Raw genomic sequence first — 517,956 nt, 5'->3', positions numbered from 1 at the left:
CTTTCAGAACATAACAAAACACTTAGAAGCCATTCAAACGTTAATAAATCTGAGAGGAAAACATTTATAAATCTGACCGCATAAAATACTAAACAAAAGCTTAGGACACAAATGACAAACTGGAGAAAATATTTGCAACATATATATAGATGAAAGTCTCTCATTCATCAATAAACAAACAAACAAACAAAAAATAGAAAATAGGCAGTTCACAGAAGAAGAAATAAAAATGAGGAATACATAAAATGCTCAATTTTAAATAAAAAATGATGGTATACTGTACTACTTTTCACCTAGCAGATAAGCAAAGATTTAAAATTTGATAATACCTTGTGTTGGGGTGTGTGGGGAAGCAGTCAGTCTCATTGCTATCAATTGTTCCTATCAATTGTTTAATTGATAGGAAACAAAATTAATGTGTATGTCTTGGAAAGAAATTTGAAAATATCTATCAATATTTTAAATGCACATACCTTTGGATTATCAGTTTAACTCCTAGGACATAATCAAATAGATGTGAAAATACATGAGTCCATGATATTCCTTGCAGCATGGTTTGTAATGGTGAAACATTAAACACAATCTGAATGTTATCAATGGGGCATTGATTAAATAAGTTATACATGTGGTAGTTGCCCCCCCCCAAATGTCTACATCCTAATCTGCGAAACCTGAAAATATATTTCTTTATATAGCAAAAGGGATTTTCAGGTGTGATTAAATTTAAAATCTTGAAATGGGAATACTGTCCTGGATTATCCAAGTGGGCCTAATGTAATCACAAGGGTCCTTATAAGAGGGAAGCAGGAGATCAGAGAGGAGGAGATGTGATGATGAAAGCAGAGATAGAGATTGGAGTGATGTGGGGAGCCAAGGAATGAGGGCATCCTCTAGAAGCTAGAACAGGCAATAAATGAATTCTTCCCTAGAGCCTTCAGAAGGAACACGGCCCTGCCTACCGATTTTAGACTTCTGACCTCCAGAACATTTGTGTTGTTTTAAGCCGCAAAATTTGTTTTAAACCACTCTGCAGCTATTTTTAAAAATGAGTTAGAATTTGTGTAGATATAGAAAGACAATCCAGTATTTAAATTTATGTCCTGAAGGAACTGACAACATAACTGAGGAGACAAAATATGCACTTGGTGAAGGACAGAATGTAATTCCTGCCAAGGAAGTAATATGGACATCGGACAGTGAGGGTGATCTCAGGAATCTCATTACTGGCCTCTTGACCATCTATGAAGATAATCTGAGGACATTAATCTTTGCAAATTGGCCTATCATCTGCCAACAGCAATAATAATAATAATAATATCAATTTAGCATTTATAGTTTAATAGCTGCCATTCCTTTAACAATAACCATGGGCCAAGATCTTCACCTATTTTATTTCATTTATCCTTGGACCACCCCGGAAGAGAGGTTTATTCTCAGTTTGTAGATGAGGAAATTGAGGCTCAGCAAATACAAATGATCAAATTGTGTCTATCTGATTCCTGAATCTGTACTTTTAACTGTTATTTTATGTTGTACTCTCCTGCTTTGGTCTTAGAAACAACCCTGAGGAGGACAGGTTCTGCTGGTGCTATCCTATGACTTGCATAATTTAGCCCTACCTCCCTCTCTGACTTCATCTCTTATCACTCTCCCCTTCTTCATTCTGTCCCAGTCACATTTCCTGACGCTTCTCAAACACTCCAAACTTGTTCCAGCTTAACAGTCTTCTCATTTGCTCTACTCTCTGTCTGGAATGTCCCCAGATATTTGCATGGCTTCCTCACTCACTTCATTCAGGTCTCTGCACAAGTGTCACCTCCTCAGAGAGACCTTCTCTGACTGCCCTATGTATATGTAAAACACACTCCACACACCTCCACTGCTGCCTCTATCCTATCCCCTTAGTGTTTAATTCTTCTTCATTGTACTTATCACCCCTGACTTTATGTACTTGTATTTGATTATTGTCTGCCTCCCCCACTAGAAAGTCACCTTGTTCACCACTGTATCCTCTATGCCTAGCACATAGCCTAGGGTGCTCAAGAACTGTTTACTGAAATAATTTTAAGACTCTGTAACCCCTAGGCATCTTTTTCTTGCATGTTTCACTCCATGCTATATCAAAGATATTAAAGTGCACCTACGTCCCACACTAACTTTATATAGAAAAAATAGTAGCTAACATTTATTGAGCATTTATTCCATGTGAGAACACATCTAAATGCTTTACAGATGTTGGGCTGCCTTGGTTAGAGTGCAGCCTTGTAACACCAAAGTCACAGGTTCGAATCCCCACACTGGCCAGCTGCCAAAAAAAATTAATAATAATAGTAATTCTCACAACCCCACAATGTAAACATTATTATTCACCTTTACAAATGAGTAAACCAAGGCCAAAGTTACTAAACTTGTCCACAGTAAAGTAGCTAATAAGAGGCAGTTGGCAAACTCCAACACTGGCTCTAGAACTTTTTTTTTCTCCGTTCTATTTATTTTTTTAATTTTTAAATTTATTATTAGCATATTCATCCTTACAAATCGTGATATTTCTTTATGCCCCTTGCCTGACCTATCACTTTCCAAACCCCTTCCCTCCTGCTTCCCTGTCTCTAGCATCCTTAGGTTTGTTCTCTCCTTCTGAAAGTTCAACGTATCATTGTAGTCTTTTCATTCTTTCTTTCCTTCATTCCTTCCTTCTTCCTTTCTTCCCTCCCTCACTTCTTTCCTTCCTTCCTAGCAGCCAGTTATGAGTGAGAACATGTGGTATTTCTGTTTCTTTGTCTGGCTTTTTTCACTTAACATAATTTTCTCCAGATTCATCCATGTTGCTACAAATGTCAGAATTTCATTCTTTTTTATGCTGAGTAGTATTCCATTGTGTATATATACCACATTTTCTTTATCCAGTTGTCTGTCGATGGACACTTAGGTTAGTTTCATATTTTGGCTATTGTAAATAGTGCTGCAATAAACATGGGAGTGCAGGTATCTCTTCAACATAATGACTTCCATTCCTTTGGATATATACCCAGTAGTGGGATTGCTGGATCATATGGTAGCTCTATCTGTAGTTGTTTGTCTAGAACTCTTAATACCACAGAAATGAGTTGAGGGGGACTGGTTGACATAACATTATGTTTTGTAATAATTTTATTGAATAGTCATTAATTTCAAAGTTTTTTTTAATTGTTTGGATGGTTGGTTGGTTCTTACCATATTTTGAAAACTTTTTTTCCTAGGTCGCAAACATTTTCATGGGCCTTTGAAAACACTACACACCCTAAGGACAGATGTGCTGATGGTACATACTGAGGAAAGCAGGCCTGGTTCTGTTCAGGATGAGATTTTAGGGTCAGAACAATTTGAACTCAGATCCCGTACGACTTTGGGCAGGCTACCAAATCAGCCTGTATCTCAGTTTCCTTATCTGTAAAATGGAAAAAAAAATCACGTACCTCATTGTAATAGCCATATTTTCTAGTTGCTGTATTTGATGCTTTGACATCTTTGGGCGTTGTTCACTGTGGAAGGACTGAGAGGTAGCCAATTCCTAGAGGTAATAAAGGACTTGATGGCAAGCATGCCTTTCATATACAAACCGCCAATCAGAGCTCATCCTCCCAATCATCTCTTTTATCAGGCTTTTGCAGGGCTCTTATACTCTAGGCCACTAATCCTCTGCCCTAGTCAATTTAGGGCCAGGTACCAGCCAACTAGGGGCAGCTCTTACTATGACCCAGAGCCTGCTGAAATTATTCAAAGTAGCCAATCCTAAGCCTGCTTACCCTGGCTTGACCATTCCTTCCCATGGAAGCCACAAAAAGCCTTTTGTCCACATTGCACTCTCTCTGCCTCCTGATCAACCCTGGTGCTTCCCTGTGTGGCGCCCGATGGCATAGCACACTCCCTCCTCTTGGGAATTGTAAATAATGAACTGTCTTTTCAATGGCAGTCATTTCCTGATCTGTTGGCCTCACCATACCTGGTAATAATAAAACCTATATTTAAAAATACTCATGGATTTACTATGAGAATTAAATGAAATGATTTATGTAAAGCGCTACCGGCTGATCCACCTACAAATAATTTGACATTGTTGTCATTATCTCAATCACAGTAATTATTTAGTGTGCCTATAAGGATTGATTAAACATTTGGGCATGTTCCAGTTGGGTATAATGGGCATTCCAGACAGTGGGAACCCCGTGAGCAAAAGCATAGAAGTGGAATAGCACTAGGCATATTTGCAATACAGTGACTAATTTACTTTGATTATAGTGCATATAGTCTGTGAAGAGGAAGTATATGGAAGAATTGCTTGGTACCAGGTTTTGGAAGGCAAAGAGTAGCAACCTGAGGAGCCATGAAGCAGCAATGTATAGACCATTTTTTATTCATCTGTGATTTCTCAGGACCTAAATAAAACAAACAAAAAAAAAACCCCAAGATTTTGAAGGCTTTGCCTCTGTCTAGAATACTCTTTTTTAAAAGATAGACTTTTTTTTTTTTTTTTTTTTGGCGGCTGGCTGGTATGAAGTTAGACTTTATTTTCAAAGTCTTACATTGAAGCTTTAGTTTTAGATTTACAGAAAAATTTACAAGAGTCCATAGATTACTCACATTTCTTTAGTTTTTACTTAACATCTTTTCTGATTCAGGATTCTTTCCAGGATACCCATTACTTCTACTTTTCAAGCCTCCTTAAGCTCCTCTTGGCTGGGATAGTTTCTCAGACTTTCCTTGTTTTTGATGACTGATATGGACTGTGTCCCCCAAGTTTTATATATTAGTAGCTTGATCCCCCTCTGTGACTGTTAAGAGGGTGGGAAATCCTATTACGGTGAATGAAAGGTGGGGCCTCAAAGAGGTGATTAGATTCTGAAGACCATGCCTAGTGGTTTGATTAAAAATGGTGGTCACGCACATGGTTCAGAGGACTTTACAAAGGAGAGTGCACCAAGAGCTCTGTCTGCTCCACCACTTTCTGTTTTGTGAGACCCCTGGGTCACTGCTGCCTCCACCAAGGCCTTCACCGAATGTGTTCCCTGGACTTTGGACTTCCTAGCCTCCAAAACTAAAAGCAATAAATTTTGCTCTTACCCAGTTCCAGGTATTTTGTTATAAGCAACAGAAATGGGACTAATACAATGACCTGGCTAGTTTTGAGGCATACTGGTCAAGTCTTTTACAGGATGCACCTCTATTGGTATTTTTCTAATGTTTTTTTCATGAGAAGATAGGGGTTATGGGTTGTGGAGAGGAAAACTACAGGTGTAAAGTACCATGTTTCATAACATCACATCAAGGGTACATAGTCTCAACATGATTTTTTACTTTTTACTGTTCATATTGACCTTACTCACCTAGCCAAGGTAGTGTTTGTCGGGGTTTTTTTTTTTTTTTTTTTTTTTGAACTATAAAGTTATTTTTTCCCCCTTTCCATACAGTGCTCTTAGGAAGGAATTCACTATTCTGTGTGATTGTGTGTATATCCACAGTTAAGAACTAGGGATTTGTGCTCCCCTTCCTTGAGATTAGAATCTCTACATATATTATCTGGAATTCTTCTGTAGAGGACATTTGTCTCTTGTCCCCCACTTACTTATTTATTCAATCATTTATTTTTATCAGGGTTATTCTGTTTACACCGGGTTATACCATATATTGGGTTATAATACAATATTATTTTATTGCCCAACTTGTTCCAGCTTTGGCCATGAAGAGCTCTTTCAGTTGGCTCCTATGTCCTTTTGATACACCCCCATCAACGTAGGCATTGTTTGTTGGTTTTGTTGTTGTTGTTGTTTCAGCACTTCCTCACTTTCTGACACTACAACATTCTCCGGGCTCATTTCGTATATTTCCTGCCCAGCCCTGGAATCAGCCATTTCTTCATGGAACCCAATTTGCAGTTATTGGAGAATGGTACCATAAATCAAGATCTGGGTGCTGGGTGTGCTCATTGCTACTGGGGCATCATTGCTTTAGGTCCTCTCGGCTGACAGCAATGAAATATATGTGTGTATGCTAACCTGAGTATATACACATATCTATAAACATTTTTCTATGCAACTGTATCTTTTTTTCTTTTTTAAAAAAAAAAGATGACCAGTAAGGGGATGATGACTTGGTGTTGTCAGCACCACGCTCTCCCAAGTGAGCTAACTGGCTGTTCCTGTATAGGGATCCGAACCCGCGGCCTTGGTGTTATCACATCACACTCTCCCAAGTGAGCCACGGGCCGGCCCTGCAACTGTATCTTTTTACAAATAAACATGAGTTCATACTGATGTCTCTGACTTTAATCCATTGCCACATGGATCATTCTAGCCTCCTCCCCTTGCTTATCTTTAAATTCTTAGTCTGAAAGTGAGCAACCTGGCTCCCACCATCCTCCATCCATTTACTTAATTGTTCAATTCCAGTTCACACATATAAGAATAAGAATTGTTAACCTATAACCCAGGGAAATAACTTTATCAAATAGAGTACAGTGCTTATGTGACGTTCTCTTTGCCTTTAGTCTTACAGACTCCACTCATTCAAAAAGTAACTTAGGTCAGCATCTTTTTCTCCTACTCCCTTCGCTTAGGTTGTTTTATACATTTGTAATACAATTAAATTCTCTCATTACAGTCAACATTCCTTCCTGGGACCTACAACCTCCTAAATGATTACAGTTAAAAAAAATTGCATACATTAAGGTTCACTCTATGTGCTGTAAAGTTCTATGAGATTTGACAAATGTATAATGTCACATATGCACCATTACAATATCATACAGAATAGTTTCACCATCCGAAAAATTCCCTGTGCTTCACTTATGTATCCTCCCACCCCAGTGATCAGCAACCACTGATCATTTTACTGTCTTTACGGTTTTACCTTTTCCAGGGTGTCATTTAATTGGAATCATGATGCAGCCTTTACAGACTGGCTTCTTTTACTTAGAAATATGCATTTAAAGTTCCTCCATGTCTTTTCATGGCTTAATAGCTTATTTCTTTTTCTCGCTGAATAATATTCAATTGTATGGATGTCCCACATGTTATTTATCCATTCACCTATTTAAGAACATCTTGGTTGCTCCCAGTTGTTAATGATTATAAATAAAGCTGCTACAAATATTTGGGTGCAGGTTTTTGTGTGGATTTAAGTTTTCAAATTAGTTGGGTAATGAGTGAATACCCTTTTAAGCTCTTCAAATGGGTGAATCACATTCATCAGGTCTCGGAGGAAACATCATTTCTCCAGAGAGGCCTTTTCTAATCACCCTATCTAAAGTGGTCTTTCCTCATTCAATATCGCATCATCTTTGTTTCATTTCTTTTTTAAATAACAGCTTTATTGAGATATAATTCACATACCACACAATCATCCATTTAAAGTGTCTCTGATTTTTAGTATATTCACAGATATGGGCAACCATCACTACACTTAGAGCATTTTCATTACCTCAGAAAGAAATCCTGTACATCTTAACTATCAACTCCATATCCCCCATCTTTGCCCTGCCCTAAGCAACCACTAACCTACTTTCTGTTTTATTCCTTTTTATGGCTGATTCATATTCCATTGCATGAATATATACCACAATATGTTTATCTATTCATCAGTTGATGTACATTTGGATTGTTTCTACTCTTTGGCTATTATTAATAATGCTGCTATGAACATTCATGTGTAAGTTTTTGCATGGACATATGTTTTCATTTCTCTTGGATATATACCTAGGAGTGGAATTGTTGGGTCATATGGTAACACTATGTTTAATCATTTGAGGACTGGTTTTCATAGTGGCTGCACCTTTTACATTCCCACCAGCATGTATGAGGGTTACAATTTCTCCACATCCTTGACGGATACTTCTGATATTTGACATTTTTACTTTTTTTTTTTTTTTTTGCTGGCTGTTACAAGGATTGAACCCCAGACCTTGGTGTTATCAGCACCATGTAACTTTCATTCTTGCCCTCTTAGTGGGTGTAAAGTGATATCTCATTTTTCTGGCTTTTTCATGTGCTTATTTGCCATTTGTATATCTTTCTTGGAGAAGTGTCTATGCATATTCTTTGCCCATTTTAAAATTAGATCGTCTTTTTATTACCATTGTATTTATATTCTAGATACAAGACTTTTATGAGATATAGGATTTGCAAATATTTTCTCCCATTCTGTGGATTGTCTTCTCACTTTCTTGATAGTGTCCTTTGAAGCACAAATTTTAATGTTGATGAAATACAATTGATATGTTTTTTATTTTGTTACTTGTATTTTTCTGTCATATCTAAGACTCCTTTACCAAATCTGAGTTCATGAAGATTTACTTCTCTTTTCTTCCAAGAGTTTTATAGTTTTAGCTTTTGCGTTTAAGTCTTTCATCCATTTTGAGTTAATTTTTGTATGTGGTGTTAGCTCGGGGTCCAACTTCATTCTTCTGTATGTAGATATTTGGTTGTCTCCACAACAGTTGTAGAAAAGTCTATTTTCCCATTAAATGATTCTGGTGTCCCTGTCAAAAATCAGTTGACAATAGATGTATGGGCTGCAAAACTTGTCTCCCACTGTGACAGTGTTAAGAGGGTGGGAAATTCTATTATGATAATTGAAAGGTGGGGCCTTGAAGAGGTGATTAGATCCTGAGGACTATTCCTAGTGAATAGATTAAAAATGGTGGTCATAGGTGTGGTTCTGAGGGTTTAAAAGGAGAGTGCATGAGGAGCTATTGCTCTCTTTGCTCCACCACTTTCTGTCATGTGAAACCCCTGGGTCACTGTTGCCACCACCAAGGCCTCCACCAGCTGTGTTCCCTGGACTTCGGACTTCCCAGCCTCTGAAATGGTACGCAATAAATTTCGTTTTCTTTATAAATTACCCAGTTCCAGATATTTTGTTATAAGCGACAAAAACAGACTAATACAGATGTATTTCTGGACTCTCAATTCTATTTCATTATCTATGTCTATCCTTATGCCAGTACCACACACTCTTGATTACCAATGTTTTGTAGTAAGTTTTGAAATAAGGAAGTGAGCCTTGCTATTTTGTGTTTATTTTTGAAGATTATTTTGGCTATTCTGGGCCCTGAAATTCAGAATTTTACGATCAGCTTATCAATTTTTACAAGGAAGCCAGGTGGGATTCTGATGGGATTCAGGTGGGATTCTTGCATTGAATCTGTAGATAAGGGCCGAGCCCGTGGCGCACTTGGTAGAGTGCGGCGCTGGGAGCACTGCAACGCTCCCGCCGCGGGTTCGGATCCTATATAGGACTGGCTGGTGCACTCACTGGCTGAGTGCCGGTCACGAAAAAGGACAAAAAAAAAAAAAAAAAAAAAAGAATCTGTAGATAAATTTGGGGGAAATTGACACCTTAACAATACTGTCTTCTGATTCATGAATGTGGCTGTTTTACATTTATTTAGACCTTCTTTAATTTATAACAGCAATATTTTATAGTTTTCAGAGTATTGTCTTAGTCTGTGCTGCTAGAGTAAAACCACCACAGACTGGGTAATTTATCAAGAACAGATATTATGGCTGGCTGATTAGCTCAGTTGGTTAGAGCAGGATGTTATAACACAATGAGTTCAGATCACTGTACCAGCCAGCTGCCAAAAACAACAACAACAACAAAAAACACACAACTAACAGAAATGTATTATTTTTTGTGGCTGGCTAGAATGAGGGTCTGAGAACCCTTGATCTTGGTGTTATCAGCATCAGGCTCTACCAACTAAGCTAACCAGCCAGCCCAAATTTCTTTCTTTTTTTTTTTTGCACCTGGCTGGTGTGAGGATCTAATATTTCTTACAGTGCAGAGGACAGAAAGTCCAAGGTCAAGGTGCTGGCATTGGTGTCTGGTAGGGGCCTTCTTGCTGTGTCCTCCCATGGTGGAAGGCAGAAGGGCAAGAGAGCCTAGCTAGTTCCCTCTAGCCCTTTTTATAAGGTTGCTAATCCCATTCATGAGGTTTCTGCCCTCATGACTTAAACCACCTCCTAAAGACCCCATCTCTTAATACTATCACATTGGTGATTAGATTTCAAGACATGAATTTTGGAGGACATCCAGACCATAGTAATAAGTTTTGAACTTTTGTTAAATTTATTCCTGAGTATTTTCTTTTTGGTGCTATTGTGATAGCTATGGTGCTAGTATGAATGGAATTGTTTTCTTTTTTTTTTTTTTTTTTTTTTGTCGTTTTTTTGTGACCGGCACTCAGCCAGTGAGTGCACCGGTCAGTCCTATATAGGATCCGAACCCGCGGCGGGAGTGTCGCCGCGCTGCCAGCGCAGCACTCTACCAAGTGCAGCACTCTACCAAGTGCGCCACGGGCTCGGCCCTGGAATTGTTTTCTTAATTTTAGATTGTTAATGCTAGTGTATAGAAATACAATTTACTTTTTATATTGATCTTGTACCTTTAATCTTGTTAAACTCTTTTATTAGCTCTAATAGATTTTATTATGGATTCCATAGGATTTTCTACATACAAGCATATTAGTTTGCTAGGGTTGCCATAACAAAATACCACAGACTGAGTGGCTTAAACAAATATTTACTGTCTCACAGTTTTAGAGGCTAGAAGTACAAATAAGGTGTCAGCAGTTGGTTCTTTCTGAGGGCTGTGGGAGGAGGATAGGTTGAAGGCCTTTCTCCTTGGCTTGTAGAAAGCCATCTTCTTCCTATGCCCCTTAACATTATCTTCCCTATATGTGTATTCTTACGTCCAAATTCCCTTTTTATAAGGACACCAATCATACTGGATTAAGGCCCACCCTAATGACCTCACCTTACTTACCTCCAAAAAGAACCTATTTCTAAATTAGGTCATATTCTGAAGTACTGGGGGTTAGGACTCTGACATCGACATTTTGGGGGGGACACAATGCAAACCATAACAAGAAGATCATGTCATCTGTAAATAGAGATGGTTCTCCTTCTTCCTTTCCAGTCTGGATTCCTTTTATTTCTTCTTGCCTAATTATCCTGGTTGGACCTCCAGTATAACTTTTTTTTTTGTTGTTGTTGTTTTGTTTTGTTAGCTGGCCAGAACAGGGATTGAACCCTGGACCTTGGTGTTACCAGCACCTTGCTCTAGCCAACTGAGCTAATCAGCCAGCCGTCTACAGTAAAATGTTGAATACAAATGGAGATTCTTATCTTGGAGGTATCACCATGTTTTTTGGTTTTGGTAGAGCACTTGGTACTACCTTAAATGATCTTGCTTGCTTACTTGTTTATTGCTTATTTTTGAAAGAATGAATAAATGACTTCCTGCAACCACTACCCTACTTCAGACTATTTTCTTTTCCTTTTTTTTGGCGGCTGGCAAGTATAGGGATTGAACCTTAGACCCCGGTGCTTTCAGCATCATGCTCTAACCATCTGAACTAATTGGCCAACCCTCCGGACTATTTTCTTCTCACCAGGGTTACTACCACATTCTCTACAAACGGCTTCTCTCTAAGCTCCTGCCAATACACTGTTCACACTGCAGCCAAACTGTGCTCTAAAACTCATACCTAATTCAACTCCACACTTATTAACTCTGTGGCGTTGGGTAACAACACAGTTAATAAAGTCTCTTAAGCCTCTTTTATCTCATCTATATTAACAGGTTGATAATAATGGCACCTACATCACAGGCTTGTTGAGACGAGTCATGTAAAACGCACCACAATGCTTGGCTCATGGTAAGAGCTCCAGGGATGTCTATTATTTCCTGCTTTAAAAAGTAACACAAAACTTACATTACTAGCTGTTACTATATACCACTCTGCTCTAACTGCAGTCAGATGAAGTTAGATGAAGTTTACGTGCCTTGCCCAAAGTCATGCAGCTCGGCAATAGTACTGGTGGAATATGAACCCCAGCACTGGACCCTCAACCACCTCTTACTTGCATTATTCTCTAATTGCTCCTCTGTGGCTTCCCAGAAATATCAGCATGAAATCCAAATCCTCAGCATGCTTCTAGGGATCTCCAGAACTCGCCCTTGCTAGCCATCCTAGGATTCTCTCCTGCCAATAGCACCTTCACTATGAGTTCCCGTTCTACCACTACTAGTTTTTCTCAAGTTCCCAGTCTCAAAGACGTGCGCTTCTTGCTTCCTTGGTGAGATAACCTCTCCTTCACCTTGCTTGGTCCCAGCGACCCTTCAGGAAACCTTTGACATCCCAGGGCCGTGTTAGGATTCCTCCTCTGAGGTCCCGCAGCACCTCGCATTTCTCCCATCGCCACGCAGACCACACTGCGTTGTTTACTCGTCTGTCACTACTCTGAGTTAAAATACTGCGACCGTAACTTCGACTTACCACGTGGTAGGGACATAACCAACATTTACTGCAGAAAAGGATTCATCCGGGCAATTGAAAGAAATTAAAAATTGGCGCGCTCTCTGCTATCCCGTATTTGTAATCTGCCCTAAATCACACTAGTAGTCTTTACAGGTTTTTTTGTTTTTCAATTCGCCAGCGTCTAGCCGTACCAAGGTCGCTGACTTTTCCACAAAGGAAAGCCAGAACGAGCAGCAAGTACAACCTGCCAGAGCGGCGACCTTTTAAAACGACAAAATGGCGACCGCCTCTCAGCGGCCCCGAATCTCCACCCACTCAGGGCGGAGGTCTGCGTCATGTGACCCTCCCCGCCCAAGCCCCGCCTCCCGTCGCAGTGCCTGACGGGAGGCGGAGAAGCGAACGAGGGCGTCGGCCATTTTGTGTCGGTTTCCTGTGGGACGCGGTTGTAGCCGTTGGGTGGGGAAAGTGAGGTGTTTTTCGCCTTGTTTTTCCTGCTTTTTTTCTCCCTTTTTCTTCGTCGGCAGAGTGAAGTTATGGGTCGCAAGAAGAAGAAGCAGCTGAAGCCGTGGTGCTGATATCCTTATTTGTTGGCTTGAAGTCGAGGGCGAGCTGGGGTGCCGGTTAATGGGGCCTGGGCCTGGGAGCCCTGGATTTGGCCTATGGCGGGGAGCGTCTGGGGTCTAGGCCTCGGGGTGGGTGCCTTGGTGGCTGGGATCGGACTTGAGAAGGCTCCTCGGAAGACGGGGTCCGTAGGGCGAGAGGCTCTGGCGATTGTGGGTCGTGAGACTCCGTGACTCAGGAGGTTCTTGTTTGGTGCGACTGGGAGGCGGCCTGGACACCTCCACCAAGGACAGTGTTCCCTAAGGACTATTCAGCCACATTCCGTTGTTTTGGTGACGATTCAACAAAGGGGCTTTCTTCGAGTATAATAAGCTGATTGACTCTATGGAGGATTGGGAAAGAGCTTCTGGAGTCTGTAACCCACTTTTTCCATTTTTTGTAGAATCGATAATTAAGTAAAGACTCAAGTTAGTCAACCCTGGTTTGGAACCCCCCCTTTTTTGTGGGGGTGGGGGAGAACTAGCTTCCGTGTCTCACTCAGGCGCCTTAATCTTCAGGAAGCGTTCTGTTACAGGGTGGGGTTTCTTGTATCTATTTCCCAACTTTATAAGACCAAAAAAGGCCCATCTTATTAGAAAACTCTTAATGAATTGCGGCATCTTTTTAGTACTTTTTCCGGTATTCGTAAAGAGATATATTCGTAGATATAACGTAAAGTTAAAGTAGATTTTATTTACTGTATTTCATCTAGAAACGGTTTGTTAGAGAGCTGCATTTATTTATAATAGCTAAAAAATAAAAAAAAATAGGTTGAAAGCGGTTACGAATTTTGTAATGAGCTTTTAGGAAAATCTGAATAGTGAGGTAAGAATTTCCAGTTTCGTTGATGTAATTCCTGTGAGTTTAGACACATTCCTTTGCAACAAATTCATACGGAATTGGAAACAACTTTATGAATTGTTCCTTCGCAGTTGTGCCGTTATTATTCACTGTGAAGTGAGTCTTAGATTCTAAATATTGATATATTCCTAATGTTTCGAATATTTTTATTTTTTATATATCGAATGAGTTAATTCTGTCTTGAAATTGTCTTGACTTAAACTTACGGATTTCTTAACATTCGAACTCCTTCCTGTCCCACTCATCTTACTATAGATTGTTTTATTATAGGCAGTGTTATTATTCTGCAGTTTTTGCACCTTAACAATATTGATCAAGTATTGTAATAGAGATTTTGATGATGAAAAGATCCTCATACAGCACCAAAAAGCAAAGCATTTTAAATGCCACATATGTCATAAGAAATTGTATACAGGACCTGGTTTAGCTATTCATTGCATGCAGGTAAGGATTTGTATTATGTATTTAATTTTTGACTCCTTGTAACTTGGAAACAACATGAGAGAATAATCTTGAATTTCTCTTTGACAACTGTGATTTTTTTGTTTACTGCAGATAAGAAATAACCACATCTGTTCTAGAGCCATCCAGAAGCTAAACAAGTTGAGCTTTTGTGTTTAAAGAGAGTTTATATTTGTATTTATCTTTAAATTATTGAAAATATCTTTCATTCCAGGATAGTTTGGTGACAGTTAGGTTGAAATCACACAATATCTCCTGAGTACTTGTAAGAGTTAACAAAGATCAGTGATTTAAATTTTGTGGGCAGTTTGGCCATAAGAATACATAATTAGCTGCCCTTACTCACTGCTGTTGAAGGATTTATTTGTTATAATCTGTACCTTGAGGCTGAGCTTATTTTGACAATTTTTTCCATGGACCTCTTTTGGAATGGCAGCATTGTCTTTAAAGTTTCTAGGTTTCTTGAGTCCTTTCACTACTAGGTAATGAGAGCTTTGTAGTTTATATTCTTAAAATCTAATAAGTATGTTTCATTCAACATTATTTCTTCTACCTTTGTCAGTCCTAGATCTGCCTGAATTTTTGCCAAATTAGACCTTAGAGATGAACAAATCCTTATTCACTGGAAATTACTTTTGTGGGAAGCAGGGAGACATTGTTACTCTAAGTTTAAAAATAAATTTGAATAGATCCGTTTCACTCCAGTTACTTTACTATAGCAACTTAATATCCATTTAAAAATATTTGCGAACCTACCACATGCTAGACCCACAAGTGTTCACTGTGGCATCCACTAGTTATATGTGGCTATTTAAAATTATTAAATAATCCCCTTACCGGTCAAAAAAATTATTAAATAATTTTAATTTTAAAGATTATTTTAAATAATTAAGTAAGACAATTATTTAAATAATTAAAAATTATATAAAAGTTTAAATATCCAGTTCTTCAGTTGCGTTGTAACCACATTTCCATTGTTCAGTAGCCACGCGTGACTAATGGATGACTATTGTATTGGATAATGCATATATAGATAGAACGTTTCCATTCATCACAGAAAGTTTCTATTGAACAGCACTGTCCTAGACACTGTTTTAGGGTACTATATAGCAATGAATAAAAAAGTGTCTGCCATTGTGGAGTTTAAATTTATGTTGTGGAGGAAAAATCAGTTGTAAGTATTTGTTATCTTAATGGTGATAAATGATAGAGAAAATGAAAACTAGGTAGGGGGCATAGGGATGGCCACAAGATAGTTAGGAAAGGTCTGAATGAGAAGCTGGCATCTGAGCAGAGATCTGAAAGGAAGTGAGGAAGAGTTTCCAGGGAACAGCAAACGAAAGGTTCTTACATCAGGAAGATTCTCCTATGTGAAGGAAAGGGAAAGGACAGCACTGTGCTCCTCTATGTAGGAGGGCTTGTGGGCTATCGTAGGCCATTTTCTTTAATTTTGAGTGAAATGAGGAGTTTGAATAGCAATATAACATGCTTTCAGAACACTTTTTTTAAAGATCATTTTAGCTGCAGGGTTGAAGTAGACTGCAGAGCATTGTGAGACCGGTTAGAAGACTTGGAGTATTCCAGGCAAGAAGTGATGGTGACAGAGACTAGAATTAGCTGATAGATTAGATGTGGGGTATGAGAAAAAGTGAGGAATTGAGGAAGATATCAAGGTGTTTGGTCTGAGCAGTGTGAAAAATGAGTTACCATATATTTAGATGTGGAAAGCTGCAGGAAGAATAGGCTTAGGAATGAGGCCAACAAGGTAGTTTTCTGTTAATTTTGAGAAGGTGTATTGAATATCCAGATGGAGATGTTACCTAAGCAGTTTGATGTACAGTACAAGTCTGGAGTTTGAGAAGTTGGAGCTGGAGATAGAAATTTGGGAGTATAAGGATGACTAGTTTAAACTCTGATACTAGATGTCCTTTCCTAGGTATAGTGTGGATAAAAATGAGGTGCTAAGTCTCTCTGCCCTGGATCACTCTCAACATTTAGAGGTCAAAAGATCTTTTAATCTTTTAGAACCATCCAAGGAGGTTAGGAGTATAAAAACCTAGAGAGTAGTGCTCTGGAAGCCAGTGAAATGTTTCACGAAGTTAACTGAGTAAAATGCTGGTGGTTGGTTAAGCAAGAAGAGGACTGGATTGGATTAATCGAAGTGGTGGTGGTCATTAGTCATCTGACGAGTGATTTCCAAAAGTGATGGAGGGTGAAAGCTTGATTAGAATGCTTGGAAGAGAAAATGAGAGAGGAAGTGGAGGCACTCTTTTTTAAGAGTTGTACTTTAGAGAAGAGCAGAAAAATGGAGTAGTTGCTGGAAGGAGATCAGTTGATAAACAGTAACATGTTCAATCGACTAAATGTTTTTATTTTCACAGCAACCTGTGATACAGGCGTGGCAGTTAAATCATACCAGTTTTATAGATGATAAACCCTAGGACGTTAGTAAGTTAGATGATTTGCTTTCCAGCATGCCGTCATTAATGCTCCTATTTTTTCAACCAAGATCATACTACTGTTGCTTGGCAGTGTTCTAAGAAACCTAATTCTGGGAGGATTTTAAGCAAATCATGTTGTTTTTCTCTTCTTCCCAACACCTTTAAATTAATTAATTATTTTTTGTGGGGGTGGATGGCCAATACAGGGATGGAACCCCAGACGTTGGTGTTATCACCATCACACTCTATAGCCAACTGAGCTAAGTGGACAGCCCCTGTAATTACTCTTTTAAAGACTCTTATCTATCTAATGGAAGTTTTTTTGTGTGTCGGGGGGTGGGTTTAGGTGCATAAAGAGACAATAGATGCTGTACCAAATGCAATACCTGGGAGAACGGACATAGAGTTGGAAATATATGGTATGGAAGGTATTCCAGAAAAAGACATGGATGAAAGACGACGACTTCTTGAACAGAAAACACAAGGTAAATATTAAGATGTATTTTTTTTGTAATACATCTTCATTTTAGAGAGCGTATTACTATTTTCAAGTATAAATTTAATGGTAGGTGATAGATTTATTCAGAATTTTGAGTTCTGTTTTTCTTTTTTATGTCTGTGAAGTTAAATACTTGATTTGTGTATATGCCGTTCCATTTGGATCATTCCAACATTTTATTATTACATATTTTTATTTATAATCAAATTCCAATTGGAATTAGCAAGTGTTGAGGCTTTGAAAACGAAGGCTTGTTTTGAATTATGTAACCACTAACAGTAGATTTCGTTTTTTAGTGCTGCTGTTTGGCTTGGAATTTGAAGCCATGTATTATCCAGATGGTAGAAGCTGTTAATAATCACCTGTGAAACTTTCTGTTTTGAAAAACTTTTCAGAGAGGTCAGACCTCTGTCATAGTTTACCTTTTGGTGTGCCATAGAAAACTTTAAAAAATAAAACTGACTTAGGATAACCATTTTTATCTTTCATATGACAGGGAAAGGATGTTAACCTTGCCTAATATAGAATGAAAATACATTTGAAGAGTAGAGAATGGTATTGAATTTTTTTGGAAGAAAAATCACGAACTCATTGCACTGAAAAAAAATTTTTTTGTTTATATTTCTCTACCATTCACTGAATTTTTTTTTTTTAATGTTCAGTGTCCTAAACTTACTTAGTTTTTCTTTTTGACTCTATGGAAAAGATTAATTAACATTTTTTTTAGCAGAGAGTCAAAAAAAGAAGCAACAAGATGATTCTGATGAATATGATGATGATGACTCTGCAGCCTCAACTTCATTTCAGCCACAGCCTGTTCAACCTCAGCAAGGTTATATCCCCCCAATGGCGCAGCCAGGACTGCCACCGGTTCCAGGAGCACCAGGAATGCCTCCAGGTAGCACATAAGGTTTCTTAAAATTCAGTGTTCTTAGGATATTATTTGTATGGTATGAAAGTATTACTTTCTTCCTCCTCTTTACTATTAACTTGTGATTTTTTTCATTGAAATTCTTGTTTGTAGGCATACCTCCATTAATGCCAGGTGTTCCTCCTCTAATGCCAGGAATGCCACCAGTTATGCCAGGCATGCCACCTGGGTAAGGAATCTTTTAATTGCCTTATGGGCTTGTGCCTAGTAATGATCTTTTTTCAGCTTGGGTGTTATATGAATTAAATGTTACTTTGCATTTTTTGCTTCTAGAAGGTGTGGGCTCTATATATCTTAAACTTGTCTAATACAGGGGTTGCCCAATAAATTTAAGGAATATAAATTTGCCTCTGAAGAGAATAGATAGTTGGGTTTTAGGATGTATGTAGGCAGCCATCTGCTTGAATTGCATTTGCTGTGATGAAAGTAATTGGTTATAGATTTGAGTTTCTGAGATTCAGAACTATCCGTGACACTTTGTAGTTGTGACAAGAAGGAAACTCTGTAAGTGATTTATTTGTCAAAGCGTCAAAAATTAAAATGAGTATGAGGTACTCATGCCCATCATTTTTACTTAAATATTGTTGGATGTGAGGTATACAATACACTTTCCCACTGTATTTTGAAAATCACAGTTAGATTTTGATTTTGTCATACATTTTCACAGATTGCATCATCAGAGAAAATACACCCAGTCATTTTGCGGTGAAAACATGTAAGCATCTCATTCATAATGTAATTCAGGAGGTATAATCATGTCATTTTTTTGTGTGTGTTTAATGGTATCTATTCAGTTGACTTCAGAAATTTTCTAACCTTCCTCACCAAAACTTCTAAAATGTGCAAGCTTGACACAAGTCTCTTAAAGGAGGGAAATAAAACATCTGTGAGGAAATAGTAATAAACCCTTATATAAATAAAGCATTTTTAATGTGCAGCTATTTCCCCCAAGCTACTAAAAGTAATGGGACATGGTAATAAGGGTTAGAATTTAAGAAAGGATAGTTTTTGCCAAATTATGTGCTTTATTATTATAGAACGTAATTGAATTTTCTTCTAATAAAATCAATATGTAGAAGTTAATCTTCTCATAAAAGTCCTAAATTAAGAATTGACAAACTTGTAATTTCTTAAGTGAATTGGACACTGATATTTGAAGGTGAGCTCTTTCAGGGGAAGGAAAATAAATATGGGTTATGTTTTTAAGTCATGGTTTAGTGTTAGGTAGCTATTATAAATATGAATTAGGCAATTTGAGTTTACTTTTGACTATCTTTAATTTTGGTAGTAGTTTTTCCTCACCCTTCCAAAACAAAATCTTTCTCCACAGTATACATTCAGTATTTTCCCTTTAAAAAATCTGACAACTCCAAAATAGAGATTTTTTCTTTTTTATTTATGTCTGTGTGTATATTTTCCAAGTGAACAAAAGCAGATTTTGCTTCCTAGTTACACATTTTATATGAGGCCTCTTGTACATATTAAGGAGAGCATATTTGTTCTCAATGACTTTACATGTTTTGTCACTTGTATTCCCCCCTTTTAATAGTAAACCGAGGAGTTTGCTGGGTTTTAGAGGTTTTGATAGGATTATTATTGTGTTGTGTGCTCTTTCAGCTTGATTGTTTTCAAGATTATAGAGGTCAAATTCAAGTCTTTTATCTAGTGTTTCAGGCTTTAGCCAAAATATTTTTTAGTGGTTTTTACTGTTAATTAACATCAGTTGTTTCTTGAAATTTGCTCTCTAATAGAATGATGCCAATGGGTGGAATGATGCCACCTGGACCAGGAATACCACCTCTGATGCCTGGTATGCCACCAGGTATGACATGTTAGATAATATCCTTTTTAATATGACCGGCAAGCTTTATTTCTGTGTTTCTGAGCAATAGATTTGTGGACATTGGTGCAACATAATTTTATAATTTCCATAGGCGAGTTCCTTCTAAAATTAATGTGAGAAGTGTATGATGGACCCCCCCTTTTTTTTCTTTTTGAGGTTTGAAATAGATAGTAAAAATAATAGGCTTCAAAGTAGCCAAAAATGAGTCAGAGAGCCTATCTGCTGAAACTCTTATACTTAAGAGAGGCCGTATTCATTAGGAATGTTTTAGCAAGTAATAGATATATCCAACAAACTGTTTAAAAAAATCAAGGTAAGCATATATCTCACTCAGTGAAAAGAAAAGCAGTAGATTCAGTGGTTCGGTGATATTAAGAACCCATGCTTTTATAAAATTTCCTCTTTGCTAACCTATCTTTTCTCCCTCAGAAATGTTCTGAGTGGTTCTAAGATGGGGCAGATAAGGGATGTCAATAGCAATGGACTTTCCTTTTCCTTTTATTAGGAAGCAAAATAACTTTCCCAGAAGCTCTTTAGGCATTCACATGTCTTTGGCCAGAAGTAGGTATAATGGATTCCCTAGCTGCAAGGGAACCTGGGAAATGAAGTACTGTGTATTGACTCTAGAGCTTGTAAAGCAGAGGCACAGTGTGGAGAAAGAGATTTGGTTAGCCAAATAAGTGTGTCACATGAGACTCTCAGTTGGTTGCCTTGCTTTTTGTGCTAGCATGTTTGCAATTCATATCATATTCGGAAGTGCTAAAATGATAGTTGATATGAAAAGACACAGGGAAAATAAAGCAGTAGAAAATCTGAAAAGCACTGTAGTGTCAGTGCAGCCATTTATAGGAAACAGCTCCACATATGATCTGAGATATATTTAAGCATTCAGTGGAATACAGAATAATAATTGGTGTTCGTTTGGTAATGTGAAATCAGTAAAAGTTTTAAGTTACTTTGAGGAAGTTTAAAGAATGCACTAGTGATGCATTTTGGGAAAATGTATTTATTTATTTATTGGCAGCTGGCCCATACAGGGATATGAACCCTTGACCTTGGTGTTATAATGCCACTCTCTAACCAACTGAGCTAACTAGCCCGCCCTAGGAAAATTTAGAGTGTTTGAAGGAATAACTTTGGAAAAATTTTTATGGGTTGTGACATTGTGTGTCATCAAAGTTCAGGGAACATTTAAACATCTGTCTGGTAGATGATTAAAATAATTTTCTTAATATGTTTCAAAAAGTTTGTTAGATAATATCAGTAAGCTTAATTGCTGTTTTGCTGATGTGCAGGGTCTAGTGCAAAGGAAGGGAAAAGTGTGAGGCAAGATTGTTGCAAGGAGCAAATGCCTAAGTTCCTTGGATTTCTTTGAGTTGTTCAGCAATCAGTTAATAGTTAGTAACTTTGTAGTACATAAGCATTTTTTTCCAAACTAAGTGTTTCAACAATTGAGTCCTCTCCAACGGTTCTTCTCTATAGGTATGCCCCCTCCTGTTCCACGTCCTGGAATTCCTCCAATGACTCAAGCACAGGCTGTTTCAGCTCCAGGTATTCTTAATAGGCCACCTGCACCAACAGCAGCAGTACCTGCTCCACAGCCTCCAGTTACTAAGCCTCTTTTCCCCAGTGCTGGACAGGTAAGGTGAAATTCCTAAAAAGGATTACACTTATTTATATTAAAGGTAAAGTGCAGTTGTTTACAGAAATCTTTGAAATTGTCATAGGTCAATTTTTTGTTTATAATATTTTTGATATTGTTTATTAAATATACTAAAAAGTAGCGTATCCTTTTCCATGTTTACATACATTGATTTCCTCTACTTATAAAAAGTTGAGTGGAGCCAGATAGTATGTTATTTTTTCATATCTGTGGACTCTTTATTCTTAGCTTTAGTTAGAAATGAAAGTTCAATTTTGGGGGACTTAAATCATGGTAATGTTTAGAGGTCCTCCTTTACTTATTAAACTATGAATGGAATGAGACCAAAGCCAAAGATTAAAGTCCTTAAGATCTTAGCAAATCATTTGTTGGGCTCATTCTCTATATTAGAACAGTGATAAACTACAATGCTGCACTCGGTGGAAGGGCGTCAATTAGTGGCTTTTGACCTAGTCAGTCATACTGTATTTCCTATTGGTCTTGTCTTTTCCAAAACTTATTCCAAAACATAAGTGAAAGATATTTCTGTTACATATGCTATGCAAATAACAGTTGAAGCCTTTGCTTTTTTCAGCTTCATTCAGAATTAAGCAGATGTATTTAATTTATTCAGAATTAAGACTAGGATGTATTTTCATTCTTTTATTTTTTTATTTTAGGTTATCCCTTAGTTGATTTCTTTTTTCAGTTTTTTAAAAAAATGTTTGTGGGTATGGAATTCAGAGCATTCAGTGTCTTAAGGACATTAACATGCTTTTTCAGTGGGTGGGGGTTTTGTTTAATGAGAGATGTTAAACTTGTGGCAAAAATCTTTTTGTGTAGGTTCATTGATATACAGAATTGGATTGGAGTGTCAATATTAATGCATCCTTAATTCTCAGTTTAAGGTATCATTCTTGAAATATCACAATGCAAAACACATTAGTTTTAGGAAAGAAACTATAGTTAACTAGGTTTATTGGTGTAGAATTAAAAACATTTTTTTTGAGGCTTGTACTTTCACTTTGTTGATTGTAAATGCATTAACTGCCTTCCTCTTTAAATAAATGACATCTGATTGCATTAAATTTTGCGTTTACAAAAATGCAATCTATACTAAAAAGTCTACCACGTGGCTTATTTTTCACCCATTTGTTTGGAGACTTTTCATTGTTTCCTTTCTTTTATGCTACAGATGGGGACACCTGTAACAAGCTCAAGTACAGCTTCATCCAATTCAGAAAGTCTGTCTGCATCTTCTAAAGCTCTGTTTCCTAGCACAGCACAAGTACGCAGGAAGTTGCAGTTTAAAATTGTTAAAATGGCTTTATAACTTAACCCTTTGGACCCTCCTTAAAAACTAAATCTTCCCCAAAATATATTATGTTTAATTTTTTTAAATTAAAATTAATGGTATCTAAATCAAATGGCATTTGAAAATTTGAATTCAAACTAACAAAAAAAAAAAGCACCCTAAACTCCTATGGTTCTAAAGGGTTAAAAGCATGTAAGCAGTAAATGCATTATAGTGGCCAATGGTTAGCCTGATGCATGATTAAGCTATTTTGATTTATGCTGTTTAATGCATCACATTTAATGTAAAGAAATTTAGTACTCTGCATTTGGTTCTAAAGTTGGCCTAGTTTACATGTTTTAGATGTTTAGTATTATGAAGAGTAACACTTTGTTACTGGTAACTTTTTACTTAGAAGATCCTGCTAAAATTAACCCTTTTGTCCATGGTAATCATCCAGCCATTGCTAATTCAGAGGGGATTGTGTTACTGTGTAAAGAATACTTCTAAAGTACATATCTTTAATGTGTCATCATTGATACTAATTGTTCATCCTATACTTAGTAACTGGAGTTTATTCAAACTCTCACGTTCTGTAGTTTCTAACTTTTTTTTCTGGGCTGCTTGATAAATTAAACGACTAATTTAGAACAATAAAAATAGAGAATACATGCTGTTCTGTTATGTGATACTATATTTCACCAATCTGAAATAAATGCAAAGCATTGTAAATTAAATTTTTGGTGAGGAGGTAGAAATCTGGGAAGTTACATATACAGTCTTACTTACCTTGTTTCTACTGCTGTGTTTTGGATGTAACTTTAGCTTAGCCTCTTCTGATATTCTTACAGATTTTCTTGAATTTTGTGGAGTGTTTATCATATATTACTTTCTTTTAATTCCACTTAAAGTTTGGTTCTTTATTTAATGTTGGTGTCTTGTTTTTAAGTTAAATTGCTCATAAATGTACTCAATTTTGGGTTTTGAAGTTTAGTTGATGAAGGAATGTGTTTTACAGGCTCAGGCAGCTGTCCAAGGACCTGTTGGTACAGATTTCAAGCCCTTAAATAGCACCCCTGCAACAACTACAGAACCCCCAAAGCCTACATTCCCTGCTTATACACAGTCTACAGCTTCAACCACTAGTACAACAAATAGTACTGCAGCTAAACCAGCGGCTTCAATAACAAGTAAGCCCGCTACACTTACAACAACCAGTGCAACCAGTAAGTTGATCCATCCAGATGAGGATATATCACTGGTAAGTTGTTTTCAGTTTTTTGCTAGAAGCATTTGATTGAAAACCGTTGTAGCAACTTGTCCATTTGAATTCAGATTATCTGTGATCTGATTTAATGCTTATGAAGAGGTTTTTACCATTCTGATTTTTAAGAAACCCAGCATACAGTAAACAATGAGTGGATGTTGCATGTTTTGATCTTAGATGCTTTCCCTCCCCTCTTTTCAGACTATTTCTAAAAAAAAGACAGTAAGTTGGGTTCTTACTCTATTAAAAATCATTTCAGTTAGACAGATTTGTATATATTAAATGAAGAAATAGTTAAAGTGTGAGGTAGAATCTGCAGGTCACTTGAAGCCCATAGAAAGGAATTTATTTAGGTATAAAGTAAATATTTAGGATTTTGATAATAGTACGTCTTCACTGGACAGTTTCTTGCTGAAGCAATTTATAATTCTTGGAAAGCTGTTAGCCATGCTTCAAGTATGAAAATAGGTGAAGTTTTTTAAGGCATGGAGATTTTAAGTAGTTGGACCAGTATGTGGGGCAAAAAGTAATTAGTTGGGGAGTGTAAGGGTAAATGTTTTAAAAATAATTAACTCTATAAATAAGATTTTAGGTGCTTGTTTCTGTGCCTGATGAACCTCTTTGCATACAGGTATTTAACATTGTGCTTATTTTTATTCACAGGAAGAGAGAAGGGCACAGTTACCTAAATATCAACGTAATCTTCCTCGACCAGGACAGGCGCCTATTGGTAATCCACCGGTTGGACCAATTGGAGGTATGATGCCACCACAGCCAGGCATCCCGCAGCAACAAGGAATGAGACCCCCAATGCCACCTCATGGTATTTCTCTTCTTACGTTTGTTGTATTTAGTGGATTTTCTGAGTGTATACACACAAAATGTTAAATTTATTTGCAAAGTACATTACATTTAAAAATAGAATGCATAGACCAACTCAATCTATTTTTTGTGTTTTAAATGTGTTTTTTAGGTCAGTATGGTGGTCATCATCAAGGCATGCCAGGTTACCTTCCTGGTGCTATGCCACCATATGGGCAGGGACCGCCAATGGTGCCCCCTTACCAAGGTGGGCCTCCTCGACCTCCGATGGGAATGAGACCTCCTGTAATGTCGCAAGGTGGCCGTTACTGATCTTACTTCATCCAGTCTAATAGGTTTGGAGATTAAACCTTTTCTCAACTTGTGCTGTTTATATAGCCAAGCTTCCGTCAATAAGGCTTCATTGTGACTTTAACAAACATTATCTTCCCACATACCAGGAACTATTGGACATTTATTTTACATGGGAAAAATTATTTGGATTAATAAAGCAGGAACTTTTCCTGAAGTTGCAATTTATACTGTATGGCTTCTTTTTCATGTTTCATCTAGGTTTTTAGAAGTGAAGTATAGTAAATTTGGTTCGTTAAATTGTGAAGGCGCTGGAATTACATGAACATACCACCTTAATAAAGGCAAGTCCTGCAAGCTTACATTGCTATTTGTAAAGTTATGCCTTCACAGCATTTCAGATGCTGTTGGACTTTATGTCCCCAACCTAGCTTGGTGAGGGCTGTAACTGTTTCCAATTACCTGTACATTGGAAGTCTGAATGTGTAACACTATTTAATGTATTTAGAGTCCTCATGTTGCAGGGTTTAAAAATCTGACCCACCAAGGTCATGTGAATTTTCTGTACTGTTAAACTTCATTGTAATAAAATGAGAGAAAAATTTATGCCTTTTTATTCATAATCCAGCTGTGGACCACTGCCTGAAAGGTTTGTACCAGACGCATGCCACGGTAGATGTCCACATAATAAAATTCAGTTATCAATGCAGTTTTGATATATCACTGGTTTCTGTCTTTAAGTTGTAGGTTGTTCCTTAGCTGCATGTTTAAAACTGAACGATATATATAGAATTGTATGTTAATGCTTCAGTTAACAGAAAAACTTAGATACATATGAGTCATTACATAATGGGTATGAAATCTTTATGTCATATTTCCAACCTGTTTGGTTTTAGTACATGTCAAATGACGAAGATACTTAAAATGTAAACGTTAATTCTTTTTCCTTCCTGCTGAGATTTTAGAGTCTAGTGCCAGACCCATTTATTTCCTTCTTATTATTTTTGAGACTTCAGTACTGCATGGACCTCAGAAACTTTTTAGGTGCAAACTTCTAGAAGCTTAGGTGCATGCAGTAGTAGCTTCTTCTGTTAATAGATTGGTATATATTACTCTAAGTGAAATGCTGAGAATCTAAATGTGCCTCTATTAGAATGGTCAACAGATGAAATGGCAATTTTTAATTTTATTATGTTCCTGGAAGTTTACATTATTCATTTGATTACATGGGTACCTTCTGTTATTAAGCTTAGATGGCCTTACTGTTAAATGTTTCATCCTTGGAAATTTTAAATGTTGTGTTTTTATAGAGAACTTTTTTGTAGAGATGACTGCTATTATTTATTATTTTGTGTTGCAAGTCTCTTATAATAATAGCTCTTGTTGACCTTTTTTGGCATCCGTTTTTCTGATCTTTTCTTTTGCAGGGTAGTTTTATGATTAAGTATCAAATGACTATACAAAGTAATTATTAAATATAATGAACTTGAGTTTTTTCTCAATATAAAATTAGAAAATGGTAACTTTTCTTTATAACTTTTATGTGAAGGCATAGATAAAAGACATGACATCTGAAGTTGTAAGGAAAAAAACTTAACTCTGTAGGAAAATATATTGCAAAATGTTTTAACCATCACAAAAGAGTCTGTACTTATGTGACAGGTAAAAGTCATTTATTTAGAGAAAACATTGCAAGTATTCTAAATCTGAATGCTGTTTTAAAGCTGATATTCTGCTCCAGTGATTTTATAGCTTCTGTGCTGTGGTACCATTGAGGTGCAGAAATTCCATAGTTTGAAAAGAAAACATCCATATGTGTCACCAAGAATGTATTTCTTTCTTCTGCCCAGCAGCCAAGTTCCACACCCTTTCCCCCACTGAACATCTGACTACAAATCATTTTGGAATTAGCATATGCTTCTTAGGTTAGGCAGCAAATTTACCATACTGCCAAAGAAAAATCTATGTTGAAAATCTTTTAAAATGACATGATTAAATTTAGAATGATTAAAGAGGAGGTGCTCTCCCAAACCAAATGTGTCTGAAGAATTTCATGTACAGGTTTATCAGCAAACTGCAAAGCGTTAGTAGACCTGTTTCAAAAACTATGCAAAACTTTATTTGCATTTTATGCAAGGAAAAACAGTGTAGCAAGGTTTCATTTTCTCTGAGGTCTGGAGGGAGAAAATATAACTTAAAAGTAAGTCGTAGAATTCCACTTAAAAATTAATTGAAAGTGGTGTGTTTTGGCACTTAAAACAAACTTAAGCACATGAGTTCCTATGTTTTGTAGCTATATGACTCATAAATGATGCCCATTCAGTATTTTTGCATGCATCCAAGCGTAATTAAGCTTCTAGAAAATACCTTTTACCTAACTGCTTCTGGGGTCCATAGTGTGGTTGAATCATGAGTGGAACAAATTACATTGAAATAATTAACTCTTTCTTTGACTTATGCTTCCTTAAGTAATAGATGAAGTTGAATCAAAGTGAACTTCAATTACCGTCACTGAAGACAATTTTTGGGACTTGATATATTCAGGCAGGCATTGTAATTGCCATAATTAAGGAAGCTGTAAGATTAATAGGACTGGCAGCTTTGGCTCTACCTTATATCCACTCTTCTTATATCACTCATTTTAGAAAAACAAAACAAACATTTTGTCTGGCACTAGTTTCTATTATATAAGTTTTACTTCTGTGTGACACTATCAAGGCCAGCAGGTTAGGATCAACATTTGAGTGGCTGCTGGAATTATCAATTTGAATACTTGGTATTTTAGTAATCTCTCATACATTTGCCATCAGGTATGGGGAAAATACTCTTAGTGCCCTCCTATTCCATGGATCAAGTTACATATTGAACTTAAACTCAGCTTAACTGTAAACCTAGTTATTTTGGGTTGGGAAGGATCCCCAACAGAATGGAATTGTAGAAGACAATAGTTTTTTTAAAAAAAAGCTGCTCTTTTTCATTTGCTTGCTTGATCATGGGGATTTTTTTTTTTTTTTAAGATTTTAATGCATGTCTTTTAAATTAATTGGGTAATGTTTTTCTAAAATTAAAATTTTCTTCTTCCTATAGCCCTGCCATAGGACAGGCTGAGGCTGAGTCTCAGTGTTGCCCTGTTCAGTCTGAGGCAAGTGGGATTTATTTTATTCCTTACAGGGGCTTTCACAGCTTTATGGCTGTTGGATATTTATGTCCCCAAACTTGCAGCAAGTTTGGTGAAGGCCCCTAAATTTAATTAAACTTAGGATTTTTATACTCTTTTGGCAGAGAAGGCTCTATATTAATATTCACGTTTGACTGTGGTGTTAATAAACAAAAAGTACTTGATATGCAATTTTAAATGTAGTTTACTTTGTGTAACAATATTTAACAGCCTCAGTAAAGCTTGTATTACTATATTGAACTTTAGTAAATTGACAAAATTTGATGTTCTTGATTTGGAGGCATGAAATGTTTCATTTAAATTTTCCACCTTCACTTCTAGGAAAATCTTTCTGGTTATTTTCTCCTCAAACTATTAAATTTAACCTCAAGGATAAGTTTAATCATTGGAAATGCCACTGGATTCCGAAATCTGCTTCTTAATCCCGTACTTAAACATTGAATGTTAAGGTTGAAAGATGATCTGAAAATGCTTGTGATTTTTTAATGTTTTCAAGCCTCACCACATTAGAGCAAATGTTAATGTAGAGCCCTGTGAAGAGTGGGAAGGTGGTATGTCTGTGTGTGCTTGTGTGCTGTGGGTATAGACTACACATTTGATAAAAGGATAATAAAAGAGTTCTGGTGTTACAGACCTGTCAGCATGGATAGATTACTAATTTTCAGGTAGCCAAACTGAAATTGGGTCATATGGTAAAGTTATTAGTATGTTAAACTGTGGTTTTAGAATGATTATTTTGAGGTTCATTTTCAGCCTTACTGAACAGTGTTTTATGCAGTGTACACACGAAGATTATCCACATTTGTTTCCATCTAAAACTTATTTGATGAGAAAAGTTGTATGTATGTGTGTTTGTTGTAGGGAGTAAAGAGGGAATTGGAAGACAGGCCAAAACATAAACATGGGTTACTTTGTTCCTTCTTGTATTTGAGTCACCATTCTATCCAGATAACACTTTCCTTTGAACATTAACAATTAACATACAGTATATCATTTAACAAACCTGGGATGGTTTTTATGTGGTTTTTATTCTTGGAAGCATAAAGAAAAAAATATGCATTAAATGAATTCCAAATTTTAACTTGTTTAATTAGAACATATGCTTTTTACTATAACTGAATTATAGAAAATGATTTTAATATTTTAAAAAAGAATTTTGTTGTTTTCATGACAAAATATTTATTCCATTGGAGTATTTTATAACCTACTCAGCAGTTGCACATTTTATGACTCCCTAACTGGAGATCTGTTTTCTGTTGCACCCACCATCCCCCAGTATACTGAAATCTCTTGAAGCTGCTTGTACTAATTCTAATGGTGATAATTGAAATAAATATAATTGAAATAGGCTCTTATCTGCTCAAGTACTGGGGGGTGGGAGGAGTTTACTAATAGTGGCATAATTTGTTGAAGGTGACATAGATATCTAACTTTAGATGTAGTTCCTTGATGTCTTTGTAGTTCTGTGACTCAGACAAATACATTTTGAGAATTATGTAATTTTAATATGTCTGTAAATCTACTGGCAAAACTTGGTAAATGAAAGAAAATATTGAAGTCACTTTTTTACTGAGATAAAATTTTCGTTTGAGTAAGCCGATGAAAGTAGATGTATATAATACTTGTATTGGTTAGGGGATAAAGAAATTCTAAACATGTACCCTAATATTTTGTATAAATCAAGTATGTCTTTTTTTATTTTTTAAAAGGTGATACCTACCCGATATTGAATAAGCTTTGTACATTATTCCATAAAGAGGAAGATTATTGACTACAGGGCAAATTTTTAAAAGTGAACATTCCCCCAATTCCATTTCTGCTAGCTCCTTTTTAAAAAAAAACAAAACCCTTATTATTTTTATATTTTAAAAATAAAAGATGACTGGTAAGGGGATTTTAACCCTTGGCTTGGTGTTGTCAGCACCACGCTCAACCAGTGAGCTAACTGGCCATCCCTATATAGGATCCAAACCTGTGGCCTTGGTGTTCTCAGCACCACACTCTCCTGAGTGAGCCATGGGCTGGCCCTAAAACCCTTTATTAATCAGTATTCTCTTTCTGTCATCTGAATCAATTAAGTAATAACCATTTGTTTTTATGGGAAAGAAATCATGATGACGTCTGTGTGATATTTCTTGGCAAAATAAGCACCTTAATGATGTATATAGTGTTGTGCACATAGTGGATATTCATAATTTTGTAATTAATGCTGAAATTTTCAAAGCTATTTTTAAATATCTTATGCTCTTAGGCATCCATTCTATGGATCTAATTCAAACTAATGCATAGGAAATGGGGAAAGCAGGACTTCAGTTTGAGCTCCCTAATAACTTGAAACATGAGTGTACTTTAAAAAGTGGAAAAATAGAATTAAAAGATAATGGGAATCTTTCCATGAACTTTTTGATGTACCCTCATATATCCAACTTTTCCAAGTGTTTAAGCCCTAAAAACGTTCTTTTTTAATGTTCTTACTTGGTGATTAATTTTTAAAGAAGCAGTTAATAAACATTTCTTCAGTAAGACTTAGAAGAGAATTGCTTAATAAGCAGTTTTTTCCTGCTCTGGGCCCTATACAGTTTTGCATAATATTTTGGTCTTAAAAGGAGGAGCTTTTCATTTTCTTCCCAACTCTGGCGGGGAAAAGAAACTAAATTAGTTTGAAAATTTTGAACTATCTTTCTTTAAATCTGTTCAATTAGTTTCATGTATTCTCAGGGGAAAATATCTATATTTTAGTAAGTAGAATGTAGAAGTCATATTAAGGCAGAAATTGGCAGTCCGAAGGAGGTTCTTCCCTGAAGTTAATTTGAACTCTTTCTATTTGAAGCAAATCAAACCCTGTTGTAAATCAAGACTGGCTAATTATATAGAAACTTTCATGGTTAGGTCCTTTAGGAAGCATATAATCAGTTATGAGAGTATGTATATATGTTTTAACTTCGATCAAATTAACTACAGAGGAGGTACATGTGAGTAAACTGTCTTAATGATGGACTACTTGGACCTATCCATTAATTCTAAATACTGTAATGATGTGTAAGGTTGTGAAATGGTACATTCACATTTCAAGCCCTCTCATGTTGTTACAGTGTGTGGGGCTTTATTTTTTCTTTTTTTTGGGAATACATTATTATGGTTAAAGAATCTGTATGCCTTTATCTTTGGTTAAATTTGAGGACTGGCAGTGAAATTTATTGATGCCCAGCTTGGATAAAAGTGAAGAATGGTGTTTTCCCAGTTTACTATATATAAACCAATAATAACTATTTGGGAGCGAAACTATCGTATGTGTAGTTAGACTTAAGAACCTCGAATGTAATGAAAAGTAACAGCATTCCTGGTTGTGTTTTCCATTTGTTATCAAGGTTTCACCATATCATTTATTTTAATGTAGCTTATTAGCATTTTATCTATAAATAGTTAGCAAGCAGTCAATCAGATTAAAGTAAACAGCATTTGCAGCATCATTTCACTGTCTCTACTAATAAACAAGGCTGCATAACCACCCAAGTGGACCAAGAAAGAGTTCTTAAGTTCCTGTGTTTTCAGTGGAAAAATATGGCATTTAGTTATTGAGCAAAGCCCTCTTTTTACCTATTAGATTAGCTTGTTAATTTACTTCAAAGAGATGCAATAGAATCGGCTTTTCAGTTCATGTTTTTAAAATTTAGAATCTCTAATAGAAAATGACATCAAGTTTGTGAAAATTGAATTAAAAGCTTTTAAAAATTGCTAGCCTCTATGAGGGTGTGTCTACACATTAATTGAAATATAGGGATTATTACATATTTTAGATATATGCCCACCTGTTTCTTAGAGTTATCAAAATTTCTATCCCAATTTACGTAGTAGAATACAGAGTTTATCAACATTGAGCATGTCCAAGAGATATTCAGTGTTATTAGCTCATTCTCATAAGGTCACTCTAAATTTAATAGCCAAAGTAACATAACTTTTGTAAAACTTAGGGAAAAATTTTAAATGTATAGATATCAGGCTCTGAGGAAATTTAATGCACATTGACTTTTTAAGCTATGGGTTGAACTCCTCAGTTTAATACAATTTGTGTTTTTGTTAACTAGCAGCAGAATTTCAGCATTTGCTACTTACTGGTAGAGAAGAAAAATCCCACAGCCCTGCCAGTACAGGTTAGTTTAATCTGTAAGTACCTGATGTTCCTATTTTTTTCAAACATATCCATATAACCCACACAAGGAAGAAAGCTGTGCAGTTACTTAAATGTGAGTATAAAACTAATAGATCTATTGGACAGTTTCAGACACTCAGTACTTGGGCCAAAGTAGCTCTAGGTTTGCTAATCTCGGTTGTAATAAAGGTGTAATACTGCTCCTTTATTACGTGGTGTGGTTGAACCTAAATAGAGGTACTGTTCTTAAAAGGGAAAGACAGTGAAAGTTTCAAGTGGCTATGCCCTTGTTGATATATAATATGGAGTTCAGGGCTTTGGGTCCAGGGTCTTTTACCTATGCCACTCCATGGTGGTTCTCATGTTCACCTTTTAACTTTTTACAGTATGAATCAACCTAAGAAACAAGGCAAGTTTCCTTACTCTCTAGCAGTGATAAATGATGTATAATCTCAAGCTAGAAAACGTTTTATACTGTTTTTTGGTTCTTAAATGTTCTTAGTAACACTTGTAAATAATTACTTGGTTTTTGTTCCTCATTTTTGTAAACTATAACCTATTCTGTTGGTGCACCACTGTGTATTCATTTTATTTTGAAATAAGAATAATAAACCTTACTTTTAAATATTCAAGTGAGAACTGACTACCCATCAAAAATCTGGCCAGATTCTTCACGTAATCTTTCTGAGGGGCAGTGGGGATGTAAGTAAGGGGTTGTAAAAGATGTGTTAATATTTTTATTATTTTTCATTGTACTAGAGTTTATTGTTGCTTGAACCATCCTTGAGAGATTTCTTTTAATCTTTAAATATTGTGCTTTTATGAGGGAGGAATAAAGTGTACAACTTAATTTCTGCGACCCTGAACCATTTTTCCAATCTGTAGCATTGATATTAGGATGTATCAGTTTTCACCTTAAGTGTAATGATGTCTATTTTGAGACAATTTAGCTGTAAAACTAGCTCATCTTGTATTCTTGTTAAACGGGATGATAATTAGCCATCGTGAAAAGAGATCGTCTTACCTTTATTTTACCTGGAAGTTGTATATTCCATTAAATTAAAAAAAAATCTAGATTTATCAAATGGTAACAGAATATGTTTTATAAGATATCCACTTGTTTTTTTAATATAAAATTGCCCATGGGCTTAAGTTTCATTGCCTTTCACAGTTAAATCTGTATAAGAAATGATGTAGATACAGTGGAAATGGTTTTCCTTAAAACCATCTCTTTAAAGCTGCCATTCTGGTGAGTACTATTTTATACTTTTATATATCACAATTTTACTTTTTAAAATGAACTGAAAAGGGACACTTTGATCAAAGACGGGAGCAATCTGAATTTCTACATCTCTTTGGATATTACTTGAATCAGGAATATTAAGATGATGGTGATGATTTTACTACCTGACATTTCCCTCTAGTCTTGGTTCACTTTTTTCTGACTTTCACTGAACACACTATAAATACAAAATTTTTTAGCACCTAAATTATTACTGTTTGTGTGTGTGAGATGGAATAACTGTTTTTCCTCAAAACTATCTAGTGTTTAAGAAAGTTTTTTAAGCTTAAGGTTTCTTTTTAGTTAACAGCCAAAAGATTTGTCACAATGCTTTTGGTTTCCTACGTTTTGCATATGTGCAAAATTAAAATACCAGAACTTCTTTCTGTTGTTGAAACTGTTGTTGCAGTGATTCATGAGCAATTATGCTGAGGTTAGAGTGAAAGGAGGGTTAACTGAAATTGGTCATGCAAACCTTGCCTACAGGGTTCTCTTTGGGGCTTGAAATTTTCAAGTGTATTATTTCTTAACCCTGCATGAAAAACTTGGGTTAGAAATACTGATTTCTGGGACCATGTATACCAGTGAAAATTAGCCTCTGAGTATATTTCTATACTTTATGCCGAGTTTAATGCTTAGCCTCAGTGTGACACATGGATTTTTTTTCCCTCTAGTTTTTAGCCACATCTTAGATAATGTCAGTATATGCTACGGGTTTTTTCACATTGTATTTCCTGCTGTGATCTTTGTGAACCAATAAATGAAGTCAACTCTGATGCTTTTTTCAATGAGCAATGGTAGTTTTTTGAATATTGATACCTGAGTATGTGATATGGTAATGTATTCTAGATAAGCACTAAACAAAGTGTGGACCCTCAATTTGTGTCTTTAAGATTTAAAGTGAAGTAAATTTCTAAGGAACTGTGTCCTTTCCTAGCAGGAATAAGCAGACAGTGAAAATTTGGTAAGTATGTAACTTTAAATGCATGTAATAATGATGAGAGTAACTAGCCAAATTTTCGTAGTTTAAGATATTTAGAAGTGAACAAGAATTCTTGAATCTCTACTGTGACTTAATGTGTGTCTAGCATTTTTGCAAATTTATTTGCACAATGATTAAATTGAAATGTACATTATTCCTTTTTTTAAAAAAAATTTATATGGTGCCTTTAGTACTAATTTTATATTTCAAGCCTTTTTCAGGGTAGAAATAAGTGGCTGTTAAAGAAAATATCTTCAAGAAGAATTATTAAATGTCCCTTTCTAAAAACCAGTGATGACTTTCACTTCACTTAAGTCTTCTGTTTTTCAGCTCCAGTTAAAACTGACAATAGGCAGCTTGATCAAAAATGGAAAAAATCTTTCGGCTCTTTCTGGAATATTGTAGGAAGCAGTGCATAATAGTAAAATGGTATTTGATTTGCGTGGCAGTAGTGTTTTTTAAATTGAGGGAGAAAAGGTAATGAAATTTGGAGTCTCCTTTCTCCCTGGGATGTTTTATTAATAGTAAAAGTACAATAAAGGAAGTTTAAAGTAAAAATAGTTTAATTACTATAGCAGGAAAGATGATTTATTTCAAGAAATAGGTCCAACTCCAGTAGTTAATACTTGGATTTTGTGGGGAGGTTATTTTAAAATAAAAGTTTTTTACATGAGTAATATCAGTACATCTAGTCATTTTGATGTCACCTGGTTAAAAAACTTGAAACTTGTGCAAAAGAAAACTGAAATGGAGAGCCACATTTATAATGGATACGTATGTTAATTTTTGCCTACTGGTAGGGTTTGGGGAGAAATGTTCTTTTGTATGTAGCTATATAATAATTAGGCTAGACCACATAAAGGCCATTGAAGATTTCTTCTTTTCAAGGTGGTCTCAGGATGTTACTAGGCTTTTAGTAAGCCAAAACTACCATCAGAAAAATGGTGCTTTATTTTCATATCTGAAGTGATTTTTAGTTTGTTTTATTCTAAAAGCTGAAAGATATTTGCTTCTGCGTTATTAAAAGCCAACCTGTTTTTGTTAGGGGGAGATGGTTGACTATCTCCTTCATTCATTAACAAACCTTTGAGTACCTGTTACAAAGATGAATAAAATCTTTTCATTTATTTTTTATTATACTTGTCTGAGCCCATTTTATTAATTTGTGTCCAGAACAGTTTATATTAAGAATGAGTTATGATGATATAAATCAGTTGTCTTCAGTTTTGGGTGTGCCCTGGAAACTATAAAGTGAAATTATTTTAATTAAATACAGAAGGTTAATAGGGAGAAAGTATTTAAGGGATAAAAGCACACTTGAACAGCATGGGTATGGGGTATGTGATACAGTGTTGTTTTGTTTAGTAAATACATATGAATGCCTGCTATGTGCTTGGATACTATCTTTTGTATTACAGACAGTAGACAGGACATGCATCTGAAAAAGGACCTTGGAACCAAGGATTTAAGAAGGCAGCCTTTGCAAAAGTCTTATTGGGTAACAGTATTTCAGGCAGAAGGAATAGTAGGTGCAGAAAGCATAGCATCTTCAAGGAACAAAAAAATGAGGTCTGATTGGTGGGTGGGAGGGGGTGTGTGTATGTGATCTGAGTGGGGATTGGAGATACAGGTAGGCCAAATTACACATAGGACCATGGTTTGAATTTTTATTTATTTTTTTGGTGATTGGCTGGTTCAGGGATCCAGACTTATGACATTTGTGTTACAAGGCTGTATTCTAGCCAGCTAAGCTAACTGGCCAGCCCTTAATTTTTTATTCTAATGGGAGTCTTTGACCAACTTGGAGATGGTGAGTAATGTATGGTTCATGATTGAAAATTTATTCTAAATTGGTTGGTAGAGGGGTGGCGGGCAGAGGACAGGGTGGGGTGAGATGGGTTGGTGGGTGTTATAGGGACCAATTAGAAGGCAAGAAGAACCTGGTTCAAGACAAGTTGACAATAACTGGTGTGATGAATTACAGTGACTGGGTGATCATTGGAGAAATTAGATGATGCCAACCCTCTTTAATGTGAGAAGCATAGAAAGAGGCAAAGAAGAAAAGTTTGGAAAGATGTCTTTTTACACAAGGTTTAGTCCACACCTGATCTGTAAGACTTCATTTAGGAAATGTTTAGTGACAATATAGTAAGACATTGAGAGGCAAAAAAAAAAAAAAGTCTTTCTCCTTAGAGTCTAAGAAGGATAAATATATCAATACTAACAAAAAAGAGTGGAAATGCCCCCAAAGGAAGTCATTGTATTGGGAGAAAAGTGGCATTTGGGGTATTTTGGTGGGGTTTTTTTGGCGGCTGGACCTTTGACCTTGGTGTAATCAGTACTGTGCTCTCCCAAGTAAGTTAACTGGCAAGCCCTGAAGTATTTCTTGAAGAATTGTTAGGATTTGTACAAATTGGGGAAAGGGTTAGGAGAATGTAAAACCCAAAACTATGGGGAATGTGAAGGAAGTTGTAAAGAATTGGATAAAGTCATTTGAGGCTAAAGTGTAAAGTTCCTTGAATGCTACATTAAAGATACATAGTTCCTCTGAGAATAAAAAACATTGACTGGAGCTGTGGTTCTGGACTCAGTCTCTTCAGAAGCACCCAATGTGTATATCACCAGAGGCTGCTGCCACTGTTACCACTGTTGTCCTGATGATGTGGAGTAATGATTCAGGAATCATAAAAGGGCCTGACTGCTATTGACTTGGTCAAGTAAAAAGCCTTCTGTATCTCAGATCTTTATTTTCCTTGGTCACTTTTCAAAATGTAAGTGCCTCAGTTTCTGCCATTTCCCCCAAATATAGGGCATCGCTTCCCTCCCTCAAAAACCTTTGTGTTGTGCCCCACATACCTCCTATTTTATAGTGACCGACCGAACTCCCCCTTCTCTGAATTCTTCATGTCGCCCTCTTGAAACCTGATTCTCCACAGTTGTCTGAAGTGAGTGTGATATTCATTCTTTTAGATTATTTGTACCTGTAGTTTGAGAAGTAGGATTAGTGAGCTCATTACTGAAGACAAATCAGGCCATTACTTTTTCTGCTCCATTTGGCTTTGTGATGTCTTTCACTCCTCTTCACTGCTTTAATCTGATTATTTGAAGTTCCCCTTCATTGAAGTATTTGGTACATCACATATGTAATAGGTGCTCAAATTTTTTGGGAGAATGATTCATATTCTTTGAAGAAGATTGGGTATAGTGCTGTGCTACTGAAGACAGTCATACAATCTTGCATGTTGTTGTCTCTACCAATGTATAATTATACACTGTAGGTGTATAAAATATAACCATGTACAATGTAGAACCATACATTTAAACCTTTGCTGGATGCTGTGAAACAATGTGCAAGGATATAGTCACCTTTCTCACTAGTTCATTCCACTGGCTGTTACACATCTTTGCTCTTGTGGTCCATGTCCTCTTCCATCATCACCCCCTGCCACCACACAAACGCACGCATGCACGCGCCTAGGCCCTAGACTTGTGGAAACCCTATCTACAATCCATAATTGTGCCATTTTATTGCATTATATTACATTCTTTATGGAATTACATCATTTCCTGCATTAGTGGCCTCTTGATTGTTCCCTTTCGTGTTTCTTCGGCTTCTTATCCCATTTCTCATTCTTTTGATGATTCCTTTTTCCTTGGCATAAGATTTGAATGATTGTAAGTGGCATAAGAGGTAGGAGTCAAGAATGACATACAGGTTTTACATCTCAAAACTTCACTACTTCACGGGTTTGGATCCCCATACCAGCCAGCTACTAAAAAAAACCCACTTGGTTCAAAAGACCATAATCTGACTCCTGCTTATCATTCCAGGTTCATTTCTTGCCATTTGCCCTTGGTACTCAGTTTAAGCTTTCAGTTCTTTTTTCCTGAACACCCTATCTCCTCCCACTTCCTCACATCTGCCAAATTTTAGTTGAGAGAATTTCCTCTTACAGATCCCTCAGCCTTCATGATGACCTTCATCTATGCTGTTTTTTGTTTGTTTGGTTTTGGATTTTTTTGGCAGCTGGCTGATATGGGGATCCGAACCTTGACCTTGGTGTTACAGCACCACGCTCTAACCAAATGACTTAACTGGCCAGCCCAATATGTATTTTCACTGCAGTAGGTATTTAACTATCATTGTTGTCTGTACTGGACTGCAGCTTCCTTGAAGGCAGGACTGTGTCTTGTTAATTGTATTCCTGAAATCTAGCATGCTGCATGGCATGAGTCACTTAATAATTGCTGAATTCACCTAAATTGCCAGTAATGGGTTAATTGTTTAATTTAAACAGACTAAGTTCAGAGAGACATTTGCCTTTATTTGAACATTGTGCAGTTTAAATCTCAGTCATGCTGTTCTTTTGAGCAGGGTTTTTAGAACAGATACTTGATGACTGAGTAAAGAACAACCCTTTCCAATAGCAAAGGTCTCTTGGGAAGAGTGGTCCTGAAAAAGCAATGTAATTTGTGTTTGTTCAGGAAGATTAGAAGGATTTTTGAAAAGTAACTTTTTTTATGGGCTATCTGCCAGAATAAAAAGCTCTTTTTTCCTATATAGTGGAAGATTTGCTCTAGTTTGGAATGGAGATATCCTAGACTAAGGATTGCAAACTAAAATGCCAACAAGAACCAGACAAGTGATAGAAATGAGTGCAACAAGCCAATTGGGGAGTAGTGTACTTATGACCCTTATAATCCAAGCTCATGCCACATGCAGTGATTGGTCAGCGTTGCCAGATTGCATTTTTCTAGAGAAAGAGAAATCTTTCGAATTTGACAAAAAGGTAGTTCCGTTTTAAAAAATCAAAACTGAACACTATGGGCTAATCACACCTGCAGGCCAGTTCTACACGTGGATTACCAGTGTGAAATTTCTTGGATGAAAGCTGATGTTTGTGGGAATTTATCTCAATAGGAAGAAAACCAGGTAGTTCCAGAAAGGAAGGTTTGGTAATGGTGAAGGGGCAGATGATGTGTCTGCATGGTGGAATATGATGTTGGGAAACAAGCCTCTGAGTAGACTGGTGTAGTTCAGCTAATCTGTTTGCCAATCCTGGATACTTTTAGATATCGCCATATTCATAACTGAGAATTATGTTCCACGCCTCCTCAAATGAGGGTTAACTATAAAACCATATTAACCTCCTGGTTTGGCAGTTAAGAAAACTGAGATTAGCCTCCAGTAGTAACATTAAGTCGGGAAGAAGTTGTTTTCCAGAATATGTCAAGTTTTTAATTGAATATAACCCAATGTAAAAATGGGCAGTTATCAACTGAGTCAACTCAATTCACAAAAGAGAAGACTACAATGGCCAAAAAAGTGAAAAGATGACTCAACTTCACTAGTCAGGAAAATACAAGTTAAAACAATGGAATACTATTTTAAAAGCATATCTAGGGCTGACTGGTTAGCTCAGTTGGTTAGTGTGTGGTGTTATTAATACTAAGGTCAAGGGTTCAGATCCCTGTACTGGCCAGCTGCCAAAAGAAGCCTGTTTGGCAAAAATTAAAGTCTGATAATAAAAAAGTGTTGGCAAAGATGTGGAATAACTGTACCACCAATTGAAATATGCTTCTTAAAGTTTATATGGTCTGGCTGTTGTAACAAAGATGTAACTGTAATATGGTTTAATAAAGTGTGAGGTTACTTTTCTCTTACTTTGTACCAGTCCAAGGATAGGCAGCATAGGGCTGCTACAGTGTTTGGGACACAGGTTTCTTTTAATTTGTTGATGCATCAACTTTAATAGGCATCTTTGTTCTCATGATAACAACCACCGTCAGCAGCCAGCAAGAAGGGGAGGGTCCATTCTTCTTTTTAAGGGTATGACCTAGAGGTGGCCCAGTTACCTCTACTCATAAACCACTGGCCAAAACTTATGCACATGGCCACAAATAGTTGCAAAACATGATGGGAAATGTTACTGTTTATTCCAGTTGGCTATATGCCCATCTATAATTTGGGGGATCTACTATTAAAGGAAAAAGGGGAGAATTAATATTTTGGAACTCTTAGCAGACATTACCATAGAGAGTAAAGTAGCTCAACTGCTTTGGAGAGCAATTTGGCAAAATTTAGTTAAGCTGAAGATGTAGTTATTCCTAGACCCACCAATTCCACTTCTAGGAATATGTCTTACAGAAACGAGATATAAGCATAAGGAAATATACAGAAATCCTTATTGTGATGTTATTTGTAACTGAAAAATTAGAAACAAGTTAAATGTTAATCTGTAGAGGAATGGTTAATTTAAATATGTATAAATGCAGAAAAATGCAGCAGTTAAGATGAACTAGCGAGTTATATGTATCAACATGCATAAATATTAAATAATGTGATAAAAGCAAGTTGCATAAAGGTATGTACAATATAGCATTTCAGTAATGTCGGAAAACATGCAACAATAGTATTTAGGCATACATAAGTAACAAAAGTATGAAGATTTGCATGGGAATGATAAATACTTAATTTAGGGTAGAAGTTACCTCATGAAGGGAAGGAGGGTATATGAAGTGCTTCAATTGTATCTGTCATGCTTTAGTTCTTAAAGATCTGTAGCAAATATGGCAAAATGCTAAAGCTAGGTGGTAGGTATGTGAAATGCTATGTATATTTTAAATATTTTATAATTGAGAAAATAGGGGACTGGCCAGTTAACTCAGTTGGTTAGAGCATGGTGCTGATAACACCAAGGTGTGATCTATGTACTGGCCAGTCCCCTTGTCCCCTGTACTCCCCCAAATAGTACATGTTCTCGTGGAGCGCACACACCAGTGGGGGGAACAGACAACTGCACAGTTTTAGCAATGTAAAGTGTGCTGTAACAGATGTGCAAAGGGCTATAAAAGTAAAAATGGGGCACTTCTCTGCCTGGTAGTGATAGGGTTGAAGAGAAAAGACTATATAGAAATAATACCTTATTTTTTGAGGATGAGTTGGAGTTTGTTGGGCAGACAGTGGATGGAATGGGAGAAAGGTAACTGCAGAAAGACCAGCATGCTGTAAAGGCCAATGTTTGTGTTGGAAACATTTATCCTCCGTGTCCAAATGAAAGAAGCAAATTGATCTAAGCAATTTGGTCATACATGACCCCAGGAAGTCCCAGCTCTTTGTCCTTTAGGTATTCCAACCGTCATCTCAGCATGAAAAGTGAACTCAAAAGAAATACAAAGTTGGGTAAAGGGAGGAATTTGTAAAGGGCAATGAAAAACAACTACATTGTTTAAAAAAAAAAAAGTTTCCAGAGGAGGCAGGACTCCCTTCTATAGCAAGCATTGGACCAACAGAAACCAAGATTCCTTGTTAGATACGGGATCCTTTGGGGATTTAGCATGAAGTATAGGCCTCACTGGCTTTTTATCCAGCCTTTTGCAAGGGTGGGGAGTGTCTAAAATAAGTGTAGCAGATCCAGTAACTAGGGATATCAGATTGACTTGTGAATGCTGATTCTAGTTATGTATTTCCTGGTTAGATCACCAGTAGACCACCTTGGGACTGTGCATTCTTGATGGCATCTTGGTTATAGCTTAACCTTAATAAAACATTATACCACATTGTATATGCTGAAGTGTTTTAAAGTAAACCACAGACACTTTTTTTGACCTCATCTAGGCATCCTTAATTTTTTAAAATGAGTATAAAGTACAAAACTACCAATTACCAGATATTCTCAGGTATATTTTAATACTATAAAGGTTTCCTTGAGGATTTAATTCCCATAAAGGTAGTAAATGGATAAAGACTATTGGTATTTGTCTCCTTGTTCTTGTATCCTCTAGTTTTCTCATAATCATTTAAAAAAATTTTGCCTGTGTTTTTTCTTGAAAGAGTTCTTTCTCATGAAGAGACATAAGACAGTTTTCCCGTGGGGTTGATGCTCAGAGTTGCTTGGCAATTTTTTCTTAGTACAATTGTTAAGTGAATTGGCACTATGCAGGTAATGAAGCTGTGCTTTGACATTTAAGATATTTTTGAAATTTAATTGTTTATTTTCAATGTATTATTTCCAGAAGCACTTCACAGTTTGAAAATGAAACATTGTGCATTTAGGGCTTTAGCATGTAATACGCCTTATCAAATTGGTGATATAGAAAGATACTTCTCAGGTAATACTGTGTATCATTTTATTCATATAAATTTTATCAAACTAATTATGCTTTTGGATAAAAGTTAGTGCAAATACTAGACCAGTATGTTGGCAACTGCCTTCAAGCTTTCTTGTATTACTGAAAATTTTTAAGAGAAAAAAGATGAAATTTAGGGACATAGAGTTTAGATATTCTTTCAAAAATATTTATGAGCCCCTTTGCACACTTAACTAAATTTGAGGTGTTTTGTTCTCACCTAAAGAAATTTAGTAAAAGTGGGCTGGAAGTAGTTAAAAGGGACAAAAGCAACAGGATAGGACAAATTAGAACCTGTAACCCCAAAGCAGCAAATGCTTATTAGTTCTTTGTAATATGACTTCTTAGACTATTGTTTCTTTAACAGTATAACTATCCTCTTTTGATTTGTGAACATAAACAAATCTTCCTCACTTTTTGATCTTATTTACTTGAAAATCACTTTAGTTCTTTTTGGAAGTGAAGGAGATGGGGTTCCTATGGTGGTAAGACATTTTTCTTTTTCTTCTTTCTTTTTTTTTTTTTTTTGTGACCAGTGAGGGGATCGTAACCCTTGGCTATTGAAGACCAGCTATGCTAGATATGGAGAATATAGTTGTGGGTAAAATATGGTTAGCTTTAAGTCAGAGGCCTAATGTAATTTTGTAAAGTTTTAATATTTATTTATTTATTTATTTTTGTAGCTGGCTGGTACGGGGATCCAAACCCTTGGGTGTTATCAACACCATGCTCTAAGCAACTGAGCTAACTGGCCAGCCCTTAAAAGTTTTTATTTTTAGAACTAATATGTTATTTAAAAAAGCATTCACTTCCAAAACAGAAGTCCTAAAGGTGTAGTATTAATATGGAATGATAGAAATGATTAACTCCAAAATGAGGCCCAATTTTTTAAATTTAGCTTTCCTTTTTTTAATTTTATTTTTAAAAATTAAAAAAAATTTTGTTTTTTAAATATGGAATGCTTCATGAATTTGTCATCCTTGTGCAGGGGCCATGCTAATCTTGTCTGTATCGTTCCAATTTTTAGTATATGTGCTGCCGAAGTGAATACTAACTTTCCTTTTGTTAAACATAATATTTGATACAAAAGAACATATGAAGTATGTTTATTATACTTTTGTTTTTGTGTTAGGGTTTTATTATGTACATCTATGTCTAAAAACATGTATTCTGCTAGTTTCTAAGCTTTATAAAGTTGAAATCATGCTAAATCATACTACATTTATCCATGTTGTTTTGTGTAACTGCAGTGCATTCATTTCCATTGTTGTGTAGTATTTCATAGTCTGATGTACTAGAATGTATCCCTTCTCCTTTTAATGGACATTTGGGTTTCCAGTCTTTTGCTTTTACAAATAGTGCTGTTATGTACATCATAGCATATGTCTCTGATGCATATGCGAAAGGATTTCTCTAGGAGTGGAATTGCTGGGTAATAGGATATGCAAATAATAAACTTTATAAGACAATGTCAAAGGGATATTTTCCAAAGTAGTTGAATCGGTTTACTTCCCACCAGTGATGTGTAAGAATTCCCGTTGATCCATATTTTTTCCAACATTTAGGGTTCTCACATTTTTACATTTTTTGCCAAGTGATAGCCAATTATGGTCTCATGTTTCACTTATTCAACCAATTTATTCTCTCTGCTTTTCTTTCTTTCTTTTCTTAAATGAAAATAGTTTTATTGTTTTGTTGTTGTTGTTCTGATTACAGAATTAACACATACTTATTCATTTTCCAACCAATATTATAGGCCATGGTGTGTTTCAAAGAGACATAGTTGTGAAGCAAAATAGACAAAGCTTTCTTCTCATGGAGCTTTCATTCTAGAGTGGGAGGTTAACAGTAAATAAAGATTATAATAAAGTTATAATAAAAATTATTAATAATAATTATTAAGATTATTAATGAAAATAAAAGAAATAAACAAGATAATTTTAAATTTCAAATACTGATAAGATGCCACAAAGACAGTAAAACGGTAAAATAATAGTGGTTGGTGGAGGTGGGACTGGTCTAGGTTGGTTGATCAAGGAAGGTCTTTTTGAAGAAGTGAATTATATGTGATCTGTATCTAAGTAATGAGAAGGAGCCAGCCATGCCAAGAAGGAAGAAATATGGGGAGGGTGTTTCAGGCAGTAGAAGCAGCAAATCCAAAGGCCATGAGTTGGGGAACAAACTCCGGGGCAGATTAAAGAAGAGGGAAGCAGAACTCACTATTGATCCAACCATCCAGTGATAACCATGTTAACATTTTGATGCACATTTTTCTAGACACTTCTCTGCATATCTTTGATATATCTTCCCATCTTCTGGTACGTTAAATGGTAGAAAGTCTTTTTGTTTTATTGGTGGTTACTTTTAAGTAATACTATTAAATATAGATATTACATGAATATATATGAAATTGTTTCACCCTGTTAAATATGAGGAAATTATTATGATTATATTTCTTTCCATTCTCTTACCTAAATTGTCAGGTTTTCTGTTTTTGTTTTTAAGTTTTAGTTAATTAAAGATTATTATTGTCTGTACCGGCCAGCCACAAAAAAATTTAAAAAATAAAAAAGATTATAGTGACTTTATTCATGAATTGTGGTATATTTAGATTCTGTTTTGTAGCCACAATTATTATACTTATTTAGCCTTAAAAGTTTAAATATTGACTGTTAGTCTTTTCACATCACAAATTCCAAATCAAAAGTTTTTTCTTTTTTCATTAGTTGGCTGGAAGGTATCTTTAGGTACTTTTTTTTTTATTGTGGTAAAATACACATAACATATAATTAACCATCCTAAGAATTTTTAATTGTACAGTTCAGTGATATTAAATACATTCATAATGTTGTGAAACCATCACCACCACCATTTGCTTAACTTTTCATCTGGTTAAATTGGAACTCTATACCCACTGAACGATAACTCCCCATTTCCCCCCCTCTCCCTACCCTTAGAAATCACCATTCTACTTCCTGTCTCTCTGATTTCTTCAGGTACATTTTAAAGCAGGTGTATATAGCTGAAGTATTGAATCATTTCATGTTTGAGAATGTTTCTTCTGTTGCCTTTGAAAATGATCAACAATTAGGCTGGATAAAGAATTCTCATCAATATTCTGTAGGTTTTGTACCTACTGGAATGTACTGTTCTACTGTTGCTGAGAAGGAGACCAAAGCTAGCTTTTTTTTTTTTTTTCTTTATAGATAAACTGACTTTTGTCTATTTTTCTATGACTTTTTTAATGTAGAAAAGACTTCTGTATTTAATGGGCTGAATGTGTAATGAACATTACCAATGAACTAAACGTCTGAAATTTGATTCAATGAAACAAACAGAAATTAATCATTTGTTAATGGTTATTATCCACTAGATACATCTGAGGTTTTAGGATATCAGGCTTGTAGACATCTCAGTAGAAACTGTCAGCACAGAACATAAATCTGACACAGGTATAATCAAAAGTTTTTAAACTATCTCATCAAACTTTCTGTAGTGACATCAACTTCATGGAACATTTTGTTTTAGCAACAAACAGTGATACATGTGGATGTAAGCATGTCATTTTAAACATGATGCACTAAATAGTGCAGATTGAGGTAAAGCCTTTCTGTAGAAAGGGAATTTAGTTGACATTCTTTCAAACATAGTGTAGAAAGAGATCAAAATAGTTTTATTATAAGAAACAGTATTTAACACATCTCGAAAATAAAAATACTTTAAAAATTAGCTTTGATGAGGTTAAATTTACTTCTATAGCATCTTCACAGTGAAATATAAATTTATCTTATCTTTTATGCATTTTTCCAGCATAACCCCCGCTTTTACCCCATCCCAATTTATTGTTAATAAAGTAGTGCAAAACATTGTAACAGTCTCAATTGAGATTCTCAATCTCAACCTCAATTTCATCCCTATCAAGTCAGGGATGTAAGACGTTCCATCAACCACATCATTTTTTTCTCCAGAGGTATCCTCCCTTGATATACCAAGGAGTTAGGTACAAAAACTGCCGTAAGAGTCTTGGGAATGCAATTTTTAAGTATAGATTCTATGGTAAGTAGAGAAACATTTTAAAAGGCACCCCTCCATAAGCAGTTTATTTTACAAAATCTGCAATCATGTTATCAGTGATTATATTTTTGTAAATTAATGTAATGAAACACTGGCATGTCATTTAGCACACTTCATTCTCCTCTACATTAAGATTTATGCTAATAAAAATCACAGTATGTATTAAAGCATTTCAGTAACCTAATAAGGAAATAGATCATTTTTATTTTTTCTGTGAGAATACTTTTTAATATTTTTAGATGCACAAAGGTATAATCTGACACCAAAAATAATATAGATTTAGTTTGCTAGTATTTTTGACAACTGAACTGGGTTGCTAATTTGCTAACTTGGTATAAATTAAAGTAGTGATATGTGTAAAAATTCAGATAGGCAATCATTTTTAAACCTGGCATTGTGTAGTCCTGTAGAGATTTTAAGGTTTTAGATGGAAGACAGAAGATTTGAAAGTTTTCCTTACAGGATTTCAGAGTGTTGAAGATTCTCTTGAGGGGGTGTATGTACCTTCACTTATTAGCTTAAAATCAGCTAGTCATACCTAAGTAGTTTCTACAGGAGTTAATGTCAGGATCTAAAGTCAGAGTCTATATTAAATTGAAATGCAGCCATTCCCTTATTCAGCCATTCCCTTATTCAGGCTTTGGGACCCTCCCCCACTCCCTACCCCGAGATGTATAAAACATAGAAAATTGTAATGGATTACTTTTCAGACAAAAAATAGTCACATTAGAAAAAAACCTTTAAAATCAAATTGACATTTACAATTTGTGTAGATTTAAATTCAGAGCACAGTTGATCATTTAATATTCTGGTTCTTCCACTTGTAGAAGTGTGTGTCTTTTAATGTTAGCATTCCTACATTTGTTTTTCAGTGTGTTATTATCCACAGCTTACAAGGCTTTCACACAGTAGTAGCTGAACCTTTATCAAGTTGAGTCTGTACAATAGAAGTATATTTTCAAAGACATGCCTTTGTACAATATTTACAAATTCAATCATGGTAAGAAAGGCAAGATAAATGAAATACGTTCTGATTTTATTTATAAGTCCTTTTTCCCCCACTGTCCTTGTCATTTTTGTCATCTTCCTCATCCTCTAGCATATCCTCCACTACTGTATCATGTTCTCTGTTATCTTTTCTTGATATTATCAAGAAGCAGTTCTATGTCGATAGTAACAGTAAAACCAGTGATATATAGAGCTCAAAGTTCTGCATGACAAAAGAGAAAGAGCACAAAAGCAGTGAGACTCCTTGGGGGTGAATCCAAATCAAGCAACTATTAATGTACTATGCAGCATTTATGAGCACCACGACACGTTTCATTCTAATGAAATTTCTTAGTAGCAGCTGTTTAGGGAATCTGTTTTCCTCTTCAATCTACTTTTGTTCTCTGGGTATTAATGTTCGTAAGCTGGTTTTACAGCATTAAAAATCACATCTATTTCAACATAGATGACTCCCTTTGTTGGCCCTGTCAGCTGTTTGTTTTCAAAATGTAGGCTTTCTGTTCACCGTTTTGAATCTTCAGGAAAAGTCGTCTGACACAACAGTCGTCTGTCTCGCGGTCTCCACTGAATACCTATATGATTTTTTTAAAAATACTTGAAGTTCACTACCTTAACCAGGAACTATTTTTTTTGTTCTTTTTTCCCCCTCCTGCTCCCCTAGCCAGGAACTATTTTGATGTTTGTTGATGTTTGTGTTTTGTTTTTTTCTTGGAATTAAATGAACCTGTGACCTGGTTGAAAACAGACACACGCAAAAGGAAGGTAGAACTGTAAGAGTCCAACCTGGGGTACTTTTTAGCTGGATTGAGGAGGCAGGTCTTGGTCCTAAGGCTCAAGAGGGAAGATGGTAAATCTGCAATAAGTAGGGTGTAGTGGCTTCCTGGAGGTCAATGTTGAGAAATATTTTTAGGCCAATTAGGCTTAATGGGAAAGAGCACTGTGATTGATTAGCAATGTCTGCCTTAGGTAAGGGAGAGTAAATTATCTCATATGCCAGGTGACTGACATCCCTGCTATCCCTAAGAGCTATTTAGATTGCCTCATGAGAAGATTAGGGGCAGGAACAGAAACCAGTAAGGATTCTTTCAATCCAGTGGTGCCAGCCAAAGGCTGTAGAAAGAAGCTCCAGGACTGCTAAGACTACAGGCTCCAGAGAGCTGGTGCTGCTCTCACTGTTATTGATTCAGAAGATAATCCCCTGTGGCCTGCAGCCTAATGTTGAAACTTCTCTTTAGCCTATTATGGTTTTGATGCTCTCTGATATATCCTATAAAGCAGTTACCCCAAACTAATTGGTATTCCTTGTACATTTTCATAATCTTTTTTTGGCATGTACCTACACTGCCATACTATGTGGAATGCACTTAAAGAATCAATGTCAAAGATGAAAGAAACCTTAGATATCCTGTCAGTGGTTCCCAATCCTGAGTATGCACCAGAATCACTTGGAAAGCTTGTGATCATTTATAAGAGTAAAAAAAAATACAGATTTTCAGGTCTCATCCCTGGAATTTTTACTTCAAGAGGTCTGAGGAATAGTTTGAGCATGTGTATATTTTATTTTTCAATTTTTATTTCTATGTATCATTCTTTAGTCTTTGCTCATATGTATATTTGTAATATATTTTTCTACGTGTGTATGTGTGTATAATTTTGGCAGCTGGCTGGTACGGGGATCCAAACCCTTGACCTTAGTGTTATAACATCACGGTCTAACCAACTGAGCTAACCAGACAGGCCATATTTTTCTATATTGCTATATTCTCCACAATTACTGTCAGAAAAGCTGCATAATAATTTGAGTTGTTCACCCATTTCTTGATTATTGATCACTTAAGTTTTCCCCTAGATTTTACTCTGATAAATGATTATGCTCTGAATGTCTTCTGGTGTAGCATCTGTATTTTTAAGAATGGATCAAACTGGATATTTTACAGAAGAATGAACTAAAGCCTGTAGAGGTAAGTGGCTTGCTTGTTGTCACACAGTTTAAGGAATAGAGGAGTAAAGCTTAAACCTGGTCTTCCACCTGTTAATGGAATGTGCCTTCCACCACCCATACTACTTACACCCTGTCCTTCATTTCCTTTCTCTGTATAACCAGATCCTACTCATCCTACAAAAATTTGTATAGATGTCACTTGCTTCACAAAGCCATTCCTCACTCACCGCTTAGAAGAAATTTGTCTTCTTGAATGTATTTATTTATTTTTTGCAATTGGCCGGTACAGGGGTTGAACCCTGGACCTTGGTGTTTATCAGCACCATGCCATAACCATCTGAGTAACTGGCCAGCCTCGATATCCTTAATTATCTACAGTTCTTTTTTCCTTTTTCACTTTTTACCTTAAATGATACACTTTTATGTCTTACCTCCCTTGCTAGAGGCAATGTGCACAGTGGTTAGGATTTTGGGTCCTGGAACAGTTTGGAGTTCTAATTTCAGCATCACATCCTAGCTGTGTGAACTTGGGCAAGTAACTGAACCTCAGCCTGAGTTTTCTCATCTTTAAAATGGGATTAAGTGGGACACTAACTGTAAAACACCTAGCACAGTATCTGGCACACAGCATGTAATTACTTTTAATTATTTTTGTTGATACTGTTGTTTCCATTAATTATTCATGGCAACCTCCTTAAGACCCAGATCTAGTGCTTGATACAGTGTTTGGGTTCATATGAGTAGTATGGAATGAATAAATATTTGGTGAATGAACAATAAAATCACAATATTTCAGGTATGTAAACTTCCCATATACCTAAAATAATAGTTGCTTTATAACAGGCCCTGAGAAAATGTTTAATATGACACTGCTGAAATCCTTCCAGGCAATATTTCAAACTCACCTTGCTGGCAGCCATCCTAACTAGCTAATATTTTGTCTATACTGCTTAACCACTCAAACCCCACCATCTTGGGATTATTTATGTCCTAATTGGGCATTTTTGGTCCAGACACGACCTTTGTGAGGTCAACCCATGAAAGAAAATTTTATTTTTTGGAGTTGGGAAGAAACATTTACTGAGTAAATTTTACATGAATTTCTTTTTTGTAATCTAGTGAGCAATCTTCATTTTAACTTGACCAAGAAATTTGGATCTCAAGTAGATTTCTGCTGTTTTTTGAAAAGGTTAATAGTTTGTACCATAAATCTAGAGTACATTGTTTATAAGTTTTAATATTTAAAGGAAATTGACAAGTGAAAGAAAAAAATGGTGAAATTGTCTTTAATAACACCTTAAGTTTATATTCATATTCCTTTATGTAGGCAAATTGATTTTCTATCGAGGAGTCAGGAAGGTTTCTGTAGTTTGCCATTTGTGAATTAATGTTAACTCCTAATAATAAAAAGTAGAACTAGAGCATATCACTGAAATACCTAAAGTTTAATTCTATGGATCTTCATCCATGTTGGTGATAGGATCTACTGCTCTGAATATATGGACTGACTTGTATAGCTTCTGTCTATCTACAAAGCTGGGAACACTTAGTCTTAATCACAGACTCATCTAAACTTCAGGCTTTGGACTTATTCCCTGCACTCAGCTGTTGAACCCATTCTGACTTTACTGTAGTTTTAGTATGTGAGCCCATGGCTTATTTCTACCTTGTCTGTCATACTCCAGTTTTCAGACCCGACCCTCTTTCTTGGCCTGCCTGTTATTAAGTTCATTGGAGACTGCTTTGCTCTTACCAGTGTTGTCTATGAGCTCCCCAGCCCAGATGATGCTTCACCATCTCCTGCCAGAACTCTTTTATAATGATTCCTATGAACTGCTAACTTGACTTGGTTTCCATGTATGACAAAGGACAGGCAGACCAGAGAGACATAGATTGAAGCCAACTAAAGTTAATATTTGTGCACCCCCGCACAGGACTGCCTCCACTGCACAACTGCAGGAGAACAACAGCTGCCATTTCATCTGTGGTGAGACCCTTCTACCAAGTGTGGAATCACTGATCTTTTCTCACAGGCTCAGTAGATGTGACCGAATGTTTCTTTTCACTTCTTCCCTTCTGGTTCTAGTGAATTCATGGACAATTTTAGGGTAATGGCAAGCAAATGATTGAAATGATGTGAAACCTTTTCCAGGTTCCTCTATCAGAATTTGGCTCTCTCTTCTTTGCTTCCATAACTCCATTATTTATTTGCCTCAGCTGTATTAAATATATAGTGAAGAGAGTATATGTTTAAAAAAATGAAAGCTTCATTTTTTTCTTATTACAAAATACATTCACATTTTTAAAAAATGTAGACATAGTGAATGAGTTCTGATTGAGATATTAAAGTGAGTTCTTGCTTCAGCACAATTCCTCTGCCTCAAACACCTCGCAATAACATATAAAATGTTTAAAGAGAAAAAAATGGAAATATGTATGTATTTTTGGTGGCTATCCAGTACAGGAATTTGAACCTGTTACCTTGGTGTTACCAGCAATGTGCTCTCCCAAGTGAGCTAACTGGCCAGCCAGGAATAATTAATGTGACTAAATATGGAAGAGAAAGCCCTAGTGGGGAGTGGGGCTCACCATAGAACTCAAGCTTTGGGTCTAGAATCATTGGTGGCTAGGACTATGACCTCTGTGGGTGAAACAGACCTCATAAGAGCTTCATGACAGAGGCAGACTGGAGCTGGAATATTGCTCAACGTCAGGGACTGGATGAGTTTTAGCTTGTGAAAGCAGGTTGATAAAAATGTTGACACTCTGCCTGGGACTATTGCTTTGTAAGAAACTGGGCCTAGTGAGGGTGAGTGACAAGAACATGGCCTTTTAACCAAAAGCAACCAAGTAGTCTGTTGGCTCAGTGACTAAATCTGAGATGTTAGGCTATAAGAACAGTAGGCTTAAAACACTATTTAAGACCTAGTTCTTGATTGGAGGCTCTGGAGGAACAGTTGGAAGCAACTGCAAACCTTCCCAATAGAGTGGGGTAAGAGAAAGGATAAATTTAAAAAGCAGGCAGACAAAATCTTAACCTTTCATTCAAAGATACTGAGAAATTTAATGCTGTGAAAGAGAATGGCAGACAATACTTGAGAAGATAATCACTGAAAATTTTCTAGAATTCAAAAAGAATGCATGAGCTTTCAGATTAGGTGTGCACCTTGAGGATCAGGTAGGATAAAAGATAAATCTGTCACCAGACACATCATTATGAAACTGTGGAACATCTAGATAAAGATAACAAAAGACTATCTACAAAGGACCACTAATTACACTGCCAGCAGACTTCTCATAGCAAAAATAGAGGCCAGAAAACAAGAATGTAATGTCTCCCAAATGCTGAGGAAAAATATGTCAACCTAGAACTTTAGATGCAGCTAAAAAAACATTCAAGAGTAAATTCTAATTATAAACATTTTTAGACAGGAAAGAGTTTAATACAGACCCTTACTAAAAATTATTAAAGGGTACACCTCTGCAAGAAGAAATGTGAATCCAGAGGGAAGGTGTGGGAGTCAAGAAGCAAAGGTAGTTTCTGTAATGGGAGGCATGGTGACTAAAAAAAAAGTAATCTGGACATAGAAATTGATTTAATGTGTCAATAATTTTTTTTTTTTTTTTTTTTTTTTTGGCAGCTGGCTGGTAAGGAGATCTGAAGCTTTGTTCCATGCTCTGCCAAGGGAGCTAACCGGCCTTCCCAATAAAGTTAAATTAATTATTAACTAAAATTTTTGTGTGATAAAGGGCTGAAATAAACATTTAGACCAGCAGTTCTCAAATGTGTTGGTCTTAAGATCCTTTTACATTCTTAAAAATTATTGAGGCTCCAGGGCTGGCTAGTTATCTCACTTGGGAGAGAGGTGCTGATAGCTAACATCAGGGGTTTGGATCCCCGTATGGACTGCCACCAAAAAAAATAAATAAATAAAAATTATTGAGTCTCCAAAGCTCCAAGAGCTTTTGTTTATGTAGGTTATATCAATATTTACCATATTTCAAATTAAAACTAACATTTAAAAATATTCTGTTTACATATAACCCAAGTTAACACAAATAACATTTTTACGAAAAATAACTTTTCTAAGACAAAAATTTGAGTGGCATTATTTGTACATTTTTGCAAATCTCTTTAATGTCTGGCTTAATAGAAGTCAGCTAGATTCTCATACATGCTTCTGTATTCAGTCTATTGCAGTATGTTTTCTGGGTTAAAGTACATGAAGAAAATCCAGCCTCACTCAGATTAGTAGTTGGAAAAGGGAGTATTTTAATAGCCTTTTTTCTTGTAAGCTTAAATTTTTTGTTACAACAAATACTGAGTTGTTCTCTCTCTTTTTTTAAAAAAGATGGGCCGGTAAGGGGATCTTAACCCTTGACTTGGTGTTGTCAGCACCAGGCTCTCCCAAGTGAGCTAACCGGCTCTCCCTATATAGGGATCTCAACCCTTGGCTTTGGTGGTATCAGCACCACACTCTCCCAAGTGAGCCACGGGCCAGCCCCTGAGTTGTTTTCTGAAGTGACAGGCTCACTTTATTTTTGAGAATGTCTGTCACCTACCAACATCTGTAGACCCATGGTTTGTCTGTGAGTTGTTCTTTCATATAAAAATGGTGTTCCATGAAAAAAAGTGGCTAGTTTAGCTCAGCTCAAAAAAATCACACGAGTGCTTTTACATGAAACTGTCATCATATTTCTTTGTGCAGTGGAAGTGCTTTATGCACATTTCCCACTCTGAATTTTAAAAAGATACATATTTATGGGTCAAGATTTAATAAAATTAACCATTTTTACTGCCTCATAGAGGGCATTTTTAAGTGAAACTGGCTTTTTTTTTTTTTCTTTAAGTGCATGACAATGAAGAATACAATGACTACTAGGACAGTTTGGTATCATTGCCTTGATTCTTACTATAGGCACCAGCTGTTTTTACCCATCATGTTTTTTGTACCATCAAGTGCAGATGTCGATAGAATGAAATAAAATAGTATTATTATTAAAATATCTTTAACCTTTTAGACTCTTGAAAAGGTCTTGGGGAACACACACTGAGAACTGCTGCTCTGAATAGTAATAACAAGAGCAATGACCTGTTCAATAGTGTGCTAAGAACCTCTTCACATTCAGGAGGAAGACAGACATAGCTGCAGAATATTTAGAATAAACATAAAGTTAGGGCCGGCCTGTGGCTCACTTGGGAGAGCGTGCTGCTGACAACACCAAGTCAAGCGTTAAGATCCCCTTACAGGTCATCTTTTATAAACAAAACAAAACAAAACAAACCCATTAAGTTTGTCCCTTTAAGATCAAAAGTAACTACTGAAAAAAACAAAACAAAAAACCCAGACACATCTATAGTTTTCAAATAAGCAGAGCTTTAAAAAGGGAATATACAAATCTATCAGTTCAACAGAAGGAAGGAAATGAGAATCAAAGATAAAGGGATAAAAGAGATATACAGAAAACACTGTATAATATGGGAAATAAATCCAACTGTCAGTAGTCACAAAAAATGTGAACTGATTTGATTCTTTTTAAAAAAGATTAGTTGTCATATTGTTTTTTAAGGGCCGCCATGCGGTGCTGATAACACCAAGGCCCCGGGTTCGGATCCCATATATGGATGGCCGGTTCGCTCACTGGCTGAGCGTGGTGCTCACAACACCAAGCCAAGGGTTAAGATCCCCTTACCGGTCATCTTTAAAAAAAATTCATGTATATGCTGCTTAAAAGACACAACTAAAACCTAATTTTTTATCAGCACCACGCTCTCCCGAGTAAGGCAAAGGCCGTCCCATAAAACCTATTTTTTTTTAAGTTGAAAATAAAGGAGAAAACAGTTAAGGCAAGTACTAACTAAAAACTTGTGCAGCAATATTATTGTTAGAAAAAATAACATTTAAAGCAAAAGTAATTGGGATAAGGAGGGACATTACTTAGTGGTAAAAGAAATGATCTGCTAAAAAGATATAATAATGAAAAACTTGTATGCATTTTCCAACATATTCACTGACAGGATTGCAAAGGGAAAGTAACAGATTCCCTGGTCATGGTGGAAAATTTTGATGCTCCTCTATCAGAAATTGGCATAGCCGACTGAAAAATCAACTTACAAAAATCAAAAGCATGTTTATACACAATAGTACTTTTTTTTTTTTTTTGTGGCTGGCTGGTATAGGGATTGAACCCTGGACCTTGGTATTATCAGCACCATGCTGTAATCAACTGAGGTCACAATAGTACATTTAATGGAAAAATTATTTTTTCTTTTTAAAAAAATTATGATTTTTTTACATCCTAAGATGTTGTTGCGGAGCAGTTGGGGTGGAAGGGGAGATGGGGAGGGGGATAGGGTGAGAGGACGAGGAAAAGGGAGGGGGTGTGGTCAAAGCCCATGGCATCCCTCTCATTCTTGCAGAGGATCCCAGGGGGCTTCCAGCGGCAGCTTGGTCATGGCTGGGCTGAATGCAGACATCAGGGGGATGTGGCTGAGGCCCTCCACACCCCACCACGGAAAAAATTCTTTATAATAGCAGCCAGCTCATTCCATGACACTTGCTGCAAGGTTACAACCTTAATATAAGAATGGACAATGGAAGTTCAAGAAAGGAAATTAGAAATCAATCTCATGAGTATTAAAAAAATTCTAACAAATTTGGCAGTGTACTACAATACACAATGGATGAAGCTTTATTCAGGGAACGCAAGAATTTAAAAATTCTGTAAAACACACACAATGAATGAGGAAGATTTATTCTGAGAATGGAAGAATTTAAAACTTTAAAACAAGCCTGGCTGGTTAGCTCAGTTGGTTAGAGCTCAACCTTACACCAGTGTCATGGGTTTGGATCCCTGTACTTTCCAGCCACCAAACAAACAAACAAACAACCCCCCCCCCAAAAAAAAAAAACCAATAAAACTTTTAAAACGCATTCTAATATTTATCACTTCTTTACTCAGAATTCTCCAATGGCAAAATTTAAAGTTCTGCTCCAACGGCCTTTTGCACCTGTGGTTTCTTCAGCCTAGCATGGACTTTCTTAGGTCTTTACTTACATGTCACCTCAGTGAAATTTCATTTTCTAGCCAGCACTCCCTATCCCCTGCTTAGCTTTGTTTTTCTCCAGAGTTCTTATCATGATCTTTTATTGTTTATTGTCTGTCTCCCCAACTGGAATTTAAGCTTCGTGAGGGTAGGATTTTTTTTGTCTGTCTGTTCCCTGCTGTTTTCCGAGTCCAGAACAGTGCCCAGCACATTGCAGGCACTCAATAAGTATTTATTGAAAAAATGAATGATTCAATTTATTGAAAAAATGAATGATTCAACATCAGGAAATCTATCCACAGATTAAAAGAGAAAAATTAAATGAAAATCATACATACAGAAGAAGAATTTGATAAAGTTAATCATTCATGGTAAGAACTCTTAGAAAGCAATGAGTAGAAGGGAACTTCTTGCTAACAGTCAAAAACCTAGGCTGGTTGGTTAGAGCGTGGTGGTGTAACACCAAGGTCAAGAGTTTGGATCCCTGTACTGGCCAGCTTCCAAAATCCAACCAACCAACCAACCTAGAGTTAACTGCACACTTGATGGTGAAACTTGAGGAGCACTTCCATTAAAGTCAGAGCCAAGGCAAGAAGGTCCCTGCTATAACCTATTCAGTGTGCTAGGACAAGAAAAAGTACTAAGGGATATAAAAATAGGGATGTAAAAACATTTGCAGAGGAGTCCTACATTGAATATTCAAATTATTAAAACTATTAGAAAGTTCAGCAAGGAGTCTATTATCTAAAGATCAGCATTCTTACAACTAATGATTGGTATATGTAATAGGAAAGTGATTCAATTTATAATAGCAACCTAAAAGTAAGCTACTAAGAAATTAATAGAAGAAACGATAGTCCTTTGATAGAGAAAATTACAAAATATTATTGGGACAAAAAACCTGATTAAATGGAGATCTATTCATAGATGGCAAGAAGTAATATCAGAAAAATGTCAATTCTCTCCAAATTAATCTATAAATTAAATGATATGCCTAGTGATTTTTTCTAGAACTCGAAAAGCTCAATCTATAATTCATAAGAAAAGGCGTAAAATAGAATAATGTGGGGGACTTACCCTCATAACTTTTATGGCTAATGATAAAGCTGCTCTTGAGTCTAGTATAGTGCCAGACACAGTGCTCAGTGAATGTTTACTAGGTAGATTGATGGGTGGATGAATGGACTAATACTTGGGGAATACATGAAGTGCAGTTTAGGCCTGGGTCCTACCTGATCTTATATTACTTCAGGCTCAGGATTGACTGTGGAATTAAACCTAAACCTGGGACTAAACTTCAAGGCTAAACCTGAAGATGAGGGTGACTCAGAACTGCAAGGACCAGGGAAGGTGGGCTCTGACAAAGGGCAGCACAGAGAGCTAACTAATTTGTTTCATTTGTCTACAGATAACTTTAATACCCTTAAGCCAATTTTATCTTGTACAGCTTGAGTTTGTATTTGCTTAAAGTTTAGCCTGTTAGTCCAGTTGGTTAGAGCATGGTTTTGTAATACCAAGATCAGGGATTTGGATCCCTGTACTGCCCAGCTGCAAATTAAAAAAAAAAAAAAATGTAGCAAGCATTTAACAGGAATTAACTCTGTATTAAGTGTGGCATTTGTTTGGTTAAAGAGCAGGAAAGCTTTTTATTCGATGGGAAAGAAGTCCATGATTTTTCTTGGGCTATCTATCATGCAGTTATTTTGCTTTAATTATTTTGACTTCGTGATTGAAATAGTATTCTAAATTGGGAACTATTATTGTTTAGGAAAGTGGTTGTTTAGAAATGCCAGGTGAAGGATATACATTATCAGAGTCAGATCTGGCCATGTGTATTATGAGCATTAATGATACTATGATTTACAGATGCCAGTAATGTGCCTTATGGAAGTGTCAGCCAATAGTGAGGTGCTGTTCTCTGGTAGCATTCTGGTAATAACCTACTTTATGGCACTTTATAGTTTGCAGAGTACTTTGTATACCTTATTTCATTTGCACCTTAAAGGTATGTAAAGGAGGTTTATTTCAATTCAGTGATCATTTATAGAGCAGGTTTTATTTGCTAGATCTTGGGAAACCAAAGATAAGACAAAGATCTTGACCTCACATAACACAGATAACATTGGGATATACAACCAGGAGTGTAAGTATGAAAACAATGATTAAGGAGAAGACATAGATGATTGGAATGTGGTGATGATAGGTAGTGCTGGCATTCATAGTAGGTCTTTTTTATATTTTTGGTTTTAAGGATGAATTGTGTTTTACACCATTTTTAAATTATATTTCACAATTTACATACCTGATGTGATGTACTTTTGAAAATTATTTTCCACAGCTATAATTTCTTTCCTCTGAAAAATCTGCATGATATGTTAGAACATTCGGCCTAAGCCACCCTCCTTGATATTTTGCTTGTGGAAGGAGTGATTATGTGCATAATTTGGCCCTTTGTATCCAAAATACAATTTTGTTTATTAGAACTATTTTACATAATTAATGTTTTATAGGTTTTGCTGTTATTTTTAGATCTGAAAAAGATGAAGAGAAGTAAAACGTGACAAGTGTAAAGGGAGGTACTGCTTGAAATACGTGAAACAAATCAAGCCTCAACAAAAATGAAAGCCCTTGAGATGAAGAACAGAAAATCTGAGATTATTATCATTATTAGCTCCACAGGGGTGTTGAAGTAATCAGGGTATGAATGACAGAATTAAGTGGAAATGTATTTTTTAAATTTGAGAAACAGAGAAACCATTGCTTTAGGACATGTTTCTTGTATACTCAGATGAATTTGCTTTTTGTCAATTAAGCATCAGTGATGAATAAATAGTTCTTTTTTTAAAATTAGTTACACTGAGACAATTTTGTATATCAAAGAAAAGTATCCAAATTTACTGCAGATTCTTTTGTGGGTTGTGTGGAATTCCTTATTTCATGTGACTGTTATCCTGTAAATATTATAACAAATTGTAAGCGGTTGGTGTTCTTTTAGAATGGGATATTTTTATTCTGATAATTGATTCTAACAGAGACCTTTAATAATGTACTAATGGAATAATTTTAAACAGCATTACTTTTTAACCAGGGAAATTAAGCCTCCAGGGTGATCCTGAGTCTCTGCTATCTCCTTACCAAGGATGAATCAAGATCTTCCACTAAAAAAAAAAAAGATTTTCCACTACAACTGGCCTTTGGATGACAGATTTGCTCCGTAACAATACCTGGAAGGAAGCATGTGTTAAAATGGCCTAGTAATTTTTACTGGTTGTTTTTGTGAAATTCAGATGCTGATTTCATTATTGACTAACAAAATTCCGCATGACCTCACATTGGTTCCATAATTTGACCTTCTTTTTTGTACAGGGTTCGGGGATGAAAGTGGCATTCTGTGGTTAAAAGAACAAGTTTTGTCCTCACAGTGATTTGTGTTCAAATCTTAGTTCTGTTTCTGACCTTTCTGAATCTCAATTTCTTCATTTGTAAAAAGGAACTAATATTACTTTATAGGGCCTTGTGAAAATTAAGTAAAGCTTTGACGTGGTACCTAGTGTATAGTAAATATAATTATTCTATTATCAGTAATACAAACACCTACCACATTATTTAGCACATTTCATTTGTGCCTCAGAGGTCTGTAAACACAATGAAGATGAGTTCCCTTGTAGTATTAATTTCCCCTTGTTTTTTAAAAAAATTTTCCATTGCTAATACAGGAAAATTTCACTAAATACATGTTATTGTGTGATAACATTTGGTCACCAAAGGAAATGTAAACATTATTGCATTGTTATTTAACTTCGTTAGATTTCTTTATTCAGTTGATATTGTATTAAAGTTAAATAAATGCATCCTTGTTTCTATTTCTTTCAGTTTTTAGACTAAAAATTGTTATTGAGGAGGAACAGAGTCTAGGCCATATTTAAAAGGGTTGTGAAAGAAATCTTATAAAATTTAAACTAAGATTAGGCAATATTAGATATATACAAATTAATCAGAATGCATAGGATCAGTAGAATACAGCGCTGTTGAAAAGCTTTATGCCTCAGAGCTAATTGGCTGTTTTTAAACAAGGATAACCCTAGGCATCCTAAAAAAAGGCACATTTGGTTTGGTGTAGGGGCCAGGGAGCACTTGCAGATGGAATAGAAGAATACTGAAGATGAACAGAGTTCTGAAGCACTGAGGAATTTTCAGGAGTATAAGAATATGAGGGATAGTTCCCGTGAATCTGCATGTGGAATTTATTTGATGGCTATATTTTAGGACCTGTTAACATTTTATTCATACTAAAGGCCTCTTACAGTTGACATTTCCCCAAAAGTCTTCCCCAGTTTTTATACTAGCTAATAAAGAACCCTTTTCTCTTTATACTAGTCAAAAGGAACTGTGGGGGCCGGCCCGTGGCTCACTCGGTAGAGTGCGGTGTTGATAACACCAAGGCCCCGGGTTCGGATCCCATATACGGATGGCCGGTTCGCTCACTGGCTGAGCGTGGTGCTGACAACACCAAGTCAAGGGTTAAAATCCCCTTACCGGTCATCTTTTTAAAAAAAAAAAAAAAAAAAAAAAACTGTGGGTTTGGGCAACATTTTATATACTTCTTTTATTAAAAGTTATAGTTGTGTTGTACTGTTACATGAATGTGTTTGTCTCATAAATCATGGTGTAGTAGGAAGAACGTCATTTCTTAGATTGGAAATACCTGGATTTGAGTACTAATAGCTCTGATCTTTTCTAACAATGTGTCTTCTCGTCATATAATATCTATTTACATAGGGTTGTTGGGAGGATTAAATGAAGAAATATATGTAAAGTACCTTTTATTATCTGCTGATCTGCAGGTCACAACTTAATGGTATAGAATTTTTGTTCTGCACTCTGTGATAAGAATTCTAAGGAGGTGGATTGGAAAGGAAATTTACAGATACCAGATGGAATCCAAAACCCAGATATATAAGGAGTCATATGCAGTATCTGTGTCTTTTAATCTGATTGATTAAACTGATGAAGAGAAAATGGGATATTAGGAAAAGCTGTCATTAGTCACTCAGATTATAACATTTATGATATATGCATTATCTAAGAGAAATGCTACTACTGTTTGCACCAGAAACAGTTTCTACTAGGAAAATTCATTCTGACAATACAAAATTCTTGTTCAAAATTTGGGCAGATGTCTGTATTATTGAATTAGCCAAGTGAGAAGAGAGAAATTCTAAAAATGTAGCTTATCATTTACCTGACTTGATGCAGACTGTTTTTTGTCCAGTAACCATGCAGCTCTATAAAGATTTTGTACATAATATGTAAGAATCATCTATGTAAGGTGAAGCATGAACTAATGTAAAGTGAACCTGGGGTAGAAGTCAGAAGAATTGGAAGCAAGTCCTGATATTATCTAAGAAGAGGCCTCTGTTATATAGGTCTTGTTACTATAGCAAAGACAATGGTAAAACATAAACTGACCAGAATTGTATACAACAAAAACTTGCAACTCTGTGTGTATTAGTGTGGGGGAAATATGAGATATTAAAGGCAAAACTGACTGAAGCAGTAACCTCTAATCTATGAAAATACCAAATTCCTATAATTTCTAAAAATAAATATAGGTTTGGGAGCCCCTCCAGCCCTCGAAACCCTGACCAGACTTCACAGATCTAATTGTATGCTGGTAGTTCTGTGATGATATGTCTTGAAGAAATGTTCATTAGGTTGTGAGAAGCAAAAGCAGGAAAGAGGTCCCTGGAATTTACTAGCTTGTACCAAACCATCAGATAAAGAAATGTAAATTATTTGGTTGAGAAAATTCTTCAAAAAGAGACAGTGTTCTTGAGATGAATCCAGGTAGTAAAAAGGTCAGGAAAAATTGTCTCTGAAAAAAAATAAAAAAGAATCAAGGAGAAGTGGTGACTTCCAGAGAAGATGAAGCTACCAAATGCCTGTGTAGGGAGATGGCTGCCAAAAATACAGGCATTGAAGGGCATCATCTGAGTGAGTTTTGTTTGTTGGTGTTGAGTAATTACTTTGTCCTCAGGTAGGTTAAATTTATATCCTCTCACTCTCTTGATCTTTGTATATTTTCTGGTGCTTTACCCTGACTCCACTGATTCCTTATTGCAGATTCTTGGTCAGTTCCTTAGATTCTATAAGCTAGCCTCAGTTTCCTCATCTGTAAAACACAGATCTATACCTGCTATTAAAGGTTGTTTTATGGATCAAGTGAAGTAAGATATATGAAAGTTTCACTGTCAGTTATTTGATAAGCTCCCCTATGTGCTAAATAGCCCCTAAAATTGAAAGGCAGAGCATAATCTCACTTCAGTTCTAGCCTCTAGCTGTAAGAACATTAGCACTTATAGTTCTGTTCTTATTTGTGATCCTTATTTTTAATAATTTGAATTCTACCCAGTGCCTCCAAATGGAACAAATTGTGGACATCAAAAAGCCCTTTAAAAATGTCTGTGTTGTTAATAATGCTCCAGTTTTTGTATGGAATGAATGAGTTTCCCACCAAGCCTCACCCAGTATAGAGTATAATTTCAGAGGCTCAAAGAAAAGCCTGAACACTCATCACAAATAGGCAGATGGGTAAGCAACCAGTTTTTTTAAACAGTTTTATTGAGATGTAATTCACATACCATATAATCTACTCATTTAAAATATACAAGTCAATTTTTTTTGTATATTCACAGAGTTGTACAACTATTACTGCAATCAATTTTAAGACATTTTCATCATCCCAAAAAGAAACCAGGTACCTATTTGCAGTCATTCTCCATTTCCCTTAACTCACCCCCCCAGGCAACAACTAATCTACTTTCTGTCTTTGTAGATTTGCCTACTCTGAACATTTCATATAATTTGAATCATACAATATATGGCCTTTAGTAACTGGCTGCTTTTATTTAGCATGTTTTCAAGGTTCATCCATCTTGTAGTGTATATCAGTACTTCATTCCTTTTTATTGCTGAATGATACTGCATTGTATGGCCATACCACATCGTATTAGTCTGTTTTTGTTGCTTACAACAAAATACAGGAAACTGGGTAATTTATAAGAAAATGAAACTTATTGCTTACAGTCTCTGAGGTCAGGAAGTCCAAAGTCCAGGGAACACATCTGGTGAGGGTCTTGATGGTGGCAACAGTGAGTCAGGGTATCACATTGTGAAAACGGCAGAGCAGAGAGCAAGAGAGAGAGACTAACCTCATTCACTCTCCTTTTAAAGCCCTCTAAACCACGCCCCAGACCACCATTTTTAATCCATTCACTATGGCATAGTCCTACAATCTAATCACCTCTTCAAGGCCCCACCTTTCTATTACCATAATAGGATTTCCCACTCTCTCAACAATCACAGTGGGGACCAAGTTTCTAATACATAAAACTTGGGGGACAAATTCAAGTTTTAATGAGTTTTGCGGGGACACAATTCAATCCACTACACACATTTTGTTATCCATTCATTGGTTGTCATTTGGAGTAGTTCCTTACAAACTCTGTGTTTTGCTTTTGATCTTCATAGAGAAGGGACTTTGAGAAGAGTGACTTGACTGCACATATAACTTAACTTTGAAAGTCCTGATATGGGTGTTTCCTGTTTTCATGATTTAATCCATATCATTACCTAAATCAAAATATGAAGAATCAAACCACTCCTATTTGAAGATAGCAATACTCCTCAACTCTTCTAGTATATTCATTGATACTATCGAACTATTTGCTGGTCCTGGTGACTCCCAATTTCTAATTTTCGAACTTTTTCTTAAAATTATAACAAAAATACAGGTACATTATTGATATAGGGAAATACAGATAGGCAAAATGAAAAATTACCTATAATCCCAATACTCAAAGACGATTAACTTTAAGAATGAATTTATGTGTAAAAATGATACATATTATAAGTTCAGAAAATGCAGAAAAGTATTAAATCACTCTGAATCTTACTACCCAGAAATAACTTTTAATATTAAGTTAAAAGTATTCCAGACATCTCTCCCTCTATATATACGCATAGAAGACAGATGGATAGATGGATGGATAACAAATAGAAAAGGAAAATGTATAAATGAGTTTATATCATACATGATGATTTTTAACAAAAATAATATTTTACTTATGGTGAACTGAGCACAGCCTGCAGTTTCCCTCCTTTCTTCCAAACTCTAGAAAGGATAGGGAAACAATGTTTAATATATTTATAGATGTATTTGAAAACAAGATGAATTCTCAGAGATTGTGTGAAATTCCTGACTAAAATCAGATGGGATTGAATCAAAGAGGGTGGTAGCAGGCCAGTGTGCATGCAGGAATCCAATATATGGTACTATAAGAAGTGGGAGCTGCATTCTTAGATTGTACGTGGTGGAAGCTGGAAGCAGGAGCTGGGGTAGTACAGTGGTAGCATCCAGGGTTGCATCCATGCCTAGTCTCCCTGTGCTCCACCCCAGCCTCCCTTCTGTCAGTCATGCAACTGCAACCACTGTTTCCGGAGGAGCAGTGTTTCAGATAGGGCGGTGTCTCAAGTGGCTGGCAATACCAGGGAGACATGAGGGGCACTTAAGCCTGGAAAACTAGCTGCGGAGGCATCTTCTCTATCTGTCTTCCAACCTCATTGAAAACCACATGGAGCATAAGCTCCAGCAATCAAATCTGCGCCTCCCTCAACTACATTCTTAACTCCAAGGTCAGCTACCCAAGTCAGGAAAGTTCTAATCTAACAGGAATCTCAGTGGAAAAAATGGACGTATGGTAAAGAATCTTCAGATACTTGAATAGTTCCCTGAAACAGGAGGAGGAGGAAACTTTACGTGAAGAATCATAGCTAATAGAATTGGAACAAACTGCAGCTGATTTCTCCATCAGCCAGGAAGGACGTTGGTGCTGAGGGACAGTAACTATGATGGCTTCTGGTGCTTTGACGAAACCTCAGAAGTGTGGTCTTCTGGCTAAGCGTCTGCCATTTCATACTGTTGGAGCATTCACTGTATCCCTGGGAGTTGCAACTCTCTCTGTTTCCTGTGGCTGAACCAAGAAAGAGGGCTATGCAGATTTCTACAGAGATTATGATTCCATGAAAGATTCTGAGGAAATGAAGAAGGCTGGTATCTTTCAGAGTGCAAAGTGATTTTCTAATGCGAAGAATTCCTTTGGATTGAGTTTCATAGAAGTTTGCCACTCACCTGTGTTCCTGAACTATTAAACATGAATATGTGGGCTTAGAAATAGTTTCTGTTGATAAATAAACAATTAACAAATACTACATAAAAAAAAATTGGAATGAACCTTTAGAATAAACATTAATATTGTCAAGGAGATGCACAGCTATTGCATCTATGAACCAAGCAGGCATTATAAAAAGGAACCAAATTAGAGACCTTGACAATGAAAAACAATTTTTGAAATAAAGCAATAGATGGGTTGAATGACAAAGTAGATATTCTGAATAGTGAATTAGTAAGCTGGAAGATTGGACAGAGAATTCCTCCTAGAAAAGAGTAAGAAAAGAAAATAGATGGGAGTATGAAAGAAAATTTAGAAGACTTGGAGGGTGGATCCAGAAGTGCTAGGATCAATCTAATAGGAGTGCCAGGAGAAACAGGAGAAAATGGAGGGGAGATACGGCAAATGATCTTTATTACTTCTGCAACTGCCATTCTCTAACCCCTCTTCCTTGCTGGCCAGCCTGTCTTCCACTATAGAGGCTGAAAATGTCCACATATTGCTTTTCCAGCTACCCTTCCCACTGGGACATGGATGTATGACCCAGTCCTGACCAATCGGACCTGACAGGAATTCTAGAAAACATCAATGAAAGGTATTTTTCCACGATACCAAGAGATACACAAGGAAAGACTGCTTTCCTATTTGGATGGACTATCCAGAGCTGCAGTGGCCTTCTTGCAACCAGAGGGGGACAAAAGCAATGCTGAGAATGGCAGATACTGATCCCTTATATGTTTTAGACATTGCAAATACCTTCTTCTATTCTGTTACCTATTAACTTTGTTTATGTGGTATCTTTTGTGGGTAGAAATAATTTTGATATAGTCAAATTCTTATTTGTTTCCTGTATGGTTTGTGCTTTTGAAGTGTTGTTTTAAGTTCTTACCTGTCTCCAGATCATAAAGTTTATCCTACATTTTGTTCAGTTAACTTCATAGTTTTTCTTTCACACTTAGTTCCTTAATTTTTCTGGAGTTCACCCTTATAGATAATGTTAGGTAGTAATCCAGTTTTACTTTCCTTCATATAGTGAACCAGTTTTTCCAACTTCACCTAATAAACGATCTCTTCTTTCCCCATTGATTTGTGATGTCTCCTTTGTTTTATATCAAGTACCCATATATAAATGTGTCCTTTTCAGAGTTTTCTACTTTGTTCCATTAAATGATGCCTTATTATAATGGCCTTGCAATATGTCTTAATATTTGGCAGAGCAAGCCTCCCTTTCCCGAAACATTTACTTTTCCTTTTTAAGGTTATCTAAGCCATTTGTGGACCTTTCTCCTTCATGTAAATTTTAGAATAAATTCTTAAGCTTATTTATTTATTTATTTTTTTTGTCGTTTTTTCGTGACCGGCACTCAGCCAGTGAGTGCACCGGTCATTCCTATATAGGATCTGAACCCGCGGCGGGAGCATCGCCGCGCTCCCAGCGCAGCACTCTACCGAGTGCGCCACGGGCTCGGCCCAATTCTTAAGCTTATTTGAGAAAAAAAGCAGATTACTAAGAAAAGAATAAGGATCAGATTGGCAGCTGACATTTCATCAACATCAGCCACAAGAATCTAGCATGTGGAAAAAACAGAGCTTCATGGTATGTTCTTTTTTTCAGAAAACTCCGTGAGGTACCTTTAACTCAAGCCTGATAGCAGCAGCTGCAGGAAGACAAGAAAATTGAACTTTCTCTGCCCAAAAGTTTTACAAAGTATCTACATTTTGGAGGGAAAATAAAAGGAAATGCATAAATAAAATAATTGAGACCATTTATAATTTAAGTGAACAATAACAGGCGTATGTTATGAACTAATGTTTCTTAAAATTGATATGTTTTGGTTTAATGTGGCTATTTAAAATGTTTTTTATGAACTTTGGAGTTAACCCAAGCTTTGGGGTCAAGGGATTTTATTTGCATGTTAAAAAAGATTTGATATAAAGCAAGTTTATATCTCAAGGAAACATTATCTCTGCCAGGAAGCACAGTAGGGAGAATGATAACTTATGGTAGAAAACAAAGCATGTCGGGCCGAGCCCGTGGTGCACTTGGTAGAGTGCTGCGCTGGGAGCACAGCAACGCTCCCGGCCGCGGGTTCGGATCCCATATAGGAATGGCCAGTGCGCTCACTGGCTGAGTGCTGGTCATGAAAAAGACAAAAAAAAAAAAACAAAAAAAAAACAAAGCATGTCAAATTTAACTTGAAACTTTTTACTCTGCTTGGTTAAGGCTCTTAGCTCTCTGGATTGTAAGTATTTTGTATCTTTGCATTTCTTATTAGGATGGAGAATAGCAAGTTCTGATGGATCCTCTATATAAACAATATTTTTAGGTCAGCAAGAATTCATCCTTTATTTTTATCTATTTATTTATTTGGCGGCTGGCCTGTACAGGGATCAAACCCTGGACCTCGGTGTTGTCAGCACCATGCTTAAACCTTACTAAGCTAACCATCCACCTCTGCTTCCTTTAATAAGATACACACACACACACACATTTATGTCATTTTTCTGTTTTTTTTTCCTTTTTGTGTGTGTGGCTAGCTGGTACTGAGATCCAAACCCTTGACCTTGGTGTTATAACGCCACACTCTAACCAACTGAGCTAACCAGCAAGGTCCTACATTTCTCTTTTTAAATACAGAATTACACTTTCCAATTTCACAAGCTATCTTCAAAGTGCTGAAAGGACAAAAATGTTGCAACAAAGAATTCTATTCCAGCCAAATCACCACTCAAATTTGGGGACAAAGTATAAATAATCAGGTGCACAAGAAGCTTAGAAAATTTGCTATCCATAGATTCACTGTGAAATAACAGCTTTTAGTTATTTTAGTTAGAATTTCTGGGGAACTCGAGCCCAGGTCCAATTTTATCCAGAAGTGAAACATCCGCCTCACCCTATCTCACCCTAGGACTGCTCCGATTGGTGTGCGTACAAAGGATGCACCTATTGGATATGTGATTTGTGAGTTGATTTCTTTGTTAGAAGATGTGCTGTGCAATATGAAAAATGAAGGTAGGAGGAAATAATGAGGTACAAGAAAAAATAGTGTGCACATAAATTTTGTCTAAATATTAAGCGCACTAAAAAAATTTAAAGACGTTATGAACTAAAATTCCAGTTACATCAGCATGGTAGTATGTTATATTGGGACAGGGCAGCACTTAGCAAAAGGAAGTAAAGGCATGCTAATGATCCTAGGATCCTGCCTTGTTCAAGGGAAAGATATAGATATTGATTAACTCTAGATGTTAGTAGAAAAAAGTTTATGTGTGTAACAATTTAAAGGTAACATTAGAAGGCTATAAGTTGAGTAGGAAAAAAATTGAGTAAAGAAACTTGATTAATCCAGTGGAAGGCAAGAAAGTGGCAATGGGGAGATGAAAAGGAGAAAGTACATCAAACAAAAACCCTAAACAAAATGGTCAAAATAAATAAAAATATTTTATAAGTTACCATTAAAAGGTTAAGTACACTAACTCAAAACAGGCTCAGCTTGGATTAAAATTGCACATATATACCAAATCCAGCTATATGATGTTTATGAGACACATGTAAAACAACATAGAAAACCTAAATATTAAGATAGAAAAAGGGCCGGCTTGTGGCTCACTCAGGAGAGTGTGGTGCTGATAACACCAAGGCCACAGGTGCGGATCCCTATATAGGGATGGCCAGTTAGCTCACTTGGGACAAGAGTGTGGTGCTGACAACACCAAGTCAAGGGTTAAGATCCCCTTACTGGTCATCTTAAAAAAAAAAAAAAAAAGACATAGAAAAAGATATACCAGGCAAAAAGTAACCAAAAAACATCTGTAGTAGCAATATAATACCAGACAAAATAGGATATGAAGAAGAAAAGTTTTTTATCACTTTTGGTGGCTGGCTGAAGGACAGGGATCCAAACCCTTGATCTTGGTGTTATTGGCACTATGCTCTAAAGACCAGCCCATAAAGAGAAACATTTCATTTTGATAAAAGGATGAATCTACCTAAGAAATTTATCAATCCTATAAACAGGAAAATTAAGGAACATAAAAAACCAAGATACTGTTTGACTTAGATTGCCAAAAATGTCAAGTACTGGCAAGGATATGGAGAAAATGGCATGCTTTCACATCACTTGAGGGATAGGGTATGTTTATCAGTCATTTGGAAGAGCAATTTGGCAGTGTCTAATAAAATTGAAAAGACTTTATAATCCAACGATTATACTTCTGGTTATACTGAGAAACTTTCACAAAGGTACAAATATGTTCATGGTATTGTTTGTAGGAGCAAAAAGCAAATCGAAGAGTTACAATCTAAGTGTTGGTTAATAGTGGAATGGATGAATAAATGTGGAATAATCACACAGTGGAATATGATAGTTAATAGGAATGAACTAGCACTATATGCAGCTCATTCGATAATGTAGAATAAAAGCAAGATGCAGAAACAGTATATTTGGTATGATACCATTATATAAATAAGAAATGATTATTCACACAAAGCAATACTATATATCAGTTACTGATACATCCCCATCTATCTATATCTATATAAATACTTAAAACCTGAAAGGAGTAGCTTTTGTTCTGCATAGAAGAGATGGCACTGGGAGTGGTGATTTAAAGGGGACCTTAGCTTTCTTTGTAATATTTTGTTTTATAATTATTAATTCCAAGCGGTAGAAATGTGTTCGTTCTATAATTCCTACTACTTTTCTCCACTTAATTTTTTCTCAGAAATTAACAACAAAAAAAAAATTAAAGTAAAATTGAAGAAATGGTTGAACTTCCATAAATATTTCTTCATTGAAAAGCTATTATTTCCCAGACTCTCTCTTCAAAGTTGAGAAAAGGGATATGAAAAACATTAAGTAACTGGAATATTACATATTTTAGCTACATGTTTTATTTTTGGACACTTTTTCTTAACATTTTACTATGGAAAGATGAAGTTAACACTAACAAACTTCCCATCTTCTGTCCTCATTCCATTGTTTATGGTAGTTATATTATTTGTTGAGGTTTATATCATTTACATTATGTCCTGTTTACTCTCAGTTCTATATTTAGATGGAGTCATTGCTCACCACCAGCAGTACTTTCCAATTATTGACTTCTTTATTTTGACCTATCACTAAATTATATTTCATCAAGTTTTCTTTATTTTTTTTTCCTAAGGAAGCTCTTTGCCCTATTTTCCTCTTTTTTTTTTTTTTTTTTTTCTTCATAGTTCAGACTATCTGTTAGGTTCTTTACTTCAGGGACATTAGTTATCTTTATAGTAGATGCCATTGTTCTTCATATTTTCTTTTTTGTTTTTTTCTTTTGGCAGCTGGCCAGTACAGGGATCAAACCCTGGACCTTGGTGTTATCAGCACCGTAAACTGAGCTAACCGGCCAGTCCTTGTTCTTCATATCTGCTCTCTTTTTTTCTAATTCTTTTATTGTCTCTTTTCTCTGCTTTTATCATGTTTATTTTTAACTTTTCCTTATGATTTGTTCATGTGGTTTTTTAAGATGTCTTCTTTATTTATTAGTTTTCTAATGATACTGTCTTGATCCTCAGTTTGTTTCCTTATCTCTGCAATCTCCCTCTTCATCTCAAGTTGTCTTTGAGCCTTTGTGGGGGAAAAAGAAAGAATTCACTCTTACTAGATTGTTGTACAATACAAAACACTTGCACAGATTTCCTTCCATTTCTTGAGTTATGCTTTCTTCCAGGATGGCGTTGGATATTTCAGGTTTGAAAATTTCTTTATTTTTCCCTCATGCTTTTCTGGTACTTTAGTTGAACATCAAATTCTAAGCTGAAAACAATATTTAAATTTTTTTGATATTTATTTTTAATTTCAACAACCATACTTTTTATTTCCAAAAACTCTTTCTTGTTCTTTGGTTGCTCTTTTTCCATGGTACACTATTTCTGTTAAATTGATGTAATATCTCCTCAAAAACTTTTTGAGGCTACTATTTGGAATTTTAAAATAGTCTTTTTCCATTCTCCGAATTATCTGATTTCTCCAAGGTAAGATTTTGTTCATTTACCTCTGGTCTTCTCTGTTGTGCTGCGCAATTTCTTCAAGTGTCTGAGATTTCTTGGCTGTCTGCTCATATTTAAGACTATAGGCATGTAGCATGGAGTACCTATATGGTCTTGTAGGTAATCTGTTTCTCCAGTAAGCTCACTCCTGAGTGGGTAAGCTGGCCCAGGTTTCTTTCTACAGGGGTCAGGTTTCTTTCTACATGTCAACTGGTAGGCTTAGGATGCACAGACTGGGAGGTTGAGGTCTTCTGAAATTTTGAAACGAGAGGTTGTTGCTCTTGGTGCCAACACTCACACGAGAAGTCCTCGCTCTCTTCAGGCAGATCACTCAGTTTGTAATTCTTTTTAACCTTTGTTTATCTGATATGCAAAAAATCAGATGTTTTTATTAAGAAAGAAAATAAATGGACTAAGCATTTTTTGAGAAACTAAAAAATGAACAGAACCAAAGAAAAGTAAAGGAAAAAGAATAAAGATCAAAGCAGAAATTAATTAATAAAACCTAGAAAACAACCAAATTAATGAATATATCAAAGAACTAGTTTTAATAAAGAACATTGTAATAGACAAGTCTCTATTAAGATTAATTAAATACAAAGAAGCTGCAAATACATTGCATTGGGAATGAGAAAAAATGAATGAGATCAGATTTTTTTTTTTTTTTTTTTTTAAAGATGACCGGTAAGGGGATCTTAACCCTTGGCTTGGTGTTGTCAGCACCACGATCAACCAGTGAGCAAACCGGCCATCCGTATATGGGATCCGAACCCGGGGCCTTGGTGTTATCAGCACCACACTCTCCCGAGTGAGCCACGGGCCGGCCCTGAGATCAGATTTTGTGATGACTAAAAAACTTAAAGAGAATCTTATGCTAATAATTCTGAAAATCATAATGAAATAGATATTTTAGAAAGGTATATATTACCAAAATTTACTCAACAAGTAGGAAAAGTGATAAAAGTAGGTAGGAAAGTGAAAAATTGTCCAAAAACTACCTCTGTGCTAGGTCTACACAGTTTTATGAGCAAGCTCTGATACTTTACTTCCTATGTGAATATTACCATGCCTCTAGCAAAGCATCCTTAACATTTACTTCCTTCCATTCAGTACCCTGGTAAATTAGATAAGAAAACTCAGATGTTGTTGACCTGGATGAGCCATCAACTCACTCAACAGATGCTAATAGGTGCAAAGCCTTGCCCTAAGAGCTGATATGACAAAGATGAACAACATCCTCTCTAGCTCTGATTTGATTCACATCCTATAAATATTAAGATCTCTTCCCTGTATCATTTCATTCATCTGATGGCAGCAAGATTCTCTTCTATTATCACTACATCCCTGCTGGTGAGAAACAGCCCCATTTACCTCTCATGGTGCATATGATCTCTGATTATATTAAATACTTGGAGATAGAGGATTTCGATAGGGTTAATAGGAGGAACAATTTAGTACTAGGAATGTTGTGGTGGGGTGGATATTTTAAAGCTGTGTTCTCCCAAGTTTTTAAAGTTGTGCACCTCATCAATAGCACGCGTGGGGGTGTACATCCCCTAGTATAGGTATGTCTGTTTATTCATAAATAATATTTATGTTTAAGTTATATTTAATTTAATATTAAATAATTAATTAAATTAATTATACATTGTATTCTGTATTAAATTAATTCTTTATTAATTATAAAACATGAATTAAACATTTTAATGTTAAAGATTATAATATTAAAAATAATTTTCATGAACCTATATGTATATATTATAAAATAAAAAAAAAAATTATTTTTTTCTTTATTAACAGTATAATTAATAGGTGATGTAAATTCTCATTTCAAGTAGCTTCCTTTTAAATTTTCTTTTCCTAGGGCTGGCCCGTGGCTCACTCGGGAGAGTGTGGTACTGATAACACCAAGGCCATGGGTTCGGATCCTACATAGGGATAAATTTTGTTTTCTTTAGCTGATTTTTTGTCAGATCTTAAAAAGATCACTATGGTTACTCATATTGTGGCTGGTAAAGAGCTTGTACTAGAAGCTGAAGGGCCTGCTATGCTGTTTTTTCTCTTGGTTTTCTTATATTCATGTTATTTTCAGTTCTTTTATGCCTGCTGTGTATCTTGTGGAGAGCAGTTTATTTAAATTGAACTAGGTCTTCACAAACTACAACACATCACAAAATGCTAAGTGAATAAACATTGTGAAGGCACCACTACCAGTCCCTCTGTGTTGTGGACTCCTGCTCATCCCAAATCTGAGCAAGGGAGGGCCAGTGTTAATCCATATGTTAGATAGTAGTAAAGTTTAGTACCTTATTTTTTTTTAAGTTAAAAGAGGTTCTAATTTTTCCCAGCAAGGTGCCACAGTGTTAGAGAACCAATGTATATCAGTATTGCTGATTAGGTAACAGGTAAAGCCTCCTGTTATAAAACATATAGATGTGGTAGGTAACATATAACGAATGCTATTTTCAAAGGATAGCTGAGCACAATAGAATAGCTGTGAGCTTCCAGTGGCTTCCCATCTCATTTGGAATAAAATTTAAAAACCTTGCCATGGCTACAGTCCTTTCAAGATTTGGTCCACTGTAAACCCTCTAATCTTATCTTCCACGATTCTCCCTCTTATCCAATAAACTCCAGCCACGCTGCCCTCTTTGCTGGTCTTCATACACATGAAGCACTTTCCGGTCTTATGAACTTTTCTCTGACTTTTCCTGTGTCTAGAATGCTTATTTCCCAGTTTTCCACATAACTTGCTCCCTCTCTTCGTTCGGGTCTCTGCTTAAATATCACTTTCTCAAAGAGTCTTGCTCTGACCACTCTATCTAATATAACACCTCGTCACTCTTTTTTGTGTTGCCTTGTTTTATCTTTCTTTATAGCACTTATCTACTTGACATTGTTATATATTTACTTAATTGTCTTTCTAATTGATTAGGACATAGGGGCCAAGGACTTTGCTTTGTATCTGTATTCCCTGTCCCTAGATTAGTGCCTGGAAAATACATAGTAGGAGCTCAATAGATGTTTGATAAATGAATGAATATTAAAAATGAGAGAAATATTTAGGAGCCATAGTAAAGAAAAAAACAAAAAGAAGTGTAAGACCAGACTAGAAAGCATGAATGTATATTTCAGTTGGAGGAGGGGGTGGAATTTATCCTCTGATAATCTTGTGGCTTGGATTTTAAGCCACACAAAGGGAAAAAGACAAAGGCTTTAGAGTGGCCAACATGGAAACTGGAACTGATACACCTACATACAGCCAGGATGCTCAAAGGGTTGTGCCTTCAGCAAAAAGGGATAACCAGGAAACAAACAAACAAACAAACAAACAAACAAAAAGCTGTCCCTTAACACATGCAGCCAACAAGGAAACTTATTTGTTTTAGCCAGGGAACTGGGTAGAAAAATAAATAAAAATAACAATCTCCTCTGATAAACTGTAACCATGTGCATTCCTCATTTGGGGTTCAATTCACATTATCTCTGTAGTGTAGGAATTCCCCAAAGTCTGTAAACTAACACAAATTATAGTCATGGACCAGAGATATTGAAATGGATTCCAGAAGCAACTTCAATCCATGTTTCCAAGGAATAACAAAAGTACAACCTTGTTGAAGATGAGCTCATAGTCTAAAATTACAAACACATGAGAAAACAGCATTCCAGAAGGGAAAGTCAGGAGACAAACAAACTGCAGAATTAGATTCCCAAGAACATCAAATAATAATCAGATATGAATATAGACTTTGTTTTAAAGGATTAAAAACAGAAGAATCCAAAGCATAAGAAAAGGATATAATACTTTGAAAAAGATCAGCTTTGGAAAAAGACCAAATAAATCTCATAGAAATGGGAAAATATATTTTAATTTAATTTAATTTAATTTAATTTTTTAAAAGATGACCGGTAAGGGGATCTTAACCCTTGACTTGGTGTTGTGAGCACCACGCTCAGCCAGTGAGCGAACCGGCCATCCATATATGGGATCCGAACCCGGGGCCTTGGTGTTCTCAGCACCACACTCTCCCGAGTGAGCCACGGGCCGGCCCTTTTAATTTTATTAAATTAAAGCTTAGTGGGGCCGAGCCCGTGGCGCACTTGGTAGAGTGCTGCGCTGGGAGTGCGGCGACGCTCCCGCCGCGGGTTCGGATCCTATATAGGACTGACCCGTGCACTCACTGGCTGAGTGCCGGTCACGAAATAAACGACAAAAAAAAAAAAAAGCTTAGTGGATGGAAAATAGCAGTCAAAGCAGCTGAGGATATATTCCAGTAAACTAACAAATAAACTTAAGAAAATTCCCCAGAATGTAGCATAGAGAGATGAGATGGAAAGAGATATGGAAAAGCAGATAGTCTTACGTAAGGCTGTCCAATAAAAATATAATGTGAAATACATATGTGATTTAAAAATTCATAGTATCGACGAAAAAAAAAAAAAGGAAAAGGGAGAAAGTAAAAAAGAAGCACATGAAATTAATCCAAAATATAATTTCAACATATAATCAGTATGAAAATCATGAATGAGATATTTTACCTTCTTTTTTTTAATACTGTCTTGGAAATCCAGTGTGTATTTTGCACATACACAGCACACAATTCAGTTTGGCTAGCCACATTTCAAGAGCTCAATAGCCCTGTGTGGCTTATGACTACTGTATTGGATGATGCAGATCTAATGTACATCTAAATGGATTTCCAGAAGAAAAGGGAGCTAGAGGAGACAATATTTGGAGAGATAATGGCTGAGAATTTTCCAGGATTAACGTAAGGCACAAATCCTCAGATTCAGGAAGTGTAGTGAGTTGTGATCATAATGTAAATGTTTTGTAGTGAAGCTGAAGAAAGCCTAGGACAGAAAACATTAAAATTAAGTGGGAAGAAAAGACATTACCTGCAAAGGAACTTTAATTAAACTGAAAGCAGTCATCTTTAATATATTTAAAATGCTGAGTGAAAAGTGTCTGTGCAAGAATTTTATACCCACTTGAACTGTCAATAAAGAATGATAGTAAAATAAAGACATTTTCAGTCAAAGAGAATTTATCACAGACTTTCACTAAAGGAGAATCATAATACAACTCAAGCACAATAAGGTGTCTAGTGGTCTAGGAAGAGGTGGCAGTGTGTGAAGGAAGGTTTTCCAAAGAAAGATGAAAAGATAATAATGACATATTTTCTTTGCTTTTTAGGGTTTTTTTCCCTTTCTAGAGCTCCAATGGCAGCGAATGTGCAGAATTGAGGAGTCAGAACTAGCTTAGAACTGCTAACCTTAGCTTCCTGTCATAGGGTTGGAGGGAGAAAAGAAGAATATATACTCTTATATTAATAGGATAGACATTATACTATTCCCCTATTTCCTCAACTTTGGGATATAAAATGTTTAAAAAGCTCAGTGTACGATTAAGAGTTATATAAAAGAAAGAAATAATTTTGGATTAGAGGGTAGCAAGGCAGAGATTAGGGATGTGTAGCATTTTTGGGGTTAGTGTGGGGACAGAAAGAAGCATGACAGGGAGGGAAGGGAGTATGAGGGTGAGGGAGTCTGAGATGAGAAAAAGAACTGACAATTGATAGCCACTCTATTATTTTGAAAATCACCAATTAAAGATTTGTTTATTGCTCCAATTGGGCTCTCTGAGGAAGGGGAGTAGTGGGTGCTAATCAGCTAATTTTATCATCAACTTAATTATAATTTTAATAACTAACATTTATCGAGTACTTATGTGTCAGTCATACTGCAGAAGTGTTATAGTGTCTTTTAAAATTTAAACTTCAACAGTTCTGTGAAGTAGTTTTTTTATTATGGTATAACATAAAACGTGTCATTTTAACTATTTTTAAGTGTGCAGTTCTGTGGTGCTAAGTACATCCTTCACATCGTTGTGCAACTATCAAGTGAAGTAGCTTTTAAAAATAATTTTACTGGGGCCGGCCCGTGGCTCACTCGGGAGAGTGCGGTGCTAATAACACCAAGGCCCCGGGTTCGGATCCCATATACGGATGGCCGGTTCGCTCACTGGGTGAGCGTGGTGCTGACCACACCAAGTCAAGGGTTAAGATCCCCTTACCGGTCATCTTTTGAAAAAATAAAAATAAAAATAAAAATAAAAAAATAATAATTTTACTGATGGTCAAACTTAGTCTTGAGAGTTTAATTTGATGATCAATCTTTGTCCCAGAGAATTTAAGTAATTTGATTATTAGTTAGTAGTAGAGTGAAGATTGAGCTCCATGTTTGACTTCAAATTCCATCTTTTTCTACACCATGTAGTCATTGCTGGAAGTAACTTGAAGGATCCTTAAAGTAATCTTTAAGGATTGCAAATCTAGGGCAGAAACCTGAAGGACTTGCTGGTCTTCTATTTATTTTGGAATAAAAAGAAAGATAATAGAAGGTAGGTGGTTGGCTACATAGTGATATTGAGACCAGGATTTGGTTTTCTGGACTAATCATTTGCTTGTCTTACATATTCCTGATTTTTGCCATGTCCACATACCATATGTATTATTTAAATTGACCTACTTTGTTTTTTAATGTTATTTTATATCATTATCTTCAATGGAAAGCTGGTAGTATTATCGGCCATAACTCAAATGTAACTATCAAAATAAATACAAGGAAACCTAAACTCCATCTAGATACCGTTGCTTCTTCACACTTTGTTAAAAAAAAGATAGGAAAATATTAGAGAGCCATTAAAGATACAATTACACCATGCTGAACCTTTCTTCTTGACATAATAAGAAGGGTTAGAAGATATTTGGAAAGGGAAGATGTCACAATATTCCAAGAATGGGGACTGTGGGATGGGTGGGCCTCATGGGAGTGGAACTGGATAGTAGAAAGTTATTAGGAACTGAGGTAGCCTTCTCTGGAGGTGTTCAGATACCTTTCCATGATATTCCTGCTTCTTTCCTCTTGTCTACTGAGTTTTCTCTCTACCAGTTTGGCCCCAATTGGTTCCAAGTGACAGATTTTGATTTCAGTTCCTTTGGCTAACTGGCTCAGTCTCTCAATCCCTCAGTTGGATTGACCCAGTAATCTTTCCAAGGCAGGCCCTATAAAACCTAGGTCACTAGCTAATCTGTGATAGCCCCCCATCCTTTCCCCAATCCAATCAGCAATGGCTAAGGTGAACAAAGTTACATAGTTTAGAACATGGACATTTAGGGCAGCAGAAGTTTGTGACAAGACAGATATTAGCACTCATCATCCACAACGACTTATTGCTTGTCATTGACAAGTAAGTATTGTAAGAGTAGGGACTATAACTATAAACAAGATTGACAAGGTCCCTGCAACCTTTCAGAGGGAGATGAGCTTTAAACAAGTAAAATAATAAAATTACAGACTGTGTTAAGTGCTAGGAAGGAAATAAACAGTGATGTGGTGGTTACTGGATAGAAGATGTAAAAGATTACTTATAATGGATGGCACAGAAGGCCTTTTTTTGTGGAAATGGACTTTGAGCTGAAATCTGAGGGGAGAATATAAAGGCTTTGAGGTGGGAAAGAACTTAGTATGTTTGAGCCAGCTGAGCAGAGTGAATTAGGTGCAAAATGATGAGAGTTGAAGTTGGAGAAGTAGGCAGGGGCCAGATTGTGCAACACTTTGTGGACCACAGAGAGGGGGATGCTAACCAGATTCTCACAGGGCCTAGAACATTAGACACATGAAGAAAAAGTATGGAGAATCTCAAAGTGGGGATGGTGGATTAGCTCAGTTGGTTAGAGCACAGTGTCATAACAAGGTCAAGGGTTTGGATCCCTGTATCAGCCAGCTGCCAAAAAAAAAAAAAAAAAAGAATCTCAAAGTGGAGAAGAATGGCAAGACAAATTCAAGAGGGTGAGTGGGAGCTTTTGGTGACATTGAGAATGTCACATTTCTGAGAATGACTTACATTTCTAGTATTAAGTTTAGGAACATTGGTTATCTTTTTTTTCTTTTTTTTTTAAAAGATGACCGGTCAGGGGATCTTAACCCTTGACTTGGTGGTGTCAGCACCACGCTCAGCCAGTGAGCAAACCGGCCATCCCTGTATGGGATCCGAACCCGCAGCCTTGGTGTTATCAGCACCACACTCTCCCGAGTGAGCCACGGGCCAGCTCCCGGAACATTGGTTATCTATCAATGCACTCAATGACAGGTGACTACTAAGCAGTAGTTTGTGATCCCTGTGATATAGGTTACTTTTCAGTACTATGTAGTGAAGATGCTATAGAGAAAGAAAATAACATTCATTCAACTGTGTCCCCAGTTATCTTGTCTCATATCCTTACAACAAGCTTGTGAGCTAGGTTTTATTATTCCTGTTTTCCAGATGAGAAAACCAAAGATCAGAGAAATTAAACACATTGAAGTCAATCAATTAATAAGTGGCTGACCTAGAATTTGGAAGCCAATGTATGACTCCAAAGCCTATGGTCCTTTCATTGCATTTTCTGCTCGATGATTGTATTAGTAGTAGAGGATGGGGGGCTATCACAGATTAGCTAGTGACCTAGGTTTTATAGAGCCTGCCTTGGAAAGATTAGCTGGGTCAATCCAATTGAGGGATTGAGAGACTGAGCCAGTTAGCCAAAGGAACTGAAATCAAAATCTGTCACTTGGAACAGATTGTATTAGTCTGTTTTTGTTTCTTATAACGAAGTACATGAAACTGGGTGATTTATAAGAAAATGAAATTTATTGTTTACCGTTTCTGAGGCTAGGAAGTCCAAAGTCCATCTGGTGGTGGTGACAGTGACCCAGGGGTCTCATGTTGTAAGATGGTGTAAGCAGAGAGAGCAAGAGAGAGAGAGAAAGACAGACTTTCCTCTTCTTTTAAAGCCCTCAGAACCATGCCCTTGACCACCATTTTTAATCCATTCACTACTGCGTGGTCCTACAATCCAATCACCTCTTTAAGGTTCCACCTTTCAATTACCATAATAGGATTTCCCACCCTCTTAACAGTCACAGCAGGGGATAAGTTTCTAATACATAAAACTTGGGGGACACAATTCAAGCTTCAGGGAGTTTTGGGGGGACATAATTCAATCCACCACAATTACGCAATTTGAAAGATTAAGAAAAAGGTACAGCGTACATTTAGAGATCATTCTCTCGGACTTGATGTAAAGAAAGGGGATGGTCAAGGATGACTAGTACAATAAACCAGTACTATATGCCTCTTGCTGCTCCTAGGAGATCCCTGTGTAGCTCCAAACAGTAGGGGCAGTAGGAGCTCATATATATAGTATCATTATTCATTCATGATCTTAAAAAATGTTAGAGAAGATAGTGTGGAAGTAGTAACCCTGAGGAACTTTTTCAGGAGAAAAACAAGTAGGTAATAATTAGTTGTGGTGGCAATGGTTGGAGAAAATAGAACTCTGCTGGTTAATTTTATATGTTAACGTGCCTGGGCTGAGGGATGCCCATACGGAGAGTAGAACATTATTTCTGGTTGTGTCTATGAGGGTGTCTCCAGAAGAGATTAGCATTTGAAATGATAGACTGAGTAAAGAAGATCACCCTCACCAATGTGGGTGGACATCATCCATTCCATTGAGGGCCTGAATGAAACAAAAAGTTAGAGGAGGGGCAAATTCTCTCTGTACTTGAGTTGAGATATCCATCTTCTCCTGTCCTTGGGCATTGGTGCTCCTGGTTCTTGGACTTGTGGATTCAGACTGGGATTTACACCATTGCCCCTCTGTTCCAATTCTTGGGCCTTCAGGCTTGGACTGAATTACACCACTGGCTTTCCTGGTTCTCTAGCTTGCAGATGGCAGATCCATGTGACTTCTTGGCCTCTATAAGCATGTGAGTCAATTCCTGTAATAAATCTCCTTCTCCCCCCCCCGCCATATATTCGATTGGTTCTGTTTCTCTGGAGAACCCTGACTAATACAGTTACCTAGGAAACTGAGGAGATTATGCTACTGTAATAGATGTTGCTATGGTTTGAATGTTTGTGCACCCTCCCGCAATTTCATATGTTGAAAACCTAATCAATGTGATGGTATTAGGAGGTGGGGCCTCTGGGAGGTGATTTAGTCATGGGGGCAGAGACCTCCTGAATGGGATTAGTGCCCCTATAAAAAAGGCCCAGAGAGCTGTCTTCCTCCTTCCACCATGTGAGGAGACAGCAAGAAAGTGCCATCTATGAATCAGGAAACAAGCCCTCACCAGATACCAACTCTGCCAGCACCATGATCTTGGACTTATCAGTCTCCAGAACTGTGAGAAATAAATTTCTGTTGTCTATAAGCCACCCAGTCTATGGTAGTTTGTTATAGCAGCCTGAATGGACTGAGAGTTATATTGAAGGGTTTGATGGGGGTACAAACTACATCCATGCCCTGTTGTATCTCCCTTCCCTTTTCCTGGATGACACCTTGGGCAAACCTAAATCTCTTTTACATCATTTGTAATGATTAAAAATCCAGTCTAGCCTAAATCAAAACTTCAATTTCATATCTTATTTAAAGCTTTTCTCCTCCAATTCTCAGGCAGTTGGAAATTTGTGTTTGGTCTGCAGTTTTATTCTTTTTGTGCTCCTCCCCTCTCGCTCTCTGTTTCTGGGTCGCCTCCAGGTTAGAGGAGTTTTGGAGAGGGCAGAGAAGTAGGAGAGATTATAAAAAAAGAGGTGAGCGTCTCTTACATGATGATAACACCAGAGGCAGAGACCCAGGTGCTTGTTCTTTCTCCTTTGGAGCATTTACAGGTCTTTGGAGGTGCTGCCTATGGACCTTAGGATCCCCCTTTAGTGACTGCATCCTGAAGCCCACACTTCCAGCCTCTTATTGCTGGGTCTCCTCACCTGGCAGGTGGCCCTGTTGAGTAGTTCCCTCAAGAAGGTCCAGTATAATCTACCTTTTCAGCATCCACTTGGCCTATAAGAATCTTGCCATGCCAAACGCAAGTAGTGGCTTTGCTACTTGCATTGCTGCCTTTTCTCCTTGTCCTATCATAGAGTGTGCCAGCCAGCTTCCCTAATTCAGATTTCTGCAGGCCAGAAGTGGGCAACTTCCTTTATGAATGTGCATGAAGGCCCCAGACTCCTGGAGAGACATGTCTAGTGCACCTCAAAACTCTCACCATGGTGGTTGCACAGGGATGGGCTTTCTACTGTCAGCAAGACTCACCAGCTTGGTCGAAAGATCTGGCAGACACTCCTCATCTTTTGTAGTACCCCCTCTTTGTAGTGAGTTGAGCACTCTCTTCTCTCCTATAATGTCTTTTGAATTTTTACATCTTCCTGATTGAGGCCGGAGTTATGTAGATGGAAGTTACAGGACTGGCCTGGTCACTTTTTAGCAAGTTTTTTGGGGAGGTAACTGGTAGCTCTTCTTTAGAAGGTGGAGATACTTATGGCCTGTTGTTCTCAGCTCTGAATTTTTATAGTCATTAACTGTTTTAGTCCATTTTGTGTTGCTGTAACGGAAATACCTGAGACTGCGTAATTTATAAGGAAAAGAAGTTTATTTGGGTTACGATTCTGGGACAGCTGCATCTGGCATGGGCCTAAGACTGCTTCTACTCATGGCGGAAAGTGGCAGGCAGCTGGTGGGTACCAGCAGATCACATGGCGAGAGGAAGCAAGAGAGAGAGAGAGAGAAGGTGCCAGGGTCTTTTAAACAACAAGCTCTCATGGGAAATGATAGAGCGAGAACTCACTCATTTATCCCCCCTCCTCCAGGGAGAGCATTAATCCATTCATGAGGGATCCGCCCCCATGACTCAATCAGTTTCCAATACTGCCACATTGGGGATCAAAATTCCACATGAGTTTCGGAGGGGACAACACATCCAAACTGCATCATTGACATTATAGTACAATTTCATTGCACACCAGATTGAGAAAGGAGGAATGCCTTTTTTGAGCAAAGAAAGTTTCAGTTTTTCACTGAGATACATGGAATCTCAGAGTTAGGAGAAATTTAGAAGCCTTTTATTTAATCCAACTCTCTATCAAAGTTATGAATCCTGTTTACAACTTTATGTTTTCATTTGAACACACCTAGGAATTAGATATGCGATCCCTGTCAGATCTCAGCTCTGCCAATGACTGAGCTTCATCAACTCACTTAAATCCCCTCAGTTTTTTCATCTATTAAAGAGGAGTAATAATACCTTCTTCACAGAACACAGTTGGGAGGATAAAAGGAAATATATAAATTGCCTAATCCAGTCACAGAGGAGTGAAATGTTGATTCCCTTTATAGGTCTTTTTATAGGACAGCATATTTCATTTTTGGATTGTCGTCACCCAGAGAGAGGTCTTCCTTATGTAGAACCGCCTCCATACAGTTTTAGCACCTTCTTTAACTCTCAGTGGTCACACAGAATATCTTTTTTCCTTCTACTTTACATCCTCACAGATATCTGTGGTTTTAGTTGAAGGGAGTGGAGATATGGGGATGAAAAAAATCCAGTTTTTCTTTTATTTGAGCTGGGGAGCTGGGGTGAGACTTCTGTGTGACTCCCAAGAGCTATGTATTGAGTGAATGGGGCAAAGATGATATTTCATTTTATAACGTCAGCGGTGTCCCAAGATTGAATGGGCTGCTTGGGAAAGACAGTTGTCTCTGACACTGATGGGTTTAATTACAGTCTGGCTAGCATTCTGTAGCATTCAAGCCTGGAAAGTATGTGTGTGTCGCACAAGTGTTAAGACACTTGAGCGCATTTGAATGGTGCTATTCTACGCCTCATAGCGAGCGCTTTATAAGGTCGCTTATTACCCTGAATGAATGGCTAAATGTGGAAGCTACAAAGACAGCCAAATAGCTTTCATACCTAGCCAGGTACTCAAACACTCCTCTTAAGGGTGAGCGAGAGGAGTCCGAATTAAGAGGCCACTTTCGGGATGGGTTGGGACTAGCCTTGGGCTCCAGTACTTGGGCACCGTCTCTTTTGCTAGCGGCCGGCCGCTAGGCGGAGCTGGGGAGCTTGCAGCCCACCTGCGAGGCGACCCTGCTCTCACCCTCAGCGGGCACCCCTCGCCCGGCGGAGAGACTACAACTCCCGGAGTGCTCTGGGAGTGTGGGTGGGGGGGCTGAGAGAGAGGAGGGATGCGAGGGCGGGCCTTCCGGGTGTGTGTTTCCGGCGTCGGCGGCCGCGGCCGGGGACGGTGTGAGAGCGGTAAGATGGCGGCAGCGGCGGTGGTGGAGTTCCAGAGAGCCCAGTCTCTACTCAGCACCGACCGGGAGGCCTCCATCGACATCCTCCACTCTATCGGTAAAGGTCGCCGCGCCGTCTCCTCGGCCCCGGTGGCCCAGCTCTGCCTTTGTTAGTCGGCGACAGCGGAGAGGGGCCAGGCTAGCCGGCTCTGGTGCTGCTGACTCACTGTGTGTGAGAGGGGGGCCGGGCCGGGGGCACAGGCCGCTTGGAGCTCCCCGGAGCCCCTTGGGTCCCACTCCGATGGGAAGCCCCGAGGCAACCCCCGCGTCCGTTCGCCGGCTGCTGACTCACGGTGGGCTCAACGTGGGTTGGGACAGTGGGCCGAGTCGGGCCCCCTATCCCTCCCCAGCCTGGTCTCCCGCTCTGGCACGGGACCGGGAGCAGTGCCGGCTGGCGGGCCTCTTGCGGATTGGTCTGGAGTCTCGAGTCCAAAGGCCCTGGTGAAACCCGCTCGGGACAGGCATTTCCCGCCGTTGTTATCAGCACAGCCTGCCCGGGGTGGGAGCGCTCGCGCTCGCGCTCCCTGGTTGTCTTGGAGTTTCCTTCTACGGGACGCTGGAAGCTGCTACTTCTCTCCCGCCCCGTACCGGAAGGCTCCACGAAAGGAGGGCCTCTTTCTGAATTTGGGAAATTGAGGGTGACACACACCTCAAGTTGGCGTTTGGTTTGAGGAGATGGCCGACACGTTCCTCTGCCCTGTGTAGAGTGTAAGAGCGAGGTGTTGGGGTGGGACTGCCTGGCTAGAAGAGGTGACTAATCGTCCCAGTCTCCCCTATAGAGGTTGGAAGTGAGTTCAGGGAGTGAGTTGTCAGCCGCGGAGTTCAGGGAACTGTTGGAACCGGCCAGCTGCACAGTGCCGGAGACAATTCAAGAATATTTCCTTAACACTGTAGTATGATTGTCTCAAACTTGCACACAATAGGAAAACTGAAATGGGAGCCCCCGCCAGTTGCTTCCGACTGCTTTCTACTGGGATTCAGATGTGAACAAAAATAAAAAATACATTGATGATGACAGAGAAGGCTTTTAATGTTCAATCATAAAGGGTTCCGTTAGGGCGTGGGCTAGATCTTTACTGCACATGTAATAATGTGATCTTTTTAATGTTGCTTGAGAAGATTTGAATAGAATCAACAAGTAGTATGAGAATGCATGCGTTTGTGGGACTTGCAGGATATTGGCATTTATGTTGACTTTGTCGAATTTTGGTACCCCAGACCTGCATGGAGAAAGGACAATGACAAGATCTTGATGCCTTTATTTTTGGGGGTACTAGGGAAGTAGAGGAGGTGGGGGTCAGGATGCGTCTTTGAATGGATGATAGTGGTAAGGGGTGTTTCATTTTGAATTTCCGATCTTAAATCAATTACGATTGCAGAACCAGAGTTATCTCAGTCACTGTTACATATGTATTTTTATTCTGTGAGTACACACTAACATTTAGAACTAATGTGAGAAGCATGAATTTTAATTTTTTTGTGCCTCGTGCCTAATATTTTGTCTTTCATAAAGTAGAAATTATGGTAACCATTACGATTAGATCATTTCTTGGTTGCCGCTGTACTAGGAGAGAGTTTCCTGAAAGCTTCGCTGTTAGAGCAAGCTTGAGTCATGATGGTTGACAGCCTTACTTTTTCCGGACTCCATCATAGAGTATCAAAGTCTTGGTTTTTGTCAAGTCATGATGCTTTGTTAAGAGAAGTGATAACTAGTGATGATTACTAAAATTATCACCACGAACTTGGAGAGACTATTGGATGTTTGAGTGTTAGAATAGTTATTAGTATTTGGAAGTGGGACAGGGAGCACAAAGTTGTTTTAACAGGACATGAATTCATTATAAAGCAGCAGTCTCTCCAAAGTGTAACTTTGTTCAGGATCATGCTGGAACTTTGATAGGGTTGTTTATCCTGAATGGCTTTATAGAACTGCTTATCCCTAACACACCCATTAGCTGAGGCTTTACCTAAAGTTTATTGAAAGGTTTTTGACTTCATAGTTATCAGTAGCTTGGTCACTTGATATTAATTTGTGGCAGGTAAATATATAGGTATGTTTAAATATCTTCACATAACATAGTAACTAGCATGAGGCTTTGTTTTAATTTTGCTTTAACCAAATGACCACAACAGAACTCTCAGTGTGTGTGGGTAAGGGAAATTCTAATGGATGGAATGAAAAGGCACATTTAAAATCAGAGAGCAATCTATTTTTTATGGCTTGCGTGGGGCATGTCCTACATATACATGATCATTTTATTTTTTTCTTGTTTAGAGGTGTTCATGTGTGTGTGTGTTTAAAGCTCTCTAGAATTTGGTTTTTGGTAAATATGAGTTTGTATTGGGTCTTATGAGGGTGAAATTTCTTTCAGTCTTCATTTTTTTTGTGAGAATCTTAAGAGAGTTTGTGTTTTTCTCTCCCAGTGAAGCGTGACATTCAGGAAAACGATGAGGAGGCAGTGCAGGTCAAAGAGCAGAGCATCCTGGAACTGGGGTCTCTCCTGGCGAAGACTGGACAAGCTGCTGGTAAGTGCTACAAACGGGTTGTACCTGAAATGCTTTTACCTAAAATGCTGGGTGAAGTCACTGTTTTCTGTTGGAGTGAAGGAACGTGGTATTGAATCCATACATTCATTTAGTTGGTAGTATAATTCAGTTTTCTTTTTTTTTCTTTTCTTTTTTTTTCTTCCTATGTTATTTCCACAATGCTGTCTTCAACAGTTTATTTTCTTAGCAACTAGTTGAGCTTCAGTTTTTTTAACAGGATGTTAAGTGGCCTTTAAATTCAGTTCTTTCTTGGTAGAGATTTGTCCTGCAGGTGAGGGAAAATCCTATTTTGTTGGGATATAGTGATCTGTGATTTGTTTCTGGGTTTTGAATTCCCACTGGATTCCCTTACATAGGGACAGCATTAGTCTTCAGTGATTTTACTGAGCCGCTCTCCATATATTGCATATATGTAGATAATAACTTTAGGCCCCTGATTTGAAAATGATTAGGGATTTTACCTCCAAGTGGCTTACTGTCCTTCTTTTCTGATACAGAATGAATAAGACATTACATGGAGCCTTCTCAGTTGTATCTAGGACTTTGTACATATCGTTGTTCAAACATTCTAGTTGTGATTGAACTGTTGACTTGGTAGACTGGAGATGATATTCTGATGATGGTTGTGTCCTTGGAATGAGGAGAGAGTCCTGTTGACCAGGAGGGCCTTTGACCAGTAAAGCGGTAATAGTATTTAGAGAGAAATCTGCTTGAAGTTAAAATAGGTGATTTTTGTCAACTTTAATGTGAATTTAGAGTTTATTTGATTAGAGTGGATTAAGCGCTGGTGAGTCACCTCATGAATTTCCCCCAAATTATGTTGTTACCAAAGAAAATAATGGTGATAAGTTGGCAAAACTTTTTGAACATGAGAACTAAGATCTTTTCCAATTAAGGGTAACCAATTTATTAATTATTAGGCTCAATCATTAGAAAGCTGAGTAAAGGTGAATGAAATTATGAGGATGTGTTACATGGGTCTTGTATATTATTTAAAATATTGTTTTAAATAGCTCTAATAAGAAGAACAGTACTTAACGAGTTTTGGGTGCTAACTATGAACAACATAGTTATTCTTTTAAGCACACAGATGGTTTAGCTTATCCAGTCCTCTAAATGACTTGGAGTAGGTACTCTTATCTATTTTACATATGAGAAAACTGAGCACAGAAAAAATATAAATGACTTACTGAAGTTCACTCAGGTAGTAACTGGTAGACCTAGGATTTGAACCCATGTAATCCCACTTCAGAGCTCATAGCCTCATGGCGTAATGGTGATTGCTTTTCTATAGTTTCTACTTATGGATTGTCAGTGGTGGGTAGTGGAATTTTCATCTTAGGCTGACTTCTCTCCTGTTTAACACATGTATGGATTCCTTTTGCCTGTCAGTTAATTCGAGCTTGGGGGTTCCAAAACAGTATGACAATTAGTCCTTGCAAAATACAATTAAGAAGATAATTTTTCTGAAAGAATTATAAAGCCAGGTAAAGTGATTTAAGATTTTTCTGATGTTGAAATATTCAAGTCTCTGCTTTCCTTTAGTGGCATGGATAATTAAAAGCAGTGTGTGGTATGTAATTAGAGCTTCAGTAATTTTTGTCCAAAAATGACTGTTTTGCTTGAAATTCTTATTTCGTGCTTATTCTCTCCTTATTCCTTTTCCTCCTCACCTTATGACAGGAAGTTTAGAAGTGTACTGCTAAACTTATTGGAATTTAATAGGTGAATTATAGGGACTTTCAAAAACTTTCCTATGTTGCTTATTATTTTCTAAGAAAGTTTGATGACAATAGGTATACAGAATAAAAAACTAAAGGAAGTCTTGGGCCTATGTTCATTTACCTGTCTTTGCTGTTAATAATTGATAGATTTGTATTGTTTTTTTCCTTTGATTTTGAGCTCCCTGAGAATGGAAAATATGTCTGTTCCATTAATCTCTAATTTTGTTTTATTATGCACTTAATATGTGCCTAGTACTGTGCTAAGTACTCCACTCAAAAAATTTAAGGTAAGGGTTCCTGACCAACAGGTCACTTGGGAATTAGTGAATAAGACGATGTCTCATGTTTAATAGTGATTGTAAGTAGTGATGAGCATCATTAGATATGATGCCTAGGCTTAGTTTCTGCAGATTTCATAGCCTGAGACTTAAAAGGAATCTGTTGAGTTCTGTGAGCTTGTAACAAGGAAATTCTGATCATATAATTGCAGATAATCCCTGTAAGAATAGGAGAAAGAAGTCAGTATGATTTTATGGAAATTTAAAAAAATTAACTTAGTTTGTATGAAAATGGAAAGAAACAGGACATATAACCAAGTATGAATATAAAATGGTAGTAGACTAAAACGGAAAATGAACTGAATCTCTTGAAAAATGGCAACTAAGAGATCACTTGTTTCTCTGTTGGGGTAAAAAGAATAACACTCAGTGTTTAGAGAAAATATTATGCTAGCACGTGCTAGAGAGAAAGGCAGACTGCTTAGCTCATGTTTCGCTTCTGCCTTTTCTGGGAAGGAAAATGGTTTTCAAACTGAAAAAGATAGTAACATCAGAAAGAAAGAATTAAAGGCAAGGTAGGTGAGAGAAGAGAGAGCAGATAGTCTCTTTTAAGTTCAAGTCTCTAGGCTCTGACAATTTCTGACTTTTAGTATTAAAAAAATAATCCTAGCAGATATAATTATACAGCCACTTATTATTCTGAGAAAAATTATGGAGGATGGAGAGGTAGTTGGAAACTGAGGACATGCAAACGTTATTCCATCTTTCAAAAAAGTAATGAATAGATCTAGTCACTACAAATGGTAACAGCAGTGAAGTTCTGGGGCAGACTATTTGATAAGGAGATATTAATCACCTAAAACAGTGGGTTTATTGGTTTATTATGAACAGATTATTACAAACTCACCTTAGTTCTTTTTGGTTAGCCTTATCAGACCAGTAGATTTGCAGGGGGCTGCCTGCCACCTGTTTTAGTATATAAAGTTTTATTGGAACATGGACATGCACATTCATTTCCATATCATCTATGACTGCTTTTGCACTACAATGCTTGAGTTGAGTACCTGCCACTGAGACCATATAACCTGCAAAGCCAAAGATATTTACTCTCTGGCCCTTCACAGAAAAAGTTTGCAAATCCTGGAGTAGAGTAGAGGGATGATATAGACTACATATCTGAGATAAGCAGGGTGTTTGAACATTTGCCATAATATTAATATGACAGGTACTTGTTATGGATTTACAATGGGCTGAGTAACTGTATCTAAAACGTGTTAATAAAGGTTTCATTTGTCAACCTGGAGGAAGTCTTTAGCATGTCATAGGGCACTTCTGTGTTTTTCTGGTCTGCATCTGGCATCATAGTTAAAGTCATTTCAGAAGGCATGCTCATTTTTGTAGATGACTGAGTACAATAGAGGACAGAATTAAGATTCACAGTTATTGCCAAAGCCAGGAAGATTAAATTTAGTTGTGGTGAGGATAAAGTGGTATACTTTAAGTATTTATCAAAACAGAGGAAGGTGAGGAATTACCTGTCTCGACAGTAGTATGTGCAGAAAAGACCTCGATGGACTCACCCTCCAGAACAAACTAGAATGCTATTGGAAAAAGTGAAATATGCTGTTTTATATTACGTGTGGTGGCCAGATCAAGAGAATTTAAGCCTTCTGCTTTACTGACAGATGCTACCTGGAGCATTGTTTTCAGTTCTGGGTATCACAGCATAAAGTAGTACTTTCACAAACTAGAATTTGTTCAGAGGAGAGCAAGTAAGGAGATAAATAGTCTAGAAACAACGACATTGAAGGAACGGTTGAAATAGCTGAAGGTGTTTAGCTTGGGGAAGGGGAAAGTTAGACATAAATGATAGTTATCTTTAAATATTTGAAGCCATTTGGAAGGAGGTATAGATTTGTGTTTTAAAAAAGAACAATTTGGTTTGACCAGGATTGGAATAGGCTGCTTTCTGAACACTTCTGTCACTAGAAATCAATCAGAATTGTTCAGGCATAGTAGGAAATGCTGTGGGAGAAGGGACATTGCACTAAACTGCTTTAAAAAAGCTATGATTATGTAATATAATTGAAATAAATGCAAAAGGAATTTGAGGGGAAGAAATCATTGTAGACTGGAGTTATCATGGAAAACTCAAAAGGACTGGACCTAAAAGGTTATCTAAGATTTACATAGGTAGAGAGGATAGGAAGATATTTCAGATGGGATTGTGGCATGAGTGCGGCTTGAAAGCAGGAGTGAATAGCCTGTGTGGAGTCGATGGGGTGGCAGAATGGGAAAAAGTCTTAGACGTTGGGAATCGAAGGTCAGTACTGGAGAGTGAAAGGAAAGATAAATTTTTCCGCTCTGTATAAAGTTCTTTTAGTACCTGACACAGTCCCATGTATCCTCTGATTATTCAGGCAGAGGAGAATTTCAGGACCCTGAATTAGCATCCTCAGGAGGGTGAGGTTTGCTTGCCCTGAATTGGAGTTCTCAGGAGAGTGAGTCTACAATTGGAGAATATTAAAGAGGTAGTGGCACTAAAGTAATTTTAACCTACATCCCCACAATACTTCATTAGTTGTTTAGTTGAAACATTCTCTAATTTTTAGCAAATGACAAGCACATCTCTAGTTTGTTGTTCCTAAAGACACTTTCTTAGAATTTCTGTACTTCCCTCTATGGCAGACACCTTTTTTTGGTCATAGTTTAAGACAGGTTTTGCAGATTAATGAGGAATTTTAAAAGGATATACTAGAACTTCAAGGGCAAAACACCCTGACTTCTCTGTGAAAAGTTTATTCACAAAGGTGCCAGGGAAGTAGTTATTGCTTAAAGGCTAAACTGGAAAGTACTGTGGAAAGGGAGGGAAAAAGGAACCTAGAATAGAAAACCTCTGTCTGTTTAACACAAACTGCTAAGGCAGACTTGGAAGTTTATGATCATGTTACTCCTATAACCTGATTATATTTGTTGGTTGTGAGGAAGTGATTTTTGTCTAAGGTGGGCAGGGGCACAGCATATTTCATGTTCTAGAAAACTACTTTTTGAGAGTGTGGATACTTTGCTGTTTATTCTTTCATTAAGATGGAATGAGGCAGAGATATGAGCTTATCCTGGGCCTTCATAGTAGTCCAGTGGCTGAATGGAGAATGGAATACAAATTTGTTGTATGATGTTAACTTACTTTTGCTACTCTGTTACCTGCTGGGAATGCTTTAAATTCATAGTAAGTTTCATTTAGTCTGAATCCAGTGATGTAGGTAGATTTTTATGATTTGGGGTTGGTTTTTTAAAATGGGTATTTTGTCCCTAATATTGATGTTTACTTTTCCTTTCTGAATTGCCTTTCACACAGAGCTTGGAGGACTTCTGAAGTATGTACGACCCTTCTTAAATTCCATCAGCAAGGCTAAAGCAGCTCGTCTAGTCCGATCTCTTCTTGATCTGTTTCTTGATATGGAAGCAGCTACAGGGCAGGAGGTAAGCTATATAAATGACAGAAAGTAGATAATATGGAAAAAAAGTCTGTTTAAGTGAAAGAAAAGCCTGCCTACACAGTGGTACTAATGTGGAAGGGACAGCTGGGAGGACAACTCAGGACTTATCATGTCAGTTTCTCTTTGTTACAGGGCATTTGATACTTTGGGTCTGTTCCATGCTTTGCTTTGTAAATGGAGATTGTCAGTGGTCCCTGGAATCCTCATTACATCAGGGTCACAAACTGATTCTTGTCTTTGAGGTATTGTATTGCCACACCTTTGTAATGTTTTCTGTGTCTGTGGTACCATTCATCTTGTGTCACAAAGCTCCTTGTGAGCACTAATTAAGTCTTGTGGCATACCTTCTTGGCATGTTTTGTACTGCCTTTATTGAGGGGTGAGCATCCATCTGTTTGTGTTTCATGTGTATGGAAGTGACTCTGGTGTTCCTGTACATGTCCTCTACCAGTTCAGACTAGACCCTGAGCTGTATTGAAGAGTGCCTCTCTGGAATCGCTGAACCTTTTCCAAGGTTTTCAAAGATAGCTGTATTTTCTGCAATTCAGGAGGGGAGACATATCAAAATTAAAAATAGTTCTGTAAAAAGTGGCAGATTCAAGCAGGATATATTATAGTTGCTTGAATCTGTTTGTAGGAAGAATATAGTTATTGTCTTTCCTATAGATATATTGATCAGTACTTACTGAGTGCCAGCTATGTGTTAGGCACTATTGTAGGTACTGGGGATATAGTTGTAAAAACACACATTCACTGCTGTCATGAAGATTATATTTTAATGGGGAAGGGAGGCAATAAATACATGTAGAAAATATCAGATAGTATAAGGGCAGAGGTTTGAATTGCTAGTTGGTTGTATATATAATTGTTTGCTGTAGCCTGCATGGGTGTACAGGTAAAAGGTATGAATGAAAGGCCACAGTAGCACTTAGGATACATGGATCCCATGTTGGAAACATGTTTTTGTAAAACTTGGTTTCTTGCCTTAATGTTTCTTTGAAGCCTAGTTAGTTTAAACACTTTAAACTAACTTTATTTTTAGAAAATTCATTTGCAGACTATTCTTAAATTAAAATTTGTTTCTGGCAGAATTGTGTTTCATGTTAGTAGGTCAACACAGTAGATGGCTGCCTTTTGAACCAGAGTATCAGAATTATTTTTATAAATAAATTAAAAGGAAAAGTGGTATTTATTAGGGGTATTAGTTTTATGTAACCCTTACTTTTTTTTTTTAAATGCGCTTTGCTCTTATGAAGTGGTGCCATCTTTTGTTTGAAATATAGTACCTTAGAATAGGCTGACCAATAAATTTTAGTTTGAAACTGACCAATAAATGTTACTTGGAACTTTTTAAGCAGAAAAAATAATTATTCAGGCTGCTCCTTTGCACCCTGAAGTCTCAGAATTTGTCCCTTCCCATAACATAGAGCTGACTCAGTGTGTAGAACTGCATTTGTTTAATGATCAGTTCTATTCCTTTGTGGAAATCTATTCAAATCATAATTTAGTTCTCTCTTATATTTGGCCAGTGGGATTTACTGGCCTTTGTCATGTGGCTCTGTGTCTGGTTAGGCCCTCCCTAACTGTGTTTGTACATTGCTGTTGTTTATTGCACATTACATCTGTCAAACAGAGACCTTTCTTCCTTTTCCTAGGGTGAAGGGAAATACTTTTAGGTGCTGTGTCATTTTATCATCAGTGTCATTTTAGTGTTAGGTAAAGGCTGTTTTTTAAATGGTTTGCAGTTTAGCTTTTATCAAGAGCCAGAGTCTCATTTCACTAAGCAGGACTTCTTTTAACAATTTTTGTGTATTATATGTTATTTGCTTTTTTTGGAACAAATTATGAACCATCTAGATTGTCTCACCTGTACCTCCTACACAATGTGGCCAACCTCAACGTCCAGCCATTTAAAAAATTCTGTCAGTTCAACTTTCTATAATGTCTGCTCCACTTTTGTATTTGTTCTCACTTTACAACTGCCATCTAGTTTGCTTCTTAATTGTTTTTTCAACCATTGCGAAAGCCTCATTCCACCTTGTATACTACCCTATCTTAACAATTAATGCTCTGATCATTTTATTTCTCTCCCTGATCTCCCCCAGCTTGGACCTTCAGTGGTTTTCCATTGCCTGCAGAATTAGGTATTTCAGTTTTTCTGTAGTTCAACATAACTGCAGTCTGATCTGGTGCTCTACTAAACATACCCAATGTGTCAGTCATGTTGAATGCCTGACTGCTGATCAAGCCCTGTATGTTCTTCATGCTGTGCTTCTCCCTTCCACATTCTCACCTCAAGTTCCTTGTCCTCTGAATCTTTCTTTTTAATGTGATCTTAACTCTTTCAGTGACTCACATTCTATTTTGTGCATGTTATATTTCTGATTATTCTGCCTTGTATAACAATTACTTGTACATTTGCCTTATCTTCTTTACTGTTATATACAGTTGACGCTTGAATAATGCAGGGGTAGGGGTTTGACCCCTGCACAGTCAAAAATCCGCATATCTATCTTTTGACTCCTCTACAACTTAACTATTAGTAGCATACTATTGACCGGAAGCCTTACTGACAACGTAAACAGTTGATTAACACATTTTGTATATGTATTATATACTGTATTCTTACAATAAAGTAAGCTAGAGAGAAGAAAACATTATTAAGAAAATCATAAGGAAGAGAAAGTACTCTACTGTATTTGTTGATACTGTAAGTTTATATCATGTTTACAAGAACAATCGTCTAATATTTATTGAAAAAAATCCACATATAAGTGTACCCATGAAGTTCAAACCCATGTTCAAAGGTCAACTGTAATCTCATTCAGGTGAAGCATTCTATACGTGGCAGCACCACAGGGCCTTCCTCATTTCCAAAGTTCAAATTCCTTAACCGTGGCTACCTCTGACCACATCTACTATACTAGTATCTCTTTTATTTTCTTTACACCTGTAATACTGGCTTTGCCATTTAAACTGTTCTGGCCTTGGGGCATTTATATACATCTGGATTGCTCTCAGCCTGTTCTTAACATGGATTTTTCTCTTTATATTATTTCAAGTCTTTCCTCATGTCTTACTTCCTCAGAGACCTTCCTTGATCATTCTATCTAAAATACCCTATCTCTGCTTACTTTTCTTCATATTTATTTTACTTATTTAACATCTGTTTCCTCTTTAGACTATAAGTTCCATGACGATAGCTACTTTGTCCTATCATTGCTGTATCTCTGGCACGTAGAGTAGTTTGGCTCAAAGGAGCTACATAACTAATATTTACTGAAGGAATGTATGGACTATGCCTTCCCCATGGTAGATGCTCAGAGAATATTTTGTTCGATTAAGATCTAAGTTTATTGAATTGAGTTGTAAGCATGGATTGTTGTTACTATATTTGTCTAGGTGATTCACGGTCTCTGACATGGGGAAATTGGATGTAGTCTTCATTCTTGGTTCTTTTAAAATTCTTTGATTGGGTGATGGGAAAGAATAGAGCAGGAAGTTATAGGAGGATCACTATCATAGTGTTAAGGCCTGAGGCAAAATAGGAAGTTTCAGAACATTGTTAAGAGAGTTAGAGTTCTGTGTTAAGGAGTTTAGTACCAAGAGTATGAGGGAGGGGATTTTTCCTTGCCTGTTTCTGTCTGGGGACTAACCATAAGTCAGATATATCTACAGAATAATCTTCAGCTTGCTGTATTCCCAAAGTTGATACGATTCAGATTAAGATTTTGTCACTTACAGTGCTAAGGTTTGGAGCCTAGAAAGTGAGGACATATGTGGGGGTAGTGGAAGGAGGGGGAGTGAGGAAGGGAGGTAGGCACGGGGAGGGGACTTGGAAAATAAGGTAAAGAGGAGAAAAAGAAGGCCAAACAGTGAACGGAACTTCCAGAATTAACCTTACCTTCCAGGGATCTCTAAGGACTTGCCTCTGGAAAGCCATTTTTTGGTGTAGTCTGCTCAGCTGAAGCACATTTTAAGAAACCTTACATCAGAAATCATGTTATCTAAATAGTTTCAATGGAAAAAAGGGGTTTGTAATAGAGAATTTCAGATTTGAAATAATAGTTATTTTTTGCTCCACAGGAATTTAAAGGTTTTTAAAAATTTTTTAATTTAAAAAATTTTTATAGGGCCGGCCCGTGGCTCACTCGGTAGAGTGCGGTGCTGATAACACCAAGGCCACGGGTTCGGATCCTATATAGGGATGGCTGGTTTGCTCACTGGCTGAGCGTGGTGCTGACAACACCAAGCCAAGGGTTGAGATTCCCTTACCGGTCATCTTTTAAAAAAAAAAATTTTATGGTAAAGTGTATTGATTTAAAACTTAAATATCTAATTTTGACCACATCAAGCTTTTGTACTCAAGTAAGGGGCTTCCTCCAGAAGCATGGGCTGCTTGTATATTCCAGTCCCCTTTCCTATCAGTCATTGTTAACATTAACAAAGCACAAAGCCTCTCAAGCAAAATAGCTATGTAGCAAGGGCAGTGGCCTTTTAAAATTTTCCTCGGAACTAAATTGTTGTTTCCACAAATTACAAACTTAGATAACGCAGATCATGTACTCTATAATTGATAACAGTTATCCAGTTCATGTTGCAAAAAATTCTTGCTCTAGGAGAAATGTCTGTATTGACCTTAACTCATGGCTGGGTTGAGGTAAAAAGAGCACTGGAGGTAGGGACAAATTGTGATCCCAGCAGCTGATATGTGACATTAGGTGAGTCACTTAATATCTGGATTATCCGGGAAATGTGGGCAGGTAAGATGATGGAGTAGAATTTAGTATTTCTTAATTAGGGATGTACTGTAGAGTGGGCAAGCTCCATTCCACATTACTGAAGCAGGAGCCCAGGCATTCCTTTTTGTTGTTGTTGTAAGCTTTTTATTGAAATGTAACTTACACACAAACCCAAGTCCCAGACGTTCATTTTTGTGTTGTTTGAAAAATTTCCCTAGATAAAACTATGACGGGCATTTCTTAGTCCCCCAAACCATGAAAGACTAACGACTCTTGTATTTTCTTTACTAAAAATATTCACAATATTTTCTATTCCATTCATATCAGAGATCTTACTTTGATTTTAGCTTTTCAGGACCTAATTAAAAACTCTGAAATTGTGATTGTCTTGTTTTTATTTTAGATTTTGGTTCTGTCTTATTTTTGTAGAATTTTTATGTTTGTCAAGTTTAGAGTTAGAGATTAGGTGGCCACCAGGGGGCTCTAATGAGGAACTGTAAATATTTTGTTGAATTTCTTAGTGGTGAATCCTCCAAATAATGTCATCCATCAATTTATTTACTGAACTTGAACTTAGGATCTTAAGGCAGAAGATCTTGCCAGTTTGGATTATGTCCCTTTAGTTTTCCCTCCTTACCCTCCTTACTGAATCTCTTAAGAGAATTTTGTATTTATATAAAAACCTGTTGTATTAGCAGTTCTCTGGGAAGCTCAGTTTCTCATTTCACTTTCTTATCTTATGCACTGATTAGTAACCTTAATACAAAACTTGCAGTAACATAAGTGATATAATATCTGTAGTATTTAATATGTACTCTGTCAAAGCTAATATGTCAAGTACACCTGATGGCATTCTAGACTACCTAGCATAGAACACTGCTTTAAATCCTTACATCACTGCTTGGGTGGCAGATAGAACTGGGGGTTCAGAGTGCCTTTTTTTTTTAATAACAAATTTTATTTTATTTATTTTTGACAGCTGGCAAGTACAAATTTTTTTGGTGGGGTGGCTGGCCAGTATGGAGATCCAAACCCATGAGCTTGGTGTTACAAGGCTGCACTCTAATCAACTGAGCTAACCAGCCAGCCCCAGCCAGCCCCAGAGTATCTTTAAATAAAGCTTAAAAGCCCTTTTATCTTTTTTTGTTTGTTTTTGTTTTGACTGGTAAGGGGATGCAACCCTCGGCACGGTGCAGTCCAGCATCACACTCAGCCAGTGAGCACACCGGCCATCCCTATATAGGATCTGAACCCGCGGCCTTGGCACTCCCAGCGCCGCACTCTCCCGAGTGAGCCACAGGGCCGGCCCTTAAAAACCCTTTTAAATATTAGGCTAATTCTAATTTCTTTTTACTCCCTTTAGTACAAACTAAGTTTACTGTATATGTTTGCTGTAAGAGTGACAATGAATTGGTTAGTTGTACTGCTTAGAATCTGAAAGGAAAAGAACCAGCTGGACCTTTCAAGTCTTACAAGCAACTGTTGAGAACAAGGCATTTGTGCTTAGGCTGAGAATTTCTCCCCTTTATTACCAGAGTGTTCACAACACATTACCATTACTTTTTCCAGCTATTGAGGGGGAAATTTATGTCTTAAAATTTCCTAAGCCATTGTAAAATTCCACATTCACAGGGCTGTGTATGTCATTGGGAGTTCTGGGTCTCTCCTGGGAAGGTAGAAGAGGGGTCTTGAAGGTGATGCTCTTTTCCAAAAGAACACAGTCTAAACACAAAGATATTTATGTGTAAAAAGCCAAGTTGGTTCTCCATTGCAATGTAACCATTACACACTGAAATACTGTGAATGAGACACTAAATAGAGTAACATGGGTAATATGTAAGGAGGGAAATAAAGTTGTTCTCCAAAGCATGGTTTGTGGGAAGAATGTGAGGACATAATGTTGCGTGTACTGTCTATCCCTATTGCAGGTTGAGCTGTGTTTAGAGTGCATCGAATGGGCAAAATCAGAGAAAAGAACTTTCTTACGCCAAGCTTTGGAGGTATGTACCTACACTAGCACTGATTTCTGGTCTCTAGGCATTAGATAGACTGTGAATGTAAATAATCCTGATCAAAGTATTTTCAGCATCTTTGTAATAATCCAGGCACCCAAAGATTATTGATAGTAGTCCTACTTACAGGAATTGTCCTGGTTGAAGTTAACAGTGCCATGACTGTCAGTCTTTGATTTCTTTCTGTGGCTTTTTTTTTCTCCCTTCCTTCAATCAATGCCTTTTCTCTTTCCTAGGCAAGACTGGTGTCTTTGTACTTTGATACCAAGAGGTACCAGGAAGCATTGCATTTGGGTAAGTAGCTGGTAGAAATTAATACAACATGTTCACTAACTAAATGAATGCATTCTAAACCTGGCTACTCATATTAATTATCAATTAATAATTTATATTCTAAAAAAATTTATATTCTACTTACTTCTAAGAAGGATTTAAAGTGGCTTACATTTATTGAATCTGTCCTGGAAAAATACCGTTTGGAAGTTCTGAGAAATGAACTAGGGGCAGGCACATGGCTCACTTGGGACAGTGTGGTGCTGATAACACCAGGGCCACAGGTTCGGATCCCTATAAAGGGATGGCTGCTTAGCTCACTTGGGAGAGTGTGGTGCTGACAACACCAAGTCAAGGGTTAAGATCCCCTTACCGGTCATCTTTAAAAAAAAAAAGAAATGAACTAAAGTTAATCTGTCAAATTTAGATAAATAAATGGGTCAGTTTTTAAGTTAAATCGAATTTAGAGCAGTAAAATCCATTCTATTGTAATAACAAATTTTTGTGTAGTGTGTATCTACATTTTGCATATAATACCCTGTTAAATTTCATATTTAGTTCCTTAAATTGCAAGTGTTTTATTGGCTATCACATTTACTACACAGATACTCCATGACTTACAATGGGGTTATGTCTGATAAACCCATCATTTAAGTTGAAAATAATTGTAAATCGAAAATGCATTTGATACATGTGATCTACCGAATGTCATAGCTTAACCTAGCCTACCTTAAATGTGCTCAGAATATTTACATCAGCCTACAGTAGGGGAAAATCATCCAACAGAAAGCCTATTTTATCATACAGTGTTGAGTATCTCCTATAATTTATTGACTACTGAAAGTGAAAAACAGAATGGTTATATAGGTACTCAAAGTACAGTTTCTACTGAATGTGTATTGCTTTCCCACCATCATAAAGTGGAAACATTGTAAATTGTAAAGCATCATAAGTCAGGGACTTTCTGTATCTGCTTATAATTATACTTAAAATATATTTTAAAAATCAAGAAATTAATTGGGTGCAAATATATTTGGAAGTCAGAGAGGGCCAACTGAAAACTTTTCCCTATGTGGCCTTTATATACCCTGAAATCTTCCCCAGCTGCTGCTTTTTATTAATGGGTAGCTCTAAGCTGTTTTCCCCAGAGAGAAGAGCATGGCTTTTATGATCTATCAGGTTGAAAAAAATTGCCAATATTCAATTTTTATAGTGCAAAATGGCAATTTTATATAGTTCAAACAAATAGCATTAAAAAGAAAACAGCTTTAATGAGATATTGTTCACATACCATAAAATTCACCCTTTTAAAGTGGTTTTTAGTATATTCATTAAATTGTGCAACCATTGTCACTACCTAATTTCAGAATGTTTTCATTACCCCAGAAAGAAACTCCCTACGGTAACTTTTCACTCATTCCCCAGTCCCCCACCCCTACCCTATCTCCAGCCCTAGGCAACCAGTAATCTACTTTGTGTTTCTGTAGATTTGCCTATTCTGGACATTGCATATAATGGAAACATATAATATGTGGACTTTTGTGACTGGCTTCTTTCACTTATTAGCATGTTTTCAAAGTTTATCCGTGTTGTAGCATGTATCATTACTTCATTCCTTTTTATTGCTGAGTAAGAGTCCATTGTATGGATATGTTATATTTTATTTATCCATTCATCGGTTGATGGACATTTGGATTGTTTCCACTTTTTGGCTATTATGAATATTGCTGTGAACAGGTTTCATGTGAACATGTTTTTCTTTTGGGTATATACCTAGAAGTGGAATTGCTGGGTCATATGGTAACTGTTTAGCTTTTTGAGAAACTGCCAAGCTGTTTTCCAGAGTGGCTGCACCATTACCTTCTCACTAGCAGCATTATGAGGGTTCCAGGTTATCCACATTCTCACCAGTGTTGTCTTTTGTTTTAACCATCCTAGTGTGTATGAAATAGTAACTCATTATGGTTTTGATTTGCATTTCTCTAATGATGTTGAGCATCTTTTCATGTACTTATTGGTCATTTGTATGTCCTTGAAGAAATGACTCTTCAAATCCTTTGCATATTTTTTAGGTGGGTTATTAGTATTTTATTTTTTATTCTGGATACAAATCCCTTACCAAATATATGATTTGCAAATATTTTTTCCTGTTCTGTAAGTTGTTTTTTTCACTTTCTTAATGGTGTCCTTTGAAGTATATTTTAATTTTGATGAAATCCTATTTTTTCTTTTGTTGCTTATGATTTTTGTGTTATACTAAGAAATCATTGCCTAATCCAAGGTCACAAAGATTTACTCCTATGTTTTCTTCTGGAAATTTTGTAGGTTTAGCTCTTACATTTAGGTCTTTGATCCGTTTTGAGTTAATTTTTGTATGTGGCATAAGTCTGTTTGGATTTGATATTCTCATCTGAGATGGGGGGAAGGTGTGTTTGGAGAACATTGACATACTCAGAACTCTTTATTTTTCCCACCAACCCAGTGTTTATCGTATAGTCTTGTAATCGCTGGACAGGAAGAGAGTGAGATCAAGGGCCTGTCTGAATTGTATAACTAGTTTTAGCCTTTTATGGGTAGACATTCCCACTGTATTTAAATCTTAGGCATAAGCTTATAGGACTCTTGTCTCTGATGTCCTTAGGAAGAGGAAAGTTTCAAAGACATGTGTTTCTCTTTTAGAAGATAGTACATTAATGGACAGTTTAATTCTTGCATGGGGTCTGCAGGTAACCTTTTTTTGAGTTCAGGCAAGTTTCTTTATCCTGAGTGTTATGAGGGTAGAAGAGTAGATGTTACAGTACTAAGGTTATGGCTAACAAAGGGGTATATATCTTTTCTTTCTCCAGGTTCTCAGCTGCTACGGGAGTTGAAAAAGATGGATGACAAAGCCCTGTTGGTGGAAGTACAGCTTTTAGAAAGCAAAACATACCATGCCCTGAGCAACCTGCCGAAAGCCCGAGCTGCCTTAACCTCTGCTCGAACCACAGCAAATGCCATCTATTGTCCCCCTAAATTGCAGGCCACCTTGGACATGCAGTCAGGTAACACTTGTAGCTACTCCTGAAATGTGTTTTTTTTAGAGCTCATCTTATCTTACAGGTGTAAGAAATGGAAGTTGAGGTTGGAGAATAAAATTGGCTGGTTTGGCTCAAGCTTCCCCAAAGAAACCGAATAGAAGGCTGCCTTTCTAACCAGCTGACCCCTCCTATTAACTGCCTAAAATATATTAAGAATATGCTTATCAGTGCTTGACCAGGCAGCCTGACTGTTAGAGCCAAACACTTGAGAAGTCTCAGGCTTAAAAGACTCCCTTAACTTTCCTGTTAGTCACTTACTCAGAATGGTAGCATTTTTCTTTAAGACTGGCCTAACTCAAGTCTGTTAGCTTTTGGAGATCTTTGTAAAGCTTTTGGACTTTTCCAAAGGGCCTCAGATCAGGGCTGAGGAAAGATACCTCAATTTTAGCTGAATCCAGTGTGTAGCTTTCTGATAGAGTGTGAATATTGGGGCTAGGAGGCCATGGATTGGCAGGTGGAATACTTTTTCTTGTACTCTGCAGCGTTTTTACTGGAGCCATCATTATTGAAGGAGCACTGTAATTGGAGGCGGTAGACTAGTTTAAGTGCTGGTATTACCTCTCTCCTCTGTTAAAGATAATGTCTCCTTTACTTGCCTCTCAGGGGTATTGTGATCTAGGATCAGGCTTTCCTAGGTTGACATTTTGATCTGCCAGTTCCTAGGTGTGTGACTTTGGGCAAGTTACTTAATGTATCTTTAGCTTTATCGTTAGCTCATCTGTAACATGGTGACGTTAATTGTACTTCATAGGATTATGGTGAGGATTAAGTGAGATGGTAAATATTAAGCTCTTGTCACAATACCCAGCTTTAACCAAATATTGGCACTTTCCTTAAACCACTACTTTATTAAATCTGTTTCCTTCTTTCATGGTCAAGAGATGAACTTGTATCCTATTTTTCAAAGGAAATAGAGGCCATTCTTATGTGAGTTCTCTTTATTTCTCTTTCTTCCACAAAATTTGTATCACTGTCCATTTTTGCCCTTTAGGAACGACCTTTCTGCCTCTCTTTTTGTTCCATTCTTCACTCAGATCTTCTCAGTCTTTGAACTGCCCCAGCTGAAAAACCATAGCCCTTTCTCCTTTTAAAATTGCTGTCTTTCCCTTTCTGTCAAGATTCTTGAAAAGGGTGAAAGAGTATCCTTACTTTGGTGTCTCCGTTGACTCTTTGAAAGAATAAGTCAATAACTTGCTTATAATCTCTGATTTCTGGGGGAATTCAACCCTATTGAACACCGCAGGCTTCCTTGACATCATACTCTTCTTGGTTCTCCTTCCTTGACTAATTAGTCGCGGCCACATTTTGTTGTTTCCGTTTCCTCTGACTGCCCCCTATGTGGGTGTTCCTCCGTGCTGCTTTTTTAGTTCTTTTCCCTTCCTGTTCTCCTTGTTTTCTATCTAATCCCACACTCTTCCTGTTGCTTTAGCTGCCACATAACACTAATGGTCTCCTCATCTAGATCTCCAGTAGCTTCCCTCTTTCCTAAATTCTAGATCTAGATTTCCAGCTGTTTAGTGAATGTGCATACCTAAATATCCCGTAGGTATCTCAATCTCAGCGTATCAAAAACCAAATTTATTACCCAGCTGTTTCTTTCTGCATTTCCCGTCTTAGTTAGCAATATCATTATTGACTTAATTGCTCAAGCTATTGTCTTTAAAGTAGTTTTGACTCTTTCCTCTTTCTCACCCATCATATCCAGTTACCAGATCATGTTGAATCCTGCCTCTAAATCTGCCCTTTCTTTTCCAACTCTATAAGCCACCGCTCTAATTAAGGCCCAGACCACTGGAGTAGTCTTTCACTGATCTGACTGTCCCTAGTCACTTTCTCCAATCCATACTCCTTATTGGCCCCAATGTCATTTTTCTGTAACACAAATCTGATCATATAACTCCTTGCTTAAAATTCTCCAATGGTTTTCCATTATTCCCAGTCTAAATTTTACTTTAATATGGCATTCAAAAGGAAGGTATCCTCTCCTTTCATACTCATCTCTGGTTTTCAGACCTAGTCACCAAATGACTTCATATCCTCTGGGTACTCCATGCTGTTTCCAGCTTCCGTGCCTTTGTATATTTTGTCTTCTCTGCTTGGAACTCCCCTTTTACTTTGTCCCCATGGCAAACTTCTACACATTCTTCTAGATCCATCTCAGGTGTCCCCTCTGTAATCCTTTTTCGTTTTTGGACTTCCCTACCAAAGGCATATTCTTTTGTACATTTTATGGTATTAATCTCCTTGTTTCTGTTTCAGTAACCATCTTTTAGCCAGACTGTGAGCTCCATGAGGGCCCTATTCATGTTTATTTCCTCTTTAGTAGCTGCATCAGTTTTTCACACATGGTAGGCTATTAATATTTTGTGTTGAATTAGTGACAGTCTAGTTTTTTGTTTAACAGTAAACCTTACATGCCAACCATGATATTCATAGTGCTCATGTGGACCCTTTTTACTAATGTGTTTGGGAAAGTAGTATACCAATTCTTGGGCCTTATTTTACTTTTTTTTTTTTTTTTCTTTAAACCAGACTTATTTTGGATTTGGGCTATTCTCTCCTATTTCTGTATTGGGAGGTATGAGAAAATGGGGATATGACTCATTTATTTTAGCAGCATTAATAGTTTGTTGAGTTCTTAAGAGGGCTCTTCTTGGCTGCAGAGAAGGGCAGATTTTTCTCCAGGCCTCTATAGTTAAGAACAGTGGTAGAAAAAGGATCTGATTCCTCCATCTTCAAAGTGGGAGGCTTTTTGGGTAGTGTAAAAGACTGGAGGATGTCACATATCACTCAATAAATGATTAAGTCAGAAGTTCCCAGCTGGTGTGCCATGCACCACAGGTATGCTACAAGTGGGTTAAAGGTGTGCTAAAACATTGATCCTTTGGGACCACGTGTAAGCTGCTTCATCCTTTTACTCTAGTGTGCTAAATACTTTTTAATGCGTAACTTGATATTAAAAAGCACTGTGGTAAACAAATGGATGGGGCCGAGGTCTGTAATTTCATATTTTGGTCTTCATAAGAGTTAGAGCGAATATACAGAAGTGCAGAATCTTAGGGCTTAGATGCCTCCCAAGCTATAAAGAACTAATTTTTATGTTATTCCAAGTGATAGCATAGGTTTGGAAGTAATAGCAGGTTCAGTCAATGCTAGGCTCATTGGGAACAATCCAGCTTCTAAACAGTAGAAGATTGGTTAGGTAAACTATGGTAAATAAACCTAAAGAAATACTACCTAGCTACATACAATTAAGTTCATGGATGTGGCATTATGTGAAATCTATGCACTGATTGCATCTAGGCAAAAGCGTGTCTATAAATGACAAATATTCGAAATGAAATTATAAGAGGTTGGAATTTTTTCCCCCATGAAAACTGCTTAAGTATAAACATGTCAAGCTTAGAAAAAGTTTTTATTTTATCATAATTGATTATACATATTTTTGGGATTCAACGTTGACATATGTTGATCGAATCAATATTACTAGCATATATATTGTTACAAATTGTACTTATTCTTTATGCTCCTTGTCCAGTCTCTCCCCATGCTCTTCTCCCCGCCCCCCCGCCCCCAATTATCCTAGATTTCTTCTCTCCTTCTGAAAGAGTAATGGTTACTCTGTTGATTTGTTGCCTAGATAATCTGTCCAATGCTGAGAGGTGTGTTCAGGTCTCCCAATATTATCGTGGAGCAAATGCTTCTTCTGTCACTCTAGAACGGGCTTTGTGGAGAGAGACATCCTCTTCTTTTCTTTGGTCTCTGCTGGTCACTCCTTGTGTCGATGCACTCCAGTGGCTGGTGGACCATCTGCATGGTGGTTGTGGCATCTAGCCGCTTTTGCGGCAGCCGTGGTTATTGTGGTGGCTGTGGTGGGCCACCCACATGGAGGTGATGTTTTTGGCATGCTCGTTGGTGCTGGCAGTGTGCCTGGTGGGGTGGGAGTGGTCTGGTTCCTGGATCCATGCCTCAGGACCCCGAGCAGGCCCCGAGGCGCTGGTGGTATGCCTGGGCCAGAACTAATTTTTTGTCCTTTGCTTACTTCTGAAATGGGGGAACTTCCTTGTGGGTATCAGTACTTGAGCTGTGTGGTTTAGCTAAATTGCTGCTTTGCTGCTGATTCCATAGGGAAGGCTTTTTGTGGAGCTCAGGTTTTAATGGTTGACTTTATAGGTACTTCTGGCTCTCCAGAGACCCAGTGCACCTGGGTTGTATAGAAACTCTGATCTGGGCCTGAGTCTTTTCATCAAACTGCATCCCCTGCAATTCTGTATTCCTGATTAGTCTCCTCTGAGTGGTCCTACGCTGATTGGGAGGCAGATCAGCTGTCCTTGCTGTGCCCCATTGTTCCCCTGGTGGGCCTGTCTCTCCCACTGCTTGTGCTGCAAACACTTCCCATGGGATGGGCTGTGCGCCGGTCCCTTGTAATGACTCACCGGTCTCTGAGTGGCTCCTTTTTTTCAGTTGTTGTGGCTCCTTGCTCCTATGTGGGTCCATTGGAACCTTATTAGTGGTCTTGCTGGCCTGGGGGCCACCAAGTCCTTCTTCTCTGCTGCTGCCTCCAAGCAACTTCATCTGAAGGGCACAGGTGTGGCTTTTGCCAGTTCTTGGTCCGTGCGCTGAGCAGCTCCAAGTCTTAAAGCGGCTGTGGCACGAAACGGTTGGGGTGGTTTTTTCTTTTTCTCATCATGGCTTCTCCTGCCTTCATGAACTCTGTAGGTCTCTCCTCCTCTTCCCCTGAGCTCTAGTGGCCCCAGCTTGGCTGTTGTTACTTTTTTAGAGTTGTAAACTGGTTGATTTGTGGGAGAAAGTGACGCTGGGGACTGTCTATTCCGCCATCTTGACCGGAAGCCCCCAGTAGTTGATATTATTAAAACAGGTCATTCAGGCAGTCTAGGGATGTGCGGGTAGACTCCCTAACCTGTGAAGGTGATATCATGGAGGGTAAACATGGCCTTTTCCAGTGGCTCCAACAGATAGCAGGAGTAGAATAGTGGTGAGAAGCATGGGAGAAAGATGGTACACTATGTGGTTTTTAGAATTCCCTTTGAGTTGGCTGTAACTCCTTTGGGAATTTATATTGGCAATATGACAACACGACATTGAGCTTGGAGGCCAAAGACGTGGGTTCTAATTTCAGATCTCAATAGCTGACTGTGACTTTGGGCAGGTCCTTCATCCTTTTCTGACCTCATCAATAAGTTTATGTGTTGGGTAGATTTCTAAGGCCCTTCCCAGCTCTGATCTTTAATGGTTTTTATTTTATATGGTTCTTACTGCTTTCTTTTTATGACTCAGGTATTATTCACGCAGCAGAGGAGAAGGACTGGAAAACTGCGTATTCATACTTCTATGAGGCATTTGAGGGTTATGACTCCATTGATAGCCCCAAGGCCATCACATCTCTGAAGTACATGTTGCTGTGCAAAATCATGCTCAACACGTAGGTGTACATTAACTCTGGAATGTAAGAATTCAAGTCTTTCAGCTAAGTCTGTCTGCCATGGCAGAGATGTCTTGGGTAGCAGTAGCTGCAGCTTCTTGGGCTGGTTGAGGTAGCGTGGGAGGATCAAAGGTATTCAGAGCACTGTGGCTTGGTAGTCTTTCAGAATCAGGGGGACAGATTTTAGAAATCTGCTGCTCAGCCCCTCGTGGAGAACTTGAATCCTTCAGATACTCTCTCATCATAGGTGCTGAGCATAGGTCAGAGGATCAGGAAATAACTTATACAGACTGGCACTAGCCAACTGGGTGACCTAGAATGGGGGAGGGAAGGGTTAAGGAAAGGTTTGAAAAAGTGGATAACAAAAAGTATGACAGATCTTCATATAAAGAAGTCTACAAAATTATCCAAATTCTTTTGGGAATAAATGAAATACTGACTGGGACTCTTGAATCTTGGATTACACAGGGGTTGTGTTTCAGTAAGACCAATTATAATGGGATTTGACTTATACTTATCATCCTGTCTATTGGGTCTATTGCTTTTGGTAGGTTCAGTTTGGCTTTCTTTTTAACGTTGGAATTTTTCTACTCTTTAGTGCTGAGCGTTGGCCCAGAGTGGAGAAAACCTAGTTCTCCAACTTGAGGGGCACATGGGTTTAGGGGTTGGGGCTCATTATCTCTGTGGGCAGTCTTCACGGTGGAATTCTGGTAAAACCAGATTCACTTAAACCTGTGCTTAGAAGCATAACATCCTGGAGCAGTTGACGAACTATGTTTTTTTCTAGCCCAGAAGATGTCCAGGCTTTGGTGAGCGGAAAGCTTGCACTTCGATATGCAGGGAGGCAGGTAAGGAATACGTCGACTGTAGTTCTGCTCACTTTGAGACCAGCATGTTGTAAGAGGCACAAAGTTCAGTGAAACAAGTGCTTTTCAGGTCTCCAACTCTTTTCCTTCTCCCCCACTGCTTCCTTCCCTTAATCCCATTCAGTGTGTTTCCTCTACTGTTGAATTCCTGGCCTAGAAAGTCACTATTTGGTGCTCTTAGGGACATCAGATAGTCTGAGAGACTTACAGAACTGAACTGTAGCACTTGTGGTGAGTTAGGCTGCATTTAGCTTTGACCAGAAGATTTATCTACCATGAGCCTGACTTACAAATTTAACAAGTGCAGAACGTGAAATCTTGGATTCTTCGAGTCAGGATCTGGTGTATAAGTGCTTTAGGGAGGTGAAATTGCGTGATGCAGAAACTAGGTTTTGAGACTTGCCCAAGTGCTTCTCAGATCAGTACCTTTCCATTCATATCTTGAATTTTGAGTATGGTATACAAAGAGGCCCTTTTTGTGGTAACTTAATGCCTGAGTAGGTATGAGGGTGACTTCTGAGAGCAAACAGTTGTGATCTGTGTAAAGATGATGTCTCAGATGTCTGGATCATTCCTTCTCGGTACTTTGCTTGATTATCACTAGTAAAGTAAAAGTAATCTGTCTGGATTTCAAATACAGTTGTCTCTAAACCATAGACAGATGCGCTATCTCACTATATCTCTGGAAGAATGGCCACAACAGGTGATTTCTTCCTTCTCTCTAAGTGGCCCTAATTGGCTTTTCATCAGCAAAAGTTTTAGCTCAGCTCCTAGTTTTGCCCTGTAGAATACTGGTTATTACTGTAGTGAAAGCTGTACTACTTTCATTAGAACTAGAGTTTAGGAGATAGGCTCAGAGAGGTCAGGTGTCCAGGACAAGGTCGGGTAGAATAAATGGTGGAGCCAGACATTGAACTTGGCTCTAAGTTCCAGGCTTTTCTCATTATGACATCTGTTTTGTCTATAGGACAAATGCTGAAGGCAAACTACATTCATGATTAGCTTTGTACCATTTAGTCTGTTGTATAAGACACATCATCCTTCTTTAAGTTTGTAGGCCGATACAAGAGGAGCTCCTTCCTTTGTACCTTGATGACACCTTTCAAGCAGGAGTCAGGCTGATGAGTGAAGGATCAGTGCTGCAGACTTATTGCTGAGTGGAGACTTGATAGCTTGGGCAGTTTGTAACCATGTTAGAAGTTGCCTTCAACCATTGATTGTACCTTTATCACTCTGTGGGATTTTAACATTCCATGTAATCTGTAGAATTTTGATGCCTCAACCCTAATGAAAGTAGACCTTGTTCAATGCCTTGCACCAAACCTAGCAGGATGAATCTTGATACAGCGCAGGTATAATCAGGTCTAAGGAAAGAGTTTGGGTGGGTATGGAGAGATAAGAAGTCTTAGAGGAAAGGGAAAGAAATCACAGTTCTCTTGTCATTTTACCAATTAGCTTGTCATCTTTAGAGAATGCTATATTAGGATTTTTTTGGAAAACCTTCTGTTTTCTAGTATTTTTAAGTTACTTCAGATTTCAGAGGGAAACTGGTTGGCCTACATTGGTATACTTCTAGCTTTTCCTCTCAGGCCTCTGAAGAAGAAAGATGGTGGGGCGGGTTCTTCCCTGTAGCAGAAGTCATGTGGACAGAGAAAACTGCTAATGAGACTTTTTGGGTCGATGTGAGTGTGCAGAATAGATCACTTTCATGATTTGTCTCTTTATTCTCAGACAGAAGCATTAAAATGCGTGGCTCAGGCTAGCAAGAACAGATCACTGGCAGATTTTGAAAAGGTGAGCATGGTATTGGGTTGGTAGGGAATGGGTAGAGGAGAGGGACATTTAAGTACTTAAAAAAAAAAAAAAAAAACTTTAAAAAATAATTATAGTTTTACAAGGAGTTGTAAAGATAGTTCCGTGATCCCACGTACACGTTAGCCAGTACAGTATCAAAACCAGGAAATAGTTAAGCACTTTTGTGCAATGCAACTTGTTGAATTGATGGTATAAATTATATATATTATTTATATAGGAGGATACCTTAAAAAGTTTGTGGAAAAACAGAATTAGAAGATAATATAAATCTTTTTGTGAACTTTTTGAAGTACCCTCATACAATATCTTTGAGTTTCAAAAACTTCTTTCTGTCTTCCTTTTTTCATTTTGACTTTCCACGACTGTCCTATATTATCTCCATTTTATGGTTGAGGGAACAGGGATTCAGGAGGATGGCCAAAGTCACACAGCTAAGTGTCAGGGTTTGACTCCAAGCCTAGTGCTTGTTCTACACAGCACAATATTCCTTCAGCTCCAGAAATGCCAGGTCTGCTTCTCTGGACAAAAGAGAAGGCTTGATGTGATATTTGGACTGAAAGAAAGTTCTCCAGGATGATGTTCTGGCTTCTTTGACTCCTATGCCTTTTGCTCATGGTTTGGGAAGTTTCAAAAAAGGAGAAAAACTTGTCTAAGCCTTAGGGTAAGACTTGTATATTCTTTTCTGAACTTCCCTCTTCTTAGTCTGGATATAATAATCAACTTAATAAAAGCAAAACCTAGATCCAGAAAGAAAAACTTAGTGTGGATGGAGACTTGACTGTGTGGCTTTGTTCTCAAGACTCATCATCTTTCTGGAGGGTTGTTATCAATTCCTGTTGTTCCTCACTTGGCATGATTTACATGCTTCCTTTAATATGTCATGGCACAACTGACATGAGGCTAGGATATTGAGACCATTACTAAAGATAAATAAATCACATAAATGAGTAAACAGTCTAGATCATTTTATTGCAGTGTTTGGGATGTTTGATGGAATACTTCGATTCTGCGTGGTTCCTTGGAAAAAGGGTTCTGTGATCAGATATTCGAAACAAAATTAGAAAGGTATTTTTAATTACAGAGCCATACTATACTGATATTCTTCTTAAAACTCCCAACAGCTAGTTGTGGAATTCAGTATTTCCCATTAATTAAACTCAGTATTCTCCCCACCCGTCCCCGTGAAGACCCTGTTTGGTGGAACACATGCTGGGAAATGCTTGTGTAGGTAATTTGGCTCGCAAGCTGAGTTGCTTTTGGGTCTTATGTGTTTTGAGCTGTTGATGTGAGGCTTTTGGACAGAAAGATGGTGCCTACTGTGGCTTCACCATACAGTTCTTGATGTTCTTTTTCTTCTGTTATCTGTCATGGGTTTTATTTTATCTCCCCAAATCTTCTAGAATTTCATTCAACCATGAAGTTATAAGGGCCAGCAGACTACTTAGGAACCTAGGAGTAGCATGACTTCGAAGTGCTTCTCTGTGCCAATCTCTGTGACTGGATCTTTTGGCAGGCCCTGACAGATTACCGGGCAGAGCTCCGGGATGACCCAATCATCAGCACACACTTGGCCAAGTTGTACGACAACTTACTGGAACAGAATCTGATCCGAGTCATTGAGCCTTTTTCCCGAGTACAGGTAAGAACCTTCCTGGGGACTCTAGCTGTTTCTGACTAGGCATCCTTATTATATTTCCTCCCTTCCCACTCCTGTCCAAAATAGGAACTTGCTTCCAAGGGTGTGCCTGGTGGGCAAGAGGCTATCAGGAGCTTGGGCTTCTCTTGATAGGGAACAAGAGTTGCGGAGAGAAGGATGCTGTGGGGTAGAGGCTTGTGAGATTGCACCCTGCTTGTGTCCTAAGTGCAGGCTCCCCCTTGCTTTTGTAGTCACTATGTATGTGGTAAATGTTTTCCATATTGGGTGTTTTGGAGAGGAGTGTGCTTATTGTGTGTGTAGTGATGAAGGGCAGACAGATGGACAGAGTACAAGAGACTTAAGCATGGCCAAGGAGAATCTTGCCCTATAGAGATGTTCAGCAGGATTTCAAGAGATATAGCAACCCCCCACCCCCCACCTTCACCATCCCCCTTTCTCATATTGGAGGCAAAATTAAAACTTCAGTGTTGATGTCTCTCTGCCTTTCCTTTTAGATTGAACACATATCTAGTCTCATCAAACTCTCCAAGGTAAGGAGTCCTGAGGCAGTCGTGGGGGTAGGGATGGGAGAAAAGGTGGTGCAGAGGGGCTGGCATTTATTTGCACCTAGTGGACCTTATTAGAAAGCTTCCAGACTTCTCAGTGGAGAATGGGGAACATGGGCTCAGAGCTAGAGATGCATTGTTGCTGTTTTGTTTTTAATTCGTTTGTCCTAAGACCCTTTCTATAAAGCTTTCATGGCAGGGTGATCTCTGACTAGTGGATACTGGTCCCTTTAATCATGTGCTTTGATTTTAGGCTGATGTGGAAAGAAAATTATCACAGATGATTCTTGACAAGAAATTTCATGGTGAGTGACAGTCACACAGGCAAGGGGGCTGGTGGTGGAGACAAGATGGTTGAAGAGGTTTATCTTTAAAGAAGATGTTCTATTTCTTTCTCCTGATGGTTCCCTGGAATCCTTGCCCCTCTTCCCCATATGAGTGTTTAATAAACTTGCAAATGGAACAGGGAAACCAGTTCTATTTCTCTTCTTTTCTGGAGAAAGTGAGGCAGCTAGGGAGCGGGCTGCTTCACAAATGCTTTTGTGTCTAATCTCTTTTTTTCACCTGGGTTGCCCTTGTGTTTCCTGCAGGGATTTTGGACCAGGGGGAGGGTGTCCTGATTATTTTTGATGAACCCCCAGTAGATAAAACTTATGAAGCTGCTCTGGAAACAATTCAGAACATGAGTAAAGTAGTGGATTCTCTGTACAACAAAGCCAAGAAACTGACATAGGTGAGTGCTGGCCCCCGGACCCAGGGCCAGGCAGTGCTGACTTTTGCCTGTCGAGACTGAAAGCTCCTCCTGGTGTCCTCACGGCTTCCTGATTGACACTGCTCTGTCTTCTCTTGCAGAGTTGGATCTGTAGCGGTCCTTTGGAGAGTGTGTGTGGCGGGAGAGTGAAACCTTGGGGGAAAATGCTAGGAGATTCTTTTTTCTTTTTGTTCTACTTTTCGCTCGGAAAGTTTTTAAATCCTCATTTGGTGCATCTGTATTCCAGCCGATAGGTGTGCCAGTTTTCATGTAATCTTTACTGGCCCAACTTGGGAGTGGGGAAATTGCTTAAAAAAAAGAAAAAGGAAAAAAAAAGATTATTCTAAATAAAAGGAAAAAGGCTTACACTACCTAAAGCTGTGCTCTCTGCCTCCTGGGAGAGGGCCGCAAAGCCAGGCACCCCGCCAGCCACTGGGGGTCCTAATCTACCTGCTGGGTGTCACCTCTCCTCTTCAGAATTGGGTGTTTGCTGACCATCAAAAGCAATGACTTTTTATTCTGTTTGTACTGAACCAAAACAAACAACTGTGTGTAGACTGCTGTTTTCTTTTTTATTTGAAATGAGGCATTTTGGTGTTCTTTCCCTTGCCATATGGCCTGTCCACCCTTCCCTCCTCCCAACATTGGCTCCAGCAAACTAGCCGAAGGTCCCGCCGCCGCCACCACAGCAGCAGAAGCAGCAGCAGCAGCAGCAGCACCTGCAGCACCTGCACGGCTCCACTCTGATGTGTGAACGAATGGGGACAAAGCCAGGAGCTAGTGTCCACCACGGCCACACGGGGAGCAGTGTGGGCCCTTAGCCCCCAGGGGGCCTGCTGTGCATGTGGCTTTTTTTTAACACAGTAAACTAGATTAGACGTCAGTGTTTTAATTGCTCCTCTCCTTTCCTCTCTCCTCCTCTCCCCGCCTCTCCCTTCTCACCTCCCCCCCCATACTCTCTTCTTCCCCTCTTTCCCTTCTGTCAACCAGGAGACCATCACGTCTCCCTTCCTCCTCCCTCCAGAGGAGTTGGGCTTTCTGAAATCCATCAGCTTCTCTCCCTCTCCCACTTCTCTCCTGCTGTCAGATGGATTTATTCCTTTTCTAAACAGTGAACATTGGAAATGAGACTGTGGGTTTTTTTTTTTTTTTTTTAAATTTTCCTTTTTGAGTTTTTGAGCAACCTCATGTCCCCTTCCAAGGGAGCTTCCTTATTTACCTCTTAGAACTTGGATGGATGGGAGGTAGAGCACTGTATTTCAGCATGCTTTGTTTTCTGGTGCGATTACAATAGCAAGGCTTTAATGCCATTTGGGCAGGTAAGCTTCTGCACCTTTGTTGTACTTAACTATGTTTTCTTCTCTCATCTCCTCTTTGTCTTTTCTCTTTTTCCTCTCCCCCTTTTCCTGCCTCCTTCCTGCTGGCCTTCTTTTCTCTTTCTTTACCTTTCTCAGATTATCCTTCCAGGTTTTCGTAATAAATTTATATTTTGTAAAAGGATTTTGTTGTACAAGGTTTTGCATCTTCACTGAATCTGACTGGCTTTTATTTTCTTCTCCAAAATCAGGTTTTTGTTCTTAACATCTTCTCTCCCCATCATGTCCAGTCACTGTTTTGGTTTTGGCACCATCAATATCAAATGTACAAACGGTTCTTGCTAACCAACACCAGGTATATCTGATGTTCAGATGAGTTCCAATAAAAATAATTTTTTTTTCAAAAGGTGTCCTTTCTTGAGTGCTGGAGGGCTTCTGAGCAAGTCCAAACAGCTCTGTTTAGCCCAACAATAAGCCTGTTCCTTTAGACTGGTCAAAGGTGTATTACCTCATTTGCTTAATGGGAGTCCTGACCCAAATTTGGGGTGCAAATTTGGAGGACCTTGGGCAAGAAAGTTGGTCTGTGAGTTCTGAAATTGGAAGTGGAGTTCAGGTATATGTTTTCCCAAGGCAACTTAGTCCAGTGAGGACATGCAGGTCTAGGCCAAGATCCTCTGAGCCTGTTTACTCCGTGAGGATGATCCCTCCTCGGTAGGTGATTGTGATGTGAGGGTCCTGTGAAGTAATGGGAGAGCAAGTGCCTGGGGACTCCTGACATTCAGTTGCAGTTTGGTTTTCTTCTGGAATTTTCAAAAGCAGTGATTTTCATACTACTATCAGATCCCAGGAATGGTTTTTCAAAGGGGTTCTGGGGCCAGTGGGGGCCCACCAGCTCTTCAGTCTGGGCAGTTCAGCTGTTCTCAGTTTTAATATTGTTTCTCTGTACTTTAAGGAGTTTTTCTTCTATAAAGGACCTTTAAAAAATATTCCAGAGATCTAGTACTAGAGCAGAGGGGAGGAGTTTCCCAAACCTAGGGCAGTTTTGCTCAGTTCCCTTTGTAGTTTTAGTCTGATGACTTCCTCTAGACCTGCGCTATCCAATATGGAGCCACTAGCCATGTGCAGCTGGCGAGTGCCCTTGCAACGTGGCTACAGCAAACTGATGAGCTACGAGTGTAAACACATACCACACCTCAAAGGCTTAGTATGAAAAAAGGAACGTAAAATAGCTTCATAACTTTTATATATGTGAAATATTTGGGATATGTTGGTTTAAATAAAATTTTATTAAAATCACCTGTTTCTTTTTAATGTTTTAATGTTGCTACTAGGAAATATTAAATTACCTATGTGGCTTGTATTTGTGGCTCCCACTGTACTTGGACAGCGCTGCTCTAGACCTCCAGAACCAGCTGTGCCACTGCTTCCACTCCCAGGCCTCACATAAGCTGAGACTAGGTAGAGCAGAGAGGGTCAGCTGGCCCATGGGCGGGCCCAGGCTCTCACCAAGGATCCCTTTTGGGCACCAGCCTTCATGGTGCCAAGACTTTCTTGTGTGTTAATGAGACACTGCTGGTGTTGGGAGCAGAGGCCCAGGCAGCTGGCTCTGGTTGCTGTGCTGTGTGCTAGAATTATGTAATATGTGCTGCCCAGAAAGGCCACTAGATGCTGCTCTGTGATCCCTGAAAGAACAAAGCAGACTTCCTCAGCAGCCAGGATTCAGCTGGCTCTATTTGGAACCCTTTATGGAAGCTGTAGCTGGCTGCAGCCTTTGGCCTCCCATCCTCAGGATGGTATGGGAAGTGGGGCATGCAGAGGAGCAGACTCCACTGATGCTTGGACATTCTAGCCAGCCCAGGACGGCAGCCAACAAACAGGCTGGCTCTTCAGACAGAGATAGGCTGTGGGATTAGTAGAATGATTGATGGATGTGAGATTTGGAGATCTTTCCTGCAGTTCTCTGATCAAGGTGACTGGGAAGAAAAGAGCTCTGCCTTCTGGGTCCTTGATTCTGCCAGAATTATTGCCCTGTCTTCCTTGCTTCCCAGTTGGAGCAGTGATGGGAGTTGGTGGTTGGGTGGTGGTGGTGGGTTGAGTGAGCAAAGGAGCTGGGTGGTGGCTTGAAACAGGCATGACAGGCTTGGCCTGGATGGGTATGGGTTCCTGACAACCCCTTCTCTCAGTCACAGCAGCAAGTGGGCTGGTGCATCCCACTCATGCTCAGTTGCAAACATTACTGCCTTTGACTAGCGTGGGGTAGTTCTGCGGAGAACTTTTTAAGGTGCTAGGGAACGGCTGGCTGGACAAAGACGAGGGCGCTGGAGCATGGTAGGCTAGGAAAGTGCAAACGTGTGCTGCTTTGGTTTGGGAAGCAGGATGGGGTGAGGTGGAGCTTGGTACTGCCCACCATGAATTGTAATAGCTAGAATTGAAATTCAGAATTACAGGTAACAGAGTAAACCCAGGTTTTTCTGAGGGGTGGGTTACAGGCTTAGAAATCTGGGCATATTTTGGGAAATAGAGAGCATTTCACCTGAACACTAGCATTTGAAGGGGGCTTGAGACATAGAAAAGGCAATGTGGACATGGAACAGAATCGGGAGCTGGGCCTCCACTAGGTGCTGGAGGAAAAGAGGCTGGGGTTCAGCTTTGTCTCAGGAAGAGAGACATTGGGCCAGGCAGTCTGAAGGACCCAGAGGTTACTTCTTTGAGCTTCTTACTGTGAGGGGAAGGAGGGTTGAGGACACTTCCGGTTGAAGAGCAGGTAGGGTTGTAAAATGAGGAACATTCACAAGGAGGGAGGGGACACATTGACCTAAGAGCCTGCCTTCCTCTTCTAAGTTACCGTAACAGTTGCTGTGAATGCTCTGAAGGGCTGGAAGAAGTAGCCTTCTGGGTGCAGAACAATGCATTTTCCACTCTGTGGTCACCAAGGTCCGTCCCTAAAGCTCTGAATTACCACTATTGACAGAAGTCTCTGGGTGGTACATAAACAAATTCTAGCACTTTCTGACTTGATAGCAGCACTCTTCTGCGTGATACCAGGTTCCTTTTCGGTACCCCCAGGGGAGTTGGCAGAACTGGCACAAGTTGACAGGCTAGTATGCTGGAGCGGTAAGGGAATTGGGGATTATCCTCATCAGCAGTGCTAGTTTCCTCCTTTCTAGGTTCAGAGATGATAATCTGGATTAAGAAATGGTTTGTCTCCTGTTTTCCCAGGTTTTTGGTCAGACTTGAATCAATCCCCAGAACCAAACTAAAATAAAAGAATAAACAAGTGGCCTTTACGAAGAATCTGGATTCATGTCTGAGAGGAACAACTCTTATTCAGAACCAGAATGTACTCAATTTTACTGGCATCGAATTTTCAAATTATATATATTTAGAATGAAAAACATTTGAATCAGAGGGTCAGAGGCTGGTTGGAGGAGCAGTTGCTTCGGTTAGAACACAACTGATAAGAGGGTGAGTGGAAACTTCAAGGTCGTATTTGTGACGGGCCTCAGGAGTGACCCGTGTCCGGGGCATCTGCGAGCCAGGAGCCCCAGGGTGCTGTCCCAGGTGTGGTGTGGAGAAGCCAGTAGCTGTGCAGTGGCCCAGAACTGCCACGCTCTCTGGCCAGGATTTCTGAGACGTACCCGGGCCGCGGACATGTACCAAGACTGAGGGAACGTTGGCCCCAGAGGGGAAGGCTCTAAAGCAGGGGGCTGTTCACTCGGGATGCGCGTAGCACTCTGGTGGCCTCAGGAAAGGGCTTTATTCCCCGAGCTCCTTGTCTGCTTTCCCCGGGGTCGAGGGTGTTCAATAGAAGGTGGAGGGTTCTTCATGCGGCCCAGGCGGCAGCCTCAGCCCAGGCGGCCCGCGCGTTACCAGGGCGGGGACGCGGCCGGCAGCTGCGGGCGCCGCGGCGGGAACAAAGGCAGCACGTGTCTGGGCGGGGTCGGCCTCGGCCCCGCCCCGCGGCGCGCCCCATCTTCCCCTCCCCACCCCAGCCGAACTCGGCTGCGCGGGCTCCCGGGAAGCTCACGCGGCCGGGCTGCTGCTGGGCGGCGGCGAGGAGCGCGCGGCGGGCGGCACCCAGGGGCGGGGCGGGGCTGGCGCGGCTGTACCCGCCGCCGCCGCCGCCGCCCGTGTGCGGCTCCTGGATGGAGCGCGGCGAGTAGGGACGTCTCCCGCTCGCCGCCTCGTCCACCCGCACTGTGCGCCGCTCGGGCCAAGGCTCCCCCTCCAGAGCTGCGCGCGCGCCCGAGAGGGAGGCCGCTGAGGTGCGCGCTTGGGGCGGGAGCGCGAGCGCGAGCGCGAGCGCGGCGGCGGAGGCGAGGGCGGCCGAGCGGGGGGCGGGGCCGCGGCGCCTGCAGAACCTTGGACAGAAGCTCCGGAGCCGCCGCCGCCGCCGCCGCCGAGCGCGAGCCCCGCCGAGCGCAGGGACCGCGGCGGCCCGGCCGCGGCGCGCATTGCGGAGGACGCGGAGCGCAGGAGCCGCCGCCTGCCGGGTAAGCCGGCGCTGGGCGGCCGTTCGCCGCTCCGGGGAGCCGGGGCTGGGGTCGGGAAGACGCGCGGGGTCGAGGCGGGAGTCCCCGGCCGCCTCCGCCGGCGCCTGGGCCCCTCCCGGCTGCGCCTCCGGACCGCAACGGCGGCGGCGCGCGGGGGTGCTGCAGTGGAGGCGGCGAGGCTGCGGCGCGGGGGCGCGGGCGGAGGGGCGCGGCGCGGAGCCCCGCCTGGTGCTGAGAACCATCTTGTTTTCCACGCAGATCCGGAGGGGCAGCACGCGCCCCGAGCGCCCCCGCCTCTCCCCCGGGGCCCCGCAGGCTCGTGAGCCGCCTTTTCCCTCCGGCCGGCAGGCTGGGCGCGCAGGGGCGCGGGCCCCCGCCCGGCGCGCAGCGGCACCATGGGCACGGTGCTGTCCCTGTCCCCCAGCTACCGGAAGGCCACGCTGTTTGAGGATGGCGCGGCCACGGTGGGCCACTACACGGCCGTGCAGAACAGCAAGAACGCCAAGGACAAGAACCTGAAGCGGCACTCCATCATCTCCGTGCTGCCTTGGAAGAGGATCGTGGCCGTGTCGGCCAAGAAGAAGAACTCCAAGAAGGTGCAGCCCAACAGCAGCTACCAGAACAACATCACGCACCTCAACAATGAGAACCTGAAGAAGTCGCTGTCGTGCGCCAACCTGTCCACGTTCGCCCAGCCCCCACCGGCCCAGCCGCCCGCACCCCCGGCCAGCCAGCTCTCGGGCTCCCAGGCCGGCGTCTCCTCCTCCGTCAAGAAGGCCCCGCACCCTGCCATCACCTCCGCAGGGACGCCCAAACGGGTCATCGTCCAGGCATCCACCAGCGAGCTGCTGCGCTGCCTGGGCGAGTTTCTCTGCCGCCGGTGCTACCGCCTGAAGCACCTGTCCCCCACGGACCCCGTGCTGTGGCTGCGCAGCGTGGACCGCTCGCTGCTTCTGCAGGGCTGGCAGGACCAGGGCTTCATCACGCCAGCCAACGTGGTCTTCCTCTACATGCTCTGCAGGGATGTTATCTCCTCCGAGGTGGGCTCAGACCACGAGCTCCAGGCGGTCCTCCTGACCTGCCTGTACCTCTCCTATTCCTACATGGGCAACGAGATCTCCTATCCACTCAAGCCCTTCCTGGTGGAGAGCTGCAAGGAGGCCTTTTGGGACCGTTGCCTCTCTGTCATCAACCTCATGAGCTCCAAGATGCTGCAGATCAATGCCGACCCACACTACTTCACCCAGGTGTTCTCTGACCTGAAGAACGAGAGTGGCCAGGAGGACAAGAAGCGGCTCCTCTTAGGGCTCGACCGGTGAGCCCCGAAGCCCGTGGCATGGTTCAAGGATTCAATTCATTTTTAAAAATTTAATATGAAACAAATCAGAGTTTTGTGTACAGTATGTGTCTAGCAAAGCCACCAAGGGCCTCTCCCTTCCCGTGTTCCCTCCTTGGGTTTTTTTCCAGCCCTGCCAATAACTCTGGGCACTTTTGAACTCCCGAACCTGTGCAAAACCCAGAAGATGTGTTCAGAGCCACCCAGGCCACTCTCTTACTTTGGGGGACTCAAGAACTGACCTTCCTCTGCCACCCATGCCCTTGCTGGATCCAGGGTGGGCAAGGCTGCCTGCTGCTTCCTGGATGGCAGCTGGAGAATGGCCTCTGGTTGGTGGGCCCAGGAGGGAACCGGGGTTTCTGGTTAGAAGTCCTTTCCTGGCTCCTGTTTCGGGTCATTCATTCTCCCAGAGGCTCCTAGAGCTGACCGCCCTGTCTGAGCCACGAGTGGAGTTGTGAGGCAAGGTCCCTGCTGCCCAGGGACATCTTCGGTGGAGGCAAGGCACAGCCTGTCTTGAGGAAAGATTGTGCCCAGTCATTTGACCATGCACGGCCCTGGTTTGCTTTTCTCTTTTTTTAGGGAGAAAGGCTTTCCTTTAGTGGAGAAATGGAACTTGTCCCCCTAACCCTTTGTCTGCTGCTCCCCGCAGTGTTGGTAGTGTTGGCTCATGGGCTGGCTTGACTCATTATGTTCTCTCATTTTGGGTCCCAGCTAAAGGTGGGGTGAAGCTGGGGACAGTTCCTTTCCTGGGTGAATTTTTCATTTGAATAATGCAGCTCCATCACCCTGTGGCAAATGCTAGGACAGCCACAGGTGCCCATTAGGAATAGCCTGCCCTCTGGGCAGGTAGGGGATGCCATGCTTGAGACTGAGCTGGTGCCCACCTGAGGGCTAGGGCCTCTTGCTGGTGCACATGACATTTGTCCTGCAGAGCTGGGGGCAAGATGATGTCAGGGATTGGGGTGATGTGGTAATGGCCTATCCTCACCCCCACCCCTGTTAATTTAAAGCTGTTTTCAAGTAGTTCAGTTTCTTCTGGAGAGGAAACCTTGTCCTGCAAGGCCCAGTGAGACAGCTGCATCTTGGAGACAATTACAAGATGGGGAGTGTGACTCCTGATTGCTTTGGAAGCCTGCTGATTCTACGACCGATCTTTTGCAGCTGCTGGTTTTGGTTTCCCCCCTTACCCTAGTGGCTGTAAAAACACATGACGTGTACTTTACCATTTTTTTTCCTAATTCTCCCAGATTAGTGGCTTGGGACTTGGGAGAGGACCAAGAGAAGGGAGTGAGTCTTCCTCCATGGCCACCACTCCAACTTTGGGGAACAAAGACCAACATGAAGACACTGCAGAGGATTCTCTCCTCCAGTCCCAGTCCCTCAGGGAGTGCTGGCATGGTGGGGCTGGTCTGGGGGAGGCAGGGTCATTTCACATAGGATTAGATTCTAGGTGGCTGCCGATTTCAGCACAAGCACTACTGAAATTCACGTAAAAAGAGAAAGCTGTGAAATTGAGGTCCGCACTTAAGAGGTCTGGAGCAGAACCTGGTGACCTGCGGCGTTCCCAGAGAAGGGGAAGGGGGACTTCCCCGGGCCCGAGAGCATCTGCTCGGCTGTGCCGCCATGCTTGCGCTGAGCCATTCCTGGGACTGTCAGATAGTCGATGCAGAGCTGGAAGGAACCTGTGGCTGGGGCACAGACTTGACCGCAGTGTCTCTTCTCTGCTGGAGTTTCCACACAGCCTGTCTTCGGATCCTGCTGCCACGTGCGACCTGAGGTGGGAGGCCCCTGGTGACACGGAGGAGGGAAGATCGGATGCCAAGTCTCAGGAGGAGGGCACATATTCGAAGTCACACACTCAGCTGGCTGAACCTGGCCTGGAATTGTGCAGTTAAGTTGCACCTGGGGATTCCAGTTTTGTGTGTTTCTTTCTCTTTCTCCATATTTATTTTTTTAGTTTTTGGAGGAGGTGCACATTTCAGGAGTGATTGGGAACTAAGGAGACAATCCTCTAGTTCCATCAATGTGAAGCCTGCTGTGTTCTCCTGTCTACTTGCACTGGTCATCAGTATTGTGTAAAGGAACAACTGATATACTTGAGTGTGCAAGCAACGAACTCATTTGACATGCTGCTATGAAGACTACTTTTAGAACAATTTAAAAAAAAAAACTAACCTACAAAAAAACCCCCTTTATTCTTTAATTGTTGCTTTTACAGTGATATTGTGCATGCAAACCAGGAGCATTTTGTGTCTTACGAAAAATAATCTTAGAACAGATGGCTGTGAAAATTACACCCATGCACAGAACAAGCCACAGGAATAATAATAGTTCAGGATTTGGTTTTTCTCTTTTTCTCATAAACCTGAAGGGTTGATATATTCTTTCCATGCAGTTATTAGAACTTAGTTTTGTTCCAACAGTTGTTAAACTTGCAATGAAAAGAAAATGTGCCATTTTTTTTCACTCGGAATTATTCATAGCTGTATATTTGAAACTGCTAATTACACATGTGTGATGTATGTTGGTTTTTTAGTGCAATTTCTTCTGTAGCTATTCTTTGACCAAACTGTGGGTACTGTTAATATTAATTTATATTTGTCTCATTTTGTATGTATGTGTAGTGTGTTTGTGAGTATGTGTGGTTTATAATCTGACAAAGTCATGAAGCTCAGTTTGGCTGTAATTTAATTCCCCTTCCCTTATTTTTATTTATTTTTGTACTGTGCTGATTCAATAAAATGCACTGACCATCCGTTACATAGACCTCTTTTTGTGGGCCCGTCATTTGAGAGCAAGCTGGGGGGCCTCTTTAATGCATGATTCATGCACTTGGAACATAACTGGATTTGTGTTATGGGGGAGGGGAAGAGTTCAGGGAAAGGGTCTTAACACACTAAGGTGATTAAAAAAGCAGCACAGGTTAAGTCAGCTTTGGTTTAGCAGCTGGGGTGGGGCGCCCCTGGTGGAGCTGGATGACTGGAACCTCCAGCCAAGGAGGGTCAGGCTCAAGCGTGGCCTGGCTAAGACTGGCTGAGTGGGCCCTCCTGGCGCACCGGGCCTTAGACCCCATATGTTCACGCTTGGCTCCATGGTTGCTGCTCCCATGTGTCCCCAGGCCTGGTTCTACTCAGCACTCACTGCCCAGAGGCCTCCAGGCCAGCAAGGGTGGACTGCTGCTTATGGGGGCCAACCCACCAGTGTAGCTTCATGCTCAAGAGAGGAATTCAGCCCTGGGGCTCCCAGAGAAGTGGGACCCCAACCTGTAATCGTGGCAAGGGTGGGGTCCTCCTACCGGCTGTATCGCCGGTGGTCTCTGCCCAGTCCTGACCACCAGCCCCAGCCTCAGTGGGAGGGTGGTGGGGACTCGGCCTTCCCAGTCCCTGCACACCTGTGGTCTGGAGCTGCCCCTGGGCACCAGGGAAGACTTTCCTGTGCTCAAGTTGTAGCTTGGGAGCTATTGGCCTTGTCATCAGGGCCACTCACTTTTCTCAAGGAGGCTCCCTTGGTCTGAGTCACAGAAGCCGCTGCTGTTCTTTCCTGTTAATGACTGGTGACTGGTAAGCACCTGCAGCAGCAGGGCTCTCTGGTGCTGGGGGGCCCTTCGCCACCCAGGGTCTCACCTTCTTTGCCTGCAGCACCCTCCCCCGCCCCAGCTGCTCCCTGCCCTCATTCCCCAGCCCCCCCACTTCCCCAGCCCCCCACCTTAGGGAGAGGCTGACTGGCCCCCTTTCATTCAGGCTGCCTGCCCTGTCTCCAAGTTGCTGCTGCAGGAATCTGAGCCTTTCCTTCTTACATACACGCTTTTTATCACAATAAACATGTTCCCTGACCCCAGTGCTGTGAGCGCTGGACTCTAGAGCACAGGAAGGGCAGGGTGTGGATCTAGTCCACTGCCTTCTCCCTCCCCTCGTCACTCTTCTTCCCCAAAGCTTCCTTCTCGCCCACCATTTAATATTTTTGTTCAAAAGTCTCAGGCAAATTATCCTCCATTTTACATTATTTGTGCTCAGTTCTCCCTTCCTCCTCTGGGACAACAATTGACTTTATATAAGCTAAAATTTCACAATTATAGTTTTCAACGACAGATAAGCAGAACACCTTTAAAAATAAGATTTAATGCTTTATTGCTCTTGATAATAAATCAATATGCTTTAGAAATAAAGTTAATTTAATGGAAAATAGGAATATATGCACCAACCCATAAAATTGCATTTAATTAAATCAAGAGAAACATTTCATTGCATACAATCACTGTGTCCGCTTCCTTTCCCCTCAGCACCCTGGACGCATTACTACGATCACACCCTAAACTCCTGATCCTTCTTCAGTCCACGCTCACTGACTTCTTTTAGTACATCAGAAAAAAGTGCTTGTTGACAGCCGGCAGTCCTGGCGCTGGGGCTGAGGGGCCGAGGCAACACTGAAAGGCGGAAAGAAGGGATCCAGACCCCAACTCTCCTCTCCAGCTCCTGACGGGCAACTCATTTGGCATGATCTGTGTCTAGTGTAAAGCAACAGGTCCGGGGAAGTGGGAAGGAGTGAAGTTCCAGTTAGATGGTTCAACTACTGTCTACTGGTAATTGGCAAAACTATGAGCGTTGCTAAACTGGGCTGGTGGTGCCTCTGCACCGAGCAGGCAGCTGACCAGGCTTCGAGAATGAGAAAGGGTTCCCAAGGACAGGATGCCAACAGGATTCTTTGTTGCAAATTTGCACACAGTGCAAATGTTTGAAGCCCTGGGAAGCAGGGATGGGGGTGGCCATGAGACCAGGCTGCTGGGACCACCCTGGGGTCAGCCAGGTGACTGCATCAGGCCCTGGGTGAGGCACAGGAGGCTGCACACAGGCACTTGGTGGGTTCTGCTGGGTCAGGGTGGCAGGGTGGGAGCACTGGGGGAGGGGCAGCGTCTGTGGCAGAAAGTGAAGAAAACTTCAGTATGCCCCTCTTTGACACCCCTGCCAGCTCCTCCTGAGGTGTGGGCTCCTCCCTGCCCCTTATACCACAGGGTGTTTGTTTTGAGTTGCCCCTTCTTTTAGGCTCCCCACCGGGAGGCCTGGCTGCCACAGGTCACAGCATCCTCTGCAGCAGCTGAGGCGGGGGGAGGAGAGTGGTGTCAGGAAGGCTCTGAATTGCGCTTGCTTTCAGCTGGGCAGAGATTGGCAAGACGGCAGTGCCCTCCTGGGATGAGGTCCACTGGCCGGCACTGGGAGGATCTGTGTGGGGAATGGGGGTGGGTATCCTGGCCTGGCCCGCAGTGCCAGGACCCCACGCTCGGCTTTCTGTTGCTCTGCTTCCCATCATTCCTGGGTGCTTGGTTGCCGCCCTAGTCCTCCCCATGGGTGGTAAACACAGGGAGAGGTGTTAGAGAAGGAAAGCTGCCAACCCCCTGGGTGCCCCGTCCCCGGGTAGCTCCATTTTCTTATTAGGGTTCCTAACACAAGTGTGGTGGCAGCTCTCTGATTAGCAACCTGCAAACTGTGAGTGTCAGCTGACGACAGACACAGGCCGAGGGGCATCACACTGTTCTTTCCGGAGGGGTGGTCAGAGGCCCAGGTGGGAGCCCTGGTCAAGGGGTGGGGGTGGGGGAGTGTCCCCGGGGCTGGCTTGGACTGGCTCAGGGAAGGACGGACGGTAGGAGCTTGGCTCTGCAGGTGAACCTGCTCACCTGGTGGCTTTGAGTGGCCGCTGGGGGTGGGCTGGGAGTGTGCCGAGAAGCTCTGAGCCATCTTGAAGGCTTCCATCACCTTGGGGGAAGAGGGTGGGGCTACATCCCCAGTTAATGGCTACCGCACCTCCCCAAGTCCCCTGGGGGAGCACGTCTTTGGCTGGGAGACTGCGTCCTGGGCTCCCCCCAGCCCACCACTTACAGGGGTCAGCAGCTGGTCACTGGCTTAAGGCGCGTTGACACCTTCGCCCACTAAAGGCACCGTCCAGCCGCCTGGAGGCAAGGTGCAGTCTGGATGTCAGCCCAGGGGTCTGGGGCAGGGCGCCAAAGTCTTTGGTTTATTGAGTGGGGACAGTGGGAAGTCGGGACAGAGGAAGATGGAGACCAAAGGCAGAAGGCAGGAAGCAAGCCGCACGGGGACCGGCACCCGAGCTGAGCGAGGCGACAGCCCGGCCCGGCGGCGCTGCGCTCAGTTCCCCGGCACGCTGAGGATGAAGCCCGAGCGGTTCTTGGTGAAGTCGGGCTCCGGCTGGTTGAGCCGCGTCTCCACGGACACGGTGCACTTCTTCCCGTGCAGGCTGCACTGTACCGGGTTGGTGACGTTCACTTGAAGGTGGCGCTTCTCACTGGAAGAACCAAAAAGACAAACCAGACAGGTGGTTAGAGGCAGATTGAGAAAGGGTGACTCTCCGGCGACGCCCGGGTCCCCATTTGCCAGGCTCCCGTGGGCTGGCGGTTCCGGGTCCCACCTGCTTCCTTCACGGGGGCCCAGAGGAGGGGCCAGAGCTGAGCTTCAGCCTCAACCAAATCTCCGGCAAAGCAGAAGGGACCTCGCCAGAGAGCCAGAGGAGGGGACGTGGTGGACCTACACGGCGCCAGGCCTCTGGCTGTGGCCGAGGACCCTGGCGTCCCAGGGACAGGGTTCTGGGTCGTGACCACTTGTCGGTTATCTTTGATCGCGACGGGGAGACCCGTGAGGCGCTCCGTGCAGGGACACACGGGGACTTCGCCACCCCCCCATAGGGAAATACCTGCAGGGACCCACCCGCTCGGCCGCAGCCCGGCTGCTGGCGCTGCCCTCGGCCAGGCTCCTGCGGGACTGCGGCTCGGCTGAAAGCTGAGAAACCTGCGACACGGCCGGGGCCGCTCCCACGCCTGCGCCCCGGCGCCCCCTCCGTCACTCGGCCGGGGCAGGCCGGGCCCCCGGGAGACGCACCGCGCAGGTGCTGAGGCTGCTGGCAGGGCGCCCGCAGGTGCGCGGGCCGCGACACCGGCGCTTCCCTGGGGCACAGCCGGGCGGGCACGCTCTCGGGGGCGCCGGGGGCACGTCCCGCAGCAGGCCCTGAGTCTGGGAAGCAACCCGAGGTTGCGTCACAGCTGTCTCCTACCTGCTTTCTCATCACCCGTGTCCTAGCGGCAGGCAATGCACACAGGGAGAGACCCGTGGTCGCCACCCGCGGGCATTAAGTATCTAATACTTAATGTCTTGTCAGCTGCAGCTAAAACCTTGGCTTCCACAGTTATTTTTAACCAGACTTGGACATAAAAATAGCAGAGCCCATCGGAGGCAGTGACTCGGGCCTGTCATTCCTGCGGGAGCCAGGGCTGCTCTGCAGGGCGGACGCGCGGCCCCTGTGGTCCTCATGCTGGCCCAGAGCGGGCACAGCCCCAGCGCCGTGGACCTGCCTGGGCTGGACACAGCCCCGGGTCAGGCCGGTTCCCGAGCTTGGGCGGCCTCCGCGCCTCCCGGAGCGGCTTGTGGACCCTGCGCAGTGCTGGAGTCCGGCTTTGCCTTCCCCTCCATGGTTCTGCCTGCCCTGCCGTGGCATTGTACAATGGCACCTCAGGAAGACACTGACAGGCCTTCACCTTGGAAGTGGGCCCCTTGGGGTTGCAGGATAAAAGCAGAGGCAGAGAACCTTTGCTCTGGATCACTTCTCCCCATCATTGGCCGGGCTGAAGCTTCTCTCCCACCCGTTTCTGTCCCACAGTCAGCCAGGGGGAGGTTAAAGTGAAGTGATGGGGGGAGGGGTGGCGTGGTGGGGCAGGGACGGTCCCCCTTCCTCAGGGAGCCTCCAGCAGAAGGAAGAGCAGAACCATGCTCTGGAAGGTCCGAGCAGATCAAGCACCAGTAATGCAGCCGGCCCCTCCCCTAGCACAGCCCCCACCCTGCTGAAATGAAGGGTCTCCTTTGAGTGGAGAGAAAGGAGCTGGGTGCTGGATTCTCCTGCACCGCGATGCAGACGCGCTCTGGGCCCCACCTCTCCTGTCCCACCTCTCCTGTGCAGTCCTGGCTGCTCAGTGCCCTCCCTGGTGGTGGGGACTGTCCTAGGACAGTGGTTGGTTGTCCTCTCCTTCCCATGGGCAATGCTGGCTCGCTGGCATGCCGGAGCACCGTTAACCCCGTGAGTCCAGCCCATGGGCTTGTTGGGGTGAGTGTTCCCAGCAACCCTTCTCTCCTGGAGGAGGAGCTCCAGCTGGGCCGGAGTCAGGGAGCATCGCCAGCCTGCAGACAGGCACTGAGGGCCTGCCCGCGTCCCCTCCCTCGGCCACATCTCCCAGCCTACTCCTGTCCTGGACCACGGACACTGGTCTGTGAGAAGCACCTCATTCCCACATCCCCACAACATCCCTGACTGAAGGAGAACCCATTAGAGACAGTCAGGAAAGAAAAGGTGGTGCTTAGTGGGGTTACTCACACTTGCCCCCAAGATTTCTGCAGGGTGTTGTTTTTTTTTTTTTTTAAGAGATGGCTGGGAAGGGGATCTTAACCCTTGACTTGGTGTTGTCAGCACCACGCTCACCCAGTGAGCAAACCGGCCATCCCTATATAGGGATCCGAACCCGTGGCCTTGGAGTTGTCAGCACCACACTCTCCCGAGTGAGCCACGGGCCGGCCCCCTGCATGGCATTTTCTAAGCCCACTTGAGATCTTTCCTTTGAGGTCTCAGTACAAGAGCAGGGACCTTAGGGCTAGAGGGTCTGGATTCTTGTCCTGGCTCTGCCAGCTTACTGGCTTCATAACCATGTCCAAGTCACTCAGACTTCTGAGTCTGTCTTTTGCAACTGTCAAATGTGCATCACAAATATATTCTTTTCCTACTTTATGGGCGAAGGCAAACAGAACAAATAATTTCATCCATCCATCAATCCGGCCAGCTGCCTGCCAGCACTTAGCAAGGACTTGCTCATGTCGGCACTGTGCTAGGCACTGGAGATACAGGAAAGGAGTTTGTAGCCAGAGATAGGGGTCTTCTGTTGGGCCCGGACAAGCTGCCTGCCCTCATGGGATTTACAGGCTGAGGAGTGATGCACACGGGCACTTTGAAAGATGTGAGGCTCTGTATGTGTGAAGCACACACTATTATTGCTTCACAGAGGGATTTTCACTCGTTGCTCAGTTAAGTGCTAAGAACCTCCAGAAGAGATGGTTCGGGAGAGCTATCATTACTGAGTTCACGTTCCTCACTCATTTTACCACACGGATGTACCCTTCCTGGATATCTTACATCCTGGGAGATGGTCCTAACCCTTATGTTAAACTACTACAACTTTAATGGAGCATTCACATCCCATGTGCTGGTCTTTACTTTTAGGATGCAAGTTCCTGGAGGGAAGAGAGGGTCTTCTGGGGCTTGCACCTGGTGCCCTGCATACAGGGGTACTCCCCAGGTGCTGATGGGCAACACCAGTCAGGCCTGGTTCTGGGCTTGCCAGGTCAGCTGATGTTGCAGGCCTCAGGGCACCTGCTCTGCAAAACTGCTCTCTCCCAGAAACATGACTTCGTCTATCACTTCATCAACTTCAAATACTCACAGTCTCATAAATGAGAAAGGCAGTGGGCACGACGGGTCAAGATCCCTCTTGAGACTGAACATGCCCTGTCCATGAAGTTCATTCCAAAGAGAAAGTGGCCAATTTAGCATGTAAAATGGGAGGGTCCCAGCAGGGAGGTTTGCTCCTTAGCAAAGAAATATTCTGTATCGTCACCTTGAGAGACAGTATATTCCTGGGTTCCTGCTTTTTCCTTGGCACAGCCCTGAGCGGCCCTGGCCTGGTTCCCAGCATGTCTGCACGGGGCTGCTGTGGGGTTTGGGCAGAAGAGGAGGTTGCATAGCTACATGCGTTGAGTTTATAACAGAACAAGGACGGCAGGAAGAAGAATCAGCCTTCTGTTCTGAAGAGCTCGGCTAAGCAACACCCAGCTGGTGCCATCTACATACCACCACGGACAGAAAACAAAGTAAGAAAAAGTGGATTGAGTTTGGCAGTTCCTCAATAAGTTAAACATAGAATTACCATATGGCCCAGCAATTCCACTCTTGGATATATACCCCAAAGAACTGAAAACAGGTGTTCAAACAAAAACTTGCACATGAATGTTCCTAGCATCATTATTTACAAAAGGTAGAAACAACCCAAATGTCCATCAGTGGATGAGTGGATAAACAAAATGTGGTACATCCATTCAATGGAATATTATCATTTAATGGAATATTATTCAGCAATAAAAAGGAATAAAGCATTGACGCGCATGCTACAACATGGTGAACCCCGAAAACATGATGCTGTCTGAACAAAGCCAGGCATAAAAGGCCACATAGTATATAATTCCATTTATATGAAAAATCCAGAATAGGCAATCCTATAAAGACAGAAAATAGACTAGCTATTGCCAAGGGCTATAGGGAGTGTGGGTGTGGAGGCACTAGTGATGAAAATAATCTGGAACTAGGCAGAAGTGATGGTTGCACAATACCATGAATGTACTAAATGTGACTAATGGGGCATTTTATATTATGTGAATTTTACTACAGTAGTTTTTTCTTTTAAAGTAGATTGATCTAAAGGAAAAATTAGAACTTGCCCTCAAACCATGTTTTCTCTCCCCATTTCAAGTTCAACCAAAATGATTTTAAGACCAGCCAGAGATTTCTTGCGCCTATCTTAGAGACGAAGCCTCAGATGAAGTAGATATTCTGGGGGGTTCAGTGACTTATCTCTTCCTTGAACTGCATCACCCTTTGGAGATCTTTATGGAGCCATAGTGCTTTCCTTGTTCTTTAAGAAAACAGTATTTGTAGATGGAGGCCGGGTATCTCCCTCTGATGGTGCGCCAACCCTGGTGACAGCTGCTGATGGAGGCTGGCTGCATGGGTGGAGGGCGAGGGCTTTCTCCTCCTGTCTTCTATTACAGGATTTAATGGCTCAGCAAACTATGGAATTCGGGGACTTTCATCTTGTTTCATCTGTTCCAAGCCATCATTGCATGCAAATGGCCTTTATCAAATTACTTTCCTTCATTTTTCATTTAGACTCCTGTCCTCTGGTCATTAGAGAAATCCATGGGTAAATGCAAGCCTGGATCAACGTGATGAACAAACATGTTCCTTGCACTGGCCGTGCACTTATAGGCCCAGCACAAAGAAGGATAACCCACGTTTGCCCAGCAGGCTGAATCAGCCTGAAAAGGTCCCCTTCTGCCCAGGCCCCTGGTCAGCTGGGCAGTCAGGCAGCCCTGGCCCAGTGGGGAGCAGGCCCGCTCTGTGCTGGCTTGCCCGACGTAAACCAGGCGATGGCATCCCCTGCAGGAGTGGGGGTGGGCCTGGCTGTAACCAATGCACTGTAAGAGGAAGTGCAATGGAAGCGGGTACAGTGCTGCAGAGGGAAAGGACTCTTTGGGGCGCGGCAAGGAGTGCCTGAGAGTCTCATGAGGCTAAGCAATGTTCTATTGCGTTTGATCACAAGATGTGGCGGGAGGAACCCTGTCGTGCACCGACCACAGACAGGCAGTAAATAGATGCTTTTCAAAGTGATGATGAGTATTAAGTGCTTCATGATAAACCCTAGAGTCACAAAGACAGGCAGCGCTCCCTCTGGATGTGGCCAGGACGTAAATGCATGCTCTCTGGCTCACACCGAGGACAGTGGCTCTGGAGCTCATGTCTGCAGCTGTTTATGTGCATTTCACCGTTTCACTTCCTGTGAGAACCACGTCCCTGTGCTGGGGTCAAACCACAGAGAGCATCTCTTTCAAAATCCTGCTTTAGGAAATGCTACTTCTGTTTTTGTCAGGGTCGCATGGACACTTTGCCACAGTCACTTCCGAAGTGAGACCGAGAGCTCAGTGCCCCGGCAAGCCCGGGACTGGTGGCCTTGCGCTTCCTGGTCTGCTGAGTCATTTCTGGGTCTGTGGCTGGTGAGGGATGAGGCACAGCCATTTTCACTTAGAAAATAAAACTCCTTTTCTCTTGCTGTGAAACAGCTGGGTCGCATCGTGGTGCTATCGGCAGCCAGCAGGCCCCGAGACCTCACCCAAACCTAGTGTCTGCCCCCACCAGGGCGGTGGACCCATCTGGCGCCCAGGCCTGGGTGGGATCCATGCTTCCCCTCCTGTGTCCCCACGCTCCTCCCGCCTCTCCTGCCTTCCCCGTGGCTCTCTCTGAGCCTCTCACAGCACTAACACCACCTGTTTGTCCCCTCCCTGCCTCCACCTGGCAGCTACTCACCGAGCACCCACAGCGGGCTAGGTGCAGTCTAGGGAAGGAGAATGCTAAAGGAGCCGGTGACAGTGCCGAGCTCCAGGCACGCCCCTCCTCCATGGGAGGTGGCAAATGTTAACACCCTGCCATAAACACAGGACGCACAGAGGAGAGCGACCTGGACTTGAGTGGCTGGGTGGGCTGTCCAGAGGAGGTGACACTCAGATTGACACCTCAAAAATACATAGGACTCCTGCGGGAGCTTTTTGGCTTTGTTTTCTCACTCCTTTATCTTCAGCCCACAGTGGCGTCATCCATGCCTGTGGTTTCAATGACAATGAACTAATCAGTGTCCCCTACCCTAGCAGAAGGTCCAAGCACATATTTCTGGCCACCTCCTAGACCAATCCCCTGAGTTCTCCACAGACAGCCAGGTCTTCACATGTCTAACGATGAGCTCATCCTCTTGGCCCCTTCCCCCAAACTGCTTCCCTCCTCTTGTCAAGCCTGTCACAGAGCGAGGCCTCACCATCCACCCGGTCACAGAGGCCAGAAAGCTGGGAGTCAGCCCAGTCAGCTCGGCTCCCCGCTGTCTCTCCATTGCCCACACCGAGTTCTGCGGGTTGCAGTTTCTCAGTCTCTCTCCCCTGCCACAGCCACAGCCCAGAACCCTGTCCCTTTCCCCTGGTCACTGCTGTGGCCCTAACTGGTTTCTCTGCCTTCAGTCTGCCCACGCCCTGCTTCCAGCACATCCCCTGCACTGTCATCACAGAGATCTTTTCAAGGCACAGAAAGCATAATGTACCCATGCCAGAGGAAACTGCAGCCTCGAACCACTGCCCAGCCTCCTTACCCGTGGGCTGTGAGTACTGAACGGGGCTGCACAGTGTGAGAGAAAAAAAGAAAAAGTAAAAGTAAAATAAAATAAGGGCACAAAAAGATCCTGCTGCTCCTCTGCTAACATGTCTTCAGTTATTCCCAGAGCTTTGGAGGACCACCCGCCTGCCCGCCCACCCCCAGCGCCCACCCCAGGCTGAGCTGGGCATTCATCCGTGGCCCTCTGTTCTCCAGCAGCACCAAGCGTGGACTCTGCTGTGCTGCTTCCAGCAGCAGGGATGGGGCTGGCAAGTCTGACTCTTGCAAGCATCTTGAGGTGCTGAGTACAATTCCACAGAAAGGATATTTAAAATCAAAGTGTAGGCTAAATAAAAGAAAAGGTAACCTCCAGGTGGCAGGAGGAAGGAGGCTTGTGAAGTCAGTGTGGGAGGAAGGTCAGGCTGGTGTCCAGCCCAGGAACTGCTGGCCTGAGCAGGAGTCACGCCCGGGCCACATGCAGGAAAACGAGGACTGAGGTGCTGCCGATGGCTGGGCCCTCATGGGCTGCCCCATCTGTGAAAAGGACACCAGAAGAAGTCTGCCTTCCAGCCTGGCAAAGTGGCAAGCAGCCACTGGGTGGGAAAACAAAAACAATTTTTTAGTAAAAAGCAGAAACCCCAAGCTTTTCTCTCTCTTGAGCTTTTGAAAAGCACATCTACCACAGATCACCAAAGGCAAAGAGAAAACCTTAAGGACACCCCGAGAGAGAAAAGACACACTACTTGCAAAGGAACAGTCGGCCTTCTTATCAGGTGTGAGGAGATAGTGGAAATACAGGCTCTTCCAGCGGTTGAAAGAAAACAACCATCAACACAGACTTTCATACCCAACCTATCATCCAAGAGCAGGGCAAGACAAAGACTTTCTCAGATGACAAGGGCTCTGAGAGCTGGCCAGTCTCAGCTGTCATGTGAAGAATGACTTCAGGGCATGTCATCAGGAAAGATACTGGATCTCGGAGGGTAGAGCAGAGCATGAGATGCAACAGGGAGCACAGGTACAGGTGAGCATGGAGGAAAATCTAAGTCAGCACTCACTGTAAAAACAACGGCTGTAAAATGACTAACTCAGGGGGTTTAAAACAATGCTGAATTAAAATCCTGGATAACAACATGAGAGATGGGGTGGTGGACCCAGCAACGCATTCGGAGGTCTTTGTCTCGTTTGGGAGGGAGGGATGGAGACTGATGACGTTCAGGCTTCCTCCAGACAAGCACAGATGTGAAAAACATTCATGGAAAATGAGAACGGTAGACTGTAGTGTACAGCTCCCAAAGAAGTCGAAGGAAGGGTGAAAAGGAAACCTGAGCCATCTAATGGAAGGCAGGAAAGGCGAAAAGAAAGAAGCAAAGAAGAAACATGGGAACGAGAAAGCACAAATTAATAGAGAATAAGTATGTTTAAGTATATAAATGAGCACAATGAACCTATACGTGTAAACTCTGCTTAAAAGGGATTTCTCAGATTTGATTTAAAAATGCAGCTGTATGCTACTTATAAGACATGCATCTTGGGCCGAGCCTGTGGCGCACTTGGGAGAGTGCGGCGCTGGGAGCGCGGCGACGCTCCCGCCGCGGGTTCGGATCCTATATGGGAATGGCCAGTGCACTCACTGGCTGAGTGCTGGTCACGAAAAAGACAAAAAAAAAAAAAAAAAAAAAAGACACGCATCTAAATCATAATGACACAGAAAAGTTAAAAAAAAAAAGGGATGAAATAAGATATATGGGTCAAATATTAATTAAAAGAAAAGTGGCAAAAAGCATGGTTGGGGAAAAAGCTCATTAGACAATTGTTTTCTTTATCAAGGAGTAGTAGTTCACCAGGAAGGTACATATATACATGTACACACACACACACACACACACAAATTTACAAAGATAGAACAAGTCCACAGTAATAGTAAAAGATCTTACTACATCTTTCTCAAAATGTACATATCAGCAGACAATAATATTAAAAGAACACAGACCTGAACAACCCAATTAATAGAAATGTGTACATGATTAAATGTGTGAGTATTCATCACACTCAACAATTAGAGAATACACATTCTTTTAAAATACACATAGAACAGGTACTAGACCACAGACCATAAAAAAAAAAGCTCCATTCGATGCTAAGAATTGCTAATTATAGAAACCATCTTCTCTGTGTATAGTGCAGTAAGAATAGAAATCAAATAAAAGGAGAATAAAATAATAATATAACCGTGGTGCTATGGACTGAGTTGTGTCCCCCCAAATTCAAGTGGTGAAGCCCTAACCCCTAACATGACTGTATTTGGAGACAGGGTCTTTTCAGAAGTAATTAAGATTAAATGAAGTCATAAAAGGGGGGCACTGATCTGATTAGAGAGACACCAGAGCACGCCCTCTCTCTCCCCTGACATGAGGACACACCAAGAAGGCTGCCATCTGCCACCCAAGAAGAGAGCCCTCACTGGAACTCAACCATGCTGGACTTTGACCTGGGACTTCCAGTCTCCAGAACTGTGAAAATAAATTCCTGTTGTGTAAGCCACCCACTCTATGGTATTTTGTTATGGCAGTCCGAATGGACTAAGACAAATAGCAAAAAAGTATACAGTATTTCCTAAGTGCTTTACAAATGTCAATTCATAATATCCTCATTACACATGAGGCAAGTTCCATTTTCAGAAGAGGAAAAGAGGTGCAAAGAGGCTAAGGACCTGCCCAAAGTCGCACAGGAGAGCCAGGATTTGAACCCACGCAATCCGGGCCAGAGTCTAAGTCTTGACCTCTGTGCATCCTACCACTGAAACAGACTCTCGTCGTGACCTGTGCTCCCCGTTTACTATGTGTGTCTGAGCACGGTGGTGAGCTGAGCATTTTTCATGCCCCATCAAGAGTTCCTCATGCTGTGTCTGACACAAAAAAGGAGTTCCATAAATGTCTATAGAAAGAATGAAAAAATTTAAGTGACATGATTAAGAAAGCCGCTGGGGCTAGCTTCAGCACGGGACACTAACCAGAAGACATGAGGCCACCATCAAGCATCTTCAAAGCAGGGCTGTTAGGAGGTGAGGCAGAGCCATCAGTAAGCCAGACGGACTGCATGTGTCCTCCGGGTACCTTGCTCTGTGCAGGGGACTCTTTATATGTAGGGTGTGATTAAAACATAGTAAGAGATGCTAGAGACACTCACTATGCAACAGATGCCTTCTGGGAACTGAAGAATCCTTTTGGAAAGTGAATCATCACCTTGTCTGTAAACCCAAACCTCCTTGTATTCGGTGCTTCCCCCCAGTTGCTAACAAAGTTCTCAGGGAAGTCAGAACATTTAGTAGGATGGAAAACATTTGGACTGGTGGAAGCATATATGCAAGGTTAGAGAAGTTCTAGGAATCAAATCAATGAGCATGTTGTCATTGCTGTGTCCTGAGGTTTAATGGAGATGAGCAGACACTGTTTTCATGTGGATTTCTCAGTAATAGCCTAAGTAATGCAGGCAGATATTGCCAGTGATCACTTAGCTGTTTGTTGTCAGGCTGGTGCACCTTAGCAGCGTGCCTCGTGCCGTTGTAAAGGGGTCTTCAATTGGCGGGAGGGGGCTGAAAATCACTGTCATCTATTTGTTAAGAACGTACCACATACTAGGTACTGTATTAAACATACTACATGCATCATCTCATTTAATCCTTACCAAAGCTGTCATCGGGAGGCACTGCCATTATGCTCACTTGATAGATGAGGAAGCAGGAGCTTAGAAAGATCAATCGACTTCTCACAGCTGGAAAGTGGAGAGGTCAGGACCTGGCCCAGGGCACCTGTCTCCTGAGCGGCATTTTAACTTCCATTCCATGCGGTCCCCACACTGAAATGCCTCTCTAGCTCTAATGTGCAGTATAGCTGCTGCAACATGCAATTGCTTAATACCAGGTGATTAATGAGTGTGAAGAAGAAGCACCTGGAATCTGCTGTAACGATGCTCAGGTGTGGACATTCTGGCCCCTGACCATGACCCCCACTTTCACCACACACATATTTCTCTTCCTGGGCATTGCTCCTTTTGCTCCTGGGCCTTTGTCTGGACGTTTCCAGTCATGAAGGATTCCATGATGTCAAAGGAAGGGGAGTTCCCCTGGTGCTTGGAGAATTTGCATTTTTGACCATTCCCCAGTGCACATCTTTGTCTTCACTTTCCAGCTGGAGTCCCCAAGGTGGACTGCTGCTGCTGCTGCTCCCTGGAGACTCCTGGATTGAGTTTTTGTCAGCCCAAAGGTTCCAATTCTTTGTGTCTTGGCAGCACACTGCATCCCCTCCCCGCCACCCTGCATGGTGGACCAGGGCAGAGCCTCGCGTGCTGGATGTGGCCAGCTGAGCTTGCCCTGAGAGGCCTGGTGACTGCCACGTGGCTGTCTGATTTGTCTCCCCGCCACCAACATCAGAGACGGAGGTGGTGAGAATGCTTCATTTTGCTTTAGATATTTGGAATCTGGACTCTTTAAAGGCTGCATTCTTCTGTCCCTCCCAAAATGTCCAAATTAATGCTTTACGCCAGGGATAATGAAACCTTTCAAAACCAAACTAAAAGGACAAAACTATACCCACAGCTCCCTCAAATATGAAGAAAGAATAAACAAACAAAAAACCCAGAAGCATCAAAACACCACCAAACCGAACAAAAACCCTATAACAAAACAAGCGAGAAGCAGCTGTGGGCAGAGCTGCACCATGTGCTGGGGCCTGGGACTGCCCCGGCGGCCCCCTCACCTCTCCCAAGAGGCCAGTGGGCTCTGGAGCCTCCCAGCCACTGACATCTAGCGGAAACCTCTCCTGCCCTCCCCTTTCCATTCATACCCCTTCCTTCCTCTTCCTCTCTCTCTTTCCCTTTCTCATCTCTTGATGCACTTTGTGCTAATGTCTTCAGGGCTTTATTTTACATCTCTCTGAGAGATTTCTTCCTTTGCTGTGTTGAGCTTTTTATTTTTATTTTTTGACATCTTTGCTGTTTCCTGCTTACATTTCTATTTTTCCTCTTGACTCTGCTGTTAACAGCACCTCCAAAGTTAGCACCATCTGTGAACATCGATGTTTATTTTCTATTCACATCATTAATGAAGGTGCTAAATAAGACTGGATCAAACATGAACCAGCACCCACACCTTCCTTTGAACAGCTGATTTTTAGTTGTCTGTCAGGTACACCACTATGTATTTGCTTATCAGCTCACCATCATCAGGAAGCATTTAAGTTTATATTTGTGTGTGGCCGGGGGTCACTGGACAGAGGAGCTAACAGGATTCCTGCCATCTGAGAATCGAACTTTTAAAGCAGTTAACACTTGCACACAAACACACTGGGGATATATATATTAAAAAAAAGAGTCATCAAAAGAATGCATATATAATAAGATGAATTATTTCCATTGGATTTTTTGGTGATAGGATGGCATTTTTGAATAGGCTGGAGAAGTAAAAGAAGTTTGCCATGAGCTCAGGAATTCCTAGGCATTGTCTTGAAACATGTTGTACATGAAACATCTATGTCTTAGGCTCCGGGATGCAAGATTAGTAATAAAATAGCCTCCGTTCTCAAGAAGCTCACAGTCTGGAAGGGAGGCAGACATGCCAACAAATAGCTACTATATAAGGTGCAATGTAGTCAGAGCCACCGAAAGTCTAAAGAGCAGGCTAAGGAAGTGCAGGGTGGAAAGAAGCGCCCAGGCCTTTTGGGCTATGTTGCAGACACACAGACACAACGTCCTAATAAACTAGGCTCTCAGCACCCAAGTCCTGAACATGCCCTGACTGTTCTCCATCTCACCAGTCCCCGCAGACATGGACAGAGGCAGAGCCACGGGACAGGGTGCTGAGCAGGGTGAGCTCGGCGTGCCGGCGTCTCTCCTTCCTTTGAAAACGTCCCTCAAGCTCTAATTGTCCTTCCTCCTTGAAGCCTACCCTGGCCCCCACAGCCTGCAGGCATCTCTAAGGCATCTCTGTAGGATGAGAAGGCAATGAACGGCCCTTTGGAGGATGAGGAGGACTTGGCCAATGAGTCCAAGATGAGTGGGGACAGCATGTCAGGTACCTTGACGTTTGACTGAAAGGTGAAATTGAGGGAACGTGCAAGGAATGGCAAGTGTGGGGCTGGACTTCAAGATTCAAGAGTGTTTGGGAGAGTGTGGTGGGAGATGAGACCAGCCAGGTAGGGTGGAGTAGATGACAGGCAAGGCATTTAGGCTTAATTTTGTTGGCAATGGGGAAACCTTAAGGATTCTTGAGGAGAGAAGATAGACAGCCCTGGATTCCCTTCAGTGCACTTACCACTTTCTGAAACTGATGTGTTTGATTCCTGGTTGTTTTACTGTCTGTCTTCCTATGTCTTCCACCCTTCCCCAAAGATAAGCTCCATGGGAGGGGGACCTTTTCTGTATCCCCAGTGCCTAAAAGCATCCCGGCCATATAGGAAGCACTTAATAAAAGAGCCAGTAGATGAAATTGACAGAGAAGAATCAGGGGATGTGGAAGATAGACTGAGGGGCATTTTGAGACAAGAAGACCAGATGGATAACTATAAGTCAAGGAAGAAAGGGCTGTGGTTGTTAAGAGGGCAAAGACAGGTCAAGTTGAGAGAATCTTGGAGTGAGAACTTGGTGACCAACTAAATGCAGGTGACACAAGTCTATCATGTCCTATGTTTGAGCTTGGGTGGTGAAGAAGGGAGAGAGAGAAAGAATGAGTTTGGTTTGGGATAGTGTTGAGTTTGACTTCCTCTGGAAAATGGTACAAAGGGTTTTGCTATATATCATGCAGACCCAGGAGTACACACAATTCATTGCTCTCTTTCCCTTAGAGGAACGTATGTGATCCAGTGAGGTATATCACGTATCACGATAGCTTATCACATATCAAAATTGTTTCATAAAACCTATTTTGTAAGCAAATTCTATTATAAAAGCAGTATTTACAATACTGTCGTGGTGCTGTGCTATATTAAGCAATGGCAAATTAAAAGCCTGGAATTTGAAAATTTAGTGTTCACACGTAAGTACAGCAGTCTGCTTCAGCAACCTGACTGCCGTTCTCACCAATCCTAAACTTCTAAAGATTTCTAACTTTTTATTCAATGTTATTCTTTTGTTTTTCATACATTTCCCACTATTCTTTCCAGCCATCTTTATCTGAAAATGTCCACACTTTAAAAACACTATTCCTGGGAATGCAGTTATGAAGAAAAACAAAGTTAGGTCTGACCTTTGCTTTGCAAATAGAAGGTCACATTCTCTAAAGCTGTGGTGATCTATAAGAATTTAGAAACTGGTCAATGTCCAATGACAATCAGCAAATTATAATTTGTTGAATGGTTAGTTCTAGTCACCATTTCAGGGCTGTTAGCACATCAAACTTGCCGAGCCTGGAAGAAGAGATTTCTCTCAGATACTAACCAGTCTTTTGGAACTTTAGTTATAACACATCCGGGAGTCAGATATTCCAGCTGGCATCAGTAGCAGGGAAGAGATGGGGACAGGGGACTTCCAGGTTCCGGGTATTTCTAGGAATGTTGCTTAATCAAAAGAGGACACAACAGGGGCGTAGTGGGAAGAACATGAGGTTTGGATGAATCAGCTGGTCTAGGATTCACATCCAGCTGCATGCCTCCAGGCAATCAATCAATCCTTTTAGACTCAGTTTCCTTAAGTGGGATAATTAACTGTGATAATACTCTTTCTTTCAGAGGGTTTTGGTGAGAGTTAAAGGAGAAAATATATGCACAGTGGCTAGTATAAGTGCCTGGCACTGAATGAGTGCATAATTAGGTTTGTTAATGGAGTAAAGTGCTTTGATGAAAGAGGTTCTTAGGTCTAGAATGTTGGTTAAACAAATGATACCAGGGCTGAAAGGTCTCTTGCTCTCTCATCTCTAGGCCTCTTCCCCTGGCTGCATACAACATATATGTAGTTGTTTGTTAGCCCCCTAACAAACAACTATGCCTCCTTCTAGGGCTGTATGGGTGAAAAGGCTTGTTGATTCCAGAAGGTCCTTCTAACTTGTTCTTGGATATTATTAAATGCCATTTGTGCTGACAAAGGATGATGCTTTCTTATACCCTTTCCACCTTCCTGTTACTAAACCTTGCTGCCCATCCTGGCAACTGCGACCCATGTGAAGAGTGTCTGATTAGGGAGCAAGTCACTGGGGATTTTTGTTCTGAGGGGAATTCAAAGAGGCTAAGACAGAAGCAACTGTCTCATAAACCAATCCCAGAACACTGAGATGAAATGAAACTAACTGCACACTTTCCACCACCTGTTTGAGGACAGAAGGATTTGCACTCGGTTTTGTTAGCTAAAAAATGTACCCTTGACTCACTGTGGTACAGGAGCCTCTACCACATGAATGCCTCTGATGGAAAATCTACTCCCTGCCCTGATACACACTTTCATGCTGGTAATGACAGAGGCAGAGCAGGCCTTTCTATCGATGTGTTATGCACACTTCCTAGCAGCTCTGCTTTTTCTATTCTCCATTTGCTATTTTAAGCGAGTACATAATGCATCAATTTTCAGACTGTTACTCAATGCCACTGCTACAGAACTGAGAGCTCAGTAATCTTGTCAGGCAGAGCAGAACAATATTCCAACAGATGAAACACTCCATGCAGCCTTATTTCCCTTTTCCTGGGATGGGGCATCTATTTCTGGCCCTCTAATGAGAGATGAACCAGTAGTCCAGTCTTTCTTGCTCAGGAACCCACATCACAGAAACCACTGTCCCTGCTGCTGCTGGTAGACACATCAAAGGCCCCGTGGGATCTCAAGTCCATTTGACCGCTTTCTTATTTTTTATTTTAAGTTCCCAGAAATGGGTTGTTTAATCTGGGCTGGAGCTGGTTGGCTGGCAACGAGTGTGGGTTCTCTCAGGCCACGTTGGTGCTTTTCCTGCCTGCCATGAAGGTCCCCATTTTCTCCATAGTCACTAACTTGATTTAAGAGCACAAGAGCAGCCTTCATTTCCCTGTCCCCAGTCTCCTAGGAGATTTAAATGTGAAGTGTCCTCATGTGGCTTCTTGCCAAATTTGGCTTGACCTTGCACGCAGACACACTTCTAGTACAAGGCCAATTGCATCCGATACCTTGGGGGGCAGTTTGGGCAGATTTCCCTGCTGTGTGTGTTTTCAGCTTTAGTGGCTTCTAATATAGGCCTTATTTACTGCCTGCAGGGTTACCTGAGAAAGGCAGAACCACCTGCTGCTACACTCACTTCACCCATTGGCTTGTAAATGGGTTAGTCACATTTTCCAAAGATCTACTCTGAGCTACTTCCACCAAACCCTCCTGTTCCTGCTCATTTTATCTTATATCAATTAAAAATTGCACAAATTAGCTTGAGTGGGCGCATACGTGATTCTACTGGAAAGTGAATAATTCAGTAAAGACTCTACATCATTGCTTTCTGTCTAAAGAACTAATTCATAGCATCAAATGATTCAGGCATCCTGATGGGGACTTTGAATTACTGGCCAAAGTTCATTAGCATGAAAACAATCAAACCAAATATACCCTTCCTCTGGGGCTGGAAGTCAGACACCCTAAGTAATATTTAGGTCACTGCTGCCCGGGCAAGTCTGAAAAATGGTTTGTTCCCTGATTAGACAGTTACATATTTGTTTTAAATGACTGTCATAAGATGGGACCCAGAGGCTTTTTTAAGGCAGAGAGAGGTTCTACGAGCAGTACTGAAACACCCTTACGTGGGCTGAAGCAAATAACCTCTTGTCCAGTTTAAAGGGCATTAGCATCAGCTTTAGAGCTGAAATAGAATCTCTGGGTTTGGTCAGTGTAAGTGTCCCCACTTCCTCTTCTGTTTCTGGGAGCCCAAGAGCAATGATTCTTGACCTTGACTGCACATTACAATTGCCTGAGAAGTTTATGAAAAACAGCGGCCCTAAGAGCAGTCAGATCCCACCCCCAGAGGCTGGTTTAATTGTTCTGCATGTAGGTGGTATTAAGATCACCACCTTTCCTGGGAATGGCCGGAAGAAGAGCTGGCCCTGCTTTGCCCAGATAAATGCTCCAATTAGCTGCCGGGAACTGGCTTAGCAAATGACAGGATTCCCCTTATATACAATTTAATTGACTGACCCAACTTTTTACTGTGACAAATTTCAAACATACACTAGAGAGAATAGTTGCAAGAATAACTTGGAACAACTTCACTGAGGTGATTTTAAAGGAGGGGTTGAGCCGTGGAGATGGGCGCCCTCCTGCCAGGCTTGCTCACTCTTCGGACAGCACCCCGGCCCCTCACTTGCCATCACCCTCTTCCTCGTCCACTTTTCTAGTCAAGCATTTACTAACTCTAGACTGTGTGCCAGCCCTTGCGGATACAGGGTGTATAAGACAGTCCTGCTCTTGCCCTTACAGAGCTTACAGTCTGGGGTGGGAGACGCACATAAACATGAATCACACACTTACCACTGTTTATCCATAATTCTGAAAAGGGCTCAGAAGGTAAAAATACAGAATGCAATGGAGTCACATGATGGGGGACCTAACCTAGTCTTATCTGTCCTTGGGAATCTGGGAACACTTCCTTGAGAAAGCAATATTTTAAAGATTTTATTTAAAAATGAACAAATGTGCATGGTAGAATATTCACAGGTACCAGGGTATCCATGGGAAAAGTACGTTTTCCTTCCACCCCTCTCAGTCCTGCTCCCCCCTAAGCAACCACAGTCCCACTTCCTGTGTAGCAGTCCAGAGATTGCTCTGTGTGAATACACACAAATGTATACAGAATTATCTTTGGGGAGTGACTTTAAAGCTAAAACCCCAGCCTTTAACCAGCTTAATGGCAAACCTTTTATCCCTGAGGTAGGAATGATAGCAAAGGTACCAAAATATGTCACAGAAGCAAGAAGACCTTGGGGAACCACTGATTTGTGACCATGACAGAGGCAGTCCAAGGTTCTGGCTGTTAGTCAGTGTTTCATCGTTTAAATACTACGTGTGACCTTCAGAACATGGAAGAGGTCATTCCAAACTATATTGTTAAACCAAATGCCTAATTGTGTTGGCTATAGTCATTGTCTAGAAAAGATTTTTTTTTTTAGACCCTGGTGTGTCCTTTTCTATGCACATTCGAATAGAGTTCCTTTTTGCATTTTTTTTTTCTTTTTAAAGAAGAGGGTATCAACTAGAATATGAGCTGATCTGACACTTGACGCCAATATCATTGGAGCTGCTAGGTTGCTCCAGGACAAAGAGGGATAACACAAGTATCATGGGTTGGGGTCATCATTGTGGCCAAATCCCCCAGCACCCTTCACCACCAGGTGACTGTGAATGTCATGGGCAGCACATTTTGTTTACACAGCAACCCCCCTCCGTCCCAAAGTCGAATTCAAATCCCAGAAGCCCTGGAAATTCTGATCTGGGGGTAGCAATCCCATCTAGACAAGAACTCGGGGAGTGACGAGTTCTCCAAGGCCGGGATGCAGGAAGTGACCTCCGTCTGCCTCAGGAACAGGCCGAGCCAACCAGGGCTGGGAGGGACGGCGGCCCAAGCCCCCAGCTCTGCGGGAGTGGAAGCCACCTGCCCATAAGCATCGCCTCTCTGCTCCTCCTCACCGCCTCCCATGCTCATGCTCATTCTCACCACGGGACACGAGGATCCCTTAAGGGAAGACAGAGGGGGAAGGTCGCAGGGACGAATCTCTCCGGACCCTTAAGCAGCGGGCTGGTGGTGACTCTGCTGCACTGGGCGCTGCGGGGACGCGCGGACGTGCAGGTGCGGGAAGACAAGCGCCTGTCGGGCGCTCCAACCCTTAATCCTCTTTTAGAACGACTGGTTTCAAGGGAGGCATTAAGGTCTCCAAGAATAACAAATGGGCCCTGGCTTGTCACGTGGGCCGGGAGGTGGGGGCGCGGTGGGACGACGGCGCGCTGGCCCTCGGTGCCGGGCACCTGTCGCCGAGCAGAGCCTGGGACTGGCGGCTGCTCGAGGGACGCGGGAGCCACCAAGGAGACGGAGGCGGGAGAGGACGGGAGCGAGGGGGGCACGGGGGAGGGGGCGGGGACCCAGCGAGACAAAGGGAATCTGCGCCCTCCAGGGTGGGCTGCGCGGGGGCGGCGCCCGGCGGAGGCGGCTGCGAGGAGCTCGGCGCTCGCGGTCGCCATGGCAACGCGGGCATTAGCGATTCCATCTGACATTAAAGTGCCGCCGCCGCCGCCTGCCCGGAGCGGGGGTGCCGCGCCGGTGGGCGGGAGATGGGCGCTCAAACGCCCGCGCCCACCGACGCGCCGGCTCGTTTCAGACCGTCGTCTTATGCATCATTTATAGGCCCCCTCCCAATCCGCCCTCCCTCCTTCCGGCGGTTTTTGTCTGTCTTTCTAGAGAAGGTGATGATTTGGGGCTTAGATCATCTGCCGGCATATTGATGAGCTCGCTGCGTTGCTGAAAGGGAATGGGGATATGGATTTGGGTCAGCTAAGGGTGTATGATCGGTTTAAGACAAAAACACTAAGAATTGGAAGATGTGGGCAAACAGCAGGCTGATTTTTTTTTTTAAAACCATGTATACATCTTAGCCAGAAATAGTCAAAAGGAAAGGGAAGAGAAAGGGCTATTGGGGCAAACATGTGAAATGGGATTATTGGAAACCCTAAAGACCCGAGGCCCACAGGAACCATCCTGCAGCAGGTTCCTTCACTGACAATTTTCCTGCTCAGATTCCTGCTCCAGAAAAAGAAAACCAATCTGTGCACCGTTTTTTTTTTTTTTTTTTTTTTTGTACTCAATGCCCCACCCCATGGTATTAATCTCTCAAACTGCATTTCAGCGTGAACAGGGAAAGGCCCATGAAAGTGTCCTCTGTCAGGGTGGAAACTGGTCTTAAAAATCTCTGAGCCTGCTTAGCCTGTGCCGGGACTTGCCACACACCAAATGCTGGTAATGGGCCCTGCCTCTGTGCACACACGAAGTCCACAGAGAGGACTTAGCAAGGTCAGCCTCCCAAATGCAATAGGGACTGAGCCCAGAAACATCCTGTTAGCACGAATGCCTTGCTATGAAGTCAAACAAACGGCCAAGGGGTGTGGTTGGGAATTTTTGAAAACTCAGCAAATAGCAAAATGTGGGCAGGAACATGTGCCTTTCATCCAGCAGGCAATGTCTCCCCGTTATGACACATTTCTCCTGGGTCTGGAGCCTCATGCTGGGTAAGATGATAGCCAGGCATGCTGATGAGTAACAGGCTGGAAGGGCTGGCAGGGCGCTGGCTCCCGGCTGCCCTGCCCTCAGCTGCTGTGGCATTCCCAGGAATAAGAGTGCATGGGGTCTGACTGGAGTGCCATCTCCTAACCACTAGAATGGGTTCTATCTGCCTAGACAGATGCTGTGTCCATTCTCAGAGTCCCAGGTGCTCCTTGATTATCTTGGAAGCCACCCAGGGTAGGGAAGCATTCTTCTCAACCAGGCCTTGCCACTGCACTGACAGAAAAACTATAATAAAAATAAGGAATGTGAGCTGTAATTTTTCCTGCATTCTACAATTCAAACCATAGCATATTCAAAGATGACTGGCAAAGTTCACCTTCCTTGAGGGTGGCATAGGAAATGGCAGGGGGTGGAAAATGAATAGGGAATGTAGGGACCGAGCTGCTGGGAACACGGGGCAGGGAATTAGGACCCTTTGTTCAGCAAAGCCCCAGGCAAGTGAACACACTATCTTTCAATGGGCTTACCTCAAACACCAACTTGGAAGCTCAGAATTCTAGAACTGGGCCTTGAGAAATGATCTGACCTTGAGTTCGGCTTTAAGCAGGGACACATCTAAAACATTCTGGCCAGAAGGCTGTCTATTTATTTCCTAAAGACCCTTCACTTAGGGACAGATGGCCTGGCCTCCCTCGGCTGCCTACTCCAGTATTCCTGCGTTGTTCTTACAGGGGAGAAGTTCTTCATAAACCATGACAACCAACCTACTCCTTAGAAACACACCTAAAATAGGAATGAGAAAGCACAAGCAGTGCGTATTACTTCTGTAGTCTAAAACGAGAGTTACGATGGTGAGCAGTAAGGCAGTCTTCCTGCAGAGGCGGTCTGTATGTGATAAAGGCCCATACATTCATTCCCACACGATCGTGAACAAACTGAAAAGAACTCTGAGGATGTTAAAGAGAAAATTTTGATCCCTCATGTAAATTGCACCTGGGTTTGGGAACAAGAGCTTAAAGGAAGATTTAAATACAAGTATTTGTGAAATTAATGGCCAATAATTTAGTATATGTGCTGCCGAAGCGAGCACAAATGGCCAATAATTTAAAATGATTTGGGGAAGCATTAATTTGCTGAGATACGGGTCCATAGAAGACCAAGAACTAGCCAACCTGGATTAAATAAGTCTCAGTTTCTCTGAAATATTCCAAATATTCATGTCTAATAAAATGTATATATCCTCTAGGAGCAAATGATTTTATGTTCTGTGGTGAAAGAAAAAAAAACAACTAAGATTGATAAAGGTATCCAATTCTCTTCCTGGGATATTGCCCCATTTACCATCCTACTCCTGTCTCACCACGAAAGGCCTGAGACTATCTCCTAATGATAAGTGGAAAAAACCCAGCTCAGAGTTAGAAAGCCTTTTGCCAAAAATAGGTCCCCCACTGGTGGTCAGAATGAAAGAATTTTGTCCCAAACTGCCCTAATTTCTTGAAGGCCTTCTTACGTTTCAGATGTTGACCTAAAGTGAGTTGAAGCATTACGGTGCCTAAGCGGTGGGACGCGGGCAGGGAGATGTGATGCATGATGGGGGTGTGATCAGAGGAGGTTGGGAGGACCTGGTACCAAGGGACAGGGATACGAGGACCCCAATGACAGGGAAAACAAGGACAAACCAGAGCAGGGCTGGACAGTCCACAAAGCCAAGATTGATTTCTGTTGCCCTTTTGAGGAGGGCCAGCTTGGCCCTTGTGTTCCACTGAGGAGAGTCACACGCTTGACAGTCTCCTCACCATCTTAGTGTCCCCCAGGCCTCTTGGACAGCAGTGCAACTGTCACTCCATTGCCCGTGCCTGCCTCCACGTGTAAGAAAAGAAGATGAGGAAGGGCCCAGAGCTTGCTAGAGGCCAGGAAAAGAAGGAAGAGAAAAGAGATGGGAAGGCAGGTGGGGAGAGGGAAGTACGCATTTATACACGAGTGGGCCTTGTATAACCCAACAACTCCATTTCACAGATACGGAGCTAGTCCCAAAGAGGTTACGAGTTGTCTGAGCTCACCTAGGTAGGCCGTGGCGGAAGTGAAACTCTCAACTAAAACTTCAGATTTCCGACTGTGTTCACTCATCTGGTTTATGAGAGGAAAGGTCGGAAAAGCAAAATATCACCAATAACGAAAGAGCATAATGTAAATGAGAAACAGAAAAACTCTCCATGGAAAACGAAGGAGACAATACAAATGAGTCCTCGCAGCAACATGATTCCTGAGGCAGTCGAGCATCAGGGCTGCCAGCGCTGGGGTGAGACTGGCTGGGGAGAAGCCCGGCTCCCCCACAAGCACTGAGCCCCAGGGCACATTCTTAACCTCTCCAAGCCTTAGCTTCCTCCACCGTGAAATGGTGATAACAGAAGCATCACCCTCATTCACATTCTGTGACAATCAAACAAGAATCCACGGCAAAGAGCTCCCTCCACATGGTGCTGGGAGCAGAGGAAAGTAAGCACGTGCTGTTACTGTCATGATTACCACACAGCTCCTGCAATTAGGGGCAAAACAGTTTTTCTTACAAGAAAAGTACAGTAAAAATTTGTTGGTGCTTTTCTATGCATGAGAAAGCATATCTATTTTCTCTGGGGCTAAATGAATAAATACACCTTTTTGAATTTCCCACAATAAAAAAAGCATCCTTTTGCTTTTGTTTGGTGGAGCATGCTTCCTTCTGACATCTACTCACTTTTTCCTCTATTGGTGAGAAAGTCCCAGTCTCAGTTTCATAACTAAAAAAAGAATTGCTTCTTAGCACAGTGTCACAACGTCTCTACAGGCAAAAGGGCTCAGGAGTAGGGTAGAAACAATGGAGTTACCGATCACTAAATCTCATTACTTTGGTTTTCCTTAGAAAGTCAACTGGACTTGGATTATAGCCAATATTAGGAATTCTTAGTCTGAAAGAATTTAGGGGCCAACATGCTTTTTTCACCATCTGTAAAATGGGCCCATGAAGTTCAGTCAGTTAACAGAGTGGGGAACTGCAGGCTCCTGGTATTCTTTCTTTGGCTTTCAGGTGACATTCCTTCAAACACTGATCCAACAGCCCCAAGACAAACCTCCAGCTCTCCCTCTTCCCCACATGGATTCCTGTGGCTATCTCATTGAGAGACCTGATCCTGAAGAGTTTTACATTCTTAGTTATTATTAGCTCCACTTACTGTTCAAATGAGGTAGCCACATGGCATGCAGCTGTGGAAAGCAGCTGCTGTGCTTTGAATTCTAGTCAGCATTACTTGACATTTCTTGGTCAGGTGATTTCTAAAATTCCTTATATTTCTTCAGGTGATCTCAAGAACATTTTTCTCTGGGGTATGGGGTCTGAGGTGTGACATTAGAGCTGTGCATCTGATAGCCTGCTCTAGGATAGGGGCAAATCCAGAACCCCACTATAAAAGGAAATTTATTTCAACTTTCAGGATCCAAATTTCTCTGCCCCAGAAATATCAGGTCTGGGCAGAGACAATGCAGTGGACACTGGTCCTGACAGCTTCCTTAAGATCCTCCCCACCAATTTTCTAATTTCAGTCCAAGGAGGCCGCTGTCTTCCTGGAGTCTTAGATGCTGTGGAAGAAAGCAGACAGGATGAGACCACCTGCTGGAGTGTACCTTCAGTGACAACATCTAGAAGGGACAAGAGGCTGGATTACTCAGCCCAGGGAGACACTGGATCAGGCCACACGCTTCCTCCTGCTCGCTCAACTATCTGCCCTCCCCCCCCACCCGCCCTCCTCTCTAGGTTATTCAGCTATGGGTCTCTTAGGTTACCTGCAGGACCCCCACACACCCGTCTGCTGCAGCACCTTCACTTTGGGCATTTGCGTGTGCTGCTGCCTTCCTGGAGGACTCTTGGTTTCTTTTCCAGACCAACTCCTATTCGTTTCTCAATGTTGGCATCACTTTTGGGAGGCTTTCTTGATCCTCCTATGTCCCCTATCACTGTACTTGACACATTGGATTGTAATCACCTGTTTGTTCATCTGGTTTCCCCACCACGTAGGCCTGGATCATGTTCACTGTTGTATCCCCACTTCTGGCCCAGCACACAGTAGGTGCTCAGTAAATATTTGTTCAATAATGTTCCAGACTCACCAAGAACCTCCTCCCTTTTTTTCTCCTATATATTTTTTAGACTGTATCAATATCCAACTCTTAGTTCTTCAAATCACCTCTATTTTAATTTGTAACCATATCTATTCAAATCAAGGCCTTTGTCAGTTTTGGGTTTGAAAAAAAACTTCAGTTGTGCATATATGTATGAAAATATGGCACTACAGACTCCTAGATACTGTCTGTGTCTAAGATAAATAAATACGTAAATAAAAAGTGAAAATCTTATGTGGGCAATTGAAAAGAGCTAGAGACTATTCATCCGGCTCCTTGTCATGCCCCTTCATGAAGCCTCCTTTTTTGCAGGCTGGTCAGTTTGGACCCCTATTTTCAAAGCACAGTTATTCCCGTCAAGGAGGTAGTACAGGTTTCAACCAAGAAAAATCCCCCACTGACTGTTTGGAACTGGTTTTCATTTCAAGAGAATTTTCTTACAGTAGAGAGGAAGTTTACAGTTACCAGCGATCTCTACAACTGTCCCTTCTCCCCACCCCCAACCCTCTGCCCTAAGCACATAGGAACCAAGGCCAAGAGCTGCAGTTATGGGCATCACATACACTGCTGGATTCTCCACCATGCCTTTTCAGAGGACCACAGTGGGTGTCCTTCCCTGGCCTCCACCGAGTGGCATTTTAGGCAGTAGTACACACACGGTGTGTGGGATGACAGCACGGGCCCCTTGTAACTGCGACACAGCATGTGGCCCAGGGTTCAGCTTTCTGCTTTGAAAATAGCCATATGAACAAGGTCTCCATCCAAATGGGGGGCTTCAGAAGAACCCTGATGGCATCTGAAGCTGTGCTTGGTGCTGCCAAACCCACCCTGGGTGCTGGTGAGATGACTGGCTGACAGTGGCTCGCCGCAGTACGGAAGGGTCCATGTGGCTGTCGGGAGTGTCTACAAGGAGCCAAACGGTCATTGAGTGCTAGTGTGTCACAATGCTGCCAGACACTTGGACTATAAGTCAAGGATCTGCTTTCTGTCCTCACTAACTTTAAGTTTTAGAGATGTCCTGACAGAAAGGCAGAGGCAAGACATTTTCTGCACTAGTCAAAGCTTCACAAAAGTGAAATCACTTGCTTCTTATGATAACACAATTGGCCCATTTGGGGCCTACACTTAAGGCCTGCCCCCTCCTGCCCCACTGGGCCAGTGGTTTTGGGAAAGAAGGTAGCTGGCCCTTAAGTAGAACTCGGGTGTGTGTGTGTGACTCATGGGGTTAGCATGGGAAGCTGAATAATGGCCTCCCAAAATATGCCCACATCCTAATTCCTGGAACCTGAGCATAATACTGGCTAAAAAGGACCATAGATGTGATTATGAAAGGTTCTTGAGATGAGAAGATTATCCAGTGGATCTTAAATGCAATCAGAAGTGCCCTTATAATAGAGAGGCTGAGGTAGATTTGACACAGACAGAAGAGGAGGCAATGCAACCACAGAGGCAGAGAATGGAGTGAGACATCCACAAGCCAAGGAATGCCAGCAGGTGCCCGACGCTGGAGATGCTGAGGAGCGGACCCCTGGAGATTGAGTTTGGCCCAGTGACACCAAGTTTGGATTGCTGGTCTTCACAACTGTGAGAAAACACATTTCTGTGGTTTTAAGCCACCAAATTTGTGGTCATATTTTATAGCAGTCACAGGAAACTGACACAGGGAGGTAGATGGTGCCTTCTGATGAGACTTCTGATTTAGTTCCAACAGGTGTTACATGGTGGGACTACTAAGTGAGAAGAACTAGCATTTCGATCATTATGTGTGTGTATCAACATTCTGAACACACGTGTGTGCGCGCACAGATACACACACTCATCCCTCCCTGGACTGGAACCTGCGTCTGTTCTTACATAGCTTTGCAGGGCTGGGTCGTCTCAGAGTAATTCCTGGTACCCCCGCGCCAGGAGCTGTGAATCAAGAAAAAGAACCACGAGACGGGCTACTCCCACTCAGTCAGGGAGGGTCACAGAAGGCACCAGAGAACACACTGGAGACAAGAGCAGGAAGCAGAGGCAGGAGAGGGTCACAGAACCTGTCAGCCTTTTTGTCCATCTGTAAAATAGGCTTAATAAAATAACAAATGGCTCAGAGAATGAAATGAGATGATGCTCGTGAAAGCCCTTATAAAACTATAATGATTGCACCTCAACATGGTATAGTGAACAGCATAAGGAAATATAAAAAAATGACACTGATGAGGGGTAGAAAAACTACAGACCAAGTGTTAGTCTAATTCTAAGAACATTATAATTTAATTGTGACTCATCAGGACACTTTGGGACAAGAGTGAAAGATATCACTTGAGAGAAAAGAACATCTTGATACTGAGTGTAGTCACATCAGTTTCAGTATGCTCCCTTCTTTTAGTTCCCCTCCTCCGCTCCCCTTGGAGAACGGATCCTCCCCCATGGCGCTGCCCATCACAGGACCACTCTCCCTAGCCTCAAGGGTGGGCATGTGCTCTGGGCCTCTTTGCCTCGGCTTGGGTGGAGGGCATGTGATCTAAACTGGGCCAATCCCAGACTTTCCTTGGGATTCATGTATTCTGAAGCAGGAAAGATTTTCCTTTCCTTTGGGTTGCTAAGCTGGTGAAATGCAAGTCTGGAGCTGCCTGTGCTAAGATTTCCCCTGTGAAGAGAAGCCCATAGCAGGACAAAATAAGGCTGACATACAGAGATTGGGGGGAGTGGGGAAAGAGAGCTGTGTGGGGGGGAAGAACAAGGTTCTTGGCAGTGATCAGGTCCTTGGTTCTAGTGCTTTAAGTCCCTAGAGTCCTACAACTCTGTGAGTTCCTTCCGGGACATTCAACTTTGGGTTTAAACTGGTCACTTCGTGTGAAAGAGTTCTGATCTATATAGTGAGCTTACTCTGCAACACCAAATAAAACTTCAGGGAGGGCAAATAAGAATGTTGTTGGAAAAAGATTCTATAAAGGTCATTGCTTTTCCTGAAAAAAACAAAAACAAACAAACAAAAAAACCAACCAGCATCAGCTTTGCATTTAGAGACATTAATCCCCAATTTTCTAAACCTGGCTCAAGGCATTAACAACCTTCTGTGTGAATCCACCAGAAATGGCCACGTGCATGCATAGTGATGAATACTGGAGAAACATTCAATGAAGGTTTGGCTAGATTATTCTAACACCTGACGAGCATGATCAGCATGGGGAAGTACCTTCAAATATTCACAGACAATAATGTTGAAATGTGGAGAAAGTGATTGGGATGACATTTAAGCTTCTAGAGTATTAAGCATCAGTTATAATGTTTAACACTGTTTACTGAACAGGAAAAATTCGTGTCTCAACACTAGTATCAGGAATCAGAAACTGTCACTCACTCTTCACGGCTACAGCATCATCTGGCTGCATTACTAAGTAGCCAATTCATTGTGAAGCAGCATCTAATCTGTTGTGCAACGGGACAAGAACATTCCCAAAATCCTGCACTGGGCCCTCCCTGGCTCCAACGTGACTACTGAGAATTCCACTGACAACTTCCAGTTAAAGCGGTGAGAAGGTACTTCCCCGAGAAAAATATCAGATCAAGGAAGGATAGAAGTGTCCCTTCTGTGCATGGTTTTCTGATCTCCATCCTTCTTGTATCTTTGAACCAGGTCCGAGCTGCTTTCTTTTGAATCTCTATACGAGTTTGTATCTGCTACTCAGCGGGCTTACTCAATGACACCAAATCAGAAATTAAGAGACTGTTTGTAGCAGATTAAACAGTGTACTGCCAGCGTCTTATGATGACCCATAGCCTTAAAAGAGGTGCTTATACTGGAGTATTTGGATTAATGTAAGAAGCACAAATGGGGAAACACTAAAAGTAGAAAAGAGCCAGTATTAGGTAGACAGTCTCACTAAAAATCCTATGTAGGTCTTAAGCGTGCACAGAGACAGATGTATCCATTTTGCCACAGCAGAGCTGAGGCCCTTCATTCCCATTATTAGGTGTAAAAACTCCCACTGTTAGGCTTTATCTACTCTAAGGTTATTTTATTTGGTGGTTACAAAATAAATGAGAGCAATGCTCTTTATGGAGCCAGACTTCATCATTTCACCTTGTTTTCCTAATTGCTGAATTTTGTCAACAGTCGGTTTTCTGCCTTCATTCTTGTTCCTTGACCTCCTGACGCACTCCACACAGTGGCTTTAGAACACAGCACATTCCACTCTTCCTGCTTTTTAACCATTCTCTCTGTCTCCTCTTCTTCCTTCTTCCTCCACTCGCACGGCTTCTGGTAATTCTATATGCTGATGACTCCCACGTCTTTACCTCTAGTCCATTTAAACTCCAATCCTCATATTCAGCTGCCTCCTGGACATCTCCATTTGGATGGGAGGCAGCTGGGTTTACTGTCCATCCATTCACCCCACGGCTCAGGCCAGGAGCTTGCGGACCCTTCTTGATGCCACCGCTCCTTCTTATTCCATGGCATCCATCAGGTCCTGAAGATTTTACCTCCTGACACTGTTCCAAACCAGCCTCTCTCCTTTCCTCCCTGCTGCCACTGCAATGCAGACTTTCATCAGATCTCACCCCAATCATTTCAGCAGCTTCCTCTCTGGTCTCCCTGCCTGCCATCCCCTCTTGAAGCTGTGGCCAGAATGATCTTACCAAAATACACATCTCGAAGTCACAGTCTGATCTCTTGCTTGAAATGCTCCTTTAGCTCCTCACTGCCCAGGTTCCCCGCTCCCTCCCCAGCTCCCAGCCCATCCCCCTACTCTTTCACTGGATAGCACACACTTTCTTTTTGCCCCTTCCCTACTCGAAGTTTACCCTAATAATCTGAAATGCAACAAATATTTATTATAAGGATGCTCATTCACAGCATAAATTACAATTAAAAAATTGAAAACTATCAAAATGCCCAATAAACACAATTTGTAATGGGAAATTACTCATAGTATATTAAATGAGGAAATCAAATTATGAAACTTGCTTTCCATCACAGCTTCAGATACTAAAATAGAAACACAGTCATTTCTGCACAGCAAAATTATAGGTGATTTTAATTTTTTTCTTTATACTTTTCTATATTTTTTCAAAATTTCCCCATGAACATGCAATAATTACTTTTATAATTAGGAAAAAAATATATTTTAAAAGAAGGACATCCCTGAGCAAGGTGATAAGAGGGCAGATGTAGACAAACAATGAAGATTCTCTTTCTCAGAGAGGAATGCTTTGCATGGAAAGTTTAAATCCTCCATGGTATGATATCTACAGGTTTTTCAGTGAGTCCTACAATAATCTCTTGCAAAGGGTGAAGCACAAAAACAGCTGAAGAGAGTGGGGGAAGTTTCTGCCGATGCTCCCCTGACAAATGCTTGGGCTAATATTAACTCTGCATTTTTGGGACATGTGTTTCCAATACTGAATAAATCCCTCCCCCTGTATTTCCTCCTTACCCCCTGTTGATATGGGCTCATGCTTTGGTACTGTTGAACCAGTGAGGGGGGTGCGGGGGGCACAAGAAAAAATGGAATCGAGTGAGGAAAATATGGTTAAATCTCAAAACCCCCCAGCTGCTGGGCTTCAGTCAGCAGAAAACAACAGGTGCCGCCTTAGTCAATCTGTGCACCCAACTACGATTAGAGAATGAAAAGTTAACACACAAACGTTTTGTTCTTCAGAAAAATGAAAATCATTCAGCTAAGTCCATACAGCTGTACCCCGTGGCCATCTGTGACACGTTAGTCTCTGCAGAGTTACACAAGACACTTAGTGTGGACCTGAGAATATCACATATAAGGGGAGTTTCCCATCAAATCAAGTATGTGTGCTATTTCCATTAGAGGTTCTTTCTAGTCTTAACTGAATTTGGAGTTTAATCCATAAGCAATTAGAAGCGAATGGTGTACTTTGGGAAAATGAGACCAAACGTTTAGCTTTTGCAAAAATGTCATTTTAAAGCATAAAATTTAAAATACAGCATCTTTTGTTCTCAAGTATAACCATGGATTAAATTTGCATGTTATGACCTAGCACACAGCACTTGTTGTAAAGCCTACCAAGTAAAGAATTTAAAAACATACTTTTGGGAAAAAGATTTCAATCTCTTTGAAGAGAGAAACAATATATCACACGTACATAATATTTATATAAAACCTAATAACATTTAAATGATATCTTAGAGGATCTCAGAGTGTTTTCCCTGCAGAAATAAGGCTGCAGTAACTTGCGGGAGAAGGACACATTTCTTTTTGATGCTTAACTCTACTCCTGCGGAGCGTGTCTGCACTCAAAGCCAGGAGAGGCAGAGCACAGTCGGGGGTTGGGGGCAGGGAAGCAGACAGAGAAGAGTTATGGGTCTCCCAGGTCACGGACTCTAATTCTGTTATTTCCTGGGTCTAGAAAAAAGAAAACCAACACAATATCACAAGTCATAACTTGATGAGGGAAAATAAAGAAGTCCTATTCCGTCGGGTCATTTTAAACTCTGAACTGACTTTTATTATCACAGCTGATTAAAGCGAATGGGATCTTATTGGTTTAGATACTAAAACGGATCCTAAATATGGCCGTTTGGGTTACGCGAGTGATGAGCCTCATGAGCTGGCTTAATTTTCCAGATTTTCAAATGGATAATTCTTAAGGCAATGCCAATTGATTAGTTTCTTAGAATTCCATTTGAGCTGGGAAAAAATGATCGTATGAATAAGAAAATATTATTATGCAGTTTCTATTTCATTTTTAAGTTTGAATTACTTCTTGGAATCTGATCTGGGTCATAATCTGTAGAATTTTCCATTTGACACCCTTAATCATGGGCAACATTCCAACAATTATTACTGACTCCTTTTAAGCTTTCTTACCCAGGATTTCATTTTGGTGGTTTGAAAAAAAAAGTCCCATGAATTGCATTCTTTCACAGTTAGAAATACAAGCGTTCACACTTCTTGTCAGCAGGAAGCGGAGGTTAGGAAGAATTCTATTTCTGGAGTTTGAAAGGCCACCTTTGACCTAGAAATGTGTGGTTGGATGAAAGATGTTTCTCTGTTCTGTCTTACTTGATTTGCCTAAGAAATGGAGAAATGTATAAGAATGCAACTTCAGCAGACTTGTTTCTTCCTAGGGCTCTAACATGACCCATATTAACCACATCTTAAGAATTTTAGATTTCAGGCATTTATTTTGGTCTCGTGTGACCCATGTCACAGTCATTTTAGTTTAGATTATTCAAAACCTTCCAAATTGAAATCCTGATAGTCTTCCAAGATATGAGGGTCAGGATTTATTCTACTAGGTGAGGAGTTGGCAAACTAAGGCCTATGGGCCAAATCTGGTTTCTTGCCTATTTTTGTAAGTAAAGTTTTATCGAAATACAACTATTTCCATTTGTTTACATATTGTCTAAGGCTGCTTTTGTGCCATGATGGAAGAGCTGAGTACTTGTGACAGAGACCATGTGGTCTGCAAAATCTAAAATATTTACTATTTGGCTCTTACAGAAAAAGTTTATCAACCCAGGTCTAGAATTAAAGAGAGAGTATGTAGAAATAGTGATGTTAAAGAGCAGGAGCTATACGTGCTGGTATCATAAATGTTTAGTTTTTAGGGTCTAATTGCTTTTTATAACTAGCCTGAGATTTATCAACAACAAATAACATATTAAGATTCCAATTATAAGATGAACAGTTTTGAACTGAGGTTGGTTATTAGGTAGCGCAGGGGTCCATAGAGAAAGAAACACATCCAGAATAATAAAATGTAATCCTAATATCCTATGTGGCTCTGAATCACAGTCATATATATGCTACTTATTGGCTTTTGGGTTTAGAATCAATCATCAAAGTATGAAACCATGTAAATATTTATATTAACAATGTAAAAGTAAAGCTATAGGTGTCAACAGTTCAGAGAGAAGAGGAGCAGAAAGGGGAAAAGCAGGCAACTTCTATCTTCATTTGACACAGTCGTGAGTCAAGAGACAGTGTCTGCAGTTGACAGAGTGTTGAAAAGAGATTCTCGTGTATTTCTGTATTTCACTGATTCCACGTTATTTCAACCTCTAATATCTTTGAACTGGGATGTTCCTTACTCTTGATGACCCTCAAAGGTATATCAGCAGAGTTGTTTTTCCTTAGTGAAATATAAAATAAGGGTGCAACTTATAACAGATGGCATCTTAGGTTTGATGATACAGTATTTTGAGTTGCAAAAGTTATCAACAGTAAACTAAAGATAATGCTAACAAAAATTGGGAGGGAGTAGCCAATAAGCCACTGTTTTCTTTTTTTATATTCAAAGGTCAGTGTGATTAAAAAGAAAAATAGCAGCATAAACATATTGTTTATCTTTTCATTTGAAACCCATCCACTATTTTTTTTTCAAACCATGATGTATTAGTTTCCTGTGGCTGCTGTAACAAATTACCACAAACTTCGTGGCTTAAAACAACAGGAAATTATTTTATCACAGTTCTGGAGGCCAGAAGTCCGAAATCAAGGTGTCAGCAGGGTCACACTCCCTTCAGAGCCTCTAGGGTTCTGTGTCTCCCCCAGATCCTGGTGGCTGCCAGCATTCCTTGACTTGTGGCCTACTCAAATTTGTGTCCATCTTCCCATCACCATCTTCTCTGTGTGGGTCAAATCTCCCTGTTTTTCTCTATAAGGACACTTATAAAGTGGCACTTAGGGCCCACCTGAATAATCTAGTATAATCTCCTTATTTCAAGATTCTTAACTTTATTATATTTGCAAAGACCCTCTTTCCAAATAAGGTAACATTCACAGGTTCTGGAGATTAGGATGTGGTTGTATCTTTGGGAATCTTTATCATCCTACCACACACATACATGCATGAGTTTAATTTTTTTTAAAAATAGAAATCTTAGGTCATTTTACAACTTGAAGTCCTTCAGTAACTTCCAGGATCAAGTTCAAATGATACATTGGTTAAAAATATGGTCTCTAAACCAAAAGTACAAGCAACAAAAGAAAAAATACATAAATTGGATTTCATCAAAATTAAAAACTTTTGCATTTCAAAGGATACCATCAAGAAAGTGAAAAGACAACCCACGGGGGAAAATATTTGCAAATCCTATATCTGATAAGAAACTTCTATCTAGAATATATAAAGAACACTCAGAACTCAATAATAAAAAGACAAATAGCCCAATTAAAAATGGGCATGGGATCTAAATAGATATTTTTTAAAGGAAGGCATATGAATGGCCAATAAGCACATGAAAGGATGCTCCACATCGTTAGTCATCAGGGAAATGTAAATCAAAACCACAATAAGATACCACTTCATACCAGCTAGGATGACTATAGTAAAAAAGACAGACAGTAACAAGTGTTGGCAAGAAATGGAGAAATTAGAACCCTCATACATTGCTGGTGGAAATATAAAGGTGTACCTGCTTTGGGAAATAGTCTGGCAGTTCCTCAAAAAGTTAAAGATACAGTTACCATATAATCCAATAATTTAACCCCTAGGTATATTCTTAAGAAAAATGAAAACACGTCCATACAAAAACTTATACATGAATGTTCATAAAAACATTATTTATGATAGCCAAAATGTGAAAACAACCCAAATGTTCATCATTGACAAACAGATAAATAAAATGTGATATATTCATACAATGGAATATTATGTGCAAATAAAAAGGAATGAAGTCCTGATACTTGCGACAACATGTATGAACATTGAAAACATTATACTAAGTTAAAGAAGCTAGTCACAAAGGACCATATATTATATGATCTCATTTATATGAAATGTCCAAAGTAGGCAAATCTATAGGGACAGAAAGTAGATTAGTAGTTACCTGGTGGTATAGGGGTTAGAGGAAATGGGGGTGACTGCTGAAGGGTTTCCATTTGGGGTCATGAAATCAATTCTAAGTTGGTTATGTCACACAACTCTGAATATACTTAATACTCACATATACTTTAAATGGATGGATTGTATAGTATGTGAATTACATCTCAATAAAGCTGCTCTTTAGACAGATAGCTAGATTAGACAGATAGAAAGTATTTAGAACCAGAGAGTCTTTGATCCAGTCAAAGAGAATGCGCAGATGGATAAAAGAGAAAACGCATGTAAAGCCTTTGCACTGAATATGTGCATGCTGTTATTATTTATCCAGCATTTGAAATTTTGCAGAACTTGGTCCTTGCCTACATCTGGTCCCTTTCCATCACTTTAACTCTCCTCCAGGGTGGTCTCCACATCCCCTCCCACCCTCATAGGCAGGTACTCAACTCTCAGTGTCCTCTGAAACACTGCTTTTACTGGCATACTCTCTCTTCCTCCCCCGCCTTCCTCTGGCTAATTCCAGTTTTCTTCTCCTTGTTTCCTCAGCTTCCTCTGGAGGCTCTGTCCTTCCCTTCCTGCAGGGTCAGCTGTTCCTCTTAGGAGCCTCGTGGCTCCCAGCAAACACACTTAGTAGGGTCCTACTTCTCAATGGCATTTGTCTGCCTGCCCCATGTCTTACTCATCTTTTGGGCTCAGTGCCTGGCAGAGGGAAAAGGAGGAAGAAATGGAAGTGCTAAACGGCCACCCGGACTAAGGGGAATCATTGCAGCACCAGCAGCAGCAAAATGTCTTTCAGGAACAGGAGAGAAAACATTTGTCTGCCACTTTCCGGACTCCAGAACTCCTGTGTTCTCTGGGGCCGGGAAGCGCGTGTGCAGACCTGCCCCTCTGCCTGCTTCCCATGGAGTGACAGGGAGGTGAGGCATACCGCCTCTCTTGTGACACCAGTCAAGGCCTACTTCTGCTGTGGTCCAGTCACTTTATTATCACTTTATTGATCCACATGTCCAGACATGTGTAGTTAATGGGAAGGGACATTTAAAGAGCAGAAACAGCGGGATGTTTGCACTTTGCATCATTTGGAAAATGCATTTGCAAACCCTATAGGAGGTAATATTCAAAAAAAGCCAACAATTTGGGAACAGGAAGAAATGACTGTTTTCTAAATATTTCCCATATCATAAGCACAATCCAGTGATAAGTCCAGTGAGGGCTGTGTGCTACAGCCCTCTAACCCTTAGATGTCATGAGTTCCCTAACCCCAGAAGTATCCAAGCAAGGGTGGCACCACCTGGGGACTGCAGGACGCTGGATTCCATGATCTTTAGTGCTACTCCAATCCAGGATTCCATGATTATAAATTATTTATTTGATTATCTGGTGAGAGCTATTTACAACATGAAGGCTGCCACATTGTACAACTCCAGGGGCCCCTTCCTGTCATAGTTTGAAAAGCTCCATGGAGTGTGTAGAGCGCAGACTGTGTAGCCATAAGAATTGGTCTGCTAAATCTTGATTAGATAATCCCATGCATATTGAAGCAATAAGGCTTGCTTATTTTGATATGACCCTGGCTTTTTTTGCTTGTTTGTGTTTTTGGCGGCTGGCTGGTACGGAAATCTGAACCCATGACCTTGGTGTTATAAGGCTGTGCTCTAACCAACTGAGCTTACCTGCCAGCTTTTTTTAAAAAAAGCAATACTGTCAAAATTGTACACACAACTTAATGAATGGCGATATATTTTAAAGGAATATCCAAACATAAGGAGGATTGATTTGGTAAAAGTTTTTGTTATTGGCCACATCTTAGGACAGTGCTCTTAGAAAATACTAGCAACCTTCTCTTGTCCCCAGTGTATTTGACTGGTTGGGGTTAGAAAAACAAGGATAGGCTGATAACTCTCAGGCATCCAGGAAAATATGCCAGATGTCATTTCTGAAAGTCAGTACCTTTGCATGTAGACAAATGAGACTCAACTCCTTTTCCTTTTGTCATATCAGCCAGGCAATTGCTTTTCCTTACCTTTATTAAAACAGAAAAAGACCAACACTGGTACACATGTATGTACACATACATATACCCTCAACCCACACCCTTTACCTTATCTGCTATTCTAAACATAAAAAAGAATATATAAGGCTAAAGTAGTGAAATTCCCCACCTTATTAGTTGATCTGGTAAAATATTTGATAGAAGATAAAATGAGTATGTTTAGTTCTCGGTGATTTTTCTTTCTCTAAGTTTTCTCTGTTCCTTGCAGCTGAGCACAGACTTGGCCCACCTGCCTTCCAGTACTGACACATAGTTACTGCTTAGAGTCGGGGAAGGAGGGGAGGAGGAGTCTTCCTGCCTTCCAAGGCCCCATCAAGTATTACCTCCTTTCTGGCTTCTTCCCCCTGAGTGCCCACAGCCCTGAGTCTGCACCTTTCTTTAGACAGAGTGGGAGAGAGCATGGGCTGAGGAGCCAGAGTAATCCTGACTCTGCCTTTCACTAGCTGTGGCCACCTCCAGCCAGTGATGTAGCCTCTCCAGGGCTCAGTTTCCTCATCTGGAAAATGGGAGCAATACCCCATCTCATGGGGTTATTCAAGGTTAAATGAGAAAATGCACGGAAGGCACGTTGGCTCAGTGGCAGCACCCAGGAAGTCAATAAACAGCAGCATATTCTTTTCCTCTTTCAGGTTTCCTTCTGAATTTATTCTGTTCCTATTACTAGACTGTAAACACTTTGAGGGATCAAACATTTTTTGAATTAATGGGGAAGGAAATGTGAGAAGAATGGAATACCATCCCACTTCCTACTTACAAGGTGCTCCTGGAGAATCATGACCACTCTCTTACTTCTGCCCCTGTCTGGTCCCTAGTTAATCAATCAGACTATGGCTACATTATTCTATCAGCCAAATGGCAAATTTTCATTAGTAAAGATAGTAAGGCACGAAAGGTTAATTATGATACATTCTTATTATGATACATGACTTCTCAGCTTACATTTTATATGAAATTAACCATTCACATGAATGACAGCCCCGATTTCTGAAGGTATCCAGATGATTTTATTTTTCGGTCCCATATAAATGTCTCTCTGTACTATATTGAAAAATAGAAGTAAGGTGCCATGCCTTTTCCCTTTCCTTCTGTTTGAACACTGTTAGAATTCAAATGTCTGTTTCTCTTTGCTAGGCCTTTTCCTAAAGGACTTGGGATACTTGGGGGTTTGCATGTGAAGCCCTGGGATAGGTTCTTGTGATCACTAATTTCACTAGGTTTGAAAAGGGCAAGCTTATAATGGAGACTCGTGATTCTTTCACACTCCCAGAGTAACAGCCACTGAGGCCTTCCCAGACCATGTGCCTGCAGATTCAAAGCTGGAATCCCTTCCCTTGATATACCCGCCTTGGAGCACCCAGGCTGCCTGTGCAGCAGTTCCGAGCAGTTATCCATTCTGTTGCTGCACCCAGTAGAAACAGGCCCCCCTCTATGGATTTAGCCACTTTGAGGGCTGAACAGTAGCTCATCCACTCTCTGCTTTTCCTTTGGAATTCAGTAATGAACTCATTAAATCACCAACTTGTTGTGACAGGAAGTCATTCAGATGCTGATGCTATTGCCATGGAAACCATCCCTCTGCTCGGAGCTCTGTCTGTCTGCCGAGGAGCACTCCAGCTCCATAATTACTGTCACCCCCAAATAACACAGAGCCATCACGGCTGTGAGCAAGTCCAAAAGCAGGGGCATACAGAGAGTCTACTTTGCTTTCCGATGACGAATCCTTGTTGGTTTTAGTATTTTTAGCACACATTTCTGTTCTGTACCAGTTGTCTTTTTAATTCCTACATGCTGGCTTCTTTCCAGCACCTTTCCTAGGGAAGCAGACAGAGGATTTTTGGGGGGACAGCTGCCAGAGATACTGGTTTAAAAAGAACCTCCTGTTTCCCTAAATCTTTGTGCTTCCAAATATGGAAAAATGAGTTCTCCAGCCTTTTAGAAGAGAACTCAAGAGAGGAATCCCAAATTCCATTGGTTCATAGCCTGTAAAACCTAAAGGTAGTATGGATAATCAGGAATGCCCAAATGCAAGTTCAGGGATGCAATTCAGAGAACAAAGTGATGTTTGCTCTGCTTTGCTTGGGTTATCTAGGCTATCGCTGAGCTCCATTCCTGAAGGCTGCCTAGACACAAAAAAAGAACTGTGTTACTCAAAGCAGCAATCAGGTCTTTTTTGTATATATTACAGCACATGGTATATTGTGAATCTTTAAACACAATCATCATTTACTGAGCACCTGACAGATACTGTACCAGGAAGTTTTCATTATTTTCTATGATTTAAATTAATCTGCATGAAAACCCCATGAGGCAGGTATTTTCATCTCAATTTTACAGCTAAGGAATGCGAAGCTCAAAGTGATTAGGCAAATTAAATAAATGGCATGATTTTCCATACTGTATAATTGTTAACATATCATACCTCCTGTGTCCATAGACATAAAGGTGACTTCTGCTGCCTTAGAGTCCTAGAAGCTCAGATTGGGAAAGGTTTTTCATGATTATTTTGCCCAACTAACTAACCAACACCTTGTACAGCATCCCAAGTGACGGCCTGGTCTCAGCTTGAGTATCTCCAGTGATAGACAATTCACTGAGAAGAGCAGCTTGTATTTGGACAGCTCAGTCTGCAAGTACCTTGGTTTGTTCCTAACATGAATAAAGAGTGTTGCTATGGTTTGGATGTGGTCTGTGTCTGCTGAAACTCATGTTGAAATTTAGTCACCAATGTAATGGTATCGAGTGGTGGTAGGACCTTAAGGAAGTGTTTGGGTCATGAGGCTTCACCCTCATGAATGGATTAATGCAGTTCTCGGGGTACTGGGTTAGCTACCAGGAGAGTGGGCTGTTACAAAATGAGCTTGCCTCTCATGTTCTGTCTTTTTTGCCTGCACCGGTTCCCTTTCTGTTTCTCCATCTTGTTTTGACGCAGCACGAAGACCTAACCAGAAGCTGACAATCTTGAACTTCCCACATGAGCAAAATAAACCTCTTTTCTTTATAAATTATCCAGTCTCAGTTATTCTGTTATAGCAATGCAAAATAGACTAAGTAAGACGAGCACTCATCCTAGGAGCTGCTACAGGGACCTAAATCCCTTCTTTCTGGGCTTATCCAATGAAGAGATTTGGCTCTGGACAAAAGTCTGTCCTCTAGAATATCTAGGTATGGAAGGGGGAGGAGGGGAGGGAGAAAGGGGCCTAACTAGAAGGGGTTAGAGCTAGGTTAGGATCTGTTTGAGTTCCTCAAGAGGATCTCAGCAGATCCCTGACTCTATGATCATTTGTCCGTGAGGAAAGGATACCTGTTCCCAAGTGCCAGTGGGCAGCTGCTTTTTTGGATGAGACTCCAATGAGGGGATGTCTATTTTTTTATTCAGTATCACTTTTTATTATACACACATATACTATATATATTTCCGTAAGAGGCACATATATATTCCACAAAATCCATACCTTTTGTTACAAATATAAACATTAAAATTTCAAGATGGGAAGTGATCAGTGAGCAATGGTTCCTGGGCCACCTTCTGAAAATGTTGGCACGGTCATCTTTTTTTGCAAGGTCATAGGAAGGGCATAGCACTGACTTTCAAATTTATGAAGCTCTATTTTTGGGGGTGTTAATGCCATTTTTTCTGTTTATGGGAATTATAATTTTAAAAACACTTAACGATAGCTAACATTTGGAGCAGCTTTACCATGAATTAGATGCTGGGCTAAGAGATTTATTCTAGTAAATGTTCATTTGCCTCTGCCTTAGACTATGAACTCTTCGGTGGCAAGGTCTGTGACATATGCAGATGTCAGTGACCTGTGCGACTTTCAGCAAGTCTCTTCAATCCAAGAGCCTCATTTTCCTTATCTGTCAGATGAAGGATGCATTAATTGCATAATCTACCATCATCTACCTTACAAGAGTATTGTGAATAAGGAGTAAAATGCAAAGTGCTGAAGTCCTTTGAAAAGCATAAAGTTCTATGGAAATGTTCCATGATAGTGAATACTTAATATAATTAATAATATGTTACATCAAATCTCTTTTACAATGAATATTATCATGACAACAAAATGATTTTCAAGCTTTAGGCAATGATTTATTTTAATCAAAATCCCATATAAAAATTTTCAACACTACAGAGCTGTTATTTATTTATTTATTTTTTTGGTGTCCACTGTCTCAAGATCTAAGCTGTTGCAAAGATTAAAGCAAAATTTTCCACAGTTAATCACAGAGGATTAGTAAGGCCTCTATAATACTGGATCGTTAACCACGGGCAAACCACAAACCCAGAGTCCAATGTCTTTATTCTTTGCAGATTTGTTTTCTAGGTAATTAAAAGGTACTTGTGAATACACTCTGCCTACTTCTAAAAAGCATTAGGGGATAGGCTATAACAAAAGGAATAGAAATAATAAAAGTGAAGTAACTTAAAAAATAATCTTTTCATCCAATTCACAGGCATTTCTTCTTAATATTATCTGTGAAACAGAATTAACCTAGAGTTATACACGAGATCTGCTAAAGTTCCTGACACTGAAAATATTTTATTCACTATAACTAAACGTGGAGCTCCAGTATCTGGTAGTAAATGACTTCTGTGGTGGGGAGTCTGTGGAAAGGCCTCGAACTATAGGACTTAGAATGAATATGATATAAGTAAGAAGTGGATTAAATCAATATGCTGCACATGCTGAGATCACATATTTTTGTTTCTGTTTGGATGTAACAGCCAGTCTCATGCTGGATGTGTTAGGAAAACCACACAAAAGGGAAATGAGTCACTTAGAAAAGACCAGAAAGGTTTAGGCTGACTGGCTAGATAGAGAGTCCACCATGGCTTTTTCTGCCCCTGTTTCATTCATATATCCAGAAAGCACCACCTTGTCTGAGTCACAGAAGAGAAATGTTTTTGGCAAATACACATTGAACACATCCGGCTTTACTCTTGCTCTTTCTCCATGTCCCTTACACACGCACACACAGGCATCCAGGAGGCTTTGGAATGCGTGTGGTTTTTTCTTCAGCAGTCTTACCTCCATAATTACGTTTGACCTAGACTAACATTAAAATATTTTGCTCTTCTTGAGAAAGCACCAATCATCATGAGGTTCCACTTTCCCTTGGATGATAGCCCATTATCCCCTCTCTCTCCTATATTTTCCACTAGAATGAAAGCTCCATGTCACAGATACTTTGTCTGTCTTGCTCATTCCCTGGCACACTGTTGCTACTCAATAAATATTTCTTGAGTAAAATGAATAAACAAATATTTTCAATCTCTCCTCCACTGGCTATCTGCTTTTTGCATAGCCTATAAGCATGTTCAAGTCTTCCTCATTTAATAAAAGACCAAAGAGCCAGCCTGTCCTTCCCTACTCCACCCAACTGCCACTAAATACCCTCAAATTGAAATAAATTATTCATAGCTACAAGGCAGTAGAGAAGGCACTCTTTCATCATACCTTACAGTCAAGCTTCTTAAAAGAGCAGTTTATATACACTGCCTTTACTTCTGCCCTGCTTATTCTTTTACCATTGCCATCCATCCATCCATCCATCCATCCATCCATCCATCCATCCATCTGCTCCTTGCCTCCCTCTCATCCATCTGTTCATCTGTTCACCTACCCTTTTCCTCCTTCCTTTCCTTCTATGCATTCATCTGTTCTTCCACCCTCTTCCTTCTTCCCTCCTCCCTTTGCTTCTGTAAATGTGCATACCAATGCTAGGTACCATGCTGGGCACTAGGGAGAGGGTGTTGAAGAAGATGCAGTCTCTGTGGTGCAAGTGCTCTTGATCTGGTGGAAGATACGCATGACCAAACTGAAGCTTCTTAAGCTGGGGCACAAGCCCCCGAGGACAGCCAGCAGTGTGCGCTAGTAAGTGAAGCCGGGAACAAAGATGGAGAACCTTGCTGGAGAATCAGCTCTGCCTTCCGTAACTGGAAAAATTTAACCCTCAATTAAATTAAAGCCAACATTTAGAATAGTAGAATGGAACACAGCATTAATTGCTTAAAAAAAACCCACAGGACTTTAAAAGAAGCATGTCAGAGGGTATTTTGGGATACGACCCCAGGGAATGTTGAGTTAACTCTTCTCTGTTGCTGGGGGAACTTAGAAGAGGCTGAAAAGCAATGATAAGTAGAAAACTACCAAACAAGGTGACCATTAGCCTAGTGCTGCAGGAGCTCTGAGAATAGATGGTACAATTTTGTGGATCGATGAACAGGATTGCCTTTACAGAGGAGGTGACACTTGAGGTAGCTCCTGAAGATGGGTGGCTCACCAGGTAGAGGGGGGACACTCGCTGTGGGGGAGGAAGCTGCATGTGCAACTGTAAGGGGTTGTGAGTGACCTGATATGTGGGAAGAATAGGGAGGAGTCTAGCAGTAGCTGAAAAAGGAGGCAGGTTTTGACTGCACAGTGAAGGGCCCAGGTATCATGCTAAAAAGTTCCAATGCTGAAGACCACTGTCTCCTGGAAACACCTTTTCTCCTGGCACCACTGTCATTCTGGTTCTCCTACTTAGTTTCTTTTGCTTATTTCTCTTTAACACCCCTCCCCCCACCCTCTGAATTTCAGTGTCCCCAGAGCTCCTTCTTGGCCATGGTTTTCTTCTTATTCTCCACACGTGGTTTGTTTCATTCACTCTCACAACTTCGACTTCCTTTAAGAAGCTGGCTCTCAAATCTATGCTCCCCAGTGCAGGCCTTTGGGTTCCAGACTTCCTCTTCTCACTGTTTAGATATCTCACCTTGAACTGACCTATCTCCTTTCAAAATGAGTAAGTCCCGAGCTGCCTATATCATCTTACAGTTCTTCCTGTCCTTTCCAGGGCTCTGCCTCCCCCAGTTGTTATAGTCCAGATTAATGGAACCATGATCAACCCACTCACCCAAATAAAAACCTGACAGTCACCAGTTTTTCTGCTCATCACCTACAGCCAATCAGTTGCTGACCCTGCCAGGACCCCTCCTAAACCTTTGTTAAATACACTCCTTCTTTTAAATTTCCACCAAGATTTTCCACTGAAGCAGGAGTTCCCACCCCTGCCCCTGCCCGTGGTTGAGAATCATTGCACGTAAGGTGAGGGATTACTGACTGGCATATACTGTACAATGGAACTGGGTGGGGACAGAGGGGGCATGAAATCACCGGCATGAGCAGATCCCTCCTGGCCAACTGCAATACCTAGTTATCCCGTCTCCTGATACCAGCTCCTTCCCTTCTAAAACCTCCCCTACAATTCAGCAGTTGTCTTTTTAATACAGAAGTCTGATTAAAGATGATAAATTATTGAAATGTACAACACAAAAACTATTGAAATTTACAAAACCAAAGTATTGAAGAGTGAGAAGGAAATATAAGTGAATATTTACCTGATCTTGGATGGGCAAGACCTTTTTAAGCATTCATACAAAGGCTGAAGGAAAAGACAGATTTGACCATGTAAAAATGCAAAACTTCTGTAGACAAAAATAATGCAATTTAAAAAGATAGACTGTGAAAATATATGTAACATAAATGAGGGTTAAGGGCCATAATATATAAAGAGCTCTTAAGAATTAGTAACCAAATGATGAACACACCAAAAGAAAAAAATAAGAAAAGGATATGAATAATCATAAAACACAAATGACAAGGAGACCCATGGAAGAAAATGTGCAATTTCATTTAAGAAATGTAGACTAAAATAATGTATGTACAAAGTTTTTTCTCTGTCAAACTGGCAAATTAAATCTAGTGCTGAGCGAATGATTTGGTACGGTGAAGCATACTCATACTTAGCTGGTGGGAGCATAAGATGGTACAAGCTTTTATGGAGCTAATCTAGAAATATCTGTCAAAAGCCTTGAAAAATATACACCCTTTGACCCCAGAATTCCATTTCTAGGAATTCCTATGAAAACAATGATGGCTATAAATAAATATATCCCTCTAAGGAGAATTGTCACAGCATTGTTTACAATGCTGAAAACTGGAAACATTCTGGATGCTCAACAATCGGGTTGCTTAAATAAACATGTTAATTTTTAGCATGAAATATCACACAGGTCTTAAAAATTGTGTTGGAAAAGAATAGCTAGTGACAAAGGAAGACATTTTCAGAATGATTATATTGTTAAGTGGAATAGCAATTACAAAATAGAATGTATTGAAAAATCTGACTTTTGGAAAACTACACATTTGCAAAGAAGATATAAAAATATTAATAATGGTTTGAATGTGTGCTCACAGATTTTTTCTTCAACATACTTATGTACATTTTCCAAAATGTCCACAAATAGAGCTACTTTTGCTTCCAGAAAAAATATTTTTAACTGGAACCACAAAATTCCCCTCTGTTTTGGCTGCCTGTTGTCTACTGGATAAAACCCAGATCTCTTTGCCTGATACACTAGGCCTGTCACAATCTGGCTCCTCCTCAGCTTTCCAGCTCGCTCTTCCTGCTCTTCCCAACTACAATCCCATATTCATGGCCTACTGAGTTGCATGTGCGTCCACTAACAGGCTGTGTTGTTCCAGACCTTTGCCGGCAATAGCCACACCCCTCCCTCCTCCACACTCACAGGCACGGCTAATTCCTCATTCACCTAAATGGTCTGTCTCTCCAGCTCCAGGTCTTCTTCCAGTTCTTCCAGCGCACCAAGTTCTTTCCTGCCTCGGGGCCTTTGCACTAACCATTCTTTCTGCCTGGATTCGTTTTCACATGACTGGTTCCTTTTCATTTCCCAAGCTTTAGTTTAAATGTCACCTCTTCATTTAGCCTTCTCGGGCCACTTTATCAAAAGAGGTTACCTCCTTCTAATTTTCTGTCTCAGAACCCTGTTTATTCCTCCTTAGCACTTATTACAATGTAGAATTATTTTTCTTCATCTGTTTACTTGGTGTTTGTGTGTTTGCCCAACTGGAATGTAAAGTGGATGAGAAGAGGGGCTGTGATCTGTCTAACCCAGGGCCTCACACATGGTAGGTGCACATGGACTGGACAAACAGTTGAAAGACCAACTGTTCTGGAAAGCCTTCTCTCTGTGTCTCCATGGGACTTTGAGCACTCATCTCTACCAACCTTTCTCTGCTTATACGGTGTTTTTCTAACTCTAATGCAGTTGTCTCTTTACAGCTGCCATGGACTGTAGGTGCTCTGAGATGGAGACTGGGTCCAGTGGTCAAGGCCTGGCACACTGTAGGTCCTCAACAAGTGGGTGCTCTGAATGAACAGAGGAGGGGGGCTCCTGTGGGGCTCCAAGTGGGCGGAGCAAACCATTCCGGGATTGAGCAGTTGCTACAAGTCGCACAGATGATGAAACACCGCAGGTCAACTTCAGCTCATAGAAGTCCATTGTAAATGGTGCAGGCAAGGGGTTTGTGGCGACAAAGAGTCTTAACTGCATTTTAAGAAGAATTTTAGCAACTAGTGAGTGAGCAACTAATTCTTGAATTCCAAATAAAAAAACAGACAACAGACCATTTAACATTAAGACCAAGGAATCAAAAGAAGGGAAAATAGAAATCTTACAGTGTTTTGGATCTGTCAGAAGGAGAATTGTGCTGAATTCCTTAATCTATGGAATTTATGGGCTCCTTGGAACCTGTGACATGATGATGTTTGTTTCTTTTACAACGTGGGTACTCCTAGGGCCTCAAATAGTTACAGAAAGATAATGCAGAGAAATCATCCCAATTAAGGCAGCTCAAACTATGATGAAGGTAGAGAAAGGTTAGCAACTTGGGGGACAAAATGTCAAATCTGAGGTTTCGTCCAGCAGTTACTATTCAGTGAATAACGTGAATCTTTCACTCAGTGGCCTTGGCTTATCATTGGTAACTGTGGCCAAACTGGGAGGGTCCTGAGATTCTCTGTTGGTCTAGGTCAGGGATTGGCAAACTTTTCCTGTAAGGGTCCAGACTGTGACTATTTCAGCTTTGTGGGCCATACTGTCTGTGTTGTTAACTGCGTAACTTAGCTACTGCAGTGTGGATGTAAACGAACGGGCATGGCTGTGTTCCCATAAAATTTTACTTATGGACACTGGATTTGACTTTTATATAATTTTCAGGTGTCACCAAATATTATTCTTCTTTTGACCCCCCCCCCCCCAAACATTTAAAAATGTAAAACCACCTTGGTGGTGAGCAAGATCTGGCCAAAGTCTGCCAACCTCTGGTCTAGGTGAAGACAGTTTATTAGCATAGGCAGCTGTGGGACAATAAAAAAGAAATACTCGGAGAGGCGAGGCCCTCCCTGATCCCAAGAGCAAGTACCAACACTTGAGTGCCCAGGCCCAGTAGAAAAAATCTATTTTTGAGCACGTCCAGGCTAGAGAATAATGATGGGCACTAGGCAGCTAACAACCTAAGCCAAGGGAGAAAGAGTTCACTCTCGGAAGTGGAGCGTGTTCTTCAGAGGTTGATTAAATGTGTTCTCCTTCACACTTTATGGAAGCACATCATATTCGCGCTTCTTCACTGCAGGATCAACAGAAAATAAGAAATGCGCTGCTATCATCACAGGCTCACACCTGTGGTTTGAAAACAGCAGACAAACTGCACTCCATTCAAGGGCTCATTGTCAAATAACACAACCACTGACAATAAGAAAGCCCAGAAATGTCCTGTCTTCTCACGAGAAAAAGGCTTCCTCCACAATTCTTGCTGGTTTTGCCACAGAATGAATTCTCAAGGAGATGAGAGGAAATAGAGGTCATTTCCACGGTTCATCTCTTCTGCTCCTCTCATTTTTTATTTTAAAATGTGCTTCCATTCTAAATATTTCACTCCATCTGCTTTGACTAATACCTGCACCTTACATCTGACAGGCAGTCCAGTCCAGGGTCCAAGACACCGGGGGTAGAGATGCTAGAGCCAGACAGCCTGGCTTCTTGTCCATTACGAATTAGCTGTCATTTTGAGCAAGTTACATAATTTCTTTGTGCCTCAGTTTCTTCAGCTATAAAATGGAGATAATAGGATCCACCTTCTAGAGTTGTGAGGTTTATATGAGTTAACATACGTACAGCGCTTTGAGTAGGGCTTAGTGTGGACTAAACTAGATAAGTGTTAACTATTTTATTATTATCTGCATGTATCTACCAAGTACCTCAGAATGTGTGCCTGTGTGTACACAAGCATGCACACGCACACAATTTTAACATGATCCTCAGGCTGGCCCAATTTAAAGATGAACACACTGAGGTTTAATGGCTAAAGGCCATTCAGCTATGAATCTTCTTTTTATTATTAATTAAGTTGTCTTTCAAAGGCTTCCAGATTACTGAATGGTATCTTGAATTTCCTGCCCTTTGCTTGTTGGGGCAAGTTCCTTAAGAAAAAGGTTATGAAAAAAAAAAAAGTGAAAGAAAATCACCTCTTTGTAAGCCATATACAACAGGGATCTCAATTGTTTGTCTGAATTTGTTTATTTTTCACATATGCTTTATTACCTTTACTTTTAATCACATTTCATTATTTCCACCCCTAACACTTTTTACTATGTTTTACTTTCTATTTTTGCTCACATCATTTATCACCAATTTCTTGAAATTTAAATAAATTATATCCATTCCCAACCACAGAGCTTCAAATGAAATATTTCCTGACTCTTGAGCATCATTCTTTATCAATGCTATGCTGTTGTAATGAAGTATCAGGGTAGTTATGCTGTAGTAACCCTCATTCAACCGCAAAAAAGTGTTGGTGACAAACTGAATATGCCTGCTGTTAAAATATAAAGCTGTTTTGGGAAATAACCTAGTCCCTTCTTTTTGCGTAAATATGGAAATTGAGTTATATGGCTATGGCACGCCATCGAAGGAACAGTTGCTAGAGTTTATCAGTTCTACTGAGACAAAGCCGAATGAGAAAGTAGTATTCCATGGAAGTTGCTGCAAGAAAGAAATGTATGGAGATGTCTGAATTAAAAAAAAAAAAATAATATCTGAGACAATTAAAATGAATGATCCATGATACAAAACTTTCATATCTAATGTTAAAAATTGACTCTCAAGATTAGCCTGTGAATTTTTCAGAGAAAGCTATGTTTTTGATGCTGTTTATAAGTAAACTTACATTCATAACTTCTGTCACTCAGTCCCATTATAATTTCTGCACTTTTCTTTTTTTTCCAAATTTTTTCTTTTTTTCTAATTCTAAAATTCATATATGTTCATTGCAGAAAGTTTGGAAAGTGGAGAAAAGTATAAAGAAACCAAATGTCACTCCTAATACTATCTCAGCATCTAGAGAAAACTATTGTTAATATTTTGACACGTTAACATAGGAATACCAATATTTTACATATCCTTCTAGAAATTAACTTTTGTTTTTTTTTTTGTCCTTTTTTGTGACCACGCTCAGCCAGTGAGCAAACCGGCCATCCCTCCTATATAGGATCTGAACCCGTGGTGGGAGCGCTGCTGCGCTCCCAGCGCCGCACTCTCCCGAGTGAGCCACGGGGTCGGCCCTAGAAATTAACTTTTGCCATAAAGAATTAACATGATTTTTTCTTTCCGTTTTCCCTTGGTTACCAAGCAATACTACATACTCATTGAAGTAAAGCCAGAAAACATAGGAAAGTTCAAAGTAGTAAAAACCAAAGCACTCAGCATAAAACATTTTGGCATATTTTCTTCTAGTCTTTCTTTTAATGAACATTTTCTTTTCAAAATTGTGATTACAAGTTGGATATAATATTTTATACTTTAAAAAACTTATTATATCATAAGCACTTTCCTTTGGCATCTAAAAGTTGGTGAAAAGTTTTAATGGCTGCAAAAAATTCCATCATATGACTATACCAGTATTAATTTAGATATTCCTTTAATGCTCAGATTGTTTCCAGTTTTTCACTATTTATAAATAACTTCTACATGCATCTTTACAGAAGAGTTTTTGCCCACACACATTTGCTGATTACTTTCTTAGGACATGCTTCTTGAAAGGAGATGTTAGAAGAAAGGATACAGGCATTAAAAATTAGTAATGTTTATTTTTTCCTCTGACTCTAGATGTACGACTAATCCTTGAAATAATTATGATAAACATTTTAAAATATTTCCTTTCTGTCTTTTTAAGGAAAAGCTTTTCCTTAAAAAGGAAACACTTTTGATTTATACTTTCAAATGGTTTTCTAGATTTGTGTCAATTACCTCTCAGCAGCAATATATCAACATAGAATCCTACTGCATTCTCACAAATGTAGACTATTATCATTAAAATAAACTAAGCTGACTTGAAGGAAAAATGGTATCATTGTATCATTGTTTTGTTAAGACACCTTTGATTATTAATGAACGTTTTTCCCCTCAAATGTTTACTAACCATTTGTATATCTTATTTTTTTTTTTGGTGAATTGTCCATTTTCTTTGCCGTATTAATAATAGGTATTTCTAAATACATAAATAACAAACTAGCAGAGAATGAGGTTGATCTAAGCTCACATGTATGTGTTTCAGCACGTGCGTCTGAATACCCATGGGGACCATTGCAAACTGAGTCGTGGGCAATATTCTGAAGGTCTGCTTCATGCAGGAGCTAAAAGGCTGGGCAGTTCTTCCTCTTTCCTTGCTCTATCTCTTCACTGCACACGTGACATTCAATCACCCTTCAAACTGCTATGTATTGGTTTAAGAGGAGCTACTAAATAATTCATGTATTTGGTTTTTTAAACCCTTTTTTGATTAAGTATGATGCTTATTTGGGTTTACCATGATTCTTGCTAGGCTAAAGGCTACATGGGAATATAAAGCAGCAAGAGATAGTGACATGCATCAACAATTGACTAAAATCTGCTTTGCTCTACTTTATCCGTAAGGATCTGGAAGCCAGTTTGCTGCCTCCAATCTGCCCATTGATGATTAGACGATAATTTGTAGAAGTTCTTCCCACGTTTCGATGCTGGCTTCCAAAGGCCCACGTGGAGTTCCTGCTGCTGTAGGTGCTGGAGCTCCCATGCGCAGGCCAGGCTATGAAAGGAGTGGATCCTCACACCTCCTCGCTTCTTTCCCTTCATGAGTTGGTCCAAATGGGCTGAGAAGGGGGCTGTCAACTAGCAGGCAGATTTTTCTTACCCTCCCTCTGCAGTTTCTAATTACTCACAAAAATCTGGATGTGAAGCTGACATCAGCTTCCTTCACAGCATCACCTAGGAAAATCTCTGTCAGCACGTGGCCCCTTTCCTTTCCAAGCCAACACCCTATATTTAGCAAATTATTGTTAAGTGGCTCTCCAGTTAGTGTTGTCATGTCATGTGCAGACAAGGGTGAATTCCACATCCTCCCCTCCCTCTGACCAGAGCCTGCCGACCTACCTGCTCTCTTTCCTCCCTCCTTTGATATTTATTTAGTGCTTCCTGTGCCAGGTGCTATGACTCAAATACCTACATGCCACGTTCCCTGTTCTCAGTGAGCTTGTAGTTCCTTAATGGGGGAGACAGATTAAGTATACAGACAACTATAAAATAAGAGGGAAAGTTACAGCAACCACAAGAGATAACAAAGAAAGAGCCATAGGGGCCCTTCTATGTAGCTCCACTTTCAACTCTCACTCTGAGGAGTCATCTGAGATTCAAAGCCAGGTGCCGTGTACAGGGGAGAGTATAGGAATGAATCCCAGCCAGGCCTGTCTGCATTTTGTTGTCACCATGACAAAGGGCAATCTGTCATCATTCTAGAAACAACCCCCCCACCATCTTACAATTATACAAAATAGTCCATCACCCTTGATGACAACTCTTCCTGTTTCATAATGAATACAACCAGAAATAGTATTCTGTAGAAAATACTCTCACGTGGTAAACCCGTTCCCTAAAGAGGATTCCTCCTGGAAGCAACAGGAGCATCCTGGCACATCCACTTTTATGATGTAGCTCCCACCTCAGTTGCTCTAAAACCTCACCCTGTGGATCCTGGAGACCTGACCACGAGCGAGGAGCAGCTCAGACTCTGTAATCTATTCAACCTCAGCTCTCGGTCATCTGCTTTGCTACCTCTGCTCCCAAGAGTGGCCACTCCTCATCTGGCCAGTGACGGTGTGTCTGTGTGGAAACCTACCTATTCAGGACTGAACTGAGGGCTAAATCGTGGCCATCAAGTACTGACTTTGTTACCAGTAGCATCTTAACAGGGAGCCCAGAATTGAAGTTTCATTCCATGCACCTGTTTCAGATTGTGTTTCTGATCAAGATCGAATACATCCAGTGATAAGAAATCCATCTACAGCTTCCTAAATAAATATTCGTTCAGCGCTGGCCAGTTAGCTCAGCTGGTTAGAGTGTGGTTTGATCTCTGTCACTGGCCAGAAACTCAAAAAAAAAAAAAAAAAAAAATTCATTCAACACATAGTTACTGAGCACCTACACTGGTAGACAGACACAGTCCTTCCCTCATAACCTCCTGCAACTGATAGATGTTAAATAAAAAAGTCACACCAAAATCAATTACAACTATGGGTTGTTATGAAGAAAAATACCAGGATGCTATTAGATGACGTTTACGTGAGGACTTAGACTTGTTGGAGAAGGGCTCAGAGAAAAGTGTCTTTGGGGGAGGAGCACTTAATGTGAGTCTGAAAGATGTGTGGGCGTCAGGGGAAGAGGCTGCAAAGAGTGAGCCAGCTCTGAGGTGGGTAGCGAGGGGCACTGCTCTCTGAGGAAGTAAAGGGAAGCCAGAGAGTGCTGCAGGCGAAAGAGGGAGAATGCAGAGCGGGGAGGCAGGGCCACATGCTGCAGGAACGATTTCAGACCTCACCTTAAGAAGCCGCTGAGTAGGGATGTGAATTCCAACTAAGCCCATCCACAGTTGGGACATACTTTGTATCCCACTTAATTGGAACCAAAATGGGATAAATGAATAGTGGTAACATGGCAATAGTTATGGCTGTTGCCTTAATCATAGGGAGCATTTCTAATAAAGTAATTAGTTACCTATTTGGAGCCTCAAATATAAACTTCCAAAAAGTGCTTTAAAAAGCAACTTTTAAAAGCTTCACTCTGGGTTTTTTACCTTTGAAACTTCTTTTAACCAAATCAGGTAGGCACCACACCAGGCCTCTAATACACATTGGTCTGATCTTTCCAACAATCCAGACAAGGAATGTCAGGCTCAACCTCTGAGGAAGGGTGTGACAGAGCTGGATTGAGGGCAGGACTGATTCCAAAGCCTGTGTTCTCCAGTGCGCTTGGCCATGGGCTGCAGGGAAGGCGAACGAGCGGATGATGTGGTTGATGGCCTTTGGGGATGTAACCAGGTAGGGCTACTGAGGAACAGTAGCTTCTGGTTGAGGGTAAGGGAATACTGCAAGAGGGCAACAAATGGGGGGTGATGGTGCCAGAAGTCAATAGATTGAGAAGAAAACGAAGAGCTGGATTAGGGTGTTTGTCTAAGCATCTTGAGGACAGGAACCCTGTTTATCTTTTTCACGGCTATACCCCTAGGACAGAGAATACTGCTCAGCAATAAGAGGTTCTCAGAAAATATATGCTGAGGGCCGAGCCCGTGGCGCACTAGGGAGAGTGCAGCGCTGGGAGCGCGGTGACGCTCCTGCCGCGGGTTCGGATCCTATATAGGACTGGCCGGTGCACTCACTGGCTGAGTGCCGGTCACGAAAAAGGCAAAAAAAAAAAAAAAAAAAAAAAAGAAAATATATGCTGAATGAATGAATACATGTATTGGAACAGAACCCGTTCTGTAATAGTCATGATGACAACAGTAATGAAGTTAGCCATCATCAGCTGAGTGCCTACTATGTGCCATACCTGTGCTAGGTGCAGACATTGTTATCCTCACTTTACTGAAAAGGAAATAAAGTACACAATGGCTAAGTAAGTCATCCAAGTCTCTTGGCCAGCAAGCAGCAGGGACTGATTTAAACACAGGCCAGTCTCACTACAAAGCCGGTGCTCTCTCTGCCATGCCATGCTGCTTTTCAGGCATGAACATGTTAGTGACTCAGGCTCCAACCTTGCCCACTGTGGGGTCTTGTTCTGTCATCATTCTTAGTCATCAAGGCCAAAGCAGCCCCATAAGAAGGAGGCATAAGTGCACCAAAGTGGGTGATCACAGAAGGACACCTACAAGGTGTATTTATTAACTGAAAGTGCCTTGTGTAATTGAGGCTGTGGCTGGTTAGCACAGTGGCGCTAATGAGGTCACTGTTACAGGCTCAGTCTCTATGTCCAATTAACTCAGCTCCATGCCTTAGAGACTACACCCCAATCCAAGTCATCCGTCTCAGAGACGCATTCACTAGTTTCAGAAAAGCCAGCTGAGAAGTGTGGGTGGCTTGGTAAAACCTGTTTGCAAGACTAGAAGAACAATTCAAATGGTGTGTCACAATAATGTTTGGTAGCAGCTTCCTACAAAAGGATCATGCAACCTTCTAACCCAAACCTGGGTGATCAGAGCTCCTCTGCACTATTAAAACCTTTTCCACAAAGTCTTGAGATTCCCTGCCCTCCCTGCCAAGTATTTCTCAGAATCCTCTTTATATCTCTGTGATATTGTAAAAAAAGAAAAAGAAAAAGTAGGTTGGTTGGTAGATAGGTAGCTAGTATTACTGCTGGAAACTTAAAAGACTAAGATACATTCAGAACATCTTGATGCAACTCGACGCAGTTCAAAAAATTATAATTGGAAACAGAGACATTCTTATAACCAATGTTTAGGCAAGTTTATATTAAAAATATGGTTAGTTTTCAAGGAAAGCAATGTTTAATTCTTTCTCTGTAAAGAGATTCTGCAAACTGTCTTCGTTCGTCTGCAAACTGTCTTCCTCATGGTTGCTGGAGTTATCTTTCCAGAACACAAATCTCATTAGCTCACTTGCTTTACATAACCTACCAACCCACTTTGCATAGGTGTACAGGTCAGGTAACCATGGGACTTATCATCTGTCTGGGATACCCATGAGAGTTATATGAGGCACTTCTATCAATGATTACACTGGGACAACAGGCATAAACCAGGAGTCCCTGGAAAACAAGTGTCTGCGGTCACCCTACATAGAAGGTGCTTGACAATCGGAACTGGACCCCCATGTTCTGACCTTCCCCATCCAGAGCAGCCTCTGAGAGGGACCTGCCCTTCCTGCACTCTCCTGTTCCGTCCCTCCCCTCCGGCATCTCTGCTGGGCAAGCTTGTACTCACACCTCCAGCCCAGCTCGAAGAGCAGCTGTGCTGACTCTCCCAGGCCTAGCAGCAGGTCTGGCCTCTGTTCCCATGTACCTTTAACACAGTCTTTACTGGACCACCATCATTTGCCTTTATGTATACTGCCCTCTCTACTGTCGGCCCCTCCAGGTTGGGGGATATGTGTTCCCCTTGTGGCCACCCCTCATGTGTAAAAGAGTGTTTTGTACATCCCAAGTGCTCAGCACATGTTAGTTGATAATGAATACATAAATTACATAACTAGATAATCTGGTACCTTCTAAAGAAATACATCAAGCTCTGTGCTGTAAATAAATGTTTATGACTAAAATGTTTTATTCCAGAGCTGCTGACTGTCCTGGTATCATGGAAACTTCTGCTGATTTCCACATAAGTATATGGAAAATGAAATAAAATATGTGCAATCTCTTTTCTCTGGGGTGAAGACAGTTACAGGCATATTTCACCTCCAGTGTTCGTTGCAGGTAGTATTGCTCTAGGCCAAAACGCTGAAGCAGTGACTAATCGTGGAAGTTCTGAGTGGCATGGGCCCAAGGGGGCACAGACCTCCTGGACTTTAACTCGCACAAGTGCTTTCAGAGCTGCATGACTGATTCTGTATTAGTACCTGCTTCAGAGAAGACACTGAAATTCTTGTGTGGCTCTTCCCTATCTAACCTGTTCCTTTCAGTGGGGAACTCCCAGGGGAAGTGAAAGGAAGTGCCCCAGACTGAGACCAGGGAAGGTCACCTGCCGCAGGACGAGCAATGCAGATGATGCCTGGTAATGTGAGCTGTCTCACAAGGGTGTTCCCTCTTGCAAAGCATTAATCTTGGAGGGATGAGCAATGATCGATAAACTCTCATACCTAGCTAAATCTGAATTTCCAGTTACTTTATAGGAGGAGGAAGTAAATGCAACTCAGTAGTCATCCTATTGTGAGAGCTTTTCAATGGTTGTTGATCTCTAGCATGTATAATTTGAATATATGAAAGAGCCAGAAAATTAGATCCGGGAATGAAGGAGAGATAAAAGGCCAGAGGATGAGTACATGGAGGTATCATAGGGTGAGTCACTAGGTGGGGACGGCTGTTTCCCACAGCCCCTGACAACTAGATGAAACCATAGCATAGGGGATTTTGGTTAGAAACAGGACCAAATTTCCTGAGCAGGATGATTAACATCATTAGATAAATCACCAAGGAAACCATGGAATATGTTCCTCTGGCAGCCTTTAAAAACAGCAGTAATTAAGCAATCAGGGATGAGTTCTGTTTAAACCTGACTGTGGCCTTGAATTGGCTGGAATCCTTAAGTTCCTCCCAGCCCCATAGTCTCACAGTGCCTCACCCTCACCAGCTGCCAGTGAAAATGAGCAGAACCCAGAACCAGGGGCCCTCGAGGACTTATCTGATCTGCTCCTCTGTTGACGATGTAAGACTTCTATTTTTAGGTATCATGAAGGATGAAAAGCAGTAATATTTGGAGTCTTCCATCATTTCATCAGTCTCTGACAGACAAAAACTTGTCCTTATATTTAAGCAAACTTCCTTGGTTGTATGTGTGTGTGTGTGTGTGTGTGTGAGAGAGAGAGAGAGAGAGAGAGAGAGAGAGAGAGAGCGAGAGAGAGACAGACTCTCATCTTAAAGCCCTCAGAACCACGTCCCTCACCAACATTTTTAATCCTTTCACTACTACACAGTCCTACAATCCAATCACCTCTTCAAGGCTCCACCTTTCAATCACCATAACAGGCTTTTCCACCCTCCTAACAGTCACAGTGGGGGTTAAGTTTCTAATATATAAAACTTGGGGGACACAATTCAAGGTTCAGTGACTTCTGGGAGGACATAATTCAATCCACTACAGATGGGAAGCTAGATAGTTTCCTCCTATCAATCCTCAAGTACGGTTCTGCAAGGTTATCACAAACCTTTTAAGGCTCTTCTGTCAGTTTCCACACCTTTAAAGCTACATTCAATGCTACTATTAAATTCAAGAAAATCTAAGAGACTGGGAGGAATCTCATTTGACATGATTACTCTGCACGGATGGATTCTACAGTGCCAAGTTGTGGGGTCTGAGGTATTAAGCTAAATATTGGGGAGTTAGTGAAAGAACGTGGATGGATTTTTAACACAGCATTCCTGTTTCTAACACACACATCCTAAAAGTGTCTATTAATGCTATAGTCTGCCACGAATCTAAGCCACATGGGGAACAGGTGGTCAGGGAAAGAAATGACAGGTCACTTCTAACCTGAGGCTGCGGACAGTGCTGGCTCCGCTAAGGAAGGGGGTGGGAGGAGTTTGGGCAAAAGGGAAGCGAAGTCACAGCAATGAACTGCGAACAACAAGGCTTCAAGCTGGAGCGAAAAGTGAATGAAAACACAAAGGAGGGAATTCCTCCTGACCAAAAGAATGCAGAGCAGCCCTTGGAAGAGACCTTACAGGGTCTTTGTACCTGGAGCAGGTGCATCAGTGAGACGTGTGAAGGGGCAGCCAGGAGGAAAGGGGGCGAGGGAGAGTGGGCTGTGGGAGCGGGCGGTGGGCAAAGGAAACCCTGCAGTGGGTAAGTGGGCAGTAAGCTGGCCACAAACTTCCAGTTAAAACAGACACCTGCAGCCTTCCTGAAGGCCCTGCCTCAACTGAACTGTGCAAGCTTCTGCTCCCGTTGCTGTCACTGTGCTGCTCGTCTGGACTGTGTCCTGTATCAGGCCTTTCCTCCTTTCTGGGAACTCTCCATTCCATGAGGTCTACCAAATGGCTTAGAAAAACTGCAAATTCTGGTAGAGGGTAGGATGGTAACCCTTGTTCTCTAGATGCTAGTAGAGGATGAGGAATGGAGTTTAAATTGGAAATATCGAAACTTCTACAAGTCAGGAAAGGAACTAACCTTTTTCTTGACATTTGGTAGCATACCCATCACCACCTCTAGCATATTTTAAAATGGAAATTTCTTGGTATTATTTTGAAGAAATAAGACTTTCAAACCCTCTTCTCCCCATTCAATTAATTTAGGAAATCATAAAGCAGTTCCATTCCACATCAAGAAAATCTGATTTGGGGGAGGCAATTAAAACATTATCCTTTTACTCTTTAGCAAGTAACCCACGCAGAGGACTGAAAAAAATGAAAGGCAGCAGTCCCTTGATCTGCAAGTGACTTCTTTCCTGCTCGTTTTAAATTTCTTCTATTTTTAGTCCTTTTCATGGTTAACTCCCATTACTAAATAATACGCTTATACTGTTCTTTCTTAATTTATCAATTTTTTATTTTATACACTGGCTTCTTTTTATGACATTTAGATTTATATCACTAATAACCTCCTCTCTCCTCTTTATCCATAACTTAATCAATATAGTTACATCACTTTTGATTACCTTGATTACATTAAATAATACACGTGTCCTTTATTTTTATTCCATCAACAGGAAACTGTACAGTATGTCTCCATTCCCCATTTTTTAAGGTGAGGATGCCAGCACCTCTTCCTTCTTTCCAGCATTTCTTCCCCACAACTCCTACCTCCTGTCATCTGTACTTTCACACCACCGAGGTCGAGACTACTTCTGAAACATCTCCAACACTGAACTCTTGATTTTACCTCAAAAAAGTGCTCCTTTCCCAAGTATCCACTCTCGGTCAATGCTACCATGTCTATCCATGTGCTCCAGCCAGAAACTAACCCTCTCTTACCCTTTCAACCCACATAAGTCCACATCTCTACCTCCAAAGTATATTCTCACCATCTCTTTCCAGAACCAGCCACGCTTTTTTTCTGCTATACTCCATCCTCCACATAATGGCCAGAGTTATTTTTTTGAAATACAAATCAGATCGCATCACTCCCCTTGCTAAAAAATGATCTCTCATTGCAACCTCCTTACCATTGCCCACAAGGCCTTACGTTATCTGGCCTGGGAGGCCTCTAACTTCCATTCTCCTACACCCTCCTTTTACTCACTCTGCTCCAGCTAGACTGGTCCTTATCTTTTCACTGTCACAAGTTAATTCCTTTTTAGAACCTTTGCTCTTCTGCCTGCTAGCACCCCAGTTCCTTTCCTTCTGCTAGTCATTCGAATGATAACTGAAGGGTCACTCTGAGAGGTCTGCCATGTCAGCAAAAGTAGCCTCCTCTCTGTAGCCATGCTCTATCATGCTATCCTGTTTTAATTTTTTCATAGCACTTTGGACATGATCTTACTTATTTGCATGTGTTTACTGTTCACTTCCCTTTCTAGAATGTGAGCTCTGTTTTGTTCAATGCCTGTATCCCCACCCCCTGGAATAGTGCCTGGCACACAAAAACCATTGAAAAAGTATTGACTATTAGCAACTCAGTGCTCTGTAACCGTAATTAAGGCTTCTATGCTTTGGCTAAGATTAATTCTAAAAGTTGGAGATCAAACAGTGTTTTATTACAGCAACCGAGTAATTATTTTTCACTAATTAGTAATGTCCCAAAATATGTTCTCTCTTGAATGTTTTCTTTTCCTTTTCCTTTTTTTTTTTGTGCAATTTACAATATCTTTTTCTCTTCCATGGTCTAGCTTTTTAAGGGCTGAATAAAATCCCTTGAGTCTCCACTTTTCACAAGTAGCATTTCCTGCGGCCCTCTTCTTGCTCTCATCTGGACTGATTGCTCTATAAGTCTACACCACAGCTGCCACTCTTGACTTTCTCTCCTGATTTGGATCTATTACCTCTTGGCTCTCATGTCTTCCTCTTTCTTGTTTATTACCTTAGTTTGCTGGAATATATAGGCAGGAAACTTCCTAAGAAAGGGTATGTGAAAAGTCTCTGCTTGTTTGACCATGTTTTTTCCCTTGTTCATTTATTTACTTATTTTTAAACTTCACACTTGATTGATACTTTGGCTGGGTATAGAATTGCAGGTATAAAGCTGGCTGGTTGGCTCAGTTGGTTAGAGTGCAGCTTTATGACACCAAGTTCATGAGTTCAGATCCCCATACCAGCCAGCTGCCAAAGAAAAAAAAAAAGTAAATAGAATTGTAGTTTGATACTACTTTTTCTCTTTTTAATCGTCTTTTAGCATCCAGTATAAATGAAGAGAACTCACATATACACACACTTGGGAACACAACTGTGTCAGTAGCGGCAAAGACTACTCCAATTGATGCATACAAGATGAAATTTTGTAAAGCTAGCTAAGTTAACCGAATTAGTTTGAATTATTGTATGCTGAGTACAGAAATTCAATTTTATTTCTTTCAAATATAGACAGTGTCTCCACAAATTCTTCTCCTGATCAGGCTAAATATATTCCTGCAAGTCTTCTTTTCCTAATAGTTTTCTTAGTAAACCTCTTACAGTACCCCTTAGGTCTCCTCCATGGCTTTCATAACAATGGTAAATGCATTTGTTATCTATCTGTAAACTCACTGTGGTAAGGAGCAGTGTCTTGCTCATTGCTGTATCTCTGGCGTCTAGCTTATCTAGAGACGGCTCAGCACTTTTGAGTGTGGGCTCACTGTAGAGTGGAGGAAGAGAGAGTAAAGGCACATGAAGGTGAGATATAGTGGAGCCCTCTGAAAGTCAGGAAGCATATCCCCAACTAGCTGCTTAGGCTCCTTGTCCAAAAATAAAGACAGAGGCTTTTGGAGATCATGAGCTATGGAGTCAGAAAACTTGGGTTTGAATCTGACTCTGCTCTGCCACTTACTAGTTGTGTGCCCTTGGGTAAATCATTTCTATGAACACGTTTCTTCACCTGTAAAATGGGGATAAGAATGTCTACCTTGCAATAGAGTGACTTTGAAGATTAAAGCAGGTAATTTATGTAAAGCTATTCATATAATAGTGGGCTCTTATAAAAAGTAGTTACTACTATTATTATTAATAAATAAGATGTTGATGCATAAAAATCAAACTTAAAGTACTAGTTCTGATGAAAAAATCCAGAACATATGTATGTTTTCACTAATACTAAGCATGATAAAAACAGTTGACAGTAACATTCAAATAACTGGCAAGTATCTAAATCTGAGGCTCCTTTCTGGTCCTGGCCAAATGTCCTCATGCTTCCTGTAGTTCCAGTCCCAGCACCTTTTGTTGACCTTGTCTATACAGCTCAATCCATTAAAAAATCATTAGGCAGGAGCCTCAAGCTACAAAATTTTGCTTTCTATTTCTTTTGTATCTTTTTACTTCTTGAGGAAAAATTTGAATGTGTAAAATAGAAATTAATGAGGTTTCATTATAAGTTCATTACATTTTTAATAAATTTTGGTGGTTAAACAAAATATCGATTAAACATGCAGTGTGATTATGTACACCAAGGAAAGAGACTTTTTTGGGTGACTTACAGATATTATTATCATTTTAGCACTATCAGATGCATAATCGCTTCTCTATCTGCTCATGGGCTCCCTTTTCCATCTTATGCCATGAATCCCATGACCTTCACCCATCATTCCTCGGGTATACTTCTCCCAACATTGCATTCCCTCCATTATCTTTTAAGGATTTCTGTTTCATTTCTTTGGAGTTTGCCTAGACCTTGCACTCCAAAGAAATGACTGTTAGATTGAGGAGTCAGGAATAAATTCATCATATAGACTCCAGGATTCCCAGGATGATTCTCTGCTCTACTATCAATCTGCAGTGTTTAGCACACCAAAAGCAATGGAAAAGAAAATAGGACTTTATAAAAGGTAGGTTCCTATGATGCTTATCATCAGGGAACTCTCTTTTTGTTCTGGTTTGCAGCCAATCAATGCCCTCATTTGAGACAGGACAGCAGCAGCAAAGGTGCAGACACAGGCATACAGGAACCTCAAAGCCATGGAAAGCCTTACATTTGATTCCTGTTTACCCACTAAAGGGAGTCCACTGATAGAATCTGAGAACAAAATTGCAATAAATTTAGCTCATTGTCAGGTGGATCAGGGGTGAGTCAGGGAGAAGGATGAGGAAGCACATCAAAATATCTGTTTTCCCAAAGAACACTGCAGAACTGGCAAGCTTGCTGCTCTGCCCTATTTGCTATTTAGGTTCTAAGCACTGTGACTGGTGGCAAGTTTTTAGACCATAAAGTTATATATTTAAGGAACCCGGGTCCCCTGACCTTCTTATTCCTCTATCTGGGGTAGAAGCAATAAAGGACAGCACATTTAGGAACCTGCATTGGAGCCACCTGCCAAGGCCTTCTGAGGACAATTGTGCCTTTGTAACTCCAGTCTCTTATGAAAGGAAGGTGAAAAAGTTTTATAAACAGTACCATACTCTAAAGAAAATTCTGCAATACATGTCACATACTGTTGAGGGTATCAGAACCACCTACACTGGACTAATCAATGTGATAGTAGTCCACGTGCCTAACAAAGGTGCTTGTGTGGTAATATTCATATCTTCTTAGTCTAATATCAGCTTTGATTTACTACTGCCCCTATTTTAAAAAGATAAGTGATTTAGGACAGAGATACTATAGAATATCTGACAATTAATCAAAGTTTGTCAGGTGCTCAGATGTTTATTTTTATACCTTTCTTTTTGCTGAGGCTATACTTTCAGGCTGGAGTTCTGCTCTTCTGGACAGATGGTTATCATATAACTAACAACACTGCTGAATTTATTTACCAAGGACTCATATTATAGTCACCAGATAATGAATATGATTTAGCTTCCACTAGTGACAGTCGGAAATAGAGCCCAAATAAGAATCCAACAGATGGAACTTTCAAGATTCAGAAACAGGTTTCAAAGAGTCCCTAGAGGTAGCTATGAGAATATGTGGGTCTATAAAACATAAGAGACAGCTGACAGAAATTTTATGTAAGAAGGTAGCCGAATATGGCTTTGAAACCTCATATACATAAAACAAATTATTTGGTGAAAATATTTCCCTTTGTTAGTGGTCCTAAGTTCTTTTTTCCAACCCACATGAGAAGTCCACTAACTGCCATCAAATCACAGATGGTCACATAGGCAGTGAGCCTCAATGGGGATGTGCTATCAGAATCCCTCTGTGTATAAGGTTTGAAAACTGCCCTGTCTTCTCAGGATCACCCAGCACTACCCATTTACAGGATTACTGCTTTCACCTAATAGTAGAATAATAACTTCAGAACCTTGCTCAGCTGGGAATCAGCATTAGCTGGCCAAGTTTAGAACACACCTACAACTGGATTTTCAGGTTCTCACCTACAGAACAGACAGGTTCTTGGAACTGGCTTTCTTGAATTTGTACAATATGAAAAATTAAACTCCTGAGTTTGAAGCCACAGAATTTAGAATAGAAAGAGATTAATAATTTAAAGATCAAATATACTTCCATTCAATCTTTTAATTTTTGTGGGCAATTTGGCTTTCATCCCCAACACTTTACTCGATGGCCACTAAATCAAATGGACTTTTCTAGGTCTTGATATCCTTTTAAGCCAAGGCATTTGGCAACACTGTCCCCCTCTTCCTTCCCAGAGAAAACTTCCCCTAAGACCCCTCCTGCCTTTCTGACCTTCCATGCATTCAACACAGGATTGCCTGGGGTGCCATCCTGGTCCCTCTTCTCACTCTGAATGTCTTCTTGGCTGACTTCCTCCTGCTGCGACATAAATCCAAGCTCACTTACATCACCTTCAAGTTCCTTGACAGGCCCCACCCACATACCTTTCTAGAATTTCTTGCCACTCTCCTCCACGAAACCTCTCATCTTGCCACACTGGACTTCTGAGTGTTCTCAGAACAGTGCCAATGTAGTTTTGAATATTTCCTTTATGTCTCTGTTCATGCTCTATTCTTCTACTCAACATGCACTGCCCTATCTCACCTGGACATCCCTCCCTATCCACCAGGTGCCAGTCAATTTTACTAACAGCTTTATTGAGGCATCACTAACATAAAATAAACTCCACATATTTAAAGTATACAATATGACAGGTTTTGAGATGCGTATATACCCGTGAAACCATCACGGCACTCAAAATATCCATCATTCCAAAAGTTTCCTTGTGCCCCTCTGTAATCCCTACTTCCTGCCCCTCCCTACCCACTCTCCATCCATAGGCAAGCACTGATCTGCTTCCTGTTTGTACAGATTAGTTTGTATTTTCTAGAGTTTAATGTAAATGGAATTATACAATGCATACACTTTTCAAGTTGGCTTCTTTCATCAAGCAAAATTATTTTGAAATTTATCCATGTTGTAGTGTGTATCAACAGTTCATTCGTTCTTTTTATTACTGAGTCCACTGTACGGATATACCAGAGTTTGCTTATCCATTCACCTGTTAGTGACATTTGGATTATTCCCTGTTTTTTGCTGTTACAAGTAAATTTGATATGAACATTTGTGCATAAGTTTTTAGATGGAAATAAGTTTTTACTTGTGCACATGCTTTCATTTCCTTTAGATAAATACTTAGTAGTGGCCCAGCTGAGATATATTCGTAGGTCTATGTTTAACTGTAAAAACAACACAAAACTGCAAAACTGCTTCCCAGCATGATAATATAAAATGACAATACAAATGACCAGTTAATACAATTACCCAAAATGGACAATATACACTTATCCAAAAACTATCAGATAGTGCTAAATCCTATCTTAAGGGGAAAGCATTCAGTTCACCATTATATATGATGTTTGCTTTAGGTTTTTCATAGATGACCTTCATTGGCTTCAGTAAGTCTACTTCTACGAGTATTCTTAGTCTGCTGAGAGTCTTTATCAGAAAAGGATGCTAGATTTTATCAAATGTTTTTTCTGCATCTATTGAGAAGATCTTTGTTTTTAGTTTACGTGGTGAATTACATATGTTGATTTTTGAATGTTAAACCAACTTTGAAAACCTGGGATAAATCCCACTTGGTCATAATGTATTATCTTTTTTATATATTGTTAGATCTGATTACTCCTTCAATAAACTGCTGGATTGAACATATTAAATTTTGCTTAGAATTCTACATCTATATTCCTGTTGGATATTGGTCTGTAGTTTTCTTGTAATATCTTTGTCTGGTTTAGTATCAGGGTAAGGCTGGCCTCAGAATGAGTTGGAAAGTATCACCTCCTTTTCAATTTTTGGGGAGAGTTTGTGTACTACTGGTGTTCTGTTTCTTCCTTAAATGTAGAGCAGAATTTCCTAGTGAAGCCAGGGACTTGTAATTTTCTTTGTGGGAAGGTTTTAACTATTAATTCAATTTCTTTACTAGACATAGAGCTATTCAGGTTATTTATTTATTCTTGTGTGAGTTTTGGTAGTTTGTGTCTTTTAAGGAATTTATTATCCATTTCATCTAAGCTGTCAAATTTATTGGTATAAAACTGTCTATAATATTCCTTTGTTAACCCTTTTACTATCTATAGAATCTGTATTGATGTCACACCTCTCCTCCTAATATCGGGAATTTGTGTCTTTTTTTCCTTAACCGTCTGACTAGATGTGCATCATTTTATTTTTGTCTCATTGGTATTTGCTATTATTTATCTGATTTCCATTTCATTGATTTCTGCTCTGACTTTACTGTTTCCTTCATTCTGCTTTCTTCAGTTTAATTTGCTCTTATTTTTCTAGTTTCTTTACGTGGAAGCTGAGGTCATTGATTTGAGACCCTCTTCTTTACTAATCTAGGATTTAGTGCTATGTATTTCCACCTAAGTATTATGTTATTAGCATTATGCAAATATTGATATGTTTTCTTCTTCATGCAGTTCAAAATACTAACTTCTCTCTTAAATTCTTCTTTGATGCATGGGTTACTTTGAAGTGTGTTATTTTGTTCCCAGTTATTTAGGGATTTTTTGTTATTGATTTCTAATTTTATCTCATTATAGCAGAGATCTTGAATCTCTTTATATTTCTTGTGACTCTCAAATGGTCCAGAATATGACCTACCTTGGCAAATATGCACTGGAAAAGAATGTTTATTATGATGTTGTTAGATAGAATGTTTTATAAATGTTAATTAGTTCAATTCAATTCATTGTATTGTTCAGGTCTTCTGTATTGCCAACAGATATTCTGTTGACTTGTTCTATGAATTATTGAGATAGGAGTATTGAAATTTCCAACTATAATTGTGGATTTGTCCATTTGTCCTTGTGGTTCTATCAGTTTTTGCTTTATATATTTTGAAATTCTCATATTAGGGACATAAATATTCAGATTTGTTATGTTCTCTTCATAAATTGACTCACATTATTTTTATTCTTTTAAATGATTATCTTTTTAAAAGATCTAAATAACAAAGAAAAAAATCTTGTAAATTTACCCATGCAGCTATTATTTCTAGTGCCCTATATTCATCTTTGGAGATCTATATTTCCACGTGGTATGTTTTTATTCTGCCTGAAAGACTTTAACATTTCTTAGACTGTGAGCCTTCTGGGAATGAATTGTTTCAGCTTTTGTGTATCTGACAAGTCTTTAATTCACCTTCATTTTTGAAAGTTATTTTTGATTGGTATGGAATTGTAGGTTGACAGTTTTTTTCTTCAGTACTGAAAAGTTGCTACTCCACTGCTTTCCTGCTGGCATTGTTTCTGATGAGAAATCTGCTGTCATCTTTGTCTTTATTTCTCTGAATATGTGTCTTTTTCCTCTGGCTACACTGAAGGTTTTTTCCTTTTATCAATGGTTTGGAGCCATTTGATTGTGATATGCTTCAGTGTACTTTTCATGATTTTTTTTTTTTTTTTTGGCCTGGGGTTCATTGAACTTATTGGATCCATAGGTTTATAGAATTTTTGTTAAATTTGGAACACTTTCAGGCATTATTTCTTTAAATGTGTTCTTCTGTCTCCCCCACTCCTTTGGGAGCTTCATTTACATGTATATTAGGCCACTTAAAGTTGTCCCACAGTTCACTGATGATCTGTTCATTAAAAAAAAAAATTTTTTTCTCTCTGTGCTTCATTTTGGATAACGTCTATTGTTATGTCTTCAAGTGCACTAATATTTACTTATGCAATATCTAATTGCTGTTAAGCCCATCTCCTCACTGTATCTTCTTGTCAGACATTGTGGTTTTCACTTCTGCAAGTTTGATTTGGGTCTTTTTTGATATCTTCCACATCATTAATTTTTTGTTAAAACACAGTTATAACAACTGTTTTAATGTCCTTGGCTTTTTCTAACATCTGTGGCAGTTCTGGATTGGTTTTGATTGTTCTGTCTTCTCACAATGGATTGTATTTTCCTGCTTCTCTGCTGGCCTGCTAATTTTTGGTTGGATGCCAGACATTGTGAATTTTATCTACTTGGGTGCTGAGTAATTTTGTATTCCTATAAAAATTTTTGAGCTTTTTTCGGGGTTGTAGTTAAGTTACTTGGAAATAATTTGATACCTTTGGGTCTTGCTTTTAACACTTGTTATGGGAGATCAGAGCAGTGTTCAGCCTAGAGCCAATTAATTATTCCCCACTCACTGAAGCAAGACCCTCTCTGTAATATACTCCATGTCCCACGAATTATGAAGTTTTCCAGTCTAGCTGCTGGGAACAGGCACTATTTCCCACTCTCTTTGAGTGCTAGGAACTGTTACCTCTAATCTTTTTGGGCTGCTCTTCCCTTGTTCTCAGGTAATTTTCTTACACACGTGCTGATTGGCATTCAGCTGAATACTCAAGAGGGACCCTTAAAAACCCCCAGAGTTCTCTGTCTATATACCTCTCTCCCCTCTGTTACTGTCCTGCAAACTCTAGCCACTCTGGTCTCTCCAGCTTACCAGGCTCCACCATGGCTCCCCCTCCATGTGCCATGGCCTGGGTACTCTCTCAGGGCAGTGAGCTGGGGCCCTTCAAGGTTACCCTCATTTGCTTGTTGTCTCTCAGGGATCACTGTCCTTCATTGCTGAATATCCAGTGTCTTGAAAACTGTTGTTTCATATATTTTGACTGTTTTTTGGTTGTATTGAGGGGAAGGTAAGTCTGAATTTCACCCTTTTACTCCACCTTGGCTAGAAGTGGGAGTCTCCCACTTTCTAAACTTAGAGATTTCCTTTAAAGCCCAGCACAAGTACTAGTTCTCTTTGATGAGGTTTTCCCAGAACATTTTCCCCATTTCTCACTCCTGTCCAGATATGTACTAGGACCTCTGTGCTTTAAGACACTTTATATGTCTACAAACTTATTAAACTTATTATGAGTTATATGTTTGTTTCCCTTGATAGACCACAACTGATGGCAGAAGGCTGGTCTTGGTATCCTTATGCCTAAAACAATTTCTGAAATGTGATTGAGCCTCAAGAAATACATGTATTTTTCTTGTTTCTATAGTGCTGGCTAACCAACACTGACTTTTATGTTACTTTTTACCATCTTAACCATTTTCAAGTGTACATTTCAGTGTATTAAGTATATCCACACTGCTGCGAAACAGATTTCCAGAACTTTTTCATCTTGCAAGTAGAAATATATATATATTTTTTAAATGAATGGACAAATTTTGCGCAGCCTTTTAATTTTATAGGTAAACCATAGAACAAAAAACCCTCATTTCCTCAAAGGCTTATAGCTAGCTGGTGGTATAGTAAAGACCATGAGCCGCTGTGCCTGTTTCCTGTCAAACAGTCAACTCTACTAGGTCTGTTAATTCAACGCACATGCTGACCAGAAAAGGCCAAGAATTGCCACGCGTCGAAGCAGCCTCAGATGTGGACAGCCACTAGTTCTGAATGGCATGATTTAGCTAGGCTGGGCCTTGGTTTTTTCATTTGTCTTGGCGAGCAAGCAATTTATATCCTTCAACAAATTGTTCTCTGATTCTTTTTTTCTGACAGGGAGTTCTCTGACATCTGGTACTATGAGGCTGCTTTTCTTTTCCATTTTACACCTAAATTTCTCCTTATACCTTCAGTCAGATTCTTTTTATTTCTGTGATATCCGAGGCCTGGTATTTTTCTCTCTAAGATATAACTCTTTGCTTCATTTAGTAACGATTCTGTCTTACCAAGGATGGATGATGCATGGATCAGGCTGATTTTTTTCCACTATAAACATTTTATGTAAATTTACTAGTTGCTTTGTTTCTGGAAGAACAGATAGTCTAAAATAATCTCATAACTTTAAAATAATTTTTCTGGTTATAAAATTAACACATGACAATTACAGAAAATTTGATGTTCAATCATTTTTAAGACAAGTTAAAAAGAACAAAAGTAAGAAATACTAAATGTAAAAACCATTTTTTTTTTTTTTGCCATAAATATCCTGTTGGTTATTTATTTTGGTTTCAAATATTGAAGAAAAGGAGGCTTGGAACAATTCTTTACTTGTCAAAGAGAGCTAAAAGAAGTAATTGCTGTTGCCTTTTTAAGAAAGGCCAGAGGATGGTCTTTGGATTCAACAAAACCAACCTTTCCCCATTACACAGAGAAGGCTGGAGTCTGCAGACATTCTGGCCAGGAACGTATGCCACGTAGGAACAACAGAGCAAACCACAAGAATCTGTCTTCTGAGCCGTTGCCAATGTTATTAGTTCTAGAAAATACTATGCCACTCACCCTCTGAAAATTCAGAGGAGAAAAATCAATCTGAAGGAATGATTTGTGACTCTCTTCTCTAGTGGCAGCATCCACTGCTGCATGAAACTAAATCATAGATACGAGAGTCCTGGGGACAGAACTGGCCCCAAAGGCTTTTCTGCTGTACATGTGTGCCAATGACATTTTGAACCCAAAGGCAGAGCTTTACATTTTCTTCACTGGGCGGCTGTTTCTCATTACTCTAGCCTGTCAAGATATTTTGAATCCTAATTCTGTCATCTAACATATAAGCTATCCTTTCTGGGTTGGTGTCATTTGCAAACTTGGTAAGTATGTCTTTACCCAAGTCATTGTTTAAAGGAAATCATGTTGTTTTACCCAATTTCTTCTCACTGAACTTATGCTGATTTTTGTTGCTTTTTTCCCTAAAGTACTTATAAATTACAACAATTTATTTTAGAATTTTTTTGAAAATCTGTGAGGTTCAACAGTAATTGTAATTTTTGGATCCTTGTTAGCATTTGCAAAGCTAGGAAAACCTTTACTGTCTTCGGTGTTTTGGCCCTTTTCCCTTCTCTATGACTGCCCAAAGATTTCTGAGAATAGATGGGTCACAGCAAGTTTTCCAGTGTCTCAGAATGTGAGTCATCCGGCCTGGAGATTTGAACTAATCAAGCATCCAGTTGTCCTCTTTTTCCTACTTGGGCTTTACATTCTCTCTTAATGCTTGTTTTTAGTTTCAAAAACTTATTTCTTGATTGGTAACATGAAAATACCTTCTATCAACATGACACCATTTTCCCTGAACAGTGATGTCTGTCCCATTCATGCTCAACAAGGAGTGTTCCTCTCTGTTTTCTTACTATTTTTCCCAAGACTCATTAGGTTAGGAATCTCTTGGATGCAAGTGACAGAAACCCAATTCATACTAGCTTAAGCAAAAAGGGAAACTTGTTATGAACTACAACAATTCATTGATAAAAAGTAACTTACCAAATGATGAATTCACCAAAGATTCAATCTGCTGAATGACCATTTTGCCAGATTTATCAAATTTGCATACTTAACAAAGCTGTTTTTGTTTACCCAATTTTTGTTGAATGGATTAGCAGGGCCTGTGAGGCCCCTGAACACTTGGGGTTCTTGGGCCCTCAGACCCTTCAGCCTATTGTTTCTTGGTCCCCTAGACTTTCCCTTTCTCTGCTCCTCAGCCTCCCTTCTCTGTGGGATTGGCAGCTGGAATGCACTGGGCACAGACTCTCCTCTCTTCCCTATCTCCTTCTCTATTCCAGCTACTTCCAGCTGCAGCAGCAGGGCCAGAAACAAACAAATTGTTCCTTAAGCTGTTGTTATGAGAATGAAATAAAAATTGATCATTTACAACTTTGTAGAAATCCCCAAAAGCTATCAGTTGCATCTCACTTAACTGAATTATGGTGAACTATAGTCAAAAGAAACACATTTCTTGGTAAATATGGTAAATTAGATGAATTGGCATATGGAAGAATCCTAAATATCAAATGGAGAACAACTGATAAGAGGATTTCAAAATTTAGTATAAACTAAAATCCCCATAGGAAATGCTAAAATCTGTGGATTTTTATAATTGCTTTATATCTTAAGACCTAGTTTGGAAAGAGTATAGTGCCAGTTGCCAGGAAAAATGTGGATCTGTATGATCTGAAATATAGGTCACTGGTTTCAGACAATCAAACCCTAACATCTAGCACTGCTATTTGGGAACAGTTACATGGACTTTTGAGGACAATGCTTGCACAAAGCCATCTAATGGAAGGACGTCCTTCCCTGACCATTCTAAATAAACTCCAAACATACCTGCAAATCTAAGTGTAATACATTTTTTGTGCTATAATCATAAAAAGACTAAACCAACTCAATAGTCTTACTTTTCTTCAACTTGAACATGTCTTAAAATGCTGTTAAGAGGAACATATTCAAGAAGGAAATTCTTTGAAACCAGTTTGTGATAACTTTGCAAATTTTTGTAATCTCAGTGCACTGGCATTAGGCAAATTGAGTTTTGGTGAACTATCATTTTAAAAAACTGTGGCCAAAAAACGCATAGCATTTAAAATTCACTGTCCCAACAGTTTCCAAGTGTACAGTACAATATTGTCAGCCATATGCACAGTGGTGAATTGTTTTTTGACAAATTGGCCTGCTTCAGATCATACAAGACTTACAGTCAAATGAGGGCATTCACTGTGAAGACACAATGTGCGGGCCTCACAGGTCAGCAGACCTGGGGCCTGGATGCAGTTAGGTCCTGCTTAACCTCGAGTCCCTGCTTCTCCCTGTGGGTATGCTATGCTGTATGCTGTTCTCTCTAACTGACACCAGCTTCTCTACCTTTGAAAACACATTTGCTACAGCTCCCAAGTGATTCCCTTTCAGACACTGGAGAGGCAATGACCTCTAAGTCTTCTCTGGCCCAACGCCCCTACAATCTTGAGGATGGGAAAAGTGGTCCAGCTTGGGTCAGGTGCCATCCCTGCATCACTCAGCTCTTGCCAGGGAGTAGGGCTAAGGACATGGCCCTGGTGGAACCATGCATATCATATGTGTGAGGGGGAGAGGAAGGTCCTAGGAGAAGGGCCTGCTGGACAGATTAAACAACAAATGCCCTCCACCCATGTCATCCTTCTCCCAATTTAGAATTTCCATTATTTATGCTAACCCTTGGGAATCCTCTCTCCCTAAAAATGGCTGTAGAATGGCATGAAGCTTAACTCTTGTTTCCTTGTTGTTCCTGAAGGCAAAAATCAAGGTCTTCTCATTTGAGGGATTTTTATTGCTAATTACTATAGGGGTAGCCAAAATAACAAACAGTAGGGAAGCTACAAAGGCTAAAAAATTTTGTTATAGTTTGTACCCCTATGAGGATTTTTGATTTTTGATGTTATTACTGAGGGCTGCACCTGCCTTTATAACCTGAATCTTGCCAGCTTTTTCTCCTATCAAGTCAGTCTTTTTGGCACATGGGGGCTACAGACATATATATCAACTAGTGTTCCTTAAGTTCCCACTTCCCTTAAGTGGGCAATTATTTTGCATTCTTCAGCACATTCAGGCTAGATGACACCTGTGTCATTAGGCTTTGTCTAGTTGGGCAGTTTTATATTTTTATACTTATTTTTTCTTCCCATTATTATATGATAAAGTTCAAATTCATTGGCATGGGGTTTTATAAGCTCCTACCAATTCTTCCAGTCCCATTTCTTGCTACAGTCCCTTTGGTCCCCTGCAATCACCCAGTTCTCCAAGAGTACCAGGATACTTCTCTTCACCAAACTTTTGCATATTCTGCTTTCTTTTCCGTGGAAAATCTTGCTCCATTCCCCACCTTATAAACTCTAGCCAGACTTGAAGACCCAGCTCGATGATCCCCTACTCTACCAGGGCCTTCCTGACTCCCCTAGGTGAAGGCAGCTGGCTCATTCCCTACGCTTCCACGGCCCTCTGTCCATGGCCCTATCACAGCACATACCGGGCAGTATAGTGTGCACGCCATCTTTCCCATGGGATTAAGAACTGTTTGAAGGAAAAGGACCAAATGGTCCATATCTGCATCTGTCCTACCACCCCTCACCTGACCTGTAGTGGGTGCTCAGTGAATGCATGCTGAATGAGGGAATGAAAATAGAATAGTGTTTTTTGCAGATAAAAACACATGGCTAAGTATATTATGCATATGTAAAATCCTGATTCCAATATAGCTGATAAGACCTGAAATAAACACATTAAGAAAGCTTTTAAAAATCCCCTTAAGTTAAAGAGTTATATTTGACGTTCGATTTGGAAAAATATTCCAACAGATAGCATAAACCAGGGTATTGTTCACTAGTTATCTGGTGAATTCACGAATACCTCACAGGAAGATCTCTATTTTAACATGTAAAGTTTAGTGCTATGGCCTTTCAAAAAGAAACAAGATTACTCTAAATGTATAATATTTACGAATGGAGATGCTGAAAGGATGATCAGTTTTCCAGTATTTTTGAATTTACTCTTTCAACATGAAAGGCAATGATAGACACGTTCATAAAGCAAATAAGTATCTTTGATCTGCATAAAACTCCCCCGAAAATCTCCCATCATAAAAGCAAGGACAGCTGAGAATGATGGTGTGCCCCTGCATGTCCTCTAAGGGAGCTCTGTCCAGGGGCAGCTGCTTCTCAGTGCAGCCGGGCACAGCACGGAGGGAGCGATTGCTCACAGTGTACAACAGCTGTTACACCTGAGCGCTGTTTGATTTTGTTCCGGCTTAGTCACACTAAAAACCTTTTAGCATTTCTCTCTGTACATGTTTGCGTACAGCAGATGGGTCTGAGTATATATACAAAGGTTAAGTTCATTATGTGGAAGCCTGCTATTTGCAGGTGGGGTTTCCTATCTGGAAATGGGCAGGTGGGTCCTCACGGCAAACTTCTCACAGTAATTAAAAACCATTGCTCAGAATGACAGGTGGCTCTTTCTGGGACAGCAGATGTGGTAAACAGAATCTGGGTCCTATATGATTTCTCTGCCACCTCTCGTCCCGTTTCTGATCTCCATTCTTCCTTCACCGCTTTCTCTGAATCCCAGCTTTCTCTCCACCCCCACCTCCCTTCTCTGGGGCAGTAGGGAATGTTTACTTTGCACTTTACTTGGTAATCATTTTAAAAACACAAATGTTTAGTAGTTTCATTCTTGAAAAAACTTACTTTTATCACAATGGCTTCAGCAAATTGGCCATATTAAAACATGACGTGCTCATTCTCACCATTTTCAACGTTAGTTCATGAAGCCAGTGGCTCTTGAACTTTAGTGTTTGTAGCGATCACTTGGATAGCTTATTAAGGGTGTAGATTCCTGGAGATCAGGATTGAGAAGGCTTGGGATGGGCCAGGGGGCTTGCCTTTTGAACAAGTGCCCTTCGTGATTCCAGTGCAGATGTAGCCCACACTTGCAGGAGCCCTGATAGAGACAGACTGCCAGTGTTTTTTCATAGCTGAATTCTATTTTGCTGTATGGAAATACCATAATATAGTTAACCATTTTTGACAGACTTTACATGGTTTCTATGTTTCCACAATTAAAAACAATGCTGTACAGCATTTGTTTTCCCTGCTCAGCATCACCTGTGTTTCTTTTGGGAAATGCTGGCCTTAGACATTTCACCCCTAAACACACCCACCTGGCTTTGCCTCATACTCTTCCAAAATATGCTCTTCCCTTGGTTTTATTGGAGACTTCCAGATGGCTAAAGTGACCACCATCAGAGTGGGTGTCTTACTCATACAGTGACATTCTCACCAGTCTGGCCACAGTTATTGGGTTAGTGGGAACACTCTGCTGGGATTGTTGGACAATAGCCCAGGAAACATGGCCCTTAATTCCTCATTGGTGGCAGAGCTGCAAAACGAGATCCTGGGAGTTATTTGGAGACATCTCTAGTTGCACAGAAGAAACCATCGTGGAAGACTAAAGCTGGCGAGCAGAGAGGCAAGGATGACAGAGTGTGTTGACAGCATTTGACTCCTTGGTCATAGATGCTTCTCTTCCAAAGAACCCCAGGAGCCTACTTTCTGGGGTGTTTGTCTGTTAAACACAAATGATAACTTAGCTGGGCACGTAATTCCTGAGCCCAAACCTTTTCCCTTCAAAAGGTTAAAGATGTTTCTCCCCTGGATTCTGGCATCTATGGCTGCAGAACAGAAGACTGGGGAGATTCTAAGTTTTGTTCCTTTGTAAGGGCATCACTCCCCACTGCCAAGATCTTTAGATCTTCAGACAAGGTGCTTTAAGTACTGGAAGATTTTCTGCTGCTATGTTTTAAATTACCACATTTTATTGAATATGAGATGCCTTCTCTGTGAGATGTACTCTTATTTTATGTATTGCTAAGAAAGACAAAATGTTGCCCATTATAACTGTAAGAATCCATCAATTATAAGTCACACCCCAATTTTAGAGATGTTAAAATTTCAAAAAAACGTACTTCTTAGAGTCCATGAAATACAGCATCACTTCTCACTTTGCATCTTTTTCAAGTACATCTATTATTTGAATGTAAACTTTCTGTTCTCTGCCCTCTGTATCTGTCAACTTCTTTGTCACTGTCCTGTTCTTCTGCATGCTGAGAGACCTTCTCAAACTTTTCTTTTGCATCGATTCTATTTTCTGCAATATCAACTGTGCCATTTTCAGATTTTAATGTTAATTTAAATTCTTTGATATCTTTGCTCACTTCATTGAAATAATTAAACACTTTTATTTCTTTCTCAGTCAGCACCCTCTCATCTCAGTCCGTCATGTCATCTTGGGCCTGTCTGTTTATGTAGAATCTATGTTTTCTTGAATTCTATCCAGAGTATAAACAGATAGTTTCTATAATATGAATTTTCTGTTATAGTCCTTTTTAGAAATAGGCCTTTCTTTTTAATTCTGACACTCTACATCTTTCTTACTGTTAATATCATCTTTCATAGACCTCATAACTGAGGAGACATCCACTCAGTCCTGGTGTTCTCACATAAAACAGGCATATGAATCCTACTAGGTTCCTTCTTACAATGCACTTGTTTGTAGTTAGAATCTATTTCTTAGCTTTTAAGCTGGAGAGCTGGCTCTCTAGCTGTGGCTTCAAAGTCTTTTACTTATTATGAAACTGCTGATCCGAGCAGGAATCCCTACATCCTGCTTCCTCGTCAGCTCACTGACAAGGAGAGTCTGAAATATTTCTAGCTCTTTAGTTGCTGAAAGTAAATGCAAGGCTGCAATTCCCAGTGTATGGTGTACCCATGGTTCTTCCAGCCCTTGGCCCTTTCCATTGCCGATTTAATATCTTGAAGTACCTAATTACTTCTGCTCCTACATGCATTACATTGATTAGAGCTATAATCCTGGGATCAGTACAAGAAAAGGGGTATTCATAAAAGGATTCTTTTCTTTCATACAGGAGGAGGACTGGACTGGCTGGTTAGCTCACTTGGGAGAATGTGGTGCTGGTAACAACAAGGTCAGGGTTTGGACTCCCTGCCAGCCAGCCATAGGAAGAAAAAATAAAAAATAAAAGGATGCCTGAGTTACCATCTTCTGGTGGGCAAGGTGCACGTATCAGTGAGAAAGGGCTATAAGTATCCTACTGCCAATGGGTCCTATCAATCAGAAATTGTCTATTTATCAAATGGTACTCCCAGTGATTTACAGAGAAACTTCTGTGTCCCAGGCATTGCTTCGAACACAAGGGATACTGCTGTGAACTATAGAAATATGCTTATGTGGAGCTTATATTCTAGTTGGAATGTATACCACAAACAGGTAAAGAGATGGAATGTCAGATGGAGACGAGAGCGTGGGGAAAATCGAGCAGGGTGGGGGACAGGGGGTGCTGCAGCGGGATGAACTGCCACTCTCTAGAAGATAGTCAGGGAAGGCCTTCCCAGGGGACACATGAGCAGAGGTGGAGGATGCCCCTCTCAGTGGGTCCCTGGTTGAGTAATATTTCTAGTTTCAGTACTGTGGAAAGTTGGCATTTCTTCCTGTGTTCTCCTGTATGTCTCCATCAGGAGGTAGAGAAGGGTGAACTGTGACCACTCAGTTTTCTGTCACCATAAATCAGATGTCTTCCATAATTACAATTTTAAATAGCCCAAATACTCCATTGGGATGGACCAAAACTTAATCAAGTGATCCTCTACAGCTGTCAATCTACATTATTTTCAACTCTCTTTATTTTACTTACATATTTTTAGTTGGATTACCTACTAAAACCACTCCCTGTGATGAGGGGCCAGGCGTTCAAGGGAAGCAGTCTAGGAACACAGATTGAGGGCCACGAAGACGTGCACTCAGGGTGAGGCAGAACAGCAGCGAGAGACTCGGTGGCAACAGCCGCCTGCTGGACAGGGAGTGCCCTGAGTACTTCGAGAGGTGGCTTCGCTCCTCTGCTTCCACCACCTCTGGTCAGGAGGCCTCATCTCCCCTGGCCCTGGGCCTGGACTCCCCCCGGAGCAACAGCCACGTGCAGCCGCCAGCCACGGCCTGCTTATTGGTACGAGTCTACCCACGGTTTTCTGCACAAGTTAGAAAGAATATAAGCAAACCATACTGGAGAAGCAGGTTGAATGTTCAGTTAAACTCAGTAACAGTGCTCCTTCAATTAAGCACATATTAAAGATACTGCTTATGAAAAACAAGAAGCAGATGGCTTGACCTCTGGTTTTTATCCATAGAAACAGAACAGGAAAAATAAGAAATTTCAATGCTCAAGACTGGGGTGGTACTGAAGTTTCCAGCATCCAGACAGACAAATGCCTGGATGGCTGCTTCGTGCAGGTGGGTCCTTCAATAGCTTAATATTGCAGAATTTCTGGTGACTTCATAGTAGGGCAGCCAAGGTGAGACCATCTGTTCACTAGTAAGCAGAAGAGCTCACTATCAACAGGTAGTCACTGCTGAGAATGAAATACAAACCAAGAGTCCAGTCAGCCATCCTTAAAACCTCTGTAAAGCAAAGTGGTCTGGCAAACCTCTGGCACCACAGCCACAGAAAAGAAACTTCCCCGTAGATTAATGGGACGTATATGAGACTATATAGAACAATAATATTCCAAGAGGTTTAATTTGGGATGATTTTAAGATATTGAAATGCCATGAGATAGATCACTCATTTAGAAAGCTCTTTTGTCCTTCTGCACTTTTCTAAATGGGAATAGAAAATAATAATGAATTCAAAGTAATCTATAACATGCTTAAAAACTAGCTGCCATTTATTTTATTATTATTAAAATGAAAAAAATTTAGATCAGTAACACATATATTTGTTGCAAAAGGTTTACAGTGAAAAATAAATTAATCTCCCTCCTACATTTTTCTCACAGTAGTGATGTGTCCCAGTCCCCTACCCAGAGAAGAACATTGTTACCCATTTCCTGCATATCTTTCCAGATATAGTGTATAATATACATAATCATATATGTATGTACATACTTATCTATATATTTATAACTGTATCTATATATTGTTAAGTAGGGGAAAAGGGCTTGGTACAGAATGGTGTGTGCAGCATATCACCGCTTCTGTAAAAAAGTTGTAAGGACAACGTATATATATGTCTATCTCTCTATATACATAGTTATATATCTGTCTTTAATACAAATATCTATAGATAAAGATATCTCTCCTATCTGTATCTATCTATATCCATAGACATTGGTATTATAGATATAGATCTATGTAGGGATATAGACATATATATATCTGCTTAAAAGTTTTTTTACCCAAGTAGTGGTATGCTACACATACCATTCTGTACCTTGCCTTTTTTCCCTACTTAACAATATATTTTGGAAATGGTTTCAGATCAATATTGATAGAATTCTCTTGTTTGTATATTGGCTGCATTTTGTTGTTGTTTTGGCAGCTGGCCAGTATGGGGATCTGAACTCTTGACCTTGGTGTTATCAGCACCATGCTCTACCAACTGAGCTAACAGGCCAGCCCGAAGTCATATTAAAGGCTCTGAGAAGCACTGCAGTAAAGAAACCTGTTTAACTTATTAGCATATCCTAAATGTATTTGATTTTGGTCCCCCCTTCCCCCACTGGTGGAATTTCTCATCTGTGGAATATAGCCTGGACTCTCTGGTATGGCTGTATCAGGGGTTTCTGGATGGCGTCTGACTGGTCTGTGCTTGAGCCATACTGGTTGTTAAATATTCTTAATGTCATCCTTTGGAATATCTTTATTAAAGACTGTCTTCAAATGTTTTAGGAAATGTAAACTGTGTGGGTGAGTACTTGGGGAGGCAGAAATAATGGGTCCAGGTTGAGTAAAAACTGTAGGAAGTGAGAGAGGCTAACTTAGACGGATTGAGTTTTAGGATCTGTACGGAAGGAAATGCCAGGAAAGGTCTGGCTTTAGCTCATGAGAAAAGATGGTGAGGAGGAGAAATTTATTCAACAGAGTGAAAAGTAATAAGCTTTGTCTTTTTTGTTTTTGTTTTTTAATCATGAAATATTTCAAACTGTATTTTTCATGCAGAAGTTTGATTTGGGTCTCTTTTACATTTTCCATGTCTCTTGTTAACTTATAAATATCTGAAATTTAGTTGTAAAAACTTTTAATGTGTGTGCCTGCTGATTCTAACTTCTTTGTCAGTTCGGGGTTGGTTTCAATCGGATGGTTTTTCTCCTTCATAATGGGTTGTATTTTCCTGTCTACTTGCATGCCTGGTAATCTTTGGTTGGATATCAGACATTGTGAATTTTACCTTGTTGGGTGTGGATATTTTTGTATTCCTATAAATATTTATGAGCTTTGCTCTAGGGCATAGTTAAATTACTTGGAAGCAGTTTTATCCTTCTGGGCCTTGCTTTTAAGATTTATTAGGCAGGACTAGAACAGCATTATTCTAGGGCTAATTATTCCCCCCTACTGAGGCAAAACCCTTCTGAGTACTCTACCCGAATGCCCCATAAATTATGACTTTCTACAGTCTGCCTTGTTGGAATAGGAACTGTTCCTGGCTCTGTGTGAGTGCTGGGCACTGTTTGCTCTGGTCCTCTCGTTTGGCTCTTTCCCCAGCCTTAGGTGGTTTTCTCTTCCTCCTGTACTGAGCAGTACTCTGCTGAATATTTGAGGGTGTCCCACACAGAACTCTGGAGTTCTCTCTCTCTGTCTCTCTCCTCTCTGGTACCTTGTCCTGCAAACTTCAGCTGCCTTGTCCCCCTGGCCTCTCTCCTCAGTCTCCTCAGGGGAGACTGTGCTCCATCTGGGTGTCCCCTGTCTTCATCAGGACTCGGCAGCTCCCTCAGGGAAATCGTAGGTCTCACCTTGTTTGTTTTTTGCCTCTCAGGGATGACTATCCTTAGTTGCCTGATGCTCAGGGTCTTCGTAATGGTTGTTTCACTTGTTTTGACTATTTGTTGTTTTAGGCAGGAGGGTAGGACTGTCCCTGGCACTCCATCTTGGGTCTATACTTTCTATTTATTTATTTTTAATGTAAAGTTTACTACTATATATATATATTTTTTATTTGCCTTTGTTTTCTTTGCTCCTTATTTTCAGACTGGCTTATGCAGAGTTGTCTTGCTTGTTTCCTTTCTGGCTTATTATTTGCTTTGTGGGGAGCATCTTATTTGCTGAAGTAGAGCCCCTGAAGAGATGAGGTTATAAGCTAGGGTTGTCCTGTAGTTTCAATTCGGATTGTGGCCTCACATCATCCTCTCTCCAAACTGCCATATCCTCTGCCTGAGGTCACTTCTTCCCTCAGCTTGAATATATCCTTCCTTTCCACTGGGGTCAGCGAGAAGAAATTTCCTTAGGCCACAGGCACTCTGGGTGGTAGCCCTGTAACTATTCTGTTCAAATGACTTTGGTAGGCAGCTGCAAATTAGCTACTGCTTGTTCCTATTTCTGTATTCATTCATTTTGTTTGTATGTTTATTTATTAGCAGTGAGTATTACATTTTATCAAACAGTAATTTGTCTTCTGTTAGGAAGACAATATTCTTTTCTCCTTTAATCTGGTGAATAGGTTAATAGACATTTCTAATGGATCAGCATTCTTGTATTCTTAGGGTACAGCCTCATTGCTTATGACATATTATTCTTTTAAAACACTCTTGGATCCAATTTGTGGGTATTTTATTTAGGATTTAAAAAAATTTCTGCACTAAAGTGGAATTGGACTACAATTTTCTTTTCTTGTGCTATTATTATTTGTTTTGGGTATAATGCTGTACTAGCCTAATAAAATGAGATACTTTTTTTTCCCAAATTTTTATGTTCTCCATTTTTCTCTGAAACTTGACTGGCATTTTGATCATGGACTTTAAGTTCTAATCCTTTCTCCTTATAATTTTTTTTTTTTTTGAGACAATGACTCCTGTTCAAACCTGTTTATGGTATGCTTTATAATTTCCTCCTAACTTCTGACTAGAGAACTTCTCAGAATGTACTTTAGGGAAGTTATCTGGAAGATAAAGAATTGGTGTGGAGTTAAATTCCTCTCACCTTTGGATTTCCATAAATAACCCGGGGACAAATAAGATTATGTACCACATCATTATTCTTATAAAATACAATGTGAATGTAAAAGTCACACCAATGGTATGCTACTTGACAATAAAGAAAAATAGCTAGAAAAAAATGAAATTAACCTCTTCCTAAGAAGCCAATAGTAAGTTGATGACTGTAACTAAGTCAAAATTTCAAGTCTGAATTTTCTAGGGGCAGGGAGGAGAGATTGTACCTCTCATTTCTAAGATAGGAACATTAAGAATAAACTAAGAAAAAATTTAGCACCCTGACAGCCTTCTTCTTACATTTACACATTTTAAAGAAATTAAAAATCCTTACATATATTCAAGACAGGAGATATGTGCCTAGAAACTTATCTCAGAATGCACATGCTGGGAAAAGAAAGGAATAGATGGTTTCTAGAACCAGATTCACATTCTTTTGACCCTTGTGGAGGCATTTAACAGGGGTTGGAATTTACTAAACAAAAACCCAGATTGAGACAAAATACTTAAATTTCCCAGGCCAAAATTATTGTATTCATTAGTACACACATCCAAAGTAAAGGAAAACTAAGATTTCGTTAATTGTCCACATTTGCTATAAGTAAATATTAGAAGGAAAATAAGCCTGTGTATGTGAGTACTAGAAACTTATTACAGAGACACCTTCTGTATGTCTTTCCCTTCCATTCTAAATTCTTTAGTAGGGTTGGCCGTTAGCTCAGTTGGTTAGAGTATGGTGCTACAACACCAAGGTCCAGAGTTCGAATCCCCGTACTGACCAGCCACCAAAACAGAAACAAAACTCTACAGTATTTTTCTTAGCTTTATAATTATGTGGCAGACGGGAGGTAATTTTTCAAAGACTGCATGTTTACTATTATTTATTAACTAAGGTAATTCCTTAGGTCCTAATTTTTTTCCACCAGATGACCACTAAGCATTATTTTACCTATAGTATTTATAAGTATTTAATTATATAAAATATTTAAAGATCCATTTTGATCTAGAATACAAGGTCTAATAACATAAAATAAATGGTCTGTGCACCCATCTCTAAAATTAGGTTCTATACACTCAGCAAAAATGAACACAGTAGAATTAGACACGTGGACATCTGCTGCTAAACACATCTTTGTTTACAGAAAGCAAAACCATGTCTAAACCTAAAAAAAAAAAAAACTAATAAGGAGTACTCGATTACTTCTGGGAACTTAGGAGATGTACTTTAGAAAGAAAAAGGAACTGGACACATGTATCATTTTTCTGTCACTGATTTTGATGAGTGGTCTTCTCCCAGCACGGGTTGGGCAGGTGAAGGAGGCAAAGACAGTACGACACAATGAGAATGTGAGACCTTGGAGAGACATGCCCACCCCAAATATATCACAACCTTTTTTGGCAGCTGGCTGGAACTGGGCTCTGAATCCTTAATCTTGGTATTATAATGCCATGACCTTTTGTTGGAAGAAAAGCCCTACTATCTCCGAAAAAACTCCAGTAAATACAGACAAAACCACTCACTTGCTTAAAATTATCCATTCACTAGTCCTCATCACCCTCAGGATCTGTTCTCTGTTTATATTTCTTTTGTTTTTTTTGGGTAGCTTGCCAGTGGAAGGATCCAAACCCTTGACCTTGGTAATGTCAGCACCATGTTCTACTAACTAAATGGCCAGACTTCTCTGTTCATATTTCTTATGTCATTGTTCAGTACATGTACATACCTCAGCTATCATCTAGGCTTACTATGAAGTTCTCAGAATATGACCTATGCCATCATAACTCCATGTTTTTACAGTGGTTATTTCCTTTTTTAGGAATTCCTTTAGTCTTTATGGACTTATATGGTGTACTAAATCTGCCTTCTAATTTGTTTATAGTCATAGTAGACACAATAATTGGTTATATTTGGGGTAAATGAGAAGCTGTAACAATATGTATGTAAAGTAATTTTTCTGTCTTTTGGATTTAACTACATTTGGATTGGCAGTAGAGAAATCACCATCAGGGAAATCTCTCAGTGTTGATTCAGCTGGAGGCTGGAAAACTAGAGGATCGTTCTTAATCTTGAAACCGGGTGCTTAATCTTAATCTTAAGCCTGGATGCAAATTTTGCCTTCTGTGAAACAGATGATTTAAGTTGTCTTTATGGAGGAAAATAACTCAATACATTAAATGGTACAAAACAAGTTCAGTGATAATTACGATTAAACATTTCATATATTTAAAACTTTTCTTAGTTATAAAAATCAAATTTTACCTCTTGAAATGATTCGCCAGGACTCCAACAAGTTCTCCAATTCGACTCTCATGGGTTGGCTGTTTGCTGAAGAGGCAGACAATGAGGTCTTTGTTGTCTTTTGTGTGGAACACCACAAGTTGGTCCTTTCCATTGGAGACACTCAGACCAGTCAACTGCAAAGAGACAATGTGTGGAAAACTACTGGGATGGTTCTCAAATGAATAAATTTAAAAATATACTTTGTAACGGTTTTGCTCAGTAACACGGATGACTTTAATCTTTATCAAGTTTCATGGAACAAGTAGATGGAAGGAAATAATAAAGAGCAGAAATGAATGACATTGGAAACAGAAAAGCAATAGAGAAAACAATGAAACAAACACATGGTTCTTTCAAATGATGAATAAAATTGATGAACCTCCAGCCCAAAAGAGAAAAAGGAGAGAAGACCTTATTACCAGTACCCCAAATAGAAGAGGGGCTATCACTACAGACCACACAGACACTAAAAGGATGATAAGGGAATATTTTGAACAACTCTGAGTACAACAACTTATTCAACAACTTAGATGAAACCAAATAATTCCTTGAAAGCCATAAACTACCAAACTCACCCAATAAGAAATAGATAGCCTAAATAGTTCTGTATTTGTTGAAGAAATTAAATTTGTAGCTTGAAACCTTTTGAAAAAGAAAGCTCCAGGCCCAGATGATTTCACTAGTAAATTCTACCAAATTTCTAAAGAACAAATAATGGCAATTCTGCATATTTCTTCTAGAACATAGAAGAGAACTTCCTCATTCTTTTTATGAGGCCAGCATTATTCCGAAAGAAAAATAAACACAGAGAGTACAAGAAAACTACAAAGTAATATCCTTCATCAACATGGATGCAAAAATGGCCAACATAAATGCTAGCAAATCAAATCCAACAATATATAAAAACAATGATACACCATGACCAAGTGGCATTTATGTAAGAAATGCAAGGCTACTTCAGTATTCAAAAATCAATCAATGTAATGACAGGATAAAGTGACCTAATAAAGAAGAAAATCCACTTGATTGTATCAATTGATGTAGAAAAAGCACACGACAAAATTCAACATCTGTTCATGTTGATAAAAAAGGTAAAAACTTCTCAGCAAACCAGGATTAGAAGAGAACTTAACCCGATAAATGACATCTACAAAAACACCACTGCTGACATCATACTGACTGTGGAGAAAGACTGAATGTTCTCCCCTAAGACCGGGAACAATGCAAGTGTTTCCACTGTAACTGCTGCTATGCGACATCGTACTGGCATACAATGTCATAACCAGTGCAGAAAGGCAGGTTAAAGAAATTAAAAGGCATAAAGATTGAAAAGGAAGAAACAAATGCCTCTATTTTCAGATTACATGAAAGACACAGGAAAAATCCCAGGGAATCTACAAAACAGCTCCCTGAACTAATAAGTAGGTTTAGTAAGGTCACAGGATACAAGGCCAACATACAAAAATATTTCTATATACTAGTAACGAACAACTAGAAACAGAAATTAAAAATAAAACCATCCACAACTCCAAAACCAAAAATACTTAGATATAAATCTAACAAAATGTGTGTATGACCTTACATGATAAAAACTAAAAAATGCTGAAGAAGTCAACTTAAAATGCTGATAAAAGTAATAAAAGAAGACCTAAGTAAATGGAAAGAAATGATGTGTTCATGGATTAGAAAACTCAATATTGTTTAGATGCCAGTTTCCCCAAATTGATCTACAGATTTAATGCAATTCCAACTCAAATTCCAGCAAGATTTTTCATAGATATCAGCAAGCTGATTCTAAAATGTGTATGATAAGGCAAAGGAGCTAGAATAGCCACAACAAGTTAGAAAATGAAGAACAAAGTTGGAGGACTCACAGTTGCTGATTTTAATACTTACTATAAAGCTACAGCAACCAAAGAAATACAAACAGATCAGAAATAGACCCACGTGAGTATGGCCAATGGACTGTTCGAAAAGGTGCAAAGGCAATTTCATGGAGAAAGGATAATTTGGATATCTGGATAACTTCAAACATGTGGACATTCACACACCAACAGGAATAAATGTCTTCCTAAACCTCACACCTTATAAAAAATTAATTCAAAATGGAATATAGATCTAAATGTAAAACTATAAAACTTATAGAAGAAAACATGAGAAAAATCTTTGTGCTATTGGTTTAGGCAAAGATTTCTTAGAAATGACACCAAAAGCACAATCCATAAAATAAAAAAATTGACACACTGGACTTAATCAAATTAAAAAATTTTGCTCTAAGAAAGACATGGGTGAGAGAATGAAAACACTAGCCACAGACGGGGAGGCAGTATTTGCAAAGATATATCTGAGAAAAGACTTGTATCCAAAATATATAAAGAACTCTTAAAACTTAATAAGAAAGTAAACTACTCAATGAAAAAATGGGCAAAATATTTACTATCACTTCAGCAAAGAAGGCACGTAAGTGGCAAACAATCACAAGAGGACGCTCAACATCACCGGCCATTAGGGAGACAGACGCAAATGAAAACCGCGAGATGCCACCAGAAACCTCTCAGAATGGGTGAAATAAGACACACAAAACAAGAACAAAGTGACAATACCAAATGCTGGGGAGAACAGAACGACTGGAGCTCACATACATTGCTGGTGGGACTGTAAACGGTACGGCCGCTGTTCAGTCTGGTGGTTAACTCGAAAAGTTAAACCAAGAATTAACCATATGAGCCAGCAATCTCACTCCTAGGCTTTTATCCTAGAGAAATAAAAGCTTATGTCTACTTAGAAACTTACACATGAATGTTGATAGCAGCTCTATCAATAACTGTCAAAGGCTGGAAACAACCTGAGTATCCATCAACAGGAGAATGGCTAAACATCTGTGACACATCTGCACAGTGGAATGCTATTCAGCAATAAAAAGGAATGAAGGAACGGTACAGATTATCAATATGCAAAAACACGGATTAATCTCACAGGAATTATGTTGAGTGAAAGGTTACATACTGTATGATTTCATTTATATGATATTCTCTAGAAGACAAAATTGTAAGGATGGACAACAGATCAGTAGTTGTCAGGATGTGGGGTTGGGGGAAGTCTGATGCAAGGGAGTTTTTTGGGGTGATGGAAGTACTTTGTATCCTGATTGTGGTGGTGGTTACACAAATCTATATGTGTTGACTCAGAGACCTCCAAAAGTCAACACTACCCACAAAAGTCAACTTTATTTATTACATACAAAATTTAAAAATACAGTCCCTTTGTTGTTTTGGTCTCTAGATATTTTACTTTGGTCACTAACGCAGAAGCCAGAGTGATTTCTCATTCTGTGGTTTGTTCTTCTATTGCAGCAAATACCAAAGTGCCACCTCCTGGCTGCCACAGGTGCTGTCAGTTAGGTGGTACTCAGCATGAACAAGGTAGCCATTGGGGCAATGCATAGTGCCAGCAGCTGGGGGTGGGGATGCAGAAGACATCCCTGCGTTTGGGTGATTCATAATCCACTTGGATCAGTGGAAGAGGGTACTAGCAGATAACTGCCATGTAATTCCATGTCCACATTTTACAGATAAGGAAACTGAGGCTCAAGGAGGTTAGCTGATGTGCAGAGCTGGGAACTGGAACTCTGGCCTGTGGACTGATTCAGACCCATGTGCTTTCTATCACACCAGGCTTTTTCAAATATCAGGTATAAATGAACATAAGTTGCATAAATAAGTACCCCTATGAATAAGATTTCATAGGAGGTGAGTTCTTAGGTTGATTTTAAAGAATGCCAGGGTCAGTGCTTAATGGAGAGAAGGGAAAATTTTCAAGGAATTGGAAATCAGTGGCCAACCTATATAGATCATGGGCTTTCTGAGGCCAGTGGTAAGGGAATACAGCAACGTCTCTGCCACTTAGACATATTGCATCCAGATGATTTTTATTTGATTAAATTAAAAATATCATTCTCATTTAAAAAAACATTTTATGTCTCTAATGCTTCACTCTCATTTGATTATTTTACATGTGAAATTCAAAATTGAATTTATGTAGCACTTCACTGGAGAGCTTGATTAAAGCCTAATAAAATGAGAAGTGTAACAGTAGAAACTCTGCCAGCATATCCCAGGAGCATTAGCTGCAGGGGTTCAGGGAAAAGGGACAGATTCAGCAACGAATGCTGAAACCATGGGGACAGAGAATCCCTTCCTAGATGCTGTCTGGTCCACAGGAAAGAAGCCTGTGACTCTCGTCTCGGCCACCATCCCATCTCAGGGTGTAGGCATTTCTTCCTCCCTTTTCCTGCTCCTACCTGCCTGGGTAGCTTTATCTGCCATGGGTAGAAACTTTTCATGTCTACGCTCAGGCCAAGAGGTGTGTCAGAGTCCCTTCAAAAAAGAGAGAAAACAGCACTTAATGTGCTCTGATACACAAATAATGAAAGAATAACTTCCTGTTGTCACCAAGGCAGGACAGCCAGCACCAGAATATCTCCTTTTGTTTTGGGAGACAGGATGATACGTGGGGAGAAGCAGTGGACTAAGGGGTGACCTGGGTGTTAATTTCAACTCATCCATGTGATCCTGAGTGAGACATTTAATTTCTTCGGGCATCAGTCTCCTTTTCTGTAAAATAGGGGTAACTTGTGGTGCCTTGTCTACCTCACAAGGTTGTGGTAAGGATCAAACAGTAGCAACAAAAAGATAATTAGGTAAAAATCCCTCTGTTTTCAAGGGTTTTACATTTGAATCTAAGCGAAGGTATGACAGTAAAACTCTGTGACTGAATATATGATTTAAAAACGTTACCGTACCATGCAAATGGAAGGGACTATGTGGAAATAGCTCAGCTAGGGAAGGGGTCCCTGCCTCAGGTATCGCTGGGCAGCCATAACAGACAAACACGTTTCTCTGAACTAAAGAGAAGCTCCTTATGAACCCTCCCCACCCAGTTACCTCGTCGTCATTTCCATAATCTATGCAATTGCACGCTATGATAAATCTAAACCTTCTCTTTCTTTTGCCTCGAAGATTTGAACAGGGCAAACAGAGCCTCTGATCATAACCCATCATCTCAACTGTCCCAGCCTCTCCATAGGAAGAAGGACCAAACAGTGAACCCTACCAGGCAGCAGTTCCGAAGGAGGCGGCCAGCCCGGCCAGCCCGAGCCATGTCCTCCTCTGCAGCAGAGTAAACGCAAGAGAGCAGAGCGCACCAGACGAGAACGTCTCTAATTTGTATTCTTATTTTTGAAATAAGTGCAAACTAGACCAATATTAGAAAAAGAAATAATTCTGAAAAATAGACATGATAAATTAAATACACAATGGAGGCAGTAACAGAATGGATATTGCAGAAAATCAAAAAATAATAGAAGAAAATTTCTCAATTTCAGAAAGATTTGAGTCTTTAGATACAAAGGAGTGACGGTACCAGCCAAACTTAACAATGAATCACATAGATATGTAGCCCAGAGAAAGTTTCATATTTCTAGAATAAAGGGAAAAAAAATCTTCAGGAACCTAGGCACAAAAAAATAAGTTATCTACACAGGTAAATAAAATTCAGGTTTACTTCATTTTCTTAAAAAAAGTTGTTTCTTCTCTCTGAAAATGTATGAAAGATGGGGAAAAAGGATAGGAAGGAAACTCATTTTAACTTTGCCATCATTCAAATCATGAGATAAGTAAATCCATTTTATTCTTGGTATTGACTAAGAAAGGTCAGTTTAAATATTTAACAGTAACCATTATTAAAATAGGAAAGGATGTATAACTTTCTAACCATTAGTAAAAAAGAGAATAAGTAAAACTTGGCCAATGTAGCAACTAGAAAAAAGAAGGAAATAGCATAAGAGCATGAAATTGAAAGCATTTAAATAATATGATGAAATTTAAGAAAAAATACTGTCAGTTTATGTGAGAAATGTGAATGGAATACTACAGCTCCTTCACTGGATGATGAAGGCTCACAGATTAGGTAAACTCTGTCTGTAAAAAAATGTATCTAGGGCCGAGCCCGTGGCGCACTCGGTAGAGTGCTGCGCTGGGAGCGCGGTGGCGCTCCCGCCGCGGGTTCGGATCCTATATAGGAATGACCAGTGCACTCACTGGCTGAGTGCCGGTCATGAAAAAATGACAAAAAAAAAAAAAAAAAAGTATCTAAAACAAAAAACTATGGAAAGATAAAAAGTAACAGGATAGACAAAGATATACCAGAAAGAAAGTAGGAATGGGAATAATAATGACAGGCAAAGCAAAATCCAAGGCTAAAAACACAAAACTTTGTTTTATATTGACAAAGAATATAAATAACATGGTACTAAAACATATAAAGCAAAAACTGTTATGATATGAGAAGAAAGGGACTGAATCATGATTTTAGTCGGTGAACCACTCTGTTGGTTCAAGCAGACAAAATGAGGCTAGAGAGAGGCTGAAAAATCAACAGATGTATGGAGTTACATGGAATTTTAACACATTTATTACGGTCTCTGAAACATTTACACACACTTATTAGGTATCAGCCACTAAAGAGCACTCCTCTCACAATTACAAAAAGTAGGAAATGCATTAGCCACATTCTATGACCATAGTGCAGAGTAAAGCTAGAAAATTATAACAAAAGGTTAACAACAATGAAACAATCTTATAGAGAATTAAATTAACAAAAACACCTCTTTAAGCAACTCCTGGATTAAAGGAATTACAGTTGCAATATTAGATAATGAAGAAGTTAGTGAGAAAGAGAACTTTACACATCAAAATTCATGAGATGCAGCCAAAGCTAAATTTGGAAGGAAATGTGTTGTCTTAAATACTTTTATTATTAAATAAGAAAGGGAAGTAAATTAAAGAATCAACTTAGAAAGCCAGAAAAGAACAAAAGAAATCTGAGCCAAAAAAAAAAAAAAAAAAAAAAAAAATTAGTTAAGATAAAAGCAGTTTATAAATGAGAAAAACAACAAAAATGATAAATTAAAAAGCTGGTTCTTTTGGGAAAAAAACAAAAACAAAAATCAAACCCTTCAGAGTCTAATCAAGGTAAAAAACAAGGCAAAAACACAAATATCTAATATTAGGAATGAGAAAGTGTTTTAAGAAAAGGTATGTTGACTTTAGAAATTATAAGAACATTTGAAATTTCATATTAATGAATTAAAAAGTTTGAAATGCATGATTTTAGAGGAAAATAAAAATTACTAAAATTGACTTAAAGAAAGATAAAATAATCAGAATTGATTCATAGCTAGGGAAGATTTTTTTTTCACTGTCAGAAAAACACTCCTAATTTTTATTGGGCATAACAAGCAAACTTTCAAGGCCCAGGTAATTCTCATCCTACTTAAAATGCTCTACAACACAAAAAGAGAAAGAAACTATCCTGATACTCATTTTATTTATTCCTAGGAGCAAAACTTGTTGAATCTGTCTCTCTCTGTTTCTGTCTCTGTCTCTCTCACACACACACACAAACACAAAACCAGAGGTCAGACTAACTTACACGTACAGATGCAAAAATCCAAATTAATTAACAAACTGAATTCAGCAAGGCAACACACCATGACCAAGAGAGCATATTCCACAAGTGTAAGGACGGTTGCCTAGTAAAAAATGCATCAGTATGACTCAGTTTATTAATAGGTCACATTTGCGTGTTATCTGTGTGCTTGTCCCCTAGAATTATCTCCTTGTGGTCAGGCTCAATGGCTTTCACTTTTTCAAAGCAAGTGTGAAGTTTTGCCTTTGTATCAACTTTCATTTTACAATACCCCATAGTATAAAAGACAATACTTCTCTCCATAGTAAGCTGGTAAACACTCAAATGTATTTATTATTATTTCATCAGTACAATATCAGCTTTAATTCTTTTCTAACCAACCAGCAATCTTTGGTAGCAGAGTGTTGTGGATAAAGAGAGAACAGACTTCCTCCCCTGTATAAAAGTATTACAGGACTAAAAACAAGTACGATGGCTGATCATAGAGACTTTTGCCTGGATCTTTTAATACAATTTTTAAATGACAGACACTAGGTATATTAACAGATATCAATCATCTAGCTCTTATTTTTAGCAGATAAAAAAACAAATGAACTGGAAATTAAAACATATAACCCTGACTCCCACCAAAATACTGTATAAAACTTGAGTTTTAAAAATTGATGCATAACTTACATAGAATAGAATTCACATAATTTAAGTATACAGGTGAGGTATAATTATTAACAATAAAATTCATAGATTTTTTTTTAAGTGTATAGGTGGATAATTTTTACCACCCAAACCAAGATATAGAACATTTTCATCATACCAGAGTTCTCTCTGGTTGTTCTTTTTAAGTCTTATTTTATACCTACAAGTTAAATTGGCATTAAAAACTCTTGAGAGCTGGAAAGATTAATACTTAGACCTAGAAATCCAGGAGTCTACTGTAGTGAGCACAAACTCATGAAATAATGCATTTTCTCCCCAGCCTTTTTGTTTACATGGGTTGTGCCACTTAGGACTATGAGAATTTTAAGAAGAAAATCATTAATCTTTGAAGGTGACATAACAGCCAAATAATGATGATCTTAAGGTGACTATTTAAATTCTTATAATAGCATACAGGTTTACTTGAAATTGCTTGAAATAGGTGGTATGGAATTTAAACTACAGTCATGTGTTGCAAAAGAATGTATTGGTCAATGACAGACCACATACAATGGTGGTCTCATAAGATTATGATGGACCTGAAAAATGTCTATGGCCTAATGACATCGTAGCTGTCCTTACACTGTAGCACAAGGCATCACTCATGTGTTTGTGGTGATGCTGATGTAAACAACCCACTGTGCTGCCAGCTGTATAAAAGTATAGGACTCACGATTATGTACAGTACATATTACTTGATAATGATAATAAACCACTGTTACTGGCTTGTGTATTTACTACACTATTCTTTTTATTGCGATTTTACAGTATACTCCTACTTATAAAAAAAAAAGTTAAGTGTAAAACAATCTCAGGCAGGTCCTTCAGGAGGTATTTCAGAAGAAGACACTGTTATTATAGGAGACGATGGCTCCATGCATGTTACTGCCCCTAAAGACTTCCCAGTGGGACAAGATACAGAGGTGGAAGACAGTGACACTGATGATCCTGACCCTGTGTAGGCCTAGGATGTGTGTGTGTGCTTATATCTTAGTTAACAAAAAAGATTAAAAAGTAAAAAAAAAAAAAAAAAAAAAAAAAAAAAATTAAAATAGAAAAAAGCAGGACAGAAAGAAAATATTTTTTGTACAGTTGTACAATGTGTTTGTGTTTTAAGCTAAGTGTTACTACAAAAGAGTCAAAAATTTTTAAAATTAAAATTTTAAAAAGTAAAAATGTTACAGTAAGTTAAAGTTAATGTAGGAAGAAAAGATAAGGAAGGGAGAAAAAAAATTTTTTTATATGAATCTAGTGCAGCCTCCGTGTACAGTGTTATAAAGTGTACAGCAGTGCACAGTGACGTCCTTGGCCTTCATGTTCACTCACTGCTCACTCACTGACTCACCCAGAGCAACTTCCAGTCCTGCAAGCTCCATTCATGGTAAGTGCCTTGCATAGGTGCACCATTTTTTTAATCTTTCACACCGTATTTTCACTGTACCTTTTCTACGTTTAGATACACAAATACCTACCATTGTGTTACCAACTGCCTCCAGTATTCGACACACTGACATGCTGTACAGGTCTGTAGCCTGGAAGCAACAGGCTATACCATGTAGCCTAGGTGTGCAGTAGGCTACACCATGCAGGTTTGTGCAAGTGAACTCCACGATGTTCAGATGACGAGGAAATCGTCTAACTATGCCTTTCTTAGGAGGCATCCCTGTCGTTAAGTGACACATGACTACACTTTGACTGCCTACATAGTCTTCTTATAGTAAGATTCCCTGTGATAGAATTTAACTTCATTTTATTTCTCTTAATGGACAGTTACTCCTTGGTTTCTAGTTTCCAGTTCTCAACAATTTGAATAAATTTATGTTGAGGCCATAAACTCATTGTTAGATCACAGTCAGTCTCACTCTGTAGGACAAGAACCGACACTGACTATTTGTTCATATTTGCAAAACTGCTTCTTTAGCTATACCACCACAAAAGTCAGGGGAGGACCAGTGTCCACTGTCACTACCTGCCATCTTGCTTGTTGTCTTTTTTGCTTCATATTCATCTTTATTTCCTTGTAGGCATCTTTATGTCTCTGCCTTTGCATGCCATGTGCACGCTTTGTCAGTGAAAACTGTGGGGCCTGAAGATACTAGCTGTAAAATCCAGAATCCCAAAAATTAGTTTCAAGAAGCTGCAGATTTCTGGAGAATATGTGAATCCAGGAAAAGGCTCTGACATTTTATGACATAAGACTCTAATAAAGTCATAGGTCATGAGCTCTTGTTACTTTAAAAAGAGTGAATCTTTTAAAATGAGGATCAACTCCTTTAAAACCCTTGAGGACCAACTGGGGAGGAGAATCTATGCCTTTTTCATAGTGCTTCACGTCTTGTTTTTACCCTGAGGTGTCTTTGCTCCAAACTTACCCCTAATACCCAGCTACGCAGTAGTCTTCTTGAGTGGGAGGATCTCTGCTCTGCTTTGTTATTATTCTCTACATACACCTCTAAGGGACTTCATTAACTTGGGTTTTTTCCTTCTGACCAAAGATAGTCCTGACACACAAGGAACTTTCATGAAATTGTAGTGGTCACTTAATTTCTTTAGGTATCTTCCTGTATTTTGATATATACACTTGGCTTTTTGGGTTTACTATTCTCTAGTTTGGTTCTTTGGTTTGACTGCAGAATTGCAGTATTTATGCTCTTTTGATCTCAATTAACAAATTGATTTGGCTGCTCCTTGGTGGAGAACATTCTGTTCATTGTTTTCCATTCAGAAACTAGAAAGACAGTTGCTCTGGCTCCTTGCAGGTCACCTGGTGACTTTATTTCTCACTTTGTTTCTTGGTTCTCTGTTCATCTTTCCCTCCTAATATCCCTTCTTCTTTCCCTTCCCCTCCCCTTTCCCACCACTCCTAGTTCCCTCTTTACTCCTTGCCTCAAGTATATAAACCAGAAAGCTCAACTGTGCAGGTTCATCACAGAAATAATGCATGGTTTGGCATAACTAAGAGTTTATCCCTTTACAAACAACCATCACTTGAAGGCAACAATGTATCTGTGCCCTGAGCCACCGTGTCAGCAGGCTGACTGTCCTGAGGTGGCCATGCTGTGAGGAGGCCAAGCCTCTCAGGTCATGTGTAGATGCTCAGATCTGCAGTCCTGGTTCGTGCCCCGCCAGCCCTGGTGCCAGACAAGTGAGGGTTTCCAAGCCTCAGCTGTCAAGTAACTCATAGCCTCTGAGTCTTCCCAACTGAGGCCCTAGACATTGTGGAGCACAGGCAAATTGGCCCCACCATTCCCTTTCCAAGTTCTTGACCCACAGAATCCATGAGCATAATAAAATGATTGTTGTTTTACTCTACTAAGTCTGGGTGGTTTGTTACATGGCAATAGTAACTGGAACAAAAATTTGAAATGAGGAGTGGGGTACCATTGTAACACAATCCCAAACGCCTGGCATGGGCTTTGGAAAGTGGGTGGAAGTCGGAAGGGCCTTGAGAAGCCTGTTGGTGGAATCACGGCAGAGTTTAAGGCGGTGGTCAGAGAGGGCCTGAAGAAAAGCAGGAAAATACTATTTCAAGCTAGAGGAAAGAGGACCCTTGTTATGAAGCGGCAGAAAATTAACACTGCTGCCTATGGGAAAGTAGAGAACAGAACATGTACCTAACAAATGTGATGATCTAGATAAGGAGATTTCTTTTCTTTTTCTTTTTTTTTAAAAGATGACTGGTAAGGGGATCTTAACCCTTGGCTTGGTGTTGTCAGCACCACGCTCAGCCAGTGAGCGAACCGGCCATCCCTATATAGGGATCTGAAACCGTGGCCTTGATGTTACCAGCGCTGCACTCCCCGAGTGAGCCACGTGCCGGCTCTTAGATAAGGAGATTTCTAGACAGAATACTGAAGGTGTCATGTGACTTCTTGCTATCTATGAAAAAACGTGAGAGAGAGATGATCTTAAAGAACTGTTCAGCTTTCATGCAAAATTTAGAGGAAGTATAAAGAAGCCTGCAATTGGTGGTAGGCTTGAAAATAAAACTGTTTCTTATTCCCAGCTTCTCCAGATGGCAAATGATTCTTAAATTAAGAAATGGTTTCAGGGCAATGGATCAAATGCAGAGTGGGATTGAAAGATCCTTTGTTAAAACATCAGAAAAGTCTAAGGCATTGCTTCATAGAATCTTCCAGACAGACTAAAGGCTCCCTAAAGATCTTGAGGGCATGCCTTACAAGTTCTCTCCATTAAACAATCATGCTCCTAAGAGTCTTAAGGGCTTTGTCCTACAGTCGCTCACAAGGAGCCCAATGTATGGGAGAGCTTATTTTAAAGAGATTTGTGGGTGTGGTTTTTGTCTAATGGAGCAGGTTATAAAATGATGTACAGTGTATCCACTAGTATTTCACAGGACTGGATTTTAGACTGGATGGAAACGGACAGAGACATTACAAAACGCAAAGAGAGAAAAATTAATGAAGAATAAAACAAAACAAACACACAAAGAACAATAAAAATTAATGAAGATTGAAAAAAAAACAAACCCCCAAATACAAAAAGGCTTCTGGACCTCCAACGTTTTGTGGGCAGGAAGCAGGCTAAGAAGGCTACTTAGATGCAAACACAGATGGCCAGTGACTGTCATCTGTCTCCCATCCCCTCCTTTTTGAACAGGAGTGTCTATTATGGGTATCCTTCTCTGTTTCACCACTGTATGTTGTGTATGTGGGGCAGATAACTTGTCCTTTTAGTGTACAGGTCTTTAGGTTGAAGAACTCTTCTTCAGGAACTGCGTCTGGACTGAATTACATGATGAGATTCTGGCCCTCGACCTTGAACCTAATACCACAAGAGGATGAAACTTTTAGGGCATCTTCGGAGGAGATGAGTGCATTTTAAATGTAGAGTAATGTAAATAATTTTTAACCAGAGCGTAGACTGTGGAGTGTTTAAAACATGTTCACAAATTCTTTGACACTTCTCTCATTGAGAGATGGGGGTCTCTGTCCCCTCCCCTTCCTGGGCTAACCATATTACTTGCTTTTAATCAAAAAAAAAAAATGCAGCAGAAGCAAGGCTGTGTGACTTCCAAGGCTAGTTCATACAAGGAGATGTAGCTTCTGCCTTGTTCAGTGAGGCATGCATGCTTTGAGCTCTAAGCCACCTCATAACAAGTCCAACCACCCTGTGGCCACCATGCTGTGAGGAAGCTAAACATCTCTGAAAGGCCATGAGGCGCTCCAGTCAGCAGTCCCAGCCTGCAAGTCCCCCCTGCCCAGGTGGCAGTCATTAGAGTGAACGAGCCTTCAAGAACGAGCCTTCAAATGATTCCAGTCCCCAGCCCTGAGTCAACCCCCACCTCCAAATCTTCCCAGCTGAGGCCTCGGATACTGTAGAGCAGACACAAGCCATCTACTTTTCCCTCTCAGAATTTCTGACCTCAGGCCCCATGACCATAATAAAATGGTCATGGTTGAAAGTACGGGGTAGTTTGTTGTGCAGCAACAGTGACCAGAACACAGAGAAATCTTGATTTTGTAAATGCATTGTGGAAAGAATGCATATTTTGGGATAAGTAAGAGTTAATTCCTTTACGAAAAAATACCGCTTTCAGTAAATTTGTTTTTATTTTAATATGTTGGATGAACATTTAAAAAAATACTATATTTAAGAAATATATTTCAGCTTCACTAACCAGAATCAAATTATTCTTTTACTTTCTTAGGGATTCAGAGTTATTATGGTGAACATTAATTAGTAAGCATGCTTTAAAAGAGATGCCCCTTCAGGGCTACTGAAGTCCACATGACCGCAGCCCTGGACCACATGTTCCAAAAATCATACCAGAATGGGTGAACCACGGCATTTTGATGATGAAATAAAATCTTTTACATAAAATATGGGCCTTGAGCAGTAACAAAAAATTATCTCCAAACCAGTATAATCAGCTTTATACACAAGAAATTCTTGTATAAGTCTAGTACTATTGATCAGTATTATTCAGGTCAATAAAAATAATCATCAACTGATTAAGGGGTGAAGTTTACATCACTAATTGACAAGGGCTTTCAACCCTAGGTTTTAACAGCTTGGTGAAATTCACTTAGTAAAACTCTTCAATAAGTTCCCCATACCAATCCATCTCACTGCACTGAATAAAGAACATCTCCGTATTCAACTTCGGTTTGTTCCAAATATTCCACATCCTGACAGGGAACAAGGGCACCATCGAGAAGAAAATTTACAACCTAGATAATGTTCTCATCGCAAATGAATTTTGTACTTTACACAATTAAATACAAATCCCTCTAGAGAGTGCACAGGAAGCTGGGCCTGCCACGGCCTCCTCTATTAATTTAAATGCTTGAATCATTTTTTCCCTTTTGTTGCAAGTACCTCATTTGTAGCAAGAAAATCGGCTTTTTCACATTTAGACTAAACTTGTCAAATTCCTTCCTAGAAAGGTGGTTAGAACTTACTAGTTCATGGGTATCAGCCAAATGGGTAATTGTTTTCTTTTTGCTGAAAATCTCAGAGAGGCCTATTGGAGGTGTCTCTCCTAGAATATCTGACAGTTTAAATTCCTGGGTTTGTCTTACAACTTGAAATGCAGTAGTTTCATGAAAAATTGAATTTTAATCCCGAAAAGACTGCTCTGAGGAAATAGCTCAAGAAATCACTCAAGTTTTTAATACCAACCCATCTAGTGGAATTGAACTAAATCTCCTGAGTCTTCCTGTACTTTGTGTTTTCATATATTGCAGCCATACAATATGCCTGCCTGTTAAGAGACTGACTCCTGTTTAATTACTGCTTCAGATTTATTGTTGTGAGCTTGGGAACCAGAAAATCAAATTCATCACAAGGGTACATGAAGCAAGACAAATGGCCCAAGAGGGTGCTCCTTTAGGAACAGCATGCAAAGTTTAGTGCATAAACTCTACCACATCTATTTTGACTATTCAGAAGGCATAAAAATCCTCCCACTTATATTCTGATTATGGTTTATTGGGGCCAACCGCTCTCAACCATGGCTGCATATTAAAATCATGCGGATACTCTGATTTATTTAGTCTGGGATTGGGCTGGGCATCAATAGTCTGTAAAAGCTCCCCAAGTGATTCTAATTGCACATAACCATTGCTTTGTGTAAAACTATTAAATAATTGGGTCCTAGATAGTCAAATTATTATTTCACAAAGCTAATTGTTTTGCTAATTGAATCAAGTTTTATATTATCTATTTTAAATTTATTTTTTTCTCTCTTAAAATACCAACTTAATTAAGTTGCTTTCATTACTGGTCTTTTAATTGGATTCTTTTTTTTTTTTTTACCTTACAAATTAGTGACTTTCTCAATGCAAAAAGCTTATTCACTCATCATTTTAGGTTTGTTCTTTATATTTGTCAACAAATAGAATCCATGCACACTAGCACTTCTCTACTTTAGGTATGGTGAGTGATTTTTTATTGTACCCTGGTCATTTTGGGTATTGCATTATGAGACTCTAGATCTTATTTAACTCTTCTATTTTAGCAGGCCTCCACGAAAAATGAGCCAGTACGGGAAGGCAGCACCAAAGCTTTACTGCTGGATGGGGGTGGAAATCCAAGGCCCCCCAACTTGGCCTCTCCTTACACCACCTTTGTGGGGAGTAGGAAAGGCACCTTGAAGCCTCTGGGAAGTGCCTGAAACCTAGACGACTCACTCAGCCTCCACTGATGCATGGAATAGGAAGAGGCACCTCATTACCCCTGGGTGGGGATGGAAGTTCAGTCTCCCCACAGGGCACCACCCAGCAGGGAAGGGTTGGGAGAAGGGAACCTCTTTACTGCGAAGGGTAGAGGTCTAGGCTTTTCTCTTGGCCTTTGCAGATGGGAGTTGGGATGCCTGCATTTTTTTTTTTTTTTTAACGCCTGGTGCTTTTCTGGAAAAAGGTGTTTACTGTCAAAAAGGTTTCTGTTTTGCTAGGCTACTCCTTTCCCCATCTTTTGCTAAGAGAGAGAAAGTTTTTCTTCTTGTGCTCATTGGTATTTCTGGGCTGGGGGCTTCTCCGGCACCCAGTCCAGGCTATAGAGGAGGCAAAAAGAAAACCCAGGAAACACACTGCCATGGTGCTTCTCCCATCCTGAGGTCTCAGCTGGTTCACCTTCTTCTCTCTGATTTCTAGAATCTTATCTTTTGTTTGTTTTATAATACAATATCCAGGGATTTTAGCTGTATTTAGTGTGATGGAGAGCGAGAAATGCATCTATTCCATTTTGTTCAGAAATGGAGGTGCCAAGTCTCTATTCTAGACAGTGCATGCAAACAATTGAGAAAATGTAGTGTTCTCCTGGGGAGTTTCTCATGCAGTTGGGCAGCCAGGAGGCAGCATGTTGGGGGTGGGAACTGCGAGCCTTGTTTGGGGAGAAGAGACGGCAAATTTCCCCCTTTGCAGTTCTGATCATTCTCAAGTGTGAACGTCAGGCTTAGACATTTCCCTGCAGCTCCAGATGGGTATTTTTGCCTGTTTTGGGAAAGCACAAACAGGGTGCCCTGGAGGGCCCATGGGGACATGTTTGAACTGAACAAAATGAAACTCACCACCTTATTCGAACCCCGCTTCCTTCTCAGGGCCCTCTTTCAAATAAGTGCCACCAGTCATGACACCTCCCAAGCCCAAAAGAGGAGTCCTCAATTTCTGTAACTCAACTGTTCCCAACTGGGAGGCAGCACACAACAGTGAAAGAGCATAGAATAGGTTCTGGAACCAGACCGCCTGGGCTCAGTTCTTAGCACTGCCTCTTACTAACTTTGTGTCCTTAGGTAAGCCAAGAGACAAAAAATATTCAAAAAAAGTTAACTTTAATTAAGAATAACTCAGAAACCTCTTACATCTTGTCTCTTCTCTCCATTTCTTATGCCATGTCCCTTGAGATTGTTTCAAGAGTCCCTGAAATGGTATTTATTTTACCAGCCTCTTCTCATTTCAGTACTTTTCTAAGAAACAAACCTCATCATGCCACTTAAAATGTGTTGCTCTGCACTGTCAAAAGCAGTGGGTCACACACCCCTTCAAGAATCTGAAAAAGGTTACAAGTGCCCTGTGTATGAATGCACAAATGTCTGCATATACTTATGAGCCCCAAAACCCTTCCCTGTCCTGAAAAGCCATTGCCGCCCTCTTCTGTGCCCTCTCACGGCACTTCATGCTTATCTTTGTCTCAGCATTTAATAAGTTGCACTGTGATGACTTCTGTATATATTTGCCTCACTCACTAAACAATAAGCAGAGGCTGTGTCTTTCTCATTTTTATTTCCCTGGGACCTGGTAGGTAGTAGATGACCAAAATGTACTGCATGTGCGGGAGACAATGAGAGTGAAAGGTATAGAAGAGTTCAAAGCGTTCTCTGCACAGGAAGCTCTGATGGTTTCCATGTGTTCCTCATTATCAAAGCCAAACCCTTCATCATGGTCTTAAAAACCCTATTCTTACTGGTTCTCTTACAGGCAATTCCCCCTCTCTCTCCTTACTCCCCATGGACGCTCTTATTCACTCTCATGGTTTTAGCTACCACACAGTAATGGTTTCCAAATCTGTGTCTACTACAAATTGAACATCTGCAACCTCCCCAAATTCATATGTTGAAACCCTAGTCCACAGTGTGATGGTATTTGGAGATGGGCCTTTGGCAGGTAATTAGGTCCTGAGGGTGGAGAACGCACACTGGGATTAGTGCTCTCATAAGGAGAGCTTTCTCTCTCCCTGCCTGTGAGGATACAGTGAGAAGGCAGCCATCTGTGAACCAGGAAGAGGGCCCTCACCAGAACGCAGCAATGCTGGCATCCTGATCTGGGATTTCAAGGCCTGCAGAACTGTGGGGAATAAATTCCTACTGTTTGAGTTGCTCAATCTGTGGAATGTTGTAGCAGCCCCAACTAAGAGAGTTTCCGTCCTAGATTGTTCTCCAGTCAGATGTGTACTGGGCCTCTCCATTTTATGTTCCTCAGACACCTCAAATGAAACCCACGTAGACCTTATTTCCACACTTTCCTGCCACCTCCTTGCTTGTTTTCCTACATTTCCCATCTTGGTGAATAACCAGCAACACCATCTACACAGCTGTTCAAGAGAGAAACCTGTTCATTTCTCTGTCTCAAGAGAGAGACTCTGTTCATCTCGACCCCTCCAACTCATCCATCAACATCCATTTATTGAGCACCTACAGTATGGCAGGCAGAGTTCTGGGAACAAGAGAGTCCACGACCCTTCTCTCATGGAATCTATGTTCTAATGTGGGGGCTGGGGGAGCTAGACTGTAAATAACTCTATAATGTGACAGGTGGTGATAAGGTCTATGACGAAGAATGAAAAGGTACAAAGGCCGAGAGAGGGATAGGATGGAGTGGAGGTTATCATTCTACACTGCCCCTTTGAGCTGATATTTGAACAGAGACTGAATGAAGTGAGGAAGCTATTTGGTTATGGGGGAGAACAGTCGGGCAGAATGAGAAGCAGGAGCAAAGAATAAACAGTGAGGGCTCTGAAGGCTGACTTCATCTTTCTCTGATTTCTACAGGCATGGGATCGCCAGTTTGCAAGGGGTTTAAGAGCGACTTATAATTATTGAGCATTTCACTGTGTGACAAGAACCATGCTAAAGCCATTACATGTGTGTTATGTCAAGCTTATATGCATGCTCCTCATCTCAGGCTTCAGTATTCCACTGAGGCACACACATTCAACAACCATCCAGGTGCTGCCACATAACCGAACGCCTGTGCTGCCAGAACTCTCGGGCCCGATTTCTCATCTGTCCTTTACCATTTATAGTGGAATGATCTTTAAACGCAATGTAAGATATTTTTACAACCCAACAAGCTTTGTTAAAAGCTATTAGGGCCGACCCTGTGGCGCACTCGGGAGAGTGTGGCGCTGGGAGTGCAGAGGCGCTCCTGCCGCGGGTTCGGATCCTATATAGAGATGGCCGGTGCGCTCACTGGCTGAGCGCGGTGCGGGCGACACCACACCAAGGGTTGCGATCCCCTTACCAGTCACAAAAAAAAAAAAAAAAAAAAAAAAAAAAAGCTATTAGATGGCATGGCCAGGGCATGGAGGAGCAGGGAGTAAGGGCAGAGTCTGAGGCAAATGACTGTTCCCTCCTCGGAAGCCAAAGAAGTAATTTGTGAAGTCAGGAGAGAGAATCCTGAATTTGTTCTCTACACTTGCCCCTGCTACACAAACCCCGACCTTGGCACACTGTAAAGATGCTTCTATTTAGATATAATTCCAATAAAATAAAATCCTTTTAATGTCTGTTATATTAGAAAACCAGATTCTCCTGGTTTTAGTGTAGTGGAACTTCATTATAACAATTCTGTGTAAAGAAAGTTTGTTCTGGATCTCAGCCAATAACAAAAATACAAACTATTTGTTAAATGCCTGTGAGTCCAGGACCAGTGTAGGCTGCCTCCCAGTGACGTGGGAAGGGTCACATGAGACAGTATATGCAGATGTCCATTATAAGGGATGAAAATCACAGCACAGAAGGGGATATTTTTAGCTTATACTACCCTTGTTTAAGGAAAATCTCTCTTCAAAGGTGCTGGTTTTTTAACCTCAAGGTAAATGAAGTGAAAGGTTTCTTTTCCTTTTTTTTTTTTTTTTTTTTTTGTGACCGGTAAGGGGATCGCAACCCTTGGCTTGGTGTCGTCTGCACCGCGCTCAGCCAGTGAGCGCACCGGCCATCCCTATATAGGATCCGAACCCGCGGCGGGAGTGCCGCTGCGCTCCCAGCCCTGCACCCTCCTGAGTGCTGCGCCACGGGGTCGGCCCTCTTTTTCTTTTACTATTTTTGTATCCTTAATGGACCATACCTTGGGAGCCCTTGATATCAGAACAGGGCCAATAGACAAGCTCTGGTTTGCTTACTTAGTTTCCAGAGAGCCTACACGTCACCTATCCTCAAAAGGTTAAGATTAAATATTTAAAAAAGCAATTATTTATGTAAGGAAGACATAAATAAGAGAAATGGGTGAGAGAAAGATGGAGAGCAATGTAGGCAACTAAGCCAGAGGATGCCTAATTTCATGGCTAACGTGGACTTTGAGGTCAGAAAAACCTGTACTGAAACCCTGTGCTATTGACCAACTTCTCTGAGAACTGTTTTTTTCATTTATAAAATAATACTTTCTGCACAGGATTCTTATAATGATCGAGTTACAGTATAACTAAAACACCTAATAAATGCCTAGCATTAGGCACGCAATAAATAAATGTTGTGTTATTTCTTTCCTCTTAAACGATGTGAGTTATTTGTGTTATTCACCATGAAGGGAGACAGCAGGTGACTGCTGGGACTGAGCACCAGGTGAAACACACAAAGGTGTGAAGCCCAGCTCCATTCCCTGTGAGCTCTGCGACCCTGCGCGCCAGCTTTCTCCTGAGAGCAAGGCATCACAGTGCTGTGCACCTGCAAGGCTGCCACGGTGAGCATACCAGGCACTGTGCTGGATGGACTGGTGTGCTTCCCTGCCCCTCCCAGCATTCATGGTCCACCAGGCCTTGTGGGCAGAGATCACGTGACACACCCTTGCACTGCCAGTGCCTGCCAAATGCACGGCACATAGTAGGTGCTCAAAAATGTTTACAGCATAAAAGAGAGCTGTAAGACTGTTGTATAAAAGAAAGCCTATTACTGCCTCAGCTTAGGTGACGTCTATTTCTGCAAATGTAGAGATCTCTTTTTATATACGTATCTCTGTCTAGAGCTTTGTTTTAAAAGGATCTCGCTTCTAGCAATCTGACTTCTGGATAAATAAAGTGGTGTTATACTGATTTTCTTATAGTTTTATACTTTAGTTCTTAAAGGCTTTGTGTTTCTTTAATGAGATAGCTCTTGAAAGGAGCCATAAATTGGCCCTCGTGATTGTTGCTTTCAGACACTGCTTTGATACATCTTTTACATTTTAAATTGAATTTCCAGGTATAGTACTGATGAAAATGGACTCTGTGCCTGAAAGCACCAGCTTTTGATATTATAAATTGGTTTGCTTAGTACTGTTCAGCATAAGCAGTGGTCTCTAAGCAGTACAACAAAAGCCATTAACTTTTGAACACATGTCAGGAAAACAATCAATAAGGGAGCTCTGAAATTCTGACTTCTCTTTTATTAATAAAAAAAATAAACTTTTTTTGATGTCACATTTCTTAGAAGTAGTTTAAAACCATGTGGCTCATTCAAATTCAATAGTAAATCACTGGGAGCTAAAAAAAAATTATAATGAGAGTAGAAAGATTGTTTCATTTCTAAAGCAATGAGAGTAAGAAAATTAAACTGAACCCTTAACATCTGTGTCTTTCTAAATTTCTCTTTAATATAGACATCACCTTTTTTCTAGGAATAGACATTTCCAAGTATCTAATTTTGCTAAGTAACTCTGTTACAACAGGCAGAAATATAAACATTTGCACAAGATGTTCAAAATAATACAGCTCCTAAGAACTGGTGAGAATTATTAAGGAAGGTAAATTTATTACCTAAATAAATAAATAAACATGAGTGGCACTCAGGGTCTGACATTAAGGGATTATATACTTTCCATTAAAGACCACTAACAAATAGTTTAAAGGCTAGGGGAGGGTTGAGAGAGGGGAGAAGGCTAGTGCACACCAGCACAGGCGGTGCCAGACGTCAGCTGACTGCCTCCATTGAGGTTGCCATGGAAACGCCTTCCCTTGGGACACTGCCATGAGGGTGGGGCGCTTTAGAAATGGTGATGGGGGCAGAGCCTGCGGGCGGATGGATTTCAGCAGGGTTCACCTCTGTACACATTACAAGGACAATCCATCTTCCAAATGAAATGGTATCTTTCTAGCGAGTCACCACGTCAAATAGAGTAATAAAGCACGAAGCCTGGCATAATTACAATCCATTTACCTCTACCAAACAGTCACATCAGTTTAGATAATTGTCTCTTCTCTCCCCTGCTTGCTTCGTATTCTCACAGAACTAAAGGAGGTATTTGTGTAATTAATTGGCTACTTCCTTAGCCATCAAGCCCACACTGATAAAAAGGGACTATATCAAAACGACATTAATGGGCAGATTCAAACACTCTTCAAACAACCCATTGGGCAAAACTAACACAACTCACCAACAAAAGGGTAAGAAGAATTCCAGCTGAGATCAGGTGAAATGTTTTAGTTTATGTGGTCTCACTTGAAACCAGTGAACAGATTTTATATTTACGCAAATTAAACTCAATCTTGGCAATCTGCTCTGTGGGTGCTGGTTTGGGCAAACGAATGTCCACATGAACTTGGATGGCAGAAGTGCTTTTATTCAAGCAACATGTCTCAGCCACCGGCAGCAATGCTTTCCACCGATTTATATGATCTCTAAGAAGAGTCTCAGAGTCAAAGAGGTTGTGATCAAAGTTTTAGACACCACATTACTAATTATGAAGGTTACATCTTGCCTTTGTTCTGAATATCAAGCTCCAGCACCCATAAGTCTCCCAGCTTTACAAAACATTCAGATTCTAACCCCAATGCCCCCTGTAAAGATGTAAACCTTTCTTGACAATTATATTGGAACTAATTCTTTAATTTGATATTACAATTTACAAATATAGTGTACAGTGTGACTCAAAGGGGATGATACTAATATGACAATAACACACATTCCTGATGGCTGAAATTCTAACCTAAGGATGTGGTATTTGTACATAGAAGGTCACTTTGTAGCTACCAAAGGGGTCACCTGTAACTTGGACATTTCATTCTCAGATTGCTGTTTACAATGATTGGATCATGCTATTTATGAGAACAGTGTCTACTGGAAATATTCTCAAAAATCCTGTCATGTTTTCCAATATTTATCTTTCCTGTGTGAGCAACTGGAACCATCATTAAATGATAAATTGATTGAATAATTCTTGCTAATGCAAATGGGAAAAAAGGTGCCAAACTTATTTTTTAATTATATTTGCCTAGGCTTACATAAAGATTAGTCTTTATCTACTGAACACAAACCAAGTGATGACAGCGAGTGGGGAGATGGTTCATGTAGTTAAAGATAAGACCCCAGTGTGTACAGAATTATATATTTTAGGGTAATAGAAAAATACATGATACAACTACACATCTATCAGAATAGCTCAAAAAAAATAAATAAAATAAACCCTGACAATTATCAAATTCTGGTGAAGATATGAAGCAACAGGAATTCTCACTCATTGCTGGTGGGAATGCAGAATGATACAGCTACTTTGGAAGACGATTAGCAGTTCTGTTTATTTATTATAATTATTTTGGCAGCTGGCCAGTAAGGGAATTGAATCCTTGACCTTGGTGTTATCAGAACCACACTCTAACCAAATGAGCTAACTGGGAAGCCTGACAGTTGGCAGTTCTTACAAAGCTAAACCTCACCTTATCACATGATCTAACAATTGCACTCCTATGTTTACTCAATTGATTTGAAAACTTGTATGCATACAAAAAACTTACATGCAACTGTTTATAGTAGCTTTATTCATAATTGCCCCAAACTGGAAGTAACCAAGGTGCTCTCAATAGGTGAATGGACAAAGAAACTGTGGCACCTCCCTACAATGGAATATTATTCATCGATAAAAAGAAATGAGCTATCAAGCTATGGAAAGACGGGGAGAAATCTTATATGCATATTGCTAAGTGAAAGAAGCCAATCTGAAAAGGCTACATACTATATGATTCCAATTCTATGACATTCTAGAAAAGGCTCAACTATAGAGACAGTAAAATGACCAGTGGTTTCCATGAGTTTTGGGGAAGGAGGGGACAGAATGAATAGGTTATCCACTGGGGATTTTTAGAACAGTAAACCTATTCTGTAATGGTGGATATATGACACTATATATTTGTCAAAACCCATAGAACTTTACAGCATAAAGAGTGAACCTTAATGTTGGCAACTTAAAAAAAAATTGAGGAGGTTGGGGGATTCTGGGAACAGATGTAGAATGTGAGAAGAGAATCTAACCATATTAAAAGGTATAAAACACCCTCACTGAAGGGGGTTGGAGGCAAAGGTGCTGACCTAAGTAACTTTGGAAATGTGTAAGATTACAGGTGAAGGGAAGCACGCAAAAGCACTGCACTCTGGTCAACAAGGCTGTCTCACAGGGGTGCAGGCTAACAATTCCAACACTGCTATACATGTGTATTGGAAAAGAGCAATTAGGTAAATGGACGGTGGGTGGCGGGAGCCAGGTTTCTCACTTTTGGACTAAGAATATAAGGATAAGCAAGGGGAGGAGGCTAGAATGATCCACGTGGCAATGGATTAGAGTTGGAGACATCAGTATGAACTCATATTTAGCTTAATATAAAGATGGTCACATGGAAGAATATTTATAAATCTGTGTATATACACAGATTTGTATATACACATATACAACTGTGTTGTGCCAGCTGAGATGACCTAAAAGAAATGAAACCCCAGTAGCAACAAGGGCACCTAGTGCTCAGACCTTGGTTTCTAATACAAGAAATTCTTCAATAAAAGGAACCAGGGCTTCCTGAAGAAATGATTCTAGGACTGGGGGAAGAAATACACAAGATGAGCTTGGGGCATTTGTAGCGCCAGGAAGTCAGACAGTACTCAACAAACAAACAAACAAACAAAAACACAACCCCATATTGATGGGATATGCCAAAAGAGCACAGAAGCCAACTGAAAGAAATCCCAATGTCCTGAACTGGGAAAATTTGAACAACAAACTAAATAAGGTAGTATTAGATTATAACTCAAAGTATAAAATAAATATCTATGAGTCCATGCAGATATAAAGATATGATTGAATAAATTAATAAATGGAGAAGAGAAAAATCTTCCATATAGAATTCCTAATAATTTATGTAGATACTCTGCTCTCAAGAAGGTGGAGCATAAATCCTACTTCTTAAGTGTGGGCTGCACACAGTGACTTCTTTCAAGGGAGTATAGTAAGGAAAGGGGGGAAAAGAGTAACTATAGTGGAGAAACTTGACAAACACTATCTCAGCCAGGTAATCAAGGTCAGCATCACCAGTCATAAATCATGTTACTAGTATATATCCTTCATATAATGTGATGAAAACATCACTTTATCTCCATGGTCGTCCTCCCACTAACTCATAGCCTCAGTCTTATCACAGAAAAACGTCAGAGAAATTCTAATAGTGGGATGTCTTACAAAATACCTGACTTGTACTCCTTAAAACTATCAAGGTCATCAAAAGCAAGGAAAGTCTGAGAAACTGCCACAGTCAAGGAGCCTAAGGAGATGTGACAACTAAATGTAATGTGGCATCCGAGGTGGGACATGACAGGAAAATGACATTAGATGAAAACTAAAGAAATCTGAATCAATGATGGACTTTGGTTAATAATAATGTATCAATATTGGTTCACTAATTGTAACAAGTATACCACACTGATATAAGATCCTAATAACAGAGGAAATTGGGTGGCGGAGGGCATATGGGAACTCTTTGTACTATCTTCTCAATTTTTCTGCAAATCTAAAATTGCTCTGAAAAATACAGTCTATTAACAAAAATATATGAAAAGTTCTCTTAAACCAATTGTTGACCATCTAACAGGGGTAAGTTCCTGTGCTGGGAGTCCCTTACCTGTTGAGGCAGAGTCTCAAGACACCCTGAGAGGAAACACGAGTGAGTCTGGGGTGGTGGTCAGCAGAGGCTTCAGCAGTTGGCAGCTGAAGGTGCAGGGAAAAGGCTCTAAAAAATGAGGTGAGCTTGGCAGTGGGGCTCCGGCCCCGACTACCGACATCCATGGCAGGGAGATCTCAGGAAGGGAAGGGTTGGAGGATGGTAGTTCCTCCTCTCTATGGGTTCTCTGTGAGTTGAAACTGTTTTGATAAATATGACAGGGACAAGGATATTTTTATAAAGCAACATAATACTTATTACACATTAATAAAAATAATATACATTGATATTAAAGACAGAATACACAAGAGATGAAAACTAAGAAAAAGGAAACTTCAGACTTAGTGAAGGAAGTTAAATAAATGTCATATGACAGAATATTCCACTCCCAGATATCCACCCAAGAGGAATGAAAACACATGCCCACATAAAAACTTGTATGTGAATGTACATAGCAGCAAATGTCCACCAATTGGCGAATGGAGACACGGAATATGGTATACCCACGTGTTGGGAAAATAGAACAATTTAACCAGGCCCTTTGCCCCAGCCCTGGTTAGGGGTGCTGCAGCATTCTTTGTAAGCAAGTTGTGTGTGAGTGGAGTTAGTGCGCATGTGCGGCGCTGCGGTTTGGCTGCCCACTGCCCCAGGCGTCCGCTGCTCCTCGCAGCCATGCTCTCAAACCTATGGCTCCGAGGGCCTGTTTGCCGGTTACCTAGCTCATAGACCTGTGTGTGTGTGTGGGGGGGTCTGGTGACCCAGCCTGGCGTGTGAGGTCTGGGGACCCAGCCTGATGTGTGAGGGGTCTGGGGACCCAGTCTGGACAATGGGCTTGAGGGATCTGGGAGCTCCAGACCCAGCCCTAGCTCAGCAATTGGCCCAGTCAGCAGGATTCCAACATTAGCCATAGCTTTACACCATGCAATGGAATATTACTCAGTGATAAAATGAGCAAACTACTGATATATAGAACAACATGGATGAACCTCAAAATCATTATGCTGAGTGAAGGAAGCCAGACACAAAACAATACCTATCGTATGATTCCATTTATGTAAAATTTCTAGGAAAGGTAAAAGTACAGAGATGGAAAAAAAAAATCAGTGGTTGCATAGGCCTGAAGATGGGAATGGGGGAATTACTACAAATGGGCATGAGAGAACTTTCTAGTGATGATAATGTCCTAAAACTGAATTGTGATGATTGCCCAAGTGCATAAATTTACTAAAAATAACTATACCTTATAGTGGGTGAATTTTATGCTATGTACGATGTAAATGTATTGGTCTGCTAGGGCCACCATAACAAAATACCACAGGCTGGGTGCTTAAATAACAGAAATGTGTTTTCTCCCAGTTCTGCAGGCTGGCAGTCTGAGATCAAGGTGCTGGCAGGGTTGTTTCTGGCAAGGGCCATCTTGTCCCTGTGTCTTCACGTCATCCTGACTGTATGTGTGTCTGTGTTCTAATCTCTTCTTATAAGGACACCAGTTATTTTGGATTAGGGGTCACCCTCACAGCCTCATTTTAATTTAATTACCCCTTTAAAGGCCCTATCTCCAAATACATTCACATTTGGAGGTACTGGGGGTTAGGACTTCAACATATAAATTTTGGGGAAACACAATTCAGCCCTTAACAGTAAATTATACCTCAATAAAGCTGTTTAAAAAGTCAGTATCATGGGAAAAAAAAGGGAAAGGGTGTATGTGTGTAGAGGTACAGTTCTGGACTAAAAGAGACCAAAGAGCTGTAACTACCAGATGCTACATGACAGAAAAATTCCACTCCTAGATATTTAAATGTGAACCTAGATAGGATTCTGTTTTTGTAAAAAATAGGTTTAAAAGGAAGTTTGTAAACAATCGGGGAAATTGGACTATGTACTGGATATTAGATGACATTATATAACTATTAATTTTCTTAGTTATGAAAATGGTATTGTGGTTCTGAAGAGAATGTCTATATTCTTAGGAGATATATACACGAGTATTTTAGGGGTGAAGTGTCATGAGAGAGAGAGATAAAACTAATGTGGCAAAAAATAAACACTTATTGAATCTAGATGGGGGGGGCACGTGGGTGTTCCTTGTACTATTCTTTCAACTTCCCTGTAAGTTTGAAAGACTTCATAATAAAAAGTCAGAGGGATAGAATTAGCAGTGAACTCTGAGTGAAGAGAAAGCTTTCAAGTTAGGAAAGAACCCATATCAAAGTTTCCTTTATTCCTTCTCTTCCTGGCTAATTGAAGTAGAAAATATACTCTTCAAAAGCTTGCGCCCAGTTATAGCTCTTTATAAGTATGTGAGAAATGGTTAGTGTCTATCTCTGCTACATAAAGTCTAGAATAAAACATAACGGATTAAAATATTTTTAAGTTTAGCATGGAGGAGGCCAAGGGTCTGGTTATAGTTCATTTAGAATAACAAATGACAAGACCTCTTTTAATAAGAGTAGCAAACTGGTGGCATGGGGCTGAATATGGCCTATAGACATGTTTTGTTTGGCTTGCATGGCACTTTAAAGTTAGTTTATGACATTTAACAATCAGGAGATTTTATATAAAATCGAGACTTCTGATTTTTCTAGGCAAATCACAGTTTTGGCATTGTGAACTCAGGCATGGTCATAACCGTCTGGAGTGGAATGGTGGCTGGGAGTGTCAAGTCGGGAGGTGAAATTGAAGGGAGAGGATCTGAGCATTTATTGTAATTTTCAGGTTCATGAAATCTTTGTCCAACAGTGATTAAAACAGTAATTGGTACAAGGGAAACCAATAGGCCAATAGAACAGAGGAGATAAACAGGAACCAATAGAACAGAGGAGATAAACCGGAACCAATAGAACAGAGGAGATAGGAGATAAACCGGAACCAATAGAACAGAGGAGATAAACTGGAACAAGACACGGACACTTGATTTATGAGAAATGAGGCACTGAAGAGTAATGGGGAAAAGATGGTCTCCCCCCAACCCCCTGCCCATAGAATACACGTACACATACATGCACACACACACACACACACACACACACACACCATAACACACCTTCTACGTGGTAATTAAAAAATACACTACAAGACAACTCACAGCTTAAAGAGGAACTCCCCACGGAAATAAAAAAAAATTAGAATTGAACAACGAGAATAGTATAACATGCGAAGTTCAGCTCAAGCTATTCTTAAATAGAAATTTACTGTCTTCAAAGCATTTTTAAAAGCTAAAAGTAAAAACTAAAAGGAGTTAAGCTCTCAACTAAAAAAAGCAAGAAAAGAACTACCTAAAGATGGAAAATAAAAAATAAGAGTAGGTGAATGAAAAGATAACAAAATCAATACTGATCTTGGGAGAAATGAGAACACGCACGTATTGTCAGTATGAGGGACACAGAAGGGTGCAGAGCTACAGGTGCAATGAAGAGCTCTTGGCTCTAGCCCCCTGCAGGCCGCTGCTGGCCAGCAGATGCCTTCCCCACAGTCTGCAGCCACCTGCTGTGGTCAGTGGCTGCCTTGCCCTGTGAGGGCAGCCGCGGGCTGCTTCCTGCAGCAGAGGATGGGGGTGCGGTTTTCTTCAGATGAGGTGGGACGTGCACATTACTGTGGCAGGTCTCACATACTGACGATACTGTACTGTTGCCTTTACGTGCTCTAATGCCCAAATCTCCCCAGGCTTGGAGTGGTCATTTACCACATCAGCTTCACTTTCCCTTCCACTTACATCCCTCCTCTGTCCCCCTTCACTGACAGCCTGCATTCTTATTCTTCTTCTCCTCTCCTCCCCTTTTTATTGAGGTATGACCTGCATACGCCAGAGTGCACAAATCTCAGGCAAACAGCTTGATGAATGCTTACATACGTGTACACATGCATAGCCACCACCAGATCAAGCTACTGAGCACTGCCAGCCCTGCTCATGTCCCTGTGTTTTTGCTGTTCCTACTGCCCAAAATACTAAATAAACATATGGTTCATTTCCTAACTCCTTCGAATCTTTGCTTAAATGTCAACTTCTCAGTGAAGCCTGATCGCCCTATTTAGAACAATAACACACCTCACACACTCTCTCTCCTTTCCTGATTTTACTGTTTCCCTTATCGCCTTCTATGGATTATACAGTGTGTAATGTATACACACACATATACATGTATGTACGTATACAGAAGTACATACATATATTTGCTTTCTCCCATTGGAAGGTGAATTCCATGAGGGCAGAGATTTTGACTGTTTTCACACTTCTGTGTCCCTAATACCTGTGTGGCTAGCACATAATAAACACTCAGCACAGTAATTATGTGAATTGAATGGTTTAGTTATCGAGGGTGTGACCAGACAATCTGGTGTTTAGCTGCCTAAAATCCCAAGTGAAGGTGATTCCTGGACTGCCGTTCTAACTCAGGTGTAATTTAAAATCCCCCAGCCCCCATCTACTTGAGGTCCCTTAAGTCTCTGTGCATTACAACTCAAGATCTAGCAGAAAGAAACAAGCACTAGGGTACTGCAAGAAACAACTCTCTGAGCGGGTGTGCAAGAGGAAGACCTCTTCACCAGCATGGAAAGCCAGCAGCCCCTGGTCTGCAGGGATGAAGCAGTTACTTAACCGATCACTGGTGACCCAGGGGGGACAGCTGATGTGCCCATTAAAATTGAGCAGTTGGGCACTTAGTTGCTGCTGATTTATAGAAGTTCGGTGAGTTAGGAGACATAAGGATAGTGGAATTGGTTGGGTATTTTTTTACGGTGCATTTGAAAAGCCACAAATATTGACTTCATATTGCCTGGCTGGAAGCAGTTAAGGAAACAGAGGGAACACTTTCTGGGGAAAGCACTCAAGAAGAGTAGGTTCAGACAATGATTTAGACACATTGCCAAATTGCAACATCAACTGAAGTCACATCCACGCTGGGGGTTCCTGAGCATGATTTTAGGTCATCTTTGACAAAGACTAAGATACTGGCAAGCGGAATGGGGGTAGATGGGAATAGTCCAAGGACCTAAGGATGCTTGATAAACCTGCCTATTTGAAGCACTTTTCTCCCATTGCTCCTTTCCAAGGAGAAAACCTAATGACTCACCCTAATATTCAGCATGACCTGTGACCAAGGTCCAAATGTGGCTTGGCCTTAACTATAATCAGAAACAGTAGTGGGAAGAGATCAGTTATGCCCAAAATGATTTTCAGAAATTATCTAAGTCATCCCAGGGAAAAGTCAGGAAGGACTACACATAGATTTGCAAGTGTTTGAAAAGGAACAAAAGTACTGATGAGGATCATGCAGAATTGGTTGCTATGGTGAGGCCTCATCTGAGACACTGTGTTCAATATATTACTGCAGGATGAAACTCTTATGGTTTGTTGGGTTGGCTGATTTAGACCTAAGCCAGCAGCTGACCCATGCTGTTTGGCAAGAAAGACGTGATTGTCAGTAAGAAGACAATAGGAAGCAGAGATTGAAAATGGCATCAAACTTAAGACTATCCAACACTCATGTTGCCGAGGGGGCTGCACGATAGACAACATGGTCTGTCAGAGCTGCCTTAAAACCTCAATGGTCGTGCTTCTTGGGATTCTCTGTGATTCCTTTCCATTACTACCATGTGTGTCCTTATTAAAAACAAAGCAAAACAAAACAAAACAAAACGATCTGGTCCCGGGAGCCAGAAAAGCCTAATTAAAACAGGAAAAGAGCCTATACAGAAGAGAAATGAAAAGCAGAGAACAAGAGGACAGTTGATTCTGAAACATGGTGTTCCCACAGTTCTTTTCCTTCCTAGAATAATTCATAACCTTATGAAACTAAAGGGAAATTAGAGCTCATTTTGCACATTAGAAGAGAGATGAGAAAATGGAGGACCACAAGGAGATTTGCTTTTTACTCCATTTCCTCCAGTGACTCTCTGTTCCCCACCATTTAACTGTGGATATTCTTGAATAATCTACCCCCTTTTTCCTTCTAGACCTATAATTCCAGCCTCCAATTGTACATGGATACACTCTTAAATTTTAATCGTAAGTGCTGAATTCTTTCCCACTCTACAGTATTAGACTTCCAGTTATCTACGGGATGTATACTTACAAGTTTTGCTAATACCTGAAGCTCAACATGGGTAAAGGTGAAGTCACTTTCCCTCATCTCCTAACTTTCCTATCATTATTAGCATCACCATTTATTAAAAAGGTTCTTTGTCTTAAATTGTTTTTAATTTCAAAATATTTCAATCATACAGAAAAGTATAAAGAACAATATAACAAATACTCATGTCCCTATCATTGAGATTTAATATTCTGCCATATTTGCTTTGCCTCCTAGGAGGTAGCCACTCTTATGAAGTTAGTTCCTTCCAGAAGCAGACCTTGAGACAAAGGCTGATGAGTATGCACAGTTGACTTGGGAGGTGCGGGGACCCCCGCGAGGGAGTGGGGAAGTGGTTCAGGGAAGGGAAGGCAGCCAGCACAGTGGGCAACAGCAGCTTACTCCTGCAGGGAGGCTCTAGGAAATGGTGCGAAACAGCCTTCAGAATTATCTTGGCCAATGAGTGATGAAGCTGGAGTATTTATACCCCCACAACCATTACTCGTTGAGTGGCTGGGCACTTCTAGCCTTGTGTGCATGAGGGCAATGTAGGACTGGCAGCCCGAGGGCAGCCTTTTGACAAAGATGTTGGTGGCTGGACATTAGGCTGATGTGCCCCCAAATGGTACTGGAATATAAGGGGATACAGGCGAAGCACTGTGAGCATCCCACTGACATTGTTTTACATTTACTACCATAGCTAAACATGGTTAATTTTAATGATATTATATAACGTTCTTTAAAAAATTAACAATGACGATGATGATGATGATGAAGGGAAAGACTGACCATAAATATGAGGGTACTTCAAAAAGTTCATGGAAAGATTGCTATTATCTTTTCTATTTTTCCACAAACTTTTTTGAAGTATCCTCGTATAAGCCAGTCCACATGAAAAAGGAGGGTAGATTGGGAAAATAACTTCAGTTCAAAGAGTTGTGTAACTATCTATTGAATTTAGATCACGTGCCTGATGGATCTCCCCTTCATAGAAAATAAGAAAATGAAATATGACGCATACCACAATTTATTTTTGTTTGGTTCCACACTTCATTAGGCTTTGGCAAAACATAATTTTCTCCCCCATCTTCCTTCATCTCCTACTGTAAGAGTGCAGGGTTATTAGGCTTAAACTGTGATTGATATATAAGATTACAAGTCTTTGCTAAGAAGACTATATATAATCAAAAATGTCTTAGAATATCATTTTCTTCTTAGCTGCAATCCATTAGCCTTTCTATTGAAAGGGAAAAAGATGTGTGTGGGTGGAGAGGGGTGTGTATGTAGTGGAAACAAATCTCAACCCCATAATCAGGGCATTCTAAGTCGTTCTGCAAAGCCAGGAATAGTTTGCCTTCTTTTTACCTTACAACCAAAAAGACCCCTGATTTAACAAAATAAAACTACAAAACAATGTTTCCTACTCCCTTCTGCAGAGACCAAAAGGATTGAAATAATCTCTAAATAATATTCCTCATAGATACGAGTATTGGACAAATGCAGACTTCCTTCTTTAAGAACTAGCAGCTAGAGAAAAATTACCTGGCACAGAAAAATATTCAGTAGTACAGTAGGATCCTTTTGAAGAATCAGAATAGTATAGTCACTTGAAAAGCATGCCCCTTTACTAAGGAAAAATTTTCTAAAAATCTCATATTGAGATTCAAGGAGATATCTACCAAATTTCATATTTCAAATAAAAATGATTACAGAATTTGATAACCCTATGGATACAGTGAACAACAAGTGAATTTAGATCAGAGGTCACACAACCAGCAATGAAATGTGTATAAACTATGTTGGTGAAAAGAACTTCTGGAAGCAGCCTACATTTTACATTTAAAAGAGCAGTAATGTTTTCATAGAATAATCCCTTACTGTTTTTCTACCTGATTCCATTTCCATATAAAAACAAATCTTATGAAAATAAATAAGAAAATGCATTACATGCCAGCACATTTAAGCAGTGAGTAAAATTAGGAATAGAGAAAGATTACATCGAATCCATAGTTCTCATACTTTTTTTAAAAAAAAGCCTTCAATCTAGTTGAAGTTTTGTATCTTCTTTGTACGTTTTTATAAAACACAGGATTGGCATAAACTTTCAGGAATTCGTGGGCTCCCTAAAGCCCCAACAATTCTAGAGGTCAATCAATCCATTAGTGGTCCATGAGCCCCAGGTTAAAAATCTCATATTCAGAGAGAGGCACAGAGCACTTACATTGTACAGAGGGATAGTCTTCATCACCTTGTACTGTTTAGTGGGGTCCATTTTATACAAGTGACGATCAGTGACAAAAATTGCTCGGTCTTCCACCTTACTAAATCGATTCACCTATAAGAAAACAAACCATTAAACCATAGTATCTTATCAAGAATGAAATCAAGTTATCTGTCTGGAAAATATCTCGGGGCAGAGGTGGCTGACTGTGGAGACAAATTCTTCAGCAGATGTGTGCCACGTATGGCCGCTCTACTCGATGCAATAGAGATCCAAAAGGAGTAGCAATTTCCAGATCTGTGGAATTTGGCAACTGAAATTTCACAATTTTACAATTTAACAGGGAAAACAGGAAAAACACAGAAGAAATAGAGGACTAAAAACATGTAACTGAGACACCATTGAGAAAGTGAAAAGACGAACCCACAGAATGTGAGAAAATGTTTGCAAATCATATATCTGATAAGGGATTTGTATCTAGAATATACAAAGAATCAATTCTACTCAATAACTAAAAGACAAATATAATTATATAAAGGAATTACACAAAGGGGTAACATGAAGCCCTTGGCTATAATAATAAGCTGAGATTAGGATCAGAGGTGAGACAGATAAACTAATAAGTGAAAATAATTTCATATAATGACATAAAGAAAATAAAACTAGATAATGAGATTAGGAGAAAGCATACATGTGTGTTTGTCTCTGTAGAGTGCTACTTTCTTAGATAGGAGGTCAGAGTGCCCACATTTGCAGGTATATCTTTTCTTAAGAGACAGAATCAACCACAGGACATTTTATAAATAGGTAGTTAGCTACCTGTTAATTAGGATATTTCAATCTTAGGCTTGCATAATATTTTACTCAAGATACCTAGTACTGAAATTTTTTGAACACTGCAATGCCATGTATCTCAGTGACTAGAAAGAAAAAGAAAGCAAACAAAACAAAACAAAAAACCTCCCCCAAGTAGAACAAAAGGTATAGTTGGGATTTACAAGTATATATCCCCCACCCTCTTCCCAAATTCTTTTTTCCAAGATGCAAAGAAGTCAGAGAGTAATTTGCAAACACTGTTGACTTCAGCAGGATGTTCAGCTAACTAGGTTAGGATAGGCAGGATAAGATACAGCAGGATATATTGCTATAAGTAGAATACAGCAAACTAAAATACAAATTTTAGTTTGAATTTTATTCAATATTTTCCCTTTTGCCTTATAGTTTTAGAAATCAGTCAATTCTTTAAACATCTCCTTTATAACCAAAGTATATTTTTCAGTCCTCAACTTGACAAAAAATGGTGTCTATATTTACTCTTCACAGAGCAACAGTTTTTGCCATAACAGAGGATTGGCACTTATCAGAAGACTTGAAACAAGGTGAGTGTGGAGCTTCCATATCAGCATTTTCCTAAGTTCTTCTGCACAACACTAACTAGCCTTATGTGAGGCTTTGTGAAAGAATGGGCTCCAAGGTCAAGTTGGTTTGAGAAACACTGCAAACTTCAGCTTTCACTAGGCTATTCATATACATAAATATGAAGGTACTTCAAAAAGTTCATGGAAAGATTCGTATTATCTTTTAATTCTATTTTCCAGGACTTTTTGAAGTACCCTCACATATTAAAGGCTCTGAGAATTCTGCACTTAAAGAGCATGTTTAACACAGCATTTCCAAAATACAATTATTTACACAGACCTTTTTAAAAAAACACCTATTAATATTCAATAGAACACTGGTTTTATAAAACCCATGATGGAGAACACTAATCATCATTTGTATCAATCTTAGAATATGTAGAATAGAGAATATCTAAACTAGAATCTAAATAATAAGTAAAAGTCATGCTCCTTATCTTTTCTAGGCTCATACTGAGAAATACGAGTGTGGTACCAAAAAAAAAAAAAAAAAAAAAAGATTAAAAAATCTTGTATAATTTCACAAGGTCACTCCAGAGTCAAAACAAGAAGGCCATGTGTTCTTTTTATGATACGTCCATGAGTTAATCTAAAAAACAACAAACAAAAACCTCAAAGCAGCAATTGTATTGAAGCTCTATTTAGAAATATTACATTCTTTTATATGCAAATAATGTAATTTCAACAGAGGACACATCACAAATCTTTACCTTCTGTTTCAGCAACTCAAATCATCCTTAAAACATGAATTGAGTAGAAGCGACATCAGGTAACAAAGCAAAAATCTTAAGCTGCATAACTTAGCTACCTAAAAATGGCAAAGGAAAAATTCTACACATATACGTAAATCCCAGATTTAATATAATTACAGCATAGGAATGCTATTTTTCTTCCACTTAAATACATAAAGTAATAGAAAGACTGGATTATAGACTCGGTATTAGATAAGATTTCATCCTGTTTCTTCTATTACCCAAAGCTAAAATCCTCAAACAAAGAAAAAAATCCCTACCATCTTGCTTTTCCCTAAACACTTCAAGTGTATAGGTACTTCAAGTTTATAGATATGGTCACTGCAGGGGGCCAGAGATAAAGTTTCCCTAGAGAGTTAGACCAGGAGAAAACACACTATGGTTAAGAGTAGCTATTTGCTACTCTCACCTTAAAGGACATTTTATAACTCTGGTTAATGGAAAGTGGCTGTTTCAAAAAGAATCAAAGCATAAAGAAGAGGGCTTTACTGAAATTGTATCAAGTTTACCTTGGTGTATACTTGGGATTGAAAGGTTTCTAAAGAAGCATTATTTAAGTTACAGTGTGAACAGAAAGTATTTTGCACTGCACGTAGAAATACAGGAGCATGAATAAGAATTTTACTCTCTTTGATCAATTGTTCTGATTACTAATTTGACTTCTCAGATATCTTGGTGCTAGAAAAAAGGTATATTTGATAATGGATATAAAGACTCACTGAAATGGTTCATTCCTTTGTTATATTCACAAGCTGGCACTATGGCTAACACTTTTTTGTGGGTGTGTGTGAATCTGGTTAGTAAAAGTCTTTTCTTGATTGTCAGATCAACTCTAGATGTACTTATAGAACTTCCAGATCTCAGAGTTCAGAATTAGACTCTGGAGTGTGGAAACCACCCCAAGATACTGCTAGTTATTTTTCCTTAAGGGCATTGACATTTGTTTCATTCTAAATTTAAAACCGGCTGTTTTCCATTTTGTTAAAAAGCCTGTATCACATTGAATTGAATTTTTCTTCCTTATAATGTTCAAACACTGATTATGATATAATAAGAAATATGCATTGGGTCTTCTTCCCTGGTTCCTGAAACAAAGCTCCCAAAACACTTGTAATTTTATGAGTGATAGAGGTGATAGGATTATTTTCTGTTATAATATTTAATCTTAGTCTCAGTTTTTGACATGAAATCTTCTAAGACCCTTGAAATCTCTGGAGCGGTTAAGTGTCTTTTGTCTGCTAATGAGATGACTGGTGACTGGAGGCTTCTGGATAGTTCTGGGATGGGAGCTAGTTACCAGAAAGACCAAGGCATGATTAGAGGGTTGGAAATTTCAGCACTACCCTCCAACCTCTGGGGAGGGAAGAGGGGCTGGAGATTAAGTAATTGCCAAAAGCCAATGATTTAATCGATCATGCCTATGTAATGAAACCTCTATAAACCCTAAACTATGGGGTTTGGAGAGCTTCCGGGTTGGTGAAGGCACCCGCATGTTAAGAGGCCACAATCTTTGCCTTTTAATTGTGGTGTTTAGACCACTGATATTTAACGTGATTATCAATATGGTTAAATATAAATCTATCATTTTTCAATGTGTCTTCTATTAGTCCCATTTGTTCTCTGTTCCCTTTTCCACATTCTCTGCCTTCTTTTGCCCTGAGATTTTTTTTCATGATTCTTTTTATTTTATTTCCTTTTTTGACTCATTTTAAAACTCTTTGTTTTACTATTTTAGTAGTTCTTCTAGGGTTTTTAACACATCACAGTCTACTGATTTACACCACTTCACACATCATATAAAAACCTTACAATAGTATATTCTTATTTCTCTCCCCACATTTGTGCTATTGTTGTCATGCATTCTACTTTTACATATGTTATAAACCCTATACTACATGTTATTACTGTTTTTATTTAAATAGTCAATTATCTTCTATTTTTATTTTTAAAATTCTGGTAAAATATACATAATAAAATGTACCATTTTAACCATTTTTAAGTGTAAAGTTCAATATTTCAGTGGCATGAAATATACTCACATTGTTGTGCAACTGTCACCCCTATCCATCCCCAGAACTTTTTGTCATCTCAGACTAAAACTCTGTACCTGTTAAACAATACCTTACCACTCCACCTTTCCCCAGTCCCTGGAAACCACTGTTCTACTGTCTCTATAATTTTTACCATTCCAGGTACCTCATATAAGTGGAATCGTACAATATTGCTCCTTTCATGTTTGGCTTATTTCATCTAAAATAATATCATCAAAGTTCATCCATGTTGTAGCATGGGTTTCATTACTTTTTATGGTGTTTTATTCCTTTTTGGCTCTCTATCCATTGTACGGCGATACCGCATTTTCTATACGTATTCATCCGTCAATGGGCATTTGAGTTGTTTCCACTTTTAGGCTATTGTGAATGCTGCTGCTATGGAATGTTGGTATACAGTCAATTATCTTTTAAAGAGATTTAAATAATAACAAAAAATACGTTTTTACCTATGTAGCAACCACTTCCTTTGCTCTTTATTCTTTTGTGTATGTTCCACCTTTTCATGTGGTATCGTTCTCCTCCTACCTGAACAACTTCTTTCAGCATTTCCTATAGTGCACATCTTCACGTATGTCTGAAAAAGTCTATTTCATTTTGGATTTTGAAAGATACATTTTGGTGAGTATCGAGTTCTTGGTTGACAGTTCATTTTTCAGTACTTTAAAGACTGCTTCACTGTCTTCTCACTTGCACTGCTTCTGAGACCGGATTCACCCTATTTTTGTTCCAAACTGACGAATCTGATCACAATGTGCCTTGGTATAGTTCACTTCATGTTTCTTATGCTTGGGGTTTGTGGAGCTTTTGGGATCTGTGCTTTTGTAGTTTTCATCAAATTTGGGGAAATGTTAGCTATTGTTTTTTCAAATCTTTTTTTATTTCTCCCCTTCCCTCAGAGATTCCAACTGCTACAGCCCACATGATGTTTTCTGACAACTTCCTGATCCTTTGTTGTGTTTTGAGTCTTTTATTTTCTCTCTGTTTAATTCTGGATAGTTTTATTGCTATATCTTCAAATTCACTAATCTTTCTTTTGCAAAGTCTACTCTGCTGTTAATCCTATTGAATGTATTTTCCCTCTCAGCCATTGTATTTTTCCTCTCTGTAAGTTCAATGCAGGTCATTTAAAAATTGTCTGTGTGTTTATTTAACATGTTCAGTCCTTCCCCTGGCTTTTTGAAGGTATGGGATATAATTAGAATAACTGTTTTAATGACCTTGTCTGTTAATTCTATAATCTGTGTCACTTTGGAGTCAATGTGAATGATCGATTTTTCTTCTCATTATGGGGTTGTAGTCTCCTGTTATTTTGTATGCCTAGTAATTTTTGATTGGATGACATGCATTCTAAATTTTACCTTCTGGGTGCTGGATATTTTCATATTCTTGTAAACATTTTTGAGCTTTGTTCTGGGATGCTGTTAGGTTACTTGGAAAATTTGATTCTCGCCAGTGTGCTTTTAAGATTTGTTGATAGGATTAGAGCAGTGTTTAGTCAAGGGCTAATTATTCTCCCCTACTAAGGCAAGACTGTTGTCAGTACTCTACCAAATGCCCCATGAATCATGAGGCTTTCCAGTCTGGCTGGTGGGAACAGGCACTATTTGCAACCCTGTGTGAATACTGGGCATTGTTACCTCTACTCCTTTTGGGTAGTTCTTTCCCCAGCCTTTAGTAGTCTCCTCATATGCATGTGCTGATCAGTACTCATCTGAATAGTCAAAGTAGAGCCTCTAGAGAGATCTCTGGAATTTTCTCTATGCAGCTCTCTCTTCTCTGGTACTCTGCTCGGCAAACTCTAGCTGCATTGGTCTCTCCCGGCTCTCAGCTCTGTCTTTTCAATTAGGGAGTCTACTGGGCTCTGACTTGGCTCCCCACTGCTCAGGCCATGGACAGGAAAGTCTCTCAAGGCAGTAAACTGGCTAATTATAGGACTCACCTCTTTTTTTCTAGTATTTCAAGGATTACTGTCTTTCCTTGCTTGATGTCCACTGTCTTGAAAACCACTGTTTCATGTGCGAGGGTACTTAAAAGAGTTCATGAAAAGATTAGTATTATCTTTTAATTCTATTTTCCTATAAACTTTTTGAAGTACCCTTATATTTTGTTCTTTTCTCCCCACATATATTCTTTTCCCATTCATTTTAATAGTTACATTGTATTCTATTATGTACCTACACAATTTATTAATCCTACGATCCATTGATGCATATTTACATTTTTTCCAGTTTTTTGGCTGTTACAATGTACAAATCTGTATACATATTTATCTTTGGATATCTATGCAAATATATTTGTGGGGTAAATCCTGAGTCGTGGAATTCCTAGATTAAGTAGAATAGGCATTTAATATTTTGATAGATACTGCCAAATTGTCCACTCTAAAGGACTGTATTTTATACTCCTACCAATAGTGTTCCCCTAAATCCCTGCAAACAGTGGTTATTATCAATACTTTAAAATTTGCCAAATTTATTGCTGAAAAATCATATTTCATTATTTTGGTGTAAATAATACTGTAATTATATATATTTTTTAAAGATCTGAAATGAAGCATCTGTAAAATCACCTAAACTTGGACCTTTGTTATGAGGTAATTCTTTGATAATTTTCTTAATTCCTCCTTTGGATACTGTCATATTGATGTCAATCTCTTCTTTTTTCTTTTTATTGGTGGTTCGTTGGTATAGGGATCTGAACCCTTGAACTCGGCATTATAACACCGTGCTCTAACCAACTGAGCTAATTGGCCAGCCCCAATATCTCTTCTTGGGTCAACCTAGGCTATATTTTTCTTAAATTCACCATGTCATTAACATAACAAAATTTATTTGGCTAATTTTACAAGATGCCTTTTTATAATTATTTCAATTTCTTCTCTTTATATTCTTATAAACAAGTGTTTTAAGGTTTTTAAAAAATCCAGCTACGTCCCTTGCCTTCTACTTCCCAACTCCACACTTGTTTGCCCAACTGTGATCATCTCCAGGTAAATAACAGTCCACATATCCTCATCAGATGGGCAAATACCTTTATGGCATGTAACTTTTCCCCCCATCTTCCACATCTCAATGTATCCTACTCCTCTTTTCCAAACTACATTCTTCCTCCTCCGAACCCTGTTCTCTTTTTAAAAATAGTAATAATATATGTATAAAAAGTACTAAATGACCATTTAATACAAAGCAGATCTGTAGGTGCTATGAAAGATACATATGTAGCAAAATATAAATTCCTGACCTCAAGGACGTCCCTCCACCCTGTTTTAAAAAGAAATGGATATCAAAAATATTGACTTCCCTTAGGAAATCTGTATAGCCTAACTTGAACACTGTGGCAGCTCAGCCACTCCAGTGATGCCTTGGCATAGACAGGTGTGGCTCACTGATGATGTGGCTGTTAGCTGCCTGCTGCTGTTTTATTGCAGGCATACTCAGGTTTCACCTGAATCAGTCTTTTCTTTCCAAGATGGTCTGTTTCAAGTTTGCCTTACCTTACGGACGTGACAGGAAAAGAGGATATTCATGTATTTGTCCTTCCGTTTCAGTTCATTAGCAACAGGGACAAAAGTGCCTGAGGTCTGAGGTGTATCTGGCTTCTGAAAGGAAAAGGAAACAAGATAAAATGAGTACACTTAGTGTTTTAGATGAAAAGGTGATCTTTTAGTATATTGCTTTACCACTATATTTACACATTTCACACATGCGCTTTTTATCTCCTCACCCAGATGGTAAGCCACTTATAACATCAAAGGTCCTATACAATTTTTAAACTAGGGAATGGGAGAAAGGATGAAATGTAGTTTAGGGAGTAATTCATATAAAGGTGGTAATTAAAAATAGTTGATGAATTACGTAAAGGAAAGTTTAAGTGGTGAAGGGCCTGGATATAGAGTGTACCTAATACATACTGATACAACATAGAGAACCCTTTTTAAAGTGGGGAAACATTAAATATTGCACATTTAGAAGCACAAAATGTCTTAATTTCGCATCTCTCACAGAGGTGATTTAGTTACTCAAGGTGTTTTATTCTTTCTGCAAATTCCTGGAGAAAAATTCTTCTCTTTCTTTGTAAAGGGAATAGGAGTAGGTTCCACTTTGTTCTCTTGGACTCACCGAAGCAAGATAGTTGCCCTCCCACGCCCTCTGGAGCCCAAGGTCAGCTCTGTGGCCTTTCAGCATTTCCATGGCTGCGACTTTTGCCCTAACCTGGGGCAGGTCTGAAGCAGGTATGCTTTTGATGAGCTGGGATGCTCTCCATCTACAAGTAAGTAAACAAAATGTATTAGGTATTAGGAATACAATCCCATTCATTCTCAAAAGTGGAATGAAGTCAAAGTACTTGCATGCTACACTAAAAAAGAGTAAAATGCCTCCAAAATATAGACAGAAGTTGTTAATATACACACAGTTTTATGTGGAACAGGTATTTTACACAACTTGCTTTATTTGTGTGTTTTGAAAGAAACTAGAACTTAGTAATACACAGACTCATAATATTTAAATTTAGGGTAAAGAAAATTCGGATTCATCACTCACTCATTCAACTAATGTTTTCTAGGCACCTACTAAACTCTAGGCGCTGTTCTAGGCAGTGGAGGCACAGCCATGAGCAAAATAGACAAAGTCCTTTCTGCTAGGTGCTTGTGTTGTAGAGAAGTGACAGACAATAAATGCACACGAGTAGATATACAGTATGTGTGACGGGGACACGTGCTATGAGGAAAACAAGACAAGGCAAGGAGGACAGGGAGAGCAGCAGAGGGAAGGACAGGGCGCAGGCGGTATTTACGTAGGGTGGTCTGGAGGCACTGCTGATAAGGACAGATGAACAGAGACTTACAGGAAGGGAGGGGTCAGTCACATGGAGACTTGAGCAAGAGGCTGAGGGAGGAGGACCCAGCAAGTGCAAAGGCACTAGGATGTGAGGAGCAGCAGGCAGTCCTGTGAAGCTGGAGCAGCATGAGGAGCAGGGAGAGTAACTGGAGGCGAGGTCAGAGGGAGGGCCAGGGCCAGGATTTACAGAGCCATGGAGGCCATTACCAGGACTCTGGCCTTTACTCTGAATGACATGAGAAGCCATTGGCAGGTTCTAAACAAAGAAGAACTGTGACCCGATTCACACTTTAAAAGGATCACTGTAACTGCTGCAGGCTGGGAACAGGACGACCTGTCAGGAGGCTGTTTCTGTAACGCACGTGCTAGAGGACGGCGGCTTGTATCTGGAGGTGGCAGTGGAGGCCGGGAAGGGTGGTGCTGGGCTTGTTCTGAAGAAAGAGCAGTAGGACTTGCTGAAGGATTAGATGTAGGGCCAGAGAGGATTTAAGGATGACTCCAAGGTTTTTTGGCCTAAGCAACTGAAAGCGTAAACCAAAAATAACCTATTCCTGACTGAGAAAACAGGTACAAGGTCTTTTATGCTTTCAGCAGCATCCCAGCCCTACATGATACTTATGTCCTCTTTTCTGCCACGGGAGCTTGAAGAAGGGAGGCTGGAAATCTGAGGACTTCCTTTTAATTAAATGAATAATAAAGGCCAGTGGTTCTCAAAGTATGTTTCCATGAAATACTAGAATGAGATTCAACTAAAATTGAAAAGTGGTAATCTTTTCTCAAGTTACGTACATAAAAGGTTAGAGAGAATTTTTCCATCTCAGAGTTTCCTGAGAGGTACCTTTGTTTTGAGATGGTGACTGGAGGCTAAATGTTTGTTTTTCTCTCTCTCAAATTCTCACTGAAATAATTGAATGAGTATGAAAATAAGAAAAAACCATAACACTACCAGCAAGTGAAAATGATGTCAATAAACTGGAAGGAAGGTGTGAAGACTTTCTGGAAGATACGAAGTGGATGGGATCGGGCTGATGTAGAAGTGGAGGGAGAGGAACCCGTAGGCATAGATGGGTTTTTTGACAAAGCCCAGAAGATCCTTAAGCCTGGAGCAGTAGGGGCTGGTAGCAAGGGCAGGAGGTGAAGGATTTCAAGGTGCGAGTTGTGCCAGTTCCCTGCACATGGAACGGCTGGCCATGGTGAGGGAGGACATCTGCCATGGCAGATAGGGTCAGAGACGCTAGGCTGCCAAAGCAACAACCATGAAATAAAAGTGAAATCCTTTCCTCTACTTTCTATGGCCAACACACATTCCAATGAGACAGACTGTCCTAAGATCATCCCAGAAGAGGCTGGAAGAGGGACAGGTTTGGAACAGCTGGTGGTCAAAGTCAAAGACACTGGTGATGGGAGGGCCTTACAACACTAAATGCCTTGCTAAGCACCTGCCCAAATTAGCCCATGAGCTCCAAACTTCACTACTGGTGGGGAGAGGACTCTGCTCTGCTGGTCTGTGTCCAGTCTATGTGGCTGTAGCTCTGCACTGCCCACCGTGGCCCAGGACAAAGTCCACACCTGCCTACTCCAGAGGCCCACAGCACAGAGGCACACTGGGGGATCCGGGACCGACCCGCACACCCTGGAGAGAGGCACACAGACTTCTCATCCTGACCAAGCAAAACACCATTTATAAATACGTGTAGCCAACAACAGCTGCAGCCATAAACATCACCAACTTCAGTGACATGAAAAGGGGATGAAGGTGGGCATGAAGAGAGGCACAATTAAAAAGAATTATTGTGAGGAACGGGAATGATCTTAACCATGATTAGACGCACATTGAGATTTTTAGAAAAACAAAACCCCACAATCACAGTGGGATCCTTTAACACAATTTTCTCAGTAATCCACAGATCAAAAAATTACCGATTAGTGACTAGATCAGAAATCGGTAAACTGTAGCCTGCACCAAATCCAGTCCATGGCCTGTTTTTGTACCGCCCATGAGCTAAGAAAAGTTTTTACATTTTTACCTGTTTAACAAGACCAAAACGAAACAAGGAAGAGTATGGGACAGAGGCTACATGTAGCCCACAAAGCCTAAAATGTTTACTATCTGACCCTTTCAGAAAAAGTCTGCCGACCCCTGGACTAGATTAATACAACTGGCAAGATTCATTCAGTGTGTTTGCGTATGTGTGTACAGACAACAAGCAGCAGACATGCTCTTTTCAAATGCCATTGACTATCAGCCCTGGGAGGGCTGGGGCTGTCCTTCACATGTTTCTTGTGTGTCACCGTATCCTTGGAACCTAGGTCAGTGCCTGCAACACAGCAGGCATTCAGTAAATATTTGCTGTATGAGTAAGTTAAATTTTATACAAATTAATCAAATCTAGGCCACAAAGAAGACTTCAGAATTTAAAAAGAAAACCATACAGCCCATAGAGTAATCTGATCAAAATCAATAATAATCTTCTGAGGTCACTAAAAATATTATGAAGACTCTATTGTCATGGATAGACTTGTTCTCAAGTAAAGGCATATAACCATACATATAATCCTCTTTGTGTAATCAAGAGAGAAAAAAAACCTGAATGGTATGTGACTACCTACACGTACACGGAGTGTGAGCGAACATGTCTATGATGCTGACCATGTGCCAGGCACCATCTGTCAGCACCACACTCAGCCAGTGAGCGAACCGGCCATCCGTATATGGGATCTGAACCCGGGGCCTTGGTGTTATCAGCACCGCACTCTACCGAGTGAGCCATGGGCCGGCCCTGCCAGGCACCATCTGAACGCTTTACACATACTTACTCATAATCCTTTCAGCAACCCTATCAAGAAAGTATTGTTATTGTGGTTCTTTTATACAGAAGGAAACTGAGACACCGAGAGGTTAACTAATTCGCCCGAAGTTACCTAGCTAGTCAGTAGCAGAGCTGGAATATGAACCCAGGCTCCAGGGTCTGAGTTCCTAACTACCACATGATGGTGCTAAAATATAAAATAAAAATATCTATTTTTTGACATGATGCTGTCTTTTACAGTGTGTGCATGTATTTATCAATGCACAGACAAAGGCTTAGAAGGATACAGTCATGAAAAGGACGGGGACATGTTCTGAGAAATGGGGATATGTTCTGAGAAATGCGTTGTTAGGTGATTTCATTGTGCAAGCATCATAGAGTGTACTTACACCAACCTAGATAGTATAGCCATTATAATCTGATGGGACCATCATCGTATATGCGGTCTGTTGTTGACTGAAATGTTATTATGTGGCACATGACTGCAATTGTTAACGAGTGGCTATCTCAGGGGAAAAAATAAAATGGGAATGACAAGGGGAAGTATGGAGGATTTCAACTTAAGTATCTAATATATTTCACTAAAAAAGAGCATGTATTCATGTATACTTAATTGCTTTTTAAATTATGTCAGAAATGCAGATTACAGATGATACCATTAATGAAAACAAACATCTCTGTGTTTAAAAAAAAGCCCACCAAAGTAGAAAACTAGCATTTACAGTATTATATCTGAGAATTGAGGGCTGAGGTAGGCCATAGATTGGATGCCCTCACCCTCTCATCTCACTGAAGCTTAATTTCCACTGTCACTGTTGAGGGTGGGAAATCCTATTATGGTAATTGAAAGGTGAGGCCTTGAAGAGGTGATTGGATTGTAGGACCCTGCAGTAGTGAATGGATTAATAGTGGTGGTCAGTGGCGTGGTTCTGAGGGCTTTAAAAAGAGAGTGAATGAGGAGGATTCTCTCTCTGCTCTCTCTGCTTCCACCATCTTGCAATGTGAGACCCCTCGGTCACTGTTGCCACCACCAAATGGACTTTGGACTTCCCAGCCTCAGAAACTGTAAGCAATAAATTTTGTTTTTCTTTATAAATCACCCAGTTCCAGGTATTTTGTTACAAGCAACAGAAATAGACTAATACAAGATACTTTTGCTTTCAATAACTCTGTATTGTTTGATTTTTTTATGAGCAATTATTTATTTCTTTAAAAAGTTAATGAGATACATATTAAAGAGGTTTTCTTCCCTGAATTTTCTATCTTTTGATACCTTCCACCAATTATAAAGAGGAAAATCTAAAGATAAAATCTGATTTAGCACAGAATTATACATTAGTTCTTTTACATTTAGTATATCGATTCAGTGTTCTTTATGAAGTACAATGATACTAAATGACTACATCTGAGAACTAGTACCTTAGTTTATGTGACTAGATGGCTGTATCTAAGGCAGAGCTAAATATATCTGGTGCACACTAGCAATAAATAAGCTCAAAAAATGAGGAGAAATGACTTATGAATAACTACACACTCAGATTCAGGGCAGGTTATAAAAAACTGAAAATCAGTTGGAAAGGTACCAAATTTTACATGGGTGTTTATTTATTTAAGAACTAGCTTGCTCTAAAACAGTTATTTTCCCCCCTTGCCTACACTTTAAAATCACATGGGAAAGTTTAAAAAAGACCTCTGCCTGCCCCTCACCCCACAGCTCCATTAAGCAGGACTCTCTGGAGGTGGGGCCTGGGCATCAGTGTATTTCATCAACTCCTCATGATTTTATGGTGCAGCAAGACCAAGAACAGCTGCTCTGAAAGGACTGATGGACTTTCTAGTTTGAGTTATGCGTGGAGTTTTAATTTTTTACTAATAAAAGAAAGTAGGGACAGTGTGCTAGTGGCTTATCTTAAATATAGCTTGGATCCAAGGGTTGTGGCATACTTCTGTCAACAGCTATAGGAAAAATAAATGGGCACTTCCATTGTTTTGAGAGGTAAGCAAATGCCCTTTGAAAGAGAAATCTACAAAACTGAAGACATAAGGTAAAAAGTAAATGTTATAATTGCAAATGCTGAGCCAATATCGTGGTCTCAGATTCGTGACTTTATATATTAAGTGTCCTCCCATCAAGGGACGCAGCGCATACCAATTTCTTACCTATTAAAAATAGCCTGTAGGTTTTCCTCGAAACGGCGAAGAACTTTAGGAGGGGCTGGCCACTTCACGTGCTTCCCGTAGTCTCTCATGGTCTTGACGCCGTGGAAGCGTCTGGCCACCTCATGGATGTATGATTTCACTTTGTAGCGCCGGTAGTACTTGATTATCGTCAGAGCTGCCTTGGTCCTCTTGTACCGCATACGGGCCAGGGTGCCCCGCCACACCTTCACAATAGATAAGGGAACAGGAAAAACACTGCTGGCTGGCTGGACGAGTAGGAGATGACTCTGACATTACAGAAGCTCCTCTACTTACAAACTCAAGAGGGGACTTGCTTGTGTGTACAAAAACAGCCAGAGCCATAGCATGCCAATTCTACCTGCCATCAACAGATGGCGCTAGGAGCCATGTCGGTCATTCTGTTTCAGCTGTGTGGCTGTTCATTATTCTACATGGAAGTATGTGCAGAGTTTGAAGCAGAGTCCTGTTTTAACTTTACTGTCATGAAAAGAAGAAAGCCAAAATGCAAATATCTTTGGATAAATATTTTAGCAATGCCGAAGGGACGCAAGATGCATCAGAACGACATGCCAGAGGCATCTACAGTCTCTGGTAAATCCTAGCTTTACGCAGATTATACACACTGACCACTTAAGTAATGGTAATGTCACTTTACCACCTGTGCACCCCCTCTCCCCAGGCACTATGTAAACTCCGAAGAATTCAAATGTATATCATATGAATCTTCGTTAGATGTTTTTCAGTGTTCAGAAATCAATCTTCATCCAAGCCCGGTGAAATCAGAAATACTTCTCCCACCCCCCTACCCGCCCCAGGATCCTTTGTCTAGGATCCTTTGTCTAGGATATTTCTCAACCTCTCAAGCAAAGACAAATTTGATATAATCAATTCATTACTGGCTCTTCCCCTCTGGTAGTATATCCTCTCTACTACCAAATTTACTTTCTTACAATATTTCCAGTATATAACCCTCCTTCTTTTCCTTTCTGCTACCAGAGTCTTCAAGACTCCACACTACTGTGATTGCTTTCTTCAATAAACTTCTGTACACACCCACATCATGCTCCGATATTTAATATTTATTGCTGCTACTTAAATAACTGTTCCAATTCTTAGATCATATTATTTCCCTCCCTAGTCCTTGGCTTTTCAGAACCAAAATTTTCAACCTCTAGTTCAAAGCCCACAGTATGGGTTCTCCAGACTCCCTCAGGTTTCTTTTATTTCTTCTTAAATCCCCATCTGTGCCCACGAATTTCTCAGAAAAATTTGCGCAATGCCTCTTTTATTCAGTCATTTTAGGTTTGTCTTTGTGCAGCTGGCTCCTAAACTTGCACCATGTGCTTCCACTGTTCTGCCTTTTCAGCTTCAGCTGAATGCTAAAGATAGCACTGTTTGCATATTACACGTGAGGAGGTCATCAGGGGATTGCAATGGGTCAAGAAAAACATAATATATAGGGAAACATGACATACAAGCAACTTGCAATGGGAAAATAGAGTTCACAGATAAACAGAACATATAAAGACGAGGCAATGAAAACAAACTCGTTTTCTCATGCTGCATCAGGACGCTAGCCTCTTTAGTGAAATGGCTCTCTTCTTGCTTGCAGCTGAATCCACTGAACAGATGGCTTTGTTATGCCTCCACCCAAGTGCTAAAATAAAGGTCCCCTCTTTAGTATCTTGTAAAACCAAAAGAATACAATTACAGGGTGGAAGTATGTGACTCAGTTTCTTAGACACAACACGTTTTTAAACTTTCACATTGTTTGCTGCCTTTTTTTTTTTTTTTTTTGAGGAAGGAATTTAAGACTCCCTGGAGCTGTATTTATACAGAAAATCAATCTTTAATTTTCAAGAAGAGTTTTATAGAGCTTTTTATTAAAATATTTTTGGTTACATTCTTTAGTAATTTGAAAAAATAATCTTATAAGTGCTTTTGAAGGGGTAGTTTTTCTGACAACCTTTAAAATTTCATCTGTGTTGGTTAAGTTTTGCATAGTCGAAAAAAATCAAGTAGTACAAAAATGCTTATAATAAAAGACAGTAGTAGCCCCTCACATCACCCACGTAAACCCACCTCCCTACCGCACAGGCTCATTCCACATCAACTATTCTAGCTGTTTCTTCTGGTATTTACTGTCATATTTATAAATACTACATATGTACTATTATTTCTTGGTTGGTCCTTTTATAGACACTATCCAAATTACAAAATTTGGAGATTTAGCTCTCTATCATTCTTACTTTTCCTTCTATCACCCCAATAATAGTTAAATCAAAAGTTTTAAGTTGATAGTATTTACATTATTAACTATACTATCTTTAACTACATTATAAATTGAAAAAATAATTTACCTAATATATGTGTATGTGTTATACTACATTATATTATATATCACATATAAATTTGGATCATCACTGTGCTAAGGAGTATGACTATTCTTCCTTTATTATGTAAATTTATTTTCACCCATAGTTAATAACTGTCTTGTTTTTAAAATTTGTTTTATTTTCAATATACATACTAATTTTTGCTGAATGTTCTCACAGACCCATCAAATAATCAGCAATAATTTTTCCAGTTGTCAAGCACATTAACTGAATCTTTTTCTTTGATATTCCCTGTATCCTCATGCTCTTTTGGCCCCACTGCACATTTCCTATCCTGGGACGTTTTCAACTAATCTTCCATGTTGGGTCCCTGAATTTATTTATTTACTTTTGGTGTTTGGCTTCCCCTGGCTCCATACCTCAGGACCCTGATGGGGCCCTGTGGCAGTGGTGGCAGCTTGCCTAGTTGTGACTGGGTTCGGCTTCCCCTGGCTCCAGGCCTCCTTCTAAGATATTGTTGCAGAGTAGCTGGGGGAGAAGGAGAAGGGAAGGGGAAAGGGAACTAGGATAGGAAGAGGGGGATGGAGAGGAAACATGATGGAGGCCTGTGGTCCCCCTCATTTTGGCAGGGTAGACCAAGGGTCTTCCAGTGGCAGCTGGGTCATCGCTGGGCTGGCTGCACATATCAGAGGGGTGTGGTGGCTGAAGCCCTCAGCGCCCGACACTGGCTCAGGAGCCTGGGGAACTTCCTGTGGCAGCTCAGTGGTCACTGCAGGGCTGGCTATGGATGTTGGGGGAGGGTGTGGCTGAGGCCCTTGGCCCCCCACCATCTGGGGCACTTCCTGTGGTGGTTCGGAGGTCATCGCTGGCCCCCACTGCTCCGGCTTAACTGAATCTTTTTCTTTGATACTCCCTGTATCCTCCTGTTCTTTTGGCTCACTGCACGGTTCCTATCCTGGAACTTTTAAAGCTATCTTCCATGTTGGATCCCTGATCCCTGAATTTATATGTTTTCCTTGTTTTTTTTCCCTCCAGTAGTTCCCCTCAAAAGGTGCACGGCCATCTTCTGTTTTCTTTAATTTCCTTGAGAGTACAAAGCAGTTGCCTAAAATGTTATCTGTTTCTTGGGGTATAAGAGCACAGTAGTCAATATCAGCCTCTGGACACAGATTGCCTGTGTTCAAATCCTACTCCACTCTTAAGAGCTGGGTAAAACTTAGGGAAACTTCTTAATTCCCCTGTGCCATGGTTTTCTTATCTGTAAAATGGGATAATAATGGTGCTTACCTTGTAGTGTTATTGTGAGGATTAAAGGAGTTAATACACACAAAACAGTTAAAATAGTGCCTGGCAGGTAGGTGGTGCTTAATAAGCGTAGGTTGTTATGACTGTTTGAAAATCTATTCTTCATTTGTCTTTAGAAGGCAATGCTACCTTCTTTTTTGTATGAGCAGATTTTTGGTTTCCATCACAGGTGACCTGAAAACTCTTTAATGACTGTGAGCCATTCTTTTTCAGCCTGCCCTTTCCCGGTGCTTGATGCGGTATTATTTTATTCTTCCACCTATAATATAGACTGGATGTCCATGGCTTATAAGTCTTACTGCGTCTTTCAGCTGCCCAGGAGCAGTAGAGAGTGAGTTGAGGCTTTATGTAGCTGCCACTGAGGTCTTGTTTTAATACTAATAAAATCAATGCATCAAAGCTTGCTTCACTGAGATTGGGGTGTATTGTGGCTTTTGGTTTGATGTGGGCCCCAAATACTATTTTTCCATGTCAGTTGTAGTTTCTCTTGGTTCAGCTGTAATAATTATTGCTAGCAGATGCTTTCCCTGTTCCTTGCCCGCTACTAATGTATTAGAGACAGAGAAGATGGTAAACTTTCTGACTCTTCTTGCCTTGGGAAAGAAGTCTTCCTGATGGAAGAAAAGCTCCCCAATGGAAGTGTGGGGTATTCTAGGTAAGCCTTCCCTCTGGTATGCCTTTATACTTAATGCCAACACCTTCAAAAGCACACAGACTTTTCAGAATTCCCTCCTTGTACATCACATTCCATCTTCTCTTTGAAGAATATATTGATTTTTTAGCACTTCCTTTCAATTTGGTCCAATTTCTTTTTCTGGATGCCACTTCTCAAAGTTTGTGGTATGAAGTTGGAATCTTTTCTTGGTCTCAGGGTTGATGGCATGTTCTTTGTTATTTTTACATTTGATATTTGTTAATCTCACACAATTTGGGGGGAAAGATTTTGTGAGCCTGCAGTTATATCACCAACTTTATCAGAAGTCCCTTAGGCTTTATTTATTTAACTTCAGAGAAAAAGTAGCATTACAAAACTACACAGGAAAATGATTCTACGGAAAAAATGATTCATGTATTTTTCTTTATATTTTAAGCTTATTTGGTTTAAATAGATATGTTCCCATAACAGTCTGTGAGTCTCTTTGGAGTGTTGTTGTTGGTTTTCCCACCAAGGGTCTATGATTGGAATTAAGGTATAAGACAGATTTTTCCATTTTCCCTCTTTGGTTAAAGCAGCTTAAATTGATAGGTTTTTCAAGAGCCATACAAAGCTTACTTCTGTGGAGGACTATGCCTGATGATGGAGGTTCAGAAAGCAGAAACTTAAAGTTACATTCCATAAACAAATGCCTTGCATATGCCCTGAGACATTCATCAAACAACAAGGGAGCCTAAAAGGGCCCTCTTTAAATTATCACCACTAAAAGTGGAACCAGGCAGATGCTGTGTGTTTAGGATGTGCTGCAAGAGAAGCAGAACAGGAGGTGAAGGGCACGCTTGGGGATCTGCAAGGGGAAGTCGAGCAGAGGACATACGGCTGAGCACAGACTGATGGAGGGGGCAGACTGCAGCCTGACAGAGGACGAGCAACCGTTCCTTACAGAAAAGAGGACAGAGGCAAGCCACGCGGCCAGCTCACAGGGAGCAACCGAGGCGGAAACAGAGAATGCTGCAGCAACACAGCACATATCCTTGCTGCTGAGGTGCCAGTTCTCAACACAGCATCCAGAGCGATCCTTTTCAGACCAAAGTCAGATCATGTCACTTCTCTGCTCAAAACTCTGCAGTGGCTCCTCAGTTCCGTCAGAGTGGAAGCCAGAATCCTTCCAGTGGCCTCTGCAGCCTCACGTGGTCTGGTACTGTTCCTTCCCCAATTTCATCCCCCACTGTTATCTGCCTTGCTCACTCCAGCCACACTGGCCTCCCTGCTGTACCCTGCACAGGCCAGGCAGCCTCTTGTCTCGGCGCCTCTGGACTAGCTGTTCCCTCTGCCTAGAATGATCTTCTCCCAGATACCACAAGGCTGATTTCCTCACCCTCTTTGCATCCTTGCTCAGTTGTCACCTTCTCAATGAGACCAGCCCTGACTATCCTAATTAAAAGTTCGACTTGTCTGCGCCCTCCCCTCCTGGTACTCTTGATTCTCCTTACCACTCAGTTTTTCCTCTTTCCCTCAGCACTTAACACCTTCCAACTCAGCTTGTAATTTACATGTTATGGTATTGTTTATACTCCCCCCGCCCCCACTGGAATTTAAGGTATACCAGCCCAGAGATCTTCATTTCTTTTGCTCACTGATGTATCTCCACTACCTAGAACAATGCCAAGGACATAGTAGCCACTCAATAATATCTGTTGAATGAATGAATGTTTTCACCTTCATCTTCCAAGCCTAATAACGAACCTTCCATTTTCAGCTGCCACTTCCATCTTCAACAGCCCATCCTTATACTTGGAGTATTTCTTTTAAAGCATGTTGCAACATCTCATCCTTCCCCCCTGAGAATACAATTCATGGTTCTATCTTTTACACTGCTCCTTGTATTGCCCCTGGTACCTGTAAGTCCCCTTTTCTCCTGTCTTGGTCTCATGCCAGAGGCCTTCCTCAAATGTCTGGGGTTCCTTGGCTGTCCATTCATACTGATGAGTGAAAAGCCACTTGGAAGCTCTGTATATGCGCTTTATGGAAGGTGGACTTTACTATGGGGTGGTTAGGTGGGGACCAGCCATCTGTTGGGGACCCCAGAATGTCAGTATCTTAAAATGTTTCTCTTTGCTGCCAGAATTCTCAGAGTGAAGGGGAATGGGAGTTTGGTAGGGGGTGAGGCGGGGAACATCTCACTCTTCAGTATCTACACTTTCACTTAGTATCCTTGGTTTCAATATGGTGCCTGACCCCTCCCCTCCGCTGAGCCTGGTGTCCCCAAGCCGGGAGCTTCTCTTCTTTAATTTCTTCAGACAGCAAACTTCTGGCCTTCTATCAGAGTGCGACTGAGGTATTCACCAAGCTTTGTGATGTCTGGGAGCAGATCTAGGGGTCTATTCCTCTTTAGACAGATTTTTAACCAACCTCCTCCTTCAGCTCTACCCATCACCCCTAATAAAGAGGCACCTGGTCCTTTCCATTCCTGAATCTTTCTCCAGCCCTGTCGTTGGATGAACTGGCTTATTTGTCTTGTTCTCTGCAGGCACTTAGACTTCAGATGCTTTTTCCATCTGCTTGGGGGAGTAACCACTCATTGACTTACTTTCAAAGTTACATTGATGCCTTTTGTCTGCTGTTGTTTCCACTGTGGTTCTATTTGTCCTTGTGAGTTTATACAATTTTATTTCTTTACTTCTCTTGTAGGGGTGTTAAGAGTAAACATAAGCACGATTGTCATGTTTAGCCAGATGTTTTATAATGCCATCTTAATTCTACCATTTTTATTCTCTCTGGCACACACTTTCTCAGTGGTCAGGCATTTCAAAGCAACATCTGGCAGTTATTAAAGTACAAGATACACTTTGCAAAAGATGTAGGATTCTCAGTTACACTCCATTAAGAAGTAGGTCAATTACATATCCTCGGTTCAGTTTTGAAATCAAACACAGGTCAGCTTTCCATTTTTCCCTAGTTCCCAATGTTTTGTGTGTTTTAAAAATTCTAGTCATTAAAGGATTTGGGCTCTTTCTGCCTTGCTGTCAATACAAATCACTACTTCACAGATCTCCAGTGCTCTGAATTTTCTCTCGGTTTCCACAACCAGAATCCTTCAAAATTTCAGCTTCCCAGCTTCCCAGGCCCTCCATGCCTAGGGACAGTTTTTAGAAGCATGTTTCCTCCATGTCTACCCTTAAGTTTCAGAATTCTGACAGTTTGTGGTTAAGGGGTTGTTTAGAGAAGAGTTTATTTAGGTATCAGATTGAACTCTGAGCAAATTGTAAAATACACAAAATTTATCTTTGGTATCCACACACCCCATCAAATTTAGAATATAACAGTTGCATCGAATTTGAGTTCATGATTGATTAATGAAGGCTTGGCCCCTTCTAAGAGTTATTTTAAAGGAAGACTCAGAGACAGAAAGATCTTCCTGAGTTACTTCTCTTCCACTAAAATATCTCTATGAGGGACAAAATGGATTAAGACCTGATGTGCTGTTTTAAAAATGCTGGTGCCCCATGCTTTTACCAGAATAGTAGGTTAATATGTATCGAGAAGAAAATAAGATCCAGTGGATATAATTTATAAATTCTCAATACAATTCCTGACACATAATTCCTTAGTTTTACAGGTAAATTAGTAATGTTTTGAAATGACCTAGGGGAAATCTAAAAAGCAATGAAATAACCAAATTTTCAGTCTGTAAATTATGTAAAACGAGTAAAACACAAAGACAAAGACACACACAAAAAGCATATGTGAGTCTAATCATTACAAGATGTCCTGATGAACTTAACTATTAGGGATGGGGTTGGTGCAGTGTGCTTGGTGGAATATAATTCAGACACAACCACCCCTGAGATGTCTTACCTTGGAATGGGAGACTAACTTGTTGAGTTAGTTGACTCATGAACCTTTATTTAGGACACATACATTTTATTTATGGCCTTATCCAGATCCATCAAACTAGCAATTCTTTAGTACATACAATTGTTACCTATAAATGATTTCTTCACTTTAATGATTAGCTGATCTGACTTTGTAACTGTAACTTCAAGAAGCAATTGAACCTTTTGGTCAATTATTATCAGAAGAACAGCTTAACATTAACTCTGTTAAAACCGGAATTGCAATTAATTATTTTGCAGACAAATGAAGATAAAATTAGTCCTTAGTTAATAGGCCAAGTAATTCTGATGGACCTTTCAGGGCTCAATCTTGTTCCAAAGTAAAACTCTGGAGCTATACTGAAGTGACTGCTTTCTTTTGTTTGGTATTATTTTGTTAAAAGAGGAAGTAAAAATTGATAATTCAACCTTGAAATCTCTCAGGTCAGGCTATCTCTAAACAGCTTTTTAACAGGTTTTGGTCAAGTGTTTGAGCAGATCCAGTGAAGTGCCTGGTGATGTTTCAGCTTTGTCAGAAGAACTCTACAGTGTTCTCCACCCCCACACTGATCTCTGCCTAATAGGTGGCTTACCACCTGGTAAGAAACACAGATTTTTACCTTGTGTTAACAAATTTCTTTATTCCTAGCATTTAAAACATACAGAACTCCTTAAAAAATAATACAGGACATCTTTGCTTCAGATGCTTGCAAATGATCTCAGTTTTGACTGGTTCCCCAGATCATTCATGAACTCATATAATGATTGATATTTGAAAGGACCAGCCAAAGGTGTACCCTAACATTCATTTCTATAGAGTTCCAAAAGTGAATTCTGGAACTTAAGGTCTTTGAAATGCTCTCTGAGGAAAGGGTTGCATTTTCAATAAAGCTGCATACTGTGATTCCTTTTTGAAGATTCATGATGCATATGGGCATATTAAAAGCTCTGAAAATTTCTATGTAAATAAGCCTGCTTTAACTTTGGTTTAAAAAACTTTCAAAACATAGTTGACTACAGACTTCTTTGTATGCAGACTACTCATTTTGAAGGGGATCAGGGTGTGTCACCCCCAAAATATGTCACTTTGGCATAATGATTATTTTGAGCTGAAGGCAATTGAGAAACAGTAGATGCAGGAAGAGCTCTCTGTCCTTGTATCTGCCTAGAAGCAGGTCATAAATTTCTCATGAGAAAGGGACCCTCCTTGTATCAGGAAGAAGGCAACACTCTTATCACCAGAGACGAGAAGCTGGGATGGAGATGAGTCTGCATAAACAGACCTTACTAAAATAACCTTTATCTTCCATTAGTTCTATCCATATGGTTTCTAGTCACTTTCCCACAACTAACTGGCCCTAGAATCTCAAACCTCCTTCCCCTGGTCTAGTCACACCTCCACATTTTATTGCCCTTTGTTAAAATGGTATATAAGATCCTGAGTCTAACCACTTCTTTAGGCTTTTCACTGCTTTTCTGTGAAAGTCCTGTGCATGTAAAAATATTAATATCAATAAAAATTGTATGCCTTTTTATCTGTTAATCTGTCTTTTGCCAGTTAAATTTGGAGGCCCTGCTGCTGAACCTAAGAGGACAGTGGAAAAGTTTTTTCCTCATCTACAATTTCCAAAGAACCAGGTTCTATCCTTTTGGGAAACACGGAATTAAAATAAAATAGGAGAATTACTCAAATAATGAAACACAGAGTAATTATACCAGAAAACTGAGCCTATGGAGAAAACTATTATAATTGTGTACACAACTTACTCTAAACTAATTAAAAATCAAAGCAGAAGGAAAAATAGGAAGATTTGCACAACTTTTCTCTAGCTAATAAAAAGCTCATGAAAGTGTGTGAGGAAAGACACACTTTATTGAACTGAGTAAACTCTTAGAAAAGAGTATTATATCATTGTTAATTTCCTGATTTTGGTAACTACTATGAGTATGAAAGAGAGTGTCTTTGTTTTTAGGAAATACACAATAAAGTATTTAGAAGTAAAGGGGCATTATATCGGCAAATTATTCTCAAATGGTTCAAATCCCAATTATATACATATACACACAAATATATCTGTATACAGATATGCCTCTCTATGTATATACATATACAGATACACTGAGAGAGAGAGAGAGACAGATAAAGAGAGAGAGAGAGAGCCAAAGAACGAGTATGATAAAGCAAATATAGCAAAATTTTAACATTTGGGCCATCTGGGTGAAGGGTATGCACATGGGAATTCTTTATACTATTCTTGTAACTTTTCTGTAAATTTATAATCATTCCAAAATAAAACTTAAAGAGTATCTTTAACAGATGAAGAGCAATCACAGAATATATTTTTAGCAATTTTACATAAGTGAGAGTGATCACGATAGTTCAAAAAAAAAAAAAAAAAACTGAAATACTGTTCCAAGGACTTTATTATACTTGTGCTTTCTGAATATCGGTGGATGTATATAATAAGGTGAAAATGATGGTAATTTTATGAGTATATAAATTGGCCTATGCCAATTAAAAAAATTGGAGACAAGTGGATAAAGGATGCTAAGTTAATTCATATGTTTACCTACTCTGGACTTATTTATAAAGACAGTGCCATGCCAGGCCATACTGTAGCCTGAGGCAAAAGGAAAAAAGTCAATAATATAGATCCTGTCTTTATTCAAAAATTTGCCCTTTTGTTCATAGATTTTTTGACATTGATTTTGATTTTTTAAAATATTGCATAAAAATATTATCTCGATTACATTTTTGGCACCTCTTTAAATTTTATATCTGAGTGGAATGACTTACTCGCCTGACCCTAGTCCTAGCCCTGCATAAAGAAGCAAAAATTACAGAACAAACCTCCTGTAGCATCTGGCAGACTGGGGTAAGGGAAAGGAGGGAGTACCAGCCATGTGCTGGGCTCTGTACTAGGCTTTTACACACGTTATCTCATTTAATTCTCCCAATATTCCAGAGAGGCAGATATTTTGACCATTTTACACAGGAGGAAGCTGAGTTTCAACGAGAGTGATGTACTCGGGATCATACAGTTAGTGATAAAACTGTATCTCAGCTCAGTCTGGCTCTGAGAATTCATCATGTTATCTCCTGAAGGTATCACACTCAAAGCAGCCTAGTGGTATATAAAGCAGTAATGCTTATTATTCAATTTTGTCTCTGAGAGTCTTGGACTTGATACAATAATTAACAGGAAGCTTAGTTTCAAACATAATCAAACCTACTACACATTCTTTATATAAAGGTAGACAATTTCCAATTATAAAATTTTGAATTGAGTATGATCTCTTTCTAAAGGCATTAGCATAATTTCAGTTGTTTGATCATAAACAGTAATAGGTTTATAGTATTCTGATAGGGGCTGGCCGGTTAGCTCAGTTGGTCAGAAGATGGTGTTGATAACATGAAGGTCAAGGGTTTGGATCCCTGAACTGTCCAGCTGCCAAACAAAACAAAACAAAAAAACATAACAAAAAGAAACCTCCAGCTTGTAGTATTCTGATAATAACAGGGGACAGAACATGGATGAGCTTGGAGAAAATCATGTTAAGTGAAATAAGCCTGGCACAGAGGGAAAAATACCACATGTCCTCACTCATAAGTGGGAGCTGAGAAAGAAGGAAGGAAGGAAAGAAAGACTACAGTGGTGTGCTGAACTTGCAGAGGGAGAGAAAAGACCTAGTGTTGCCTGGGTGGGGGGGGGGTGAGGGAAGAGGGGGAAGGAGAGGGGTATTGGGGAGAGGCTGTGGGGGGAACACAGGGAATAGTTACAATTTAAGGTGGTGGGCATGCTGATAGCATTGATTTGCTCACCACATCTTGGGCACAGGTGCTGATAGCTCTTACCCCACGAATATGTATAATCAATAAAAAAAAAAAAAGGCACAGAGACATGGCTATTGAGATTAAGTGAGTTTTGTACAGTGCAGCCATTGCACTTACCAAAAGGTGGAGCATGGCTTGTTGCCAAACTATACATTGCAAAAATTTTAGCTTAATGCATAGTTACAAAGAAAAAAACTTCTTTATTGGTTAAAGTTTTCTTCATTAATTTCTGGTTGACCATTGTGAGGAATTACATAAACAGGCTACAGAAAATCATATTTTTAATAAGAGAATGAAATGACAGTTTAGGGAGACAGTTCTGATGGAAGAAAACATATGATTTAAAATTTTGGCAATACAATAAAATCAGAATTGATGATAGCTGAGCTCAGTCTACTTCATACTCACAAAAAAAGGATAACTAAAAAAAAAAAATTAACGATGAACAAGGCATTGGAAAATAATCTGTAATACTTAAACATGGATAATTATTTCAATCTTTTGCATAGAGGCCCAATGACACCTAAATGCTTATCAATGATAATTCTTAATTGTTTTTTGGGCAACTGGGTTTCCACCCAAGTACAGTTATGTTTGTTTTAATGTATTCGTTTGAAAATAGTTTTGTATCTTTACAAAATATTGGTGTTTGGATTATTTTCCTTTTCAATTTTTCTTAATGTGTAATATATTACTGAAATGATTAGGGACATACCCAGAATTCATTGTTCATTTACAAGCATTTGCCAAATGTCTACTGTATGTGTAGATTGTGCAGGGAATGCAAAGCAAAACAGGAGACACCTATTATATCCTAGGAAAAACCAAGTATGCCTATGAGATAACTGGGAAACAACTATGACTAATCCCTTGAAAAGTAAGAGGTGATCAAACACTGCAGCAAACCTTCGTGTACTGAAGCTTGAATTCCTCAGCCCCAGTTAGGCTGTTTGAAGGCAGTCCAGCACTGCTCAGGTGGACAGCTCCTTGACTGGTACCATGTTGGGTAGAGCAGAAAGAGCCCTACTCCAGAGGGAGAGGCTAGCGTCTCCCACAGACTACTGGGGAATTGGGCAGTCAAACTCTGTAGGCTTCCAATTCTTCACCTGTAAACTGAGGATGTTACACTCGATGATTTATAAGAGCATGTACCAGCATTCTATCGTAACAGCTACTGATAATGAGTAAAAATTTAAAGATGTTATTTCAAAGATTTTTTTGATTCAAGGTGCACATGGAACTGACAATCACTATCTTTGATTTTCACCTGATGACTGTTACTGCCACTAAGGGAAGGGAGGGAAAACATCATTTCACTATTGTGTGCCATGCCTCGTGTTGGATGCTTGAAATGCATTAACAACAGGTATTTTAAAAGCACTTATTCTTGACATATATTTGTACTGTGCTGTTAAATGATTCTCTTACTAGTGACTCACCATAAAAAAGCAGGAAATACATTTGACATAAGTTTCTCTAAGTCATACATTAATATATATTGATTGGCAAATATTTGGTTTTGGGAAACAATAATTTTTCAGCCCTGTGAATTCTGCTTCTACAGAGAAATACAATTCATGTTCTCAGCTCTTGCTAATAGCCTGGCTCTGGCTGTAGGCAATGGAAGATTGTGCCAGCAAGTTTTTCTTTAGATCCAGTGTTTCTCAATGTAGCCCTGCATCCCATCATACCATCAGTGTTCACTATGACAGTGATGCTGGGTGAAGATGCTTCCTGGAAGGGGATTTCAGAATCTTGGGGGAAGGGAATAATTTGGAAAAGGTCTCTTGTTTATTTAGAATAAACATAAAATATGCTTCCTCGTTTCATTTCTTAGATCGTAATTGATGTAGCAGGAATGACAGGATAAGAAAATGTACACTTTTAAGAAAATGCACACTTATTAAGAATGGATACTTTTTTGACAATGCATGTTTACACAGTACAAGTTGGACATAACACAATTAAATAACTATAAAGACCATTACTGGTCATAACTCAATTGCAAAAAAAAAAAAAAAAAAAAGACGTTCAGGGAACACCACTGTGTTGTTTGGGTGCATGATTTATCATAATAGTAGGTGTTAGAAATGGTCAGAGTAATAAGTAGCTCATGCTAGAATAATGTTATGGTGATAAGGAAAGAATTGTTACTATTCTAGAGAAAAATCTAGATAAAGTGAAATGCTGACTATGCTCAGTGATGTTGAGGTTTTATATGTGCACACAGTTTTAACTATCATTATTACTGAAAATTCTACCAGAAACATAACCTTGTACCTGAAAATTTGAAATATCCTATTACCTCATCTATTTCTTCCCAAAGAAATGTTGGAAATTGAGATTTATTAATTACACCAATCAAGTCAGAACATATTTTAAATGAATGTCAATGGTAATATGATTAATTTTTCAAACAACTTCTATTATTGTTGAATCTATTGTTTTAAAAATAAATTTATATTTTATCAGTTATTTGTAATTCTTTTTGTAAACTACATATCTTTTACCCATTTCCTTTGAGGTAAAATTTTTTTATTGATTTTTATGAGCTCTTTACAAATTAAGGGAATCATCCTTTTTTCATTGGTGTTTTAAATATTTTTTCCAGTATGTCAATCATCTTTTGATACTGTTTATGACATACTACCATACAGAGGTGTTTTTTAAAAAAAATTTATGCAGCCAAATATATTCATTTTTATTTTAGGCTTACATATATCTTTTATATAAAGCTGAGGTTACATAATAATCATAAAATGCTTTGCAATGCTATTTATTTGATATGTCAGAAATTTTGAATGGCCTCATAGAATTCAGTCAGATGCCTGTATGATTCAGTTAACCAATCCCTTATTGTGAGATATTTCTAGAGTTTTCTACCTTTTTTGCAATTAATAAATAACATTTTATTAGCAACATTGTACACAAATTCATGTACACAAATGACTTATGGTAAAGTTCTAGAAACAGAATTACTACTGTGACCCATCTGTATTTTCAACTGCCACATATTAAAGTACCCATTTCCAAAATCCACCATGTAAACAATCAGTCAGATTTAACTACATTGGTAGGATAATTAATATATTGTTGCTATGATTAAACTGCTTTTTTTCTTTTTTTTTTTTTTTTCCGTGACGGGCACTCAGCCAGTGAGTGCACCGGTCATTCCTATATAGGATCTGAACCCGCGGCGGGAGCGTTGCTGCGCCACGAGCTCGGCCCCTAAACTGCTTTGATTATTAGTATTATCCAATTTTTAAAAATTCACTAGTTATTTGAATTTTTTTTTTTGTGGCTGTCTCTTCATTCCTTTTTTGTCCAGCACGTGTTCACAGTTTTACATAATGATCTGTAAGGGGTTTTTCTGTATATGAAATAGCTAACCTTTTATTACATTTACATAGATTACTTAGTATTTTGCATTTTACCACCTCCTGGCCATGGTTGTTGGTTTAGGCCAATAAAACATGAGAAGAGTTTTTCTAGGTGTTTCTGAGAAAAAAATTTCTCATTTTTCTGAGAGAATGTCCAAGGGCTTCTAGAAGTGACTCTCTTCAGCATGGAGGAAACATGTGGCTGCTGAAATAGTTAGCAGCCATCTTACAACCACAAAGGTGAGCCAGATTTAAATGAAGACTGAATACAGAAGCTGAATAGAGGCTTTTTGTATGAAATAAATCCCTGTTACTCTCTGTACCAGTCTGAATTGCACTTTCTGTTTTTGCGCCTGAACACACTGTGTTATGAGGGTGTTTTTTTGAGAAACAGAAGTTTTAAATGTTTATGTAGGACTGTCTACCACTCTCTGGCTTTATGAATTCTTCTTTTGCTGCTGCTGTACTTACGAAGGACTTCCCTACTTTAAAATCAAATATATGCTCTCATCAAATGAATTTGTTTTTGTTAAAATGTAAGCTCTCTGGGGTTGGGATGGGGAAATTCAATCACGACTAGTAGTCTTTATTCTACAATACCTCCATGAATGGCAGCAGATTATGGCTATACCAGTAGATTATCTATAAAAATGTGTGAAATGCACACTAAAGCTCTGGATTCTTTGAAATGAATAATCAGCTACTGTCAATAAATGTGGTAGGAGAAATGGTCTATGTGAGTGGACTGAACCTAAGTCAGCTTCTACCTGGTCAGGAATTAAGAAAGGTTAATATTTGAAATCTGCATTAAAATATCTCTTTTGAAATAGAGATGTAAAAAAATCACTGAAAAGTAGTCAGGGAATATAGATATAGATAAACACACACATAGATAAAATTACTTGATTATAAAAGGCATAAGCTATAATGAAAAGGGTATATCCTGTAGTTTTTTTTTTTTCAAAGATGACTGGTAAGGGGATCTCAACCCTTGACTTGGTGTTGTCAGCACCACGCTCTCCCAAGTGAGCTGACTGGCCATCCCTACATGGGGATCCGAACCTACGGCCTTGGTGTTATCAGCACCACACTTTCCCAAGTGAGCCACGGGCCAGCCCTTATAGCCTATAGTTTTTAATATATCAGTTATAATAAAACAGTAGCTTCATGCAAAGTCAGAAATGCATATCTTGAATTCAGAAAACAAATCAGACTGCCTTTCAAATGAACACCAGCATTAGACTGCCAAAGCAGTTATTTCTGTATGTGAACCGTACAGAAATGGAAATATTTTAGGTTTGTCAAAACCTACCCTTCTTTTGGTCTTTTTCATTCGTGTCAACTGGCTTGTGATCAATATTTCATGGAACTCTTCTATAGCTGCCCTCCAGGTGCCACTGCAGAAAACCAAACCTAAACTCTAGCTGAAACCTTACAAAGACATAAACCCTACTGTACTGAACCTTAAATAAATGTATGTGCAATAGGATCAGAAAGTGATAAAAGCACAGATACCATGGTGATACTGCTTAAAAGATCTTCCAAATATTCAGGCTCTCTCTTGTTCCAGCTTCTTTGCTAATATATTTCCCTGGCTTGAATCCTCTCTCCTTGAACTCCTAGGGTCCAATCCTTCACATCGTTAGGTCTCAGCTTAATAGCACCTCTTCAGAGAGGTCTTCCCTGACCACCCTATCTAAAACACATTTCCCTGCTCTCTGAGTGATTGCCCTACTCAGCCTTTCCTTTCCTTCATGACTGTTACACAATTTATAATTACTTGTTCACTTACGTTTTGTTTTACTCTTTGACTAGAATGCACACTCCATGAGGACAAGGACTATTTCTATTTTAGTTATCACTGTTATTTCCCAAAAGTGCTTAGCAATAAACACATTTGTTGAATGAATAACTATTGGCTTGAATAAACTAAATGTCTTTATAACAGGTTTAAAAGAAGACTTGCTGATTTGTAAATAGGCCCTATGGAGTGGAGGGTTTTACGTCCAAGAAGGGCTCAGTAACTTTAGAATATAAAAGCTCACTTTAAATAGACAACTCAACCTGTGACAGAACTGTGAGGATGAGCCAAGCAAAGTATGAAATGTTCAAGAAAAAAAAACAAACAAACATGGCAGCTGTCATGCCATTCTAAAGTCTTATTAGAATTTCAAAATCAATGTTGATGATTGATGGTTCTAGAGCAGTCTACCATGAATAAACATCAACTGGAAAAAATCTTGCCAATTTGCCAGTGAGCAAGCTGATGCATGAAAAAGGCTGGTTTTCAGTAAATATTCCTGAAAAAATAATCCTTAAAAGAATTTCACTAAAAATGTAAAATCTTCATCTTAAGTTGGTTCTATTTTAGTATAAAAATGTGGATATTCTAAATTAAGTTCCTGCTTCCTGTTCATTCCAGTTACAGGATTTTTCATGAAAAATTCCTCTGTGTTTTTCTTTTCTTGACAAATGTTAACACCTCAGTGTCACTGCACTTTATCATGTGACCAAAGAAAATGTGCACATCCTCATTCTCTCCATTCAAATCAGCAAGACGCAGAAAGAGCCCATAAGCTCTACTGTCTATTATTCCTTTTTTCCCTGGGCCTATAGAATAATATAATTACTCTATCATTGGAATAAGAGGAAAGAAAAAATAAAAACTAGATTGAGAAATTCTATCAAACTCAAATTTACAAATATTGTACACTGGTTCTCAAATTAACAAAAATCAAATTCCAAGTAACGTATAAGGAATCAACTTTTTGGTTAGATTACTTAGACGAACGAGCTATTTGAGCTCACAGGCCAAAGACGACATGAGAAGATACTGTAATTAACATAGATTTGACTTTAACACAGCAGTTAATGGGTAATCTCCAGGTCATTTCTCGAGAGGCTATCCAACAGAAATTTTGTTCTTCCAAAGGGGCAGAAAACACCTGCTGCTTTTTCATACCTACCTCTGTGGAACCAATGAATCACTACATTATGGCAATAGGAGCTAGGTAGCCCAAAGGAGTCTCAGATATAGGTCTATCCTCTAAATAAAAAAATAATGGAACAGGTTTTCCAGGATCATCACAGACAGGAATGTTCTTATTTGGCCAGACTAAGGCCACAATAGACATAGCTCCTTAACTTAACCATCAAGGAAGAACTATAGAAAACTGTCCTATTACTAAATAATTTTGCTTTTAATCCTGGATTTTCTCCCTTCCCCAAATAAGCAGGTTGCTAACTTAGCTTTAAGTTATTGTCATCTGCAGAGAACCCTGTGCTAGGTTATATTATTCACTTCTTCCCTCTTGATCTTCACGGGTCACCCCATTGATGTGACCTGCTTTGGCCAATGAGATATAAATAAAGGTGACCTAAACAGCTCGAAATTTGCTTGCATGGTCAGACTTTCCCAATTAGGCTTCTGCAATTACCACAACATTCTCTTAGGGTCCAATGACTTCAGAAAAATGAGCAACATGTAGTCGATCCCCATGGCTGGGGATGGGCTCAGCCGACTGCATGAGTGAGAAATAAATTCTGACTGTTATACCCACCACGTTTGAGGGTGATGGGGTAGGCTGAATAATGTCCCCCAAAAGATATTCACATCCTAATCCCTGGAACCTGTGACTGTCACCTCATAGGGCAAAAACAAACAAACAAACAAAACTTTGCAGATGTGATTAAGTTAAATATCTTGAGACAGGTATATCTTGGATTATTTGGTTGGACCTTAATCACATATGAAGGTACTTCAAAAAGTTCGTAGAAAAATAGAATAAAAAATTAATATGAATCTTTCCAGGAACTTTTTGAAGTACCCTTTTATGTCCTTACAAGAGGGAGACTGCAGGCAATTTGAAGACAGAAGAAGAGAAAGCATTGTGATCACAGAGGCAGAAACAGGAGGCAGCCTGGAGGAATGCATCCACAAGCCACGGAATGCTGGCAGCTACTAGAAGCTGGAAGAATCAGGAGAGATTTTCATCTATAACCTTTGGAGGGAACATGGCCCAGCCGACATCTTGATTTTGGCCCAGTGAAACTGATTTCAAACTTTCCTCTAGAACAGTGAAAGAATAAATTTTTGTTGTTTTAAGCCATCGTTTGTGATCGTTTTTCACAGTAGCCCTAGGACATTAATGCAGGTGGTTTGTGGCATAACTGTGGCAATAGTTAACTGATACAAGTTCAAACCAATAATATTAGTATTAATAATAATAGCAGATACAGTCCTTACCTAGTGTTCAATGTATGTTGAATATATTAACCCATTTAATACAACTACACTATAAGATAGGTACTTTTTCATTTCCCTTTTACAGATGAGAAAACTTAGGCATAGAGGGGCTCGAAATATCATCCCATAAGTGTTAAAGCTGAAGGTAGAATCCAGGTGGCTTATGGTTGACCAAAGCCAATCTGGTTAGGCAGTAGTGTTGTCCAGAAATTATCTGAAAGTTAGTGATCCTTTGACTCTGACAACAGAGTTAAAACTTCAAGGTTTCTTTCCCAGACAGGAATAACTCTTATGCCTGCTAATTACTCCATTTGCTTGGTATCATGAAGGTACCTCATTTAAATGCACACAAATAGCTCTTATAGCTAACAAGCAACTTTATAAATTTAGAAGCAAATTATTATCTAGTATTGAGTCATGAGAATATAATTACATTATTGACAAAATGTTATCTAGGGCCCCTGTGTGCAGGACATTATGCTGGGGGCCCTGTGCAGAACAAAGTCAAGTATCAGGATGCTGCTTCCCTCAATAATTTATAATCTAGTTGAAGAGATCAGACAGATGTACAAAATTCATGGATGATCTAAGATTTAAACACTGGTTGAAGACTACAGAAATTGTAGAGTTCAACAGGAATTTTTGACTGGAAGACTTCTTATAAATCACCCAGCTGAGAGGTTCTCTGTCCTGACTCTTCCATGGCATACCTGAGGAGGGACATTCACACGTGCAGTACACTCCCAGGGGCTGTTCAATTCCTGAGATATGCCTTTCTCACCCACCCAAGAATGCCAGTATAACTTTCATAGAAATAACCTTGAATTAGCTCCTACTTATAAAGTAATTAATTCACAATCTTCAACACTGTAATAGTAAAAAATTACCCACAATATACATCACAACTGATGGTGACAGATGTGCCCATATCCAACCCTATCATTTTAGAGATCAAAGAGGTAGACTGGCTGGTCAGCTCATTTGGTTAGAGCACGGTGCTGATAACACCAAGGTCCAGGGTTTGATCCCTTTAACAGCCAACGCCAAAAAAGAAAAAAAGAAAAAAAGGATCAAAGGAGCAAGGATGACCTAAAACCTTACTTACATGGACCTCAATCCTAAAACTGACAGTGGGCTCGTGTTCCTGCCTCTTACTGAAGTTAGCATCTCATAGAGCCACATACAACTGATAAATGGGTTCTGGTGAAAGAAGTAAAGATGATTTTATTTAGATTGGTCTGGCCAGGAGGACTCTGGTGAGGAGGTCAAGTTTAATTTGAAAAACACTGAAGTTAAGGCAAACAGTACGTGTAAAACATACAGGTGAAAAAGCAGATATGTTTGAGTGTTCAGTAAAAAGAACAATGATGTAATACTGTGGTAATATGGGAGATGTAGTTGGTTGCAACCAGACTCTGGAAGAGTCTAGACTTAATTTTGTAGGTGATGGAAGGGTTTTTGTACAGAGCAACATCATTAAAACTAAGGCTGTGATGTTGTGCAAATTAGAGGCAATGAAAGAAGCTTGGAAGACCGCACGGAAGTGGGTAAGGGACAGAGTACCACAACCATCACCATGGTTCTGCTAATTTCTACACTGGAACACCCATTTACAGTGCATACTGTATGATTTGGGTTTTTAAAATAGTGTGTGGGTAAGAGAGACAAGTACTGGAATGATATACCTAAAATGTTAATAGTGGCTGTCTTTCAGTGGTGAGATGATGGGTGATATTATCTCCTTTAAATTATAAAAATAATTTCACAATGAACATGGATTACCTTATAATAAAAACTGTTACTTAAAGTTTTATCTTATTGGAAAGGCACCAAAGAGGAAATGTTTTGAACAAGGAAATAGTCACCTTCTTTGAAGCATTATTAAATGAGAGGTTGCCTTGTCTACAGGCAACAGCTTTGAAGAGTGGAGCAGGAAAAGAACTGTTTCTTAGCTGCAGAGGCCAGCCGCCCTATTCAGGATTCGAGGTTTCAGGCTGGCATAAAAGAAGGTTCCTGGGAGCGCAAGAGCCGCGCCGCGGGACCAAGTGAGCAGCCGGAGGCGGTGGCGGCGGTGGCCGAGGACGAGGACGGCGACGACGCGGAGGCAGAGAGAGAGCCGCCCGGCCCGGCCCAGCCCCGTGAGTGACCCCCCGCCCGGCCCTGCTCGGGGGGCGGACGCCCGCCTGGCTTCCGCCTGCCCCACCGGGCCACTCACCGGCCCCGGCGCTGCCTCCATTTTCTCAGGTGGTGGTGCCTCCGGCCCGGCTTGGCCAAGCCTGTCCTCCTTGCCTGGCTCGGCTCCTCACTGAGCCTTCCCACTTGCTTGCCCCGGCGCGGGGCTTCCCGGGGCCTGCGGGCCGGCCTCCCCTCCCACTCCCTCTGCGGTTCTCTGGCGGGGCTGGTGGTGTGGGGCGTCCCCGGCCAGTGTAGGGAGGGCAAGGAAGTACGGGCTGGGCCGACTGTCACTCCACCGTACCCTGGGCTCCGGCCCTCGGTAAACTTCCTGTTACCAGGAGGCAGATATCATCTCTGCGGCCACCAGTTCGGAAAAACGCCTAACCGATTTCTGGTTAGGAATAGTGTGGTCGGAGCATTCCCAAGTTCGCTTGAACCTGCCAGAGAGCTGACTGCGGGCAGGCACCGGAGTTGGTCCGCACAGGGGGGATTCAAAGGTTAACCGTGTGCTGCGGGCTCCTCCCCCGAGGAGCTCACACTCTGGTGTGGGAGTTAAGACAAGTACACAAATAACCGCGATACCAGGAGGAAGGTGATAAGTCCCGAGAAAGATCTACACAGTGCTACAAAGGCAGCCAGGGCAACCGGTCGTCTGCGCCTAGCAGAAACCTGGTAGATTTCCTGGATGAGGCGGTGCCGAGCAGGGTCTTGAAGGCCCAGTTGATAGACGAGGGTTGCAGAAGACACGTCCCAGCCCAGCCCAGTGCGCACAGAGCGGGGAGACTTCCGGCTAGGGAGGCGGAGACTTGGCAGAAAACACACACCCTGCGGGGCTGCCACTGCAAGATCCAGCAGCCCAGCCTAGTGCGCACAGAGTGGGGAGACGTCCGGCTAGGGAGGCGGAGACTCGACAGAAACCACACACCCTGTGGGGCTGCCACTGCGTGATCCAGCAGCCCAGGCCAGAGCACACGGAACAGGGAGAAGTCCTGCACGGGAAGTGGAAGCTCAGCAGAGACCACACACCCTGCGGTACCACCCTGTGATCCAGCAGCCCAGCAGAGTCCAAGCTGACCAGAGAGGTGGCCCCCCGAAGAGGCCCAAGACCCGAGGCAACCACACACAGAAGGCACTAGAGGCCAACTGGGCAGTCACGGCGGGAGCCATACCAAATTGGCAACCACAGCAACATCCTAGTTAGTCATTAGTCTCAAACCGGTGGACTGTGAACCCCCCTGCCACAATGAATAAACATTAAAAAAAAGATACCAGAAATACAAAAAATCAAGAAAGTACACCACCAAAAGTTAATAAATCTCGAACTCTAGATCCTATAGAACAAGAAGCCCTTGAAATGACTGACAAGGAATTTCGAGTGATAATTCTAAGGAAACTGAATGAGATATAAGAAAACTCAGCTAGACATCATGATGAAATGAGGAAAAGTATACAGGACCTGAAAGAGGAAATGTACAAGGAAATTGATGTCCTGAAAAAAAATGTAGCAGAACTTGCTGAACTGAAGAAGTTATTCAGCGAAATAAAAAACACAACGGAGAGTTTAACCAGCAGGCTTGTCAAAGTTGAAGAGAGAACCTCTGAACTTGAAGATGGGCTGTTTGAAATAACACAAGCAGACAAAAAGAAAGAAAAAAGAATCAAAGACATTGAAGAAAATCTGAGAGAGATATCAGACAACCTTAAGCGCTCAAATATCCGAGTCATGGGTATTCCAGAAGGGGAGGAAAACAGAGATTGCATTGAAAACACATTCAAAAAAATAGTGGCAGAAAACTTCCCAGGTATAGGAAAAATCACAGATCTTCAGATCCAGGAAGCTCAACGATCTCCAAACGTATTCAACCCAAAAAGGCCTTCTCCAAGACATGTTATAGTCAAACTGGCAAAACTCAGAGACAAAGAGAGAATCTTAAAAGCTGCAAGAGAGAAGTGTCAAATCACCTATAAGGGAGCCCCAATCAGGCTAACATCAGACTTTTCATCACAAACCCTAAAAGCTAGAAAGGAATGGGATGATATATTCAAAATACTAAAAGACAAAGATTGCCAGCCAAGAATACTCTACCCTGCAAGGCTATCCTTCCAAAATGAAGGGCAAATAGTATATTTCTCAGACAAACAAAAACTGCAGGAGTTCACTACCACACGACCACCCTTACAAGAAATCCTCAAGGGAGTACTGGGTTTGGTTCCTGAAAAATAACTACCACTGCCATAAAAAACCAAGAAAAATCAAAACCCACTAGTATAATAAAAATGGCATTCATGAAGAGAAAACAAACAAACAAAAAGGCTATCTACAACCTAAGGAACCAACAAACACAGAAACCAAACAGTAAATCAGAAAGCAAGGAACAAAAGACACCCAAGACAACCAAACAACCAATAAAATGCTAGGAATGAATCAACACCTTTCAATAACAACTCTTAATGTAAAAGGCTTAAATTCCCCAATCAAAAGACACAGACTGGCTGACTGGATTAAAAAGGAGGACCCAACTATATGCTGCCTACAAGAGACCCACCTCACCCATAAAGATTCACACAGACTAAGAGTGAAAGGATGGAAAAAGATTTACCACGCAAACAGAAAAGAAAAACACACTGGAGTAGCTATTCTTATATCTGACAATATAGACTTTAAACTAAAAAGCATAAAAAGAGACAACGAGGGACACTACTTAATGATAAAAGGACTGATCCATCAAGAAGACATAACAATCATAAATATGTATGCACCCAATGATGGAGCAGCCAGATTTATAAAACAAACTCTATTAGACCTAAAGAAGGAAATAAACACTAATACTATAATAGCAGGGGATCTGAACACCCCACTGTCAATATTAGACAGATCATCTAGGCAAAGAATCAGTAGAGAAACACAAGATCTAAACAATACTCTAGACCAATTGGAACTCGCAGATATCTACAGAACATTCCATACAACAACCTCAGAATATTCACTCTTCTCATCAGCACATGGATCATTCCCCAGGACAGATCACATATTAGGTCACAAATCAAGTCTCAACAAATTCAAAAAAATTGGAATTATCCCATGTATTTTCTCAGATTACAATGGATTAAAACTAGAAATTAATAACAAACAAAACTCTGGAAACTATACAAACACATGGAAATTAAACAGCATTCTACTTAATGACATATGGGTCCAAGAAGAAATCAAGCAGGAAATCAAAAAATTTATTGAAACTAATGAAAACAATGATACATCATACCAAAACCTGTCTGATACTGCAAAAGCAGTATTAAGGGGGAAATTTATTGCATTAAATGCTCATCTCAGAAGAATGGAAAGATGGCAAGTGAACAACCTAACACTTCCCCTAGAGAACTAGAAAAACAAGAACAATCCAAACCTAAAGTTAGCAGACGGAAAGAAATCATTAAGATCAGAGCAGAACTGAATGAAATTGAAACCCAAAAAACAATACAAAAGATCAATGAATCAAAAAGTTGGTTTTTTTGAAAAGATAAATAAAATTGACAAACTATTAGCATGGCTAACAAAAGAAGAGAGAAGACTCAAATAACAAAAATTAGAAATGAAAAAGGCGATATTACAACTGATTCATCTGAAATACAAGGAATCATTCGAGACTACTATAAACAACTATACGCCAACAAATTTGAAAATCTGGAGGAAATGGATAAATTTCTGGACACACACAAGCTCCCAAAACTGAACCATGAAGATGTAGAAAATTTGAACAGACCAGTAACAATAAAGGAGATTGAAACTGTTATCAGAAGGCTCCCAACAAAGAAAAGCCCAGGACCAGATGGATTCACAGCAGAATTTTACCAAACATTCAAAGAGGGCGACTTCTAAGATGGCGGCGGCTGCGGCGGCTGGCGCGGAGTAGCTGAGGTGGAAAAGGTGGCCACTGGGCCTCAGGCAGCCGGGAAACTTGTGGACCTTCCTCTCGCCATCTCTTAAGGGAGGACTGCTGCTGCTGGCCGGTCGTGGGGGCTCAACGCCACTTTGCCCCCGGCAGGAGAGGCTGCCTCATTTACAGGCAACAGCTTTGAAGTGTGGAGCAGGAAGAGAACTGATTCTTAGCTGCAAAAGTGAGTCTTGAAACAGGGAACACGGCGCCAGGGCTGCTGTGGATGCAGCCAGGATCCCGGAGGCTTGGGCCGCACTGAAGGCGGCCTGCTGCCCTATTCAGGATTCGAGGTTTCAGGCCGGCATTAAAGAAGATTCCTGGGAGCGCCCGAGCGGCGCCGCGACTGAACAGCCCGAGGCGGCAGCGCCGAGAACACGGAAGGCAACAAACCAGAGACAGAGCGAGCGCCCGACCTGGCACAGCACTGTGAGTGATCCCTGGCACAGCTCTGTTCGGGGGGTGGTTGCCCACGTGGCTCCCTCCTGCACCACCAGGCCACTCACTGCCACGGTGCTGCCTCCATTTTCCCAGGTGCGGGCAGCTCCGCCCTGCTCGGCCATCACTGAGCCCATTTGCTTGGCCTGGCGCGGGGCTTTCCGGACCCTGCGGGCCGACCTCCTCTCCCACTCCCTCCGCGGTTCTCTGGCAGGGCTGGGGTGTGGGGCGTCCCGACCAGTTTTGGGAGGGCTAGGAAGTACGGGCGGGCCGACTGTCACTCCACCACACCCTGGACTCCGGCCCCGGTAAACTTCCTGTTACTGGGAGGCAGATACCATCTCTGCGACCACCAGTTTGGAAAAAAGCCTAACGAATTTCTGGTTGGGAATAGTGTGGTAGGAGAGTTCCCAGGTCCGCTTGAACCTGCCGGAGAGCAGGCTGCAGGCGGGCACTAGACTCGGTTTATACCGGGGGGATACAAAGGTGAACAAGACCCGAGAAAGATCTACACAGTGCTACAAAGGCACCCAGAGAGACCGGTTGTCTGTGCCTAGCAGAAACCTGGTAGACTTCCTGGGCGAGGCGGTGCTGAGCAGGGTCTTGAAGGCCCAGCTGATAGACGAGGGGTGCAGAAGACACGCCCCAGCCCAGCACAGTGTGCACAGAGGGGGGAGACGTGCGGCCAGGGAGGCGGAGACTCGACAGAAACCACACACCCGGTGGGGTCGCCACTGCACGATCTAACAGCCTGGGCCAGAGCACACGGAACGGGGAGAAGTCCTGTACAGAAAGTGAAAGCTCAACAGAGATCACACACCCTGTGGTACGTGATCCACCAGCCCAGCAGAGTACAAGCTGACCAGAAAGGTGGATCCCTGGAGAAGCCCAAGACCCGAGGCAACCACACACACAAGACACTAGAGGCCAACTGGGCAGTCACGGCGGAAGCCATACCAAATTGGCAACCACAGCAACATCCTAGTTAGTCATTAGTCTTAAACCGGTGGACTGTGAAACCCCCTGCAACAATGAATAAACACCAAAAAAAAGACACCAGAAATACAAAAAATCAAGAAAGTACACCACCAAAAGTTAATAAATCTCATACTCTAGATCCTATAGAACAAGAAGCCCTTGAAATAACTGACAAGGAATTTCGAGTGATAATTCTAAGGAAACTGAATGAGATACAAGAAAACTCAGCTAGACATCATGATGAAATGAGGAAAAGTATACAGGATCTGAAAGAGGAAATATACAAGGAAATCAATGTCCTGAAAAAAAATGTAGCAGAACTTGCTGAACTGAAGAAGTTATTCAGCGAAATAAAAAACACAACGGAGAGTTTAACCAGCAGGCTTGTCGAAGTTGAAGAGAGAACCTCTGAACTTGAAGATGGGCTGTTTGAAATAACACAAGCAGACAAAAAGAAAGAAAAAAGAATCAAGGACATGGAAGAAAATCTGAGAGAGATATCAGACAACCTCAAGCGCTCAAATATCCGAGTCATGGGTATTCCAGAAGGGGAGGAAAATGGAGATTCCATTGAAAACATATTCAACAAAATAGTGGCAGAAAACTTCCCAGGTATAGGAAAAATCACAGATCTTCAGATCCAGGAAGCTCAACGATCTCCAAACGTATTCAACCCAAAAAGGCCTTCTCCAGGACATGTCATAGTCAAATTGGCAAAACTCAGAGACAAAGAGAGAATCTTAAAAGCTGCAAGAGAGAAGCGTCAAATCACCTATAAGGGAGCCCCAATCAGGTTAACATCAGACTTTTCATCACAAACCCTAAAAGCTAGAAAGGAATGGGATGATATTTTCAAAATACTAAAAGACAAAGATTGCCAGCCAAGAATACTCTACCCTGCAAGGCTATCCTTCCGAAATGAGGGGCAAATAGTATATTTCTCAGACAAACAAAAACTGCGGGAGTTCACTACCACAAGACCACCCTTACAAGAAATCCTCAAGGGAGTACTGGGTTTGGTTCCTGAAAAATAACTACCACTGCCATAAAAACCTAAGAAAAATCTAAACCCGCTAGTACAGTAAAAATGGCATTCATGAAGAGAAAACAAGCTAACAAAAACACTATCTACAACCTAAGGAACCAACAAACAAAGAAACCAAACAGTAAATCAGAAAGCAAGGAACAAAAGACACCTAAGACAACCAAACAACCAATAAAATGCTAGGAATAAATCAACACCTTTCAATAACAACTCTTAATGTTAAAGGCTTAAATTCCCCAATTAAAAGACACAGACTGGCTGACTGGATCAAAAAGCAGGACCCAACTATATGCTGCCTACAAGAGACCCACCTCACCCATAAAGATTCACACAGACTAAGAGTGAAAGGATGGAAAAAGATTTACCATGCAAACAGAAAAGAAAAACGAGCTGGAGTGGCTATTCTTATATCTGACAAAATAGACTTTAAACTAAAAACCATAAAAAGAGACAATGAGGGACACTACTTAATGATAAAAGGACTGATCCATCAAGAAGACATAACAATCATAAATATGTACGCACCCAATGTTGGAGCAGCCAGATTTATAAAACAAACTCTATTAGACCTAAAGAAGGAAATAGACACTAATACCATAATAGCAGGGGACCTGAACACTCCACTGTCAATATTAGACAGATCATCTAGGCAAAGAATCAGTAGAGAAACACAAGATCTAAACAAGACTCTAGACCAATTGGAATTGGCAGATATCTACAGAACATTCCACCCAACAACCTCAGAATATTCATCATTCTCCAGGATAGATCACATATTAGGTCACAAATCAAGTCTCAATAAATTCAAAAAAATTGGAATTATCCCATGTATCTTCTCAGACCACAATGGATTAAAACTAGAAATTAATAACAAACAAAACTCTGGAAACTATACAAACACATGGAAATTAAACAGCATTCTACTTAATGACATATGGGTCCAAGAAGAAATCAAGCAAGAAATCAAAAAGTTTATTGAAACTAATGAAAACAATGATACATCATACCAAAACCTGTGGGATACTGCAAAAGCAGTATTGAGGGGAAAATTTATTGCATTAAATGCTCACTTCAGAAGAATGGAAAGATGGCAAGTGAACAACCTAACACTTCACCTTAAAGAACTAGAAAAACAAGAACAATCCAATCCTAAAGTTAGCAGACGGAAAGAAATCATTAAGATCAGAGCAGAACTGAATGAAATTGAAAACCAAAAAACAATTCAAAAGATCAACGAATCAAAAAGTTGGTTTTTTGAAAAGATAAATAAAATTGACAAACCATTAGCATGGCTAACAAAAAAAAGAAGAGAGAAGACTCAAATAACAAAAATTAGAAATGAAAAAGGCGATATTACAACTGATTCATCTGAAATACAAGGAATCATTCGAGACTACTATAAACAACTATACGCCAACAAATTTGAAAAGCTGGAGGAAATGGATAAATTTCTGGACACACACAAGCTCCCAAAACTGAACCGTGAAGACGTAGAAAATCTGAACAGACCAATAACAATAAAGGAGATTGAAGCTGTTATCAGAAGGCTCCCAACAAAGAAAAGCCCAGGACCAGATGGATTCACAGCAGAATTTTACCAAACATTCAAACAGGAATTGACACCGATTCTTTACAAACTATTCCAAAAGATTGAAACGGACGCAAATCTCCCAAACTCATTCTATGAAGCAAACATCATCCTGATACCAAAACCAGTTAAAGATATAACCATAAAAGAAAACTACAGGCCGATATCCTTGATGAATATAGATGCAAAAATCCTCACTAAAATACTAGCAAACAGAATACAGCAACACATACGAAAAATTATTCATCACGATCAAGTGGGATTCATCCCAGGGATGCAAGGTTGGTTCAACATACGCAAATCAATAAATGTGATACACCATATTAATAAACTCAAACACAAGGACCATATGATCATCTCTATAGATGCTGAAAAAGCATGTGATAAAGTTCAGCACTCATTCATGACAAAGACCCTCTATAAGTTAGGTATAGAGGGAAAGTATCTCAACATAATTAAAGCCATATATGACAAACCCACTGCCAATATCATCCTGAATGGGGAAAAGCTGAAAGCTTTTCCTTTAAGAACAGGCACTAGACAAGGATGCCCACTCTCACCACTCCTATTCAACATAGTGTTGGAAGTACTAGCCAGAGCAATCAGAGAAGAGAAGGAAATAAAGGGCATCCAGATTGGAAAAGATGAAGTCAAACTGTCCCTGTTTGCAGATGACATGATCCTATATATCGAACAGCCTAAAACCTCTACAAAAAACTGTTGGAATTGATAAATGATTTCAGCACAGTAGTAGGATACAAAATCAACACACAAAAATCAGTAGCATTTCTTTTCTCCAATAGTGAACATGCAGAAGGAGAAATCAAGAAAGCCTGCCCATTTACAATAGCCACCAAAAAAATAAAATACTTAGGAATTGAGTTAACCAAGGAGGTGAAAAATCTCTATCATGAGAACTACAAACCACTGCTGAGAGAAATTAGAGAGGATACAAGAAGATGGAAAGATATTCCATGCTCTTGGATTGGAAGAATCAACATAGTGAAAATGTCCATACTACCCAAAGTGATATACAAATTCAATGCAATCCCCATCAAAATTCCAAAGACATTTTTCTCAGAAATGGAAAAAACTATTCAGACATTTATATGGAACAATAAAAGACCACGAATAGCCAAAGCAATGCTCAGCAAAAAAAATAAAGCTGGAGGCATAACACTACCTGACTTTAAGCTATACTACAAAGCTATAATAACCAAAACAGTATGGTACTGGCATAAAAACAGACACACTGACCAATGGAATAGAATAGAGAATCCAGAAATCAACCCACACACTTACTGCCATCTGATCTTTGACAAAGGCACCAAGCCTATTCACTGGGGAAGGGACTGCCTCTTCAGCAAGTGGTGCTGGGATAACTGGATATCGATATGCAGGAGAATGAAACTAGATCCATACCTCTCACCGTATACTAAAATCAACTCAAAATGGATTAAGGATTTAAATATACACCCTGAGACAATAAAACTTCTTAAAGAAAACATAGGGGAAACACTTCAGGAAATAGGACTGGGCACAGACTTCATGAATACGACCCCAAAAGCACGGGCAACCAAAGGAAAAATAAACAAATGGGATTATATCAAACTAAAAAGCTTCTGCACAGCAAAAGAAACAATTAAAAGAGTTAAAAGACAACCAACAGAGTGGGAGAAAATATTTGCAAAATATACATCTGACAAAGGATTAATATCCAGAATATATAAGGAACTCAAACAACTTTACAAGAAGAAAACAAGCAACCCAATTAAAAAATGGGCAAAAGAGCTAAGTAGGCATTTCTCTAAGGAAGATATCCAAATGGCCAACAGACATATGAAAAAATGCTCAACATCACTCAGCATCCGGGAAATGCAAATCAAAACCACATTGAGATACCATCTAACCCCAGTTAGGATGGCTAAAATCCAAAAGACTATGAACGATAAATGCTGGCGAGGCTGCGGAGAAAAAGGAACTCTCATACATTGTTGGTGGGACTGCAAAATGGTGCAGCCTCTATGGAAAATGGTATGGAGGTTCCTTATACAATTGCAAATAGATCTACCATACGACCCAGTCATCCCACTGTTGGGAATATACCCAGAGGAATGGAAATCATCAAGTCGAAGGTATACCTGTTCCCCAATGTTCATCGCAGCACTCTTTACAATAGCCATGAGTTGGAACCAGCCCAAATGCCCATCATCAGATGAGTGGATACGGAAAATGTGGTACATCTACACAATGGAATACTACTCAGCTATAAAAACGAATGAAATACTGCCATTTGCAACAACATGGATGGACCTTGAGAGAATTATATTAAGTGAAACAAGTCAGGCACAGAAAGAGAAATACCACATGTTCTCACTTATTGGAGGGAGCTAAAAATTAATATATAAATTCACACACACACATACACACATACACACACAAACCGGGGGGGGGGGGGAGGAAGAAGATATAACAACCACAATTATTTGAAGTTGATACAACCAACAAACAGAAAGGACATTGTTGGGGGGGAGGGGGGGAGGGAGAAGGGAGGGAGGTTTTGGTGATGGGGAGCATTAATCAGCTACAATGTATATCGACAAAATAAAATTAAAAAAAAAAAAAAAAAAAAAAAACAAAAAAACCCCCCAAAAAACAAAGAGGAATTGACACCGATTCTTTACATTGTCATTATTAATAGCTGAATAATTTTCTACTGTATAGATGTATCATAATTCATATAAATAATTTCTTAACATTTAAGATTGTCCATTATTTTCTACTTTCATAAGAAATGTTGCAAAGAAAATTCTTACAATTAAATTTGTACATGAATTCTTAAGAATTTTCTTTAGTATTAATTTCTAGAAGTATAGTTGCTGAATTAGAAGCAAACGAAATTAGATTTTTTTGTGGGAACACATTGCCAAACCACCCTCCGGAAAGTTCTTGCCTGTTTACTCTTATGCCAGTAGTACACATATCCTTGGCAACGCTGTGTATGATTTTTTTGAAAAAAAAAATTTTTAAAAACCTGTCCATATTTTTTTTTTCAAATTTCTAGTGAGGTATTTGTCTCATTTCTTTGGGAGAACCTTTTATATATTAAAAATGTTCATATTCTGCAGTTGCTGAAATAAACACTATCTGTCTCCTTATTAAGAGAAACCGAATGCTCTAAATATATGCAATAAATAATGATACATTTCCCAGAACATGTTGAATATTTCATACCTCCCCCCCTTTTTTTTGGTTAGCAAAACTTGCTAGCCCAAGCAAAAAGTGTTTAAATGTGCCATAACAAAGAATATGAGCAACTTCTGATCCACTTACATCTCTTGGTAGTAGTTTTGTACATTTGCTATAGTAAGAAAAGAATAAAATAAACCTCAATACTGTAGCCCTCACACTTAAACCACATAGGAAGGTACTTCGAAAAGTTAGTGGAAAACAGAATTGAAAGATAATATGAACCTTTCCAAGAACTTTAAAAAGTATCCTTGTTTAACTTGGTAAACAGGATATATTTTGTCACCCATAAAGTTACTTAGCTTAATGAAATAAGAGGCAAAATTATGTACATTACAAAAGCCTTTTGTCTGCCCCCCCAAAAAGTCAGTTTTAAAAATCACCTTTTTGTTTTGGTAATACTTTATATTAAATGCCAGCATTGTCACTAAGCAGTGAATGGCCATTACAATTAAATGTTTTCACCACTGCCTTTAATATTTGCTACATAATTATTTCCAAAAGGATGTGGGATCTTACAAAAATGGTACATATATAACTAAGAATTACCAAAATAGGAATAAAAAGACAACCAGACAATGGAGGCAGTGGTGTAGGTGGGAAAGGGAGAGAGCTATACTCGAAATCCCCAAATTTTGAATGTAAATCTAAGTCCTGAGCTTCCTGGCATCTACAGCAAACGGGAAACTTAACGAGTTGCACAGATTATGTGATTTAATAGGCATTATTTAATAAGGTTGGTAATTAAATACTCCTTGCATCTAAATATACCTTTTTTATTTTTAAATGATAATTTTTGTTGGGAAGGAAGAAAAAGTTAACTGCTCAGCAATGACTCTATGGTATTTTATTTGGCTTGGGTGTGCACATCTTCAGTTACCTCTGTAATAACACAGTCTTCCTCCAGACAAGCTTTTGATTGTACATTTCTATCTATTACATCTTTCACTTGAATCTGGGACAGGAATCCTCACCGAATTGTTCGTAAGTTTTATAATTTAACGTAAACATCTATTCACTGAATCATTTCCCCTTCACTAATTAATTCATGACAAAGAGTCAATCTCTTGAGCTTGTAGCAATTAAAAAAGAAAAGTGAAGTGAAAATGTAGCCATGTTGGGTTTTTTTTTTTCCTTCCTTTTTACCTACCACCACCTTCAGGGGCCAGAAAGTGTTGTCATGGAGACAAGAGCTGTTGGGTTCTGAGTGACAGGTCTCAAGAGAGAAGTGTCTTGGAAAGGGAACATCTCAAGTTAAAAAAAAAAAAAGTGGTGAGGGAGAAACCAATGCAAGCTGTTTTACTAGACATGGAGGGGGCTCACTTGAAAGGTGCATTTAAACTAGCAAAGAATAGAAGCAGTATTTCCCCCCTTCTTTCATCTAACATAGGAAATGTTTTCCTTCCAAAGGAGAACAGATTTCTCTTAAGTAAATCTCAAGCATATGTACATATCTTGGCATAATTACATTTTAAAATTGGGATTCACACCGAAGCACCAAATTGGTTGCCTTAGTAATGAGAAATCACCCAGGCAACCGACCTGCTGCTCCTCCAGGAGAGCAAATCATCTGCTTCCCAGTATGGAGGAACAAGCAGAGAAAGGGGTGGCAGGGGTTTTTTACTGGCAGTATCTGAGAGGAGATAAATAAGAAACAAATTACTTTTGACATGTCACCATTATTTTCCAAATATGCTTTTATCTTTTTATTCACCAATTGGATGGGAGGAGGAAAAAGGGAGGCTGAGGTGGGGGGGGGGGAGCAGGGAAGTATGTTTTGTTGTTTTGATGCTTGATTTTTGCTGAAGCATTTCTACTGATCTATAAAGGGGTTAATATTCGTCAATAGGTAAATATTAAATGGATCAGTTATTGGCTTATAAATTGAGAGAAATTTTCTTCACAATAGTAAAATCTATGACTTGTACACAGTAATGATATTCTAATAGTACTGCTTAGTAATATGTGTAGGGGCAAGGCTTCAGTGTTCAAAAATCAACATTTACTAAATGTTTTATAGAACATTAACATTCCTTGGTTTCTTCATTAAGAACACACATCCTTTGCCATACCTACTTTCATTACCATGATTTACCAATAAACATTCAACACACTTTCTTGCTGGAGGATTCTGATACCTGGTTTGTTTTTCTTCTACACCTTGCGTTCATCCTGATCAACTTTCATAGGCTAGTTATGAATAAACCAAGATCTCCTGATAGCCAGATTAAGTGGGCACTTTCCACTTCTGCTGGATGTCTACTATGTTTGATACTGTTGAAGAATTCTCTTTATTTGAAATTTGCTACTTCCTTTGTGTTCCTGACTCAAACATCCAACTGCTTGCTGGTCATCTCCACTTGAGTGTCTCACAGGCACCTTGAACACACTGTGCCCCACACTATTAATATCCTCCAAATATGCTCCTGCTTCTGTATCTTTTGTCTCTGTCTCAGCAGATAGTGATGCTAGCTATCCAGGACCCTAAGTTGGAAACCCAGGAATCACTGATTCCTGCCTTTCATCAGTCTCCCATCCAAACTTCTATCATGGTTGGCTAATTTTACTTCCTAAATATTTCTCAAATTTCTCTCCATCTCAACTACCACCACTGCGATTTAGGCCCTCATTAATTTTCCCCTAGATTACAGCAACAGCCTCTTAATTGGCCATCCTGCCTCCAGTCTTATTGACTTCTAATCTCTCCTTGACACAGACATATTTAAAACTCAAAAACTGACACATCACTACTCTTAAACTTTCAATGGGACTTCCACTGAACCTGGTAGGAAAGTGGTGGAATAAGTAACGTGATATTCCTACTGCTACAAAAATGTAACAAACACCCCCATGCCTAGCTGAGCATATAAGAAAGAAAAGGTGACACTCAGGGGTCAATATAAGATTGGCCAAAATTTAAAAGTCTGACAATTTAAATTGTTGATAAGGGTGTGGAATAAAAACTCTCATGCATTTCTGGATAAGCGCAAGCTGGTATAGTTATTTTGGAAAGCAATCAGGCAATCGTGCAGACCCTACAACCTAGCATTTGCAGTCTGAGGAACATACCCTAGAGCACCGGTTCTCTAACTGTGGTCTGGGGAACCCTGAGCATTGCTGAGACCCTTTCAAAGGATCCTCAAGATCAAAAACTAATTTCATAAGCATACCAGCAGGTTATTTGCCTTTTAAATTCTCGTCCTCTCTTATCAAATGATGGCCAACGACTCTATATCTTTTCAGTATGCTGTGTGGAGTTTTCCAAAGACTATGTCACATGTAATGACATTATCACTCTGACAGCTAATGGGATATGTTTGCATATTCTTGCATTTTGCAGAATTTTCTAAGTGAGCTTTTTGGTGTTCTTGAAATTTGATAACAGCTGCCCCACAGAGACTTAGTCACCTGTAGGCAAGAGAACATGTACCAAAGTGTTCACTGCAGCATTTTGTAGAATGACAAAAAATTGAAAAACTAAGTGACTACTATTAGGAAAGTAAATAAACTATGACTTTTTAATAATAAAATACCACAAAGAAGTAAAAGTAAATAGACTATCACTACGCTAGTGGACCTAGAGAAATTAAAAAAAAAAATCATGCTGAGTGAAAAAATCAAGTTGCAGAAGACTATGTACAGTATAATGTGAAAACAGACTATTATAAGCTATGATAAAAAAAAAAGTCTAATCAGATCAGAGGCTGCCAGCCTCAACTCTCAGTCATTAATGAGAAACCTTGACAGAATGGGAGTTTGTTGATCTAGTTGCTTTCAGGAGACAAGCCCTGAAGTAGCTCTTTGCATCTTGTTAGATAAATAAGGAAAAGGTTAGTAAATATTTATATACCTGTTATAAAATACAAGTTAAGTCTAATTTAATTCTGTCATCATGAGTTGCACTGTTGCTGTGTGTCTGCTTACTAGTTACTTATTTGCTAGAAGGGCAAGACTTTCTCGTAACATGGGAAGTGCTGTTTTAGTAATCTGAAGGTCTATGTTATGGAAAATATGTTTGAATTTTTTCCTAGAAAACTTTGTTCCCTATATTTGTCATAGGAAGTTTATTCTACTCACTAACTTTAGTGACATTAACCCACTATGATATCAACGAACATCTAATGAACTCAACCTATAAATGGTTTATGAAATGCACATTAAGATCTGTCCTTCCTATAAATGTATTTTCAAGTAAAACATGAATATAACAACAGAGTTAGGATTTTGGCAAACTTTTTGGCACCTCTTCTTCCAGAAGCCTTCTCTCCCCAACTCAGGTTGGCGCCTCTTCTCTGAGCCCCCCTGGCAGGCACTGCCTACCCCAGAGTGCTACAGCCACTTCAACTCACTGGTTTGAGTGCTAATGCATCTCTCTCCTGACCGGGCAGTCAGCCTCTTCTGAGTGGAAACTTGTCGTGTTCATTTTTGTGTCCTCATTTAATAATGAGTGAACAAATCCATGTTTATTACTTATTTAAAAATGCACATGAACACCTTCTGCCATATATCACACTGTTGTAAAGGACACCTGCTACTCATTTCTTCTCACAACATGCTGAAAAGATACAGGGTCAAAGACACACTTCCCTTTCTTTCTTTCACAACTCAGTCAAGATCAAGCAGCATATTTTTGATCATAAATACTCCCTGTTAATAAAGCAATGAATGAACTTGCATTGTGGGCAACTTCTCTTATTACACAGTAATGCACCCTCTTTCCTGTAATTCAGCTTATGCCTTGCTGGTAGTCATCCAAACTTGCCTTTCTCAACTTACAAATGACTCGAAAGTCACTTTTACCAAAACAAACAAAAATCTCTTCTCCTGGAGCATGTATTCTCAGTAAAAAATAGTCATTGATCACCTTTCATTAGGGTACATATGTCAAGAGCTGATTCACCCTTTCAACATCAGTGTTTTCCTATTCTATTAAAAATATATCTTAATCCATGTACTTGACAGTCAATGACTCAGACATCATTAGATGTGTACCAAGGTTATTTAACAAAGGACTTTCGCCAAATCTCATTTTGCTTTCTCTCTGAGTATAATGCCATCATCACCTTTGTGGCTGATTTGCAAATTCTTCTGCAGTAGCATGAGTCACACCTGTTTTTCCTATGGGAAATGCATCCTGAATGATGCTACTGTGGTGAGAGTGTACAGTGCTCAAAACAATGTGTGTGGGAGACAGGATTACTGGGTTCAGATCCCAGTTCTGGCATTCACCATCTGGTGACCTCCATCAAGTCACTTAATCACTCAGTGGCTTTAGTTCCCTTATCTATTAGATGGAAATAATAATAGACACTTATTACAAGGTTCTTAGAAAGATTTAGTTAATATATGTAAAGTAATCAGAATAGAGCCTGTTACTCAGTAAATACCAGCTACGGTATTAATAGGTTGTGTGTATGTGCGTGTGTGTGTGTGTGTGTGTGTGTGTGCGCACGCACGTTTTAGTTTAAGGGCAAAAGTAACCAATTTTATATGAGAAATAATTATTTTGCTTTTAGTCTAAGAAATAAAACACTTGATTGGTTTCATAAAGAAGCCAGTGAGTTTTGTTTGAAAATGATGTGAACGCCCCCCATGGCTCCATGCCACTACTTGACAAAGTTTCATAATAAAAATAATACATTACAGAATAGGGGCAAATGAATGACGAAACCAATAAAATCCAATTTTCAGATAATGATTCTATTCACACTTTTCTTTTGGATGGTTTACAGAATTATTATATTCAGGTCTATATTAACCTTTGAGACTACTTATAATTAACAGTTATGATACTATTCTCAATTTCAGAATTTGCTATTTTCATTACATGTTTATGGTTTAATAAGCCACTTTTTTTTTTTTGACTATACATATTTGTGAGGTACAAAGTTGACTATCAATAGTTGTGTGCAATGTCTGATGGTCAAATTAGGAGAGTTAGCTTATTCATCATTATAATATGCAAACATTCTGTGTGTCTGTTACCCAATTCCTCATTAACCCTCCTTCCTGTCTCCCTCCCCTCCCTGCTTCCACCTCTAGCACCCACAGTTCTATTCTCTCCTTCTAAGAGTTCAATGTATTATTGTGATTGTTGCTTCTTTCTCTCTCTCTCTCTTTATTGTTTATTTGTTTATTTATGAATTTAGCTCCCACTTATGAGTGAAGACATGCAGTATTTCTCTTTCTGCACCTGGGTTGTTTCACTTAGCATAATTTTCTCCAGGCTAATGAGCCACTTTTAATCCTTCTAAGATCCTTCTCGTAATTGGAGCTATAATATAAACCAACAATAATAGTGTAAAATGCAAATTTAACAAACACAAGAACACACAAATAATATTCAATTGTTAATTAAGACAAACCAACTACGGCAGTTCTTGTTATACATGAGCCACCTTTAAAACATACAATTTTTAAGAATGAAAACGGTGTCATTGAAAATCACAATTAATATTACATATCAAGTCTCTGAAATATATTTGAACAAAACCTCAAGCTGATTGCAAGATATCTGACTGACTGCCAGGATCTGCTGCCCTTGGTGTTGACACTGCACTTTGATAAGGACTTATGTTCTTTTCTCAGAAGTGCCTCAGCTCATAGACTACCAAACCTATTTGGAACCATCTGTGAAAAAACAGCTTTTAGTCAACTGGGAATAACGAAAAGAGACTAAGTATTAGATGATGTTAAGGAATTATAGTTTTATATTGTATGAAAATGATATGAAGTCCTTATCTGTAACATCCTCATCTGTAAAGATTATATTGGCATTTAAAGGTAAAATGATAAGATATCTAGGACTTTCTTTTAAAAAACTCCCACCAAAACAAAGCAAACATACATAAAGGTATGGTAAGTACTACATAAAATAAGAAGGACAAAATGTTAAGTGCTGAATCTGGGTGATGAAAACATGGGGATTCATTACACTACTCTTCTTACTTTTGTGAAGATTTTCAATTTTTCGTAATAAAAATGTCAAAAAGGAAAAAAAACCCTTCTTTCACATTATATTCACAAAAATGACTGTATACCAGGCGCAATGAAAACCTCAATAAATTCCAGAAAGTAGAAATGGTTCATTTAACATTCTGTGATCATAAAGCAATAAAACTAAAAATTAATGACAAAATTAGAAAATGAAATAGAACAAACATGTATTAACTGGAAGTTATTATTTTTTTTAATTAACACTTTTGGGGAAATAGAAAATCTAATCATAAAAAATAAATAATAACGTATCATCGTGTGTCTATTACATGCATACATATTTATACATGCACTGCTGATTTATTGATAAAAGCCCTATTTTTGCATAATATTTTAACAATATTACTTTGCTAGTGGAATGCCAAATGTTTATTAGTTTGAATTGAAAAAGCAAAGATCACTAACTACTCTACAATTCCATCATAAATTCCATATAAAATTAGAAACAATCACACATAATTTTAGCCCACATTTTGAATATTTTATTTCACTAGCTAGAGACCTTTTTTCCTTCCACAGATTTATCTCTTTCACATTTTTTCATAGACTTTCTTCTCCACTCATTCCTTTGTTCTCCCCTATCCTGCTTTTAGAATTGTACCAATTTTGCTATGACCTAATAATCAAACCACTACCACCCTCAAATCAGGAAGCCGACAAACAAACAAAAATAAAATTCTGGGGGCCAACTGACCCTAGGAGACCAATGCATATGAACATTTACAGCAAACTATTCTCATTATTTCCTATAAAGATTGGTCCGTAGTTTCACAGAACTGTAATGGATGACTGCCAACCAACTTTAAATTTAAGCTTGACTGTGGACACCACAGTTTACCATGTCATGGGTGCTACAAGCTACGAGCCACATTTAAGACTGAAATAAAAACTGTAAAACTCATAACATGGAGCAATGGAGCACAGGTCAGGGTTTGTATTATGTAAATTTCCAGAGCTGGAAGCACTTGCTGCTATGGAATTCATGAGCTATAACTGTTATCCTAGGGTACCCACAAATTGCTTGAAGGAAAATAAAGTCTTAAGATATTATTGTTTAAAGAAAGAACTTACATCTTTAGTAGTCTTCAGTATGTGACTTAGAAAGGGCCCTGACCTCTTAACTACACCATGGCACACCGGTGTAGGAAGGGATAACTCTGTTCCTAGAGCTATAATCAAAGCCATGTGATCTGAAATGGTTCAAGTACATGACATGGCAGCAAATAAGATCTCTGTCTATAATTAATTATACCTACCTTTAGGAAAGGGCTAATCCCACCAAATAAAGACAATTCCCAAAGGCACTTGTAGATGGGTCAAGAAATCCACTCTTCTAATCTATCAACCTATCCAAATTTTTTGCTAATGGCCACACAAGAGACAAACTTCCTCAATACTTTTCCATCTCCCTTTGAGAATGTGTCCTTAATAACACCTAATAGGACAATTTTGATCTTGCCCTATGATTCTCTAGAATGAGAACATAAATTTAAAACCATACATGTACCAAAATGAGAAGGAAGTGTTTTGAAGGTTTCCATACCCCATTCCTCTTCCAAGACAAAATATTTTAGAGTAAATGGGCAGAGAGGACTAGAGAACCATGACTCTTTGTAATGCTTTTGGTACAATATTTTCATTAAAAATCAGTTAACTGTTAACTCTTAGTTAAAGTTAAAACTACAGCCTTCTTTCAGGATTTCTCCAACCACGCAACAAATAAGTGTCCTGTTTTCTAGGAATTAATGAATAAGACACATAGGTGATGAATGATAAACCCAAAACCAGAAAGTCCCAGGTTGATGAAAAAAAAAGGCTAAAACAACAAATCAACCTGGTCAGGTTTACCTTACAGCACACTTAATAACAATCATTATGCACTCCAACTCAGCTCCATGTGTTTGCTGCTGAACTGACAACATACTTTACTGATCTCTTAGCACCTTCTTGCTTAAAGCTGTAATTCCAAAAACAGTTTCTTCAGTGTCACCTAAAATACCACCTTAGTGATTTCTCATTCCAATGTGATGAAGGGAACATACACACAAACTCACATGTAGAGGGTACAAAGGTAAGTGAATCAACTGTGTATTATAAAAGGAACAGAATAATCTTTAAAAGAATCTCACTGGCTACATTGATCAATTTCTTTTAATTTAATGATGCAAAGATGAGTATACTACAACTGAGGGTTTTTTTTCCATATAAAATGCATTTTTCCATGGGCCGAGCCTGTGGCGCACTCGGGAGGGTGCGGCGCTAGGAGCGCGGCGACGCTCCCAGCGGCTGAGGGTTCGGATCCTATATAGGAATGGCCGGTGCACTCATTGGCTGAGTGCCGGACACGAAAAAGAAAAAAAAAAAAAATAAATAAATAAAATGCATTTTTCCATATTCAGGCAAAACATTCAGGTTTTTGGCCATTCAGAAAGAGTACTTAAAGAATGAAAACGTGCTGCTTCAGTGAGACAAGCTCTTTCACACATTAGTTGGTGGGAACATAAATTGGTACAATCTTTCTAGAGGCCATTTGAAAATGGGTCTAGAAAACTTTAAAAGTGCACATCTTTTAAACCCACAATTTCATGTCTGTCTGAAATTTAATCCAACAAAGTAATCAAGGATACATACAACTACTTGATAGTAGTAGTAGCAGTACTAGATAGTAATAACAATAGCAAACACTTACTGAACCCTTAGTATGTGTCAGGCACTGCTGTAAATAAACAGAGATGTGCATTGCAATGAGGCCTGTAAAAATGATTACAATGTGTAAGGGTGAATATAGTAATTACCCTGATTTAAGCATCACATATTGCACACAGGTATTGATATTCAATGCTGTACCACCCAGATATATATAATCAATTATGTTTCAATAAAAAATAAAAATAAAAGAAAAATTGGAAACGCCTAAATATCCAGTAATGGAAGACTGACTGAGGAAACTCTAGTAAATCATACAAAGGACTAAGGCAGTTATTACAGATATACAATAAATGTTTATACATGTAAAGATATAACCAAAAGTATTATACACCAATGATATAATTTAAATTTATATATCATATACAATAAAATTATATATTATTTTTTAATTTTCATGACTAATTTCTTTCCTTGAAAAATCAAATAAAAATTCATCATAGGAAATAATCATTCTTTTTCTTGTAGTAAAGATTCATTTTTCTTTTTTTGACTTTTTTATTGAAAAATAATTGATTTTATATATTTGTGGGGTACAGAATTGAATATCAATACATTTGTACAATATGTGGTGATCAAATCAGGATAATTAGTATACTCATGTTTACAATATGTAATCAATCTTTGTGACCCTTAACTAGTTTCTCACCAACCCCCTCCCTCTCCCCCTTTCCCACCTCTAATAACCACAGTTCTTTTAAAAAAAATTTAATGTATTATAGTGATAGTTTGTTTCCTTCCTTCCTTCCTTCCCTCCCTCCTTTCTTCCTTCCTTATTTCACTTAACATAATTTTCTCTAAGTTCATCCATGTTGCTGTGAGTGGCAGAATTTCATTCTTTTTTTTTATGGCAGAGTAGGATTCCATTGAGCATATACACCACATTTTCCTTATCGAGTCATTTACGTTGATTCCAACTCTTGGCTATTGTAAATACAGCTGCAATAAACATGGGAGTGCAGGTATCCCTTTGACAAGATGATTTCCATTCCTTTGGGTACATACCCAGCAGTGGGATTGCTGGGTCATGTGGCAGTTCTATCTGGAGTTGTCTGAGGAATCTCCGTACTGTTCTCCATAACGGCTGCACTAATTTACAGTCCCACCAACGGTGCAGAGGGGTTCCCCTTTCTCCACATCCTCACCAGCATTTGTTATTCTCTGTCTTTTTGATAATAGCCAGGCTAACTGGGGTGAGATGATATCTCAATGCGGTTTTGATTTGCATTTCTCTGAAGCTTAGAGATGTTGAGCATTTTTTCATGTGTCTGTTGGTCATTTGTATATCTTCATATGAGAAATGTCTATTCAGCTCTTTTTCCCATTTTTTAATTGGGTTACTTGTTTTCTTACTGGTGAGTTGTTTGAGTACTTTGTATATTCTGGATGTTAATCCCTTGTTGGATGCATAGTTTACAAATATTTTCACTCATTCTGTAAGTTGTCTTTTTGCTCTGTTAATTGTTTCTTTTGCTGTGCAGAAGCTTTTTAGTTTGATATAATCTCATCTGTTTATTTTTTCTTTTGTTGTCTGTGCTTTTGGGGTCATATTCATAAAATCTTTGCCTAGTCCTATATCCTGAAGTGTTTCCCCTATGTTTTCTTTTAGGAGTTTTGTATTTTAAATAATATAAAACCATTTATATATTTTCATTTTTCAACATGAACTTGTATTGCTATTACTTACGTACTATAAAACTAATAAAACAGCCTTTGAAATTTAGATGGTATTTCTCCAAAAAAAGATATTTCTTATAATTTCACAAATTTCCTACACTACCAAGCACATGACCAAGTATATGAAGAGAAATAAGATGCACTAAACAGATTATCTATAATTCTTGATACTGAGTAGTGAATGGTTTAGACGATGACAGTGGAGAACCATTCATTTTTTACGAATCAGAAAGTAACATAGCTTGCATCTCTTCTGCAATCTTTCTTTGTGGTTATGCAGTTTATTCCTTAAAAAACAATCAATTTTAGAGGTTCTGGTTTTAGTCAATATCCTTAATTATGCCTCTTACAACTTGCAATTAAATCTCTATTAAATCACAGGAAAGGTATAAAAATACACTAAAAGCCAGGTTCCCAGATATTAAAATCTATTATGATGTAATATAATAAAAACAGTATGATACTGGCATAGGAATTGAGTGTAGAATAAAATAATGAGTCCTGAAATAGATTCACATACTTATGGAAAAATGACATTGAATAAAGGTGGAATTTCAAGTTAGTGGAAAAAAAGGAATTTTTGAATAAATGGAATTAAAACAGCTAGTTATTCTCCTGGAACAAAACAAAGTTGCACCCCTATGTCACACCATATACAAAAACAAATTCCAGACCCATAAATTTTTTTGAAGAAACCCAAAAGCTGTAAAGAAAAAAATAATACTATTTCATTATATTAACAGGAAAAAAAATTCACATGGAAGAGTATACAATGAATAGAGTTAAATGACTAAACAGTTTATTATCTGGTGGCAAACTTTTGAGAGTGAAGAGGTACTATTAATAATTACAGCAGGCAACAGTCATAAACCAGGACTGTCCCAAGCAAATTGATATGGTCACCCTGGTTCAGGGCCTAACTCTGAGCCTGAATCAACCTCTTGGACAGGTAGAAAGAAGAAAAACATATTATCAGAGCTGAACAACAACAACAACAAAACACCACCACAGGTAAGTACTGAAGATCAAAGGAAAGAACTTGAAGATACAGGAGAACAGATGCATGAAAATAATTTACTATGGCAGACAGAAAACATAGATACAACTTGCAAATTGACAAGCATTCTTGAGAAAGAAATAGAAATGAACAAAAGCAATGGAAAAAAGCAATTAATAGAAAGAAACTGTTTTGAGATGAAACAGAATTTTGTATTCCAGTCCAAAAGTTATTCTGAGTTCCAGACAAAATAAACGAAAAGACACCTACACTTAGAAATATCTTGGCAATTGGATGGGAAGAGAAAATTACTATTTGCATATGATATAATTATTTACCCAGAAAAACTAACATCAACAAATACAATTCAATAAAAGTTTCGTTATGGATACAGATAAACCAACATGAGCCAATGTTATTTCTACTGCCATGTAGAAAATATGATAGTAAGTGTACACTAGTAAAAAAAAATATATATATATCTAAAAATTAACCATGAATTCATAAGCCCTCTCTCAGTCTAAAGGTCAAATTAGATGATTTAAATAAACCTATTTTATGCTCTTAATAATATGACTTAATATTATAAAAATGTTTTCCATTCAAGTGAATCTATAAATTCAATGAAATCCTAATAAAAATCATTGTTGAATTTAATGAACTTATTACACACATTAAAATTTATATTGCAGAATAACGGTCTATGTATAAGGTTAATCTACCTTAATAAAGAAAAGTAGAGAAATGGACTTATCTTACCATATACTAACACATACTACAATAAAACTGTGCAGCATTAGTGCAAAAACAGGCAAACAGAAATAATGGAACAGGATAGAGTGCTCAGAGACAGAATCTTTCTCTCTATATACATATATGAATGGACCTAATATATGATAGAAGTGGCACCACAAATCAATGAGAAAAGGACAAATTGTTCAGTAGATGGTAGTAAGAAAACTGGCTCACCATATGGAGGAAAATAAAACTGGATTCCTATATAACCACATACATAGGTGGATTCTAAGTGGTTTAAAGATCTAAACATAAGAGGTAAAGCAATACAGTTCACAGAAGAAAATATAGGATGATGTCTTTGTGACAAAGAGACAAGGAAAGTCTTAAGCAAAACTCCAAAGCACAAAGTAAAGGCAAAAAATTAAAGAATTGGATTAGGTCAAATTCAAGAATTCTGTTCAACAAAGCATATTATGGATAAAGTTCATCTGAATGCCTACAGGATAGGAGAATATATGGTGTCTAAAGTGAATACAAATGGTATGGAGGTTCCTCAAAGAATTGCAGATAGATCTACCATACGACCCAGCTATCCCACTGTTGGGAATATACCCAGAGGAATGGAAATCATCAAGTCGAAGGTATACCTGTTCCCCAATGTTCATCGCAGCACTCTTTACAATAGCCAAGAGTTGGAACCAGCCCAAATGTCCATCATCAGATGAGTGGATACGGAAACTGTGGTACATCTACACAATGGAATACTACTCAGCTATAAAAATGAATGAAATACTGCCATTTGCAACACATGGATGGACCTCGAGAGAATTATATTAAGTGAAACAAGTCAGGCACAGAAAGAGAAATACCACATGTTCTCACTTATTGGTGGGAGCTAAAAATTAATATATAAATTCACACACACACACACACACACACACACACACAAAACCGGGGGGGGGGCAGAAGATATAACAACCACAATTACTTGAAGTTGATACGACAAGCAAACAGAAAGGACATTGTTGGGGGGGAGGGGGGGAGGGAGAAGGGATGGAGGTTTTGGTGATGGGGAGCAATAATCAGCCACAATGTATATCGACAAAATAAAATTAAAAAAAAAAAAATGTAAATATGCACATGAGCCCAGGTGTTCCTTGGTTATTGTCTAATGTAATTGCACATGGGCACCCAGGTGTTCTGGGTTATGGACTTAAGTATAAAGGATGAGGGGCTCTGATCCACGGGCCCCCCGACACCCAGATGCTCCCGGGGGTGCCACGGGGAGGCAACTACTTTGCTGGTGGCTGTTGCTGCCAGTGCCCCCAGATGCCCCGAGAGGCCACTGCCACCACTGCTGCTTCTGCTGCTACTGCTGCTGTAAGCTGCTACTGCTACTACTGCTGAGGACTGAGCTCATGTCGTCTGCCAATGGCTCCCGGGATCTTTCCTAATTACCTAGCATCGACCTGCATGTGAGGGGTCTATTACCCAGTCCGTACAATGGGTTTGAAGGGTCTGAGCCCTAGCGCTGACAATACAAATGGAAACTTAGTATAACTAAAATAATGAAATGTTTTGGCTTTAGTTATGAATTGCCTAGCCGTATAATTAGCATAGTCATGTAGCAATTAGTGTAACCTGACAGTGATATTTTTTAAATGTCTATATATGTCTAAAAGAATTCTTTCAATAAGCTTAAAATAAAAATTCTAAATGATAAAAAAAAATAAAAAATAAAAAAAATAAAGTGAATACAAGATTAGTGTCTAGAACATTCAAGGAATTTCAGCTAAGCAATAGGAAAACACCAAAATCAGTATTAAAATAGATTAAGGATGTTAACAGGCAGTTTACAGGAAAACCCAAAAGCAAACAAGCATTTAATGAAATGCTCAAATTCAACATAACAGGGAAATACAGAGTAAAACGATGGGATATCCTTGTACCTATTAGCCTGATAGAATTTAGGTAAGCTGTATCATTCTGGTAGGTATGCGGGCACATAGTAACCCTCATGTACAAGTGGTGGTGATTCACACTAGCGCAGTCACTCTGGAGAGGAATCTGGCACTACTTATACCAGTTAGGTATACCATGCCCTATGGCCCAGCCACTTTTCTATTAGGCACATATCCTAAGGACATCCTTACAGAGGTGCATGATGTTTTTATACACACATCATTTTCTGCATTAAAATGGTTTGCATGGGAGGTATGGGAAAAGGCATGGGGGATAAAAAGAATGAATGGGTGAATGAAATGAGAAGGGGGTCTTGCACAGATCAAGGATGACAGGTACCATGAATTAACAAGCATTGTGAAGATGTCACTCCACACCTGAGGTCAAGTGGAGGCAGTGGTGGGGTGATTATGAGTGAGGGAGGTCATTTCAAACATGTTGACAAAATTTTTGAATTACAAGACAAAAAAGTCTTTTAAGCATTTAAGCTGAGGGAAAAAAACCAGTTATCTACAAAAGACAACAAGTAGGTTGGCTCAAACATCTCTCTAAATATGAGAAGACAAAATGCCTTCAGAATTCTGAGGATAAAATAATTTTGGTCTTTGGCAGCCAAATAAGATTTCCACGTGTGAAGGCAGCAGAAAACATTCTAAAATACGCATAAACACACAAAAACATACAATCCATGGACATTTCTTGAATTAAAAAAAAAGTCAACAAAATTTTCAGAACATAAAAGCAAGATCTTCTCCCGATATATAAACTATAAAATTACCTTTTGTAGAAAGAGGACAATCCTTACAAGCATCTGGGCACGAAGTTCTTCTAAGGTAAACAACGTACGGGGTGTTCGAATGAAAATTTTGGTCTTTCCATAAGCTACATCATCCTGAAAACCACATCGTTCAATTAGTTTCTTGACAGCCTCTTTGTCTGAAGGAAGGTCATGGTTGGGCCAGGTGAATTCAGAGATCATCTTATATCTGGTTGAAAAAAGAACAGGGCACAGATTAAGGGAGAAAAATCATATGGTCATCTCAACAGAAAAACCAGTAAAATTCAAGGTGCTTCATAGAAAACAAAATGCAACAAAACCTTAGCAAAATGGCAATAGACGTACATTTCATAGGCCTAGTAAGAGATGCAGAAAAAGCCTTTGATAAAACAAAATGCTCCTTCATAACAGCTCTTACTAAACTGGGGATAGAAAGGACTTGTTTAATCTAATTTATCAAAATTTCACATCAAATATCATTTGTTAGTGGGCAACCTTGGAAGCATTCTCTTTACAGACAGATGCAGTACGGGTTCCACTCCACACTGTTCTGGAGGTCTGATCAAGATAGAGAGACCAATAAATAAATTGGTAAATGATTGGGGAAGGAACAAAACTGACACTACTTATGAACAATAGGACTCTCTTCAAAGGAAATCAAGCAGATCTTTAGATAAACTATTATAACTAAAAGAAAATTAAGCAGTGTTGCACACATAAGATCAATACATAAAAACTAACAGCATTTCTTCATACAGGCAGCCAACCGCTCCTTGGCATGTAGGCCTCTCATAAGGTGGTTCACTACATGGCTGCTTGCTTCACGTGTGTGAGTGTGAGCAAGACAGAGGCCACAGTGTCACAGTCTTTGTAGCGTAATGTCAGAAGTGACCTCCCATCGCTTTTTATCATATTCCATTTTGTTAGAAGTGAATCACTAGTTCCAGCCTGTACTCAAGAGGATTACATAGCACTGGGTATAAGAGGAGGTAGGAGTCATGAGGACCATTTTATAAAGCTGCCTACCACAGTGCTCCCCACAACCCATGAAAAGTTGTTTAATATGAGTAATCAAATTTAGTAATTTTTTTTCTTATATTGCGACTGAATTTTAAGTCATTGTGAGAAAGGCTTTCTTCACATTTAGGTTGCAGAGTAATTCACCTATGTTTTCTTCTAGTACTTGCATGTTTTCATTTTGTGTGTTTAGATCTCTGATACATTTGGAGTTTATTTTAGCATACAGTGTGAAGTTTGGATCTAATTCTATCTCTTGACAAATGGTTATACAGCTGTTTCAACAATGTTAAAAAGTCTATTTTCCCCCCTGTGATTTAATATGCTTTTACCATAAATTAAATTTTCATATGTGTTTCAGTTTATCCTGGACTTTCTGGTCTGTTTCACTGCTCTGTCTGTCCATCAGGGCATCAGTACCACATGGTTTTAATTAGAGAGGCTATAAGTACCTTTTAATGTCTCTCCTCATTCTTTTCTTTTTTAAAGGTCTTTCTACCTATTCTAGTATGTTTATTTTTCCATATAAACTTTAGGATCAAGTTTTATAGTTCCAGGAAAAAACAGGATCCAGCAAATAAACAAATCAAAAAAAACCCCAAAGACCAAAAAACCCTTCATGGTAGTTTTATTGAGTTCATACATTAAATTCATTAAGTTTATATACAGTGTTGAGTTGTCCTACCCAAGAACAAGGGGGGATGTCTTCCCATTTGTTCAAGTCTATTTCTGTGCCTTTCAGGAGTCTTTAAAAGTTTTCCTCATAGGATGTTTCATATTTCTTAAGATAATAGACATCTATGCAGCATCTGATACAGCTAATTACTACCTTCTTCTTGACATACTTTTTTTTAGTTTCTGTGACATCACACCCCTCCTGGTTTCTTTCTATCTCTCTGGATATTCCTTCTCAATCTCACTTTGTGGCTACTCTGGCTACCACTGTACCCTAAATGTTGGTGTGTCCTAGGGTCAGATCAGGGTTTCTCTCTACGTACACTCTCCCCATATCACTTCATCTAGTCCATTTACTTTAAACCGTATACTTTAGGCAGCTTCTGGTCAAGATGGTGGAACAGACAGTCCCCAGTGTCACTTTCTCCCACAAATCAACCAATTTACAACTATTAAAAAAGCAACAACAGCCAAGATGGGGTGGCTAGAGCTCAGGGGAAGAGGAGGAGAGACCTAAGAAGTTCATGAAGGCAGGAGAAGCCATGATGAGGGAAAGAAAGGATTGCTACCACCATGTAGAATCCCAGCTGCTTCAAGTTTGGCCCTGGTGAGCACATGGAGCAGGAGCTGGCAAAAGCCGCAGTTGTGCCCTTCATGTGAAGTTCCATGAAGGTGGCAGTGGAGAAGAGGGCTTTGGTGGCTCTCAGGCCAGCAAGACCACTAACAGAGTTCCCATGGACCCACACAGGAGCAAGGGGCCACAGACAACAGAAGAAAGGAGCCACATAGAGGTCCGTGAGTCATTGCAAGGGACCAGCGCATGGCCTGTCCCATGGGATGTGTTTGGAGTGCAGGCAGGGGGAAGACAGTGGAGGAACACTGAGGCACAGCATGGACAGCTGATCTGCCCCCCAATCAGTGCAGGACCACTCAGTTTGCTGAAAAGTCTTAGGCCCAGACCAGAGTTTCCACACAACCCAGGTGTACCAGAACTCAGAAGACCTGGAAGTACATACAAGGTCAACAATTAAAACCTGAGCTGCACAAAAAGCCTTCCCAGGGATTCAGCGGCAAAGCAGCAATTTAACTCAACTACAGGGCTCAAGTGCTGGTCCCCACAAGAAGTTCCCCACTGTAGAAGTAAGCAAAGGACAACAAAATAGTTCCAGTGCAGAGTTTAAGTGCTAGGAACAGCAAATAAACCAACACAGAACTAAAAGAAAAAACAAAATACCCACAGATCAGAGACAAAGTTTTTTATTAACTAGTAAAGGTTTCACATGACCAAAGAACATCTATAAAACCTAGAAGGACTGAAAGCACCCTGGGCTCTCAAGCCACGGAGCAGGGAGGGCCATGGGCCTCAGCTATGCTCCTTGACTTCCTCAATCAGCACAGCGTTGACCACCGAGCCACCACAGGAAGAGCCCTGGGCTCCCAAGCTAGGATGGTGGGGTGGGGCCTTGGCCACACCCCTGACACCCACAACCAGCCCAGCGACAACTACTGAGCCACCACAGGAAGCACCCCAGGCTCCTGAGCCAGGGTGGTGGTGGGCCGTGGGCCTTGGGCCTTCGCCATTGCCACCCCCGACATCTGCAACCAGCCTAGTGGCAACCACTGATCCACCACCAGAAACACCCTGGGCTCCCAAGCTGGGCTGGTGGGGGGCTGAGGGCTTCAGCCATACTTCCCTGACATCTGCATCCAGCCCTACAATGACTGAGCCACCAATGGAAGCCCCCTGGTCTCTCCTGAAGGAATGAGGGGGGTGCCATGGGCCTCAGCCATGTCCCCCTCCTTCCTCCTTCTCCTACCCTATTTCCTTCCCTGTTCCCCTCCCCACCAACTGCTCTGCAACATATTAGAATGTAAAAAAATAAATTAATAAACAAAAAATAAACAGTATATTTTAAATATAAAAAACATAACGTAATATCTGTGCTTATAAATACATAAAATATAAAAATATATTTTTCAACTCATGAATGCATCATCCCTAGCCTAGCCCTTGGTTCTGAGCTTCAGACTCATATATCCAATGTCTATGTGTGTTTTGAAGGCATCTTCTCTTTCAGTCTTTTTTACCTCAATCCACCCAGTTACTAAAGCCAGAATCCTGCGAATATCTTTCTTTCCTTCTCTATCATTACTTCTAATCCATCATCAAGTCCTATTGACTCTACCTCCAAAATATATTTAAAATCCAACAATTCTCATCTTTACTGCTGCAATCCTAATCCAAGTCACCTTCTAGTTTTCTACAATAGGCTCCTAAATTCTTTTCCATTTACTTCCCAATCTGTTCTGCATACATTAGCCACAGTAGTTTTCTAAAAAGCCTTAAATCATTTTTTGTCTTTCACTGCTCTCCTCCTTCTTCACTATCCTTCAATCACGTTGGTTTCTTTCGAGTTCTGTAATGTGGTTGCCTCCTTCTTGCTTTAGACTCTTTGCATATGCTGTTCCCACTGCCTGGAATGCATTTTACTCATCTTTAAAAGGCTGGCTTCTTCTCATCCTTAAGTCTTTTCTTCCTACATCAACACAACCCTCCACACTCCCACAAGTCTTCTCTCTATGGCTACTAGTTGGGGTTTTGTTTTCCCCACACCATTTGTCACAATTTGTCATCATATTGATTTGTGAGTTTATTTGTTCAATGTCAGTCTCCCTCACTAGTCTGTGGGTACCATGCAGGCAGGAACTCTGTTTCATTCCCCACTATATACCATGTACCTATATGTGCCTATCTTGTTGCCTACCATACTATGAGGCAATAGGTATTTGCAGATCAGTGAAAGAATGGAAGGAAACACATTTAAAAGCCCACTCATTTGTTAGATAGGGACAGAAATCAAAGCCAAGTGGAAGAGTTTTAAGGCAAAGACAGAGGTAATACCACACATCACATGGAAAAAGGAAAAAAATCAGAAACCTTCCAAATTCATTATAAAACTAGAGTACGGGTCCACATTTGGGCGCTGATACAGGTGGTAATGGTGTATGTCTGAAGTTTCAGGCACACTGCGGAAGCTGGAAGTGATCCTGCTGCCATGCTGCTCAGCTCACAGTGCAGAGGTGCTCTGTCTTCCTGCCTGCCACAAAGGTCATGACCCCAGTTCTCTAGCAAACCAGCCTCCTGAACTTGCTAATTAAAAAGCTGAACTCTTCTGCTTTCTGACAACTAGTTTTACCTCCCTAAAGGACTTCAGCAGATTTTAAAGTTATCAGTATGTTTAAAATCCTTCTCTCGTTTTTCACTAAAAGAAATGAAAATATAGAAAAGTGACAAAAATTTAGGTACAAACCTAGAATGCTTACAAAAAACCTGCAGACCCTAAAAACAAAAATTCACTGTATTACTTTTTCTCTCATCATCACTGGAAACATTAGGCTGATGTACCATATACTTTCTATTCCACCCTGTGTTCCACTATTAATTGGTTCAATCGGTATGACAATAAAGTAAAATGATAATTTCTCAATTTGAACAAGCTCATTTTATATAAAGTGGAAGATAAACAGTCTACAGAGTAAGGACAGGCTATTTTCCCAGATGCTCACCTCACCATCTTATCTAGCACCCTGCTAATCTCAACGTAAATAATTATCAATTACACAGACTTCAGTTTTTCCAAAAGTATGTCTCTCAAAGGGTGAGTTCAACACATTAGGAGTGCTCTTTTCTTGTTGCTTTTTACTCTGTTTTCTCCAGGATAGAATGGATTTTCTTCATTCCATTTTATTTTCTCCTTTGACTTGAAAGCCATGTGTTCCAGAGCGCAGGCTCCAGAGTCAGCTGCCTGAGTCATGTGTGGCCCCACCACTACTCAGCTATGTGACCTGGGGCCAGTTACTTAACCTTTCTGTGCATCAGTTTCCTTATTTGCATAAAATGGGGTTAATACATACTCCTCACGTGGTTGTCAGTTTCACTGACCGCTAAACGTGGAACGCTTAAAAAAAAAACGGTGCCTGTTACATATAACAAGCATTTTGAAATGTGAATGACTATAATAATTAGTCTTGAAAATTTCAACACATTTAAATTAATTTTTTTCCTGTCTAATTAATCATTATCTATATCCTTTCCATAAACAGGACAAAAATATTTACTTATCTCTATTTCTCACCCCATTTTAATTTTAGTTCTCGATTATTACTAAAGACTTCTTTTTTTCTCCATGCCAGTTAGCACTTGTCTAGATTTGACAAGTTTTACTGATTTGTTCAATATTGCTTTTTGCATCCTGTGTTTCTTTTCTGCATTCACCTTTTTTCCCCTTGAAGTATATACTCTAGAAGATTTTTCAGAGGTGTATGAAGAACAGACTCTCTGAGCCCAGGCAATGTTTTTTTATTTTACTCACACTCTCGAATGGTAATTTGGCATACAATATAATTCTAAATATAAAGGTTATCTTCTTTCACTATAAAGATATTGCTTCTTGTCTACTTGATCAAATATTGTTAATGAGAAGCCTGATGTCAGTATGATTCCCTGATAGGCAATTTGGCTTTTTATCTTGGAGCTATAAGTATTTTTCTTAATCTGTAACATTCTGAAAGTAAACCTAATGCATTTAAATCTGTTGTTGTTGTTTTTTTAATTCATATGCTTTACAGTCAGTATACTCTTTCAATCTGAAGATTTATGCCTTTTTTTAGTTCAGGCAAATTCCTGGCCATTGTTTGTTTTAATAGTGCTTCTACCCTATTCTTTCTATTTTTTCCTTCTCATGCTCCTATTAGATGGGTTTTGCCATTCCTGGATCAACCGTATATGCTGCTAGACCTTTCTTTAATACTACCTATCTCTTTTTCTTGGTGATAAGATCTGGAAAAAGTCTTCGGCTTGATCTCTCAGACCACTAATTCACTTAAAAATTTTTTTTAAATTGTGGTAGAATTTGCATGTAGTAAAATACACACATTTAAGCATATAATTCAATAAGTTTTGACAAATGTATACACGCTTGAAACTGACACCTCAACGTAGACACATCATCTCAGAGTTCCCCCATTCTGCTTTCTAGTCATTCCCCCACCCCAGAGTTACCACCGTTCTGATTTCTATTGTCATAAATTAGTTTTGCCTATTCTTGAACTTCATCTAAACAGCAGGTAAAGTATGTACTCTTCTGTGTTTATCTTCTTTCAAGACTATGCTTCAGATATTCATCCATGCTGTTGTTGTACCAGTATTTCATTCTCTTCAATGCTGATTAGTAACCACTGCATGAATATACTACAAGTTGTTGACCTAGCCTCCTACCGATGGACAATTCACTCTGTGGTGTGTTTGATCTGATTTTCATTTCTTAAATATCTAGTTCTTTTTAACAATTACTAGTTTTTGTTTCTAACTTCATATTCCTATTTCAGGGCATAATTCACTTCTTCATCTTTCTGAAAATATTAAATAGGCTTACTCAAATGTCCTTAATCCTTTCCCTGATTACTTGGGGGTAAGGCTTTCATTTGTTGACCTTATAGTCTCTTTTTATTGGTTCTGGTCTATCTCAGATGCTTGATGGTTAATCTCATCTCCTGCCACAGAGTCCTTCCATGTACATCTTGGCCTTTGTAGACTACTTTTGCTTCTTGGTTCTTGGCCATTATGCTTACAGTGGGGAGCTTGTAGCTGCTGAGGTGGTTACTTGTCTTGGTTATTATGGCAAACCCCTGGTGCTGCAGCTATGGTAAACCCCAACATGGAGCCAGATGGCTTCCTGAATGGCAGCTTGAGACTCAAAGGCAGTCTTTGTTTATAACTGTGTCTATGGGTTACTTCTAGGTCTTCATATCTACTTCATGTCATATTTAGGAGTGACTAACATCCTCCAAGTTCACTGAGAACCCCCCTTCTTGATTCCATAGCATGGCTGTGCATTTACTTAGTTTTAAATATGCATATTTAAATTATTTGGGGGTGTTCTGGAGTGGGAATGGGAGATTTGAGCTGTGTGTACTACTAGGACCACCACATTTCAAATTCATAAGTTCTTTTAAATCTTTTCTATTATATTTTTATATAAGTATTAGAAAACATATTCTAATCCTTATAGCATGCCAAAACCCAAATACACAGAAACCTTTTGAGTTGAAAGTAAAATAAGTCCAAAATGAGATTAAAAGTAAGTAAAAAATATGCACCTGCAAAACTTCCTGAACCCTCCAAATCAGGCTTGCTTATTTATAGTTGTTCTCTTAGTTCAGTTACTCCCCATGACTTCCACTTTATCTTATGATGATATACTTTCAGTTCAGTTCCATCCTTTTTTTTTTTTTTTCTTTTTCGTGACCGGCACTCAGCCAGTGAGTGCACCGGCCATTCCTATGTAGGATCCGAACCTGCGGCCGCTGGGAGCGTCGCCGCGCTCCCAGCGCCGCACCCTCCCGAGTGCGCCACGGGCTCGGCCCAGTTCCATCCTATAGTTACTCATAGTATGAGTAACTATAGTTCCCACCCTGCTCATTCTAATATTTAACTTCTGCTAATTTTCAATAGGTGACAACACAAGCAACAATAACGGACTAGAAATCTAATAATACAAGTTGACACTGTTTGAAATCCAGACTCAGAATGAACACATCTCTACTCACGAAAACATTCCTACTGCATGACCTACATAAAAAACAAAAACCAATTTTAAACAACTGTGATCTCAACAAGGGAAAATGGTCAGTTTTGAGCATAACCTTTTGATCAATGTAAAACTGAATCCCAAGTTTCCAGGCTACTATGCTAATGAGGTTTTATTTGTTCCAAGAGTCTCCATTTAGTGCAATCTCTTTTTTCTGCACACAAGTTGCTGAACACTCGTGGTGAAAAACTGACAATGCTAGGTGGTCTCACCTTACATTTATAACCTCAAATCTCAAATGGCACTCAGCTGTTCTGGTGGCAATCTTATTATACAAACCTATGCTTTCCCACTCTCCAAAATGAATGTTCTCATTTTCCTCAAACCTACTGTACCACTTCTCCTAACCCTCACTCTCAGCTCATGACTGCTTCATGCTTTATTCAGGAAACAGAAGCAACCAGACAGGACTATTTTCATCTTTACCGTCAGCAGAGCTTCAAGCCTTCCTGCATCTGTATTCATCTTCTCTGCTTTGTATCTTGTTGCTAAGGATGCAGTGTCCCTGCTCCTGTCTAAAGTGACTGACCTTGCACATGTGCTTGGGATTCCATTTCTTCCTGCCTTCTCAAGGATGTTATTATTACAATTACCCCTGCCCCTGAGTCATTGGTTTCTCTCTCTGTTCTGAATCATCCCCACCAGCACACAAATGTGTTCTAGTCCCTGCTGACCTTACATCCCATTCCAGCTATTGCTTCCATTCTTCTCTGCTCTCATGCACAGCAAAAATTTTTGAGCTGTCTATAGACATCTAACTCCTTGCTTCACTTTTCCATCCTGCTCAAATCAGGCTCTATCCCACCTCTGTGTTGCCAAATCTAATGGTTATGCTTCTGCTTTGATTACTTGATTGCCCAGCAACATTTCATATGGTGACCACACTTTTCTTCCAGAAATGCCATCTTCTCTTGGCTTCTGTGACATAATCGTATTCTGGTTTTTCTTCCACTTTACTGGTTGCTCCTTTCTCTTCTCTTCACCGGTTGCTTTGTGTGAGACCACAATCTAAATATTGCCATGGACTTCTTCCTTTTCTCTATCCAATCCCAAGACTTTATATGTAATCTATATACTAATGACTCCAAAACCTTTTATGTGCAGCCTGAAATTCCTTCCAGAATTCCAGGTAGGTATATCTAATAGCCAACTTAATATTTCTACCTAGATGATTAATAGGCATTTCAAAGTTAACACAGTCAAGAAAATAATCTTGATTTCATCCTTGCTCCTGTTCCATGCCCTCCTCCTCAAATTTTTTAACCTAATTTTATCTCAGCAAATGGTACCATGCTTACCCAGATGATCAAGCCAAAATCTACTTGACCTCCTTCATTCCTTTCCCATCTCATCATATTCAATCTATGAGCACATCTCATCAAACTTATCCCCAAAACATATCCCGAATCTGTCCACTACTCTTATATCTACAACAACCCCTCGTTGAAGGCACTGTTACCAAGCCACCTTTTCTGGACTCCTGCAATAGGATCCCTAAACATCTCCTTCCCTTCCATTCACAGGGCAGCCACAAGGATCCCTTTAAGATGTCCATAAGATTGTGTCACTCCATGCTTCACATTCACCAGTGGTTTTCTATCACACCCAGCCAAAATCTAAATGGTTTTAGTCTGTTACAAAGTTCAGTGATCTGGTCCTTGTCCATCTCTCTCTGTTACACCACTGCCCTGTTACTCAGCATCCACTAACCGCAGTGGACTACCTAAAACGTCACACTTATTACTGCAATAGAGACTTTTACCTGGCTATTCCCTCTGCCCCACCTTCTCTTTTCTCTGATCTTTGTATGGCTGGCTCCTTCCTGTCATTGTTATCGCCTTAGAGAGACTCTTTTCTGACCAACCAATCTAAACTATTTTATTTTTCTGGTTTATATTTTATTTATTCATATTTTTGTGGAATCTTCATTCTAGAATACGGAAAATGTTCAACAAATATTTTAAAATAAATAGAATTTAAAACATTCTTCTGATTCCCAGTTGTCAAATATTGCTATCATTATTAACAACAGCAATAATATTTCACAGTTATTGAATGGTTACTATATGCCAGGTACTATTCTAAGTGCTTTGTATATATTATTGCATTTAATCCTCCAGTAACACTTCAAGGTAGTTATTATTATTATCCCTATTTTACACACGAGGGAACTGAGGCATGGAAAGGTTATGTGATTTGCCAAGGTCACTAAAAAATGGCAAAGTCAGGGTTCAAACCAAGTAGACTCATTTCAGGGCCTCCATGCTTAACTTCTTAATACTTTATTATTAATGATAATTACTAATACCAATAATGATAAGCAGCATTAACTGAACATCTATCATGTGACAGGCACCTTGGCTTTTTACTTAGGTCAATTTAATCCTCACAACAGCCCAATAAGGTGTTGTTACACTCACTTTACAGATGCAAAAACAGGGAGGAGTTAAATTTCTGGCCCAAGATCATACAGCAAATAAGTGGCACAGCTGGGATTCTAACACAGATGTGATTCCAAATCTATGCTTTTTCAACTGTTACTATGATGCCCACATTTCCCCCCAAAAGACTGAACTTATTCCCATGGTCCATAAACCACGAACCCAGGGACTCCTGCTGATTCTCAGAAATCTTTCGTATTTGCAATTTACTCAGCTCTCTCGTTCATTTAACAAATATTTACAGAGTGCCTTATATGTGCTAAAGTACTGTCATGTATGGGGAGGACTCCGCAGTTCTCAGTGTGCTGTTAGGTTTCTCTGCTCAGCCTCTTCTCACCTGTGAAGAAACTTCTCATAAGTTTGGCGGAAGGCAAATCCTGCCCGACGCACTCTCACATTTTCCAGTAGTCCAAGATACTCTACTTGATGCCGGCAGCGTTCGTCATCAAATATCTGTGGGGATTTCTTTTCATTGGGTTTGATGCAACGTACGTAATATGGTTCCTAAAGAAAGAAATCAACAAACGATAAGTTTCACTGGAGAAAATTCCCAGACTAGGGACACAAATATATAATTAGTGTTAACTGTGTCAAATTAAACTCAGTGCCTCTAATTTCTCAGATATATGTGAGGGGTCTTCAAAAAGTTCATGGAAAGATTTATATTATTTTTTAATTCCATTTTTCCACAAACTTTTTGAAATATCCTTGTACTTGTGAATAAAGTATTCTTTCTTCCCCACCCAATTCAAGGTTAGAAGTTCTCATGCATTTAGCTAGATTTTTGTTTTATTATGTTTTAGGATTCATCAGGAATAGCAGAAAGGGGATAAAACTAGGGAGTAAATAATTGAGACATGTAAACACTGAGTTTTTGTGTATTTATGGAAACATGGTTAATGTAACTGAAGGAGTAACACAACAGGAAAAGGCAGCAGCATCACCCTCATACCAAAACCAGACAAGACACCACTTAAGACTGACACATATTTTGGTTATTGTGAATAGTGCTGCAATAAACATGGGGGTGCAAGTACCCCTTCAACATGCTGATTATCTTTCCTTTAGGTATATACCCATAAGTGGGATTGCTGGATCATGTGGTAGTTCTATTTGTAGTTTTTTGTGAAATCTGCAGACTGTTTTTTATAATGGTTGTACTATTTACATTCCCACCAACAGAGTTATAAGAATACCCTTTTCTCCACATCCTCACCAGCATTTGTTTTTTGTCTTTTCAGTAATGGCCATTCTAATTGGGGTGAGAGTATATCTCATTGTGGTTTTGATTTGCATTTCTCTGATGATTATTGCTGTTGAACATTTTTTCATGTACTTGTTGGCCATTTGCATGTCTTCTTTTGAGAAGTGTCTATTCAGATCAGATATAGCTAGAAAGGAGAAATAAGTTCTAATGTTCTATAACACTATAGGGTGACTAGAGTTAACAACAGTTTATTATGTAATTTCAAATAGCTAGAAGAGAGGATCTTGAATGTTCCCAATGCAAATAATGACAAATGTTTAAGGTGATGGATATGCTAATAACCTCGATTCGATCACTGCACCTTGTATACACATATCCAAATACCACATTGTACCCCGTATATATGCACAACTATTATCAACTTAAAAATTAAATTAAAAAAAGGCAGCAACAGTGGTACAGATGAAATATGATAAAGAAAGTAAAATATGCATACCAAGGACAGTAGCTCTGGTACACAGTAAGTACTCCTTAAGTGTCAGCCATAATAATTATTATAATAATTGAATTAGTTTGTGCTTTTGAAAAAGAGACTAAACTTTATAGGTAAGTAGAGAACTTATAAAACTACCTGGGGATGTATCAAGGATTGTATCAAGGAGCCCAGGTAGAAATCCTTCCCTCTTTGCCAACTGAGTTTTGTATAATATAAATTAGACTCATAACTCTCTTTAATATAAAACTGTCCTTGATAGATCCTGGTATACTGAAGATAATGAATAAATTATCAATAGATGAATCAATGAGGTCAAATGTATCCTACTTGTAAGTGTAAAAAGTTTCTCTTCTCTGAATCTGTTAACAGACACACAGATGTACTTTAATTAGGATACAGAGTCCTCTGTAGTTAAATCTGGCAGTTTTGAGCTCCACTGAGGGCTAGAGGTGGAAAGGTGTAGTAAATAATTTGAAAATTGGCAGAGATTTGAAGAATGTGAATTTACTTGCATTTTGAACAGAATAACAGTTTTCAACACCTAAAAAGGAAGCTCCAATTTATCATGCTGGTCCACATGATGAGAAATGTTTTCTTTCTTTTTCTAAGCCCTGCTGTATTAGTTTCTTATTGCTGCTACAGCAGATTATCACACATATAGTGACTTAAAACAACAGAATTTTATTATCTTAGAGTTCTGGAGGTCAGAAGTCTAACATGGGTCTCAGTGGGCTAAAATCAGGTATCAGCAGGGTTGTTACTTTCTGGAGGATCTAGGAGAGAACCCATTTTCTTATCTTGTCCAGGTTCTAGAGGCCACCCACATTCCTTGGCTTGTGGCCTCTTCCATCTTTAAAGCCAGCAACAGCCAGTTGAGTCTTTCTCATGATGTCATCTCTCTGGTTCTGACTGTGTATGTGTGTGCATGCACGTATGTCTGGTCTTTGTCCCTGGTTTAAACCATTGGACTTTCTTCAGTGATAGGAGGATCTTAGTTATGTTAACGAGGTGGCTCATGGCTGGGCCCCTTGATAGCTTCAGGATGGGAGCTAGTCACCAGAAAAACCCTCCATGTGATTAGAGGTTGGAAACTTTCAGCTGCCTAACGTCTGGGGAGGTTAGGAGGAATGGAGATTGAATTCAATCATGTGGCTAATAATTTAATCAATCATACCTATGTAATGAAACTCTGATTAAAAACTCAGGACACTGAGGCTTTTCCTGGTTGGTAAACATATCAATGTATTGGAAGGGTGGAGCACCCTGACTCCAATGGGGACAGGAGCTCCTGCGCACGAACCTTACTTCCAGACCTTGTCACCTACATATCTCTTCATCTGGCTGCTCATTTGTATCCTTTATAATAAAACCATAATTGTAAGTATAGCATTTTTCTGAGTTCTTTGAATCATTCTAGAAAACTACTAAACCTGAAGGGAGGTCATGAGAACCCCCGGATTTGCACCCACACCATACAGAAGTACAGATGTCCTGGAAACCTCACTTTCAGCTAGTGTCTGATGTCAAGGGTAGTCTTGTTGGAGACCTTTTCCTTCAATTTGTCAGGTCTAATGTGGACTAACTCTGGGTAGTTAGTGTCAGAATTGCACTGAATTGTAGGACACCTAATTAGTATCAGAGAGTTGGTGCTGCAATGCAGGGGTAATTTTTCTGCCAAGCACAGCTGCCCTTTTTTACCTTGTCATTTGTGGGAGAATGAAAAACCACGATATTTTACAGCACCTCCATTAAGAGGTGGAGTCTCTACCCCACTCTTTAAATCTAGGATGGACTTGTGACTTGCTTTAACCAAGAGAATGTGGCAGAAATGACACTGGGTTACTTCTAGACACTCATCCTTGAGCAGTTTTGCCCTCTTGGAACACTTCTTCCAGCATGTGAAGAAGCCCAGGACTAAAAACTACATGAAGAAAGATACCTAGTCATTCAGCCATGACATTTGAGTGAGAACATCTTAGACTATCCAGCCCCAGCTGACTGCAGCTGCTTGGTGAGCCCAGCAGAACTGCCCAGTCAACCCACTGAATCATGAGAAATAATAAACTACTGTTGTTTTAAGCACTGCATTTTATAGTGATTTGTTATGCATTCACAGATAATACTCTTCCCTATTCTGGAACACTAATAATTGAATTAAGTATTAAATTTTGGTATATTTAAGTAGAGAATCAATATTATTATAAAGCACAAATAGAATCCTACTTTAAAAAATAGTAGTGGTGATCATATATTCCCTAAATCTATTATGGTTTTCAAATGGAGCATTTATATGAGCATTTTATTTGGTAAAGGTACCAAATGATATTAGATTTTTATATTCAATAATGATATTGTAATAAGTCAAGTAACCACCAAAACAATAGTAAGATGTAAATCTTCCAAAATAATAAAGGTAATAAGTGGAATAATAAAAAATAATTGTAACCAGTGGATGAGGAAGTGTCCCTTCTTAGGTCCAACTAAACATTCTGACTCCAAAGATTCATAGGCCACATTTGGCACCAATATCCTCGGAAAGAACAAAGTTTGCCAGCAGGCAGTGTCAGGGTCTTTGTAATAGTCCACACAGCAGTCAGGTGACAGATCAGGGGCAAGGAGACAAGATTCCCACTGGGTGGGCAGAGGAGGTGTCGTTGGCTAAAAAGCTTCATGCCCCACTGGAACCAATACCTTTTAAAACAACTCAGCAGATATAGCTTTCAGGGTCCCACCAAGGACATGCCTAATACAAGAGTCATTGATCTCAGCCAAGCCCAAAGTATGTCATCCCCACCAAACATTTATTGTTCTCCTTGCATAGATGCAGTTTACCAATGGGTAATTTTTATCATAAACAGTGTTCCTTAGTGATATAGTTTATATACATCTTACTAAGTTGCCAGGGGAACAGAGCTAGTAATTTAATTGAGGTTAAGTTGTCAAGCAGAAGGAATAAAGTTTTGCTTACCTTTTGCTCACAATAATCAATCTAAAAGGTTAGAAAGGAAGTTAAAAGAAATACAGAAGAGTCAAACAGAAAGCACTAATAAGATGGATGATTTAAATGCAACATACAGTAACTACATTAAAAGTAAATGGATTAAATGCTATATTCAAAAAACAAGGATTGTCAGAATGCATAAAAACCCCAAAACTAACCATATGCTACTTACGAGAGACACAGTTGAAACATAAGGAAAAACTGAAAGTAAAAAGGTGAAAAAGATACACCATGCAAAATCTAGTGAAAAGAAAAGCTGATGTAGCTATATTACTCATGCAAAGCAGACTTTAAGTCAAAAAGCAACATGAAAATAAAGATAGATGTTTCATAAAGTTAAATGACTCAAACACCAGGAAGATATAACAGTTCCAACTTGAATGAAACTAATAAATTACCTAAATATTTAATGCAAAAATTGAAGGTACAACAAAGAGCAGTAGAAAAATTTAGAATCAAAGTAGATTTTAACACACCTTTCAACACTGACAAAAACAAAGAAATTGGTAATTATACAAAAAAGATGAACAATATGATTAGCAAACTTGACCTAATGGACTTGTATAGAATACTGAATGCAAATTAATTTTAAATACAAACAAAACATAAACACAAAGCAAATTTAACAAATTTCTAAGGACTGAAATCAAAGACTATGTCCTGTAACAAAATAAAGTTAAGCTAGAAGTGAACAGAAAAAAAGATAATTAGGAAATCCTATATATTTGAAAATTAAAAAAATTTACTTCTAAATGACCATTAAGTCACAAAGAAAATTACAGTGTGAATTAGAAAATATCTTGAACTGAATAATTTATAAAATCATGTGGACAAAGCAATCAGTATAAGGCATCACTTGAGTAGTATAAGAAATTTTACTAAACAGCAACCAGTTGAATGGAATTTCACAAGTATTGAGTGATTATGCACAAGAAGTAGTAATACTGGATGAAACACTAATGACCAACTAAGAGGTGAGGGGAAGCCCTTCATCCTGTTCTGTAATCTAGAGGAAATACTTTCCCTGTATTTAATCAGCATTCTGTCTCAATTTATAAATGCCGCCTCCTCTCTCATTTATAAATATCCAGACTGACTCAGCCTAAGAAAACCTAAGTTTGACAAATTCGGATTGTCTTATAAAGGCTAAATTGCAAAAGTTAAAAGTGATTTTATTCTTCTGAACTTTTAAACCTCTCTCCTTATATTTTATATTTCTATTTTATATATAAATGAGGTGAAAAACCTCATTTGTGAAAGTGCACCCATCAGTATAATAGCCAGAAGACACTGTATTAAAATATACATCTATTTAACCAGCTTTGAACACTGTCAAATAGAGTCAAGGCAAATTCAAGTTCATTTAATAACTTACTGACCATCTGTTTAGAGTACTTTATTGGGAATCATGAAGTATATAAATTAATAGAACCCATTCTCTATATTCGAAGGACTTGGAATCTAGTTGGGGGAGACAAGACATGCACCTAAAATACCATTGGACTCTGAGAAAGTGAGGAGTCAGGGACTTCCACTTCTGGTAATGGAGAACTAGGTAATACATATCAACCTTCCTGATAAAGTCACTAAAAAATAGTGCTAGACAAAATATGGGGCAACGGTCTTGTTAACTGCATCATAGAGCTGATAAAATAATGAGGAAATACCCGGCCAAGATCAGAAGATGATGAAAATCCAGAGGAGTGAACCCAGTCTTCAGGGCTGCTTTTGTCTTAGAAGCTATAGTTGACCATCTCAAGGATGACATAGCTTCTGCCCCTTGTGGGGCCAGGGGCATGAAAGTTGGAAGCCAAGGCCTTGGATGAGGGGCTGAGCTTTGGTCTGGAATCCTGAATAGCTAACCCTGGGAGCTTAAGGTGACTGGAAAACAACTTTGCCCTTTCAGGAATGGCAGCCCATGACTAAGGTCCTGAAATTGGATAAAGGTGATCCTAGACTGTCAGAATTCTCTGATTATAAACTTAAACTTTCAACTTTTCTATTTCCATATGTTTAGATGTCACTAATAGCATACACAGTCTCCGACTTAATGATGGGTTGACTTACGATTTTTCAACTTTATAATCATGCAAAAACAATACATGTTCAGTAAAACATCAATACATTACATGAGATATTCAATACTTTATTACAAAATATGCTTTGTGTTAGATGATTTTGCCCCACTGTAGTTTAATGTAAGTGTTCTGAGCACACTTGTGGTAGGTTAGGCTAAGCTATGATATCCACTAGGTTAGGTGTACCTGTACTAAATGCATTTTCGACTTAACGACATTTTCAATTTATGATGGGTTTATTGGGATGTAGCCCCATCATAAAAGTTGAAAGTTAAACAATATTTTAACTTTTTTCCTGAACTAGCAACCTTAAACACTTGAATTACAATTACTCTTCCAATTTATATGTGATTGTTGTGTTGTGCTATGTAATTCTAATTTGTATTTTTAATCCCACAAAATATTATTTTACAGAGGTTATTTACATACATCCACATATTTACCAATTTCTTTGTTCTTTATTTTTTGCATTTTAGACTTGCCTTTAGTATATTCTTCCTATGGCCTGATATGTATCCTTTAGGAATTTCTTTAGTGAGGTTCTAAATATTGGTAAACTCTCTAAATATTTGTTTTTCAGAAAGATTCTTTACTGTGCCTTTGTTCTTGAAAAATATATTCTCTGGTGCTATGGCTTGAATGTGTGTCCTCTCCAAAGCTCATGTTGAAACTTAATGCTCATTATAACAGTATTAAGAGGGTGTGAAATCTGACTATGTTATTTGAAAGGTGAGGTCTTTAAGAAGTGTTTGGATCATGAATTAATGGGTTAATGGATTAATGGGTTCTCATGGGAGTAGACTGATGGCTTTATAAGGAGAAGAAACATGCATACACGCTCTTAAGCTCTTGCCCTCTTGCCATGTGATAACCTGCACTGCCTTGGGACTCTGCAGAGAGTCCCCACCAGGAAGGAGGCCCTCACCAGATGCTCTCCCTGCACTGTGGACTTCCTGACCTCCAGAACTGTAAGAAATAAATTTCATTTTTCATAAATTAACCAGTTACAGGTATGCTGTTATAAGTGACAGAAAATGGACTAAGACATCTGGGTACAGAATTTTAGTTATTTTCTCTCAGCTTGTTACTCCTTTGAAGCTAATCTGTCTTTTCTCTGGCTGCTTTTAAGATATTCTCTTTGTCTTTGATGTTCTGGGATTTCACTAGGTCTCTATGTGTAGATTTCTTCTAAGTTTTCCAACTTGGGATACACTAGGCTTCCTGACTCTCGAGTGGTGTCTTTCAACTTCTTGAAATTCTCAGGAGTATTTCTTCAAATATTGCTTTGTGCATTCTCTCCTCTCCTTCTATAACTCAGATGAGATCCATGTTAGACCTTTTAATTTAATGTCCTATGTCTCTTAATGTTTCTTTTACATGTTTCATGTCTTGGTCTCAGTGGAATTCTGGATAATTTTTTCAATTCTTATTTCCACTTCCTTATTTTCTCTTCAGCTTTGTCTAAACTGATATTAAACCTATCCACTCAGTTTTTAATTATTTAGTTTTCATTTTTTATCAATCGTCTAGTTGCTTGTTCTTTCTCATATTTTCGGCCTTTTATTTCTTGAGACATATTAAACATTCTTATATTCTGTTTCTAAGTTTTCAGAAGTTTTCAAGAATCTGAATCTGCTGTTTGTTTTGTATCTGACTCTTGCGGATGGTATCTTGCAGTGATTCTCTACTATGAACTCCTTTCCCTACTTTGGGCAGGCCCTGGCCTTCACTTCAAGCACTCAGACTTGAACAATGCTACTCAAAGTTACTTACTTCAACAAATCCCCAGAGGGTGAAAGGCATCTTTAGGACTCTGATTATCTTTCCCTTCACTTAGTTAATTTCTGCATCTACTCAGCCCCTGGCTTACATATTCCTTAGTTTTTGTTAGTTCACAGCTGCATTCAAGAAATTGATTTTTATATTTTACCTACTGTTTCAGTTGGCTTTAGTGGGAACCTCATTTACCATGTTGCCAGAAAATGTATCATTCATATGTATTTTTAAGATCTTTCCATCTATGTTCCTCAGTTAAATTGCTCTCTAATTTTATTTTCTCTTATTAACCTCATATTAAGGTAATATTACTCTCATAAAATAAGTGGGTAGTGGCTTCCCTTTTCCCACGCCTCCAAACAGTCTGTATATGATAGGCATTATTGGCTCCTCGAAGTTTTATAAAACATATCTGTAAAATCATCTTGGCCTGATGTCCTTGGCAGAATTGGGGGAGGGTAGATTTTTGATTTGTGATTCAGAATCTTTAAGGTTATTGATTTATTCATATTTTCTATTTCTTTTTAAATTAATTGATAACATTTTTCTAGAAAACTATCTAAATTTTCAAATTTATTGACATGCAGTTATTCATAATATTCTGATGCTTTTTGAAATTTCCATAATATCTAAAGTCTTAACATATTTCTATTATTTTCAATGTTTGCTATTTAAAAATTATTTTCTTATTTTTTTCTTTAGGTTTTCCTTGGAGTTCCTTTTCTGGCTTCTTGAGTTGAACTTAACTCATTTACTTTCAGTCTTTCTTGTGATTTTATAAAGGCATAACAAACAGGTCACATTAGCAGTATGCTACAAATTTTGACAAATTCTTTGTCATCCAGTTCCAAATATTTTGTAGTTTCCATTGCAATTTCCTCTCCAACCTGTGAGTTATTTAGGAGATCATTTTTTAAAGTTCCGAAGTACACTAAATTTTTTTTTAATGCTGGTTTTTACTTACTTGCTCTGAGGATGGAGAATGTTCTTTGTATACATTCTTTCAAAATGGCTGGATTTCCTTTGTGATCTAGTATGTGGTCAGTTCCTGTAAATGTTCCATGTACACTTGAAACAAATATATATTACCTATTCCCTGGGTACAGAGTTCTTTTGATCTATTACATAAAGTTTAAATTTTGTTTTCAAAGCTACTGCATTCTTACTAATGTTTTGGCCTGCTTGATCTGTATCAGTTTCTGGTAGAGTTGGTTCAAAATTTCCCACTATGACTATGGACTTGTCAATTTTTCCTTTAAAATTTTCCAGGTTCTTTCTTTGATTTACAGAGTTTGTAATAATCATGGTTATGCTGTTAGGAACCTAGTTCAAAATGGTTTCATTGTCTTGAGTATTCTTGCTTTGCTATTACTAGTTTCTTGATCTGTATTAATTTTTTTCTTAAATTCTACCTTCTCTCACATTAATATTGCTTTTAACCATTTTAGGGGGAGGTGGTTTGATATATTTTTATCCTCCTCTTTGTTTTTAAGCTTTCTGCATAGTGTTATTTAGGTGTGTCTTCTGTAAGCAGCATATAGCTAGATTTCCACCTATCTAGTCTGTTTAGTCTAGTCACATTTATGGCAAATACCAGTTATTTAGATTTATTTCTACCATCTTCTTTTATATTTTCTAAATGCAACATTTTTTCTTTGCTTCTGTCCCCTACCCCCTCAGCCTATGTTTTATCCAGTATATTTTCCCCACTTTGAAACAGAAATCTTATTTCTAGCTGGGTGCGAGGCTGACCAGAATAAAAAATGCACTTCCCAGCTTCCCTGGCAACTAGGTGTAGCAAATAGCATGTACCTGAAGTGTTGTGTGAGACTTCCAGGATGTCTCTTTAAAAGGGAGGAAGTTCCAGCTGCCTTACTGGACCAGGAAGAGGATGCCGAGCCCAAGAATGGCACAGCAGAAAGACAAAAGAAACCTGGGTTCCTAATAACCTTGGAGGTGCTATCCCAGTCCTGGATGCCTTCTGTATATTATTTACAGGAGAGAAAAATAAATGTCTTTCTTGTTTAAGCCATTAATTTCAGGGTCTCTTTTATTAGAAGCTGTATGCAATTCCTGGTATAGAAATTATATAAGGTTCTAGAATTAAAAAAAGAAATTTTTTTTCTTATTTTTGTAAAAGGCACATTTAACTACTAATTTAGAAAACAAAACAATAATTCTTTATCTGGTTAATTAAATAAATCTAGCCAAATAAATAAATAAAATTTATAAAATTCAGTGTTCAACTGTTTCTTGTGTCTTCCTTCTAGGTTCAATTTTCTTCTTGCTGGATGAAGCAGGTTGAAGCTGACATGCAGTGAGAAGCTGAGATAAGAGAGTCTTAATGGTATTCTAGTCTTCAGTGCCAGTGTCCTCACCCCTGCCCTTCTGGAGGTTTGATTATACAAGCCAACAAATTGTGCTTATTTGCTGTCACTTGAGGTCAAAGAATCCTGACAAAAAGAAATAGAAAGCTACTGAACAGATGTGTTCTTGTGGCATTTGCCTAATTCATCCACAGCAAAGTAACCAGAAACAGTACAGATTTAAATTCTTAGAGAGGAAGTAGATTAAAAAAAAAAAAAGATAATAATGAAAAAGAAAATACACAGGGAAGGCATCAGAAGAGAAAGATAAAAATGAAAGAACTAAAAATAACGACTCCGGGAATGCTGCCTAATTTGTCAAACTTGTCAACAGCAGCAGTTAAGAGAAGAAATCTGCTCTTTAAGAAAAAAAGCAGACTAAAGTTATTAAACAGTATTAGACTTCAAAGAAATAATAAAAAACAGAAATAACTGTCAATAATATATCTTTACATTTCAAGTATTTTTAAACGGCCTAAGGACAATACTTACATACTAAACTTCCTCTTAAAATTCTCTCTGGTCATTTTGTATTCAAACACAATATATGGATAGTGAATTGTTACAATTTAATTAAAAATTTCTTTATTTTTTTATTTTTGCCAGGCCCTGACTTCAACATAGGCCTGAAGTTCATTTTGCTGGGCATGCTATACCTTACACATATATATTTTTTTAAACCTAAGATTTTCCCTTTGACCTTGACAGTAGAATAAAAAGCTCAAATTTAAGAAAAGCATTCATCTGGGACCAAAAACAATTGTTTCACCCAGGCAAGTTTTTAAAAAAAAGCAAGAATAAAAATTCCATTTTAACATTCACTTTGAATGCATATTCTTCAATTTGATTAAGTCTAACTATTTTAAAAAGCAAATCATACATTCTGTATAACATGTCAAGAGGGAATTTATGAGTTAAAATGCATATTTAGAAAAGAAAATAATTACCTTTGATGCAAGGTTGTCTACTAAAGCAATCATGGAATTCTTAAACAAGGTGGCAGCAGTCAGAGGTCGCTTGGTCACCTCTGTAATGCTCAGTTTGCCCTCAGGCCACATATTCCTCAGCACAGGATTTGAACTGGGAAGCACAGAAAGAGCAATTCAAATGTTACCTTCACATAAGATGAATAAAAAGTGCTAAGAAATGCTGCTGAGCTATATCCTGAGAATCACAAGTGGACTGCAAACTGAACCCACATGGCCCAACACGAAAAATGATTCCATCCAGAAAATTATGCTGAAAGTATAATGACCTATACTGCACCATAAATTGACATTTTTCCAGACTATACCACATTTTAAGAATTCTTTAAACTTCTTTAAAGTTACACCTTATTGTTGTTATTATTACCTAGGACTCTCAAATGGTAAACACGGCTTTTACAATATATACATAAAACAAATTTCTTTATGTGATGGTTAAAAAATGAGGACAAATTAGTACAAAAACAATCCTCAATGTTATGGCTGAAAATATGAAGGTAAAAACATCTTCTAATTGAAACAAATATTCATAAAGAATAGGTAACACTACAAAAAAGCCAGCTCTTTTTAAAAGTACAGATAGGAATATAAAACAACCATTTTTCATTGTCTTCTAGTTAAGTTCCTTTACTGCAGTCGAATTAATTAAGACATTTATAGGTAGCATTGACAGTTATGATATTTTATTGATATGACACTAGGACTGTTACAATCTAATTCCAAAAATATATTTCGGGCTGATTTTCATGTTGGAAATCATATATTCATTAGTTGGCTCTGTGGTGATATTTTAAAAAACGTGTGGTGATCTCAACTGTGATTTTCTTCCTGTTTCATTTTAGGTGCTTTTGATTTCAAAGTAATTGGAACTCAAAATGTTGCTTGTTTCCTGGGAACTCTCTTTTCAGAAAAATTTTTCTTAAAGAATTGGGAGTTGAAAAGAGAAAAGAATTAACATGGGCGTTTATGGTGAGTAGTGCTTACTAATGCCATCATTTTGCCCACTTTTCTTTCCCCTGAATAAAACTGAGAAGATTGAGTTAATTCCCCAAAGCACCTAGTAAATTTCTGTAGACAGGTGCTCAAGATAAAAGCGGCAGAATGGGAGTGGATGACAACAGAGTGAGGAAGATGAATAGTGATGTGGGACCGGCTGGGTCTATGGATGCATTCAGAGCAGCACTCCTAACCCTCACCATCACCAGCAGGCAGTGCCAACGACCATCAGAACTGGCTATAAAATAACACAGTGATCTGCAGCGTATGGACGCAGTTTTATCACTTTATAGTCCTATTCTATGATTTTCTAATCGTACTCTTATATCAATAAAAATGAGCACATAAACGTATGTTGTTTTTCCTTAACTTTTCCATTCTTATCTTTAGCACACAGATAATTTAAGGTAATGATTCTCAACTTATAGTGCACATGGTGCCTGGATGCTTAACAACTACTGAACAGAATTTCCAGAAGGTAGAAAGTTGTATTTTGTGTACTTTGAAAATTCTGACGCATGCCAAAAGATTGAGCATCACGGGTTTTGGGTCTATGCAGTTTCTGCCCCAAATTCTTTTTCCACCTTACTCACTGTTGGCCATATGGAGACTATTCCTGTAACACATTGTAAATGGAGGAAGGAGGGAAGTCAATAAGACCATATATTAAACAGTAGAATTGATATAATTGACAATAAAGTCAAACAGATACATGGAGTCATTTCAAAGAGAAAGAACTTTCAGGCCAGCAAGTCATGAATGTAATATTAACAAAAAAGTTTTCAAACATTTTATATCAGAACCTTTAACTAAAAAGGAAAGCTTATCCAGAAACAGTATATATAATAGACAAGGCAGATCATATCTGACTAACCAGAATATTAAAGAGTAAAAATCTGTCACCCGGCATGCTACCTGCTCACTCCATCCCTCCCCCTCCACACACACACACGCACACACACACACACACACACACGTACATATACCTACGTGATACTCTCAAGGTCTACGAAACTACAGATCCAAGGATCACTGTTTAAAAATCATTATAATAACCTATACAAAGAAAGAATTGATTCAAATTTTGGGAGGTTGGTTAGCCATAGAAGTATCAAAAAATGTCCAGAGGTAAAGGTGGCCCATCCAAATGTGGTAAAATGGATTCACCTTTGCCTGTTGGCTTTAATTGTTGGATTTATCTAAGTTCCTTTGTTCTGATTCCATGCTTACCAAGCAATTAAGCATCCTGTATTCTACGGGTAATATTTTTCACTGTCAATTAATCAACGAGAATTCTCACTGCTATTTGACTGTCCAAGCAGGTTTTCCAATAGGGAAAAATAGCCTGTCACACCAGCCCATGTGTTCCGTTCCATGTGACTGCTAGATTTTTCACTGGAAATAAATCCACGTGCTGCTTTGTTTCTGCGTTGGTCTCGTGAGCCTGGGTTATGTTAGTCCACCACTGACAGGCAGAGCTGTTCTCAGTGAGCAGTGTCCTCTGGGCCATGATAAATCCACAAAGGCAACGAATGGCATCTTGTGCAGCCTCTTGGTACACAGCCTGGCAACACACCCTGACATCGCCACTGCCAAATAAGGCTGGTTTTCCAACTTGAGTTTTTAACATTTTCTACACAGAGAAATGCTAGACTCTGTCATCTGTCCCTCAAAATGGGTACATCTTACCTCATAAACTAAGCATTGAAATTTATGTCTGAGAGCCCCTTTCCCCACACCCAGCTCTTGTACGGATCCCCTCTCATCCCTATGTCTCTGGAACTTTCTACTGATGATAGCACCATCATCGTTCAGGGGGATTCAGTGTCCACACAGATGAGCCATTTTATGGTAAAACATCTTGAAAGACCTGCTGAAACACAACGCCTCTATGTTCTCATTTCCTGTATCTCTCGAGCCCACATCAATTGGACATTTGTCTCCGCCACTCCATGGAAACCACTGTTGTCAAGAGTCTCACAAACCTTTATGTTAGCAAATCCAATGGTCAATCCTGCTCCTCACATCACTCCTACTTTTGATAAGATTTGACATGGTTTATCATTTTTTTCTTTCTTTTTCTTTTTTTTTTAAAAGATGACCGGTAAGGGGATCTTAACCCTTGACTTGGTGTTGTCGGCACCATGCTCACCCAATGAGCCAACCGGCCATCCCTATATGGGATCCGAACCCGGGGCCTTGGTGTTATCAGCACCGCACTCTCCCGAGTGAGCCACAGGCCGGCCCTATCATTTTTTTCTTCTGAAAGCATTTTTTTCTTGGCTTGGCCTCTGATTCCTGGTTTTCTTCCTACCTCACTGGCCCACTCTCAGTTTCCTTTGTTAGTTCTTCCTTCCTTGCTTGACTCTAAATATTGGAGTGTCTAAGGGAACAGTCTTTTGACCTCTTCTCTTTTTGTCTACACTCACTGCCTAGATAATCTCATTCACTCTTATGGCTTTAGAAGTAACCAATATGCTGGCAACCATGAATTTATATCTCTAGCCCCACCATCCCCTGAGATCCTAATGCATACGCGCAGTTGCCTATTTGGCATTTTCAATTCGGTGTCAAATATGCACCTCAGACACAATATATCCAAAACAAAACTCTTAATTTCCCCCCACCAAATTAGCTTCTCATTTTGTCTCCCCTTCTCAGGCTCAGGCATCGTCTCTGATTTCTGTCTCTTTCACACCACACATCCTATCCATCAGCAAATCTTGTTGACTCTCCTTTCAAAATGTCACCCAATCTGACCACTTTTCATTATTTCTTCCACTACCACCTAAGTGTCAGCCTGGAATACTAAACTCGCTTCCTAACTGGTCTCCCTATTTCCACTGCTGCCCTTGACAGTATGTGTTTTACACAGAAGCACTAGTCAGCTCTGTAAAATATAAATAACATCACATCAAAAATTGTAGTGGTTTCTCTTCATACTTTGTCCTCACCTTGGCTCACAGAGTCTTTATGATCCAGGCCCTGCCACTCTGTTTTTAGCCACACTGGCTTCCTGCTGCCAACACACTCAAGCTCATTCACACCGTAGGCATGGCGTTAGTGGTTCTTTCTGCCTGGAATACTCTTCCCCCAGATAGCTGCATGACTCCCTCCCTCACTTCATTCAGGTCTCTACTCAAATGTCACCTCTAGTAAGAGGCCTTTTCTGACTACCCTATCTATAATGCCTCCCCGTCCTTCCTTGTCAGTACTCTTCAATCTCTTAGCTACTTTATTTTCTGCACAGCATTTGTAACTACATGGAAATTATTTGTTTCCTTGTTTATTTACTGTCCCCTCCAGTAGACTATAAGGTCCATGAGGGTAGTGACATGTCTAAATTTTTTTTTACAGTGGTATCACAGAGCATAGAAGAATGTGTGGCTCAAAGGCACTCAATACATGTTTGATAATCTACTGACCATCGGATTGAGTAGACCTAATAAATGAGTGAATATAGTTTTGTAATCTATAAGAAGTTGGCCAAGAATCCTTTTTCTTCTTCGTTGGTCTTGTTTCCAAAGTATCCATACTGTTTTTAAATATGCTTGGTTCTGTTTTGCTACAGCTGTTTCACATTTTGTTGGTCTGTTCAGTCAGGATCAGAGTTCCTGACACCAGATGCCACTCTGATATCAAAGTGTTCTCTTATTTGGGGGCACGGATACTATAGTGGGAACCTGAGTGTTCAAAGCTTTCAGTGGGGCCAGAGGTCACCTGATATTTTTCTATTACCACTGGCCTGGCCTGAGGCTTACTGTGTACACTGGTAGTGGGTGCCAGAAGGCTGGCAGCAGTGAACAGAGAAACTGAAGCAACCCAAGGGAAATCAAAGAAAATCATATTAGGAGCAGGCTCCTGGCCTAAATTTACAGATTTTATAATCATAAAGTCATATACTATTTCATTCACTAAGCATAATAAAGCAGAACTAGAAAATCTGCCAGAAACTCTTAAAATTGTCACATAAAAATAATCATATGCATATGTATTATGCAATATATATATCAAAGGGCGTAATGTAAAGATAATTAATAAAATTTCAGTCTTACCTGTTATACATGAGGCGCTTAAAATCTTGAAATAAAGTGTCCTTATTTTTGTCAATAAAACCAACGACAGAATAACTGATAAGGAAAAACACAGGAAACATGCATCATTCACCATGCAAGAGCCACATTTTAGTTTTCCTAGGTGTCTAGAAACCTTTCCACTGTTAATTACACAATCATCTAAAAAGCTGATATTATCTACCTTGTTCTACATTAAAGGGTACCACATTTAAGCACTAAATAGAAGAGACTTTGTTTCTGTTCTTCAAAAGAAGAGCAAACATCAGTACCATCATTATGATTAGCATCATTTTCTACTGGTTTATTGCTTACCTCAAGAAGATGACTTTTAAAAAGATAGCTGTATTTATCATCCAGTATTCCTAAGATAAAAGCAAAACAGCAATGTCCAGGAACTAATAGTCTCATCTGTAGGGAGGTCAAGTGACTTGCCTAAGGATCACTCAAAGTTCAGGGTAGGATAAAAGTATCCAAGGAGAACTGCAAAGGATGGTAAGAACTGGATAAGCAGAAGAGAAAAAGGCAGGCAGTGCATACAGGGAAACAGGTCAAATGAAGAGACAGAAGCAGGCACATGCATGGAGCTCTGGAGAGAAAACGAGGAGGTCACTCAGTGTTCATGGTTGGATGGAAGGGAGATGAGAAAAGTCTTGAGAGCTCAGAGAAGGCTGCTGCTGGTGAGAGGACTGAGAATGGGAGCTGTACTACTGCAGTGACTGGCATGGACTCCAGGAGGAGTAAACTCAACATTGGGTGTATAAAAGGAATTGGGATTTGGGGTGATTAGCACAGAGGCTAGAGGGTTGAGCAGACAGTAACTGGATGGAACTGTTCCTTACAGTTCTGCCCTCTTGGCTGTCTAGATTTTCTTCCTTGACAATCACATAGACAATTCCCAGGTCTCTAACCCTGACCCCTTACCTTACATATTTAATTTTGCAAGAAAGTTCCTACAGAATGTGCAGCCTACAGGCACTTTAAGGTCACCATGACCAAAATTACTTCCTTGCCTGTCCCAGCCTAGGTCTTCTTCCTAATACCTTCAAGTCACTTTTGACTGAACCCTTGAAGTCACCTGACTCAATCTATTGTCTAACTCATACCATTCAAACTTGAAAGTCCTTATTCTGGCATTCAAGACTCATTGCAATTTGATCTCAGTCTACTTTTCTAAGCATTCCTACTTCTCTGTGCTACAAAAAAGATACACTCCAATCAAATGGGCCTAGCTGCTATTTACTGAATATTTTTAGCACCCTTCCTACTTCTTCCTATAAATATAAATCCTAGCATCCAAAGATCAGCATTGGCCTCTCAGGGTTTATCACACACAGCTATTACACCATTTCCTTATTCTGAATTCTAACATTTATTATTACTCATACAGCAATTATTTAAATCATCTTTTATTATATTCACATATGTATGTATATGTGTGTGTATATGTATGCGTGTTCGTATGTGTATAAATAAATACACATGCAACCATATATGTCAGTATGTAACTTATATGGAAAGCTCTTTGTAGGCAGGGACCACACCTTATAATGCATTGAGCACACAGAAGATATTCAGTAAAAATGCAGAAAGCAGAAAGGGGAAGTCTGAGGCACTGAATATTCCTCAAAAGGATCAGCTAAAGTCCTGGACTGGGAGTCTAGAAACCTAGTTATTGTTCCATTTCTTCCATAAACTTGCTATGGGACCTTGGGTAAGAATTTTACTCATTCTGCATAAGTTTCTTCATCTGTAAAACAAAGTGGCTGGCCTAGGTGATCTCTAAGGTCTTTGTTCAGCTCTGCATTTACACCATGCTGAGATGTATGAAAGCACTCTGTAAGCGAGGCTTAGATTTTTAGTGGGAGATATCTGTGTGGTACTGAATTTTCCCTCTTCAGTATTCTGGAACCTGGGAATACAACCAGAAAAAGTGGAAAATCATGCCATTCCATCACTAGTGGCTAAGTTGACGGATGAGGTGATAATTTTGAGCCATCTTATTTTATGATTCTAGAGTTCTAATTTAAATTAGGAACAGCTACTAAAATTTCTTCACGTCTTTTCAGCATTTATAGAGGTGATCATTTGCTTTTTTTTTGTTGCTTAATCTCTTCCTATAATGGGTTACATAAAATGAATTCCTAATGTGAAAAATAAGGAAAAAGGAAAAGTGTACTTTCAACAAAATAAGGAGCAGTGTTCAAGACAGTGAAAGAATACTAAAGATAGCAGGCTGAAAAACACCCCTACACTCCCAAACAAAAGATATGCATGTCAAATTTCCCGTAACCTGGGAATGTTAACTTATATGGTAAAAGATGTGATTATGTTAAGAATCTTGACAGGAGAAGTTTATCCTATATTATTCAAGTGGGCCCTAAATGCCATCACAAGTGTCCTTTTAAGGTAGAGGCAGAGGGAGATTTAACACAGACACACAGATGAGGAGGAGGCAACATGATCATGGAGGCAGAGATTGCAGTGATGCGGCCACGAGCCAAAGCCACCAGAAGCTGGAAAAAGCAAGGAACACATCTTCCTCTAGGCCTCCAGAGGGAGTATGGACCTGCTAACACCTTGATTTTGAACTTCTGGTCTCCTAAACAGTGCAAGAATAAGTTTCAGTTCTTTTAAGCCACCAATCTGTGGTAATTTGTTCCAGCAGCCCTAGGAACCTAATATACCAAGGTAGTCATATTCTTAGTTATGTTTTCTTATCAATTTCTACTTTAATTATATTGTAATCTGAAATGTACATTCTAAGAATTTTACTTTTTCAAAAATATTTGAAAAATGATATAGTAAAACTTTTTTTCTTATGTAATTGCCCAACTACTCGTAGTTCTTCTTATATGGGGGTCATTTTCAACCCCGGGCCTTTTTATGCCTGCTGTTTCTTCTACTTGGAACGCCCTCTCCTCTCTCCCTCCTCTTCCTAATTTGTTCCCCCAACTAACCCTCCTTTACTTTTAGGACTCAACTTGGATATCACTCTCTCCAGCAAGATTTCTCTATACCTCACACTGCTCCCATAATGCCCTGTGCCTCTCTAGTTTAACCCTTTTCACTCTTCATTATAATGACTTATGATGTATCTGCTCATATCCTTCACTAAACTGCTAGCTTCTTCAGGGCAAAACTCAACTTATCCATCTCTCTAGCCCAGTTCTTAACATACTTCCATGATTTATTGAACCATCAAATGATTTTTACTGAATACCAACTATGCTGGGAACTCAATACATGTCTGAAAAGTAAGGAATGAATGAAGTTATGCCATTTCTATTTTTAATGAAGAGGTTAAAATATACTGACATGCAAAATGACTGAAAAACTGCAAATGAGCAGGAAAACAATTTATATTTTTCCCGGTTATATTTTCTGAAGTGAGGCTGCATGCAAATCATCACGTTAGGTACCAAAGGAAGATACTCACACTACATCACCTGCGTAATGTCGAATTCGAAAATCTCGATCAAACTCCAGGATTTTGTCTGAGGCACAGAGCTAACAAATCAAGAAGGAAATTATTTTGAAAACAGACATCTTTACTTTCCTAACAATATATTCCAACTTAATATAAGATGATGATAACATCACAAATCATGATATCATGAATGAAATCACATAGTGTGGGGCCTGATTTAAATATTTGGCTTAGGTGGTAAAGGCTCAGAACTTTCACCAGAAATCCACACAACTAGACTACATTTCCCAGCTACTCTTGCAGTTGGATATAACCAAGTTCTGGACAATGGAAATAAAGTGTGGCTGTTCCAGGCCAAAGCTGGTAAGAAGTGAATGGTCCCCCTCTGTACTTTCTTTGCTCCTCCCATTAGTTGGATTTTGAGGACAGTCTTTAAGGGACAGGATAGTCAGAAGATGGAAGAAGTCTGGGTCTGTGAGAGAGACTTCTATTGTCTTAAGTCTTGGCTACTATCCTAACACAGCCCAGCTTACTCTGACTGATAGTTTCTTTTTCCTCCATGTTCTACTTAGGGAAAACCCAATTGAGGGCTTAATATCTGCAAAGCACATATATCTCATTCAATCCTCATGGCTGATATTTAAGGTAAGTATTACAATCTCTCTTTCACACACATGAAAATTGAGGCTTGAAGAGATTAGGTAATTGGCCCAAGATCACAAAGCTGGTAAGTGGTAGCCCTGGGAAGGACTCCTGGGACTGAATGTAAATGTCTGTGCTCTCATGCACACAGCAGCTTGGCTCATCTGTTTGCTAAGCTGGGACTCCAGTGCAGGTCTATTACTTCCACATAAGATCAACCTTCTTCTGCTCTTTCTCACTGAGGAACAGTTTATGGAAAGGCAGTATTTATATGGCTCTGGAGGTCTCCATAACTTACTACAATCTTCCTTGTTACAGTAGCACCTAGACTTCTTGGACTGCCCTCTGAAGGATCGCTTGGTATCCAATAGGCTATAAAGCAGACATTTAAGAATCCACAAAGCACTGAGTGCAGTTATATTCAAAAGCCACTTAGGTTCTTTTTCTTTTTGACAAGTAAGGGGATTGCAACCCTTGGCACGGTGTGGTCTGCACCACGCTCAGCCAGTGAGCGCACCGGCCATCCCTATATAGGATCTGAACCCGCGGCGCCATACTCTCCCGAGTGAGCCACAAGGCTGGCCCGAAAAAAGCCACTTAGGTTCTAATGTTAGATAACAAACAATCCCAACCACGATGGTGGGTTCTACACCAATAACCAGATTACCAAAGGAATAATTAGCCAATTAATTTAACAGTGAATAATTACAGGAAATTAGAGTCAGACTTCTGAGGTTCAAATATTGGCTCTGTCATCTACTCAGTCTCCTTTAATAATTAATTATCTCAGAGTATTGTTCTGAGGGTTAAATGAACTATAGAGACCAAAGTGTCTAACATACAGAGGGGTCTCCAAAATATTTAATTCTTCTTTTCTTCTGTCTCTCTTATTAATCCCTTTAAAAAAATCCTTTTATAATACCAAGAGGAAAAGGACCTAAGAAATGTGTACACTAAAGAAATATTCTTACATTCGGATGCCGCAAAGTCTCAACTGATCTAAACAGTTTTTTTTTTTTTTTTTTTGGCAATAACAGCTACATATTATTTAAATTTTAGTGTTAATAAAATTTTAAATAATAATTTTATGGGTTATTGGATTGTTTGCATGCCTCTCCACGGTAACTTTAATGCATAATAAATAGTTTAGCCCTTAAATGAAATAACTGTTACAAGACAGAAACCTCTTACTTAATATACCAATAAGTCTAGTTAATTAGTAACCAGTAGCAAATGATGATACCTGGCTCAAAATACAGGATAAGATCACTATTTAATAAAAAGGTTTATAGTGACTAAAATCTCCTGAAAGCTTGGTTATTTCATTTCTTTCTCTCATTTGGCAAAAATCCCAGTACTTGTCCTGAGATGTTGAAAGAAAGAACCACTTGGTCTGAGAGCTCTTACAACTTAAAAAGAAAAAATCCATCTCCATAGAGAAATTACTGTTTAGCATTTCCTATCGAAGTTATTAAAAGTGCTATGTACAGTTGCTCTTAAAAATGAGCTTGTATTTCAAAATATTTGGTTGACAAATTTAATTCAGGTATATAAATAGTCAGGGTGAAATGTATGAAAATGAGGTGAATTTGATTTCTTACGTGAGACTCAAAGTCATTTATTTAAATGAACATTTAAAAAAGATTTTGGTATGATCGTGACTAATTCAATTCACCTTTACAAACAGTGACTGAGTGACTACCATCTGGTAGGCACAATGCTAGGTGAGTCTCCAAAACCCAAAATGTTATTACAAAAGGCATTTATAAACTATCCTTCAAAGACAGGACATTTGCCTGCGTAATCAAGCCATCTTTAAAAGCATCACTCTAAATTATTTAGATTACTTCTAACTTTGCCCATTGCTCTGTCCCTAGCTCCTAGGATTGTACCCGGAAAATGAGAGGTACTTGTTAGGTGTCTGTGGTATAAATGGGGAATGACTGAAGGAATACCTCTAGTCCAGAACCCTAATATCAAAGATCAGATGGTAGTATCTGAAAGTCACTTGCAACAGGGTTGCAAGTCAATTCCCAGTAACAGACCAAGGAGAATATTCTAGAAATATCTGGCCTAAAATAAATACCAGCCAGTAATCCATTTCTTGATGATATGTGCTTTATCTAAGTGTGGAATTTCCCTGTTCTGATTATATAATTCCAAAAGGGACAAAGTTAGAAAATAGATTCATTTGTGCTAAAAAAAAAAAAAAAAAAAAAAAAAGGCAGTGTGTCATAGATTTATATGGAATTATGGAGGAGCAGAAATGTTTGCCCCTTTCTTTATAGATGTGGAGGAGCAGGGGGCCTGTTTTCCCTTCAACTTAAGGTTGCTAGACAAGCCTTTATGTGTAGGGAAGACTCAGGTGATGTAGTGTGCCCCTCCTCTAACACAAATTCCTTGAACAAATACTAATGGCAAACATACTCCACGCAGGGTATGGTGCAAAGGTCTGCTAACTACAACTGCCACCAATTATTGCAGAAATGTGACCTGTTTATGACATTTTTAGATTGATAAAAATGGGTAGTTAAAAGGATATCCATTCATTTAAGGAATGAATTTCCCTCAACAACATGGATGGACCTTGAGAGAATTATATTAAGTGAAACAAGTCAGGCACAGAAAGAGAAATACCACATGTTCTCACTTATTGGAGGGAGCTAAAAATTAATATATAAATTCACACACACACACATACACACACACACACACAAACCGGGGGGGGGGGGGGGGGAAGAAGATATAACAACAACAATTATTTGAAGTTGATACAACAAGCAAACAGAAAGGACATTGTTGGGGGGGAGGGGGGAGGGAGAAGGGAGGGAGGTTTTGGTGATGGGGAGCATTAATCAGCTACAATGTATATCGACAAAATAAAATTTAAAAAAAAAAAAAAAAATAAAAAAAAAAAAATAAAAAAAAAAAATAAAGTCCTGCCATTCAACCTGAAAAAAAAAAAAAAAAAAAAAAAGGAATGAATTTCCCTATAACAACTAGAATTAGAACTAGAATTTCTCTGTTTCATAAGTCACATAGTCTAACAGAGCACACACCACATTTTGTAACTGAGGGTTACAGTAAAAAGTCAAGGACAAAAGCTATTTTCCATGCCAGAATTATCAGATGCAGGAGTAAAACTCTAGCACATGAACAAGGACTCTGCACCTATTGGTTATAAATGACATCATGCTTTCTAAAGAATCTTGTTCATTTTCCCCATTTCTAGCAAATTAGATAGTCTGGAGCTCCCTCTCCTGGATATTATGATTTTATCAATCTTGTCATACTACAAACCAGAGAGGCAGAATTTATCACAGCAATACATCATTTAATGGATATTTATGGCCCTTCTTTCTTATTTGAGTAGGCATTCTTTTAACTCAACATATAAAGTCATTTAACTCTGTCAAACAGTGAGGAAAATCTTACAGACCAAATGAGAGGACGGTCTCATTAAATGCATTACCTTTCGGCTGGAAAAATGACCGTGTTTGCCCAATTTACTGTTGAGTGCTTCAAGGAACATCTCATCGGTGACTTTGCCGACATTCATGCAAGCATCATCTAGGATCGCAATGATGCCTTTGTGCTGCTGTTCCACGAGGTCCACAATGATCTGGTTGTTGAAGTAATCAATCTGTAGGACACAGCAGGGAAGCAATTCCGAAGAGAACAGACACAGGACAGCGGAAATGCCAATGCCTCCACTTGTATCAGGAGTTTAGGTAAAGCTACCATGATGTCAGTGAGGTCTAACACTGAAATGGGCACACAGTCTGACACAGGTCTATGAATTTCTTGCTAACTTTATATCATGAAAAACTTTGACTGAGATGACTATAATCCAAAGCAAAAATTATAAGGTAGACAACATTTCTCTCATTTCTAATTCTTGTTTTAATCCTGTCTCCATATTCCATACCCAATCCTATTCCCTCCTACTCTCAATTCCCCAATCTGTTTGATATTAACCACGAGACCCAGCTTCTGCTAAGTGCCAATAAACAAACGTAAAGTATTACTTGATACACTACTTGATAATGAAGTTAAGGTACTACACAGAACTAGCATTTTTAGTTATATGATTCTGAATGACTGAAATCCAAAAAACAAAAAAATAAACAAAAATAAAATAGAAAAAACAAACAAAATAGAACATTTCCTCCACTTTCTCCAAAGTAAAAAAGCATATATGGAGTTTTGATGCCATTTTTCTGGGTATAATATACAACTATATATAAAATATATATACAAAAATATATATGTATCTACTGGCTTTTTAGCAACTTCAATATGTACAAGGTTTGTACAAAAATCCTCTACGACAGCTGTTTATTCTGATAGCCTGCAGCACCCCTGTCACCAGGCCCAGGGGCACACACAGGCCCAAACCAGGCAAGCTATAGGTCCCAAGGGGGGCAGTTGTTATCACACATGTCAACCTTGTGTGCTGGTGTGTCCCATCTCATGTAGGAGGCACCTGCACTGAGTGCTATCTCTGCAACCTTCTGTAAGGACTATACACTCATTATGAGGCCACTGAAATGTCCCACGTGTTCCTGCCCCATGCTTTGAAATCCAGGCTCTCACACCAATTTCTGCTTTCAGCTCCATTTGTAGTCTTGTATGTTCTCATGTAGCCCATTGTCTGAAAGCCTGCAAACTGGGTGGTTTTTCCTTCCTTTTTTATACATTTCTGGTTTTTCTAAATCAGTGATCCACAATTTACGGTGATTTTTGCCCCCCAGGGGACATTTTGCAATGTAAAGAGGACATTTTTGATTGTCATCACTAGAGGAATGCTACCAGCTTCCAGTGGGCAGAGGCTGGGGGTGCTGCTAAACATCCTGCAATACACAGGACAGCCCCCAAAACCAAGACTATCTGGCCCCAAATTTCAGTGGTACCAAAGTGGGGAAGCCCTGGTCTAAATATTTACTTTTATTGTGGGCATTTACTACTTTCTAATTAGGGAGAAAAATTATTTCTATCTTTGGAAAAAATATCCTAAAAATACTCAAAAACCAGGAACTCTATATTAATTAATAGCTTACATCTTAGACTTTGAAACTATAAAATTAAAGACTATGTCTTCTGTCACAGGGACAAAAGAATTATGTTCCCAATTGTATTATAACAGCTATTGGTCTCTTCTGAAGATCCCAGTAACTTTCAGCTTGTAATTTTAATGCTGCTTCAAGCATTGCTTAAAGTGGTGGTTTTTAAACCAAGTCTCCCAGCAAGGCATTCCCAGGTTTAAGGTCTACAGGGAGCCAGGAGAGATGTGATGGGGTGGCTCAGAGACATGGGGTCTAGCCTCCCACTCCCATCTCAAATACAACAGCTTTGTGCTTGAGTGCCCAGTTCTCAATAGTTAAATGATGTGTAAACTACAGCATCAAAAGCTTTTTAAAGTGAACGAATCAGAGAGATAATCAGACATTATAAACCTCCTGATGAAAGTTCACACACAGTCTATGAAACAGACAATTAAAAAAAACCCAAAAACTGATCCTGAATCCAGTCAAGACTCTAGATCTAACAAACGATGCACCAGACAGACAAGGAACAGAGAAACATATTAAATGATTAAATGACACCCCAGGAATGCAATTAGAAAAATCCAGTCTGTGGGACACTCCACGGGACAAATGACCCATTCTCTTCAACAAAAGACTGCAAAGGGAAAAAAAGAGACAGAGAGATGGAAGAGAAAATCTATAGATAGTCAAGAGTCCTATCAACCAATCATAATGTGAGAACCTTATTTGGGCACAAATTCAAATAAGCTGTAAAACAATAAGACGATTGAGGAAATATGAAATGTGAACACTGACTGGATAGTTGATGATATTAAGGCATTTCTGTTAATTTTTTAGGTGTGATGATGGTATTGTGGTTTTGGTTTTTGTAAGTCTTTATCTTTTAGAAAAATACACTGAAATATTTACAGATGAAATAATGTGATGTCTGAGATTTGCTTCAAAATAATCTTCGGTGCGTGGCTACAGTACAGATGACACAGGCTGCCAATCTACTGGTAACTGTTACAGAGTTTATTATACTATGATCTCTCCTCTTATGTATGTTTGAAATTTTCTATAATAAAACTCTTTTTTAGAAAGAATCACTATGTTCAGAATTTTGGGGATTTTAAAGAAAATACACAGAATAGAGATTCTAATTTTGGGGGGAACTGGCATGTAGTCTGTAACTGTTACTTTGTAGTAGCCTTCTGTTCCCTCTAGGACACACAGTTCTTGGTTTATTAAGAATTTTTGCATTTTTAGCGTTGTTGATCCTTTTTCAGATGTCTCTGGTAGAATAGCCTATTGCAATTGTTACTTTCTCTTTATGAGCTATGCTTGTGGAGTTTGATACTCTGGTTATTAGAGGATATTTTTGACCAGTACCTCTGAATCACATCTGAATAATAAGTTTTATAGTTAAACTTGCTTTAAAAAATCTAAGCTTTAGTTATAGTGTGTATTATACAACAGATGGATTCTTAGGAAGCTTCATATAAATTGAATTGAATTACACTTTAAACGTGCTATATAAGAGTTCACTATTTAAATTGAACTGCAGGTAATTCTATTATAAAGTAACTGACAACTCTGGTTTATTTATAAATTGGTAAAGTTTATGCTAATATACTTGAATAAAAATTTTTTTATGGTATTCTAATGCTTAACACATGATGGAAGGCAAAGATGCAAAATGAAGCAAAAGACCTCTTTATTATACCACTGTCTCTTTCTTCTGAATGAGAGGAGATTGAGAATAGGAAGGTAGGACGAAATATAAAAGTAATTTAAATACAGCATTTCGAACAGCTTTTTACTGCTCTTACGTTGGATATCAAAAAGACCCTCAAATATTGGCTGTATTTTTATTATCCGGCAAGAGGATAAACACAGTTTTATAAACTCAGAAACTGATGAAAATTCATAAGTTTTTGCATTTTTCAAGTCTATTCTCAATATTGTTTAAAAACAGAAATTTAAAAGAAAAATGACTAGGTCTCATTTCTTTCATAAGCAGGAGGTCTAATCATAGGTAATAAGAAAGCCAAACAAATCATGCCTTTTAACCATGACCTCTGGAGTGTGTACCCTGGACCAGTCATACTTTCTGGCTATATCTTACCAGACCAGTTTTCCTCTGGCAAATAGAAAAGCTCACAAAGAGCCAAGAGAAGAGAAGAGAACTGAAGTGTGATACAAAGGAAAGTAAATGGAGATGAAAGTGAGTACAGGTGTTTTAATGCACAGGTTTCAGAGAATATGAACAACATTAACTGAAGACAAAATGCCTTTAGTTTACAAAATAGAGGAAGAAGAAGAGGAAGAAGGGAAGGAAATGGGGAAACTAGTTTGGAAGCAAAGGTCAACAAATTTAAGGCAAAACATAATAACTTATAAATGACACTAAACTCTAATAGATAGGAACCAGAAAGCCATAAAGTGAAAATGTGAGGTTCACTGGTTGTAACTCAACACCTTCTGGGCACCAACAAAGGAGTAGATCAAATTAGAGAAATCCCACCTAACAACCCTGAAAATGAATTGTATTTACATATTCCCCAAAGAAAAGCTAAGGTTAGATATTTCAAGTATCCAAGAAGATTAAGAAATCCCTGAAATGATAAGGTAGCACATTATCCGGAAAGTGTGGAACACACACAGACGTTCTCCATGAGTTCACTCACGTGCTTCCAAGGGATCCCTTCCCGCTGGTACTCCTCTTGCTCTTGCTTCAGAACCAGCTGAATAAATAGCTGCTGCAGTTTCTCATTACAGTAATTGATGCAGAATTGTTCAAAGCTGTGACAAAAGGAGTAAATTAGGTTCAAACAAACAATAAGCAACAGGGTTTTCAGTATCTTATCCAGTTTACCTGTTGTTGTCAAAGATTTCAAAGCCATAGATATCCAAGACACCAATAACAGTGTTTTTCCCATGGACTGTGGTGTCATAGTTCTTGACCTCAATAATATCATTGATGCGAGTAACGATCCAACAAAAGAGGCGCTCATATATTGCCTGTGAGGAAAATAACATCATAAATTCTTGCCCATTTGGGAAAGAGTCCTCTGGATTTGTGATAAGTTTTAAGTTCCTGTCCACCTTCTCCTTAGTGTTTAGCATACCTGTTATTAGCCTAAGCAGAACAATTAGAAATGTAGATCATTTTTTTAATAAAAACTTCATGATATACACAAAACTAATATAAATTGTCTAGATTTTTTAAAGATTATTATTGGTCACTACATGTATTCCAACAGCACTCCCCAAGCATGTTTCCATGCCTATATATCAGTCTTATTTAATATAGAGTGATATGATTTCAATAATATCAATAATTTGCCTCCTCTCTTGTATAATTCACTTCTCTAGTTTGTTAATTTTATCAACTATAAAAGTTTGGGAACGAATGAGTTAATATCTATGTTCCACTAAAGCTCTATGAATTTTAAAAATATGAATATTGATTTTTAATACTGATTAAAGATCTAAGCCAAAAGGCCCAGGTATGAAATTCCCTGAGAATCAGACACGCATCTAAATGCACATGACACATATGCCAAGACACATACGGACAAAGGTGCCACATACTAACACACACACACATGCTGATACAGACGTGCTCTGCAACATCACATCTTTAGAAAACCCTTCCTTAACAGCTGCAGCTACACACTCTCGCCACCTACACACACTGCCTCCATTCCTCCCCTCCCTTTGACTCTTCAGTCCACCAGCCTTCACTTATGTCCTATTACACCACTGAAATGGCTTCTCAAAGGTCCCTAGCACCTTACATAGTCACTTTCTTGTGCCTCTATATGGACAACTTACTCAGCTTCTCAGCATTGCTCAGCCTAGTCTCCCACTCTCTTCTTGAATCATTCTCCTCTCTGGATTCATGATACCACCTTTAAAATTCTCCTCTTGCTTCACTGGCTGTTCCTTCTTGGTGACCTTTGGTAGGGTCTCCTCCCCTGCTTGACCTCTAAAAGTTGTAGTTCTTCCTGGTCCTGTTCTCTTTACTCTCTAACACCCTTGAAATCATCTCACCCTGTATTAAATAAGACTAATATATTAAGCCTCCCAAATGTATTACTCCAGCCCAGACCCAGAGGTGAGCCTCTCAGCTCCTGATTCACACACTTAACAGCCTGATAATGACTCTTAGATGTCTCATAGCTACCTCAGACTTATGTCCTGTCAGGAGGTGATCTTCCCACCTCCCAAAACTGATCCTACCCTACTTCTAGCCATGAATACATAGTACCAGACACTTAGAAATAAATTCATTCATTCATTAAACAAATATTTGCTTAGTACTTACTACGTATGATTTGTTGGAGGTACAATACTAAGCAAACATAAATGTGGCCTCAGTGTCTTAAGAGTTTAGTGGGTAGGGGAAAGGAAAAAGCGCACACACACACACACTCTCTCTCTCTCTCTCTTTCAGGTGCATGGGATCTAAGGGGAACTTAACCTTAGTGTTCAGGGAGGCCAGAGAAGGCTGAGCTGAGAAAGTGATGCTTGAGCTGAGATCAGGATGAGTAAGAGGTAACTGGGCAGGAGGGGAGAGAAAAGCAATCCAGGCAGGGGAAACAGCATGTGCAGAGCCCCTGTGGCTGCAAGGAGAAAGGCATAAAGATAACTTATGAGGCCTGAAGGACTAATGTGCTGGAATGAAGAAAGGAGGCTAGAAAATGGTGTGAAACAAGGTGGGAGAGGTAGGGTAGAGCCAGACCAGGTTAAGGTATTATCCTTGATTTCCTCATTCCCCACACAACAGGTCCCATGGATTTTATTTTGCCAACACAGTCCGTCTCCAATCACCCTTGTCTCCCCATTCCTACTGCTACCTTCCTGGTCTGAGCTGCCACCATCTGTCTCCTGGATTAATAAAATATTCCTTTAGTCGGTCTCTTTGCTTCTACTCTTGCTCTACTCTCCACAAGATTCTCCATACTAAGGCTGGAGTGATCATTTTAAAAATTCAACCTTGATGTCATTGCCTCTTCTTAAAGTCCTCCAACCATTCTCTATGGCACTAAGCATAAATTAAAACCCTCCCAAGACTAAAAACTAAGCCTGAGACATACAAAAGTAAAAAATGGACTAGACAGCGATCTAACCAACCAGCCAAAAAGAAAAAAAAAAGTTAGACTTGGGAAAATACAACACTTGCCACACAGATACCAAAGTGTTAAAGTTAATGACATACAAAGAGCTCTTAGAAACTGACAATAAAAAGATAATAGCTCCAAAGAAAAATGTACAAAGGATATACCCAGCAATTTTCAGAACAGATTTAAATACTTAACAAATACATGAAAAGATTCTCAAATACACTAGTAACGAAAATCAAAATAACAATGAGATATTACTGTCCGGCCATAAAATCAGTAAATTTAAAGTTTAAAATCAGTATACCCTTTGAGCTGGCAAGCTCACTCCTGGGAATCCTTCCAACTGAAATAAAAGCACTGGCATGTAAAAATAGATTTATAAGGATTTGGAGCATTGTTTGTAGTGGTAAAAAAAAGAAAGTGATGGACTCAGGAGGATGGTTAAATAAGTTGTGGTACCATCACTGCAAACTAGTACACAGACCTAGAGGACAGTGTGCTAAGTGAAATACACCATGCATAGAAAGAAAAATACTGCACAGTCTTATGTATACATGGGATCTAAAAAAGTTAAACTTGTAACCCCAGAGGCTGAGGGTGGGAGAGTGGTGGAGAGATGTTGGTCAAAGGGTACAAACTTTCAGTAAGACAGGAGGAATAAGTTCTGGTGCTCTACTGCACGGCTTGGTGACTACAGTGAATAATAACATAGTATATATTTCTAAATTGCTAAAAGAGTGAATTTTAAATGTTCTCATCACAAAGATATGATAAGCATGTGAGGTGACAGATATGTTCATTAGCATGATTCGATTATTCCACAACATATACACGTGGAATGTATACATGGAAACATCACACTGTAACCCATAAATATATGCAATTGTTACTTGATTAAAAATCAATAAAACTTAGAAAAGAATGGATCAGAGCTCAGTCAGTTGACTTGAAGGGGACTCCCACGGAGCATTATTGAGTGGAAAAGCAAATACGGGCCATGAAGGTGGCCAGGCAGGCAAAGGGCCCTGGAGAGCCAGCCTTGTTAGCTCCATGGTCAGCTTGCTTCTGCTTTTCTCACAGTCAGGGGATTTTATTCAGACTGTGATGGCCAAAAAGTATCATCATGGTCTCTAAAAGCTTTAACCTACTTTTAAGGAACATCTGAATATGTTCTCACAGAATTTCACTCAAACTGCAACTGACATCAGCACTAGGTTGACAAAAAGGAAGTGAAAACCCCACCTTGGCAAAGGCGTCTCTGCCGTAGCTGGCTTCTTGCTCTGTGTGCTGCTTGTCGATGATGTCACGGCCTGTGGCCACAGTCCGGTAAAGAAGGGCTTTCTCGACCATGTCTGCCTTGGTAGAGAGCAGTTCTGCTATGATAGATACAACCTTGCCATTCTCAATAAGAGGTGTGTCACCATCTACTACAAATTTTAAATTTCCCTAAATCAAAAGTGAAAAAACAAGATGCACCATTTCCAATGGGATTCTGAAACATTATGTCAGGAACATATTTGTCAATTTAAAATGTAATTCAAAAAATAAAAAATAATTTAAAAAAATGTAACTCAAGTGACCTTGTTTGTACCTATTTTCCTAAATACATTACACATCTCAACACATAAAAACCTAGTATTTTATTTATTTTTTTCCTCTTCTCTAGACACTCATCTAGCTTTTCACTTTCAGTCTATGTTTTTGATAAGTAGAAGTTTAAAAAAAAAAAATAAGTAGAAGTTTTCCATTTTTATGTAATCAAATCTATGGATTTTTGCCCTAGGATTTCTTTCCTTGGTGTTATACTTAGACCATTCCTACTCCAAAAGTTTTATGAGTATTTGATGTTTTCTTCTAATACTTTTATAGGTGTTTTTTCTTTACATTTAAACTTTTAATTCACACAGAAATTATTCTGGTATGTGACATAAAGTCAGGATCTAACTTTATTTTTTCAGATGGTTAGTTAGTTGCTCCGATATCATTTATAGAATAGTCTATGTTTTTCTCCCAATTTGAAATGTCACCCTTTTTATATATTACATTTCCTCAAGTGCTTGAGTCTATTTATATTTTACTCATTCCATAAGCAGTAAATACTTGTTAACTAGCTACCAAGTGTCCAGCACATCAACTAATCTGTTGATTAATCTGTTGATCTGGTACTGAATTTGTGTAACAAGTTTTAAACTAATGTAGCTTTTACTATAATTTTAAATTTGATGCAATTAATCATGTCTTCTCTCCGCCCTTCCCTTTTTTCTGCTACTCTTCTGGAATACATTTTATTTGATCTTCTTACAGGTTTATTATTTCAGGTATATTCTAGAATCATTAGGTCATGCTAAAAACAAAATTTCTGCTTGGATTCTGAGAGTGACTATTGCACTGTGTTTATAAACTAATTCAAAGAGATGAGACAATTTATAATATTAAAGTCTTCCTAGTCAGGAACATTTATTTATTGTTTATATTGCTATGTAATATTTTTTACATAGATCCTGTGCATTTCTGATTCAGAGTTAAATCTTCTTACATTAAAGAGAAAGGTAATTTGTATTCCAGAGTTTGAACCACATTATCACTCATACATTGTAAGGTTATGTGTTCGTTATATGTTAAACATCTCTAATTACAGAAATGGTAATGAGAAAAATGCAACATGTGGTGCTTCACTTTTAAGCTTGGTGTGGTAAAGTGGAAAACAACTGGACCGTAAGTCTGCCTTGATCTATAGTGCTGGCTCTGTGGTGGGCTGGCTGTACCTTTCAGGAAGTCATGACCCCCTTGGGGCTCATTCTCTAATCTGTAAAATGAGACAATGAAAAACCCAGCTCTAATAATCTATGTATGACTCTATGTCTCAAATGCCATCAAAATTTATACCATCAGTAGTCATATCATTGCTGGATTATTTTATCCTTGAAATCAACTACTTCAAAGAGACATTACCAGTAAGGCAATTAACTAAAACCACAGTCTCAAAATGTACAGTGGCTTGGAAAATCCTTCATAATATAAAATGATGGAGAGAACCACAGACACAGTAATTTCTTTGAAAGGTACGTGAAATTATCTCTAAATAAATTAATTTTTAAATCTACAGGGAAAAAACAAAATCTTTTAGAAGAGCATCCTGCCTGCATAGGAAGACAATACATTCCAAGAGGTGTCCTTACTCACCAAGTGGAGAATAGCAGCCAAAATTTTATACACGGTTTGAATCTCCTCAGGTTTGAAGCCAATTACTTTCATGGCATCTGCTACTACTTTGAATTCTGCAGCATCATTGATAGAAGACTAGGAATGAAAACGGAAAATCTAAGTCACAGACATTTCATATGAGCACTAAAATATAACAATCATGAAACTGAATTCAAGTTTAGCCAAGGTCTCGATGCCTTTGTCGTAAATCACTTGAGGGGATGATGAGTATCCAGAGAAAATAAAAATGATTTCAGGGGTGGAAACATCATTCAGCACAGACAAAGCCCAATTGTGCATGAAAGCCATCATCCTAAATAAGCACCAGGCACTTTTCTGGAACCTTCTGCAAGGGAGCAAGTCCTGAGTTGACTCAGAGAAACCGATTGCTGCTCCATGATCAGTGGAGGCAACGGCATGGGGTGTGAGATGACAAATGGAAATACTGAATGTGGGAGTCTCCAAAACACATACTTGGCTATTGTCCTTCATGGCTCTTTGTTTTATAATTGGTCTTGTGCGGGCTGGCAATGCCACTCCCACTCTTGTATAATCAGGCTTTTTATTTCCTTTAGGTGAGGAAAAGCAGGCCTTCAAAAGCAAAGCAGCCAGCCTCAGCCATTCAGCAGGCTACTCAATAGTCCGGAATTATAACTTCACTTTTTCGCTCATTCGAAAAACATTTGTTAAGTCAGATCTTCTAACTGACACAGGGGAGTTCAAAGATGAATCACCTGCCCTTAAGGAGCTGTGGCCATCAGGTTGGAAATACAGGTACGTAAACAGAAATTCACAAAAAAGCCATGGCGACTGCTTATATTAGAAGTTTCCCCAAAGCAGTAGCTACGGAGAGTCTGACTAACCCTCTCCTCAGTGAGTTTCTCGTCTTGTGTGGACACAGAGACCTGGCCTGATGGTCACCCTTTGAGGAAGGGCACAGGAAAGGGGCCTCTTCGCCTTTCTGATGAGTACAGGTCCCTCTAATGTCCAGGTGATAGCCAGGCAAGCTCTTCCATCTACCAGTTTTTTTTACTTTGGCAAGATAACCTTATTGAATGTCAACTTCCTTATAGATAAAATGGGCATAATCACACATTTCTCACAGAGATGTGAGAATGGAATGAGAATTTACATAAAGCACCTCTCTAGGTCCTAGCACATAAAAAAGCATTTGACAAGTATTAGGTATTACTGTTATTATAAATTGCAACCATGTTGAAATTGCAAAGAAACTGGACAAAAAGATCTAAATGTTCTGTGGGGAATTGTGGCTGCTTGCCTCACAGTCATTCCTCACCCCACTCCTTTCTTGCTCACAGAAGCCTGGTCCATTTACTCCTCTCCAAAAGCACCGTGTCCTTCAGGACTTGCTTCTGTCTAGCCTCGAAAGGTAAACCTTCATTGGTTTAAAGTAATCGTGGTGATCTTATTCCCCTTACCAAGTGATTGGTTAGCTACAGGCATGTGATTACATTCTGATCAGTAAGATCTGAAGGAAAGTGCTCATGGAGAATGGGTAAGCGGAGGGTTCTGTGGAGGTTTCCTTAGCTCATAAAGGGACAGGAGCCAGGAACATTTCTTTTGCCTGTGACTCCTGGAACTGCTGATGCCATCTTGGGACCACAAGGAAAACCAGCCTAAGAGGACAAACCAGTCCACTGAGTATGATCTGTAAGTTAAAAAAACAAACAAGAAACACCTGGGTGCCTAACATTGTTAAGGCAATGAAATAAACTCTGGAACTGGCTCATCTCAGGATTTCTTGTTCCTTCAGATAATTAAGTTCCTTATTGCTTTTGGAGACTTTTACTTGGGTTTCCTACAGGCAACCCAAAATATCTTAATCATGCATAATTCCTACATTTTAGGACTGGTTAAGATACATACAGTGTAATACTTCATAGTTATTAAAATTATATTAATTTATATTTGTTTGCATGAGAAGGTAATTATTATATTGTGATACAATAAAAGGTTTATTTAATCAGGATTTAATATATGATTCCATTTATAAAGATACACACAAACCATTATCAATAATTATCTCTGGCAAGATTTAGGATATTTTTGTTTCCTTTTGGTTCATCTTTATTTTAGGTTTTGACTATGAACATGTGTTACTTCTCTGTTTCTGTTAGACAGGAAGAAAAAGGGTGTGTAGGAATGGAAAACTTTGAATAAAAAGGGAAGCTGAACTAAATTTAACTTAGAAAAAAGGCTAAATGTTAATTTAATACTTGCTTTCTGTGAGGACTCTATATGGCCTGGCCAAACGTAATTTGGTAAATAAGACAATTTGACTGAACAATTTGTCCCAGTCACTGGCTTACTAAGTGTTGATTTTACAGTCCTTTATATATCTTTAAGTACCTCTGGCCAATACTCAGAAAGCTGGATTGCCGACCTCTATTGTTTTGTTTGCTTTTGATTAATTTTCAGCCAAACATTCCTGCTCTCGGTGTAACCTAAAGGTCAATTAATGGAAATTAATTACAAAAACCTAAATATCATTTGTATCTGTGCACAGCAATAAAAATACAGCTAAACCAGTACTGAAGGCATAAATTAGCTTAGTAAATAATAAAAAATTTTTAAAAAGAAATAGCTCCTACATCTTAGGTCCTTTTCTTTTATAGTTTCTTTTATTTTTTCCCCCAACTACAAAAGCAATGCATTGTTTATTATAGAAAAATTAAAAAATATGGACAAGCAGAACACAAATATCCATAATCTCACCCATCCAGAACCAACTATTAAAACTGTGATCTATATCCCTTCATATCTTATTCTATGCACTTTTATACCTTCCCTCCTACAAAATAGGATAATAATGTAATTATTGTTTTATATACCATCAACAAACTACTATATTATTAGGATTAGTTGTAAAATGACTAGCAGAAAATTAATTGGAAATAAAAGAGCAAAACTGTGCCTGCATCCATGTGCACAAGTTCTTGCAAGCAAGGGAAAGGAAACAATGAAAAAATTTTGAAAGCCGAATAGAAATGTCCCAAGGGTCACAAAACTACTTCTAGAATAAATAAAAATCAATATTTGAAAAAACAGTGAATGGAGAATCAAAGTGCTTTTTAATTTTTTTTTTTTTTTGGCTTACTAACTTGCCTCTGGACAAATCACATGTAATGTTCTTAGAGGTGGACTTCCTAGTCCTATTAATTTTTTATAGTGTCAAAATAAAAGGAATAGGAATACGATTAAAAATTAAAAGGACTGGCCGGTTAGCTCACTTGGGAGAGTGTGGTGTTGATAACACCAAGGTCAAGGGTTTGGATCCCAATCCTGGCCAGCTGCCAAAAAGAAAAAAAAAAAAAAAGAACTTGGAACACAGAAACTTTCCTGTCAGATAGTGATAAAATACAGTAATGGGTTATTAAGCAAAGTAGTTGATTCAATAATGCATTGAATCTCTGTCCCTGAGAATTTAAAATATAGAACAGAATAGAAGACATTAACTTGTCTAACAGCAGCAGGCTCAACCAGATGATTACCTAATGTCCCTTCTAAATCTTTGATTGTCTGATTCTATACCTGAGCAATCTCAAAGGGGATATTCTCACCTTTAATTGAGCTCCCACATGGATATAGTTGTAGGATGAAAGGGATGTCTGGAGATGTAGAGAACGTAGTAACTGCTCTGAACCTCCTTGGAGTAGCTGGAAAATATTTAATTAGAAATAAATAGGCAAAATATATACTAAACCAAATATTCTAACTTAGTGATATTCTAGCTTTTATTCATTTTCTGAGTTTAATTCGTTTAGGTCTTCCTGTGTCTAGCTTTGATTAAGGTTTTTTTTTTCCCTTGAAGGTAAATGGCTCCACTGTCATCACTTATGAGGAATGTTACGCAGTCATGAAGAAAACTACTTAAAAAGTCTCAGCTCCTTCACATAACTGTTATAAAAAGTTCTTGCTTTGAATATGGTCATTAATAAAACAGGATCCTATGCTCTGTGGTGGTCACTTGTTTAGCAGCCTCATTATAGACAGGATGTAGTTGTGTTTCTGAATGTAGAAAAAAGCAACACTGCCACAGAGATAAGAGGCATCAGCAGAGAGTCATACACTGAATCATGCTGGAAACAAACAGCTTTTCCTCATCAATCTGTATCCCTCAGCAAAGGAGATAACCACTGGATAACCATGACTTGTACAGTTGGATAAAGACAAATTTTAATCCTTTCATCCAAGTGGGAAAAATACTGAGAAAAACTATGGGTTCTTGAAATAAACAGAATTCTTTCATATTTGGTAGAAAAACAGCTTATTCAAAACACGGCAAATTGTTAAAAACACAAATGCAATATTGGTATCTCTTTTATATAGAGCATGACTCTGGAAGACATTACGTTTAAGTTCTCTATATTAAACACTATGCTTTGGTTTACTTAAAAGGTATAATTATCAGATTTTTAAAATCGATTTTTTAACCAAATATACCAGAACTTGTATATGCAAATGAGCAGTGTCTATTAAGAGTCACCTAGAAGAAATTGAACTCAACTGAATTGTCACTGTTCAGTCACCTTCAGAGACAGTTTATACATGGAAATCAATTTTATTAATTTATAGTTTTACTTCTAAAAATCCAAAACAATATTGCTTAATTATCATCCACCTTATTTATTAGCCTTGGTTTATATTACGTGGGGTTTAAAAATTATAATAATGTATAAAACTTGTTCTCTGAGTATAAAGACTTGCCAACAGGAAGCTATTTAAAAGATTTTGTTTTAGACTCTAAAAGCACTCCCAAAAGAGGTATTCAACTTTTTTTCTAAGCTTTGATGGGATAAAAAAGACACTTTTCCTTTGAATTTAGAAATCCTGGTTATTTTTAAAAAGTAATCATATTGCTTTATAGTCTTCATGAGCAAAATAAACTAAATTTGTATTCCCAGCTCTGGAACTCCCAAATATCAGAAAACAGCTTCAATTCAAAATAAAACAAAATTAACATATTTAGGATGTACCATTTCAAAAGCTTTCATGGTAATCTACGTTAAATAATTGAACTGTTATCTACGTTGCAAGAAAATGTAGGTGATGCTCAACCAAGGCAGTCATCTGGTTGGCTAAATACCTGCTAGCTCTTTGTATCAGTCGTGCTTGTCAAATCTCTTAGGAAGCATGTGGGGTAGGGTATATGCATGTGTGCACACCTGTATAACGTGTGTGAGGCCAATGGAGGTAACAGAGGAATAGGACAGGGGAGAGCTCAATATAAAAACATTGATTTTCTGCACTACTAAGCAAATAATCAGTTGTTTGTATAACAGGAGATTACTAACCTGATAGAAAGAATGAAAGCTTCTCTCTCCTGGCTGTTGCACGATCACTCGAGACTGAAAAAAACCACATTAAAATGATTAATCTTAAAATGTGCCCCTAAAATAAAATGGGAGCCACTTTCTTAGGGAATCTTGTATCTACAGTGCCTTTAAATGTACTAAAGACTCTGTGAACAGTATTAATCTAAGACTAGATTTTCTCTATGGGGTTTCCTATGCAATTTTTTGACAATTCTTTTCATTGCTTAAAATAGAGGTCACTAAAGTTTCTGAAGGATAAATCTATTTTGATTTTTTTTTTTTTAACCTGGAGCCTAAAGACGGAATTAAAGGAAGGGAGGGTTAGGGATTGGAAGCGGGAAGAATGGGAAAGAATATTCTTAACATTCCCTTCCCCAGGGTCTGCTGGCATTTTACAGAGCAATGCGTTATGGCCTGTAATAAAATCAGTTCTACAAGATCAGTCCATAGGGACCCCTACCTTTTAGATGGACCCCAAAAGACTGCTGCTGTTAGGACAGGTCTCAAAATGTGTGTTCATTCAAAGGGATCCCTTTGATTGAATATGTATATAAAGTGAATCCATGAAACATTTTGGGAAAAAGACTGAAAATACCTAGCATTTCCTGTCTTTTTTCAACTGACTCTGATAAAACACTTATTTCCTTAACAGTCTGACTTCAATGAAACAAACAACGATAAAGATTATACTGCACTATTCTACCATAAAGGATGCTATGGCATAAATGGAATGGGAAACCCTTAACTGAGAAACCATATCAGCTTAGATCTGAGTACCACTCAAGGTGGAGACTTGACTTTATTAACACAAGCTTAACTGTGAAAATCAGATGAATGCATTTTATGTGCTCTCTTGCAGTCAGGTTCAGCAATAATCAAGATTAGTCAGGACGCAACCTCTCTGGCAGTCCCAAGAGGAATATTTTAATTGGAATCTTCTAGAAATTGGGCCTAACATTCACATAGGCAGATAAAAACATATTCTAAGTTTTCACTGACCAAATACAGTATGCTTTATAATTAGGATGTAAGATAACAAAACACAATATGTTACTATAAAGCAGTGAACAAATAGAAACTAGAAGAAAATGAGATTTCAAATTAATTAAAATTAAAGTGTATGGAAGATGGTGATGTATAAAAAGACTAGAACTAGTTAGTCTTAGGTTGGTTTTTGGTTAAATCTTACTTTGAAGTTGGGGTGCGCACACACACACACACACAGAGCAAATCTGTATCTACAAGGACCATAATTTTTTCCAACTTGATATTATAAGTGCTAATAAGAGAACACACAAAAAAGAATACCTTATCATAGAAAGCTAATTGAGGAGGGAGAATAGGATTAAAAGCTACTTTGAAGCAATAAAAAAAAATTCTATACATATAATCAAGTACTTTTAAAAACATTCAGCACTTACAAACATTACCCTCAGAAATAAAGTACATTTTACCTTCTCCAGTAAGTAGTTATTGATATGTCCACCAATAGGATCCCCCTTGAAATCAAAGTTGATATCCATGTATTTTCCAAACCTGCTTGAGTTGTCATTACGGTTGGTTTTAGCATTTCCAAAAGCTTCCAAAACACAGTTGGACTTAAGCAACATATTCTTCACTCTTTAATACAAATAAAAGTAAATTATTATAAAAAGTTTTAGAGACTAGGACTTTTAAAAAACTAGACTTTGCTAAAACACATGCAAATATTTATACAAAGATGCTGACTGTAGCACTGTTTGCAATATCAAAAAAAAAAAAAAAAATACAAACAACTTAAATGCCCACAAATAGGGATAGATAAAAATAAATTTTTGTGGCCCATTATAATGAAATACTATACAAGTACTAAAATGAATGAGGTTTTGTACTTCCATATGTACTGACATGAAACAATGTCTAAAATATATTAGAGAATGTGAAATCAAGTTGCAAAATAATAAATATTGCACAATCCCTGTGTGTGTGTGTGTGTGTGTGTGTGTGTGTGTGTGTACACATGTAAGCGTACACACACATACACATGTGTTAGTAAATGCTTAAAAGTCTGGAAGAAATGGCATAACTCATTATGGCTATCTAGGCAGGAGGCTGATGGTGTGTGCAAGGTGGGATTTCAGGGAACATTTACTTTCAACTTAATTCTGTGATTTTTGGGTTTTCTTTTAAATTAACATGTTTTGTTTACACAAAGAAAAATTTTAAAACAATATGTTCTGAAAAGAAAAAGAAAGAATCTGTGATACGGAAAATGATACAATTTTTAAAAGCACAGTTGTCCTGTAGTATTCACAGAGGATTGGTTCCAGGAGCTTCTGCCCCGCCTCCCCCAGGATACCCAAATCCACAGACGCTCAAGTCTCTGATATGAAACAGTGTATTTGCATATAACCTACATGCATCCTCCCACATACTTTAAATCATCTCTAGATTACATATAACATCTAATACATGTAAAAGCTATGTAAATAGTTGTTATACTGTGCTGTTTTTTATTTGTATTATTATTGTTGTACTATTATTTTTTATTTTTTTCAAATATTTTTGATCCGCAGTTGGTTGAATGCGTGGATACAGGACGCATGGATCCTGAGGGCTGACTACACTTGCTTACGAAGTCTAGAAAAGTGAAATTTTATTGCACTTAGTTATACACTGTAAATTTGGTCTTTATTAGTTTAGAAATTGCTCATTATTTTGTTTGAAGTTGTATGGAATCTCTTCTTTGTACCAATTATTTAATGCATTTTTTATTCAATGAATGCTAACTTTCTATAGAGCAGTTCCTCCCAATAGATACATTTTAACTTCATGCTAGGCCATATGTCCTTGTTTTCATTTCTCTGACAAAATTCCTCTTACAAAGCATACTTTTAAAAGTGTGTGTGTGCACTTGTGTGTTGGGATGGTGGTGGGGGAGAGGAACTGCTTGCTTATAAAGAAAACTGTAAAACTTTGATAAAATATGCTTGAGAGAGACTAGTAAATTTATAAATGCCTTATGCTACTATGCTCAATTAGAAATAAAATTAATTTGGTTTTCAGCTAGTTACTCTCTTGAGCTCCTAAGGAAATTAGAAAAACTTACTCATAACTTTGTCCTTGTCAAGTTAGATTGCAAAGTCAGAATCAGAAGTGGGGATATGTCACAATGAAGAAAAATGCCTCTTTTGACCTAGCAATCCAGCCCAAGTGTGATGAAAAGAAGAAAGCCCACATAGGGCGTTGAGTCTAAATTCTCTTTTTTCATATCAATTCACTATCCTTCTTTCCTATTCATAAAACTGAAGATTGCGATACTTCCTTCCTATTCATAAATCGAAGAGGTATGACTCTTCAGTAAATTAATATTGAGCTTCAAAGTAGCCAATTAAGAAAACACTTTTTTTTCCTCTTCAAAAAGGCTGCACCAGATAAGAAAGTCACATCTTTACAGCTATGTTTTTTTTGTTTTTTTAAAACCCATCCACTTATTCCTTACATATTTATTAAGCAAATACTATGTGTCTGACACTGTTCTAAATGCTGGGCCCCTGACCGTACAGACCAGCTTTATTACTCATCCTACTGTGAGCAGCAGCATGGTATGGCATGAAACCCTTTTAGAAAATGAATGTTATTTAGAACTTCCAATATCAGTAGGTTCTGGTTGTTACCATGATTGGAAGGCATGGATCTGTCTTCCAGAGCCCCGTTTCACTCAGAATGGTTTTAAAAAACCTTTAGAAAGAGCAAGGAATCTATGAGAGCTTGAACAGTAAAATCTACAAGTGTAAATTACAACAGCTCTGCTGACCACCTGTAAGGCAGAAGTTATAAACTAGAATGGGGACACTTTCAACAGTTTCGGAGTAATTGTTTTTGTATTATAATTAGGTAAAGCTTACCATACCAGTATTTTTCTATTAAAAAATCTAAAAATAGATATAGTGATATAGATAGAAGTACAGAGACAATAAGAGAATCAAAGCAGTTTAATCAGCAAAAAATGCTCGACACATATCAGTTTAGGCCTAGCTAAGTCTATAAAGAAAATGAAGCTCCAATCCGAACTTCTCCCCATTGTTAGATCATCCTTACCTTTCAACCTCTGCTCTCTGACTGGGGTTGGTGATTGCTGCAATGTACTGCATGATGTATTTACTGGCTTCCGTTTTACCAGCTCCACTTTCCCCTAGGGGGAAAAATTGTGCAGGGCTTAACATTATAATTTAAACCAAGAGTAAATTCATTTTTCAGGAATAAGATTTTTTTTTTTTTTTTTTTTAAATTTTATTTTGTCGATATACATTGTAGCTGATTAATGCTCCCCATCACCAAAACCTCCCTCCCTTCTCCCTCCCCCCCCTCCCCCCAACAATGTCCTTTCTGTTTGTTTGTTGTATCAACTTCAAATAATTGTGGTTGTTATATCTTCTTCCTCCCCGCCCCCCGGTTTGTGTGTGTATGTGTGTATGTGTGTGTGTGAATTTATATATTAATTTTTAGCTCCCTCCAATAAGTGAGAACATGTGGTATTTCTCTTTCTGTGCCTGACTTGTTTCACTTAATATAATTCTCTCAAGGTCCATCCATGTTGTTGCAAATGGCAGTATTTCATTCGTTTTTATAGCTGAGTAGTATTCCATTGTGTAGATGTACCACATTTTCCGTATCCACTCATCTGATGATGGGCATTTGGGCTGGTTCCAACTCTTGGCTATTGTAAAGAGTGCTGCGATGAACATTGGGGAACAGGTATACCTTCGACTTGATGATTTCCATTCCTCTGGGTATATTCCCAACAGTGGGATGGCTGGGTCGTATGGTAGATCTATTTGCAATTGTTTAAGGAACCTCCATACCATTTTCCATAGAGGCTGCACCATTTTGCAGTCCCACCAACAATGTATGAGAGTTCCTTTTTCTCCGCAGCCTCGCCAGCATTTATCGTTCATAGTCTTTTGGATTTTAGCCATCCTAACTGGGGTTAGATGGTATCTCAATGTGGTTTTGATTTGCATTTCCCGGATGCTGAGTGATGTTGAGCATTTTTTCATATGTCTGTTGGCCATTTGGATATCTTCCTTAGAGAAATGCCTACTTAGCTCTTTTGCCCATTTTTTAATTGGGTTGCTTGTTTTCTTCTTGTAAAGTTGTTTGAGTTCCTTATATATTCTGGATATTAATCCTTTGTCAGATGTATATTTTGCAAATATTTTCTCCCACTCTGTTTGTTGTCTTTTAACTCTTTTAATTGTTTCTTTTGCTGTGCAGAAGCTTTTTAGTTTGATATAATCCCATTTGTTTATTTTTCCTTTGGTTGCCCGTGCTTTTGGGGTCGTATTCATGAAGTCTGTGCCCAGTCCTATTTCCTGAAGTGTTTCCCCTATGTTTTCTTTAAGAAGTTTTATTGTTTCAGGGTGTATATTTAAATCCTTAATCCATTTTGAGTTGATTTTAGTATACGGTGAGAGGTATGGATCTAGTTTCATTCTCCTGCATATCGATATCCAGTTATCCCAGCACCACTTGCTGAAGAGGCAGTCCCTTCCCCAGTGAATAGGTTTGGTGCCTTTGTCAAAGATCAGATGGCAGTAAGTGTGTGGGTTGATTTCTGGATTCTCTATTCTATTCCATTGGTCAGTGTGTCTGTTTTTATGCCAGTACCATACTGTTTTGGTTATTATAGCTTTGTAGTATAGCTTAAAGTCAGGTAGTGTTATGCCTCCAGCTTTATTTTTTTTGCTGAGCATTGCTTTGGCTATTCGTGGTCTTTTATTGTTCCATATAAATGTCTGAATAGTTTTTTCCATTTCTGAGAAAAATGTCTTTGGAATTTTGATGGGGATTGCATTGAATTTGTATATCACTTTGGGTAGTATGGACATTTTCACTATGTTGATTCTTCCAATCCAAGAGCATGGAATATCTTTCCATCTTCTTGTATCCTCTCTAATTTCTCTCAGCAGTGGTTTGTAGTTCTCATTATAGAGATTTTTCACCTCCTTGGTTAACTCAATTCCTAAGTATTTTATTTTTTTGGTGGCTATTGTAAATGGGCAGGCTTTCTTGATTTCTCCTTCTGCATGTTCACTATTGGAGAAAAGAAATGCTACTGATTTTTGTGTGTTGATTTTGTATCCTGCTACTGTGCTGAAATCATTTATCAATTCCAACAGTTTTTTTGTAGAGGTTTTAGGCTGTTCGATATATAGGATCATGTCATCTGCAAACAGGGACAGTTTGACTTCATCTTTTCCAATCTGGATGCCCTTTATTTCCTTCTCTTCTCTGATTGCTCTGGCTAGTACTTCCAACACTATGTTGAATAGGAGTGGTGAGAGTGGGCATCCTTGTCTAGTGCCTGTTCTTAAAGGAAAAGCTTTCAGCTTTTCCCCATTCAGGATGATATTGGCAGTGGGTTTGGCATATATGGCTTTAATTATGTTGAGATACTTTCCCTCTATACCTAACTTATAGAGGGTCTTTGTCATGAATGAGTGCTGAACTTTATCAAATGCTTTTTCAGCATCTATAGAGATGATCATATGGTCCTTGTGTTTGAGTTTATTAATATGGTGTATCACATTTATTGATTTGCCTATGTTGAACCAACCTTGCATCCCTGGGATGAATCCCACTTGATCGTGATGAATGATTTTTCGTATGTGTTGCTGTATTCTGTTTGCTAGTATTTTAGTGAGGATTTTTGCATCTATATTCATCAAGGATATCGGCCTGTAGTTTTCTTTTTTGGTTATATCTTTACCTGGTTTTGGTATCAGGATGATGTTTGCTTCATAGAATGAGTTTGGGAGATTTGCGTCCGTTTCAATCTTTTGGAATAGTTTGTAAAGAATCGGTGTCAATTCCTCTTTGAATGTTTGGTAAAATTCTGCTGTGAATCCATCTGGTCCTGGGCTTTTCTTTGTTGGGAGCCTTCTGATAACAGCTTCAATCTCCTTTATTGTTATTGGTCTGTTCAGATTTTCTACGTCTTCACGGTTCAGTTTTGGGAGCTTGTGTGTGTCCAGAAATTTATCCATTTCCTCCAGATTTTCAAATTTGTTGGCGTACAGTTGTTTATAGTAGTCTCGAATGATTCCTTGTATTTCAGATGAATCAGTTGTAATATCGCCTTTTTCATTTCTAATTTTTGTTATTTGAGTCTTCTCTCTTCTTTTTTTTGTTAGCCATGCTAATGGTTTGTCAATTTTATTTATCTTTTCAAAAAACCAACTTTTTGATTCGTTGATCTTTTGAATTGTTTTTTGGTTTTCAATTTCATTCAGTTCTGCTCTGATCTTAATGATTTCTTTCCGTCTGCTAACTTTAGGATTGGATTGTTCTTGTTTTTCTAGTTCTTTAAGGTGAAGTGTTAGGCTGTTCACTTGCCATCTTTCCATTCTTCTGAAGTGAGCATTTAATGCAATAAATTTTCCCCTCAATACTGCTTTTGCAGTATCCCACAGGTTTTGGTATGATGTATCATTGTTTTCATTAGTTTCAATAAACTTTTTGATTTCCTGCTTGATTTCTTCTTGGACCCATATGTCATTAAGTAGAATGCTGTTTAATTTCCATGTGTTTGTATAGTTTCCAGAGTTTTGTTTGTTATTAATTTCTAGTTTTAATCCATTGTGGTCTGAGAAGATACATGGGATAATTCCAATTTTTTTGAATTTACTGAGACTTGATTTGTGACCTAATATGTGATCTATCCTGGAGAATGATCCATGTGCTGATGAGAAGAATGAATATTCTGAGGTTGTTGGGTGGAATGTTCTGTAGATATCTGCCAATTCCAATTGGTCTAGAGTCTTGTTTAGATCTTGTGTTTCTCTACTGATTCTTTGCCTAGATGATCTGTCTAATATTGACAGTGGAGTGTTCAGGTCCCCTGCTATTATGGTATTAGTGTCTATTTCCTTCTTTAGGTCTAATAGAGTTTGTTTTATAAATCTGGCTGCTCCAACATTGGGTGCGTACATATTTATGATTGTTATGTCTTCTTGATGGATCAGTCCTTTTATCATTAAGTAGTGTCCCTCATTGTCTCTTTTTATGGTTTTTAGTTTAAAGTCTATTTTGTCAGATACAAGAATAGCCACTCCAGCTCGTTTTTCTTTTCTGTTTGCATGGTAAATCTTTTTCCATCCTTTCACTCTTAGTCTGTGTGAATCTTTATGGGTGAGGTGGGTCTCTTGTAGGCAGCATATAGTTGGGTCCTGTTTTTTGATCCAGTCAGCCATTCTGTGTCTTTTAATTGGGGAATTTAAGCCTTTAACATTAAGAGTTGTTATTGAAAGGTGTTGATTTATTCCTAGCATTTTATTGGTTGTTTGGTTGTCTTAGGTGTCTTTTGTTCCTTGCTTTCTGATTTACTGTTTGGTTTCTTTGTTTGTTGGTTCCTTACGTTGTAGATAGTGTTTTTGTTAGCTTGTTTTCTCTTCATGAATGCCATTTTTATTGTACTAGCGGGTTTAGATTTTTCTTAGGTTTTTATGGCAGTGGTAGTTATTTTTCAGGAACCAAACCCAGTACTCCCTTGAGGATTTCTTGTAAGGGTGGTCTTGTGGTAGTGAACTCCCGCAGTTTTTGTTTGTCTGAGAAATATACTATTTGCCCCTCATTTCGGAAGGATAGCCTTGCAGGGTAGAGTATTCTTGGCTGGCAATCTTTGTCTTTTAGTATTTTGAAAATATCATCCCATTCCTTTCTAGCTTTTAGGGTTTGTGATGAAAAGTCTGATGTTAACCTGATTGGGGCTCCCTTATAGGTGATTTGACGCTTCTCTCTTGCAGCTTTTAAGATTCTCTCTTTGTCTCTGAGTTTTGCCAATTTGACTATAACATGTCTTGGAGAAGGCCTTTTTGGGTTGAATACGTTTGGAGATCGTTGAGCTTCCTGGATCTGAAGATCTGTGATTTTTCCTATACCTGGGAAGTTTTCTGCCACTATTTTGTTGAATATGTTTTCAATGGAATCTCCATTTTCCTCCCCTTCTGGAATACCCATGACTCGGATATTTGAGCGCTTGAGGTTGTCTGATATCTCTCTCAGATTTTCTTCCATGTCCTTGATTCTTTTTTCTTTCTTTTTGTCTGCTTGTGTTATTTCAAACAGCCCATCTTCAAGTTCAGAGGTTCTCTCTTCAACTTCGACAAGCCTGCTGGTTAAACTCTCCGTTGTGTTTTTTATTTCGCTGAATAACTTCTTCAGTTCAGCAAGTTCTGCTACATTTTTTTTCAGGACATTGATTTCCTTGTATATTTCCTCTTTCAGATCCTGTATACTTTTCCTCATTTCATCATGATGTCTAGCTGAGTTTTCTTGTATCTCATTCAGTTTCCTTAGAATTATCACTCGAAATTCCTTGTCAGTTATTTCAAGGGCTTCTTGTTCTATAGGATCTAGAGTATGAGATTTATTAACTTTTGGTGGTGTACTTTCTTGATTTTTTGTATTTCTGGTGTCTTTTTTTTGGTGTTTATTCATTGTTGCAGGGGGTTTCACAGTCCACCGGTTTAAGACTAATGACTAACTAGGATGTTGCTGTGGTTGCCAATTTGGTATGGCTCCCGCCGTGACTGCTCAGTTGGCCTCTAGTGTCTTGTGTGTGTGGTTGCCTCGGGTCTTGGGCTTCTCCGGGGATCCACCTTTCTGGTCAGCCTGTACTCTGCTGGGCTGGTGGATCACGTACCACAGGGTGTGTGATCTCTGTTGAGCTTTCACTTTCTGTACAGGACTTCTCCCCGTTCCGTGTGCTCTGGCCCAGGCTGTTAGATCGTGCAGTGGCGACCCCACCGGGTGTGTGGTTTCTGTCGAGACTCCGCCTCCCTGGCCGCACGTCTCCCCCCTCTGTGCACACTGTGCTGGGCTGGGGCGTGTCTTCTGCACCCCTCGCCTATCAGCTGGGCCTTCAAGACCCTGCTCAGCACCGCCTCGCCCAGGAAGTCTACCAGGTTTCTGCTAGGCACAGACGACCGGTCTCTCTGGGTGCCTTTGTAGCACTGTGTAGATCTTTCTCGGGTCTTGTTCACCTTTGTATCCCCCCGGTATAAACCGAGTCTAGTGCCCGCCTGCAGCCTGCTCTCCGGCAGGTTCAAGCGGACCTGGGAACTCTCCTACTGCACTATTCCCAACCAGAAATTCGTTAGGCTTTTTTCCAAACTGGTGGTCGCAGAGATGGTATCTGCCTCCCAGTAACAGGAAGTTTACCGGGGCCGGAGTCCAGGGTGTGGTGGAGTGACAGTCGGCCCGCCCGTACTTCCTAGCCCTCCCAAAACTGGTCGGGACGCCCCACACCCCCAGTCCTGCCAGAGAACCGCGGAGGGAGTGGGAGAGGAGGTCGGCCCGCAGGGTCCGGAAAGCCCCGCACCAGGCCAAGCAAATGGGCTCAGTGATGGCCGAGCAGGGCGGAGCTGCCCGCACCTGGGAAAATGGAGGCAGCACCGGGGCAGTGAGTGGCCTGGTGGTGCAGGCGGAAGCCGCGTGGGCATTCACCCCCCGAACAGAGCTGTGCCAGGGATCACTCACAGTGCTGTGCCAGGTCGGGCGCTCGCTCTGTCTCTGGTTTGTTGCCTTCCGTGTTCTCGGCGCTGCCGCCTCGGGCTGTTCAGTCGCGCTCCCAGGAATCTTCTTTAATGCCGGCCTGAAACCTCGAATCCTGAGTAGGGCAGCTGGCCGCCTTCAGCGCGGCCCTGGCCTCCGGGATCCTGGCTGCATCCACAGCAGCCCTGGAGCCGTGTTCCCTGTTTCAAGACTCACTTTTGCAGCTAAGAATCAGTTCTTTTCCTGCTCCACACTTCAAAGCTGTTGCCTGTAAATGAGGCAGCCTCTCCTGCCGGGGGCAAAGTGGCGTTGAGCCCCCACGACCGGCCAGCAGCAGCAGTCCTCCCTTAAGAGATGGCCAGAGGAAGGACCACAAGTTTTCCGGCTGCCTGAGGCCCAGTGGCCACCTTTTCCACCTCAGCTACTCCGCGCCAGCCGCCGCAGCCGCCGCCATCTTGAAACTCCTCACGAATAAGATTTTGATGTTATTCATTTAAAATCCCTGGTGTTGCATTGTTTCTTTTTTTTTCTTTTTTTTTTTTTTTTGCTTTTTGAGTTATTTTGTCCTGTCTTGATATGGCTGGCATTGTTCTAACAGACCTGAACATGTTGAAAAAATAAAGCTACTACAGAAGTAATAGACTAAAAATAAAGATTTACTATGGAAAAAAATATCAAGGGATAAAATGCAGTAAGCTAATTCCTTAGACAAAAGTCTTAGTACTTGGCAGTGACTCCTAAGTCTAGCAAAAAAGATATAAAAGTATTGATTCAAACAGTGGCTGAGGCTATATCCATACAACCTTATCTTCTATAGCAGAATTTTTTTTCATTTTAAAGGGGATAAAGTAGTTCTTTTAAAAAATTAAAGTTAGAGTAATTTTCATGAAAAAAACAAAACAGCAAGCTCCAGATACAAGCTATCATAGAAAAAGCATGACAATTGGTGTAATTGTGAAGGGAGGGAGGGTAGGGATTAATTTAGATGTATCTATCAAAATTTTTAAATGTTTATGCTTTCTGACCCAAAAACTTCACTTGTAGAAATTTCTCTGAAGGAAATACTAAAAAATACTAACATAACTAAATAATAATATTAAAAATAATCTTCAAAAGTTTAAAAACTACTTCTGCAGACTATACTATATGTCATAACTAAAATCTGGAAATTATATACCCATCAGTAGGGAATTGGGGAAATAAATAATGATTAAATTATTCAATGGAATACTATACAATTGTTAAAGAGAATGCTCTAGTTCTGTACAGACTCTAACGAAAAATTGTCCACTATATACTGTTAAATGGAAAAACAAGTTATGTAACAGCAGGTTTAATATACTTCTATAATATAATTATACATTTAAAATATAATTACATATGCATGTATGACTACATGTATTTGCACATGAAGAGAACATGTATATAAGGATAAACTCTAAACTGTTAACAATTGTTACTGCTGAAATTTGGTGGGGGAGTGAGGTATTCTAGGGGAAGGGACTTTTGCTTTTACTTATATGATTGCTTCCCCACCCCTCCCTCTATAATCAGGCAATATTATTTTTGTAATTTGTTTTAATAAAATGTAGTCCTAGGATATAATTCTCTAACTCCAACACTAAGTTACTTAACTCCTCTGACCCTTTTTCTTTAAAGTAGAACTGTTCTACTCAGAGAGTTGTTTTGATAACCAAAATACAATAATAATCATAAAAGCATTTTTAAAAGCATACAATCTCTAATTCAAATGTGAGGGATTATTAGCACCAAAAGAAATTCCCACAGTTTGGGAGAAGCCATCCCGGGTCAGTGGGCAGATATTTTTCTTGTTCCCACTTCACGACACAAGATTCCTTGAAGAGCTCAAGTTGATGTAGATAGTTCAGCTCCAGTTCTCAGGCACACAGGGTCTGTGGCCCATCTTCCTTCTTGTTGGACCTTAAAGCTCAGGCCCCAGCTCTGAAAGCCTATTGCTGGCCCCCATGCCTCTGTTATGTCCTTTGACACTAGCTCCCATGCACCAATCTGATTTTGACTTCATTCTTCATTTTTGCCACCTTGATATTTTGTTTACTTGGTTTCATTCTGTTATTATTTAAAATAACTTTTGTTATATTTTATTCAATATTTTTATGTATTTGAGGTAGGAGGAAGTATTTTCCATGGTAGCTCAGTCTACCCATTGGCCAGAAGTCATACAAGTGTAATATGTATTTGTAAATGAACCAAGACTAGAGGATGATCAGAAACGATACAATTAATTTGGTACTTAATGTTCATTACTTTTTTTTCTCCTATAAAATTGCTTAGGCTTCTAACCTCAAGAAAAGTTTTAAATCAATTATTTGGATTCTTGAGTACCAAATAAATTAAATATATTTTGACCTTGGAAATACAGGGGACCCCTTCCAAATACCTGATATCACAATACAAGTGTCTTTTGATCGCCTCTTCATAGCCTTGTAAGCAGCATCAGCAATAGCAAAAAGATGAGGCGGTCTCTCATACAGTTCCCGTCCTTTATACTGTTCAATTGTGTCTCTCCCATAGATGTTCAATGACTTGTAAGGGTTCACAGAGACGACGACTTCTCCAATGAAGGTGTAAATGCGTCCTTTTTCAAATCTGTACAGAAGCAAAAGAAAAGCAGAAGTAGCTTTAATATAGAAATGCCATTTCTTTCCTATGAGTCTGTTATTTCCAAGAAGTCCAAATATCCCAGGGACAATTTTTGAACTGATGTTTCATTGGTTCCATGTTTACTTTTAGAGACAATGTTTGAAACTGTGCCTTTTCAGATGCTCAGATGGGTTAAAAGCCAGGCAAGAAGGAAGAATTAAACTTGTTGGTGGCTGGGGATGTCCTGTTTCCAATATACAAAAGGGTAAAAAGAGGAAAAAACCCAAAATAGTTGAAGACAACCTCAGAGCTCTAGGCGGAAAAGAAACAGAAGTTAAAGCAGGTCTTAAAATCCACTTAGCCAGATTTTCAATCATAAAAAAAGGCTGTACACATACATTTATTTCTTCTCCTTCTCGAAACGTCACTAAAATGTCAGTAAAGGAATAAAAACAATAAAATCCCTAACAAAGAGAATGGTAGAGAAGACAGTTCTGGTATTAATCAAACTTGTTTTTAATGACTGCCTAAAATTTCATGGTGTAGATATATACTCATTTATTCAATGACTCTCCTGCCTTCCTGCTACTCTGAACAATACTGCAGAAAACTCTCTTGATACATAATCTTACAAATCTGTGCTTTTATTTAAGTGGGATAAAGTCTCAGGAACGGGATAGCTGGTTCAATGGAATGTGTAGTTTTTAAAATATATATAATATAATCCCACCTCTTCTCCATGAGCAAAGGTTAAAAAGCTACCCCACATTTGTATTGCATGTATATTTGTACATAGATATATTTTATAAATGTGTACATAAGTGGAAAAATATGGAAGAATACATGTTATTTTTATGCATCCTTTTATACACACAGTGGGTGATGTGGACGGAGGGAAATGAGGAGGAAATCCATGTGGGCAGGTGGGAGGAGGTCATAGGAGAAACGAAAAGAGTTAAAAACCCCAGCAGGTATGATATGATGGCATTGTGCAAATGTATGTGTCTATATTTACAAAAACAATTTAAATAAAAAATTTAGAAAACCCAGGGCTGACCAGTTATCTCAGTTGGCTAGAACATGGTGTTGTAACACCAAGGTGAGATCCACGTACCGGCCAGCCGCCAAAAAAAAAAAAAAAAAACCCCACAAAAACGAGGGGGAGAGGGAAGAGAGACAGAGAGAACCCATATATATCCACTATTCATACATAATCCACACATGTAAACATGTATGACCCAGATCTTGGATGATTCCACACAAGCAGTTGCTACCAACATGCTCCGCCTGCCAAAAAGCACAGGTAGACATATACACACATGTCTCACATCCAAGAGCTAAATGATGGGAGTGCTCAGATGGGCAAATGCTAGTCCACAGACAGCGTGTCTCTAAGCACACTTGCTGTATGGCCAGTGAGGCAGGAGAAATAACTAAGCATTTGGGACCAAGAGGCCAGAATCTTAAAGTTCCTTGAAGCGGGAATGAGGGCTGTCAGCTGTAATTAGGAGCAGAAACAAACATATGCTGATAATGTTAACAATAAACTAAAAGCAAGATTTTTATCAAGTGGTTAGTGTATATTTAAATAAGAGTTATTAACCACTTTAAGGTGTTCTGTGCATTTTTCTATTGTGGTTTTCCAATGCATCCTCCCCATGTGGTAGCTAAAAGCACTGACTTTGGAGTCCTTTACATCTGAGTCTATTAAGCATTGAGACCTTGTAAAAGCTACTTAACCTCAGTGTGTTTCAGCTTCTTCATCTGTAAAATGGCAGTAACTGTACCCCATATCCCTCTGGCAATGAGTAAGTACTTTCAAAAAAGGCAATTCAGGGGCTGGCCAATTAGCTCACCCAGTAGAGCCCAGTGGGGCTGATCAATCAAAGGTCAAGGAGTTTGGATCCCTCTATTGGCTAGCAGGCAATTAATCTTATGATTCTGATTGTGTTATGCATGAAAGAAATTTTTAATAAATGCTTTTATTCTATTAACATTGCTACTGAAATCCTTGCAATCCCTGCACACAAGAAATGAATTCAATGATCATAATCTGATTCCCTGCCTCAGTTTTCAGTCAACTACAAGTCACAAGCAAAATGTCTATATAACTTATATTCAGAGACTCACAAAAATAATAGAAAGCTAAGATTCATCACCTATGTCTTTATGGCTTAGGCTGCAAATTTGCAGTACATGTTCAACAAGTATCTCCAAGGAAAAGAATTTAAAGGACAAGATTCTTTAGTATTAAAAAACACTGTCCAGGGCCGACCCCATGGCGCCCTCGGGAGAGTTCGGCGCTGGGAGCGCAGCAGTGCTCCCGCTGCGGGTTCGGATCCTATATAAGGATGGCCGATGCGCTCACTGGCTGAGTGCAGTGCGGCCAGTCACAAAAAGACAAAAAAACAAACAAACAAACAAACAAAAAAACACTGTCCGAAGAGGAAAAAATAAAGAAAAGCAGCAAAAGGATTTATTTTTTTTAAGAAAAAAATTATCTCATGAGCTTGGAACTCTGTCACTAAGAGACACACAGCAAATAATGTATGAGATTAGAATGTTGTTCTAAGATTCCAGGTTTGTCCAATAATGTATGTACTTTCTCACTGGATAATTTTTAGAGCTACTAATCATTCTTTTCTGAAGTTCTATTTTATTTCGAATAAGATATTTTGTTTATCAAAATCTCTAGCCATCATGTTTGTAAAATACAATTAAAATACACGTATAGGGCTGGCCGGTTAGCCCAGTTGGTTACAGCACAGTTTTATATAGTACCAGTGTCAAGGGTTCAGATCCTCATACTGGCCAGCTGCCAAAAGAAACAAACAAACAAAAAGATGTATCTATAAAATCTTTGAATGCATAACTATTAACTTGAAGATAGTGGCAAAGGCTCAACAAAATACGGTATTCAATGCAATGCCTCAGTAATTCATAAAAGGTTAGAAGCTTGTCTTATTTGAAAATCTAAGTTTGGTTATCAAATATGTGACTTTCAATTTGGTTAGGTCTTAAAATCACCGCTAGATGGTGCCAGTATACACTTTAACACCAACTCAAACTTTCAATTTGCTTTGGAAAGCCTTAGGGTGTAAAGTAAGTACAAAGGTAATATAGTCACTGCACCTTTTGCCTCCAGAAGGAACTGCACTAATTATCCTACATGGCAAATGGGGTGACATAATCTCTTACAAGAGACCAAGAAAGGCGTTTTTAGGACCTTTGCATGTAAAACTTTTATGACAAAGGTTTATAATTCACTCTTCAAATATTTACTCAATATCTACTTTGTGCTAGACACTGGGGCCTAACTAACCCTGGGAATTAAAAAAGGAGTAAAGAACAGGAAAGTGTTGTAAATAAATAATACAATATAGTATGATAGGTACGATACTAAAAGCTTGTATTGTAGTGGAAAAGATTATCACAATAAACCCTTTTCGATAAGGAGCAATAAAGAGTAATATACAGTACAAACTCCACAGCAGGTGGCATAAGGTCTGGCCTCCACGTTTCTCTTCAACTACCTAACACCACCATTTCCTACCTACTAACAACACTTCCTCCCACCAAAATCTCCCCCGCCATCTCTCTCTCTTTCTGTTACTCTCACTTTCACATTAATGTGCGTTTACAGTTCGCAAGGGCACCGTGCCTTCGTGGTTTTGCCCATGGGGTTCATTCTGCCTACAATGAGAGCCACTCATTCTTCAAAAGCCTAAAGCACCAGCTCCTCTGTGAAGTCATTCCTGATACCTTATCTCTGACACCAGTATTATGGTCTTTGCTCTCTTCACTTATTTTTCCCCTTTAGACCTTCCCAAATGGCTAAAATAGCTTCATAGCAATTGATTTTTCAAAACTTCTTTAAAAAGTTTAAAAATATTTATTGAAAAGGACAGATATTTTCATTGGCTTCTAAATAAAACAAAGTGGTTCTAAAATTTTTTGAATTAATGAGTAGCAATAAAGAAAATATAAAAGTAACGCCTTCAGAGAACAACAGACCTTTGTACGTGAATTCTGAAACATTTGTTTTTTAAAAAATGTAGCCTTGTGAATTTGCACGTCACATATTTACGAGACCATCTCTGAGGGGAAGTCAGGATGCGAGTGGCTCCTTTAGATCAGTCATGGGCAGAGAACAGAAAAGTGTAAGACATGTGGTGGGGGGTGGGTAGGGAACAGGAGGGCAGCAGCCCAAGCCAGAGCAGAAAACTTGTATGAGGAAGTTTGGGGGAACAGCCGGGAACGTATGATGGCTTCAGATTTGACATGACATGACAGGGTTTGAAAGCCAGGCTGAGGAAGTTTAATTGGAAATGACTGGCATAAGAAATCAGTAGACTTTTCTAGTGAAAGAGATCAATAGGTGCTCAATGAGGAGAGCAGTAGTAGAAATGAGGAAAAGAGAAATTCAAGTTATTTCAAAAGGAAACTAGACAGAATGTGAAAACTTACTGAACATAAGGGATAAGAATATATTTAACTTGTGCTGGGAAGAAGAGGAAAAGGAATTTATTTCAGATGATTATGTTTCAAATGTCCTCTTGAGGCTTCTGAGTTAGATTCACCCACTAAGAGAATTTGGTGCTATTCTTGGTTAACTTCTTGAAATATATGGAATTGATTATAATTAGGAGGAAAATTCTCTGTGAATGATGTATTTAATAAAATCTTTATTTGTAAATAAATATTACTTATTTATTTCATGAGGAACATACACTTTCTGAGTAGGTTTTGCTTGATCACATTGATTTGGCCTGTCTTCCTTCTCTTCTCAATGCAAATGAAGTCTGAAGTTGCTGTGAACGTTCTTATTTCTCAGGAGAAGTATCACCTATGCGTGCCCTTTTATTATTATTTTTTTGCCTTCATTATTTCCCCAATCAACTCCAATCTGGGTTCCACTCCTGCACTTCAGTAAATCTTGATCCAACTCCCCAAAGTAAGCTCCCAATGAAATTGCTAAATTTATAGGTTGATTTTTCTGTCCTCTTCTTACTTAGTTTCTCAGCAGCATTTGACAATAACTCCCACTTCCTCAACACACTCTTCTCTTGGCTTCTGTGAGGCCACATTCTCTGGGTTTTTCTCTGGGTTTCCTCCAGTCTCCTTTGCTGGCTCCTCCTTCTCAACCGATCTCTAAATACTCAAGTTCTCTAAGGTTGAGTCCAGTATCAACTTCAAATACATCCAAGAGATTCCCATTAAAGGAGGATAGGGTAATGATATCTTGGGCCTCTTACACCCTCTGAAAATCAATAAGGAGAACAACAAAAAAACCCAGAAAAGAAACATCACCTATGATGAAACAAAAAACTAGTCACAACTCTGAACCACAATCAATGAAGAAAGAGTGTGGAATGCTATGAAAACTAGACCTAGTTGAAGGAGGCTGCTGAGAGATTTGCCTCTGCAAATCCCAGGCACTGGAGCAGAGTTTGCCAAAAGTAGGTTGCAGTTCCTGAGTACCCAAACCAAAAATCTTTTGCGAAGAATGGCCAGGTCTCAGTATACAGTTGGCTTTGGAACAAAATGAATCTCATTGGACACTTCTGAGTTGCTGTAGGGTGGGGTTAAATGAAGAAATGAGTAGAAACGACATTTTTTTTTCAAAAAGCAGGCTCTCAGAGTGGTAAGGCAAAAGAGAAAAAGTAGGTGCAACTGCTCTGCAGCAGAGTCTTGATAAATGAAAAGAGGTAATGCTAAATCACTGTCCAGAAGTCTCAGGCACACACACAGGACTTGCTTGCTAGTCAGGTAAACTTCTTGCCATTGCAGGGCAGAGAGTTAGTGAGAAGGGAATGACCAGGAGACCAGCAATCTCAGTCATCCGCTGGTCATTCTGCACACTATCCTTCAACAACTAACTAAGCCAATGGGGCCCATGATAAGATATTACAAGAAAAAAAGAAAAAAAGTAGGTAAAGAATCTGATAGACAAAAGGCAGATCAGGAATACCCTACTCCCAAAGAAGTATGTCATGAAGTAGAAAAATTATGAACAAATATTTCTGCATGAAAGCAAAGAATTTAAAGAAAATATAGCCTTCTATAACGAGAGATCAAGGAAGACATATCAAAAAAGAGAAATAATGTTTAAAATCTTTTTTTCTTTTAAAAGATAAGAAGCTGGAAGAGCTCAAGAAAAAAATGGAATGCAAAAAGAAAAAAGAAATCCCACAGCAGTGAAGATCATGTTACAAGACATAAAAAAGAGAACAGACACTGCTGAAAATAGAGGAGACAGGAAAAAAGGTAAAGTAAGCACAATGAAATGTAAAAACAAAGTTAAAGTAGAAAGAAGAAAATTATAGAAGTGGGAGATGATAGAGATTATATAATTGGTGTCCCTGAAGACTTTGGTATCTGATAATGTTGAAATTTTGAAACAGTAGATAAATATACCAATAACAAATGTCAACAAATAGTGTTAGAAAATGGCTAGCCACCTGAAAAAACAAAAAACATGGGTCATTAGTGTGGTGGCTTCAACTGTTACCCCCAAAATATGGTGAAGCCCTAGTTCCCAGTATCTGTGAATGTGACCTTATTTAGAAAAAGGGTTTTTGCAGAGGTAATCAAGTTGAGGTCATTAGGGTGGACCCTAGTCCAACATGACTGGTGTCCTTATAAGAAGAGGAAAATGCCATGTGAAGACTGAGACAGACAGGGAGAACACTATGTGCTGACAGAGGCAGAGACTGGAGCAATGCAGCTGCAAGTCAAGGAAGCAGGGGCTGATGACTATCACTAGAAACTAGGATGAGGCAAGGAAGGATTTTTCCCCTCAGGTTTCAGATGGAGCATGGCCCTGCCAACACCTTGATTTTGGACTTCTAGCCTTTAGAACAATGGACAATATGTTTCTTTGTTTCAGGACCCCAGTTTGTGGGGGCAATTTGTTACAGCAACCCTACCAATACAACTATTTATATCAAAATAAATGCTATGAAAATGTCTTGATTTCCCTTTCAATTAAAGAAATGCAAATCAAATCAACAATAAGCTACACTTTTTCACCTATAGACCAAGAGTTTTGATAGTGAAGTGCTAGCAACAATATGAAGTCACATGTATCTTACCTATCACAGGTGTTATCTTAATTGGTCTGCTCATACCACTCTTGACCTCCTTTCAATCCATTCTCCACACAGCAGCAAGTGTGATCTTGCAATAAAATAAATCTTATTGCTCATTCCTAACCTAAAACATTTTCAATGGGAAGCCTCAATCTCAAGCCAATCTGATGCCCAGATATCGGTTCATCTCATGCCACCTACCCTGATCACTGTGTGCTCTGGCCTGGAATACAAGTTCTTTCCCCATCTAAATTACCTCCAGCCCCATCATCCCACAACTGTTTCCTTTACCATAGTTATCACAAGTCGTTTTTTGTTTACTGGACTATTATCTGTCTCCAGGGGAATAGAGACCATATCTGTTTTGTTCATTGTTTTACCTTCAGCATGTAATACGGGATCTGGCACTTAGTAGGGGATGGTTAAATACTTAATGAATTTAAAAAAAAAAAAAAAAAAGGAGTGGACAAATAAATCCTCTTAGCCCACCTTCGCTCTTTCAGAAATTATTCTTTATCCTATTTATAGAGAAAATTCAGGTTATCAGATGTAAAAAACCTTTAAATAACCTATCATCATTGCCATTTTTTTCCTATTTACATGTTGGTTTCACTTTTTTTTTTTGGTGACCCTTATGACTTTCAAAAAAGGTGGGGGTTGCAGATAAAATACAGCAAGATGTCACCTAGTTTTCAAAAGATAGACCATATCCCCATGTCCCAACAGAAAATATCTTCTCTTCTCTTTATCTGGGCAACTTCACATAATCTAGATACAAACAGCAATTTTTAATACAGAAAAATAAAATCAAATGATACCTACTCCAACTCAACCTCTGAGACAAGTTTTTCACTGTTGGAAAAGGAAGTAATCAAATATGTGGGGATGAACTGAAATTGTAGGTATCAGCACAAATTCATGGTATATGGAAGACAACGGGAGGAGAGAGGAAGAGGGAGGAGGAGGGACACGTGTACTCACACGTTCCCTAGCTCTGTCCACTGAGAGGGATGTAAAGCAAGAACACGCAGATGCTGGTTGTAAAACTACTCTCCTTTACTAAGTGTACTCAGGGCTCCTTGGAGAAAAGCTGATTCCATCACTAGGACAGGGAAAGCACAAGATGAGCCTGGAATAGCTTGATGAGCCAGAAAGTAGAGAAGTGATCAAAGAATGACAGGGACATGTCAAAAGGACACAGAAGCCAGCGTGAATGGGCTCCCATTGGGACACATCTGGAACCACTTGAGCATTAAAATAAATAATGTCAGTGACAGATTATAATCCTTTGAATTAAATAAGAATATATAAATTCATACTTAAATAAATAAATAAATGAGAGAAGAAAAAGCTCTTTCTTAAAGTAGACTGTCAATGAATAAATACAGAAGGAATGACATGAATCAGAAAATTATCAGTGGATACTAGAACTAGTAGTTAAAAATATGACAGGGCTTGCCAGTTAGATCAGTTGGTTAGAGTGCAGGGTCATAACACCAAGGTCAAGGGTTTTGTACCAGCCAGCCACCAAAAAAAATAAAAACGTATGACAAGGAACAGGATATTTACATAGCCTCAAAGTATCTCCCCACAAATTATTATTAATTACAAAGGGAAAGATGATAACTTTACAGCAGAGAAACCTTGTAACCACCTAAACCAAGTGATCAAAGCTAATATTACCAATAATGAGACAAACTGACATATGTATCTGTGATGGTCAATTTCTTGTACCAACTTGACTGGGCCAAAGGGTCCCCAAATATTTGATTAAACATTATTTCCCAATGTATATCGACAAAATAAAATTAAAAAAAAAAACAAAAAACATTATTTCCAGGTGTGTGCGTGAGGATGTTTCTGGATGAGATTAATGTTCGAATTGGTACACTGAGTAAAGTAGATTACCCTTCCCAGTGTGAGCAGGCATCATCCAATCTGTTGTAGGCCTGAACAGAATAAAAAGCTGAGTAAGAAAGAGTTCTTTCTCTGTGCCTGACTGTCTTTGAGCTGGGACATCAGTCTTTTCCTGCCTTCAGACTCAGACTTGTAATGGAACTTATACCATCAGCTCTCTCCTGGTTCTCAGGCTTTTGGACTCAGACTGGAACTATGCCATTGGCTCTCCTGGGTCTCCAGCTTGACAACTGCAGATCTAGGACTTCTCAGCCTCTATAATCACAGGAGCCAATACCTTACAGTAAATCTCTTTACACACACACACATACCCACCCACCCACCCACCCCATTGGAGGTGGAGATATATATATATATATATATAGATATACAAGGGTACTTCAAAAAGTTCATGGAAAAAATAGAATCAAAAGATAATATGAATCTTTCCATGAACTTTTTGAAGTATCCTCATATATATGTGGATATATGTGTGTGTGTGTATATATACACATATATGTGCATATATATCCACATATATCTCTACGTATATAAAAGCGTACTTCAAAAAGTTCATGGAAAGATTTGTATTATCTTATACAAATATATATATCCATATCCTATTGGTTCTGTTTCTCTGGAGAACCTAGACTAATACAGATCTTGGTACCGAGAGTAGCCCTGGAGGAAAGGAATTTTAAGGATGAGTTTTCTGAATTGGTTCTGGGATTTCTGTAATTGGCTCTCTAATCTGTTTAGATTTAAAGATGCTACAGTAATAAAGACAGCACTGATAGTCTATAGTGTGATCTGGCAACAGATAAATGCAAAATATCTCCTTTGCATACTCTCAATCAAACACTTATCAGAAGCAAGGAGCTGGTGACTGTGTATGATACTTCTGAACATTTTTGGAAATCTAATGTATATATTGAGGTTGACTGGTTGCTCCTGATGTGTCGCTGGACAAAGTGGTGAAAGAAAAGGATGAGCTCAGGGCTTTGAATTCCCAGCTCATGAGCTGCATAAATGCTCTGAAAGCTCCTGGGTGTGTGCTGAAGGAGAGCCTTATCTCCTGCAGCCACAAGGCTGAGAACCCAGACTAAAACAGTGCCTCCTCCTAGGACGCATGAGAAAGACACAACAGTCACTTCTGTGGTATCCCGCCAAAAACACAAACCTGAATCTCATCATAAGACAACCTAAACTGAAGGACATTCTACAGAATAACTGGAAAAGGGCACAATCAAGAATCTAATAGTCTAGATTACAGGAAATTAAAGACATATCACAACTAAATGCAAAGCACGCTCCTGGTTTAAATCCTAGACTAAGGTAAAAATTGCTATTAAGGATACTATTGGGAAAACTATTGAAATTTGAACATGAGCTATGAATTAGATATTAGGATTGTGTCAAAATTACATTTCCTGATTTTGATAATTGTACTGTGGTTATCTAAGAGAATGTCCTTGTTCTTAAGAAATAAGCCTTGAATTATTTAATTGTAAAGGGGCAAGATGTCTCCAATTTACTCTCAAATGCTTAAAAAAAGAATTACACGCACATGTAAAAATATATACAAAGAAACTGAGAAACAAATAGAGCAAAATAGAAACAATTGGTAAAGAATAAAAGGTTTATTCTTTATGTCTTGCAACTTTGCTGTAAATTTGAATTACATCAAAATTAAAAGGTACTAATAAAAAATCCAACTTCCAAGCCTCTTTATATAGTGAGTTTAAATATTTATTAATTTATTAATTTTGAATAGGCAATATAGACTCAGTATAAGATTCAAAAGATATAAATGAATAGAAAGTGAAAAGTGTTTCTCTCTCATCTTTCCCACAGCTTCCCTGCCCAGAGACAACTACTGCTGCTAGCTTCCTGTGAATTCTTCTAGAAATACTTTGTGCATACACAAACATGAGGATATATACAGTGGTTTGTTTTTTTTTTTTCATGAATGGCATTTTTTTCTGTAATTAAAATACTTATTTTGGCAAAAGCCTCATGGAGGTAGAGAAAAGCCTAATTTTTTATGCCTGTAGAGTATTCCATTTCATAGGTGAATACACAATAATATATTTAATCAGTCCCTATTGGACATTTACATTGTTACCAATCTTCTGTTTCTATGAAACAATGCAACTTTATAAATATAATGGTGCATATTTCTTTGTGCATATGTGTATGTATATTTATAGAACCCACTTCTAGAACTGAAATTGCTGGTTAAAAGGATATGTGCAATTTAAATTTATGAATTATTGCCAAATTATTTTCCAAAGAGGTTGTACCAATCTACACTTCCACCTACAATGTAGGAGAGTTTCTGTTTCCTGGGTGTGGGTTTTTCAACCAACAATACTGGCCCATTTCGAAAGGACAGCCTATATCGCACAGTTCTATTTTCAAAGTACACAAAACTTTGACCCCTTTCTTCACTAATGCATCAAGCTTATGCAATGTTCATTAGGTTACTGCCAACTTTCAATAAGGTTCAGTTCACCTTCCTGCTTCTTAGTGAGAATCTCTCTGAAGGCTGAAAATATCTTGTCTCTGCTTTTTTTTTTTTTGGCAAAATCGTGGTATTCATGTGATGGAGTCAATTAGTTTTAACCCCTTTGAGACTGTGCATTCCTGAGATGGGCAGGGACCATGTGTTGGAAAGATCATGAGCTTTACAGTCACATAGCCCTGGAGGCCTGGGTTTGAATCCTGGCTCTGCTAGTTAGTGATAGTGTACATTCACAAATATCTGAGTAACTAGTAAGTGCCATGTGCCAGGCACTATGCCAAGAGCTCAAGTGGCCAAGAAGAATAAGACATGGTATTACTGTACTCAAGGGTTTATACAAAGAGACAATGCTGCATAGTAAATACAATGATAGAGGGTTTAAAAATTAGGCATTTTTTACTTATCATTCGCCTCTTGTTCTCATTTTCTTCTCTCTCTCTCTCTCTCTCTCTCTCACACACACACACACAATCACCCTATTTCAAAAAAGATGTGAGGCAATAACAATGATAGAAAGGATTTTATAGAAGCTTAGAGAAGGATATCTAACCCAGCTTTAGGAGTGAGAGGGCTCAAAGAAGACTTCCTAAGAATCATGTTGTTTGGCAATTGCAGATAGATCTACCATATGACCCAGCTATCCCACTGCTGGGAATATACCCAGAGGGAAATCATCAAGTCAAAGGTATACCTGTTCCCCAATGTTCATCGCAGCACTATTTACAATAGCCAAGAGTTGGAACCAGCCCAAATGTCCATCATCAGATGAGTGGATACGGAAATGTGGTATATCTACACAATGGAATACTACTCAGCTATAAAAAAGCATGAAATACTGCCATTTGCAACAACATGGATGGACCTTGAGAGAATTATATTAAGTGAAACAAGTCAGGCACAGAAAGAGAAATACCACATGTTCTCACTTATTGGTGGGAGATAAAAATAAATAAATAAATTCACACACACACAAAAGAAAAAAAAACCGGGGGGGAGAAGAAGACATAACAATTACAATTCTTTGAAGTTGACATGACAAGCATACAGAAAGGACATTGTTGGGTGGGAGGGGGGAGAGGGAGGAGGGAGGGAGGTTTTGGTAATGGGCCACAATAATCAACCACATTGTATATCGACAAAATAAAATTAAAAAAAAAAAAAAGAATCATATTGTTTGGTATATGAATTACTTATGTGATTACACAATCTCCATATAGGCAGTTCTAGATACTTCTTGGTTTACTCTACCTTAAGATCATTTGGAATAACACTCTTTATTTTGATGTCTTATTAACATACTGAAGCCTAGAATTCACGACTTGGTAGAGAACACTTGAGAAGCACCAGTGCTGCCCACCAGTGTAGCATATGGGTATTCCTGGGCCCATCGACAGCAGAAAGTAGGTTCTGGAGTCTGACTGCAGTTTAGCACTAACTAGCTCTATGATTATGTGCAAGTTATCTAACCTCTATGTGCCTCATTTTCTTCATCTGAAAAGTGGGATGATAATAGTACCTATCTCACAGGATTGTTCTAAGAAATGAGATATCTGCATAAAGTGCTTGGCACACTACTGGTGCATGGTAAGGGCACAATAATGCAGTGTAATGATAAGGACAGATGCTAAATAGGGGATCCGGGATGAGCCAGTAGAATGTGTACTATGCTGGTGGAGGGAAGGAACAAATGTTTGAGGAATCCAGAGCAGGGCACATGACTACACTAAGCAGAGAGAGAGAGCAAGAGGAGAGTGCTGTGAGAGGAGGTGCCAGAGCATGCAAGGCCTTGTGGGCATCTTAGGGGTTCTGGACTTTATCTCAAAGACAGAGTTTGAAGTATTGATCACATTTGCTTTTTTGAAAGCTCCCCCTGGCTGCCAGGTGCAAGGGATTGATCGCCCACTGATGGTCCAGTTAGGAGGCTACTGCACTAGTTCCAGGGAGCGATGACCAGGGCTTAGGCTGGGATAGAGCAGTGGAGAGACAGAGAAGCAGACAGCTTTAGGAGTATAAGTAGAATTGATTGAGGATCACTTACTGGATATAAGAAGCAAGAAAGAGGGAGTTGTCAAGGTATCTCACATGAGTAACTGAGCAGACCATAATGCTGCTTATTAATGAAGAGAGGGACAGCAGTGGAAGAGCAAAATTTTAGGGGGCGACTGATTCAGACAGGCTGTGTTGAGTTGAGACACTTGGGAGATATCCAGGTGAAGATGTTTCTCATTCTTCTTTCTTCATAATTGAATTAAACCTGATGCCTTGGACATGAACAGAACACCACAAAGGACAGCAAACAGAGAGCATCAGGAGCAGAGAGGGCGACCAGAAATCCTCACCCATCATGGGTGAGCAAATGCCGCAAGGAGACCACATGCCCCACTGCACATAAAAACAACAAGAAAGATTTTAAAGAGTCAGGAGATATTTAGGTTCTGTTTTAAATTTTTTTACTAAGTGAACTCATCTTATCAAGTTACTCAGTGATTCTACCTCCCTGGCATAAGGAAATAGAAACAAATACAACACTTTCCCCCATAAAAGGCTAACTACTAACTGGGCAATCTGGTATTAAAAAAAAATACAATGAAAATATTGTACATTTTACAAAGTTGTCATATGAATAAATCACAATGGCATTATTTAGCTATGAAATGCTGCGTGTCTAATAATAACAGGCATGAAGATCTAGACCTAAACATAAGAATGTAACTTTCTTATTGATAATAGTAACACTATATTTTCTCTTTCAATCAACAATAAATACAATTTCTCCAACATGGGGCTCAACTTTTACATATTTACACCTTTTCATCCATTCCATTTAAAAATTATTTCCCATGATAGTACATAATTGGCTACTTCTCATGCCTTGGGAAGTAGTTAACTGGGTTTCACCTTAACTGGAGATTAGCTTATTTATAAATCATCGCTTCTCCAAAAAATGAAGGATACTTGGCCCTGATTCAGAAAACCCTTTGCTACCAAATGGTACAATTATATAAACTGATAATAGCTGCACAATTCAAATAATATTATAAACCACCTGGACTACAGTATTGAATACTCTCTGAAAAACAAAAACATCCAACATATGTGTGATGACTTTAACTAAATAGGATAAATGTAGGATTCTCATCCTTCCCCACCCTCAAATTTATTCTGGTAGGAAGCCTCTCTACCTTACACTGTACTTAGGTATTCTACCCCATGAGGCATCTCTGGATGACTGGAAACCTACCCGGTCACTTTTTAATAACTATGCCTAATTTAATAAATGATAGAAAACCTAATCAGTATACCACAACACTTTTTAAAAACTGTAATTCCCTATCCCAATTTTCATAACATGTGAAGGCTTTGATGCATTTAAAGCAAGGTTTTCCCAGGTGTTATTAAAAATCTTTGAGCAGCCAGTTAGGCACCTTTTGGGTACACAATGGGAAGAAGTCGTGGCAGGAGACACTAAAGGGAAATAAATGGTTAAAGTCAAGTGAATGGATTATTTCCAATTCAATTTACTGTGTTTTAAGTTCAAGAAACAGATTCACACCAAACCAGTATTTATTGTGCACCCACTCTGTGCCTAGAACTATTTTAGATGTTTTTTGTGTATGTTGCTAATCATAAGTTTACTAAATATTAATAGAAAATCTTCCAAAACCCTCGTTTGTTGACAACATTTGTCCAGTTACAGGTAAGAAGAAAATTACCACAGATTTATGCCAATCATTTAACCATCATCTCTGTTTAGAGAAATCTGAATTACAAAGCAAAGCTTACATTGGCCTGGGAAGGAGATCTATTTCTGCTACAGAATGGATTGTATGAGTAGGAAAGCTGGAAAGCTTCCCAGATGCTCCTAAGTTATGTGTTCGGTTATTATTTTTGTTGGGGTGAACCAATAACCACCACAGAACTGATCAGAGAATTTCTAAACCAGCAAAAATATTGATTGAATGAATGAATGGTCAGAGGCTTTGTCTGCTGGCTCTCTTGGCTTTTCTTGTAGAATTCTGTAACATATACTAAAGCCACATTTTCTCATGTAAAGCTTTTCATACTATTTATATTTTGCATTGTCTTTATACTTCTTATATTTGGCATTTTCTTTTGGCTTGGGTTTATCTTTTTTTTTTTTTAAACAATCTTCCTTGTGTCTAAGGTAGAGTGAGGGGTTACAGTCCTTTCTCCTGTCAGTGGTAAAGAACTTCTGTCATTTAGGTGGTTTTGGTTTTGCACTGCAGATGGCATCCTCAGGAGAAGGAGGGAGGGTGAACTGGCACATTCACTACTCCACTGGGAATGTCCTGGGGCACACGGAACTTTCACAGTGCTAATCTGGAAATATTGTAACTCCTCTGATGCCAACAGCTCATAAAGGGAAGTTAAGAATGTCAGATGGCATCCCCCAGTGAAATATCAAAAGCTGCTCACTGGGGCCCCTGAGTAATGGCTGTTCATTCTGGGATAGAGTTATCACGGTCAGGAGAAGGGAGGTGAATTTGGAGGGGTTTAAAGAAGATACAAAAGGTGACAGACATCAACTATTGCCACTCTGCAGACAGTTTTCATCTTTAAATATTTGAGATGTGGCATTTTGTAGCTTTATTCCTATATTAGAAATCAAGTAATCAAGACACTGAGTCTGATTTTTTATTTTTACTTATTCCTAGTATACTGCAGTGGAACCCAAGGGAGTTTTTACTAAAGGAGGGAAGGGACCTGGAACCATTAAGAGATTCATCATTAAAATCTCAAAGTATTAAATTCAGATTATAAAAATCAAGACACTCCAAAGACAAACATGATTTAGATAATCTGCTTCTCTGCTTTATACAGTCAGTCCTTCTCCACTTGTGAAAATAACCAAGTGTGGTCTATACTCAGGAATACCAGACATCAGGAAGTGAACTAAGAGAATAAGAATGTGGTGGCAAAGAAAAGAGTCAAAAACTAAAAACAGATCAAATACATCAGGAAATGGAAAAAACAAATAATTTTCTCTATTTTTTCTTAGTTCCTCCAGCAGAAATTAAATCTTTTTTATTGCTAGATCAAACTGAGAAAGGAATGTAGGTGAATTGGTTGCCAATTTCAGACAAATATTATAATATTTATTTTTTAAGTGTCATCCCAACCATGACTGCATTCTGAGCTTCAAAGGCCAACAAGAAAAGCTTTAGTTGCCCTCAGAAAGTAGATGTCCTCAATCTCCTCAGTAAACGGTGTTGAAAAAACAGGATATCCACATACAGACGAATGAAAGTGGACCTTTATCTCACTCCTTATGTGAGAATCAACTCAAAATGGATCAACAACTTAAACGTTAAGTCTAAAAGTATAAAACTACTAAAAGAAAACACGGGAAAACTCCATGACATTGGTCTGGGCAGTAGTTTCTTGGATATGACCCCAAAAGCACAGGCAACAAAAGCAAAAATAGACAAATGAGATTTCCATCAAACTAAAAACTTCTGCATAGCAGAAACAAGTAATACAGTGAAAAGACAACCCACAGATTGGAAAAACATATCAGTAAATCATATATTGGATAAGGGGCTAATATCCAAAATATACAAGGAACTCAAACTACTCAATAACTAGAAAACAAATAACACTGTTAAAAAATAGGCAAAGGATTTGAATAGACATTTTTTCAAAAAAAGACACCCAAGTGGCCAACACATCTATGAAAAAGTGCTCAACATCTCTAATCATAAGAGAAATTTGAATTAAAACCACAATGAGGTATCACCTCACACCTGTTACATTGGCTACTACCAAAAAGATGAAAAATAACAAGCATTGGTGAAATTGTGGAGAAAAAAGAACGCTTATACGTTATTGATGGTATTGTAAATTAGAACAACCATTTTGCAAACAATATGGAGGCTCCTCAAAAAACTAAAAATAGAATTATCATTTGATCCAACAATCCCACTACTTGCAATCGGTATGCTGAAAAGATATCAGCTCTCCCATGTCCACTGCAGCATTATTCATAATAGAGAAGATATAGAAACAACCTAAATTTCTATCAACAGATAAATAGATTTTTAAAATGTGGTATATATCTCTGTTCCGGCCAGCCACCAAAAAATAAAAATAAATTGTGGTATATATATATATACACAATGGAATAATATTCAGCCTTAGAAAACACAAGAAATTCTGTCAAATTATGTCTTTTGTGACAATATGGATGAACCTATGGGACATTATGTTAAGTGAAATAAGCCAGGCACAGAAAGACAAATACTGTATGATCTTGCTTCCATGTACAATCTAAAGAAGTCAAACTCATAGAAGTGGAGAGTAGAATGGTGGTTACCAGTGGCTGGGGGTTGAGGAGGAATCCATAGGGGAAGGGAAAGTGTTGGCCAAAGGGTACAAAGTTTTGGTTAGACAGGAAGAATAAGTCCTGGTGTTCTATTGCACAGATTGGTGACTATAGTTAATAATAATGTATGAGAATACTTCAAAAAGTTTGTGGAAAAATAGAATTAAAAGATAATATGAATCTTTCCATGAACTTTGTGAAGTACCTTAGTACTGCATATTTCAAAATAGCTAAAAGAATTTTAAATGTTCTCACCACAAAGAAATGATAAATATTTGAGATGATGGATATGCTAATTACCTGGTTTAATCATTCCACAATGCATACATATATCAAAACATCACACTGCACCCCATAAATATATACAATTACTATTTGTCAATCAAAAATAAAACTTAGAAGGGCCGGCCCATGGCTCACTTGGGAGAGTGCGGTGCTGATAACACCAAGGCCACGGGTTCAGATCCTATATAAGGATGGCTGGTTTGCTCACTGGCTGAGCGTAGTGCTGACGACACCAAGCCAAGGGTTGAGATCCCTTTACTGGTCATCTTTAAAAAAAAAAAAAAAAAAACTTAGAAAAAAGAAAATAGCTGTCCTCTAGCCCAACTTTGCTCATTTAAGTAGTTAAATAGTTTCATTAAATGTCTGTTAATATTACATTTCAAAAAAGTAAAAGAAAAGCTAAGCCTACTTATAAATAGCATTATTTCCAAATCTTTACTTAAACAAGTCCCATCATCCTCTGTGAATAAGAACTGACACTAAACAATGTGACTGAATAACTAAACTATTAATATTCTTTCTTATTTTAAAATTTCAGGAAATACTTTGTCTCAAGTTTTTGCTTACAATTCGTCTAGGTTTAAAAAGTCAAGGGTTTGGCCAGCATGGCTTGTATATTTGGCAGGGCCAGGGCAGAGAATTCAGCTGGCTCACTGTGTGTGTGGTGGGGCCAGGGTAAGAATTCCGCCAGTATGGTTGGATTGTCCAGCAGGGTTGGGGTCTAGGAGGTGGCCCGCATGGTGGGGAAATTTGTTATATTCAGGAAGACTGAGAAAATAAGTAAATATATTGAGGATAACAGGAGCCAGGTTTCTCCTAGTACAGAAGGAAATCACAAATATGGAAGAGGGAAGGCTAAAATAAACCCTGTGGTGGTGGATTGAAATGGGACATACCAATATAAAACAATATTTTATATAAATAGACAAATAGACAGGTGCACGTGTATGTGTGTTCATTTCCCAGCCCCTCCCCAGCTATGCTGAAAAAGTCTAAGAGCAATGACATGACAGTAGCAACAATCACACCTACCACCCAGATCTTGATTTCTAAATGACACACTCTAAAAGAAACCAAGGCCTTTTAGAGAAACAGCTGATTTCATCACTGAAAGCACAAGATGATCCTGGAATATCTTTATGAGCCAGAAAGTAAAGTTCTCAAAGAATGACAGGAACATGTCAAAGGACACTGCAGCCAGCTGAAAGGGGCTTATACTATCCAAATCTGGGATAAATAGTTTAGTTTATTGGGGAAAAGAAGGAGAATGAATTCCGTTACTGACTCTTTATCTTTGTTCTCTGTCATGGCTGTGTGGACTGTGCCTCTTCTCCTGACGTGCCTTCTAGGAGACACATACCATTGATTTCAAGGGAGTTCAGACCAAATGGGAATGAACTGGCACAAATTCATCACCACAAGTAAACAAACAGCTCAAATCTGTACTCTGCTGACAGTACGGTGGCTTGTTTAAAGTGCCTACTATGTGGATGCCTACATATCAGCACATACGTATATATTTTGCCAGTAAGGTCCTTCTTTGGATACAGAGAAGCAATATATTTATGTACACTTTGAGTGCTTTATTATGTCATGATACCAACAATTAGATGCACAGACTCATTGTTTCAGTTGTTAATGCATACAAAAATATTTTTGAAAGTTTTATTCTTAATATCAGCTAGAGAAAAAAAAAATTTTCTGGAAGACAACTTATAAAAGATGGTATCAATTAAGTTGGTCTTAAATTTTCCCTTTCCTCAAATTCTGACTAATCTGACTAATCTGACAAAGATTTATTACTTAGGGAAGAAAAATCTTTTCACTGTTGAAAATCTGTGGCTTAGAGTTAGCTTCGACTTTTAAAAATAATTCATAATGAAATAATTTCAAACTTATAAGTTATAAGAAGAACATTACAAAACTCCCAAATATCCTTCACTCAGATGATAAACTGTTAACATATTTTCATATTTTCTTATTCTCACATATATACGTATGTGTTTGTATGTGTATGTACATATGTATCCTCAGGGCATTGGTTCCAGGATCTCTTACAGATACCAAAATCCATGGATGTTCACGTCCTTGGTATAAAATGGCCTAGTATTTGCATATAACCTATGCACATCCTCCCATATACTCTAAATCATCTCTAGATTACTTATAATACCTAATACAATGTAAATACTATGTAAATAGTTGTTATACTATACGAGGGTACTTCAAGAAGCTTGAGAAAAAAAACTGAATGGAAAGACAGTATGAATCTTTCCATTTCCATGAAATTTTGAAGTACCCTCAAACTGTTTAGGGAATAATGACCAAAAAAAAAAAAAAGTCTGTACATGTTCGGTACAGATGCAATTTTTAAAAAATATTTTTGATCTGCAGTTGGTTTGAACCATGGATGCAGAACTCACAAACACAAAGAGTTGGCTACTATGCACACACATTTCATTTATTTATATGGATTATAACAATCTATTTCTTATATCAACTTATTTCAACCATAGACATATGTCATTTTTCAAGTTAGGAAAGGTAACTGACGGGGCTGGAAAAGATGAAGGACTTGTTTTGGCTGAGTTTTAGATTTGGTGGGTAGATCACACTATTACACACTAGTCCAGTAAACAAACTAAGATGTCTATGGAAGCCAAGTAGGCAAGACAGATAAGTGAAACAGAAAGTAAGACAGTCAAATAGGGCACAGTGGGGACAGTGACAAAAGTGTGCCCTAAATAAAGTGAGCAGCTGTTATCCTGGCAGATGGTTTCTATTCTGAAGTGTGGACCGAGTTGTGCCAGAACTTCTGATTTTTCAAGAGAAGCTGGAAACATGAATTTTTAAGGGACATTATCTTATTTTAAAATGGAACTAATGTTTCAAAATGATAAAATTGGTTTGGGTAAAAAAAAAAAAAATCATCTATAGCTTGTATACACCCACCACACTACCCGCTCACAGGTATAACAGTAATTCTTTCATGTAGTTTCTCTGATCATGACTAATCAGAGAGTTCTAACACCATAAATAGGTAATACCCATTGTGCAAAACAACGGGAAAAAAATGGCCCTACCCCAAGGATCCTGCAGTCAATTCTCTTGCAAAGGAAGTGATGCCAGCAGGGACTGACTCCATATTACAAAACAACATCTGCAAAACAGAGCTTTTAAAGGAGCCTTACTGAGTATTCCCACTTATGAAGAATCTAGTTCAAACACAGCAATTACCAGGAAATCTGTAATTATTTAAAAGAACAAAGACTTTCATTAAAAAATTAAAAAAATTTTTTTAGGAAGAACACAAGCAAGGAAGTTCCCTTCGCATTCAAAGGCTGACCTTAAGATTTATGTAGTAATATCAGTATTTATGTATTACTAACTGGTATAACTAATGTTTAAGTTTACTTTGGGATTTACAGAAAGATACTAAAATGACTAATAAAATTGATCCAATTTATATTTTTAAACACCTTATAATCTTTAAGAAACATATCAAGTCCTACCATCCCCCTAAGGCTTTTCTTGGTACCTCTGTCCTGAAGTGATCTCTCTCCCTCCACTGGCCTTTCAGGACAATTACTGTCTCTACAACTTACTTAATTGCCAATTAATTGGATGTTGCACCAGGGCATCTCTTCTATTACCATTTTAAGTTATTAAATGCTTTATTGCTAGCTAATATTTTAAGTGCTTCTACACTTGTTTATATTCCCCAACAGTTCCTTGAACATGTTACTCCAAGTGTTCCAGTCTGCAAATTGTTTGTTGCTTGGTCTGTGATAAGTATGGAAACAGAGAGTGTTTAATAAATTTTATGGCAATTTGACAGCTAAGAGTGAGATCAGTGGACTCATTTTGTTCAACAAAGTATAGACTAGCTTGGATGCTGTCAAACTTGCATGGTGAGACTGTGTGTGACACAAGCTGGATATTAGTCATACATAGTAGGACCATGTTGCAAAGTGCAATATTTAAGGATAGTATATCAACTGTAATGCGAAAGTACATAAAAATCAGAGAAAATGTAAGCATTTATTTATTTTTATTACTTGTTATTTTTACAATCATTTTAATTTTTAATAAAGCCTATTTTTAAACTTATAGTTTAGCATTACCAGCTAAACTAGGTGCTATGGTCTAAATGTGTCCTCCCAAAATTTATATGTTGAAACATAATCTGCAATGTATTAAGAGGTACGGCCTTTGAGAACTGACTAGGTTATACAAACTCCACCCTCATGAACAAGACTTATAAAAGAGGCTTGACGAAGCTTGTCTGCCCCTTCTGCTATGTGAGGACATGGCAAGAAGGAGCAATCTATGAAGAACACAGATTGACCTCGTCAGACACTGAATCTGCTGGCACCTTGATCTTGGCCTTCCCAGCATCCAGGAACCATAAGCAATAAATATCTGTTGTTTATAAATTGCCCCATCTTAAATATTTTGTTACAGTAGTCCAAATGAACTAAGACATTAGGGAAGTTAAAAAAATATATATGTATATATATTAAAAATATATATTATTTATTTTTAATCCTAATTTAATTTCATATTGAGTCCTTTATAAAACAAGCTTCATAGGCTCTTTTGTCATGAAACACACCTCTTTTCTGAATGTACAGTCATAATGAACCAAATTATGACAATGGAAGCAGGTCCAGAGAAATGAAGACTAAAAGAGTTTGTTCTAGCTTTTACTCAGAGTTATGATTTCCTCATATATTAGTCTCATTTTGGAGCCCAAAACTGATGTTAAAGTGTATTATTTGCAGAGATGACTAACTCAAGAAGCAATAAAACCATCAAAATTAGACAGCATTTACATGTAAAGCATAAAGAAATAACTTCAAAACCAAAATAACTCTTTGAAAAAAAGTACTAACTAAAAATGCTAACATTTACAGGATAGCCTTGGTCCAGACAGTTCACAGGACATTAAGTTCGAGGTCAGGTTGGTGCAAAGAAGCATCAGCCTCAGGCTTGATTTGTGGAAGGGCTTTTTCAAAGGCTATGCACTCTTTCCTGGGGTTTTGGAGACTCTCCCTGATATACACAGGAGCTCAAACTATATCTTTTTTTATTTTCAGGCTATACGCAACTTCAGGGATTAAATTGCCCTCTGGGGTTTGATAAGAGGTAGAAGTTGATGATGATAAAAGTTATCCCACCATATCTAAGGTGTTAAGTTCTTTGTTTTTTAAATTAGTGTTTAACTGTACATTAAAACTATACATTTTTTAATGTATAGTTAATATATATCCCATTTGTAAATTAGAATGACTTGCTTTGTAGAAAGTGTGCATTAACCTGTAAAAGTGCACTTTCATATTTTGAATGCCTAAAGAGATTAATATACTTCTTAAACATTTCTCTTAAGAGTAAGGATTATGTCATCTGTTACTGTATTTTTATAGCTCAAATGATGTTTGGTTTTCCAAAGTGATGCTAGTCGGTTCCTTGCTTGTTCACTATGAATGAATTACTCATTTCTTTCCCTGCCCTTTAGTTCCAGCGAATTCAGGAAAGGAGTGGTGCAGAGTAAATGGTGAATGGCATTTCCTATTTTATAAACTGGAAGCATATAAGGCTGAACAAAATAATGTAAGGATGAACAAATATAGGTGAATTTTGCAATTCTCTCTGCTTTATACATATTTATACACATATACATAGTAAGGCTAAAAATCAATTCATGTAAGGTGAATTAACAGTTGCACAATTTAGATTTCTCAAAACTGAATTTATTTTCATGGAAGATTTCACAGAGTTAATTTAAACCAGTTTGAACCCCCCCCCCAAATAAATATATGATAATTCTACTGTTTTAATATATATATTAATAAAAGATAAAGACTACACTATATCGTTTAAGAAAGTTTAAACATTTTATTATTAGGTTGAAAATATTTTAAAAAATATTCAAACAGGGTAACCTTAATCTCACTCTCTAGAGGGTTCCTACTGTTTACAACTTATATATCCTTCCAGAAAACTTAATGTGCCTATACTCCATGTATGTATATTTATTTTTAAAATAAAATATATATTATGTAGTTTATATTATATAAATATACTATAATATATATATCATATAATCTGATCCATATGTGTTGTTTTCAATTAGTATACCCTTAAATACTATGGCAAAGACAGGGTTTTACTCCAAACATTCCATCTGTTCTCCTACATTTCCACCGCCTCTTGCAGTTAGGCAGGGCCATGTTATCAGTTCTGGTCAACAGGCTGTGGGATACACACACCTCAGCTGAAGCACAGAGAAGCTGATATGCACAGGCCTTGGTATTTGAGGAAGCTCTGTGTTTGAGATGGCAGAGCTCTGAGATCGAAGTAGCCCATGTACCCAGTAACTGCTTGGAGAGTCTCTTGGATCCACATTTTATGTGAGTGAGAAATAAACCTTTGTTACATTAAGCCACTGAGATTTGGGAGTTGTCTGTAACTGCAGCATAACCTACCCCATCCTAATTCAGCAATCCTTTCATATTAGCATATCTGCATACCACATTTTTCTTTTCTTTTTTTTTTTCTTTTTATTTTGTCAGTTTGTTTTATTTTATTTTATTTTATTTTATTATTTTTTTGTGTGTGTTTAAATTTATTTTTTATTTTTATTTTTTTTTTAAATTTTATTTTGTCGATATACATTGTGGCTGATTATTGCTCCCCATCACCAAAACCTCCCTCCCTTCTCCCTCCCCCCTCCCCCCCAACAATGTCCTTTCTGTTTGCTTGTCCTATCAACTTCAAGTAATTGTGGTTGTTATGTCTTCTTCCCCCCCCCCCCGGTTTTTGTGTGTGTGTGTGTGTGTGTGTGTGTGTGTGTGTGTGTGTGTGTGTGTGAATTTATATATTAATTTTTAGCTCCCACCAATAAGTGTGCATACCACATTTTTCTAAACAACACTACAGATATGTTATAATTGATGTATCAGCCCCTACTGATGGACTTTTAGGTTGCTCCTAAAAGCAGCCAGGAGGACACTGTGGCTGGAAGGCATATAGAAACACAGGGGAGAAGTGGTAGACGGGTGAAAATAGTGGCCAGGTGAAAGTGGTGGCCAGAATCAGGAACCAACATGACAAGTGGAATTGTGTATGAAGGGTGATGAAGTTGCAGAGAAGAGCACCCTGATAGTGGTCGGAGAGGCTGAGGAAGGAAGGAAAAGCTGGGAGCAGGTGGCAAGAGAAACAGAAGGCAGATGCAAAGAGTTCTGAGGGAGACCCTGAAGTTCAGAGTTTTACAGACTCAGGAAAGGTACAGATGGTTGGATGTCCCACACCAGAATGTGTTGGGTGATTATTTCCCAGGTAATTTAGGTCTAAACAGCAAATTCAGTGAATATTCTTGATCTTTACTTTTCACGTTTACAATTTGGGACACTATAGGGTAAGTATGACTTTAAATAACTCTATCCACTTACCACAATTTCCTGGGCTTGGGGGTGGAAGTATTTTGGTTTGGGAGTTGTTTTTGTTTTTTGTAATTTAATAATTTTTATGGGACTTTAAAAAAGTTAGATCGACTAAATTATTTGGCTTTTAAAATTCTGAATCAATTTTAATGGGTGATGATAACTTGACTCACAGCATTACACTGAAACCTTGGCAGACAGACAGCGACTGAAGCAATGGCTTTGCCAAAAGTGAGTGCGTTTCTTAAGAGAGGGAGAAGGCTATCAGCTGAGAGAGGCAATGAAGGAAGAAAGCTGGAAGGAGTCTGGGAAATTGCATCGAGAATGAAAGAAAGAGGAAGGAGCAGAGCTTTTGCCCTCAAAAGAGCAGCATTTTGAAATCTACATTTCCAGTTCAGATATTTCTTCCAACTACCTATAGAATATTTCCACTAGGATGTCTCACTAGGCACCTCAATCTGTTTTTAAAAGTTAACTCAATTAAACGCCTACCAATTAAACTATTCATCCTGCTGTCTTCCTTATCTCCATGAAGGGCTATCCACTCAGCCTAACAGAAACTGGAAACCGAATGAGGCTCTTCTTCCATACCCTACATCCAGTCACTGAGGGTACTAACTGTCTCAACTCCACCCCTCCCCTCCAGCCCTACTCCTCGGTCTTACCTGATTTTCTACAATGCCTGCTAACCTAGTTTCCCTGATTCGATGTGACTCCCAATTCTTATTCATTTTTAGTTTTTTTTTCTAATTAGGAAATATTTCAAACACTGTGACAGACACTGTATGTTCTCTACCCACATTCATCCCCCAACCCTCCTCCTTTGCAGGTAGAGCCTTTATTCTATCCAGGTGTTCACCCCTCACCCAACCATGTGCTCAGGGAATGGAATCCCATCCCCAGCTACAGGAGAATAGATCTTGGTTAGTCTAAGCTAAAACTGGGAATCCTGGCCCTCTTGTCAGTGATCAGAATAGGAAGGTTTCCTTGGATCTGATTTGGATCCTGATAGTTCAACCTTCAAAATCTATCCAGCATTCAGTCATTTCTCCTGTAATGGTCAATAGCTCTGATGATTTCCCAATACTTGGAAAGATATCCTGGCATTGACTTTGTCTTCTTTAATATATTCTCAAATATTATAGACAAGTCTGAAAAAGACTGGGTTCTCACACATCCTATTACTCATTTATCTAACAAATACTCATTGTGCTAGGCAATGCACTAAGGGTTTAGAGACAATGGTGACTGATATAGCTATGGTCTGTGATCCTCCAGACAACCTAGTAGGGGTTACAGACAAGTAAATAGAAAATATGTCCAGGAGCTATTATAATAGAGGAAATGCAGGGTGATGTTGGTACACAAATGAAGAGCAGTTAAACAGACCTCAAGGATCTGAGAAGGTGATCCCAGAAGTAACATCTAAGTTGAGAACTCAAGGATGGGTAGGAATTATCGAGACGATGCGGGGAAGATGAGTGGTGAGAGAGAATAGTGTTTCACAGAGGTCCCAGCAGGAACAGATGCTGAGAGGCTTAAGAAAGACAAGGCAAGTGTAAAGAACAGAGAGAAATTCAGCAGGGCTGAAGCACACAGCAAAGAAAAGATAGTGGAGGTAAAGGGAAGAGAAGAGAGTGGGAGAGATGCAGGGCCTTGAAAGTCATGTTAAGAAGTTTAGGTTTTATCCCAAAAGCAAGGGACAATCACTGAAAGATTTCAAAGCAGAGGCACGAGATGTTGGGTTTTGCACTTTAGAAAGTTAATTCTGGCTACAGCATGAAAATATTGAGATGAGCTACAGAGACCAGTTGAGACAGTTGCATCCATGCGACACTAATGGAGACCTAAACCAAAGGAGGTGGTAGATTCAAAAGATATGTAGAAGACTGAATTGACCTTATTCGGTGACTGACCAGACAGGCGTGGAGATAGTAAGGAGAGACATGAATCAAGAACAACTAGATTTATGGCTTGTGCATTAGGTGGAAGGTTGAATACCGAGTAGCTATAACATGTTGGTAAATTTCTCAGGGCAACAAAATGTTTTTAGAAAAATGACCTTCCAGAGTCCTGGTCAGCCATATAAAAAGTACTTTTGTGTCTACATTTTAGATTTATTCCTTCTTTTTCTCCTACTGTACTTACAAATAAAAGGAAATGCTCTCTAGATTTGTAAACACAGAAATGTGACCTTATAAAATGGTGTGGGAGGAAAGAGGATAAACAAAGGGCCTACTTAATCAGAGTAGCCATTAAGCTGGCTGTTAAAAGAAGAGCCTAGTAATTTGGAATAATGAAAGCAACCCTATGAACTACAGACTATTTTAAATGAAACCATGTTTCTTCTAAGTGGTATGCATTATATATTAAGACATAAATTAATCAGTCTTGAAAATTTAAATATTTACTCTGTAATTGCTATAGTACCTATTAAAAGTCGCCTTAGGGTGATGCTAATTGCAATAACAAATAAACACAAGAAATTTATTTGTTACCCACACATTAGTCAAACACAAATATTTCTAGGGGGTAGGAGTGGGTCTTTGCTCCATGCAGTCATTTCGTGACCCATCTGATAGAAACTCTTCCATCTTCAACACATGACTTCAAGGTCACCTTGGGCTTCAATAACCAGACAGCAGAAGGGGGCAGAGAATGGAGAATCACATGTGGGAGGCTTTTATGAGTTAAATCTAGAAGTAGCTAGACCTCAAAAATTCCACTAGTGAGGACTCATACACATGACACATACAACCGCAAGGGAGGGGGTGCCCCAAAAGGACAGAAAATGAGTTTTGGTGAATAGTTAGCAAATCTCTGTTATACATAGCAAAACTCTGAGGACCAGATATGTGACATTCGTCTTTGTAGAGTTTAAGAGTATCTTGGAGAAAATAGGCATGCAAATGCTCAAATATAATTCCGCTGAAAAAAATAAATACTTTATGAAAAAATTACCTTATAAGAGATCCATTTTGTTGCATAAACTACGCTAAAAGATTAACTGTGGAACACATAAACTGTGGGGAAAAGAAGATTTCTAAGATCTTGATTTATAGAAGAGTTATAGAAGTTGCTCATTTCAACCTAGATTTTCCTTATTCATCAAGAAGACACCAAAAATATCATGGTGGAAGAAACCATTCCAAACTTCTGTTTCAATACGAATCATGAATACTATTTCTAAAGTACTACAAAATCCCAGTTAGTGAGTACTAATTACTTAAATGCTTTAAATTTTCATGTTAGTTCTTATTCCCATAATTTTTATAAAAAGCATAGTGGTTATTTTAGGTAGTATAAGCTGAAGGAAATATGGAGGGTTTTCCCAAGAAACTGTCTCTATATTTGTAATTTGTTTCTCTGAATAGAAACTTATAAACCAAGAGAAAGTTCTCTATTGTATTAATTAGGATAATACTAGGTTATGCTGTGGTAACAAGTAAGTCCCTGAAATCTCAGTGGCCAACACAACAAAGGTTTATTTCTAGCTCATATATATAAATCCAATCCTGGTCAGGCAGCCCTCTCCCATCTTGTGGATGTGCCAACTAGAACAAGTGACTTACGAAACACCTGCCGTGGCAAAGGAAAAAGAAACGAAGAAAGCACATGGGCTCTTAACTACCTGGGTCCCAAAGTGACACATATCACTTGTGTGCAGAGTTCACTAGCCAGTACTAGCCATGTGGCCCCAACCTAACTGCAAGCTTAGCTAGGAAATGTAGAGAAGTACAAGGTTATTCAGTGATTACTGTCTTGGCCACACCTGTACAGACCACAGGCCCCAGTTCTTAGGTACATTTCCTACTGTAAATTTAAAAGTTGTATTCTGGTATACAAATTAGTTTCTTACAAGTTTGTTTACTAATACTAATAACTGATAATCAAAATACTAAAATTAATGTTCTGGGCGTGCAAGCCTCAACAAATGCTTCAACCATGGTGACCTAGAAGCAACTAACATGATCTGAAATCCTATGGGAAGCTGGTTGATTCCTCTCACCATCTCTTACCTACAATTTCCTAAACAAGGAATCCATTCATCTAGTCAATAAAAATTAATTGAGGATGTCTATGTGTCTAATGTTATGCTTCACACTAAGGATATAGTAGTTAAAAAAGACTCATTTTGTTCCTGCCCTGATAGAACTTAAAGCCAAAAGAACAGTTTTTAGAAAATTGGGAATAGCGAGTTCAGTTTCAAGATGGCGGCGGCTGCGGCGGCTGGCGCGGAGTAGCTGAGGTGGAAAAGGTGGCCACTGGGCCTCAGGCAGCCGGGAAATTTGTGGACCTTCCTCTGGCCATCTCTTAAGGGAGGACTGCTGCTGCTGGCCGGTCGTGGGGGCTCAACGCCACTTTGCCCCCGGCAGGAGAGGCTGCCTCATTTACAGGCAACAGCTTTGAAGTGTGGAGCAGGAAAAGAACTGATTCTTAGCTGCAAAAGCGAGTCTTGAAACAGGGAACACGGCGCCAGGGCTGCTGTGGATGCAGCCAGGATCCCGGAGGCTGGGGCCGCACTGAAGGCGGCCAGCTGCCCTATTCAGGATTCGAGGTTTCAGGCAGGCATTAAAGAAGATTCCTGGGAGCGCCCGAGCGGCGCCGCGACTGAACAGCCCGAGGCGGCAGCGCCGAGAACACGGAAGGCAACAAACCAGAGACAGAGCGAGCGCCCGACCTGGCACAGCACTGTGAGTGATCCCTGGCACAGCTCTGTTCGGGGGGTGGATGCCCACGCGGCTCCCGCCTGCACCACCAGGCCACTCACTGCCCCGGTGCTGCCTCCATTTTCCCAGGTGCGGGCAGCTCCGCCCTGATCGGCCATCACTGAGCCCATTTGCTTGGCCTGGCGCGGGGCTTTCCGGACCCTGCGGGCCGGCCTCCTCTCCCACTCCCTCCGCGGTTCTCTGGCGGGGCTGGGGGTGTGGGGCGTCCCGACCAGTGTTGGGAGGGCTAGGAAGTACGGGCGGGCCGACTGTCACTCCACCACACCCTGGACTCCGCCCCGGTAAACTTCCTGTTACTGGGAGGCAGATACCATCTCTGCGACCACCAGTTTGGAAAAAAGCCTAACGAATTTCTGGTTGGGAATAGTGTGGTAGGAGAGTTCCCAGGTCCGCTTGAACCTGCCGGAGAGCAGGCTGCAGGCGGGCACTAGACTCGGTTTATACCGGGGGGATACAAAGGTGAACAAGACCCGAGAAAGATCTACACAGTGCTACAAAGGCACCCAGAGAGACCGGTCGTCTGTGCCTAGCAGAAACCTGGTAGACTTCCTGGGCGAGGCGGTGCTGAGCAGGGTCTTGAAGGCCCAGCTGATAGACGAGGGGTGCAGAAGACACGCCCCAGCCCAGCACAGTGTGCACAGAGGGGGGAGACGTGCGGCCAGGGAGGCGGAGACTCGACAGAAACCACACACCCGGTGGGGTCGCCACTGCACGATCTAACAGCCTGGGCCAGAGCACACGGAACGGGGAGAAGTCCTGTACAGAAAGTGAAAGCTCAACAGAGATCACACACCCTGTGGTATGTGATCCACCAGCCCAGCAGAGTACAAGCTGACCAGAAAGGTGGATCCCCGGAGAAGCCCAAGACCCGAGGCAACCACACACACAAGACACTAGAGGCCAACTGAGCAGTCACGGCGGGAGCCATACCAAATTGGCAACCACAGCAACATCCTAGTTAGTCATTAGTCGTAAACCGGTGGACTGTGAAACCCCCTGCAACAATGAATAAACATCAAAAAAAAACCACCAGAAATACAAAAAATCAAGAAAGTACACCACCAAAAGTTAATAAATCTCATACTCTAGATCCTATAGAACAAGAAGCCCTTGAAATAACTGACAAGGAATTTCGAGTGATAATTCTAAGGAAACTGAATGAGATACAAGAAAACTCAGCTAGACATCATGATGAAATGAGGAAAAGTATACAGGATCTGAAAGAGGAAATATACAAGGAAATCAATGTCCTGAAAAAAAATGTAGCAGAACTTGCTGAACTGAAGAAGTTATTCAGCGAAATAAAAAACACAACGGAGAGTTTAACCAGCAGGCTTGTCGAAGTTGAAGAGAGAACCTCTGAACTTGAAGATGGGCTGTTTGAAATAACACAAGCAGACAAAAAGAAAGAAAAAAGAATCAAGGACATGGAAGAAAATCTGAGAGAGATATCAGACAACCTCAAGTGCTCAAATATCCGAGTCATGGGTATTCCAGAAGGGGAGGAAAATGGAGATTCCATTGAAAACATATTCAACAAAATAGTGGCAGAAAACTTCCCAGGTATAGGAAAAATCACAGATCTTCAGATCCAGGAAGCTCAACGATCTCCAAACGTATTCAACCCAAAAAGGCCTTCTCCAAGACATGTCATAGTCAAATTGGCAAAACTCAGAGACAAAGAGAGAATCTTAAAAGCTGCAAGAGAGAAGCGTCAAATCACCTATAAGGGAGCCCCAATCAGGTTAACATCAGACTTTTCATCACAAACCCTAAAAGCTAGAAAGGAATGGGATGATATTTTCAAAATACTAAAAGACAAAGATTGCCAGCCAAGAATACTCTACCCTGCAAGGCTATCCTTCCGAAATGAGGGGCAAATAGTATATTTCTCAGACAAACAAAAACTGCGGGAGTTCACTACCACAAGACCACCCTTACAAGAAATCCTCAAGGGAGTACTGGGTTTGGTTCCTGAAAAATAACTACCACTGCCATAAAAACCTAAGAAAAATCTAACCCCGCTAGTACAATAAAAATGGCATTCATGAAGAGAAAACAAGCTAACAAAAACACTATCTACAACGTAAGGAACCAACAAACAAAGAAACCAAACAGTAAATCAGAAAGCAAGGAACAAAAGACACCTAAGACAACCAAACAACCAATAAAATGCTAGGAATAAATCAACACCTTTCAATAACAACTCTTAATGTTAAAGGCTTAAATTCGCCAATTAAAAGACACAGACTGGCTGACTGGATCAAAAAGCAGGACCCAACTATATGCTGCCTACAAGAGACCCACCTCACCCATAAAGATTCACACAGACTAAGAGTGAAAGGATGGAAAAAGATTTACCATGCAAACAGAAAAGAAAAATGAGCTGGAGTGGCTATTCTTATATCTGACAAAATAGACTTTAAACTAAAAACCATAAAAAGAGACAATGAGGGACACTACTTAATGATAAAAGGACTGATCCATCAAGAAGACATAACAATCATAAATATGTACGCACCCAATGTTGGAGCAGCCAGATTTATAAAACAAACTCTATTAGACATAAAGAAGGAAATAGACACTAATACCATAATAGCAGGGGACCTGAACACTCCACTGTCAATATTAGACAGATCATCTAGGCAAAGAATCAGTAGAGAAACACAAGATCTAAACAAGACTCTAGACCAATTGGAATTGGCAGATATCTACAGAACATTCCACCCAACAACCTCAGAATATTCATTCTTCTCATCAGCACATGGATCATTCTCCAGGATAGATCACATATTAGGTCACAAATCAAGTCTCAATAAATTCAAAAAAATTGGAATTATCCCATGTATCTTCTCAGACCACAATGGATTAAAACTAGAAATTAATAACAAACAAAACTCTGGAAACTATACAAACACATGGAAATTAAACAGCATTCTACTTAATGACATATGGGTCCAAGAAGAAATCAAGCAGGAAATCAAAAAGTTTATTGAAACTAATGAAAACAATGATACATCATACCAAAACCTGTGGGATACTGCAAAAGCAGTATTGAGGGGAAAATTTATTGCATTAAATGCTCACTTCAGAAGAATGGAAAGATGGCAAGTGAACAACCTAACACTTCACCTTAAAGAACTAGAAAAACAAGAGCAATCCAATCCTAAAGTTAGCAGACGGAAAGAAATCATTAAGATCAGAGCAGAACTGAATGAAATTGAAAACCAAAAAACAATTCAAAAGATCAACGAATCAAAAAGTTGGTTTTTTGAAAAGATAAATAAAATTGACAAACCATTAGCATGGCTAACAAAAAAAAGAAGAGAGAAGACTCAAATAACAAAAATTAGAAATGAAAAAGGCGATATTACAACTGATTCATCTGAAATACAAGGAATCATTCGAGACTACTATAAACAACTATACGCCAACAAATTTGAAAATCTGGAGGAAATGGATAAATTTCTGGACACACACAAGCTCCCAAAACTGAACTGTGAAGACGTAGAAAATTTGAACAGACCAATAACAATAAAGGAGATTGAAGCTGTTATCAGAAGGCTCCCAACAAAGAAAAGCCCAGGACCAGATGGATTCACAGCAGAATTTTACCAAACATTCAAAGAGGAATTGACACCGATTCTTTACAAACTATTCCAAAAGATTGAAACGGACGCAAATCTCCCAAACTCATTCTATGAAGCAAACATCATCCTGATACCAAAACTAGGTAAAGATATAACCAAAAAAGAAAACTACAGGCCGATATCCTTGATGAATATAGATGCAAAAATCCTCACTAGAATACTAGCAAACAGAATACAGCAACACATACGAAAAATTATTCATCACGATCAAGTGGGATTCATCCCAGGGATGCAAGGTTGGTTCAACATACGCAAATCAATTAATGTGATACACCATATTAATAAACTCAAACACAAGGACCATATGATCATCTCTACAGATGCTGAAAAAGCATTTGATAAAGTTCAGCACTCATTCATGACAAAGACCCTCTATAAGTTAGGTATAGAGGGAAAGTATCTCAACATAATTAAAGCCATATATGACAAACCCACTGCCAATATCATCCTGAATGGGGAAAAGCTGAAAGCTTTTCCTTTAAGAACAGGCACTAGACAAGGATGCCCACTCTCACCACTCCTATTCAACATAGTGTTGGAAGTATTAGCCAGAGCAATCAGAGAAGAGAAGGAAATAAAGGGCATCCAGATTGGAAAAGACGAAGTCAAACTGTCCCTGTTTGCAGATGACATGATCCTATATATCGAACAGCCTAAAACCTCTACAAAAAAACTGTTGGAATTGATAAATGATTTCAGCACAGTAGCAGGATACAAAATCAACACACAAAAATCAGTAGCATTTCTTTTCTCCAATAGTGAACATGCAGAAGGAGAAATCAAGAAAGCCTGCCCATTTACAATAGCCACCAAAAAAATAAAATATTTAGGAATTGAGTTAACCAAGGAGGTGAAAAATCTCTATAATGAGAACTACAAACCACTGCTGAGAGAAATTAGAGAGGATACAAGAAGATGGAAAGATATTCCATGCTCTTGGATTGGAAGAATCAACATAGTGAAAATGTCCATACTACCCAAAGTGATATACAAATTCAATGCAATCCCCATCAAAATTCCAAAGACATTTTTCTCAGAAATGGAAAAAACTATTCAGACATTTATATGGAACAATAAAAGACCACGAATAGCCAAAGCAATGCTCAGCAAAAAAAATAAAGCTGGAGGCATAACACTACCTGACTTTAAGCTATACTACAAAGCTATAATAACCAAAACAGTATGGTACTGGCATAAAAACAGACACACTGATCAATGGAATAGAATAGAGAATCCAGAAATCAACCCACACACTTACTGCCATCTGATCTTTGACAAAGGCACCAAGCCTATTCACTGGGGAAGGGACTGCCTCTTCAGCAAGTGGTGCTGGGATAACTGGATATCGATATGCAGGAGAATGAAACTAGATCCATACCTCTCACCGTATACTAAAATCAACTCAAAATGGATTAAGGATTTAAATATACACCCTGAAACAATAAAACTTCTTAAAGAAAACATAGGGGAAACACTTCAGGAAATAGGACTGGGCACAGACTTCATGAATACGACCCCAAAAGCACGGGCAACCAAAGGAAAAATAAACAAATGGGATTATATCAAACTAAAAAGCTTCTGCACAGCAAAAGAAACAATTAAAAGAGTTAAAAGACAACCAACAGAGTGGGAGAAAATATTTGCAAAATATACATCTGACAAAGGATTAATATCCAGAATATATAAGGAACTCAAACAACTTTACAAGAAGAAAACAAGCAACCCAATTAAAAAATGGGCAAAAGAGCTAAGTAGGCATTTCTCTAAGGAAGATATACAAATGGCCAACAGACATATGAAAAAATGCTCAACATCACTCAGCATCCGGGAAATGCAAATCAAAACCACATTGAGATACCATCTAACCCCAGTTAGGATGGCTAAAATCCAAAAGACTATGAACGATAAATGCTGGCGAGGCTGCGGAGAAAAAGGAACTCTCATACATTGTTGGTGGGACTGCAAAATGGTGCAGCCTCTATGGAAAATGGTATGGAGGTTCCTTAAACAATTGCAAATAGATCTACCATACGACCCAGCCATCCCACTGTTGGGAATATACCCAGAGGAATGGAAATCATCAAGTCGAAGGTTTACCTGTTCCCCAATGTTCATCGCAGCACTCTTTACAATAGCCAAGAGTTGGAACCAGCCCAAATGCCCATCATCAGATGAGTGGATACGGAAAATGTGGTACATCTACACAATGGAATACTACTCAGCTATAAAAACGAATGAAATACTGCCATTTGCAACAACATGGATAGACCTTGAGAGAATTATATTAAGTGAAACAAGTCAGGCACAGAAAGAGAAATACCACATGTTCTCACTTATTGGAGGGAGCTAAAAATTAATATATAAATTCACACACACACATACACACATACACACACAAACCGGGTGGGGGGGAGGAAGAAGATATAACAACCACAATTATTTGAAGTTGATACAACAAACAAACAGAAAGGACATTGTTGGGGGGGAGGGGGGGAGGGAGAAGGGAGGGAGGTTTTGGTGATGGGGAGCATTAATCAGCTACAATGTATATCGACAAAATAAAATTTAAAAAAAAAATAATAAAATAAAAAAAAATAAAAATTAGGACAGCTTGAATATAGTGGAAAAAAAAAAAAAAAAGAAAATTGGGAATAGCTGTATTACTACAATTTAGACAAACTAAAGATGTAGAAGGAGAGCAGAGTGCTACATAATATTAAACACAAGACCTAACCAAGTTTAGAGAAGGTTTCACTGAGACAAAAGCAGGGTCGAGAAGGGTAAGTAAGAGTTAAACAGGGAGGGCTAAGAATGTTCTAGACCAAGGGAACAGCACAGGCTTGGAAGAAATGATCCTTCCAAAGGAAAGATTGGAAATTTGGTCCAATATTAATTATTACTTTTGGTCTTAAACTTTGAAGTCATTTTAATAATTCTTTTGGTTTCTCCCTACCTCATTGCTGTAGCACTATTAAAACTGAATTTTAAATAATTCGGTTTGATCCTAACCAATCAAGTTTGCAATCAACTGCAAATTCTTTAACAATATCTTCAAATATTAGGGAAGGGATAATTTTTTGAATATAATTTTTCTTTGAAAATACTTATACTATGTTATTATATTATGTTATATTATATTAGTGAACCATGAGTTACTTCATTGTTTTTATATTAAATGTTCTAAATATAATAAATGGATGCACTTAACTCACTTGCAGATATTACAGAAAATTACTAGATATAACATTAAATATGATTTAACATTCAATATCAAAACCCTAATGCATCCTCACAAAAACAGAATTTAGTCTTTCTTCTTCAAACACAGTACAGTCTCTGTTTTGGATTTTTAAAATAATTTTTTAAAAAATAGTATTTTTTTTTTAACTAAAAGGAGGGAAGACAAATGGTAAGAGAAACCCTATCATAAAAACTTTTTGGTTAGGAAAAATTATCACAATTTATCTACATGCCTTAGGCAAGTAACCATTTGTACCTCAATTTTCTACTTAATGAGGTACTAGGGTATATTGTTGAAATAAAAATAGTATTTATCTGTTAGCTATATCACAGTAACGTTATAAGAATATATAAAAATCTGTAAACTTTATGCAGTCCTAAACAATATGGGGACAGAAGCTTCTTTATGCTGCTGAGAAACAGGAAAGCAACAACCATATTACTTAATGGTTTAGCAAGAAAACAACCTGAAACGAGAACTATTTCTACCTCTCTTAATTATAGTCACAAAATGCATATACATTTTTTTTGCATTTTGAAACTATTTTACATTCATAAAATGATTGCAGTTTAAAAATTGGTTTTGTCAGCTAAACTCAGGAGTTACCATTTTCAAGGAAATTAATCCTTCACAGCTAATAAAAGCCTATAAAGTTGCAATTCGTTTTCAGTTCAAAAACTTAAAATTAACCAAAATAAAAGAATTCTAGTAGAGAGGTTGATGTCACCTTTTCCTTGCTTTTTCTCTAAACCATTTGCAAGTAATATAATAGCCAAGGCACTGAGTTCAGTGGTTTACATGTGTAATTACATTTAATACTCACAACAATCCCTTGCGGTATGTACTTTTTTACAAAAATCTCTTATATTACAGATAAAGAAACTGAAACCAGGAGATAGGAGGTATGTGTCCAAAGTCACTCAAATATTAATCAGAGGAGCTGGGATTTACCCAGTCCACTTTAGAGCCAGTGCTCTTAAGCACTCCACTATGCTGTAAATTCTCTGTAAAAAAATATTAGTTATGCTAATGCTTAAACTGTGGACCACTGTTGACCCAGCAGCCTCTAACCATCCCCCCCAGCACCACTGAGCTGTGTGGTTCCATGGAAAGGCCTCTGTGTGGAAGGTCAAGTAAATATTCAACAGTAGCTCCAGTTCAGTGAGGAGATATCAATTGGCTGAGACCACACTGCCGTAGAGGCAGGTGCTAGACAGACATTCAAGACTCATCTAGCTCAAGGAGCAAAAGGTGACTTGTTAGTTTCCAGCCTTCTTTTCTAGAACAGATGCTGAGAGAAAGACCACTGGAGGACTGAAATATAAAGTAAAATCCTCACTCTTCTCTAGCCTGAGTTTTAGAGCCTTATAATGTATGCTTTGTAGCCAGGAAGACCTGGGTTTAAACCCTAGTTTAATCACTTGCTGTATCTTTGATCTTGGGCAAGGAGTTACTTGCTCTAAGCTCGTTTCCTTATCTGTACGTGAGGGTATTATACCACACAAGGTTATTGTGAGTAATAATCGAGACTAAGTAAGCAAAACAATACTGGGGTACAGTTCTCTTCATTCCCGAAAGAAGTGATGGAACTAGAAAGTCTTTAAAATTCTTTCTGGCTATAAAATCTTATGAAGTTCTGCCTTGTTTTCAGCTCAAAAACTTTACAAAATTAACCAAAGTAGAAGAGAATTCTAGCAGACAGCCTGATGTTACCTCTTCCTTGCTTTTTCCTTAAACTGGAACATTAAAAAATAGGATATGCCTGGAAAATGTTCAACCTACAAAAAAAAGGAAGTTAGCCGTTGAAAAGTAACTGCAGCTGGTTATTCACTTTATTCTGAAAGCATTTGCTGTTGATATAATCACAGCACAGGAAAACTTCATTATGTTGGCTAAAAGAAATCTGAGATGACACAGCAATAATTCATCATGTAAAAGTCAGTTTCATCGTTTTTTTGTCTGGCTAGTTTGTTGCAAGACAGGAGCGCTATGCCAGCTTGGTTATGTCCAGGGAAGTTCAAAGTGAAGAGAAAAGCAGGGATCTCACAGGAATCCGGGGGCAGAAATGGCTGGACTCCGAACTGAAGGGCTATCTCATGGCTTCTGGGTCTCTCTTCTCATGCAGTCCATTTCTCTCCCTTTACAAAACAGCTCCCTCTGCTTTGCTGGCGGTTTCTGCCCCTTTATACATCTGACTTGCATATGGTTGTGACTTGCCAGAGCCCCCTCCCATTCTTCTCTGTACCTGGTGCTTTCAACCTTGATTTTGTGTGTGTTTATGTATGCATATGTACTTTTCTGCTGGACTGCCCATACATCAGATTCCTCAAGAGGGAAATCACTCCAAAAAGGATCAAGAACCACAGTTCCATTTCAGGACACGCCACCTTTACTTTCTACTAGTAACTCTTTTAGTTTTACAGTTTCCTAATTCCAAATTCCTAATAGAATAAAAATAATAGCTATCAAATAGGGAGTTTGAATAAGAATCTGACACCATTCTAAGGACCTGATGTAGATTAATTATTTTTAATTTGCAAAACAATATTATTCAGAATTTAACATTTTACAGAGAGAAAACTCTGTAATTAGTGAACCTCAAGAAACTTGCTTAAGGTTTTACACAATTAGTAAGTGGCTGAGCCTGAATTTGAACCTAGACAATATGCACAGTGCTTAAAACTCGCTGAGTTAAACTTTCTGAATCAAGCCACAAATTGTTGGTAAGTCCACAGACTGACCATCTTTGGATCAGGTCCTATCCCAGTTGTGGCAGGGTGAGGGTGGATGGAAGACAGGGGAATTAGGCGGTTCAGAACGTGGCCACTGCTCAGCAAGCCACAGTGGCACAGTTTCTCTTAAAAAATCGTTGAGTGAGGATATGGAGAAGAGGGAACCCTTGTACACTAATAGTGGGAATGTAAACTGCTACAGCCATTAAGGAAAGCAGTACCACTTCTGGGTATGAATACAAAGGAAACAAAATCACTATCTTGAAAAGATATCCACACTCCCATGCTCACTGCAGCATTACTCATAACAGCCAAGATAAGGAAACAAACTAAGTGTTTGCTGATGCTTGAATTAATAAAGAAAACATGACACACACACGTATATACACATACATTCATCCATACATATATACATACATGCACAACACAGAATACCATTTAGTCTTAAAAAAGAAGGAAATCTTGCCATTTGCAAGAACACAGATGAACCTGGAAGACATTACGCCAAGTAAAATAAGCCAGACAAAGAAGGACAAATACTGCACGATCTCACTTATAATGTGGAATCTAAAAATTGAACTTACAGAAACAGAGGGTAGAATAATGGTTACTGGGGTCAGAGGATAGAGGAAATGGAGAGATGTTGGTCAAAGGGTACAAACTTTTAGTTACAGATGAATAAGTTCTAGAGACCCAATCTGTGTTATGGTGACTACAGTTAATAATAATGTATTATATACTTAAATCTTGCTAAGGAAGTAGATTTAAGTATTTTTGCCACACACACACAATGGTAACTATGTGAGGTAATGTATATATATTAATTAGCTCAATTGTGGTAATCATCTTACAATGTCTGTATATAAAAACATCATGCCATACACCTTAAATACATATAATTTTTATTTGTCAATTATACCTCAATAAAGCTAGGGGGGAAAAAGGTATAGGTGGTGGGCAGACATAATTAGTCATCAATATGTCTAGTGTAACAATCGCTTTCATTATTTGTCTTCTAGGAATATTCCAATACCAACAAACTAAAATAAATGAATGAATAAATAAACATATATATACAAAAAATAAAAATTATTTTTGAGAATTACAAGTAAGGCAGAAATAATACTGTGGTGGAGAAATAAGGGATGCCAGGAGACCCATAACTGCTAATCTCCATCAGCTGAAGAGAAGTAAAACTAAATCACCCACACTCACATATGCATATATACAAACACACACACATCCCTGACTGACGGTCTTCCCTATGGATTCTGGGGAGATCTCTTCCTGGCTTAGAACTAAATTTCCATGGACAGACCTAAACTCAAACTACCAGCTACATCAGTTTGTTCTCCAGACCCCCGGTCCACACTAACAGTCTATCGGGGAAAAACTCCTCTTACTTATAAGCACAGGATTTTTGCTCAAAAACTAAAAAAGAGAGAGAAAGAATATGAATGTGAAAATAAAACAAGAATATATACCAAGATGATTTTACCAGACCAGGTTAAAATCATGGCCAAAACCATTAATCTTAAGATGCCCTTTGTGGTAAGCAAAATTATGCCCCACCATCACCTCCAAAAATGTCCACGTCCTAATCCCTGGAACCTGTGAATATGTTACCTTACAAGGTAAAAGGGAATTAAGGTAGCAGATGAAATTAAAGTTGCTAATCAGCTAATTTTAAAAGAGGAAGATTATCCTGGATTATCCAGTGGGCCCAATGTAATCACAAAGGTTCTTAAAAGTGGAAGACAGAGGCACAAGAGAAGTCAGAGTTACAGCAAGATGTGACTGCAGAAGAGGTCAGAGTTATGAGACGTGTAAAGGACCAGACCTGCCATTGCTGGCTTTGAACAAGACAGAAGACGGCCCTGAGCCAAGGATAGTCAGCAGCCTCCAGATGCCAGTAAAGGTGAGAAAACTGGGATTCTCCCCTAGAGCCTCCAGAAAGGAACTCAGCCCTGCCAACATCTTGATTTTAGCTCAGTGAGACTCTTGTCAGACTTCTGATTTCCAGAACTGTAAGATAATAAATCTGTTTTGTTTTAAGCTGCTAAGTTTATGTTAATTTGTTACAGCAGCAATGCAAAACTAATGGAACCTTTATGAAACAATGGGCTAATGGACACAAAAAATGAGTATGTTTTGTAATGACGAATAAGACAACTGTCCTACTTGATCATCCAATATTGTACACAAATACTGATAAGTCAACTCTGTACACCAAAAATGTGTATAGTCAATTATGTTACGATAAAAAAAATAAAAAAGCTCAGAAGAGAAATGATACTATGACGGAAACAAAAAGAAAAGAAAAGTAAAGCTTAAAAAAAGAGTAGAGCTCAGGAAGGAAAGGAAGAATAAAATAAAATAAACACATTTTTAAAAGGTTACAATGGAAGCAACAAAAAGGAGCAAAGACCCTGCTGAAGCCCATCTAGGGAAATGATGGAAGATAAGCTCGAAAACAGTGAGAATATTAAATGGAAAACAAGAGAGAGAAAATAATAGAAGGAGAAACAATGGATAATTAACATATCCCTGGTTGGCACCTCTGAAGAATAGAACATATAGAGATGAAAAAACATTCCAAGATATAATTCAAGAAAATTAAGAAGTCATTTTAAATGTTCATATTGAAGAGGTATATATATGTTCTAAGATAAATTAATAGAGATAAGTTAACACCAAGATGTACCCTAGTGAAGATGACTGGGCTTCAAAAGTAAAAATAAAAACTAATTCCATGAACACTGAGAAAAAGAAAAATAATCAGGCCACCTATAAGAGAAAAATCTGGCTGACATCAGACTTTCAGTAATGTTTTCAGAAAATAGCACAGCAATGATTACAAAGAAAAGAAAGTAGAGCTGGAGAATTTTGTACCCAAACTAACACTTTAATATAAAAGCATGAGGCAGTGATTTGAAAACATGTAATAACAGAAACAATATAGGTCACGTGAGTCCATTCTGAAAAACTTAAGAGATGAACAACATCAGCCAAAGGACAAATGGAAAAATTGTAGCAAAAGGATTGGAGGTAAATATTGGATCCCTTAAGGGAGAGAATAAAAATATTACATAAAAGTGACAATGTACATTAAAAGTAACAAAAATCAGGAAGTAGAGGAGACAAAATGATAGAAGGTCATTAAAATATTCTGACTTCCTTATTTTCCATAATGGGGGTCAATAGATACAGTTTATAGTTCACAGTCTAACTTATAGATGAATATGTTATTTAAAGGCATAAAACTAAACCTCTGCTTGACATAGCTAACTGCCTACCCTATACGCTTTTTACCTTTCTTCTTAACTAACAGAAACTCAATTTGGTTCAGAGAAGTAATGCGTCCATTAAAAATATTCACTTCCAGGATCCTAAGATGGCGGTGGCTGTGGCGGTTGGCGCGGAGTAGCTGAGGTGGAAAAGGCGGCCACTGGGCCTTAGGCAGCTGGAAAACTTGTGGACCTTTCTTTTGCCGTCTCTTAAGGGAGGACAGCTGCTGGTGGCCGGTCGTGGGGGCTGACTGCCACTTTGCCCTTGGCAGAAGAGGCTGCCTCATTTACAGGCAACAGCTTTGAAGTATGGAGCAGGAAAAGAACTGTTTCTCAGCTGCAAAAGCGAGTCTCTAAACAGGGAACACGGCACCAGGGCTGCTGTGGATGCAGACAGGATACCGGAGGCCGGGGCCGTGCTGAAGGCGGCCAGCTGCCCTACTCAGGATTTGAGGTTTCAGGCCGGCATAAAAGAAGATTCCTGGGAGTGCCCGAGCCGCGCCGCGGGACTGACTGAGCAGGCCGAGGCGGCAGCGGCCGAGAACGGGGACGGCGACAAAGCAGAGGCAGAGAGGGAGCCGCCCAGCCCGGCCCAGCCCCGTGAGTGACCCCCCACCCGGCCCTGCTCGGGGGGGCGGACGCCTGCCTGGCTTCCACCTGCCCCACCGGGCCACTCACCGGCCCCGGGGCTGCCGCCATTTTCTCAGGTGGTGGTGGCTCCGGCCCGGCTTGGCCAAGCCTGTCCTCCTTGCCTGGCTCGACTCCTCACTGAGCCTTCCCACTTGCTTGCCCCGGCGTGGGGCTTCCCGGGGCCTGAGGGCCGGCCTCCCCTCCCACTCCCTCTGCGGTTCTCTGGTGGGGCTGGTGGCGTGGGGCATCCCCGGCCAGCGTCGGGAGGGCAAGGAAGTACGGGCTGGGCCGACTGTCACTCCACCGCACCCTGGGCTCTGGCCCCCGGTAAACTTCCTGTTACCAGGAGGCAGATACCATCTCTGCGGCCACCAGTTTGAAAAAACTCCTAACCGATTTCTGGTTAGGAATAGAGTGGTCGGAGCGTTCCCGAGTTCGCTTGAACCTGCCAGAGAGCTGACTGAGGGCAGGCACCGGAGTTGGTCCGCGCCGGGGGGATTCAAAGGTGAACCGTGTGCTGCGGGCTCCTCCCCCGAGGAGCTCACGCTCTGGTGTGGGAGATAAGACAAGTACACAAATAACCGCGATACCAGGAGGAAGGTGATAAGTCCGAGAAAGAGCTACAAAGGCACCCAGAGCGACCAGTCATCTGCACCTAGCAGAAACCTGGTAGACTTCCTGGGCGAGGCGGTGCCGAGCAGGGTCTTGAAGGCCTGGCTGATAGACGAGGGTTGCAGAAGACACGTCCCAGCCCAGCCCAGTGCGCACCACAGAGCGGGGAGACGTCCGGCTAGGGAGGCGGAGACTCGGCAGAAAACACACACCCTGCGGGGCTGCCACTGCAAGATCCAGCAGCCCAGCCTAGTGTGCACAGAGTGGGGAGATGTCCGGCTAGGGAGGCGGAGACTCGACAGAAACCACACACCCTGTGGGGCTGCCACTGCGTGATCCAGCAGCCCAGGCCAGAGCACACGGAACAGGGAGAAGTCCTGCACGGGAGGTGGAAGCTCAGCAGAGACCACACACCCTGCGGTACTGCCCTGTGATCCAGCAGCCAAGCAGAGTCCAAGCTGACCAGAGAGGTGGCTCCCCGGAGAGGCCCAAGACCCGAGGCAACCACACACACAAGGCACCAGAGGCCAACTGAGCAGTCATGGAGGTAGCCATACCAAATTGGCAACCACAGCAACATCTTAGTTAGTCAAGAGTCTCAAATTGGTGGACTGTGAAATCCCCTGCCACAATGAATAAACATCAAAAAAAAGATACCAGAAATACAAAAAATCAAGAAAGTACACCACCAAACGTTAATAAATCTCAAACTCTAGATCCTATAGAACAAGAAGCCCTAGAAATGACTGACAAGGAATTTCGAGTGATAATTCTAAGGAAACTGAATGAGATACAAGAAAACTCAGCTAGACATCATGATGAAATGAGGAAAAGTATACAGGACCTGAAAGAGGAAATGTACAAGGAAATCGATGTCCTGAAAAAAAATGTAGCAGAACTGCTGAACTGAAGAAGTTATTCAGCGAAATAAAAAACACAATGGAGAGTTTAACCAGCAGGCTTGTCGAAGTTGAAGAAAGAACCTCTGAACTTGAAGATGGGCTGTTTGAAATAACACAAGCATACGAAAAAAAAAAAAAAAAAGAAAAGAATCAAAGACATTGAAGAAAATCTGTGAGAGATATCAGACAACCTTAAGCGCTCAAATAACTGAGTCATGGGTATTCGAGAAGGGGAGGAAAACAGAGATTGCATTGAAAACAAATTCAACAAAATAGTGGCAGAAAACTTCCCAGGTATAGGAAAAATCACAGATCTTCACATCCAGGAAGCTCAACGATCTCCAAACGTATTCAACCCAAAAAGGCCTTCTCCGAGACATGTTATAGTCAAATTGGCAAAACTCAGAGACAAAGAGAGAATATTAAAAGCTGCAAGAGAGAAGCATCAAATCACCTATAAGGGAGCCCCAATCAGGCTAACATCAGACTTTTCATCACAAACCCTAAAAGCTAGAAAGGAATGGGATGATATATTCAAAATACTAAAAGACAAAGATTGCCATTCAAGAATACTCTACCCTGCAAGGCTATCCTTCCGAAATGAAGGACAAATAGTATATTTCTCAGACAAACAAAAACTAAGGGAGTTCACGACCACATGACCACCCTTACAAGAAATCCTCAAGGGAGTACTGGGTTTGGTTCCTGAAAAATAACTACCGCTGCCATAAAAACCCAAGAAAAATCAAAACCCACTAGTATAATAAAAATGGCATTCATGAAGAGAAAACAAACAAACAAAAACTCTATCTACAACCTAAGGAACCAACAAACACAGAAACCAAACAGTAAATCAGAAAGCAAGGAACAAAAGACACCCAAGACAACCAAACAACCAATAAAATGCTAGGAATAAATCAAAACCTTTCAATAACAACTCTTAATGTAAAAGGCTTAAATTCCCCAATCAAAAGACACAGACTGGCTGACTGGATCAAAAAGCAGGACCCAACTATATGCTGCCTACAAGAGACCCACCTCACCCATAAAGATTCACATAGACTAAGAGTGAAAGGATGGAAAAAGATTTACCATGCAAACAGAAAAGAAAAATGAGCTGGAGTAGCTATTCTTATATCTGAGAAAATAGACTTTAAACTAAAAACCATGAAAAGAGGGACACTACTTAATGATAAAAAGACTGATCCATCAAGAAGACATAACAATCATAAATATGTACGCACCCAATGTTGGAGCAGCCAGATTTATAAAACAAACTCTATTAGACCTAAAGAAGGAAATAGACACTAATACCATAATAGCAGGGGACCTGAACACCCCACTGTCAATATTAGACAGATCATCTAGGCAAAGAATCAGTAGAGAAACACAAGATCTAAACAAGACTCTAGACCAATTGGAATTGGCAGATATCTACAGAACATTCCATACAACAACCTCAGAATATTCATTCTTCTCATCAGCACATGGATCATTCCCCAGGACAGATCACATATTAGGTCACAAATCAAGTCTCAACAAATTCAAAAAAATTGGAATTATCCCATGTATTTTCTCAGACTACAATGGATTAAAACTAGAAATTAATAACAAACAAAACTCTGGAAACTATACAAACACATGGAAATTAAACAGCATTCTACTTAATGACATATGGGTCCAAGAAGAAATCAAGCAGGAAATCAAAACATTTATTGAAACTAATGAAAACAATGATACATCATACCAAAACCTGTGGGATACTGCAAAAGCAGTATTAAGGGGGAAATTTATTGCATTAAATGCTCACCTCAGAAGAATGGAAAGATGGCAAGTGAACAACCTAACACTTCACCTTAAAGAACTAGGAAAACAAGAACAATCCAAACCTAAAGTTAGCAGGCGGAAAGAAATCATTAAGATCAGAGCAGAACTGAATGAAATTGAAACCGAAAAAACAATACAAAAGATCAATGAATCAAAAAGTTGGTTTTTTGAAAAGATAAATAAAATTGACAAGCCATTAGCATGGCTAACAAAAAAAAGGAGAAGATTCAAATACCAAAAATTAGAAATGAAAAAGGTGATATTACAACTGATTCATCTGAAATACAAGGAATCATTCGAGACTACTATAAACAACTATACGCCAACAAATTTGAAAATCTGGAGGAAATGGATAAGTTTCTGGACACACACAAGTTCCCAAAACTGAACCATGAAGACGTAGAAAATCTGAACAGACCAATAACAATAAAGGAGATTGAAGCTGTTATCAGAAGGCTCCCAACAAAGAAAAGCCCAGGACCAGATGGATTCACAGCAGAATTTTACCAAACATTCAAAGAGGAATTGACACCGATTCTTTACAAACTATTCCAAAAGATTGAAACAGATGCCAATCTCCCAAACTCATTCTATGAAGCAAACATCATCCTGATACCAAAACCAGGTAAAGATATAACCAAAAAAGAAAACTATACGCCAATATCCTTGATGAATATAGATGCAAAAATCCTCACTAAAATACTAGCAAACAGAATACAGCAACACATACATAAAATTATTCACCACGATCAAGTGGGATTCATCCCAGGGATGCAAGGTTGGTTCAACATATGCAAATCAAAAAATGTGATACACTATATTAATGAAGTCAAACACAAGGACCATATGATCATCTCTATAGATGCTGAAAAAGCATTTGCTAAAATACAGCACTCATTCATTACAAAGACTCTCTATAAGTTAGGTATAGAGGGAAAGTATCTCAACATAATTAAAGCCATATATGCCAAACCCACTGCCAATATCATCCTGAATGGGGAAAAGCTGAAAGCTTTTCCTTTAAGAACAGGAACTAGACAAGGATGCCCACTCTCACCACTCCTATTCAACATAGTGTTGGAAGTATTAGCCAGAGCAATCAGAGAAGAGAAGGAAATAAAGGGCATCCAGATTGGAAAAGATGAAGTCAAACTGTCCCTGTTTGCAGATGACATGATCCTATATATCGAACAGCCTAAAACCTCTACAAAAAAAACTGCTGGAATTGATAAATGATTTCAGCACAGTAGCAGGATATAAAATCAACACACAAAAATCAGTAGCATTTCTTTTCTCCAATAGTGAACATGCAGAACAAGAAATCAAGAAAGCCTGCCCATTTACAATAGCCACCAAAAAAAGAAAATACTTAGGAATTGAGTTAACCAAGGATGTGAAAAATCTCTATCATGAGAACTACAAACCACTGCTGAGAGAAATTAGAGAGGATACAAGAAGATGGAAAGATATCCCATGCTCTTGGATTGGAAGAATCAACATAGTGAAAATGTCCATACTACCCAAAGTGATATACAAATTCAATGCAATCCCCATCAAAATTCCAAAGACATTTTTCTCAGAAATGGAAAGAATTATCCAGACATTTATATGGTATAATAAAAGACCACGCGTAGCCAAAGCAATGCTGAGCAAAAAAAAAAAATAAAGCTGGAGGCATAACACTACCTGACTTTAAGCTATACTACAAAGCTATAATAACCAAAACAGTATGGTACTGGCATAAAAACAGACACACTGATCAATGGAATAGAATAGAGAATCCAGAAATCAACCCACACACTTACTGCCATCTGATCTTTGACAAAGGCACCAAACCTATTCACTGGGGAAGGGACTGCCTCTTCAGCAAATGGAGCTGGGATAACTGGATGTCCATATGCAGGAGAATGAAACTAGACCCATACCTCTCACCGTATACTAAAATCAACTCAAAATGGATTAAGGATTTAAACATACACCCTGAAACAATAAAACTTCTTAAAGAAAACATAGGAGAAACACTTCAGGAAATAGGACTGGACACAGACTTCATGAATACGACCCCCAAAGCACGGGCAACCGAAGGAAAAATAAACAAATGGGATTATATCAAACTAAAAAGCTTCTGCGCAGCAAAAGAAACAATTAACAGAGTTAAAAGACAACCAACAGAGTGGGAGAAAATATTTGCAAAATATACATCTGACAAAGGATTAATATCCAGAATACATAAGGAACTCAAACAACTTTACAAGAAAAAAACAAGCAACCCAATTAAAAAATGGGCAAAAGAGCTAAGTAGGCATTTCTCTAAGGAAGATATACAAATGGCCAACAGACATATGAAAAAATGCTCAACATCACTCAGCATCCGGGAAATGCAAATCAAAACCACATTGAGATACCATCTAACCCCAGTTAGGATGGCTAAAATCCAAAAGACTCTGAACGATAAATGCTGGCGAGGTTGCGGAGAAAAAGGAACTCTCATACATTGTTGGTGGGACTGCAAAATGGTGCAGCCTCTATGGAAAATGGTATGGAGGTTCCTCTAACAATTGCAGATAGATCTCTTTACAATAGCCAAGAGCTGGAACCAGCCCTACTGTCCATCATCGGATGAGTGGATACGGAAAATGTGGTACATCTACACAATGGAATACTACTCAGCTATAAAAACGAATGAAATACTGCCATTTGCAACAACATGGATGGACCTTGAGAGAATTATACTAAGTGAAACGAGTCAGGCACAGAAAGAGAAATACCATATGTTCTCACTTATTGGTGGGAGGTAAAAATTAATATATAAATTCACACACACACACACACACACACACACACACACCAAAAAAAAAAAAAAACCGGGGGGGGGAGAAGATATAACAACGACAATTACTTGAAGTTGATACAACAAGCAAACAGAGGGGACATTGGTGGGGGTGAAGGGGGGAGGGAGGAGGGAGGGAGGTTTTGGTGCGGGGCAACAATAATCAGCCACAATGTATATCGACAAAATAAAATAAAAAAAAAAAAAAAGGAAAACATACATCTAAACAAGCAAATAAGTTAACTTGCTGGAAAATAGATATATTTTCCATAAGGGGCTTAAATATCAAGAGACATTTACAAATATGAGAACTTTTCTTTAGTAATATTGTTCTGTAGCTATTCTTCCTAAAACTATTGTATAACAGAATTAGTTGTCAATTCAGGTCAGTTCTGCTTGCTGACAATAAAACCACACATTGGGCGTCTAGGAAAAAAAAAAAATTCACTTCCCCAGCTAGGGGTGACAGTGAGGGGTGATCATGTGATGTAGTTCTGTGCAATGAGATATAAGTTGAGGGTTCTTACGAAAGTTTGCTTCTCCAACATAGGCACCTCTTTTTTTTCCATTCTTGCTTATAACAGGGACAAGGGTTGCAGGTGGAGCAACCACGATATGACCATACAACAAGCACAAACACAAACATCACAAGCCAAGGACAGCTGAGTGGGAGGGCACCAAGGGCCAGGAACACTAATGACTCTGTGCAGCCACGAAACCAGCCCAACTGCAGATCTCTGCACTGTTCATTTGTGAGAAAAATAAACCCCTATTAGGTTAAGCCACTGATGTTGGAGTTTTATTCCATAAAAACCAAACATAATCCTAACTGGAATACCACTATAGAAACTAATAATAGTAATATAACTAACCAAAAATTGGATGATGAAAGAGAGAGAAGGAATGTAAACTTACAGTTATAAAGGTAACTACCGGGGGGAAAAAAAGAGAACTTAAAAATGAATTGTAAATGTTTAAATTATTAGAAGGAAAATACACCAAGCTCAGCAATGCAAACACTGAACACAGTGTCAAAACTATTTAAGAGGTATTATAGGCACACACACACACACAAAAATTACATAAAATTAAGACAGAACTAGACCAAACATATCTGTCATATGAATAAACTGTCATATAAAACCATTAATAGCAACATTCTCACATGACCACAAAGTAAAACTAAACTATATGGTGAACACAAGAGATTGATTTGGAACAAAGCCACTCTGAAAGTTGATACCAATTCTCCCAAAATGGAACTTATAAATTTGAAGCGATTGCACTCGAAATACTAATGAACTTTTCACAGTGGAACTTAAAAAGTTTGTTTTAAAGTTCAATTTTCAAAAAAGTAAAGAAAAGAAATTTTTGTTTTTTCACACATCAGAACATAGCACAAAGGATCAGCTATCATAGTTACAGCAGCAGTAATACTGTACTAATAGTTTACTGTTTGGCGGGTGCTTGCCAGGTGCCAGGCACTGCCCTAAATACTTTACACATATTATCTCATTTAATCCTCACAACCCTGTGAATTATCAAGTGTATTATCCCTATTTTACAGATGATAAAATTGGAATTTAGGAAGACTGCACCATTGTCTGAGGTCACACAGCTAGTAAGTGATGGCTCAGGTTTATCCAGGACCTTTCTCCAGAGCTTGTGCTCTGATCTAACTCACAACACAAAACTGCTTCCCAGCAAGACAAATAACTCCACGACACATAAGTCAGCCCAGGGACTCCCATTCAAATGAAAAGCATGTGATAAAGGTTGTATTTCTTAGTAATGGTTAAAGGATAGATTATTCAATTAAAATAAGATCCCTACCTTCATATATTACACAAAAATAAATTCCAAATGCATTCACAATTTAACATAACAAATAAATCTATAGCAATAATAGAATAAAAAATAAATAGGTGAATAGTTTCATAACCTTAGATTTGGAAGGGTTTTTATAATCATGATACCAAGCCCAGAGGCCATAAATGAAAAAGTTGGCAGATTTAACTATATAAAAATTAAAAACTTTTATTTGGCAAATGTCAGTATCTACAAAGTTAAAAGAACAACCATAAAAAATTTCCAACTTACATAGTAGAGAGGAGTAGTATTTATAAAGAGTTATATAAATCAATAGGAATATGACAAATACTCTAATGAAAAATAGGCTATGAAGAGGAAATTTGGAGAATATAAATAGCTAATATATCTAGGAAAAGATATTCTACCTTACTAACAATCCAGGAATGTACAATAAAATAATGACATTCCATTTTTCACCGATTAGCTCAGCAAAAGCTGTTTACAATCACAAAATCTAGTGTTAAAGGGATAAGATTTTTGGTAAACAAGAACAGGCATTTGAGAGAGCAATTTAGTAAAATATATCAAAGTGCCTTAAAATGATGCATATGTAAATAGCTCAGCAATCACATTTTGAGGCATCTATCCTATAAAAATACTAGCCAAGTGTGCAAAAATACATATTCAAGGATATTTACTGCAGCATGTTTATAATACCAAAATAACAAACAACAGCAATATTAATGAATAGGAGAACAATTACATGAAAACTGAAAACTTATGCAGCCATTGGAAAGAGTGAGGCAGCATTCAATACACTGACATGGAAAGAGGTTAAGGGCATGGTCCCTTTTATTTTTTTACTTGATATTACATGTGTGTGTATGCACATATGCGGGCACACATCACACACACACACACACACACAAAATCTCTCCCTTTCCCTCTCCCTCTCTTTCTTCCTCCTTCCCTCCTCTTCTATACATGTAAGCAGTTTGTTGTCCAAAACACGTGCATGCTCTGGAATGAGATATACCAAACTTTCAGTGTTTACTTTGGGGGAGTATGATTGGTAGAGGGAAGGAAGAGGAAATTTCAAGTTTTACTTCTTTTACTTCTGATTGTTTGACTGTTACTAGCATGTTTTTCTTTAGTAATTAAGATTAAAAGGTAAACCAAATTAAAAGTAATAAAAATGAAAAAAACAATTGGAATAGAAAGTTTTACCCAAAGAATAGCATATCTGTTATCTCAGCTGTGGCTTATTTGAAAATTATAAGAAATAGGGCCGGCCCGGTGGCGCACTCGGGAGAGTGCGGCGCTTGGGAGCGCGGTGGAGCTCCCGCCGCAGGTTCAGATCCTATATAGGACTGGCTGGTGCGCTCACTGGCTGAGCGCGGTTTGGGCGACACCAAGCCAAGGGTTGCGATCCCCTTTCCGGTTAAAAAAAAAAAAAAGACAAAAAAAAAAAAAAGAAAATTATAAGAAATAGTCATTAAGTTTGTTCAGCCCTGTGTAGAACACTTTCATGTCCAAATTAAGTACTATTAAAACAAAAATTTCCATAACACATCACTTTACAACACAGGGCATTTCTTATTTCAGGATGAATTTTCCCTAAGTAAGGTCCCATTCTCACATGTCTAGAGTTTTGAAACTACTGGTATTTTAATTGCTTGGTCATGATGGAAGTTAATTGCTTCTTCCTTAATAAAATACTCATTTCACAAATAAGAGATGATGTTTGTGACATTATGATATTTATATATTGCTTTTTGTCCATGGTTCCTGGCTCATGCCACTCTCTGACCTTCTCCTGCCCTCCTTTCACCTGCTCTTTTTTCTTCCTGAGGCAAGAAATTCTCTGACCTACCTTGTCTGACTGTAGGTCATAAGATCCCCATTTCAGGAGGGGTTCTGCTCCATGCCTGGAAGGAAGAAATGCTGCACAGAGAGGGCAAGAAGAACCTGAACAACAAGTATTGCTGCATTTCCTCATCCAGTCTGTTAGTGTTACATTAGACCATTTTTGTCCAATCACATCTGTAAACCATTGTCCATGCTACAATCATGCCTATCCAATGAAGTCTCCATAAAAGATCCGAGAGCCCAGGGTTCAGAGAGCTTCCAGAGAGCTGAACACATGCAGGTTCCTGGAGGGTGGTGCACCCAGGGAGGGCATGGAAGCTCCGCACCCCTTCTCCCACGCCTTGTTCTGTGCATCTCTGCATCTGTATCCTTTGTAATATCCTTTATAATAAACCAGTAAACATAAGCACATGTTTCCCAGAGTTCTGTAAGCCACTCAAGCAAACTAATCAAACCCAAGGAGGTGGTTGTGGGAACCTTGATTAATAGTTGGTTGGTCAGAAGTTCCAGAGGCCTGGACTTGAGACTGGCATCTGAAGTGGGGGCAGTCTTGGGGACTGAGCCCTCACCCTGTGGGATCTGATGCTGTCTTCAGGTAGATAGCATCAGAATGGAATTAGAGAACACCCAGCTGCTGTCCACTGGAGAAATGCTGGCTTGCTTGCTGGTGGAGAAAAAATCCCCACACATTTGATCACAGAAGGCAGAAGTCAGTCTTCTGTGTTGCTGATTTTTGAGTAAGAGCATAGAGGAAAAAACACTACAGTTTGTGTTTTTCCCACACCCACCATAGTGTTAAAGTGCTATGAAAATGCTTACTATTACTTCATTCTGGGAGTCACTACTCTTGGGGGAATACATTTCCTGAAGAATTTTGAGGTATTTTAGAGATCTTCATGATACCTTCTCCCCTCCTCTCCAAATCTTAATTAGCTTGCCTCCTCCCATTTACTCCCAAAGTACTTCAAGGGTGCTTCAAAAAGTGCACAAGGGTACTTCAAAAAGTTTGTGGAAAAACAAAAATAAAAGATGATACGAATCCTTCCATTAACTGTCTGAGGCACTCCTGTACTATCACTATCACAGAACTTAACCATACTTTACTTGGCTTGCCTGATTGCTTGTCTCCAATCGACACACCCCCATCACTACCCATTTAGCACAGAGAAAGGCATACAGGAAGTCAATAAAAGTTTGCTCACATGAATGAGTAAATGCTTTTAAGACGTATGTGGAAAAAAATTTATAGGGAAGCTTTACTTACTACCTTAGAAAGAATAGGTGCTTAACTATTTAGTATCAAATGGGTAAATCTATAGCTTGGAAAGTTATGTGTACAAAACTGTGCATCCCTATGGTAATTTCTATACTATTATTAAAATCTGAAATCTAACAAAAATTGATATTTAATAAAACTAAGCATGATGTAATCTATACAGTGATACCACACACTAAAAATTCTGTCTTGATTTAGAACACAACAGACACTAGATTTCCCACACTTTCATGATACTAGAAAATGTCCATTTGAACAGAAGACAACTAATACTAATAGCAAACTTACTTGATGGACATAAGATTATCTTAGGAAAACACAAAAAAGTATATTTGGTTATGCATTTCTCATGCTGCTTCAAGATTTCCTGTTAATTTCTGATACAATTATAGTTGGAAAGGTATATATATTTTTAAACTGCTTTTTAAAGAAATTCTCTATAAATCCATTAGGAAACATGGGACTATAAAATGGTGCAGCCAACTGTGGAAAACAGTATAGTGGTTTCTCAAAAAATTAAACATAAAATTACCATATGATCCAGCAATTCCACCTCTAGGTATACAGACAGAAGAATTGAAAGCAGAGACTCAAACAGTTATTTGCACACCAGTGCTAATAACAGCATTATTCACAATCGCCAAAAGGGAGAAACAACCCAAATGTCCTTTGATAGATGAATGCGGAAACAAAATGTAGTATATAACACTATGGAACATTATTCAGCCTTAAGGAATGAAATTCTGACACATGCCACAACATGGATGATGAACCTTGAAAACATTACACTGAGTGAAATAAACCAAACACAAAAGGACAAATATTGTATGATTCTATTTATGTGAGGCACGTAGACCCCGAATAGGCAAATTCACAGAGATGGAAAGCAGAATGGTGGTTCCTCCGGGCTGCGTGGAGGAGGGAGTGGGGAGTTATTGTTTAATGGGTACAGAGTTTCAATTCAGGATGATGAAAAAGTTCTGGAGATGGACAGTAGTGATAGTTACACCACAATATGAATGTACTTACTACTGCTGAAGTACTTAACTGTACACTTAAAAATGGTTAAAATGGTAAATTTTGTTATGTATATTTTACTACAATAAAAAATTAAAATTAATAAGCATTTCATTATTTTTAAAAAAACAAGTTTATACCTACTTCTCTATATTTTAAACCTCCAATCTATTCAATCAACGCGCACCAGAAAAAAAAAAAAAGCAGAAAAAAGACATCATTAAGTTTGAAGACAAACTCTAGAATCTACAACCCACAAAACAGATGGTCTGTGACTATGTTCATGAGGAATTGTCTTTTACACCAAGCAAGGAGGAAGAAGTGAGCTAAAAAAACAACTCACATTTAAGCAGACAAATATTTTCAGAAATCTGATTTACAGGTAAAATATGACACCTTTTCTTACCCATGAACTACATTTTCAGAAAGGAAAAAGGATGACATCGTAAAGCACCAAGAAATAACTCCTACCAGTCAGAACCACACTGGCGAAAGCACATGATCACAAACCGCTGAATACTGGGCAAAGCACAACACAGTGAGTATGGGAGAGGCAAAAAGCACACTGAAAAACACTTCAAGTTAAGGCCTGAGTGGAGAGAGCTGACATGGAAGCAGCCAGTAATACTAATGGCAGGTACATTTTCAGAAAGTCCTCGGTAAGAGCTAATTGTGTGATACAGGTAAACTGAATTGTTTTCATTCTTCTGTGTTATCAGAAGGAGAAGACAGGAAACAGGTGTGTATGTGGACAAGTCAACCAGAGAATGAGTAGGCTCCCAGCAGTGCTATGCCAGGTTCCAATGTTCTCTTTAATTCTGTCCTCACATGCAGGGCGGGGATAGGGCCAGGGGAGGGTGAGAGGGAGGAAAAATGCTGTGTAAGCCAGTGGGCAAAATCAATTATTTCATAGTAACTAAAGAAGTAAAAGGGGTAGAAAAGCTAATCTCTTTTGAGTTCTTGCTTTGTTCTAAGCAGCAAGATGATGCTATATGTGCATTTTTCTCATGTAAACCTCACAGCTACTCTATGGGGCTGTACTGTGTTTCACTGGTTCTGTTGGTTCTGTATTATTATATTCCTGTTTTACTGCTATGGAAACTGAGGCACATACAAGTTGGGTAAACTTCCCTAAAACCACACTTTTAGTAAATGACAGGGTTGGGAAGCAAACCTTGGGTCTGACTCCAATGCTCAGGACTTGGTTACTGAACTATACTACCTCAATTCTACACAGACAGGAGAAAATAAGTTAGGAACAAAAATGGAAATGATGGAAAGAAATATGCTGTGTTGCATGCCAAGATAAACTACAAAACATTTACTTTTAAGATGAGAACTTGGAATAGTAGCAAAAAGAGTTGACTAACAGGGAGGAGCTGAGCAAAGATGAGAACAGGGAAACGAGATATATTAAAGGGCATTTTTGAGTAAGATCTTCTCAGGGTGCTTTTATTCCCCCACCTTTTTCTTCTCTCTCTCTCTCCTCTCTCACTCTCTCTCTCTCCTCTCACTCTCTCTCTCTCCTCTCTCTCTCTGTCTCTCTCTCTCTCCCTCTCTGTCTCTGTCTCTCTCCCTCTCCCTTTCTTGGCAGATATTTATCAGAACATTAGACATATCAATTTCCAAATGGATGGATAAAATCATGAGCCCAAATCAAAAGTTATTTTTTCTACTTTGAATGCTAGAAATAAGAGCTTTGCAGTCACACCTGAGGTTGTTTCCCAGTTTCTAGGAGTGGGAACTTGAGTCTCATGTTGTTCTTTAAATGAATGAGGAAATGGGGAGAGAGACACAGAAATAGATGATGGAATACACGCCTTGAGGGATTTTTGTGAAGTGGAAACAAGAGGTGTCTAGCACAGTACCTGCCATTAAAAGGTCTCTCCCTCCCCCTGACCATTAATCAAATAAACAGACATTTCTTCTAAGAGCTGTTCTAGTAAGTTCAGAGTTCTTTTAATTAGCATATCATCAACTTTTCCAGGTAACTAAAACTTAGCCCTAGAGTCACGTCTAAAGTTAGCAGGAAAAAGAGCTAAGTAAAGGCCTGAAGCAGTGTCCTATGAATAAAGTGAACTGAATACAACCTGTATTTTAGCTTTCACCCAAAACATTTTACTTTATTCTCCTCAGCTGTGTTCCAGGTAACTGGGGTAAACAGTGAAAGTGGTAACATTTAAATCAAGATAGTCATCATTAAAGCGAAATTCCCCATTCAATGATAATATGCAGCATGCCTGAAATGGCATTTATCACGACATAATTATATGAATGTAAGAAAATACTAAAAATGTATAACACAGTACCCAAGGAGCTGCTATCAGGGGGTTAAAGTAGGGATGACTGTAAGCAAGGTAGGCAGAAGTAAAAGGCTAGTAAAAATAATGCTGCAGAGACAGTATCTATGGACATAAAGAGGTTAGACAAAGTAAATGAAAGATACAGTTTTGTACCTATTTTTGGTGTGATCCCATTTTCATTTTTAAAATCATATAGGCATTTATCTAACTTATATACCTAAAGGTAGAAAAAAGTCTGGGCAAATAAACACAAAATATTAAGAATAGTTATCACTAAATGGAAGAATTATAGTTTTTTTTTTCTTTTTCCTAATACTCATTTTCTGATTTTTCTATAAGAAAAAGCTTTTAAAATATACTGACATGAATGCAAAAAGCAGGGAAAGATGAGGTTTTTATAAATATATTACTGACATGATCAGTAGATAGATAGAAGAAATAATGTCACAGATTAAAAAGAAAATAGAATTTGGTACAGTACTAAGAAGCAACTGGATAGTGTGCTGATCTAATCAGAAAAGACTTTCAAAATTTTGCTAAGAGAATAACATTTTTTGAAGCATATGATATTCACTTGGAAGAAAAAGAAATAGCTTTTTGTTATTTTTTGCTGTGTTAGGTCATGCTGAGTTTTTACTGCAGGAAACCTATGAAAATTACTGTCTACTAATGGCTTCCAGGTAAGTCCTCACAGATGGAATTTATTTCAGTTTTGTTCTTACTAGTTTGTGAAATTGCTTAGGAGAACCCAAGCTAACGGAGTATTAAGTGCATTCAGATAATGAAATACTTAGTAATCTCATTAAAATACCTGTTTAAAGAAGAATGTGATCATTGGGCTTCCACTAATTTGTTTTTAGAATGATGGCTTAGGATTGCTTACAAAGTAATATGTGCTCAAATCTAAATAAACAAAGTAAAAAAAATGTGTTTAATTATTGATGCAATACAAAGCAATAACCAGAATTGTGCACAGTAAAAATACTGTATTGTATTTATTAACTTAATTTGTGCCCCCAGAGAATTGGATTACTTTTCTATACACTTAAAAATAATTTATGTTGAGGTGTTTGTACTTAGGTTTACATATTATTCTTAAACAAATATTTAGATAAGTTCATAGTAACCTGCTGCTTTCTTTTCCTGGAATTTGAATGGCCTGATCAGGTAACCAGGGATGCCACTGTCATTACGTGTAAGAGCAAGGTGTCCTAACTTCCTCTAGGAGGGCAATACAGTGGCACTGATGTTGGGGTCAAACAAACTTGGGTTCTCATCTCAGCTTAGCCACCTGCTTGCTGTATGATTTTCAGGAGTCACCTCACTAAGCCTCTGCAGCCTCGAGTATGAAATGGGGGTTACTACCTTCTGTGTGGGATTAAAAGGATTCATTAATGAATGCACATGAGACATCCCACACAGTGCCTGGCAGAAGGGATGTACCAAAAAGAGTAATGTAAGGTTCAAATTCCGGCTCTGCCACGTATTAAGCTGTGTGAACTTGAGCAAATTTTATCTCTCTTTGTTTCCCCCAGTGCAAAATAGAGATAATTAGGGTACCCGCCTCAGTAGGACTGTTGTTCAGAGTTCATACACATAAAGTGCCTGAACTGTGTTTGACTCGTAGTGTTATCTGAGTGTTGGCTTCTAACATTAAGTCAGTGATGAGAAGATGAGCAGGATCCATTGACGTTCCCTCCTAATGGTTCCTGATTCTATTTTCCTCTATCAGACTACTGTCTTACAGACTACCCTAGTTCCTCTCCAACATCTATTAGATTAAATGGAATGCCTGAAACAGAAGGCTTTCCATAAATGTTTCTTAGAAGAAAGAATACAGTGCCCTCTTTCATCAAGTCAATCTCTATATTTATCTTTTCCAGGTGGTGCTTAGAGCGATTGTCCCAACATCCCAGCCATGAGCAAATGCTCTTCACAATATACACGTAATAAATGGTAATTAATCGTGCATACATGGCTAACTATTAAAACAAGAGTAAAAGATTTCAATAACTAATAAATCCTCATTTTATATCACTGTAGCTGATAGATGGCTGTTTTCCATAATTTCTGACCAAAGTAAATAATACTCAGGGTTTTCAAAGTAGTGGTATTAGATAGGATATCAGCAATTAGATATTTTAAGCTATAAAAATTCCTTAAATATGATTTATAGCTCCCAATCTTCTCCCCCCCCCCTTTTTTTTTTATTGCAGCTGGCCAGTACAGGGATTGAACCCTGGACCTTGATGTTATCAGCACCATACTCTAACCAACTGGGCTTACCGGCAAGCCCTTCAATCTTCCTATATTTATTATTCCATAAATCAGAGATTAAGTCTGGTGCACTCTGCATTATTTCCTAATTACATATTTTGCATTTGTTAAAATTAACTTGCAGTCTGTGGAGATACACTAATGAGAAGAGCAAAGCAAGTTATGAAAGAAATGTATGTTCAGAGTAAAGGCAGCTGCACAAAAAATAGTTTCACCAATTTCACTGACTTGAGAAAGAAGTTTTATTTTGAAACTAAAAGTAAAAAGTAAACTCAAAGAATAGAAGTCATACATAACTTAAGAATCTACTGTCCTTTAAAATGCAAATAACTTTTAACTTGGGTACAAGTTAGCAGCTTATATTACCTGATCCATAAAATGTTTTTTGTGCTTTCAAAACAATCTGCAATTTCCCTCAGGGACCATACATGATTCTAAAGTACTGTTGTGTACGAAACTCCCCTGAGTCTTGGTAGTTCAAGTCATAAACTATGCTCACGATAACAAGTTCCCTCAGAATTTAATTTATATTTCCAGTCTGGACTTCTACCCTGAACTTAATTTTTATTTACTTATTTGTTTGCAAAAATCATTGCTTTTTATTCTAAGCATTCACAACAGTTGCTGCCAACCTTTGTAGTAGCACATTCAAATTGTTCATTACTTTTTTGATCATTTCCTACTTTTAGGATAAGAGCTCCTTAAGGGCAGGAGCTTGTCTATGTGGTTCATAACTTTAACTCTAGCATATAATGCAGAGCCTGCTACTAGGGTGACTAATCATCCTGATTTGCCTGGGACGGAATGATCTTCCAGGACAGTAGACTTTCAGTTCTAAAATCAGGATAATACCAGGCAAACAAAGACGGGTGATCACCCTAGCTGGTATATGATAAGTGCTTGGTAAATAGTTAATATGCAAATACTGTAGTAGATAAGGAGCAGGTCCAGAAAGAATTACAGAATGATCAAAGTGATGAGGGTGGTGGCAGGAAGCACCCCATGCAGACTCACTAACGATAAGGCTTTACTGGCCCAGGGAGGAAGAAGCTAAAAATATATAAAACCCAAATCTACACCATCATGAGCTGAAAACACAAGCAGCACTAAGAATGCTTGAGTATGTTAGGGTTCACAGGGTTGTAATGGGAGAAGCCAGAGTGTTTGGGGCTATCTACAGTATTTTAAGGCTGTTGTACAAAAGGACAATATATTCCTCAAAGTCCTTCTTTACCCCGAACTTTAGAATCGCATATCCGTTTGCCTACTTCCCATTTCCACTTGCATGTCTGTTGGGTATTTCAAACATAACATGTTCAAACTGAGCTCCTGATTTTGCCCCCATAACTGCTCCTCCTGCTCTCTACATCCCACATCTGATCTGTCAGCAATACTTATATTCAAGATCTATCCAGAATCTGACTTCTCACCACTGCTGCTGATACCATCCTGGTCAAGTCACCATCATCTCTCTCACCTGGATTATTACTGCACAGACTCCTAAATGGTTTCCCTACCTCTGCCATTGCCTCTGCCTCCAATTTATTCTCAAAATAGCAGCCAGAGTGATTCTGTTAACATGTAAGTCATATCTGTCACTCCTCTGCTCATACCCGTCAATGGCTTCCCAACTTAGAAAAATGTCAAATCTTTCCATCAGCCTTCCTGACTCAGACTGGCCCACAGCTCTAATCGCACCCCTATTCTCCCCCTCACTTACTCTGCTCCTGCCTCTCTGGCTGCCCCCTTGTTCCTCTAGGCACACCAAGCAAGCTCCCATCAACAGGTCTTTGTGCCTGCTGTTCCCTCTGCCTGGACGTCTCTCCTCCCAGCTGTCTTCATGTCTCATTTCTTCAAGTCTTTATTTAAATGTCACCTTCTCAGTAAGGCCTTCCCTGACCATCCTAAAGAAAACCTCAAACCACACCTCCCAATACTGTCACCATCAAATGCACTATATATTGTGCTTTTTTATTAACATAATTTTTATTGTCTGTCTCCTCTCATTACAATTAAAACTCGATGAAGGCATGGATTTTTGTCTTTTTTGTTTACTATTTTACCTCACGAGCTGAGAATGGTGTCTGGCCTATAGTAGGCACATGATAAATGTTTGCTAAATGAATGAATAAACTTCTCCAGAATTTAATATTTGATAATATGTTAAAGTGATTAATATTAAGTACAAGAGGAAGAAGACCAAGAATTGTCACCAAATTAGTAGGACATTTTGAGAGGAATGGCAAATTATTCATTCATTCATTATCCTAGTCACTGGGAAAATAGCAGTGAGCAAGTAGACATGGTACCTGGCTTCATGGACCGAGAGTTACACGAAGGTGTCCACTCCCCTGCCCCCACAACCATGATCAAAACATGCCTGTGGGTAAGGCCAAGGTCAGTGTAAGGTCAGTGTAAGGTCAGGTAAGGCCAGTTTAACAAGCTAGCAATCTGTGAATTATCCTCAAGTTTTTCTTCTCCCTCACCTTATAAAGCAATTAACCAATTTATCATCAAGACCTCGAATCTTCCTCAGGAATGTCACATATGTAGTCCAACTCTCTAACTCCACTATCACTCAATTCCCTAGCCTTCACCATCTGCCACCTGAGAACTACAGTATTCTTCTAACTAGCATCCTGCCACCAGTCTCTCCGCACTCCAGATTTTCTTACACACTGTGGCTGGAGTTACCTCCTCCAAAACAAATGCTATTTTCTTTCTTAAATTTCTTCAGTAGCTTCCCATTGCCTACAAAAGGATGTACAAGGTCCTACACAACCTGGTTTCAAACGTACCTTCACAGGTGCATCAAACACAGCTCCATTTTGCTTGTTTGTTTTTGTTTTTTGCCCCAGCTATCATTCCCTGCCTGTCTGCTTGGCAAATATGCAATAATACATCATTCAATACTCAACTAGAATGTTATCTCCTCTGTGAAGCTCTCTCTAACTCCCTGCAGAAGGGGATGCTTTCTCTTCTGCTCCCATAACATTATACTTCTATCATAGCAGGGAAAATATTATCTGTTATTGTTTGCACAGCTTCCTTTGTCACAATACAAACTCACTGAACGGACCATGTCTTATTTTCTGATTCTCTGTGCTTAGTAGAGGGCGTGCAACTGAAAAGCACTCAATAAACAAAGAGCTGTCTTACATGGCCCTGAAATTGGTTCCCTGGCTTGGCTTCTATCTACTGATAACTGGCTCTGCTTGAGACCACAGAAAACACAACAAACTCTTATTCACATGAATGCCTTTCTAATTTGAAAACAGCCAGCAGGTTCTTCTGGGTATTTCTTCTCTAAGAGAACCAGTTTCTTCGGCCTTCCACATGTCACAAACTCAAGACTCTACCATCCTGGTTATGCTTCCTCTGAACAAGATTTTAGGTTATTTATATCCCTTTAGAATGGTGGTACCTAAAACCAAATGAATATCATTTCCTTTGATACAGTTACTACTCTTCAATTAATCAACGCTGAAAGAGAATTATTTGGGGGTTTACACTAATTGTTGGCTCATATTAAGCTTATTATGGACTGAAAATTATTCTTAAGTATTTAAAATAAGATTTATTTGCTTCCATCATAAATATAATGCTCATTAAATAATTTCGTAAACTAAAAATAGGAAGAAAAAACAAATCCCACCAACTAAAGACATCTATAATCCACTGCATATATTTTGGTAAATAAATTTTTTGATGCATAAAGGGGGTTTTGTTTGATTTACATTTTTCAAACCGTATGATATGTTCAATTTATATATATTTCACATATGATAAGCACTTTAAAGTATTTCTAGTTAATAACAAACTACCATTTATTGCACATTGGCCATATGTTATTCTAACAACAATCCCATAAGTTAAGTATTATGATTTGCAGATGAGCCTACTGAAGCTTAGGGCCACATGCCATTTTTTTCCCCATTTTAAGGAAAAATCAGTGAGGCACATAAAAGAGTACATAAATATGAAATGTACAGTTTGTTGAATTTGGACAAATGTATAGGCCTACGTAACGCTCTTACAGATTAATATATAGAACATTTTTGTCACACCGGAGGGTTCCCTTATATCCATTCCCAGTCAATTCCCCCACCCAGGAGTACCCACTGTTCTAACTTCTATCTTGTGTCATATCAGCGTGATCATTCAGTATATATTTTTTTGGTCTTTCTTCCTTTATTAAACATAATGTCAGGGAGAATCATTTATGCTGTTGTGTGAGTCACTAATTTGTTCTTTTGTTACTGACATGCAGCATTCTATATAGGAATACACCACAGTTTATTAATCCATTCTCCTGTTTATAACATGTGGGTTATTTTCAGTTTTGGGCTAGTTAGAATAAAGCTGTTTAGAACAACCCTGTTTAAGTCTGTTGATAGACATATGAACTCTTTTCTCCTGAGTATACACATAGGAGTAGAATTGCTGGGTCATAGGATAGGTGCATATTTAGCCTGAAAAGATACTGCCAAACAGTTTTCCAAAGTGATTATATTAATTTATATTCTTGCTAGCAATGTGTAAGAGTTCCAGTTGCTTCAAATCCTCACCAATATTTTATTTTTGTCAGTCTTTTTAATTTTAGCCATTCTGATGGGTGTGAAATACTATCTCATTGTGGTTTTAGCTTGCCTTTCCCTGATGTGCCGTGATATTATAAACTTTTTATGTTTATTGACCATTTGGTTATCTTCTTTTTAAAGTGCCTTCCTTTCTTAAAATTTTTAAATTAGGTTATATGACTTTTTTTTTTTTTGTAGGAGTTTTTTATATGTTCTTTGCTATAAGCCCTTTGTCAGATATATATATTATGAAAATCTTTTCCCAGACTGTGGCTCACATTCATTTTTTTTTTTTTTTTTCATTCATTTTTTTTTAATGGGTATGTATTATGCCATCAATTAGACATATACCACTATTCATTTTCCTACTGCTGGATGTTTATACTATTTTTAATTTTTGCTGTAATTAAACATTTTGATGACCAAAATTTAAAGTTTTATTTGTCTCTACAAAATTTTCCTTAATCTAGATTCACAGTAGAATTATTAAATTAATATATATGACCATTTGATATTGATACAGACACAGCCAAACTGCTTCAGAAAGAATTCCATCAATTGATATTGTTACCCAGCAACGCATGAAAATAGCCATTCACCATGTCCTCACTGACTCTGACCTTTTTTTTTTCCTTCATTCTTTATCAGTCTTGATAGGAAAAAAAAATCAGTATTTTATTGTTTTAATATTCAGTTCTGTGATTATTAGTAAAACTGAAAATATTTTTGTTTAGCCAATTTTATTTTCACTTTTGCAATTACTCTGTTCATTTTGTGTGCATACATTTATCAAGGGGTCTGTAGTTTTTCTCATTCACTCAATATATTGAAATTTTTTAAAAAACATTTTATTACATTTAAAATTTTTATTTCATTTTATTTTATTTGCTAGATTGTTTCTCAAGATATAATGGGCTCCTCTATGCTTTTAAAATTTTTATATAGTTGAATCTATGATCACAGCCAAGCTTAGAAATGTCTTTTCCTACAATATTCCCTATAAATATTCACATCTATTTTCTTACAGTTTTAAAAAATATTTAACTCTTTAACCGTTTAGCAACCGTTTCTGGGGTACTATGTTGGACTTAACTCTAAAGCTTATCTCTTTTCCAAATTGATAGCCAGCTGTGGCAACACCATTTATCAAATAAATATTTCTTTCCTCTTTGGATCTATGATGTATACTTTATCATTTATTAAATGTTTATATGAGTGATAGTCTACTTCTGGGTTGTCTTTTCAGTTTTATTTATTTGTCTATTCTTACATCATTATATTGTTTCCATTCTTGTAGCCTTATAAGTATTTCATTTGACCAATATTTATTGAGCACCTGCATCGTGCTGGAACCTAGGGATAAAATGATGAACAAGGCATACCTGGTCTCTATCCTTATGGTGCTCACAGGCTAGTGAGAAGGTGGCACAAGTAAACAGTTACAACACAGTGTGATGAACATGACAGAAGTACAGGGAGCTAAGGCACTGCATAGCAGGGGCCCCCAACCTGGACTGGGAAATGAGGAAGTGTTTCCTGGAGGATGCAATGTCTTATGGCTAAGGAGAAGTAACAGCATGTTGAAAGATCTGGAAGTGAAAGAGAAAAGGGAGCACTAAAAGAGTCTGAGAACACTCATTTGGGCTGGAGCTCACAGTGGGAAGAAGAGCATGGCAAGTGCTAAGACTGGAGAAGTATCAAAGGTGAGATCACGCATGATCTTAAAGACCTTAAAAATGAGTTTATACTTTATCCTGGGGCAAGGTAAGCCACTGAAGAGTTTAATCAGGGAGCAAAGTGTTCAGCTATGAATTTTAGAAAGACCACTTTGCTATAAGAATATGAAGAATTTACTAGAGGAAGTCAAAAACTTAGAGGACCATTAGGAAGACTCAATACTCTTGCAAACTTTTCTATGCTACTTTCACGTATTTATTTTTCCAGATTAACCTTGAAATTATTTAGTCAAGTTCCCTCCTACACATCCAACTCCACCCCAATCCAATTGTGATTTTATTTGGAATTACATTAAATGCTTAAATTAATTTATAAAGACTTACAACTTGAATATATATAACTTTCCCTGAGGTTTTTAAACAATTGATGCTAAGCCATATCTCCTTTCATCATACATTTTTGCAAAAATAATGTAAGGCTGTTAACAAAACAACAAAAAAAACAAAACAGAAGGGAAACAGGAAGGATAGAAAAGTCTTAAGAGCTCGACCTAAAGTACAGAAAACATCAAAAACCAAAGGGAAACAAAAGCAAGAAGGACTAAATCTAAGCCAAGAAGGTAGACTAAGCCATTGGAGAGAACGATATGGACAGTTTTCTCAACTAAGTGTTAAACAAAGGTATTTCTGGGATCCCATAAAGATAGAACCTTATTTTTTCAAAAGTGAAGAGGTGAATAATGAAAAAACTTCAACCAGCCTTCAAAGCAGTAGTCTTATTTTATTTTATTTATTTTTTTTGTCTTTTTCATGACCGGCACTCAGCCAGTGAGTGCACCGGCCATACCTATATAGGATCCGAACCCGCGGCGGGAGCATCGCCGCGCTCCCAGCACCGCACCCTCCCAAGTGCGCCACGGGCTCGGCCCAAAGCAGTAGTCTTACTGAAAATAACTGTAAGCCATAGTGACGGGGCCTAAGACCCAAAAGAGTGGAAAAGACCCCAGCAGAGACTTTAAGCACTTTAAAAGGGGGCCAACTTAAGTGAGCAGTCATCATGTGTAGCTTCACTTCATTAGCTGTAGTTTGCATCCTCTCACACCATCGCGGAGTGAAGCTGTGAACCTGGGATACAGACAGCAAATGGGAGTAGAAGGGCTACCTCCAGAGAAAGAAACAAAAGGAGGAAAAGCATGGGGAAGGATGCTCAACCCATAAGGAAGAAATTAATTCTCCTTGTACTCTTCTGATAAATAAGAAGGGATTCTTAATTCTGCCAGTGGACAAAACCAAGAAACTGCCCATATTATTATGTCTGCATTTATTCTCAAGACTTTTTAATTATATTTTTGCATAGGATATTTGCTATTCTGAAAATGGTCTGAGTCTTACTTTCCAATATGAATACTGAGATATCTAATTCAAGTCAAAATATGAGAAACTGAAAGATTTGATGGTCTGGCAAAACTTCTAGATAGATAATGCCAAAGAGACATAGTTCTCATGTACTTTCCTTTCTAGGGCTCTCATTCAAAGTTGTCTCCTTTAGAAAGAAAGAATATTCATACATAACATCTTGTTTCAATTAGAATTTTCTCGTTAATCTTTCTATGTAGGCAAAGCATAATTCCTTCATTCAGGATATGTTTACCCCACTTGAGTCACTGGGTCTATAAGGAGGAAATGACATGTACTTCCTATCCTCCTGAGGCTCACGTACAACAGGGTATACGGACAAATAATTAGATAATTACAGCACAGGGCCCAGGCTGTTACTGGAGCAAACAGAAGAGGCATCTGGGGAGTTCAGGAAGGTAGTGTGAAGGAACTGGTATCCATGGAAGGTTACATGGGTATCTTACAGGACCCAGGGACTGGGACCCAAGCTCAGAACTGGTACCAGATACTGGAACAGAGCCTCCCCACCTGGGTGTGGGTTACAGGTGTGCTCTCCCAGAACTCTGTAGAGTACAGCCTCCTAGCCTGTGCATCAGATTACAGGTGTGCCCTCCAGCCATAAGCTCAGCATTGTCCATTTCCCTCACTGGGCAGTACTGATATTAACATCTTCTGTGTGGGTCATGACATGAAAAAGGCTGGCAATCACTCCTTATAAAGAACTCAGAAAATAATGTTTTGCTTTTCAGCTACAATTCATTCACATTCATCTACATTCTTTTTTAAGCAGCTGGCCGGTACGGGGAACTGAACCCTTACAAGGCTGCGCTCTAACCAGCTAAGCTAACCGGCCAGTCACATTCTTTCTTCTTTCTCTCTCTCCCCTCATTCTTCTCTCACTACTACTCTTTTCTGCTCTTCAGTCCTCATGTAGAACTTGACTCCCAACAATTCTGAAATACACACTCTGAATTTCAGCCAACAAAAGAAAGATAAAGACAATTTCATCTCAAATATAAAAATCCTTCACCAGCACTGTGATTGGTCCAGTTTGAGTCAGATGCCCACCCCTGGACCAATCAACAGTGGCTCAAAGGGAAGATTGTAATGTATTTTGTTAGTTTGTTTTTGTTTTTTTGGTGGCTGGCCAGTGTGGAATCCGAACCCTTGACCTTGGTGTTACAAGGCTGCACTCTAACCAAATGAGCTAACTGGCCAGCTCTTATAATGTATTTTAAATTGTGGTTCCTGTGATAGGAAGGAAGGAAAGAGGAAAGAATGGGTGAAGACATGGGGTGTTTAGATATGCCAGCAGGAAGACAGAGTTTGGGTCTGCAGAGATGCTTCTCCAAGAAGCAGGAGAGTGATGCAGGAGAGTGGGGGTATGATAGAAATATAAGATTAGTGGAAAGACTATGAAAGAGACACTATGCAAAATGAGAGCGCAGACTAGGGAAGCACAGGAAGGATGCCTGGCAATTTTAAGATCTCTGAATGAGGTTAACAACTATAAATTTATTGATACCCATTTGTGCGGAAGTACCATTTTCTCCAGCAAGTCTCAGCAGCCCCAATATAGGATAAATGGAGGCAAATTTAAAAGAGCAGTTTGGAGCCGGCCCCGTGGCTCACTCAGGAGAATGCGGCACTGGTAGTCCTGAGGCCACGGGTTCGGATCCTATATAGGGATGGCCGGTGCGTTCACTGGCTGAGTGTGGTGCAGACCACACCGTGCCAAGGGTTGTGATCCCCTTATCGGTCAAAACAAACAAACAAACAAACAAAAAAAACAGTTTGATAGTTCCAGGGCTGGGGTTTTGCTAGATGAGACAAGTCCCCCTGAAGGACGGTGGGATGATGCAGTTTCAGGTTGAGAAGAGAGGGATGAAATGGAGCTTGGGTTGATAGTCTTGGGTCAGAAGGAAGTAGCAAGAAGCAGTATGACAATAAAAAGATAGATGGCATTTTGGGAGATAACCAAGAGTGCAGGGAATACAAAGCACAGATTTAGCTGGCTTTAAGTTTTCTGAGATAGTTAATGCCAGCAGTGCCTCAGAGGACAGGGGTCACTTAGGCCTCTTAGGAGTCATGCACACAGGGTTGATAGGTTTTCTGGTATTTTTCTTGATCAGAAATATTCGATTATTCCTCAGAGTTGTTATTCACTTTAAGGGGTACCTATCTCTCCCCCTTTTCCCCCCTCTATGGGCTACCTGCATTCTTTCTCAGCTCAGGTGATCTAACCCAATCAGACAAAGGTGTATGCCATTTTCAAGATGTTACTGCACCTAAACTTCCACTTGTGGTGTTTTACATGCCTCTGCTCACTCTCATTTAGAACGCACTTCCCCATCCTTTGCTCCCAGACTTCAAAATTTCACCAACTTTAAAATCCAGGTAGGTATTCAATTTCTTCTAGGAACCTCTCCAAGATTCTACTTAACCCAAATCACTATTTGTTTCAATCATACCAGTTTTTATTCCACATAATTATACTGTCATTCATTTTATTTCTATTTCTCTTTCAAGAACTCTCAGGAGTCCTTCTTAAATTCAATTTTTAAGGCAAATATATGTGTGTATATGTGTATGTAGCTGGAGCCTAAGAAATACTCTTGATTTAAAGTGCTGAGCCAGCCAAAGAAGTAGACAATCTTCTTATTCTAAAGTGCTCAGCCAGCCAAAGAAGTAGACAATCTTCTCATTCTAATGCTCACATACCATTTGAGTATCTATAAAGAACAAACTCCTGTGACTAAAGAGGAAATAGAGAACTGTGTTTAATAAAATGTATTCAAAACTGCACAATAACCTGCCAAATTAGTAATGGAATGTTGAGTGAATCAAATGGAATGTTTAGTGCTGACTACTAGCCTTATGTTTTTTCGTCACTAAATCATGTTTTCTATGTGGTATGCCAAGGAAATCCAAAGTCACTAAGTTTTCTGTTCCCCTGCCATTTAGGAGAACAGAGCAGAAGGCAATAAAGGAGGAAGGAGTAGTTTACAGACCTAGGAATCAGGACTGAAGGAAAGGCAGTGGGTTTATCAAGGTCCTACGGGCCAAAAGTGGGATCTACAATTCCCTAAGGACGTATGTAAGAGATGAGGGTACTTCAAAAAGGTCCTGGAAAAGTAGATTTAAGAGATAATAGAAGTCTTTCCATGAAGTGTCTGAAGTACCCTTGTACACATTTAGCCACATTTCAATCTAGAATTAACTTGAAGAAAATCCATGAATAATAGTTAAACTTTTTTTCCCTCAAATGAATATGGTAATACCCACTCCAGAGACACTCTCATTCTCTGTTGAATTAATGGCACTTTTCTACAGGGCAATCTAGCAATAAATATAAAAATGTTAAATGTGCATATACTTTGACTTATTTTACTTCTAGTAATCTATATTAGGGAAAAAAGCCAAAGACATATAACTGCACACATGTATTTGCACACACACAAGAATTTTTATCAGCACAATGATATCTTTATTAGCAAAAGACTGGCATTGGGTCATGATTAAATTGGTTAAATATTCTATTGTATGGAACATAAATAATATATAAAATAAATAAATGTATAAAACATGCTGATCAGTGAAAAAAGCAAGTTTAAAAATAGTATGAATAGTGTGATCCAGTTTTACAAAAATAAATTTTAAAGTAATATAAAGATGAAAGGATTATGCACCAAATAATAAATGTCATGTGGGGTATGAATTCCCGGAGACTTTCTCTTTGTAAATTTTACACTTATATAATGCTTGAATTCTGAATTTTGTATAACTTTAATTATATTTCTAATTAGAAATTCATAGATATTTTGAAGTAGATGTATATCTACTGACATGTAAAAATGTCAACAATACATTTTTAATGAAGAATGCAGGCTAAGGCAGCATATTCCCATATTTGTGTTTCTAAAAAGTTACACACATACAAGAAAAAAATCCTGAAAGGCTACCCCAAAACAGAGACTATTCAGTGAGATTTTGTGTGACTTTTACTTTCCTCCTTATAACGTTCTTTCTTGACTCCATTTCTTAATATATAAAGACAATGTTATTTTTATAAATAAAGTTTTTATTAAAAAAGTCTGTTTTCAATTTTCATTTTCAAACCTTCTTAAGAGCTAATAAGGTTCAAAAATGGTGCAACAACAATGAATTTTAATTTTGCTCCCTCTTCCTACTTACTCAATAGACTCTAGGTTTATCCCCACTTACAAAAAATACTCAGCAGTAGAATAGAAGTAACAGGACTGAGATCATCAACAAAAAGTGGCTGCTTCCAGTTTTGCTATGAAGAAAGACAGGGGTGCCATAATATTGGTAATGTCATTTTATATTTTCAACTTGTAATGTTCAAAGAGCTTTTTTTTTTTTTTTTTTTTTTGTCGTTTTCGTGACCAGCACTCAGCCAGTGAGTGCACCGGTCATTCCTATATAGGATCCGAACCCGCGGTGGGAGCGTCGCAGCGCTCCCAGCGCCACACTCTACCGAGTACACCACGGGCTCGGCCCAAAGAGCTTTTATATCCACAAAAATATTTGGTTCTCAACTCTGTGAATAGGGCAGGAAAAGTATAATCCTTACTTTTAAGATAAGTAGCCTGAGTTAAGATAGATGGAAGGAGGTATCCAAGGTCTCAGATTGGTGAGTGATAGTGTTAGCCTGCATGGTCCAGTATGGTAGCCTCTTGCCACATATGGTTCTTTAAATTTAAATTAAACTGAAATGAAATAAAATTAAAAATTTAGTTTCTCAGTTGCACTAGGTACATTTCAAGGACCCAACAGCCACATGTGGCTAGTGGCTACTGTACTGGACAGTGCGGAAATAGAACATTTCCATCGTCACAGAAATGATGTGATTCCCACTCCAGTAATGTTTTCCACTCATGTGGTAGTTTTCTACACCCTTGCTTTACCCTCTTGAAAGAAAGAAAAATATTATTTGAGGATTTTATTCTACATGACATGAGTTTCTGAAATACTGTAGGGGGGGAAACTGCGTTGAATTAGTGTAACAAAGGTGGCTGGGGTAGCCAGAGAGTAGTGGGTAGCAGGAAAGGGGCATGAGAAGAGCTGAAGGATGGTAGAGTGAACTCTGTGAGTTGTCTATCTAGCACCTATTCACCCCCTTTGTAATAGAACTAATATGTTATTTTGGTATCTATCCCTGCCCCACATGGGCTTTTTTGCCTCAGAGTTCAGAAACAGGCTCACAGTGCAATCTGGGCTTAATGAAATGAGATGAGAAGTTAGCTGATAGGGTAATACCCTCATGTGGCTTTGCTCCTGACCTTTGAAAGGCCGAACAGCAGAATACTACTTCAACATCATCTAAGGCATTACTCAAAAAGTGCACGTATATCATATGATCACACACATTGTTATTATAGTTATATCTGATCAGCATAACAGAGTCAGCAATATGGATAAAGCGTGTCACTTAGATTTACTAATATAGGCTATCTATAGGTAAGCATCTAGATGTATCTTGTGGTGAAAAGTCTATTTTTGTGCTCTATATATTGAAATTCTGCCACCTGAAATAGAAATATATTCTTGTAAAAATTAATTACAATAGTGATAGTTATGAAAACTGTTAATTTTATGTACAAAACCCATCAAAAACTTTTAAATCTTTAAATAAAAAGAGAAGCAGACTGACAATATAAACACTATGAACACACATCAGCTAGGTACACTTTGGGAAGAACACTATATCCCTTTGCCGTTAAACATTTATAGAAACTTAAATATCCAGGACAGAGTAGAAAGATTAGATGATAGTATAACTCCCATCTTTGTAGAATTTGTAGAATCATAACATCAAACAAAATAACCCTTTAAATACTGTACTGAATTTAGTTATTTGATTCTACTTAAGCTGTGAGTCTTTTAAGAAAAATCCCAATTTGGGAATTCTTCCTATCTTGTGGGAATGAATTAGAAGCAGAATGTCAACTTTGCCAACTTTCTATAAAATGAAACATCAGTACAGAAAACTGTCTTGCAATTTTCAATGGAACAAACGTGGTGATAGTTATGAGTGATTTTCGAATCATGAGTGCATGCTGCTTTGTTCACATGCTTCAGAGAATAATTATAGCCCAGTGAAAAGAAATTGAATCACTGACCTTAAGCAGAAAGATGGTGGCCACTTTTCATTTTTCCTCAGCTAAAGACAAGCTGCAGGGCATATTCTGGAACTTTGGAACTGTCTCATCAGGAACTAAAAAAATGTCCCAATGGGAAGAAATAAGAGCTATTACATGTTAAAAAGATGGCTTGAACCAAAGAAAGCTTAACATTGAATTCAGCACACAATGGTACCTATATGGTAAGACTTATTAAGAACCAAAGGGTGCTTGCACAGAAAGTGATTCATCTGCTGAAAAAGGTACTCACTGATGATGAGCTATGAAGTGCAAGTATTCTATGGGATCCCTGCTATATATGACCTGTCATTCTGTTTCAGAGATCTGAAACGGATACGCATGCAATGCATGCCGTGAAAAATGTCCCCTTTCATTCCACATACGAGTTCTTTCCTTTCAGATTAAATTGGATTAGAGATATAATATGAATCCTGGACCAGGAAACAGAAAATTCTATAAAAGACATTATTGGGGGGCAACTGGGAAAATCTAGATATGGACTTTAATCCAAGACTATTATCTAATCCAATGTAAAATTTTCTGCTTTTAATAACTGTGCTGTACTTATGTATGAGACTCTCCTTGTTTTTAGGGAATACACACTGAAGCAATAGGGGTAAAGGGGCATAACATCTGCAACCTACTCTCAAATATTGGTAGGGAGTGATAATTATATTAAGTGAAACAAGTCAGGCACAGAAAGAGAAATACCACATGTTCTCACTTATTGGTGGGAGCTAAAAATTAATAAATAAATTCACACACACACACACACACACACACACACACACACACAAACAAAACTGAGGGGGGGGGGAAGAAGATATAACAACCACAATTACTCGACGTTGATACGACAAGCAAACAGAAAGGACATTGTTGGGGGGGGAGGGGGGGAGGGAGAAGGGAGGGAGGTTTTGGTGATGGGGAGCAATAATCAGCCACAATGTATATCGACAAAAAAAAAAAAAAAAAAATCAAGCAATTGGTGAAAAGTGCATGGGACTGCTGTAACAGTTCTGAAATTTTAAGTTATGTCAAAATAAAAAGTTATTTAAAAAGTTAATTCATCTCTCTTTACATTCCCTTAAGAAAACAAGTAGTTGTGCGGTAGTCAAGTCTCACTGTAAATAAGAAAACTGAATGTTTTGGATGTTGCCAGAGGCCATTAGTTTGCTTAAAGAGTCACATATTCTGTCCTTAACTCTCTGATGGTCATGCTGGATTTAGACTTGATGCACTCCTTACAGTAGAACAGACTCTTGTTTAGTGTGGTATCAATCAGTGACTACTTCCAGCTTGAACTATTGATGTGGTTACTATTTAACCATAGTCTCCCATCCTGCAACCTTATTGCCATAGTATGTAGCTGCCCCATGTCTCATATTTGTTCCTTAAAGTATATGCTTTAAGAGAATAAGCCCTGTAATAGAGGCTCCTAGATGACCATTTCAAAGAGGATGCCAAGCTCCCTAACATTCTTACATACCAATGAAAAGTTATGTAAACATATATTATAAAGTAGGAGAAGAAATAAATTGTTAGAAATAAACATTACATAGTGTGACATGTATACTTGGAACAAACACTCCCTTAAAAATTAAGTGTGCTCATCTTACAGCTGTAAAAACATGTTTGAAGCCTGAATTGTGGAGTTTCATGTCCCTTCTACAGTTTAAAACAAAACACAGAAGGAAATACACTTTACTATCATGACATATCATCTGCAAATTATATGTCTAACTGTTGAGCTTATTTTAGAAATTCTCCTCACTAATTTGCTTGTGTTTTTGAATAGCAAGTAATATGTTTTCAATCATAAAAGGTTACAGGGAAATTTTTGTGGTAAAAACTGGCCTTCCACTGGCATAAAAATCGTAAGTCTCACTGCAATCCTCTGGGAAATAACATTTTTTTTCATCATTTGTCAAGCAGCTTTCAAACCGGTTTAATAGCTACTGTTGCTGAGAATGGTTGTTTACATCCACTGAAAACTGATGTCATTCAAAACTACGTAAGAGAAAAAATGATAGTAAGCTTGATAAAGAAATTATTTCTTTATAATGTTTTATGAAAGAAAGACACTATATATTTTTTTCTTAAAAATAATAATTATCCATTGATATTTAAATGTACAACTGCCCATTCTCCAACACATTGCCCAAATCAGCCCTGAATTACTGTACTGCTCTTTTACCATGTGTATAGCAATACTATCAAAGAATGCGACCATTTTACTTTGAAACAAAATTGCATTTGACATTGTTTAAAAAGTATTCTTTCTGTCAAAACGTCTGTGCAGTATAAAAACTAAATGGTTTTGTAGGTGCTCTATTTGCCTTTTCTTTCACTGTTTCTCCACCACTTCCACTGACTAAACAATTACTGTTCTTTCGATAATATTAAGCAACTTTGCACAGGAGTAACATAGTAATGCTGCCTTTTTTCCCCTTCCTCCTAACTTATCCTTATGTACCCTGTTTTTTGTTTGTTTAATATATATCATCCAAGGATATACCAACTTTTCTAAAACTTAACTATAAGCATTAGTGAATTCGAGGGGAATAGAGTAATATCAAGGCCTAGATAAGGTTTGATCACCAGCTTACCATGGGAGTCCATGTTCTTTTTCTCTCATTTATGAAAAAATAAACCTCCCTGTACCTACATTAAATTAAAATTAGTTAAGTATACTTGTAAAAAAAATTTTTTTTTCAGATTTCTCATTGGTTACTTTACTTCTTCCCTACACATGGGTTGCTAAATAGTGCCAAAGAAATCTCCAAGATTGACAGATTGGAAACTATATAAACGTGTGGTTCTCAACATCAGGAGGACCTCTGAACTTGCTTGGTGATCCTCGTACTAGTCCTTACAGAGCTCCCTTGACTGCTGCCTACATCAGAAGGTAAGCCCATTTACCCTTACCTCAAGCTGACGTTTCTACCATTCCTCTCGCTCTCAGCCATGTCTTGCCTTCTGTTTCACGGAGAAAAATGAAATCTATTAAGACAGAAACTCCTCCAACTTCCTACCAGCTTACCTACATCCACTCCTCTCCAGACCACCCTTTTACCTGTCCCTGAGAAAGAGATGGTCCCAGAGCTCTGGACCCCATCCTCTCTCACTTCCTGAAGCATCTCGTTCTATCAGTTATCAACTCCAATTCCCACAAACATGCCTAGGACTCACCCATCTTTAAAAACAAACAATACAATACCTTCCTTCAATTCTGCAGCCCCTCTGTCTAATAACTCTCTGTCTCCTGCCCTTCATAGAAAAGATTCCAAAATAAACCGTGTCTACTTCATCCACTCTTGTAACCTGGCTGGCTCCCTACCGTTATACCAATGCCCCCATCACCAAAGCCAATGGACTCATCCATTTTTTGTTTGTGTGATCTGTCTATAGTATTACCACTGCTGATGCTTCCTTCAAGAAATTCTCTCCTCCTTTAGTTTGTCTCATACCATTACTTTCTGATTCACCTGTGAGACTGTGAATATAACTTACTCCATCTTGAAGCCCTTACCACTTGCTGTGTCCTTTGTGTAAACCTCGCCCACAAAGCTATGCAGTAACGAGGGGTCAGGTAGTTAGAACAATAGGTAGAAACAACTTGCTGACTACAAAGATGGAACCTGATGATTAAGTACTGGTAGGACAACAGCCAGTTTAGCTACCTGTATCATGAGACCACCAAAGATAGTAATCGTTGTCATAAGACATTTGGAGCTAGTGACGTTAGCTTGTTTCTTAGCTAGTAATTGCTTCTTGGCTTTTCCCACTGCTTTGTGTGAACTGCCTATATTAACTTGGGCTCAACCAGGAGGTGGCATGGAGAAACCTTGCGTATGCCTCTGTCGTCACCCGCCTGATCCATCACCCTGTAAATAAGTTACCCTTTCAACAAAATTCTTTGCCTTACTACATGGAATAGCCTATTTTGTTTTTCAGTCTTAAGATATCTTCTCAGGCTGGTGGGTATTTTGCCTTTGGCCCACCATCAGACACATTTATTTATTTTACTGACTCAACCTCCCATAAAATTCTCATAGCAGCATTATTTATAATAGGCAGAAAAATCCCAAATGCCCACCGACAGATGAATGGATAAACAAAAGGTGGGGTATACAAACAATGGAATATTATGTAACCTTTAAAAGGAAGGAAATTCTGGCACATGCTACAACATGGATGCTCCCTGAAGACACTATGCTAAGTGAAATAAGCCAGACACAAAAAGGGCAAATATTGTAAGATTTCACTTATATGTGGTACACAGAATAGTCAAATTCATAGATACAGAAAGAATAGTGGTTACCCGGGGCTGGGAAGAGGGAAAAATGGGGAGCTGTTGTTTAATGGACACAAAATTTCAGTTTAGAATGACAAAAAAGTCCTGGAGATAGACAGTGGTATGGTTGGACAACAATGTAAATGTACTTTATGTCACTGAAGTGCACAAGTAAACATGGTTAAAATGGTAAATTTTATGTTATTTATGTTTTACAACAATAAAAAAAATTTTAAAAATATTAATAAGATGATACTATGTTTGAACTTATGTTAAATGGAAAAAATATAATGCAAAATTATCTATCTAGTGTTATCTCTAATGTGTGGAGAATACATACAAAGGAAAAAGTTTGAGAAGAAATGTTCCAAATGTTAACAGTGATTTTCTTGGGGAATGAGAAATGAATTATGGGTGAATCTTATTGTCTTTATATATTTCCGTACTTTCCAAATTTTCCACAAGGATCATGTATTTTGTTTATAATTGAGAAGAAAAAGAAACCATTTTTGAGAAAAAAATCAAATAAGAGAGACAAAATTCTTTTTTTTTTTTTTTTTTGTTGTTTTTTTTTGTTTTATTTATTTATTTATTTATTTATTTATTTTTTTAATTTTATTTTCTCGATATACATTGTGGCTGATTATTGCTCCCCATCACCAAAACCTCCCTCCCTTCTCCCGCCCCCCCTCCCCCCCAACAATGTCCTTTCTGTTTGCTTGTCATATCAACTTCAAATAATTGTGGTTGTTATATCTTCTTCCCCCCCCCCGGTTTGTGTGCGTGTGTGTGTGTGTGTGTCTGTGTGTGTGTGTGTGTGTGTGTGTGTGTGAATTTATATATTAATTTTTAGCTCCCACCAATAAGTGAGAACATGTGGTATTTCTCTTTCTGTGCCTGACTTGTTTCACTTAATATAATTCTCTCAAGGTCCATCCATGTTGTTGCAAATGGCAGTATTTCATTCGTTTTTATAGCTGAGTAGTATTCCATTGTGTAGATGTACCACATTTTCCGTATCCACTCATCCGATGATGGGCATTTGGGCTGGTTCCAACTCTTGGCTATTGTAAAGAGTGCTGCGATAAACATTGGGAAACAGGTATACCTTCGACTTGATGATTTCCATTCCTCTGGGTATATTCCCAACAGTGGGATAGCTGGGTCGTATGGTAGATCTATCTGCAATTGTTTGAGGAACCTCCATACCATTTTCCATAGAGGCTGCACCATTTTGCAGTCCCACCAACAATGTATGAGAGTTCCTTTTTCTCCGCAGCCTCGCCAGCATTTATCGTTCATAGTCGACAAAATTCTTTTTTGAAAGGTGTTAATCACCTTCACTTCTCAGTCTACACATTCTCCCATCAGTAATCTCAAGTACTTCATAAGCATCAAATGACATCATATACAGATGACTCTGATAACCTATGTCCCAATACACTCCACTCTACTAAGCTTCAGAACTCTACTTCCATCTGGTTACTAGACAACTCCATGTGATGACTCACAAGAACCATAGCCTCAACCTGTTACCCTCCAACCCACACTCCAATCTCCTTTCATCATATATTTCTAGTCTTTATAAACAGCACCACCAACCCCAAATTTCTCCTTTGGGTAACTAGGTGAGTCAGGCTAGACTCTTGCTCCAACAATATCCAATCAAAGGCCAAAGCCAATCAATTTTACCTCCTGGATACTTGTGAAAACCATGCCTCTTTCTCTCATCCCACTCCTCACTAGTCTCAGCTAGACTCTTTCAATAATTTCCTACACGGTCTTTCTACCTCCAGCTTCAGCCATGCATTTGTATATCCCTTTCATTAACATCACAATCATTTTAAAAATGTAAATTTAGATTTTAAAATGTAAATCTGATCATGTCATTTCCCTGCTTAAAATCCTACAATGGTTCCCCATCACCACATAACAAAATAAAAAATCCTTAGCATGAGACTTCATGAACTTATTCTCTCCATGTCCACCTGTCAACTTCCTACTCATCTTTTAGTTCAAATATCTCTCCTGGAAAGCTTCCCTTTACCCTCCCAGAAGTAAATGCATCTTCCTCTGAGATCCTGTAGCATGCCATCCATACTTGTATTTCTATCACAGCATGGATCACATTGCTGTAATTATTTCCACGTCCATCTTTCCCTCTAGACATGGCTGCACATGGAAAAAAATAGGATTCTATTCATCTTTTTATTTCTAAAACATAGTATATAGTTGATGGATAATTAAATGTGCTAAATGCTTACATAAATGATTTGGCTCACAAACAAAAATAGTACAGGATGAATTAAGAAGTTATGGAATTTTTCCCCCATACAACTGAACAAATGCTCTAGAGTCAATATATGCAAGATGGCAAATTTACCCAATAAGTTATTGAAACAAATAAGTTTCAACATTATGAAGCACGGTATCTGCCTCAAGTTCACATAGCTATGTTGCAGTAATATTTAAAGTATGCAAGTTTTTAACTTAATTCATAAGAATCTCCCCCAACTTTTGTTTGTTCTCCCTGAGGTACACACTTGAAAGTCACCTTTCATAGCTACTGATTTCAAATATAGGCAAAAATTATCTTAGTTTCCTACAAATAGAAAAAAGGTGAATACTTTTTTTACTAGCAATGTCAACAACTTAACCATGCTGGAATCTGTCCAAACTATAGAAAACTAAAATCTCCTTTTCACTTCATGGAGAGTTTCTTTTCCATTAATTCCAAACACATGCAATAGGTAATGCTTGGGAATTTTAGTTTATTAATCAGAATTATCATGAAGATCTAACTCATAAGGGGTTATAAAGGAATAAAAATGGATCCTGGCAGAGTAAAGACCAGTGAAAGTTTACAAAACTCTGAAAAACAGATTTCTTCCTTACTTAACCATTCAAAATTCCTCAATAGTGAGTCACCTTCCTACACACACACACACACACACACACACACACACACACACACACACACACACACACACACACACACACACACACACACGCAAAGTTCCACCTGAAAATAAAGCTGAATGTGAGAAGCTTGCACATCTAAAGAAATCAACTTCAGCCTTTTCTGGCTAATGAAGGAAATCCTTGATAAAACTGATTGCAAACAAAAAATAATCCAAAACACAATTCTTGCTTCACTTTGGGATATACTATATACTTCATGTGGTGGTGACAGATTTAATTTTATTTGCAAACTAATATCAGAATTAGTTTGTACTTCCTGTACACAGACCAGCTGAGCCAGTTAAACACAGCCCTCATCCCATGGATGTGCAATTCTTGAAAGGCATCTGAGACTAAAACTGAAATTAGAAAGTGACTTGAGGAAATGTAATAAACACAGGGTAAAGGTTGAATAGGCACAATAAAGTCTGTAACTATAGCTACAGAATACATGAGATGGAAACAGAGAGTTGGGATACTTTCCTGGATATGAGGGCACTGGCTGAATCTACACTCTATACTAGGTCGTTGTACTGTGCTCCCTGTGGAGATGCCAACACATGATACACAAATATGTATGTATACATGTGTGAGTGCAAACATACACACTCACACCTCATATTTGGCAGTTGCTCTTCCAGTCTCTGCAGATACCTTCAGCTAACATGAATAGAATTCTTGGTTAATCCTCATTGGCTGCGATGAGGTTTACGATGCCATGTATAAGGTCAAAGGACTTCTGCCAACCCTTAATTGCTTGCTGATTTTTATGCCTTTCCTCAACCATTCCTCTGAATGTTCCTCATTGTCTTTTTTTAAAACATTTTTTGAAGTATATAAACATACATAAAAAGTGCACAAATCATAAACGTGTAGCTTAATGAATTAACAAAGTAAACCTGTGTAACCACTCCCTGTGTTGAGAAGACCATTCCCAACACCCCCAGAAGCCCTCATTCAGCTTCCTCCTAATCACTGTTCCCTCTTTCCTCCCCCTCAAATGACCTTTATCCTGACTCTTAACACCATAGATTCATGTTGCTTGGTTCTGAATTCTATATAAGTGGAAGAATACAGTAGGTAATGTGTGCCTGGCTCTTTTGCTCAATGTTATGATTATGAGATTAATTCATGCTGATGCACATAGCTGTAGTTCATTCACTTTTGTTGTTATCTAGTATTCTATTGTATGAATACCACAATTTATTTTTCCAACCCAGTGTTGATGGACACTTGTGTTCATCCCAGGTTTTGGCTCCTACTCCTTATTGCATTTTAACATGTAACACAATACTTTTCCTTTATTTCTACACTGCAGGTCTAGATTTTTTTTTCTTGCATGCCTATCATTCATTAATTCAAAAAATCATTGTCAATTATCACAGATCAAGACAGTTACTCAAAATCCAGAAAAAAAAGGCCATGACAGAGTAAACAATACATGTTGCAAAACATATTCAGCTTTGAAAAATATGGCGTTCTTTGGATGAAGTTGTCGGAGGCACTAACACTCACTGGCCCATGCCAACAGGACTAGCTTTCGTTGGCTGAGTGTGTTCACTCTCATTCTCTTGTTCTCCCACTTTTAAGGGAGACATTTGAGAACAGATAGCATTATAAAGACAGTACTGAACGAAGCAGTTTTAAACAGAATATATCTTAGTTGCTATCACTCAGAATGTACATGCAATATGATATTCTTGGACGATGTTTTTTGGAAACGGCATAGATCATAGTACAGCTGTTGCTAGACACTGAGAATCAGTGAGACCACTCTGCCTGAGTGCACAGAGAATTCTGCTTTACGGGGGGGTCATTTAGGCAACAAGCACGGAGCCTCTATCCATACCCATCCTGCCCTCCACTGCTGCTCTGGATTCCAGCACTTCACAGCTCAGGAATCTGGAATCTCACTCTTTGCATTAGACCCTCTCTTCTTCCAAACTTCTCTCCTTCCCTCTCTCTTTCTCTCTCTCCTGCCTCCTTCCCATCATTATTTACTCACACTCAACTCTCCAGGCCTAAAAAGCAAACAAAACAAGCAGAAAACCAAAAATCTACCTACAACCTCTTGTAGCTATGGCCTTCTCTCCTTCCCTTCACATAAACTTCTTGAAAGCTGTACCACCACTCACTGTTTCTAGTTCTTCACCCCCACTCACTGGTCAGCTCACTGCAGACTGTTTCCACCTCTACCCCTCAATGGAAACCACTCTCTTTAAAGACACCAGTGTCCTCCCTGATGCTGCATCTAACAAAGCTTTTTCATCCTTATCTTCCTTGACATTTCTGGAGTGTTCAGTTTTGCCAACCACTCTCTTCTCTCTTGAGTTCTGTGATATCACAGCCTCCTGTTTTCTTCTAACCTCCTTGGACAATTCTCTTCAGGATCCTCTTAGGGTCTTTATTATTCTGACTGTCTCTTAAATATAGATCTCTCTCAAGGTTCAGTTCCTGGTCCTTTCCTCACTTTATGCTCATTTTTGATCGTCTGAATCTCATAGGCATGCTCCATGAATGTTTCTCAACATGAGAGGAGGGATTTGTTGAGAAACATTCTCCCTTTCCCAATATTCTTTCCAATATTCTATATTATAGTGAGTACTGCAAATCTGTATCATTGTTCCCTTCTCATGTGTAAGAAGGAGCAGGGGTAGTAGTGAGATCATGGGCTTTGAAGTCAGGCCAATCTGGTTTTCCGATCAAACTGCTTCGTAATTAGTTATGCGACTTTGAGAAAGCCACTTTCTCTCTCTGAGCACCCATTTCACATCTGTATAACACCTATCTTGTAGGATTGAATAGACTGAGATGAATGAATGAACAACCATCTAATACAGTGCCTGACACCTGGTAGCTGATACCAATAATTCGTTTCCTCCCCAACTATACTGAATTTAAGGCAGAGCTATCCTTATCTGAACCCTCTAAGTCTGTCAGACTAGTCTTCTCCTTGTCCCTTATCACATCATGCCCATTCAGAGGCACCTCTGTATGGAATGGTCTCCCCTGCTTTTCTTACTTTATGCATACCTAAGTCTTATTCATGCTCCAGCATTCAGCCCAATTCCATACCTCTATAAAGGCTTTCTTTAACTGCCAAAGCTCAGAAATTTCCTCATCCTCTGAACTGTAGCACATTGGTACTAATCATCTGGCTTTTATTATATGCTACTTTATTGGGTTGCACATCTTTTTAGGTCATTGCTCCCAGTTACAACATTAAACTCTTGGAGGGAGTTATATATAGTCCTTAGTATACACAGTTTCTAGCAAAAAACTTTACATAGTACCTGTTGATTGGTAGGAGAGGTCGATCTCCTTTGATTTGTAATACCTGAAGACATAAACATCATTTAATAAATTCAACTATTAGTTTAAGATATATAAATAAACACCCAGAATATTAGAATTTAGGACTTTAGAAGCCATGTAGACCAATTTTCCAGACATAAAAAATCTGTTTACAACAGCCTGAGTGAGTGAACTTTCCATTTCAATGTCAATAAGTTCCCATGAAGAGACACTATTACTTCCTTTGGGAACCCATTTGACGTCTAGGTATTCAGTTTGTTTAAAAAAAAAATCTCAAAATTAAAAAATGCTGCAAGTACCTTCTTTCTTCCTGAGCTACTTGAGAGTAACTTGCCAACCTGCTGCCCCACCACTCACTCAGGTGTGTTTCCTATAAACAATGACATTCTCCTACACAACTATAAGGCAGTCATCAAAATCAAGAGATAAATTTATGATATACTAATAACTTTTATTCCTAAACCCTATTCGAATTCCACCAAATGCCCCAATAATGTCTTTTATGGCAAAAAGATCCAGCTCAGAATGGTGCATTACCTTTACTTGTTATGTCTTTTTAGTCTCCTTCATTCTAGAATGTCTTTTTTATTCGAAATTATTCCTTGATTTTCATGAACTTGACACTTTTGAAGATTACAGGGTATTTTGTAGACTGTCCCTCAATTTGAATTTTCCAGATGTTTCCTTTAATTAGATTCAGGAAGTGAGGCTGTGTTCTTCTCCCTGCATCGCATCACATGGTGTATGATTCTGATTGTCCCATTACTGACACTGTTGATTTTGATCACTTCATTCAGGTAGTATCTGTTAGTCTTCTCCATCGTAACAATATTTCTTTTTTTCATTGATATTAATGCACATTTTAGGTAGATACTAAGTAAATATCCCATTCCTCATCAAACTTCAAGTTATTCATATATTAATTTATTAGTTTATAAAATTATGAACTCATGGTTTCCTAGTGCTCAGACTGACTCAAATTTAGCTAGTGGGAGCTCCTTTAAGCTGGTTTCTATATTCCTTTTACATTTTCCATCACTCTTTGAGGATGTCCTTGCTTTCTGGCATAGCAAGATGTCCCAGGCTCACCTTGTACTTACTCTGCCACAGCTCTAGAATTACCCATTTCTCCAAGAAGCCCTGATTTCTTTTAGTGGTGAATGGTACTTAGAAGCCAAGACGTGCTGGATGTGACCATTGCTATTAAGATTTCACTGCTCCTAGGACCTTTTACTTTACAATGGACAGAGCTAGGGAATATATGATATATGTATACACAAACATACATATAGTAGCCTGAACAGAAGTGACTCCATTTTGTTAGACCTTCGAATTTAATAACTTGTTCTGTCCTGTAACTCAAACCACACAGCCTGCAGCTAACTGCCAGAACACAATGTCTCTTGCTCTCAAATTATATATAAATAATTAGAGAAAAATTATTAACCCAGATGTCCATTCTTTACTAGCTTACTAACCTGATCTTATTTGAGAATAACAGGAACTGAACTCACGGAGAATGAAGTATGAAACTGGTCAACTTCCATGCGGGAATTTCCTTCATGATTATCTGAAACACTCAAGCATGTCTGCAGTCCCCATTCGGGGACTTGAATCAGCTTTCCACCCCAGGCCCCTATAAAACCCTTTGGCAAGCCTGGGAGAGGCAGACATGGTCTTTGAGACATAAGTCCACCGCTTCCCCAGGTGTATTAAAGGCTACCCTTCCTTACATCAACCCATGTCTCTCAATTATTGGCTACTGAGTGGTGAGCAAACGGACCTTTGGGGTCTCAGTAACATACTCATTCAAACTACATCTACTTGTATCTATCTATATGTTGGAAACTTCTAGTTCTGATCTAACTACAAAGTGTTCATTCTATTTTGTCCCTTTTTGTATCTGTAATTCTATTTTATGACAGTGAGAAACTTGGCTCCATTACTCCTAACATATTTACTTATTTGTCACTCTTCCTATATATCATCTATTTCCCATTGCTGTCAACAAGACCTTGACTGCATGAGTTGTTTCTTCTCCATACTCAGGTCCCTATGCTTGGGCCCCCTTTTAACTCAACTTTGGCTCCCTAATCTGGGCCACTGTGGCTCCCCTTCCCCTGGTATGGATGCCTACCTTGCTCTGTCCAAACCTAGGACCAAATTCTTCAGAAAGAAGAAAAAAGAAGGAGGAAGAAGAGAAGCAGAAGGATAAATCTACCTCTCTTCACTTTAACCCACTGGCATAAATTCGGCCTTCTTGTGTCTCCCAGAATAAATAAAATCAATTCATACTCAAGTACTTGAGGTTGGTTATCATGTCCTGTTTTGTTCTTTCAGTTATTCCTTAAATGACATAGTTTCAAGCATGCTCATTACACTGAGCATTCTTCTCTGAATGAACTCCATTCTGTCTACATATCTTGTAAAAGTGTATAGAGTAGACATTCTTGGTTGCCTATCCAATATCCTATTCTGCCCCTAAAATACATTGCTTCCTAAAAGAACTTGACTTTGTTCAGGTTCTACTCCTTTCCACATAGCCATGTGCTTCAGTAAAAATGAACTCTATTCTAAATCGGTCATGATAACCACATTCCTCTTACCAGTGATAGGTGTAGTAATGGACATGTGACCAAATGCTGACCAATGAAACATGTGAGGAAGTTTTCCGGGGGGTGGGTGGGAGAGGGCTTCCTAAGAAAGGAGCACAAGACAGCAGATAGCTCCCTTCCTACCATCTCTGGAGGAGATACACAGACCTGCTGCAACTATCTTCCACCAGCCTGAGGATGAAACCAGTACAAGAAGGGCAGAGCCAAGGGAATCACAGACAAGTGGAGGCAGAGACCCTGTGGCCTGGCCAGAGACTCTCTTATCAACAGACTTCTGTTGGGGGAGATAATATGTTTTCTTTGTTTAAGCCAGTTTGGTGAGTTTTCTGTTTAGCTGTATCCAACAGCATTCTAACTGATACTGAGTTATATCAGGAACTACCTCTCCCCAACCCCGAGAGATGAGACGAGCCTGAGTAGAACTTCCAAGTCTCTACTATCATTGATGTATAGCTTACATCAATGTTGACACATAATATGGACTACTAACACACCCATCTTTCTCACCCCTACAGTGTTATTTTGTATTTGTATTGTTAAATTGTTGCCATTTTGTAGAGACTAGAGGTTTACTTACTATTTACATTGTTAGCTTTTCTATTGTTACAACCTCTTCAGATCTTTTAAAATTAACATTTAAGTGGGGAATAATAAAGGAAGTTGAAGAGTTTCTACTTGATTGTAAAGTAATAGAGCTAGGAAGAGAGGAAAAACAGAAACTTAAAGGCAGAGCTAGTGGGCCGAGCCCGTGGCGCACTCGGGAGAGTGCGGCGCTGGGAGTGCAGCGATGCTCCCACTGCGGGTTCAGATCCTATATAGGACTGGCCGGTGCACTCACTGGCTGAGTGCTGGTCATGAAAAAGACAAAAAAAAAAAAAAAAAAAAAAAAAAAAAGGCAGAGCTAGGAGACAGGAGATTTTTACCTCAGTAGTAACAGGGCCACTATACTAGTGAAGAGTCCTGGATGAATCACATACTTTCTGTGATTCTAACTTCATGAATCTGTATAATAGTGAGAAACCTCAAGATTCCCTTCTGGCATTAAAATTCTGTGATTCAAAGAGTTCATCACAGAATTCATGGCTCAGAACTACTCCCTTGCTCGAAGCATAAAATTAGAAGGAAAAATCCCCTCAAATCAGTTGTGGCCTATTAGTCACGATCAAGATTCACTTATTTCAAATCAACAAAATACTGCTCTCGGGCTACTTCAAGAAATAGCTCTGTTATACTACAGAAATCAAGTCAGGTCTGTGTTTGTGTTTACTATCACTAAAGGAAACCTCCAGAAAGCAATTGCCAAATCAGCACTCAATTCAGCAACAATGCAAAAACAAACATTCAGAACAGCTACCAGACCTGGGGGATGCTGGCAGCTGAACTAAAAGAAGCTTAGATACTTAAAATATGCAGTCAGCCTAATGTGATCTCAAGATGTGTGAAGTCCTTCCATTGTTTCCCAGTATACTTAAAATCTGAATCCTTCATTTCCCAAGACCCATCAGTAAAGTGTGGTCCCTGACTAGCATTCTATCATCACCTGTCCCCACTCTGCCTGCCCCACTCACCCTGACACTCCAGCCTCACTGGATGCCTTTTAGTTTCTGAAACACACCAAAAGTCTTCCTATCTGTCTAAAAATCTCTCTCTGCTTTGTACATGTGATTCATTCTGCCCTGGCCTGCCCTTCCTTATCTGGTTCTCCCACCCCACAACTGCGCACCCCACATCATTCCTCATCCTTCTGATCTCCCTTAAAGCCAATGTACCCATTAAATGCCTTCTCTGTAGCATGCTCGCCCACATGCCACTTCCATCTCCCCTATGAGGAAACCCTGCTCTTTTCCTTTCATGGCACTTATTACTATTTGTAATTATTCTTTTGTTTACCACTTAGTATGTCCCCCCTGCTGGTTTATCAGCTCTATGTGGGCAGAAACCACACCTGTCCAGGTTGCTCCTGCCTACCAGAAAAGAATGAAGAAGGTGTGGTTGTCATCATACTTTCAAAGGCAACTTAATAACATAGAAAAACACTTAAAATAGTATGTTACCTGAGAAAATAGTTCACAAAACTGTATAAGTGGGAAGATTCCAAATTTTAAAATATATACATTTACATACGTACACAAAAGATTATAAAGGAAATGCATCAAAGTATTAACAAGGATGGTAGGATTACACTTTTTTTTGTATAGAGAACCTGGGGACAGAAAGAAAAATAATATACAGTAGGCTAAAAGTAGAAAACCATAACCATAGAGTGAGAGCACAGAAAACATGTTGTAAGGACGAAGAATAAAGTGCGATTATCAAATAATTAAATTGACTGAATAATCATAACGGAACTAAGGACACTGATTATCTAGATAAGTTATGACACATCTGTTAATATGCCAGTCAATGCAAATCACAGCCACATCCCATTTAGCTTCAATAGAATACAACTGTGGAGTGAAAATAGCCTAGGATAGTGGTTCATAATTGGGCTGCATATGAGAATCACCTGGGCATTAATGAAGCTTAATAAATTAGAATCTCCAGGGGATAGAGTCCAGGGAATCTGTATATTTTAAAAGCTGGGTAATTCTGATACAAAGCTGGATTTCAGAACCACCAGACTAGGATAATCAAGAAGTTAAGGAGAGGTTCCTTTTTAGTCAAGGTTTCAAATAAAACAGGAACCTAAGAGGTACAGATGCAAACAGTAACACATTCTGCCCATAGCAACTGCCTACCACAAGTCAACAAGCAATCTTAAAGCGCACACTTGTGGAAACATCTACTCACCATGCTTTGGTTTGTTCAACCACACAAATAATTCAAATACCAAGGATAGCAATAAGTTTTATAGTAGCACCCTATCTACTTAGATCTCAGCCTTGGCCTACTTGCCTTTCCAGCCAAATACACTAAAGCAATAAATAAACAAGTAAAAACCCTCTGCAGTGGATTGAATTATGTCCCCCCAAAACTCCCTGAAGCTTGAGTTATGTCCCCCAAGTTTTATGTTTTAGGAACTTAGCCCCCACTGTGACTGTAAAGAGGGTAGGAAATCCTATTATGGTAATTGAAAGGTGGGGCCTTGAAGAGGTAATTGGGTTGTAGGACTGTGCAGTAGTGAACGGATTAAAAATGGTGATCAGGGGCGTGGTTTTGAGGGCTTTAAGAGGAGAGTCTGTCTCTCGCTTGCTCTCTCTGCTTCCACCATCTTGCAATGTGAGACCCCTGGATTGCTGTCACCACCACCAGATAGCCTTTGGACTTCCCAGCCTCAGAAACTGTAAGCAATAAATTTCATTTCCTTTATAAATCACTCTGTTCCGTGTATTCTGTTATAAGCAACACAAACAGACTAATACACCCTCTCAACAGAGAAGATAAAAAAGAGACATCTTAAAAGTTGAGCCCTACAGTTGATACACCCAAGACAGCCCCACTATCTTCATTAGAACATATTAACTCCCTTACACACCCTTCTAATGAGCTTGGCTGACTGCCAAAACCCATACTGGATTACATAGAAACTTAACCACATACTCTAAAAAGTTAAATTATTTAAATCAATTTAGTGTGCAACAAAACATTACACATATCTCAATAAATACCAAGGACATGAAAATGACTATTCATAATTATGGTCATGATGATCTAAGTCATCAAGAAAAAAACAAATCACATTCTTTATATTCTGCTTAAGGTAGCAAAATTGAGAGAGCATTAATATCTGAGTATCTTTATGTGTTAAGAATAGTAAACAACCTACTGGTTATCTCATTTAATGTAATAATGTTATAATGTAGGAATCAGTCCCATTTTAAGACATAAAGGCTCAAGAGAACTGAAATTATTTAAGACATACAGTATATAGTAAAGCCATAATTAACTTCAGGTATTTCCTTTGTCATTACTTTATATCACACTGCCATTTTTTAAATAACTTCTGTTAGAAATATTTCTTTGTGTGTGTGTGTGTGTGTGTGTGTGTGTGTGTGTGTGTGTGTGTGTGTGTGTGTGTATGTGTCTGCAAAGATAAAAAGCCCTCTGGAGAGCAATACTCTGGAACAGTAGGTTGCAAACTGTTTTTTTTTTTTTTAATGTGATAGCATTCCCCTCCTACCCCCCCAAAATTCCTCAGAATCCCAATACATTAGATGCAGCACTCCTCTGTTAAAAGCAGTAGAGAACAGGGTGCCTGAAGCCCTACTCCACCCCTACCTGGAATCCAAGACTGCTCCTCGGGCATCTCCTTGGCCTGAAACACCACAGAATGCAGATTTTTAAAAAGCTTAGTCACTAGATTTGCTGTATAAAAGCATGTTCCTTAGAGATACTCATCAAATGATACAAAGCTAACTAAAGGCATCACAATGCTGTGAAAAGTTCAGTGGTATGGTAAAAATGTAGATAACTTGCTAAGGTTAGCAATAACATAAGACTTCTCAAGATTACAGTACCACTAAAGTATCTTCCCCCGTACCTGCCACCCCCCTCATCGTATGGTGTTACACTTCACATGTCTGAGTTCTACAATCTTTTAAAAGAAAAAAGAGATGTCCACTACTTCACAAAGACCCCAAACGTATTTTAGTGTTTTCTTAAAAAGCAATGGTAATTTCATTTTCCTGTCTTCCCAAAGACTGGAGTTACAACAGAAAAATCAGATTATATGAATACATAAAATATAATAGGTTAAAAAATACATAAAATATAGTAAACACATAGTTCAGCCAGAAATCAAAGATGCAGAAATACTATGCATTCATTTATTCATTCACTGATAGAGGTGAAAACATTTTGTCCTTAATGCCTGGAAATAAGCCTTTGGAGATAAGACTTTGCCTTGCCCTCAGGACTTAGAGACCAGAGGTAGGACACAAATACAAATTGATAGCACAGTTTGAATGCAATGAAAAATTCCTTACAGTTGTACTCACTCACATTTAAACTAGTCTAGATTTTTTTGAGGTTTTTTTTTTTTTTTTTTTAAGGTTTTCTTCTTGATCACAAGCAATTCAGAATAGGATGGTAGAAACAGATGAACACAACTTCATTATCAAGGACTATTCTTATAATAAACTTGAAACTACCTAGGTATCTATAAAAGCCAAAACTGAAACATGACCAATTGATAAGGTTACCCAAAATAAATTAATTTTTTTTTCATGGGATCTGACCATTTTTTATTGACTATAACATTTTTCTTGACTTTATATTGAACACGAAGCAGCAGACTGAGCGAGAACCATTCGGGACCACCCGGCCATGCTACAGATGATCCTCTATTGTACAAGTTACTCAAAGCCGACTTTGTGGTCAGAGAGGAAAAAAAAACTGTTTGAGTTTCTCTTCGTGTTTGCTTCATTGTTTTAGATGAAGCCATTTTTTGAATAATTCATTTGCTTCTATCATTTATGTGAACTTTGTGCATGTAAGTGGTAATTTGGGTCCCCCACCCCACCAAGGCTTAGTAATATAACTATGGGAGATATAAGGAGAGGAAGAATGAGAGAAAAGCTGTGTTTGTTCCTTGGTATATTTTTCCATCTATTCCAGAAGGTTTTTTTAGAGCCCTGAATTGGCCTGTGGATCTTTTGGAAAAAGCTATGTTCAGCAGTAAATAATCTTTTTATTAAAGTGAAATAGCTTTACTAGTGTTAATGCTGTAACTTCATTAAAGTGACATCCATTTCTATACTGCGCATCAAGGAGCAGAAATGTGGGGGAAATGGAGGAAGAACTAGCTGATGTTCTCGATTCCCTGCTCCATCAACTGAAGCCACTTATTGGAACCCTTCACTTAAAAATGACCTACTTTTGGAAAGTAGACCATTCTATATTACCAAGAAATGTTGAAGCTATGATTAGAGTCACAGGTTGGCTCACTAATGTCTCTTTAACCCATAAGGTCATGACCATAATATTCACCACATAGTCTGGGTGCTGAGTCTTGGAAGTTCTGTAATTAAGGATAAAATAAATGAAGGAAAAAATTTCTTTTCCTCTTCCTCTTCTTAGTCCAAGATGAGCCACAGATAATTTTTTTTAATTGAGCAAAGTTTTTCTCAGGCACCCTCCTCTCTTTGTCATCAGGACCTGTCTCCCCAAGAATGAGCTTACACTGTATCCTGCCCATCCCTTCCCATCAGATTTCAGTTCTCCACCAAAGGTATGCCTTATCCCTGCAGTGACATGCTGCAAAATTACTTCCCCAAAATGCAATTCTCAGTCCTTCATTCTGACTGATCTCATTGAGGCATAAGAAGAAAAGTAACTGGACTGAGAAGGTTCACACTAATGTACCTGTGCTGTGTTAGAACTATCTGGTTTTCCAAGAGGATTCTTATAAACCTGACTCAATCTCCAGTTGGGAAAACTTGGGACAGCATAAGACAGGAATGAAAAAAGTGCATGTGGGGGAATAATTTTAAGCAATGGAAGCTGGTTAGCAGCATGGTCATCCCACTCATACTGAGAGTGGGTAGAGAGAAAAGAAAAGAAGGCCAGGATGGCTCAGGCCATAAGGCAGTTGGGAAAGGGCTATTTCCTAACAAGAGACTATCTCTACTTCAATGAGGGTCTGCTTACGTTCTGCCTTTTCCATACAGCATTTTCTACCTACTCCCAATCCCATTTTTTTCTTTTTCTGAATTCCCTTAGAACTCTAATAGTACATATATACTGGTCTTAATTATATTGCCACTAGTTCACATTTAAAAAAATATGGTATGTTGATTCCTTTTTCCTAGGAAGCCCTTAAAACAATGGCTTGTCTGCATTATTCATTTGGGTTCAATCATATTTCACTTTACAATGATCCATTTATTAAAGTATCTTTTACTTCCAATTAAGTTATCCATCAAACAGTGACTTTTTTTTTGTCTTTTTTGTGACCGGCCGCACGGCGCTCAGCCAGTGAGCGCACCGGCCATCCCTATATAGGATCCGAACCCGAGGCGGGAGCGCCGCTGCGCTCCCAGCGCCGCATTCTCCCAAGTGCGCCAAGGGGTTGGCCCCAAACAGTGACTTTTTAAAAAGTAACCCCCACCAAAGTACCCAATGCAGTGCTAAGCACACAGCAAGAATTCAAGTAGCTGCTAGCTTTAAAGCCAGGAGATTATATGAAAAACATATAGGGTCTATAGTTAAATAAGGAAATGAGTTAGATTAAAAAAAAAAAGACTCTAAAGTTCATCACCTGGCTATGGTGCCTAAATTTGAGGGGCCAGTGTCAGCAACTTTCATGAAAGCAGAGAACAGTGACATGCAGAATAACATGTTTTGCAAGTTTTTAATATGAATAGCAGATTTCATTTTCCAAAGAGTTTAAAACAATTTTCAGAAATTAAATAGTTGTACCCCTGGAGGGAGTGTGATTCTGAGTACGTCTAGGGTGATAGTTATGGAATGAATTGGGAATAGCGAGGTCACATTTGGTCCACAGGGCTGGACCAGGGGATCAAGCACAGACAGACAGAGGGGCACCCACTGAATATCTGCTATGTTTCGGCCACCACATTAGGTGTTTTACAGGTGCTATAATTTAATTTTCACAATAACACATCATCTTTATAGATGAAGAGATCAAAGCTTGCGGGGGCTAAGTAACTTGTCCAAGGCCACATAGGTGGTAGTAAATGGACAGAAACAAGATTAAGGTCCAGATCTATCTCTCCTGCTCTCTCCCCTAGGTAACCTGAATCTATTCTAGAAAATTTTGCATTCTTACCTTCCAAACAAAACCAAAAGAAATTTGTCTTAGTGAGGAAGGAAGAAATGACAAAGAAGAGGTGAAAATAGCTCTCCAGCAATTATGAGGTCACGGCAAGGAGGGGAGGCCATTTGGGAAGACTTCTGAGAGAGAGTTAATGTTAACTGAGTGGAAATTACATATCAAGCACTGACCAGGCACTTTCTACACATGTAATTTCATCCCAATAATCCTAAAAGGTGATCATTTTACATTTAAGGAAACTGAGTCTTAAGGAAGCCAAAATCATACGCTAATAAGAGTAAAAGTGAAGCTGAGATCTGAACGTGGTCTGACAGGTCTCAAAGCCTGTGCTCTTTCCACTATTCCCTGTTGCAAGCATGTTTTCCCTTCTCTTCTTCCCATAAATGCCAAAAACTAAAGTTTGGAAAACATTGTTCTGTTAAGAGATCTAACTGGTAATTATACAGCAGTGAACTGAAAGAAGCCTACTTCCCATCAGAAATAAAACTGTCATCTCAACCAAAGGATTTAACAGACAATAAGAGAGTAGTGTACAATGTATCTTTTTAAATGTTGTTACACTCTGACCCCATTTATGAATATGGTCGACATTTTTATAGGCCGTGTCAATGAAACTCATCAAGAGGTCATCTACTCAGTGGGGCTAAAGCCTCCGTTGACAGCAGAGTTCCCCCACTAGATCAATTGGGCAGTGGCTGGGCAATGACACAATGGGACAATCCAGTCCCAGTGACAGCACAGCAATGGATGCTATAAAATTATCATAAAATAGAGCCACTCCTTTGAGATAAGGTCCGTTTTACTGAGCTGGCTCAGACTTAGTGAGAAGGTCAATGAACAACTCTCCACATGAGAATAATTCACAATGCAGATAACTTACACATAGATCATTAAATACACACATTTCGATCTAAACCACATTCACCACCTTTGTCTCAAAGTTAAGCAAAAAGCCAAAGCTAGTCACTTTTTAAAAAGTAGATCCTTTCAGAGTCTCTAATGAAATGAACCAGTAACCTGTAATGAAACGAACCAGTAGCAGCTCCTAAGTGCTGGATTCCACCCACATCTGGCTCTATTTGGGAGCTAAACTCAGCAAAAGTCTCCAGGGTCAAGAAATGACCCTGAATAAAAATAGTCTTGGAAATCTGTCACGGAGTAGGAAAGGAAACCAGGCGGCAGGGTGATTCACTCCAAATGGCAGCTCCAAAACTCAAATTCCCATTTTTGTCCCAATATGAAGCCAATGTGCAAAACAGGCACAGAGCAAACTGTCCTTTTCCAAAGGCCTCCAAAAGAGGTTGCCAAAGAATTTCAAATGAAAGCCAAAAAGATTTAGTGTGCCATTCACCTCTTCTATAAATCTCAATAGAGCTACTTCTAACACAGAGCTCTGAACCAATTGCAGGTTTACATTTGCTCAAAGACCACCCAGGGTTTCTATGGTTTTTCCCCTGGCAAGCAAGAGAGACCCTTTGTCCCACCAAATTTCCAAATGACCAAACAGCCACAGAGAAAGAATACAGAAGTGAATGTGTGTGTGCCCTTCACTGCCTTTCTACCAATCCTGTAACTCACCCCCAAAACACACAATAAAATTGTATTAAAATAAGTACAGTATGATTATACAGTTTGTCTTTTTTTTAAAGAATTCCACTGGCTAAGGAACAATCAGCCAACACTTGGCTTAGTTAATTCATTTTAGGATGTATTGAGCACATAGGTGCCAAATTCTATAGCACGATAGAAAACAAAAGGACCAGAGGTAGGTTTACTTCACAGAGACACTCACTGGCACCTTCCCCTTCCAATGTTCTGTATCTAATTTTGCATTCACAATTTATATTCTTTTTCTTAAAGACGGTCACCCCCAGCTGTAATGAGTTTCAAAGCATCAGAAAAGCTGGATCTACCTTTGGACAGGCTATCTGTCTTTGAGAATCTCAGGGTTGGTAAGGAAGCAGGCATGCAGATAACAACAATGTAATATGATAAATTCTCTAACAATTATCACCTAGTGCCCATGCATCCTAAGAGCAAAGGTGAGAGTGTAATTAATCCTGTTTTGGAGGATTGAGAAAGACTTCTCCAAACTGGTCTGGAAGAACGAGTAAGAGTATGACAGGCAGGGAATGAGGGCAGAAATGAGGAAAGTACATTCCAGGGAGTGAGAACAGCCCAGGACAGTGGTTCTCAACTGTGGACAATCCTGCACCCCACCCCCACCCCTGGGGACATTTGGCAATGTCTAGGGACATTTCTGGTTGTCATAAACAGGAGGGAATTAGTGCTATTGGCATCTAGTGGGTACAGGTCAGGGATGCTGCTAAATATCCTACAGTGCATAAGACAGCCCCTACAAGAAAGCATTATCCAGCCCAAAATGTCAACAGTGCTGAGGTTGAGAAACCCTTTGGCACACATGGTGCTTTAAATGACTGCTTTTATGGAAAAGAAAAACTAGTAGGAAAAGAGGGGAGAAAAAATTAAATTTCAAAGAAGCTAACATATAAAGCTTAGGGAATGCTTTATTCTGAAAACAGGAACCAACAACAAATAAAGTTAGGAAACTGGACCTCCGGAAGCCTAATGATATTTCATTGTTGTATAAAATGAAAAGAACATCTCTCAGGGACGCTGTCCTGGGCTTGAGTCCACTCTGGAGCAGCAGCCCGCATTCTTCCTTTTAGGTGCTGGCTACATGAGGAGAAAAGAGCACAGAGGGGACCAGATGTTCATGCAGTTCACCCTGGCAGGACTCTCAACCAGAGAGAGGGTGCAAAGCTGATGCTAATGCTGGAAGAACACAAGTACAAGGGAAAGGCCCAGGCGAGAAGAAAAAGAACCAAAGGGCTCCAGGTCCAAAAAGGAAGTGGCTATGAAGAAAGCAGAACATGGTGGGGATGCTGTGGTCAGGGCTTCAAGTGGTCATTAGAATTGTTGGCAGAACCATCCCAGACCATGAAGACAGGCAGTGCTTGTACAAGAATCTTACTCCTGGGCACAGACCCTTGAAAAATGGAATGAGGAACTTCACCACCACCACCACCACCAAAAAGGAAAAAGTAAGAAATTGAACAAATCTCTCCTAGCAAGAGACTTCTGGGAGGAAAAGAAGACAGCCCTCAAGATACTAGCAGGTTTTGTTATAAGGGCAAGAAATACAAACTGATACTCCTCAGATAAACTAACTCACACTAACACACATCACCCCTTTAATCTTGCCCCATCCAGACCCACATCCACAGACACACACCTACATCAATTTAAAAAAATAATAATAGTAGGGGAAAAGTTACATCAATTGTAGCAGATGTCTAAAAACCAAACTTTAGCTCCGAGAGCGAAAAAGAAGGCCAGAATAGTAACAAATTAAGAAGATAATTCTAAATGGACAATGCCACAAAAGCTTTTTAAAAAAGTTACTGTAACACTTCTCTCTCTCTCTCTCTCTCTCTCCTCCCCGCCTAAAATGTTGCCATGAAAGAATGTGCTATGTGCTTAGCATTATGGTAGGTGCTGCTGTAAATTTTGAGGACACAGGCCCCTGAAGCAACTGTAGCCTTAAGTCCTTAACTGTATATTACAGGCCATAAAGAAAGGAAACAGACCTTGCTGAAGAGCCAGGTGAAAAGCAGAGGACAGGGCACTCCAGACTGGGGAGTGACAGCAGGAGCCACACTGTGGGGAGGGCAGGAGTGATGAGGTACACGCACACATGGGAACTTCTCTCACACATCCACATCTACTGAGAGTTCAAATACACTCCATTTCACCTACAGACAACCACAAATATACACCTGGTGTGGCCTAACCACTGATATTTCAGGTGATGAAAACACTTCAACATCCCATCATTGCACCTGGATCTGCAGTGGTGAGTTTCTAGTCACCTGCCAAGTGCAACAAATATCCAAGCACACAACAGCAGGAGCCCAGGAGCTCATTCTTACAGCTAAACTCTAAAATAGTCTTGGTGGGATGTCAGTGTGATATGAAATTCAAATCATTGGAGAGACGACTGCTTTCTACCTGGGTCAGGATTTACAGCTGGAGAAGAGGGTAAGGGTGCTATCCTTTCCTGAGACTGTGTTTACAGCTCCAGGAAACCAACTACTCTAACTTGTAAGTCATGAACAATCACTGATCTGTAAAATGAGAATTGCAGTCAATTCTCAAGAGTCATCAAGTACACACACAGATGAGATACATACAAACACCTACACACATCTGAACATCCAGGATGTTGACTGACATGGCGACTGGGTGTAAAGGTAGACCTAGAAACCTGGGTATTCACCAAGGGTGGTGCTAATGAAAGCTGGTAATTCCTTCCACAACTCCCCAACACCAACTCCTTCCCCTCCAGACAACTTAGCTTATTCACTGTTACCCAAACAGAGTCAGATTTCATGCCACCTGGAATGTTTTCCAACTATGTGTGTATCTAGACAAATCCTACCCATTCTTGGGATTCAGCTGAACTCTTCTCCTTCATATGGTGTTTCTGAGTCAACTTGAGGCATCTCTCCCTTTTCTGAATTTCCAGAACATTTAGTCTGCATAACTACTCAGCAAATAATCACCTAAGGTCTATAAGACATTTTTTTTTCTTGCACTATTCTTTAAGTCAACAGAATTTTCACCTTTCTCCCCGTCTTCATTTACATGGCACCTCTCTGACAGATAAGGAACACATCTTACAGTTCTTTGGCTCCTCCTACCATATTTTCTAGAGTACCCTGCATAAAGTAGAATCAACTGCAGCATTCTCTTCTGTGCACACAGGACTTAAGTTAGGCTCATCTTAGTAATCTATCTTAAGATTCAAACCTCACAGAGACTTTGCAACCAATGATATGTGAAAGCCTAAAAAAACATTGTAAATGCCATGCCCCAATTTAAGAAGGCACATAACTTTTAATTCTACTGTAGAGGAGTAGTCCTATCTAACTAATGTAATCCAGTTAAACTCTAAGCCTTTAATTTCAAATTCAAAAAATTCTGTAAAGCTCTATCTAATGTCATGTATTTGTTGGAAGTGACAGATGGAGGTTAAACTAAATGACTCCATATTCTACAATTACTACAATATGCACTATGTATTTAACAAATGTACTTCATGTCTGATAAACTGAAATGATTACATGCTGACAGTGACTAAATTTTAAAGGCATTTCTCGAAACATACAGCTTCTTTCTTGGGGGGAGGGGGGTAAAATCTCTTAAATAATTTAAAACAACATGGATCTATAAAATTGCTATTTAATTTATCCCTTTATTTGCTTTATGTGCACTTGGAAAAACTTTAAACAGTACTGCTAATATGTATTTGCCAACCACTAATCTTTGAAGTACATAGATTAACTCAGTTAACCCTCAGGACAACCCCAATTCTACAGACAAGAAGACCAAGGCACAAAGAGTTTAAGTAAGTTGCCCACGGACCAGAGCAAGAAAGTGGTAGAAGTAGAATCTGAATCTCAACAGTCTGGTTCTTAACCACTATAGTAGAGGATATTGATTAGAGCTGACATGGAGGTATGTAATTTTGATGGATTATTATTTGAGGTCATTTCTATAAAAGTTGGGCGTCCAAACTTTGGTCAGAAGTGTAACACCCTATCATAACACTGTATGAAATAAATCGGACATACTACACTCTGTAATGCTATATTCAGAAGGATACTGTGCAACTTTGAGACTGCCTACACTTGGAAAACTTAGAATCACAAAATATGAGCACTGAAAGAAATCTTGGAGATAATTATTATTTTAGAAATTAGGCACACTGACCAGCCCAAGGCCAGTTTGTGGCAGGCAGGCAGGTACAGAACTCAGGTCTGTGCTCCTGCTCCATGCTGTGGGACATAACAAAATCTGCCCAAGAACAGTTGAGGACTCCATGTGGTTTGCAATTTCAGAGATTAAACCAGTTTTTGAAATTCTTAAGTTAGGGTTGACAAAGGTAATTCATATTGAGAAGGAGGATTAGTTAAGCACCCAAACTCAGATTATGATATTTACTTTATAAGATTAAGGAGTGATGTTTAGCTATAACACTTAAAAGAAATAGGGCCAAAGCTTCCAGGAAAACACACACCAACACACACACACACCCCAAAGCTCAGCTATTTCGAAACTATTTACTGCAATTTTTTAAAAAAGTCAAACTACTTAAAAGCTCTGCTTGCATACCACTCTTGTATCAAGAGTGAACTAATCCTATGTAGAAGACTTTCTAAAACAAATTCGTCTTGAAAGCCCATTTTGGGGCGTTGAGTTGTGACTACATTTGCAAGGATGTCAGTAACACAAGGGCTCCATCCATAACTCCTTGAAAAAACTGAAACCATGAACGCCTTGTCAAATTCAGACAGTTTATCTTGGCACTGGCAAGCACAGCAGTCTCTTCGATGTCTGGAAACGTGTCTAATTACGTTTAGAGGGTAACTAAAAAATAGCCAGTGTCCCGGAACAGGCAGCTCAGGGATCACTTCATAGCATCCTGAATGACACGGTGGAACCACGCCAAGAAAAAAAAGAAAGAAAGAAAAATTAAAAAGAATAATAACGAACGAAAGAAAGAAAAGAAACGAGTGTGAAACCGGGATGAGACGCCAGCCTCTCTCCAAAACAACTCTCCAGTCTCCCTAGGGCCTTCGGGGCCACCACGACTCTCTCTAAAGTTCCTATTTTCCTTTACTGTTGTTTCCATTAGGTCACCCGGCCCGCCCACATCCCTCACCTGGGGCAGGGCCGGCCGGTGCGCTGTCCCAAGCGCTGCCTGCAGCTCGGCATCCCCCTGACGCCCCCATCCGGACGGCACCCAGGGACACCCCCGCAGGAGAGCTCAGCCCTCGAGCTCGGCACGCCCCTCACAGCCCGTGCGGCCGCACCCCAGCGGCGTCCTCTCTCGGGAAGGCGCAACCGGCGAGCCCAGCGGCCCCCTGACACCGCACCCCGCCGCTCCAGCCCCGCGCGCCCCGGCCACCCCGCATCCGGCCGCACCGCAGGGGGGCGCCCCCGCGCGGCCGCTCCTTCCTCACCTGAGCTTGAGGTTGGCCATGAACTCGGGCATGGAGACGGTGTCCATCAGCACGAAGTCCGCCTTGCCGAACTCCAGGCTCTCCTGCTCCGCCATGGCGCCGGCGCGCGGGCTCAGGTGGGCGCGGGCGGCTTCAGGTGGGCGCGGGCGGGCGGCGAGCTCGGGCGGGGCCGGGGCGGGGCCGCGGGGAGGGGGCGCGCGCCGCTCGGCGGGTCCGGGCCGGGTGGAGGCCGCCCCGCGGCGCCTCGGCGCGCTCTCGGCCGGCGCGGCTCCGAGCAGGACTCACCCGGCAGTTTCCGCTCCTCCCAGGACGGCTGCCGGGCGCTGTGGGGACCCGGACACCGAGACAGAGACGGCGGCGGCTGGTCCCGCCTCTGGCCTTGGCCTCGCCCCCGCCCCGGCCCCGCCCCGTCTCGGCCTCTCCGGCTCCGCCCCACGCGGGCAGTCGAGGAGCGCGCCCCCGCCGCGGCCCAGGCCGACGCCTCCTCACCTGGGCGGCGCGCACGCGCGGGGTGGACGGCGGGGACGCGCGCCGGGCTGGGCCGCGGAGGCTGGGCGGCAGCGCCCCCTGGGGACGGGCGCTGGGATCTCGGGGCGGCGGGGAGCTGTGGACGCTGAGGCAGGGTAGACTCAAGTTTCCAGGATTGCCGCCTCCTGCCCATATTCTGCAGAGGCCAGCAAAGTTACCAACGTAGTTTGTGGAACTCTTCGGGAGGATAATTCATTATGATTCTGTCACCCTGCCTCGAAGCCCACTCCTGCTCCTCTGCTCATATCCTACCTATCCTTGAAGTGGTGGTTCAAGCGTAGACTGAGATAAAATAAGAGTAGCTAACATTTGAGGGGCATCAAAAATGCCCAGAACTTTTCTAAGTGCTTTAGAGAAATTAAGTATCTTGCTATGAAGTGGAGAAGCTGAAATTTCAGGGAGGTCATTTGACTGATAAGCCCCAGTATTCAGCCACATGGCCGACTGCCTCTGTTCTCTGCTGGTCCATTTTCTCTTCCATGTTCCCTTATGTTATTTTTAAGTTTTTAATATATGTATGTGTCATCTATCCAATCCTGGATTATTGTTGGTTTCTTGAGCATGGGATCATCCCACCTTGACATCTACCAAGTAGCTGTTGCACTACCTTGCACATGTAAATATGAAATCCATACTGGTTCAATGGGATGAAATGAGTTGTAAGTGGTCTCCACTTTATAGATACATTGGTTGAGCTTGGAAAATTCTTTAGAATTTACAATGCATTTTCCCAATGAAAATATATTATAAATGACTTTCTGCAGTCCTGTGTTTCCATTAGGACTATCTTCTATTGCAAAATCTACTAGGAAATCTAGAGGCCTCCAAGGACCTGGCTGGGCTTCATCTCTGGTTGAATTTGAGATGAGTAAACCAGACTGAAGGAACTTGCTCCAGGCTTGCTTCAGTTGCCAACCACCCGCACTTGCCAAGACAGAGGAAAGTTGTTTGATCACCTCCCGAGGGATCACCTTTGCCATCAGAAAGCCACCCCAACCTCTGGCACAGAGAACTGGGTTGCAGTCTGACTACCATTAGCAGCTCTCCCCGAGAAGACACCTGTCTGGATCTACCCTTCCAAGGTAGGAATGTCTTATGCTTGGGTCATTTGTGTGGGTCAGTCAGTGGTCAAGCAGGTGATTGCAAAGACTGTGGCTGCATTCCTAAAATGTCTGTACAGATTGAACATTCCTAATCTGAAACTCTGAAATCTGAAGTGCTCCAATAAGGATTCCTTGGAGTGTTATGTCAACCTGTATTGGTATGTTTTACTCAACCTGTATTGGTATCTTTTAAGATAAGCAGAACTGAATTTCAAAAAGAAAAGAAAGAACTCAAATTTTGTGCACTTTGGAGCAACCAGGGACCACACCCAAAAATTTATTGGTAAATGGGTGTGTGTGTGTTCCTTGAGCCCTGAGGTTGTTGAAAATTAGGGTGAAATCCCAGCCACCAGGAAAAGGAACATTAAAGCCTACAGATGATGAGAGGGTTGCAGAAATTGTACAGTGGTGGGAGTTATAGTGGTGGGAGTTATAGTGGGATACAATGTGGTTTTCAAATGGCCAAATAAGAGAACTCTTGTTTTGATCAATATCTTGTACAGAAGCTCAACATATAAAACATATACACAACATATGCAAAGGATATTGTATTAATTAGTTTTATAAGCCCAGATTTGGATTAAACCAGGAATGGAGACTAATGAGGCTCTTTTAATGAACCCACATCTGTCCAGTGGGGCTCACCATTGTCTTAAATCAGCCTCAGGATTCCTGTTTTCTTTTGTATGTTGTTTTCGTTGTGCAGTATCAAGGAGATTCTGATTCACATGGCTAAGCAGTAATTTGTTACTTGTGCTATTTAAATTCAGCCTTTCTAAGGCCAGTGCCCAGCTACAACCTTGTTAATCAGTGACACATTTACAAGAATTTCAAGTATATGCAGTGATGGCAGAAGACACTAAACACTGAGATCTGCATTTGAAAAAGGTAACCTACAGTAGCTTAGCTCGTTATTAATCTCCTTTGTGATAAAATTTTAATCAAAACACATTTGGATACGTCTGTTTTTGTTAGTTTAAAATATACTAAAAAAGAAAAGTTTATATCACCAATGATGTGACACACTGATATCATAAGCCTCCTGATGTGGTCTCCTGAAAAAGATACAATATCACTTTCCTGCTAAAAATACATAAACTGAATCTAATCACGAAGAAGCATCAAACAAACCCACAGTAAGGGGCAGTCTACAAAACAACTGGTCTGTACTCTTCAAAAATGTCGATGGCATGAAAGACAAAGAAGCTGAGGCACTGGTCTAGATTAAAGAAGATCAAAGGGCCATCACAGCTAAAGGCAATGTGAGATCCTGGACTGGATCTCCAACCAGGAAAATGAAAAAGACATTATTGGGACAAATGGTGAAATTTAAATATAGACCGTATATTAGTAGTGCAGTGTCAATGTTAGTTTTCCTGAATTTGGTCATCGTACTAGAGTTTTGTAAGAGAATGTCCTCGTTCTTAGCAAATTCCTGCTCAAGTATTTCGGAGTAAAAGTTATGATTTCTTAAACTGTTTGGCAAAAATAACAGCAAAAATAATTATAATTAGGAGGAGGAGGAGGGGGGAGGAGGGTGTGTGGACATATATATATTTAGATAGAGATACATAAATAGATAGAAAATGTAGCAAAATGTTAATTGGCAAAGTAGTTAAAGAATATATGGGATTTTAAAAAATTTGTTTTCACGATTTTTGCAACTTTTCTGTAAATCTGAAATTATTTCCAAATATAAAATTAAAAAATCAAATAACATAAAACTGTTGTAAAATAAAAAAGCTTATTTTTAAAATATCAAATAACACTTAGAAATGAAGGTCACATCAGGACTGGAGAACCAGGAGATACTTCGAAAACCCTGATCCAGGGTATCTGTTAGCTCTGGTTGGCATAGATGTGCTAGATTAGAAACACTGAACAGGGAATTCTAAAACAAAAATAATTTAATGTTTACCTTAGCTGTCGAATATATCCATATGCCCCAGAGAGAGTACATCCTGTTCTCTGCCTGAAATTCTCTTCCCTGCTGTCCACTACTCACTCCTATGATTTAGCTAACTTCTGCTTATTCCTCAGCTCTCAGCCTCAACATCACTTCGTGAGGCTTCCATGATCTTCTGAGTCAGAATTGGCTGTCCCTCCTCTGTGTCCCCACAGCATCCTGAAACTGCTATCCCTGTTACATATAGCACTGAGTGCACTTGAGCCTGTGGCCCATCTCTCTCACTAGTTTGCAAGGGCCAGGAGGGCTGGAAGGGTGTCTGTTCTGTTTTTGGATGTAACTCTGGCACCTAGTAGCAGAGTGCCTAGGGTGTGAAGATCTTAATATACACTTACTTGATAAATGAATATGGAATGGTCTGTGAGTCTATAGGTCATATCATGTAAGGTGGTAAATCTGCCCCTTTCGTGGTAATTCTGCATGAAAATCAGTCCTTGTACAATGTTTACCTCACTCTTATCTCCTGCCCTGGAAGCACATCACAAAGCTGTGTTTACTTCTCCCCTGGGGCCAGGCCTATACACTGTGTGTTCACACAGAACAGATGCTGCTGTTCTGAAAATCCTTCTGTAGTGACCAGCTGCTGCAGAGAGCCTGCTCTGGGTTATCAACGAAAATCAACTTTGAATTTTCCATAGCAAATATTTGCTTCTGTTCTACTTTCCCAGAATGCTTCTGGGTTGCCCCACCCTCCCTCTATGTACCAGGGGCTCTGTGTCCAAGGAAGACAACTCTTTCAACATGAGTCTAACAAGACAGAAATAGGAGGCTAGGAAAAACAGTCACACAGCATATTCACAGGGAATTTTACAAATTTATTTTATAAGTTCAAATTACTATAGAGCAGAAGGAAAAAGGCAAATTTACACTGTAAAAGCACTTCATAATGTACTCACAGCCATGTAGAAATTATTTGGGACTCTGTCTTAGACAGTATCCAAAACATACTTCTTCCTCTTTAATGCATAAGGCTGGATTTGAACTAAGAATGATATATCAAAGGTAGCATATATATTATCTATGGTTTCTGAAGCCTACATTTTAAAAATTAAAATAGGCTCTCTCTGATGTCATTGATGGATTTTGCCTATCTGTAGACCCCTTTCTCCCCCAAACCCCACCTGACACTCTATAGACCTCTCACAGGACAAAGGAAAGGGCATTTTTATGGCAGGCATTACTGCCATAAGCCACCTGAAAGTCCAGAAAGTGATTTAAAAAGTTCATCTTCTCACCTCTAACTATTAAAGACAGAGGACCAGCCAGCCAATTGCTAAAGACTTAGCTCTGAGTTCTAGGGATTTCTTTTCTCTGCTGTCCCTATGGCCCAGCTGTGCTTACCTGTGACAGTGTTGAGTTGGTGACAGGGGTCTTCCCTTGGCTCTTTGAAATGATTGTGATACCGCCGACAGAGGTCCTTTTAACTAATCAAAGCACAGAGGAAGTTAAGAGATGCCAGCTGAAGGAGGGGAAGGAATAGAGGAGGAGGGAAAGAAGGAAGGAGCTGTCACTACAAGGGTCTCAGGGCAGCAGATGGACAGTAATAAGACACTGGTTGTCAATTTTTAGGTTTCATCATCTTGGATGAAAACGTGTGGACTTTTTATCCTGAGACTAATGTATTAAGCACGTACATAAAACAATCTGCACGTGGACTGCCTCCTCCTCTCAACCCCCCAAAGTAACCTCCCTGTGGACCCCAAGTTAAGAGCTCCTGAGCTAAGGGAAAGATCGTACCACAAGTCCTGATCACCGGGAAATGGAAAAGAATGTAAGCAAGCCATCACCGTCAGTATCATGTGAGTCACCAGACAGGCACTATCCCAATAACTCATCCCTCTGTGTGGGCAGAGGAGTACATGTTTGAGGCCACAGGAAAGATAGAGTCAGATGGTGGAGGCGGAACTCCCTCCAGAATTATTGCTGCTTGTGATAGCATAGTTTGTAACTACAAACATTTCACTGGAATGTATCCTCTTCACTAGTTACAGGAGTGCTTACCATACTGGGATGGAGTTGACTGTCCAGGCAGGTCCCTAAACTTCCCAGGACAAGGCCATGCCCTACATACACATCCTCATATCTGGTGCTCAATAAGTATTTCTTGAATTGAGTTGGTGAATTAATTAGCAAGTTAATTAATTAGTAAATGGATGTGTGTAGATATATTATATTTTAAGGCCCATATGGCCTTTCTCACAGCCCCAAGCCAGGCCATCGCTAAATTTCAAGCTATTCTGACCATTGGAAGTACTTCTACAGCTAGAAAATTTGAGTGTAATAAGAACCCACGGGAGAGAAAACAAAAAGGCACATCACAATCAATTCATGGATTGATGGTGTCTTAAGACAGGCTGTCTCAAGCTTTAAAGTACGTAAGAATCACTTGAAGAACTTGTCAAAACGTAGGTTTTGACTCAGTAGGTCTGGGGTCTGAAATTCTGCATTTCTGACAAGCTCCCAAGTGATGCTGATGCTGCTGGTCTGCAGACCACATTTTATATAGCAAGATTCTAAGGAATCTTAGCAATCACATAATCAAACACTCTCCTTTATAGTTGGGGAAACAATCCCAGGAAGAGCAGCTGACTCTGACTAGGTCAAAGTGAGGCAGTGGTAGAGCTGAGAGCAGAACTTAAATGTTTTGGTTTGGGTAATGGGTAGTTTTCACTACCAACATGGACATCTAGTTAAGAGATTGTTCTTGGAGAGTCAAAGTGCAGGAAGTAAGGTAAAGAGAAGCGAGGAGGAGCAGATCTGTATGTTCTCTGGGTAACCCCAGTACCTCTGTTCCTACTCCATTCCTAAATGCAGGGGCCAATGTCTTCCTTTTCTCCATCCCTTTTCTCTCCTAAAAGCTTAGAGTACACTAGAGAAGAGATATCACCGGGGTTGGAAGAAAAACATTCCAATTCCTTTTTTCCCTCTACCTGAAAAGGTGGTAAATAGTAGTAGTGTTATCATCCCCCATTAATATTTTGCTAGTATCCACAGAACTGTCATTCTAGGAAGAGTATGACATCATATTTAAGGTAACATCTTCAAATCTGCTTCCCCAAATCCCTTTCTTCCTGCCATTTACACATTATTTCTCAGTTTCTCAACTGGTGAGCTGCAGCAATACCCATCTCCTTGAGTTAAGATAATAAAACTAGATGACATTAAAATGTACAGTGTGACCTTCTGACTTTTTCCAATCAACTGGATTCATTCTTCAGACTATCTAGAAGTAGAAATTATGAGCCATATTTGTATCCAGATTCTGACAGCCTGAGCCCTAAAGAAATGATATAGGAGGAAAGTTTCAATTATTTAAAAGTAGAATCAACAAAACCTAGGAGACCTCAGAGGTCATGTAATCCATATCCCATCTGATGCTTGAATCCCCTCTATAAAATACTGTAATATTCTAGACCTCCCTGGGCCATTTGACTCATTAGGCCTTTCCCAACCCCAGCTGATGTCTCACGTGAAAACAGTCCCCAACACTCTTTCACTCAGTCCTAGTACTGCATCACTGCCCAGACCCACTCCATGCCCTGTACACCAACCAGCTCCTAGCTGTTTTATCCTCTTACCTTGTTACTCATTATCCCTGTTTATGAGCTTGGTTTGCCCTTCGGATCTGATATTACACCAAGATGGGACCATGTTGAAGTTAATTGTCATCAAGTTGGGGAGCCAAAGTCAGGACCAGGTAAAGCAAAACCTCCTACTTTTCCTGGGTTGACCTCCCTTTTAGAATTTCTATCCATAGAGCCCTTTCTCTGTATTGGCTGATCTTTTTGACATCTGCCCTACCAATGTCTCATCTTACTGTGCTTGTCTCCTAACAATCACAGTCATTATTTTCCTAGTGTTCCCATTCTTTCCGAGTCTCTAATCAGCTCTTCTGTATGGAATAGGATTAAGTTCAGAGTAGTATTCTCCCCATACTCAGGAGGCAGTGGTGGCACAGGGGTACTCAAACTGTAGGTACCTGTACCCGTACCAGAGGCTTAGGATAGGGCTTAGACATCTGAATTTTAATAAGCAGCCCAGGAAATTCTGGCACAGCTGGGCACAGAGCCTGACTTGGAGAAATGTTGATGGTAATTTTGGTGTCAGATACACTGGAGTTCAAGTCCTAGCTCTGCAACTTGCTACCTGTATCACCTCAACCAAACTAATTCATCTGTATATGCCTCAGTTCCCTCATTTCATAAAGATGATGTAAGACCACCTATGAGTGTTAAAACTGTAAAATGAGATGACATCTGTAACGTGCTTTGTATAATTCAAGGTAGGTAGTAAGCACTTAATAAATACAAGCTAGCATTGCTATTAGTGTAATTGCTTCTTTTATCTTCAGAATAGGGAAATTATTAGAAGGTAATAATTTGTTGCATGTCCTTTTTAGCAGACAGATTTCTAATAGATGCCTGTGCGCCTTCTGATCACCCTGTGATTTCCCTCTCTGTGAGATTCCTATTGGTAATTTATTACCATTTCCATGCATAGCCATGGGCCTTGCACTTAGATCAGAATTGTCTGAGTATTTCTGAGTGAGTGAATGCCATCTACCAGTTCCTCTGAGCTATACTACCCCACTGCAACATCATGTATGTTCCTCCCTTCCCCAACTGCTCTCCAGCATCCTCTTGACGTATAGCACTGGTTCAATTTCCCCCTGACTCTTCCCATTTTATCATTCCATGTGAAGAGTGCCATCCCAGGGGGTCTTGGTGATACCGGCCAGTTTATATTCTTTGCATTAAAACTTCTGATTCACTTTATTACATAGAATATGCTCTGTGCATACATGGAATTTAAAAATAGAGACATGTAATAGTTTAAAAAAGATAAATGATGAGAGTTGAGGCTGGTGACATGAGAGTAGGAGTTGGTTTCATGAGGGTGGTGGTGGGGCATGTCTTTAACAACCAGGCAATAGGGAACCACTTTTTCCTTTCATAGAGGTGCTCGGTTTAGTTTTTGTTGCTGTTAACTAAGGCACTATTCAGGTTCTTTTTTCTTTTAATTCAGGACTTTGCAAAAAGCACCAAAGAAACAATTCAGAAGAATTGAACGTGCACTATGGACAAGTTACATTCGAAGTTTTCCATCAATGAATGTTGCAACTGCATAGAGCACATGTGTGCAACTACTAGCATGATGGGGCTCTGGTGTTCAGGTTTGGAAGGCAGTAGAACATGGGTCAGAAGCAAAGGCTCTGGGGCTGGCTCTGCCACTTATGTGCTGTATGTGACCCTGGGCAAGTCACTTAAGCTCCCTGAGCCTCAGTTTGCTCCTCTGTAAAGTGAAAGTAACACTAATGTCTTGCTTGATAGGGTTGCTCTGATAACTAAATGAGATAAAGTATGGTAAGCACTTAGCATGGGGCCTGGGACGTAGTTAGGGCCCCTAAGCTGACAGTGCTATTATTATGTACCAGTCCCCTCCACTGGGGTTTGACATGGCTTATAACTAGTGCTAGGGGAAAGAGTGTCTGTTCTGGTCTGGTTCTTCTCTTCTTTTGACACTCCGATTCTCTGGTGTCCTCTTATCTGTTGGTTTATGTCAGACTGGTCACTTCCTTGTAGCTGAGCTGATATACTAATTGCAGGAAGTTCACGGCTTCTCTGTCTACAGTTTCTCAAAGTTCAGTCTTGAAGGTTGTTGGGTTGGGGCAATAACTACACTAATTGTATGGCTAGGCATTTCATAACTAAAGCACCAGACCCCTCACATGCAGGTCCATGCTAAGTAATTGGGAAAGGTCCCAGGAGCCATTGGCAGACAACTTGAGCTCAGTCCTCAGCAGTAGCAGCAGTAGGAGCAGTAGCAGCGGCCTCTCGGGGCATGGTGGGGGGACTGGGGGGTACAGGCAGCCACAGCCTCCAGCAGCAGTATCGGCCTCCCTGTGGTATCCCCGGGGGCATCCCAGGGGCAGGGGGCACCATGGATCAGAGCCACTCGTCCTTTATACTTAAGTCATAACCCAGGATACCTGGGTGCACGTAAGCAATTACATTAGACAATAACCGAGGAACACCTGGGTGCACGTGCATATATATTTACATCAAATGCTCAGCAAGATTCTGAATATCTGAGGGGCCTTGACCATTTTCCTTCACTTTCCCAATAAAGGCACAGTGACTTACTGGCTTTCCCATTCACGCTTTGTCACCTGAGTTTCTAGTTGCTGTTGCATAACCAGGTGTGTGCTTGGCTTTCAGGAGATGTGTTTCTGTCCCAATGCAAATGCAAATACACATCTCATAAACATAACATCTGTGATTCCTGCCGCCTCCACTCCAACCTCAAATCTCACATAGTTGCTTTAGAAAAGTTTTATAGATGGATAATCCCAAATCTTGCTGGTGATTAGATTCACTGAGGATGCTTTAGAAAAAATACAGCTTCCAGGGACCCATTCCCAGTCCTTTTCAATTAAAATGTGTGTGGCCGAGAACCACTGTGATAAAAACACCTGGAGTTAGGCACATAAAAAGAATAACTTCTGAGATGAGTGTTGCCTGGTAAACTGATGGCCATTGCATCAAACTGGCCTCTCTTTCACATGAGATAGACTAAAAGAAAGCCTAAGATTTTGAGTTTCCTGCCTCGTGTTACTTTCAGGAATGTAACACAAGCTTTAGAGTCTACACCCACCTATCTTTTAAGGATTCAGAGAGCCTTCATCTGCAGGTGCAATCACTAATTTAACCAGCAAAGAGTGCCTTCCGGCCCTCCCTATAAAGCCTCTTCCCTATGTGCACTTGCCTACAACCAGTGCTCTGAGCGAGCGGCGTAAGGAGTGAGTCCTCAAAGTGTACTTCATTTGCTTAAATGGCCTAAGATTCCCAATGAAGAAAACTGAAATTTATATCCCAGCCAAAAAGAAGTATGAGTGGGCCAGCTCAGCTGTTGGGAAGAAGAGGAGGAAAAGCAGGAAGAGGAGGAAGAAGAAGGAAGTCTATTTTAGTTACATGTGGAAAATCCTAAAGCAAGTGAGTTGGGGTCCTTTTCATGGAAGCTTAGAATGCCCAAGAGAGGTATTATGTTAGTGGCCCTGGGTGTATTCTTGACTTCAACTTACTCTGATCCAGCAGTCCTCCTTCACACAGTGTGTCCTGAAAAATTATGTGTGAACAGCTTCTGTAATCTGGGTCTGCTAACGGCTGCTGTCATCTCCCACTGGGCTTTCTTTCTGTTGGCAGCAACTCGGAACACCTGAGCTCTTGGTGTCTCCTCTTGGATCTGTCGACAGGCAATCTGTAAACTGACTCTTAAGTGCCCTCTCCTTTTCTTGTAGAGGGGGGATTCACCACCTAGTATGTTCTGTAACTGTGAACAGTTGCATACTCTTACCATGTTCTCATCAAATGATGCTCTGTATTTGGGATGTTCCTTAGGTAAGCACGCACCCCTATTCCTTCTTCCTGCCCACCCAACCTCATCTCATAGCATACAAATTGTAGAAAGCAAAATCAGAAAACTCTTCCCTTTCAAAAGATGGGGAGATTCAAATGATGTGAGGAGAGTCTATGAAAGATGTGTTAGAGCTTGATTTTGAATTTTACATCTTCATGACGGGGAAGGAGGTAGTGTTCATGTGTGTCATTGTACCAAAGCTTCCACATTCCAGTAGTATCATTTGGAATCTGTTGCTTATACTGGGAGAAGGGGAAATGGGATTAAGGAAAGATGGGAGAAGGGGGGAGGGTGTATGAGAGGAGGCCTTTGCAGCCACAGCACTATTGATATTTGGGGTCCAGATAACTGTGTATGTGTGTTGGGGGGGGTTGTCCTGTGCATTGTAGAATGTTAAACAGCATCTATGGTCTCACCCACTAGATTCCAGGAACACTCTCCCTCCCAATTGTGACAGCCAAAATTGTCCACAAACATCATCAAATGTCTCCTGGAAGGCAAATCACCCCCAGTTGAGAACCACTGCTGTAGAGCCCGCCTTGCCTGGAAGGGCCCTCTGGGGAGAACTTGCATTAAGCACTCCTTAGGGTCTTTCCTAGATATTCCCCTCTAATAATTAGTCTTTCCTTGGCCTGTCTTTAACCTTGTGGACCTGTCAGGCCACTCTGCTTCCTCGCACCTTCGAAGGCATGGGTCTCTGCCTGGGGTCAGCCTCTCAGGGCCCTGTGAGGATAAAATACAATATTGGTTGGATAAATGTGTTGAGCATGTAAGTGCAAGCCAGGTCTGCTGTGGGAACTGATGAAAATGATCTGGTCTCTGCCTCACAATCCTGCAGTGGGAAGTGATGTTGCAGAAATCCTTTTAAATTATTAGAACCAGGGGAAAGATTTTGAATCCCACTTCAAACCTTTCCTTTCACACAAAAAAAGAAACTGAGGCCAGTATGGAAATATGACTTGCTTTGTGATGTCTCATGTCCAGGCAGAGCTAGTGTTAGAGCCCTGGGAGGATGACTCTCAGAGTAGGCTCTTTTCACTACTCTAGCTGTCTCTCTAACTTTAGAGAAGAACGCTAATGCCATGAGACAGCGTGTGATGAAGGCCCTGAAGGTGCACAGAGCCATGGTCCTCAGCAAGAGGACGGGTTCTGGAAAGTGTGTGGAACTGATGAGCAGGAAGTGGCACTTGAAGGAGCCTTGCAAATGTGGAGTTGGGCACTGGCATGGTAGGTAGAGGTGACAGGTAAACAGAGGTGTGGAGGCTGGAAACAGGGACACATCCAAGGAAGAGCACGTTTTTCATTTTGGCTGGAGATCAAGTTGGCACAAGGAAGTAACAAGAAGTAAGGTAGGCTGGGAGTAGAGTTATGTTAAAATGCTTAATATGAAATATAAAATGTGAAAGTACATTCTAAACTAAAGTAGTATTTTCTATCTTCAGAAGGTGTTGGATGTTAACTCCGCTCTGTTAGGAAAAACTGATGCACAAAAGTCAAAATGACTGGAGTCAGTCTGTATTATCCAAACAAGGGTAGTCTTTCACACCAGCTGTGAATTCCCTTCCCTCTCTTTCTCCTCCTCTTCCCAGGGACTGTTGATAGGTATAATGGTCTAGTTTCTTTCATCACATCCCTACCACTTCCCCTACGTGTGTACAAATCCACAGAAGCCGTGAGTACTGGGTGTTGGGTTAGACCACAGACTGTTCACTGTGGGAAGACTTCACTTCTGTCTCACCCTGTGCTGTTTTTTCTCCCAGACCCACCCTGACTTCAGTGGGTGCTCCTGGGTTGTGGATGCACTGGGCGCTCTGGATGGTTGTCACCTGGAATGGGTTAGTCTGGAGGCGTTTAGATTGTCCTTCTACAACCACAGAAGAGCCGTCACCAGCAGAGAGATCCTTGAAGCAGTCAAGCAGAGATCCTCTCAAAAGCTTTTGAATAAATGAAGTTGTTCTGAATGGCCCTGTTGTTGAAATGACTGTACTTGTCAAAATAAATAGATATGACAGAGGGCTGGGTTGGGAGACAAGATGTCTGAGAAGCATCTGTTGCAACAGGAGTTCTGTTGCTACATACCTGGTCTCTTGGTCCTGTGTTTTTTAGCCTCCAACTTTGTGGGAAAAAAATAAAGGCATTTTCTTGTGTGTTGTGCTTGTCTATGGCTTTTTAATTTCCCTATGTCTATGGCATTCTTCTCCCCTGTCTTGAGCTGAACTATTGTTTTTTTTGGTGAATACGATTCAACCCATAAAACTGTGTACCCACCATCTTTCCCCACTCTAGACTGTGAGTGGAGACTAGTGCACTGGAATGAACTGAGATCACTGGGGGCAGGGGCAGGGCATGAATGTGTGAATCCAGGGAAGGGGTGGCTTGAAAGTAGACAGCACTGCCTGAACTTGCAGCATAGGAAATAGTGAGGACTGCTGTTGGCTTCTGGCTTTCTCTTTCTCCCCCTTCCACCTGGCCCTGACCTTTTTCTTTAACCATATAGATAAATTGCTATGGCTCTTCACAGTGTCTAGAGAGACACTGTCTAGACCTTTATGGGGAAGGATAACTTTTTATTTGGGCACCTCTACCATGACTAATAGGAACTAGAAAATAAAGTGAAAGGGATCTGTTTACTTTTTGAGTATAAGACTCATAACATTAGTTATCTAATTATATAATATCTATATATTACATGTAAGTTACACTTATAACAGTATGTATGTTAAGTGTCAAATGTATAATCTGGTCCCAAGCATGGAGAAAAAGTGTTATAAAAATACAATAAGGAGCAGAAGGAATAAATGGGATGGCATGCTTTAGATGTGGGAAGTCTGCGTAGGTGACATGAAGGAAAAAGTGCTCAGGATGGGAAAGGTTCTGGGCTAAGGGAACTGCCTGAGCAAAGGTCCTGAGGCAGGCAAAACAGCTTCTGGCTTAGAGAAACTAAATAAAAGCCAGAGCAGCTGAACTCCAGCAAGCAAGGAGGAAGTGCAGTAGAAGATAAGCCTGAAGGAAAAGGCTGGGGCCGGGTTATACAGGGTTTGGTTTTTAATCTGAGTACAGAGAAGTTGCTGAAGAATTTTAACTAGGGGATTGAAATCAAGTAGGTATTTCATTTTTCATGTTTTAGTTGAGGTGTAACCCACAGTAAAGTGTACAGATCTTTTAAAAAAATTTTTATTGAATCATAATTGATTATACATATTTTTGGGGTTCGACATTGACATGTTGATCAAATCAATATTACTAGCATATATATTGTTACAAATCATGCTTATCTTTATGCCCCTTGTCCAATCTCTTCCCATCCCCCTCCGCCTCCCCCCTCTAATGACCCTAGATTTCTTCTCTCCTTCTGAAAGAGTAATGGTTACTCTGTTGATTTGTTGCCTAGATGATTTGTCCAATGCTGAGAAGTGTGTTCAGTTCCCCCAATATTATCATAGAGCAGATGCTTCTTCTGTCACTCTGGAATGGGCTTTGTGGAGAGAGGTGTTCTCTTTTTTGGTCTCTGCTGGTGATTCTCCTTGTGTCAATGCACTCCAGTGGCTGGAGGACCATCTGTGTGGTGTTTGTGGCATCCAGCCACTTTTGTAGCAGCTGTAGTTATTGTGGCGGTTGTGATAGGCCACCCACATGGAGATGATGTTTTTGGCTTGCTCCTTGGTGCCTGGTTGTGAGAGGGGGGTCTGGTCTCCAGCTCCAGACCTCAGGTCCCCAGGTGGGCCCCAAGTTGCTGGTGTTGTGCCTGGGCTGGAACTAATTTTTTGTCCTTTGCTTACTTCTAAAATAGGGGATCTTCCTGCAGGGACCAATATTTGAGCTGTGTGGTTTAGCTAAATTGCTGCTTTGCTGCTGATTCCCTAGGGAAAGCTTTTTGTGCAGCTCAGGTTTTAATGGTTGATTTTATACGTACTTCTGGCTCTCCAGAGACCTGGTGCACCTGGGTTGTATAGAAACTCTGATCTGGGCCTGAGTCTTTTCATCAAATCGCACCCCCTGCAATTCTATATTCCTGACCGGTCTCCTCTGAGTGGTCCTATGCTGATTTGGGGACAGATCAGCTGTCCTTGCTGCACCCCAGTGTTCCCCCAGTGGGCCTGTCTTCCCCATTGCTTGTGCTGCAAACACTTCCCATGGGATGGGCTGTACACTGGTCCCTTGTGATGACTCACCAGCCTCTGAGTGGCTCCTTTTTTTCAGTTGTTGTGGCTCCTCAGTCCAGTGTGGGTCCACGGGAACCCTATTAGTGGTCTTGCTGTCCTGGGGGCCACCAGGGCCCTCTTCTCCCCTGCCACCTCCAAGCAACTCCATCTGAAGGGCACAGCTGTGGCTTCTGCCAGCTCCTGCTCCATGTGCTCAGCAATTTTAGCCTTAAAGCGTCCATGGCTCAAAATGGTCAGAGTGGTTTTTTCTTTCTCTCATCGTGGCTTCTCCCACCTTCACGCACTCCGTAGGTCTCTCCTCTTCTTTGCTGAGCTCTAGCAGCCCCAGCTTGGCTGTTGTTGCTTTTTTATAGTTGTAAATTGGTTGATTTGTGGGTGACAGTGATGCTGGGGACTGTCTATTCTGCCATCTTGACCAGAAGCTCCTTAAGCACAAATCAAAGTTGTACATATGTATACCCAGATTAAGATACTGAATGTTTCCATCACTAACTTAGCTTTTAAGACCACTGCTGCTACTGTGTCAAGAACGATCGAAGAGAACGTGGAAGTGGGAAGATTAGTTTAAAAAGTTTTGCATCAGTTTAGTAGGGAGATGATGGTGGCCCAGATGAATGTGAAGACAGAAGTGAGAGATTTGAAATGAATTTTGGAGATAGACTCAATCAGATTTGTTCATGGAATGGATATGAGGAGTGAAGGAAAAAGTGCTGATTCCTAGGTCTGGGGCTTGAGCAGTGTTGACGACGTGGTGTCACAGAGATGGAGAAGAAATGCAGGACAGGTGTTTGGGGAGAGAAGTTGAGAACTCCATTCCAGACATGTAAATTTTTAAATATCTGTGAATGTGCAAATGGAGATGTCAAATAGACAGGACTGGGCCAAAGATACCCATCTGGGAGGCATCAGCATAAAAAGGTGTTGTATAGATCAGAAATGGGTAAGATTACCTAGGAAGACGGAGTAAAAAAGGAAAAGAGAAATACTCCAGGACCAAGACCAAAGAAATTCTAATATTTAGAATTAGGTAGTGGAGGAACTAACAAAGGAAATCAACATGGAGAAATTTAAGAAAAGGAGACGGTGGTGTGGTCTGGTGTGCGCGATCCTGGGGGGAGTGTTAGAAAATATTTATGTCCATTGAGTTTGTTGACATGCAGGTCATGGTGTCCTTGAGGAGTAAACTCAGTGGAGCAGGTTGAAGAGTGAATGGGATGTAGTTGGTAGAGACAACTTTTTTGATGGTGTTGAGACAAAAGGAGAAATTTAGCACTGAAAGAGAACAGAGACACGGTGGGTAACTGGAGAGTCACTTGGTATAAGGAGAGATTTTTAAGATGAGAGATACTAGAGGTTAATTGTTTGTTGATAGGAATTCTCCAGGGTAGAGGGAGATATTAATCCAGAAGAAAGTAGAAAAGCCAAAGGACCCAGGCCCTTGGCAGGGTGACGAGGGGATGGGATTCCGAGCACAAGTGAAACAGGAAAAGATATAGTAAATGTTGGCAGGTTTAGAGGTCTGGAGATGAAAAGATGAGGAAATTAGTACCTATTTCTTTTTTCTTTTCCTTTTTAAATGAAACAGGTAAAAGTGGAGTGGGGCATGGGAGGTGTGAAGATTAGATACAAAGTCGTCATTTAAGAGGGTAAGAGAGTGAGACTTGGACATATATAGACAGATGTTTGAGGTCTGTGACCACCAATTGAAAGAAAGCCAGCCTTGTGTGACATTCTCTACCCACATGCTATGGTGCCTCCATGGAGAACGCAGCTTTTGGGTTCTGTGGAGTGAGCTGGGAAGGAGAGGCAAAAATAAGCAACTCTTTGATGGACCATGTGACCCAGGCCAGCCAGGAGGGCCAGCAGGTGGGGGGAGTGACATTGAGCTGATGGGAAGCACAGAAGACATCAGGCCTGTAAGCCAAGTCCCCATGAAGGAATGTTTTTTCTCCAGTATCCTTCAGCCTTAGGTAACTTACGAAGACACTTGCTTAAGAAGCAGCGGTGACACCCAGTGACCACTCCTTGTAGTGCACCTCCAGATTGTGCAGCTCCACTTGGGAGGCACTCAGACCCTCCCAGTTCTCTCCACAGTTATCTTGCAGGATTTATCCCATGGCCCTGGGCATTCTAAGTGGGTGGAGAGGCTGCTGCTTAGGTGGGTAACTAGAAGGGGATTGCTGAGGCACTGGGGGCAACCTGGGGGCTGTTAGATCTAGAGCCCAGACCTGGCCTCCTTTGATAGATTTCCTGCTGTCCTGGACAAATCCTGCATCCCAGGATATCTTTGGGTATTCCAAAACCCTGCTAGAGATTTAGACAAATGCCAGGTAGTAACACAGCCTCCTTTAGTTCACAGTTGTCCTGGGGAATTGCCACCCTCGCTGACTGACTCAAGAGCTGAGGGAGGACTCCCCTCCCTCCACTGGCTCTGCCTGACCCAAGCACTGGGATCTGGCTTAGTCCAGAGAGAAATCCAGGGTCCTCCCTTAATCCTGCCACCAGTCATAGGTACTGGGCTTCCAGGCCAGGGAGTTTGAGTGTCCCTTAATTAAGGGCTGTTCCCCCACGGCAAATATAAAGAGGATCAAGATAGGATACTTAGCCCCCTTTGCAGTGATCTGAGTCACTTTACTATTCTGACCAATTACCTTTTACCAGAACCTGCTGTTTTTCTTCCATTATAAGAGGTTAGCACATCAGGTTTAAGTTCAAACACAAGAGGGTCACTGAGGCATGAACCTGGCATGGGGCAGGTGAGGGAGGTGGTTCTAAGGAGGTCAAGAGATGGAGAAAGACTGAGTCTAATTCACCTGTAACCTTCTTCCCCATCTCTTCTCTCACACTCTCCAGTTTGAACTTGACTTTGAACTAAGGAGCAGCCTGGTGTAGTGGAAAGAGCCTGTGCTGAACTTGTAGACAGGTAATCACTTGACCACATCTGTTTCCACATCTGTACATGGTGATGGTAATGTACAGGGTTGTGGTGAAAGTCAAACACTGTACATGAAAGTGTTTCTTACACCAACACAGTGCTTTGGATTAAGGCATTATTATGAGACATTCACACCAAGGCAGATTTCATAAACTTTAAGGAGAAAGAAAAAACTTCATGGCAAGGAAATTCCATTAGAGGTGTTGAACTTCCAGTCACTGGGGAGACACATCAGAGAGAGGGTGATGGCTGATGTCCTTTCCAAGACTGGAAAGGTAGGTGGATGAAGGAGAAGCACCCAGGGGTTGGAGCCAGACAGACTTAGCTTCACCTCTCAGCTCTGCTAGTTCCTGACTGTGACACTCACAAGAGTCCCTGAAACTTTCAGATACTCTGTGGCCCCTGTCTGAAGTGGAGATAACTCCTGCCTCCCTGAGCTGTTAAGACAATTAAATAAGGTGCTGTCAGTAAAGCACCTGGAATAGAGCAGGCACTCAATGAATGGTAGCACAAAAATTCTTTAATTCAGATCATTCAAAACTAAATATTTAGGGCACAGATTGTGGGCCAGGCACCAAGCTAGGCGCTGGGTGATACTGTCATATAGCACAGTTTATCAGACAGACCATTCTACTCATATCCCAGCTTTACGACTTACTAGTTGTAGAAATGTATTTAACTGCTTTGATCCCTAGTTTCTTCTTATGTAAAGTGAGGGAGAATAATGTCTATTTAAAGGGATAATGGCAAAAATTATGTAACCTATGTAAAGGACTGAGCACAGTACCTGGCACATATAAAGTCTCCAAAATGGCAGCAATTATGATTATGTGATCATGCCGAAACATTAAAAGGAGGAGATGCTGATGGGTCAAATTTAAAGCCAGAAACACAAAAACTTTATTTATAGCATTAAATCCATCCTTGAACCGATCTGGTCTGCATTAAGTAAAATATGGCATGTTATTGCCCCTTATACACATCTACCTAAATAGATTAGAGTAAGAGATTTCTGTTGGCTTGAAAGAAGGATACGGTAAAATACTAGAATGGACAAGAGAAGAAGGCTGCATAATCTGTCTTTAGAGCTTTCAGAAAAGTCTTTTGAAGACTTCAAGTGTATTTGCCAAGAGTATATCTCCCCACCTACCCCCACCTCAATTGCCCACGTGCACATGCCCTAAAGTCGCCTGGGAAATCCCTGTTTAGGGTCTCCATGTCCCCTGTTCCAGCTGCCTTAACTTAGAGGAAATGCAAACTTGACCTGTATCTCCAGTGGGGATCCTGGCTCAGGCTTGCCCTGCTAGCTCTCAACCCGCCTCCAGCCTTTTCCTTTCTCCCTGCTTCTTGGTCCTGCCCCCTTGCTCTGGCCAGCCCTAGAAGTTCCGAGTGTTTGCTGGCTTTCGCTCCTGCAAGGAGGACAGGCTTTCACTACAGTCTCTGTCCACGCCCACAGCTTAGAGAAGGTCTGATCTTTGTTTACACAAACCCCTCCCTGGCTGGTGTCTCTCTCCTTGGAAAGCCATTCACTAGTCCATAAAAGGGCCTGAACACTTAAAACAAGCATGGTCTCAGAGTCAAATCAGGAATTCAAAATTATGACCTGCCTTTAATTAGGCCAGCCTTTCTTCTCTTTCCAGTGCTGGTCACTTACCCTCTTACTGAGCACCTACTAAATGCCAGGCACTGTTCTAGATGAGCAGAGGACAAGACAGAGAACAAGTTCCTGCCCTCATGGAGCTTATATTCTGAGAGGGGAGAAGCAATAAACAAATATATAGTGCAATGTCAGGTAGTGATGAGTGCCATTCAAAAATCCACATCAGCGTCAGGGGAGCGTGAATGATGGAAGGTGCTACTTTAGGTAGGATGAACAGGGAAGACTTCTCTGTGGAGGTGACTCTTAAGCAGACCCCTGAGCAAAGGGCGGGAGGGAACCATGGGAATAGTGGGGGTAAGGGTTCCAGGCAGAGGGCAAAGCCCTGAGGGAGAGTGTGCTTCACATCTTTGAGGAACATCAAGGAGGCCCTGTTTTTTCCTACGTCATACTGTGATGAGCACTTTTAAAAAAATTGTGATAAAATATATATAACATAAACTTTACCATCTAGACCATTTTTAAGTATACAGTGCACTGGCATTAAGTGTTGTACAACCATCACCATGATCCATCACCAGCACTTTTTTCATCTTCCCAAACTGAAACTCAGAACCCATCCAACAAGAACTCCCCATCCCTTCCTCCCCAACCCCTGGCAACCACTATTCTACTTTCTATGTGATGAGCGCTTTAAATGCATTATCTCATCAAAACAACTGTAGGCCATAGGTTGTACTAGTATCTCCATTCCACAGATGGGCAAAGTTAGACTGAATGAACTGCCTCAAATCACACAGCGAGCAGGTGGAGGGAGGCCTTAAATCACAGTTTTTCTCACTCAGGCTCCCACTCTGAACTGCCTGCCTGGTGGGGGTGAAAGATGTCAGGCTGCTGCCTCTCTGACAGCTTGGAGGTGAGCTGGGAAGGTTTAGTGTGGATTACAGACAATGTAAGAAGTTTCTCTTGCTGGGATGGGAGGGGGTCTATTGCACCCAACTTGTCCTGTCTGTCTGGAAGAAAGGGGCTGCTGCCCAGAGACAAGGATCAGGGGTGGAGGGGAAGGTAGGTGACCAACATCCACTACACTCCTTTTCTTTTTTTTTTTTTTTTTTTTTTTTTAACAGTCATAATATTCCTTTATTAGTACCAGCTCTTTAAATTTTTTTTTTTTTTTTTTTGCCACAGCTGAACAATTTAATATAAAAAAAGCCATTCTTTGTTGTTCATACAGTATTTATAAAAAAAGTACATAGTGGTTAGTTTTGCAACAATTTACTTTTAGCCAGATGTATTATATAAATCTATGAATATAACAAATGAGAACAGTATAAATAAAAAGGTTTTGTATTTACACTTATACAGAAACTAGCCGAAATGGTGTCCTAAGAAATTAAGTTTACAGTTAAAGTGAAACTAGTGATTGAACATACTGATACTTTAATGCTTTTTAAAATTTCATATTATGTATATGCTAATTTTCGCTAAAATTTTGCATAGAATTATAAAGTATATTTCTGCATTTCACATCACAGTAGGAGCTTTTAGTATAACAGTACAAAAAAAAAAACCCTAGTTCAGAAAAGGTCAGATCCTCCCAAATCTAGTTTTTCTTAACATCTGGCTTCTTACTTTTGGGAACAAGGAATACATTGCCATCTCTTGTTTGCTGCAGAGAGTATTCACTAGGAGAATAAGGTTTTCCATCTTCATCACGAAGCATGCTGAAGACTTCGAGATATAAGGTGCTGAGTTGTTTTTTCAGTAGATGTAGGCTTTTGTCATTTTCTCCTTTTTCTTTAAGCAATTTTTCTTTTTCATCTTTTAAATGATCTAAGTCTTGCTCTAGCTCTACTATATTTTCCAGTTTTCTTTTTCTGCAATTCTGAGCAGCCACTTTATTCTTACCCCTCCTACGTATATCTCGAATAAGTGCAAGTTGAGCCTCATTGAACTGCTCCTTGGACATCATTTCATTGAAGTCATCAACAGGGAGGTTAATGATTTTTTCTACAGGGAAGGGGATATGGAGAGCTTTTGCCCTAAGCTCATCTCTTGTGAGATGAGCCTCCAAGTGGCTTGAATGTTTGTCTTTTGTGAATGGGGTTTTTCGATGACCAGGACTTACAGGCAATTCTTTCTTTGGTGTGCTTTCACACTGGGCATCAGGCACTGGAGCACTGTGCCCCCGAGATGGTGACAGGGGTTGCACTGTATCCTTAGAAGAATGTGTTGGCTGTGTTTTAGTACCATTCTGTTTGACACTTCCAGGGGCACTATCTAGCTCTTCCATTTCAGAATCACTGAAGCCAAGTGGTGTGTCTCCATAGATGGAAGATTCCACTGAGTGTTCTGGTGATGCCATGCTGGGACTTGTGTTCAGTGAAATGCCAGAGTCAGAATCATTGAATTCTGCTATGCTTTCAGGGTGGTTCTGATTGAAAGCTTTACAAAGTGACAGATCAGAAACATCAGTGGGCCCATTTAGAAGTTCAGAGAGTGACTGGCTTAAAGTAGCAGAGGAGGGCATGCTGTTGCTGATACTGGGCTCTGCTATGAAAGCAGAATAAAATTCATCACCAAAATCTGTGTTTACTGTGGCATCTGAATTTAATGAGTTCACTGTTAACTGGCTGGGGTCTTCTGCGGAGAGAATGCTGCTGAAGGAATCCTCAAAAGCATTAAGAAAATGTGGACTGCAGTTACCTACTTCTTTTTCCAGTGAGGGGATCGATGAGTAGAAATGATAATTGTTGTCAATTTCTGTCAGTTTGGCTTCTGGACTTGGAACCATGGCAGTCTCAACAAGCTTGTCATTTTCAATATTAAGACACTGTAATTCTGGAATGGATAATAGCTCCTCCCAAACTTGCTCAATGTCCTGCGGCATATTGTCTAAATCAGCAGCAAGCACCTGAACAGAAGTTTCAGGTGACTGAGCCTGATTGGGAGAACTGAAGACTGGGCTCTCAATGTGGCTGGGAATATCAGGAACAAGTGACTGAAATGGAGCCGAAGAAACCTCATTGTCATCTACAAATGGGAATGTCTCTGCCAAAAGCTGCATGCAGTCATCAAAGTACAAAGCATCTGGTTTGGGAATGTGGGCAACCTGGGAGTAGTTGGCTGATCCACTGGTTTCTGACTGGATGTGTTGGGCTGGCTGAATTGGGAGGAATTCACCTGTCTCTTCATCTAGTTGTAACTGAGCAAAAAAGGCTTTCTCTTGCTCCTTTTGGAGTTGTTCTTGTCTTTCCTTTTCAAGTTTTTTCTGTTTTTCCAGCTCATACTCCTTCCGCCGCTGACTGAAGTCAAATACTTCTCGACTTACCCCAAGATCTATATCTTGCCTCCAAAGTATGTCAATCAAATCCATGTCCGATTAATTACTTCGCAAAGAAGCACCCACAGACGGCCCCGCGGGGTGGGCCCAGCGCGCCGCAGCCCGCGTCCGCGGAGGTCGCGGGGCCCGGGGTCGACTGCGGCGGCAGAGGAGGGGTTCGGGATCCCAGCCCGGAGGAGACCTCAGCTCCCCCGAGAGCGGCCCCGTGAATAGGCACATTTTTGCCGGCTCCGAGGCGGGGGAACTGCGCAGCCCCGGGCACTACACTCCTTTTCCACTTCTCTCTTCTGAGCTGTCTTTCAAGGGATGCTCAGCTGCTTTGCATGGATGAGCCCGGGCATCTTCAGTGCTTGGTATCCAGTCAGCCAAGCAGCACTACCAGCACTTATTAATTACTACAGGTAGTACATAACATGGCACTAGGTGCTGCAAAAAGAATCACCCAGAAACTGCACATGTCACAGACAGTTACACAGCAGGCATCAGAATGAAAAAGCAAAACAAAAGGATGCCAAGATGGGACTGGGCAGGAAAGTATAGTACCTGGCTCACACACAGGGCCAGAGTAAGTGTATTTTTGAGGATGAGGTGTGTAAGAAATTAGGACAGAGTAGCTCTGTTTGTTGTAGCTGGGGCCACGACAACCTGCCCTGTTCTGCTACCCGGGTCTGTGGAAGAGCTATCAGTCTCCTGGTTTGGGTGGTTTGGGCTTCGGTGCCAGGAGTGCTGAGTTCCACTCCCTGCTATACCATGTATAGCTGAAAGAGCTTGGGCAAGTTGGCTTACCCCTCCAATGCTATCTCCTCCCTTGCGAACATAATCATACTGACTTTTGGCTTAGTGAGAGGATCAAAAGAGATAAGGTGTGTCAGATGCCTTATCAGTGTCTGGAACATAGTAGGTGCTCAACACATGTTCACTCTTCGCCGGGGTGGAGCATGAACTTGCACCCACTGGCCAGGAACCAAGCCTCTTCCCTCCTCACCATGGTCAGCACCATTTCCAACCTGCTAGCTTGTCCTCTCTAATCATTGGGACTTGGGGGGAGACCCTTGCTACACAGTCTGATGTTCACACTTAGGAAAGGCCATATGTAGGGGTAGTTGAATTTTGGGGAGCAATCTGGGAACTTACCCTCTTACCTATTTTGTGTTAACCCACTTGCATGTAGATATATTGGAAGGCAGGATACTGCCTGTGCCACAATGGAAGCAGACAGGGTGAGGTTCTGCCCAGGACTTGGAATCTAGAATGAAGGATAAAGTTGAAGGGAGGGTCTGAATCATTTCAAGGCAGTGACACTCAGTCCCTGGAGCCTGCCCATTTCCTAATCTGGGTCTTTAGTCTCTTGCTGATTCTGGGGGCATCAATGTCCTTTCAATAAGTCCCCTTTCCACGTGGGACAATCAGCCAGTTTCTGTTGCTTGCAAGTAAGAACACTGAGTGTCACGCAAGGTCTCAGATCAATCCAGAGAGTCTTCAAGGGACATTGGGATGGCAGGAACTGCTAGAACAATGGGAGATGGCTGGCAAGGAAAGGCACCTACCTCAAATTTAGTATAGCCCTATCCTCCTGGCAGCTGGGTAGTGAGTAGTTAATTGGGGCATGTATACTCTCAGCTCTAGAGAGCAGCTGAGTTGTAATTCACTTGTGTATGTTTGTTTTTTGGTAAGGGTTATATGCCTTTTCCACGTGTATTATAAACTCCTCAAGGCTAGAGCTTTCTTTTACATCTCTTGTACAGAGTTGTGGAATCCCAGCCCTGGAAGAGGCCACAAAAGATTATGTGGTTTAGCTTCTTACCTCAAGGCACCAAATGTCTAACCCCCCAAGACAAATAGAAACAGTTCATCTAAGAGAATCTCTCAGAAATAAAGACATTTACTGTCTGCAGTCACCCATTCCACTGTTTGCTGCTTTGCCGTAAGCCTGTTTTCCTGACACGGATGGAAATGCTCAGAAGCTTCTTCATGAAAGCACTTCAGAAGGTAATCACAGCATCCCTGAGCCTTCTCTTCCCTGAGTGCCAGTGGTGGAAAAATTCAGCTGCCCACAGGGCCAGGCACTTAACAAAAAGAGTGAGATGTGAGTGAGTGTGCATGTGTTGTATGGGTAATGGGGATGGAGGTGGCTGGGACTGCAAATCTGGGGACAGCAGCTGCCTTTCTCCTACTACTGTGGATGGTGGGCTGTGTTTGAGAGATCTTATGAATTTTCCAGAGAAGGAAATCCAGAATTATAAATGAAATTCTTGATTTTTAAAAATGTTGGCAGCTAATTTGATTTTTAAAAACCATGAGCCAAAAAACCACCTCTGTGGGCTGGATGTGGCCTACGGCGTCCCAGTTTACTGACTCTGCATGAAGCCATCCCAGGACCTAATCTGCATTCTCTGGCACTTGTCACAGTACTGACCTCAGACCTGGACAGCTGGGCCCACCTCTGTGCCCCATGCTTTAGTTTGTTGGCCCACTTCGCCTCTGCGTCTTTTCCTGAGGAGGGACAACAGGTATGACCATCTGGAGCCCATGTCCCCTTCTTGATCATGCTCCTGAAACCCTGGACTCTGGAAATCCCTGTTGCAAACAGCCTTCAACCTGCTTCCAGGGCCTATCTGGACTTCCATCCTCCAAGGGGCAGCCTGCACCGCCCGGTATGAGCATCTTTAGGCCTGAAGGATGGCAGGGTAGGGCTGCGTGTCCATGAACGCAGAAGGAGCAGGACTGCCAGCTAGGGTCCTACACGTGTCTTCTTGCTCTTGGCTGGGCAATGTTCACGGTGGGCATGCTTGTCGCTGCCCTGTGGGTCAGACTACCATAAAAGTGATCACTATTTTCCCTGGGCCGGCACCCTTCAAGGCATCGCAGGCGTCAGTCATGTCATTTGGCCCTTCTACCAACTCCGAGGCTGCTTGCAAGCACCGGCCCCCTCGAGCCGGATTTCAACCAGACACTCTCCATGACCAGTCACCCCGTGGAAACTGTCGGTGCTCCCCACCCCCACTGGATGGCCGGCCCCAGCAGGGGTGGGGGTGGAGGCAGGGACCCTCGGCGCCTCCCTCCTTCGCCTGCCCGGAGCCGGCCGCCGGGGGGGGGGGGGGGGGGGGGGGGGGGGGGGGCCTGGCGGTGACGGCGGCGCCTGGCAGCGGGGGATTTGGCCGCGCCGGCCCCGCAGCCGCCCCTCCCGCGCCCCCTCGGGGCCGCGGCCGCACGGGGAGCGCGCCAGGATCCCTCGGGGCCGCGCAGCCGCTTCCCGGCATGCCCCGCTCGCAGGGGCGCCCGCGGCCGGCGCCGGACTTTGCCATCGGCGTGGCCGCCGCGGGATGCGCCCGGAGCCGCAGCCGGAGGTGGGTGGCCTCGCCGGGCCGGGCGGCCGCACGGGGGGCTCCGGGCGGGCCGCTGCGAGCTCAGCCCGGGTGGAGCGGGGCGCCCGGGGGCGGCGGCGAGGAGGAGAGGCAGGCGCCGGCCGCCGCCTCGGGGGCGGGGCGGGGAGGGGAGGGGAGGCCGCCGCCGCCGCCGCCGCCTCTTTGTTCCTGCCGCGGGGCCCGGCGCGCGCCCGCGAGTGGGGAAGGAAAGTTGGCGCCGCGCGCCGCCGGGCGGGGTCCCTGCCTCCGGGGTGCTGGTGAGTGCTCTGCACAGTCGGGCACGGGGAAGCAGGTAGGTCTTGGGTCTGTTTTATCCTTACTGAGTTTAGAACCAAATAGAGGGAAAGGGAGAAAGTAAGGGGGAGCGAGACCTGCACGAGTTAGACGGAGACAGGAAAGCTCCCTCTGAAATGCACAGAGAAGAACACACAGAGAGAAAAACACGCAAAGAAACACTCACACGGACGAATCGCAGAGAAAGACTGCGAACACTTGGAGAAAGCCCACACACACTCAGAGAAACACGCTGAGAATGCACAGGAGAGGAAACCAAGTGGGTGCCTTGCAGGCTGGCGGCGGGAGGTGGGGGAAGGAGGGAAACGCTGAGAATGGGAGAGAACAGGGGAGGAGGGGATGTGTGAAGAGGAAAACAGACAGAAATGAGAGAAGGAGGAAAGAAAAGGGGCGAAAGGAGGGATAGTAGAGAGAAACGCACATCTAGAGAAACTGAGGCAGACTCAGAATAGCCTCCACACACAATCAGAGATACAGAGATGAAAGAGACAGACTCCAGCCTTCTGTCCCGTGTGGCCAAGTGAGCTCCAGCTGGGAGAGCGGTTCTGTGAGACCTCTGAGAAAGGCCTCCTTGGCACTTTAAGCTAGCCCAGTCCTCACCTTGTCTACCTGGCAGACGCTTACTCATCCTTGAAAACCCAGCTGAAGCATCACCAGGCTTGTGAAGACGGCTTTTCAGAAAGTGTCATGTAAACAGTTATTCTCTTTTTTATGGACTTCTGCACATACAAAGGCACGTGGAGTTGAGATGGTTTGTCTACCTGTCTACCTCTCCCACCACTCCTTAAGATTGGGATCTGTGTCTTATTTATCTTCAGTCTCAAGAATCCATCCCAGTGTTTAGTGCATAGTAGATGATCAATAAACACTTATTGAATGATGACCAAGAGCATTTGGCCCTTCTAAGACACAGAGCAGAGAATTAAGTGCAGATAGAGGAGATGCACCACTTGGGGTCAGAGGGACTCCTAAGTAAGAGCACCCTTTTTGCAGATGGAGAAATTAAAGGCCAGAAAGGGGAGGAGACTTGCTCAAAATATGAGGCTGCAATGAAATAACACTGGATAGGTATTTTCTCTGAGATGCCATTGTTTCTGTGGCCTATAAGTTTAAGATAGGTGTGAAAGAGGCTCCTGAGGGAAAACAGGCAGTAGGCAATGAACACTTTAAGGCCATTTGTAAGTTTCCAACACTGAGACTAACAATAGAAACCCTTTTCAGAGTTTTTACAATCTTTCCTCAGGAAAAGGAGGGTGAATGGCCATATCAGTTCCTGCTTCCTGACTACATAAACTTGGAAAAACTCCTTAACCTCCCTGAACTTCAGTTTTCTCAACTGTAAAATGGGGATACTAATGCCTACCTCCTAGGCTTGTTGGTAGAGTTAACACATACAAGTGCCTGGTAGAGAGAGTAGATCCTCAGTAAATACACTCACACCCTTCCCCTTCTTTAGTGGGCGATTTTTCATGCACGTTTTTTGTAGATGTGGAAACTATGCTAGTTAAAGTGTTTCCATTTGTCCAAGGTTTAAAAGGCCATCCTGGTCCAAGTGAGGTGCAAACTCTTTTAATAAAGGAAAAGGCAGATTTGGGGCATGGCATAAAATGGACCTCTCTTCAGGTCCTCGGGTCTGTTGGGAACCTAACTCCTGCAGCCGTGCCCCCCCATTTGCCACTTCCGGCAGGTAAGACTCAGCTGCCCCACTCTCTGGTTCTTATTCTTTACCAGGTCTGCTCTGACCTTGTGTTCTCTTAAGCTTTAGCCCACGTGGAGGATGTGAGCGGGACTGAGTTAGGAGCCACCTGGAAGCATGGAGACCGTGGTGATTGTTGCCATTGGCGTGCTGGCCACCATCTTTCTGGCTTCGTTTGCAGCCTTGGTGGTGGTTTGCAGACAGCGCTACTGCCGGCCCCGAGACCTGCTGCAGCGCTATGATTCCAAGTGAGTGGGCCCATTGAAGGGAAGGAGGAGAGATGGGATCTAACAAAAGAAATGAGAGGAACAGAAGTAGTGTGGTGGTGGGCGATTCTAGCTCAGCTTTTTGTCCCTAAAATGGTACCTGCAGGCTGTCCATTCCAATAAAGACCTCAGAGCTTAAGAATATTCCTTAAGCCCCCAAACATCCTGAGCCACCTCTTTCTCTGTTTACTCAGCCAATAAGAAAGTCACTAAACTTATTTACCTAGCTCAAAGGCACAGCCATCTATCTAAAACTGGCCAGCTCACTTGGCAGTCGGACAAGCCAAATCTCTTTTCAACCAAACCAATGGAAACAAATCAAAAGCCCACACTCCAGCCACATATCTAAGCACCAAACATTTGGTTTTGTGAAATCTCAGCATAGGACTCTCTCTGTCTTTGCACAGCAGATTTCTTCATGATACATTTTATGTGAAATATATTTTGTAAGCAAGATCCTATTTTCAGTTTAGGGATATTAATTGATAGATCCCTAAGGGACTGTGGCAACTAACCCTCAGTTTCTCTTACCTCTCTATCTTACTCCTATCAGTGTCTCTGTCAAGTGGTTAGTAACTTGTAAAATGCCCTTTTATATGACTCAGGATATATTTATATGACTCAGAATATTTATTCAATAGCTCTGCTATTGAAAAGAATGCAATGATGTCTCATTTTTTTAAAAGAACCCTATTGTAAAGTAGGAGGTGTTTTTACTTCTCCCACTTCTCCAGCATGACTAGGAGAAGACGGGGTTATGGGGGTGGACCAGGGCAGTTCCTAAGAGTGATTCTGTAGATCAAGGTAGAGGGTACAGGTAGGTTCAGGTTGTAGGAACTAAAACCTCTTCGTAAAAGGTAGACTTGAAGGGAAAGTAAGTTACAAAAGGATATTATTTTGTCCTGAAGGAGCAGCTCTGCCTACTGTGTCTTTGTAATCATATAGTTATAGCCCTGCTCTTTCTCTTGGTGGCCTGTCTTGTTCTCTTTAACTTCTCCTTTGTGTAGTGCCCTGGCCTGCCTCCTTGACTCACTGTCTAGCCATGTGCCCTGTCCTCAGCTGCGGTCCCACTAGGGTTAGGTTTGGATCCAGGACAAGTGATCTCTGCTGCAACTTATCAACTCTCTTCATCTTTTGGGGTTACATGGGCCTCAGTGAGGAGGGATCAGCAGCAGTCCCCCATCGGGAAACCGCTTAACAGGGGCTTTCCTTCCAGGCCCATCGTGGACCTCATTGGTGCCATGGAGACCCAGTCTGAGCCCTCTGAGTTAGAACTGGACGATGTTGTCATCACCAACCCTCACATCGAGGCCATTCTGGAGAACGAAGACTGGATTGAAGATGCCTCGTAAGGCCTAGGGGACTGTTTACTTTCCTACAGCACCCTGGGGATGGCACACAGGGCTTCTGGGTGACTTTTCCTGGCTTCCTTTGCCACAGCCCTCCGTGGGGTATCCCAGGAGCACCCTGTCACTTGCTGCTCTTCCCCTGCGATCAGTGTGGAGGAAATCAGAATGTGACATGTGATAGTGTTTGTGTTTGTCCTCTTGCTCCCCCGTTTTGTAGACCTGAACACTGAGGCCCTAGAGATGTGTAGCAAGGATTGTTATAAAGTCACCCTGGTGTGCTTGGATTATCCTTGGGGTGCCATGAATTTGACACTCAGACTCCAGGCATGAAGCCTTTGTCTTCAGTGTCCCTCTACATTTAGGGAAGTGCGTGCCACTTCATTCCCTTATTCATTTAGCTGTCCACTCACTGGGCACATGTTCCTGGGGTGTTATGAGCAGGGCACTGGGCCAGGCACTACAGACAGTAAAATTCTGTCTCCCCCACTATATTACTAAAGACAGTATCATAGAAACTCAGAAAGTAGGTGCCTTTGGATTTAAGTTTTAAAAGATGAGAAGGAACTCAGGCTGAGTTTCAGGAGAAGGATGCACTGAGCAGGGGGACAGCCTGTCAGAAGGACAGAGTTATAAGAAAGCATGGCTTGACAGGCGGAGAGTAAGCTAGCTGGAAGAGCAGGTGGGTGTGGAGAAGGGAAGGGAAGGGAGTTGCTTCCTCATGGAGCTCACAGTCTTGTTCATTTTAACACCAGGTGTGATTGCTCTCAGGTGGTGTCCAGCTGTGCCCACTGCTTCACAGTAGATGAGGAGAGAGGTGGTAGCTGGAGGGAGGGGGGTCTCCCTAGGCAAGCACTGACAACTTCTTCTTGTCTCCCCAGGGGCCTCATGTCCCACTGCATTGCCATCTTGAAGGTAATACTCTCTGATTTCCCTGTGAGGTAAAGTGGAGTCACCAAAGTACCCTGTGCATAGACAGAGTTCAAAGGAGCCTTAGGAAGTGCACCAAACCCTCCTAGGAAGCCTTTCTTTAACCTGACACTTGAAATTTCTACTGTTTACTTCCATTCCTGTCTAATGGTCTGTTTTACTTGGGGCTCTCAAGGCTGTTGCAAAGGCTTTATTTCATCTGGTCTTCTTAATACAATGACCTGGGAAAGACAGCCTAGGTAGTCAGTAGCCCCACTTTCTTCACTGACTGTGGAGACAGCTGCATGTGTCTGAGACCGTGTAGCTGCCAAGGGGACACGGGGCTTGCCAGCTTCCCCCGGAACACTTTCTGTCATTAACAGAGAGCTCAGGCCTGGACAGCAAGTTGAGTTCTGTATTTGAACTTCTCCCATTACTAGACAGTCTTCACTGGTTCCTCTTTGGCTGTGACATGTGTCAACCACATGGAACAATCAGTGTTAAAAAATCCAAACCATGGCAGATTTTTTTCTTCAAATGCCTGAAATCTTTGGAAAATTGTATCTAATTGCATATTGGGTAATTTCTATGGTTTCAGCATTTGTTTTTCAATTCTTGCCTGATAACATCCTACCTAATAGGATAATAATAATAATAATACTGAAATATTTGGCCAATTACAAATATCATCAGTTTATTTCAGTATCCTCGGAAAATACACATTTATCTTTTTGCCTAGTAGTTATTCAAGATTTCAAAAGAGAGAGCTGTCTTTTCTTGAGTGTTATTCAGTATAAGATATTAAAAAGTCCTTTATCCCACCTTTTCTTTGGCTGTCTCTCTTGGGGGACAAACAAATTGCTAGTAGGAAATTGTTTTCTCAGAGTCCAGGCTTATTATTTAATTCCAAGAAGGTCTTTGGCTACATAAATATGGCTATAGACATAGATACGGTTATAGGCATAAGCAGGTATAATGACTAGAGCAATAATGCTATTTTACATTTTTCTTCTCCCAACCAGGATGTGTTTGGGGACTGAATTTCGTCCCCTGCCCTCTCCTATTAGAGAGGGAGGTAGATGGCACCTGTAGTGGGAGGTGAATCACCCAGCAGGGCTCTTATTGGATTGGAATCAGTGGTCCATTTTGGGGACTTCAAGTCAAAGGAGAGGGCTTCTGACCCTCTACTTGGGATGTCAGTACCCCTTTGCCTGGTCACCAGACCTTGAGTTCCTGTGGTGGGAGCTGGGGGGAGGGGACTGGGCTCATTCCTGGGTGGGCTCTTGGGCTTCTTTCTGCTATTTTCCAGCCCCAAGTACAAGGCAGGCAACGGAGCTCCTTTGCCAGCATAGGGCATATGCAGGTGCTGCCATGGGTGGTGTGGAAAGAACTGTGGGGGTGGCCACACTGTTGGTGGATGATGGAAAAGGCCATGTGTCCAGTCTTGCCTTTTCCCTGCTCTTTCTAAGTTCCTTTCATCATCATCTTGACAAACACGCTAATATATTACACTCTACTACAGTACCCTGAAATAGTGCCATGAATAGAGAATGGGCTTAAGGGAACAGTTGCCCTCTGTCCAGCCCTGTTTCTGAGGTGATCTACTGGAGACATTTATCCTTTTAGAAGTCTAAACCATGAAGTGAAGGAATAGAAAGAGAAAGTAGGTTTTTCCCCTAAGCAAGAAGGTGAAATTAGAGCACATGATTTTTCTTAGACAGATTATTTCAGCTTAGACTCCTCTGAGCCCAAACCCTGCCCTTGACCTGAGGTTCCTCCCCTCCCTGCTCTCCCAGCCATGTTCTTGGCTTTTGCCTCTTCCCACCCCATTTCCTCTCATCTCTGAGTACTTTCCACTTTAATTTGGCCACTAGGTTAGGGGGCAGCCCATGTTGCACCCAAGTGGGGCCGTGTTTGTCTTTGTGGGGGCAGCAGAAGCCTTAGGGGAGCCAGGTCAACCCTCGTCACCTCTCTCCTCTCTGCTGCATTAGATTTGTCACACTCTGACAGAAAAACTCGTTGCCATGACAATGGGCTCAGGGGCCAAGATGAAGACTTCAGCCAGTGTCAGTGATATCATTGTGGTGGCCAAGCGGATCAGCCCCAGGTGAGCCGTCAGGGGCCTTGAGGTCCCTACACTTCACAGGGGGAGAGAGGGCTGAAGGTGAGGTGGCCGGCAGACAGGCAGGGCCAGGCTCTCCCTAAGAAACAGTACATGGGCAATGTCGGTTATTTGTGTCCCAAACATTTACAGAGCCACCAGGAGGGTTTTGATACTGAGACTTCCAACTCAGTGGTCTCCATGATCCCCACCTCCAGCATGTGCCCGTCTGATAGGCTTTTTAGGAAGCTCCAGCATATGACTAGTCCTGACCAGTCAGTTCTGCAGTTCCCACAGTGGCTGCTCCTCATTCTCAGCCACATGCCAGCGGGGGCTGCTTTCCTTCCCTTGTCACTCCCTCCTTCTGGGCTCTGCTGGAGCCAGTGAGCGCTTTTCCTGCTGTTGCCCACACCCCAGTCCCCAGTGGCCCCCTGGCCGTGCCCTTGTTCCATATCAGTATTGGGGGCTATTTGGGGCACCTGCTCCTTCTGTCACCCACTGCCTCATCCACGCTCCGTACAGCAGCCTCAGGATGGGGTGGGAGGTGAAGCCATACAGCATACAGACCTCCCAAATTCCAAGCTGGCTACAGAATCCCATGTGGGAGGCAACCAGCAGGATTGCAAGTCAACAGCTACACCCCCTCATGTGGGCTCAATTTTGTGGAGAAAAATAAAGCCCTTTTCTTAGAGCAAAGGGCCCTGCTAAGTTTGTGCTGCCATCTGGTGGCCGGTATGCAAATGTGCTTGAGCCTGGAGTTGCCAGTTCCAGGATGTTTTCTTTATCAGCAACCTGGCCCCTCTGCTGGGAGGGTGCCTCCTATTCCTGTGGAACCGTCGCACCCCCTGTGAGTTCCAGGGGCTCTTGCTTTCCTTGTTGCTGTGGCATCAGGTAATCACGAGGATCCAGTCCTTTCCCTGACTCAGAGTTAACCAAATAAAAAGACCAGTTTCGGGTGAGCCAACACATGTGAAGTTCTCCAAGCAAAAACTTGAACTCTGTCCAGGGAGCCCAGTGAGTCAAGAAGTGGGAGAGAGATAATCCAGGGGAGGGACTCAGCCCAGAACAGCTCTTGGCTTTCTCTGGAGTTGCCAGGGGTGGGTGTAGCTACATGGTTTGTGTCAGAAGGTCAGCCTCTGTCCTTAAGACCCCCAAGCCCAGGCTCTGGGCAAGCTCCGGACACTCCTTCTGGTCACCCATGATTTTTAGATTCTGTGTATCGCTCATATCTGCCGGACCCTTCATCATGCTTTTTGTCACTTGTAAGAGCCACCCCAGGGCGCCAGACAGATTTCTGTGATATGGGTTATAAGCCAGCATTTTCAGGAGGGGTCAGGTAGAAGAATGACATTGAGATTTCTGAGGGTGAGTGAGGCCTGGGTGAGCAGGATTAGCAGTGGTGCTGGTGTGAGGGTGGACCTGCCTTGGCGCTTACTGGTCCATCCTACAGAGCACTTTGGATTGCTTCTAGAATGTTCCTGCCATAATTCCATCAGGGTCTTTGTTTTGTATTTTGTCCTCACACTTCTTTCTCCATCTCGTCATTTTTTGTCCCCATTTTTCTTCCTGCTCCATTTATTCCACATAATGCATTGATGGCATGTTAGTTTTAGGGAGAGTGGCCTCAGCTCCAGGCACTCTCGAGAAGGTGCTGTCTAAGATAGGCGCTGGGGGTGACCGTGCCTCCACATTCCTCACCAGCTCCTCAGCCCTGACTAAGAATGTTTGAAGCATCTTTTTTTCCAAGTGCTTTTAGAAATCAAACAGCACATTTTTGTCTTTCCTTCCTGACTATTGAGTGGTTCATGAGCAAAGATTTGGAGCAAAATCTTGTACCACACAAATCAGAATGAATTGTAGTTCCTTTCTGAACTTGATTAAAAAAAAATTAACCATGAACTGTACCGTGTAGTTAAAGAAATCCAGTGGAACAGTTTGAACACAAATTAAACTTGTGGCTTTTTTCTTTTAGTGTTCTATGTAACTGCCTTTAGCCATGTCTTTATTTTTTTCTGAATACAAAGGTAGTAAATGCTTGTAAAAGTTAAAACAGTGCAGAAATAGATTATCTGGAAAGTGAAATGCCCACTAATTGCACCCCCTCCCTATTTCAGGAGGTAACCGCCATTAAATGGTGAGTGTTACTCCAGATATTTTTCCCCCTGCATCTCACAGCTTTTGTTTATTTATTTTTAAGCAAACAGGATCGATCAAGCTTTATTTATTGTTTGGCAATTTGCCTTTTTAAATTAGTAGTAATCTTGAACACCATTCTGTGTGTGTGACCTCATTCTTTTTTAAGCCATTGGAACTGAAAGAAAATCAGAAAACAAAATATTTTCTAAACCGAACCTGAAGTCTTTCTGTTTAAGTCTCTGTCCAAGAATGCAGAAGCAGTTCACCACTAAAGATTGGGGCTGGAATATCAAAAGAGAAGAACTGGAATAAAGAAAGATAGAAAGGAAGGAAGGGAAAAAAGGAGATAAGGAAAGTGAAACACTGAAAACCTTTTGCCTCCTCTCAGAGTGGACGATGTTGTGAAGTCAATGTACCCTCCATTGGACCCAAAACTCCTGGATGCACGGTGAGAGGGGTGGGCTGCTCACTCATCTTTGCAAGCTGGAGGTTCACCATTTTGTCATATTTGTGAGGCTGGCTGATGGCTTTTTTTAGAGAAGGCTGTTTTGCTGGCAGTGGGTCATGGTACTTCAGCTTTGGTTTCTCTGCCTTACTCCCACTGCTGCGCGGCTTTGTCCAGGGTCGCTAATCTGTAATATAGTCCCAAACACTTCATGCACACTCATTATGTAAAAGGTTTTCTATAGTGAATCTTTCAGTACTGAAAAAAACTCCTCCTCAATTTGGTTTTTAATTAAATTTTTTTAGAGTTGGGTTAAACAGTCCTAGGGCTTATTGATTTGTAGTCAGTGAGGGATGCTCAGGGTGGGGGTATGTATATCCTGTCTTTAAGTGGGCAGCAGTTGGGGAACGTGCTCATGCAATTGATCAGATCTGAACTGTTCCACAAACACTCTTCTGGGAGATGTTAACAGGTATGCTGCAGAAAATGGGTTCCACAGTCTTAAATAAGTTTGTGAGATACACTATCATATCTTCCCCTTGGAGCTTTATCAGGTACATCAAAGGCTCTGAGACAGGCTTCAGTTAACCTTGTTTAACTCAGCCATCCCCAAATTTTATTTGAGCATGGAGCCATCTTTAAATTACATACCTACCAACCTTCTAGGGAAGGGTCTCCAGTTAGGGGAACACTAGTCTACAGTCTATCCATTTGGGCTTTTGTGCAAAGTCCCTCATTTCCTAGAGAACCTGATCCTGTTGTTTTTTCCTAGGACAACTGCTCTGCTCCTGTCTGTCAGTCATCTGGTGCTGGTGACCAGGAATGCCTGCCACCTGACTGGGGGCCTGGATTGGGTTGACCAGTCACTGTCGGCTGCTGAGGAGCACTTGGAAGTCCTTCGAGAAGCAGCCCTTGCTTCTGAGCCAGATAAAGGCCTCCCAGGCCCTGAAGGCTTCCTGCAGGAGCAATCAGCCATTTAGTGCCTGCAGGCCAGCAGCTAGCCATGAGGCCAGCCTGCAGCCATCCCTGGGTGTCTCAGCTGAGCCTTCCACTTTCTCTTGTAGAGTTAGTTGTTCTCCACAGCTCAGGAGTCCAGGTGTATGTGCACAGGAAAGCAGGGGAGCCCTGTCAGTTGTTGCCTCTGTTGTAATTGCAAATGGTGGCTGGTGAGTGGCAGTCTAATACCACAGTTAGGGGAGAGGCCATTCACCATCTGTACAGCAGAGTGTTGAAAACTGGTGGAACTCAGCTTTATTTAGCTCACCTAGTGTTTTCAAGAAAATCAAGCCACTATCTAAGAATCAAGAGGTATCACATTAAAATCAGAATTTCTGGCTTCTCTTGAACAATCAGAAGGTGTGGCAGATCCAGTCTGCATTTTCAGAAGAGGACAATCAATTGGAACTAAGTAGGGGCTGCCTCTTTTGGCAAGACTGGTACTCTCTCACCTGGCCTATTTCATTTATTTGTATTATCTGTCCAGTCCCTGAGGCATCTGAATCTCCCCTGCCCTTTATAGGTTTGGTTTTGAAGCTGAGCTCTACAAAGTTGATTATTTCCTTTTTATTATTATGCCTGCAATTTTTCCTAGCTACCACTAGGTGGATAGTAAATTTATACTTATGTTTCCCTCAAGTGTGTGGTTATTGAGTCACATTCATATACATGGTGTATGGTGGGACATATTTGTATGAGAATTGAGGATAGAAGGAGAGAGCTTAAGAATCCTGAGGATGCCTTGTGCGTATGTCTCAAAATGAGATTATTTAAAGACCCCTCAGAGTCCAGGCAGAAGGGAAGATACCACCGTAAAGTAGTTTCCACATCAGCAAGGATATCACGAAGGACTGTTCCCCCTTCTTTTGATAATACTTTTGCAAATATTGGAAGATGGGCACTTTTATGACTCGAGACCTTAGTGGGACCTAGAATCACAATTACATAATCCAGATATGCATCCCAATTGCATAATTTCCATCATAAGCACATAGAAAAGCCTGAAGTGCTTTGCTTCTTCCCAGGTTCTCATGGCCAAACCCACGCTGGGGAGAGGGGCCTGGCATGGGGGCCACCCTGGTTCATATCCTATGGCATTAAGCATGTTTGGAGCTGCATATCCATTCCCATTTCATTTTTTCGATCCTAACTCAAGTCAGCAAATCTCAGCCTGATTCTAGGGAACAGAAACCCATATTCCCAAATCCAAGATTGGGGCCTTGTTTTTCTGTCCATTGGGTGCATTTCATTCACACCTGGAACAGAGGCTGCTGCACCTGGAGAGATAGAGTCAGGAGAGGGAAGCTGGAGCTCAACTCGTGGACTGAAGGATGGATTCCAGGTGGGTTCTAGAGGACACATTATTGGATTGTCCTCTCCCATCAACCCCAAATACATGTTATATAGTTAATTTTTCTGTCCTGTTGGCAAGCCATGAATGGGAAATGTCTACAGTCGCTTTGACTTTTCTATTTGAGGTCTCTGCAATAGACAGCCACAGTCCTCTTAGTTTTGTCATTTTCCCTCGCTTTCAAAACCTGCTTCCGTAACCAGACTAGAAACCAATTCATGCTCAGGTTGCAATGGCCGCCACAGTTGTAAATGTCCCCTGCATTTTAACCTGCACCAGAGCCCTAAATCAAAGAGAAGCAGTTCTGAATTGGCATCTCAAATACCCTCCAGCAGGTGTGGGGATCGGGAGTGGAGAGGTTTCCCAGTGCCCCTGAAGTGGCACCCAGTGTCAGTTACCTTCTCTGAGCCCTGGCAAGTCCTGGTATGTCCACTTCCCAGCACCCTGAGATTCTGCCCTTTCAGTATGAAGAGAGGTTGCTGAGGACCTTTGAAGTGCTGCTACCCTGCAGGACTACTGATTCTACTGCCGGGTAGTTCTTCTTTCATCTGCAGTGCTGGACGATTAAGAAGGTGGATAAAGTTGGTGTTGGTGGCTGATGGTTGAGGTGGAAGTGCTGGCTTTAGGGAAGGGGCAATCCCACTCCTCTAGGCTTTTTGAGAGTTGGCTGAAGTTACCTCCTCCCTCAGGAGGGGCTGTTTGGTGAGCAAGAGGGATCCTAGGACTGTCTCTGTGCCAGGTGTAGTTTCCCAGGGGATCCTAGTTCATTAGTGTCTATGTACATGGTGGTAGATCCTTCCTTCCCTCCAATGCTGGAGTAGGAGCATCAGACTCAAATTCTAATGAAGAAGGAATTACTCAGGGACAGGAATTCAGTGTGAAAAGAGCAAGATATTTGAAGTCAGACAGAATTAAGTTTAAATTTGGGCTCAGTCACTTACTGTGTGAGCTCAGACAAATGACTTAACCTCTCTGGTCCTTAGTCTCATTTGTAAAATCAAGGCAACTGTCATTGGGTTGGTATGCCAATCTAAAAAATGGTGCATATGAAATGCCCTATTGTGTGCCTACTTCTGATTGGCTAATGTTAACCTTTCTTTCCCCCCAACCCCCCCATGCCCTGATGCAGCTGATCCACATGGTATCACCTCATTTACTATGGCTTTGTCCATGCAGGGGCTTCTGTTCATGGGTTCTGGAACTGAGTGGCCAAGAATCTGGAATTACTGCAGTAAAGAGAGTTGTTCAGCCTTGTCCCTGCCCGACCTCAAGTCTGTTCACGGCTTGAAGACATTCAAAGCTCTCAGCCTATTATCAATGTTCAAAAGTTGATTGTGCAAGCTCACATTCTTCCAGCTTGTGAAATCTCTGAGAGGGAACACGTGTTCTTGGCATCCAGCTAACCCCGGTGCCCACCCTGACCTGCCTTATTTCTGGAGTACCTTCTCTTCAGAGACTCTGTGTGCCCACGTGAGCCTGACCTTTAAAAAATGGCTTACAGTTCCAAGGCCTTGTTTTATGACTTTGGAAGTTTGGGGAAGGTGTCAGATGAAGAATTTCCATCCATTTTCCCCCTTTCTTCCTTCCGAGCTCCTCCCTTCCTCCCACAAATGTGTACTGAGTACTTCCTCTGGGGGAGGTGTGGTGCTAGATGCTGGGGTTCTGCAGCAAAAGGAGCACGAGGGACAAATGAGTAGCCAGTTGAACCAGGCTGCCGTCAGTGCTGTGATGGAGCAGGCCACTGGAGGATGGGGCTGTGGGGGCACAGAGCGGGGAGAGGGCCGGGGTGCTGGGTAAGTGGAGATAAGGAAGAAACCAGGGAGGAGCTGATGCTGGAGGGGAGACTTGACAAAGAGGCCTAGAGAGGTATTCTGGGCTGACTGGACAACATGGCACAGGCCAGGGCCAAGAGAGCGTGGCTCACTTGGGAAGTGCAGGTGACTGGGGAGGGCTGGAGTATGGCATGTAAGTGGGGAGGTTGCACAGGCTGGCAGGGCGTCAGACCGTGGAGGACCTTAGAGGTTTTATTAGGGAGCTGGAGCTTTATTCTGAGCATAATGGGGACCACGTGCAGGGGAGCAACTGGGTTAGATTTGCAACTTAGAAAGAGAGTTCTTTACTTCATACTCAATGACATTAGCGTCCAGGACCCATCAATTTGCCTGATGCTATCGAGTACGTTTCCCTTCTAAGTCTGAGAGGCTCAAGACTGAGTCATGATCTAAAGGCAGGATGGCATCTTGTTAGGAAGGGAGGAAGAGGGGGCGAGGCATCAGAACAGAAAGCGCAGGGGGAGTACTATGATTGTACTGTGTCTGCTTCTAGTCGGTGCTTCCATGGTCTCCGTACCAGGCATGCTGATGAGCAGTTTTGAGAATCAGGGGCAAAACTGGGTCCTTTCTGTTTCATCCTATGTGTATTTCCATCATGCCCATTTTACAGCTACGGAAACCAAAGCCTAGAGAGATCAGTAGCTTTCCTGGAGTCTCACAGTTAATAAGAATCGAGCAGGAGCTTCAGCTCCCCAACTTGTGTTTTTAATCAGTGCTCCTTCCTGCCTGGGTGCGGCAGATGGGGAAATCCATAATAGACAGGGAAGAATGGACTCTTTCCATTCTCTTCTAGTTCCTGTATTTTTCTTAAAAAAAAAAAAAAAAGGTGTTTGTGACCTGCGAATTAATTTCACGGTCCACTAATTGGTTACAGCCCGTGGGATGATCGAACATGGGCACTACAGTGAGGGCTGGGGCATGGGTGACGTATTTTCTCTTCTTCTAAAAATGACTTAATTTTATCCATTTAAAGCAAAACTTGCATTTACCAGAATAGCGGCAAAAATTTATGGTGCAAAATGGAATAATTAATTTATTACATGATTGATTAGAACAAGAGTCATCTCTTGTGTATTGACACTGGATTAGGCCCAGGGATACAGGAATGCATAAAAATGTAATGCCTCTCTTGAGGTGCATATAATCTAAGGTGGAAAGAAACCCATAAAGAGTCATTTTCAGAAGAGCGTGGTAAGTGCTAACTAAGTAAGGGGACATGTGTAACAAGAGCACAGAGCAGCAGCGCCAAACTCAGATCAGGAGTGTTTCCTGAAGGTGGCAGCGTCTTAGAAGAAGTAGGAGTCACTCTGGGGAAGAAGACTGGGTGGAGTCAGGGAGGATGGAGGCAGAGGAGGACAGAGCATCCTGAAAGGACAATCTGTGCAGACGCAACATTCTGTACTGTGCTCAGGACGTTTCAGCTGATTTAGTACTGCAAGCATCAAATCAGAGGTGGAGTGTGGTGGGAGACGAGCTGGGAGAGGGCGGTGAGGACTGGACCCTGACAGTCTTTGCTGGGGTGGTAGGGAGCTATTGAAAGTTGAAAAGTGCTTCTTGGTTTTTTTGGGGAGACTAGTAGGTGGTCACTGCACCCTCACCAACCTTTAATATTATCCTAATTTGATAAGTGAACAATGGCTCAGCATTGTGTTAATTCGCATTTCCCCTACTACGGGTGCAGTTAAACATTTTTCTTGGGTTTATTAGTTATTTGTACATATTCATGCCTTTTGCCCATTTTTCTACTGGGATTTTAGTATTTTTCTTACCAATTTATATGAGCTTTATATATATTAAGGATAAATAACCCTTTGTCATATTTCTTGAATATATTTTCCCCAGCCTTGTCATTCACCTTTTAGTTTTGTTTAGAATGGTTTCTGACATCCAGAATTTTTAAATTTGGTGTAGTCAAATGTATTGACTTTCTTTCCCTTAGTGATTTCTTCCATTGCCTTTATGCTTAGAAAATTCTTTCTCATCCAGAGATCAAATAAATATCATTGAAACATTTGAAGCAGTGGAGTGCCATGGGTGGATGATTAACAGGTTAGGTGTAGTGGCAAGAAAAAAAAAATAGGGTAGAAGAAAGCAAATCTTCCTTTATCTCCCCTAACCCAGCTCAAGCTTAAAGATGGGAACAGTTAGAGATTAAAGAGATAAACAAGAGAGATGAGGAGAGGTACAGAGAGTTTTGAGAGCCTTGCAGGAGGTAGTCTGGCATACAGGGTTCGGCGGGAGTAGCCCAGAGAGGAAGCTACATGTCCCCAGGTAGAATAAGGAGGATCAAGCATTCTCTCGGTGCTGGAGATAGAGGGCAGAGACAACCACACAATTTTTGCCCTCATAGGATTACAATCTAGAGAGGGAAGACAGACATTCAGCAAATGATTGCTTAAATAAGTGTAAAACTTTTAAAAGTATTTAATTTTTTTTTTAATGGCTGTCTGTCACAGGGATCAAACCCTAGACCTGGTGTTATTAGCTAATAATATTGTATTGCATATTTCAAGTTAGCCAGAAAAGAGGATCTTGAGTGATATAACCACAGAGAAATGATACATATTTAGGTGATAGATATGCTACCTGTTCTGATTGGATCATGATACAACATATGCATTTTTGAAACAACAAACTATCCTATAAACATGTACAATGAAAAAAAAATTAGAAATAACTTTAAAAAATAAAAGTATTTTAAGAAGAGAGGTAGAATCTTGTGAAAGATTATAAGGGAAACTGATCTATCCAGATGTCAAAGAAAGCTTCCATTGGAAGAGGATAGTAGTTCAACCTACTATCTGGAGGATAAGTAGGAGTTCAGAGGTGGCAGAGTGAAAACACAAGGAACAGTCCATGCAAAGGTCCTTTGGCAGGAGGACAAGAACTGAGACCAGGCCGGCATGACTGGAAAGTAGACAGGGAAGAAGGGGAGGTGAAAATGAGACAGGAGGCCAAATCATGCCAGACCTTGAGGGCCATGTGAAGGACTTTGGTCTTTACCTGAACAGTATTGCAAATCTATTCAAATGGTTTATTCAAAGCTGGTGGGGTTTGAGTGGGTTAGAGGTACAGACACAATCAGATTTGTATTTTGATAAGATCCTTTTGGTTTCTATGTGGAAAACCAATTGGTGAGGGCCAGAGTTGATAGGGAGATCCAGTGCTGTTGCAGCAGGGATGACAGTTTGGGGGAAGAGTCCACTGGTACAGGAAACACCAGAAGAGAGTCAGGTTTGGGGAATAGGTTAAAGCCATCTATTTTTGCACTTGAAGAGTTTGAGGTGCATTTGAGATGTCCAAGTTGGATCGTAATCCAACAGTTGAAGCTCAGAGAAGACTAGGCTGCAGATGGTTCATTGGGCATTATTATTAGAGTATGGCCATGGGTGTGATGCTAGGGAAAGAGGATGGAGTGAAAATACAAGAGAGTCCTGAGGAACTCCAACATTAGATATGATCTTGGGCCACTTCAAAGCTCTGTAGTTATTTTGATGGTTAAATGGAATACCATACACCCATTGCCTCGCATATAGTAGGCACTCAATAAATGTTAGATATATCTCCCTTTTCTCCTTTTTAAGTCTGCTACCTTTATGCCTTTCTCTTTCCTGGCTCTTTGTATTGCAGCCAGAGACTCAGACCTAATTCTTCTAATGTGAGATGGCCCCAGGGCACCTAGGGTATAAACCAGCCATGAACTACTCTCCTGGAAGACCCAGCCCTGGAGCGTTTACCTCTTGAGAGCTGTCAGAAGCTGAGCTGAGGGTACTTTGAACCTTTGTTTAGCCGACCAGTGATCGACACTCAGACAGCCAATTATTTTAGCTCACATGGCAGCACCTACTGGATGATCACACCTTAGAATGATAATCATGCCACCTTGCATTTCTAGAACATTTTGAATCTGTTCAGACAATTGTCCCAATGATCATCTCAATTGTTCATCACAGGATTTTTCATTATGAAATGCATTTGCATTTTTAATTTACTTGTAATCCTTTCCCCACTGCTAAAACAATAGCATTCTGAGCAAACACACATATGGAGAGCTTACAAATTCAGTCCACTCTTATTCTCAAGATTTCCTTCTCTT

The 517,956-nt window shown here is 39.8% G+C and overlaps 7 protein-coding genes, 1 non-coding gene and 1 pseudogene across 16 annotated transcripts; 6 read left to right on the top strand and 3 right to left on the bottom strand.

Moving 5' to 3' along the window:
* Nucleotides 1-12,713: 12,713 nt before the first annotated feature.
* Nucleotides 12,714-25,960, top strand: ZNF207 (zinc finger protein 207). Of its 7 annotated transcripts, none has more exons than XM_063109743.1 (12): nucleotides 12,714-12,872; nucleotides 14,077-14,203; nucleotides 17,009-17,147; nucleotides 17,892-18,059; nucleotides 18,186-18,261; nucleotides 18,760-18,807; nucleotides 19,844-19,914; nucleotides 21,418-21,575; nucleotides 22,773-22,865; nucleotides 23,890-24,132; nucleotides 24,802-24,961; nucleotides 25,112-25,960. In XM_063109743.1, exons 1-12 carry the CDS (start codon nucleotides 12,832-12,834, stop codon nucleotides 25,270-25,272), a joined length of 1,485 nt encoding a protein of 494 aa, XP_062965813.1. In that variant the 5' UTR covers nucleotides 12,714-12,831; the 3' UTR covers nucleotides 25,273-25,960. The 7 variants fall into 7 exon arrangements, with proteins under 7 accessions (XP_062965813.1, XP_062965812.1, XP_062965816.1 ...); XM_063109742.1 differs by having other exon boundaries at nucleotides 17,889-18,059; XM_063109746.1 differs by lacking the exon at nucleotides 18,760-18,807.
* Nucleotides 25,961-43,920: 17,960 nt separating this feature from the next.
* LOC134389791 (U6 spliceosomal RNA) lies at nucleotides 43,921-44,024 on the bottom strand. The gene has a single exon (XR_010024765.1). It is a non-coding gene; the product is annotated as a U6 spliceosomal RNA (small nuclear RNA).
* Nucleotides 44,025-85,413: 41,389 nt separating this feature from the next.
* Nucleotides 85,414-116,430, top strand: PSMD11 (proteasome 26S subunit, non-ATPase 11). The gene is made up of 14 exons (XM_063112318.1): nucleotides 85,414-85,536; nucleotides 87,903-88,004; nucleotides 93,386-93,510; nucleotides 100,198-100,269; nucleotides 100,518-100,575; nucleotides 103,401-103,595; nucleotides 108,930-109,074; nucleotides 109,862-109,922; nucleotides 111,672-111,734; nucleotides 113,269-113,394; nucleotides 113,907-113,942; nucleotides 114,211-114,262; nucleotides 114,548-114,690; nucleotides 114,810-116,430. The coding sequence occupies exons 1-13, from the start codon at nucleotides 85,446-85,448 to the stop codon at nucleotides 114,688-114,690; spliced, it is 1,269 nt and encodes a 422-aa protein (XP_062968388.1). The 5' UTR covers nucleotides 85,414-85,445; the 3' UTR covers nucleotides 114,810-116,430.
* A 4,482-nt stretch (nucleotides 116,431-120,912) lies between these two features.
* Nucleotides 120,913-124,603, top strand: CDK5R1 (cyclin dependent kinase 5 regulatory subunit 1). The gene has a single exon (XM_063111765.1). It carries the CDS (start codon nucleotides 120,913-120,915, stop codon nucleotides 121,834-121,836), a length of 924 nt encoding a protein of 307 aa, XP_062967835.1. The 3' UTR covers nucleotides 121,837-124,603.
* A 1,452-nt stretch (nucleotides 124,604-126,055) lies between these two features.
* On the bottom strand, nucleotides 126,056-474,167 carry MYO1D (myosin ID). 2 transcript variants are annotated; one of them, XM_063110087.1, is made up of 22 exons: nucleotides 474,073-474,167; nucleotides 371,501-371,709; nucleotides 362,626-362,719; nucleotides 360,000-360,165; nucleotides 358,525-358,578; nucleotides 356,791-356,886; nucleotides 353,189-353,305; nucleotides 351,248-351,451; nucleotides 347,752-347,897; nucleotides 347,564-347,678; nucleotides 343,319-343,489; nucleotides 339,214-339,284; nucleotides 335,757-335,831; nucleotides 330,667-330,799; nucleotides 319,133-319,299; nucleotides 308,013-308,220; nucleotides 259,101-259,324; nucleotides 253,411-253,555; nucleotides 252,786-252,890; nucleotides 245,069-245,182; nucleotides 210,944-211,098; nucleotides 126,056-128,147 (listed from the first exon to the last, which is right to left on the bottom strand). In XM_063110087.1, the coding sequence occupies exons 1-22, from the start codon at nucleotides 474,165-474,167 to the stop codon at nucleotides 127,991-127,993; spliced, it is 3,021 nt and encodes a 1,006-aa protein (XP_062966157.1). In that variant the 3' UTR covers nucleotides 126,056-127,990. The 2 variants fall into 2 exon arrangements, with proteins under 2 accessions (XP_062966157.1, XP_062966158.1); XM_063110088.1 differs by lacking the exons at nucleotides 126,056-128,147; nucleotides 210,944-211,098; nucleotides 245,069-245,182; ... (3 more) ...; nucleotides 308,013-308,220; nucleotides 319,133-319,299 and adding an exon at nucleotides 329,718-329,806.
* LOC134389840 (small nucleolar RNA SNORA42/SNORA80 family) lies at nucleotides 134,798-134,892 on the top strand (annotated as a pseudogene).
* Nucleotides 474,168-483,510: 9,343 nt separating the features above from the next.
* Nucleotides 483,511-487,034, top strand: LOC134387302 (histone H2A.N). Its single transcript, XM_063109811.1, has 3 exons — nucleotides 483,511-483,574; nucleotides 484,483-484,661; nucleotides 486,846-487,034. The coding sequence occupies exons 1-3, from the start codon at nucleotides 483,511-483,513 to the stop codon at nucleotides 487,032-487,034; spliced, it is 432 nt and encodes a 143-aa protein (XP_062965881.1).
* A 7,918-nt stretch (nucleotides 487,035-494,952) lies between these two features.
* LOC134388189 (nuclear factor erythroid 2-related factor 2-like) lies at nucleotides 494,953-497,260 on the bottom strand. Its single transcript, XM_063111038.1, has one exon. It carries the CDS (start codon nucleotides 497,154-497,156, stop codon nucleotides 495,384-495,386), a length of 1,773 nt encoding a protein of 590 aa, XP_062967108.1. The 5' UTR covers nucleotides 497,157-497,260; the 3' UTR covers nucleotides 494,953-495,383.
* Nucleotides 497,261-500,379: 3,119 nt separating this feature from the next.
* Nucleotides 500,380-511,316, top strand: TMEM98 (transmembrane protein 98). Of its 2 annotated transcripts, none has more exons than XM_063112438.1 (7): nucleotides 500,380-500,470; nucleotides 502,542-502,726; nucleotides 503,961-504,092; nucleotides 504,972-505,005; nucleotides 506,991-507,106; nucleotides 509,625-509,684; nucleotides 510,454-511,316. In XM_063112438.1, the coding sequence occupies exons 2-7, from the start codon at nucleotides 502,596-502,598 to the stop codon at nucleotides 510,659-510,661; spliced, it is 681 nt and encodes a 226-aa protein (XP_062968508.1). In that variant the 5' UTR covers nucleotides 500,380-500,470; nucleotides 502,542-502,595; the 3' UTR covers nucleotides 510,662-511,316. The 2 variants fall into 2 exon arrangements, with proteins under 2 accessions (XP_062968508.1, XP_062968507.1); XM_063112437.1 differs by lacking the exon at nucleotides 500,380-500,470 and adding an exon at nucleotides 500,694-500,780.
* The last annotated feature ends 6,640 nt before the right edge of the window (nucleotides 511,317-517,956 follow it).

The sequence above is a fragment of the Cynocephalus volans genome, chromosome 10, assembly GCF_027409185.1.
Source record: "Cynocephalus volans isolate mCynVol1 chromosome 10, mCynVol1.pri, whole genome shotgun sequence".
Classification (NCBI taxonomy): Eukaryota; Metazoa; Chordata; class Mammalia; order Dermoptera; family Cynocephalidae; genus Cynocephalus; species Cynocephalus volans.
The sequence above is the reverse complement of the archived record's forward strand: the minus strand, read 5'-3'. Positions and strand labels throughout refer to the sequence as shown.

Excerpts from the sequence above, each read along its gene's own strand:
- ZNF207 (XM_063109742.1), top strand. The coding sequence starts at position 12,832 with ATGGGTCGCAAGAAGAAGAAGCAGCTGAAGCCGTGGTGCTG. Across the intron at positions 18,808-19,843 it reads TCATTTTGCGGTGAAAACAT|AATGATGCCAATGGGTGGAA; the intron begins GTAAGCATCTCA and ends GCTCTCTAATAG. Across the intron at positions 21,576-22,772 it reads TTTTCCCCAGTGCTGGACAG|ATGGGGACACCTGTAACAAG; the intron begins GTAAGGTGAAAT and ends TTTATGCTACAG.
- PSMD11 (XM_063112318.1), top strand. The coding sequence starts at position 85,446 with ATGGCGGCAGCGGCGGTGGTGGAGTTCCAGAGAGCCCAGTCTCTACTC. Across the intron at positions 88,005-93,385 it reads GAAGACTGGACAAGCTGCTG|AGCTTGGAGGACTTCTGAAG; the intron begins GTAAGTGCTACA and ends CCTTTCACACAG. Across the intron at positions 114,263-114,547 it reads TCTTGACAAGAAATTTCATG|GGATTTTGGACCAGGGGGAG; the intron begins GTGAGTGACAGT and ends TGTTTCCTGCAG.
- CDK5R1 (XM_063111765.1), top strand. The coding sequence starts at position 120,913 with ATGGGCACGGTGCTGTCCCTGTCCCCCAGCTACCGGAAGGCCACGCTG.
- MYO1D (XM_063110087.1), bottom strand. The coding sequence starts at position 474,167 with ATGGCGGAGCAGGAGAGCCTGGAGTTCGGCAAGGCGGACTTCGTGCTG. Across the intron at positions 347,679-347,751 it reads GAAATCTTTGACAACAACAG|CTTTGAACAATTCTGCATCA; the intron begins GTAAACTGGATA and ends CTTTTGTCACAG. Across the intron at positions 343,490-347,563 it reads AAGGGATCCCTTGGAAGCAC|ATTGATTACTTCAACAACCA; the intron begins GTGAGTGAACTC and ends TGTGTCCTACAG.
- LOC134387302 (XM_063109811.1), top strand. The coding sequence starts at position 483,511 with ATGGTGGGGGGACTGGGGGGTACAGGCAGCCACAGCCTCCAGCAGCAG. Across the intron at positions 483,575-484,482 it reads GCAGTATCGGCCTCCCTGTG|TGTACTTCATTTGCTTAAAT; the intron begins GTATCCCCGGGG and ends GAGTCCTCAAAG. Across the intron at positions 484,662-486,845 it reads TGTGGAAAATCCTAAAGCAA|ACCCACCCTGACTTCAGTGG; the intron begins GTGAGTTGGGGT and ends TTTTTCTCCCAG.
- LOC134388189 (XM_063111038.1), bottom strand. The coding sequence starts at position 497,156 with ATGGATTTGATTGACATACTTTGGAGGCAAGATATAGATCTTGGGGTA.
- TMEM98 (XM_063112438.1), top strand. The coding sequence starts at position 502,596 with ATGGAGACCGTGGTGATTGTTGCCATTGGCGTGCTGGCCACCATCTTT. Across the intron at positions 502,727-503,960 it reads CTGCAGCGCTATGATTCCAA|GCCCATCGTGGACCTCATTG; the intron begins GTGAGTGGGCCC and ends CTTTCCTTCCAG. Across the intron at positions 505,006-506,990 it reads ACTGCATTGCCATCTTGAAG|ATTTGTCACACTCTGACAGA; the intron begins GTAATACTCTCT and ends CTGCTGCATTAG.